Source organism: Rattus norvegicus, chromosome 1 (assembly GCF_036323735.1).
Source record: "Rattus norvegicus strain BN/NHsdMcwi chromosome 1, GRCr8, whole genome shotgun sequence".
In the NCBI taxonomy this organism is placed as follows: Eukaryota; Metazoa; Chordata; class Mammalia; order Rodentia; family Muridae; genus Rattus; species Rattus norvegicus.
The window spans coordinates 119776664-120307891 of record NC_086019.1 but is presented as its reverse complement, the minus strand read 5'-3'; the positions used below and the strand labels follow the sequence as shown (position 1 = coordinate 120307891).

General features: G+C 41.1%; 7 long non-coding RNA genes, 171 other non-coding genes and 1 pseudogene across 181 annotated transcripts; 178 read left to right on the top strand and 1 right to left on the bottom strand.

Annotated features, from left to right (window-relative positions):
- The first annotated feature begins 54840 nt into the window (after window positions 1-54840).
- On the top strand, window positions 54841-54935 carry LOC120100337 (small nucleolar RNA SNORD116). Its single transcript, XR_005500107.1, has one exon. It is a non-coding gene; the product is annotated as a small nucleolar RNA SNORD116 (small nucleolar RNA).
- Window positions 54936-57291: 2356 nt separating this feature from the next.
- LOC120100336 (small nucleolar RNA SNORD116) lies at window positions 57292-57381 on the top strand. The gene has a single exon (XR_005500106.1). It is a non-coding gene; the product is annotated as a small nucleolar RNA SNORD116 (small nucleolar RNA).
- A 20020-nt stretch (window positions 57382-77401) lies between these two features.
- LOC120100320 (small nucleolar RNA SNORD116) lies at window positions 77402-77495 on the top strand. The gene has a single exon (XR_005500093.1). It is a non-coding gene; the product is annotated as a small nucleolar RNA SNORD116 (small nucleolar RNA).
- A 9083-nt stretch (window positions 77496-86578) lies between these two features.
- On the top strand, window positions 86579-86671 carry LOC120100332 (small nucleolar RNA SNORD116). Its single transcript, XR_005500103.1, has one exon. It is a non-coding gene; the product is annotated as a small nucleolar RNA SNORD116 (small nucleolar RNA).
- Window positions 86672-89295: 2624 nt separating this feature from the next.
- On the top strand, window positions 89296-89387 carry LOC120100323 (small nucleolar RNA SNORD116). The gene has a single exon (XR_005500095.1). It is a non-coding gene; the product is annotated as a small nucleolar RNA SNORD116 (small nucleolar RNA).
- Window positions 89388-91900: 2513 nt separating this feature from the next.
- Window positions 91901-91993, top strand: LOC120100316 (small nucleolar RNA SNORD116). Its single transcript, XR_005500089.1, has one exon. It is a non-coding gene; the product is annotated as a small nucleolar RNA SNORD116 (small nucleolar RNA).
- A 2500-nt stretch (window positions 91994-94493) lies between these two features.
- LOC120100308 (small nucleolar RNA SNORD116) lies at window positions 94494-94586 on the top strand. The gene has a single exon (XR_005500082.1). It is a non-coding gene; the product is annotated as a small nucleolar RNA SNORD116 (small nucleolar RNA).
- Window positions 94587-97081: 2495 nt separating this feature from the next.
- On the top strand, window positions 97082-97174 carry LOC120100333 (small nucleolar RNA SNORD116). The gene has a single exon (XR_005500104.1). It is a non-coding gene; the product is annotated as a small nucleolar RNA SNORD116 (small nucleolar RNA).
- Window positions 97175-99445: 2271 nt separating this feature from the next.
- LOC134478894 (uncharacterized) lies at window positions 99446-124623 on the top strand. Its single transcript, XR_010060236.1, has 8 exons — window positions 99446-104444; window positions 106874-107019; window positions 109451-109597; window positions 112017-112168; window positions 114600-114746; window positions 117167-117313; window positions 119748-122052; window positions 124477-124623. It is a non-coding gene; the product is annotated as an uncharacterized LOC134478894 (long non-coding RNA).
- Window positions 99692-99783, top strand: LOC120100335 (small nucleolar RNA SNORD116). Its single transcript, XR_005500105.1, has one exon. It is a non-coding gene; the product is annotated as a small nucleolar RNA SNORD116 (small nucleolar RNA).
- Window positions 102058-102150, top strand: LOC120100318 (small nucleolar RNA SNORD116). Its single transcript, XR_005500091.1, has one exon. It is a non-coding gene; the product is annotated as a small nucleolar RNA SNORD116 (small nucleolar RNA).
- LOC120100307 (small nucleolar RNA SNORD116) lies at window positions 104698-104790 on the top strand. Its single transcript, XR_005500081.1, has one exon. It is a non-coding gene; the product is annotated as a small nucleolar RNA SNORD116 (small nucleolar RNA).
- Window positions 107272-107364, top strand: LOC120100321 (small nucleolar RNA SNORD116). Its single transcript, XR_005500094.1, has one exon. It is a non-coding gene; the product is annotated as a small nucleolar RNA SNORD116 (small nucleolar RNA).
- Window positions 109851-109943, top strand: LOC120100312 (small nucleolar RNA SNORD116). Its single transcript, XR_005500085.1, has one exon. It is a non-coding gene; the product is annotated as a small nucleolar RNA SNORD116 (small nucleolar RNA).
- Window positions 112422-112514, top strand: LOC120100329 (small nucleolar RNA SNORD116). Its single transcript, XR_005500100.1, has one exon. It is a non-coding gene; the product is annotated as a small nucleolar RNA SNORD116 (small nucleolar RNA).
- LOC120100306 (small nucleolar RNA SNORD116) lies at window positions 115000-115092 on the top strand. The gene has a single exon (XR_005500080.2). It is a non-coding gene; the product is annotated as a small nucleolar RNA SNORD116 (small nucleolar RNA).
- LOC120100305 (small nucleolar RNA SNORD116) lies at window positions 117567-117659 on the top strand. Its single transcript, XR_005500079.2, has one exon. It is a non-coding gene; the product is annotated as a small nucleolar RNA SNORD116 (small nucleolar RNA).
- On the top strand, window positions 120144-120236 carry LOC120100310 (small nucleolar RNA SNORD116). The gene has a single exon (XR_005500084.2). It is a non-coding gene; the product is annotated as a small nucleolar RNA SNORD116 (small nucleolar RNA).
- LOC134485498 (small nucleolar RNA SNORD116) lies at window positions 122306-122398 on the top strand. Its single transcript, XR_010063536.1, has one exon. It is a non-coding gene; the product is annotated as a small nucleolar RNA SNORD116 (small nucleolar RNA).
- Window positions 124624-124876: 253 nt separating the features above from the next.
- On the top strand, window positions 124877-124968 carry LOC134485523 (small nucleolar RNA SNORD116). The gene has a single exon (XR_010063561.1). It is a non-coding gene; the product is annotated as a small nucleolar RNA SNORD116 (small nucleolar RNA).
- Window positions 124969-127448: 2480 nt separating this feature from the next.
- LOC134485497 (small nucleolar RNA SNORD116) lies at window positions 127449-127541 on the top strand. Its single transcript, XR_010063535.1, has one exon. It is a non-coding gene; the product is annotated as a small nucleolar RNA SNORD116 (small nucleolar RNA).
- A 2474-nt stretch (window positions 127542-130015) lies between these two features.
- LOC134485512 (small nucleolar RNA SNORD116) lies at window positions 130016-130108 on the top strand. Its single transcript, XR_010063550.1, has one exon. It is a non-coding gene; the product is annotated as a small nucleolar RNA SNORD116 (small nucleolar RNA).
- Window positions 130109-132588: 2480 nt separating this feature from the next.
- Window positions 132589-132681, top strand: LOC134485465 (small nucleolar RNA SNORD116). The gene has a single exon (XR_010063503.1). It is a non-coding gene; the product is annotated as a small nucleolar RNA SNORD116 (small nucleolar RNA).
- A 2474-nt stretch (window positions 132682-135155) lies between these two features.
- LOC134485511 (small nucleolar RNA SNORD116) lies at window positions 135156-135248 on the top strand. Its single transcript, XR_010063549.1, has one exon. It is a non-coding gene; the product is annotated as a small nucleolar RNA SNORD116 (small nucleolar RNA).
- Window positions 135249-137727: 2479 nt separating this feature from the next.
- On the top strand, window positions 137728-137820 carry LOC134485510 (small nucleolar RNA SNORD116). Its single transcript, XR_010063548.1, has one exon. It is a non-coding gene; the product is annotated as a small nucleolar RNA SNORD116 (small nucleolar RNA).
- Window positions 137821-140300: 2480 nt separating this feature from the next.
- LOC134485464 (small nucleolar RNA SNORD116) lies at window positions 140301-140393 on the top strand. Its single transcript, XR_010063502.1, has one exon. It is a non-coding gene; the product is annotated as a small nucleolar RNA SNORD116 (small nucleolar RNA).
- A 2478-nt stretch (window positions 140394-142871) lies between these two features.
- LOC134485524 (small nucleolar RNA SNORD116) lies at window positions 142872-142964 on the top strand. Its single transcript, XR_010063562.1, has one exon. It is a non-coding gene; the product is annotated as a small nucleolar RNA SNORD116 (small nucleolar RNA).
- Window positions 142965-145443: 2479 nt separating this feature from the next.
- Window positions 145444-145536, top strand: LOC134485507 (small nucleolar RNA SNORD116). The gene has a single exon (XR_010063545.1). It is a non-coding gene; the product is annotated as a small nucleolar RNA SNORD116 (small nucleolar RNA).
- Window positions 145537-148015: 2479 nt separating this feature from the next.
- LOC134485463 (small nucleolar RNA SNORD116) lies at window positions 148016-148108 on the top strand. The gene has a single exon (XR_010063501.1). It is a non-coding gene; the product is annotated as a small nucleolar RNA SNORD116 (small nucleolar RNA).
- A 2478-nt stretch (window positions 148109-150586) lies between these two features.
- On the top strand, window positions 150587-150679 carry LOC134485462 (small nucleolar RNA SNORD116). The gene has a single exon (XR_010063500.1). It is a non-coding gene; the product is annotated as a small nucleolar RNA SNORD116 (small nucleolar RNA).
- A 2479-nt stretch (window positions 150680-153158) lies between these two features.
- LOC134485461 (small nucleolar RNA SNORD116) lies at window positions 153159-153251 on the top strand. Its single transcript, XR_010063499.1, has one exon. It is a non-coding gene; the product is annotated as a small nucleolar RNA SNORD116 (small nucleolar RNA).
- A 2479-nt stretch (window positions 153252-155730) lies between these two features.
- LOC134485460 (small nucleolar RNA SNORD116) lies at window positions 155731-155823 on the top strand. The gene has a single exon (XR_010063498.1). It is a non-coding gene; the product is annotated as a small nucleolar RNA SNORD116 (small nucleolar RNA).
- Window positions 155824-158301: 2478 nt separating this feature from the next.
- On the top strand, window positions 158302-158394 carry LOC134485458 (small nucleolar RNA SNORD116). The gene has a single exon (XR_010063497.1). It is a non-coding gene; the product is annotated as a small nucleolar RNA SNORD116 (small nucleolar RNA).
- A 2478-nt stretch (window positions 158395-160872) lies between these two features.
- LOC134485457 (small nucleolar RNA SNORD116) lies at window positions 160873-160965 on the top strand. Its single transcript, XR_010063496.1, has one exon. It is a non-coding gene; the product is annotated as a small nucleolar RNA SNORD116 (small nucleolar RNA).
- A 2478-nt stretch (window positions 160966-163443) lies between these two features.
- Window positions 163444-163536, top strand: LOC134485456 (small nucleolar RNA SNORD116). The gene has a single exon (XR_010063495.1). It is a non-coding gene; the product is annotated as a small nucleolar RNA SNORD116 (small nucleolar RNA).
- A 2478-nt stretch (window positions 163537-166014) lies between these two features.
- Window positions 166015-166107, top strand: LOC134485455 (small nucleolar RNA SNORD116). Its single transcript, XR_010063494.1, has one exon. It is a non-coding gene; the product is annotated as a small nucleolar RNA SNORD116 (small nucleolar RNA).
- A 2478-nt stretch (window positions 166108-168585) lies between these two features.
- Window positions 168586-168678, top strand: LOC134485454 (small nucleolar RNA SNORD116). Its single transcript, XR_010063493.1, has one exon. It is a non-coding gene; the product is annotated as a small nucleolar RNA SNORD116 (small nucleolar RNA).
- A 2478-nt stretch (window positions 168679-171156) lies between these two features.
- Window positions 171157-171249, top strand: LOC134485453 (small nucleolar RNA SNORD116). The gene has a single exon (XR_010063492.1). It is a non-coding gene; the product is annotated as a small nucleolar RNA SNORD116 (small nucleolar RNA).
- A 2478-nt stretch (window positions 171250-173727) lies between these two features.
- LOC134485452 (small nucleolar RNA SNORD116) lies at window positions 173728-173820 on the top strand. The gene has a single exon (XR_010063491.1). It is a non-coding gene; the product is annotated as a small nucleolar RNA SNORD116 (small nucleolar RNA).
- A 2478-nt stretch (window positions 173821-176298) lies between these two features.
- Window positions 176299-176391, top strand: LOC134485451 (small nucleolar RNA SNORD116). The gene has a single exon (XR_010063490.1). It is a non-coding gene; the product is annotated as a small nucleolar RNA SNORD116 (small nucleolar RNA).
- Window positions 176392-178869: 2478 nt separating this feature from the next.
- LOC134485450 (small nucleolar RNA SNORD116) lies at window positions 178870-178962 on the top strand. The gene has a single exon (XR_010063489.1). It is a non-coding gene; the product is annotated as a small nucleolar RNA SNORD116 (small nucleolar RNA).
- A 2478-nt stretch (window positions 178963-181440) lies between these two features.
- On the top strand, window positions 181441-181533 carry LOC134485449 (small nucleolar RNA SNORD116). The gene has a single exon (XR_010063488.1). It is a non-coding gene; the product is annotated as a small nucleolar RNA SNORD116 (small nucleolar RNA).
- A 2478-nt stretch (window positions 181534-184011) lies between these two features.
- On the top strand, window positions 184012-184104 carry LOC134485448 (small nucleolar RNA SNORD116). The gene has a single exon (XR_010063487.1). It is a non-coding gene; the product is annotated as a small nucleolar RNA SNORD116 (small nucleolar RNA).
- A 2478-nt stretch (window positions 184105-186582) lies between these two features.
- On the top strand, window positions 186583-186675 carry LOC134485447 (small nucleolar RNA SNORD116). The gene has a single exon (XR_010063486.1). It is a non-coding gene; the product is annotated as a small nucleolar RNA SNORD116 (small nucleolar RNA).
- Window positions 186676-189153: 2478 nt separating this feature from the next.
- On the top strand, window positions 189154-189246 carry LOC134485446 (small nucleolar RNA SNORD116). Its single transcript, XR_010063485.1, has one exon. It is a non-coding gene; the product is annotated as a small nucleolar RNA SNORD116 (small nucleolar RNA).
- A 2478-nt stretch (window positions 189247-191724) lies between these two features.
- On the top strand, window positions 191725-191817 carry LOC134485445 (small nucleolar RNA SNORD116). The gene has a single exon (XR_010063484.1). It is a non-coding gene; the product is annotated as a small nucleolar RNA SNORD116 (small nucleolar RNA).
- Window positions 191818-194295: 2478 nt separating this feature from the next.
- On the top strand, window positions 194296-194388 carry LOC134485444 (small nucleolar RNA SNORD116). The gene has a single exon (XR_010063483.1). It is a non-coding gene; the product is annotated as a small nucleolar RNA SNORD116 (small nucleolar RNA).
- A 2478-nt stretch (window positions 194389-196866) lies between these two features.
- On the top strand, window positions 196867-196959 carry LOC134485443 (small nucleolar RNA SNORD116). Its single transcript, XR_010063482.1, has one exon. It is a non-coding gene; the product is annotated as a small nucleolar RNA SNORD116 (small nucleolar RNA).
- A 2478-nt stretch (window positions 196960-199437) lies between these two features.
- On the top strand, window positions 199438-199530 carry LOC134485442 (small nucleolar RNA SNORD116). Its single transcript, XR_010063481.1, has one exon. It is a non-coding gene; the product is annotated as a small nucleolar RNA SNORD116 (small nucleolar RNA).
- Window positions 199531-202007: 2477 nt separating this feature from the next.
- LOC134485441 (small nucleolar RNA SNORD116) lies at window positions 202008-202100 on the top strand. The gene has a single exon (XR_010063480.1). It is a non-coding gene; the product is annotated as a small nucleolar RNA SNORD116 (small nucleolar RNA).
- Window positions 202101-204567: 2467 nt separating this feature from the next.
- Window positions 204568-204660, top strand: LOC134485440 (small nucleolar RNA SNORD116). The gene has a single exon (XR_010063479.1). It is a non-coding gene; the product is annotated as a small nucleolar RNA SNORD116 (small nucleolar RNA).
- A 2478-nt stretch (window positions 204661-207138) lies between these two features.
- LOC134485439 (small nucleolar RNA SNORD116) lies at window positions 207139-207231 on the top strand. The gene has a single exon (XR_010063478.1). It is a non-coding gene; the product is annotated as a small nucleolar RNA SNORD116 (small nucleolar RNA).
- Window positions 207232-208937: 1706 nt separating this feature from the next.
- LOC134483365 (uncharacterized) lies at window positions 208938-222470 on the top strand. The gene is made up of 3 exons (XR_010060231.1): window positions 208938-209445; window positions 211869-212015; window positions 214439-222470. It is a non-coding gene; the product is annotated as an uncharacterized LOC134483365 (long non-coding RNA).
- Window positions 209699-209791, top strand: LOC134485438 (small nucleolar RNA SNORD116). The gene has a single exon (XR_010063477.1). It is a non-coding gene; the product is annotated as a small nucleolar RNA SNORD116 (small nucleolar RNA).
- LOC134485437 (small nucleolar RNA SNORD116) lies at window positions 212269-212361 on the top strand. Its single transcript, XR_010063476.1, has one exon. It is a non-coding gene; the product is annotated as a small nucleolar RNA SNORD116 (small nucleolar RNA).
- On the top strand, window positions 214839-214931 carry LOC134485466 (small nucleolar RNA SNORD116). Its single transcript, XR_010063504.1, has one exon. It is a non-coding gene; the product is annotated as a small nucleolar RNA SNORD116 (small nucleolar RNA).
- On the top strand, window positions 217404-217496 carry LOC134485467 (small nucleolar RNA SNORD116). The gene has a single exon (XR_010063505.1). It is a non-coding gene; the product is annotated as a small nucleolar RNA SNORD116 (small nucleolar RNA).
- Window positions 219971-220063, top strand: LOC134485436 (small nucleolar RNA SNORD116). The gene has a single exon (XR_010063475.1). It is a non-coding gene; the product is annotated as a small nucleolar RNA SNORD116 (small nucleolar RNA).
- Window positions 222471-222541: 71 nt separating the features above from the next.
- Window positions 222542-222634, top strand: LOC134485435 (small nucleolar RNA SNORD116). Its single transcript, XR_010063474.1, has one exon. It is a non-coding gene; the product is annotated as a small nucleolar RNA SNORD116 (small nucleolar RNA).
- Window positions 222635-225089: 2455 nt separating this feature from the next.
- On the top strand, window positions 225090-281654 carry LOC134483370 (uncharacterized). Its single transcript, XR_010060235.1, has 4 exons — window positions 225090-256199; window positions 258621-263909; window positions 276478-276624; window positions 281623-281654. It is a non-coding gene; the product is annotated as an uncharacterized LOC134483370 (long non-coding RNA).
- LOC134485434 (small nucleolar RNA SNORD116) lies at window positions 225114-225206 on the top strand. Its single transcript, XR_010063473.1, has one exon. It is a non-coding gene; the product is annotated as a small nucleolar RNA SNORD116 (small nucleolar RNA).
- On the top strand, window positions 227685-227777 carry LOC134485501 (small nucleolar RNA SNORD116). Its single transcript, XR_010063539.1, has one exon. It is a non-coding gene; the product is annotated as a small nucleolar RNA SNORD116 (small nucleolar RNA).
- LOC134485433 (small nucleolar RNA SNORD116) lies at window positions 230257-230349 on the top strand. Its single transcript, XR_010063472.1, has one exon. It is a non-coding gene; the product is annotated as a small nucleolar RNA SNORD116 (small nucleolar RNA).
- LOC134485432 (small nucleolar RNA SNORD116) lies at window positions 232829-232921 on the top strand. Its single transcript, XR_010063471.1, has one exon. It is a non-coding gene; the product is annotated as a small nucleolar RNA SNORD116 (small nucleolar RNA).
- LOC134485431 (small nucleolar RNA SNORD116) lies at window positions 235515-235607 on the top strand. Its single transcript, XR_010063470.1, has one exon. It is a non-coding gene; the product is annotated as a small nucleolar RNA SNORD116 (small nucleolar RNA).
- LOC134485430 (small nucleolar RNA SNORD116) lies at window positions 238087-238179 on the top strand. Its single transcript, XR_010063469.1, has one exon. It is a non-coding gene; the product is annotated as a small nucleolar RNA SNORD116 (small nucleolar RNA).
- Window positions 240659-240751, top strand: LOC134485429 (small nucleolar RNA SNORD116). Its single transcript, XR_010063468.1, has one exon. It is a non-coding gene; the product is annotated as a small nucleolar RNA SNORD116 (small nucleolar RNA).
- On the top strand, window positions 243345-243437 carry LOC134485428 (small nucleolar RNA SNORD116). The gene has a single exon (XR_010063467.1). It is a non-coding gene; the product is annotated as a small nucleolar RNA SNORD116 (small nucleolar RNA).
- LOC134485427 (small nucleolar RNA SNORD116) lies at window positions 245917-246009 on the top strand. The gene has a single exon (XR_010063466.1). It is a non-coding gene; the product is annotated as a small nucleolar RNA SNORD116 (small nucleolar RNA).
- LOC134485426 (small nucleolar RNA SNORD116) lies at window positions 248489-248581 on the top strand. The gene has a single exon (XR_010063465.1). It is a non-coding gene; the product is annotated as a small nucleolar RNA SNORD116 (small nucleolar RNA).
- LOC134485425 (small nucleolar RNA SNORD116) lies at window positions 251194-251286 on the top strand. Its single transcript, XR_010063464.1, has one exon. It is a non-coding gene; the product is annotated as a small nucleolar RNA SNORD116 (small nucleolar RNA).
- LOC134485424 (small nucleolar RNA SNORD116) lies at window positions 253766-253858 on the top strand. Its single transcript, XR_010063463.1, has one exon. It is a non-coding gene; the product is annotated as a small nucleolar RNA SNORD116 (small nucleolar RNA).
- On the top strand, window positions 256453-256545 carry LOC134485423 (small nucleolar RNA SNORD116). Its single transcript, XR_010063462.1, has one exon. It is a non-coding gene; the product is annotated as a small nucleolar RNA SNORD116 (small nucleolar RNA).
- On the top strand, window positions 259021-259113 carry LOC134485509 (small nucleolar RNA SNORD116). The gene has a single exon (XR_010063547.1). It is a non-coding gene; the product is annotated as a small nucleolar RNA SNORD116 (small nucleolar RNA).
- LOC134485422 (small nucleolar RNA SNORD116) lies at window positions 261593-261685 on the top strand. Its single transcript, XR_010063461.1, has one exon. It is a non-coding gene; the product is annotated as a small nucleolar RNA SNORD116 (small nucleolar RNA).
- LOC134485421 (small nucleolar RNA SNORD116) lies at window positions 264163-264255 on the top strand. The gene has a single exon (XR_010063460.1). It is a non-coding gene; the product is annotated as a small nucleolar RNA SNORD116 (small nucleolar RNA).
- LOC134485420 (small nucleolar RNA SNORD116) lies at window positions 266735-266827 on the top strand. Its single transcript, XR_010063459.1, has one exon. It is a non-coding gene; the product is annotated as a small nucleolar RNA SNORD116 (small nucleolar RNA).
- Window positions 269303-269393, top strand: LOC134485530 (small nucleolar RNA SNORD116). Its single transcript, XR_010063568.1, has one exon. It is a non-coding gene; the product is annotated as a small nucleolar RNA SNORD116 (small nucleolar RNA).
- Window positions 271873-271965, top strand: LOC134485499 (small nucleolar RNA SNORD116). The gene has a single exon (XR_010063537.1). It is a non-coding gene; the product is annotated as a small nucleolar RNA SNORD116 (small nucleolar RNA).
- LOC134485419 (small nucleolar RNA SNORD116) lies at window positions 274438-274530 on the top strand. Its single transcript, XR_010063458.1, has one exon. It is a non-coding gene; the product is annotated as a small nucleolar RNA SNORD116 (small nucleolar RNA).
- On the top strand, window positions 276878-276970 carry LOC134485493 (small nucleolar RNA SNORD116). Its single transcript, XR_010063531.1, has one exon. It is a non-coding gene; the product is annotated as a small nucleolar RNA SNORD116 (small nucleolar RNA).
- On the top strand, window positions 279450-279542 carry LOC134485418 (small nucleolar RNA SNORD116). Its single transcript, XR_010063457.1, has one exon. It is a non-coding gene; the product is annotated as a small nucleolar RNA SNORD116 (small nucleolar RNA).
- Window positions 281655-282022: 368 nt separating the features above from the next.
- On the top strand, window positions 282023-282115 carry LOC134485417 (small nucleolar RNA SNORD116). Its single transcript, XR_010063456.1, has one exon. It is a non-coding gene; the product is annotated as a small nucleolar RNA SNORD116 (small nucleolar RNA).
- A 2479-nt stretch (window positions 282116-284594) lies between these two features.
- On the top strand, window positions 284595-284687 carry LOC134485492 (small nucleolar RNA SNORD116). The gene has a single exon (XR_010063530.1). It is a non-coding gene; the product is annotated as a small nucleolar RNA SNORD116 (small nucleolar RNA).
- A 2478-nt stretch (window positions 284688-287165) lies between these two features.
- On the top strand, window positions 287166-287258 carry LOC134485416 (small nucleolar RNA SNORD116). The gene has a single exon (XR_010063455.1). It is a non-coding gene; the product is annotated as a small nucleolar RNA SNORD116 (small nucleolar RNA).
- Window positions 287259-289737: 2479 nt separating this feature from the next.
- LOC134485491 (small nucleolar RNA SNORD116) lies at window positions 289738-289830 on the top strand. The gene has a single exon (XR_010063529.1). It is a non-coding gene; the product is annotated as a small nucleolar RNA SNORD116 (small nucleolar RNA).
- Window positions 289831-292309: 2479 nt separating this feature from the next.
- LOC134485490 (small nucleolar RNA SNORD116) lies at window positions 292310-292402 on the top strand. The gene has a single exon (XR_010063528.1). It is a non-coding gene; the product is annotated as a small nucleolar RNA SNORD116 (small nucleolar RNA).
- Window positions 292403-294881: 2479 nt separating this feature from the next.
- LOC134485415 (small nucleolar RNA SNORD116) lies at window positions 294882-294974 on the top strand. Its single transcript, XR_010063454.1, has one exon. It is a non-coding gene; the product is annotated as a small nucleolar RNA SNORD116 (small nucleolar RNA).
- Window positions 294975-297454: 2480 nt separating this feature from the next.
- LOC134485414 (small nucleolar RNA SNORD116) lies at window positions 297455-297547 on the top strand. Its single transcript, XR_010063453.1, has one exon. It is a non-coding gene; the product is annotated as a small nucleolar RNA SNORD116 (small nucleolar RNA).
- Window positions 297548-300026: 2479 nt separating this feature from the next.
- On the top strand, window positions 300027-300119 carry LOC134485535 (small nucleolar RNA SNORD116). The gene has a single exon (XR_010063573.1). It is a non-coding gene; the product is annotated as a small nucleolar RNA SNORD116 (small nucleolar RNA).
- Window positions 300120-302594: 2475 nt separating this feature from the next.
- On the top strand, window positions 302595-302687 carry LOC134485489 (small nucleolar RNA SNORD116). Its single transcript, XR_010063527.1, has one exon. It is a non-coding gene; the product is annotated as a small nucleolar RNA SNORD116 (small nucleolar RNA).
- A 2474-nt stretch (window positions 302688-305161) lies between these two features.
- Window positions 305162-305254, top strand: LOC134485488 (small nucleolar RNA SNORD116). Its single transcript, XR_010063526.1, has one exon. It is a non-coding gene; the product is annotated as a small nucleolar RNA SNORD116 (small nucleolar RNA).
- Window positions 305255-307729: 2475 nt separating this feature from the next.
- On the top strand, window positions 307730-307822 carry LOC134485534 (small nucleolar RNA SNORD116). Its single transcript, XR_010063572.1, has one exon. It is a non-coding gene; the product is annotated as a small nucleolar RNA SNORD116 (small nucleolar RNA).
- Window positions 307823-310296: 2474 nt separating this feature from the next.
- Window positions 310297-310389, top strand: LOC134485487 (small nucleolar RNA SNORD116). Its single transcript, XR_010063525.1, has one exon. It is a non-coding gene; the product is annotated as a small nucleolar RNA SNORD116 (small nucleolar RNA).
- A 2475-nt stretch (window positions 310390-312864) lies between these two features.
- Window positions 312865-312957, top strand: LOC134485486 (small nucleolar RNA SNORD116). Its single transcript, XR_010063524.1, has one exon. It is a non-coding gene; the product is annotated as a small nucleolar RNA SNORD116 (small nucleolar RNA).
- A 2478-nt stretch (window positions 312958-315435) lies between these two features.
- LOC134485517 (small nucleolar RNA SNORD116) lies at window positions 315436-315528 on the top strand. Its single transcript, XR_010063555.1, has one exon. It is a non-coding gene; the product is annotated as a small nucleolar RNA SNORD116 (small nucleolar RNA).
- Window positions 315529-318005: 2477 nt separating this feature from the next.
- Window positions 318006-318098, top strand: LOC134485516 (small nucleolar RNA SNORD116). The gene has a single exon (XR_010063554.1). It is a non-coding gene; the product is annotated as a small nucleolar RNA SNORD116 (small nucleolar RNA).
- A 2477-nt stretch (window positions 318099-320575) lies between these two features.
- On the top strand, window positions 320576-320668 carry LOC134485515 (small nucleolar RNA SNORD116). The gene has a single exon (XR_010063553.1). It is a non-coding gene; the product is annotated as a small nucleolar RNA SNORD116 (small nucleolar RNA).
- A 1341-nt stretch (window positions 320669-322009) lies between these two features.
- Window positions 322010-329670, top strand: LOC134485123 (uncharacterized). Its single transcript, XR_010063014.1, has 3 exons — window positions 322010-322892; window positions 325316-325462; window positions 327887-329670. It is a non-coding gene; the product is annotated as an uncharacterized LOC134485123 (long non-coding RNA).
- LOC134485485 (small nucleolar RNA SNORD116) lies at window positions 323146-323238 on the top strand. Its single transcript, XR_010063523.1, has one exon. It is a non-coding gene; the product is annotated as a small nucleolar RNA SNORD116 (small nucleolar RNA).
- On the top strand, window positions 325716-325808 carry LOC134485484 (small nucleolar RNA SNORD116). Its single transcript, XR_010063522.1, has one exon. It is a non-coding gene; the product is annotated as a small nucleolar RNA SNORD116 (small nucleolar RNA).
- On the top strand, window positions 328287-328379 carry LOC134485514 (small nucleolar RNA SNORD116). The gene has a single exon (XR_010063552.1). It is a non-coding gene; the product is annotated as a small nucleolar RNA SNORD116 (small nucleolar RNA).
- Window positions 329671-329709: 39 nt separating the features above from the next.
- On the top strand, window positions 329710-341218 carry LOC134483359 (uncharacterized). 2 transcript variants are annotated; one of them, XR_010060227.1, is made up of 3 exons: window positions 330002-330603; window positions 333027-333173; window positions 338166-341218. It is a non-coding gene; the product is annotated as an uncharacterized LOC134483359 (long non-coding RNA). The 2 variants fall into 2 exon arrangements; XR_010060222.1 differs by lacking the exon at window positions 333027-333173 and having other exon boundaries at window positions 329710-330603.
- LOC134485483 (small nucleolar RNA SNORD116) lies at window positions 330857-330949 on the top strand. The gene has a single exon (XR_010063521.1). It is a non-coding gene; the product is annotated as a small nucleolar RNA SNORD116 (small nucleolar RNA).
- Window positions 333425-333517, top strand: LOC134485482 (small nucleolar RNA SNORD116). The gene has a single exon (XR_010063520.1). It is a non-coding gene; the product is annotated as a small nucleolar RNA SNORD116 (small nucleolar RNA).
- LOC134485481 (small nucleolar RNA SNORD116) lies at window positions 335995-336087 on the top strand. Its single transcript, XR_010063519.1, has one exon. It is a non-coding gene; the product is annotated as a small nucleolar RNA SNORD116 (small nucleolar RNA).
- On the top strand, window positions 338566-338658 carry LOC134485397 (small nucleolar RNA SNORD116). Its single transcript, XR_010063436.1, has one exon. It is a non-coding gene; the product is annotated as a small nucleolar RNA SNORD116 (small nucleolar RNA).
- LOC134485396 (small nucleolar RNA SNORD116) lies at window positions 341137-341229 on the top strand. Its single transcript, XR_010063435.1, has one exon. It is a non-coding gene; the product is annotated as a small nucleolar RNA SNORD116 (small nucleolar RNA).
- Window positions 341230-343707: 2478 nt separating this feature from the next.
- Window positions 343708-343800, top strand: LOC134485480 (small nucleolar RNA SNORD116). Its single transcript, XR_010063518.1, has one exon. It is a non-coding gene; the product is annotated as a small nucleolar RNA SNORD116 (small nucleolar RNA).
- A 2478-nt stretch (window positions 343801-346278) lies between these two features.
- On the top strand, window positions 346279-346371 carry LOC134485479 (small nucleolar RNA SNORD116). Its single transcript, XR_010063517.1, has one exon. It is a non-coding gene; the product is annotated as a small nucleolar RNA SNORD116 (small nucleolar RNA).
- A 2434-nt stretch (window positions 346372-348805) lies between these two features.
- Window positions 348806-422106, top strand: LOC134483355 (uncharacterized). Its single transcript, XR_010060219.1, has 19 exons — window positions 348806-351167; window positions 353591-353737; window positions 356162-356308; window positions 358733-364021; window positions 366446-366592; window positions 369017-371733; window positions 374158-374304; window positions 376728-376874; window positions 379299-379445; window positions 381870-382016; window positions 384440-384586; window positions 387010-387156; window positions 397287-397433; window positions 399858-400004; window positions 402427-405140; window positions 407561-407707; window positions 410130-410276; window positions 412698-415413; window positions 417835-422106. It is a non-coding gene; the product is annotated as an uncharacterized LOC134483355 (long non-coding RNA).
- On the top strand, window positions 348850-348942 carry LOC134485478 (small nucleolar RNA SNORD116). The gene has a single exon (XR_010063516.1). It is a non-coding gene; the product is annotated as a small nucleolar RNA SNORD116 (small nucleolar RNA).
- On the top strand, window positions 351421-351513 carry LOC134485477 (small nucleolar RNA SNORD116). The gene has a single exon (XR_010063515.1). It is a non-coding gene; the product is annotated as a small nucleolar RNA SNORD116 (small nucleolar RNA).
- LOC134485476 (small nucleolar RNA SNORD116) lies at window positions 353991-354083 on the top strand. The gene has a single exon (XR_010063514.1). It is a non-coding gene; the product is annotated as a small nucleolar RNA SNORD116 (small nucleolar RNA).
- On the top strand, window positions 356562-356654 carry LOC134485475 (small nucleolar RNA SNORD116). The gene has a single exon (XR_010063513.1). It is a non-coding gene; the product is annotated as a small nucleolar RNA SNORD116 (small nucleolar RNA).
- On the top strand, window positions 359133-359225 carry LOC134485474 (small nucleolar RNA SNORD116). The gene has a single exon (XR_010063512.1). It is a non-coding gene; the product is annotated as a small nucleolar RNA SNORD116 (small nucleolar RNA).
- On the top strand, window positions 361705-361797 carry LOC134485526 (small nucleolar RNA SNORD116). Its single transcript, XR_010063564.1, has one exon. It is a non-coding gene; the product is annotated as a small nucleolar RNA SNORD116 (small nucleolar RNA).
- Window positions 364275-364367, top strand: LOC134485473 (small nucleolar RNA SNORD116). The gene has a single exon (XR_010063511.1). It is a non-coding gene; the product is annotated as a small nucleolar RNA SNORD116 (small nucleolar RNA).
- Window positions 366846-366938, top strand: LOC134485472 (small nucleolar RNA SNORD116). The gene has a single exon (XR_010063510.1). It is a non-coding gene; the product is annotated as a small nucleolar RNA SNORD116 (small nucleolar RNA).
- Window positions 369417-369509, top strand: LOC134485525 (small nucleolar RNA SNORD116). Its single transcript, XR_010063563.1, has one exon. It is a non-coding gene; the product is annotated as a small nucleolar RNA SNORD116 (small nucleolar RNA).
- LOC134485471 (small nucleolar RNA SNORD116) lies at window positions 371987-372079 on the top strand. The gene has a single exon (XR_010063509.1). It is a non-coding gene; the product is annotated as a small nucleolar RNA SNORD116 (small nucleolar RNA).
- On the top strand, window positions 374558-374650 carry LOC134485470 (small nucleolar RNA SNORD116). Its single transcript, XR_010063508.1, has one exon. It is a non-coding gene; the product is annotated as a small nucleolar RNA SNORD116 (small nucleolar RNA).
- LOC134485527 (small nucleolar RNA SNORD116) lies at window positions 377128-377220 on the top strand. Its single transcript, XR_010063565.1, has one exon. It is a non-coding gene; the product is annotated as a small nucleolar RNA SNORD116 (small nucleolar RNA).
- On the top strand, window positions 379699-379791 carry LOC134485469 (small nucleolar RNA SNORD116). Its single transcript, XR_010063507.1, has one exon. It is a non-coding gene; the product is annotated as a small nucleolar RNA SNORD116 (small nucleolar RNA).
- LOC134485468 (small nucleolar RNA SNORD116) lies at window positions 382270-382362 on the top strand. Its single transcript, XR_010063506.1, has one exon. It is a non-coding gene; the product is annotated as a small nucleolar RNA SNORD116 (small nucleolar RNA).
- On the top strand, window positions 384840-384932 carry LOC134485413 (small nucleolar RNA SNORD116). The gene has a single exon (XR_010063452.1). It is a non-coding gene; the product is annotated as a small nucleolar RNA SNORD116 (small nucleolar RNA).
- On the top strand, window positions 387410-387502 carry LOC134485412 (small nucleolar RNA SNORD116). Its single transcript, XR_010063451.1, has one exon. It is a non-coding gene; the product is annotated as a small nucleolar RNA SNORD116 (small nucleolar RNA).
- Window positions 389980-390072, top strand: LOC134485411 (small nucleolar RNA SNORD116). The gene has a single exon (XR_010063450.1). It is a non-coding gene; the product is annotated as a small nucleolar RNA SNORD116 (small nucleolar RNA).
- On the top strand, window positions 392547-392639 carry LOC134485410 (small nucleolar RNA SNORD116). The gene has a single exon (XR_010063449.1). It is a non-coding gene; the product is annotated as a small nucleolar RNA SNORD116 (small nucleolar RNA).
- On the top strand, window positions 395120-395212 carry LOC134485533 (small nucleolar RNA SNORD116). Its single transcript, XR_010063571.1, has one exon. It is a non-coding gene; the product is annotated as a small nucleolar RNA SNORD116 (small nucleolar RNA).
- On the top strand, window positions 397687-397779 carry LOC134485495 (small nucleolar RNA SNORD116). Its single transcript, XR_010063533.1, has one exon. It is a non-coding gene; the product is annotated as a small nucleolar RNA SNORD116 (small nucleolar RNA).
- Window positions 400258-400350, top strand: LOC134485518 (small nucleolar RNA SNORD116). The gene has a single exon (XR_010063556.1). It is a non-coding gene; the product is annotated as a small nucleolar RNA SNORD116 (small nucleolar RNA).
- Window positions 402827-402919, top strand: LOC134485409 (small nucleolar RNA SNORD116). Its single transcript, XR_010063448.1, has one exon. It is a non-coding gene; the product is annotated as a small nucleolar RNA SNORD116 (small nucleolar RNA).
- LOC134485506 (small nucleolar RNA SNORD116) lies at window positions 405394-405486 on the top strand. The gene has a single exon (XR_010063544.1). It is a non-coding gene; the product is annotated as a small nucleolar RNA SNORD116 (small nucleolar RNA).
- LOC134485505 (small nucleolar RNA SNORD116) lies at window positions 407961-408053 on the top strand. The gene has a single exon (XR_010063543.1). It is a non-coding gene; the product is annotated as a small nucleolar RNA SNORD116 (small nucleolar RNA).
- On the top strand, window positions 410530-410622 carry LOC134485529 (small nucleolar RNA SNORD116). Its single transcript, XR_010063567.1, has one exon. It is a non-coding gene; the product is annotated as a small nucleolar RNA SNORD116 (small nucleolar RNA).
- LOC134485504 (small nucleolar RNA SNORD116) lies at window positions 413098-413190 on the top strand. The gene has a single exon (XR_010063542.1). It is a non-coding gene; the product is annotated as a small nucleolar RNA SNORD116 (small nucleolar RNA).
- LOC134485528 (small nucleolar RNA SNORD116) lies at window positions 415667-415759 on the top strand. The gene has a single exon (XR_010063566.1). It is a non-coding gene; the product is annotated as a small nucleolar RNA SNORD116 (small nucleolar RNA).
- On the top strand, window positions 418235-418327 carry LOC134485503 (small nucleolar RNA SNORD116). The gene has a single exon (XR_010063541.1). It is a non-coding gene; the product is annotated as a small nucleolar RNA SNORD116 (small nucleolar RNA).
- LOC134485502 (small nucleolar RNA SNORD116) lies at window positions 420797-420889 on the top strand. The gene has a single exon (XR_010063540.1). It is a non-coding gene; the product is annotated as a small nucleolar RNA SNORD116 (small nucleolar RNA).
- A 1259-nt stretch (window positions 422107-423365) lies between the features above and the next one.
- Window positions 423366-423458, top strand: LOC134485500 (small nucleolar RNA SNORD116). The gene has a single exon (XR_010063538.1). It is a non-coding gene; the product is annotated as a small nucleolar RNA SNORD116 (small nucleolar RNA).
- Window positions 423459-425918: 2460 nt separating this feature from the next.
- LOC134485522 (small nucleolar RNA SNORD116) lies at window positions 425919-426011 on the top strand. The gene has a single exon (XR_010063560.1). It is a non-coding gene; the product is annotated as a small nucleolar RNA SNORD116 (small nucleolar RNA).
- Window positions 426012-428481: 2470 nt separating this feature from the next.
- Window positions 428482-428574, top strand: LOC134485521 (small nucleolar RNA SNORD116). Its single transcript, XR_010063559.1, has one exon. It is a non-coding gene; the product is annotated as a small nucleolar RNA SNORD116 (small nucleolar RNA).
- Window positions 428575-431045: 2471 nt separating this feature from the next.
- Window positions 431046-431138, top strand: LOC134485520 (small nucleolar RNA SNORD116). The gene has a single exon (XR_010063558.1). It is a non-coding gene; the product is annotated as a small nucleolar RNA SNORD116 (small nucleolar RNA).
- A 2471-nt stretch (window positions 431139-433609) lies between these two features.
- On the top strand, window positions 433610-433702 carry LOC134485519 (small nucleolar RNA SNORD116). Its single transcript, XR_010063557.1, has one exon. It is a non-coding gene; the product is annotated as a small nucleolar RNA SNORD116 (small nucleolar RNA).
- Window positions 433703-435013: 1311 nt separating this feature from the next.
- On the top strand, window positions 435014-469191 carry LOC134483347 (uncharacterized). Of its 3 annotated transcripts, XR_010060209.1 has the most exons (10): window positions 435014-438490; window positions 440909-441055; window positions 443479-446191; window positions 448620-448766; window positions 451196-451342; window positions 453768-456493; window positions 458916-459062; window positions 461485-461631; window positions 464054-464200; window positions 466623-469191. It is a non-coding gene; the product is annotated as an uncharacterized LOC134483347 (long non-coding RNA). The 3 variants fall into 3 exon arrangements; XR_010060212.1 differs by lacking the exon at window positions 451196-451342; XR_010060216.1 differs by lacking the exons at window positions 443479-446191; window positions 448620-448766; window positions 451196-451342 and having other exon boundaries at window positions 435330-438490.
- Window positions 436180-436272, top strand: LOC134485408 (small nucleolar RNA SNORD116). The gene has a single exon (XR_010063447.1). It is a non-coding gene; the product is annotated as a small nucleolar RNA SNORD116 (small nucleolar RNA).
- Window positions 438744-438836, top strand: LOC134485494 (small nucleolar RNA SNORD116). Its single transcript, XR_010063532.1, has one exon. It is a non-coding gene; the product is annotated as a small nucleolar RNA SNORD116 (small nucleolar RNA).
- On the top strand, window positions 441309-441401 carry LOC134485407 (small nucleolar RNA SNORD116). The gene has a single exon (XR_010063446.1). It is a non-coding gene; the product is annotated as a small nucleolar RNA SNORD116 (small nucleolar RNA).
- Window positions 443878-443970, top strand: LOC134485406 (small nucleolar RNA SNORD116). Its single transcript, XR_010063445.1, has one exon. It is a non-coding gene; the product is annotated as a small nucleolar RNA SNORD116 (small nucleolar RNA).
- On the top strand, window positions 446444-446536 carry LOC134485405 (small nucleolar RNA SNORD116). Its single transcript, XR_010063444.1, has one exon. It is a non-coding gene; the product is annotated as a small nucleolar RNA SNORD116 (small nucleolar RNA).
- Window positions 449020-449112, top strand: LOC134485496 (small nucleolar RNA SNORD116). Its single transcript, XR_010063534.1, has one exon. It is a non-coding gene; the product is annotated as a small nucleolar RNA SNORD116 (small nucleolar RNA).
- LOC134485513 (small nucleolar RNA SNORD116) lies at window positions 451596-451688 on the top strand. The gene has a single exon (XR_010063551.1). It is a non-coding gene; the product is annotated as a small nucleolar RNA SNORD116 (small nucleolar RNA).
- Window positions 454168-454260, top strand: LOC134485404 (small nucleolar RNA SNORD116). Its single transcript, XR_010063443.1, has one exon. It is a non-coding gene; the product is annotated as a small nucleolar RNA SNORD116 (small nucleolar RNA).
- Window positions 456747-456839, top strand: LOC134485403 (small nucleolar RNA SNORD116). Its single transcript, XR_010063442.1, has one exon. It is a non-coding gene; the product is annotated as a small nucleolar RNA SNORD116 (small nucleolar RNA).
- Window positions 459316-459408, top strand: LOC134485402 (small nucleolar RNA SNORD116). Its single transcript, XR_010063441.1, has one exon. It is a non-coding gene; the product is annotated as a small nucleolar RNA SNORD116 (small nucleolar RNA).
- On the top strand, window positions 461885-461977 carry LOC134485401 (small nucleolar RNA SNORD116). Its single transcript, XR_010063440.1, has one exon. It is a non-coding gene; the product is annotated as a small nucleolar RNA SNORD116 (small nucleolar RNA).
- LOC134485400 (small nucleolar RNA SNORD116) lies at window positions 464454-464546 on the top strand. The gene has a single exon (XR_010063439.1). It is a non-coding gene; the product is annotated as a small nucleolar RNA SNORD116 (small nucleolar RNA).
- On the top strand, window positions 467021-467113 carry LOC134485532 (small nucleolar RNA SNORD116). Its single transcript, XR_010063570.1, has one exon. It is a non-coding gene; the product is annotated as a small nucleolar RNA SNORD116 (small nucleolar RNA).
- A 406-nt stretch (window positions 469192-469597) lies between the features above and the next one.
- On the top strand, window positions 469598-469690 carry LOC134485531 (small nucleolar RNA SNORD116). Its single transcript, XR_010063569.1, has one exon. It is a non-coding gene; the product is annotated as a small nucleolar RNA SNORD116 (small nucleolar RNA).
- A 2609-nt stretch (window positions 469691-472299) lies between these two features.
- Window positions 472300-472392, top strand: LOC134485399 (small nucleolar RNA SNORD116). Its single transcript, XR_010063438.1, has one exon. It is a non-coding gene; the product is annotated as a small nucleolar RNA SNORD116 (small nucleolar RNA).
- A 2481-nt stretch (window positions 472393-474873) lies between these two features.
- Window positions 474874-474966, top strand: LOC134485398 (small nucleolar RNA SNORD116). Its single transcript, XR_010063437.1, has one exon. It is a non-coding gene; the product is annotated as a small nucleolar RNA SNORD116 (small nucleolar RNA).
- Window positions 474967-477448: 2482 nt separating this feature from the next.
- On the top strand, window positions 477449-477541 carry LOC134485508 (small nucleolar RNA SNORD116). Its single transcript, XR_010063546.1, has one exon. It is a non-coding gene; the product is annotated as a small nucleolar RNA SNORD116 (small nucleolar RNA).
- A 2487-nt stretch (window positions 477542-480028) lies between these two features.
- On the top strand, window positions 480029-480121 carry LOC120100295 (small nucleolar RNA SNORD116). Its single transcript, XR_005500069.1, has one exon. It is a non-coding gene; the product is annotated as a small nucleolar RNA SNORD116 (small nucleolar RNA).
- A 2484-nt stretch (window positions 480122-482605) lies between these two features.
- LOC120100330 (small nucleolar RNA SNORD116) lies at window positions 482606-482698 on the top strand. Its single transcript, XR_005500101.2, has one exon. It is a non-coding gene; the product is annotated as a small nucleolar RNA SNORD116 (small nucleolar RNA).
- Window positions 482699-485201: 2503 nt separating this feature from the next.
- LOC120100315 (small nucleolar RNA SNORD116) lies at window positions 485202-485294 on the top strand. Its single transcript, XR_005500088.2, has one exon. It is a non-coding gene; the product is annotated as a small nucleolar RNA SNORD116 (small nucleolar RNA).
- Window positions 485295-487778: 2484 nt separating this feature from the next.
- Window positions 487779-487871, top strand: LOC120100326 (small nucleolar RNA SNORD116). Its single transcript, XR_005500098.2, has one exon. It is a non-coding gene; the product is annotated as a small nucleolar RNA SNORD116 (small nucleolar RNA).
- A 2532-nt stretch (window positions 487872-490403) lies between these two features.
- LOC134485538 (small nucleolar RNA SNORD116) lies at window positions 490404-490496 on the top strand. The gene has a single exon (XR_010063576.1). It is a non-coding gene; the product is annotated as a small nucleolar RNA SNORD116 (small nucleolar RNA).
- A 2533-nt stretch (window positions 490497-493029) lies between these two features.
- LOC134485537 (small nucleolar RNA SNORD116) lies at window positions 493030-493122 on the top strand. The gene has a single exon (XR_010063575.1). It is a non-coding gene; the product is annotated as a small nucleolar RNA SNORD116 (small nucleolar RNA).
- Window positions 493123-495649: 2527 nt separating this feature from the next.
- On the top strand, window positions 495650-495742 carry LOC120100327 (small nucleolar RNA SNORD116). Its single transcript, XR_005500099.1, has one exon. It is a non-coding gene; the product is annotated as a small nucleolar RNA SNORD116 (small nucleolar RNA).
- A 2531-nt stretch (window positions 495743-498273) lies between these two features.
- Window positions 498274-498366, top strand: LOC134485536 (small nucleolar RNA SNORD116). The gene has a single exon (XR_010063574.1). It is a non-coding gene; the product is annotated as a small nucleolar RNA SNORD116 (small nucleolar RNA).
- Window positions 498367-500889: 2523 nt separating this feature from the next.
- On the top strand, window positions 500890-500982 carry LOC120100325 (small nucleolar RNA SNORD116). The gene has a single exon (XR_005500097.1). It is a non-coding gene; the product is annotated as a small nucleolar RNA SNORD116 (small nucleolar RNA).
- Window positions 500983-503513: 2531 nt separating this feature from the next.
- LOC120100324 (small nucleolar RNA SNORD116) lies at window positions 503514-503606 on the top strand. The gene has a single exon (XR_005500096.1). It is a non-coding gene; the product is annotated as a small nucleolar RNA SNORD116 (small nucleolar RNA).
- A 2494-nt stretch (window positions 503607-506100) lies between these two features.
- LOC120100313 (small nucleolar RNA SNORD116) lies at window positions 506101-506193 on the top strand. The gene has a single exon (XR_005500086.1). It is a non-coding gene; the product is annotated as a small nucleolar RNA SNORD116 (small nucleolar RNA).
- Window positions 506194-508722: 2529 nt separating this feature from the next.
- On the top strand, window positions 508723-508815 carry LOC120100314 (small nucleolar RNA SNORD116). The gene has a single exon (XR_005500087.1). It is a non-coding gene; the product is annotated as a small nucleolar RNA SNORD116 (small nucleolar RNA).
- Window positions 508816-516689: 7874 nt separating this feature from the next.
- Window positions 516690-516782, top strand: LOC120100317 (small nucleolar RNA SNORD116). The gene has a single exon (XR_005500090.1). It is a non-coding gene; the product is annotated as a small nucleolar RNA SNORD116 (small nucleolar RNA).
- A 2093-nt stretch (window positions 516783-518875) lies between these two features.
- LOC120100319 (small nucleolar RNA SNORD116) lies at window positions 518876-518968 on the top strand. Its single transcript, XR_005500092.1, has one exon. It is a non-coding gene; the product is annotated as a small nucleolar RNA SNORD116 (small nucleolar RNA).
- Window positions 518969-523491: 4523 nt separating this feature from the next.
- Window positions 523492-523584, top strand: LOC120100331 (small nucleolar RNA SNORD116). Its single transcript, XR_005500102.1, has one exon. It is a non-coding gene; the product is annotated as a small nucleolar RNA SNORD116 (small nucleolar RNA).
- A 233-nt stretch (window positions 523585-523817) lies between these two features.
- LOC134484777 (aldose reductase-related protein 2-like) lies at window positions 523818-529711 on the bottom strand (annotated as a pseudogene).
- Window positions 529712-531228: the final 1517 nt, after the last annotated feature.

Here is a 531228-nt window from a genome sequence, read left to right as displayed (position 1 = left end):
AATTCTGATTATATTCTATAATGGTTTCAAGATAGTTATTTCTGAGTATAATTCAAGTACAAGTATTATATTGTCACTATTTGCTTAAAAGTATGTATGCTATAAGTGGCGTGAAGTTTCATTTTATTTTTCTAATTACTAAAATGTGTGATATAATTTATTTTTCCAAATATCAAGATATATCAGAATTACATGCTTTGTAGTCATCTGATACATGGTAAGAACAGAACTTTCTAAGTAGAGATTTTTATAACAAGCATCTAAAATTGTAAATGTATTAAGACTCACAAATTTTACAATGAAGATAACACATTGAGAGTTTATAAAGGGGATCATGGAGCTCAAAATTTTTCATATTTGTTTGAAACTCAGGAATAATTTATAAATAATGTAAATTTATGCACTTCTTATAATAGTTGACTATTTTGTCATCTGAGTTGTACATATCAAGAATACCACAATGGGTATTTAGTTTGTTTTCTGAGAATTAATGAGACTACTGATTCAAACAGTTTTTTTTCAAAAACGTTCTTTAAATCGACATTCATGAAGATTTTGTGCTACCTCTTGGAACACTACAAAATGTTGTATGTGTTCCCATGCTGCATGACAGTATTCAAGACAACTTTGTAAATAATAGTCAAATATAAAATGTGAACATCTAGTTTATCTAGATGTATAGAGTGTCACAGGGTACAATTTTGTAAATAACATCATTATAAACTTTCATGCTTTTTAATTTTTTGAGTGTAATTTTGTTGCTTGTTATTTGTTTTTCTGTTGTAGTAATGAAAGGCCATTATCTAAATATTTATATTTAGGCATTATAGGAAATATTTCTTTGAATAGTTTATTTTACATTTGTGAATTTGTTAATGCAGTATTGTATTTACCTTACATGACAGCGTTAAAACATGTTGTAAATATATATATACACAGATATACAATGTAAATAAATATATACAGATATTTATGTCAGGTTGAGAAACCAATTTTTACAGATGCATTCTTAATATAAACTTGTAAATATTTCATTGTAACCTAACATTAAATTATACAAGTAAATTCTATTACAGTGGAATAGTAGATGACTACTATTAACTGTTAAATACAAACTTTTTATATATAATTTCTCATGTACAGAAGAATAAGCCAGGTCTTTTGTATACTGTAGACATGAAACAAAATTATAGGACGTAAACAAGGTGTTTTTTATCACCAAGATAGATTAACTGTGAAAAAAGTATTTATGAATTATAAATTAATTTTAAAATTATAAATTATTTTTACTCGATTTTTTTCCATTGCCACATATATACAATTTCCCTGCAGTGATTATATTCACATATTTAAGTCATAATATTATATATAGATTATATATTGTTTTATGTTTATGTTGTAGATTTCTATTTGTATTCCTGATTTATAAATTATAAAGGTAATATTTATTTTTAATTCAGTTAATTCTGCAATGTTATGACTGAATTCAATTTGTGGTAAATATAGATCATGTAACATTTTCCAAATATTTTTATGTATTTATGCATCTTTATATAATTTTAAAATTTTGTATATTTTTTAACTAGTATTATTTAAGGTAAATATCTGGTATACCCTAAGAAAAAGCAGCCCATATAACATTAAAGAAATTAATGTTATAAATTAAAATCAGAGGTGGGATTAATGAGTAATATCCCAGTACATGACAGTACTATACGCAGCTCCCTCCATACTCAGTTCAAGGACTGCTTGAGCTCATTAGGCTTTGTGTTAAAAGAAAGCATGAAAATGAAGAAAAATGAACATCTCCCTACAACACAAAAGAACTTGTAAGAATTTGTATTTTTTTTTTCATTTTTTGGTGTTACATCCTAAGATTTCATCATTCATGATCCTCAAGTTATACAGAGGATTTTTTCTTTTTTTGGTGTTGGCTAGTAAGGATAGCCAAATATAGATCTACAGAAAGAAAATATGGATTGTAGCTTAAGGTGGATGTAGTTTAACAGGGAAACATTCAATAAAGTAGGGTTGCTGTATTTTAAATTGTTAAAAGGAATAAGTTATCTTATTTTAGTTCATACTAAATGAGGTAGTTAAGAAATTCCTGATTAAAAATAGGTTGTGTCATTCAGGCAGTTAATACTTTTGTATCATAATATGTGTTATTTTACAGTAATAATTGAAGATTTCTGCAAGTGAATTAATGTAAACTGTACATGCTTGGAAATTGTCACGATACCATCTAGAATGAGCATTTTTAAGCAAACAGAAAACATGTTCAGGAAGAATGTTAAAATTCTAATACTTGTAAATAGAAGATGACATTTCACTGCCTTTGTGCTTCATGAGTGCTTTTGAAATAACCATCAAAACAAGAAGAAAATATTGAAAAGGCAATTTGTGCCAATACTTTTGTCAACCTCCTGGGAGTACTGGACTGCCTATCCAAGTCTATATGCCTTTATGGTTTTTCAATTTGTGAAGAATGTAAGAAACTTCAGAGTCTTATCAGCAAAGTGTAGTACATTATCTAACAGAAAAGAGAAGATAAAGTTTTTGGTAAGTATTAAACTGTATTGTGAGTGAAGCTTAGATGAGTTAAATATACTGTTTTAGCTAGGGTGTAATGCTGAAAGACACGGAATATGGCAATTCTTATGAATAAAAATAATTAATGGTGATATCTTACAATTTCAGTGAATTCTTGTCATAATGTGAAACATGGCAGTGTCCTGGCAGATAATGGTGTTAGAGGAGCTGAGATTTCTACATCATGATTAATAGTCAGCAAGGAGAAACTGTGTGCCACACTGGACATAGCGTCAGTATAGGAAACCTTAAAACCTGCCTCCTCCCCCACCCCTGAAACAGGTCCTGCTTCCTAATAATGTCACTCCCTATGGACTGAACTTATGAATCTATGGGACAATTCCTATTCAAATTACCACACATAGTAACTAAGAAAAAGTCTTAAAGAATAAAGTTTGTTTTTGTTATGTTACACATAGGATAAATTGCAAGCTTTCTATTACATTTTTCTTCTTAGAATATAACCCGGTATCAGAAACAGGCTGAGCCACCTTTACACTCATGCCAATTACTTATTATTTAAGTGAATACTAGGATAGTATTTACTTTATTGTATGTGTTTGACTTGTGTCCTGGATCTCTAGTTGATATTCAGATATTCATAGATCCTTCAAAATTACCTATGTCCAATTTAACTAGTAACATCAAGAAGATAATTTGGCTGTTAGCACACCAACTATACTTATTAATGACATGAGGTCTGTTCCCATCTACCAGTTGCTGCCTAAGACTACAGCTCAATGGTATAACTTGCCTTAGGCACCTGCTCCATATACAGGTACATATACATGAATTTCAAGTAAGATGCTAGGGTCTTCTTACTTGCTTATTAAATACATTCACTACATTTTCAGAGGACTCCATTTAGGCATTTTACCACATCTGTCTTTGTAGGAACTGAAGCCTCTGCTTTGTGAAGTCTCACATACACATAACAATTGGAAAATTGATGGAAATATTTAGTATTAAATGCAAATTGTTGTGAGGACATGGCTGATCCTCACTTGTTTCATATATATCCTACTTTGTATTGCATCCTTTATTTTTCAGGTGCTCATGATGACGTACTAGCCCTAACCTGAGTACAGCTGATGGAAGTGTAAGAAAATATACATTCCTGAAAACTCGAAGTAAGAAAGGATTTGCCTTTTTTTTTCATTAGGCCAAGTAAGGTCATATTTTTTGAAATATTGTTTCCACACATTCTGATTTTCTGAGGTAAATTGTTTGCAATGATGAGTATGGAACTCAGGTCTCCCTTATACTTACAGGACAAATGTTCTATAAAGGAAATACAACTGTAGTTTGAGTCTCTTTGTTTTATAAATGTTTGAGAATCATGGTAAGCTATCATCAAATACCTATGTAGTTGAGGATAAACATGAGCTTCTGATAACATTGTTTACCAATCTCATATACTGGGACTCTGCAGTTGTCCGAATTAAGAGCACTTGTTCAGGCCTAAAAAGTACCAGTTAACACTATTTTCAGACTTTTCATATAGTCTTTTTAGGAAGACATCTTAATAAAGTAGTGATTTAATATATGTATACACATTATCAATTTGTTAATTGTCTTACATATTACAATAGTTTCTTCACTTGTTCCTTATTAAAAAATGCATTAACAGGGCTGGAGATAGGGCTCAGCAGGTAAGATAGTTAACTGCTCATCCAAAACCCCTGAGTTCAATTCACAGCAACCAGAGGGTGGTTTAAAACAATCTACAATGGGATTTGATGCCCTCCTTCTGTTAATATGTCTATAGACAAATAGTGTACTCACATATATAAAGGAAAATCTTTATAAAAGCCAAAGAAATAAAACAAAACAAACAAATTTGAAGTTTTAGAGTAGTAGTTAGTGAGTACTGCTCATGCAAATTCCCAAAGTTTAGTACCTAGCAACTACGCATGGTAACTCATGAGCATCATACATATACACAGGCAAATGCAAATAATTAAAACAATAAAAAATATTTAAAAATGTGACCGAAGCAATATAAGTATTTATTAGGGTTCAAAGTTTAATAGGAATTCCATAATTTTAAGGGACAACATGGCAACAGGAACATGATGCTGATGATCATATCCTTTGTGAGAAGTCAGAATGATCATATAGGGAAAATGAGTTTGGCAAAACAGGCAAAATACAACTTAAAATTGTATCATAAGAATGTTTTTGTCAAAATAACAGGGATAATGACTGTACACAAAGAAAATTAAAATAGCTAAACAAAATAGAAAACTGACAGCCCAAATCAAAAGAACACTAGAGTAATAACAATACAAATTTCTTGTATAAATAAAATTCTTTTGAGTAAACGAGATAATAATCTAATGTCATAAAAATAGGTTTTTATAACAAAAATGAATGGTATCCTTTGAAAATGAACTAATAGTTATCATTTTCTTCCTTTGTCCTTTCAGGTGGTTATCAAATCTTGGTTCTACAGCTGACATAATGATCTGAAAGGTTGCAGAGAGTAAACACTCTTGTGAATCATCATAATAGAGCTCAGATATTTGAATAGAGACTGGAATTTTGATTTGAAGACAATTTATAAATATTTTCTGATTGTTAATTTGGAATTAACTCAAGAAGTAGAGACACTACTACATGGATAATGATTGAATTGACATTGGCATCGTCTCAATGTTTTCATAAGTATGAAGTATATTTCATGATACTTTTAAAGTTAATTATAGAGATTGTTTTCAATGATTTTCTATTTATTAAAGGGTTTAAGTAATGCGTAGCATATTCTGATTTGAGTGGTGACATTATAGAAATATACCATTTACAGTTAGAACTGTATGGTGCTTTACTTTTATAGTGCATTCCAAACTTGGGGTTTTCTGGTACATACAGTTTTAGCTTATTTTTAAATAATTCCATCTTTTTATCGGTCAAGATAATAGCTTCAAAGTTACATGTCAAATTTCTTTTACTTTGAAATGCATTGGCTATGTATACAAGGTCGACATTTGATTAAATGCCTTAGCATTTACCAGGACTATCATTTATATATTTATGTATGTATTTATGTATGTATTTATGTATTCACTATTAAAGTATTAAATCATTACATTACTCATTTCATTGTCTTGTTTGAGTTTCCATGCTGAGTATCTACATTTGTGCATTTGTAATCGAGTCTGCATGTCATGTATGTCACATGAAACATTATGTGTTTTATTAATAGGTTGTACATAAATTATGCATTAAATATGTGTTCTCTTATGCCATAGTTTTGTGTTTTTCTTTTGCAAGCATCTTTTTGTTCATATCATACTTACCTGTCTTATCACCCTCGATTTTATCAGATCTTTTTCCGTCTCTTTTTGATCTTCATTATTAACGTGCTGGAGTATTTAATAATGTTTTTAAACATGTTGTCAAATTTGAGCATATTAGAAAACACAATTTGCTTTATGTCTATATTCTGTCTCTTCCATTGTTATTACTGATGATTTATACTGTCTTACCTGTTCTATTTAGTTCAGACTTGTTTCTCTTATTTTTCAGAATATTCACTGTAGTCAATTTTTTCCTCAGAATTGATGCTTACAAATACTTGTCAACTTGGAGATACACTTTTAGTTTTATTTGCATCACACTTAATAGATTAGAGAATAGATTGCTTTAAATTTATTCTTCATATACAACCTCAAGGTATGTCATTCTGTTTGTAACTAAATGTTTTCTTACCTATACATTCCATATATTTAACTACTATAATGTCTGGTAAAATGAAGTCAATATGTGGATATATGAAAGTCACTTTCATATATATATAATAGTCTACATTAGATATACATAATGTTAATGTTTTACTGTCATTTGATTACAAATAAGTAACTTTGGAATTATTTTTGGAATGCACGAGCAAGAAGCACTGTAGGTAATATCCCATGCTAATTCTGCAAAGTTCATGTTGGTTCAGATGTTTTGGGAATTAAGTTATCCTACTTAAAATATAGCCTGTACCACATTACGATCTAGTTCAGATTGGACTTTTGAACATTCACGAATTCATTTCCTCAGTGCCTCACTCAAATAAAAGTTAAGATTTCTGAGCATTGAGTAATATTGAATTTTATTCTTTGGGCTAGAGAGATATGTAAGCAATTTAGATTACAGACAGAGTTCCATTCCTGGCCCCGACTATGTAGGCCCCACATGCCTAAAACTGCAGGTGCAGTTACAAGTTACAGCAGCACCTCTCCTGGAATCTAAACTCATGTTCATATACACTGACATAGGCACATAGTAGCAATAATTACTTGTAACCCCTTTTTAAAAAATAAGTCACATTTCCTAAACAGATTCATTTTTATATATTTGTATTTAACATTATTCTGTGGTTTCTTTTCCCCTGAGACCATTTAAGTGGCATAGGTTATTTAACAAGATTATATTTTTTTAAACTCTGGGGTTTAGTAGTATATTCATACAATCTATTTTTTTCATTAGGTAGGGCTGTTAGTATTTTGATGCCAGACTACATGAAGGATTTCCCAAAATTAAGCCATAAACATAAAAGATTAAAGTAATTGTGTAAAGAATTTTTTGTTTTGAAGTTCATCATACGTTGAAATGTTTACCTAAGTTCAGAAACTAATTTGGATATATCAGTATTAACTAATATATAAGCCTTATTCATATTTGTGAGCCTTATTGAGTTTTTATTTATATATAATGGTTTTATTATATTTGACACACATCAAATTAGTGAAACAATTTTGTCATTCTTAACATTTTTCAAAAAGTGCCCATAGAATTTAATTTTTATGTGTATGAAACTGGCACCTATAATTTGGGAATATATGCATATTCCTCAATTGAAAAATATGTGCTTTTATCAGGCTCTAACATGAAAGCCTTCATTACTTCTGTTTTTGTTTCTGTGGTATTTTGATTTCATTTAGTGCTCCCACTTACAGGATTTTTTTAACATGAGTAAGGCTACATCACTGTATCACTTTATTCCGAGCAACTATTTGAATTGTCTATAGATTCCAAAGAAGTGTATAGTTATGTGAAACATACCCCATAAAAGTCCAATTCCCATTTCATATCCCAATGACAGCATTTCTCAGCTCTTGGCCATACTTGTGCTCTTGAATTTTGAAACCTCCCTCTCTTTTAAGGTCTCTGAGCCTTCAGTGCATCAAAAAGCTGCTCAAACACTTTTGAGCACCTCCTTATGGCTTGGTATTGCCTGCTTCACTAGTGATAAAGTTTTTCTCTTACATTAAATAAAATTAAGCAATTGTTTAACTTAATTTGTACCATTCGGCTCATTGTACCTGGAAGTCCGGTTTGTTGCTTGCTGTATTCATAGCAATGTGATCATGAATGAATTTTTACCACGAAGCGCATTCCATCCTGAAGAAAGCTAGCCAGTATGGATGAAAATTCATCTCAGTTTATATATGATAAAAATATGTTATAAACCTAATATGTGATACAATATGCAGCATGATATTAATTTTGGGTGACACGAGCAATGTCAGGAGCCTGTTTGATTTTAATCTTTTGACCTTAAGAGTCTCACTGATACCACCATGCATATGAGTATTTTACATCAGGCACTAAGGTTTAAAAACATGACTTCTGGAATCACCATTTTCTACATGTCAGTAAACATATACATACATACATACATACATACATACATACATACATACATACACACACAAACACACACACATATATATAATATATATTATATATATATGTATATATACTTTTGAAAAAATCTATAATCCTACCTATATATGTTCTCTCAATTATAGAGCCATTCTAACTTCCAGTATTTTCAGTTAAACCCAAATTAAAAATTTAAGGTCTATTATTAATAGGGAATAGAAAACAAGAAATTTGTATTCCTGCACCTTGGATTCACCTCATTCTATAGTTTATTCCTTTAAAAATCCATATGACTCTATGACTTTTTTAAATGTTTGCTTTCAAGTGTCATTTATATGCTACTTAGTAATCTTCAAGCTAAAAAATTCCTCCCATTCTATAAGCTACCAATCTCTTGAGTTGTGAACTGGTAGCCATAATATTTATGCTAAGCACGTGTAATGTCAAAGAAACAAAAACAGAAAACATGAGACAAAGAAGTCCAAAGTTTCCATTGAGATTGTTTTGTGTTGGATAGCTTCTAATGAACATGCAACTTTTCCACTAAAAGTGCTTTGTCATCAGTGAAACTTTTTGGTGAAAATTAATGTTTCATTTGCAAGCAATTTAGCTCCTAGAGGTAGCTTTGGCATTAAAGAGTGATACATGTTTCTAATTTGACTTTCAGCTGTGGGGGCATAACTGATAAAGACACATGTGTGCCGTGTGCATGATGCTACATTTTCATATGTGACTTTCTTATATTGTACTTAGATGGCCTTGATCCTTGGTGTTTGATCCACACCCTCTGGCCATTATATCCTTCTCTCTTCTGAGAACTGAGGGGTAGGATTTGATAGAGACATCCCCTTTAGCTATGTACACTCCAGGATGTTGTATGGTCTTCAGCAATTAGTATCTTCAGGTCAAGTTTGGGAATAACCACCTGTAGTCTTTGTGTAGTCCAAGTTGCTTGGGGATTCCCATTGGACTGCTTTTTACAACAATTCAACTACATGTACAATAATCCCAACTTCCTTTGATCATTAGATTGCCAATTGGGCCGTTTGCCTCCTTTTTTGGTGATATCAGATAGATTATATCCCTTTGCTTGGTCCCCACATATTCATAACTGTCTATTTTTCTTTCCAATCTGTATATTGAAATCTTTATTTGGTCATGGGAGATGTCAGTTGGCCTATATTCTGTATTGTAATTTGGTGATTTCTTTTAAGGTTTTGTTCATATATGTTCTGTGAGGGATTATGCTAAAATTTTGGTGGGGATTATGTTGAATCTTCACATTCATTTTCCCAAAATAGTAATTTAATCCTAATGATCCATGGATATAAATATTTTCATCTTTTGATAACTTCTGCAAGTTTTTCACTTGCTTAGTTATGGTTATCTCAATGTTTATAGAGATTTCTGTGTAAGGAACTGGTTTTTCTTTCTCAGTCCTTTTGCAATTTGTTCATATAACTATATGTATTATTATTTTTCCTGTTTCCAAATAACCATCATAAAAAGAATGGGAAGTGTTCCTTTTATATCTGTTTTATGAAACAATTTAAGGAATATTGCACTTAACTTGATTTTGAAATTCTGGTGAGAGAATTTTATCTGTCCTCTCTCACTGTTTTCTACCCTCTTTGTGTCTCTTTCTAGCTTTTTATTTTTTACTGAAAAAAAATAGATACACACCTTCAGTCCCTAGAAGGAGAAGCAGGGTATATCTCTCTGTTCAAGTGTTTTTTGACAGTAAATTCCACTATAGACAGGCCTGCACATTATAATAAAGTACGTTTCATTTCTGATTCTGCTAATTTGGGTCCTCTTTTTCTTTTGGTTAGTCATACTAAGGGGTTCACAATCTTTTTTAGCTTCTTAAAGAACTAGATCTTTGGCTTATGTATTCGTTTATTATTATAATCTTTAATTTTGTTTTGATTTCTGCCTTCATTTTTATTTGTATACAATGTGTTTTGAGTTATTTCCTCATATATTGCAACTTTAATCACTTTATCATTATTTTGATCTTTTAGGTATTCATTCTTTATTGGATACTTTTTAATTTACATTTCATATGTTATCCCCTTTCCACCAACCACCCATCAACCCCTTTTTAAACTCCTGGCCCAGACATTCGCCTACACTGGCAATTCCAGCCTTGGTAGGACCAAGGGCTTCTTTTGGTGCAGAACAAGGCCATTATTCTGATTTGTAGCCAATTAGAACTACAAATTTCCAACTTGGGCCTGTTTTCTGTTGTGTCCTAGAGGTTTCGTTGTTTTCATTTCTATTTTCATTCCAGGGTTTTTTCCTTCCCTTCTTAATTTCTATTAACTGTTCACTATTTAGTAATGGAGTCATTTCCTCAGAGAGTTATTTGGTCTTCATTAGTTGAATATCTGTTAAAGGTTTTTTTGTTGTCAAGTTTAAGTTTTAGTGCAGTTTGGTGAATTAGAATACAAAGAGCTATTCCATTTTTTTTTTTTTTTGGTTTTGTTTTTTGCTGTTTTTTTTTTTTGTTGTTGTTGTTGTTGTTGTTGTTATATGACGATTTGTTTCAGGCCTCTATAAGATTTCATTTAAGAACATTTGCTTAGCCTTGCTTGTTCTGATACTTCCTATTTATATCAGGCTGCCCTCAAAAATCATAGTGATTCATACATTTGCCTCTTCTTTTTGTGTCTTAGAATTAAAGATCTGCCCTACCATACATGCAAGTAAAGGTCTTTGATTTTGGTTCCTTTTTGATTGTTTAGTGCTTCTTTCTTATTTATAGTTTAGGCCTCAAAGACTTTTAATTTAGTCCTCTTATGACTGTTTTTTGTTTTCTTTTGTATTTTGGGGTTTTTTTTGTGCTCTGTATTTTTTGGTATTTTAAGGATTGATTTTCGTTTGTTGTAGAAATTATTTTTTTTCTTCTTTGTCTTTTTAATGGCAGGTAGCATTTAGTAATTTTTTTTTAATCTCCATGAATTTATTTCTCTGTTGTGTTCTGCTCTTGAATTCTCTAGCTCTTACTGTGCTCAGATTCATTATAAAATGATATTTCAATTTTACTACAGTGCTTATTTTATATAATGTTTCTTTATTTCTTTCCTGAAAAGAAAGATGAAGAAACCATTTTTACCTCTCCTGATAAAAGTAGTTTAATGCCATTTTACACATTGTAGCATTGTGATGCCAGCTGATTTGCTAGGTCCATTTGTTTTGGGTAAGGATATTTAACATTACACACTGAGATAGTGCCAGTCTTTTAGGACAAGATAAGTTTCTTGGAGACTGCCACTGGATGAAGTCAGTAAATTAATATTTCATGAATAAATACAAAGTATGTTCACTTATATTCATCTCTTCTTAGTCCAATGAACTCTTTCCACCGTTTTGGCCTGCTCATTTAATATTGGTATCTTGTATCTGTCTAGGAAATTGTCCATTTCCTGCAGATTTTCAAGTTTTGTTCAATATAGGCTTTTGTAGTAGGATCTAATGATTTTTTGAATTTCCTCTGACTCCATTGTTATGTTTCCCTTATCATTTCTTATTTGGTTCATTTGGACACACTCTCTGTGTCCTCTCACTAGTCTGGCTAAAGGTTTATCTATCTTGTTGATTTTCTCAAAGAACCAGCTTTTGGTTCTGTTGATTCTTTGCATGGTCCTTTTTGTCTCTACTTGGTTGATTTCAGCTCTGAGTTTGATTATTTCCTGCCTTCTACTGCTCCTGGTGTATTTGCTTCTTTTTGTTCTAGAGCTTTTAGGTGTGGTTCAAGTTGGCTGATACATGCTCTCTCCTGTTCTTCCTGCTGGCACTCAGAGATATTAGTTTTCTTCTTAGCACAGCTTTCATTGTGTCCCATAAGTTTGGGTATGTTGTACCTTCATTTTCATTAAATTCTAAAAAGTCTTTAATTTCTTTCTTTATTTCTTCCTTGACCAGGTTTTCATTGAGTAGAGCATTATAGAGCATTGTTCAACCTCCATGTATATGTGGGCATTCTTCCCTTGTTGTTGTTGAATGCCAGCGTTAGCTCATGGTGGTCTGATAGGACGCATGGGATTACTTCTATCTTTCTGTATCTATTGAGGCCTGTTTTATGACCTATTGTATGATCAATTTTGGAGAAAATACCATGAGGTGGTGAGAAGAAGGTATATTCTTTTGTTTTAAGATAGGATGTTCTTTAAATATCTGTCCATTTCGTTCATGACTATTCTTAGTCTGTCCATGTCTCTATTTAATTTCTGTTTCCATGATCTGTACATTGATGAGAGTGGGGTGTTGAAATCTCCCACTATTATTGTGTGAGGTGCAATGTGTGCTTTGAGCTTTAGTAAGGTTTCTTTTACGTATGTAGGTGCCCTTGTATTTGGGGCATAGATATTTAGGATTGAGAGTTCATCTTGGTGGATTTTTCCATTGATGAATATGAAGTGTCCTTCCTTATCTTTTTTGATTACTTTTAAATAAAATTGATTTTATTTGATATTAGAATGGCTACTCCAGCTTGCTTCTTCCGACCATTTGCTTAGAAAGTTGTTTTCCAGCCTTTCACTCTGAGGTAGTGTCTGTCTTTGTCCCTGAGGTGCATTTCCTGTAGGCAGCAGAATGCAGGGTCCTCATTGCGTATCCAGTTTGTTAATCTATTTCTTTTTACTGGGGAGTTGATACCATTGATTTTTGAGAGATATTAAGGAATAGTGATTATTGCTACCTGTTATATTCATATTTGGATGTGAGGTTGTTTGTGTGCTTTTCTTCTCTTTGTTTTGTTGCCAAGATAACAAGTACCTTGCTGTTTTCTAGGGTGTAGCTTGCCTCCTTATGTTGGGCTTTACCATTTATTATCCTTTGTAGTGCTGGATTTGTAGAAAGATATTGTGTAAATTTGGTTTTGTCATGGAATATCTTGGTTTCTCCATCTATGTTAATTGAGAGTTTTGCAGGATACAGTAACCTGGGCTGGCATTTATGTTCTCCTAGGGTCTGTAAGACATTTGTCTAGGATCTTCTGACTTTCATAGTCTCTGGTGAGAAGTCCAGTGTGATCCTGATAGGTCTGCCTTTATATGTTACTTGACCTTTTTCCCTTACTGCTTTTAGTATTCTTTGTTTTGTGCATTTGGTGTTTTGACTATTATGTGTCGGGAGGTGTTTCTTTTCTGGTCCAATCTATTTGTAGTTCTGTAGGCTTCTTGTATGTTTATGGGCATCTCTTTTTTATTTTATTTTTTCAGAGCTGGGGCCGAACCCAGGGCCTTGGGCGTGCTAGGCAAGCGCTCTACCGCTGAGCTAAATCCCCAACCCCGAGGCATCACTTTCTTTAGGTTAGGGAAGTTTTCTTCTATGATTTTGTTGAAGATATTTACTGGTCCTTTGAGCTGGGAGTCTTCACTCTCTTCTATACCTATTATCCTTAGGTTTGATCTTCTCATTGAGTCCTGGATCTCCTGTATGTTTTGGACCAGCAGCTTTTTCTGCTTTACATTATCATTGACAGTTGTATCGATTTCTTTAGAATCTTCTGCTCCTGTGATTCTCTCTTCTATCTCTTGCATTCTGTTGGTCATGCTTGTATCTACAGCTCCTTGTCTCTTCCTTTGTTTTTCTATATCCAGGGTTGTCTCCCTTTGGGGTTTCTTTATTGCTTCTATTTCCATTTTTAATTCCTTGACCTGTTTGATTGTGTTTTTCTATAATTCTTTCAGGGATTTTTGTGATTCCTCTCTATAGGCCTCTACTTGTTTATTTATGTTTTCCTGCGTTTCTCTAAGGGAATTCTTTATGTCTTTCTTGAAGTCCTCCAACATCTTGATCAAATGTGATTATAAATCTAGATCTTGCTTTTCTGGTGTGTTTGGATATTCAGTGTTTGCTTTGGTGGGAGAATTTGGCTCTGATGTTGCCATGTGGTCTTGGTTTATGTGGCTTGGGTTCCTGTGCTTGCCTCTCTCCATCAGGTTGTCTCTGGTGTTACCTTGTTCTAACATTTCTCACAGTGGCTAGACTGTCCTTATAGGCCTGTGTGTCAGGAGTGCTGTAGCCCTGTTTCCCTGTTTTCTTTCATCCAGTTATTGGAACAGAGTTTTGCTTTTGGGCATGTAGTCTAACCTGTCTACTGGTCTTCAGCTGTTCCTGGGAACCTGTGTCCTGGGTCCACCAGGCAGGTTGCTTGGAGAAGAAAAATTGGTCCTACAGCTGAATTTGCTCCTTGGGGGCTGCTTTTGAGCTCTCAATGAGGGTGGCAACCAGGAGGGCCTGCATTACCTTTTCCAGGGGCTCTGGTATACCAGGGTCCCAGATGGCGTAGGTGTTTTCCTCTAGAGTCAGAAATGTGGGCAGAGTGTAGTCTCTTCTGTTTTCCCAGGCGTGTCTGCTCCTCTGAAGGTTTAGCTCTCCCTCCCACTGGATTTGGGTGCAGGGAGGTTTTGATCAGGTCCCTTCAGATCTGGGCGCTGTCTGGACCCCAGGGGACCTGCGGCTTGAGTGACCCTATCTTCAGGTTCCCAGAGGCCCTATAGCAGTATGTATTCTTAACTTATTCTATCATAGCATTTTTGTTGTTTCCTTTTTGGAATTAAGGTATTTAATCACTTTTAATTATAAAGGGAAACCATCTCCTCAGACCTCCTATACAGTAATTGCTTAGAAGACTGCCATAGGCCTCTCCTAAATAGGAAAACAGAATAATAATTGAATATACAAAGGTCATCTCTTATTTACTACTTCAAAGTGTAAAGGTATATTAACACAATGAATATAAGATTAAAACAAAAATAACAGTTTTGGAAATGAAGAATGTAGAGGAGCAATGAAAATAGCAGTGATAACTGCAGGGAGTTGCTGAAGTTTAGAGGTACAGCTTTGCAATCATATTATGAAAAACTCTCCTGTCTTGAGAGGGTGAGGCACAAGGACTCTGATTACCAGCGCTAGAGGAAAACAGGACAGAGGTGGAAAGGGAAAGAGAATAAAGGAGGAACAAAAGCAAACAATAAAACAGTACAGTTTAAGTTCAGGACAGGATCAATTACTGTGGTAATTAAATATAGGTGGGATAGACACGAGAGATAGATGGATATATAGGGTCCAAAGACTTTAAAGTGAATGGGTGTGCTATCTTCCACGAGAGCATGGGAAATCTACTAGTGTTTACTCCAAAAGTCTTTATTCCCCTTCTTCCAACAATTATCCTCTGCCAGTAACCTTTGGAAGCATTGGGGTTAGAAGATAATCTATATAGTCAATCTATTGTGAGATTTTGACTGGCTTTATCTTTTTAGATAATCAAAGCTGCTTTGAATTAAGTTTTTTTTCTTTTTTTTTTTTTTTTTTTTTTTCGGAGCTGGGGACCAAACCCAGGGCCTTGCGCTTGCTAGGCAAGCGCTCTACCACTGAGCTAAATCCCCAACCCCGCTGCTTTGAATTAAGTTAATGTTTTTCCTTTACTTTCCCCCTACCTCTGAACAATAATCACACAGTTCTCTTCCCAGTGACATTTGTATCCTAGGACTTAGGACTTCCACTTTTGTTGGCTTTTGAGGAGGATTCCATTGCCTGGCATCAAGTTGCCTCTTGTATAACAGACTTCTTTTCGTGCTGCTTTTGAAGATCAGTACTGTAACATACAGGGTCTTCTATTAGTTGGGATAGTTGATGTCTTTTTTCCCCTAGCAGCTTAGAGCAGAACACCAAGGAAGGTAGCTAGCATGTAGAAAGTTTCCTTGTTTTTAGATGGATTTCTATTAGGCCTTATATGTGATAGAGTGTTAAAAAGTAGTTGTGTGTAACTGGGGGAAATGACAATGACTTTCTGTTGTTTTAGAGTTCTGGAGACATTCTGACTAATAATAAACTTTGAGTTATTTCATGACTTTTATCATTTTAGCTCAATAATACTAGCAAGAAAAGAGAAATTTCATGGTTCTTTTGATACTGATATCTATGTCCATCAACCGAAGTACATGTTACTTTTTGACGTAAGGTCCTTCCATGTGATTATGGTGGTTTACTAAGGACAATGTAATAGTCTGTGTTGGATTAGATACCTCTGAGATCTTCCTGAGTCTTAACTGTTCAGGATATATCATATATCTTGTCCTGATCTTAACATTTAGCAATCCCCATCTAATGGGAGCATTGTTCTTTCACACAAAGTAGTTAAATTTTAACTCTTACAGATTACTGTTTTTTAAATATATTTTTTTCATGAATCATTAGTCTGTTGACTATCCCCAACTCTTCTTTTACCCTTAAGTCCCACTTAACTGTTTATGTCTTAGTATCCTGGCCCCATCTTGTACGCTACTATCCCTTGATATGTTTGTATAAAGTGCTACAAGATAAATTGGCTTCTACATGGCTTTATGTACCGTCTTAAACCTGATGTTTTTATACTCGAACATTCTTCTCTGATTAAGCGATTCCCTCACCAGAATTACACTTCAGAATTTATTATTAATACTGCACACTTTGCCCTAGCTCTTAACATATCACTTTTTAAAAGACCTTTCCTTTCTGAGACTTCTTAATTGTGTTCCATGCTAAATATTCAATGCAAGAAATGAGATCTGAAGCTAGGATTCATGTAGGGGAAAACTATGTTTACCTTACTTGGTCTTCTTCATATCCTTTCCATTTTTTATCAGTTACAAGATTAAGATTTTATTTAGCACTAATCTTCCATAGTATTTGTATAATAATTATCTCTTGTCATTCAACTGTTTATGAATGTCTAAGTTCCACTTCCTAGTTATTAGGGATAGAGCAGCGATGAACAGAGATGTGTATATATTCTTTATAGTAGTACATAAAGTCCTTTGGGTATATGTCCAGGACTAATATAACTGAGTCATATAGCAGTTGTACATTTACTCGGTGTATCATTGGATATTCTGGAACTCTCTCTTTAGAAATGGATGGACTTTTACTCAGGTATCTACTTGCCCCTGACCTGAGTGCAGTGATTAAGGTGTTAACCACCACTAATCTGCTGATAGTTGGACTCCTGAGTGCTGTGATTAAGGTATTCACCACCACTACCCATACTGCTTTCAAAATTGTCTGGGATAGTTCATATTTAACAAGAACAGTGTGTATGGGATTGATACAAGATTGGTGTCCTTTAATGCATTGTTAAATATAATCTTTCTAACTATACATACACACAAAGCATAGCCCCTCCCCACATTATACACATAATATATATGTGTGTGGTGTGTGAGTATGTACGTGAATATATGACTATAAGACTAGGAGTGATATAACTGAATTATATGGCAATTATTATTTCTTTTTCTATTTTTTTATTTTTCAAGATAGTTTATCTCTGTGTACTTCACACTGTCCTGAAACTCACTCTGCAGATCTATCTGTTCTCATCAGTATATGTTTTATTATAATATATGTGCATATATACATATGTATACACATGCATATTTACATAGATGTATATTGTAATATACCTATATGTAAGTAAGATACACACGTATGTGCACATGTTAGTACCTGTAAATTCTCCACTCTTCAATGGGCCTTTAATTCAACCGGACAGCTCTTTGTTACCACTGACTTGTGAGTGTTCCTTATTTTATGTTAATATTATGTCATTCTGGTGACTATCATAGGTGGTATCAAAGGTAAAACATTTTAATTGAATAATTGATAGCTGATGAAATGGTATTGATGTGGAATAATAAATTAGTATGGATATTAGAAATATAATCAAACTTTATCATATGAAGGCAAAATGTTCTTTGACTTCAACCTGACTAGATTGGATGCTTTATAGAATTCTAATTGAATGCTATAGGAATTGAAGATCAGTAGAGTATTATATTTTGTATTTGTAATCGCAACACTAAGGCTAAATCGGCAAGGTGAGAGTAAGTACAACATGGCTACTTAGTATGTCTCTGACACAAAGAAGCAAACAAAAATTATGTTTCTATTGATGTTTTAAGGATAATTGATAAGCTGCGACTAGAGGTATGAAATACCTGTTAAGAGCATATGTTGCTCTTGCACACAATATAGGCTTTGGTTCCCAGCATATATGAAAGTTCACAATAACTTGTAACACCAATTCCATGATAACTTTATGCTCTCTTGTCTTCTGATAAAGGCATGCACATCCTTGCAAGAAAAGTACTCGTGTACATAAAATAGAAGTAACAAATTATAAATAACACATCAAGCGGGCTGGAGAGATGGTGTAGTAGTTAAGAGTCTGTGCTATTTTGTAGTTTCCATGGGCACTACACTTGTATATAGGACATATGGACATAAATTAACTTTTATTGTTATCCTTTAATCATTTTACAATCCAATTGTTATCCCTCACCTAGTGGTCCACCTCTGACAGTTCCTCATCACATTTATCCTCACCCCTGTTAAAAGATGTACCCCCTATGATTATCCCACCAGAACTCCCAAATCCCTGCAGCCTCAAATCTCCTGAAGTTAGCTGTGTCTTCTCTTACTGAGGTCAGCCCAGACAGTCCAGTGCTGTGTATGTGTTGGGGGCATTGTATCAGCTACTGTATGCTATCTGGTTGGTGGCTCAGTGTCTGAGAGATCATGGGGGATCTATGTTAATTGACAGAGCTGGTCTTCCTGAGTTTTCTCTCCTTCATAGTGTCTTCCAACATTTTTCCTATTCAAACACAAGGGAACCTAGCTTTTGTCCATCAATTGGGTGTAAGTATTTGCATCTGACTCAGGTGCTTGTTGGGTCATTCAGAGGGGAGCCATGGTAGGCTCCTGTCTGTAAGCACACCATAGCATCAGTTATATTCTCAGGCTTATAAGCCTCCCCGTGAGCTGTTTCCCAATTTGGGCCTCTCACTGGACATCCTTTTCCTCTGTCTCTTCTGAAATTTTGTCCCTGCAGTTCTTTTAGACATGGACAATTTTGGGTCAAGAGTTTTTGATGGTAACTCCATCACTCCATTGATGCCCAGTCTTTCTACTTGAGGAGAAACCTACAAATTCTCTCTCCCCACTGCTGAGCATTGCATCTAAGGTCCTTTCCTTTGAGTCCAGCGAGTCTCTCATCTCTCCAGTCTCTGGTACATTCTAGAAGTTCCCCCCACTTTTGACCTCCTGCACTTTCCTGGTTCCATTCTTTCTGCTGGCACTCTTGCTTCACTCCTGATCCACCCACAATATATGATCACGTTCTGCTTTACCTCTGTCTGTTCCCGCTCCCACCCACGTACCTCACTTTGCCCCCAATGATTGCATTCTTCCTCCCAAGTGGGATTTAACCATCCTCACTTGGCACTCCACATTGTGAAACTTGTGTTTTGTAGATTGTATTCTGGGTAGTCTGTAATTTTTGCTAATATCCATATATTACTGAGTACATACCATGCAAGTACTTTTGTGTCTGAGCTACCTCTCTCATGATGACAATTTTTAGTTCCATTCATTTTTCTGCAAAATTCATGATGTTTACATTCTTAATAGCTGCATAGTATTGCATTGTGTAAGTGAACCACATTTTCTGTATCCATTCTACTGTTGTAAGAAATCTGGGTTGTTTACATAGTGGAACATATGGTGGGGCCTCTTCTGGGTATATGCCCAAGTGGGCATATATATATATCTGGGTCTTCAGGTAGATATATTTCCAGTTTTCAGAGGAACTTCCAGATTAATTTCCAGAATGGTTGTACCAGTTTGCAATCCCACCATCCATGCAGGACTGTTCCTTTTTCTCCACATGCTCTCCAACCTGTGCTGTCACCTGAGTTTTTGAACTTAGCCATTCTGATTGCTGTAAGGTTTCCACTAAGTGGAAATCTTAGTGATCACTAAGAATTTTGAACATTTTCTTAAGTGTTCCTCAGCTATTCCAGATTCCTCTGTTTGAATTCTGTTCTATACTCATTTTTACAAAGGAATATTTGTTTCTTTGGAGTCTAACTTCTTGAGTTCTTTATTTATATTGGATACTAGATTTAGGGTTTTTAAAGATCTTTTCCCAATCAGTAGGTTGTCATTTTGTCCTATTGACAGGGTCCTTTGTCTTATAAAAGCTTTTCTGTTTTATATGGTCCCATTTATCATTTCTTGATCTTAGAACCTATGTCATTGGAGTTCTGTTTAGGAAATTTTCCCCCATGCCAAAAACACTGCGGCTCTTCCCACTTTCTCTCCTATTAGATTCAGTGTATCTTGTTTTATCTTGAGGTCCTTGATCCACTTGAACTTGAGCTTTATGCAAAGTGACAAATATGAACCTATTTTCATTTTTCTTCATGCTGATTGCCAGTTAGGCTAGCACCATTTACTGCAGATGCTTTCTTTTTTTCCCATTATATAAATTTGGATTCTTTGTCAAAGATCAAGTGTCCTAAAATGTGTGGTTTTATTTCTGGGAATTAATTCTATTCCATTGATCAATCTGTCTGCCTTTGTACGAATACCCTCTAGTTTTTATCATGATTTCTCTGTAGAATAGCTTGAGGTAAAAAAATGATTATTGCCCCTGAAGGTCCTTACTTGTTAAGAATTTTTTTCCCTATCCTGTTTTTTTTTTCATATGAAATTGAGAATTGCTCTTTCCATGTCTTTGAAGAATTTTGTTGGAATTTTGATGAGAATTCCATTGAATCTGTAGATTTCTTTTGGTAGGTTTTTTTTTCCTGAAAGACTTAAAATTCCTGTCATACAGATCTTTAACTTGTTTGGAGAGAGTTAACACGAAACATTTTATATTATTTATGACTATTATGAGGGTGTTGTTTCTTTAGTATCTTTTTCAACCCATTTGTCATTTGTATAAAGGAAGGCTACTGACTTGTTTGAGTTAATTTTATATCCAGTTACTTTGCTGAAGTTGTGTATCAGCTGTATATGTTCTCTGGTAGAATTTTGGGAATTGATTATGTATACGATCATATCATCTGTAAATAGTGATACCTTGACTTCTTCTTTACCAGTTTCTATTCCCTTGATCTTATTTTGTTGTCTTATTGCTGTAGTTACAATTTCGAGTATTATGCTGAATAGATATGGCAATAATGGGTATCCTTGTCTTGTCTTTGATTTACCAGGATTGTTTCATGTAATTTGATATTGATTGTTGGTTTGCTGTATATTTCTCTTTTTTGTTGTTTTGTTTTTCTTTTTTTTCCCCTCCACCTTTATTAACTTTGGTATTTCTTATTTGAATTTCAATTGTTGTTATTCTCTTTCACAGTTTCCAGGCCAACATCCCCCTAACCCCTCCCCCTTCCCATCTCTATGGGTGTTCCCCTCTCAATCCTCCACCCATTACCGCCCTCCCCCCAACAATCACGTTCACTGGGGGTTCAGTCTTGGCAGGACCAAGGGCTTCCCCTTCCACTGGTGCTCTTGCTAGGCTATTCATTGCTACCTATGCATTTGGAACCCATGGTCAGTCCATGTATAATCTTTGGCGAGTGGCTTAGTCCCTGGAAGCTCTGGTTGGTTGGCATTGTTGTTCATATGGGGTCTCAGGCCCCTTCAAGCTCCTTCAGTCCTTTCTCTGATTCCTTCAAGAGGGGTCCTGTTCTCAGTTCAGTGGTTTGCTGCTGGCATTCGCCTATGTATTTGCCATATTCTGGCTGTGTCTCTCTCTCTCGAGATCTACATCCAGTTCCTGCCAGCCTGCACTTCTTTGCTTTATCCATCTTATCTAGCTTTGTGGCTGTATATGTATGGGCCACACGTGGAGCAGGCTCTGAATGCGTGTTCCTTCAGCCTCTGTTCTAAACTTTGCCACCCTGTTCCCTACCTAGGGTATTCTTGTTCCCCTTTTTAAAGAAGGAGTGAAGCATTCACATTTTGGTCTTCCTTCTTGAGATCATGTGTTCTGTGCATCTAGGGTAATTTGAGCATTTGGGCTAATATCCACTTATCAATGATTGCATACCATGTGTGTTTTTCTGTGATTGGGTTACCTCACTCAGGATGATACTTTCCAGTTCCATCCATTTGCCTGTGAATTTAATAAAGTCATTGTTTTTGATAGCTAAGTAGTATTCCATTCTGTAGATATATCACATTTTCTGTATCCATTCCTCTGTTGAAGGGCATCTGGGTTCTTTCCAGCTTCTGGCTATTATAAATAAGGCTGCTATGAACACAGTGGTGCATGTGTGTGTTTAGGTATGGGCCTGGAATTACTGATCTGTCCAATACTTTTAACTTGAACGGGTGTTATATTTTGTCAAACCCTTTTTTAGCATCTAATAGGATGATCATGCAATTTTTTTCCTTTCAGCTTATTTATATAGTGTGTTATGTTAATGGATTTTGGTATATTGAACAAACCTTGAATTCCTGGATGAAGCCTACTTGATCATCCTCAATGATGGTTTTGATGTGTTTTGGTTTAGGTTTGTGAGGTTTATATTGTTTAAATCAGTGTTGATAAACAACATTTGTTTGAAGTTTATGTAGCAGAATAATTGTGTCATCATAGAATGAATTACATAATGTTTCTTTTGTTTTTCTTTTATGGAATAGTTTGAGGAGTGTTCGTATTAGCTTTTCTCTGAAGGGATGGTAGAATTCTGCACTAAGGCTCAGAAGTTTTAATGACTTCTGTTATTTCCTTAGGAGATATGTTCCTATTTAGATAGTTATATGCTCTCAACTTAACTTTGGTACATGTTTCCTGCCTAGAAAAATCATCCATTTTATCTAGCTTTTTTCAGTCTGGTGGAGTATAGGGTTTTACAGTTGAACCTGGTGGGTGTTTTTTAATGTCTACACTTTCTCTTGTTTTGTCTTCCTTTTCATTTCTCATCTTGTTAACTCGGGTACTATCTCAGTGCTCTTTAGTTAGCTTTACTTGGGAGTTTATCTATCCTTTTGATTTTTTTTTTTTTTTTTGGCCCTGAATTTGACTTTTTCCTACCCTCTACTCCGCTTCGGTGTGTTTGCCTCTTTTTGTTCTAGGGCTTTCAGTTGTGCTGTTAAGTTGCTTGTTTATGATATCTTTGATTTCTTTACCAGAGCACTTAGTGCTATTAATTTTCCTCTTACCACTGTTTTCATTGTGTACCATAATTTTGTTTATGCTGTATCATCATTTTCATTGTTTCATGCAATATTTTATTTCTCCATTTTTCCCCTGACCTAGTTATCATTGAGTAGAGAGATGTTCAGTTTTCATAGGTATGTGTGTTTTCTGTTGTTTTTGTTGTTATTGAAATCTAGCCTTAGTGTGTGGTAATCTGATATAATGCACTTTAGGCTTTTTTGTGACCAGTTATATTGTCAGTTGTGGAGAAGTTACCATGAGGTGAAGAGAAGATGGTATATCCTTTTATTTTAGTGTGAAATGTTCTATAATATCTGTTAAGCCTATTCGTTTCATAACCTCTATTAATTCACTCTTTTGCTTGTTATTTTCTGTTTCAATGACCTGCACAATTGGGGGTTAAAGTCTCCCACTTTTATGGTTTGAAGTTTAATGTTTGTTTTGGGTTCCAGTAAAGTTTCTGTTATGAATGTATGTGCCCTTATATTTGAGGAATAGATGTTCAAAGTCGAGAATTTCTTTTGGAATATTTTTCCTTTGATGATTATAAAGTTCCCTTCCCCATCATGTTTGATAACATTTGGTTGAGAGTCTAGCTTAGCCAATATTAGGATGGTAACTCCCGCTTTTTTCTAGGACCATTTTCTTTGGAGACTTTTTGTCCAGCCTTTTACTCTGAAGTAGTTTCTGTCTTTATTATTGAGGTGTCTTTATTGTATGCAGCAACATACTGGGTCCTGTTTGTGTATCTAGTCTGTTAGGTTATTTCTTTTTATTGGAGAATTGAGTCTGTTGATGTTGAGAAATATTAAAGACAAATGATTGTTAGTTTCTGTTATGTTTGTTATAGTAGGTGACATTATTCATATATGAATCTTTCCTTTTGCTTTTGCTGGGAGATGATTAAATTTTTGTTTTGGCTTATAGTACATTAATGATGAATGGTTTATTAATTAGTTTGAAGGGTCCATTTTTATCTCTTCTGATTAAAAGTGACTTAACACTATTTTTTCACATTGTATGATCATGGTGCCAGCTAATTTACTAGTTCCATTTGTTTTGGATAAAGATATTCATCATTACACACTGAGACATTTTCAGTCTTCCAGGACAAGATGTCTTTCTTGGAGACAGCAACTGAGGGAAATTTGTAGGGCTGGAATGTTAAATAGATAACATTTGAATTTTGTTTGTCTTGGAATATTTTGGTTTCTCCATCTATACTGATTGGGAGTTTTGCTGGGTATAGTAGCCTGGGTTGGCACATTACTTGGCTTTTTCCCCTTACCGAATTTAATATTCTTTCTTTGCTCTATTCATTTAACGTTTTGATTATTATGTGACAAAGGGACTTCCTTTTCAGCTCCAATTTACATGTTGTTCTATATGCCTCTTGTACATTTATGGCCATCTCTCTCTTCTTTTTTTTTTTTTTTTTATAGGTTGGGGAACTTTTCTTCTCTGATTTTGTTGAAGATGTTCTTGAGTCCTTTAAGCTGCAAATTTTTCTTCTCCTCTATTCCTATTATTTTTAGAGTTGGTCTTTACTTTGTGTCCTTGATTTCCTGGATATTTTGAGTTAGGAGATTTTTTCTGTTTTGAATTTTCTTTAAGCATGGTGCCAATATCTTCTAGGGTATCTTCTACATCTGAGATTCTTTCTTCTATCTCTTGCATTCTATTGGTGATATATATCCTGACTTTTTTCTAGATTTTCCAATTCCAGAGTTGTCTCCATATGTGCTTTCTTCATTTTTTCTACTTCCACTTTTAGTTCTAACACATGTTTGTTGAATTCCTCCACCTGTTTGATTGTGTGTTTTTTTTTTTTCTATATTACTTTCAGGGATTTATTTGTTTCCACTTTAAGGGCTTCTACATTTTTACGTGTGTTTTCCTGTAGTTCTTTCAGTCAGTTATTTATATCCTCCTTATAGGAATCTATTATCTTTATGAATAGGGTTTTAGGCTAGAATCCTTGTTTTCAGGTGTGTATGCAGGTCTTGCTGTGATGGGATAATTAGGTTATTATGGTGCCAAAGTATTTTGGCCTCTGGTGATTATGGTCTTGAATTTGCCTCTTGACATTTAGTTATCTGTGATGTTAGGTGGCCTGGGTGTCTCTTCTGAAGCTTGCCTCCTCTATTGCTGAGTTGCTGAGAGGCCTGTGACCCTGGCTCTAATACCATGTGAAGTCTTCAGACTGTGTGGGCTTCAGGGGGACAGGCAAGCTGCCATGCATGCTGCTGATCTTCTGGGAGCTCTTCAAAACAGATAAGCTGATAATCTATTACTCTGTGTACAGTAGATCTCCTGGGAGTCCTTCCGACTGTTGGGTCTTTAGATGAGCAGTCAAGATGTTTTCCTGGGTGTAGCTATTCTCTTATGAGGACTTCAGACTGTTGGGTCAGTTTTTCTGCACGCAGCAAGACATGAAGAAGGACATTAGGCTGTTGGATCTTCAGAGGAACAGACAAGCTGGTGATTTGTCCCATCTGAAAGCCAAAGCTGGAAAGGGTTTGGGGTTTGTGTGGAGGTTTGGAAAGCGTGATGTTTCCCTAATCTTCCTGGGCTCCTTGGGTATTCTAGCTGCTGCATTTGTTTTTTTTTTTTTTTTTTTTTTGTTTGTTTTTTTGTTTTTTGTTTTGTTTTTATTTTTTGTTTTGTTTTTGTTTTTTGTTTTTGTTTTTTTTTTGGGGGGGGAGGGTTCTATACCTATTGTCCTGCATGCAGCAGAAATCCTGGGAGGCCTTCAGAGTGTGGGATATTTTTTATTCCATTTTTATTAAAAATGTCAAACAACCAGAGCTTCCAGGGACTAAACCATAGACTGTGGCATCTTTATAGCAACACAGAGGCTGGTGATTTGGCCCAGAGGAAGGTGAAGGCTGTAAGGGAGAGATGGAGTTTGGTGGGGGTAGGGATAGATCCTGAGTCTGCTGGAGTTTTGGGGGTTACCAGCTCCTGCAGTTCTTTGGGAAGTCCCCTTCCCTATTGCCCAAATGCAGTAGAACTCCAGGGAGGCCTTCAAACTCTGGGCTCTTTAGAGGAGCAGACAAACTGGTGACCAAATGCAAAACTTTTAAATAAATGTTGTGATGTGTGTATAGACAAATCTGCTACATGTTCAGGTTTTGTGTGCCTTGAGAGATGTATGATATTTATGGTTTGATATAAAAACAGCAATGCTACAGAAAGTTGACCCATATACGAACAAATTGATATTCAAACCATGTAAAGCTGAAGGAAAAAATAAACCAGTTTTACAGTGAAATCATGGGCTGGCAGGAAGGCTCAGAGGTTAAAAGTACTGACTACTTTTCCAGAAGTTTTGATTTCAGTTCTCAGCAACCACAGGATAGCTCACAACCATTAGTAGATGCCTTCTTCTCACGTGTCTGAAGATAGCAATAGTGTGCTCAAATATATAAAATAAATATTAAATATTGAAATCCTAGTAGTGTTAATTAAATGAAGTATTTTTATTGTAAAAAATTAAAAATTGAAAATTTACTAGCTAGTTCATCAAGTAAGTCTTTTTTTACTGATCAAAATTATACTTACTTATTTTAGAGGATATTCTTATATGTCCTAAGCTGTCCTTTAATGAATTATGTAGCAGGGAATCACCATTTTACTTTTGATCCCCCAATCCTATTTTAGGAGGATTCTGGGATTACAGTCATGTATTACAGCCACACATTTATGTGGTTCTGGCATTCAAATTCACAGTTTCCCTCAGGCTGGAAAACTGCTCTAACAACTCAACTATTGTATTTCTAGCTCAAGGTAAATTTTTATATTTTAGAGCTTGAGATCAGAGCTGATCCCCATATTCCCAGTACTCAGGAAGTTGATTTGGAATGATCACAAGATTTTAAGGCCATTTTAAACTATGTAACCACATGACATAGTGGCTTCCATCTTTAATCCCAGTGTTCAGAATGCTGAGCTTGAAGGAACACTTACAATTTTAGGATAGTCTGGGGGTATATATTGCATTATAGATTAGGCTTGGATACAGAGAAATACTATGTATAAAAGTAGCAATAGCAGATAAATAATAAATACTTAAAAATGTAACAATCTCAGTACTTCTTATGATGTTGTGCATGTCAGTCAACAACTTTCTGGATATATTCTGGCATAATATATACCAATTTTCTTTCACTTTTTTAAATTTCCCAAATGGTTTTCAATATAAGAAGTAAGTTCAGTCTGTTTGTGATTGCATGAAAATTTAGATTCACAGAAGATAATGCAGTTAGATTTTTAATTCAAGAATAGTCTAGGCTGCATCTAGAAAGCTTCTCTCAAAAAATAAGTCATATTTTTAGATGATTATAGCCTGTCACTTCCATATCAGAGTATTTACTATGTGCAGACCTTGTTATTTAAAAAAGCTGTCATGCATCAATACTTTGGTTGTACTACTTGTAAATATGTACCTAGTAGTATATTAACTATAATATGATTATAATACTTGAGGATAAATATATCCTATTTCAATTTCATTAAACATAGTGTATACTAGATTACAAAATGATTGTCAATTTTATAGAAGAAAGAATTGCTTCACAATTTTGTTTCAGTTTCTACCCAAGCATTTCATAACATTTGATTTATTATATTTATTATTACTTCTATAGAATGTTATTTTTCTCTAATTCAGGAATAGCGTTGTCCAACTGTAGTCTGTTCTACTTAAGAGAAAACACAGGAGGACTGCATGTTTGAGGTCACCTTGACAACAGTGAAACCGCTTCTCTCCATCTCAACAATAAAAAGGTGATAGTATCTACATAGCGCACAATCTTTTATTTGTATATTCAATAAATTTAAATTTTCTAATTATCAATTAATGTTTAAGAATAAACCTATTGTAAATTAATAGAGGAAATTTAGGAGGCAGAACTGAAGTGAAGAACTGAAAGGGTATAGATATATGTCAAAAAAAGGTAATAAGGCATTACATTTATTACATGTAACACAAGGCAGTTGAAATTGGTTATAATTTCATGTGCATGTTTCTATATATTGCTAGTCATATTGCATAGTACACAGTTCCTGAGGTGAAAAGAAATTGCTAATAGCCTTTTATATGGTGAAAGAATACAATTCTTTAAGTATTTTCAAACATGCTTAAATTTCTTTTCACTTATCTCTTTTAAAAACAAAGACCAAAAATCATGTGCTATAGGTCATGAAGGCACATGATATTTATTTGTCCACATTAATTATTAGTAATTACTTAACAGGGAGTGTTGGCACTTGTTTTAATCCCAGCACTCATGCAGCATAGACAATAGGATCACTGAGTTCAAGTCCAACCTGGGCTATAGAGTTCCAGGACAGCCAGAGCAAACCTGTATGTATAAAATAAAACAAACAAAATATTTAAATTTTTTCTTTATAAAAACGGACAGTGGTCAATATATTTATCAACTATATTTTAATAAAATAATTTTGATATTATAAGATAGCATGTCATAAATTTTATACTTGAAAATGTTTTTTCTTGTCCATAGGGATTTAGTTACTTTTCCATTGCCATGAATAAACCATCATGACCATGGGAACTTACAATGGCCATAGTTTACTGAGGATTTACAGTTCAGATGGTTAGTACAGGATCATTGTGGAATGTAGCTTGGCAGAATGCAGGCAGGCATGGTACTGGGGTAGTAGCTGAGATCTCATATCTAGATGTACTTGGAAAATGCAGAGGTATCTCAGAATGGCTTAGAGTTTTGAATCATAGAAGCTTACTGCCAGTGATACAACTCCCCAAAACAACATACATCCCAATAGTTTCTAAACAGTTCTACCAACTGAGCATGTAATGGCTAAAGTTATATTTTCAATTTAAGTTACTCTGTTTAAGAAATCTATAAAATGCTTCTAACATGTAAGCCAAACTTGTCCAAGGGCAGATAAGTTCCTGAAATGCTGAGGGCTGTTTATACATGATAACAAGTCAGAAGTTTTTTCTTTTTTTTTCTGCTCCTGTAAACAGTATTGATTTTTCCAACTAAACAACTGCACAGTATATGCTGGGTCACATGTAGGCAGGAGGTACTGAGACAGAAAATATATCAAATGTATCCTCTCCCCTAATTGGACAAAGGCAGGAAGTACACAGTTTTTTTGTGGGTTTTCCCTTTAAAATTCCTCAATAATGTAATTTGCTGTGATACCCTGGCCAGGGCTCCTCTTCCTGGTGAGTATTTAATAAAGATTTAGCTGAAATATTGTGGTAATGGTTTTATTGTTGCCTGGTGGGATTAACAGAAACAAAGAATTCAAATATATCAGCCTGCAGGGACCATTCTTACTCAAACTTTGAATTCCCATCCGTAGCCTGCAAAAGCTTCTGGGAATAAGAAAATTCAAAATTACTTCTACTTCAAATCGCCTCATAGACTTTGACAGTGTTCACAGGTTAAAAGTCTAAGCTTCATATGAAACTCAAGGCATTCTTTTAAGGCTTATAAATGCATAAACATATCTTATACATTTCTAATACACAGTTCTACAAAAATATATATGACCTTTCCAGAAGTAGAGGAATGAAGGCATAGTAAGGAAATACTGTGTCAAAGAGTGAATCCCAGCAAAGTCCAAACTCTATAATTTCATGTCTTACATCAAAGTGTGTACATGCCTTTCTCTTGCCATTCTTGTTGAATGAAGCATACCTCTTTCTCTTGGTCTAATTTCTCTCCCTGCCTGTAGCTCTGCTTAGCAGACAGTCCAAGGGGTCTCACTTTCACAGCTTCATGCCAAGGCCTCCCAGAACTGTAGGGACTCCAGTGCTGCTTTCCATAACAAAGGAGGAAAATTCTATGACCAATTCACTCTTGCATTCTCATGATTCTAAAGCCACATCCATATGTCTGACACTCCCTAGTTCAGCTGCTGGCTTAATGTAAAATTTGGCCCCTTCTTTGAATTATATTTCATAAATTTAGATTTGTTTTTGCTTATTAAAAATAGAATATTCCTTGGCCTTTTTTTCACAAGTGGCAGGATTAACTTGGTAGATTCTTGCACTGAGGGTATTATACCCTTTACTCCATTCCCTCCATAACTCTTCTAATCTTTTAAGTATAAGCCTTAGCTCCAATATTAAATTTTGTGGTGTCCATTCTCTCTCCAAATTGTATGTTTTCATTTTAATTTTCGTCTTGCTTGTTATTTCTTATTACAAGCCTATATTAGAGTTATCAATAATAACCAAGTGACAGACCCTGTGTCAGGCTGTCCTCAAACCTCTTCAGCGAAGAAAATTAATCTAATTTTGTGTCAATTTTGTCACAGGCAGATTCTTAGGAGAAAGGGAAAATAACCAGATTGTTTGCTAAAATAACATGATAAGGTCTCTAGCCTAGTTACTTATATTGTTTCTCCTGTGAAAACTTTTGATAGAGTTCCATAGCTCCCATTGCCTTCTGAACTATTATCTTCCAAATTTCTACCTGGATGGTTTATTAAATCCTGCTTATAGCATCCAACTATTTTCCAAGTTCCAATTTTTAAATCTTTACAAAATTATTTTAAAACACAGTGCAGTAAGCCTCTCAGAGCAATACTTCACTTTTGGTACCGAATTCTCTCTTAGTTACATTTTCATTCCTATGACAAAACACCATGAGTAAGGCCACTTTAAAAGAAACCATTCATTAGTGTCTTATTCTTTCAGAGGGTAAGTCTAAAATTAACATCTTAAGAAGCATGACAATAGGCAGGATCACAGCAGAAGTTGTGTAAGAAACTTTTAGGACTTCTGATAAAATAGATGTCTATTTTCTTTTTCTTTTTTTTCAGATAGAGGGAGTTCACTATGCATATTAGGTTGCAAGCAATAAATGATACCATGCATCGTACCTGATGTTGGGATTTTGGATTTTTATAACATATTTCCATAAAATATTATTGAATATAGTGCATATTTTAATCTATTATTTGCTAGCTATGATCCTGTATTTGAAATAGGTTCAAAAATTAAAGTATATGTATAGTAAGTAATAAGTAAGGAAAATTATAACAATCATTTTATATATTATTTTTCATTGCCTTCAGAACTAGAAGATGCTTCAATGGAATTCTTGTAAAATCTTGAGGATGATTTCTATTTATTGGAAAGCTTGTAACTTGTTACTTTTTTCACTTACAGTCCTGTTTTATGTACTCTTCTAGGTGGTAAACATATTGACATACACATCAAATATGCTTTTCTGAAGAGGTTTCATCTACAGAATCTCCCAAATACCATTATATATTTATTGTCTCTGGAGTATTATTTTACCTTTCTTATCGTACAACTTGCATAGAAGACTTCCAAGGAATAGAAATGACCTGCTCTTGGCAAGTAATTGCCTGAAACGTTCAATTCTTCTCTTTACATTATATCTTGGACTCCCATATTGTTTGTTGCATATTATCTTTTATTCATATTTTAATTTGCAAATAGAAGAAACTTTTCTAAGTGGGTTGTATAGCTAATGTATATAAACTTGCTTATGATACTTTGGATTATACCAAAAATTGTTGACTGATTTAATCTCTTTACACCAGATTTATCATTTGTTAGATGGCTTCCTCCTTCTTTGAATAAGAAACTCAGATTTAGGCAGGTAATGGGGAAGATTATTTGACACAGTGGTGTTTTCTAGAAGAGAAACTCTGAGTGCTAATTTTGCTAATATTACTGGTCTCTGTCTAGGGCAGAAATATGAGTTTCTGTGGTTTACTTTTTCTCCAATACTCCTACAGGAGACTTTGGTGCCTTTGTAATGGAGTGGATTAAGAAATGCCTTTGCATTGATAAGGAGAGCCATAGTGATGTTGTCTTGTAGAGTATGTGGCATCATGTTTTTATTAATATCACATTCCAGAATAGAGTAAAATCTCATGGTTTCAAAGTGATTCTAGTTTATTCTAAATTTGTTTTTTTTTGTTTTGTTTTTCTCCTTAAACTAAATAAAGTAATGTGAAGCAGTGCTAATTTTAAACATTAGTTGTGTGTTTCTAGACAATAAGCTGCCAGTTCATTTGAAAATTGTCTGCATTTTTCAACCTGTTTTAATAGTTGTAAGAATGAAAATAAGTGTTAAGATTTTTTTAACTGTATGGGTATGTCTTCATGTGTATATGTGCATGTCAGGTGTCTGTAGAGATCAGAGTTATATAATATTTCTTTGAATGTTTGCACTGTTTACTAATACATTATTTAATAGGTGCTAGTAAGAATTCTCAATGGAAAAATGCAACTGGTAACTCCAGCTGGATCACTGAAATCAAGGTTATAATGTAAGACAGAATATAGCTTATTACAGAACATCACATGGATTGTTTTTAAACTCATAAATTTGTAGTATAACCCATATCTCCTTACTCATTACATTATTATTACATTTTAGCTAATCCTGAGGTGTGGTCTGGGTTATTTTATAGTGCTCATTTATTTTACATGCTGTGTTCTTCTTGTTTTAACTGCAGAGTTAAATTAGTGTTTTTTAATTAGTCTCTAATGTTAACATTTTCTGAGGTTAGAGTGGTCATGACTCTAGTCAGACACCAGTACAATTTGTCAGTTTGTGTTAAGGACCACAAAAATTTGTAAAACTGTAGATTTACAGACCATAGTTTTGAAACAAGTAATCTGTTCTTATGTTTAAGAACAATTAAGGCTAATTATTAAACTATGCCCCCATAAATAGTTGCATAAATCTTGGGTCATTTGGATTTTAGCAGATGGTTTTCTACCACATAGCCTACTGTACAGGTCTAGATTCATCTAGAAAACCTTTGGTGAATTTAAATATAGAAGGCACAAAAAGAATATCTTTTCTTATACTAGTTACATAAATGGTCCTCAACCTATGGGTCCCAACCCCTTTGTGGGTTGAACAAACCTATCACAGGGGTCACCCAAGAACATTGGCAAGCACAGCTATCTTACATTACAACTCATAACAGTAGCATAAATATAGTTATGAAGTAGCATTGAAAACAATTTGATAGTTGGAGGTCCCCATTATGCGAACAGATGTATTAAAGGATTGTAGTATGAAGTATTTTAAAGTGAGATGTTTTATTTCATTATATTATCAATATCTACTGTGATTAAAGAACTCTGCGATCACTCATTGCTAATCTGCTATCCGAGTTCCACAGCAGCATATAATAAGACATACATTTTCATGGTATATATAGTAGTCAGTAACTTTCTTAGGTTTTTATCTATGTACATGGAGATTTTAGATGTAAGATCTTTGTAGCAATGATTTTTCTATTTAAATATCATAGTGGTTTATGGAGTTTACAAAAATGTGTTTTGCTTCTAAATGTGATGATGTTGATGATGTGTATTATTATGTAAGTATGATAATATTTTTGAGTTTCTGCTTATAGTTTTCTAGGTATAATAATATTAGATCATCATCTTTATATGCCTTTGGTTTCTGTCAATATTTTGAAGTTGCCTGCAAATATTTTCTGGGTTAAGCCAGTAGAGTGGTGTAAGGATAGTGCTAATTTTCATAGACTTGTCTTTACTAAGTTTCAATGACTTAGTAAATAATAGCCAATCTAATAGGTGAAACAATATTTTTAAAGCCTAAATTAAGCCTCACTTAAATGCTTAATGGACCTGACTTAAAAAAAAACTAAATTGCTTTTAGTTGTAGAAACAACTAAAATTTCCAAATTTTGCTTAGTTTACATAGTGATACAGATAAGGTTACATAGTGATACCTTGTCTCAGTGTTTGCATTTCTTCATAAGTTGATTGAGTATACACTATGGTAACATGTTTTTTTTTCTTTTTTCTTTTATTTTGATGTGATTGTAGAGCCATATGCTCTTTATAGTCTGATTTACTCTCTGCATTCCTTTCACTTATCATTTCCCATACTTTTCCCTCCATATTATCATCTTATTTCTGTTTGCGCATGTCAATTGGTTTTCTAAACTATATATTAATTTAAGGTATGATGTTCAAAATGCAGGTATTTTTTTTAAATGTGTGCTTAGATTCCTTTAAACTTGGACTAAAGGTTAAGAAGTGTTGATTGTCCTGTTTGAATCTAGTATTAATTATGCAATAATATATTACAATATAATATGCTAAACTATTATGGTATATTATATTATATTGTATTATATTATATTTATTATGCTATACAATATTATTTAATTATCCTCTAGATTCCTGTTTCTTTTCTGTTTTTAATTGGATATTTATTTATTGACATTTCAAATGTTATCCCCTTTCCTGGTTTCCCCTCTGGACATTCCCTATCCCATCCTCCATTCCCTTGCTTCTAAGAAAGTGCTTCCCTACTCACGCATACCTGTCTACCTATCCTAGCACTTACCTACACTATGAAATTGAGTCTTCCCCGGACTAAGGGTCCCTTGTACCATAGATGTCTGACAAGACTATACTCTGCTTCTTATACAACCATAGCCACGGGTCCATATATGTGTACGCATTGGTTGGTGGTTTAATTTCTAGGAGTTCTTGGGTTCTGGTTGTTCTTGCTGTGGATTGCAAACCACTTCAGACCCTTCAGTCCTTTCTCTAACTTTTCCATTGGGGACCCTGTTCTCAGTCCAGTGGTTAGCTATGAGCATCCTCTACACTTCAGGCTCTGGTAGAGCCTCTGAGGAAACATCTGTATCAGGCTACTGTAAGCAAGCACTTACTGGCATCTTCAATAGTGGCTGGGTTTGGTGTCTGTATATGGGAGTGATCCCCAAGTGGAGCATTCTCTAGATGGCCTTCCTTCAGTCTCTGATCTACACTTTTTCTCAGTATTTCCTTCCTTGAGCATTTTGTAAGAAGTACTGAAACATCCACATTTTGGTCTTCCTTCTTCTTGAGCTTCATGCAGTCTGTGAATTATATCTTGGGTATTGGGAGCTTTTGGGCTAATAACTTATCAGTGAGTACATACCATGTGTGCTCTTTGTGATTGGGTTAAATCACTCAGGATGATATTTTCTAATTCTATCCATTTACCTATGAATTTCATGAAACCATTGTTTTTAATATTTGAACACTACTCCCTTGTTTAAATGTACCCCATTTTCTGTACCCATTCCTCTATTGAAGGATATTTGGTTTTTTTCCAGGTTAAATAAATAAGGCTACTATGAATATAATGGAACATGTCTCCTTGTTATATGTTGGAGCATCTTTTGGGTATATGCAAAGAGTGATATAGCTGTGTCCTCAGGTAGTACAATGGCCAATTTTCTAGGTCTTTACCTTTTTTTTTTTTGAAGCTGGGGACTGAACCCAGGGCCTTGCACTTGCTAGGCAAGCACTCTATCACTGAGCTAAATCCCCAACCCCTTAAAAAGCAACCATCCAGGCTTGGTGGCACTTGCCTTTTTTTTTTTTTTTTTTTTTTTTGGTTCTTTTTTTTTCCAGAGCTGGGGACCGAACCCAGCGCCTTGTGCTTCTTAGGCAAGGGCTCTACCACTGAGCTAAATCCCCAACCACCCAATTTTCTGAAGAACTGACAGACTGATTTCCGGAGTGGTGTTACAGGGTGTAAACACACCAACAATGTAGGAATGTTCTTCTTTCTCCACATCCTTGCTGTCATCTACTGTCACCTGAGTTTTTGATCCTAGCTGTTCTGACTTGTGTGAAGTGGAATTTCAGGGTTATTTTGATTTGCATCTCCTTGACGATTAAGGATGTTGAAATTTTCTTTTTGTTTTTTCTGATTCTACTAATTTTTTTTTAGTTTGAATAAAATTATATGTTAAGCTCAGTTAATAAACCATATAGACCATAAAAACCATCTGGTTTTTCATCTATTTTGACCACAAAAGGCAAAAGTCAAAGGTTAACAATTAATTCCTCTAATTAATAAACTTGGTTTCCTCTTCAGCGGTTGATGGCCACCTTGGTACTGTTCTCTAAGTTTCTGTCTCATACTTCCCCTCTGATCTACTTTCAGGCAGCCTTGATGCTTTGGGCACCATGGCACAAACACATTAAAATCACATTAATGCCCCTTCTGCAAAACTGTCTGTTTGTACTACTATGACACAGTAGCATCTCCATGCAACTACATATCCACACATTCAGTGCCCCTTAATATAAGTACCAGTTCATTTCTAAAACAGGTTCATATTTTGCATGTTACTATGTGTAACCAACAAAAATCTATAGAACAGAGCTTCAGGAACTGTCATATCCATACCCCAAACTTCCTATACTGTTACAGAACAGAGAACCAGAAAATTATTAAATGATATGTTTTACTGTCTCTCCAGTAAATGATTTGGTACAAACATTTGTATCCTTGAGTTTTAGTCTACAATAGATATCTTAGAATTTTCAACATTAAATTGATAATCTGTAATTTTCTCTCACTCAATCCAAAACTTCTACAAAATATTTCAGTACCAGAAATCAGAATATTTCTTCTGTAATTCGGATCACCTCACCACTCTCCATCTCATTAGCTTTCCATTTCCAAGGTCAACAGAAAGGAGATGTTTGCTTTTCTCTTTTTTTATTGGATTTTTAAAATTTACATTTCAAAAGTTATCCCCTTCCCAGATTCCCCTACATAAACCCCCTATTCTGACCTCCCTCCCCCTTCTTCTATGAGGGTGTCCCCTTGTAGAATTGCAAATGGTTGTACCAGCTTGCAATCCCACCAATAGTGGAGGAGTGTTCCTCTTTCTCCACATCCTGGTCAGCATCTGCTATCACCTGAATTTTTGATCTTAGGCATTCTGAGTGGTGTGAGGTGGAATCTCAGGGTTGTTTTGATTTGCTTTTCCCTAATGACTAAGGGCATTGAGCATTTCCTTAGGTACTTCTCAGCCATTGGATATTCCACAGTTGAGAATTCCTTGTTTATTTTCTGTACCCCATTTTTAATAGGATTATTTGGCTCTCTGGAGTCTGACTTCTTGAGTTCTTTGTATATTTCGAATAGCAGCCCTCAATTGAATGTAGGACTGACAAAGATATTTCCCAATCTGTTGGTTGCCATTTTGTCCTATTGACAGTATTTTTGTCCCTACATAAGCTTTGTAATTGTGTGAGGTCCCATTTGCTGATTATTGATCAACAAATGGCATAAGCCATTGGGGTTCTGTTCAGGAAAATTTCCCCTGTGCCCATGTGTTTGAGGCTCTTCCCCAGTTTCTCTTCTATTAGCTTGAGTGTGTCTGGTTTTATTTGGAGGTCCTTGATTCACTTGGACTTGAGCTTTATACAGGCAGATAAGAATGGATCGATTTGAATTCTACATGCTGACCTACAGTTGAACCAGCACCATTTGTTGAAAATGTCCTTTTTCCCACTGGATGGTTTTAGCTCTTTCGTCATGTGACCATAGGCCTGTGGGTTCATTTCTGGGTCTTCAATTCTATTCCATTGATCTACCTGACTGTCTCTGTAGCAATATCATACAGATTCCTTTTTCTTTTCTAATGCGATACAGAAAGGGGTGGTTCGATTTGGGAAGGCATATGGAGATCAACTGGGAAGTGTAGAGGGAGGGAAAACAATAATATATTATAGGAGAAAATATGTATAAAGGAAAGCAAAATAAAATTTAAGAATATCAAATGCATTATCACCAGTTTAAATGTATGCCCTATTCATTGTTCATATTTACATTTCATTAGTTGGTTTAGTTTCGTTTTATTCTTTGATTCAAACAGTATTTGCAAAAGCCATGTCTCTTTCACATTATTTAATCAGAATTAATTCTTTAGACTACTTTGTTCCTTCATAGCGTTGATTTTCTTGAAAAATATCACGTTTCAGGTTTCAAGTGTCTTCATATTCTGATTATTTTCCTTGTAAAAGAATTGAGGACATATATTCATCATAGGAAAACTTCAGAATAAATGTGTGTTGTCTTCAATAAATTATGTCAACTTTAAATATTTATTTTTCAAAAATGGATATCATTAATTTAATTCAAAGTGACAAATTTCTCCAATGTTAATGTTCTTTCTAAATAAACATTTCATACAATGACCATTTGAAATTATATAAATCTCATTATAATCATACTTTAATGCTCTTAATTTAAATGCTCCTAATTTTCCTATTTTTGGATGCTATAAAAACTGGATGTCAAATTTTCAATGGAAATCTGGTAGGACTCTTCTATGAATAAATCTGAGCCATGGCCTTTTTAAATTTTTGTTTATCTATTTTTATGTAATATATTTTTACAATAGTTTTCCCTCTCCCAGATTTTTAGATATCAAATTGAAGTTGTTTCTCTCTCTTAAAAAAAGCACAAACACAAACCAAAAATCATAACAAAAAATTAGATAGATGAAGTCATGACTAAACAAAACAAATTGAAACAAATACCATTTTTTTTTTTGCCTTTTAGTTGTTTGAGGCAAGGAATCACTATGTAACTTTAGTTGTCTTACTGCTCCCTATTTATGATATGCTGGCCTTGAACTTACAGAGCTCAATAGGACTTCCTCTGTATCTGCTGTGCTGGATTTAGAGGAAATATCAATGTAACTGGCTAGGCTCGTTTTTTTTTTTTTTTTTTTTTCTTAAATCAGAAGGCTTTATTCTACTGTTTCTGCCCCTTGTTTATTTCCAGTTTATTAAGAAGATAATCTCTTGGTTTAACTTTGGTGATTTGGAAAAATTTAGATTCACCCAGTTCTTTTAGATCTAGATTTCAGGTTCTGAAATGATGGAGCATATAATTTTAAAGTGTTCCTTTATATTATTCTTGACTTTTTTGATGTTTGTTATGTTTCCTTGATCCTTTCTGATTCTAGTTATTTGGGCCATTTCTTTATTCTTTTTCATAATCGGAGGCATTAAATTTGTCCATCATTTCAAAGATTTAGTTTAATGATTTGCAGACCTGTTATATTTTTTCCATTTCATTAATTTGTTTTCTTTTTATACTGTGAAATTAAATATTTATATTTAAAAATATTATTTCTGCTCTTATTTCTCTTACAATGCATTGTGGCTTATTCTTGTTTCTTCAGATTCTTGAACTATATCACTTAGTCATTTGCCTACTGTGCTACTTTTAGTAATTTTTTTGAGGTATGGCCTTACTATGTTGCTAGGTCTTACAAAGTTTGAAAAACTGAGTAAATGGCCAGACAGTTTAGCACATACGTATCATCCTACTGTGTGGAGGCAGAAATAAGAATATCATGAGTTTCGTACATATCTGGGTTATATAGCTATACTATGTGTTATGAAATAACAAAAAACAAAACCTGGAAAATTTGACACCATTTATTCTTATTACTATATTGAGTAAGGTTAGTTTATTCAGCATATGGTGTGTGTGTGTGTGTGTGTGTGTGTGTGTGTGTGTGTGTGTATGTGTGTGTGTGTGTGTGTGTGTGAGAGAGAGAGAGAGAGAGAGAAAGAGAGAGACAGAGAGACAGAGAGAGACAGACAGAGACAGAGAGACAGAGAGACAGAGAGAGACAGAGAGAGAGAGAAAAAGAGAGAGAAAGAGAGAGAGAGAGATTTTGAGAGTTTGCTATCATATTAATCCCTTAACAAAAACACTTGAGGGGCTGGTGAGATTTCTCAGTGGTTCAGAGAACTGACTGCTCTTACAGAAGTCCTGAGTTCAATTTCCATCAACCACAAGGTGGCTCACAATCATCTGTAATGGGCATCTGATACCCACTCCTAGTGTGTGCGAAGACAGTGTCTTAGTTAGGGTTTTATTGGTATGAACAGTCACCATGATTAATGCAAGTTTTATAAAGGACAACATTTAATTAGTGCTGGTTTACAGGTTCAGGGATTCAGTTCATTATCATGAAGGCGGGATCATGGCAGCATCCAGGCAGGCATGGTGCAAAAAGAGCTGAGTTCTACATCTTCCCCAGAAGGAAGCCAGGAAGAGATTGCATCCTCAGGCAGCTAGGAGGATGGTCTCCAAGCCCACCCTCACAATGACACTGCACTCTCTGGGCTAAACATATGCAAAACATCACATTCCACTCCCTGGCCTCCCTAGGCTTCTTCAAACACATGAGTCTATGGAGGCCATCCATACCTAAATATATCATAATAAAAAGGTACATTTATTCCAAATTTCAAAGTTCTCATAGTGTATAGCAGTATCAAAAATGTTAAAAGACCAAAGTTCAAGGTCTCTTGTGAAATCCATCCAATCACTTAACTGTAATCCCTGAATTAAGACAGGCAACCAGCTGAGCAGACTCCAAACTCTGCCATGTCCATGTCTGAGGTCAAACAGCCTTTGGATCTTCAACTCCTTTCTCATCTTTGTTGATTACAACAAACTTCTTTCTCCTGAGCTTGTTCCACTTCCTGTTAGCAGCTTTCCTCAACAGATAACCCATGGCTCTGTCAACTTTAACATCTTTGGATTTTCATGCAACTTGTTTTAAAGTCTTGGATCCACACATGATCCTCCAAAGTGTTGGTTTCACTTATCCAGCTCTGCCCTCTGTAGCATTCAGATTGATCTACTCCACTGCCTCAGCCGTTCTTAGAGTTCATCCCTTGGTACTGGCATCTCCAATACAATGGAGTCTTCTGTTGCAAATAAGCTTCAACAGTATCCTCTTACAGGCTCTTTTCATTATGTCAAGCCTCAATTCTTTTGCATGACCCCTTCAGTCCTGGGCCATTAAATGCAACTGATGGTGCACCTTCACCAATGTCCTTCCATGACCTCTCACAGTGCCCAGGCTCAGCTGTTGTCCATGACCCCTTCATGCCTTAAAAATCAGTACCACCTGGGTGACTCTTAACACATTACCAAGTATAGCTGCAGCATGAGTACAACCTTGGCTATCTCTGGAACACAGCTTCTTTGTGCTCTCAGAAAACATTTCCCTGAAGATTTCATCTCTTAGCTCCAGCTATCCATCATCAATTGTCTCCTTCTCTTCTTAAATATAAAGCCAGAAACATATAGACAAAGCTGCTAAGTTCTGGGCTTGTAGGAGCTGGAACATGCCCCCCTTGTTTTATTATATTTTTAACTCTCTCACTGCTTAAGCTTAGTTGTTTTGAATCTTGCTCTGTAGGTTGACCTTGAATTTAGAGAACTATATGCATGTCTTGAGTTTAAACATTTGTACCAAGTTGCCTAGAGCTAACTTAGCTGGGTGGGACCTTGCCCCAAGGCCATTACTCTCTTAATTCAATTCAATACTCTTGAGAACAGGATTCAGCTCAATTTCACTTACAGGTATCCCTTTAAAACTGGAACCATATATTTTGTACTTTTCCTTTCTCTATCTCCCTTTTTTCATTAAAATGCTCTTCTTAGAGTGAATTTTAGTAACCACACAACAGAATTTACACCAGACTTTTTTGAGACTTCCTTTTGCTTTTTTTTTTTTCCTTTTTTTGGACACATGACAAACATCTTACTGTTTTTTCTACATAAGACAAGATCAAACCAAAGGTATCCAAGGAAGATAAAAATTAAATATTTTAATTAATCAAAAGGTACTACACCACCTAAAACTGATCACCTCAGAGGTAGCAGACTACAGAAGATCATACTATATAGCAAGTTACCTAATGTGAATGGGGCTTTGTTTGTACAAGCCCAATTCACACTCAGCTTCAGAGTGTTTGAGGCCAGCCTCAGATACACAAGAATGTCACCAATGAGCTAATGAAGGCTTAGGGTTTTTAGGTCAGTCAATTTTTTAGGCAGAAAGTGATCCTGTTACTAACCTCAAATTGAGCTCTCTGTCCTATATGCCCACGAAAAAACTAAAAATCTTTAAGAAACAGACAAATGCAAAACAACTATTACTGTATAGCATAAAATGTTTAGAAATGAACACTAACATACTTCAAGTTTAGAGAAATAATATACTCTGGATTTCACCAGCTACTCGGGGTTTTTGTTGAGTGTATAATCTCAGCTTTATATGTACCTTCAGTAAATACTAAAGGAAATGCAGTTTCTCAATGTCAGTGACACTTTAGACGTTGATGATCATTACAAATAGATCACTGTAAATTTTGGACCAAGTTCATTTTCCTTTAGAAAAACAAAAACAAAAACAAAAACAAAAAAAACCAAAACAACAAAAAAAAAAACCCAACTTTACCCTGGTCATCAGGCTCAAACCCTAAAGACTGGTAATATTCATAGCATCACTGAAAGCACTAAACAACCATTTCAATGATGTGGATTGCACCCTTCAATCTGAAAGTCTTCAGCTTTGAAATCATTGATTGTCTCAATTTTTCAGAGGATTCTGAGCCACTGAAAATTTAGCTAAAGCAAGAACCTTTCCTAAACTCAGAGACTTCCTTTTTCAAAGCAATTTATCTAAATCCCTTAACCTCAGGCACACTCTTTGGACAATGGCAGAAAGCAGCCACATTTTTCCCCAAAATATCACAAAAACAGCCGCATACTGAAATTCTCCTTCACTGAACCATCTCGGGCAAGGTCCAAATAGTTCAAATTATTCTATGCAAATTATACTAATTTCTATTCAAATCACACTAACCTTGAAGTAACAATCTTCTGCATTCCAACAAAGATAGCCCATTAAGCCTCATTTAAAGCATTCCTGGAAGTCCAAATCCAAAGTCTTAAAATCCACATTCTTCTAAACAAAAGCATGATCAGGCTATCGCAGCAATACGCCACTCCCTGGTACCAACTTCTGTCTTGGAGTTTTATTGCTGTGAACAGACACTATGATCAATGCAAGTTTTATAAAGGACAACATTTAATTGGGGCTGGCTTACAGGTTCATAGGTTCAGTCCATTATCATCAAGGCGAAAGCATGGCAGCATCCAGGCATTCATGGTGCACAAGAAGTTGAGTTCTACATCTTCACCTGAAGGAAGCCAGGAAGAGACTGCATCTTCAGGCAGCTAGGAAGAGGGTCTCTGAGCCCACCCCCACAGTGACACACTTCCTCCAAGGCCACACCTTCTAATCATGCCACTCCCTGAACCAAACATGCAAGTCATCACAGAGAGCGACAGTATGCACATAAACATGAAATAAATAAATCTTTAACAAAGAAACACTTGAAAACCATTTGAAATAAGAAATTAGAGTTCCTGATAGTTTAGAGGGAGAAATAATAGTTGGTATTAATCAGTGTATGATTTCCTTATGATCATGGGTAAAACAGGAGATCTAGAGACAGTTAATTTAAGAAGTGGAAAGCTGCAAAAACGCTATGGATTCATTAGTATGAAGGTGTTGAGATTCATCAGTCATTCCTTTATGTATCTTCCATACGTCAATTCCTGCTTTTATTTTTTTTATTGTTTCTTTTTTTTTTTTGTCTGCATTGTAGTATGTGAAGGCTCACTCCTTCATTCTTCAAATTTACTCACTGAAAACAGGAAAATCTGATATATGGAGAGGTATATTAAGAATTAAATTCAAAATGTAATGAGATAGTAATTGGGTTTTATATGACAATGAAAGACATAGTTTACAAATATAGTATACATCACTGATTTAGGTAAAAGTGTTGTGCAGAGAAGGGAGGAAGCTGTCAAGTTTAAATCAGAGTATCCTTTTGAGGATGTCATCTATGTCACCTTAGCCCAGAAATGTGCACAGACCTTATGAGGTTCTTATAAAAGAGACTTATATTTTCCATATAGAACCATTAGGAACTGGGTGCTGGCAGCATATGTCTTTAATCTGAGCACTCAGTAGACAAAGGGTGGTCAGATTTTTTTAGTTCAAGGCCAATCTAATCTGCAGAATGATTACATAGACCATCTGAGATTACATAGAGAAACTCTGTCTCAAAAAAACAAAAGAACCAACAAAACAAAGAAACAAAAATAAAACAACCTTGATCATGTTTTCCCTCTGATTACTTCTCCCAGATAATTCGTACTCTTATCCACCAAATATTATGATGCTCATCTCTGAGTGAGTATGAACATATTAGACTATTGCAAGTGTATTATTTGACATTCCCTTCAGCATTCCATGTTGGTTACATAAATATATCACCCAGTATATTTGACATCACAAAATTCCATTGTAATCTTTTACTTTTGCAAAAACTAATCTAATATCATTTTGGTTCCCATTTGTATTCTTTCTTTTACTTCTTGCATCCATTGAATAATATTTTTGAGGTGTGATTTTTGCACTCTTTAAAAATGTTTTTTTTTGGAAAGTTTAAGAATGTTTATTGAGTAATAGAGTGAAGGAGAGACCAAGCAAAAGGAAAATTACCAAATTTAATGATAAGTTAATAAAGGAGTCAAGAACATATGATGCTAGAAATCAAGGAAGTAGAGCAAGATAGAATGTACATAAGGAAAAATTTGATAGAAATTCTTGTAGGACAAGATAAATTTTGCTGAAAGACAGTAAATGACAATACCATAAGTAGAATTAGGAGAAAATATGTGTTTGGAAGATATTCTTGTCAAATGAGTAAGGAGAATTGTATACTACATTTCCAGAGATGCACTATAATTTTTTTTCTACATAGTGGCTTATAAATGAGTACCTATTTTTCAATTTATCAAAATTTATACCATGTCATATATGATTTGTGTCTCTGAATTTTCTTTTTTATTCATTTCATCTTTCATTCATTTACTTTACTTTTAGAAAACCAAAGATATTGAGCTCCTAATTACTGGTTTAAAAGTCATTTAACTCTGGAAAAATAAATCACATATTCTGTTTATTATCCTTTTTTATATTTGCTGTTTGGTCCCTACCAAAGGAGTCATTCTATCCCTATTTATACTCTTCTATTTTAAGTATTTTCTTTCTAGAATTAATTATTTTAGAGAAGCTGGAAATGTGTCTTTGGTAAGACAAGGCAGGACAGAAAGTAATCAAGAATGCTGCTTTTTAAATCTTTAGAGAAAACACTGTAGTTCTATGGCTAATGTCAGATAAATCATTCATCACTTAATGGTTTGTGTTTATTGCTATCTTTGACCTAAGCATTTTTAAAATTTATTTGAATTTAATTATTATGTATTTATGTCGATGTGTGGGTAAGGGTGTGCAAGTAAAGATGCCTGTGGAGACCAGAAGTGAGTACCAGACCCTTGAATCTGGAGTCAGATAGTACAGGTAGCCAGCCATGAGTAGACAAGCAAGAGGGATAGGAATGGATGTCATGTCCTCTATAAGAGGAATGCCCTTATCTCCAAACCTGACCTAGGTTTTTAAACTTATTTGTCTAGGTATCTCACATTCCATGATAGACATTTCCTAAAAGTACTTTTTTGATTTTGTGAGCCAGTTCATGTATTTAGTATTGGAATTCAAGTAGTACTAAAGACACATCTACTGATTTATGACAGATGAGAATATACTTAGCAGGTTCTTTTGGCACATGATTTTTTTTTTTATGTTTGGGCCTTTTTTAAAAAAATTGTGTACATGTTTTTCTTTTATTGGATATGTTTTTATTTATACTTCAAATGTTATTCAGTCTCCTGGTTTCCCCTCCAGAAATATGTTGTCCCATCTATCTTCCCCCTGCTTCTTTAATGATGCTTACCCCCTACCCATCTACCCACCCACTTCCTCCCACCTCCCTGCTCTGATATTCCTCTACACTGGGGCATTGAGCCTTCACAGGACCAAGGTCCTCTCCTGGCACTGATGCCCAGCAAGGTCATCCTTTGCTACATATGCAGCTGGAACCGTAGATCTATCCTTGTGTATTCTTGGCATGGTGGGTTTAGTCCCTGGAAGCTCTGGGGTTGGGTGGGTGGGTCTGGTTGGTTGATATTGTTCTTCCTATGGGGTTGCAAACTCCTTCAGCTCTTTCAGTCCTTTCTCTATCTCCTCCATTGGGAACCCTGTTCTCAATTAAATCGTTGGCTGCCAGCATCCACCCTGTATTTGTCAGACTCTGGTAGAGCCTCTCAGGAGACAGCTATATCAGCATCCTGTCAGCATATACTTCTTTTCATTCACAATATTGTCTGGCTTTGGTGGCTGGCTTTGGAAGACCAAATTGTGGATGCTTCAGTCCTTCTTAGAAGAGGGGACAAAAACACTCACAGGAAGAAATATGGAGACAGAGTCTCCAACAGAGACTGAAAGAAAGGCATATGCATTTAATGCAAGCACTCCAGAGGCAGGCAGATCTCTGTGAGTTTGATGCCAGCCTATTCAACATAAAGAGTTCCGGAGTAGCTGGGGCTGTTTGGAAGAAAGCTTGTCTCAAAAAAAGGAAAACAAAAACAAAACAAAACAAAAGCAAACCAAACAAAAAACAAACAAAAAAATGAAAAAAACAAAACAAAACAAAAAACAGAAAATCGTGTGTTATGAATTAGATAACATTTATCTTAGTTTGTATTTAATTGACATGAAGAGACACCATGAACAAGGAAACTCATAAAAAGAAAACATTTCATTGGAACTGGTTTACAATTTTAGAGGTTTAGTCCATTTTCATCATGGTTTGAAGCATAGCAGTATGCATCTAAACATCATGCTGGAGGAGTCAAGAATTCTCCATTTGATCTGAAGGCAGCAGAAGGAGATTGTGTACTACACTGGGTATAGATTGATCATAGGAAACTTACAGCCTGTTCCCGTAGTGACACACTTTCAAACAATGCCACACCCACTTAAACAAGACTACACCTCATTGGCGACTCCCTATGGCCCAATCATTCAAACATGAGTCTTTGATATAAACAAAGTGTGTTAGTCATTGTTCAAGGGATTCAGGTAAAAATATGTTACTAAGAAACAAAACTTACATATAAATGTGATGAACAGTAAAATATAAAATAAGATAAAGCCCACTAAATTAGGAATTATATGAAAAAGGAAAAGGAGTTGTTTGTTCAAAAGAGAAGGAATTTGAAAAATTTTAAGAGGCAAGAAATAACAAGATGCCATACAAGCAGTATATAGCCAATTTGGTACTGTTATATGTATTTTCTTGCATTGAATCTATTAGTATGTCATGAACTATTCTAAGTAAAATTAACATTTTTCTGATACTAACTTTGTAAAACTTGATTCCTTTAGTTCACTTTTGAATAGTACTAGATTAAAAAAAAAACATTTCTCATTCATTTATAAGTTTCCTCCTTTAGCATCCCTGGGAGAAGGGCTAGTGTCGGAGTTCGCATCTACACCCCAATCATTTCTGAGCCCAAATATCTTTTTTTTTTCTTTTTCTCTCTCTCTCTCATTTTTTTTTTTTTTGGAGCTGGGGACCGAACCCAGTGCCTTGCGCTTGCTAGGCAAGCGCTCTACCACTGAGCTAAATCCCCAACCCCGAGCCCAAATATCTTATGTCAGTTCTTACATGTTTGCTTTTTAGAGATTGTAGTGTTGGAGATATAACAGGACCTTGTGTGTTTTAAAAATATGTGAAATTAAAACCAAAACTGTATAAAATAGCTTGCTTGTTATCTTGCTACCAGTTTAAGAAATAAAATATTCCCAGGACAGTTAAAAAAAAAAGTTTCTTCCTTGATATTATTGTGAGTGAGGCCATAAATGTCCTTCATATACCTAGTGTCAAAATTCTGGTTGGGGGATATTTTGCTAGGTTGGTATAATTTGGTGAGATTTGTTGAACAACAGTGAGATGTAAAATATAGGTAAGATCAAGGTGCCTTAACATAAATAATTATAGGTATTTAAACATTTTTGTATTTTACTTCTTCAAGTTTTTTTTTTAAGATTTATTCATTTATTTTATATAAGTACACTGTAGCTGTTTTCAGATACACCAGAAGAGGGCATCATATCTCTTTACAGATGGTTGTGAGCAACCATGTGGTTGCTGAGAATTGAACTCAGGACCTCTGGAAGAGCAGTCGGTGCTCTTAACCGCTGAGCCATCTCTCTCTCCAGCCCTCTTCAAGTTTTTAAACATTTGTATTTATAGCATTTTGTCTCTCTTACTCAATAGAAATATAATGAGCTCCTACTTGACAGGGATTATCTTCTTTCTATTATCAAACACTATAATTTCCAAAAGAAAGATTTTGGTTATTGTTTACTAAATTAATTGATGAACAGAGGGATGAGAAAAAAACTTTGTGAATTATACTATAATACATTTATAAAAGACAGACTTATATTTTGATAGAAATGCAATTATGAAAAAATAGTGTAATTATAGTTATTTAGTAGTATTTATATTTGATAAGATTTCAAAGAACATGTAAATCATAGTGTTTTTTTCTCTGGAGTCTTATCTCTATAGTTGTTCAGTGATTTGGTGTCTAATTCTTTTTTGTTTGCAACTCCCATCTTTTCCAACCCTTTTAAGCCTTAGTAGAGAATTTTGAGAGTTATCACAGAAGACACTTTGGGTTTTTCTTCAGATTCATTGAGGTTGTCAGCAAAATGTTTCGGGGAATTTTGTGAAACAACGAAAGTAAAGGGGTATTCTTGTTGTTTCCATTGACACTTTTAAAACAATTGTGAGAAATCTGAATGCCTAGTTTTAGAACTTAGATCTTAGTAAAAATGTAATGTTTCTGATATTTCCCAGTTTGTAAATGTACTTTAAAATAACTTATTATTTATTGAACGGCATCTTGTATTATCATATTTTAGGTGATATAATTCATCCTTATTCTCTCATACCCACTCTACCTTTCCCTTATGTAATACCCATTGGCATTGTAACTATGTAGCCAACATTAAGATCGTTGTCTTCTACTGGAAGATCTTGAAGGGGCTCGAGACCTCATATGTACAACAATGCTAAGCAACCAGAGCTTCCAGGGACTAAGCCACTACCTAAAGACTATACATGGACTGACCCTGGACTCTGACCTCATAGGTAGCAATGAATATCCTAGTAAGGGCACCAGTGGAAGGAGAAGCCCTGGGTCCTGCTAAGACTGAACCCCCAGTGAACTAGACTGGTGGGGGGAGGGCGGCAATGGGGGGAGGGTCGGGAGGGGAACACCCATAAGGAAGGGGAGGGGGGAGGGTGATGTTTGCCCGGATACCGGGAAAGGGAATAACACTCGAAATGTATATAAGAAATACTCAAGTTAGTAAATAAATAAAAAAAAAAAAAAAAAAAAAAGATCGTTGTCTTCTATCTCAAGTGCTGGGATTGCAAATGTGTGCCAGCATGCTTGCTTCTAAGTTTTTTGGTTATAATTTTTTTTTGGTTTTTTTTTTTTTTTTTTTTTTTTTCGGAGCTGGGGACCGAACCCAGGGCCTTGCGCTTCCTAGGCAAGCGCTCTACCACTGAGCTAAATCCCCAACCCCTGTTTAGTAATATTTAATATTTTTTTCTGTAAGGTTAGCTAGGGCACACTGTGTAGACTTAGCTAGTATGTGAGTCTCTCTACAGACCAAGTTGACATCAAACTCATAGAAATGTGCCTGCCTTTGCTTCCAAATACTGGGCTTGCAAGCATGGACTACCAATCATTTCTCTTTTATCCTAATACTCCTCTTTTCAATTCACTATTGAAACATAAGATTATGTTTAAATTTTCTACATCACTTTAAAGTTATTTGCTATTTTTAGAACTTTGTTAATATTGATTGAAAGTCTGAGAACATATGAATAATTGTTCATCATAACATTTTCCTCCAATTTTAGATTTTCATAGGTAGTTTGTTATTGCAAAATGATACGATTTTCATATCTTGTTCCTTCATGTGATTGTCTTTTTATCCTTTGAGCGATGAATTTCAGTAGTATAGGATGACCATGAATGTTTAGAATTTAGTCCATGTTTATGTGGTTTTTGTGAAATACTAAAGGTAAAATGTAATAATTTCTGTGTTTGAGTAGTTGGCTTAGCAGATAGTAGTAAGTAAAGTTTTACATGATGAAACAGTATAGGATTTTAGTAAACATAAATGAATTATTATTTAACTATAAAAATCCATTAACTAGTTTTTTATCTCCTTTATGATTTTAGTGAAATGGGCTCCTCTGACAGGGAATTAGTTTTGTAGGGATTTGTTTTGATTCTTCCTGCCTCCCTCCCTCCCTCCCTCTCTCCCTTCCTTCCTTCCTTCCTGTCTGCCTGTCGGTCTTTCTTTCTTTCTTTTTTTTTCTTTTCACCCCAAATTTGTATTTCTCCCCACAACCCACTGCTACAAATCTCTTTGCACATTACCCTGCCCCTTGTCCTCATAGAAGGGGAGGTCCCCCACCTGGTTTTGCTTCTCACTCCTCCCTCCCCCTGGACATGAAGTTGAAATAGAATCAGGGCAATCCCACCCAATCTAGTTGTTGGGTGACCCACATGAAGACCAATCTGCATGTCTGCTTCATGTGTCTGTGTCTTTGTGTGTGTGTGTGTGGGGGGGCTAAGTTCAGCCATTGTATACTCTTTGGTTGGTCCTTCAGTCTCTTAGAGCACTGAATATTCCAGATTAATTAACTCCATTGTTCAATTTTCTGGAGTCTTCATCCCCTCTGGCTTCCTCAGTTTTTTTCCCAAATCTTCCACAAGATTTTGGGAGTTCCACCTAAATCTTTGGTTGTAGGTCTCTGCGTTTGATTCTGTCAGCTGCTGGGAGAGACTGAGAGTAAAATTTTGCTATGCTCCTCTCTATAAGCATAACATAGTATCATAAATAATGTTAGGAATTTATTTCTTGTATAAGTGATATAGCTCAAGTTGGTCCAGTTATTTGTTGGCCTACCACATTTTCTCTTTTAAATTCCTAATTTAGTGGACATTATCTTCCTTTATATTTTTCTATTCATCACATTTATATGTAAATCTTGTTTCTTAGAAACATTATTTTTATCTGTATCCCATGAAAAGTGACTTTAATTATAACAAAATTACTACTGAATTAATATTACTAGTATTATTACATTAGCAGCATTATAATTAATATGCAACCAATGTGCCATATTTATTATAATTATATTTTATTTTCCAAGTTTCCTCTTTTTTATGTTGTCTGGTTCTAAAGCTTAAAGCTAGAGAAAAACAAAGACTCTAGGATTATTAACTTAAAATTAACTTGTAATTAAGTCTTAGTTTCTCATCAATTATTTATTCAAAATATACTTAGCATATTTTGTGAAAGACTCATTTAAATCAATTGGAAAAGTAAGCATGATATGACTAAGTGAAAAAGTACATACATATATGATTCATAAATGTGTTATAAGTGGCCACAGACATAAAAATATATTTAATTATATCTATGTTAACTAAAGAATTGATTATCGTATAAAATAAGAGCTGAAACATAAAAGATGTATTAAAAATGATTTTTCTCTTTTTTCACCTATGAGATTTGATGAAATATGTGCAAACAAAATTTAAACCAATTTGAATTCCAAATAATATTGAAAAACTAATTAAGATGGAGATATATGATGAAAATTAGCATATTTTTATCACTGGTTTTGCTTTTAGAAAATCACATATCGTATGTAATTTGAAGCTTGAAATATATGTAGTATTGAGTATTCATCACAAGAATAATGTTTCCAATAATTAATAAACCTGTTATCAATCATAATTTTATTGATCTAATTGATTTATGTTCAGTTATTATGATAATGTATGTTAAAATTAACTGACAAAAGTCCCAGGTTGAAAAGTTCATTCATCTTTTGCTGAGAGCCATTTATGTCTGAAGCATTGATGTCTTTATTCATATCAAATGTTATATTCATATACTTCTTTATGTGTTCAATAAACAAGTTTATCAAATGGATATTAAATATTCATAATGATTTCTTGTCTTTATTTTCTTCTTATATTTGTATGGGTGTATAGTTGTAATTTTCTTTCTTGAAAAGACAACGGAGCACAAGTGCAATGGCTCAGGAGATTAAACTACTTTTTACGAAGACTACAACCTAAGTTTTACCTACACACACACACACACACTCACACACACACACACACACACACACACACACACACACACACTTGCAAATAAAATAAAATTTTAAAAAATGAAGTAGGGACTTCACTCTTTCACTTTATTGCTCTTTTTCTTTTTCCATTTTTGTATCTTTCTTCCTCCACTTGTGTTATATTTTTTTGAGATTAAGTCTCATATTATGTAGTTTTGGATGCCTTAAACACGTGTTGGAATGTGTTTTTTCCCAGTTGTAACTCATCATCTTATGTTCAGATTTTATATAAGTTCCTCATTGAAATATATGTTCTATGATGATATTATTTTCACCGTTTATTTCTTATTCACTCAAACACTTCCATTTTTAAGTTAAAACTTAAGTGTAAAGAATGTTCTGATAACATACTTCTATAGTTTTTAAGGACCTTTTCTCCTGAGATCTGTGAGTTCACTTAATATTGTATATTTTACATATATCTTTCTGCAAATTTTCTGATTTAATTTTTCTTAAGACCTGAATGCCTATCCCACAGTATAAATCTTAACAAATTTACCAAATGTCCATTGTTGCTTCCTTCATCCACTAGGTTTGCTTCATTTCCTTGGTCATATACCTTTTTTATGATAGTGTGTGGCTTCTCTATGTATATGCTTAGGAGATAAATAGCTGGGATATACACTAGTTATATCTTTAATTCTGTTTTTTTTAATAGTAAAACTGTACCACTGAATGTAGCACAGTTTATTCAATGCCCATACCAATCAGCGGAATGCAAAGTTGAAGTCCTTTGAGATACTAGATTACATCAGTCCAAATTATTGTCATGAAGCAATATGAAAGTATATGGATGAAGAAGTATGGATGTTATACACTGATGATATGGTTGCAAATTAATAGTTATTGTGGATTTTTCTTTTTTAACCTTTCCAATTATACTTTGTGTCTCATATGCACAGACACTGTGGAAATCACAGATAGTCACTGAAAAACTTATCATTGCCTACCTAATGAATGCACACAGCTGCTCTCTGGGAAGAGATCCCCTTAGGATAGATCTCTCAAACAGATACAGTTCTGATTCTGTCATTGTAGGTCTTGTATTAAGTTGTGCATTCTTCATGGCATTGTCAGCCCTAAAAGTTGCGTAGGCAGAACATTGAAATTCCTATAGCAACTCTGTATGTGAAGGGCCTCGGTACCAGAGCACTTTAATTGCACTGAAGACGTTGAGGGCAGACTATAGTAGGAAAATGTGTCTTTCCCTTATTTTCAGTTTGTTACAATACCTTCCTTACTTCTCTTTCCACAGGTTTATATTCTTTGGAAGAACTGAGTCTTAATGTGAATTATTCTGAGGAATAGAGGCAGAATGGGTTGAAACATGCAGTCCTCAGGGATTTAGTCAGTGAAGGAAGTGCTTATTGTCAAGCAAGGTGTTGTTGAAGATAGCCCAGAGACATCATCACATGAATTTTAAGACTCCAAAAGGGGATGCTTTCTTTAATGTTTGATTTAGCGGTCCAACAGGGGCATTGTATGTGTCAAAATATGTTGAGAAACTGAAGACTCAGAAGTCTATAGGTGTGTGGAGACACCAGAGATAAGAAAACTTTTATGAAGGTAATGGATTACAGTCTTCTAAGAAAGATTAATTGTGATAGAAAGGAGACAGGCCAACAGACAGATACAAAGAAACAGAGGGACAAAGCAATAGCAGAAAAACAAAGAGTCAGAGACATTTCTAGCACCATAACCCTAGATGGTATGAACAATATGGATAAGGAGATAGAAGGGCAACCAGTGCATCAGGTTGACCATTCCCCATAAAACAAGGCAGAGAATTGTTCACACATTGGTGATAATGACAACATGGAGGAATACTTCCGATTAAATGTGATGTTTTGGAGGCATATTTTAATTAGGGGATATACTTAGCTTCTTGGATAGCACAGGTCAGTGAAACCCAGTAAGCTTGTCTTTGGAAATGCCATCAGTGAACCAATATTGAAAAGGAGAGACATTGTCAGAAGATGACCATTGATGGTAATTTAATACTCATTTGCTGTGGTTGGAAGTATTTGATATATTAGAAACCTTATGAAATCAGTGACTACAGTCAAAAAAAAAAGGTACAAAGACATTGCTTTAGGCCAGACAGGGAGAAAACTAGAGAGTAAGACATTGACACTAATGTACTTACAGAAACCCTTGGGGAAAACACTGGCATTGCTGCATGATAGGAGGGTTTAGGTAGATCATGTGAAGGAAAAGAATAGGTGTTACTTGGTGTTCCCAGTCAGATTGGAGTATTGCAACACCACCATGATGTATCCATTTTCTGTAGAGAATGTATGTGCTTTATGTTTTCATCTCAAGGTTTACTCCCATGAGTCATACCTTCAGTCCAATAAGAGGAAGAACAAATCATTTATGAATTGAGGAATGCACCTAGTAGTGCCTCATGCAATGTGGTTCAAGGTGCTGGACCCACAGAAAAAAGTAAAGATTACAGGTAAGCATTATTTGAATTCCCCAAATTGTTCATTACTCTTAAGGTTTTGGTAGAAGTGCTATGACCTAAAATTCCACAAACCTTGTCAAATCTTAACATGTCCCACATTTAAAGTTTCTGACAGTTACTACCATTGGAAAGCAAGACACCTTTACTCCTGGATGCGTAAGGTCTTAAATTTCAACATACTTATCATATATCTCCAGTTTTAAGAGTGTAATGACCACCTGATTGCAAGCATCCATTGGCTAGTTAGCCAAAATGGTAACTTCCTGTCAAACATTCATTTGTAAGAGCTTGACAAAATAAGTGAATATTCATTATCACCATTCTAATAATGACTGAAATGCAGCACATTTACTGATTCAAGTACTTTACAAGTCAGGCAGCTATTTCTAAATCATTGCACTGCCTTTGCTGACCACCCGGTTTGGCAAAGTTGTCTTACAGAAAGACCTAAGTTTTTAAATTTTTACATTTTTTTGGTAAACAAATATGTTTGTAGTAAGTGAGCATAATTTGATTACATAGGAATCTCCCTGTGGTATTGTTGCTATGCAGGCAAGAGTGGGATGAAATGAGAGAACAGAGTCACAGACACCAGCAGCAGATGCACAGTTACTTCCTTCTCAAAGTATGTATTTTCTGTATGAATATGTTATCAGGCCTGAGTTTAGTACTAACCATGGAGTAGAAGTCAAAGAAATACATAGAAATAAGACTCTGTCCTAGAATTTGCTATATTGTGACTGTTATCAGTGTAATCCACAGTGGTGAGCTACATCTGCTTTGGTAATGAGTAGAAGTACTGTGGGTCCCTGAAGGTCAGAACGTGATTTGGAAGCCACAGTTGAAAAGAGAACAAGAGACCATTTGTGAAGTTGGTGAAGGCTGGATGGACTATGCTGTGGGGCATAGGATCTTTGGTCCAGTGTTTGGAGTGTTTTATTTTAATTTCCAAGACATTTCTGTAAGTAAATGTGCCCTTTGTGTTGTTGACAAACTAAAAGTAGTTCAGTGTACCAACTTAGAAAGAGCAAGGGTGACAACTGTTAGACATGGAAGGCATCTAATTCCCATGTTTGCTTCCCTGACTTACACCTATAGATGTGCACCTAGAATTTAGTCTTGGATTTCAGAGTAAACAGGTAAAATATTGAGTTCTGTATAACTTTGTATGATACAGGTGTGTAAATCAGTATAGAAAGAATTGTTTAGCAACATAACATAGTCATGGTAGTTCTATGGGAATCTTTGACGCACCAAAATGGCTTCCACTAGGAAGCTGGCAAAGCAAAGATGTGAGAGTGCTAGATATGGAATTGCTAGGGTCAATGACTTTCTGACCCATTACATTGTGACAGTACATGTCTTGAAAAAACCTTAAAAATGTAGATGGTTGCCATAGTGAGACTACATAATAATGTGGACCTCAGAATAGTGATATATCTATATTTTCATATTTTTGGGCCTTGAACCTATTTCTGTCTTGTTCTGACCCTTTTTATTATGAAGAGTGCCTGAGGGTTGCCTGAGTTCACAGAGGAAGTCAATGAAAGCTGCTGAGTCCAGCTATTTGGAATTCATTACTCCTTTCTCATTCTTAAAACTTGGAGGCAAGATTTGGGTGAGAGGATGGAAATGTTTTCTATTTTCCATCACACTCATAGAATGCTGGAGGGTCTCTTTTAGGTCTTAGTGAACTTTATAAGAAGAATGGCAACATAATGTGTTATACTCTGAAGTTTTGGTGATGTTTCCTGAAGGATTGCATGGTCTCCAGTTTGGTAGCCATTTTAATAAAGTGTTTAATGGCATGCATATTGGTAGATAGGTATATAGAAAGAAAGAAAGAAAGAGACAGATATATAAAAAACGAATAGAGGTTAGTTCATACAGCCTCAGAAAGTATGCCACCTACTGCTAGGAAACTGGAATGATAATGGGTGAAAAATTCAAACACACTTGTTTAAAGTTTCTCAGCATGTATTGAAAATTATGGCTTCATAAGAGTGCCTGTGGTCTTTCTGAATGTTTAGGTAGCTATTTTAGAGTGGCTTGATGTGCTGTATATCTTCGGATTAGTTCTATTATTCCAGACATGTACAAAGGCTATCCTGAAGGCAAGGAAGGAAGATAGGATTAGGCCAAGTTCTTGATAATATTATGACACTATACCCAAGGAAACCCTAGAAAAAAAACCCTCAGTGACTTTGCAAGTATGTGATATGGGTTTGAGGAAGGTCAGACATGACCCTCAGGTTCAGACCCAGATACACACCAATTTTCATTTGGCCCTCTGTAACTGAGGTATGTGCTTTGATCTGTCTTCTCAGGGTCACATTCTGTGGGGCCTGAAGACACAGTGCAGATATCCATGGTTCACATCTTTGGATGAGAAGTTGTTTGGTGTGTCTGTCTTTCCTGAGAACAACTGGAGTTTACAGGTAAGCTGTATTTGAATTTCTCCAATTACTAATGATTCTATCCATTTTGATGGAGTTGCAAGGGTGTACCATAACTTCATTCAGTCTTGTCTGGACCTGCAGCAGTTTTAGTGACTAGGAAGAATTTTATTTTTCTGACCATTTTGCTGAATATGAAAGTTCATTGATGAGGAAAGTTTTGGAATTTCTTACACTCACTAATATACACATTATGCATTGTACCTTGAAAAGCTTTGTGCAAGGGCACTCTCGTATACCTTGATCAATAATAATTCCCAAATATTTCTGGAAAAAGCTGAACAAAATGATTGATAACTTAATACCATCACTCTTATCTGGGCTGAGATTGATCACATTGAGTCAGCTAAGTCCTCTAGAGTCAGACAGGCTTATAATCCACTGTACTACATCTGTCCTTTTTTATTCATAGTCAGACACCTTGATGAGAGGGCTATCTCTTTAGGACTCTGCTACCACCTATGGTACTGATGAAAACAAAATATTTGGGCTGATAACATCCCTGTGCTCTTACTTAGGTGCATTCTTAAGAAAGAAATGTTAGTCAGGAAGTGCCTAGGAGTAGCCTGCTGGTACAGGGCAGACTCTGAATCACAAATAGGAGTAACAGGGGCCCCAAAGTTTGAATCTATACACAGGGAATGTCAGGCTCTGTGTGTAGGGTTTTTAGAAACCTTGAATTTAATTGGAGCCCTGCAGAGCTGCTGCAGAGAAAGACACTGTAGTCAAGGCTCTACAGAAGTAATTCCTCCCTGATGCGTGAATTCTTCTTTTTTATTTGGATGTTTTCTTTACTTACATTTTAAATCTTATCCCCTTTCCTGATTTCCCCTCTAGAATCTCCCTAACACTCTCCCCTCCTCCTGTCTCAGTGATAGTGCTCCCCACCCACCCAACATTTCCCTCCCATCTCGCTGCCCTTGCATTCCCCTACACAGGGACATTGAGCCTACATAGGACCAAGGGCCTCTCCTCTTATTGATGCCCAATAAAGCCATCCTCTGCTACATATTGGTCCATTCAAGTGAACACTTTGGTTGGTGGTTTAATCTCTGGGTGCTCTGGGACGGGGCAGTCTGGCTGGATGATATTGTTGTTTTTCCTATGGGGTTGAAAACAGCTTCAGCTCCTTCAGTCCTTTTTCTGACTCCTCCATTGGGGAACCTGCTTTCAGTCCAATGGTTGGTAGATAGCATCTGACTCTGTATTTTGCAGGATCTGGCAGAGACAATTGGGAGACAGCTATATCATGTTCCTGTCAGCAGCACACTTCTTGGTATCCACAACATTGACTGTGTTTGGGGATAGTATATGAGATGGATCCCTGCATGGGGCCATCTTTGTGTAACCTTTCCCCACTTTGCCTCTGTATTTACTCCTGGGAATATTTGTTTTTGCTTCAAAGAAGGACTGAAGTGTCCACTCTTCCAACTGCTTGTGCTTCATGTGGTCTGTGGATTGTATCTTAGTTATTCCAAGCTTTTGGGTTATTATCCAATTATCAGTGAGTGCATACCATGTGTGTTCTTTTGTGATTGGGATGCCTCACTCAGGATGATATTTTCTAGTTCCAGCTACATGTCTAAGAATTTGATGAAGGCATTGTTTTTAATAGCTGAATAGTATTCCATTGTGTAAATATACCACATTTTCTGTATCTCTTCCTCTGTTGAAGGACATCTAGGTTCTTTTCAGCATCTGACTATTATAAATAAGGCTGCTATTAACACAGTGGAACATGTGTCCTTATTATATGTTGGAGCATCTTTTGGGTATGTACCCAGGAGTGGTAAAACTAGTTCCTCAGTTAGCACTATGTCTCACTTTCTGAGGAACCTCCAAACTGATTTCCTTTTTCTCCACATCCTCACCAGCATCTGTTGTCACCTGAGGTTTGTTTTTTTTTTTTTATCTTAGCCAATCTGAATGGTATGAGGTAGAATCTCAGGGTTGTTTTGACTTTCATTTCCCTGATGACTAAGGATGTTGAACATTTCTTTTAGGTGCTTCATGGCCCTTCAATATTCTTCAGTTGAGAATTCCTTGTTGAGAATTCCTCTGTCCCCCATTTTTAATAGGGTTATTTGATTCTCTGGAATCTAACTTCCTGAGTTCTTTGTCAATATTAGCCCTTTATCATATGTAGAATTGGTAAAGATATTTTCACAATCTGTTGATTGTCATTTTGTCCTAGTGACAGCGTCCTTTATCTTACAGAAACTTTCAGTTTTATGAGGTCCAGTTTGTCAATTCTTGTTCTTACAGCATATGCTATTGGTTTTCTGTTAAGGAAAATTTACCCTGTACCTATGAGTTTGAGGCTCTTTCCTACTTTATCTTCTATTAGTTTCAGTGTATTGGGTTTTATGTGGACATCCTTCATCCACTTGGACTTGAGCTTTCTTTGTACAGGGTGATATAAAATGGATCAATTGGCATTCTTCTACATGTTGCCTGCCTGTTGAACCAATGCCATCTGTTGAAAGTGCTGTCTTTTTCCCCTGGAATGGTTTTAGCTCCTTTGTCAAAGATCAAGGGTCATAGGTGTGTAGGTTCATTTCTGTGTCTTCAATTTGATTCCTTTGATTTACTGTCCTGTCTCTTTACCACTACCATACAATTTTTCTCATAATTGCTCTGTGATTCAGCTTGAGGTTTGGCATGGTGATTCCCCAAGCATTTTTTAAATTATTATTGTTGTTGAGAATAGTTTTCTTTATCCTGTGTTCTTTATTTTTCCAAATGAATTTGTAAATTGCTCTTTTCAACTCTAAGAAGAATTCAGTTGGAATTTTGATGGAGATTGCACTGAATCTGTAGATTGGTTCTGGCAAGATGTTCATTTTTACAATACTAATCCTGCCAATCCAGGAGCATGGGAGATCTTTTCATTTTCAGATATCTTCTTTGAGTTATTTCTTCAGAAACTTGATGTTATTGTCATACAAATTTTTCACTTGTTTGATTAGGGTCACCCCAAGGTATTTTATACAACTTGTGAATATTATAAAGGGTGTCACTTCTCTAATTTCCTTCTCAGCTTGTTTATCCTTTGAATAGAGGAAGGCTACTGATTTTTTTCTTAGTGAGTTTATATCCAGTCACTTTGCTGAAGTTATTTATCATGTTTTGGAATTCTTTGGGGAATTTTTGGGGTCACTTAAATATACTATCATATCATTTGCAAGTAGTGATATTTTGATTTCTTCCTTTCCAATTTGTATTGCTTTGATCTCTTTATGTTGTCTAATTGCTGTAGTTAGGGCTTCAAATACTATATTGAATAGGTAGGGAGAGAGTGAGAAGCCTTAAAAAAGCAGTCCCTGATTTTTGTGGGATTGCTTCAAGTTTTTCTTCGTTAAGTTTGATGTTGGCTACTGGTTTGCTGTATATTGCTTTTTACTATGTTTAGGTATGGGCCTTGAATACCTGATTAATCAAAGATGTTAATCATGAAGGGGTATGAATTTTTTCAAATGTTTTCTCAGCATCTACTAAGATGATTATGTGAGTTTATTTTGAGTTTGTTTATATAGTGTATTAAGTTGATGGATTTCTGTATATTGAACCATCCCTGCATCCCTGGATGAAGTGTACTTGATCATAATGGATGATCATTTTTATTTGTTTTTGGATTTGGCTTGCAAGAATTTTCCTGAGTATTTTTGTATCAATGTTCATAGGTAGGATTGGTCTGAAGTTCTCTTTGTTGTGTCTTGTTGTAGTTTAGGTATAAGTGTAATTGTGACTTCATAGAACGAATTGGGTAATGTTCCTTCAGTTTCTATTTTGTGGAATAGTTTGAAGAGTGTTGTTATTAGGTCTTCTTCGAAGGTGTGAAAGAATTCTGTAAATCCCTCTGGTTTTTTTGTTTGTTTGTTTGTTTTGTTTTTGTTTTTTGTTTATTTGTTTGTTTTTTGTTTTTTTGGGGGGGGACTTTAATGACTGCTTCTATGTGACAGTTTAGATGGTATATCTGATCCTGATTTCACTGTGGTACCTGATACCTGTCTAAGAAATTGTGCATTTCATCCAAATTTTCCAGTTTTGCTGAGTATAGGCTTTTGTAGTAGGATTTGGTGATTTTTTTTGAATTTCCTCAGTTTCTGTTGTTATGTCTCCCTTTTCAATTCTGATTTTATTTATTTGGATACTGTACCTCTGCCCTCTGTTTAGTCTGGCTAAGGGATTATCAATGTTACTGATTTTCTCAAAGAGCATATCCTGGTTTTCTTCATTCTTTGTATAATATTTTTGTTTCTACTTGATTGATTTCAGTCCTGAGTTTGATTATTTCCTGCCTTTTACTCCTCCTGAATATGTTTGCTTCTTTTTGTTCTAGAACTTTTAGGTGTGGTTTCAAGATGCTAATGTATGATTTCTCTAATTTCATTTTGGAGACACTCAGAGCTATGAGTTTTCCTCTTAGCACAGCTTTCATTGTATCCCATAAGTTTAGGTATATTGTGCCTTCATTTTCATTAAATTCTAAAAAGTCTTGAATTTCTTTCTTTAATTCTTCCTTGACCAAGTTATCATTAAGTATAACATTAGTCAGCTTACATGTGTAAGTGGCTTTTCTGTTGTTTTTGTTATTGAAAACCAGCTATATTCCATTTGATCTAATAAGATGTATAGAATTATTTCAATCTTCCTGTATTTGTTGAAGCCTATTTTGTGACCACTTATATGGTCAGTTTTGGAGAAGGTACCTTGTGATACTAAGATAAAATGTCCTATTGATATCTGTCCAATGCATTTGGTTCATAACTTCTGTTAGTTTCACTGTGTCTCTGCTCAGTATGTTTCTATGATCTGTCCATTGATGAAAGCGGGATTGAAGTCTCCCACTATTATTTTGTGTGGTACAGTGTATACGTTGAGCTTCAATAAGGTTTCTTTTATGAATGTAGATGCCCTTTCATTTAAAACATATATATATATATATTGAGAATTGAGAGTTCATTTTGGTGGATTTTTTCCTTTGATGAGTATGAAGAGCACTTCCTTATCCTTTTTAATAAATTTTGTTTGAAGGTCAATTTTATTCAATATTAAAATGGCTACTCCATCTTGTTTCTTTGAACCATTTGCTTGGATATTTTTTCCAGCCTTTTACTCTGAGACAATTTCTGTCACTGATGTGAATTTCCTGCAAGCAGCAAACTGCTGCTTTTTTTTCCAATCTAGTCTGTTATTCAATGCCTTTGTATTGGGGAATTGAGTCCATTGATATTAAGAGATATTAAGGAGTAGTGATTGTTGTTTCCTGTTATTTTTGTTTTTAGAGATGGAATTATTTTTGTGTAGCTATCTTCTTTTGGGCTTGTTGCAAGAAGATTACTTTCTTGCTTTTCCTATGGTGTACTTTTCTTCCTTGTGTTTGAGATTTCTATGTATTATCCTGTGTAGTGATGGGTATATGGAAAGATATTGTGCATTTTTTGCCATGGAATATTTTGGTTTATTTGTTTATGTTAATTGAGAGTTTTTCTGGGTATAATAGCCTGGGCTTGCATTTTAGGCTCTGAATGACATCTGTCCAGGATCTCCTAGCTTTCGTGGTCTCTGTTGAAGTCTGGTGTAATTCTGATAGGTCTGCCTTTATATGTTATTTGACTTTTTTCCCTTAGTGCTTTTACAACTCTTTGTTTGTTTTGTGTATTTGGGGTTTTGACTATTATGTGATGGGAGAAATTTCATTTCTGGTCCAGTCTATTTCAAGTTCAAGTTCTATGGGCTTCTTGTATGTTCATGGGCATCTCTTTCTTTAGGTTAGGGAAGTTTTCTTCTATAATTTTATTGAAGATATTTACTGGCCATTTAAGTTGGGAATCTTTACTGTCTTCTACACCTATTATTCTTAGATTTGGTCTTCTCATTGTGTCCTGGATTTCCTGGATGTTTTGGGTTAGGAGCTTTTTGCACTTTACATTTTTTGACACTTGCGTCAATGTTTTCTAAGCTATCTTCTGCAGCTGAGATTCTCTCTCCTGTCTCTTGTATTCTGTTGGTGATTCTTGCATCTATTTTTTCTGATCTCTTCCTTAGCTTTTCTATCTCCAGGGCTATCTTCTTTTATGATTTCTTTATTTTTATTTACATTTTTGATCCTGAATTGTTTTGTTCAATTCATTTGTCTGTTTGTTTATGTTCTCCTGTATTACTTTAAGGGATTTTTCATGTCCTTCTTAAAGTCCTCTATCGTCATCATGAGATATCATTTTAACTCTGAATGTGGCTTTTCAGGTATGATGGGGTATCCAGGACTTGCTGAAATGGGAGTACTGGGTTCTGCTGATGCCAATTAGTCTTGCTTTCAGCTGCTTATGGTCTTGCACTTGACTCTCACCATCTGGTTATCTCTAGTGCCTGCCCTAACTGTTTCTGTCTGGAGCCTGTTCTTCTTATGATCCTGGTTGTGTCAGAACTCCTCATTGTCCAGGTGTCTTTGTTAGCCTGTGGTTCTGTCATCCTGTGATTCTGGGATGCTGAGTGTGTCAGAATTCCGGGGAGATACGCTGCCTCTGAGATACTGAAGTCCTGGTGGGACCAAGCTCCTGAAATCATGTTGTGTCAGAGCTCCTGGGAGTCAACCTTTCTCTGCGTATTGCAGGAGTGGGTGGGGAGAGACCAGAGCCCTGAGTTTGCTATGGGCAGAGACAGAAGCTGGAAGGAACCCATACCTCTGTGTAGGCAGGGGCTTGTGTTTCCCTGGTTTCTATGTGGGTTCTAGTTATGCTGGATCTTGGGCAAGATGTTGTGGCCTCGACTGTTATGTTAAATGTGTCAGAGCTCCAGTGCTCCTGTGTGTATCTGATCTCCTGGTATTTAAGCTTTCTCTGTGATCCTGTGCTCCTGTGATCCTTGGCTTTTTAGTGTACCTGTGCTCCTGTGACCCTGTCTTCCTGTGTTCCTCTGATCCTGGGTGTATTAGAGCACCTGGGTGATGGGTTTTCTCAGTGGTGGGGTGCTTGTGGGAATGGATGAAAAAAATCAGTCTCGAAGGTCTGCTCAGGGTAGAAGTTCAGAGCAGAAGGGACCTGTGCCACTATCTGCGTAAGCTTTCCTTCATCTCTGGATCCCAGGCAACCCAGTTACTCTGGTTGTTGGGACAGATGTTGTGTGCTCCTCACCTGTGATCTTAGGCATGTTAGAGAACCTGGGTGACAGGCTTCCTCTGGGTGTTGTAGGAATTGTTTCAGGACCATCATCCTAGGCCTGCTCAGGGCACAAGTTTAGACCAGAAGGGAACTCTGCAGCTAGCTGGGTAGGGTTCTTGTGTTCCTGGATCTTGGGGGACCCTATTTTGCTGGGTGTTGGAGCAGCTGTTGTGCCACCCTCACCTGTGATCCTGAGCATGTTAGAGTACCTAGGTGATAGGATTCTTCTGGGTGTTGTGGGAATGGATGCGGAACTAGTGTCTAAGGTCTGCTCTGATGCATGAATTCTTAAAGCCTGAGTGAGTGTTGTCTCTTTAGATACAGGTAACTTCTCTTATCACTGAATAGGCAGACTGTGGTGATGACCATCAGGATGTTTTCCATGTGCCCTGCTTAGGAAGAGAGCGAGTGTGTTTGTAAGGTATGTCTGAACTCTGTAGGAGTTCATTAAAAGATGAGCCCTATGGCAAAGAGGCTGCCATAGGTTCAAGAATAGGCATGGACATTACCACATGTAATTGGCATCTTTAAGAAGACCTTGAGGTTGAACGTGGAATTTGTGGTAATAAAAAAATGTTGAGTGTTTCAGCATCTTCTGGAAGTTTCTTGGCCTTTGGTCGTTTAAAGCACGCTTGACCAATTCTTTTTCAATGTCAGTAAGAGTATTAGAGAGAGACAGAGACAGAGACAGACAGATACAGAGACACCAAGACACACACATACAGACAGAGAGAGAGAAAGAGATGGGGACAGATACAAAGCAGTAGAACAGGGACAGAAAGAGCAGGTTGTTGTTGACAAAGTAACCTAGAAAATCTGCTACTTACTGTTGGGAAAGTAAAAGTAAGCTGTTGAGCAGGTTGACCATTGCCCTTTAAATAGGAGATAATTTAGAATACAATGATGGCAAATGAGATGCCAGAAGCCCAAGTAGTGTGAAGAGATGTTCATGAAGGTATGGTTTCATTAGTGAACATGGCCAGTGTTGATTTCTATCTCCTGACAAGTAGAAATTAAGATGAGATCTCTCTTAATAGAATACTAAGTGACCAGTGTTTCCTGAGGGACTTGATCTTGTTTATTTTTCTATTATATATTCTGTCCTGACCCAGTTTCCTCTCCACTTCATTCCCTGAACTCCCCTCCTTCAACCCTTCTCCAAAAAATTCTCCTCTGCCTTCCACAAAAATAACAGGCTTCCTTGGGATATCAACCAAACATGGCATAAGAAGGTTGACTAAGGCCAGGCACATACCAATATATCAAGGCTGGGAAGGCAACCCAGTAAAGGGGAAAGGTCTTAGAAGAAGGCAAAAGAGTCAGGGATAGCTCCTGCTATCATTTTTAGGATTTCCACAAGATTATAAATCTACTGAGCCATGATACACAGTAGAGGACCTAGGTGAGATAGCTCTCAAGGTCCCATGAGTCCTGGTCAATTGATTCTATGGGGTGTATTCTCTTAGTGTGTCCTCTGATCCTCCTGCTTCCTTCATTTTTTATCTGGAGGACTCCTCAAGATCCAACTAATGTTTCATTGTGATACCCTACATCTGCTCCTATAAGTTGCTGCATGAAATCTCTCTGGTCTCTTTGATCCTGTTTCTGCTAGCAACTGGTCTTAGCATACTCTTGAGGCAGGGTAAATTATAGGCTCAAAATGTTGTGACCATGTTGGTTACCCAATCACTAAACTTCAAGCCTTAATTTTGTGCAGAAGATGGCCAGTTCAGGCCCTGTGTCTCTCATTACTAGATATTTTTGCTAAAGTTATGCTCATAGATTTCATGACATTTCCATTGCACTACATTTCCAACTTGTCCTTGAAATGCCCCCAATTCAAGCTGTTTCATCTAGAATTTTCTCATACCCTCATCCTTACCTTGATTCCTCCTCTTACCAATTACACCCACCCTGAATCCACCTGGAAATCAATTCTTTTTTTATTATTATTATTAACTTGAGTATTTCTTATTTACATTTCGAATGTTATTTCCTTTCCCTGTTTCTGGGCCAACATCCCCCTAACCCCTTCCCCTCCCCTTCTATATGGGTGTTCCCTTCCCCATCATTCCCCCATTACCTCCCTCCCCCCAACAATCACGTTCACTGGGGGTTCAACCTAAGCAGGACCAAGGGCTTCCCCTTCCACTGGTGCTCTTACTAGGCTATTCATTGCTACCTATGTGGTCAGAGTCCAGGGTCAGTCCATGTATAGTCTTTGGGTAGTGGCTTAGTCCCTGGAAGCTCTGGTTGCTTGGCATTGTTGTTCATATAGGGTCTTGAGCCCCTTCAAGCTCTTCCAGTCCTTTCTCTGATTCCTTCAACGGGTGTCCTGTTCTCAGTTCAGTGGTTTGCTGCTGACATTTGCCTCTGTATTTGCTGTATTCTGGTTGTGTCTCTCAGGAGAGATCTATATCCAGTTCCTGTCGGCCTTCACTTCTTTGCTTCATCCATCTTGTCTAACTCGGTGGCTGTATATGTATGGACCACATGTGGGGCAGGCTCTGAATGGGTGTTCCTTCTGCCACTGTTTTAATATTTGCCTCACTATTCCCTGCCAAGGGTATTCTTGTTCCCCTTATAAAGAAGGAGTGAAGCATCTGGAAATCAATTCAATTTCACCTTTCCATGAAGATTCTTGCATTGACCCCTCAGTACCTTAATATTACCTAGGCTCTCAAGGTCTATGGACTATAGCAGTATTGTCTTTTATTTTACCAAACATATTCACTTCTGAGGGAGTACATACTGTTTGTATTTCTGGATTTAAGTTACACTAACCAGTATGATTTTTTTAGGTTGATCATAGAACCTACGATATAGGTATTTTCTTCATGAAGATATTTTCTATACTTATTAATTCAAGATTACCCCCTCTACATTCTCTTCTAATCGGTTCAGTGTATGTAGAAAAGAATGTGAAAATCCCACACATTTACTCACTGGGCATTTATTTGGTTCAAGTGATTATCAAATCTAAAATGAACAGGCCGGTTGGTTTTTGGTTTGTTGGTTTGTTTGTTTTTGTTTATTTGGATAATTATTAGTTCTTGTTTATTTTATTATGTTTTTTGTTCACATTGCTTCTCTTTTTTTTCTTGATTTTTCTAATCTTTAGGGTATGAGATGTCCAATCTTGTTCAATAGATCTTATGGCAGTTTGAGGACCCATGTAGAAACATGGGCCCAGTTGAACTCTGTATAAAATAAGTTTGTGACACTTCTGAAAATATCTACACTTGTATGGATTCTGTTTGTGTGGGAAGATGTCCCTGAGAAAAGCTGGACATTAATCCAGGCCTCATGGTGAATGGAAAAGGTGTGAACATATTGGAAACATTCTCATATCCACAGTACCAAAGTACCTCTCCTGGTTCATGTCTATCTCATAGTTACAAAAAATAAAGGCATTTTATTTTATTATTTATTTTTATTTCTTTCAGAAATTTAGGTTGTTTTTCTTTTTCTATTAAAATTTTAAAAATTATTTTATATATTTACTGTCCCCCTTCCCAAAGATATTCACTTCATTCCCCTCCCTGTGACCTCTGAGAGGATGCTCTTCCCAGCCTTCATTATCAACCCCCAACTTACCCCGCACATCAACCCCTGCCCCATTCCCCTCTCTTGGTGCTACAGATCCCTGCAGGATTAGGCCCATCCTTTCCCAGATAAGGCAGCCCTCTGCAACATATGTGCCAGGGGTCATGGACCAGCCCATGTATGCTCTTTGGTTGATAATTCAGTCTCTGAGATATTCCAGGGGTGTGGGTTGCTGATACTGTTGGTCTTTCTATGGTGTTATCATCTGCTTTAGCTCCTTCAGTTCTTTCCTTAACTCTTCCACAGCACTCCCCTCCCTCAGTCCAATTGTTGGCTGTAAGTATCTGCTTCTGTCTCAGTCAGCTGCTGGGAGGGCCTCTCAGAGGACTGCCATGCTAGGCTCCTGTCTGCAAGCCCAAAAATGGTATCAGTAAAAGGGTTTGGTGGGGGCCCATGGGTGGATCCTAAGTTGGGCCAGTCACTGGATGTACTTTCCTTCAGTCTCTGCTCCAACTTTGCCCCTGCATTTTTTTTAGATAGGAACAATACTTTGTCAAAAATGTTGAAGGTAGTTTTGTGATCCCAATCTTTCACCAGGGGCCCTATCTTTCTATTGGAGGTAGTCTCTTGAGGTTTCCTCTTTCCACCATTAGACATTTCAATTAAGGTCATCCCCATTAATCCAGGGAGCATCTCGTATTCCAAATTCTGGGGTGTTTTTTATAGATTTCTCTCATATCCCTCCCTCCACAGCTGCATGTTTTTATTCAGTCTCCTGACCCTATAGGCTTCTCTCTTGTCTCCCCTATACCTGATCATATCCATTTTAACCTCCTAGTAACATTCTTCCACTCAGGTTCCTTGTTCTCTCTGCCTTTCAAGATTATTTTGTTCCCATTTTAAATGGGAATGAAATATCCTTACTTGGGTCTTATATTTATTGTTTAAATTCATATGATCTATAGGTTGTATGATTGGTATTTTGTACTTGTTGGCTAATATTCACTTATCACTGAGTATATACCACGCATGTCCTTTGGGTCTGGGTTATGTCACACAGGATATTTCCTAGTTCTATCCATTTGTCTGCAAATGTCATGATGTCCTCATTTATTTTTAGATTTTTTATTGGTTATTTTATTTATTTACATTTCAAATGTTGCCCCCATTCCCAGTTTTCTCTCCACAAAATCCCTATCCCATTCCTCTCTCTCTGCCTCTATGAGGATACTCCTACACCCACCCTCCCAGTCCGGCCTCAATGCCCTAGCATCTCCATATATTGGGTCATCGAGCCTCCACAAGACCAAAGGCCTTCTCATTGATGCCAGATAAGGCAATCCTCTATCACATATGCAGCTGGAGCCATGGGTCTCACCATGTGCACTCTTTGGCTGGGGGTTTAGTCAAATGGAGATCAGGGGGTCTGGTTGGTTGATATTTTTGTTCTTCCTATGGACTTGCAATCCTCTTAAGCTCCTTCAGTCCTTCCTCTAACTCTTCTATTGGGGTCCCCATGCTCAATACATTGGTTAGATGTGATAATCTGCATCTGTGTTAGTCAGATTATGGTACAGCCTCTTAGGGGATATCTATACCAGGCTCCTGCCAGCAAGCACTTCTTGGCATCAACAACAGTGTCTGGGTTTGATGTCTATAGATAAGATGGATCCCTAGGTAGGGTGGTGTCTGGATGGCCTTTTCTTCACATTGTGCTCCACTCTTTGTCCCTGTATTTCCCTTAGATAGGAACAATTCTGTATTAAATTCTTGAGAAGGGTGGGTGGGACTCAAACAGGAGTCATGCCTATCTACTGGACACGGTCTCTAGAACATCTATCTCTCTTTTGTTGGGTATTTCAGCTACTGTCATTCCAATTGGGTCCAGAGATCATCCTGCTTTCCTGGCATCTGGGACTTGCTAGTGACTACCTTCACTCAGTTCCTTATCCTCAATTTATCTATACCGCCATTCAATTTCTTGACACTTAGTACTTCACCCTTGGTCTCCTCCCACATCAGATTCTGATCCTGCACTCCATTTCTCTCCCCTTGACACTCCACATAGATCCCATCTTTCTTTCTTTTTTTTTAATTTATTTAATACTTAATAATAATTCTTTGGTTTCCGGGCAAACATCCCCCTCCCCACTCCCCTTCCTTATGGGTGTTCCCCTCCCAACTCTCCCCCCATTGCCGCCCTCCCCCCCAACAGTTTAGTTCACTGGGGGTTCAGTCTTAGCAGGACCCAGGGCTTCCCCTTCCACTGGTGCTCTTACTAGGATATTCATTGCTACCTATGAGGTCAGAGTCCAGGGTCAGTCCATGCATAGTCTTTAGGTAGTGGCTTAGTCCCTGGAAGCTCTGGTTGCTTGGCATTGTTGTACATATGGGGTCTCGAGCCCCTTCAAGCTCTTCCAGTTCTTTCTCTGATTCCTTCAACGGGGGTCCTATTCTCAGTTCAGTGGTTTGCTGCTGGCATTTGCCTCTGTATTTGCTGTATTCTGGCTGTGTCTCTCAGGAGAGATCTACATCCGGCTCCTGTCGATCTGCACTTCTTTGCTTCATCCATCTTGTCTAATTGGTTGGCTGTATATGTATGGGCCACATGTGGGGCAGGCTCTGAATGGGAGTTCCTTCAGTCTCTATTTTAATCTTTGCCTCTCTCTTCCCTGCCAAGGGTATTCTTGTTCCCCTTTTAGAGAAGGAGTGAAGCATTCACATTTTGATCATCTGTCTTGAGTTTCATTTGTTCTAGGCATCTAGGGTAATTCAAGCATTTGGGCTAATAGCCACTTATCAGTGAGTGCATACCATGTATGTCTTTCTGTGATTGGGTTAGCTCACTCAGGATGATATTTTCCAGTTCCAACCATTTGCCTATGAATTTCATAAAGCCGTTGTTTTGATAGCTGAGTAATATTCCATTGTGTAGATGTACCACATTTTCTGTATCCATTCCTCTGTTGAAGGGCATCTGGGTTCTTTCCAGCTTCTGGCTATTATAAATAAGGCTGAGATGAACATAGTGGAGCACATGTCTTTTTTATATGTTGGGGCATCTTTTGGGTATATGCCCAAGAGAGGTATAGCTGGATCCTCAGGCAGTTCAATGTCCAATTTTCTCAGGAACCTCCAGACTGATTTCCAGAATGGTTGTACCAGTCTGCAATCCCACCAACAATGGAGAAGTGTTCCTCTTTCTCCACATCCTCGCCAGCATCTGCTGTCACCTGAGTTTTTGATCTTAGCCATTCTCACTGGTGTGAGGTGAAATCTCAGGGTTGTTTTGATTTGCATTTCCCTTATGACTAAAGCTGTTGAACATTTCTTTAGGTGTTTCTCAGCCATTCGGCATTCCTCAGCCTTGAATTCTTTGTTTAGCTCTGAGCCCCATTTTTAATAGGGTTATTTGTCTCCCTGCGGTCTAACTTCTTGAGTTCTTTGTATATTTTGGATATAAGGCCTCCATCTGTTGTAGGATTCGTAAAGATCTTTTCCCAATCTGTTGGTTGCTGATTTGTCCTAACCACAGTGTCCTTTGCCTTACAGAAGCTTTGCAGTTTTATGAGATCCCATTTGTCGATTCTTGATCTTAAAGCATAAGCCATTGGTGTTTTGTTCAGGAAATTTTTTCCAGTGCCCATGTGTTCCAGATGCTTCCATAGTTTTTCTTCTATTAGTTTGAGTGTATCAGGTTTGATGTGGAGGTCCTTGATCCACTTGGACTTAAGCTTTGTACAGGGTGATAAGCATGTAGATCCCATCTTTCTTTTCTCCCCCTTTTTTTCCCTCACTCCTTCCCCCTCCCTCCCTCTCCCTCCTTCTGTCCCTCCCTCTATTTCCCATTATTATTTTGTTCCACATATAATTAGGATGCGAGCATAGATACTTTTTTCTTGCTTATTTTTTTAATTTTTTATTATACATTTCTTTACTTACATTTCCAAGGTTATTCTCCTTCCCGTTTCCCTGTCCATAAGCCACCATTCCCTTCCCTTCCCCACCCCCATATGTGTATTCCCCTTATACATCCCCCATATTCCCCTGCACTGGGGTTTCAAACTTGGCAAGACAAGGGCTTTCCCTTCCACTGGTGCCCTAACAAGGCTATTCTCTACTACACATACAGTTGAAGCCCTGGGTTAGTCCATGTATAGTCTTTTGTTAGTGGTTTAGTCCCTGGAAGCTTTGGTTGGTTGACATGGTTGTTTTTATGGGGTTGCAAGCTCCTTCAACTCTTTCAATAATTCCTCTAATTCCCCCCAAGGGCGTCCTCATTTCCTTAATTTCTTTCTCAGCCTGTTTATCCTTTGAGTTCAGGAAGGCTACTGATTTGTTTGAGTTAATTTTATACCCCGACACTTTGCTGAAATTGTTTATCAGGTTAAGTAGTTCTCTGGTGGAACTTTTGGTGTCGCTTAAGTACACTATCATATCTTCTGTAAATAGTGATATTTTGATTTCTTCCCTTCCAATTTGCACCCCTTTGACCTCCTGTCACTGTCTGATTGCTCTGGCTAGGACTTCGAGTACTATACTGAATAAGTAGGGAGAGAGTGGGCAGCCTTGTTTCATCCCTGATTTTAGTGGGATTGTTTCAAGTTTCTCTCCATTTAGTTTGATATTAACTAGTGGTTTGCTGTATATTGCTTTTACTATGTTTAGATATGGGCCTTGAATTCCTGATCTTTCACAGTTTTATCATGAAGGGATGTTGAATTTTTTCAAATGCGTTCTCAACCGCTAATGAAATGACCATGTGGTTCTTATCTTTGAGTTTGTTTATATAGTGTATTACATTGATGGATTTACATATATTAAAATATCTCTGTATTCCTGGGATGAAGCCTACTTGATCATGATTGATGATAATTTTGATGTGTTCTTGGATTCAGTTTGCAAGAATTTTGTTGAGTATTTTTGCATCAATATTCATAAGGTAAATTGTTTTGAAGTTCTCTTTCTTTGTTGTGTCTTTGCGTGGTTTTGGCATAAGAGTAATTGTGGCTTCATAGAAGGAATTTGGTAGTGCTCTGTCTGTTTCAATTTTGTGGAATAGTTTGGACAGTATTGGTATGAGGTCTTCTATGAAAGTCTGAATTCTGCACTGAACCCATCTGTACTTGGGCTCTTTTTGGTTGGGAGACTTTTAATAACTGCTTCTGTTTCTTTAGGAGTTATGGGGTTGCTTAGATGATTTATTTCTTCCTGATTTAACTTTGGTGCCTGGTATCTGTCTAGAAAATTGTCCATTACCTCCAGATTTTCCAGTTTTATTGAATATAGGCTTTTTGTAGTAGGATCTGATGATTTTTTTTTTAAATTTCTTCAGATCTTGTTGCTATCTCTTCCTTTTCATTTCTGATTTTCTTAATTTGGATACATTCTTTGTGACCTCTTGTTAGTCTGGCTAATGGTTAATTTATCTAGTTGATTTTCTCAAAAGACCAGATCCTGCTGTTGTTGATTCTTTGTATAGTACTTTTCATTTCTATTTGGTTAATTTCAGCTCTGAGTTTGATTAGTTCCTGCCTTCTACTCCTCTTGGATTTATTTATTTCTTTTTGCTCTAGAACTTTAACGTGTGCTTTCAAGTTGCTTACATAGGCTCTTTTCTGTCTCTTTTTGCAGGCACTCAGAGCTATGAGTTTTCCTATTAGTACCGCTTTCATTGTGTCCCATAAGTTTGGGAATGTTATATCTTTATTTTCATTAAATTCTAAGCAGTCTTTAATTTCTTTCTTTATTTCTTCCTTGATCAGGTTATCATTGAGTAGAGCATTGTAGAGCATTGTTCAACTTCCATGTATATGTGGGTTTTCTGTCATTATTGTTGTTATTGAAGACCAGTCTTAGTTTGTGGTGATCTGATAGAATGCATGGGATTATTTCTATCTTCCTGTATCTGTTGAGGCCCGTTTTATGACTGCTTATGTGGTCAGTTTTGGAGAAGATTCCATGAGGTGCTGAGAAGAAGGAATATCCTTTTGTTTTAGGATAGAATGTTCTATAAATATCTGTTAAATCCAATTGGTTCATAACTTCTGTTAGTTTCTCTACATCTCTGTTTGATTACTGTTTCCATAATATGTCCAGTGATGAGAGTGGGGTATTGAAATCTTCTACTATTATCGTGTGATTTGCAATGTGTACTTTGAGCTTTAGCAAGGTTTCTTTTATGAACGTAGGTGCCCTTGTATTTGGAGCATATATATTTAGGATTGAGAGTTCATCTTGGTGGATTTTTCCTTTTATGCATGTGAAGTGTCCTTCTTTACCTTTTTTAATGACTCTTGGTTGAAAGTCAATTTTATTTGATATTAGAATGGCAACTCCACCTTGTTTCTTTGGGCCATTTGCTCAGAAAATTGTTTTCTAGCCATTTACTCTGAGGTAGTTTCTGTCTTTGTCTCTGAGGTGCATGCAGCAAAATGCTGGGTCCTCTTTACATATCCAGTCTGTTAGTCTATGTCTTTTTATTGGGGAATTGAGTTCCTTGATATTGAGAGATATTAAGGAATAGTGACTATTGCTTCCTATTATTTTTGTTGTTAGAGGTGGAATCATGTTTGTTTGTCTCTCTTTTGGTTTCATTGTTAGGAAATTATATTCTTTTTTTCTGTACAGTGTAGTTTTTCTCCTTGTGTTGGAGTTTTCCATCTATTATCCTTTGTAGGGCTGGGTTTGTAAAAAGATATTGTGTAAATTTGGTCTCCTCATGGAATACCTTGGTTTCTCCATCTATGTTAATTGAATGTTTTCAGTAAAGTTGGCTGGCGTTTGTGTTCTCTTAGGGTATGCATGACATCTGTCCAGGGTCTTCTGGCTTTCATAGTCTCTGGTGAGAAGTCTGGTGCAATTCTTATAGGTCTGCCTTTATATGTCATTTGACCTTTTTCCCTTACTGCTTTTAATATTCTTTCTTTGTTTTGTGCATTTGCTGTTTTAACTATTATGTGACTGGAGGAGTTTCTTTTCTGGTCCAATCTATGTAGAGTTCTGTAGGCTTCTTGTATGTTTATTGGCATCACTTTCCTTAGGTTAGGGAAGTTTTCTTCTACAACTTTGTTGAGTATATTTCCTGGCACCTTAAGTTGGGAGTCTTCACTTTCTTCTATATCTATTATCCTTAGGTTTGATCTTCTCATTGTGACCTGGATTTCCTTTATGTTTTGGGATAGGAGCTTTTTGCCTTTTACATTATCTTTGACAGTTGTGTCGATGTTTTCTTTGGTATCTTCTGCCCTGAGATTCTCTCTTCTATCTCTTGTCTTCTGTTGGTTATGCTTGTGTCTTTGGCTCCTTGTCTCTTCCTTTGGTTTTCTATATCCAGGGTTGTCTCCTTGGTGCTTTCTTTATTGTTTCTATTTCCATTTTCAATTCCTTCACTTGTTTGCTTGCATTTTCCAGTAATTCATTCAGTGATTTTTATGTATCCTCTCTAAGGGCTTCTACTTGTCTACTTGTGATTCCCAGCATTTCTCTAAGGGAGTTCTTTATGTGTTTCTTAAAGTCCTCCATAATTATCAAAAATTGTGATTTAACATTTTACTTTTCTGGTGTGTTTGGTTATTCAGTATTTTCTTTGGTGGGAGAACTGGGCTCTCATGAGGCCTAGTAGTCTTAGTTTCTGTTGATTTGGTTCCTGTGCTTGCCTTTAGGCATTGGGTTGTCTCTGGTGTTTTCTTGTCTTGCTGTTTCTGGGAGTTTCCTGGCCCCACTGAAGGCCTCTGTGTCAGTACTCTGGTATAACTATTTCCCTGTTTTTCTTCAGCCTTCCCTGAGAATAGGTGCTCTGCTCTGAGCTATGGTGGTGCCTCTGTCTTAAGCAGGTGTGTGGGTAGTTTGGAGGAATGTCTGCTTGTGTGGATGCAGTAGTTTAGAATGTTTTGGTAGCAATATACTTTGGAAGGCTTGTGCATTTTTCTGGGCCTCCTAGAAAGAGAATGTCAAATTGTGAACGGCCGAGGGTTGTTCTAATATCCAAGGTTCTAGCATACTGACATTTCAGGAGTGTCCATGAATACTGAAGAAACAGTTATCTTAGAACTCTGAGATTTTGGGTGATTCCCTTTCCAAAATGAGGTTAAAGTACAGTCTGGGTGTGCAAAGAAATGTGTCAATGGTACACATGGTGTCTTGCAAATCAAGCTTGAGATCCATACACCTGGTCATTACCCTTGGGAAAATAGGTTTTGAACCAGGGCTGCATTTGTCACCATTAGATGAATTGTGCAAGGTACATAATAACTTGAAAGAATGTCTGCCTTAATCTTATGCCTGTGTGTTGGCAGCTTGGGGTAGTTGATTGACCTGTTTCTTGGAGTGTAGAGACATTGATGTTCTATAAACATATTTCCAAATAGAGCAAATGTTCCCAAACGGCAAAAATAAATAGAAGAATGAAGGAGGAATAAGCAACATAAAGTCCAAACAAATAGTGGGGAGATAGGGAAATAAAGGGAGAGTCAGGAGTCATAGGAATATAGGTTGATTGGGAGAGAAAGAGAGAGAAAGAGAGAGAGGGGGAGAGGGAGAGGGAGAGAGAGAGAGAGAGAGAGAGAGAGAGAGAGAGAGAGAGAGAGAGAGAGAGAGAGTCGTCTTGGAGATGAGTGTGATGATTCAAGGCCCATTGCAATAGTTGCGGTCATTAGCCTAAGTTTTAGAGGAATTTTCTTTAACCTCATGGTATGAAGCAAGATTATTGAAATGATAAACGTAGCAGCCATTTTGTTGATGTTCAAATATAATCCTAGATGTTGATGGAGGGAAGACATACCCCTCAACCTGGCAAGACCTATCTACATTATATTTGGGACCCCCATATGGACCACTGACGGTCCGTGTTAGTGCCTTGTTCATGATTGCTCTTTTGAGAAGTGCCCTGAGTATCTTGTGAAGTTTGTATTGGGCTATGGTGGAGCAAGTTGTTAGGTTAGATATCCCAGTATGTGTTGTGTGTCTCAAGGGAAGATGAGTTATGATCCTCAATGTACCTTTAGATAGGCAAGGAGCCAGTTAGTACTTGATAGAAAAGAGCATGTTCTTTCCTGAGGCAAGCCCTGAAAGCAAAACAGTCTTGGTGGGAAAGGGCAAGAATGTGGCATTGGCAAGTGCAGGATTGTTGAGGGCACTTAATGGGTCGGAGCATCCCAAAATACACACTAAGCACAACAGCTATCCTTGTTTGCTCATGTCCTACTCTAACCGTGGCGTGTGTTCTATTCTGTATTCCCAGGGTCACATTCCCCACCCAGAATGGGCCATGGTTGACATCCAGAGAAAGTGGCCCCACAGAATTGAAGCATGGCTGACTGCACCCATCTGATCTTCTGGTGAAGCCTTTTGTGGATACTGACTTGCTCGAAGGCTCTAGACAGCATAGGTAAGGAAATGATGATTTGCCCGAAGAACTCAAGTTGCTCAGGTATTGTTGGATGTGGCTGGAGCTGTCATACAGACATCCTGTACCTTCGCACCTGGAGCATATATTTGGTGTATCCAAGCTCCCACATCTGGAGCTAGGGTCCATTGCTCCCTGCTAATGGATATGGAATATCATGCAGTGCCTTGCACTTCCCAAAGCAAGGGTAGTACACAGTATCTGTTCATCTTTGTGCAAGGCAGTTCAGTATGCCTGGATCGATGATGATTCCCAGTCAAACATTCCTTGGAAAAGCTGAACAAAATGAGTGAAAACTCAGCACCGCAACTGTCATCGGAAATGAGGTCCGGCACCTTGTGTCAGCCAGGTCTCATGCATGTCAGAAACAGGCTAGCCAACATTTCTATTGCCCTTGCTATCCTTGTTGTCTAGCCAGACTCCTGCAGTCAGGCCTTGCTTTGTTTACTGTATGAGAAACTTTGGCCTAGGTCAAGAATCCCCCTTTTGTTGTATTTGGATTAGTTCTCTGTGGTTGATGAGACACTTGGCAGGGACATTAGTAGGTACTCCTGTTTCTGTAGGCAACACTCTGCATCCCAATATAAGGTGCAGTGTGAGGCAGATGTAGGAATAGCAGTCGCATCAAAGTGTGTCTCTGCACATTGAAATGCACGAAAGAAGGATAAGCCTTCTCAGAACCCTTGATATGAATTGCTTCCTGATGTTTTGCTGTAATGGAAGACACTCAAGTGCAAGTTGCTGGTTTCATTTTCAGTTCAGACTTTTTTAAGTCTGAAACTTTTTTTTTTATTAACTTGAGTATTTCTTATATACATTTCTAGTGTTATTCCCTTTCCCGGTTTCTGGGCAAACATCCCCCTCCCCACTCCCCTTCCTTATGGGTGTTCCCCTCCCCACCCTCCCCCCATTGCCGCCCTCCCACCAACAGTCTAGTTCACTGGGGGTTCAGTCTTAGCAGGACCCAGGGCTTCCCCTTCCACTGGTGCTCTTACTAGGATATTCATTGCTACCTATGAGGTCAGAGTCCAGGGTCAGTCCATGTATAGTCTTTAGGTAGTGGCTTAGTCCCTGGAAGCTCTGGTTGCTTGGCATTGTTGTACATATGGGGTCTCGAGCCCCTTCAAGCTCTTCCAGTTCTTTCTCTGATTCCTTCAACGGGGGTCCTATTCTCAGTTCAGTGGTTTGCTGCTGGCATTTGCCTCTGTATTTGCTGTATTCTGGCTGTGTCTCTCAGGAGAGATCTACATTCAGCTCCTGTCGATCTGCACTTCTTTGCTTCATCCATCTTGTCTAATTGGTTGGCTGTATATGTATGGGCCACATGTGGGGCAGGCTCTGAATGGGAGTTCCTTCAGTCTCTGTTTTAATCTTTGCCTCTCTCTTCCCTGCTAAGGGTATTCTTGTTCCCCTTTTAAAGAAGGAGTGAAGCATTCACATTTTGATCATCTGTCTTGAGTTTCATTTGTTCTAGGCATCTAGGGTAATTCAAGCATTTGGGCTAATAGCCACTTATCAATGAGTGCATACCATGTATGTCTTTCTGTGATTGGGTTAGCTCACTCAGGATGATATTTTCCAGTTCCAACCATTTGCCTACAAATTTCATAAAGCCGTTGTTTTGATAGCTGAGTAATATTCCATTGTGTAGATGTACCACATTTTCTGTATCTATTCCTCTGTTGAAGGGCATCTGGGTTCTTTCCAGCTTCTGGCTATTATAAATAAGGCTGAGATGAACATAGTGGAGCACGTGTCTTTTTTATATGTTGGGGCATCTTTTGGGTACATGCCCAAGAGACGTATAGCTGGATCCTCAGGCAGTTCAATGTCCAATTTTCTCAGGAACCTCCAGTCTGATTTCCAGAATGGTTGTACCACTCTGCAACCCCACCAACAATGGAGGAGTGTTCCTTTTTCTCCGCATCCTCGCCAGCATTTGCTGTCACCTGAGTTTTTGATCTTAGCCATTCTCACTGGTGTGAGGTGAAATCTCAGGGTTGTTTTGATTTGGATTTCCCTTATGACTAAAGATGTTGAACATTTCTTTAGGTGTTTCTCAGCCATTCGGCATTCCTCAGCTGTGAATTCTTTGTTTAGCTCTGAACCCCATTTTTTAATAGGGTTATTTATCTCCCTGCGGCCTAACTTCTTGAGTTCTTTGTATATTTTGGATATAGGGCCTCTATCTGTTGTAGGATTGGTAAAGATCTTTTCCCAATCTGTTGGTTGCCGTTTTGTCCTAACCACAGTGTCCTTTGACTTACAGAAGCTTTGCAGTTTTATGAGATCCCATTTGTCGATTCTGGATCTTAGAACATAAGCCATTGGCGTTTTGTTCAGGAATTTTTTTCCAGTGCCCATGTGTTCCAGATGCTTCCATAGTTTTTCTTCTATTAGTTTGAGTGTGTCTGGTTTGAACTGGAGGTCCTTGATTCACTTGGACTTAAGCTTTGTACAGGGTGATAAGCATGGATCGATCTGCATTCTTCTACATGTTGACCTCCAGTTGAACCAGCACCATTTGCTGAAAATGCTATCTTTTTTCCATTGGATGGTTTTGGCTCCTTTGGCAAAAATCAAGTGACCATAGGTGTGTGGGTTCATTTCTGGGTCTTCAATTCTGTTCCATTGGTCTATCTGTCTGTCTGTACCAATACCATGCAGTTTTTATCACTATTGCTCTGTAATACTGCTTGAGTTCAGGGATAGTGATTCCCCCTGAAGTCCTTGTATTGTTGAGGATAGTTTTAGCTATCCTGGGTTTTTGTTATTCCAGATGAATTCGCAAATTGTTCTGTCTAACTCTTTGAAGAATTGTATTGGTATTTTGATGTGGATTGCACTGAATCTGTAGATTGCTTTTGGTAAAATGGCCATTATTACTATATTAATCCTGCCAATCCATGAGCATGGGAGATCTTTCCATCTTCTGAGGTCTTCTTCAATTTCTTTCTTCAGTGTCTTGAAGTTCTTATTGTACAAATCTTTTACTTGCTTGGTTAAAGTCACACCGAGGTACTTTATATTGTTTCGCTCTATTATGAAGGGTGTCGTTTCCCTAATTTCTTTCTCGGCTTGTTTCTCTTTTGTGTAGAGGAAGGCTACTGATTTATTTGAGTTAATTTTATACCCAGCCACTTTGCTGAAGTTGTTTATCAGCTTTAGTAGTTCTCTGGTGGAACTTATGGGATCACTTAAATATACTATCATATCATCTGCAAATAGTGATATTTTGACTTCTTCTTTTCCGATCTGTATCCCCTTGACCTCCTTTTGTTGTCTGATTGCTCTGGCTAGAACTTCAAGAACTATATTGAATAAGTAGGGAGAGAGTGGGCAGCCTTGTCTAGTCCCTGATTTTAGTGGGATTGCTTCAAGTTTCTCTCCATTTAGTTTAATGTTACAACTGGTTTGCTGTATATGGCTTTTACTATGTTCAGGTATGGGCCTTGAATTCCTATTCTTTCCAGGACTTTTATCATGAAGGGGTGTTGAATTTTGTCAAATGCTTTCTCAGCATGTAATGAAATGATCATGTGGTTTTGTTCTTTCAGTTTGTTTATATAATGGATCACGTTGATCATTTTCCGTATATTAAACCATCCCTGCATGCCTGGGATGAAGCCTACTTGATCATGGTGGATGATTGTTTGGATGTGCTCTTGGATTCGATTTGCCAGAATTTTATTGAGTATTTTTGCGTCGATATTCATAAGGAAAATTGGTCTGAAGTTCTCTTTCTTTGTTGGGTCTTTGTGTGGTTTAGGTATAAGAGCAGTTATGGCTTCATAGAAGGAATTCGGTAGTGCTCCATCTGTTTCAATTTTGTGGAATAGTTTGGATAATATTGGTATGAGGTCTTCTATGAAGGTCTGATAGAATTCTGCACTAAATCCGTATGGACCTGGGCTCTTTTTGGTTGGCAGACCTTTAATGACTGCTTCTATTTCCTTAGGAGTTATGGGGTTGTTTAACTGGTTTATCTGTTCCTGATTTAACTTCGGTACCTGGTATCTGTCTAGGAAGTTGTCCATTTCCTGCAGATTTTCAAGTTTTGTTGAATATAGGCTTTTATAGTAAGATCTGATGATTTTTTGAATTTCCTCTGAATTTGTAGTTATGTCTCCCTTTTCATTTCTGATTTTGTTAATTTGGACACACTCTCTGTGTCCTCTCGTTAGTCTGGCTAAGGGTTTATCTATCTTGTTGATTTTCTCAAAGAACCAACTTTTGGTCCTGTCTATTCTTTCTATGGTCCTTTTTGTTTCTACTTGGTTGATTTCAGCTCTGAGTTTGATTATTTCCTGCCTTCTACTCCTCCTGGGTGTATTTGCTTCTTTTTGTTCTAGAGCTTTTAGGTGTGCTGTCAAGCTGCTGACATATGCTCTTTCCTGTTTCTTTCTGCAGGCACTCAGCGCTATGAGTTTTCCTCTTAGCACAGCTTTTATTGTGTCCCATAAGTTTAGGTATGTTGTACCTTCATTTTCATTAAATTCTAAAAAGTTTTTAATTTCTTTCTTTATTTCTTCCTTGACCAGGTTATCATTGAGTAGAGCATTGTTCAATTTCCACGTATATGTGGGCATTCTTCCCTTATTGTTATTGAAGACCAGTTTTAGGTCGTGGTAGTCCGATAGCACGCATGGGATTATTTCTAACTTTCCGTACCTGTTGAGGCCCGTTTTTTTTTTACCAATTATATGGTCAGTTTTGGAGAAAGTACCATGAGGAGCTGAGAAGAAGGTTTATCCTTTTGCTTTAGGATAGAATGTTCTATAAATATATGTTAAGTCCATTTGGCTCATGACTTCTCTTAGTCTGTTTACATCTCTGTTTAATTTCTGTTTCCATGATCTGTCCCTTGATGAGAGTGGGGTGTTGAAATCTCCTAGTATTATTGTGTGAGGTGCAATGTGTGTTTTGAGCTTTAGTAAGGTTTCTTTTACGTATGTAGGTGCCCTTGTATTTGGAGCATAGATATTTAGGATTGAGAGTTCATCTTGGTGGATTTTTCCTTTGATGAATATGAAGTGTCCTTCCTTATCTTTTTTGATGACTTTTAGTTGAAAATTGATTTTATTTGATATTAGAATGGCTACTCCAGCTTGCTTCTTCTGACCATTTGCTCGGAAAGTTGTTTTCCAGCCTTTCACTCTGAAGTAGTGTCTGTCTTTGTCTCTGAGGTGTGTTTCCTGTAGGCACACACCTGTAGCAGAATGCAGGGTCCTTATTGCGTATCCCGTTTGTTAATCTATCGCTTTTTATTGGGGAGTTGAGGCCATTGATGTTGAGATATATTAAGGAATAGTGATTATTGCTTCCTGTTATATTCATATTTGGATGTGAGGTTATGTTTGTGTGCTTTTCTTCTCTTTGTTTTGTTGCCAAGATGATTAGTTTCTTGCTTCTTCTAGGGTATAGCTTGCCTCCTTATGTTGGGCTTTACCATTTATTATCCTTTGTAGTGCTGGATTTGTAGAAAGATATTGTGTAAATTTGGTTTTGTCATGGAATATCTTGGTTTCTCCATCTATGTTATTTGAGTGTTTTGCAGGATTCAGTAACCTGGGCTGGCATTTGTGTTCTCTTAAGGTCTGTATGACATCAGTCCAGGATCTTCTCACCTTCATAGTTTCTGGCGAAAAGTCTGGTGTGATTCTGATAGGTCTGCCTTTATATGTTACTTGACCTTTCCCCCTTACTGCTTTTAATATTCTTTCTTTGTTTTGTGCATTTGGTGTTTTGACTATTATGTGGCAGGAGGAGTTTCTTTTCTGGTCCAATCTATTTGGAGTTCTGTAGGCTTCTTGTATGCCTATGGGTATTACTTTTTTTAGGTTAGGGAAGTTTTCTTCTATGATTTTGTTGAAGATATTTACTGGTCCTTTGAGCTGGGAGTCTTCACTCTCTTCTATACCTATTATCCTTAGGTTTGATCTTCTCATTGAGTCCTGGATTTCCTGTATGTTTTGAACCTGTAGCTTTTTCCACTTTACATTATCTTTGACAGTTGAGTCAATGATTTCTATGGAATCTTCTGCTCCTGAGATTCTCTCTTCCATCTCTTGTATTCTGTTGGTGAAGCTTGTATCTACAGCTCCTTGTCTCTTCTTTTGGTTTTCTATATCCAGGGTTGTTTCCATGTGTTCTTTCTTGATTGCTTCTATTTCCATTTTTAATTCCTTCAACTGTTTGATTGTGTTTTCCTGGAATTCTTTCAGGGATTTTTGTGTCTCCTCTCTATGGACTTCTACTTGTTTATTTATGTTTTCCTGGAATTCTTTCAGGGATTTTTGCGATTCCTTTCTGTAGGCTTCTACTTGTTCTCTAAGGGAGTTCTTCACGTCTTTCTTGAAGTCCTACAGCATCATGATCAAATATGATTTTGAAACTAGATCTTGCTTTTCTGGTGTGTTTGGATATTCCATGTTTGTTTTGATAGGAGAATTGGGCTCCGATGGTGCCATGTATTCTTGGTTTCTGATGCTTGGGCTCCTGCGCTTGCCTTCGCCATCAGATTATCTCTAGTGTTACTTTGTTCTGCTATTTCTGACAGTGGCTTGACTGTCCTATAAGCCTGTGGGTCAGGAGTGCTGTAGACCTGTTTTCCTGTTTTCTTTCAGCCAGTTATGGGGACAGAGTGTTCTGCTTTCGGGCGTGTAGTTTTTCCTCTCTACAGGTCTTCAGGTGTTCCTGTGGGCCTGTGTCTTGAGTTCACCAGGCAGGTCACTTGCAGCAGAAAAGTTGGTGTTACCTGTGGTCCCGAGGCTCAAGTTCGCTCGTGGGGTGCTGCCCACGAGCTATCTGCAGTGGCAGCTACCAGGAAGATCTGCGCCGCCCTTTCCGGGAGCTTCAGTGCACCAGGGTTCTAGATGGCGTTTGGTGTTTTCCTCTGGAATCAGTAATGTGTTCATAGTGCAGTCTCTTCTGGTTTCCCAGGCCTGTCTGCCTCTCTGAAGGTTTAGCTCTCCCTCCCACGGGATTTGGGTGCAGAGAACTGTTTATCAGGTTTGTTCCTTCAGTTTCTGGCGGTGTCTCAGGTGCAGGGGTCCTGCCTCTCCTGGGCCCTCCCCCACGGGAACCCAGAGGCCTTATACAGTTTCCTCTTGGGCCAGAGATGTGGGCAGGGGTGGGCAGTGTTGGTGGTCTCTTCCGCTCTGCAGCCTCAGGAGTGCCCACCTGACCAGGCGGTGAGGTCTCTCTCCCACGGGGTCTGGGAGCAGAGAGCTGCTGCGGGCCAGGATCCGTGGGTGTGGGACTCCCTGTAAACACAGGACGTGCCCGGTCCTAGAGGAATTCTGCCTCTGTGTGTCCCGAGTTAAGTTGTCCGAGTTAAGTTTCAAGTGGCCTAATGCAGTTGCAATTTGCAGGGAGAGTATGACTTTTGGAATTTGAAGAGTCTGAGTTCCTGTCCACCTGAAATATTCTGGGGCGACTGGCTAGGAAAGAGAGCGTGACCCAGAAATGGGAGGTTATGTGAGAGACATCTTTTGAAAATCTCCACATGATTTGCAATCTTAAATGTGTCCCAGGATACATGGTGCTTTGAAGGACTCAAATAGAGACATGGGATTCGCCAACCTGTGTCTGAAGCAGGTGTGTGGTTAGTTTTTAGGAATGCCTGCTTCTGAGGATGGAGTAGTTTAGAATGTTTTGGTAGGGATATCCTTTGGAAGGTTTGTGCATTTTTCTGGGCCTCCTAGCAAGTAAATATCAAATTGTGAAGGGCACTGGGTTGTTTGCATATCCAGGTTTAAAACAAACTGACATTTAGGGTGTCCATGAAAACTGAAGACACAGTTATTCTAGAACTCTTGCTTTCTGAGATTTTAGGTTTTCCATTTTCTATATGAGGTTAAATTACTGTCAAGGTGTGCAAAGAAATGTGTCCTTAAAGGGAACCTGGTGTCTTGCAAATCAAGCTTGAGTTCCATACTCCTGGTCATTATCCATGGGACCATAGGATTTGGGATGAGGGCTGCATTTTTAGCAGTTAGTTGAATTTTTGAAGGTGAATAATAGATTGGAAGAATTTCTGACCTAGTCTTATGCCCGAATGTTGTCATCTTGGTGTATTTGATTGACCCATTTCTAGGAGTGTTGAGACATTGATGCTTGACCCACAAGCATATTTCAAATAGAACAAATGTTCCCAACCGGCAAAAATAAATAGAAGAATGTTAGAGGAAGTAGCAACACAATGTCCAAGGAAATAATGAGGGAATAGGGGAATAGAGGGAGAGTCAGGAGTGATAGAAATATGGATTGATGAGAGAGAGAGAGAGAGAGAGAGAGAGAGAGACAGAGAGAGAGACAGAGAGACAGAGAGAGAGACAGAGAGAGAGAGACAGAGAGAGACAGAGAGAGATTTGTCATGGAGATGAGTGTGATGTTTTGAGGCCCATTGTAATACTCATGTTATCAGCCTAAGTTTTAGTGTAGTTTTCTTGATGCTCACGTTATGAAGCTATATTTTTGAAATGATAACGTAGCAGCCATTTTGTTGATATTCAAAAATAGTCCTAGATATTGAAGGAGGTAAGACATTCCCTTTCAACCTGGCCAGACCTTTCTTCATTATTTTTGGGACACACATATGGACCACTGATGGTCCTTGTTAGTACCTTGGTCTCGATTGGTCTTTTGAGAAGGGCCCTGTGTTTCTTGTGAAGATTGTATTGGGCTCTGGTGAAGGATGTTGTTAGGTTAGACCTCCTGGTATGTGTTGTGTGTTTCAAGAGTAGATGAGTTATGTTCCTCAATGTACCTTGAGATAGGCAAGGAGCCAGTTAGCACTTGATAGAAAGGAGCATGTTCTTTCCTGAGGCAAGACCTGAAAGCAAAACTGTCCTGGTTGGAAAGGGCAGGAATGTGGCATTAGCAAGTGCAGGAATGATGAGGGCGCCTAACTGGTCTGAGCATGCCAAAATACACACTAAGCTCAACATCTCTCCTTGTTTCCTCATGTCCTACTCTAATTAGGGCATGTGTTCTATTTTGTATTCCCAGGGTCACATTCCTCACCCAGAATGGGCCAGGGTTGACATCCAGACAAATTGGACCAACAGCATTGAAGGATGGCTGACTGCACACAACAGACCTTCCAGTGAAGATTTTGTGGATACTGACTTGCTCGAAGGCTCTAGACAGCATAGGTAAGGAAATGATTATTTGCCTGAAGAACTCAAGTTGCTCAGGTGTTGTTGGATGTCGCTGGAGCAGCCACACAGACATCCTGTGCCTTAGGTACCTGGAGCATATATATGGTGTATCCAAGCTCCAACATCTGGAGCTAGGGCCCATTGCTTCCTGATAATGAATGGGGAATATCATGCAGTACTCTGCACTTCCCAAAGCATGGGCAGGACAGAATACCTGTTGCTCTTTGTGCAAGGCAGTTAGGTCTGACTGGATCATGATGATTCTCAGTCAAACATTCCTTGGAAAAGCTGAACAAAATGAGTGAAAACTCAGCACCGCTATTGTCATCAGAACTGATGTCCGGCACCTTGTGTCAGCCAGGTCTCATGGAGGTCATAAAGAGGCTTGCGAACAATTCCAATGTCCTTGCCATCGTCGGCGTCTAGCCAGACTCCTACAGTCAGGCCTTGGCTTTGTTACTGTATGAGAAACTTTGGCCTAGGTCAAGAATCCCCCTTTTGTTGTATTTGGATTAGTTCTCTGTGGTTGATGAGACACTTGGCAGGGACATTAGTAGGTAATCCTCTTTCTGCACGCAGCGCCCTGCATCCACATAAAAGGAGCAGATTGAGGCAGACATAGGGAGTAGCAGTGGCATCAAAGTGTGTCTGCACATTGAAATGCCTGGAAGAAGGATCAGGCTTCTCAGAACCCTTGATATGAATTGCTTCCTGATGTTTTGCTGTAAAGGAAGACACTCAAGTGCAAGTTGCTGGTTTCAAGTGGCCTAATGCAGTTGCAATTTGCAGGGAGTGTATGACTTTTGGAATTTGAAGAGTCTGAGTTCCTGTCCACCTGAAATATTCTGGGGCAACTGGCTAGGAAAGAGAGCATGACCCACAAATGGGAGGTTATGTGAGAGACTTCTATTGAAAATCTCCACCTGATTTGCAATCTTAAATGTGTCCCAGGATATATGGTGCTTTCAAGGACTCAAACAGAGAAATGGGATTTGCCAACACTTCAGTTTCATAAAACAAGTACATAACGTGAAGTTTGCAGATGATATGTGGAATGAGGCAGTAGCAGTTATCTGGAAACATGTGAATGTGGACTCTTCTTGTGTGAAAACAAGCTATGTTGTCTTGAAAGACTGTATGTGGCCATGGCAATTAGGTTGGAAAGGGAGCCTTGGAATTTAAAGGGTTGGCTTGTAACCTTCATATCGGTTGCTTCCAGAATTGAATGATTTCAAGTGTCCCAGGTTCATACCATCTTCATGGACATATGCAGGACACCCATTTTAATCCTAGTTTCTATGTTTATTGTTGTGATTTTTTTTAGTCTCTCCACGTAGTGGGCCAGCAGTTCTTATTGATTGACTGTAACAAAGAAGATCTGGAAAAATATCTAGTCCTCTTCTAGGATCTAAGAATGTAAGCCTGCAAGTATGTTCTTAAACACAGTCCTTTTAGGAATGTAATATTTTGGTATGGCCAAAAAAGAAATGTATGGAGTGTCTATGGACATTGAGTATTAATGTTTGTTATAGGCATAGAATCATGCTGTTTATAATTTTATAGGTCGCAGTGCTTACAGGTTATGCTTGTGTTTGGTGACGTAAGAGGGTTTGAACAGATACTTTCTCTGTGGTGATCAATGTCAGATACCACAGCAATAGGACTCACATGAATTTAGTACCAGTAAAAACCTGAATTGGAGATATATGAAGATAGACAGAGAAAGAGACAAAGAACAATTTTTGAAGAGGCAAATCATGTGGGAGATACAGGAATACAGAGAGAGACAGAGACAGAGAGAGACAGAGAGAGGTGAAGTGGAAAGAGGACACTGTGATATTAAGGCAGATACCTTGATTGACAGAAATAAGGAAACCAAAGACAGAGACTGAGAGTGAGAAAGAGAGAAGCAGGGAGAGTCACTGCAAGACAATTTCAGAGAGAAAAAGAAGAAGAGAGATAGAGACATAGTACTTAATTAGTCCATTCAACTAATGCAGATGAGAATAGTATGTGATGTTGAATAGGGTCACATCGAAGGCAGAGTAGGACTAATTGGTGTAGTATGTCATGATTAATGGAGGGTGCTCAGTTATGGCCAAAGCTATTAAGATTCTGGTGGTTTCCATGGGAAGAGTAAGGCCTGATTGTCTCTGGAATATCCAGCTGAACTAAGATTTACTTATTTTTGTAGGCACCTTCCATTGAGCCTGGTTAGTGGTTTCATTCTGTTGTGTACCTTGTGCTAATTTTTTGGATGGTTCTCAAGTGATGTTCATACTACTGTAGTTTTCAGGATCAGATATTGGCTTCGTCCCATTTTAAGGACTTTGTTCCATGGTAACCTCCAGGTATTCGGTGTTCTAATTGGAAACTTACGTACCCAAACAGTTACTTGGGGAAAAAATATCTTTGATATGGATTGTGAGGGAAAAGTTCTAGAGAGGGAAGTTGTGCTGAGAGCACCCAAGTGTTCGATAAATTATGAACTAACCACAATGCATCACAGTCTCCATGATTTGCAAAAAATCCAATAAAGTGGGGGAATGTGCTATTTGCTTTACTTTCAGGGACATAGTCCCTGTCGCATACTGGACAACATGGCTTTCAGAGGAATAGAGTACGAACATCAGATGAAGTTTGATGAAGCCTAATATTGCCTGCCCTGAAGTCATCAGTTGAAGCTCTCTTGCCTGAGGAAACATGAAGTGAAAGGTAAGAAACTCTTGAATTTCCAAAGGAACTGAAAGTGCTCAGGTGTTGATGGAGCTCGAAGGAGTTCCCAACCATGAATCATGATCCTTTGGGACCTGGTTCAGGCTCACTCCCTGTGGCTACTCCTGTGATTGGAGAATTGGGCCATTGTTTCGTGGAAAGGATGGGAATATCTTGAATTCTGTTTGCTCACCAAACCTAATCTCTTTGAGTACACTAAGTGTCATGGCAGGGGGTACACCAGCGTGCTTGGATCGATGATGATTTCCAATAAAACATTCCTTGAAAGCTGAACAAAATGAGTGAAAACTCAATACCGCCACTATCATCTTGACTGAGTTCCAGCACCTGGGATCGCAAATGTCACTGAGGGACTCACATGGCCTCCATTCATCTTGTGAAATTTGGATAGTGAGAGAGTCTTCAGAATGTTCTTTGCTTGCCTAAATCACCAGTAATCATGGCCTATATCAAGGCTTCACCTTTTATTGTAGTGATAACATGCTTTCTTGTTGAGGATATCATTGTCAGTATCTTGGAAGTTAGCCCTACCAACTCCATCCAGCAATAATGTACAGTAGGCTGTGAGGCAAATGTAAGTTTAGCAGGGACAGCATAGCTCCACAATGTACACTGGAATATCAGGAAATGTGTTTCTGTCCCTGTCTGAAGCCTTTGCATGAATGGTAACCCTTCTGTTTCATAAAACAGACATACATAACGGGAAGGTTACAGGAAACATGTGGAATGTGGCAGTAGCAATTCTCAGGAACTATGGGAATGTGGACTCTTCCTGTGTGAAAACAAAGCTCTGTTTTCTTGAAAGAATGATTGTGGCCATGGCAATTAGGGTGGAAAGAGAGCCTTGGAATTTAAAGTGTTGGCATGTAACCTTCTTGTCGGTGGCTTCTAGAAGTGCATGCTTTGAAATGTCCCAGGATCCATACAACCTTCATGGATGTATGGAGGACACCCATTTTAATCCTAGTTTCTATGTTTATTGTTGGGACATTTTTTGTCAGTCTATGCAGCTATTTTGCCAGCAGTTCTTATGGATTGACAGTACCAAATATGGTCTGGACATACATCTCGTCCTCTTTTAGGATCTAAGTATGTGAGCATGCAAGTTGTTGTTACACACAGTCCTTCTAGGAATTTTATATTTTAGTATGGCTGTACAAGATAGGCATGGAGTGTCTGTGGGATTATCTTTCCTGATGGTTTTTGATGTGGCCTTGCTGAAGTTTAACTTGGCATTTTCTATGTGTTTTGGGGCTGATGGTAAGTCCTCTAATCATAGACATTGTTCTTTCTCCAAGAAAATTTCAACAAGAAATTGTGTTTCCAATTGATTATGGAAGTGTGCTGTATGCTTAGGATCATGCTGTTTATAATTACATATGTCTCAGGGACTACAGGTTATGCTTGTGTTCAATGACCAGAGAGGGTTTGAACAGACACTTTCTCTGAGGTGATCAATGTCAGATACTACAGCAATAGCACTCACATGAATTTAGTACCAGTCAAAACCTGAATAGGAGATATATGAGCATGGACAGAAAAAGAGACAATGAACAATTTTTGAAGAGGCTAAGCATGTGTTAGACTGAGGAAGACAGTGAGAGACAGAAAGAGACAGAGAGAGAGAGAGAGAGAGAGAGAGAGAGAGAGAGAGAGAGAGAAGAGATTGGGGGTGAAGTGGAAAAGAGGACACTGTGATATTAAAGCTGATATCTTGATTGACAGAAATAAGTAAACCAAATAGAGAGAATGTGAATGAGAAACAGAGAAGCAGGGAGAGTCACTGCAAGACAATTTCAGAGAGAAAGAGAAGAAGAGAGATAGAGAAAGAATACTTAAATGGTCCGTTCATCTAATGTGGTTGAGAATCTTATATGATATTTGAATCGGATATCATCGAAGGCAGAGTAGGACTAATAGGTGTAGTATGTCATGATTATGGAGGCTGTTCCGATTGTGGCCAAAGCTATTAGGATTCTGGTGGTTTCCGTGGTAAGAGTATGGCCTGATTGTCTCTGGGATATCTAGCTGAACTAAGATTTACTTTTTTTTCTAGGCACCTTCCTTTGAACTTTGTTAGTGGTCTCATTCTGTTGTGTACCTTGTGCCAATTTCTTTGGATGGTTCTCAAGTGATGTACATCGTACTGTAGTTTTCAGGATCAGATATTGGCTTTGTCCCATTTTAAGAACTTTGTTGCATGGTAACATCCAGGAATTCGGTGATAGAATTGGGAAACTTATGTCCCCAAACAGTTCCTTGGAGGAAAAATATCTCTGATAAGGATTGTGAGGGCAAAGTTCTATAGGAGGGAAGGAATGCTGAGAGAGCCCCAGTGTTCGATTAATTCTGAACTAACCACAATGCATCACAGTCTCCATGATTTGCAAGGAATCCAATAAAGTGGGGGAATGCGCAATTTTCTTTACTTTCAGGGACAGAGTCCCTGTCTCATACTGGACAAGGACGGCTTGCAGAGGAACTGAGTAGGGAACATCACATGAAGTTGGAAGAAGCCTAGCATTGCCTGCCCTGAAGTCATCAGTTGAATCTCTCTTGCCTGAGGATACCTGAAGTGAAAGGTAAGAAACACTTGAATTTCCAAAGGAACTCAAAGTGCTCAGGTGTTGATGGAGCTCGCAGGAGTTCCCAACACTGAACCATGATCCTTTGGGACCTGGTTCAGGTTCACTGCTTGTGGCTACTCCTGTGATTGGAGAATAGGCCCATTGGTTCGTGGTGAAGGATGTGAATGTCTTGAATTCTGTTTGCTCGCCAAACCTGATCTATTTTGAGTACACTAAGTGTCATGGCGGGGGGTACACCAGCGTGCTTGGATCGATGAAGATTTCCTACAAAACATTCCTTGGAAAGCTGAACAAAATGAGTGAAAAATCAATACCGCCACTATCATCGTTACTGAGGTCCAGCACCTGGGATCACAATTGTCCTGAGGGACTCACATAGCCTCTATTCACCTTTGAGATTTGGATCCAGATAGAGAGACTTCAGAATGTTCTTTGCTTGCCTAAATCACCAGAAATCATGGCCTATATCAAGGCGTCACCTTTTGCTGTAGTGATAACATGCTTTCCGGTTGAGGAGATCATTGTCAGTACCTTGGAAGTTAGCCCTACCAACTCCATCCAGCAATAATGTACAGTAGGCTGTGAGGCAAATGTAAGTTTAGCAGGAGCAGCATAGATCCACAATGTACACTGGAATGTAAGGAAATGTGTTTCTGTCTCTGTCTGAAGCCTTCACATGAATGATAACCCTTCTGTTTCATAAAACAGAGGTACATTAAGGGAAGGTTACAGGCAATGTGTGGAATGAGGCAGTAGCAATTCTCAGGAACTATGGGAATGTGGACTCTTCCTGTGTGAAAACAAACCTCTGTTTTCTTGAAAGACTGATTGTGGCCATGGCAATTAGGTTTGAAAGAGAGCTATGCAATATAAAGTGTTGGCATGTAACTTTCTTGTCAGTGGCTTCTAGAAGAGCATGCTTTCAAATATCCTAGGATTCATTCCACCTTCATGGATGTATGGAGGACACCCATTTTAATCCTACTTTTTATGTTTATTGTTGGGACATTTTTTGTCAGTATATCCAGCTAGTTTGCCTGCAGGTTTTATGGATTGACTCTACCAAAGATGGTCTGGACATACATCTCGTCCTCTTCCAGGATCTAAGAATGTGAGCAGGCAAGTTTGTTCTTACACACAGTCCTTCTGGGAATTTTATATTTTGGTATGTCTGTACAAGATAGGCATGGAGTGTCTGTGGGATTATCTTTCCTTCAGTGGTTTTTGATGTGGCCTTGCTGAAGGTTAACATGGTATTTTGGCTATGTGTTTTGGGGCTGATGGTAAGTCCTGCATCTTAGACAGTGTTCTTTTCTCCAGGCAAATATCAACAAGAAACTGTGTTTCCAATTGAGTATGAAATTGTACTGTTTGATTAGGTTCATGCTGTTTATATTTTCATATGTCTCAGTGACTACAGGTTATGATTGTGTTTGGTAACCTGAGAGTGTTTGAACAGACACTTTCTCTATGGTGATCAATGTCAGATACAATAGCAATAGTACTCACATGAATTTAGTACCAGTCAAAACCTGAATAGTAGATATATGAGCATGGACAGAGAAAGAGACAAAGAAAAATTTTTGAAGAGGCTAAGCATGTGTGAGACAGAGGAAGACAGTGAGAGACAGAAAGAGACAGAGAGAGAGACAGAGAGAGAGAGGGAGAGAGAGAGCGGTGTTAATTGGAAAAGAGGACACTGTGATATTAAAGCAGATATCTTGATTGACCGAAATAAGGAAATCAAATAGAGAGAATGTGAATGAGAAACCGAGAAGCGGGGAGAGTCACTGCAAGACAATTTCAGAGAGAAAGAGAGGGAGAGATATAGAGACAGAGTACTTAAGAGTCCGTTCATCTAATGTGGATGAGAATCTTATATGATATTTGAATCAGATCTCATCGAAGGCAGAGTAGGACTAATAGGTGTAGTATGTCATGATTATGGAAGGTGCTCCGATTGTGGCCAAAGCTATTAAGATTCTGGTGGTTTCCATGGGAAGAGTAAGGCCTGATTGTCTCTGGCATATCCAGCTGAACTAAGATTTACTTATTTTTGTAGGCACCTTCCATTTAGCCTTGTTATTGGTCTCATTCTGTTGTGTACCTTGTGCCAATTTCTTTGGATGGTTCTCAAGTGATGTACATCGTACTGTATTTTTCGTGATCAGGTATTGGCTTTGTCTCATTTTAAGAACTTTGTTGCATGGTAACCTGCAGGAATTCGGTGATAGAATTGGGAAACTTATGTCCCAAAACAGTTCCTTTGAACAAAAATTTCTCTGATATGGATTGTGAGGGCAAAGTTCTAGAGGAGGGAAGGAGTGCTGAGAGAGCCCAAGTGTTCGATAAATTATGAACTAACCACAATGCATCACAGTCTCCATGATTTGCAAGAAATCCAATAAAGTGGGGGAATGTGCTATTTGCTTTACTTTCAGGGACAGAGTCCCTGTCTCATAACGGACAAGGACGGCTTGCAGAGGAACTGAGTATGGAACATCAGATGAAGTTGGAAGAAGCCTAACATCGCCTGCCCTGATGTCATCAGTTGAAGCTCTCTTGCCTGAGGATACCTGAAGTGAAAGTTAAGAAACACTTGAATTTCCAAAGGAACTCAAAGTGCTCAGGTGTTGATGGAGCTCGCAGGAGTTCCCAACCTTGAATCATGATCCTTTGGGACCTGGTTCAGGCTCACTGCCTATGGCTACACTTGTGATTGGAGAATAGGCCCATTGGTTCGTGGTAAAGATGTAAATGTCTTGAATTCTGTTCGCTCACCAAACCTGATCTATTTTGAGTACACTAAGTGTCATGGCAGGGGGTACACTACCGTGCTTGGATCGATGATGATTTCCAATAAAACATTCCTTGGAAAGCTGAACAAAATGAGTGAAAACTCAATACCGCCACTATCATCGTGACTGAGGTCCAGACCTGGGATCACAAATGTCACTGAGGGACTCACATGGCCTCCATTCATCTTGCCAGACTTGGATCCAGTGAGAGAGCCTTCAGAATGTTCTTTGCTTTCCTAAATCACCAGCAATAATGGCCTATATCAAGGCTTCACCTTTTGCGGTAGTGATAACATGCTTTCGGGTTGAGGACATCATTGTCAGTATCTTGGAATTTAGCCCTACCGACTCCATCCAGCAATAATGTCATGTAGGCTGTGAGGCAAATGTAAGTATAGTGGGGGCAGCATAGTTACAAAATATACACTGGAATGTCACGAACTGTGTTTCTGTCCCTGTCTGAAACCTTCGCATGAATGATAGCCCCTCTGTTTCATAAAACAGAGATACATAACGGGAAGGTCACAGGCGACATGTGGAATGAGGCAGTAGCAATTCTCAGGTACTATGGGAATGTGGACTCTTACTGTGTGAAAACAAACCTCTGTTTTCTTGAAAGACTGATTGTGGCCATGGCAATTAGGTTGGAAAGTGAGCCTTGGAATTTAAAGGGTTGGCATGAAACCTTCTGGTCTGTGGATTCTAGAAGTGCATGCTTTCAAATTTCTCAGGATCAATACCACCTTCATGGATTTATGGAGGACACCCATTTTAGTCCTAGTTTCTATGTTTATTGTTGGGACATTTTTTGTCAGTCTATCCAGCTAGTTTGCCAGCAGCTCTTATGGATTGACTGTACCAAAGATGGTCTGGAAATATATATGATCCTCTTCTAGGATCTAAGAATGTGTGCATGCAAGTTTGTTTCTTACACAAAGTCGTTCTAGGGATTTTATATTTTGGTATGGCCGTACAAGATAGGCATGGAGTGTGTGTGGGTTTATCTTTCTTTCTGGTTTTTGATGTGGCCTTGCTGAAGTTTAACTCGTCATTTTGGCTATGTGTTTTGGGGCTGACGGTAAGTCCTGTAATCGTAGACATTGTTCTTTTCTCCAAGCAAATATCAACAAGAAATTGTGTTTCCAATTGATTAGGAAAGTGTGCTGTATGCTTAGTATCATGCTCTTTATAATTACATATGTCTCAGTGACTACAGGTTATGATTGTGTTTGGTAACTTGAGAGTGTTTGAACAGACACTTTCTCTTTGGTGATCAATGTCAGATACCATAGCAATAGTACTCACATGAATTTAGTAGCAGTCAAAACCTGAATAGGAGATATATGAGCATGGACAGAGAAAGAGACATAGATACATAACGGGAAGGTTACAGGTGACATGTGGAATGAGGCAGTAGCAATTCTCAGGGACTATGGGAATGTGGACTCTTACTGTGTGAAAACAAACCTCTGTTTTCTTGAAAGACTGATTGTGGCCATGTCAATTAGGTCAGAAAGAGAGATATGGAATATAAAGTGTTGGCATGTATCCTTCTTTTTGGTGAGAGAGAGAGAGAAGGAGAGAGAGAGGGGGGTGTAGTGGAAAAGAGGACAATGTTATATTAAAGCAGATATCTTGATTGACAGGAAAAGGAAACCAAATAGAGAGAATGTGAGTGAGAAACAGAGAAGCAGGGAGTAACACTGCAAGACAATTTCAGAGAGAAAGAGAAGAAGAGAGATAGAGACAGAGTACTTAAATAGTCCGTTCATCTAATGTGGATGAGAACCTTATATGCTATTTGAATCGGGTCTCATCGAAGGCAGAGTAGGACTAATAGGTGTAGTATGTCATGAGTATGGAGGGTGCTCCGATTGTGGCCAAAGCTATTAAGATTCTGGTGGTTTCCATGGGAAGAGTAAGGCCTGATTTTCTCTGTCATATCCAGCTGAACTGAGATTTACTTATTTTTGTAGACAACTTCCATTAAGCCATATTAGTGGTCTCATTCTGTTGTGTACCTTGTGTCAATTTCTTTGGATGGTTTTCAAGTGATGTACATTCTACTGTAGTTTTCGTGATCAGGTGTTGGCTTTGTCCCATTTTAAGATATTTGTTGCATGGTAACCTGCAGGAATTCGGTGATAGCATTGGGAAACTTATGTCCGCAAACAGTTCCTTGGTGGAAAAATATCTCTAATATGGATTGTGAGGGCAAAGATCTAGAGGAAGGAAGGAGTGCAGAGAGAGCCCAAGCATTCGATAAATTATGTACTAAACACAATGCATAACAGTGTCCGTGATTTGGGAAGGAATCCAATAAAGTGGGGGAATGTGGTATTTGCTTTACTTCCAGGGACAGAGTCCCTGTCTCATAACGGACAAGGATGGCTTGCAGAGGAACTGAGTATGTAACATCTCTTGCCTGAGGATACCTGAAGTGAAAGGTATGAAACACTTGAATTTCCAAAGGAACTCCAGGCTCACTGCCTATTGCTACTCCTGTGATTGGAGAATAGGCCCATTGGTTCATGGTAAAGGATGTGAATGTCTTGAATTCTGTTCGCTCGCCAAACCAGATCAATTTTGAATGCACTAAGTGTCATGGCAGGGGGTACACCAGCTTGCTTGGATTGATGATGATTTCCAATGAAATATTCCTTGGATTACTGAACAAAATGTGTGAAAACTCAATACCGCCACTATCATCATGACTGAGGTCCAGGACCTGGGATCACAAATGTCACCAGGGACTCACATGGCCTCCATTCTTCTTTCGAAATTTGGAGACAGAGAGCCTAGAATGTTCTTTCCTTGCCTAAATCACCAGAAATCGTGGCCTATATCAAGGCTTCACCTTTTATTGTAGTTATAACATGCTTTCCGGTTGAGGAGATCATTGTCAGTATCTTGGAAGTTAGCCCTATCAACTCCATCAGCAATAATGTGCAGTAGGTTGTGAGGCAAATGTAAGTTTAGCGGGGGCAGCATAGTTCAAGAATGTACACTGGAATGTCAGGAAATGTGTTTCTGTCCCTGTCTGAAGCCTTCGCATGAATGATAACCCTTATGTTTCATAAAACAGAGATACATAACGGGAAGGTTACAGGCGACATGTGGATTAGGGCAGTAGCAATTCTCAGGAAATATGGGAATGTGGACTCTTCCTGTGTGAAAATAAAGCTCTGTTTTCTTGAAAGACTGATTGTGGCCATGGCCTTTAGGTTGGAAAGAGAGCCTTGGAATGTAAATGGTTGGTATGTAGCCTTCTTGTCTGTGGCTTCTAGAAGTGCATGCTTTCAAATATCCCAGGATTCATACCACCTTCATGGATGTATGGAGGACACTCATTTTAATCCTAGTTTCTATGTTTATTGTTGGGACATTTTTTGTCAGTGTACCCAGCTAGTTTGCCAGCAGTTCTTATGGATTGACTGTATCAAAGTTGGTTTGGACATACATCTCGTCCTCTTCTAGGATCTAAGTATGTGAGCAGGCAACTTACTTCTTAAATACAGTCCTTCTGGGAATTTTATATTTTGGTATGGCCGTAAAAAGATAGGCATGGATTGTCTGTGGGATTATCTTTCCTTCAGTGGTTTTTGATGTGGCATTACTGATGGTTAACATGGCATTTTGGCTATGTGTCTTGGGGCTGATGGTAAGTCCTGAAATCGTAGACATTGTTCTTTTTTCCAAGCAAATATCAACAAGAATTTGTGTTTCCAATTTATTATGAAAGTGTGCTGTATGCTTAGGATCATGCTGTTTATAATTTCATATATCTCAGTGACTACAGGTTATGATTGTATTTGGTGACCTGAGAGGGTTTGAACAGACACTTTCTCTGTGGTATTCAATGTCAGACACCACAGCAATAGCACTCACATGAATTTAGTAGCAGTCAAAACCTGACTGCAGATATATGAGCATGGACAGACAGAGAGACAAAGAACAATTTTTGAAGAGGCTAAGCATGTGTGGGACAGAGGAAGACAGTGAGAGACAGAAAGAGACAGAGAGAGTGAGACAGAGAGAGAGAGCGAGAGCGAGAGAGAATGAGAGAGAGGGAGAGAGGGAGGGGGGTGAAGTGGAAAAGAGGACACTTGATATTAAAGCAGATATCTTGATTGAGTGAAATAAGGAAACAATATAGAGAGAATGTGAATGAGAAACAGAGAAGCAGGGAGAGTGACTGCAAGACAATTCCAGAGAGAAAGAGAAGAAGAGAGATAGAGACAGAGTACATAAGTAGCCCGTTCATCTAATGTGGATGAGATCTTATATGATATTTGAATCGGGTCTCATCGAAGGCAGAGTAGGTCTAATAGGTGTAGTATGTCATGATTATGGAGGGTGCTCAGATTGTGGCCAAAGCTATTAAGATTCTGGTGGTTTCAATGGGAAGAGTAAGGACTGATTGTGTCGGGGTTTTCCAGCTGAACAAAGATTTACTTATTTTTGTAGGAACCTTCCATTGGGCCTTGTTAGTGGTCTCATTCTGTTGTGTACCTTGTGCTAAATTCTTTGGATGGTTCTCAAGTGATGTACATACTACTGTAGCTTTCAGGATCAGATATTGACTTCGTCCCATTTTAAGGACTTTGTTGCAAGGTAACCTCCAGGTATTCGGTGATAGAATTGGAAACTTACGTACCCAAACAGTTCTTTGGGGGAACATATCTATGATATGGATTGTGATGGCAAAGTTCTAGAGAGGGAAGTTGTGCTGAGAGCGCCCAAGTGTTCGATAAATTATGAACTAAAAACAATGCATCACAGTCTCCATGATTTGCAAAGAATCCAATAAAGTAAGGGAATGTGCTATTTGCTTTACTTTCAAGGAATGAGTCCCTGTCTCATACCGGACAACATGGCTTATAGAGGAACTGAGTACGAACATCAGTTTTAGTTGGATGAAGCCTAACATTGCCTGCCCTGAAGTCATCAGTTGAAGCTTTCTTCCCTGAGAAAACATGAAGTGAACGGTAAGAAATTCTTGAATTTCCGAAGGAACTCAAAGTCCGCAGGTGTTAATGGAGCTTGCAGGAGTTCCTAACCTTGAATCATGATCTTTTGGGACCTGGTTCAGGCTCACTGCCTGTGGCTACTCCTAGGATTGGAAAATAGGCCCATTGGTTCGTGGAAAAGGATGTGAATATCTTGAATTCTGTTTGCTCCGCAAACTTGATAAATTTGAGTACACTAAGTGTCATGGCAGAGGGTACACCAGTGTGCTTGGATCGATGATGATTTTCAATAAAACATTGCTTGGAAAGCAGAACAAAATGAGTAAATCTCAATACCGCCACTATCATCGTGACTGAGGTCCAGCTCCTGGGATCACAAATGTCACTAGGGACTCACATGGCCTCCATTCATCTTGGGAGACTTTGATCCTTTGAGAGAGCCTTCAGAATGTTCTTTGCTTGCAGGAAATGTGTTTCTGTCCCTGTCTGAAGCCTTCGCATGAATGATAACCCTTCTGTTTCATAAAAAAGAGATACATAACGGGAAGGTTACAGGCGACATGTGGAATGAGGCAGTAGCAATTCTCAGGAACTACGGGAATGTGGACTCTTCCTGTGTGAAAACAATGCTCTGTTTTCTTGAAAGACTGATTGTGGCCATGGCAATGAGGTTGGAAAGAGAGCCTTGGAATTTAAAGTGTTGGCTTGTATGCTTCTTGTCGGAGGATTCAAGAAGTACAAGCTTTCAAATGTCCCAGGATTCATACCACCTTCATGGATGCATGGAGAACACCCATTTTAATCCTTGTTTCTATGTTTATTGTTGGGACATTTTTTGTCAGTCTATCCAGGTAGTTTGCCAGCAGTTCTTATGGATTGACTGTACCAAAGATGGTCTGGACATACATCTCCTCCTCTTCTAGGACCTAAGATTGTGAGCATGCAAGTGTGTTTATTATACACAGTCCTTCTAGGAATTTTATATTTTGGTATGGGCGTACAAGATAGGCATGGAGCGTCTGTGGGATTATATTTCCTTATGGTTTTGATTTGGCCTTGCTGAAGGTTAACTTGTCATTTTCGCTATGTGTTTTGGGGCTGATAAGTCCTGTAATCTTAGATATTTTTCTTTTATCCAAGCAAATTTCAACAAGAAATTGTGTTCAAATTGATTATGAAAGTGAGCTGTATGCTTAGGATCATGCTGTTGATAATAACAGATATCTCAGTGACTTCAGGTTTTGCTTGTGTTTTGTGACCTGAGAGGGTTTGAATAGACACTTTCTCTGTGGTGATCAATGTCAGATACCACAGCAATAGCACTCACATGAATTTAATAGCAGTCAAAACCTCAATAGGAGATATATGTGCATGGACAGAGAAAGAGAGAAAGAACAATTTTTGAAGTGGCTAAGCATGTGTGAGAGAGAGGAAGGCAGTGAGAGACAGGAAGAGACAGAGAGAGGGGGGGAGAGATAGGGGGGTGAAGTGGACAAGAGGACACAATGATATTCAAGCAGATATCTTGATTGACAGAAATAAGGAAACCAATTAGAGAGAATGTGAGTGAGAAACTGAGAAGCTAGAGAGTCACTGCAAGTCAATTTCAGAGAGAAAGAGAAGAAGCGAGATAGAGACAGAGTACTTAAGTAGTCCATTCATCTAATGTGGATGAGAAACTTATATGATATTTGTATCGGGTCTCATCGAAGGCAGAGTAGGAATAATAGGGGTAGTATGTCATGATTATGGAGGGTGCTCCGATTGTGGCCAAATCTATTAAGAATCTGGTGGTGTCCATGGGAAGAGTAAGGCCTGATTGTCTCTGGGATATCCAGCTGAACTAAGATTTACTTATTTTTGTAGGCACTTTCCATTGAGCCTTGTTACTGGCCTCATTCTATTGTGTACCTTGTGCCAATTTCTTTGGATGGTTCTCAAATGATGTACTGTAGTTTTCGGGATCAGATATTGGCTTCGTCCCATTTTAAGAACTTTGTTGCATGTTACCTCCAGGAATTCGGTGATAGAATTGGGAAACTTATGTCCCTAAACAGTTCCTTGGAGGAAAAATATCTCTGATATGGATTGTGAGGGCAAATTCCTAGAGGGCGGAAGGAGTGCTGAGAGAGCCCAAGTGTTCGATAAATTATGAACTAACCACAATGCATCACAGTCTCCATGATTTGCAAGAAATCCAATAAAGTGGGGGAATGTGCTATTTGCTTTACTTTCAGGGACAGAGTCCCTGTCTCATACCGGACAAGGACGGCTTGCAGAGGAACTGAGTAGGGAACATCAGATGAAGTTGGAAGAAGCCTAACATTGCCTGCCCTGATGTCATCAGTTGAAGCTCTCTTGCCTGAGGATACCTGAAGTGAAAGGTAAGAAACACTTGACTTTCCAAAGGAACTCAAAATGCCCAGGTGTTGATGGAGCTGGCAGGAGTTCCCAACCTTGAATCATGATCCTTTGGGACGTGGTTCAGGCTCACTGCCTGTGGCTACTCCTGTGATTGGAGAATAGGCCCATTGGTTCGTGGTAAAGGCTGTGAATGTCTTGAATTCTGTTCGCTCACCAATCGTGATCTATTTTGAGTACACTAAGTGTCATGGCAGGGGTACACCAGCGTGCTTGGATCGATGATGATTTCCAATAAAACATTCCTTGGAAAGCTGAACAAAATGAGTGAATACTCAATACCGCCACTATCATCGTGAGTGAGGTCCAGACCTGGGATCACAAATGTCACTGAGGGACTCACATGGCCTCCATTCATCTTGCCAGACTTGGATCCAGTGAGAGAGCCTTCAGAATGTTCTTTGCTTTCCTAAATCACCAGCAATAATGGCCTATATCGAGTCTTAACCTTTTATTGTAGTGATAACATGCTTTCCGTTTGAAGAGATCATTGTCAGTATCTTGGAAGTTATCCCTAACAACTCCATCCAGCAATAATGTACACTCGGCTGTGAGGCAAATGTAAGTTTAGCAGGGGCATCATAGCTCCACAATGTACACTGGAATGTCAGGAAATGTGTTTCTGTCCCTGTCTGAAGCCTTCGCATGAATGATAACCCTTCTGTTTCAGAAAACAGAGATACATATAGGGAAGGTTACAGGCGACATGTGGTATGAGGCAGTAGCAATTCTCAGGAACTATGGGAATGTGGACTCTTTCTGTGTGAAAACAAAGCTCTGTTTTCTTGAAATACTGATTGTGGCCATGGCAATTAGGTTGGAAAGAGAGGCTTGGAGTATAAAGGCTTGGCATGTAACCTTCTTGTCGGTGGCTTCTAGAAGTGCAGGCTTTCAAATGTCCCAGGATTCATACCACCTTCATGGATGTATGGAGAACACCCATTTTAATCCTAGTTTCTATGTTTATTGTTGTGACATTTTTTGTCAGTCTATCCAGGTAATTTGCGAGCAGTTCTTATGGATTGACTGTACCAAAGATGGTCTAGACCTACATCTCCTCCTCTTCTAGCATCTACGAATGTGAGCATGCAAGTTTGTTTCTTACACACAGTCCTTCTAGGAATTTTATATTTTGGTAATGCTGTAGAATATAGGCATGGAGTGTCGGTGGGATTATCTTTGCTTATGATTTTGATGTGGCCTTGCTGAAGGTTAACTTGGCATTTTGGCTATGTGTTTTGGGGCTGATGGTAGTCCTGTTATCTTAGGCATTGTTCTTTTCTCCAAGCAAATATCAACAAGAAATTGTGTTTCCAATTGATTATGAAAGTGAGCAGTATACTTAGGATCATGCTGTTGATAATAACATATATTTCAGTGACTACAGGTTATGATTGTTTTTGGTGAGATGAGAGGTTTTGAACAGACACTTTCTCTGTGGTGATCAATGTCAGATACCACAGCAATAGCACTCACATGAATTTAGTACCAGTCAAAACTTGAATAGGAGATATATGAGCATGGACAGAGAAAGAGAGGAAGAACAATTTTTGAAGAGGCTAAGCATGTGTGAGAGAGAGGAAGACAGTGAGAGATAGAAAGAGACAGAGAGAGAGACAGAGAGAGAGTTAAAGAGAGAGAGAGAGAGAGAGAGAGAGAGAGAGAGAGAGAGAGGTGGGAGAGAGAGGGGGGTTGAAGTGGAAAGGAGGACACTGTGACATTAAAGCAGATATCTTGATTGACAAAATAAGGAAACCAAATAGAGAAAATATGTGAGTGAGAAACTGAGAAGCTAGGAGAGTCACTGCAAGTCAATTTCAGAGAGAAAGAGAAGAAGCGAGTTAGAGAAATAGTACTTAAGTAGTCCATTCATCTAATGTGGATGAGAATCTTACATGATATTTGAATTGGTTCTCATAGAAGGCAGAGCAGGACTAATAGGTGTAGTATGTCATGATTATGGAGGGTGCTCCGAATGTGGCCAAAGCTGTTAAGATTCTAGTGGTTACCATGGGAAGAGTAAGGCCTGATTGTGTCTGGCATATCCAGCTGAACTAAGATTTACTTATTTGTGTAGGCAACTTCCATTCAGCCATGTTAGTGGTCTCATTCTTTTGTGTACCTCGTGCAAATTTCTTTGGATGGTTCTCAAGTGATGTATATACTACTGTAGTTTTCGGGATCAGACATTGGCTTCGTCCCATTTTAAGAACTTTGTTGCATGGTAACATCCAGGAATTCGGTGATAGAATTGGGAAACTCATGTCCCCAAACAGTACCTTGGTGGAAAAATATCTCTGATATGGATTGTGAGGGCAAATTTGTAGAGGACGGAAGGAGTGCTGACAGAGCCCAAGTGTTCGATAAATTATGAACTAACCACAATGCATTACAGTCTCCATGATTTGCAAGGAATCCAATAAAGTGGGGGAATGTGCTATTTGCTTTACTTTCAGGGACAGAGTCCCTGTCTCATAACGGACAAGGACGGCTTGCAGAGGAACTGAGTATGGAACATCAGATGAAGTTGGAAGAAGCCTAACATTGCCTGCCCTGAAGTCCTCAGTTGAGCTCTCTTGCCTGAGGATACCTGAAGTGAAAGGTAAGAAACACTTGACTTTCCAAAGGAACTCAAAGTGCTCAGGTGTTGATGGAGCTCGCAGGAGTTCCCAAACTTGAATCATGATCCTTTGGGACCTGGTTCCTGCTCACTCTCTGTGGCTACTCCTGTGATTGGAGAATAGGCCAATTGGTTCGTGGTGAAGGATGTGAATGTCTTGAATTTTGTTCGCTCCCCAAACCTGATCTATTTTGAGTACACTAAGTGTCATGGCAGGGGGTACACCAGCATGCTTGGATCGATGATGATTTCCAATAAAACATTCCTTGGAAAGCTGAACAAAATGAGTGAAAACTCAATACCGCCACTATCATCGTGACTGAGGTCCAGCACCTGGGATCACAAATGTCAGTGAGGGACTCACATGGCCTCCATTCATCATGCGAGACTTGGATCCAGTGAGAGAGCCTTCAGAATATTCTTTGCTTGCCTAAATCTCCAGAAATCATGGCCTAAATCAAGGCTTCACCGTTTGCTGTAATGATAACATGCTTTCCGGTTGAGGAGATCATTGTCAGTATCTTGAAAATTAGCCCTACCAACTCCATCAGATATAATGTACAGTAGGTTTTGAGGCAAATGTAAGTTAAGCGGGGGCAGCATAGTTCCACAATGTACACTGGAATGTCAGGAAATGTGTTTCTGTCCTTGTCTGAAGCCTTTGCATGAATGATAACACTTCTGTTTCATAAAGCAGACATACATAACGGGTAGGTTACAGGCGACATTTGGAATGAGGCAGTAGCAGTTCTCAGGAACTATGGGAATGTGGACTCTTTCTGTGTGAAAACAAAGCTCTGTTTTCTTGAGAGGCTGATTGTGGCCATGGCAATTAGTTTGGAAAGAGAGCCTTAGAATTTAAAGTGTTGGCATGTAGCCTTCCTGGCGGTGGATTCTGTAAGTGCATGCTTTCAAAAATCCCAGGATTCATACCACCTTCATGGATGTATGGAGAACACCCATTTTAATCCTAGTTTCTATGTTTATTGTTGGGACATATTTGTCAGTCTATCGAGGTAGTTTGCGAGCCGTTCTTATGGATTGACTGTACCAAAGATGGTCTGGACATACATCTCCTCCTCTTCTAGGATCTAATAATGTGAGCATGCAAGTTTGTTTCTTACACACAGGCCTTCTAGGAATTGTATATTTTGGTATGGCCGAAGAAGATAGGCATGGAGTGTCTGTGGGATTATCTTTCCTTATGTTTTCGATGTGGCCTTGCTGAAGGTTAACTTGGCATTTTGGCTATGTGTTTTGGGGCTGATGGTAAGTCCTGTAATCTTAGACATTGTTCTTTTCTCCAAGTAAATATCAACAAGAAATTGTGTTTCCAATTGATTATGAAAGTGAGCTGTATGCTTAGGATCATGCTGTTGATAATAACTTATATCTCATTGACTACAGGTTATGCTTGTGTTTGGTGACCTGAGAGGGTTTGAACAGACACTTTCTCTGTGGTGATCAATGTCAAATACCACAGCAATAGCACTCACATGAATTTAGTACCACTCAAAACCTGAATAGGAGATATATGAACATGGACAGAGAAAGAGAGAGAGAAAAATTTTTGAAGAGGCTAAGAATGTGTGAGTCAGAGGAAGACAGTGAGAGACAGAAAGAGACAGAGAGAGAGGTGGGGGAGAGAGGGGGGTGAAATGGAAAGGAGGACACTTTGATATTAAAGCAGATACCTTGATTGACAGAAATAAGGAAACCAAATAGAGAGAATATGTGAGTGAGAAACTGAGAAGCTAGGAGAGTCATTGCAAGTCAATTTCAGAGAGAAAGAGAAGCGAGAGAGGCAGAGTACTTAAGTAGTCCATTCATATAATGTGGATGAGAATCTTATATGATATTTGAATCGGTTCTCATCGAAGGAAAGTAGGACTAATAGGTGTAGTACGTCATGATTATGGAGGGTGCTCCGATTGTGGCCAAAGCTAGTAAGATTCTGTTGTTTTCCATGGGAAGAGTAAGGCCTGGTTGTCTCTGGCATATCCAGCTGAACTAAGATTTAGTTATTTTGTAGGCAACTTCCATTGATCCTTTTTAGTGGTCTCATTCTGTTTTGTACCTCGTGCAAATTTCTTTGGATGGTTCTCAAGTGATGTACATACTACTGTATTTTTCGGAATCAGATATTGGCTTTGTCCCATCTTAAGAAATTTGTTGCATTGTAACCTCCAGGAATTCGGTGATAGAATTGGGAAAATTATGTCCCCAAACAGTTCCTTGGAGGAAAAATATCTCTGATATGTATTGTGAGTGCAAATTTCTAGAGGATGGAAGGAGTGCTGAGAGAGTCCAAGTGTTCGATAAATTATGAACTAACCACAATGCATTACAGTATCCATGATTTGCAAGGAATCCAATAAAGTGGGGGAATGTACTATTTGCTTTATTTTCAGGGACAGAGTCCCTGTCTCATACCGTACAAGGATGGCTTGCAGAGGAACTGAGTAGGGAACATCACATGAGTTGGAAGAAGCCTAACATTGCCTGCCCTGAAGTCATCAGTTGAAGCTCTCTTGCCAGCGGATACCTGAAGTGAAAGGTAAGAAACACTTGAATTTCTAATGGAACTCAAAGTGCTCAGGTGTTGATGGAGCTCGCAGGAGTGCCCAACCTTGTATCATGATCCTTTGGGACCTGGTACAGGCTCACTGCCTGTGGCTACTCCTGTGATTGGAGAATAGGCCCATTGGTTCATGGGAAAGGATGTGAATGTTTGAATTCTGTTCGCTCACCAAACATGATCTATTTTGTGTATACTAAGTGTAATGGCAGGGGGTACACCAGCGTGCTTGGATCGATGATGATTTCTAATAAAACATTCCTTCGAAAGCTGAACAAAATGAGTGAAAACTCAATACCGCCACTATCATCGTGACTGAGGTACAACACTTGGGATCACAATTGTCACTGAGGGACTCACATGGCCTCCATTCATCATGCGAGACTTGGATCCAGTGAGAGATCTTTCAGAATGGTCTTTGCTTGCATAAATCACCAGAAATCATGGCCTAAATCAAGGCTTCCCCTTTTTCTCTAATGATAACATGCTTTCCGGTTGAGGAGATCATTGTCAGTATCTTGGATATAAGCCCTACCATCTCCATCAGTAATAATGTACAGTAGGTTGTGATGCAAATGTAAGTATAGCGGGGGCAGCATAGTTCCACAATGTACACTGGAATGTCAGGAAATGTGTTTCTGTCCCTGTCTGAAGCCTTCGCATGAATGATAACCCTTCTGCTTCATAAAACAGATATACATAACGGGAAGGTTACAGGCAACATTTGGAATGAGGCAGTAGCAATTCTCAGGAACTATGGGAATGTGGACTCTTCCTGTGTGAAAACAAAGCTCTATTTGCTTGAAAGACTGATTGTGGCCATGGCAATTAGGTTGGAAAGAGAGCCTTGGAATTTAAAAGGTTGACATGTAGCCTTTTGTCGGTGGATTCTAGAAGTGCATGCTTTCAACTGTCCCAGGATTCATACAACCTTCAAGGATGTATGAAGAACACCCATTTTAATCCTAGTTTCTATGTTTATTGTTGGGACATTATTTGTCAGTCTATCCAGGCAGTTTGCGAGCAGTTCTTATGGATTGACTGTACCAAAGATGGTCTGGACATACATCTCCTCCTCTTCTAGGATCTAAGAATGTGAGCATGCAAGTTGGTTTCTTACACACAGGCCTTCTAGGAATTGTATATTTTGGTATGGCCGAAGAAGATAGGCATGGAGTGTCTGTGGGATTATCTTTCCTTATGGTTTTGATGTGGCCTTGCTGAAGGTTAACTTGGCATTTTGGCTATGTATTTTGAAGCTGATGGTAGTCCTGTTATCTTAGACATTGTTCTTTTCTCCAAGTAAATATCAACAAGAAAATGTGTTTCCAATTGATTATGAAAGTGAGGTGTATGCTTAGGATCATGCTGTTGATAATGACATATATCTCAGTGACTACAGGTTATGCTTGTGTTTGTTGACCTGAGAGGGTTTGAACAGACACTTTCTCTGTGGTGATCAATGTCAGATACCACAGCAATAGCACTCACATGAATTTAGTACCACTCAAAACCTGAATAGGAGATATATGAGCATGGAGAGAGAAAGAGAGAAAGAACAATTTTTGAAGAGGCTAATCATGTGTGAGTCAGAGGAAGACAGTGAGAGTCAGAAAGAGACAGAGAGACAGGGGGGGAGACAGAGGGGGTGAAGTGGAAAAGAGGACACTGTGATATTAAAGCAGATATCTTGATGACAGAAATAAGGAAACCAAATAGAGAGAATGTGAGTGAGAAACTGAGAAGGTAGGAGAGTCACTGCAAGTCAATTTCAGAGAGAAAGTGAAGAAGCGAGATAGAGACAGAGTACTTAATTAGTCCATTCATCTAATGTGGATGAGAATCTTATATGATATTTGAATCGGTTCTCATCGAAGGCAGAGTAGGACTAATGGGTGTAGTATGTCATGATTATGGAGGGTGCTCTGATTGTGGCCAAAGCTATTAAGATTCTGGTGGTTTCCATGGGAAGAGTAAGGCCTGATTGTCTCTGGCATATCCAGCTGAACTAAGATTTATTTATATTTGTAGGCAACTTCCATTGAGCCATGTTAGTTGTCTCATTCTGTTGTGTACCTTGTTCCAATTTCTTTGGATGGATTACAAGTGATGTACATACTACTGTAGCTTTCGGGATCAGATATTGGCTTCGTCCCATTTTAAGAACTTTGTTGAATGGTATCCTCCAGGAATTCGGTGATAGAATTGGGAAACTTATGTCCCCAAAGAGTTCCTTGGAGGAAAGATATCTCTGATATGGATTGTGAGGGCAAAGATCTAGAGGAAGGAAGGAGTACTGAGAGAGCCCAAGTGTTCGATAAATTATGAACTAACCACAATGCATCACAGTCTCCATGATTTGCAAGGAATCCAATAAAGTGGGGGAATGTTCTATTTGCTTTACTTTCAGGGACAGAGTCCCTGTCTCATACTGGACAAGGACGGCTTGCAGAGGAACTGAGTATGGAACATCAGATGAAGTTGGAAGAAGCCTATCATTGCCTGCCTTGATGTCATCAGTTGAAGCTCTCTTGCCTGAGGATACCTGAAGTGAAAGGTAAGAAACACTTGACTTTCCAAAGGAACTCAAAGTGCTCAGGTGTTGATGGAGCTCACAGGAGTTCCCAACCTTGAATCATGATCCTTTGGGACCTGGTTCAGGCTCACTGCCTGTGGCTACTCCTGTGATTGGAGAATAGTCCCATTGGTTCGTGGTAAAAGATGTGAATGTCTTGAATTCTGTTCGGTCACCAAACCTGATCTATTTTGAGTATACTAAGTGTCATGGCAGGGGATACACCAGCGTGCTTGGATCGATGATGATTTCCAATAAAACATTCCTTGGAAAGCTGAACAAAATGAGTGAAAACTCAATACCGCCACTGTCATCGTGACTGAGGTCCAGCACCTGGGATCACAAATGTCATTGAGGGACTCACATGGCCTCCATTCATCTTGCGAGACTTGGATCCAGTGAGAGAGCCTTCAGAATGTTCTTTGCTTGCCTAAATCACCAGATCATGGCCTAAATCAAGGCTTCCCCTTTTGCTCTAATGATAACATTCTTTCTGGTTGAGGAGATCATTGTCAGTGTCTTGGATATTAGCCCTACCATCTCCATCAGCAATAATGTATAGTAGGTTGTGATGCAAATGTAAGATTAGCGGAAGCAGCATAGTTCCACAATGTACACCGGAATGTCAGGAAATGTGTTTCTGTCCCTGTCTGAAGCCTTCGCATGAATGATAACCCTTCTGCTTCATAAAACAGAGATACATAACGGGAAGGTTACAGGCAACATTTGGAATGAGGCAGTAGCAATTCTCAGGAACTATGGGAATGTGGACTCTTCCTGTGTGAAAACAAAGCTCTGTTTTCTTGAAAGACTGATTGTGGCCATGGCAATTAGTTTGGAAAGAGAGCCTTGGAATATAAAAGGTTGGCATGTAGCCTTCTTGTCGGTGGATTCTAGAAGTGCATGCTTTCAACTGTCCCAAGATTCATACCACCTTCATGGATGTATGGAGAACACCCATTTTAATCCTAGTTTCTATGTTTATTGTTGGGACATTTTTTGTCAGTCTATCCAGGTAGTTTGCGAGCAGTTCTTATGGATTGACTGTACCAAAGATGGTCTGGACATACATCTCCTCCTCTTCTAGAATCTAAGAATGTGAGCATGCAAGTTGGTTTCTTACACATAAGCCTTCTAGGAATTTTATATTTTGGTATGGCCGAAGAAGATAGGCATGGAGTGTCTGCGGGATTATCTTTCCTTATGGTTTTGATGTGGCCTTGCTGAAGGTTAAATTGGCATTTTGGCTATGTGTTTTGAAGCTGATGGTAGTCCTTTTATCTTAGACATTGTTCTTTTCTCCAAGCAAATATCTACAAGAAAATGTGTTTCCAATTGATTATGAAAGTGAGCTGTATGCTTAGGATCATACTGTTGATAATAACATATATCTCAGTGACTACAGGGTATGCTTGTGTTTGGAGACCTGAGAGGGTTTGAACAGACACTTTCTCTGTGGTGATCAATGTCAGATACCACAGCAATAGCACTCACATGAATTTAATACCAGTCAAAGCCTGAATAGGAGATATATGAGCATGGACAGAGAAAGAGAGAAAGAAAATTTTTGAAGAGGCTAAGCATGTGTGAGAGAGAGGAAGACAGTGAGAGACAGAAAGAGACAGAGAGAGGGGGAGAGAGAGAGGGGGTGAAGTGTAAAAGAGGACACTGTGATATAAAGCAGATATCTTGATGACAGAAATAAGGAAACCAAATAGAGAGAATGTGAGTGAGAAACTGAGAAGCTAGGAGAGTCACTGCAAGTCAATTTCAGAGAGAAAGAGAAGAAGCGAGTTAGAGAAAGAGTACTTAAGTAGTCCACTCATCCAATATGGATGAGAATCTTATATGATATTTGAGTCGTTTCTCATCGAAGGCAGAGTAGGACTAATAGGTGTAGTATGTTATGATTATGGAGGGTGCTCCGATTGTGGCCAAAGCTATTAAGATTCTGGTGGTTTCCATGGAAAGTGTAAGGCCTGATTGTCTCTGGCATATCCAGCTGAACTAAGATTTACTTACTTTTGTAGGCAACTTCCATTGAGCTATGTTAGTTGTCTCAAACTGTTGTGTACCTCGGCCAATTTCTTTGGATGGTTCTCAAGTGATGTACATACTACTGTAGCTTTCTGGATCAGATATTGTCTTCGTCCCATTTTAATAACTTTGTTGCATGGTATCCTCCAGGAATTCGGTGATAGAATTGGGAAACTTATGTCACCACACAGTTCCTTGGAGGAAAGATATCTCTGATATGTATTGTGAGGGCAAATTTCTAGAGGAAGGAAGGAAGCTGAGAGAGCCCAAGGGTTCTATAAATTATGAACTAACCACAATGCATTAGAGTCTCCATGATTTGCAAGGAATCCAATAAAGTGGGGGAACGTGCTCTTTGCTTTAGTTTCAGGGGCAGAGTCTCTGTCTCATACTGGACAAGGACGGCTTGCAGAGGAACTGAGTATGGAACATCAGATGAAGTTGGAAGAATCCTAACATTGCCAGCCCTGAAGTCATCAGCTGAAGCTCTCTTTCCTGAGGATACCTGAAGTGAAAGTAAGAAACTTTTGAATTTCTAATGGAACTCAAAGTGCTCATGTGTTGATGGAGCTCACAGGAGTTCCCAACCTTGAATCATGATCCTTTGGGACCTGGTTCAGGCTCACTGCCTGTGGCTACTCCTGTGATTGTAGAATAGGCACATTGGTTCCTGGTAAAGGATGTGAATGTCTTGAATTCTGTTTGCTCACCAAACCTGATCTATTTTGAGTATACTAAGTGTCATGGCAGGGGGTACACCAGCGTGCTTGGATCGATGATGATTTCCAATAAAACATTCCTTGGAGAGCTGAACAGAATGAGTGAAAACTCAATACCGCTATTGTCATCGTGACTGAGGTGCAGCACCTGGGATCACAAATGTCACTGAAGGACTCACATGGCCTCCATTCATCTTGTGAGACTTGGATCCTGTGAGAGAGCCTTCAGAATGTTCTTTACTTGCCTAAATCACCAGAAATCATGGCCTAAATCAAGGCTTCACATTTTGCTCTAATGATAACATGCTTTCCTGTTGAGGAGATCATTGTCAGTATCTTGGAAGTTAGCCCTACCAACTCCATCAGCAATAATGTATAGTAGGTTGTGAGGCAAATGTAAGTTTAGCGGGCGCAGCATAGTTCCACAATGTACACTGGAATGTCAGGAAATGTGTTTCTGTCCCTATCTGAAGCCTTCGCATGAATGATAACCCTTCTGTTTCATAAAACAGAGATACATAACGGGAAGTTTAAAGGCGACATGTGGAATGAGGCAGTAGCAATTCTCAGGAACTATGGGAATGTGGACTCTTCCTGTGTGAAAACAAAGCTCTGTTTTTTTGAAAGACTGATTGTGGCCATGGCAATTAGTTGGGAAAGAGTGCCTTGGAATTTAAAAGGTTGGCATGTAACCTTCCTGTCGGTGGATTCTAGAAGTGCATGCTTTCAAATGTAACTGGATTCATACCACCTAAATGGATGTATGGAGAACACCCATTTTAATCCTAGTTTGTATGTTTATTGTTGGGACATTTTTTGTCAGTCTATCCGGGTAGTTTGCCAGCAGTTCTTATGGATTGACTGTACCAAAATGGTCTGGACATACTTCTCCTCCTCTTCTAGGATCTAAGAATGTGAGCATGCAAGTTTGTTTCTTACACACAGTCCTTCTAGGAATTTTATATTTTGGTATGGCTGTAGAAGATAGGCATGGAGTGTTTGTGGCATTATCTTTCCTTATGGTTTTGATGTGGCCTTGCTGAAGTTTAACTTGTCATTTTGGCTATGTGTTTTGGGGCTGATCGTAAGTCCTGTAATATTAGACATTGTTCTTTTCTCCAAGCAAATATCAATAAGAAATTGTGTTTCCGATTGATTATGGAAGTGAGCTGTATGCTTAGGATCATGCTGTTGATAATAACATATATCTTAGTGACTACAGGTTATGCTTGTGTTTGGTGACCGGGGAGGGTTTGAACAGACACTTTCTCTGTGGTGATCAATATAAGATACCACAGCAATAGCACTCACATGAATTTAGTACCAGTCAAAACCTGAATAGGAGATATATGAGCATGGACAGAGAAAGAGAGAAAGAACAATTTTTGAAGAGGCTAAGCATGTGTGAGTGAGAGAAAGACAGTGAGAGACAGAAAGAGACAGAGAGAGAGGGAGGGAGAGAGGGTGGTGAAGTGGAAAAGAGGACACTGTGATATTAAAGCAGATATCTTGATTGACAAATAAGGAAACAAAATAGAGATAATATGTGAGTGAGAAACTGATAAGCCATGAGAGGCACTGCAATTTAATTTCAGAGAGAAAGAGAAGAAGCGTGAAAGACAGAGTACTTAATTAGTCCATTCATATAATGTGGATGAGAATCTTATATGATATTTGAATCGGTTCGCATCGAAGGCAGAGTATTACTAATAGGTGTAGTATGCCATGATAATGGAGGGTGCTCCGATTGGGGCCAAAGCTATTAAGATTCTGGTGTTTTTCATGGGAAGAGTAAGGCCTGATTTTCTCTGGCATATTCAGCTGAACTAAGATTTACTTATTTTTGTAGGCAACTTCAATTGAGCCTTGTTAGTGGTCTCTTTCTGTTGTGTACCTCGTTCCAATTTCTTTGGATGGTTCTCAAGTGATGTACATACTACTGTAGTTTTCGGGATCAGATATTGGCTTCGTCCCATCTCAAGAACTTTGTTGCATGGTAACCTCCAGGAATTCGGTGATAGAATTGGGAAACTTATGTCCCCAAACAGTTCCTTGGAGGAAAAATATCTCTGATATGGATTGTGAGGGCAAATTTCTAGAGGACGGAAGGAGTGCTGAGAGAGCCCAAGTGTTCGATAAATTAAGAACTAACAACAATGCATCACAGTCTCCATGATTTGCAAGGAATCCAATAAAGTGGGGGAATGTGCTATTTGCTTTACTTTCAGGGACAGAGTCCCTGTCTCATACAGGACAAGGACGGCTTGCAGAGGAACTGAGTATGGAACATCAGATGAAGTTGGAAGAAGCCTAACATCGCCTGCCCTGATGTCATCAGTTGTAGCTCTCATGCCTCAGGATACCTGAAGTGAAAGGTAAGAAACACTTGACTTTCCAAAGGAACTCAAAGTGCTCAGGTGTTGATGGTGCTTGCAGGAGTTCCCAACCTTGAATCATGATCCTTTGGGACCTGGTTCAGGCTCACTGCCTGTGGCTACTCCTGTGATTGGAGAATAGGCCCATTGGTTCGTGGTAAAGGATGTGAATGTCTTGAATTCTGTTCGCTCAACAAACCTGCTCTATTTTGAGTATACTAAGTGTCATGGCAGGGGGTACACCAGCGTGCTTGGATCGATGATGATTTCCAATAAAACATTCCTTGGAAAGCTGAACAAAATGAGTGAAAACTCAATACCGCCACTATAATCGTGACTGAGGTCCAGCACCTGGGATCAGAAATGTCACTGTGGGACTCACATGGCCTCCATTCATCTTGCGAGACTTGGATCCAGTGAGAGAGCCTTCAGAATGTTTTTGCTTGCCTAAATCACCAGAAATCATGGCTTAATCAAGGCTTCACCTTTTGCTCTAATGATAACATGCTTTCCGGTTGAGGAGATCATTGTCAGTATCTTGGAAGTTAGCCCTACCAACTCCATCAGCAATAATGTATAGTAGGTTGTGAGGCAAATGTAAGTTTAGTGGGAGCAGCATAGTTCAAAATGTACACTGGAATGTCAGGAAATGTGTTTCTCTCCGTGTTTGAATCCTTCGTATGAATGATAACCCTTCTGTTTCATAAAACTTAGATACATAACAGGAAGGTTACAGGCGACATGTGGAATGAGGCATTAGCAATTCTCAGGAACTATGGGAATGTGAACTCTTCCTGTGTGAAAACAAAGCTCTGTTTTCTTGAAAGACTGATTGTGGCCATGGCAATTAGATTGGAAAGAGAGCCTTGGAATTTAAAAGGTTGGCATGTAGTCTTCTTGTCGGTGGATTCTAGAAGTGCATGCTTTCAACTGTCCCAAGATTCATACCACGTTCATGGATGTATGGAGAACACCCATTTTAATCCTAGTTTGTATGTTTATTGTTGGGACATTTTTTGTGAGTCTATCCGGGTAGTTTGCCAGCAGTTCTTATGGATTGACTGTACCAAAATGGTCTGGACATACATGTCCTCCTCTTCTAGGTTCTAAGAATGTGAGCATGCAAGTTTGTTTCTTACACACACTCCTTCTAGGAATTTTATACTTTGGTATGGCCGTAGAAGATAGGCATGGAGTTTCTGCGGGATTATCTTTCCTTATGGTTTTGATGTGGCCTTGCTGAAGGTTAACTTGGCATTTTGGCTATGTGTTTTGGGGATGATGGTAGTCCTGTTTTCTTAGACATTGTTCTTTTCTCCAAGCAAATATCAAAAAGAAATAGTGTTTCCATTGGATTATGAAAGTGAGCTGTATGCTTAGGATCATGCTGTTGATAATAACATATATCTCAGTAACTACAGGTTATGCTTGTGTTTGGTGATCTGAGAGGGTTTGAACAGACACTTTCTCTGTGTTGATCAAGTCAGATACCACAGCAATAGCACGCACAGGAATTTAGTACCAGTCAAATCCTGAATAGGAGATATATGAGCATGGACAGAGAAAGAGAGAAAGAACAATTGTTGAAGAGGCTAAGCATGTGTGAGACAGAGGAAGACAGTGAGACACAGAAAGAGAGAGGGGGGGAGAGAGGGCGGTGAAGTGGAGAAGAGGACACTGTGATATTAAAGCAGATATCTTGATTGACAGAAATAAGGAAACCAAATAGAGAGAATGTGAGTGAGAACCTGAGAAGCTAGGAGAGTCACTGCAAGTCAATTTCAGAGAGAAAGTGAAGAAGCGAGATAGAGAAAGAGTACATAAGAAGTCCATTCATCTAATATGGATGAGAATCTTATATGATATTTGCATCGGTTCTCATCGAAGGCAGAGTAGGACTAATAGGTGTAGTATGTTATGATTATGGAGGGTGCTCCAATTGTGGCCAAAGCTATTAAGATTCTGGTGGTTTTCATTGGAAGAGTAAGGCCTGATTTTCTCTGTCATATCCGGCTGAACTGGGATTTACTTATTTTTGTAGACAACTTCCATTAAGCCATGTTCATGGTCTCATTCTATTGTGTACCTCGTGCCAATTTCTTTGGATGGTTCTCAAGTGATGTACATACTACTGTAGTTTTCGGGATCAGATATTGGCTTCGTCCCATCTTACGAACTTGGTTGCATGGTAACCTCCAGGAATTCGGTGATAGAATTGGGAAACTTATGTCCCCAAACAGTTCCTTGGAGGAAAAATATCTCTGATATGGATTGTGAGGGCAAATTTCTAGAGGACGGAAGGAGTGCTGAGAGAGCCCAAGTGTTCGATAAATTAAGAACTAACAACAATGCATCACAGTCTCCATGATTTGCAAGGAATCCAATAAAGTGGGGGAATGTGCTATTTGCTTTATTTTCAGGGACAGAGTCCCTGTCTCATACTGGACAAGGACGGCTTGCAGAGGAACTGAGTATGGAACATCAGATGAAGTTGGAAGAAGCCTACCATCGCCTGCCCTGATGTCATCAGTTGAAGCTCTCTTGCCTGAGGATACCTGAAGTGAAAGGTAAGAAACACTTGACTTTCCAAAGGAACTCAAAGTGCTCAGGTTTTGTTGGAGCTCGCAGGAGTTCCCAACCTTGAATCATGATCCTTTGGGACCTAGTTCAGGCTCACTGCCTGTGTCTACTCCTGTGATTGGAGAATAGGCCCATTGGTTCGTGGTAAAGGATGTGAATGTCTTGAATTCTGTTCGCTCACCAAACCTGATCTATTTTGAGTATACTAAGTGTCATGGCAGGGGGTACACCAGCGTGCTTGGATCGATGATGATTTCCAAGAAAACATTCCTTGGAAAGCTGAACAAAATGAGTAAAAACTCAATACCGCCACAATCATCGTGACTGAGGTCCAGCACCTGGGATCACAAATGTCACTGAGGGACTCATATGGCCTCCATTCATCTTGCGAGACTTGGATCCAGTGAGAGAGCCTTCAGAATGTTCTTTGCTTGCCTAAATCACCAGAAATCATGGCCTAAATCAAGGCTTCACCTTTTGCTCTAATGATAACATGCTTTCCAGTTGAGGAGATCATTGTCAGTATCTTGGAAGTTATCCCTACCAACTCCATCAGCAATAATGTATAGTAGGTTGTGAGGCAAATGTAAGTTTAGCGGGGGCAGCATAGTTTAACAATGTACACTGGAATGTCAGGAAATGTGTTTCTGTCCCTGTCTGAAGGCTTCGGATGAATGATAACCCTGCTGTTTCATAAAACAGAGATACATAACGGGAAGGTTACAGGCGACATGTGGAATGAGGCATTAGCAATTCTCAGGAACTATGGGAATGTGGACTCTTCCTGTGTGAAAACAAAGCTCTGTTTTCTTGAAAGACTAATTGTGGCCATGGCAATTAGGTGGGAAAGAGATCCTTGGAATTTAAAAGGTTGGCATGTAGCCTTCTTGATGGTGGATTCTAGAAGTGCATGCTTTCAAATGTCCCAGGATTCATACCACCTTCATGGATGTATGGAGAACACCCATTTTAATCCTATTTTGTATGTTTATTGTTGGGACATTTTTTGTCAGTCTATCCGGGTAGTTTGCCAGCAGTTCTTATGGATTGACTGTACCAAAGATGGTCTGGACATACATCTCCTCCTCTTCTAGGATCTAAGAATGTGAGCATGCAAGTTGGTTTCTTACACACACTCCTTCTAGGAATTTTATATTTTGGTATGGCTGTAGAAGATAGGCATGGAGTGTCTGTGGGATTATCTTTCCTTATGCTCTTGATGTGGCCTTGCTGAAGGTTAACTTGGCATTTTGGCTATGTGTTTTGAGGCTGATGGTAGTCCTGTTATCTTAGACATTGTTCTTTTCCCCAAGCAAATATCAACAAGAAATTGTGTTTCCATTTGATTATGAAAGTGAGCTGTATTCTTAGGATCATGCTGTTAATAATAACATATATCTCAATGACTACAGGTTATGCTTGTGTTTGGTGACCTGAGAGGGTTTGAACAGACACTTTCTCTGTGGTGATCAATGTCAGATACCACAGCAATAGCATTCACCTGAATTTAGTACCAGTCAAAACCTGATTAGGAGATATATGAGCATGGACAGAGAAAGAGAGAAAGAACAATTGTTGAAGAGGCTAAGCATGTGTGAGACAGAGGAAGACAGTGAGAGACAGAAAGAGAGAGAGAGAGGGGCGGGAGAGGGGGGTGAAATGTAAAAGAGGACACTGTGATATTAAAGCAGATATCTTGATTGACAGAAATAAGGATACAATATAGAGATTGTGAGTGAGAAACTGAGAAGGTAGGAGAGTCACTGCAAGTCAATTTCAGAGAGAAAGTGAAGAAGCGAGATAGAGAAAGAGTACATAAGAAGTCCATTCATCTAATGTGGATGAGAATCTTATATGATATTTGAATCGGTTCTCATCGAAGGCAGAGAAGGAAAAATAGGTGTAGTATGTTATGAATATGGAGGGTGCTCCGATTCTGGCCAAAGCTCTTAAGATTCTGGTGGTTTCCATGGGAAGACTAAGGCGTGATTTTCTATGTCATATCCAGCTGAACTAAGATTTACTTATTTTTGTAGACAACTTCCATTAGGCCATGTTATTGGTCTCATTCTGTTGTGTACATCGTGCCAATTTCTTTGGATGGTTCTCAAGTGATGTACATACTACTGTAGTTTTCGGGATCAGATATTGGCTTCGTCCCATCTTAAGAACTTTGTTGCATGGTAACATCCAGGAATTCGGTGATAGAATTGGGAAAATAATGTCCCCAAACAGTTCCTTGGAGGAAAAATATCTCTGATATGGATTGTGAGGGCAAATTTCTAGAGGACGGAAGGAGTGCTGAGAGAGCCCAAGTGTATGATAAATTAAGAACTAACAACAATACATCACAGTCTCCATGATTTGCAAGGAATCCAATAAAGTGGGGGAATGTGCTATCTGCTTTACTTACACGGACAGAGTCACTGTCTAATATCGGACAAGGACGAATGGCAGAGGAACTGAGTATGGAACATCAGATGAAGTTGGAAGAAGCCTACCATCGCCTGCCCTGATGTCATCAGTTGAAGCTCTCTTGCCTGAGGATACCTGAAGTGAAAGGTAAGAAACACTTGACTTTCCAAAGGAACTCACAGTGCTCAGGTGTTGATGGATCTCGCAGGAGTTCCCAACCTTGAATCATTTAAACCTTTGTGACCTGATTCAGGCTCACTGCCTGTGGCTACTCCTGTGATTGGAGAATAAGCCCATTGGTTCTTGGGAAAGGATGTGAATGTCTTGAATTCTGTTCGCTCACCAAACCTGATCTATTTTGAGTATACAAAGTGTCATGGCAGGGGGTACACCAGCGTGCTTGGATCGATGATGATTTCCAATAAAACATTCCTTGGAAAGCTGAACAGAATGAGTGAAAACTCAATACCGCCACTATCATCGTGACTGAGGTCCAGCACCTGGGATCACAAATATCACTGAGGGACTCACATGGCGTCCATTCATCTTGCGAGCCTTGGATCCAGTGAGAGAGCCTTCAGAAGGTTATTTGCTTGCCTAAATCACCAGAAATCATGGCCTAAATCAAGGCTACACCTTTTGCTCTAATGATAACATGCTTTCTGGTTGAGGAGATCATTGTCAGTATCTTGGAAGTTAGCCCTACCAACTCCATGATCAATAATGTATAGTAGGTTGTGAGGCAAATGTAAGTTTAGCGGGGGCAGCATAGTTCAACAATGTACACTGGAATGTCAGGAAATGTGTTTCTGTCCCCGTCTGAAGCCTTCGCATGAATGATAACCCTTCTGTTTCATAAAACAGAGATACATAACGGGAAGGTTACAGGCGACATGTGGAATGAGGCAGTAGCAATTCTCAGGAACTATGGGAATGTGGACTCTTCCTGTGTGAAAACAAAGCTCTGTTTTCTTGAAAGACTGATTGTGGCCATGGCAATTATGTGAGAAAGAGAGCCTTGGAATTTAAAAAGTTGGCATGTAGCCTTCTTGTCGGTGGATTCTAGAAGTGCATGCTTTCAAATGTCCCAGGATTAATACCACCTTCATGGATGTATGGAGAACACCCATTTCAATCCTAGTTTCTATGTTTATTGTTGGGACATTTTTTGTCAGTCTATCCGGGTAGGGTTTGAACAGACACTTTCTCTGTGTTGATCATTGTCACATACCACAGCAATAGCACTCACAGGAATTTAGTACCAGTCAAATCCTGAATAGGAGATATATGAGCATAAACAGAGAAAGAGAGAAAGAACAATTGTTGAAGAGTCTAAGCATTTGTGAGACAGAGTAAGACAGTGAGACACAGAAAGAGAGTGAGAGGGGGGGAGAGACGGGGGGTTAAGTGGAAAAGAGGACACTGTGATATTAATGCAGATATCTTGATTGAGAGAAATAAGGAAACCAAATAGAGAGAATGTGAGTGAGAAACTGAGAAGCTAGGAGAGTCACTGCAAGTCAATTTCAGAGAGAAAGTGAAGAAGCGAGATTGAGTAGAGTACATAAGAAATCCATTCATCTAATGTGGATGAGAATCTCATATGATATTTGCATCGGTTCTCATCGAAGGCAGAGTAGGACTAATAGGTGTAGTATGTTATGATTATGGAGGGTGCTCCGATTGTGGCCAAAGCTATTAAGATTCTGGTGGTTTCCATGGGAAGAGTAAGGCCTGATTTTCTCTGTCATATCCGGCTGAACTGAGATTTACTTATTTTTGTAGACAACATCCTTAAAGCCATGTTCGTGGTCTCATTCTGTTGTGTACCTCGTGCCAATTTCTTTGGATGGTTCTCAAGTGATGTACATACTACAGTAGTTTTCGGGATCAGATATTGGCTTTGTCCCATCTTAAGAACTTTGTTGCATGGATACCTCCAGGAATTCGGTGATAGAATTGGAAAAATTATGTCACCAAACAGTTCCTTGGAGGAAAAATATCTCTGATATGGATTGTGAGGGCAAATTTCTAGAGGACGGAAGGAGTGCTGAGAGAGCCCAAGTGTTCGATAAATTAAGAACTAACAACAATGCATCACAGTCTCCATGATTTGCAAGGAATCCAATAAAGTGGGGGAATGTGCTATTTGCTTTACTTTCAGGGACAGAGTCCCTGTCTCATACCGGACAAGGACGGCTTGCAGAGGAACTGAGTATGGAACATCAGATGAAGTTGGAAGAAGCCTAACATCGCCTGCCCTGAAGTCCTCAGTTGAAGCTCTCTTGCTTGAGTATACCTGAAGTGAAAGGTAAGAAACACTTGACTTTCCAAAGGAACTCAAAGTGCTCAGGTGTTGATGGTGCTTGCAGGAGTTCCCAACCTTGAATCATGATCCTTTGGGACCTAGTTCAGGCTCACTGCCTGTGGCTACTCCTGTGATTGGAGAATAGGCCAATTGGTTCGTGGTAAAGGATGTGAATGTCTTGAATTCTGTTCGCTCAACAAACCTGCTCTATTTTGAGTATACTAAGTGTCATGGCAGGGGGTACACCAGCGTGCTTGGATCGATGATGATTTCCAATAAAACATTCCTTGGAAAGCTGAACAAAATGAGTGAAAACTCAATACCGCCACTATAATCGTGACTGAGGTCCAGCACCTGGGATCAGAAATGTCACTGTGGGACTCACATGGCCTCCATTCATCTTGCGAGACTTGGATCCAGTGAGAGAGCCTTCAGAATGTTTTTGCTTGCCTAAATCACCAGAAATCATGGCTTAAATCAAGGCTTCACCTTTTGCTCTAATGATAACATGCTTTCCGGTTGAAGAGATCATTGTCAGTATCTTGGAAGTTAGCCCTACCAACTCCATCAGCAATAATGTATAGTAGGTTGTGAGGCAAATGTAAGTTAGTGGGGGCAGCATAGTTCAACAATGTACACTGGAATTTCAGGAAATGTGTTTCTCTCCGTGTTTGAATCCTTCGTATGAATGATAACCCTTCTGTTTCATAAAACTTAGATACATAACAGGAAGGTTACAGGCGACATGTGGAATGAGGTATTAGCAATTCTCAGGAACTATGGGAATGTGAACTCTTCCTGTGTGAAAACAAAGCTCTGTTTTCTTGAAAGACTGATTGTGGCCATGGCAATTAGATTGGAAAGAGAGCCTTGGAATTTAAAAGGTTGGCATGTAGTCTTCTTGTCGGTGGATTCTAGAAGTGCATGCTTTCAACTGTCCCAAGATTCATACCACGTTCATGGATGTATGGAGAACACCCATTTTAATCCTAGTTTGTATGTTTATTGTTGGGACATTTTTTGTGAGTCTATCCGGGTAGTTTGCCAGCAGTTCTTATGGATTGACTGTACCAAAATGGTCTGGACATACATGTCCTCCTCTTCTAGGTTCTAAGAATGTGAGCATGCAAGTTTGTTTCTTACACACACTCCTTCTAGGAATTTTATACTTTGGTATGGCCGTAGAAGATAGGCATGGAGTTTCTGCGGGATTATCTTTCCTTATGTTTTTGATGTGGCCTTGCTGAAGGTTAACTTGGCATTTTGGCTATGTGTTTTGGGGATGATGGTAGTCCTGTTTTCTTAGACATTGTTCTTTTCTCCAAGCAAATATCAAAAAGAAATAGTGTTTCCATTGGATTATGAAAGTGAGCTGTATGCTTAGGATCATGCTGTTGATATTAACATATATCTCATGACTACAGGTTATGCTTGTGTTTGGTGATCTGAGAGGGTTTGAACAGGCACTTTCTCTGTGTTGATCATTGTCAGATACCACAGCAATAGCACTCACAGGAATTTAGTACCCGTCAAAACCTGAATAGGAGATATATGAGCATGGACAGAGAAAGAGAGAAAGAACAATTGTTGAAGAGTCTAAGCATGTGTGAGACAGAGTAAGACAGTGAGACACAGAAAGAGAGTGAGAGGGGGGGAGAGACGGGGGGTTAAGTGGAAAAGGGGACACTGTGATATTAATGCAGATATCTTGATTGACAGAAATAAGGAAACCAAATAGAGAGAATGTGAGTGAGAAACTGAGAAGCTAGGAGAGTCACTGCAAGTCAATTTCAGAGAGAAAGTGAAGAAGCGAGATTGAGTAGAGTACATAAGAAGTCCATTCATCTAATATGGATGAGAATCTTATATGATATTGCATCGGTTCTCATCGAAGGCAGAGTAGGACTAATAGGTGTAGTATGTTATGATTATGGAGGGTGCTCCGATTGTGGCCAAAGCTATTAAGATTCTGGTGGTTTTCATTGGAAGAGTAAGGCCTGATTTTCTCTGTCATATCCGGCTGAACTGAGATTTACTTATTTTTGTAGACAACTTCCATTAAGCCATGTTCATGGTCTCATTCTATTGTGTACCTCGTGCCAATTTCTTTGGATGGTTCTCAAGTGATGTACATACTACTGTAGTTTTCGGGATCAGATATTGGCTTCGTCCCATCTTACGAACTTGGTTGCATGGTAACCTCCAGGAATTCGGTGATAGAATTGGGAAACTTATGTCCCCAAACAGTTCCTTGGAGGAAAAATATCTCTGATATGGATTGTGAGGGCAAATTTCTAGAGGACGGAAGGAGTGCTGAGAGAGCCCAAGTGTTCGATAAATTAAGAACTAACAACAATGCATCACAGTCTCCATGATTTGCAAGGAATCCAATAAAGTGGGGGAATGTGCTATTTGCTTTATTTTCAGGGACAGAGTCCCTGTCTCATACTGGACAAGGACGGCTTGCAGAGGAACTGAGTATGGAACATCAGATGAAGTTGGAAGAAGCCTACCATCGCCTGCCCTGATGTCATCAGTTGAAGCTCTCTTGCCTGAGGATACCTGAAGTGAAAGGTAAGAAACACTTGACTTTCCAAAGGAACTCAAAGTGCTCAGGTGTTGTTGGAGCTCGCAGGAGTTCCCAAGCTAGAATCATGATCCTTTGGGAACTAGTTCAGGCTCACTGCCTGTGTCTACTCCTGTGATTGTAGAATAGGCCCATTGGCTCTTGGTAAAGGATGTGAATGTCTTGAATTCTGTTCGCTCACCAAACCTGATCTATTTTGAGTATACTAAGTGTCATGGCAGGGGATACACCAGCGTGCTTGGATCGTGATGATTTCCAATAAAACATTCCTTGGAAAGCTGAACAAAATGAGTGAAAACTCAATACCGCCACTATCATCGTGACTGAGGTCCAGCACATGGGATTAGAAATGTCATTGAGGGATTCACACGGACTCCATTCATCCTGGGAGACTTGGATCCAGTGAGAGAGCCTTCAGAATGTTATTTGCTTGCCTAAATCACCAGAAATCATGGCTTAAATCAAGGCTTCACCTTTTGCTCTAATGATAACATGCTTTCCGGTTGAGGAGATCATTGTCAGTATCTTGGAAGTTAGCCCTACCAACTCCATCAGCAATAATGTATAGTAGGTTGTGAGGAAAATGTAAGTTTAGCGGGGGCAGCATAGTTCAACATTGTACACTGGAATGTCAGGAAATGTGTTTCTGTCCCTGTCTGAAGGCTTCGCATGAATGATAAACCTTCTGTTTCATAAAACAGAGATACATAAGGGGAAGGTACAGGCGACATGTGAAATAAGGCATTAGCAATTCTCAGGAACTATGGGAATGTGGACTCTTCCTGTGTGAAAACAAAGCTCTGTTTTCTTGAACGACTGATTGTGGCCATGGCAATTAGGTTGGAAAGAGAGCCTTGGCATTTAAAAGTTTGGCATGTAGCCTTCTTGTCGGTGGATTCTAGAAGTGCATGCTTTCAACTGTCCCAGGATTCATACCACATTCATGGATGTATGGAGAACACCCATTTTAATCCTAGTTTGTATGTTTATTGTTGGGACATTTTTGTCAGTCTATCCGGGTAGTTTGCCAGCAGTTCTTATGGATTGTCTGTACCAAAATGGTCTGGACATACATGTCTTCCTCTTCTAGGATCTAAGAATGTGAGCATGCAAGTTTGTTTCTTACACACACTCCTTCTAGGAATTTTATACTTTGGTATGGCCGTAGAAGATAGGCAGGGAGTGTCTGCGGGATTATCTTTCCTTATGGTCTTGATGTGGCCTTGCTGAAGGTTAACTTGGCATTTTGGCTATGTGTTTTGGGGATTATGGTAGTCCTGTTATCTTAGACATTGTTCTTTTCTCCAAGCAAATATCACAAAGAAATTGTGTTTCCATTGGATTATGAAAGTGAGCTGTATGCTTAGGATCATGCTGTTGATAATAACATATATCTCAGTGACTACAGGTTATGCTTGTGTTTGGTGATCTGAGAGGGTTTGAACAGACACTTTCTCTGTGTTGATCATTGTCACATACCACAGCAATAGCACTCACAGGAATTTAGTACCAGTCAAATCCTGAATAGGAGATATATGAGCATAAACAGAGAAAGAGAGAAAGAACAATTGTTGAAGAGTCTAAGCATTTGTGAGACAGAGTAAGACAGTGAGACACAGAAAGAGAGTGAGAGGGGGGGAGAGACGGGGGGTTAAGTGGAAAAGAGGACACTGTGATATTAATGCAGATATCTTGATTGAGAGAAATAAGGAAACCAAATAGAGAGAATGTGAGTGAGAAACTGAGAAGCTAGGAGAGTCACTGCAAGTCAATTTCAGAGAGAAAGTGAAGAAGCGAGATTGAGTAGAGTACATAAGAAGTCCATTCATCTAATGTGGATGAGAATCTCATATGATATTTGCATCGGTTCTCATCGAAGGCAGAGTAGGACTAATAGGTGTAGAATGTTATGATTATGGAGGTTGCTCCGATTGTGGCCAAAGCTATTAAGATTCTCGTGGTTTCCATGGGTAGAGTAAGGCCTGATTTTCTCTGTCATATCCGGCTGAACTGAGATTTACTTATTTTTGTAGACAACATCCTTAAAGCCATGTTCGTGGTCTCATTCTGTTGTGTACCTCGTGCCAATTTCTTTGGATGGTTCTCAAGTGATGTACATACTACAGTAGTTTTCGGGATCAGATATTGGCTTTGTCCCATCTTAAGAACTTTGTTGCATGGATACCTCCAGGAATTCGGTGATAGAATTGGAAAAATTATGTCACCAAACAGTTCCTTGGAGGAAAAATATCTCTGATATGGATTGTGAGGGCAAATTTCTAGAGGACGGAAGGAGTGCTGAGAGAGCCCAAGTGTTCGATAAATTAAGAACTAACAACAATGCATCACAGTCTCCATGATTTGCAAGGAATCCAATAAAGTGGGGGAATGTGCTATTTGCTTTACTTTCAGGGACAGAGTCCCTGTCTCATACCGGACAAGGACGGCTTGCAGAGGAACTGAGTATGGAACATCAGATGAAGTTGGAAGAAGCCTAACATCGCCTGCCCTGAAGTCCTCAGTTGAAGCTCTCTTGCCTGAGGATACCTGAAGTGAAAGGTAAGAAACACTTGACTTTCCAAAGGAACTCAAAGTGCTCAGGTGTTGATGGTGCTTGCAGGAGTTCCCAACCTTGAATCATGATCCTTTGGGACCTAGTTCAGGCTCACTGCCTGTGGCTACTCCTGTGATTGGAGAATAGGCCCATTGGTTCGTGGTAAAGGATGTGAATGTCTTGAATTCTGTTCGCTCAACAAACCTGCTCTATTTTGAGTATACTAAGTGTCATGGCAGGGGGTACACCAGCGTGCTTGGATCGATGATGATTTCCAATAAAACATTCCTTGGAAAGCTGAACAAAATGAGTGAAAACTCAATACCGCCACTATAATCGTGACTGAGGTCCAGCACCTGGGATCAGAAATGTCACTGTGGGACTCACATGGCCTCCATTCATCTTGCGAGACTTGGATCCAGTGAGAGAGCCTTCAGAATGTTTTTGCTTGCCTAAATCACCAGAAATCATGGCTTAAATCAAGGCTTCACCTTTTGCTCTAATGATAACATGCTTTCCGGTTGAGGAGATCATTGTCAGTATCTTGGAAGTTAGCCCTACCAACTCCATCAGCAATAATGTATAGTAGGTTGTGAGGCAAATGTAAGTTAGTGGGGGCAGCATAGTTCAACAATGTACACTGGAATGTCAGGAAATGTGTTTCTCTCCGTGTTTGAATCCTTCGTATGAATGATAACCCTTCTGTTTCATAAAACTTAGATACATAACAGGAAGGTTACAGGCGACATGTGGAATGAGGTATTAGCAATTCTCAGGAACTATGGGAATGTGAACTCTTCCTGTGTGAAAACAAAGCTCTGTTTTCTTGAAAGACTGATTGTGGCCATGGCAATTAGATTGGAAAGAGAGCCTTGGAATTTAAAAGGTTGGCATGTAGTCTTCTTGTCGGTGGATTCTAGAAGTGCATGCTTTCAACTGTCCCAAGATTCATACCACGTTCATGGATGTATGGAGAACACCCATTTTAATCCTAGTTTGTATGTTTATTGTTGGGACATTTTTTGTGAGTCTATCCGGGTAGTTTGCCAGCAGTTCTTATGGATTGACTGTACCAAAATGGTCTGGACATACATGTCCTCCTCTTCTAGGTTCTAAGAATGTGAGCATGCAAGTTTGTTTCTTACACACACTCCTTCTAGGAATTTTATACTTTGGTATGGCCGTAGAAGATAGGCATGGAGTTTCTGCGGGATTATCTTTCCTTATGGTTTTGATGTGGCCTTGCTGAAGGTTAACTTGGCATTTTGGCTATGTGTTTTGGGGATGATGGTAGTCCTGTTTTCTTAGACATTGTTCTTTTCTCCAAGCAAATATCAAAAAGAAATAGTGTTTCCATTGGATTATGAAAGTGAGCTGTATGCTTAGGATCATGCTGTTGATAATAACATATATCTCAGTGACTACAGGTTATGCTTGTGTTTGGTGACCTGAGAGGGTTTGAACAGACACTTTCTCTGTGGTGATCAATGTCAGATACCACAGCAATAGCACTCACAGGAATTTAGTACCAGTCAAAACCTGAATAGGAGATATATGAGCATGGACAGAGACAGAGAGAAAGAACAATTTTTGAAGAGGGTAAGCATGTGTGAGACAGAGGAAGACAGTGAGAGACAGAAAGAGAGAGGGGGGGGAGAGTGGGGTGAAGTGGAAAAGAGGACACTGTGATATTAAAGCAGATATCTTGATTGACAGCAATAAGGAAACCAAATAGAGAGAATGTGAGTGAGAAACTGAGAAGCTAGGAGAGACACTGCAAGTCAATTTCAGAGAGAAAGTGAAGAAGCGAGATAGAGAAAGAGTACATAAGAAGTCGATATATTTAATGTGGATGAGAATCTTATATGATATTTGAATTGGTTTTCATCGAAGGCAGAGTAGGACTAATAGGTGTAGTATGTTATGATTATGGAGGGTGCTCCGATTGTGGCCAAAGCTATTAAGATTCTGATGGTTTCCATCTGAAGAGTAAGGCCTGATTTTCTCTGTCATATCCGGCTGAACTGAGATTTACTTATTTTTGTAGACAACTTCCATTAAGCCATGTTAGTGGTCTCATTCTGTTGTGTACCTCGTGCCAATTTCTTTGGATGGTTCTCAAGTGATGTACATCCTACTGTAGTTTTCGGGATCAGATATTGGCTTCGTCACATCTTAAGAACTTTGTTGCATGGTAACCTCCAGGAATTCGGTGATAGAATTGGGAAAATTATGTCCCCAAACAGTTCCTTGGAGGAAAAATATCTCTGAAATGGATTGTGAGGGCAAATTTCTAGAGGACGGAAGGAGTGCTGAGAGAGCCCAAGTTTTCGATAAATTAAGAACTAACAACAATGCATCACAGTCTCCATGATTTCCAGGAATGCAATAAAGTGGGGGAATGTGATATTTGCTTTACTTTCAGGGACAGAGTCCCTGTCTCATACCGGAAAAGGACGGCTTGCTTAGGAACTGAGTATGGAACATCAGATGAAGTAGGAAGAAGCCTAACATCGCCTGCCCTGAAGTCCTCAGTTGAAGCTCTCTTGCCTGAGGATACCTGAAGTGAAAGGTAAGAAACACTTGACTTTCCAAAGGAACTCAAAGTGCTCAGGTGTTGATGGAGCTCGCAGGAGTTCCCAACCTTGAATCATGATCCTTTGGGTCCTTGTTCAGGCTCACTGCCTGTGGCTACTCCTGTGATTGGAGAATAGGCCCATTGGTTCGTGGTAAAGGATGTGAATGTCTTGAATTCTGTTCGCTCACCAAACCTGCTCTATTTTGAGTATACTAAGTGTCATGGCAGGGGGTACACCAGCGTGCTTGGATCGATGATGATTTCCAATAAAACATTCCTTGGAAAGCTGAACAAAATGAGTGAAAACTCAATACCGCCACTATCATCGTGACTGAGGTACAGCACCTGGGATCACAATGTCATTGAGGGACTCACATGGCCTCCATTCATCTTGCGAGACTTGGATCCAGTGAGAGAGCCTTCAGAATGTTCTTTGCTTGCCTAAATCACCAGAAATCATGGCCTAAATCAAGGCTTCACCTTTTGCTCTAATGATAACATGCTTTCCGGTTGAGGAGATCATTGTCAGTATCTTGGAAGTTAGCCCTACCAACTCCATCAGCAATAATGTATAGTAGGTTGTGAGGAAAATGTAAGTTTAGCGGGGGCAGCATAGTTCAACAATGTACACTGGAATGTCAGGAAATGTGTTTTTGTCCGTGTCTGAAGCCTTCGCATGAATGATGACACTTCTGTTTCATAAAACAGAGATACATAACGGGAAGGTTACAGGCGACATGTGGAATGAGGCAGTAGCAATTCTCAGGAACTATGGGAATGTGGACTCTTCCTGTGTGAAAACAAAGCTCTGTTTTCTTGAAAGACTGATTGTGGCCATGTCAATTAGGTTGGAAAGAGAGCCTTGGAATTTAAAAGGTTGGCATGTAGCCTTCTTGTCTGTGGATTCTAGAAGAGCATGCTTTCAAATGTCCCAGGATTCATACCACCTTCATGGATGTATGGAGAACACCCATTTTAATTCTATTTTCTATGTTTATTGTTGGGACATTTTTTGTCAGTCTATACGGGTTGTTTGCCAGCAGTTCTTATGGATTGACTGTACCAAAATGGTCTGGACATACATCTCCTCCTCTTCTAGGATCTAAGAATGTGAGCATGCAAGTTTGAATCTTACACACACTCCTTCTAGGAATTTTATATTTTGGTATGGCCGTAGAAGATAGGCATGGAGTGTCTGCGGGATTATCTCTCCTTATGGTCTTGATGTGGCCTTGCTGAAGGTTAACTTGGCATTTTGGCTATGTGTTTTGGGGCTGATGGTAGTCCTGTTATCTTAGACATTGTTCTTTTCTCCAAGCAAATATCAACAAGAAATTGTGTTTCCATTTGATTAAGAAAGTGAGCTGTATGCTTAGGATCATGCTGTTGATAATAACATATATCTCAGTGACTACAGGTTATGCTTGTGTTTGGTGACCTGAGAGGGTTTGAACAGACACTTTCTCTGTGGTAATCAATGTCAGATACCACAGGAATAGCACTCACAGGAAGTTAGTACCAGTCAAAACCTGAATAGGAGATATATGAGCATGGACAGACACAGAGAGAAAGAACAATTGTTGAAGAGGCTAAGCATGTGTGAGACAGAGGAAGACAGTGAGAGACAGAAAGAGAGAGAGGGGGGGAGAAAGGGGGTGTGAAGTGGAAAAGAGGACACTGTGATATTAAAGCAGATATCTTGATTGACAGAAATAAGGAAACCAAATAGAGAGAATGTGAGTGAGAAACTGAAAAGCTAGGAGAGTCACTGCAAGTCAATTTCAGAGAGAAAGTGAAGAAGCGAGATAGAGAAAGAGTACATAAGAAGTCCATTCATCTAATATGGATGAGAATCTTATATGATATTTGCATCGGTTCTCATCGATGGCAGAGTAGGACTAATAGGTGTAGTATGTTATGATTATGGAGGGTGCTCCGATTGTGGCCAAAGCTATTAAGATTCTTGTGGTTTTCATGGGAAGAGTAAGGCCTGATTTTCTCTGTCATATCCGGCTGAACTGAGATTTACTTATTTTTGTAGACAACTTCCATTAAGCCATGTTTGTGGTCTCATTCTATTGTGTACCTCGTGCCAATTTCTTTGGATGGTACTCAAGTGATGTACATACTACTGTAGTTTTCGGGATCAGATATTGGCTTCGTCCCATCTTACGAACTTGGTTGCATGGTAACCTCCAGGAATTCGGTGATAGAATTGGGAAACTTATGTCCCCAAACAGTTCCTTGAAGGAAAAATATCTCTGATATGGATTGTGAGGGCAAATTTCTAGAGGACGGAAGGAGTGCTGAGAGAGCCCAAGTGTTCGATAAATTAAGAACTAACAACAATGCATCACAGTCTCCATGATTTGCAAGGAATCCAATAAAGTGGGGGAATGTGCTATTTGCTTTACTTTCAGGGACAGAGTCCCTGTCTCATACCGGACAAGGACGGCTTGCAGAGGAACTGAGTATGGAACATCAGATGAAGTTGGAAGAAGCCTAACATCGCCTGCCCTGATGTCATCAGTTGAAGCTCTCTTGCCTGAGGATACCTGAAGTGAAAGGTAAGAAACACTTGACTTTCCAAAGGAACTCAAAGTGCTCAGGTGTTGATGGTGCTTGCAGGAGTTCCCAACCTTGAATCATGATCCTTTGGGACCTGGTTCAGGCTCACTGCCTGTGGCAACTCCTGTGATTGGAGAATAGGCCCATTGGTTCGTGGTAAAGGATGTGAATGTCTTGAATTCTGTTCGCTCACCAAACCTGCTCTATTTTGAGTATACTAAGTGTCATGGCAGGGGGTACACCAGCGTGCTTGGATCGATGATGATTTCCAATAAAACATTCCTTGGAAAGCTGAACAAAATGAGTGAAAACTCAATACCGCCACTATCATCGTGACTGAGGTCCAGCACCTGGGATCACAAATGTCACTGAGGGACTCACATGGCCTCCATTCATCTTGCGAGACTTGGATCCAGTGAGAGAGCCTTCAGAATGTTCTTTGCTTGCCTAAATCACCAGAAATCATGGCCTAAATCAAGGCTTCACCTTTTGCTCTAATGATAACATGTTTTCCGGTTGAGGAGATCATTGTCAGTATCTTGGAAGGTAGCCCTACCAACTCCATCAGCAATAATGTATAGTAGGTTGTGAGGCAAATGTAAGTTTAGCAGGGGCGTCATACTTCAACAAAGTACACTGGAATGTCAGGAAATGTGTTTCTGTCCCCGTCTGAAGCCTTCGCATGAATGATAACCCTTCTGTTTCATAAAACAGAGATACATAACGGGAAGGTTACAGGCGACATGTGGAATGAGCAGTAGCAATTCTCAGGAACTATGGGAATGTGGACTCTTCCTGTGTGAAAACAAAGCTCTGTTTTCTTGAAAGACTGATTGTGGCCATGGCAATTAGATGGGAAAAAGAGTCTTGGAATTTAAAAGGTTTACATGTAGTCTTCTTGTCGGTGGATTCTAGAAGTGCATGCTTTCAACTGTCCCAGTATTCATACCACCTTCATGGATGTATGGAGAACACCCATTTTAATCCTAGTTTCTATGTTTATTGTTGGGACATTTTTTGTCAGTCTATCCGGGTAGTTTGCCAGCAGTTCTTATGGATTGAATGTACAAAATGGTCTGGACATACATCTCCTCCTCTTCTAGGATCTAAGAATGTGAGCATGCAAGTTTGTTTCTTACACACACTCCTTCTAGGAATTTTATATTTTGGTATGGCCATAGAAGATAGGCATGGTGTGTCTTCGGGATTATCTTTCCTTATGGTCTTGATGTGGCCTTGCTGAAGGTTAACTTGGCATTTTGGCTATGTGTTTTGGGGCTGATGGTAGTCCTGTTATCTTAGACATTGTTCTTTTCTCCAAGCAAATATCAACAAGAAATTGTGTTTCCATTTGATTATGAAAGTGAGCTGTATGCTTAGGATCATGCTGTTGATAATAACATATATCTCAGTGACTACAGATTATGCTTGTGTTTGGTGACCTGAGAGGGTTTGAACAGACACTTTCTCTGTGGTGATCAATGTCAGATACCACAGCAATAGCACTCACAGGAATTTAGTACCAGTCAAAACCTGAATAGGAGATATATGAGCATGGACAGAGACAGAGAGAAAGAACAATTGTTGAAGAGGGTAAGCATGTGTGAGACAGAGGAAGACAGTGAGAGACAGAAAGAGAGAGGGGGGGGAGAGTGGGGTGAAGTGGAAAAGAGGACACTGTGATATTAAAGCAGATATCTTGATTGACAGCAATAAGGAAACCAAATAGAGAGAATGTGAGTGAGAAACTGAGAAGCTAGGAGAGACACTGCAAGTCAATTTCAGAGAGAAAGTGAAGAAGCGAGATAGAGAAAGAGTACATAAGAAGTCGATATATTTAATGTGGATGAGAATCTTATATGATATTTGAATTGGTTTTCATCGAAGGCAGAGTAGGACTAATAGGTGTAGTATGTTATGATTATGGAGGGTGCTCCGATTGTGGCCAAAGCTATTAAGATTCTGATGGTTTCCATCTGAAGAGTAAGGCCTGATTTTCTCTGTCATATCCGGCTGAACTGAGATTTACTTATTTTTGTAGACAACTTCCATTAAGCCATGTTAGTGGTCTCATTCTGTTGTGTACCTCGTGCCAATTTCTTTGGATGGTTCTCAAGTGATGTACATCCTACTGTAGTTTTCGGGATCAGATATTGGCTTCGTCACATCTTAAGAACTTTGTTGCATGGTAACCTCCAGGAATTCGGTGATAGAATTGGGAAAATTATGTCCCCAAACAGTTCCTTGGAGGAAAAATATCTCTGAAATGGATTGTGAGGGCAAATTTCTAGAGGACGGAAGGAGTGCTGAGAGAGCCCAAGTTTTCGATAAATTAAGTACTAACAACAATGCATCACAGTCTCCATGATTTCCAGGAATGCAATAAAGTGGGGGAATGTGATATTTGCTTTACTTTCAGGGACAGAGTCCCTGTCTCATACCGGAAAAGGACGGCTTGCTTAGGAACTGAGTATGGAACATCAGATGAAGTAGGAAGAAGCCTAACATCGCCTGCCCTGAAGTCCTCAGTTGAAGCTCTCTTGCCTGAGGATACCTGAAGTGAAAGGTAAGAAACACTTGACTTTCCAAAGGAACTCAAAGTGCTCAGGTGTTGATGGAGCTCGCAGGAGTTCCCAACCTTGAATCATGATCCTTTGGGTCCTTGTTCAGGCTCACTGCCTGTGGCTACTCCTGTGATTGGAGAATAGGCCCATTGGTTCGTGGTAAAGGATGTGAATGTCTTGAATTCTGTTCGCTCACCAAACCTGCTCTATTTTGAGTATACTAAGTGTCATGGCAGGGGGTACACCAGCGTGCTTGGATCGATGATGATTTCCAATAAAACATTCCTTGGAAAGCTGAACAAAATGAGTGAAAACTCAATACCGCCACTATCATCGTGACTGAGGTACAGCACCTGGGATCACAATGTCATTGAGGGACTCACATGGCCTCCATTCATCTTGCGAGACTTGGATCCAGTGAGAGAGCCTTCAGAATGTTCTTTGCTTGCCTAAATCACCAGAAATCATGGCCTAAATCAAGGCTTCACCTTTTGCTCTAATGATAACATGCTTTCCGGTTGAGGAGATCATTGTCAGTATCTTGGAAGTTAGCCCTACCAACTCCATCAGCAATAATGTATAGTAGGTTGTGAGGAAAATGTAAGTTTAGCGGGGGCAGCATAGTTCAACAATGTACACTGGAATGTCAGGAAATGTGTTTTTGTCCGTGTCTGAAGCCTTCGCATGAATGATGACACTTCTGTTTCATAAAACAGAGATACATAACGGGAAGGTTACAGGCGACATGTGGAATGAGGCAGTAGCAATTCTCAGGAACTATGGGAATGTGGACTCTTCCTGTGTGAAAACAAAGCTCTGTTTTCTTGAAAGACTGATTGTGGCCATGTCAATTAGGTTGGAAAGAGAGCCTTGGAATTTAAAAGGTTGGCATGTAGCCTTCTTGTCTGTGGATTCTAGAAGTGCATGCTTTCAAATGTCCCAGGATTCATACCACCTTCATGGATGTATGGAGAACACCCATTTTAATTCTATTTTCTATGTTTATTGTTGGGACATTTTTTGTCAGTCTATACGGGTTGTTTGCCAGCAGTTCTTATGGATTGACTGTACCAAAATGGTCTGGACATACATCTCCTCCTCTTCTAGGATCTAAGAATGTGAGCATGCAAGTTTGAATCTTACACACACTCCTTCTAGGAATTTTATATTTTGGTATGGCCGTAGAAGATAGGCATGGAGTGTCTGCGGGATTATCTCTCCTTATGGTCTTGATGTGGCCTTGCTGAAGGTTAACTTGGCATTTTGGCTATGTGTTTTGGGGCTGATGGTAGTCCTGTTATCTTAGACATTGTTCTTTTCTCCAAGCAAATATCAACAAGAAATTGTGTTTCCATTTGATTAAGAAAGTGAGCTGTATGCTTAGGATCATGCTGTTGATAATAACATATATCTCAGTGACTACAGGTTATGCTTGTGTTTGGTGACCTGAGAGGGTTTGAACAGACACTTTCTCTGTGGTAATCAATGTCAGATACCACAGGAATAGCACTCACAGGAAGTTAGTACCAGTCAAAACCTGAATAGGAGATATATGAGCATGGACAGACACAGAGAGAAAGAACAATTGTTGAAGAGGCTAAGCATGTGTGAGACAGAGGAAGACAGTGAGAGACAGAAAGAGAGAGAGGGGGGGAGAAAGGGGGTGTGAAGTGGAAAAGAGGACACTGTGATATTAAAGCAGATATCTTGATTGACAGAAATAAGGAAACCAAATAGAGAGAATGTGAGTGAGAAACTGAAAAGCTAGGAGAGTCACTGCAAGTCAATTTCAGAGAGAAAGTGAAGAAGCGAGATAGAGAAAGAGTACATAAGAAGTTCATTCATCTAATGTGGATGAGAATCTTATATGATATTTGAATTGGTTTTCATCGAAGGCAGAGTAGGACTAAGAGGTGTAGTATGTTATGATTATGGAGGGTGCTCCGATTGTGGCCAAAGCTCTTAAGATTCTGATGGTTTCCATGGGAAGAGTAAGGCCTGATTTTCTCTGTCATATCCGGCTGAACTGAGATATACTTATTTTTGTAGACAACTTCCATTAAGTCATGTTAGTGGTCTCATTCTGTTGTATACCTCGTGCCAATTTCTTTGGATGGTTCTCAAATGATGTACATACTACTGTAGTTTTCGGGATCAGATATTGGCTTCGTCCCATCTTAAGATCTTTGTTGCATGGTAACCTCCAGGAATTCGGTGATAGAATTGGGAAAATTATGTCCCCAAACAGTTCCTTGGAGGAAAAATATCTCTGATATAGATTGTGAGGGCAAATTTCTAGAGGACGGAAGGAGTGCTGAGAGAGCCCAATTGTTCGATAAATTAAGAACTAACAACAATGCATCACAGTCTCCATGATTTGCAAGGAATCCAATAAGTGGGGGAATGTGATATTTGCTTTAATTTCAGGGACAGAGTCCCTGTCTCATACCAGAAAAGGACGGCTTCCAGAGGAACTGAGTATGGAACATCAGATGAAGTTGGAAGAAGCCTAACATCGCCTGCCCTGAACTCCTCAGTTGAAGCTCTCTTGCCTGAGGATACCTGAAGTGAAAGGTAAGAAACACTTGACTTTCCAAAGGAACTCAAAGTGCTCAGGTGTTGATGGAGCTCGCAGGAGTTCCCAACCTTGAATCATGATCCTTTGGGTCCTTCTTCAGGCTCACTGCCTGTGGCTACTCCTGTGATTGGAGAATAGGCCCATTGGTTCGTGGTAAAGGATGTGAATGTCTTGAATTCTGTTCGCTCACCAAACCTGCTCTATTTTGAGTATACTAAGTGTCATGGCAGGGGGTACACCAGCGTGCTTGGATCGATGATGATTTCCAATAAAACATTCCTTGGAAAGCTGAACAAAATGAGTGAAAACTCAATACCGCCACTATCATCGTGACTGAGGTACAGCACCTGGGATCACAAATGTCATTGAGGGACTCACATGGCCTCCATTCATCTTGCGAGACTTGGATCCAGTGAGAGAGCCTTCAGAATGTTCTTTGCTTGCCTAAATCACCAGAAATCATGGCCTAAATCAAGGCTTCACCTTTTGCTCTAATGATAACATGCTTTCCGGTTGAGGAGATCATTGTCAGTATCTTGGAAGTTAGCCCTACCAACTCCATCAGCAATAATGTATAGTAGGTTGTGAGGAAAATGTAAGTTTAGCGGGGGCAGCATAGTTCAACAATGTACACTGGAATGTCAGGAAATGTGTTTTTGTCCGTGTCTGAAGCCTTCGCATGAATGATGACACTTCTGTTTCATAAAACAGAGATACATAACGGGAAGGTTACAGGCGACATGTGGAATGAGGCAGTAGCAATTCTCAGGAACTATGGGAATGTGGACTCTTCCTGTGTGAAAACAAAGCTCTGTTTTCTTGAAAGACTGATTGTGGCCATGTCAATTAGGTTGGAAAGAGAGCCTTGGAATTTAAAAGGTTGGCATGTAGCCTTCTTGTCTGTGGATTCTAGAAGTGCATGCTTTCAAATGTCCCAGGATTCATACCACCTTCATGGATGTATGGAGAACACCCATTTTAATTCTATTTTCTATGTTTATTGTTGGGACATTTTTTGTCAGTCTATACGGGTTGTTTGCCAGCAGTTCTTATGGATTGACTGTACCAAAATGGTCTGGACATACATCTCCTCCTCTTCTAGGATCTAAGAATGTGAGCATGCAAGTTTGAATCTTACACACACTCCTTCTAGGAATTTTATATTTTGGTATGGCCGTAGAAGATAGGCATGGAGTGTCTGCGGGATTATCTCTCCTTATGGTCTTGATGTGGCCTTGCTGAAGGTTAACTTGGCATTTTGGCTATGTGTTTTGGGGCTGATGGTAGTCCTGTTATCTTAGACATTGTTCTTTTCTCCAAGCAAATATCAACAAGAAATTGTGTTTCCATTTGATTAAGAAAGTGAGCTGTATGCTTAGGATCATGCTGTTGATAATAACATATATCTCAGTGACTACAGGTTATGCTTGTGTTTGGTGACCTGAGAGGGTTTGAACAGACACTTTCTCTGTGGTAATCAATGTCAGATACCACAGGAATAGCACTCACAGGAAGTTAGTACCAGTCAAAACCTGAATAGGAGATATATGAGCATGGACAGACACAGAGAGAAAGAACAATTGTTGAAGAGGCTAAGCATGTGTGAGACAGAGGAAGACAGTGAGAGACAGAAAGAGAGAGAGGGGGGGAGAAAGGGGGTGTGAAGTGGAAAAGAGGACACTGTGATATTAAAGCAGATATCTTGATTGACAGGAATAAGGAAACCAAATAGAGAGAATGTGAGTGAGAAACTGAAAAGCTAGGAGAGTCACTGCAAGTCAATTTCAGAGAGAAAGTGAAGAAGCGAGATAGAGAAAGAGTACATAAGAAGTCCATTCATCTAATGTGGATGAGAATCTTATATGATATTTGAATTGGTTTTCATCGAAGGCAGAGTAGGACTAAGAGGTGTAGTATGTTATGATTATGGAGGGTGCTCCGATTGTGGCCAAGCTCTTAAGATTCTGATGGTTTCCATGGGAAGAGTAAGGCCTGATTTTCTCTGTCATATCCGGCTGAACTGAGATATACTTATTTTTGTAGACAACTTCCATTAAGCCATGTTAGTGGTCTCATTCTGTTGTATACCTCGTGCCAATTTCTTTGGATGGTTCTCAATTGATGTACATACTACTGTAGTTTTCGGGATCAGATATTGGCTTCGTCCCATCTTAAGATCTTTGTTGCATGGTAACCTCCAGGAATTCGGTGATAGAATTGGGAAAATTATGTCCCCAAACAGTTCCTTGGAGGAAAAATATCTCTGATATAGATTGTGAGGGCAAATTTCTAGAGGACGGAAGGAGTGCTGAGAGAGCCCAATTGTTCGATAAATTAAGAACTAACAACAATGCATCACAGTCTCCATGATTTGCAAGGAATCCAATAAAGTGGGGGAATGTGATATTTGCTTTACTTTCAGGGACAGAGTCCCTGTCTCATACCAGAAAAGGACGGCTTCCAGAGGAACTGAGTATGGAACATCAGATGAAGTTGGAAGAAGCCTAACATCGCCTGCCCTGAACTCCTCAGTTGAAGCTCTCTTGCCTGAGGATACCTGAAGTGAAAGGTAAGAAACACTTGACTTTCCAAAGGAACTCAAAGTGCTCAGGTGTTGATGGAGCTCGTAGGAGTTCCCAACCTTGAATCATGATCCTTTGGGTCCTTGTTCAGGCTCACTGCCTGTGGCTACTCCTGTGATTGGAGAATAGGCCCATTGGTTCGTGGTAAAGGATGTGAATGTCTTGAATTCTGTTCGCTCACCAAACCTGCTCTATTTTGAGTATACTAAGTGTCATGGCAGGGGGTACACCAGCGTGCTTGGATCGATGATGATTTCCAATAAAACATTCCTTGGAAAGCTGAACAAAATGAGTGAAAACTCAATACCGCCACTATCATCGTGACTGAGGTCCAGCACCTGGGATCACAAATGTCATTGAGGGACTCACATGGCCTCCATTCATCTTGCGAGACTTGGATCCAGTGAGAGAGCCTTCAGAATGTTCTTTGCTTGCCTAAATCACCAGAAATCATGGCCTAAATCAAGGCTTCACCTTTTGCTCTAATGATAACATGCTTTCCGGTTGAGGAGATCATTGTCAGATCTTGGAAGTTAGCCCTACCAACTCCATCAGCAATAATGTATAGTAGGTTGTGAGGAAAATGTAAGTTTAGCGGGGGCAGCATAGTTCAACAATGTACACTGGAATGTCAGGAAATGTGTTTTTGTCCGTGTCTGAAGCCTTCGCATGAATGATGACACTTCTGTTTCATAAAACAGAGATACATAACGGGAAGGTTGCAGGCGACATGTGGAATGAGGCAGTAGCAATTCTCAGGAACTATGGGAATGTGGACTCTTCCTGTGTGAAAACAAAGCTCTGTTTTCTTGAAAGATTGATTGTGGCCATGTCAATTAGGTTGGAAAGAGAGCCTTGGAATTTAAAAGGTTGGCATGTAGCCTTCTTGTCTGTGGATTCTAGAAGTGCATGCTTTCAAATGTCCCAGGATTCATACCACCTTCATGGATGTATGGAGAACACCCATTTTAATTCTATTTTCTATGTTTATTGTTGGGACATTTTTTGTCAGTCTATACGGGTTGTTTGCCAGCAGTTCTTATGGATTGACTGTACCAAAATGGTCTGGACATACATCTCCTCCTCTTCTAGGATCTAAGAATGTGAGCATGCAAGTTTGAATCTTACACACACTCCTTCTAGGAATTTTATATTTTGGTATGGCCGTAGAAGATAGGCATGGAGTGTCTGCGGGATTATCTCTCCTTATGGTCTTGATGTGGCCTTGCTGAAGGTTAACTTGGCATTTTGGCTATGTGTTTTGGGGCTGATGGTAGTCCTGTTATCTTAGACATTGTTCTTTTCTCCAAGCAAATATCAACAAGAAATTGTGTTTCCATTTGATTAAGAAAGTGAGCTGTATGCTTAGGATCATGCTGTTGATAATAACATATATCTCAGTGACTACAGGTTATGCTTGTGTTTGGTGACCTGAGAGGGTTTGAACAGACACTTTCTCTGTGGTGATCAATGTCAGATACCACAGGAATAGCACTCACAGGAAGTTAGTACCAGTCAAAACCTGAATAGGAGATATATGAGCATGGACAGACACAGAGAGAAAGAACAATTGTTGAAGAGGCTAAGCATGTGTGAGACAGAGGAAGACAGTGAGAGACAGAAGAGAGAGAGGGGGGGAGAAAGGGGGTGTGAAGTGGAAAAGAGGACACTGTGATATTAAAGCAGATATCTTGATTGACAGAAATAAGGAAACCAAATAGAGAGAATGTGAGTGAGAAACTGAAAAGCTAGGAGAGTCACTGCAAGTCAATTTCAGAGAGAAAGTGAAGAAGCGAGATAGAGAAAGAGTACATAAGAAGTCCATTCATCTAATGTGGATGAGAATCTTATATGATATTTGAATTGGTTTTCATCGAAGGCAGAGTAGGACTAAGAGGTGTAGTATGTTATGATTATGGAGGGTGCTCTGATTGTTGCCAAAGCTATTAAGATTCTGATGGTTTCCATGGGAAGAGTAAGGCCTGATTTTCTCTGTCATATCCGGCTGAACTGAGATTTACTTATTTTTGTAGACAACTTCCATTAAGCCATGTTAGTGGTCTCATTCTGTTGTGTACCTCGTTCCAATTTCTTTGGATGGTTCTCAAGTGATGTACATACTACTGTAGTTTTCGGGATCAGATATTGGCTTCGTCCCATCTAAGATCTTTGTTGCATTGTAAACTCCAGGAATTCGGTGATAGAATTGGGAAAATTATGTCCCAAAACAGTTCCTTGGAGGAAAAATATCTCTGATATGGATTGTGAGGGCAAATTTCTAGAGGACGGAAGGAGTGCTGAGAGAGCCCAAGTGTTCGATAAATTAAGAACTAACAACAATGCATCACAGTCTCCATGATTTGCAAGGAATCCAATAAAGTGGGGGAATGTGCTATTTGCTTTACTTTCAGGGACAGAGTCCCTGTCTCATACCGGAAAAGGACGGCTTGCAGAGGAACTGAGTATGGAACATCAGATGAAGTAGGAAGAAGCCTAACATCGCCTGCCATGAAGTCCTCAGTTGAAGCTCTCTTGCCTGAGGATACCTGAAGTGAAAGGTAAGAAACACTTGAATTTCCAAAGGAACTCAAAGTGCTCAGGTGTTGATGGAGCTAATGGGAGTTCCCAACCTTGAATCATGATCCTTTGGGACCTGGTTCAGGCTCACTCTCTGTGGCTACTCCTGTGATTGGGGAATAGGCCCATTGGTTCGTGGTAAAGGATGTGAATGTCTTGAATTCTGTTCGCTCACCAAACCTGCTCTATTTTGAGTATACTAAGTGTCATGGCAGGGGGTACACCAGCGTGCTTGGATCGATGATGATTTCCAATAAAACATTCCTTGGAAAGCTGAACAAAATTAGTGAAAACTCAATACCGCCACTATCATCGTGACTGAGGTCCAGCACCTGGGATCACAAATGTCATTGAGGGACTCACATGGCCTCCATTCATCTTGCGAGACTTGGATCCAGTGAGAGAGCCTTCAGAATGTTCTTTGCTTGCCTAAATCACCAGAAATCATGGCCTAAATCAAGGCTTCACCTTTTGCTCTAATGATAACATGCTTTCCGGTTGAGGAGATCATTGTCAGTATCTTGGAAGTTAGCCCTACCAACTCCATCAGCAATAATGTATAGTAGGTTGTGAGGAAAATGTAAGTTTAGCGGGGGCAGCATAGTTCAACAATGTACACTGGAATGTCAGGAAATGTGTTTTTGTCCGTGTCTGAAGCCTTCGCATGAATGATGACACTTCTGTTTCATAAAACAGAGATACATAACGGGAAGGTTACAGGCGACATGTGGAATGAGGCAGTAGCAATTCTCAGGAACTATGGGAATGTGGACTCTTCCTGTGTGAAAACAAAGCTCTGTTTTCTTGAAAGACTGATTGTGGCCATGGCAATTAGGTTGGAAAGAGAGCCTTGGAATTTAAAAGGTTGGCATGTAGCCTTCTTGTCTGTGGATTCTAGAAGTGCATGCTTTCAAATGTCCCAGGATTCATACCACCTTCATGGATGTATGGAGAACACCCATTTTAATCCTATTTTCTATGTTTATTGTTGGGACATTTTTTGTCAGTCTATACGGGTTGTTTGCCAGCAGTTCTTATGGATTGGCTGTACCAAAATGGTCTGGACATACATCTCCTCCTCTTCTAGGATCTAAGAATGTGAGCATGCAAGTTTGAATCTTACACACACTCCTTCTAGGAATTTTATATTTTGGTATGGCCGTAGAAGATAGGCATGGAGTTTCTGCGGGATTATCTCTCCTTATGGTCTTGATGTGGCCTTGCTGAAGGTTAACTTGGCATTTTGGCTATGTGTTTTGGGGCTGATGGTAGTCCTGTTATCTTAGACATTGTTCTTTTCTCCAAGCAAATATCAACAAGAAATTGTGTTTCCATTTGATTAAGAAAGTGAGCTGTATGCTTAGGATCATGCTGTTGATAATAACATATATCTCAGTGACTACAGGTTATGCTTGTGTTTGGTGACCTGAGAGGGTTTGAACAGACACTTTCACTGTGGTGATCAATGTCAGATACCACAGGAATAGCACTCACAGGAAGTTAGTACCAGTCAAAACCTGAATAGGAGATATATGAGCATGGACAGACACAGAGAGAAAGAACAATTGTTGAAGAGGCTAAGCATGTGTGAGACAGAGGAAGACAGTGAGAGACAGAAAGAGAGAGGGGGGGGAGAAAGGGGGTGTGAAGTGGAAAAGAGGACACTGTGATATTAAAGCAGATATATTGATTGACAGAAATAAGGAAACCAAATAGAGAGAATGTGAGTGAGAAACTGAAAAGCTAGGAGAGTCACTGCAAGTCAATTTCAGAGAGAAAGTGAAGAAGCAAGATAGAGAAAGAGTACATAAGAAGTCCATTCATCTAATGTGGATGAGAATCTTATATGATATTTGAATTGGTTTTCATCGAAGGCAGAGTAGGACTAAGAGGTGTAGTATGTTATGATTATGGAGGGTGCTCTGATTGTTGCCAAAGCTATTAAGATTCTGATGGTTTCCATGGGAAGAGTAAGGCCTGATTTTCTCTGTCATATCCGGCTGAACTGAGATTTACTTATTTTTGTAGACAACTTCCATTAAGCCATGTTAGTGGTCTCATTCTGTTGTGTACCTCGTGCCAATTTCTTTGGATGTCTCTCAAGTGATGTACATACTACTGTAGTTTTCGGGATCAGATATTGGCTTCGTCCCATCTAAGATCTTTGTTGCATTGTAAACTCCAGGAATTCGGTGATAGAATTGGGAAAATTATGTCCCAAAACAGTTCCTTGGAGGAAAAATATCTCTGATATGGATTGTGAGGGCAAATTTCTAGAGGACGGAAGGAGTGCTGAGAGAGCCCAAGTGTTCGATAAATTAAGAACTAACAACAATGCATCACAGTCTCCATGATTTGCAAGGAATCCAGTAAAGTGGGGGAATGTGCTATTTGCTTTACTTTCAGGGACAAAGTCCCTGTCTCATACCGGAAAAGGACGGCTTGCAGAGGAACTGAGTATGGAACATCAGATGAAGTAGGAAGAAGCCTAACATCGCCTGCCCTGAAGTCCTCAGTTGAAGCTCTCTTGCCTGAGGATACCTGAAGTGAAAGGTAAGAAACACTTGACTTTCCAAAGGAACTCAAAGTGCTCAGGTGTTGATGGAGCTAATGGGAGTTCCCAACCTTGAATCATGATCCTATTTGACCTGGTTCAGGCTCACTCTATGTGGCTACTCCTGTGATTGGAGAATAGGCCCATTGGTTCGTGGTAAAGGATGTGAATGTCTTGAATTCTGTTCGCTCACCAAACCTGATCAATTTTGAGTATACTAAGTGTCATGGCAGGGGGTACACCAGCGTGCTTGGATCGATGATGATTTCCAATAAAACATTCCTTGGAAAGCTGAACAAAATGAGTGAAAACTCAATACCGCCACTATCATCGTGACTGGGGTCCAGCACCTGGGATCACAAATGTCACTGAGGGACTCACATGGCCTCCATTCATCTTGCGAGACTTGAATCCAGTGAGAGAGCCTTCAGAATATTCTTTGCTTGCCTAAATCACCAGAAATCATGGCCTAAATCAAGGCTTCACCTTTTGCTCTAATGATAACATGCTTTCCGGTTGAGGAGATCATTTTCAGTATCTTGGAAGTTAGCGCTACCAACTCCATTAGCAATAATGTATAGTAGGTTGTGCGGAAAATGTAAGTTTAGCGGGGGCAGCATAGTTGAACAATGTACACTGGAATGTCAGGAAATGTGTTTCTGTCCGTGTCTGAAGCCTTCGCATGAATGATGACACTTCTGTTTCATAAAACAGAGATACATAACGGAGAGGGTACAGGCGACATGTGGAATGAGGCAGTAGCAATTATCAGGAACTATGGGAATGTGGACTCTTCCTGTGTGAAAACAAAGCTCTGTTTTCTTGAAAGACTGATTGTGGCCATGTCAATTAGGTTGGAAAGAGAGCCTTGGAATTTAAAAGGTTGGCATGTAGCCTTCTTGTCTGTGGATTCTAGAAGTGCCTGCTTTCAAATGTCCCAGGATTCATACCACCTTCATGGATTTATGGAGAACACCCATTTTAATCCTAGTTTCTATGTTTATTGTTGGGACATTTTTTGTCAGTCTATCCGGGTAGTTTGCCAGCACTTCTTATGGATTGTCTGTACCAAAATGGTCTGGACATACATGTCCTCCTCTTCTAGGATCTAAGAATGTGAGCATGCAAGTTTGAATCTTACACACACTCCTTCTAGGAATTTTATATTTTGGTAAGGCCATAGAAGATAGGCATGGAGTGTCTGCGGGATTATCTCTCCTTATGGTCTTGATGTAGCCTTGCTGAAGGTTAACTTGGAATTTTGGCTATGTGTTTTGGGGCTGATGGTAGTCCTGTTATCTTAGACATTGTTCTTTTCTCCAAGCAAATATCAACAAGAAATTGTGTTTCCATTTGATTATGAAAGTGAGCTGAATGCTTAGGATCATGCTGTTGATAATAACATATATCTCAGTGACTACAGGTTATGCTTGTGTTTGGTGACCTGAGAGGGTTTGAACAGACACTTTCTCTGTGGTAATCAATGTCAGATACCACAGCAATAGCACTCACAGGAAGTTAGTACCAGTCAAAACCTGAATAGGAGACATATGAGCATGGACAGAGACAGAGAGAAAGAACAATTGTTGAAGAGGCTAAGCATGTGTGAGACAGAGGAAGACAGTGAGAGACAGAAAGAGAGGGGGGGGGAGAGAGGGGGTGTGAAGTGGAAAAGAGGACACTGTGATATTAAAGCAGATATCTTGATTGACAGAAATAAGGAAACCAAATAGAGAGAATGTGAGTGAGAAACTGAGAAGCTAGGAGAGTCAGTGCAAGTCAATTTCAGAGAGAAAGTGAAGAATCAAGATAGAGAAAGAGTACATAAGAAGTCCATTCATCTAATGTGGATGAGAATCTTATATGATATTTGAATCGGTTCTCATCGAAGGCAGAGGAGGACTAATAGGTGTAGTATGTTATGAGTATGGAGGGTGCTCCGATTGTGGCCAAAGCTCTTAAGATTCTGATGGTTTCCATGGGAAGAGTAAGGCCTGATTTTCTCTGTCATATCCGGCTGAACTGAGATATACTTATTTTTGTAGACAACTTCCATTAAGCCATGTTAGTGGTCTCATTCTGTTGTATACCTCGTGCCAATTTCTTTGGATGGTTCTCAAGTGATGTACATACTACTGTAGTTTTCGGGATCAGGTATTGGCTTCGTCCCATCTTAAGATCTTTGTTGCATGGTAACCTCCAGGAATTCGGTGATAGAATTGGGAAAATTATGTCCCCAAACAGTTCCTTGGAGGAAAAATATCTCTGATATAGATTGTGAGGGCAAATTTCTAGAGGACGGAAGGAGTGCTGAGAGAGCCCAATTGTTCGATAAATTAAGAACTAACAACAATGCATCACAGTCTCCATGATTTGCAAGGAATCCAATAAAGTGGGGGAATGTGCTATTTGCTTTACTTTCAGGGACAGAGTCCCTGTCTCATACCGGAAAAGGACGGCTTGCAGAGGAACTGAGTATGGAACATCAGATGAAGTTGGAAGAAGACTAACATCGCCTGCCCTGAAGTCCTCAGTTGAAGCTCTCTTGCCTGAGGATACCTGAAGTGAAAGGTAAGAAACACTTGACTTTCCAAAGGAACTCAAAGTGCTCAGGTGTTGATGGAGCTCACAGGAGTTCCCAACCTTGAATCATGATCCTTTGGGACCTGGTTCAGGCTCACTGCCTGTGGCTACTCCTGTGATTGGAGAATAGGCCCATTGGTTCGTGGTAAAGGATGTGAATGTCTTGAATTCTGTTCGCTCACCAAACCTGATCTATTTTGAGTATACTAAGTGTCATGGCAGGGGGTACACCAGCGTGCTTGGATCGATGATGATTTCCAATAAAACATTCCTTGGAAAGCTGAACAAAATGAGTGAAAACTCAATACCGCCACTATCATCGTGACTGAGGTCCAGCACCTGGGATCACAAATGTCACTGAGGGACTCACATGGCCTCCATTCATTTTGCGAGACTTGAATCCAGTGAGAGAGCCTTCAGAATATTCTTTGCTTGCCTAAATCACCAGAAATCATGGCCTAAATCAAGGCTTCACCTTTTGCTCTAATGATAACATGCTTTCCGGTTGAGGAGATCATTTTCAGTATCTTGGAAGTTAGCGCTACCAACTCCATTAGCAATAATGTATAGTAGGTTGTGCGGAAAATGTAAGTTTAGCGGGGGCAGCATAGTTGAACAATGTACACTGGAATGTCAGGAAATGTGTTTCTGTCCGTGTCTGAAGCCTTCGCATGAATGATGACACTTCTGTTTCATAAAACAGAGATACATAACGGAGAGGGTACAGGCGACATGTGGAATGAGGCAGTAGCAATTCTCAGGAACTATGGGAATGTGGACTCTTCCTGTGTGAAAACAAAGCTCTGTTTTCTTGAAAGACTGATTGTGGCCATGTCAATTAGGTTGGAAAGAGAGCCTTGGAATTTAAAAGGTTGGCATGTAGCCTTCTTGTCTGTGGATTCTAGAAGTGCCTGCTTTCAAATGTCCCAGGATTCATACCACCTTCATGGATTTATGGAGAACACCCATTTTAATCCTAGTTTCTATGTTTATTGTTGGGACATTTTTTGTCAGTCTATCCGGGTAGTTTGCCAGCACTTCTTATGGATTGTCTGTACCAAAATGGTCTGGACATACATGTCCTCCTCTTCTAGGATCTAAGAATGTGAGCATGCAAGTTTGAATCTTACACACACTCCTTCTAGGAATTTTATATTTTGGTAAGGCCATAGAAGATAGGCATGGAGTGTCTGCGGGATTATCTCTCCTTATGGTCTTGATGTAGCCTTGCTGAAGGTTAACTTGGAATTTTGGCTATGTGTTTTGGGGCTGATGGTAGTCCTGTTATCTTAGACATTGTTCTTTTCTCCAAGCAAATATCAACAAGAAATTGTGTTTCCATTTGATTATGAAAGTGAGCTGTATGCTTAGGATCATGCTGTTGATAATAACATATATCTCAGTGACTACAGGTTATGCTTGTGTTTGGTGACCTGAGAGGGTTTGAACAGACACTTTCTCTGTGGTGATCAATGTCAGATACCACAGCAATAGCACTCACAGGAATTTAGTACCAGTCAAAACCTGAATAGGAGACATATGAGCATGGACAGAGACAGAGAGAAAGAACAATTGTTGAAGAGGCTAAGCATGTGTGAGACAGAGGAAGACAGTGAGAGACAGAAAGAGAGGGGGGGGAGAGAGGGGGTGTGAAGTGGAAAAGAGGACACTGTGATATTAAAGCAGATATCTTGATTGACAGAAATAAGGAAACCAAATAGAGAGAATGTGAGTGAGAAACTGAGAAGCTAGGAGAGTCAGTGCAAGTCAATTTCAGAGAGAAAGTGAAGAATCAAGATAGAGAAAGAGTACATAAGAAGTCCATTCATCTAATGTGGATGAGAATCTTATATGATATTTGAATCGGTTCTCATCGAAGGCAGAGTAGGACTAATAGGTGTAGTATGTTATGAGTATGGAGGGTGCTCCGATTGTGGCCAAAGCTCTTAAGATTCTGATGGTTTCCATGGGAAGAGTAAGGCCTGATTTTCTCTGTCATATCCGGCTGAACTGAGATATACTTATTTTTGTAGACAACTTCCATTAAGCCATGTTAGTGGTCTCATTCTGTTGTATACCTCGTGCCAATTTCTTTGGATGGTTCTCAAGTGATGTACATACTACTGTAGTTTTCGGGATCAGGTATTGGCTTCGTCCCATCTTAAGATCTTTGTTGCATGGTAACCTCCAGGAATTCGGTGATAGAATTGGGAAAATTATGTCCCCAAACAGTTCCTTGGAGGAAAAATATCTCTGATATAGATTGTGAGGGCAAATTTCTAGAGGACGGAAGGAGTGCTGAGAGAGCCCAATTGTTCGATAAATTAAGAACTAACAACAATGCATCACAGTCTCCATGATTTGCAAGGAATCCAATAAAGTGGGGGAATGTGCTATTTGCTTTACTTTCAGGGACAGAGTCCCTGTCTCATACCGGAAAAGGACGGCTTGCAGAGGAACTGAGTATGGAACATCAGATGAAGTTGGAAGAAGACTAACATCGCCTGCCCTGAAGTCCTCAGTTGAAGCTCTCTTGCCTGAGGATACCTGAAGTGAAAGGTAAGAAACACTTGACTTTCCAAAGGAACTCAAAGTGCTCAGGTGTTGATGGAGCTCACAGGAGTTCCCAACCTTGAATCATGATCCTTTGGGACCTGGTTCAGGCTCACTGCCTGTGGCTACTCCTGTGATTGGAGAATAGGCCCATTGGTTCGTGGTAAAGGATGTGAATGTCTTGAATTCTGTTCGCTCACCAAACCTGATCTATTTTGAGTATACTAAGTGTCATGGCAGGGGGTACACCAGCGTGCTTGGATCGATGATGATTTCCAATAAAACATTCCTTGGAAAGCTGAACAAAATGAGTGAAAACTCAATACCGCCACTATCATCGTGACTGAGGTCCAGCACCTGGGATCACAAATGTCACTGAGGGACTCACATGGCCTCCATTCATTTTGCGAGACTTGAATCCAGTGAGAGAGCCTTCAGAATATTCTTTGCTTGCCTAAATCACCAGAAATCATGGCCTAAATCAAGGCTTCACCTTTTGCTCTAATGATAACATGCTTTCCGGTTGAGGAGATCATTTTCAGTATCTTGGAAGTTAGCGCTACCAACTCCATTAGCAATAATGTATAGTAGGTTGTGCGGAAAATGTAAGTTTAGCGGGGGCAGCATAGTTGAACAATGTACACTGGAATGTCAGGAAATGTGTTTCTGTCCGTGTCTGAAGCCTTCGCATGAATGATGACACTTCTGTTTCATAAAACAGAGATACATAACGGAGAGGGTACAGGCGACATGTGGAATGAGGCAGTAGCAATTCTCAGGAACTATGGGAATGTGGACTCTTCCTGTGTGAAAACAAAGCTCTGTTTTCTTGAAAGACTGATTGTGGCCATGTCAATTAGGTTGGAAAGAGAGCCTTGGAATTTAAAAGGTTGGCATGTAGCCTTCTTGTCTGTGGATTCTAGAAGTGCCTGCTTTCAAATGTCCCAGGATTCATACCACCTTCATGGATTTATGGAGAACACCCATTTTAATCCTAGTTTCTATGTTTATTGTTGGGACATTTTTTGTCAGTCTATCCGGGTAGTTTGCCAGCACTTCTTATGGATTGTCTGTACCAAAATGGTCTGGACATACATGTCCTCCTCTTCTAGGATCTAAGAATGTGAGCATGCAAGTTTGAATCTTACACACACTCCTTCTAGGAATTTTATATTTTGGTAAGGCCATAGAAGATAGGCATGGAGTGTCTGCGGGATTATCTCTCCTTATGGTCTTGATGTAGCCTTGCTGAAGGTTAACTTGGAATTTTGGCTATGTGTTTTGGGGCTGATGGTAGTCCTGTTATCTTAGACATTGTTCTTTTCTCCAAGCAAATATCAACAAGAAATTGTGTTTCCATTTGATTATGAAAGTGAGCTGTATGCTTAGGATCATGCTGTTGATAATAACATATATCTCAGTGACTACAGGTTATGCTTGTGTTTGGTGACCTGAGAGGGTTTGAACAGACACTTTCTCTGTGGTGATCAATGTCAGATACCACAGCAATAGCACTCACAGGAATTTAGTACCAGTCAAAACCTGAATAGGAGACATATGAGCATGGACAGAGACAGAGAGAAAGAACAATTGTTGAAGAGGCTAAGCATGTGTGAGACAGAGGAAGACAGTGAGAGACAGAAAGAGAGGGGGGGGGAGAGAGGGGGTGTGAAGTGGAAAAGAGGACACTGTGATATTAAAGCAGATATCTTGATTGACAGAAATAAGGAAACCAAATAGAGAGAATGTGAGTGAGAAACTGAGAAGCTAGGAGAGTCAGTGCAAGTCAATTTCAGAGAGAAAGTGAAGAATCAAGATAGAGAAAGAGTACATAAGAAGTCCATTCATCTAATGTGGATGAGAATCTTATATGATATTTGAATCGGTTCTCATCGAAGGCAGAGTAGGACTAATAGGTGTAGTATGTTATGAGTATGGAGGGTGCTCCGATTGTGGCCAAAGCTCTTAAGATTCTGATGGTTTCCATGGGAAGAGTAAGGCCTGATTTTCTCTGTCATATCCGGCTGAACTGAGATATACTTATTTTTGTAGACAACTTCCATTAAGCCATGTTAGTGGTCTCATTCTGTTGTATACCTCGTGCCAATTTCTTTGGATGGTTCTCAAGTGATGTACATACTACTGTAGTTTTCGGGATCAGGTATTGGCTTCGTCCCATCTTAAGATCTTTGTTGCATGGTAACCTCCAGGAATTCGGTGATAGAATTGGGAAAATTATGTCCCCAAACAGTTCCTTGGAGGAAAAATATCTCTGATATAGATTGTGAGGGCAAATTTCTAGAGGACGGAAGGAGTGCTGAGAGAGCCCAATTGTTCGATAAATTAAGAACTAACAACAATGCATCACAGTCTCCATGATTTGCAAGGAATCCAATAAAGTGGGGGAATGTGCTATTTGCTTTACTTTCAGGGACAGAGTCCCTGTCTCATACCGGAAAAGGACGGCTTGCAGAGGAACTGAGTATGGAACATCAGATGAAGTTGGAAGAAGACTAACATCGCCTGCCCTGAAGTCCTCAGTTGAAGCTCTCTTGCCTGAGGATACCTGAAGTGAAAGGTAAGAAACACTTGACTTTCCAAAGGAACTCAAAGTGCTCAGGTGTTGATGGAGCTCACAGGAGTTCCCAACCTTGAATCATGATCCTTTGGGACCTGGTTCAGGCTCACTGCCTGTGGCTACTCCTGTGATTGGAGAATAGGCCCATTGGTTCGTGGTAAAGGATGTGAATGTCTTGAATTCTGTTCGCTCACCAAACCTGATCTATTTTGAGTATACTAAGTGTCATGGCAGGGGGTACACCAGCGTGCTTGGATCGATGATGATTTCCAATAAAACATTCCTTGGAAAGCTGAACAAAATGAGTGAAAACTCAATACCGCCACTATCATCGTGACTGAGGTCCAGCACCTGGGATCACAAATGTCACTGAGGGACTCACATGGCCTCCATTCATTTTGCGAGACTTGAATCCAGTGAGAGAGCCTTCAGAATATTCTTTGCTTGCCTAAATCACCAGAAATCATGGCCTAAATCAAGGCTTCACCTTTTGCTCTAATGATAACATGCTTTCCGGTTGAGGAGATCATTTTCAGTATCTTGGAAGTTAGCGCTACCAACTCCATTAGCAATAATGTATAGTAGGTTGTGCGGAAAATGTAAGTTTAGCGGGGGCAGCATAGTTGAACAATGTACACTGGAATGTCAGGAAATGTGTTTCTGTCCGTGTCTGAAGCCTTCGCATGAATGATGACACTTCTGTTTCATAAAACAGAGATACATAACGGAGAGGGTACAGGCGACATGTGGAATGAGGCAGTAGCAATTATCAGGAACTATGGGAATGTGGACTCTTCCTGTGTGAAAACAAAGCTCTGTTTTCTTGAAAGACTGATTGTGGCCATGTCAATTAGGTTGGAAAGAGAGCCTTGGAATTTAAAAGGTTGGCATGTAGCCTTCTTGTCTGTGGATTCTAGAAGTGCCTGCTTTCAAATGTCCCAGGATTCATACCACCTTCATGGATTTATGGAGAACACCCATTTTAATCCTAGTTTCTATGTTTATTGTTGGGACATTTTTTGTCAGTCTATCCGGGTAGTTTGCCAGCACTTCTTATGGATTGTCTGTACCAAAATGGTCTGGACATACATGTCCTCCTCTTCTAGGATCTAAGAATGTGAGCATGCAAGTTTGAATCTTACACACACTCCTTCTAGGAATTTTATATTTTGGTAAGGCCATAGAAGATAGGCATGGAGTGTCTGCGGGATTATCTCTCCTTATGGTCTTGATGTAGCCTTGCTGAAGGTTAACTTGGAATTTTGGCTATGTGTTTTGGGGCTGATGGTAGTCCTGTTATCTTAGACATTGTTCTTTTCTCCAAGCAAATATCAACAAGAAATTGTGTTTCCATTTGATTATGAAAGTGAGCTGAATGCTTAGGATCATGCTGTTGATAATAACATATATCTCAGTGACTACAGGTTATGCTTGTGTTTGGTGACCTGAGAGGGTTTGAACAGACACTTTCTCTGTGGTAATCAATGTCAGATACCACAGCAATAGCACTCACAGGAAGTTAGTACCAGTCAAAACCTGAATAGGAGACATATGAGCATGGACAGAGACAGAGAGAAAGAACAATTGTTGAAGAGGCTAAGCATGTGTGAGACAGAGGAAGACAGTGAGAGACAGAAAGAGAGGGGGGGGGAGAGAGGGGGTGTGAAGTGGAAAAGAGGACACTGTGATATTAAAGCAGATATCTTGATTGACAGAAATAAGGAAACCAAATAGAGAGAATGTGAGTGAGAAACTGAGAAGCTAGGAGAGTCAGTGCAAGTCAATTTCAGAGAGAAAGTGAAGAATCAAGATAGAGAAAGAGTACATAAGAAGTCCATTCATCTAATGTGGATGAGAATCTTATATGATATTTGAATCGGTTCTCATCGAAGGCAGAGGAGGACTAATAGGTGTAGTATGTTATGAGTATGGAGGGTGCTCCGATTGTGGCCAAAGCTCTTAAGATTCTGATGGTTTCCATGGGAAGAGTAAGGCCTGATTTTCTCTGTCATATCCGGCTGAACTGAGATATACTTATTTTTGTAGACAACTTCCATTAAGCCATGTTAGTGGTCTCATTCTGTTGTATACCTCGTGCCAATTTCTTTGGATGGTTCTCAAGTGATGTACATACTACTGTAGTTTTCGGGATCAGGTATTGGCTTCGTCCCATCTTAAGATCTTTGTTGCATGGTAACCTCCAGGAATTCGGTGATAGAATTGGGAAAATTATGTCCCCAAACAGTTCCTTGGAGGAAAAATATCTCTGATATAGATTGTGAGGGCAAATTTCTAGAGGACGGAAGGAGTGCTGAGAGAGCCCAATTGTTCGATAAATTAAGAACTAACAACAATGCATCACAGTCTCCATGATTTGCAAGGAATCCAATAAAGTGGGGGAATGTGCTATTTGCTTTACTTTCAGGGACAGAGTCCCTGTCTCATACCGGAAAAGGACGGCTTGCAGAGGAACTGAGTATGGAACATCAGATGAAGTTGGAAGAAGACTAACATCGCCTGCCCTGAAGTCCTCAGTTGAAGCTCTCTTGCCTGAGGATACCTGAAGTGAAAGGTAAGAAACACTTGACTTTCCAAAGGAACTCAAAGTGCTCAGGTGTTGATGGAGCTCACAGGAGTTCCCAACCTTGAATCATGATCCTTTGGGACCTGGTTCAGGCTCACTGCCTGTGGCTACTCCTGTGATTGGAGAATAGGCCCATTGGTTCGTGGTAAAGGATGTGAATGTCTTGAATTCTGTTCGCTCACCAAACCTGATCTATTTTGAGTATACTAAGTGTCATGGCAGGGGGTACACCAGCGTGCTTGGATCGATGATGATTTCCAATAAAACATTCCTTGGAAAGCTGAACAAAATGAGTGAAAACTCAATACCGCCACTATCATCGTGACTGAGGTCCAGCACCTGGGATCACAAATGTCACTGAGGGACTCACATGGCCTCCATTCATTTTGCGAGACTTGAATCCAGTGAGAGAGCCTTCAGAATATTCTTTGCTTGCCTAAATCACCAGAAATCATGGCCTAAATCAAGGCTTCACCTTTTGCTCTAATGATAACATGCTTTCCGGTTGAGGAGATCATTTTCAGTATCTTGGAAGTTAGCGCTACCAACTCCATTAGCAATAATGTATAGTAGGTTGTGCGGAAAATGTAAGTTTAGCGGGGGCAGCATAGTTGAACAATGTACACTGGAATGTCAGGAAATGTGTTTCTGTCCGTGTCTGAAGCCTTCGCATGAATGATGACACTTCTGTTTCATAAAACAGAGATACATAACGGAGAGGGTACAGGCGACATGTGGAATGAGGCAGTAGCAATTCTCAGGAACTATGGGAATGTGGACTCTTCCTGTGTGAAAACAAAGCTCTGTTTTCTTGAAAGACTGATTGTGGCCATGTCAATTAGGTTGGAAAGAGAGCCTTGGAATTTAAAAGGTTGGCATGTAGCCTTCTTGTCTGTGGATTCTAGAAGTGCATGCTTTCAAATGTCCCAGGATTCATACCACCTTCATGGATTTATGGAGAACACCCATTTTAATCCTAGTTTCTATGTTTATTGTTGGGACATTTTTTGTCAGTCTATCCGGGTAGTTTGCCAGCACTTCTTATGGATTGTCTGTACCAAAATGGTCTGGACATACATGTCCTCCTCTTCTAGGATCTAAGAATGTGAGCATGCAAGTTTGAATCTTACACACACTCCTTCTAGGAATTTTATATTTTGGTAAGGCCATAGAAGATAGGCATGGAGTGTCTGCGGGATTATCTCTCCTTATGGTCTTGATGTAGCCTTGCTGAAGGTTAACTTGGAATTTTGGCTATGTGTTTTGGGGCTGATGGTAGTCCTGTTATCTTAGACATTGTTCTTTTCTCCAAGCAAATATCAACAAGAAATTGTGTTTCCATTTGATTATGAAAGTGAGCTGTATGCTTAGGATCATGCTGTTGATAATAACATATATCTCAGTGACTACAGGTTATGCTTGTGTTTGGTGACCTGAGAGGGTTTGAACAGACACTTTCTCTGTGGTGATCAATGTCAGATACCACAGCAATAGCACTCACAGGAATTTAGTACCAGTCAAAACCTGAATAGGAGACATATGAGCATGGACAGAGACAGAGAGAAAGAACAATTGTTGAAGAGGCTAAGCATGTGTGAGACAGAGGAAGACAGTGAGAGACAGAAAGAGAGGGGGGGGAGAGAGGGGGTGTGAAGTGGAAAAGAGGACACTGTGATATTAAAGCAGATATCTTGATTGACAGAAATAAGGAAACCAAATAGAGAGAATGTGAGTGAGAAACTGAGAAGCTAGGAGAGTCAGTGCAAGTCAATTTCAGAGAGAAAGTGAAGAATCAAGATAGAGAAAGAGTACATAAGAAGTCCATTCATCTAATGTGGATGAGAATCTTATATGATATTTGAATCGGTTCTCATCGAAGGCAGAGTAGGACTAATAGGTGTAGTATGTTATGAGTATGGAGTGTGCTCCGATTGTGGCCAAAGCTCTTAAGATTCTGATGGTTTCCATGGGAAGAGTAAGGCCTGATTTTCTCTGTCATATCCGGCTGAACTGAGATATACTTATTTTTGTAGACAACTTCCATTAAGCCATGTTAGTGGTCTCATTCTGTTGTATACCTCGTGCCAATTTCTTTGGATGGTTCTCAAGTGATGTACATACTACTGTAGTTTTCGGGATCAGGTATTGGCTTCGTCCCATCTTAAGATCTTTGTTGCATGGTAACCTCCAGGAATTCGGTGATAGAATTGGGAAAATTATGTCCCCAAACAGTTCCTTGGAGGAAAAATATCTCTGATATAGATTGTGAGGGCAAATTTCTAGAGGACGGAAGGAGTGCTGAGAGAGCCCAATTGTTCGATAAATTAAGAACTAACAACAATGCATCACAGTCTCCATGATTTGCAAGGAATCCAATAAAGTGGGGGAATGTGCTATTTGCTTTACTTTCAGGGACAGAGTCCCTGTCTCATACCGGAAAAGGACGGCTTGCAGAGGAACTGAGTATGGAACATCAGATGAAGTTGGAAGAAGACTAACATCGCCTGCCCTGAAGTCCTCAGTTGAAGCTCTCTTGCCTGAGGATACCTGAAGTGAAAGGTAAGAAACACTTGACTTTCCAAAGGAACTCAAAGTGCTCAGGTGTTGATGGAGCTCACAGGAGTTCCCAACCTTGAATCATGATCCTTTGGGACCTGGTTCAGGCTCACTGCCTGTGGCTACTCCTGTGATTGGAGAATAGGCCCATTGGTTCGTGGTAAAGGATGTGAATGTCTTGAATTCTGTTCGCTCACCAAACCTGATCTATTTTGAGTATACTAAGTGTCATGGCAGGGGGTACACCAGCGTGCTTGGATCGATGATGATTTCCAATAAAACATTCCTTGGAAAGCTGAACAAAATGAGTGAAAACTCAATACCGCCACTATCATCGTGACTGAGGTCCAGCACCTGGGATCACAAATGTCACTGAGGGACTCACATGGCCTCCATTCATTTTGCGAGACTTGAATCCAGTGAGAGAGCCTTCAGAATATTCTTTGCTTGCCTAAATCACCAGAAATCATGGCCTAAATCAAGGCTTCACCTTTTGCTCTAATGATAACATGCTTTCCGGTTGAGGAGATCATTTTCAGTATCTTGGAAGTTAGCGCTACCAACTCCATTAGCAATAATGTATAGTAGGTTGTGCGGAAAATGTAAGTTTAGCGGGGGCAGCATAGTTGAACAATGTACACTGGAATGTCAGGAAATGTGTTTCTGTCCGTGTCTGAAGCCTTCGCATGAATGATGACACTTCTGTTTCATAAAACAGAGATACATAACGGAGAGGGTACAGGCGACATGTGGAATGAGGCAGTAGCAATTCTCAGGAACTATGGGAATGTGGACTCTTCCTGTGTGAAAACAAAGCTCTGTTTTCTTGAAAGACTGATTGTGGCCATGTCAATTAGGTTGGAAAGAGAGCCTTGGAATTTAAAAGGTTGGCATGTAGCCTTCTTGTCTGTGGATTCTAGAAGTGCATGCTTTCAAATGTCCCAGGATTCATACCACCTTCATGGATTTATGGAGAACACCCATTTTAATCCTAGTTTCTATGTTTATTGTTGGGACATTTTTTGTCAGTCTATCCGGGTAGTTTGCCAGCACTTCTTATGGATTGTCTGTACCAAAATGGTCTGGACATACATGTCCTCCTCTTCTAGGATCTAAGAATGTGAGCATGCAAGTTTGAATCTTACACACACTCCTTCTAGGAATTTTATATTTTGGTAAGGCCATAGAAGATAGGCATGGAGTGTCTGCGGGATTATCTCTCCTTATGGTCTTGATGTAGCCTTGCTGAAGGTTAACTTGGAATTTTGGCTATGTGTTTTGGGGCTGATGGTAGTCCTGTTATCTTAGACATTGTTCTTTTCTCCAAGCAAATATCAACAAGAAATTGTGTTTCCATTTGATTATGAAAGTGAGCTGTATGCTTAGGATCATGCTGTTGATAATAACATATATCTCAGTGACTACAGGTTATGCTTGTGTTTGGTGACCTGAGAGGGTTTGAACAGACACTTTCTCTGTGGTGATCAATGTCAGATACCACAGCAATAGCACTCACAGGAATTTAGTACCAGTCAAAACCTGAATAGGAGACATATGAGCATGGACAGAGACAGAGAGAAAGAACAATTGTTGAAGAGGCTAAGCATGTGTGAGACAGAGGAAGACAGTGAGAGACAGAAAGAGAGGGGGGGGAGAGAGGGGGTGTGAAGTGGAAAAGAGGACACTGTGATATTAAAGCAGATATCTTGATTGACAGAAATAAGGAAACCAAATAGAGAGAATGTGAGTGAGAAACTGAGAAGCTAGGAGAGTCAGTGCAAGTCAATTTCAGAGAGAAAGTGAAGAATCAAGATAGAGAAAGAGTACATAAGAAGTCCATTCATCTAATGTGGATGAGAATCTTATATGATATTTGAATCGGTTCTCATCGAAGGCAGAGTAGGACTAATAGGTGTAGTATGTTATGAGTATGGAGGGTGCTCCGATTGTGGCCAAAGCTCTTAAGATTCTGATGGTTTCCATGGGAAGAGTAAGGCCTGATTTTCTCTGTCATATCCGGCTGAACTGAGATATACTTATTTTTGTAGACAACTTCCATTAAGCCATGTTAGTGGTCTCATTCTGTTGTATACCTCGTGCCAATTTCTTTGGATGGTTCTCAAGTGATGTACATACTACTGTAGTTTTCGGGATCAGGTATTGGCTTCGTCCCATCTTAAGATCTTTGTTGCATGGTAACCTCCAGGAATTCGGTGATAGAATTGGGAAAATTATGTCCCCAAACAGTTCCTTGGAGGAAAAATATCTCTGATATAGATTGTGAGGGCAAATTTCTAGAGGACGGAAGGAGTGCTGAGAGAGCCCAATTGTTCGATAAATTAAGAACTAACAACAATGCATCACAGTCTCCATGATTTGCAAGGAATCCAATAAAGTGGGGGAATGTGCTATTTGCTTTACTTTCAGGGACAGAGTCCCTGTCTCATACCGGAAAAGGACGGCTTGCAGAGGAACTGAGTATGGAACATCAGATGAAGTTGGAAGAAGACTAACATCGCCTGCCCTGAAGTCCTCAGTTGAAGCTCTCTTGCCTGAGGATACCTGAAGTGAAAGGTAAGAAACACTTGACTTTCCAAAGGAACTCAAAGTGCTCAGGTGTTGATGGAGCTCACAGGAGTTCCCAACCTTGAATCATGATCCTTTGGGACCTGGTTCAGGCTCACTGCCTGTGGCTACTCCTGTGATTGGAGAATAGGCCCATTGGTTCGTGGTAAAGGATGTGAATGTCTTGAATTCTGTTCGCTCACCAAACCTGATCTATTTTGAGTATACTAAGTGTCATGGCAGGGGGTACACCAGCGTGCTTGGATCGATGATGATTTCCAATAAAACATTCCTTGGAAAGCTGAACAAAATGAGTGAAAACTCAATACCGCCACTATCATCGTGACTGAGGTCCAGCACCTGGGATCACAAATGTCACTGAGGGACTCACATGGCCTCCATTCATTTTGCGAGACTTGAATCCAGTGAGAGAGCCTTCAGAATATTCTTTGCTTGCCTAAATCACCAGAAATCATGGCCTAAATCAAGGCTTCACCTTTTGCTCTAATGATAACATGCTTTCCGGTTGAGGAGATCATTTTCAGTATCTTGGAAGTTAGCGCTACCAACTCCATTAGCAATAATGTATAGTAGGTTGTGCGGAAAATGTAAGTTTAGCGGGGGCAGCATAGTTGAACAATGTACACTGGAATGTCAGGAAATGTGTTTCTGTCCGTGTCTGAAGCCTTCGCATGAATGATGACACTTCTGTTTCATAAAACAGAGATACATAACGGAGAGGGTACAGGCGACATGTGGAATGAGGCAGTAGCAATTCTCAGGAACTATGGGAATGTGGACTCTTCCTGTGTGAAAACAAAGCTCTGTTTTCTTGAAAGACTGATTGTGGCCATGTCAATTAGGTTGGAAAGAGAGCCTTGGAATTTAAAAGGTTGGCATGTAGCCTTCTTGTCTGTGGATTCTAGAAGTGCCTGCTTTCAAATGTCCCAGGATTCATACCACCTTCATGGATTTATGGAGAACACCCATTTTAATCCTAGTTTCTATGTTTATTGTTGGGACATTTTTTGTCAGTCTATCCGGGTAGTTTGCCAGCACTTCTTATGGATTGTCTGTACCAAAATGGTCTGGACATACATGTCCTCCTCTTCTAGGATCTAAGAATGTGAGCATGCAAGTTTGAATCTTACACACACTCCTTCTAGGAATTTTATATTTTGGTAAGGCCATAGAAGATAGGCATGGAGTGTCTGCGGGATTATCTCTCCTTATGGTCTTGATGTAGCCTTGCTGAAGGTTAACTTGGAATTTTGGCTATGTGTTTTGGGGCTGATGGTAGTCCTGTTATCTTAGACATTGTTCTTTTCTCCAAGCAAATATCAACAAGAAATTGTGTTTCCATTTGATTATGAAAGTGAGCTGTATGCTTAGGATCATGCTGTTGATAATAACATATATCTCAGTGACTACAGGTTATGCTTGTGTTTGGTGACCTGAGAGGGTTTGAACAGACACTTTCTCTGTGGTGATCAATGTCAGATACCACAGCAATAGCACTCACAGGAATTTAGTACCAGTCAAAACCTGAATAGGAGACATATGAGCATGGACAGAGACAGAGAGAAAGAACAATTGTTGAAGAGGCTAAGCATGTGTGAGACAGAGGAAGACAGTGAGAGACAGAAAGAGAGGGGGGGGAGAGAGGGGGTGTGAAGTGGAAAAGAGGACACTGTGATATTAAAGCAGATATCTTGATTGACAGAAATAAGGAAACCAAATAGAGAGAATGTGAGTGAGAAACTGAGAAGCTAGGAGAGTCAGTGCAAGTCAATTTCAGAGAGAAAGTGAAGAATCAAGATAGAGAAAGAGTACATAAGAAGTCCATTCATCTAATGTGGATGAGAATCTTATATGATATTTGAATCGGTTCTCATCGAAGGCAGAGTAGGACTAATAGGTGTAGTATGTTATGAGTATGGAGGGTGCTCCGATTGTGGCCAAAGCTCTTAAGATTCTGATGGTTTCCATGGGAAGAGTAAGGCCTGATTTTCTCTGTCATATCCGGCTGAACTGAGATATACTTATTTTTGTAGACAACTTCCATTAAGCCATGTTAGTGGTCTCATTCTGTTGTATACCTCGTGCCAATTTCTTTGGATGGTTCTCAAGTGATGTACATACTACTGTAGTTTTCGGGATCAGGTATTGGCTTCGTCCCATCTTAAGATCTTTGTTGCATGGTAACCTCCAGGAATTCGGTGATAGAATTGGGAAAATTATGTCCCCAAACAGTTCCTTGGAGGAAAAATATCTCTGATATAGATTGTGAGGGCAAATTTCTAGAGGACGGAAGGAGTGCAGAGAGAGCCCAATTGTTCGATAAATTAAGAACTAACAACAATGCATCACAGTCTCCATGATTTGCAAGGAATCCAATAAAGTGGGGGAATGTGCTATTTGCTTTACTTTCAGGGACAGAGTCCCTGTCTCATACCGGAAAAGGACGGCTTGCAGAGGAACTGAGTATGGAACATCAGATGAAGTTGGAAGAAGACTAACATCGCCTGCCCTGAAGTCCTCAGTTGAAGCTCTCTTGCCTGAGGATACCTGAAGTGAAAGGTAAGAAACACTTGACTTTCCAAAGGAACTCAAAGTGCTCAGGTGTTGATGGAGCTCACAGGAGTTCCCAACCTTGAATCATGATCCTTTGGGACCTGGTTCAGGCTCACTGCCTGTGGCTACTCCTGTGATTGGAGAATAGGCCCATTGGTTCGTGGTAAAGGATGTGAATGTCTTGAATTCTGTTCGCTCACCAAACCTGATCTATTTTGAGTATACTAAGTGTCATGGCAGGGGGTACACCAGCGTGCTTGGATCGATGATGATTTCCAATAAAACATTCCTTGGAAAGCTGAACAAAATGAGTGAAAACTCAATACCGCCACTATCATCGTGACTGAGGTCCAGCACCTGGGATCACAAATGTCACTGAGGGACTCACATGGCCTCCATTCATTTTGCGAGACTTGAATCCAGTGAGAGAGCCTTCAGAATATTCTTTGCTTGCCTAAATCACCAGAAATCATGGCCTAAATCAAGGCTTCACCTTTTGCTCTAATGATAACATGCTTTCCGGTTGAGGAGATCATTTTCAGTATCTTGGAAGTTAGCGCTACCAACTCCATTAGCAATAATGTATAGTAGGTTGTGCGGAAAATGTAAGTTTAGCGGGGGCAGCATAGTTGAACAATGTACACTGGAATGTCAGGAAATGTGTTTCTGTCCGTGTCTGAAGCCTTCGCATGAATGATGACACTTCTGTTTCATAAAACAGAGATACATAACGGAGAGGGTACAGGCGACATGTGGAATGAGGCAGTAGCAATTATCAGGAACTATGGGAATGTGGACTCTTCCTGTGTGAAAACAAAGCTCTGTTTTCTTGAAAGACTGATTGTGGCCATGTCAATTAGGTTGGAAAGAGAGCCTTGGAATTTAAAAGGTTGGCATGTAGCCTTCTTGTCTGTGGATTCTAGAAGTGCCTGCTTTCAAATGTCCCAGGATTCATACCACCTTCATGGATTTATGGAGAACACCCATTTTAATCCTAGTTTCTATGTTTATTGTTGGGACATTTTTTGTCAGTCTATCCGGGTAGTTTGCCAGCACTTCTTATGGATTGTCTGTACCAAAATGGTCTGGACATACATGTCCTCCTCTTCTAGGATCTAAGAATGTGAGCATGCAAGTTTGAATCTTACACACACTCCTTCTAGGAATTTTATATTTTGGTAAGGCCATAGAAGATAGGCATGGAGTGTCTGCGGGATTATCTCTCCTTATGGTCTTGATGTAGCCTTGCTGAAGGTTAACTTGGAATTTTGGCTATGTGTTTTGGGGCTGATGGTAGTCCTGTTATCTTAGACATTGTTCTTTTCTCCAAGCAAATATCAACAAGAAATTGTGTTTCCATTTGATTATGAAAGTGAGCTGAATGCTTAGGATCATGCTGTTGATAATAACATATATCTCAGTGACTACAGGTTATGCTTGTGTTTGGTGACCTGAGAGGGTTTGAACAGACACTTTCTCTGTGGTGATCAATGTCAGATACCACAGCAATAGCACTCACAGGAATTTAGTACCAGTCAAAACCTGAATAGGAGACATATGAGCATGGACAGAGACAGAGAGAAAGAACAATTGTTGAAGAGGCTAAGCATGTGTGAGACAGAGGAAGACAGTGAGAGACAGAAAGAGAGGGGGGGGAGAGAGGGGGTGTGAAGTGGAAAAGAGGACACTGTGATATTAAAGCAGATATCTTGATTGACAGAAATAAGGAAACCAAATAGAGAGAATGTGAGTGAGAAACTGAGAAGCTAGGAGAGTCAGTGCAAGTCAATTTCAGAGAGAAAGTGAAGAATCAAGATAGAGAAAGAGTACATAAGAAGTCCATTCATCTAATGTGGATGAGAATCTTATATGATATTTGAATCGGTTCTCATCGAAGGCAGAGTAGGACTAATAGGTGTAGTACGTTATGAGTATGGAGGGTGCTCCGATTGTGGCCAAAGCTCTTAAGATTCTGATGGTTTCCATGGGAAGAGTAAGGCCTGATTTTCTCTGTCATATCCGGCTGAACTGAGATATACTTATTTTTGTAGACAACTTCCATTAAGCCATGTTAGTGGTCTCATTCTGTTGTATACCTCGTGCCAATTTCTTTGGATGGTTCTCAAGTGATGTACATACTACTGTAGTTTTCGGGATCAGGTATTGGCTTCGTCCCATCTTAAGATCTTTGTTGCATGGTAACCTCCAGGAATTCGGTGATAGAATTGGGAAAATTATGTCCCCAAACAGTTCCTTGGAGGAAAAATATCTCTGATATAGATTGTGAGGGCAAATTTCTAGAGGACGGAAGGAGTGCTGAGAGAGCCCAATTGTTCGATAAATTAAGAACTAACAACAATGCATCACAGTCTCCATGATTTGCAAGGAATCCAATAAAGTGGGGGAATGTGCTATTTGCTTTACTTTCAGGGACAGAGTCCCTGTCTCATACCGGAAAAGGACGGCTTGCAGAGGAACTGAGTATGGAACATCAGATGAAGTTGGAAGAAGACTAACATCGCCTGCCCTGAAGTCCTCAGTTGAAGCTCTCTTGCCTGAGGATACCTGAAGTGAAAGGTAAGAAACACTTGACTTTCCAAAGGAACTCAAAGTGCTCAGGTGTTGATGGAGCTCACAGGAGTTCCCAACCTTGAATCATGATCCTTTGGGACCTGGTTCAGGCTCACTGCCTGTGGCTACTCCTGTGATTGGAGAATAGGCCCATTGGTTCGTGGTAAAGGATGTGAATGTCTTGAATTCTGTTCGCTCACCAAACCTGATCTATTTTGAGTATACTAAGTGTCATGGCAGGGGGTACACCAGCGTGCTTGGATCGATGATGATTTCCAATAAAACATTCCTTGGAAAGCTGAACAAAATGAGTGAAAACTCAATACCGCCACTATCATCGTGACTGAGGTCCAGCACCTGGGATCACAAATGTCACTGAGGGACTCACATGGCCTCCATTCATTTTGCGAGACTTGAATCCAGTGAGAGAGCCTTCAGAATATTCTTTGCTTGCCTAAATCACCAGAAATCATGGCCTAAATCAAGGCTTCACCTTTTGCTCTAATGATAACATGCTTTCCGGTTGAGGAGATCATTTTCAGTATCTTGGAAGTTAGCGCTACCAACTCCATTAGCAATAATGTATAGTAGGTTGTGCGGAAAATGTAATTTTAGCGGGGGCAGCATAGTTGAACAATGTACACTGGAATGTCAGGAAATGTGTTTCTGTCCGTGTCTGAAGCCTTCGCATGAATGATGACACTTCTGTTTCATAAAACAGAGATACATAACGGAGAGGGTACAGGCGACATGTGGAATGAGGCAGTAGCAATTCTCAGGAACTATGGGAATGTGGACTCTTCCTGTGTGAAAACAAAGCTCTGTTTTCTTGAAAGACTGATTGTGGCCATGTCAATTAGGTTGGAAAGAGAGCCTTGGAATTTAAAAGGTTGGCATGTAGCCTTCTTGTCTGTGGATTCTAGAAGTGCCTGCTTTCAAATGTCCCAGGATTCATACCACCTTCATGGATTTATGGAGAACACCCATTTTAATCCTAGTTTCTATGTTTATTGTTGGGACATTTTTTGTCAGTCTATCCGGGTAGTTTGCCAGCACTTCTTATGGATTGTCTGTACCAAAATGGTCTGGACATACATGTCCTCCTCTTCTAGGATCTAAGAATGTGAGCATGCAAGTTTGAATCTTACACACACTCCTTCTAGGAATTTTATATTTTGGTAAGGCCATAGAAGATAGGCATGGAGTGTCTGCGGGATTATCTCTCCTTATGGTCTTGATGTAGCCTTGCTGAAGGTTAACTTGGAATTTTGGCTATGTGTTTTGGGGCTGATGGTAGTCCTGTTATCTTAGACATTGTTCTTTTCTCCAAGCAAATATCAACAAGAAATTGTGTTTCCATTTGATTATGAAAGTGAGCTGTATGCTTAGGATCATGCTGTTGATAATAACATATATCTCAGTGACTACAGGTTATGCTTGTGTTTGGTGACCTGAGAGGGTTTGAACAGACACTTTCTCTGTGGTGATCAATGTCAGATACCACAGCAATAGCACTCACAGGAATTTAGTACCAGTCAAAACCTGAATAGGAGACATATGAGCATGGACAGAGACAGAGAGAAAGAACAATTGTTGAAGAGGCTAAGCATGTGTGAGACAGAGGAAGACAGTGAGAGACAGAAAGAGAGGGGGGGGAGAGAGGGGGTGTGAAGTGGAAAAGAGGACACTGTGATATTAAAGCAGATATCTTGATTGACAGAAATAAGGAAACCAAATAGAGAGAATGTGAGTGAGAAACTGAGAAGCTAGGAGAGTCAGTGCAAGTCAATTTCAGAGAGAAAGTGAAGAATCAAGATAGAGAAAGAGTACATAAGAAGTCCATTCATCTAATGTGGATGAGAATCTTATATGATATTTGAATCGGTTCTCATCGAAGGCAGAGTAGGACTAATAGGTGTAGTACGTTATGAGTATGGAGGGTGCTCCGATTGTGGCCAAAGCTCTTAAGATTCTGATGGTTTCCATGGGAAGAGTAAGGCCTGATTTTCTCTGTCATATCCGGCTGAACTGAGATATACTTATTTTTGTAGACAACTTCCATTAAGCCATGTTAGTGGTCTCATTCTGTTGTATACCTCGTGCCAATTTCTTTGGATGGTTCTCAAGTGATGTACATACTACTGTAGTTTTCGGGATCAGGTATTGGCTTCGTCCCATCTTAAGATCTTTGTTGCATGGTAACCTCCAGGAATTCGGTGATAGAATTGGGAAAATTATGTCCCCAAACAGTTCCTTGGAGGAAAAATATCTCTGATATAGATTGTGAGGGCAAATTTCTAGAGGACGGAAGGAGTGCTGAGAGAGCCCAATTGTTCGATAAATTAAGAACTAACAACAATGCATCACAGTCTCCATGATTTGCAAGGAATCCAATAAAGTGGGGGAATGTGCTATTTGCTTTACTTTCAGGGACAGAGTCCCTGTCTCATACCGGAAAAGGACGGCTTGCAGAGGAACTGAGTATGGAACATCAGATGAAGTTGGAAGAAGACTAACATCGCCTGCCCTGAAGTCCTCAGTTGAAGCTCTCTTGCCTGAGGATACCTGAAGTGAAAGGTAAGAAACACTTGACTTTCCAAAGGAACTCAAAGTGCTCAGGTGTTGATGGAGCTCACAGGAGTTCCCAACCTTGAATCATGATCCTTTGGGACCTGGTTCAGGCTCACTGCCTGTGGCTACTCCTGTGATTGGAGAATAGGCCCATTGGTTCGTGGTAAAGGATGTGAATGTCTTGAATTCTGTTCGCTCACCAAACCTGATCTATTTTGAGTATACTAAGTGTCATGGCAGGGGGTACACCAGCGTGCTTGGATCGATGATGATTTCCAATAAAACATTCCTTGGAAAGCTGAACAAAATGAGTGAAAACTCAATACCGCCACTATCATCGTGACTGAGGTCCAGCACCTGGGATCACAAATGTCACTGAGGGACTCACATGGCCTCCATTCATTTTGCGAGACTTGAATCCAGTGAGAGAGCCTTCAGAATATTCTTTGCTTGCCTAAATCACCAGAAATCATGGCCTAAATCAAGGCTTCACCTTTTGCTCTAATGATAACATGCTTTCCGGTTGAGGAGATCATTTTCAGTATCTTGGAAGTTAGCGCTACCAACTCCATTAGCAATAATGTATAGTAGGTTGTGCGGAAAATGTAAGTTTAGCGGGGGCAGCATAGTTGAACAATGTACACTGGAATGTCAGGAAATGTGTTTCTGTCCGTGTCTGAAGCCTTCGCATGAATGATGACACTTCTGTTTCATAAAACAGAGATACATAACGGAGAGGGTACAGGCGACATGTGGAATGAGGCAGTAGCAATTCTCAGGAACTATGGGAATGTGGACTCTTCCTGTGTGAAAACAAAGCTCTGTTTTCTTGAAAGACTGATTGTGGCCATGTCAATTAGGTTGGAAAGAGAGCCTTGGAATTTAAAAGGTTGGCATGTAGCCTTCTTGTCTGTGGATTCTAGAAGTGCATGCTTTCAAATGTCCCAGGATTCATACCACCTTCATGGATTTATGGAGAACACCCATTTTAATCCTAGTTTCTATGTTTATTGTTGGGACATTTTTTGTCAGTCTATCCGGGTAGTTTGCCAGCACTTCTTATGGATTGTCTGTACCAAAATGGTCTGGACATACATGTCCTCCTCTTCTAGGATCTAAGAATGTGAGCATGCAAGTTTGAATCTTACACACACTCCTTCTAGGAATTTTATATTTTGGTAAGGCCATAGAAGATAGGCATGGAGTGTCTGCGGGATTATCTCTCCTTATGGTCTTGATGTAGCCTTGCTGAAGGTTAACTTGGAATTTTGGCTATGTGTTTTGGGGCTGATGGTAGTCCTGTTATCTTAGACATTGTTCTTTTCTCCAAGCAAATATCAACAAGAAATTGTGTTTCCATTTGATTATGAAAGTGAGCTGTATGGTTAGGATCATGCTGTTGATAATAACATATATCTCAGTGACTACAGGTTATGCTTGTGTTTGGTGACCTGAGAGGGTTTGAACAGACACTTTCTCTGTGGTGATCAATGTCAGATACCACAGCAATAGCACTCACAGGAATTTAGTACCAGTCAAAACCTGAATAGGAGACATATGAGCATGGACAGAGACAGAGAGAAAGAACAATTGTTGAAGAGGCTAAGCATGTGTGAGACAGAGGAAGACAGTGAGAGACAGAAAGAGAGGGGGGGGAGAGAGGGGGTGTGAAGTGGAAAAGAGGACACTGTGATATTAAAGCAGATATCTTGATTGACAGAAATAAGGAAACCAAATAGAGAGAATGTGAGTGAGAAACTGAGAAGCTAGGAGAGTCAGTGCAAGTCAATTTCAGAGAGAAAGTGAAGAATCAAGATAGAGAAAGAGTACATAAGAAGTCCATTCATCTAATGTGGATGAGAATCTTATATGATATTTGAATCGGTTCTCATCGAAGGCAGAGTAGGACTAATAGGTGTAGTATGTTATGAGTATGGAGGGTGCTCCGATTGTGGCCAAAGCTCTTAAGATTCTGATGGTTTCCATGGGAAGAGTAAGGCCTGATTTTCTCTGTCATATCCGGCTGAACTGAGATATACTTATTTTTGTAGACAACTTCCATTAAGCCATGTTAGTGGTCTCATTCTGTTGTATACCTCATGCCAATTTCTTTGGATGGTTCTCAAGTGATGTACATACTACTGTAGTTTTCGGGATCAGGTATTGGCTTCGTCCCATCTTAAGATCTTTGTTGCATGGTAACCTCCAGGAATTCGGTGATAGAATTGGGAAAATTATGTCCCCAAACAGTTCCTTGGAGGAAAAATATCTCTGATATAGATTGTGAGGGCAAATTTCTAGAGGACGGAAGGAGTGCTGAGAGAGCCCAATTGTTCGATAAATTAAGAACTAACAACAATGCATCACAGTCTCCATGATTTGCAAGGAATCCAATAAAGTGGGGGAATGTGCTATTTGCTTTACTTTCAGGGACAGAGTCCCTGTCTCATACCGGAAAAGGACGGCTTGCAGAGGAACTGAGTATGGAACATCAGATGAAGTTGGAAGAAGACTAACATCGCCTGCCCTGAAGTCCTCAGTTGAAGCTCTCTTGCCTGAGGATACCTGAAGTGAAAGGTAAGAAACACTTGACTTTCCAAAGGAACTCAAAGTGCTCAGGTGTTGATGGAGCTCACAGGAGTTCCCAACCTTGAATCATGATCCTTTGGGACCTGGTTCAGGCTCACTGCCTGTGGCTACTCCTGTGATTGGAGAATAGGCCCATTGGTTCGTGGTAAAGGATGTGAATGTCTTGAATTCTGTTCGCTCACCAAACCTGATCTATTTTGAGTATACTAAGTGTCATGGCAGGGGGTACACCAGCGTGCTTGGATCGATGATGATTTCCAATAAAACATTCCTTGGAAAGCTGAACAAAATGAGTGAAAACTCAATACCGCCACTATCATCGTGACTGAGGTCCAGCACCTGGGATCACAAATGTCACTGAGGGACTCACATGGCCTCCATTCATCTTGCGAGACTTGAATCCAGTGAGAGAGCCTTCAGAATATTCTTTGCTTGCCTAAATCACCAGAAATCATGGCCTAAATCAAGGCTTCACCTTTTGCTCTAATGATAACATGCTTTCCGGTTGAGGAGATCATTTTCAGTATCTTGGAAGTTAGCGCTACCAACTCCATTAGCAATAATGTATAGTAGGTTGTGCGGAAAATGTAAGTTTAGCGGGGGCAGCATAGTTGAACAATGTACACTGGAATGTCAGGAAATGTGTTTCTGTCCGTGTCTGAAGCCTTCGCATGAATGATGACACTTCTGTTTCATAAAACAGAGATACATAACGGAGAGGGTACAGGCGACATGTGGAATGAGGCAGTAGCAATTCTCAGGAACTATGGGAATGTGGACTCTTCCTGTGTGAAAACAAAGCTCTGTTTTCTTGAAAGACTGATTGTGGCCATGTCAATTAGGTTGGAAAGAGAGCCTTGGAATTTAAAAGGTTGGCATGTAGCCTTCTTGTCTGTGGATTCTAGAAGTGCATGCTTTCAAATGTCCCAGGATTCATACCACCTTCATGGATTTATGGAGAACACCCATTTTAATCCTAGTTTCTATGTTTATTGTTGGGACATTTTTTGTCAGTCTATCCGGGTAGTTTGCCAGCACTTCTTATGGATTGTCTGTACCAAAATGGTCTGGACATACATGTCCTCCTCTTCTAGGATCTAAGAATGTGAGCATGCAAGTTTGAATCTTACACACACTCCTTCTAGGAATTTTATATTTTGGTAAGGCCATAGAAGATAGGCATGGAGTGTCTGCGGGATTATCTCTCCTTATGGTCTTGATGTAGCCTTGCTGAAGGTTAACTTGGAATTTTGGCTATGTGTTTTGGGGCTGATGGTAGTCCTGTTATCTTAGACATTGTTCTTTTCTCCAAGCAAATATCAACAAGAAATTGTGTTTCCATTTGATTATGAAAGTGAGCTGTATGCTTAGGATCATGCTGTTGATAATAACATATATCTCAGTGACTACAGGTTATGCTTGTGTTTGGTGACCTGAGAGGGTTTGAACAGACACTTTCTCTGTGGTGATCAATGTCAGATACCACAGCAATAGCACTCACAGGAATTTAGTACCAGTCAAAACCTGAATAGGAGACATATGAGCATGGACAGAGACAGAGAGAAAGAACAATTGTTGAAGAGGCTAAGCATGTGTGAGACAGAGGAAGACAGTGAGAGACAGAAAGAGAGGGGGGGGAGAGAGGGGGTGTGAAGTGGAAAAGAGGACACTGTGATATTAAAGCAGATATCTTGATTGACAGAAATAAGGAAACCAAATAGAGAGAATGTGAGTGAGAAACTGAGAAGCTAGGAGAGTCAGTGCAAGTCAATTTCAGAGAGAAAGTGAAGAATCAAGATAGAGAAAGAGTACATAAGAAGTCCATTCATCTAATGTGGATGAGAATCTTATATGATATTTGAATCGGTTCTCATCGAAGGCAGAGTAGGACTAATAGGTGTAGTATGTTATGAGTATGGAGGGTGCTCCGATTGTGGCCAAAGCTCTTAAGATTCTGATGGTTTCCATGGGAAGAGTAAGGCCTGATTTTCTCTGTCATATCCGGCTGAACTGAGATATACTTATTTTTGTAGACAACTTCCATTAAGCCATGTTAGTGGTCTCATTCTGTTGTATACCTCGTGCCAATTTCTTTGGATGGTTCTCAAGTGATGTACATACTACTGTAGTTTTCGGGATCAGGTATTGGCTTCGTCCCATCTTAAGATCTTTGTTGCATGGTAACCTCCAGGAATTCGGTGATAGAATTGGGAAAATTATGTCCCCAAACAGTTCCTTGGAGGAAAAATATCTCTGATATAGATTGTGAGGGCAAATTTCTAGAGGACGGAAGGAGTGCTGAGAGAGCCCAATTGTTCGATAAATTAAGAACTAACAACAATGCATCACAGTCTCCATGATTTGCAAGGAATCCAATAAAGTGGGGGAATGTGCTATTTGCTTTACTTTCAGGGACAGAGTCCCTGTCTCATACCGGAAAAGGACGGCTTGCAGAGGAACTGAGTATGGAACATCAGATGAAGTTGGAAGAAGACTAACATCGCCTGCCCTGAAGTCCTCAGTTGAAGCTCTCTTGCCTGAGGATACCTGAAGTGAAAGGTAAGAAACACTTGACTTTCCAAAGGAACTCAAAGTGCTCAGGTGTTGATGGAGCTCACAGGAGTTCCCAACCTTGAATCATGATCCTTTGGGACCTGGTTCAGGCTCACTGCCTGTGGCTACTCCTGTGATTGGAGAATAGGCCCATTGGTTCGTGGTAAAGGATGTGAATGTCTTGAATTCTGTTCGCTCACCAAACCTGATCTATTTTGAGTATACTAAGTGTCATGGCAGGGGGTACACCAGCGTGCTTGGATCGATGATGATTTCCAATAAAACATTCCTTGGAAAGCTGAACAAAATGAGTGAAAACTCAATACCGCCACTATCATCGTGACTGAGGTCCAGCACCTGGGATCACAAATGTCACTGAGGGACTCACATGGCCTCCATTCATTTTGCGAGACTTGAATCCAGTGAGAGAGCCTTCAGAATATTCTTTGCTTGCCTAAATCACCAGAAATCATGGCCTAAATCAAGGCTTCACCTTTTGCTCTAATGATAACATGCTTTCCGGTTGAGGAGATCATTTTCAGTATCTTGGAAGTTAGCGCTACCAACTCCATTAGCAATAATGTATAGTAGGTTGTGCGGAAAATGTAAGTTTAGCGGGGGCAGCATAGTTGAACAATGTACACTGGAATGTCAGGAAATGTGTTTCTGTCCGTGTCTGAAGCCTTCGCATGAATGATGACACTTCTGTTTCATAAAACAGAGATACATAACGGAGAGGGTACAGGCGACATGTGGAATGAGGCAGTAGCAATTCTCAGGAACTATGGGAATGTGGACTCTTCCTGTGTGAAAACAAAGCTCTGTTTTCTTGAAAGACTGATTGTGGCCATGTCAATTAGGTTGGAAAGAGAGCCTTGGAATTTAAAAGGTTGGCATGTAGCCTTCTTGTCTGTGGATTCTAGAAGTGCATGCTTTCAAATGTCCCAGGATTCATACCACCTTCATGGATTTATGGAGAACACCCATTTTAATCCTAGTTTCTATGTTTATTGTTGGGACATTTTTTGTCAGTCTATCCGGGTAGTTTGCCAGCACTTCTTATGGATTGTCTGTACCAAAATGGTCTGGACATACATGTCCTCCTCTTCTAGGATCTAAGAATGTGAGCATGCAAGTTTGAATCTTACACACACTCCTTCTAGGAATTTTATATTTTGGTAAGGCCATAGAAGATAGGCATGGAGTGTCTGCGGGATTATCTCTCCTTATGGTCTTGATGTAGTCTTGCTGAAGGTTAACTTGGAATTTTGGCTATGTGTTTTGGGGCTGATGGTAGTCCTGTTATCTTAGACATTGTTCTTTTCTCCAAGCAAATATCAACAAGAAATTGTGTTTCCATTTGATTATGAAAGTGAGCTGTATGCTTAGGATCATGCTGTTGATAATAACATATATCTCAGTGACTACAGGTTATGCTTGTGTTTGGTGACCTGAGAGGGTTTGAACAGACACTTTCTCTGTGGTGATCAATGTCAGATACCACAGCAATAGCACTCACAGGAATTTAGTACCAGTCAAAACCTGAATAGGAGACATATGAGCATGGACAGAGACAGAGAGAAAGAACAATTGTTGAAGAGGCTAAGCATGTGTGAGACAGAGGAAGACAGTGAGAGACAGAAAGAGAGGGGGGGGAGAGAGGGGGTGTGAAGTGGAAAAGAGGACACTGTGATATTAAAGCAGATATCTTGATTGACAGAAATAAGGAAACCAAATAGAGAGAATGTGAGTGAGAAACTGAGAAGCTAGGAGAGTCAGTGCAAGTCAATTTCAGAGAGAAAGTGAAGAATCAAGATAGAGAAAGAGTACATAAGAAGTCCATTCATCTAATGTGGATGAGAATCTTATATGATATTTGAATCGGTTCTCATCGAAGGCAGAGTAGGACTAATAGGTGTAGTATGTTATGAGTATGGAGGGTGCTCCGATTGTGGCCAAAGCTCTTAAGATTCTGATGGTTTCCATGGGAAGAGTAAGGCCTGATTTTCTCTGTCATATCCGGCTGAACTGAGATATACTTATTTTTGTAGACAACTTCCATTAAGCCATGTTAGTGGTCTCATTCTGTTGTATACCTCGTGCCAATTTCTTTGGATGGTTCTCAAGTGATGTACATACTACTGTAGTTTTCGGGATCAGGTATTGGCTTCGTCCCATCTTAAGATCTTTGTTGCATGGTAACCTCCAGGAATTCGGTGATAGAATTGGGAAAATTATGTCCCCAAACAGTTCCTTGGAGGAAAAATATCTCTGATATAGATTGTGAGGGCAAATTTCTAGAGGACGGAAGGAGTGCTGAGAGAGCCCAATTGTTCGATAAATTAAGAACTAACAACAATGCATCACAGTCTCCATGATTTGCAAGGAATCCAATAAAGTGGGGGAATGTGCTATTTGCTTTACTTTCAGGGACAGAGTCCCTGTCTCATACCGGAAAAGGACGGCTTGCAGAGGAACTGAGTATGGAACATCAGATGAAGTTGGAAGAAGACTAACATCGCCTGCCCTGAAGTCCTCAGTTGAAGCTCTCTTGCCTGAGGATACCTGAAGTGAAAGGTAAGAAACACTTGACTTTCCAAAGGAACTCAAAGTGCTCAGGTGTTGATGGAGCTCACAGGAGTTCCCAACCTTGAATCATGATCCTATGGGACCTGGTTCAGGCTCACTGCCTGTGGCTACTCCTGTGATTGGAGAATAGGCCCATTGGTTCGTGGTAAAGGATGTGAATGTCTTGAATTCTGTTCGCTCACCAAACCTGATCTATTTTGAGTATACTAAGTGTCATGGCAGGGGGTACACCAGCGTGCTTGGATCGATGATGATTTCCAATAAAACATTCCTTGGAAAGCTGAACAAAATGAGTGAAAACTCAATACCGCCACTATCATCGTGACTGAGGTCCAGCACCTGGGATCACAAATGTCACTGAGGGACTCACATGGCCTCCATTCATCTTGCGAGACTTGAATCCAGTGAGAGAGCCTTCAGAATATTCTTTGCTTGCCTAAATCACCAGAAATCATGGCCTAAATCAAGGCTTCACCTTTTGCTCTAATGATAACATGCTTTCCGGTTGAGGAGATCATTTTCAGTATCTTGGAAGTTAGCGCTACCAAATCCATTAGCAATAATGTATAGTAGGTTGTGCGGAAAATGTAAGTTTAGCGGGGGCAGCATAGTTCAACAATGTACACTGGAATGTCAGGAAATGTGTTTTTGTCCGTGTCTGAAGCCTTCGCATGAATGATGACACTTCTGTTTCATAAAACAGAGATACATAACGGGAAGGTTACAGGCGACATGTGGAATTAGGCAGTAGCAATTATCAGGAACTATGGGAATGTGGACTCTTCCTGTGTGAAAACAAAGCTCTGTTTTCTTGAAAGACTGATTGTGGCCATGTCAATTAGGTTGGAAAGAGAGCCTTGGAATTTAAAAGGTTGGCATGCAGCCTTCTTGTCTGTGGATTCTAGAAGTGCATGCTTTCAAATGTCCCAGGATTCATACCACCTTCATGGATTTATGGAGAACACCCATTTTAATCCTAGTTTCTATGTTTATTGTTGGGACATTTTTTGTCAGTCTATCCGGGGAGTTTGCCAGCAGTTCTTATAGATTGTCTGTACCAAAATGGTCTGGACATACATGTCCTCCTCTTCTAGGATCTAAGAATGTGAGCATGCAAGTTTGAATCTTACACACACTCCTTCTAGGAATTTTATATTTTGGTAAGGCCATAGAAGATAGGCATGGAGTGTCTGCGGGATTATCTCTCCTTATGGTCTTGATGTAGCCTTGCTGAATGTTAACTTGGAATTTTGGCTATGTGTTTTGGGGCTGATGGTAGTCCTGTTATCTTAGACATTGTTCTTTTCTCCAAGCAAATATCAACAAGAAATTGTGTTTCCATTTGATTATGAAAGTGAGCTGTATGCTTAGGATCATGCTGTTGATAATAACATATATCTCAGTGACTACAGGTTATGCTTGTGTTTGGTGACCTGAGAGGGTTTGAACAGACACTTTCTCTGTGGTGATCAATGTCAGATACCACAGCAATAGCACTCACAGGAATTTAGTACCAGTCAAAACCTGAATAGGAGACATATGAGCATGGACAGAGACAGAGAGAAAGAACAATTGTTGAAGAGGCTAAGCATGTGTGAGACAGAGGAAGACAGTGAGAGACAGAAAGAGAGGGGGGGGAGAGAGGGGGTGTGAAGTGGAAAAGAGGACACTGTGATATTAAAGCAGATATCTTGATTGACAGAAATAAGGAAACCAAATAGAGAGAATGTGAGTGAGAAACTGAGAAGCTAGGAGAGTCAGTGCAAGTCAATTTCAGAGAGAAAGTGAAGAATCAAGATAGAGAAAGAGTACATAAGAAGTCCATTCATCTAATGTGGATGAGAATCTTATATGATATTTGAATCGGTTCTCATCGAAGGCAGAGTAGGACTAATAGGTGTAGTATGTTATGAGTATGGAGTGTGCTCCGATTGTAGCCAAAGCTCTTAAGATTCTGATGGTTTCCATGGGAAGAGTAAGGCCTGATTTTCTCTGTCATATCCGGCTGAACTGAGATATACTTATTTTTGTAGACAACTTCCATTAAGCCATGTTAGTGGTCTCATTCTGTTGTATACCTCGTGCCAATTTCTTTGGATGGTTCTCAAGTGATGTACATACTACTGTAGTTTTCGGGATCAGGTATTGGCTTCGTCCCATCTTAAGATCTTTGTTGCATGGTAACCTCCAGGAATTCGGTGATAGAATTGGGAAAATTATGTCCCCAAACAGTTCCTTGGAGGAAAAATATCTCTGATATAGATTGTGAGGGCAAATTTCTAGAGGACGGAAGGAGTGCTGAGAGAGCCCAATTGTTCGATAAATTAAGAACTAACAACAATGCATCACAGTCTCCATGATTTGCAAGGAATCCAATAAAGTGGGGGAATGTGCTATTTGCTTTACTTTCAGGGACAGAGTCCCTGTCTCATACCGGAAAAGGACGGCTTGCAGAGGAACTGAGTATGGAACATCAGATGAAGTTGGAAGAAGACTAACATCGCCTGCCCTGAAGTCCTCAGTTGAAGCTCTCTTGCCTGAGGATACCTGAAGTGAAAGGTAAGAAACACTTGACTTTCCAAAGGAACTCAAAGTGCTCAGGTGTTGATGGAGCTCACAGGAGTTCCCAACCTTGAATCATGATCCTTTGGGACCTGGTTCAGGCTCACTGCCTGTGGCTACTCCTGTGATTGGAGAATAGGCCCATTGGTTCGTGGTAAAGGATGTGAATGTCTTGAATTCTGTTCGCTCACCAAACCTGATCTATTTTGAGTATACTAAGTGTCATGGCAGGGGGTACACCAGCGTGCTTGGATCGATGATGATTTCCAATAAAACATTCCTTGGAAAGCTGAACAAAATGAGTGAAAACTCAATACCGCCACTATCATCGTGACTGAGGTCCAGCACCTGGGATCACAAATGTCACTGAGGGACTCACATGGCCTCCATTCATTTTGCGAGACTTGAATCCAGTGAGAGAGCCTTCAGAATATTCTTTGCTTGCCTAAATCACCAGAAATCATGGCCTAAATCAAGGCTTCACCTTTTGCTCTAATGATAACATGCTTTCCGGTTGAGGAGATCATTTTCAGTATCTTGGAAGTTAGCGCTACCAACTCCATTAGCAATAATGTATAGTAGGTTGTGCGGAAAATGTAAGTTTAGCGGGGGCAGCATAGTTGAACAATGTACACTGGAATGTCAGGAAATGTGTTTCTGTCCGTGTCTGAAGCCTTCGCATGAATGATGACACTTCTGTTTCATAAAACAGAGATACATAACGGAGAGGGTACAGGCGACATGTGGAATGAGGCAGTAGCAATTCTCAGGAACTATGGGAATGTGGACTCTTCCTGTGTGAAAACAAAGCTCTGTTTTCTTGAAAGACTGATTGTGGCCATGTCAATTAGGTTGGAAAGAGAGCCTTGGAATTTAAAAGGTTGGCATGTAGCCTTCTTGTCTGTGGATTCTAGAAGTGCATGCTTTCAAATGTCCCAGGATTCATACCACCTTCATGGATTTATGGAGAACACCCATTTTAATCCTAGTTTCTATGTTTATTGTTGGGACATTTTTTGTCAGTCTATCCGGGTAGTTTGCCAGCACTTCTTATGGATTGTCTGTACCAAAATGGTCTGGACATACATGTCCTCCTCTTCTAGGATCTAAGAATGTGAGCATGCAAGTTTGAATCTTACACACACTCCTTCTAGGAATTTTATATTTTGGTAAGGCCATAGAAGATAGGCATGGAGTGTCTGCGGGATTATCTCTCCTTATGGTCTTGATGTAGCCTTGCTGAAGGTTAACTTGGAATTTTGGCTATGTGTTTTGGGGCTGATGGTAGTCCTGTTATCTTAGACATTGTTCTTTTCTCCAAGCAAATATCAACAAGAAATTGTGTTTCCATTTGATTATGAAAGTGAGCTGTATGCTTAGGATCATGCTGTTGATAATAACATATATCTCAGTGACTACAGGTTATGCTTGTGTTTGGTGACCTGAGAGGGTTTGAACAGACACTTTCTCTGTGGTGATCAATGTCAGATACCACAGCAATAGCACTCACAGGAATTTAGTACCAGTCAAAACCTGAATAGGAGACATATGAGCATGGACAGAGACAGAGAGAAAGAACAATTGTTGAAGAGGCTAAGCATGTGTGAGACAGAGGAAGACAGTGAGAGACAGAAAGAGAGGGGGGGGAGAGAGGGGGTGTGAAGTGGAAAAGAGGACACTGTGATATTAAAGCAGATATCTTGATTGACAGAAATAAGGAAACCAAATAGAGAGAATGTGAGTGAGAAACTGAGAAGCTAGGAGAGTCAGTGCAAGTCAATTTCAGAGAGAAAGTGAAGAATCAAGATAGAGAAAGAGTACATAAGAAGTCCATTCATCTAATGTGGATGAGAATCTTATATGATATTTGAATCGGTTCTCATCGAAGGCAGAGTAGGACTAATAGGTGTAGTATGTTATGAGTATGGAGGGTGCTCCGATTGTGGCCAAAGCTCTTAAGATTCTGATGGTTTCCATGGGAAGAGTAAGGCCTGATTTTCTCTGTCATATCCGGCTGAACTGAGATATACTTATTTTTGTAGACAACTTCCATTAAGCCATGTTAGTGGTCTCATTCTGTTGTATACCTCGTGCCAATTTCTTTGGATGGTTCTCAAGTGATGTACATACTACTGTAGTTTTCGGGATCAGGTATTGGCTTCGTCCCATCTTAAGATCTTTGTTGCATGGTAACCTCCAGGAATTCGGTGATAGAATTGGGAAAATTATGTCCCCAAACAGTTCCTTGGAGGAAAAATATCTCTGATATAGATTGTGAGGGCAAATTTCTAGAGGACGGAAGGAGTGCTGAGAGAGCCCAATTGTTCGATAAATTAATAACTAACAACAATGCATCACAGTCTCCATGATTTGCAAGGAATCCAATAAAGTGGGGGAATGTGCTATTTGCTTTACTTTCAGGGACAGAGTCCCTGTCTCATACCGGAAAAGGACGGCTTGCAGAGGAACTGAGTATGGAACATCAGATGAAGTTGGAAGAAGACTAACATCGCCTGCCCTGAAGTCCTCAGTTGAAGCTCTCTTGCCTGAGGATACCTGAAGTGAAAGGTAAGAAACACTTGACTTTCCAAAGGAACTCAAAGTGCTCAGGTGTTGATGGAGCTCACAGGAGTTCCCAACCTTGAATCATGATCCTATGGGACCTGGTTCAGGCTCACTGCCTGTGGCTACTCCTGTGATTGGAGAATAGGCCCATTGGTTCGTGGTAAAGGATGTGAATGTCTTGAATTCTGTTCGCTCACCAAACCTGATCTATTTTGAGTATACTAAGTGTCATGGCAGGGGGTACACCAGCGTGCTTGGATCGATGATGATTTCCAATAAAACATTCCTTGGAAAGCTGAACAAAATGAGTGAAAACTCAATACCGCCACTATCATCGTGACTGAGGTCCAGCACCTGGGATCACAAATGTCACTGAGGGACTCACATGGCCTCCATTCATCTTGCGAGACTTGAATCCAGTGAGAGAGCCTTCAGAATATTCTTTGCTTGCCTAAATCACCAGAAATCATGGCCTAAATCAAGGCTTCACCTTTTGCTCTAATGATAACATGCTTTCCGGTTGAGGAGATCATTTTCAGTATCTTGGAAGTTAGCGCTACCAAATCCATTAGCAATAATGTATAGTAGGTTGTGCGGAAAATGTAAGTTTAGCGGGGGCAGCATAGTTCAACAATGTACACTGGAATGTCAGGAAATGTGTTTCTGTCCGTGTCTGAAGCCTTCGCATGAATGATGACACTTCTGTTTCATAAAACAGAGATACATAACGGAGAGGGTACAGGCGACATGTGGAATGAGGCAGTAGCAATTCTCAGGAACTATGGGAATGTGGACTCTTCCTGTGTGAAAACAAAGCTCTGTTTTCTTGAAAGACTGATTGTGGCCATGTCAATTAGGTTGGAAAGAGAGCCTTGGAATTTAAAAGGTTGGCATGTAGCCTTCTTGTCTGTGGATTCTAGAAGTGCATGCTTTCAAATGTCCCAGGATTCATACCACCTTCATGGATTTATGGAGAACACCCATTTTAATCCTAGTTTCTATGTTTATTGTTGGGACATTTTTTGTCAGTCTATCCGGGTAGTTTGCCAGCACTTCTTATGGATTGTCTGTACCAAAATGGTCTGGACATACATGTCCTCCTCTTCTAGGATCTAAGAATGTGAGCATGCAAGTTTGAATCTTACACACACTCCTTCTAGGAATTTTATATTTTGGTAAGGCCATAGAAGATAGGCATGGAGTGTCTGCGGGATTATCTCTCCTTATGGTCTTGATGTAGCCTTGCTGAAGGTTAACTTGGAATTTTGGCTATGTGTTTTGGGGCTGATGGTAGTCCTGTTATCTTAGACATTGTTCTTTTCTCCAAGCAAATATCAACAAGAAATTGTGTTTCCATTTGATTATGAAAGTGAGCTGTATGCTTAGGATCATGCTGTTGATAATAACATATATCTCAGTGACTACAGGTTATGCTTGTGTTTGGTGACCTGAGAGGGTTTGAACAGACACTTTCTCTGTGGTGATCAATGTCAGATACCACAGCAATAGCACTCACAGGAATTTAGTACCAGTCAAAACCTGAATAGGAGACATATGAGCATGGACAGAGACAGAGAGAAAGAACAATTGTTGAAGAGGCTAAGCATGTGTGAGACAGAGGAAGACAGTGAGAGACAGAAAGAGAGGGGGGGGAGAGAGGGGGTGTGAAGTGGAAAAGAGGACACTGTGATATTAAAGCAGATATCTTGATTGACAGAAATAAGGAAACCAAATAGAGAGAATGTGAGTGAGAAACTGAGAAGCTAGGAGAGTCAGTGCAAGTCAATTTCAGAGAGAAAGTGAAGAATCAAGATAGAGAAAGAGTACATAAGAAGTCCATTCATCTAATGTGGATGAGAATCTTATATGATATTTGAATCGGTTCTCATCGAAGGCAGAGTAGGACTAATAGGTGTAGTATGTTATGAGTATGGAGGGTGCTCCGATTGTGGCCAAAGCTCTTAAGATTCTGATGGTTTCCATGGGAAGAGTAAGGCCTGATTTTCTCTGTCATATCCGGCTGAACTGAGATATACTTATTTTTGTAGACAACTTCCATTAAGCCATGTTAGTGGTCTCATTCTGTTGTATACCTCGTGCCAATTTCTTTGGATGGTTCTCAAGTGATGTACATACTACTGTAGTTTTCGGGATCAGGTATTGGCTTCGTCCCATCTTAAGATCTTTGTTGCATGGTAACCTCCAGGAATTCGGTGATAGAATTGGGAAAATTATGTCCCCAAACAGTTCCTTGGAGGAAAAATATCTCTGATATAGATTGTGAGGGCAAATTTCTAGAGGACGGAAGGAGTGCTGAGAGAGCCCAATTGTTCGATAAATTAAGAACTAACAACAATGCATCACAGTCTCCATGATTTGCAAGGAATCCAATAAAGTGGGGGAATGTGCTATTTGCTTTACTTTCAGGGACAGAGTCCCTGTCTCATACCGGAAAAGGACGGCTTGCAGAGGAACTGAGTATGGAACATCAGATGAAGTTGGAAGAAGACTAACATCGCCTGCCCTGAAGTCCTCAGTTGAAGCTCTCTTGCCTGAGGATACCTGAAGTGAAAGGTAAGAAACACTTGACTTTCCAAAGGAACTCAAAGTGCTCAGGTGTTGATGGAGCTCACAGGAGTTCCCAACCTTGAATCATGATCCTTTGGGACCTGGTTCAGGCTCACTGCCTGTGGCTACTCCTGTGATTGGAGAATAGGCCCATTGGTTCATGGTAAAGGATGTGAATGTCTTGAATTCTGTTCGCTCACCAAACCTGATCTATTTTGAGTATACTAAGTGTCATGGCAGGGGGTACACCAGCGTGCTTGGATCGATGATGATTTCCAATAAAACATTCCTTGGAAAGCTGAACAAAATGAGTGAAAACTCAATACCGCCACTATCATCGTGACTGAGGTCCAGCACCTGGGATCACAAATGTCACTGAGGGACTCACATGGCCTCCATTCATTTTGCGAGACTTGAATCCAGTGAGAGAGCCTTCAGAATATTCTTTGCTTGCCTAAATCACCAGAAATCATGGCCTAAATCAAGGCTTCACCTTTTGCTCTAATGATAACATGCTTTCCGGTTGAGGAGATCATTTTCAGTATCTTGGAAGTTAGCGCTACCAACTCCATTAGCAATAATGTATAGTAGGTTGTGCGGAAAATGTAAGTTTAGCGGGGGCAGCATAGTTGAACAATGTACACTGGAATGTCAGGAAATGTGTTTCTGTCCGTGTCTGAAGCCTTCGCATGAATGATGACACTTCTGTTTCATAAAACAGAGATACATAACGGAGAGGGTACAGGCGACATGTGGAATGAGGCAGTAGCAATTCTCAGGAACTATGGGAATGTGGACTCTTCCTGTGTGAAAACAAAGCTCTGTTTTCTTGAAAGACTGATTGTGGCCATGTCAATTAGGTTGGAAAGAGAGCCTTGGAATTTAAAAGGTTGGCATGTAGCCTTCTTGTCTGTGGATTCTAGAAGTGCATGCTTTCAAATGTCCCAGGATTCATACCACCTTCATGGATTTATGGAGAACACCCATTTTAATCCTAGTTTCTATGTTTATTGTTGGGACATTTTTTGTCAGTCTATCCGGGTAGTTTGCCAGCACTTCTTATGGATTGTCTGTACCAAAATGGTCTGGACATACATGTCCTCCTCTTCTAGGATCTAAGAATGTGAGCATGCAAGTTTGAATCTTACACACACTCCTTCTAGGAATTTTATATTTTGGTAAGGCCATAGAAGATAGGCATGGAGTGTCTGCGGGATTATCTCTCCTTATGGTCTTGATGTAGTCTTGCTGAAGGTTAACTTGGAATTTTGGCTATGTGTTTTGGGGCTGATGGTAGTCCTGTTATCTTAGACATTGTTCTTTTCTCCAAGCAAATATCAACAAGAAATTGTGTTTCCATTTGATTATGAAAGTGAGCTGTATGCTTAGGATCATGCTGTTGATAATAACATATATCTCAGTGACTACAGGTTATGCTTGTGTTTGGTGACCTGAGAGGGTTTGAACAGACACTTTCTCTGTGGTGATCAATGTCAGATACCACAGCAATAGCACTCACAGGAATTTAGTACCAGTCAAAACCTGAATAGGAGACATATGAGCATGGACAGAGACAGAGAGAAAGAACAATTGTTGAAGAGGCTAAGCATGTGTGAGACAGAGGAAGACAGTGAGAGACAGAAAGAGAGGGGGGGGAGAGAGGGGGTGTGAAGTGGAAAAGAGGACACTGTGATATTAAAGCAGATATCTTGATTGACAGAAATAAGGAAACCAAATAGAGAGAATGTGAGTGAGAAACTGAGAAGCTAGGAGAGTCAGTGCAAGTCAATTTCAGAGAGAAAGTGAAGAATAAAGATAGAGAAAGAGTACATAAGAAGTCCATTCATCTAATGTGGATGAGAATCTTATATGATATTTGAATCGGTTCTCATCGAAGGCAGAGTAGGACTAATAGGTGTAGTATGTTATGAGTATGGAGTGTGCTCCGATTGTGGCCAAAGCTCTTAAGATTCTGATGGTTTCCATGGGAAGAGTAAGGCCTGATTTTCTCTGTCATATCCGGCTGAACTGAGATATACTTATTTTTGTAGACAACTTCCATTAAGCCATGTTAGTGGTCTCATTCTGTTGTATACCTCGTGCCAATTTCTTTGGATGGTTCTCAAGTGATGTACATACTACTGTAGTTTTCGGGATCAGGTATTGGCTTCGTCCCATCTTAAGATCTTTGTTGCATGGTAACCTCCAGGAATTCGGTGATAGAATTGGGAAAATTATGTCCCCAAACAGTTCCTTGGAGGAAAAATATCTCTGATATAGATTGTGAGGGCAAATTTCTAGAGGACGGAAGGAGTGCTGAGAGAGCCCAATTGTTCGATAAATTAATAACTAACAACAATGCATCACAGTCTCCATGATTTGCAAGGAATCCAATAAAGTGGGGGAATGTGCTATTTGCTTTACTTTCAGGGACAGAGTCCCTGTCTCATACCGGAAAAGGACGGCTTGCAGAGGAACTGAGTATGGAACATCAGATGAAGTTGGAAGAAGACTAACATCGCCTGCCCTGAAGTCCTCAGTTGAAGCTCTCTTGCCTGAGGATACCTGAAGTGAAAGGTAAGAAACACTTGACTTTCCAAAGGAACTCAAAGTGCTCAGGTGTTGATGGAGCTCACAGGAGTTCCCAACCTTGAATCATGATCCTATGGGACCTGGTTCAGGCTCACTGCCTGTGGCTACTCCTGTGATTGGAGAATAGGCCCATTGGTTCGTGGTAAAGGATGTGAATGTCTTGAATTCTGTTCGCTCACCAAACCTGATCTATTTTGAGTATACTAAGTGTCATGGCAGGGGGTACACCAGCGTGCTTGGATCGATGATGATTTCCAATAAAACATTCCTTGGAAAGCTGAACAAAATGAGTGAAAACTCAATACCGCCACTATCATCGTGACTGAGGTCCAGCACCTGGGATCACAAATGTCACTGAGGGACTCACATGGCCTCCATTCATCTTGCGAGACTTGAATCCAGTGAGAGAGCCTTCAGAATATTCTTTGCTTGCCTAAATCACCAGAAATCATGGCCTAAATCAAGGCTTCACCTTTTGCTCTAATGATAACATGCTTTCCGGTTGAGGAGATCATTTTCAGTATCTTGGAAGTTAGCGCTACCAAATCCATTAGCAATAATGTATAGTAGGTTATGCGGAAAATGTAAGTTTAGCGGGGGCAGCATAGTTCAACAATGTACACTGGAATGTCAGGAAATGTGTTTTTGTCCGTGTCTGAAGCCTTCGCATGAATGATGACACTTCTGTTTCATAAAACAGAGATACATAACGGGAAGGTTACAGGCGACATGTGGAATTAGGCAGTAGCAATTATCAGGAACTATGGGAATGTGGACTCTTCCTGTGTGAAAACAAAGCTCTGTTTTCTTGAAAGACTGATTGTGGCCATGTCAATTAGGTTGGAAAGAGAGCCTTGGAATTTAAAAGGTTGGCATGCAGCCTTCTTGTCTGTGGATTCTAGAAGTGCATGCTTTCAAATGTCCCAGGATTCATACCACCTTCATGGATTTATGGAGAACACCCATTTTAATCCTAGTTTCTATGTTTATTGTTGGGACATTTTTTGTCAGTCTATCCGGGGAGTTTGCCAGCAGTTCTTATAGATTGTCTGTACCAAAATGGTCTGGACATACATGTCCTCCTCTTCTAGGATCTAAGAATGTGAGCATGCAAGTTTGAATCTTACACACACTCCTTCTAGGAATTTTATATTTTGGTAAGGCCATAGAAGATAGGCATGGAGTGTCTGCGGGATTATCTCTCCTTATGGTCTTGATGTAGCCTTGCTGAATGTTAACTTGGAATTTTGGCTATGTGTTTTGGGGCTGATGGTAGTCCTGTTATCTTAGACATTGTTCTTTTCTCCAAGCAAATATCAACAAGAAATTGTGTTTCCATTTGATTATGAAAGTGAGCTGTATGCTTAGGATCATGCTGTTGATAATAACATATATCTCAGTGACTACAGGTTATGCTTGTGTTTGGTGACCTGAGAGGGTTTGAACAGACACTTTCTCTGTGGTGATCAATGTCAGATACCACAGCAATAGCACTCACAGGAATTTAGTACCAGTCAAAACCTGAATAGGAGACATATGAGCATGGACAGAGACAGAGAGAAAGAACAATTGTTGAAGAGGCTAAGCATGTGTGAGACAGAGGAAGACAGTGAGAGACAGAAAGAGAGGGGGGGGAGAGAGGGGGTGTGAAGTGGAAAAGAGGACACTGTGATATTAAAGCAGATATCTTGATTGACAGAAATAAGGAAACCAAATAGAGAGAATGTGAGTGAGAAACTGAGAAGCTAGGAGAGTCAGTGCAAGTCAATTTCAGAGAGAAAGTGAAGAATCAAGATAGAGAAAGAGTACATAAGAAGTCCATTCATCTAATGTGGATGAGAATCTTATATGATATTTGAATCGGTTCTCATCGAAGGCAGAGTAGGACTAATAGGTGTAGTATGTTATGAGTATGGAGGGTGCTCCGATTGTGGCCAAAGCTCTTAAGATTCTGATGGTTTCCATGGGAAGAGTAAGGCCTGATTTTCTCTGTCATATCCGGCTGAACTGAGATATACTTATTTTTGTAGACAACTTCCATTAAGCCATGTTAGTGGTCTCATTCTGTTGTATACCTCGTGCCAATTTCTTTGGATGGTTCTCAAGTGATGTACATACTACTGTAGTTTTCGGGATCAGGTATTGGCTTCGTCCCATCTTAAGATCTTTGTTGCATGGTAACCTCCAGGAATTCGGTGATAGAATTGGGAAAATTATGTCCCCAAACAGTTCCTTGGAGGAAAAATATCTCTGATATAGATTGTGAGGGCAAATTTCTAGAGGACGGAAGGAGTGCTGAGAGAGCCCAATTGTTCGATAAATTAAGAACTAACAACAATGCATCACAGTCTCCATGATTTGCAAGGAATCCAATAAAGTGGGGGAATGTGCTATTTGCTTTACTTTCAGGGACAGAGTCCCTGTCTCATACCGGAAAAGGACGGCTTGCAGAGGAACTGAGTATGGAACATCAGATGAAGTTGGAAGAAGACTAACATCGCCTGCCCTGAAGTCCTCAGTTGAAGCTCTCTTGCCTGAGGATACCTGAAGTGAAAGGTAAGAAACACTTGACTTTCCAAAGGAACTCAAAGTGCTCAGGTGTTGATGGAGCTCACAGGAGTTCCCAACCTTGAATCATGATCCTTTGGGACCTGGTTCAGGCTCACTGCCTGTGGCTACTCCTGTGATTGGAGAATAGGCCCATTGGTTCGTGGTAAAGGATGTGAATGTCTTGAATTCTGTTCGCTCACCAAACCTGATCTATTTTGAGTATACTAAGTGTCATGGCAGGGGGTACACCAGCGTGCTTGGATCGATGATGATTTCCAATAAAACATTCCTTGGAAAGCTGAACAAAATGAGTGAAAACTCAATACCGCCACTATCATCGTGACTGAGGTCCAGCACCTGGGATCACAAATGTCACTGAGGGACTCACATGGCCTCCATTCATTTTGCGAGACTTGAATCCAGTGAGAGAGCCTTCAGAATATTCTTTGCTTGCCTAAATCACCAGAAATCATGGCCTAAATCAAGGCTTCACCTTTTGCTCTAATGATAACATGCTTTCCGGTTGAGGAGATCATTTTCAGTATCTTGGAAGTTAGCGCTACCAACTCCATTAGCAATAATGTATAGTAGGTTGTGCGGAAAATGTAAGTTTAGCGGGGGCAGCATAGTTGAACAATGTACACTGGAATGTCAGGAAATGTGTTTCTGTCCGTGTCTGAAGCCTTCGCATGAATGATGACACTTCTGTTTCATAAAACAGAGATACATAACGGAGAGGGTACAGGCGACATGTGGAATGAGGCAGTAGCAATTCTCAGGAACTATGGGAATGTGGACTCTTCCTGTGTGAAAACAAAGCTCTGTTTTCTTGAAAGACTGATTGTGGCCATGTCAATTAGGTTGGAAAGAGAGCCTTGGAATTTAAAAGGTTGGCATGTAGCCTTCTTGTCTGTGGATTCTAGAAGTGCATGCTTTCAAATGTCCCAGGATTCATACCACCTTCATGGATTTATGGAGAACACCCATTTTAATCCTAGTTTCTATGTTTATTGTTGGGACATTTTTTGTCAGTCTATCCGGGTAGTTTGCCAGCACTTCTTATGGATTGTCTGTACCAAAATGGTCTGGACATACATGTCCTCCTCTTCTAGGATCTAAGAATGTGAGCATGCAAGTTTGAATCTTACACACACTCCTTCTAGGAATTTTATATTTTGGTAAGGCCATAGAAGATAGGCATGGAGTGTCTGCGGGATTATCTCTCCTTATGGTCTTGATGTAGTCTTGCTGAAGGTTAACTTGGAATTTTGGCTATGTGTTTTGGGGCTGATGGTAGTCCTGTTATCTTAGACATTGTTCTTTTCTCCAAGCAAATATCAACAAGAAATTGTGTTTCCATTTGATTATGAAAGTGAGCTGTATGCTTAGGATCATGCTGTTGATAATAACATATATCTCAGTGACTACAGGTTATGCTTGTGTTTGGTGACCTGAGAGGGTTTGAACAGACACTTTCTCTGTGGTGATCAATGTCAGATACCACAGCAATAGCACTCACAGGAATTTAGTACCAGTCAAAACCTGAATAGGAGACATATGAGCATGGACAGAGACAGAGAGAAAGAACAATTGTTGAAGAGGCTAAGCATGTGTGAGACAGAGGAAGACAGTGAGAGACAGAAAGAGAGGGGGGGGAGAGAGGGGGTGTGAAGTGGAAAAGAGGACACTGTGATATTAAAGCAGATATCTTGATTGACAGAAATAAGGAAACCAAATAGAGAGAATGTGAGTGAGAAACTGAGAAGCTAGGAGAGTCAGTGCAAGTCAATTTCAGAGAGAAAGTGAAGAATAAAGATAGAGAAAGAGTACATAAGAAGTCCATTCATCTAATGTGGATGAGAATCTTATATGATATTTGAATCGGTTCTCATCGAAGGCAGAGTAGGACTAATAGGTGTAGTATGTTATGAGTATGGAGTGTGCTCCGATTGTGGCCAAAGCTCTTAAGATTCTGATGGTTTCCATGGGAAGAGTAAGGCCTGATTTTCTCTGTCATATCCGGCTGAACTGAGATATACTTATTTTTGTAGACAACTTCCATTAAGCCATGTTAGTGGTCTCATTCTGTTGTATACCTCGTGCCAATTTCTTTGGATGGTTCTCAAGTGATGTACATACTACTGTAGTTTTCGGGATCAGGTATTGGCTTCGTCCCATCTTAAGATCTTTGTTGCATGGTAACCTCCAGGAATTCGGTGATAGAATTGGGAAAATTATGTCCCCAAACAGTTCCTTGGAGGAAAAATATCTCTGATATAGATTGTGAGGGCAAATTTCTAGAGGACGGAAGGAGTGCTGAGAGAGCCCAATTGTTCGATAAATTAATAACTAACAACAATGCATCACAGTCTCCATGATTTGCAAGGAATCCAATAAAGTGGGGGAATGTGCTATTTGCTTTACTTTCAGGGACAGAGTCCCTGTCTCATACCGGAAAAGGACGGCTTGCAGAGGAACTGAGTATGGAACATCAGATGAAGTTGGAAGAAGACTAACATCGCCTGCCCTGAAGTCCTCAGTTGAAGCTCTCTTGCCTGAGGATACCTGAAGTGAAAGGTAAGAAACACTTGACTTTCCAAAGGAACTCAAAGTGCTCAGGTGTTGATGGAGCTCACAGGAGTTCCCAACCTTGAATCATGATCCTATGGGACCTGGTTCAGGCTCACTGCCTGTGGCTACTCCTGTGATTGGAGAATAGGCCCATTGGTTCGTGGTAAAGGATGTGAATGTCTTGAATTCTGTTCGCTCACCAAACCTGATCTATTTTGAGTATACTAAGTGTCATGGCAGGGGGTACACCAGCGTGCTTGGATCGATGATGATTTCCAATAAAACATTCCTTGGAAAGCTGAACAAAATGAGTGAAAACTCAATACCGCCACTATCATCGTGACTGAGGTCCAGCACCTGGGATCACAAATGTCACTGAGGGACTCACATGGCCTCCATTCATCTTGCGAGACTTGAATCCAGTGAGAGAGCCTTCAGAATATTCTTTGCTTGCCTAAATCACCAGAAATCATGGCCTAAATCAAGGCTTCACCTTTTGCTCTAATGATAACATGCTTTCCGGTTGAGGAGATCATTTTCAGTATCTTGGAAGTTAGCGCTACCAAATCCATTAGCAATAATGTATAGTAGGTTATGCGGAAAATGTAAGTTTAGCGGGGGCAGCATAGTTCAACAATGTACACTGGAATGTCAGGAAATGTGTTTTTGTCCGTGTCTGAAGCCTTCGCATGAATGATGACACTTCTGTTTCATAAAACAGAGATACATAACGGGAAGGTTACAGGCGACATGTGGAATTAGGCAGTAGCAATTATCAGGAACTATGGGAATGTGGACTCTTCCTGTGTGAAAACAAAGCTCTGTTTTCTTGAAAGACTGATTGTGGCCATGTCAATTAGGTTGGAAAGAGAGCCTTGGAATTTAAAAGGTTGGCATGCAGCCTTCTTGTCTGTGGATTCTAGAAGTGCATGCTTTCAAATGTCCCAGGATTCATACCACCTTCATGGATTTATGGAGAACACCCATTTTAATCCTAGTTTCTATGTTTATTGTTGGGACATTTTTTGTCAGTCTATCCGGGGAGTTTGCCAGCAGTTCTTATAGATTGTCTGTACCAAAATGGTCTGGACATACATGTCCTCCTCTTCTAGGATCTAAGAATGTGAGCATGCAAGTTTGAATCTTACACACACTCCTTCTAGGAATTTTATATTTTGGTAAGGCCATAGAAGATAGGCATGGAGTGTCTGCGGGATTATCTCTCCTTATGGTCTTGATGTAGCCTTGCTGAATGTTAACTTGGAATTTTGGCTATGTGTTTTGGGGCTGATGGTAGTCCTGTTATCTTAGACATTGTTCTTTTCTCCAAGCAAATATCAACAAGAAATTGTGTTTCCATTTGATTATGAAAGTGAGCTGTATGCTTAGGATCATGCTGTTGATAATAACATATATCTCAGTGACTACAGGTTATGCTTGTGTTTGGTGACCTGAGAGGGTTTGAACAGACACTTTCTCTGTGGTGATCAATGTCAGATACCACAGCAATAGCACTCACAGGAATTTAGTACCAGTCAAAACCTGAATAGGAGACATATGAGCATGGACAGAGACAGAGAGAAAGAACAATTGTTGAAGAGGCTAAGCATGTGTGAGACAGAGGAAGACAGTGAGAGACAGAAAGAGAGGGGGGGGAGAGAGGGGGTGTGAAGTGGAAAAGAGGACACTGTGATATTAAAGCAGATATCTTGATTGACAGAAATAAGGAAACCAAATAGAGAGAATGTGAGTGAGAAACTGAGAAGCTAGGAGAGTCAGTGCAAGTCAATTTCAGAGAGAAAGTGAAGAATAAAGATAGAGAAAGAGTACATAAGAAGTCCATTCATCTAATGTGGATGAGAATCTTATATGATATTTGAATCGGTTCTCATCGAAGGCAGAGTAGGACTAATAGGTGTAGTATGTTATGAGTATGGAGTGTGCTCCGATTGTGGCCAAAGCTCTTAAGATTCTGATGGTTTCCATGGGAAGAGTAAGGCCTGATTTTCTCTGTCATATCCGGCTGAACTGAGATATACTTATTTTTGTAGACAACTTCCATTAAGCCATGTTAGTGGTCTCATTCTGTTGTATACCTCGTGCCAATTTCTTTGGATGGTTCTCAAGTGATGTACATACTACTGTAGTTTTCGGGATCAGGTATTGGCTTCGTCCCATCTTAAGATCTTTGTTGCATGGTAACCTCCAGGAATTCGGTGATAGAATTGGGAAAATTATGTCCCCAAACAGTTCCTTGGAGGAAAAATATCTCTGATATAGATTGTGAGGGCAAATTTCTAGAGGACGGAAGGAGTGCTGAGAGAGCCCAATTGTTCGATAAATTAAGAACTAACAACAATGCATCACAGTCTCCATGATTTGCAAGGAATCCAATAAAGTGGGGGAATGTGCTATTTGCTTTACTTTCAGGGACAGAGTCCCTGTCTCATACCGGAAAAGGACGGCTTGCAGAGGAACTGAGTATGGAACATCAGATGAAGTTGGAAGAAGACTAACATCGCCTGCCCTGAAGTCCTCAGTTGAAGCTCTCTTGCCTGAGGATACCTGAAGTGAAAGGTAAGAAACACTTGACTTTCCAAAGGAACTCAAAGTGCTCAGGTGTTGATGGAGCTCACAGGAGTTCCCAACCTTGAATCATGATCCTTTGGGACCTGGTTCAGGCTCACTGCCTGTGGCTACTCCTGTGATTGGAGAATAGGCCCATTGGTTCGTGGTAAAGGATGTGAATGTCTTGAATTCTGTTCGCTCACCAAACCTGATCTATTTTGAGTATACTAAGTGTCATGGCAGGGGGTACACCAGCGTGCTTGGATCGATGATGATTTCCAATAAAACATTCCTTGGAAAGCTGAACAAAATGAGTGAAAACTCAATACCGCCACTATCATCGTGACTGAGGTCCAGCACCTGGGATCACAAATGTCACTGAGGGACTCACATGGCCTCCATTCATTTTGCGAGACTTGAATCCAGTGAGAGAGCCTTCAGAATATTCTTTGCTTGCCTAAATCACCAGAAATCATGGCCTAAATCAAGGCTTCACCTTTTGCTCTAATGATAACATGCTTTCCGGTTGAGGAGATCATTTTCAGTATCTTGGAAGTTAGCGCTACCAACTCCATTAGCAATAATGTATAGTAGGTTGTGCGGAAAATGTAAGTTTAGCGGGGGCAGCATAGTTGAACAATGTACACTGGAATGTCAGGAAATGTGTTTCTGTCCGTGTCTGAAGCCTTCGCATGAATGATGACACTTCTGTTTCATAAAACAGAGATACATAACGGAGAGGGTACAGGCGACATGTGGAATGAGGCAGTAGCAATTCTCAGGAACTATGGGAATGTGGACTCTTCCTGTGTGAAAACAAAGCTCTGTTTTCTTGAAAGACTGATTGTGGCCATGTCAATTAGGTTGGAAAGAGAGCCTTGGAATTTAAAAGGTTGGCATGTAGCCTTCTTGTCTGTGGATTCTAGAAGTGCATGCTTTCAAATGTCCCAGGATTCATACCACCTTCATGGATTTATGGAGAACACCCATTTTAATCCTAGTTTCTATGTTTATTGTTGGGACATTTTTTGTCAGTCTATCCGGGTAGTTTGCCAGCACTTCTTATGGATTGTCTGTACCAAAATGGTCTGGACATACATGTCCTCCTCTTCTAGGATCTAAGAATGTGAGCATGCAAGTTTGAATCTTACACACACTCCTTCTAGGAATTTTATATTTTGGTAAGGCCATAGAAGATAGGCATGGAGTGTCTGCGGGATTATCTCTCCTTATGGTCTTGATGTAGCCTTGCTGAAGGTTAACTTGGAATTTTGGCTATGTGTTTTGGGGCTGATGGTAGTCCTGTTATCTTAGACATTGTTCTTTTCTCCAAGCAAATATCAACAAGAAATTGTGTTTCCATTTGATTATGAAAGTGAGCTGTATGCTTAGGATCATGCTGTTGATAATAACATATATCTCAGTGACTACAGGTTATGCTTGTGTTTGGTGACCTGAGAGGGTTTGAACAGACACTTTCTCTGTGGTGATCAATGTCAGATACCACAGCAATAGCACTCACAGGAATTTAGTACCAGTCAAAACCTGAATAGGAGACATATGAGCATGGACAGAGACAGAGAGAAAGAACAATTGTTGAAGAGGCTAAGCATGTGTGAGACAGAGGAAGACAGTGAGAGACAGAAAGAGAGGGGGGGGAGAGAGGGGGTGTGAAGTGGAAAAGAGGACACTGTGATATTAAAGCAGATATCTTGATTGACAGAAATAAGGAAACCAAATAGAGAGAATGTGAGTGAGAAACTGAGAAGCTAGGAGAGTCAGTGCAAGTCAATTTCAGAGAGAAAGTGAAGAATCAAGATAGAGAAAGAGTACATAAGAAGTCCATTCATCTAATGTGGATGAGAATCTTATATGATATTTGAATCGGTTCTCATCGAAGGCAGAGTAGGACTAATAGGTGTAGTATGTTATGAGTATGGAGTGTGCTCCGATTGTGGCCAAAGCTCTTAAGATTCTGATGGTTTCCATGGGAAGAGTAAGGCCTGATTTTCTCTGTCATATCCGGCTGAACTGAGATATACTTATTTTTGTAGACAACTTCCATTAAGCCATGTTAGTGGTCTCATTCTGTTGTATACCTCGTGCCAATTTCTTTGGATGGTTCTCAAGTGATGTACATACTACTGTAGTTTTCGGGATCAGGTATTGGCTTCGTCCCATCTTAAGATCTTTGTTGCATGGTAACCTCCAGGAATTCGGTGATAGAATTGGGAAAATTATGTCCCCAAACAGTTCCTTGGAGGAAAAATATCTCTGATATAGATTGTGAGGGCAAATTTCTAGAGGACGGAAGGAGTGCTGAGAGAGCCCAATTGTTCGATAAATTAAGAACTAACAACAATGCATCACAGTCTCCATGATTTGCAAGGAATCCAATAAAGTGGGGGAATGTGCTATTTGCTTTACTTTCAGGGACAGAGTCCCTGTCTCATACCGGAAAAGGACGGCTTGCAGAGGAACTGAGTATGGAACATCAGATGAAGTTGGAAGAAGACTAACATCGCCTGCCCTGAAGTCCTCAGTTGAAGCTCTCTTGCCTGAGGATACCTGAAGTGAAAGGTAAGAAACACTTGACTTTCCAAAGGAACTCAAAGTGCTCAGGTGTTGATGGAGCTCACAGGAGTTCCCAACCTTGAATCATGATCCTTTGGGACCTGGTTCAGGCTCACTGCCTGTGGCTACTCCTGTGATTGGAGAATAGGCCCATTGGTTCGTGGTAAAGGATGTGAATGTCTTGAATTCTGTTCGCTCACCAAACCTGATCTATTTTGAGTATACTAAGTGTCATGGCAGGGGGTACACCAGCGTGCTTGGATCGATGATGATTTCCAATAAAACATTCCTTGGAAAGCTGAACAAAATGAGTGAAAACTCAATACCGCCACTATCATCGTGACTGAGGTCCAGCACCTGGGATCACAAATGTCACTGAGGGACTCACATGGCCTCCATTCATTTTGCGAGACTTGAATCCAGTGAGAGAGCCTTCAGAATATTCTTTGCTTGCCTAAATCACCAGAAATCATGGCCTAAATCAAGGCTTCACCTTTTGCTCTAATGATAACATGCTTTCCGGTTGAGGAGATCATTTTCAGTATCTTGGAAGTTAGCGCTACCAACTCCATTAGCAATAATGTATAGTAGGTTGTGCGGAAAATGTAAGTTTAGCGGGGGCAGCATAGTTGAACAATGTACACTGGAATGTCAGGAAATGTGTTTCTGTCCGTGTCTGAAGCCTTCGCATGAATGATGACACTTCTGTTTCATAAAACAGAGATACATAACGGAGAGGGTACAGGCGACATGTGGAATGAGGCAGTAGCAATTCTCAGGAACTATGGGAATGTGGACTCTTCCTGTGTGAAAACAAAGCTCTGTTTTCTTGAAAGACTGATTGTGGCCATGTCAATTAGGTTGGAAAGAGAGCCTTGGAATTTAAAAGGTTGGCATGTAGCCTTCTTGTCTGTGGATTCTAGAAGTGCATGCTTTCAAATGTCCCAGGATTCATACCACCTTCATGGATTTATGGAGAACACACATTTTAATCCTAGTTTCTATGTTTATTGTTGGGACATTTTTTGTCAGTCTATCCGGGTAGTTTGCCAGCACTTCTTATGGATTGTCTGTACCAAAATGGTCTGGACATACATGTCCTCCTCTTCTAGGATCTAAGAATGTGAGCATGCAAGTTTGAATCTTACACACACTCCTTCTAGGAATTTTATATTTTGGTAAGGCCATAGAAGATAGGCATGGAGTGTCTGCGGGATTATCTCTCCTTATGGTCTTGATGTAGCCTTGCTGAAGGTTAACTTGGAATTTTGGCTATGTGTTTTGGGGCTGATGGTAGTCCTGTTATCTTAGACATTGTTCTTTTCTCCAAGCAAATATCAACAAGAAATTGTGTTTCCATTTGATTATGAAAGTGAGCTGTATGCTTAGGATCATGCTGTTGATAATAACATATATCTCAGTGACTACAGGTTATGCTTGTGTTTGGTGACCTGAGAGGGTTTGAACAGACACTTTCTCTGTGGTGATCAATGTCAGATACCACAGCAATAGCACTCACAGGAATTTAGTACCAGTCAAAACCTGAATAGGAGACATATGAGCATGGACAGAGACAGAGAGAAAGAACAATTGTTGAAGAGGCTAAGCATGTGTGAGACAGAGGAAGACAGTGAGAGACAGAAAGAGAGGGGGGGGAGAGAGGGGGTGTGAAGTGGAAAAGAGGACACTGTGATATTAAAGCAGATATCTTGATTGACAGAAATAAGGAAACCAAATAGAGAGAATGTGAGTGAGAAACTGAGAAGCTAGGAGAGTCAGTGCAAGTCAATTTCAGAGAGAAAGTGAAGAATCAAGATAGAGAAAGAGTACATAAGAAGTCCATTCATCTAATGTGGATGAGAATCTTATATGATATTTGAATCGGTTCTCATCGAAGGCAGAGTAGGACTAATAGGTGTAGTATGTTATGAGTATGGAGTGTGCTCCGATTGTGGCCAAAGCTCTTAAGATTCTGATGGTTTCCATGGGAAGAGTAAGGCCTGATTTTCTCTGTCATATCCGGCTGAACTGAGATATACTTATTTTTGTAGACAACTTCCATTAAGCCATGTTAGTGGTCTCATTCTGTTGTATACCTCGTGCCAATTTCTTTGGATGGTTCTCAAGTGATGTACATACTACTGTAGTTTTCGGGATCAGGTATTGGCTTCGTCCCATCTTAAGATCTTTGTTGCATGGTAACCTCCAGGAATTCGGTGATAGAATTGGGAAAATTATGTCCCCAAACAGTTCCTTGGAGGAAAAATATCTCTGATATAGATTGTGAGGGCAAATTTCTAGAGGACGGAAGGAGTGCTGAGAGAGCCCAATTGTTCGATAAATTAATAACTAACAACAATGCATCACAGTCTCCATGATTTGCAAGGAATCCAATAAAGTGGGGGAATGTGCTATTTGCTTTACTTTCAGGGACAGAGTCCCTGTCTCATACCGGAAAAGGACGGCTTGCAGAGGAACTGAGTATGGAACATCAGATGAAGTTGGAAGAAGACTAACATCGCCTGCCCTGAAGTCCTCAGTTGAAGCTCTCTTGCCTGAGGATACCTGAAGTGAAAGGTAAGAAACACTTGACTTTCCAAAGGAACTCAAAGTGCTCAGGTGTTGATGGAGCTCACAGGAGTTCCCAACCTTGAATCATGATCCTATGGGACCTGGTTCAGGCTCACTGCCTGTGGCTACTCCTGTGATTGGAGAATAGGCCCATTGGTTCGTGGTAAAGGATGTGAATGTCTTGAATTCTGTTCGCTCACCAAACCTGATCTATTTTGAGTATACTAAGTGTCATGGCAGGGGGTACACCAGCGTGCTTGGATCGATGATGATTTCCAATAAAACATTCCTTGGAAAGCTGAACAAAATGAGTGAAAACTCAATACCGCCACTATCATCGTGACTGAGGTCCAGCACCTGGGATCACAAATGTCACTGAGGGACTCACATGGCCTCCATTCATCTTGCGAGACTTGAATCCAGTGAGAGAGCCTTCAGAATATTCTTTGCTTGCCTAAATCACCAGAAATCATGGCCTAAATCAAGGCTTCACCTTTTGCTCTAATGATAACATGCTTTCCGGTTGAGGAGATCATTTTCAGTATCTTGGAAGTTAGCGCTACCAAATCCATTAGCAATAATGTATAGTAGGTTATGCGGAAAATGTAAGTTTAGCGGGGGCAGCATAGTTCAACAATGTACACTGGAATGTCAGGAAATGTGTTTTTGTCCGTGTCTGAAGCCTTCGCATGAATGATGACACTTCTGTTTCATAAAACAGAGATACATAACGGGAAGGTTACAGGCGACATGTGGAATTAGGCAGTAGCAATTATCAGGAACTATGGGAATGTGGACTCTTCCTGTGTGAAAACAAAGCTCTGTTTTCTTGAAAGACTGATTGTGGCCATGTCAATTAGGTTGGAAAGAGAGCCTTGGAATTTAAAAGGTTGGCATGCAGCCTTCTTGTCTGTGGATTCTAGAAGTGCATGCTTTCAAATGTCCCAGGATTCATACCACCTTCATGGATTTATGGAGAACACCCATTTTAATCCTAGTTTCTATGTTTATTGTTGGGACATTTTTTGTCAGTCTATCCGGGGAGTTTGCCAGCAGTTCTTATAGATTGTCTGTACCAAAATGGTCTGGACATACATGTCCTCCTCTTCTAGGATCTAAGAATGTGAGCATGCAAGTTTGAATCTTACACACACTCCTTCTAGGAATTTTATATTTTGGTAAGGCCATAGAAGATAGGCATGGAGTGTCTGCGGGATTATCTCTCCTTATAGTCTTGATGTAGCCTTGCTGAAGGTTAACTTGGAATTTTGGCTATGTGTTTTGGGGCTGATGGTAGTCCTGTTATCTTAGACATTGTTCTTTTCTCCAAGCAAATATCAACAAGAAAGTGTGTTTCCATTTGATTATGAAAGTGAGCTGTATGCTTAGGATCATGCTGTTGATAATAACATATATCTCAGTGACTACAGGTTATGCTTGTGTTTGGTGACCTGAGAGGGTTTGAACAGACACTTTCTCTGTGGTGATCAATGTCAGATACCACAGCAATAGCACTCACAGGAATTTAGTACCGGTCAAAACCTGAATAGGAGATATATGAGCCTGGACAGAGACAGAGAGAAAGAACAATTGTTGAAGAGGCTAAGCATGTGTGAGACAGAGGAAGACAGTGAGAGACAGAAAGAGAAGGGGGGGAGAAGGGGGTGTGAAGTGGAAAAGAGGACACTGTGATATTAAAGCAGATATCTTGATTGACAGAAATAAGGAAACCAAATAGAGAGAATGTGAGTGAGAAACTGAGAAGCTAGGAGAGTCACTGCAAGTCAATTTCAGAGAGAAAGTGAAGAAGCGAGATAGAGAAAGAGTACATAAGAAGTCCATTCATCTAATGTGGATGAGAATCTTATATGATATTTGAATTGGTTCTCATCGAAGGCAGAGTAGGACTAATATGTGTAGTATGTTATGATTATGGAGGGAGCTCCGATTGTGGCCAAAGCTATTAAGATTCTGATGGTTTCCATGGGAAGAGTAAGGCCTGATTTTCTCTGTCATATCCGGCTGAACTGAGATATACTTATTTTTGAAGACAACTTCCATTAAGCCATGTTAGTGGTCTCATTCTGTTGTGTACCTCGTGCCAATTTCTTTGGATGGTTCTCAAGTGATGTACATACTACTGTAGTTTTCGGGATCAGATATTGGCTTCGTCCCATCTTAAGAACTTTGTTGCATGGTAACCTCCAGGAATTCGGTGATAGAATTGGGAAAATTTTGTCCCCAAACAGTTCCTTGGAGGAAAAATATCTCTGATATAGATTGTGAGGGCAAATTTCTAGAGGACGGAAGGAGTGCTGAGAGAGCCCATGTGTTCGATAAATTAAGAACTAACAACAATGCATCACAGTCTCCATGATTTGCAAGGAATCCAATAAAGTGGGGGAATGTGCTATTTGCTTTATTTTCAGGGACAGAGTCCCTGTCTCATACCGGAAAAGGACGGCTTGCAGAGGAACTGAGTATGGAACATCAGATGAAGTTGGAAGAAGCCTAACATCGCCTGGTCTGAAGTCCTCAGTTGAAGCTCTCTTGCCTGAGGATACCTGAAGTGAAAGGTAAGAAACACTTGACTTTCCAAAGGAACTCAAAGTGCTCAAGTGTTGATGGAGCTCGCAGGAGTTCCCAACCATGAATCATGATCCTTTGCGATCTGGTTCAGCCTCACTGCCTGTGGCTACTCCTGTGATTGGAGAATAGGCCCATTGGTTCGTGGTAAAGGATGTGAATGTCTTGAATCCTGTTCGCTCACCAATCCTGATCTATTTTGAGTATACTAAGTGTCATGGCAGGGGGTACACCAGCGTGCTTGGATCGATGATGATTTCCAATAAAACATTCCTTGGAAAGCTGAACAAAATGAGTGAAAACTCAATACCGCCACTATCATCGTGACTGAGGTCCAGCACATGGGATCACAAATGTCACTGAGGGACTCACATGGCCTCCATTCATCTTGCGAGACTTGGATCCAGTGAGCGAGCCTTCAGAATGTTCTTTGCTTGCCTAAATCACCAGAAATCATGGCCTAAATCAAGGCTTCACCTTTTGCTCTAATGATAACATGCATTCCGGTTGAGGAGATCATTGTCAGTATCTTGGAAGTTAGCCCTACCAACTCCATCAGCAATAATGTATAGTAGGTTGTGAGGAAAATGTAAGTTTAGCGGGGGCAGCATAGTTCAACAATGTACACTGGAATGTCAGGAAATGTGTTTCTGTCCGTGTCTGAAGCCTTCGCATGAATGATGACACTTCTGTTTCATAAAACAGAGATACATAACGGGAAGGTTACAGGTGACATGTGGAATGAGGCAGTAGCAATTCTCAGGAACTATGGGAATGTGGACTCTTCCTGTGTGAAAACAAAGCTCTGTTTTCTTGAAAGACTGATTGTGGCCATGTCAATTAGGTTGGAAAGAGAGCCTTGGAATTTAAAAGGTTGGCATGTAGCCTTCTTGTCTGTGGATTCTAGAAGTGCATGCTTTCAAATGTCCCAGGATTCATACCACCTTCATGGATGTATGGAGAACACCCATTTTAATCCTAGTTTCTATGTTTATTGTTGGGACATTTTTTTGTCAGTCTATCCGGGTAGTTTGTCAGCAGTTCTTATGGATTGACTGTACCAAAATGGTCTGGACATACATGTCCTCCTCTTCTAGGATCTAAGAATGTGAGCATGCAAGTTTGAATCTTACACACACTCCTTCTAGGAATTTTATATTTTGGAAAGGCCATAGAAGATAGGCATGGAGTGTCTCTCCTTATGGTCTTGATGTGGCCTTGCTGAAGGTTAATTTGGCATTTTGGCTATGTGTTTTGGGGCTGATGGTAGTCCTGTTATCTTAGACATTGTTCTTTTCTCCAAGCAAATATCAACAAGAAAGTGTGTTTCCATTTGATTATGAAAGTGAGCTGTATGGTTAGGATCATGCTGTTGATAATAACATATATCTCAGTGACTACAGGTTATGCTTGTGTTTGGTGACCTGAGAGGGTTTGAACAGACACTTTCTCTGTGGTGATCAATGTCAGATACCGCAGCAATAGCACTCACAGGAATTTAGTACCAGTCAAAACCTGAATAGGAGATATATGAGCATGGACAGAGACAGAGAGAAAGAACAATTGTTGAAGAGGCTAAGCATGTGTGAGACAGAGGAAGACAGTGAGAGACAGAAAGAGAGGGGGGGGAGAGAGGGGGTGTGACGTGGAAAAGAGGACACTGTGATATTAAAGCAGTTATCTTGATTGACAGAAATAAGGAAACCAAATAGAGAGAATGTGAGTGAGAAACTGAGAAGCTAGGAGAGTCACTGCAAGTCAATTTCAGAGAGAAAGTGAAGAAGCGAGATAGAGAAAGAGTACATAAGAAGTCCATTCATCTAATGTGGATGAGAATATTATATTATATTTGAATCGGTTCTCATCGAAGGCAGAGTAGGACTAATAGGTGTAGTATGTTATGATTATGGAGGGAGCTCCGATTGTGGCCAAAGCTCTTAAGATTCTGATGGTTTCCATGGGAAGAGTAAGGCCTGATTTTCTCTGTCATATCCGGCTGAACTGAGATATACTTATTTTTGTAGACAACTTCCATTACGCCATGTTAGTGGTCTCATTCTGTTGTGTACCTCGTGCCAATTTCTTTGGATGGTTCTCAAGTGATGTACATACTACTGTAGTTTTCGGGATCAGATATTGGCTTCGTCCCATCTTAAGAACTTTGTTGCATGGTAACCTCCAGGAATTCGGTGATAGAATTGGGAAAATTATGTCCCCAAACAGTTCCTTGGAGGAAAAATATCTCTGATATGGATTGTGAGGGCAAATTTCTAGAGGACGGAAGGAGTGCTGAGAGAGCCCAAGTGTTCGATAAATTAAGAACTAACAACAATGCATCACAGTCTCCATCATTTGCAAGGAATCCAATAAAGTGGGGGAATGTGCTATTTCCTTTATTTTCAGGGACAGAGTCCCTGTCTCATACCGGAAAAGGACGGCTTGCAGAGGAACTGAGTATGGAACATCAGATGAAGTTGGAAGAAGCCTGACATCGCCTGCCCTGAAGTCCTCAGTTGAAGTTCTCTTGCCTGAGGATACCTGAAGTGAAAGGAAAGAAACACTTGACTTTCCAAAGGAACTCAAAGTGCTCAAGTGTTGATGGAGCTCGCAGGAGTTCCCAACCATGAATCATGATCCTTTGGGATCTGGTTCAGCCAAACTGCCTGTGGCTACTCCTGTGATTGGAGAATAGGCCCATTGGTTCCTGGTAAAGGATGTGAATGTCTTGAATTCTGTTCGCTCACCAAACCTGATCTATTTTGAGTACACTAAGTGTCATGGCAGGGGGTACACCAGCGTGCTTGGATCGATGATGATTTCCAATAAAACATTCCTTGGAAAGCTGAACAAAATGAGTGAAAACTCAATACCGCCACTATCATCGTGACTGAGGTCCAGCACCTGGGATCACAAATGTCACTGAGGGACTCACATGGCCTCCATTCATCTTGCGAGACTTGGATCCAGTGAGAGAGCCTTCAGAATGTTCTTTGCTGGCCTAAATCACCAGAAATCATGGCCTAAATCAAGGCTTCACCTTTTGCTCTAATGATAACATGCTTTCCGGTTGAGGAGATCATTGTCAGTATCTTGGAAGTTAGCCCTACCAACTCCATCAGCAATAATGTATAGTAGGTTGTGAGGAAAATGTAAGTTTAGCGGGGGCAGCATAGTTCAAAAATGTACACTGGAATGTCAGGAAATGTGTTTCTGTCCGTGTCTAAAGCCTTCGCATGAATGATGACACTTCTGTTTCATAAAACAGAGATACATAACGGGAAGGTTACAGGCGACATGTGGAATGAGGCAGTAGCAATTCTCAGGAACTATGGGAATGTGGACTCTTCCTGTGTGAAAACAAAGCTCTGTTTTCTTGAAAGACTGATTGTGGCCATGTCAATTGGGTTGGAAAGAGAGCCTTGGAATTTAAAAGGTTGGCATGTAGCCTTCTTGTCTGTGGATTCTAGAAGTGCATGCTTTCAAATGTCCCAGGATTCATACCACCTTCATGGATGTATGGAGAACACCCATTTTAATCCTAGTTTCTATGTTTATTGTTGGGACATTTTTTGTCAGTCTATCCGGGTAGTTTGCCAGCAGTTCTTATGGATTGACTGTACCAAAATGGTCTGGACATACATCTCCTCCTCTTCTAGGATCTAAGAATGTGAGCATGCAAGTTTGAATCTTACACACACTCCTTCTAGGAATTTTATATTTTGGTATGGCCGTAGAAGATAGGCATGGAGTGTCTGCGGGATTATCTCTCCTTATGGTCTTGATGTGGCCTTGCTGAAGGTTAACTTGGCATTTTGGCTATGTGTTTTGGGGCTGATGGTAGTCCTGTTATCTTAGACATTGTTCTTTTCTCCAAGCAAATATCAACAAGAAATTGTGTTTCCATTTGATTATGAAAGTGAGCTGTATGGTTAGGATCATGCTGTTGATAATAACATATATCTCAGTGACTACAGGTTATGCTTGTGTTTGGTGACCTGAGAGGGTTTGAACAGACACTTTCTCTGTGGTGATCAATGTCAGATACCACAGCAATAGCACTCACAGGAATTTAGTACCAGTCAAAACCTGAATAGGAGATATATGAGCATGGACAGAGACAGAGAGAAAGAACAATTGTTGAAGAGGCTAAGCATGTGTGAGACAGAGGAAGACAGTGAGAGACAGAAAGAGAGGGGGGGGGAGAGAGGGGGTGTGACGTGGAAAAGAGGACACTGTGATATTAAAGCAGATATCTTGATTGACAGAAATAAGGAAACCAAATAGAGAGAATGTGAGTGAGAAACTGAGAAGCTAGGAGAGTCACTGCAAGTCAATTTCAGAGAAAAGTGAAGAAGCGAGATAGAGAAAGAGTACATAAGAAGTCCATTCATCTAATGTGGATGAGAATATTATATTATATTTGAATCGGTTCTCATCGAAGGCAGAGTAGGACTAATAGGTGTAGTAAGTTATGATTATGGAGGGAGCTCCGATTGTGGCCAAAGCTCTTAAGATTCTGATGGTTTCCATGAGAAGAGTAAGGCCTGATTTTCTCTGTCATATCCGGCTGAACTGAGATATACTTATTTTTGTAGACAACTTCCATTAAGCCATGTTAGTGGTCTCATTCTGTTGTGTACCTCGTGCCAATTTCTTTGGATGGTTCTCAAGTGATGTACATACTACTGTAGTTTTCGGGATCAGATATTGGCTTCGTCCCATCTTAAGAACTTTGTTGCATGATAACCTCCAGGAATTCGGTGATAGAATTGGGAAAATTTTGTCCCCAAACTGTTCCTTGGAGGAAAAATATCTCTGATATAGATTGTGAGGGCAAATTTCTAGAGGACGGAAGGAGTGCTGAGAGAGCCCAAGTGTTCGATAAATTAAGAACTAACAACAATGCATCACAGTCTCCATGATTTGCAAGGAATCCAATAAAGTGGGGGAATGTGCTATTTGCTTTATTTTCAGGGACAGAGTCCCTGTCTCATACCGGAAAAGGACGGCTTGCAGAGGAACTGAGTATGGAACATCAGATGAAGTTGGAAGAAGCCTAACATCGCCTGCTCTGAAGTCCTCAGTTGAAGCTCTCTTGCCTGAGGATACCTGAAGTGAAAGGTAAGAAACACTTGACTTTCCAAAGGAACTCAAAGTGCTCAAGTGTTGATGGAGCTCGCAGGAGTTCCCAACCATGAATCATGATCCTTTGCGATCTGGTTCAGCCTCACTGCCTGTGGCTACTCCTGTGATTGGAGAATAGGCCCATTGGTTCGTGGTAAAGGATGTGAATGTCTTGAATCCTGTTCGCTCACCAATCCTGATCTATTTTGAGTATACTAAGTGTCATGGCAGGGGGTACACCAGCGTGCTTGGATCGATGATGATTTCCAATAAAACATTCCTTGGAAAGCTGAACAAAATGAGTGAAAACTCAATACCGCCACTATCATCGTGACTGAGGTCCAGCACATGGGATCACAAATGTCACTGAGGGACTCACATGGCCTCCATTCATCTTGCGAGACTTGGATCCAGTGAGCGAGCCTTCAGAATGTTCTTTGCTTGCCTAAATCACCAGAAATCATGGCCTAAATCAAGGCTTCACCTTTTGCTCTAATGATAACATGCATTCCGGTTGAGGAGATCATTGTCAGTATCTTGGAAGTTAGCCCTACCAACTCCATCAGCAATAATGTATAGTAGGTTGTGAGGAAAATGTAAGTTTAGCGGGGGCAGCATAGTTCAACAATATACACTGGAATGTCAGGAAATGTGTTTCTGTCCGTGTCTGAAGCCTTCGCATGAATGATGACACTTCTGTTTCATAAAACAGAGATACATAACGGGAAGGTTACAGGTGACATGTGGAATGAGGCAGTAGCAATTCTCAGGAACTATGGGAATGTGGACTCTTCCTGTGTGAAAACAAAGCTCTGTTTTCTTGAAAGACTGATTGTGGCCATGTCAATTAGGTTGGAAAGAGAGCCTTGGAATTTAAAAGGTTGGCATGTAGCCTTCTTGTCTGTGGATTCTAGAAGTGCATGCTTTCAAATGTCCCAGGATTCATACCACCTTCATGGATGTATGGAGAACACCCATTTTAATCCTAGTTTCTATGTTTATTGTTGGGACATTTTTTTGTCAGTCTATCCGGGTAGTTTGTCAGCAGTTCTTATGGATTGACTGTACCAAAATGGTCTGGACATACATCTCCTCCTCTTCTAGGATCTAAGAATGTGAGCATGCAAGTTTGAATCTTACACACACTCCTTCTAGGAATTTTATATTTTGGTAAGGCCATAGAAGATAGGCATGGAGTGTCTCTCCTTATGGTCTTGATGTGGCCTTGCTGAAGGTTAATTTGGCATTTTGGCTATGTGTTTTGGGGCTGATGGTAGTCCTGTTATCTTAGACATTGTTCTTTTCTCCAAGCAAATATCAACAAGAAAGTGTGTTTCCATTTGATTATGAAAGTGAGCTGTATGGTTAGGATCATGCTGTTGATAATAACATATATCTCAGTGACTACAGGTTATGCTTGTGTTTGGTGACCTGAGAGGGTTTGAACAGACACTTTCTCTGTGGTGATCAATGTCAGATACCACAGCAATAGCACTCACAGGAATTTAGTACCAGTCAAAACCTGAATAGGAGATATATGAGCATGGACAGAGACAGAGAGAAAGAACAATTGTTGAAGAGGCTAAGCATGTGTGAGACAGAGGAAGACAGTGAGAGACAGAAAGAGAGGGGGGGGGGAGAGGGGGTGTGACGTGGAAAAGAGGACACTGTGATATTAAAGCAGTTATCTTGATTGACAGAAATAAGGAAACCAAATAGAGAGAATGTGAGTGAGAAACTGAGAAGCTAGGAGAGTCACTGCAAGTCAATTTCAGAGAGAAAGTGAAGAAGCGAGATAGAGAAAGAGTACATAAGAAGTCCATTCATCTAATGTGGATGAGAATATTATATTATATTTGAATCGGTTCTCATCGAAGGCAGAGTAGGACTAATAGTTGTAGTATGTTATGATTATGGAGGGAGCTCCGATTGTGGCCAAAGCTCTTAAGATTCTGATGGTTTCCATGGGAAGAGTAAGGCCTGATTTTCTCTGTCATATCCGGCTGAACTGAGATATACTTATTTTTGTAGACAACCTCCATTACGCCATGTTAGTGGTCTCATTCTGTTGTGTACCTCGTGCCAATTTCTTTGGATGGTTCTCAAGTGATGTACATACTACTGTAGTTTTCGGGATCAGATATTGGCTTCGTCCCATCTTAAGAACTTTGTTGCATGGTAACCTCCAGGAATTCGGTGATAGAATTGGGAAAATTATGTCCCCAAACAGTTCCTTGGAGGAAAAATATCTCTGATATGGATTGTGAGGGCAAATTTCTAGAGGACGGAAGGAGTGCTGAGAGAGCCCAAGTGTTCGATAAATTAAGAACTAACAACAATGCATCACAGTCTCCATCATTTGCAAGGAATCCAATAAAGTGGGGGAATGTGCTATTTCCTTTATTTTCAGGGACAGAGTCCCTGTCTCATACCGGAAAAGGACGGCTTGCAGAGGAACTGAGTATGGAACATCAGATGAAGTTGGAAGAAGCCTGACATCGCCTGCCCTGAAGTCCTCAGTTGAAGTTCTCTTGCCTGAGGATACCTGAAGTGAAAGGTAAGAAACACTTGACTTTCCAAAGGAACTCAAAGTGCTCAAGTGTTGATGGAGCTCGCAGGAGTTCCCAACCATGAATCATGATCCTTTGGGATCTGGTTCAGCCAAACTGCCTGTGGCTACTCCTGTGATTGGAGAATAGGCCCATTGGTTCGTGGTAAAGGATGTGAATGTCTTGAATTCTGTTCGCTCACCAAACCTGATCTATTTTGAGTACACTAAGTGTCATGGCAGGGGGTACACCAGCGTGCTTGGATCGATGATGATTTCCAATAAAACATTCCTTGGAAAGCTGAACAAAATGAGTGAAAACTCAATACCGCCACTATCATCGTGACTGAGGTCCAGCACCTGGGATCACAAATGTCACTGAGGGACTCACATGGCCTCCATTCATCTTGCGAGACTTGGATCCAGTGAGAGAGCCTTCAGAATGTTCTTTGCTGGCCTAAATCACCAGAAATCATGGCCTAAATCAAGGCTTCACCTTTTGCTCTAATGATAACATGCTTTCCGGTTGAGGAGATCATTGTCAGTATCTTGGAAGTTAGCCCTACCAACTCCATCAGCAATAATGTATAGTAGGTTGTGAGGAAAATGTAAGTTTAGCGGGGGCAGCATAGTTCAAAAATGTACACTGGAATGTCAGGAAATGTGTTTCTGTCCGTGTCTAAAGCCTTCGCATGAATGATGACACTTCTGTTTCATAAAACAGAGATACATAACGGGAAGGTTACAGGCGACATGTGGAATGAGGCAGTAGCAATTCTCAGGAACTATGGGAATGTGGACTCTTCCTGTGTGAAAACAAAGCTCTGTTTTCTTGAAAGACTGATTGTGGCCATGTCAATTGTGTTGGAAAGAGAGCCTTGGAATTTAAAAGGTTGGCATGTAGCCTTCTTGTCTGTGGATTCTAGAAGTGCATGCTTTCAAATGTCCCAGGATTCATACCACCTTCATGGATGTATGGAGAACACCCATTTTAATCCTAGTTTCTATGTTTATTGTTGGGACATTTTTTGTCAGTCTATCCGGGTAGTTTGCCAGCAGTTCTTATGGATTGACTGTACCAAAATGGTCTGGACATACATCTCCTCCTCTTCTAGGATCTAAGAATGTGAGCATGCAAGTTTGAATCTTACACACACTCCTTCTAGGAATTTTATATTTTGGTATGGCCGTAGAAGATAGGCATGGAGTGTCTGCGGGATTATCTCTCCTTATGGTCTTGATGTGGCCTTGCTGAAGGTTAACTTGGCATTTTGGCTATGTGTTTTGGGGCTGATGGTAGTCCTGTTATCTTAGACATTGTTCTTTTCTCCAAGCAAATATCAACAAGAAATTGTGTTTCCATTTGATTATGAAAGTGAGCTGTATGGTTAGGATCATGCTGTTGATAATAACATATATCTCAGTGACTACAGGTTATGCTTGTGTTTGGTGACCTGAGAGGGTTTGAACAGACACTTTCTCTGTGGTGATCAATGTCAGATACCACAGCAATAGCACTCACAGGAATTTAGTACCAGTCAAAACCTGAATAGGAGATATATGAGCATGGACAGAGACAGAGAGAAAGAACAATTGTTGAAGAGGCTAAGCATGTGTGAGACAGAGGAAGACAGTGAGAGACAGAAAGAGAGGGGGGGGGAGAGAGGGGGTGTGACGTGGAAAAGAGGACACTGTGATATTAAAGCAGATATCTTGATTGACAGAAATAAGGAAACCAAATAGAGAGAATGTGAGTGAGAAACTGAGAAGCTAGGAGAGTCACTGCAAGTCAATTTCAGAGAAAAGTGAAGAAGCGAGATAGAGAAAGAGTACATAAGAAGTCCATTCATCTAATGTGGATGAGAATATTATATTACATTTGAATCGGTTCTCATCGAAGGCAGAGTAGGTCTAATAGGTGTAGTAAGTTATGATTATGGAGGGAGCTCCGATTGTGGCCAAAGCTCTTAAGATTCTGATGGTTTCCATGAGAAGAGTAAGGCCTGATTTTCTCTGTCATATCCGGCTGAACTGAGATATACTTATTTTTGTAGACAACTTCCATTAAGCCATGTTAGTGGTCTCATTCTGTTGTGTACCTCGTGCCAATTTCTTTGGATGGTTCTCAAGTGATGTACATACTACTGTAGTTTTCGGGATCAGATATTGGCTTCGTCCCATCTTAAGAACTTGGTTGCATGGTAACCTCCAGGAATTCGGTGATAGAATTGGGAAAATTATGTCCCCAAACAGTTCCTTTGGGAAAAATATCTCTGATATGGATTGTGAGGGCAAATTTCTAGAGGACGGAAGGAGTGCTGAGAGAGCCCAAGTGTTCGATAAATTAAGAACTAACAACAATGCATCACAGTCTCCATGATTTGCAAGGAATCCAATAAAGTGGGGGAATGTGCTATTTGCTTTATTTTCAGGGACAGAGTCCCTGTCTCATACCGGAAAAGGACGGCTTGCAAAGGAACTGAGTATGGAACATCAGATGAAGTTGGAAGAAGGCTAACATCGCCTGCCCTGAAGTCCTCAGTTGAAGTTCTCTTGCCTGAGGATACCTGAAGTGAAAGGTAAGAAACACTTGACTTTCCAAAGGAACTCAAAGTGCTCAGGTGTTGATGGAGCTCACAGGAGTTCCCAACCTTGAATCATGATCCTTTGGGATCTGGTTCAGCCAAACTGCCTGTGGCTACTCCTGTGATTGGAGAATAGGCCCATTGGTTCGTGATAAAGGATGTGAATGTCTTGAATTCTGTTCGCTCACCAAACCTGTTCTATTTTGAGTATACTAAGTGTCATGGCAGGGGGTACACCAGCGTGCTTGGATCGATGATGATTTCCAATAAAACATTCCTTGGAAAGCTGAACAAAATGAGTGAAAACTCAATACCGCCACTATCATCGTGACTGAGGTCCAGCACCTGGGATCACAAATGTCACTGAGGGACTCACATGGCCTCCATTCATCTTGCGAGACTTGGATCCAGTGAGAGAGCCTTCAGAATGTTCTTTGCTGGCCTAAATCACCAGAAATCATGGCCTAAATCAAGGCTTCACCTTTTGCTCTAATGATAACATGCTTTCCGGTTGAGGAGATCATTGTCAGTATCTTGGAAGTTAGCCCTACCAACTCCATCAGCAATAATGTATAGTAGGTTGTGAGGAAAATGTAAGTTTAGCGGGGGCAGCATAGTTCAAAAATGTACACTGGAATGTCAGGAAATGTGTTTCTGTCCGTGTCTAAAGCCTTCGCATGAATGATGACACTTCTGTTTCATAAAACAGAGATACATAACGGGAAGGTTACAGGCGACATGTGGAATGAGGCAGTAGCAATTCTCAGGAACTATGGGAATGTGGACTCTTCCTGTGTGAAAACAAAGCTCTGTTTTCTTGAAAGACTGATTGTGGCCATGTCAATTGGGTTGGAAAGAGAGCCTTGGAATTTAAAAGGTTGGCATGTAGCCTTCTTGTCTGTGGATTCTAGAAGTGCATGCTTTCAAATGTCCCAGGATTCATACCACCTTCATGGATGTATGGAGAACACCCATTTTAATCCTAGTTTCTATGTTTATTGTTGGGACATTTTTTGTCAGTCTATCCGGGTAGTTTGCCAGCAGTTCTTATGGATTGACTGTACCAAAATGGTCTGGACATACATCTCCTCCTCTTCTAGGATCTAAGAATGTGGGCATGCAAGTTTGAATCTTACACACACTCCTTCTAGGAATTTTATATTTTGGTATGGCCGTAGAAGATAGGCATGGAGTGTCTGCGGGATTATCTCTCCTTATGGTCTTGATGTGGCCTTGCTGAAGGTTAACTTGGCATTTTGGCTATGTGTTTTGGGGCTGATGGTAGTCCTGTTATCTTAGACATTGTTCTTTTCTCCAAGCAAATATCAACAAAAAAGTGTGTTTCCATTTGATTATGAAAGTGAGCTGTATGGTTAGGATCATGCTGTTGATAATAACATATATCTCAGTGACTACAGGTTATGCTTGTGTTTGGTGACCTGAGAGGGTTTGAACAGACACTTTCTCTGTGGTGATCAATGTCAGATACCACAGCAATAGCACTCACAGGAATTTAGTACCAGTCAAAACCTGAATAGGAGATATATGAGCATGGACAGAGACAGAGAGAAAGAACAATTGTTGAAGAGGCTAAGCATGTGTGAGACAGAGGAAGACAGTGAGAGACAGAAAGAGAGGGGGGGGGGAGAGAGGGGGTGTGACGTGGAAAGAGGACACTGTGATATTAAAGCAGATATCTTGATTGACAGAAATAAGGAAACCAAATAGAGAGAATGTGAGTGAGAAACTGAGAAGCTAGGAGAGTCACTGCAAGTCAATTTCAGAGAAAAGTGAAGAAGCGAGATAGAGAAAGAGTACATAAGAAGTCCATTCATCTAATGTGGATGAGAATATTATATTATATTTGAATCGGTTCTCATCGAAGGCAGAGTAGGACTAATAGGTGTAGTAAGTTATGATTATGGAGGGAGCTCCGATTGTGGCCAAAGCTCTTAAGATTCTGATGGTTTCCATGAGAAGAGTAAGGCCTGATTTTCTCTGTCATATCCGGCTGAACTGAGATATACTTATTTTTGTAGACAACTTCCATTAAGCCATGTTAGTGGTCTCATTCTGTTGTGTACCTCGTGCCAATTTCTTTGGATGGTTCTCAAGTGATGTACATACTACTGTAGTTTTCGGGATCAGATATTGGCTTCGTCCCATCTTAAGAACTTGGTTGCATGGTAACCTCCAGGAATTCGGTGATAGAATTGGGAAAATTATGTCCCCAAACAGTTCCTTTGGGAAAAATATCTCTGATATGGATTGTGAGGGCAAATTTCTAGAGGACGGAAGGAGTGCTGAGAGAGCCCAAGTGTTCGATAAATTAAGAACTAACAACAATGCATCACAGTCTCCATGATTTGCAAGGAATCCAATAAAGTGGGGGAATGTGCTATTTGCTTTATTTTCAGGGACAGAGTCCCTGTCTCATACCGGAAAAGGACGGCTTGCAAAGGAACTGAGTATGGAACATCAGATGAAGTTGGAAGAAGGCTAACATCGCCTGCCCTGAAGTCCTCAGTTGAAGTTCTCTTGCCTGAGGATACCTGAAGTGAAAGGTAAGAAACACTTGACTTTCCAAAGGAACTCAAAGTGCTCAAGTGTTGATGGAGCTCGCAGGAATTCCCAACCATGAATCATGATCCTTTGGGATCTGGTTCAGCCAAACTGCCTGTGGCTACTCCTGTGATTGGAGAATAGGCCCATTGGTTCGTGTTAAAGGATGTGAATGTCTTGAATTCTGTTCGCTCACCAAACCTGTTCTATTTTGAGTATACTAAGTGTCATGGCAGGGGGTACACCAGCGTGCTTGGATCGATGATGATTTCCAATAAAACATTCCTTGGAAAGCTGAACAAAATGAGTGAAAACTCAATACCGCCAATATCATCGTGACTGAGGTCCAGCACCTGGGATCACAAATGTCACTGAGGGACTCACATGGCCTCCATTCATCTTGCGAGACTTGGATCCAGTGAGAGAGCCTTCAGAATGTTCTTTGCTTGCCTAAATCACCAGAAATCATGGCCTAAATCAAGGCTTCACCTTTTGCTCTAATGATAACATGCTTTCCGGTTGAGGAGATCATTGTCAGTATCTTGGAAGTTAGCCCTACCAACTCCATCAGCAATAATGTATAGTAGGTTGTGAGGATAATGTAAGTTTAGCGGGGGCAGCATAGTTCAAAAATGTACACTGGAATGTCAGGAAATGTGTTTCTGTCCGTGTCTGAAGCCTTCGCATGAATGATGACACTTCTGTTTCATAAAACAGAGATACATAACGGGAAGGTTACAGGCGACATGTGGAATGAGGCAGTAGCAATTCTCAGGAACTATGGGAATGTGGACTCTTCCTGTGTGAAAACAAAGCTCTGTTTTCTTGAAAGACTGATTGTGGCCATGTCAATTGGGTTGGAAAGAGAGCCTTGGAATTTAAAAGGTTGGCATGTAGCCTTCTTGTCCTGGATTCTAGAAGTGCATGCTTTCAAATATCCCAGGATTCATACCACCTTCATGGATGTATGGAGATCACCCATTTTAATCCTATTTCTATGTTTATTGTTGGGACATTTTTGTCAGTCTATCCGGGTAGTTTGCCAGCAGTTCTTATGGATTGACTGTACCAAAATGGTCTGGACATACATCTCCTCCTCTTCTAGGATCTAAGAATGTGAGCATGCAAGTTTGAATCTTACACAAACTCCTTCTAGGAATTTTATATTTTGGTAAGGCCATAGAAGATAGGCATGGAGTGTCTGCGGGATTATCTCTCCTTATGGTCTTGATGTGGCCTTGCTGAAGGTTAACTTGGCATTTTGGCTTTGTGTTTTGGGGCTGATGGTAGTCCTGTTATCTTAGACATTGTTCTTTTCTCCAAGCAAATATCAACAAGAAATTGTGTTTCCATTTGATTATGAAAGTGAGCTGCATGCTTAGGATCATGCTGTTGATAATAACATATATCTCATTGACTACAGGTTATGCTTGTGTTTGGTGACCTGAGAGGGTTTGAACAGACACTTTCTCTGTGGTGATCAATGTCAGATACCACAGCAATAGCACTCACAGGAATTTAGTACCAGTCAAAACCTGAATAGGAGATATATGAGCATGGACAGAGACAGAGAGAAAGAACAATTGTTGAAGAGGCTAAGCATGTGTGAGACAGAGGAAGACAGTGAGAGACAGAAAGAGAGGGGGGGGGAGAGAGGGAGTGTGAAGTGGAAAAGAGGACACTGTGATATCAAAGCAGATATCTTGATTGACAGATAAGGAAACCAAATAGAGAGAATGTGAGTGAGAAACTGAGAAGCTAGGAGAGTCACTGCAAGTCAATTTCAGAGAGAAAGTGAAGAAGCGAGATAGAGAAAGAGTACATAAGAAGTCCATTCATCTAATGTGGATGAGAATCTTATATGATATTTGAATCGGTTCTCATCGAAGGCAGAGTAGGACTAATAGGTGTAGTATGTTATGATTATGGAGGGAGCTCCGATTGTGGCCAAAGCTATTAAGATTCTGATGGATTCCATGGGAAGAGTAAGGCCTGATTTTCTCTGTCATATCCGGCTGAACTGAGATTTACTTATTTTTGTAGACAACTTCCATTAAGCCATGTTAGTGGTCTCATTCTGTTGTGTACCTCGTGCCAATTTCTTTGGATGGTTCTCAAGTGATGTACATACTACTGTAGTTTTCGGGATCAGATATTGGCTTCGTCCCATTAAGAACTTTGTTGCATGGTAACCTCCAGGAATTCGGTGATAGAATTGGGAAAATTTTGTCCCCAAACAGTTCCTTGGAGGAAAAATATCTCTGATATAGATTGTGAGGGCAAATTTCTAGAGGACGGAAGGAGTGCTGAGAGAGCCCAAGTGTTCGATAAATTAAGAACTAACAACAGTGCATCACAGTCTCCATGATTTGCAAGGAATCCAATAAAGTGGGGGAATGTGCTATTTGCTTTATTTTCAGGGACAGAGTCCCTGTCTCATACCGGAAAAGGACGGCTTGCAGAGGAACTGAGTATGGAACATCAGATGAAGTTGGAAGAAGCCTAACATCGCCTGCCCTGAAGTCCTCAGTTGAAGTTCTCTTGCCTGAGGATACCTGAAGTGAAAGGTAAGAAACACTTGACTTTCCAAAGGAACTCAAAGTGCTCAAGTGTTGATGGAGCTCGCAGGAGTTCCCAACCATGAATCATGATCCTTTGGGATCTGGTTCAGCCTCACTGCCTGTTGCTACTCCTGTGATTGGAGAATAGGCCCATAGGTTCGTGGTAAAGGATGTGAATGTCTTGAATTCTGTTCGCTCACCAAACCTGATCTATTTTGAGTATACTAAGTGTCATGGCAGGGGGTACACCAGCGTGCTTGGACCGATGATGATTTCCAATAAAACATTCCTTGGAAAGCTGAACAAAATGAGTGAAAACTCAATACCGCCACTATCATCGTGACTGAGGTCCAGCACCTGGGATCACAAATGTCACTGAGAAACTCACATGGCCTCCATTCATCTTGCGAGACTTGGATCCAGTGAGAGAGCCTTCAGAATGTTCTTTGCTTGCCTAAATCACCAGAAATCATGGCCTAAATCAAGGCTTCACCTTTTGCTCTAATGATAACATGCTTTCCGGTTGAGGAGATCATTGTCAGTATCTTGGAAGTTAGCCCTACCAACTCCATCAGCAATAATGTATAGTAGGTTGTGAGGAAAATGTAAGTTTAGCGGGGACAGCATAGTTCAAAATGTACACTGGAATGTCAGGAAATGTGTTTCTGTCCGTGTCTGAAGCCTTCGCATGAATGATGACACTTCTGTTTCATAAAACAGAGATACATAACGGGAAGGTTACAGGCGACATGTGGAATGAGGCAGTAGCAATTATCAGGAACTATGGGAATGTGGAATCTTCCTGTGTTAAAAAAAAGCTCTGTTTTCTTGAAAGACTGATTGTGGCCATGTCAACTGGGTTGGAAAGAGAGCCTTGGAATTTAAAAGGTTGGCATGTAGCCTTCTTGTCGGTGGATTCTAGAAGTGCATGCTTTCAAATGTCCCAGGATTCATACCACCTTCATGGATGTATGGAGAACACCCATTTTAATCCTATTTCTATGTTTATTGTTGGGACATTTTTGTCAGTCTATCCGGGTAGTTTGCCAGCAGTTCTTATGGATTGACTGTACCAAAATGGTCTGGACATACATCTCCTCCTCTTCTAGGATCTAAGAATGTGAGCATGCAAGTTTGAATCTTACACACACTCCTTCTAGGAATTTTATATTTTGGTAAGGCCATAGAAGATAGGCATGTAGTGTCTGCGGGATTATCTCTCCTTATGGTCTTGATGTGGCCTTGCTGAAGGTTAACTTGGCATTTTGGCTATGTGTTTTGGGGCTGATGGTAGTCCTGTTATCTTAGACATTGTTCTTTTCTCCAAGCAAATATCAACAAGAAAGTGTGTTTCCATTTGATTATGAAAGTGAGCTGTATGGTTCAGATCATGCTGTTGATAATAACATATATCTCAGTTACTACAGGTTATGCTTGTGTTTGGTGACCTGAGAGGGTTTGAACAGACACTTTCTCTGTGGTGATCAATGTCAGATACCACAGCAATAGCACTCACAGGAATTTAGTACCAGTCAAAACCTGAATAGGAGATATATGAGCATGGAGAGAGACAGAGCAAGAACAATTGTTGAAGAGGCTAAGCATGTCTGAGACAGAGGAAGACAGTGAGAAACAGAAGAGAGAGAGGGGGGAAGAGAGGGGGTGTGAAGTGGAAAAGAGGACACTGTGATATTAAAGCAGATATCTTGATTGACAGAAATAAGGAAACCAAATAGAGAGAATGTGAGTGAGAAACTGAGAAGCTAGGAGAGTCACTGCAAGTCAATTTCAGAGAGAAAGTGAAGAAGCGAGATAGAGAAAGAGTACATAAGAAGTCCATTCATCTAATGTGGATGAGAATCTTATATGATATTTGAATCGGTTCTCATCGAAGGCAGAGTAGGACTAATAGGTGTAGTATGTTATGATTATGGAGGGAGCTCCGATTGTGACCAAAGCTATTAAAATTCTGATTGTTTCCATGGGAAGAGTAAGGCCTGATTTTCTCTGTCATATCCGGCTGAACTGAGATTTACTTATTTTTGTAGACAACTTCCATTAAGCCATGTTAGTGGTCTCATTCTGTTGTGTACCTCGTGCCAATTTCTTTGGATGGTTCTCAAGTGATGTACATACTACTGTAGTTTTCGGGATCAGATATTGGCATCGTCCCATCTTAAGAACTTTGTTGCATGGTAACCTCCAGGAATTCGGTGATAGAATTGGGAAAATTATGTCCCCAAACAGTTCCTTGGAGGAAAAATATCTCTGATATGGATTGTGAGGGCAAATTTCTAGAAGACGGAAGGAGTGCTGAGAGAGCCCAAGTGTTCGATAAATTAAGAACTAACAACAATGCATCACAGTCTCCATGATTTGCAAGGAATCCAATAAAGTGGGGTTATGTGCTATTTGCTTTACTTTCAGGGACAGAGTCCCTGTCTCATACCGGAAAAGGACGGCTTGCAGAGGAACTGAGTATGGAACATCAGATGAAGTTGGAAGAAGCCTAACATCGCCTGCCCTGAAGTCCTCAGTTGAAGCTCTCTTGCCTGAGGATACCTGAAGTGAAAGGTAAGAAACACTTGACTTTCCAAAGGAACTCAAAGTGCTCAGGTGTTGATGGACTCACAGGAGTTCCCAACCTTGAATCATGATCCTTTGGGACCTGGTTCAGGCTCACTGCCTGTGGCTACTCCAGTGATTGGAGAATAGGCCCATTGGTTCGTGGTAAAGTATGTGAATGTCTTGAATTCTGTTCGCTCACCAAACCTGATCTATTTTGAGTATACTAAGTGTCATGGCAGGGGGTACACCAGCGTGCTTGGATCGATGATGATTTCCAATAAAACATTCCTTGGAAAGCTGAACAAAATGAGTGAAAACTCAATACCGCCACTATCATCGTGACTGAGGTCCAGCACCTGGGATCACAAATGTCACCGAGGGACTCACATGGCCTCCATTCATCTTGCGAGGCTTGGATCCAGTGAGAGAGCCTTCAGAATGTTCTTTGCTTGCCTAAATCACCAGAAATCATGGCCTAAATCAAGGTTTCACCTTTTGCTCTAATGATAACATGCTTTCCGGTTGAGGAGATCATTGTCAGTATCTTGGAATTTAGCCCTACCAACTCCTTCAGCAATAATGTATAGTAGGTTGTGAGGAAAATGTAAGTTTAGCGGGGGCAGCATAGTTCAACAATGTACACTGGAATGTCAGGAAATGTGTTTCTGACCGTGTCTGAAGCCTTCGCATGAATGATGACACTTCTGTTTCATAAAACAGAGATACATAACGGGAAGGTTACAGGCGACATGTGGAATGAGGCAGTAGCAATTCTCAGGAATTATGGGAATGTGGACTCTTCCTGTGTGAAAACAAAGCTCTGTTTTCTTGAAAGACTGATTGTGGCCATGGCAATTAGGTTGGAAAGAGAGCCTTGGAATTTAAAAGGTTGGCATGTAGCCTTCTTGTCTGTGGATTTAGAAGTGCATGCTTTCAAATGTCCCAGGATTCATACCACCTTCATGGATGTATGGAGAACACCCATTTCAATCCTAGTTTCTATGTTTATTGTTGGGACATTTTTTGTCAGTCTATCCGGGTAGTTTGCCAGCAGTTCTTATGGATTGACTGTACCACAATGGTCTGGACATACATCTCCTCCTCTTCTAGGATCTAAGAATGTGAGCATGCAAGTTTGAATCTTACACACACTCCTTCTAGGAATTTTATATTTTGGTATGGCCGTAGAAGATAGGCATGGAGTGTCTGCGGGATAATCTCTCCTTATGGTCTTGATGTGGCCTTGCTGAAGGTTAACTTGGCATTTTGGCTATGTGTTTTGGGGCTGATGGTAGTCCTGTTATCTTAGACATTGTTCTTTTCTCCAAGCAAATATCAACAAGAAATTGTGTTTCCATTTGATTATGAAAGTGAGCTGTATGGTTAGGATCATGCTGTTGATAATAGCATATATCTCAGTGACTACAGGTTATGCTTGTGTTTGGTGACCTGAGAGGGTTTGAACAGACACTTTCTCTGTGGTGATCAATGTCAGATACCACAGCAATAGCACTCACAGGAATTTAGAACCAGTCAAAACCTGAATAGGAGATATATGAGCATGGACAGAGACAGAGAGAAAGAACAATTGTTGAAGAGGCTAAGCATGTGAGAGACAGAGGAAGACAGTGAGAGACAGAAAGAGAGAGCGGGGGGAGAGAGGGAGGGTGAAGTGGAAAAGAGGACACTGTGATATTAAAGCAGATATATTGATTGACAGAAATAAGGAAACCAAATAGGGAGAATGTGAGTGAGAAACTGAGAAGCTAGGAGAGTCACTGCAAGTCAATTTCAGAGAGAAAGTGAAGAAGCGAGATAGAGAAAGAGTACATAAGAAGTCCATTCATCTAATGTGGATGAGAATCTTATATGATATTTGAATCGGTTCTCATCGAAGGCAGAGTAGGACTAATAGGTGTAGTATGTTATGATTATGGAGGGAGCTCCGATTGTGACCAAAGCTATTAAGATTCTGATTGTTTCCATGGGAAGAGTAAGGCCTGATTTTCTCTGTCATATCCGGCTGAACTGAGATATACTTATTTTTGTAGACAACTTCCATTAAGCCATGTTAGTGGTCTCATTCTGTTGTGTACCTCGTGCCAATTTCTTTGGATGGTTCTCAAGTGATGTACATACTACTGTAGTTTTCGGGATCAGATATTGGCTCCGTCCCATCTTAAGAACTTTGTTGCATGGTAACCTCCAGGAATTCGGTGATAGAATTGGGAAAATTATGTCCCCAAACAGTTCCTTGGAGGAAAAATATCTCTGATATGGATTGTGAGGGCAAATTTCTAGAAGACGGAAGGAGTGCTGAGAGAGCCCAAGTGTTCGATAAATTAAGAACTAACAACAATGCATCACAGTCTCCATGATTTGCAAGGAATCCAATAAAGTGGGGGTATGTGCTATTTGCTTTACTTTCAGGGACAGAGTCCCTGTCTCATACCGGACAAGGACGGCTTGCAGAGGAACTGAGTATGGAACATCAGATGAAGTTGGAAGAAGCCTAACATCGCCTGCCCTGAAGTCCTCAGTTGAAGCTCTCTTGCCTGAGGATACCTGAAGTGAAAGGTAAGAAACACTTGACTTTCCAAAGGAACTCAAAGTGCTCAGGTGTTGATGGACTCACAGGAGTTCCCAACCTTGAATCATGATCCTTTGGGACCTGGTTCAGGCTCACTGCCTGTGGCTACTCCTGTGATTGGAGAATAGGCCCATTGGTTCGTGGTAAAGGATGTGAATGTCTTGAATTCTGTTCGCTCACCAAACCTGATCTATTTTGAGTATACTAAGTGTCATGGCAGGGGGTACACCAGCGTGCTTGGATCGATGATGATTTCCAATAAAACATTCCTTGGAAAGCTGAACAAAATGAGTGAAAACTCAATACCGCCACTATCATCGTGACTGAGGTCCAGCACCTGGGATCACAAATGTCACCGAGGGACTCACATGGCCTCCATTCATCTTGCGAGGCTTGGATCCAGTGAGAGAGCCTTCAGAATGTTCTTTGCTTGCCTAAATCACCAGAAATCATGGCCTAAATCAAGGTTTCACCTTTTGCTCTAATGATAACATGCTTTCCGGTTGAGGAGATCATTGTCAGTATCTTGGAATTTAGCCCTACCAACTCCTTCAGCAATAATGTATAGTAGGTTGTGAGGCAAATGTAAGTTTAGCGGGGGCAGCATAGTTCAACAATGTACACTGGAATGTCAGGAAATGTGTTTCTGTCCGTGTCTGAAGCCTTCGCATGAATGATGACTCTTCTGTTTCATAAAACAGAGATACATAATGGGAAGGTTACAGGCGACATGTGGAATGAGGCAGTAGCAATTCTCAGGAATTATGGGAATGTGGACTCTTCCTGTGTGAAAACAAAGCTCTGTTTTCTTGAAAGACTGATTGTGGCCATGGAAAATTAGGTTGGAAAGAGAGCCTTGGAATTTAAAAGGTTGGCATGTAGCCTTCTTGTCTGTGGATTTAGAAGTGCATGCTTTCAAATGTCCCAGGATTCATACCACCTTCATGGATGTATGGAGAACACCCATTTTAATCCTAGTTTCTATGTTTATTGTTGGGACATTTTTTGTCAGTCTATCCGGGTAGTTTGCCAGCAGTTCTTATGGATTGACTGTACCAAAATGGTCTGGACATACATCTCCTCCTCTTCTAGGATCTAAGAATGTGAGCATGCAAGTTTGAATCTTACACACACTCCTTCTAGTAATTTTATATTTTGGTATGGCCGTAGAAGATAGGCATGGAGTGTCTGCGGGATAATCTCTCCTTATGGTCTTGATGTGGCCTTGCTGAGGGTTAACTTGGCATTTTGGCTATGTGTTTTGGGGCTGATGGTAGTCCTGATATCTTAGACATTGTTCTTTTCTCTAAAGCAAATATCAACAAGAAATTGTGTTTCCATTTGATTATGAAAGTGAACTGTATGCTTAGGATCATGCTGTTGATAATAACATATATCTCAGTGACTACAGGTTATGCTTGTGTTTGGTGACCTGAGAGGGTTTGAACAGACACTTTCTCTGTGGTGATCAATGTCAGATACCACAGCAATAGCACTCACAGGAATTTAGAACCAGTCAAAACCTGAATAGGAGATAAATGAGCATGGACAGAGACAGAGAGAAAGAACAATTGTTGAAGAGGCTAAGCATGTGTGAGACAGAGGAAGACAGTGAGAGACAGAAAGAGAGAGCGGGGGGAGAGAGGGAGGGTGAAGTGGAAAAGAGGACACTGTGATATTAAAGCAGATATATTGATTGACAGAAATAAGGAAACCAAATAGGGAGAATGTGAGTGAGAAACTGAGAAGCTAGGAGAGTCACTGCAAGTCAATTTCAGAGAGAAAGTGAAGAAGCGAGATAGAGAAAGAGTACATAAGAAGTCCATTCATCTAATGTGGATGAGAATCTTATATGATATTTGAATCGGTTCTCATCGAAGGCAGAGTAGGACTAATAGGTGTAGTATGTTATGATTATGGAGGGAGCTCCGATTGTGACCAAAGCTATTAAGATTCTGATGGTTTCCATGGGAAGAGTAAGGCCTGATTTTCTCTGTCATATCCGGCTGAACTGAGATATACTTATTTTTGTAGACAACTTCCATTAGCCATGTTAGTGGTCTCATTCTGTTGTGTACCTCGTGCCAATTTCTTTGGATGGTTCTCAAGTGATGTACATACTACTGTAGTTTTCGGGATCAGATATTGGCTGCGTCCCATCTTAAGAACTTTGTTGCATGGTAACCTCCAGGAATTCGGTGATAGAATTGGGAAAATTATGTCCCCAAACAGTTCCTTGGAGGAAAAATATCTCTGATATGGATTGTGAGGGCAAATTTCTAGAAGACGGAAGGAGTGCTGAGAGAGCCCAAGTGTTCGATAAATTAAGAACTAACAACAATGCATCACAGTCTCCATGATTTGCAAGGAATCCAATAAAGTGGGGTTATGTGCTATTTGCTTTACTTTCAGGGACAGAGTCCCTGTCTCATACCGGAAAAGGACGGCTTGCAGAGGAACTGAGTATGGAACATCAGATGAAGTTGGAAGAAGCCTAACATCGCCTGCCCTGAAGTCCTCAGTTGAAGCTCTCTTGCCTGAGGATACCTGAAGTGAAAGGTAAGAAACACTTGACTTTCCAAAGGAACTCAAAGTGCTCAGGTGTTGATGGACTCACAGGAGTTCCCAACCTTGAATCATGATCCTTTGGGACCTGGTTCAGGCTCACTGCCTGTGGCTACTCCTGTGATTGGAGAATAGGCCCATTGGTTCGTGGTAAAGGATGTGAATGTCTTGAATTCTGTTCGCTCACCAAACCTGATCTATTTTGAGTATACTAAGTGTCATGGCAGGGGGTACACCAGCGTGCTTGGATCGATGATGATTTCCAATAAAACATTCCTTGGAAAGCTGAACAAAATGAGTGAAAACTCAATACCGCCACTATCATCGTGACTGAGGTCCAGCACCTGGGATCACAAATGTCACCGAGGGACTCACATGGCCTCCATTCATCTTGCAAGGCTTGGATCCAGTGAGAGAGTCTTCAGAATGTTCTTTGCTTGCCTAAATCACCAGAAATCATGGCCTAAATCAAGGCTTCACCTTTTGCTCTAATGATAACATGCTTTCCGGTTGAGGAGATCATTGTCAGTATCTTGGAATTTAGCCCTATCAACTCCTTCAGCAATAATGTATAGTAGGTTGTGAGGAAAATGTAAGTTTAGCGGGGGCAGCATAGTTCAACAATGTACACTGGAATGTCAGGAAATGTGTTTCTGTCCGTGTCTGAAGCCTTCGCATGAATGATGACACTTCTGTTTCATAAAACAGAGATACATAACGGGAAGGTTAAAGGCGACATGTGGAATGAGGCAGTAGCAATTCTCAGGAACTATGGGAATGTGGACTCTTCCTGTGTGAAAACAAAGCTCTGTTTTCTTGAAAGACTGATTGTGGCCATGGCAATTAGGTTGGAAAGAGAGCCTTGGAATTTAAAAGGTTGGCATGTAGCCTTCTTGTCTGTGGATTTAGAAGTGCGTGCTTTCAAATGTCCCAGGATTCATACCACCTTCATGGATATATGGAGAACACCCATGTTAATCCTAGTTTCTATGTTTATTGTTGGGACATTTTTGTCAGTCTATCCGGGTAGTTTGCCAGCAGTTCTTATGGATTGACTGTACCAAAATGGTCTGGACATACATCTCCTCCTCTTCTAGGATCTAAGAATGTGATCATGCAAGTTTGAATCTTACACACACTCCTTCTAGGAATTTTATATTTTGGTATGGCCGTAGAAGATAGGCATGGTTTGTCTGCGGGATTATCTCTCCTTATGGTCTTGATGTGGCCTTGCTGAAGGTTAACTTGGCATTTTGGCTATGTGTTTTGGGGCTGATGGTAGTCCTGTTATCTTAGACATTGTTCTTTTCTCCAAGCAAATATCAACAAGAAATTGTGTTTCCATTTGATTATGAAAGTGAGCTGTATGCTTAGGATCATGCTGTTGATAATAACATATATCTCAGTGACTACAGGTTATGCTTGTGTTTGGTGACCTGAGAGGGTTTGAACAGACACTTTCTCTGTGGTGATCAATGTCAGATACCACAGCAATAGCACTCACAGGAATTTAGAACCAGTCAAAACCTGAATAGGAGATATATGAGCATGGACAGAGACAGAGAGAAAGAACAATTGTTGAAGAGGCTAAGCATGTGTGAGACAGAGGAAGACAGTGAGAGACAGAAAGAGAGAGCGGGGGGAGAGAGGGGGTGTGAAGTGGAAAAGAGGACACTGTGATATTAAAGCAGATATCTTGATTGACAGAAATAAGGAAACCAAATAGGGAGAATGTGAGTGAGAAACTGAGAAGCTAGGAGAGTCACTGCAAGTCAATTTCAGAGAGAAAGTGAAGAAGCGAGATAGAGAAAGAGTACATAAGAAGTCCATTCATCTAACGTGGATGAGAATCTTATGTGATATTTGAATCAGATCTCATCGAAGGCAGAGTAGGACTAATAGGTGTAGTATGTTATGATTATGGAGGGTGCTCCGATTGTGGCCAAATCTATTAAGATTCTGATGGTTTCCATGGGAAGAGTAAGGCCTGATTTTCTCTGTCATATCCGGCTGAACTGAGATATACTTATTTTTGTAGACAACTTCCATTAAGCCATGTTAGTGGTCTCATTCTGTTGTGTACCTCGTGCCAATTTCTTTGGATGGTTCTCAAGTGATGTACATACTACTGTAGTTTTCGGGATCAGATATTGGCTTCGTCCCATCTTAAGAACTTTGTTGCATGGTAACCTCCAGGAATTCGGTGATAGAATTGGGAAAATTATGTCCCCAAACAGTTCCTTGGAGGAAAAATATCTCTGATATGGATTGTGAGGGCAAATTTCTAGAAGACGGAAGGAGTGCTGAGAGAGCCCAAGTGTTCGATAAATTAAGAACTAACAACAATGCATCACAGTCTCCATGATTTGCAAGGAATCCAATAAAGTGGGGGTATGTGCTATTTGCTTTACTTTCAGGGACAGAGTCCCTGTCTCATACCGGAAAAGGACGGCTTGCAGAGGAACTGAGTATGGAACATCAGATGAAGTTGGAAGAAGCCTAACATCGCCTGCCCTGAAGTCCTCAGTTGAAGCTCTCTTGCCTGAGGATACCTGAAGTGAAAGGTAAGAAACACTTGACTTTCCAAAGGAACTCAAAGTGCTCAGGTGTTGATGGAGCTCACAGGAGTTCCCAACCTTGAATCATGATCCTATGGGACCTGGTTCAGTCTCACTGTCTGTGGCTACTCCTGTGATTGGAGAATAGGCCCATTGGTTCGTGGTAAAGGATGTGAATGTCTTGAATTCTGTTCGCTCACCAAACCTGATCTATTTTGAGTATACTAAGTGTCATGACAGGGGGTACACCAGCGTGCTTGGATCGATTATGATTTCCAATAAAACATTCCTTGGAAAGCTGAACAAAATGAGTGAAAACTCAATACCGCCACTATCATCGTGACTGAGGTCCAGCACCTGGGATCACATATGTCACCGAGGGACTCACATGGCCTCCATTCATCCTGCAAGACTTGGATCCAGTGAGAGAGCCTTCAGAATGTTCTTTGCTTGCCTAAATCACCAGAAATCATGGCCTAAATCAAGGCTTCACCTTTTGCTCTAATGATAACATGCTTTCCGGTTGAGGAGATCATTGTCAGTATCTTGGAAGTTAGCCCTACCAACTCCATCAGCAATAATGTATAGTAGGTTGTGAGGCAAATGTAAGTTTAGCGGGGGCAGCATAGTTCAACAATGTACACTGGAATGTCAGGAAATGTGTTTCTGTCCGTGTCTGAAGCCTTCGCATGAATGATGACACTTCTGTTTCATAAAACAGAGATACATAACGGGAAGGTTACAGGCGACATGTGGAATGAGGCAGTAGCAATTCTCAGGAACTATGGGAATGTGGACTCTTCCTGTGTGAAAACAAAGCTCTGTTTTCTTGAAAGACTGATTGTGGCCATGGCAATTAGGTTGGAAAGAGAGCCTTGGAATTTAAAAGGTTGGCATGTAGCCTTCTTGTCTGTGGATTTAGAAGTGCATGCTTTCAAATGTCCCAGGATTCATACCACCTTCATGGATGTATGGAGAACACCCATTTTAATCCTAGTTTCTATGTTTATTGTTGGGACATTTTTTGTCAGTCTATCCGGGTAGTTTGCCAGCAGTTCTTATGGATTGACTGTACCAAAATGGTCTGGACATACATCTCCTCCTCTTCTAGGATCTAAGAATGTGGGCATGCAAGTTTGAATCTTACACACACTCCTTCTAGGAATTTTATATTTTGGTATGGCCGTAGAAGATAGGCATGGAGTGTCTGCGGGATTATCTCTCCTTATGGTCTTGATGTGGCCTTGCTGAAGGTTAACTTGGCATTTTGGCTATGTGTTTTGGGGCTGATGGTAGTCCTGTTATCTTAGACATTGTTCTTTTCTCCAAGCAAATATCAACAAGAAATTGTGTTTCCATTTGATTATGAAAGTGAGCTGTATGCTTAGGATCATGCTGTTGATAATAACATATATCTCAGTGACTACAGGTTATGCTTGTGTTTGGTGACCTGAGAGGGTTTGAACAGACACTTTCTCTGTGGTGATCAATGTCAGATACCACAGCAATAGCACTCACAGGAATTTAGAACCAGTCAAAACCTGAATAGGAGATATATGAGCATGGACAGAGACAGAGAGAAAGAACAATTGTTGAAGAGGCTAAGCATGTGTGAGACAGAGGAAGACAGTGAGAGACAGAAAGAGAGAGCGGGGGGAGAGAGGGGGGGTGAAGTGGAAAAGAGGACACTGTGATATTAAAGCAGATATCTTGATTGACAGAAATAAGGAAACCAAATAGGGAGAATGTGAGTGAGAAACTGAGAAGCTCGGAGAGTCACTGCAAGTCAATTTCAGAGAGAAAGTGAAGAAGCGAGATAGAGAAAGAGTACATAAGAAGTCCATTCATCTAACGTGGATGAGAATCTTATATGATATTTGAATCAGATCTCATCGAAGGCAGAGTAGGACTAATAGGTGTAGTATGTTATGATTATGGAGGGTGCTCCGATTGTGGCCAAATCTATTAAGATTCTGATGGTTTCCATGGGAAGAGTAAGGCCTGATTTTCTCTGTCATATCCGGCTGAACTGAGATATACTTATTTTTGTAGACAACTTCCATTAAGCCATGTTAGTGGTCTCATTCTGTTGTGTACCTCGTGCCAATTTCTTTGGATGGTTCTCAAGTGATGTACATACTACTGTAGTTTTCGGGATCAGATATTGGCTTCGTCCCATCTTAAGATCTTTGTTGCATGGTAACCTCCAGGAATTCGGTGATAGAATTGGGAAAATTATGTCCCCAAACAGTTCCTTGGAGGAAAAATATCTCTGATATGGATTGTGAGGGCAAATTTCTAGAAGACGGAAGGAGTGCTGAGAGAGCCCAAGTGTTCGATAAATTAAGAACTAACAACAATGCATCACAGTCTCCATGATTTGCAAGGAATCCAATAAAGTGGGGGTATGTGCTATTTGCTTTACTTTCAGGGACAGAGTCCCTGTCTCATACCGGAAAAGGACGGCTTGCAGAGGAACTGAGTATGGAACATCAGATGAAGTTGGAAGAAGCCTAACATCGCCTGCCCTGAAGTCCTCAGTTGAAGCTCTCTTGCCTGAGGATACCTGAAGTGAAAGGTAAGAAACACTTGACTTTCCAAAGGAACTCAAAGTGCTCAGGTGTTGATAGAGCTCACAGGAGTTCCCAACCTTGAATCATGATCCTATGGGACCTGGTTCAGTCTCACTGTCTGTGGCTACTCCTGTGATTGGAGAATAGGCCCATTGGTTCGTGGTAAAGGATGTGAATGTCTTGAATTCTGTTCGCTCACCAAACCTGATCTATTTTGAGTATACTAAGTGTCATGGCAGGGGGTACACCAGCGTGCTTGGATCGATGATGATTTCCAATAAAACATTCCTTGGAAAGCTGAACAAAATGAGTGAAAACTCAATACCGCCACTATCATCGTGACTGAGGTCCAGCACCTGGGATCACATATGTCACCGAGGGACTCACATGGCCTCCATTCATCTTGCGAGACTTGGATCCAGTGAGAGAGCCGTCAGAATGTTCTTTGCTTGCCTAAATCACCAGAAATCATGGCCTAAATCAAGGCTTCACCTTTTGCTCTAATGATAACATGCTTTCCGGTTGAGGAGATCATTGTCAGTATCTTGGAAGTTAGCCCTACCAACTCCATCAGCAATAATGTATAGTAGGTTGTGAGGCAAATGTAAGTTTAGCGGGGGCAGCATAGTTCAACAATGTACACTGGAATGTCAGGAAATGTGTTTCTGTCCGTGTCTGAAGCCTTCGCATGAATGATGACACTTCTGTTTCATAAAACAGAGATACATAACGGGAAGGTTACAGGCGACATGTGGAATGAGGCAGTAGCAATTCTCAGGAACTATGGGAATGTGGACTCTTCCTGTGTGAAAACAAAGCTCTGTTTTCTTGAAAGACTGATTGTGGCCATGGCAATTAGGTTGGAAAGAGAGCCTTGGAATTTAAAAGGTTGGCATGTAGCCTTCTTGTCTGTGGATTTAGAAGTGCATGCTTTCAAATGTCCCAGGATTCATACCACCTTCATGGATGTATGGAGAACACCCATTTTAATCCTAGTTTCTATGTTTATTGTTGGGACATTTTTTGTCAGTCTATCCGGGTAGTTTGCCAGCAGTTCTTATGGATTGACTGTACCAAAATGGTCTGGACATACATCTCCTCCTCTTCTAGGATCTAAGAATGTGGGCATGCAAGTTTGAATCTTACACACACTCCTTCTAGGAATTTTATATTTTGGTATGGCCGTAGAAGATAGGCATGGAGTGTCTGCGGGATTATCTCTCCTTATGGTCTTGATGTGGCCTTGCTGAAGGTTAACTTGGCATTTTGGCTATGTGTTTTGGGGCTGATGGTAGTCCTGTTATCTTAGACATTGTTCTTTTCTCCAAGCAAATATCAACAAGAAATTGTGTTTCCATTTGATTATGAAAGTGAGCTGTATGCTTAGGATCATGCTGTTGATAATAACATATATCTCAGTGACTACAGGTTATGCTTGTGTTTGGTGACCTGAGAGGGTTTGAACAGACACTTTCTCTGTGGTGATCAATGTCAGATACCACAGCAATAGCACTCACAGGAATTTAGAACCAGTCAAAACCTGAATAGGAGATATATGAGCATGGACAGAGACAGAGAGAAAGAACAATTGTTGAAGAGGCTAAGCATGTGTGAGACAGAGGAAGACAGTGAGAGACAGAAAGAGAGAGCGGGGGGAGAGAGGGGGGGTGAAGTGGAAAAGAGGACACTGTGATATTAAAGCAGATATCTTGATTGACAGAAATAAGGAAACCAAATAGGGAGAATGTGAGTGAGAAACTGAGAAGCTCGGAGAGTCACTGCAAGTCAATTTCAGAGAGAAAGTGAAGAAGCGAGATAGAGAAAGAGTACATAAGAAGTCCATTCATCTAACGTGGATGAGAATCTTATATGATATTTGAATCAGATCTCATCGAAGGCAGAGTAGGACTAATAGGTGTAGTATGTTATGATTATGGAGGGTGCTCCGATTGTGGCCAAATCTATTAAGATTCTGATGGTTTCCATGGGAAGAGTAAGGCCTGATTTTCTCTGTCATATCCGGCTGAACTGAGATATACTTATTTTTGTAGACAACTTCCATTAAGCCATGTTAGTGGTCTCATTCTGTTGTGTACCTCGTGCCAATTTCTTTGGATGGTTCTCAAGTGATGTACATACTACTGTAGTTTTCGGGATCAGATATTGGCTTCGTCCCATCTTAAGATCTTTGTTGCATGGTAACCTCCAGGAATTCGGTGATAGAATTGGGAAAATTATGTCCCCAAACAGTTCCTTGGAGGAAAAATATCTCTGATATGGATTGTGAGGGCAAATTTCTAGAAGACGGAAGGAGTGCTGAGAGAGCCCAAGTGTTCGATAAATTAAGAACTAACAACAATGCATCACAGTCTCCATGATTTGCAAGGAATCCAATAAAGTGGGGGTATGTGCTATTTGCTTTACTTTCAGGGACAGAGTCCCTGTCTCATACCGGAAAAGGACGGCTTGCAGAGGAACTGAGTATGGAACATCAGATGAAGTTGGAAGAAGCCTAACATCGCCTGCCCTGAAGTCCTCAGTTGAAGCTCTCTTGCCTGAGGATACCTGAAGTGAAAGGTAAGAAACACTTGACTTTCCAAAGGAACTCAAAGTGCTCAGGTGTTGATAGAGCTCACAGGAGTTCCCAACCTTGAATCATGATCCTATGGGACCTGGTTCAGTCTCACTGTCTGTGGCTACTCCTGTGATTGGAGAATAGGCCCATTGGTTCGTGGTAAAGGATGTGAATGTCTTGAATTCTGTTCGCTCACCAAACCTGATCTATTTTGAGTATACTAAGTGTCATGGCAGGGGGTACACCAGCGTGCTTGGATCGATGATGATTTCCAATAAAACATTCCTTGGAAAGCTGAACAAAATGAGTGAAAACTCAATACCGCCACTATCATCGTGACTGAGGTCCAGCACCTGGGATCACATATGTCACCGAGGGACTCACATGGCCTCCATTCATCTTGCGAGACTTGGATCCAGTGAGAGAGCCTTCAGAATGTTCTTTGCTTGCCTAAATCACCAGAAATCATGGCCTAAATCAAGGCTTCACCTTTTGCTCTAATGATAACATGCTTTCCGGTTGAGGAGATCATTGTCAGTATCTTGGAAGTTAGCCCTACCAACTCCATCAGCAATAATGTATAGTAGGTTGTGAGGCAAATGTAAGTTTACCGGGGGCAGCATAGTTCAACAATGTACACTGGAATGTCAGGAAATGTGTTTCTGTCCGTGTCTGAAGCCTTCGCATGAATGATGACACTTCTGTTTCATAAAACAGAGATACATAACGGGAAGGTTACAGGCGACATGTGGAATGAGGCAGTAGCAATTCTCAGGAACTATGGGAATGTGGACTCTTCCTGTGTGAAAACAAAGCTCTGTTTTCTTGAAAGACTGATTGTGGCCATGGCAATTAGGTTGGAAAGAGAGCCTTGGAATTTAAAAGGTTGGCATGTAGCCTTTTTGTCTGTGGATTTAGAAGTGCATGCTTTCAAATGTCCCAGGATTCATACCACCTTCATGGATGTATGAAGAACACCCATTTTAATCCTAGTTTCTATGTTTATTGTTGGGACATTTTTTGTCAGTCTATCCGGGTAGTTTGCCAGCAGTTCTTATGGATTGACTGTATCAAAATGGTCTGGACATACATCTCCTCCTCTTCTAGGATCTAAGAATGTGAGCATGCAAGTTTGAATCTTACACACACTCCTTCTAGGAATTTTATATTTTGGTATGGCCGTAGAAGATAGGCATGGAGTGTCTGCGGGATTATCTCTCCTTATGGTCTTGATGTGGCCTTGCTGAAGGTTAACTTGGCATTTTGGCTATGTGTTTTGGGGCTGATGGTAGTCCTGTTATCTTAGACATTGTTCTTTTCTCCAAGCAAATATCAACAAGAAATTGTGTTTCCATTTGATTATGAAAGTGAGCTGTATGCTTAGGATCATGCTGTTGATAATAACATATATCTCAGTGACTACAGGTTATGCTTGTGTTTGATGACCTGAGAGGGTTTGAACAGACACTTTCTCCGTGGTGATCAATGTCAGATACCACAGCAATAGCACTCACAGGAATTTAGAACCAGTCAAAACCTGAATAGGAGATATATGAGCATGGACAGAGATAGAGAAAGAACAATTGTTGAAGAGGCTAAGCATGTGTGAGACAGAGGAAGACAGTGAGAGACAGAAAGAGAGAGCGGGGGGAGTGAGGGGGGGTGAAGTGGAAAAGAGGACACTGTGATATTAAAGCAGATATCTTGATTGACAGAAATAAGGAAACCAAATAGAGAGAATGTGAGTGAGAAAGTGAGAAGCTAGGAGAGTCACTGCAAGTCAATTTCAGAGAGAAAGTGAAGAAGCGAGATAGAGAAAGAGTACATAAGAAGTCCATTCATCGGGGCTGGGGATTTAGCTCAGTGGTAGAGCGCTTGCCTAGGAAGCACAAGGCCCTGGGTTCGGTCCCCAGCTCCGGAAAAAAAAAAAAAAAAAAAAGAACCAAAGAAGTCCATTCATCTAACGTGGATGAGAATCTTATATGATATTTGAATCAGATCTCATCGAAGGCAGAGTAGGACTAATAGGTGTAGTATGTTATGATTATGGATGGTGCTCCGATTGTGGCCAAATCTATAAGATTCTGATGGTTTCCATGGGAAGAGTAAGGCCTGATTTTCTCTGTCATATCCGGCTGAACTGAGATATACTTATTTTTGTAGACACTTCCATTAAGCCATGTTAGTGGTCTCATTCTGTTGTGTACCTCGTGCCAATTTCTTTGGATGGTTCTCAAGTGATGTACATACTACTGTAGTTTTCGGGATCAGATATTGGCTTCGTCCCATCTTAAGAACTTTGTTGCATGGTAACCTCCAGGAATTCGGTGATAGAATTGGGAAAATTATGTCCCCAAGCAGTTCCTTGGAGGAAAAATATCTCTGATATGGATTGTGAGGGCAAATTTCTAGAGGACGGAAGGAGTGCTGAGAGAGCCCAAGTGTTCGATAAATTAAGAACTAACAACAATGCATCACAGTCTCCATGATATGCAAGGAATCCAATAAAGTGGGGGAATGTGCTATTTGCTTCATTTTCAGGGACAGAGTCCCTGTCTCATACCGGAAAAGGACGGCTTGCAGAGGAACTGAGTATGGAACATCAGATGAAGTTGGAAGAAGCCTAACATCGCCTGCCCTGAAGTCCTCAGTTGAAGTTCTCTTGCCTGAGGATACCTGAAGTGAAAGGTAAGAAACACTTGACTTTCCAAAGGAACTCAAAGTGCTCAAGTGTTGATGGAGCTCGCAGGAGTTCCCAACCATGAATCATGATCCTTTGGGATCTGGTTCAGCCTCACTGCCTGTTGCTACTCCTGTGATTGGAGAATAGGCCCATTGGTTCGTGGTAAAGGATGTGAATGTCTTGAATTCTGTTCGCTCACCAAACCTGATCTATTTTGAGTATACTAAGTGTCATGGCAGGGGGTACACCAGCGTGCTTGGATCGATGATGATTTCCAATAAAACATTCCTTGGAAAGCTGAACAAAATGAGTGAAAACTCAATACCGCCACTATCATCGTGACTGAGGTCCAGCACCTGGGATCACATATGTCACCGAGGGACTCACATGGCCTCCATTCATCTTGCGAGACTTGGATCCAGTGAGAGAGCCGTCAGAATGTTCTTTGCTTGCCTAAATCACCAGAAATCATGGCCTAAATCAAGGCTTCACCTTTTGCTCTAATGATAACATGCTTTCCGGTTGAGGAGATCATTGTCAGTATCTTGGAAGTTAGCCCTACCAACTCCATCAGCAATAATGTATAGTAGGTTGTGAGGCAAATGTAAGTTTAGCGGGGGCAGCATAGTTCAACAATGTACACTGGAATGTCAGGAAATGTGTTTCTGTCCGTGTCTGAAGCCTTCGCATGAATGATGACACTTCTGTTTCATAAAACAGAGATACATAACGGGAAGGTTACAGGCGACATGTGGAATGAGGCAGTAGCAATTCTCAGGAACTATGGGAATGTGGACTCTTCCTGTGTGAAAACAAAGCTCTGTTTTCTTGAAAGACTGATTGTGGCCATGGCAATTAGGTTGGAAAGAGAGCCTTGGAATTTAAAAGGTTGGCATGTAGCCTTCTTGTCTGTGGATTTAGAAGTGCATGCTTTCAAATGTCCCAGGATTCATACCACCTTCATGGATGTATGGAGAACACCCATTTTAATCCTAGTTTCTATGTTTATTGTTGGGACATTTTTTGTCAGTCTATCCGGGTAGTTTGCCAGCAGTTCTTATGGATTGACTGTACCAAAATGGTCTGGACATACATCTCCTCCTCTTCTAGGATCTAAGAATGTGGGCATGCAAGTTTGAATCTTACACACACTCCTTCTAGGAATTTTATATTTTGGTATGGCCGTAGAAGATAGGCATGGAGTGTCTGCGGGATTATCTCTCCTTATGGTCTTGATGTGGCCTTGCTGAAGGTTAACTTGGCATTTTGGCTATGTGTTTTGGGGCTGATGGTAGTCCTGTTATCTTAGACATTGTTCTTTTCTCCAAGCAAATATCAACAAGAAATTGTGTTTCCATTTGATTATGAAAGTGAGCTGTATGCTTAGGATCATGCTGTTGATAATAACATATATCTCAGTGACTACAGGTTATGCTTGTGTTTGGTGACCTGAGAGGGTTTGAACAGACACTTTCTCTGTGGTGATCAATGTCAGATACCACAGCAATAGCACTCACAGGAATTTAGAACCAGTCAAAACCTGAATAGGAGATATATGAGCATGGACAGAGACAGAGAGAAAGAACAATTGTTGAAGAGGCTAAGCATGTGTGAGACAGAGGAAGACAGTGAGAGACAGAAAGAGAGAGCGGGGGGAGAGAGGGGGGGTGAAGTGGAAAAGAGGACACTGTGATATTAAAGCAGATATCTTGATTGACAGAAATAAGGAAACCAAATAGGGAGAATGTGAGTGAGAAACTGAGAAGCTCGGAGAGTCACTGCAAGTCAATTTCAGAGAGAAAGTGAAGAAGCGAGATAGAGAAAGAGTACATAAGAAGTCCATTGATCTAACGTGGATGAGAATCTTATATGATATTTGAATCAGATCTCATCGAAGGCAGAGTAGGACTAATAGGTGTAGTATGTTATGATTATGGAGGGTGCTCCGATTGTGGCCAAATCTATTAAGATTCTGATGGTTTCCATGGGAAGAGTAAGGCCTGATTTTCTCTGTCATATCCGGCTGAACTGAGATATACTTATTTTTGTAGACAACTTCCATTAAGCCATGTTAGTGGTCTCATTCTGTTGTGTACCTCGTGCCAATTTCTTTGGATGGTTCTCAAGTGATGTACATACTACTGTAGTTTTCGGGATCAGATATTGGCTTCGTCCCATCTTAAGATCTTTGTTGCATGGTAACCTCCAGGAATTCGGTGATAGAATTGGGAAAATTATGTCCCCAAACAGTTCCTTGGAGGAAAAATATCTCTGATATGGATTGTGAGGGCAAATTTCTAGAAGACGGAAGGAGTGCTGAGAGAGCCCAAGTGTTCGATAAATTAAGAACTAACAACAATGCATCACAGTCTCCATGATTTGCAAGGAATCCAATAAAGTGGGGGTATGTGCTATTTGCTTTACTTTCAGGGACAGAGTCCCTGTCTCATACCGGAAAAGGACGGCTTGCAGAGGAACTGAGTATGGAACATCAGATGAAGTTGGAAGAAGCCTAACATCGCCTGCCCTGAAGTCCTCAGTTGAAGCTCTCTTGCCTGAGGATACCTGAAGTGAAAGGTAAGAAACACTTGACTTTCCAAAGGAACTCAAAGTGCTCAGGTGTTGATAGAGCTCACAGGAGTTCCCAACCTTGAATCATGATCCTATGGGACCTGGTTCAGTCTCACTGTCTGTGGCTACTCCTGTGATTGGAGAATAGGCCCATTGGTTCGTGGTAAAGGATGTGAATGTCTTGAATTCTGTTCGCTCACCAAACCTGATCTATTTTGAGTATACTAAGTGTCATGGCAGGGGGTACACCAGCGTGCTTGGATCGATGATGATTTCCAATAAAACATTCCTTGGAAAGCTGAACAAAATGAGTGAAAACTCAATACCGCCACTATCATCGTGACTGAGGTCCAGCACCTGGGATCACATATGTCACCGAGGGACTCACATGGCCTCCATTCATCTTGCGAGACTTGGATCCAGTGAGAGAGCCGTCAGAATGTTCTTTGCTTGCCTAAATCACCAGAAATCATGGCCTAAATCAAGGCTTCACCTTTTGCTCTAATGATAACATGCTTTCCGGTTGAGGAGATCATTGTCAGTATCTTGGAAGTTAGCCCTACCAACTCCATCAGCAATAATGTATAGTAGGTTGTGAGGCAAATGTAAGTTTAGCGGGGGCAGCATAGTTCAACAATGTACACTGGAATGTCAGGAAATGTGTTTCTGTCCGTGTCTGAAGCCTTCGCATGAATGATGACACTTCTGTTTCATAAAACAGAGATACATAACGGGAAGGTTACAGGCGACATGTGGAATGAGGCAGTAGCAATTCTCAGGAACTATGGGAATGTGGACTCTTCCTGTGTGAAAACAAAGCTCTGTTTTCTTGAAAGACTGATTGTGGCCATGGCAATTAGGTTGGAAAGAGAGCCTTGGAATTTAAAAGGTTGGCATGTAGCCTTCTTGTCTGTGGATTTAGAAGTGCATGCTTTCAAATGTCCCAGGATTCATACCACCTTCATGGATGTATGGAGAACACCCATTTTAATCCTAGTTTCTATGTTTATTGTTGGGACATTTTTTGTCAGTCTATCCGGGTAGTTTGCCAGCAGTTCTTATGGATTGACTGTACCAAAATGGTCTGGACATACATCTCCTCCTCTTCTAGGATCTAAGAATGTGGGCATGCAAGTTTGAATCTTACACACACTCCTTCTAGGAATTTTATATTTTGGTATGGCCGTAGAAGATAGGCATGGAGTGTCTGCGGGATTATCTCTCCTTATGGTCTTGATGTGGCCTTGCTGAAGGTTAACTTGGCATTTTGGCTATGTGTTTTGGGGCTGATGGTAGTCCTGTTATCTTAGACATTGTTCTTTTCTCCAAGCAAATATCAACAAGAAATTGTGTTTCCATTTGATTATGAAAGTGAGCTGTATGCTTAGGATCATGCTGTTGATAATAACATATATCTCAGTGACTACAGGTTATGCTTGTGTTTGGTGACCTGAGAGGGTTTGAACAGACACTTTCTCTGTGGTGATCAATGTCAGATACCACAGCAATAGCACTCACAGGAATTTAGAACCAGTCAAAACCTGAATAGGAGATATATGAGCATGGACAGAGACAGAGAGAAAGAACAATTGTTGAAGAGGCTAAGCATGTGTGAGACAGAGGAAGACAGTGAGAGACAGAAAGAGAGAGCGGGGGGAGAGAGGGGGGGTGAAGTGGAAAAGAGGACACTGTGATATTAAAGCAGATATCTTGATTGACAGAAATAAGGAAACCAAATAGGGAGAATGTGAGTGAGAAACTGAGAAGCTCGGAGAGTCACTGCAAGTCAATTTCAGAGAGAAAGTGAAGAAGCGAGATAGAGAAAGAGTACATAAGAAGTCCATTCATCTAACGTGGATGAGAATCTTATATGATATTTGAATCAGATCTCATCGAAGGCAGAGTAGGACTAATAGGTGTAGTATGTTATGATTATGGAGGGTGCTCCGATTGTGGCCAAATCTATTAAGATTCTGATGGTTTCCATGGGAAGAGTAAGGCCTGATTTTCTCTGTCATATCCGGCTGAACTGAGATATACTTATTTTTGTAGACAACTTCCATTAAGCCATGTTAGTGGTCTCATTCTGTTGTGTACCTCGTGCCAATTTCTTTGGATGGTTCTCAAGTGATGTACATACTACTGTAGTTTTCGGGATCAGATATTGGCTTCGTCCCATCTTAAGATCTTTGTTGCATGGTAACCTCCAGGAATTCGGTGATAGAATTGGGAAAATTATGTCCCCAAACAGTTCCTTGGAGGAAAAATATCTCTGATATGGATTGTGAGGGCAAATTTCTAGAAGACGGAAGGAGTGCTGAGAGAGCCCAAGTGTTCGATAAATTAAGAACTAACAACAATGCATCACAGTCTCCATGATTTGCAAGGAATCCAATAAAGTGGGGGTATGTGCTATTTGCTTTACTTTCAGGGACAGAGTCCCTGTCTCATACCGGAAAAGGACGGCTTGCAGAGGAACTGAGTATGGAACATCAGATGAAGTTGGAAGAAGCCTAACATCGCCTGCCCTGAAGTCCTCAGTTGAAGCTCTCTTGCCTGAGGATACCTGAAGTGAAAGGTAAGAAACACTTGACTTTCCAAAGGAACTCAAAGTGCTCAGGTGTTGATAGAGCTCACAGGAGTTCCCAACCTTGAATCATGATCCTATGGGACCTGGTTCAGTCTCACTGTCTGTGGCTACTCCTGTGATTGGAGAATAGGCCCATTGGTTCGTGGTAAAGGATGTGAATGTCTTGAATTCTGTTCGCTCACCAAACCTGATCTATTTTGAGTATACTAAGTGTCATGGCAGGGGGTACACCAGCGTGCTTGGATCGATGATGATTTCCAATAAAACATTCCTTGGAAAGCTGAACAAAATGAGTGAAAACTCAATACCGCCACTATCATCGTGACTGAGGTCCAGCACCTGGGATCACATATGTCACCGAGGGACTCACATGGCCTCCATTCATCTTGCGAGACTTGGATCCAGTGAGAGAGCCTTCAGAATGTTCTTTGCTTGCCTAAATCACCAGAAATCATGGCCTAAATCAAGGCTTCACCTTTTGCTCTAATGATAACATGCTTTCCGGTTGAGGAGATCATTGTCAGTATCTTGGAAGTTAGCCCTACCAACTCCATCAGCAATAATGTATAGTAGGTTGTGAGGCAAATGTAAGTTTACCGGGGGCAGCATAGTTCAACAATGTACACTGGAATGTCAGGAAATGTGTTTCTGTCCGTGTCTGAAGCCTTCGCATGAATGATGACACTTCTGTTTCATAAAACAGAGATACATAACGGGAAGGTTACAGGCGACATGTGGAATGAGGCAGTAGCAATTCTCAGGAACTATGGGAATGTGGACTCTTCCTGTGTGAAAACAAAGCTCTGTTTTCTTGAAAGACTGATTGTGGCCATGGCAATTAGGTTGGAAAGAGAGCCTTGGAATTTAAAAGGTTGGCATGTAGCCTTTTTGTCTGTGGATTTAGAAGTGCATGCTTTCAAATGTCCCAGGATTCATACCACCTTCATGGATGTATGAAGAACACCCATTTTAATCCTAGTTTCTATGTTTATTGTTGGGACATTTTTTGTCAGTCTATCCGGGTAGTTTGCCAGCAGTTCTTATGGATTGACTGTATCAAAATGGTCTGGACATACATCTCCTCCTCTTCTAGGATCTAAGAATGTGAGCATGCAAGTTTGAATCTTACACACACTCCTTCTAGGAATTTTATATTTTGGTATGGCCGTAGAAGATAGGCATGGAGTGTCTGCGGGATTATCTCTCCTTATGGTCTTGATGTGGCCTTGCTGAAGGTTAACTTGGCATTTTGGCTATGTGTTTTGGGGCTGATGGTAGTCCTGTTATCTTAGACATTGTTCTTTTCTCCAAGCAAATATCAACAAGAAATTGTGTTTCCATTTGATTATGAAAGTGAGCTGTATGCTTAGGATCATGCTGTTGATAATAACATATATCTCAGTGACTACAGGTTATGCTTGTGTTTGATGACCTGAGAGGGTTTGAACAGACACTTTCTCCGTGGTGATCAATGTCAGATACCACAGCAATAGCACTCACAGGAATTTAGAACCAGTCAAAACCTGAATAGGAGATATATGAGCATGGACAGAGATAGAGAAAGAACAATTGTTGAAGAGGCTAAGCATGTGTGAGACAGAGGAAGACAGTGAGAGACAGAAAGAGAGAGCGGGGGGAGTGAGGGGGGGTGAAGTGGAAAAGAGGACACTGTGATATTAAAGCAGATATCTTGATTGACAGAAATAAGGAAACCAAATAGAGAGAATGTGAGTGAGAAAGTGAGAAGCTAGGAGAGTCACTGCAAGTCAATTTCAGAGAGAAAGTGAAGAAGCGAGATAGAGAAAGAGTACATAAGAAGTCCATTCATCGGGGCTGGGGATTTAGCTCAGTGGTAGAGCGCTTGCCTAGGAAGCACAAGGCCCTGGGTTCGGTCCCCAGCTCCGGAAAAAAAAAAAAAAAAAAAAGAACCAAAGAAGTCCATTCATCTAACGTGGATGAGAATCTTATATGATATTTGAATCAGATCTCATCGAAGGCAGAGTAGGACTAATAGGTGTAGTATGTTATGATTATGGATGGTGCTCCGATTGTGGCCAAATCTATAAGATTCTGATGGTTTCCATGGGAAGAGTAAGGCCTGATTTTCTCTGTCATATCCGGCTGAACTGAGATATACTTATTTTTGTAGACACTTCCATTAAGCCATGTTAGTGGTCTCATTCTGTTGTGTACCTCGTGCCAATTTCTTTGGATGGTTCTCAAGTGATGTACATACTACTGTAGTTTTCGGGATCAGATATTGGCTTCGTCCCATCTTAAGAACTTTGTTGCATGGTAACCTCCAGGAATTCGGTGATAGAATTGGGAAAATTATGTCCCCAAACAGTTCCTTGGAGGAAAAATATCTCTGATATGGATTGTGAGGGCAAATTTCTAGAGGACGGAAGGAGTGCTGAGAGAGCCCAAGTGTTCGATAAATTAAGAACTAACAACAATGCATCACAGTCTCCATGATATGCAAGGAATCCAATAAAGTGGGGGAATGTGCTATTTGCTTCATTTTCAGGGACAGAGTCCCTGTCTCATACCGGAAAAGGACGGCTTGCAGAGGAACTGAGTATGGAACATCAGATGAAGTTGGAAGAAGCCTAACATCGCCTGCCCTGAAGTCCTCAGTTGAAGTTCTCTTGCCTGAGGATACCTGAAGTGAAAGGTAAGAAACACTTGACTTTCCAAAGGAACTCAAAGTGCTCAAGTGTTGATGGAGCTCGCAGGAGTTCCCAACCATGAATCATGATCCTTTGGGATCTGGTTCAGCCTCACTGCCTGTTGCTACTCCTGTGATTGGAGAATAGGCCCATTGGTTCGTGGTAAAGGATGTGAATGTCTTGAATTCTGTTCGCTCACCAAACCTGATCTATTTTGAGTATACTAAGTGTCATGGCAGGGGGTACACCAGCGTGCTTGGATCGATGATGATTTCCAATAAAACATTCCTTGGAAAGCTGAACAAAATGAGTGAAAACTCAATACCGCCACTATCATCGTGACTGAGGTCCAGCACCTGGGATCACATATGTCACCGAGGGACTCACATGGCCTCCATTCATCTTGCGAGACTTGGATCCAGTGAGAGAGCCGTCAGAATGTTCTTTGCTTGCCTAAATCACCAGAAATCATGGCCTAAATCAAGGCTTCACCTTTTGCTCTAATGATAACATGCTTTCCGGTTGAGGAGATCATTGTCAGTATCTTGGAAGTTAGCCCTACCAACTCCATCAGCAATAATGTATAGTAGGTTGTGAGGCAAATGTAAGTTTAGCGGGGGCAGCATAGTTCAACAATGTACACTGGAATGTCAGGAAATGTGTTTCTGTCCGTGTCTGAAGCCTTCGCATGAATGATGACACTTCTGTTTCATAAAACAGAGATACATAACGGGAAGGTTACAGGCGACATGTGGAATGAGGCAGTAGCAATTCTCAGGAACTATGGGAATGTGGACTCTTCCTGTGTGAAAACAAAGCTCTGTTTTCTTGAAAGACTGATTGTGGCCATGGCAATTAGGTTGGAAAGAGAGCCTTGGAATTTAAAAGGTTGGCATGTAGCCTTCTTGTCTGTGGATTTAGAAGTGCATGCTTTCAAATGTCCCAGGATTCATACCACCTTCATGGATGTATGGAGAACACCCATTTTAATCCTAGTTTCTATGTTTATTGTTGGGACATTTTTTGTCAGTCTATCCGGGTAGTTTGCCAGCAGTTCTTATGGATTGACTGTACCAAAATGGTCTGGACATACATCTCCTCCTCTTCTAGGATCTAAGAATGTGGGCATGCAAGTTTGAATCTTACACACACTCCTTCTAGGAATTTTATATTTTGGTATGGCCGTAGAAGATAGGCATGGAGTGTCTGCGGGATTATCTCTCCTTATGGTCTTGATGTGGCCTTGCTGAAGGTTAACTTGGCATTTTGGCTATGTGTTTTGGGGCTGATGGTAGTCCTGTTATCTTAGACATTGTTCTTTTCTCCAAGCAAATATCAACAAGAAATTGTGTTTCCATTTGATTATGAAAGTGAGCTGTATGCTTAGGATCATGCTGTTGATAATAACATATATCTCAGTGACTACAGGTTATGCTTGTGTTTGGTGACCTGAGAGGGTTTGAACAGACACTTTCTCTGTGGTGATCAATGTCAGATACCACAGCAATAGCACTCACAGGAATTTAGAACCAGTCAAAACCTGAATAGGAGATATATGAGCATGGACAGAGACAGAGAGAAAGAACAATTGTTGAAGAGGCTAAGCATGTGTGAGACAGAGGAAGACAGTGAGAGACAGAAAGAGAGAGCGGGGGGAGAGAGGGGGGGTGAAGTGGAAAAGAGGACACTGTGATATTAAAGCAGATATCTTGATTGACAGAAATAAGGAAACCAAATAGGGAGAATGTGAGTGAGAAACTGAGAAGCTCGGAGAGTCACTGCAAGTCAATTTCAGAGAGAAAGTGAAGAAGCGAGATAGAGAAAGAGTACATAAGAAGTCCATTGATCTAACGTGGATGAGAATCTTATATGATATTTGAATCAGATCTCATCGAAGGCAGAGTAGGACTAATAGGTGTAGTATGTTATGATTATGGAGGGTGCTCCGATTGTGGCCAAATCTATTAAGATTCTGATGGTTTCCATGGGAAGAGTAAGGCCTGATTTTCTCTGTCATATCCGGCTGAACTGAGATATACTTATTTTTGTAGACAACTTCCATTAAGCCATGTTAGTGGTCTCATTCTGTTGTGTACCTCGTGCCAATTTCTTTGGATGGTTCTCAAGTGATGTACATACTACTGTAGTTTTCGGGATCAGATATTGGCTTCGTCCCATCTTAAGATCTTTGTTGCATGGTAACCTCCAGGAATTCGGTGATAGAATTGGGAAAATTATGTCCCCAAACAGTTCCTTGGAGGAAAAATATCTCTGATATGGATTGTGAGGGCAAATTTCTAGAAGACGGAAGGAGTGCTGAGAGAGCCCAAGTGTTCGATAAATTAAGAACTAACAACAATGCATCACAGTCTCCATGATTTGCAAGGAATCCAATAAAGTGGGGGTATGTGCTATTTGCTTTACTTTCAGGGACAGAGTCCCTGTCTCATACCGGAAAAGGACGGCTTGCAGAGGAACTGAGTATGGAACATCAGATGAAGTTGGAAGAAGCCTAACATCGCCTGCCCTGAAGTCCTCAGTTGAAGCTCTCTTGCCTGAGGATACCTGAAGTGAAAGGTAAGAAACACTTGACTTTCCAAAGGAACTCAAAGTGCTCAGGTGTTGATAGAGCTCACAGGAGTTCCCAACCTTGAATCATGATCCTATGGGACCTGGTTCAGTCTCACTGTCTGTGGCTACTCCTGTGATTGGAGAATAGGCCCATTGGTTCGTGGTAAAGGATGTGAATGTCTTGAATTCTGTTCGCTCACCAAACCTGATCTATTTTGAGTATACTAAGTGTCATGGCAGGGGGTACACCAGCGTGCTTGGATCGATGATGATTTCCAATAAAACATTCCTTGGAAAGCTGAACAAAATGAGTGAAAACTCAATACCGCCACTATCATCGTGACTGAGGTCCAGCACCTGGGATCACATATGTCACCGAGGGACTCACATGGCCTCCATTCATCTTGCGAGACTTGGATCCAGTGAGAGAGCCGTCAGAATGTTCTTTGCTTGCCTAAATCACCAGAAATCATGGCCTAAATCAAGGCTTCACCTTTTGCTCTAATGATAACATGCTTTCCGGTTGAGGAGATCATTGTCAGTATCTTGGAAGTTAGCCCTACCAACTCCATCAGCAATAATGTATAGTAGGTTGTGAGGCAAATGTAAGTTTAGCGGGGGCAGCATAGTTCAACAATGTACACTGGAATGTCAGGAAATGTGTTTCTGTCCGTGTCTGAAGCCTTCGCATGAATGATGACACTTCTGTTTCATAAAACAGAGATACATAACGGGAAGGTTACAGGCGACATGTGGAATGAGGCAGTAGCAATTCTCAGGAACTATGGGAATGTGGACTCTTCCTGTGTGAAAACAAAGCTCTGTTTTCTTGAAAGACTGATTGTGGCCATGGCAATTAGGTTGGAAAGAGAGCCTTGGAATTTAAAAGGTTGGCATGTAGCCTTCTTGTCTGTGGATTTAGAAGTGCATGCTTTCAAATGTCCCAGGATTCATACCACCTTCATGGATGTATGGAGAACACCCATTTTAATCCTAGTTTCTATGTTTATTGTTGGGACATTTTTTGTCAGTCTATCCGGGTAGTTTGCCAGCAGTTCTTATGGATTGACTGTACCAAAATGGTCTGGACATACATCTCCTCCTCTTCTAGGATCTAAGAATGTGGGCATGCAAGTTTGAATCTTACACACACTCCTTCTAGGAATTTTATATTTTGGTATGGCCGTAGAAGATAGGCATGGAGTGTCTGCGGGATTATCTCTCCTTATGGTCTTGATGTGGCCTTGCTGAAGGTTAACTTGGCATTTTGGCTATGTGTTTTGGGGCTGATGGTAGTCCTGTTATCTTAGACATTGTTCTTTTCTCCAAGCAAATATCAACAAGAAATTGTGTTTCCATTTGATTATGAAAGTGAGCTGTATGCTTAGGATCATGCTGTTGATAATAACATATATCTCAGTGACTACAGGTTATGCTTGTGTTTGGTGACCTGAGAGGGTTTGAACAGACACTTTCTCTGTGGTGATCAATGTCAGATACCACAGCAATAGCACTCACAGGAATTTAGAACCAGTCAAAACCTGAATAGGAGATATATGAGCATGGACAGAGACAGAGAGAAAGAACAATTGTTGAAGAGGCTAAGCATGTGTGAGACAGAGGAAGACAGTGAGAGACAGAAAGAGAGAGCGGGGGGAGAGAGGGGGGGTGAAGTGGAAAAGAGGACACTGTGATATTAAAGCAGATATCTTGATTGACAGAAATAAGGAAACCAAATAGGGAGAATGTGAGTGAGAAACTGAGAAGCTCGGAGAGTCACTGCAAGTCAATTTCAGAGAGAAAGTGAAGAAGCGAGATAGAGAAAGAGTACATAAGAAGTCCATTCATCTAACGTGGATGAGAATCTTATATGATATTTGAATCAGATCTCATCGAAGGCAGAGTAGGACTAATAGGTGTAGTATGTTATGATTATGGAGGGTGCTCCGATTGTGGCCAAATCTATTAAGATTCTGATGGTTTCCATGGGAAGAGTAAGGCCTGATTTTCTCTGTCATATCCGGCTGAACTGAGATATACTTATTTTTGTAGACAACTTCCATTAAGCCATGTTAGTGGTCTCATTCTGTTGTGTACCTCGTGCCAATTTCTTTGGATGGTTCTCAAGTGATGTACATACTACTGTAGTTTTCGGGATCAGATATTGGCTTCGTCCCATCTTAAGATCTTTGTTGCATGGTAACCTCCAGGAATTCGGTGATAGAATTGGGAAAATTATGTCCCCAAACAGTTCCTTGGAGGAAAAATATCTCTGATATGGATTGTGAGGGCAAATTTCTAGAAGACGGAAGGAGTGCTGAGAGAGCCCAAGTGTTCGATAAATTAAGAACTAACAACAATGCATCACAGTCTCCATGATTTGCAAGGAATCCAATAAAGTGGGGGTATGTGCTATTTGCTTTACTTTCAGGGACAGAGTCCCTGTCTCATACCGGAAAAGGACGGCTTGCAGAGGAACTGAGTATGGAACATCAGATGAAGTTGGAAGAAGCCTAACATCGCCTGCCCTGAAGTCCTCAGTTGAAGCTCTCTTGCCTGAGGATACCTGAAGTGAAAGGTAAGAAACACTTGACTTTCCAAAGGAACTCAAAGTGCTCAGGTGTTGATAGAGCTCACAGGAGTTCCCAACCTTGAATCATGATCCTATGGGACCTGGTTCAGTCTCACTGTCTGTGGCTACTCCTGTGATTGGAGAATAGGCCCATTGGTTCGTGGTAAAGGATGTGAATGTCTTGAATTCTGTTCGCTCACCAAACCTGATCTATTTTGAGTATACTAAGTGTCATGGCAGGGGGTACACCAGCGTGCTTGGATCGATGATGATTTCCAATAAAACATTCCTTGGAAAGCTGAACAAAATGAGTGAAAACTCAATACCGCCACTATCATCGTGACTGAGGTCCAGCACCTGGGATCACATATGTCACCGAGGGACTCACATGGCCTCCATTCATCTTGCGAGACTTGGATCCAGTGAGAGAGCCTTCAGAATGTTCTTTGCTTGCCTAAATCACCAGAAATCATGGCCTAAATCAAGGCTTCACCTTTTGCTCTAATGATAACATGCTTTCCGGTTGAGGAGATCATTGTCAGTATCTTGGAAGTTAGCCCTACCAACTCCATCAGCAATAATGTATAGTAGGTTGTGAGGCAAATGTAAGTTTACCGGGGGCAGCATAGTTCAACAATGTACACTGGAATGTCAGGAAATGTGTTTCTGTCCGTGTCTGAAGCCTTCGCATGAATGATGACACTTCTGTTTCATAAAACAGAGATACATAACGGGAAGGTTACAGGCGACATGTGGAATGAGGCAGTAGCAATTCTCAGGAACTATGGGAATGTGGACTCTTCCTGTGTGAAAACAAAGCTCTGTTTTCTTGAAAGACTGATTGTGGCCATGGCAATTAGGTTGGAAAGAGAGCCTTGGAATTTAAAAGGTTGGCATGTAGCCTTTTTGTCTGTGGATTTAGAAGTGCATGCTTTCAAATGTCCCAGGATTCATACCACCTTCATGGATGTATGAAGAACACCCATTTTAATCCTAGTTTCTATGTTTATTGTTGGGACATTTTTTGTCAGTCTATCCGGGTAGTTTGCCAGCAGTTCTTATGGATTGACTGTATCAAAATGGTCTGGACATACATCTCCTCCTCTTCTAGGATCTAAGAATGTGAGCATGCAAGTTTGAATCTTACACACACTCCTTCTAGGAATTTTATATTTTGGTATGGCCGTAGAAGATAGGCATGGAGTGTCTGCGGGATTATCTCTCCTTATGGTCTTGATGTGGCCTTGCTGAAGGTTAACTTGGCATTTTGGCTATGTGTTTTGGGGCTGATGGTAGTCCTGTTATCTTAGACATTGTTCTTTTCTCCAAGCAAATATCAACAAGAAATTGTGTTTCCATTTGATTATGAAAGTGAGCTGTATGCTTAGGATCATGCTGTTGATAATAACATATATCTCAGTGACTACAGGTTATGCTTGTGTTTGATGACCTGAGAGGGTTTGAACAGACACTTTCTCCGTGGTGATCAATGTCAGATACCACAGCAATAGCACTCACAGGAATTTAGAACCAGTCAAAACCTGAATAGGAGATATATGAGCATGGACAGAGATAGAGAAAGAACAATTGTTGAAGAGGCTAAGCATGTGTGAGACAGAGGAAGACAGTGAGAGACAGAAAGAGAGAGCGGGGGGAGTGAGGGGGGGTGAAGTGGAAAAGAGGACACTGTGATATTAAAGCAGATATCTTGATTGACAGAAATAAGGAAACCAAATAGAGAGAATGTGAGTGAGAAAGTGAGAAGCTAGGAGAGTCACTGCAAGTCAATTTCAGAGAGAAAGTGAAGAAGCGAGATAGAGAAAGAGTACATAAGAAGTCCATTCATCGGGGCTGGGGATTTAGCTCAGTGGTAGAGCGCTTGCCTAGGAAGCACAAGGCCCTGGGTTCGGTCCCCAGCTCCGGAAAAAAAAAAAAAAAAAAAAAAAAAAAAAAAAAAAAAAAGAACCAAAGAAGTCCATTCATCTAACGTGGATGAGAATCTTATATGATATTTGAATCAGATCTCATCGAAGGCAGAGTAGGACTAATAGGTGTAGTATGTTATGATTATGGATGGTGCTCCGATTGTGGCCAAATCTATAAGATTCTGATGGTTTCCATGGGAAGAGTAAGGCCTGATTTTCTCTGTCATATCCGGCTGAACTGAGATATACTTATTTTTGTAGACACTTCCATTAAGCCATGTTAGTGGTCTCATTCTGTTGTGTACCTCGTGCCAATTTCTTTGGATGGTTCTCAAGTGATGTACATACTACTGTAGTTTTCGGGATCAGATATTGGCTTCGTCCCATCTTAAGAACTTTGTTGCATGGTAACCTCCAGGAATTCGGTGATAGAATTGGGAAAATTATGTCCCCAAACAGTTCCTTGGAGGAAAAATATCTCTGATATGGATTGTGAGGGCAAATTTCTAGAGGACGGAAGGAGTGCTGAGAGAGCCCAAGTGTTCGATAAATTAAGAACTAACAACAATGCATCACAGTCTCCATGATATGCAAGGAATCCAATAAAGTGGGGGAATGTGCTATTTGCTTCATTTTCAGGGACAGAGTCCCTGTCTCATACCGGAAAAGGACGGCTTGCAGAGGAACTGAGTATGGAACATCAGATGAAGTTGGAAGAAGCCTAACATCGCCTGCCCTGAAGTCCTCAGTTGAAGTTCTCTTGCCTGAGGATACCTGAAGTGAAAGGTAAGAAACACTTGACTTTCCAAAGGAACTCAAAGTGCTCAAGTGTTGATGGAGCTCGCAGGAGTTCCCAACCATGAATCATGATCCTTTGGGATCTGGTTCAGCCTCACTGCCTGTTGCTACTCCTGTGATTGGAGAATAGGCCCATTGGTTCGTGGTAAAGGATGTGAATGTCTTGAATTCTGTTCGCTCACCAAACCTGATCTATTTTGAGTATACTAAGTGTCATGGCAGGGGGTACACCAGTGTGCTTGGATCGATGATGATTTCCAATAAAACATTCCTTGGAAAGCTGAACAAAATGAGTGAAAACTCAATACCGCCACTATCATCGTGACTGAGGTCCAGCACCTGGGATCACATATGTCACCGAGGGACTCACATGGCCTCCATTCATCTTGCGAGACTTGGATCCAGTGAGAGAGCCGTCAGAATGTTCTTTGCTTGCCTAAATCACCAGAAATCATGGCCTAAATCAAGGCTTCACCTTTTGCTCTAATGATAACATGCTTTCCGGTTGAGGAGATCATTGTCAGTATCTTGGAAGTTAGCCCTACCAACTCCATCAGCAATAATGTATAGTAGGTTGTGAGGCAAATGTAAGTTTAGCGGGGGCAGCATAGTTCAACAATGTACACTGGAATGTCAGGAAATGTGTTTCTGTCCGTGTCTGAAGCCTTCGCATGAATGATGACACTTCTGTTTCATAAAACAGAGATACATAACGGGAAGGTTACAGGAGACATGTGGAATGAGGCAGTAGCAATTCTCAGGAACTATGGGAATGTGGACTCTTCCTGTGTGAAAACAAAGCTCTGTTTTCTTGAAAGACTGATTGTGGCCATGGCAATTAGGTTGGAAAGAGAGCCTTGGAATTTAAAAGGTTGGCATGTAGCCTTCTTGTCTGTGGATTTAGAAGTGCATGCTTTCAAATGTCCCAGGATTCATACCACCTTCATGGATGTATGGAGAACACCCATTTTAATCCTAGTTTCTATGTTTATTGTTGGGACATTTTTTGTCAGTCTATCCGGGTAGTTTGCCAGCAGTTCTTATGGATTGACTGTACCAAAATGGTCTGGACATACATCTCCTCCTCTTCTAGGATCTAAGAATGTGGGCATGCAAGTTTGAATCTTACACACACTCCTTCTAGGAATTTTATATTTTGGTATGGCCGTAGAAGATAGGCATGGAGTGTCTGCGGGATTATCTCTCCTTATGGTCTTGATGTGGCCTTGCTGAAGGTTAACTTGGCATTTTGGCTATGTGTTTTGGGGCTGATGGTAGTCCTGTTATCTTAGACATTGTTCTTTTCTCCAAGCAAATATCAACAAGAAATTGTGTTTCCATTTGATTATGAAAGTGAGCTGTATGCTTAGGATCATGCTGTTGATAATAACATATATCTCAGTGACTACAGGTTATGCTTGTATTTGGTGACCTGAGAGGGTTTGAACAGACACTTTCTCTGTGGTGATCAATGTCAGATACCACAGCAATAGCACTCACGGGAATTTAGAACCAGTCAAAACCTGAATAGGAGATATATGAGCATGGACAGAGACAGAGAGAAAGAACAATTGTTGAAGAGGCTAAGCATGTGTGAGACAGAGGAAGACAGTGAGAGACAGAAAGAGATAGCGGGGGGAGAGAGGGGGGGTGAAGTGGAAAAGAGGACACTGTGATATTAAAGCAGATATCTTGATTGACAGAAATAAGGAAACCAAATAGGGAGAATGTGAGTGAGAAACTGAGAAGCTCGGAGAGTCACTGCAAGTCAATTTCAGAGAGAAAGTGAAGAAGCGAGATAGAGAAAGAGTACATAAGAAGTCCATTCATCTAACGTGGATGAGAATCTTATATGATATTTGAATCAGATCTCATCGAAGGCAGAGTAGGACTAATAGGTGTAGTATGTTATGATTATGGAGGGTGCTCCGATTGTGGCCAAATCTATTAAGATTCTGATGGTTTCCATGGGAAGAGTAAGGCCTGATTTTCTCTGTCATATCCGGCTGAACTGAGATATACTTATTTTTGTAGACAACTTCCATTAAGCCATGTTAGTGGTCTCATTCTGTTGTGTACCTCGTGCCAATTTCTTTGGATGGTTCTCAAGTGATGTACATACTACTGTAGTTTTCGGGATCAGATATTGGCTTCGTCCCATCTTAAGATCTTTGTTGCATGGTAACCTCCAGGAATTCGGTGATAGAATTGGGAAAATTATGTCCCCAAACAGTTCCTTGGAGGAAAAATATCTCTGATATGGATTGTGAGGGCAAATTTCTAGAAGACGGAAGGAGTGCTGAGAGAGCCCAAGTGTTCGATAAATTAAGAACTAACAACAATGCATCACAGTCTCCATGATTTGCAAGGAATCCAATAAAGTGGGGGTATGTGCTATTTGCTTTACTTTCAGGGACAGAGTCCCTGTCTCATACCGGAAAAGGACGGCTTGCAGAGGAACTGAGTATGGAACATCAGATGAAGTTGGAAGAAGCCTAACATCGCCTGCCCTGAAGTCCTCAGTTGAAGCTCTCTTGCCTGAGGATACCTGAAGTGAAAGGTAAGAAACACTTGACTTTCCAAAGGAACTCAAAGTGCTCAGGTGTTGATATTGCTCACAGGAGTTCCCAACCTTGAATCATGATCCTATGGGACCTGGTTCAGTCTCACTGTCTGTGGCTACTCCTGTGATTGGAGAATAGGCCCATTGGTTCGTGGTAAAGGATGTGAATGTCTTGAATTCTGTTCGCTCACCAAACCTGATCTATTTTGAGTATACTAAGTGTCATGGCAGGGGGTACACCAGCGTGCTTGGATCGATGATGATTTCCAATAAAACATTCCTTGGAAAGCTGAACAAAATGAGTGAAAACTCAATACCGCCACTATCATCGTGACTGAGGTCCAGCACCTGGGATCACATATGTCACCGAGGGACTCACATGGCCTCCATTCATCTTGCGAGACTTGGATCCAGTGAGAGAGCCTTCAGAATGTTCTTTGCTTGCCTAAATCACCAGAAATCATGGCCTAAATCAAGGCTTCACCTTTTGCTCTAATGATAACATGCTTTCCGGTTGAGGAGATCATTGTCAGTATCTTGGAAGTTAGCCCTACCAACTCCATCAGCAATAATGTATAGTAGGTTGTGAGGCAAATGTAAGTTTACCGGGGGCAGCATAGTTCAACAATGTACACTGGAATGTCAGGAAATGTGTTTCTGTCCGTGTCTGAAGCCTTCGCATGAATGATGACACTTCTGTTTCATAAAACAGAGATACATAACGGGAAGGTTACAGGCGACATGTGGAATGAGGCAGTAGCAATTCTCAGGAACTATGGGAATGTGGACTCTTCCTGTGTGAAAACAAAGCTCTGTTTTCTTGAAAGACTGATTGTGGCCATGGCAATTAGGTTGGAAAGAGAGCCTTGGAATTTAAAAGGTTGGCATGTAGCCTTTTTGTCTGTGGATTTAGAAGTGCATGCTTTCAAATGTCCCAGGATTCATACCACCTTCATGGATGTATGGAGAACACCCATTTTAATCCTAGTTTCTATGTTTATTGTTGGGACATTTTTTGTCAGTCTATCCGGGTAGTTTGCCAGCAGTTCTTATGGATTGACTGTATCAAAATGGTCTGGACATACATCTCCTCCTCTTCTAGGATCTAAGAATGTGAGCATGCAAGTTTGAATCTTACACACACTCCTTCTAGGAATTTTATATTTTGGTATGGCCGTAGAAGATAGGCATGGAGTGTCTGCGGGATTATCTCTCCTTATGGTCTTGATGTGGCCTTGCTGAAGGTTAACTTGGCATTTTGGCTATGTGTTTTGGGGCTGATGGTAGTCCTGTTATCTTAGACATTGTTCTTTTCTCCAAGCAAATATCAACAAGAAATTGTGTTTCCATTTGATTATGAAAGTGAGCTGTATGCTTAGGATCATGCTGTTGATAATAACATATATCTCAGTGACTACAGGTTATGCTTGTGTTTGATGACCTGAGAGGGTTTGAACAGACACTTTCTCTGTGGTGATCAATGTCAGATACCACAGCAATAGCACTCACAGGAATTTAGAACCAGTCAAAACCTGAATAGGAGATATATGAGCATGGACAGAGATAGAGAAAGAACAATTGTTGAAGAGGCTAAGCATGTGTGAGACAGAGGAAGACAGTGAGAGACAGAAAGAGAGAGCGGGGGGAGAGAGGGGGGGTGAAGTGGAAAAGAGGACACTGTGATATTAAAGCAGATATCTTGATTGACAGAAATAAGGAAACCAAATAGAGAGAATGTGAGTGTGAAAGTGAGAAGCTAGGAGAGTCACTGCAAGTCAATTTCAGAGAGAAAGTGAAGAAGCGAGATAGAGAAAGAGTACATAAGAAGTCCATTCATCGGGGCTGGGGATTTAGCTCAGTGGTAGAGCGCTTGCCTAGGAAGCACAAGGCCCTGGGTTCGGTCCCCAGCTCCGGAAAAAAAAAAAAAAAAAAAAAGAACCAAAGAAGTCCATTCATCTAACGTGGATGAGAATCTTATATGATATTTGAATCAGATCTCATCGAAGGCAGAGTAGGACTAATAGGTGTAGTATGTTATGATTATGGATGGTGCTCCGATTGTGGCCAAATCTATAAGATTCTGATGGTTTCCATGGGAAGAGTAAGGCCTGATTTTCTCTGTCATATCCGGCTGAACTGAGATATACTTATTTTTGTAGACACTTCCATTAAGCCATGTTAGTGGTCTCATTCTGTTGTGTACCTCGTGCCAATTTCTTTGGATGGTTCTCAAGTGATGTACATACTACTGTAGTTTTCGGGATCAGATATTGGCTTCGTCCCATCTTAAGAACTTTGTTGCATGGTAACCTCCAGGAATTCGGTGATAGAATTGGGAAAATTATGTCCCCAAACAGTTCCTTGGAGGAAAAATATCTCTGATATGGATTGTGAGGGCAAATTTCTAGAGGACGGAAGGAGTGCTGAGAGAGCCCAAGTGTTCGATAAATTAAGAACTAACAACAATGCATCACAGTCTCCATGATATGCAAGGAATCCAATAAAGTGGGGGAATGTGCTATTTGCTTCATTTTCAGGGACAGAGTCCCTGTCTCATACCGGAAAAGGACGGCTTGCAGAGGAACTGAGTATGGAACATCAGATGAAGTTGGAAGAAGCCTAACATCGCCTGCCCTGAAGTCCTCAGTTGAAGTTCTCTTGCCTGAGGATACCTGAAGTGAAAGGTAAGAAACACTTGACTTTCCAAAGGAACTCAAAGTGCTCAAGTGTTGATGGAGCTCGCAGGAGTTCCCAAACATGAATCATGATCCTTTGGGATCTGGTTCAGCCTCACTGCCTGTTGCTACTCCTGTGATTGGAGAATAGGCCCATTGGTTCGTGGTAAAGGATGTGAATGTCTTGAATTCTGTTCGCTCACCAAACCTGATCTATTTTGAGTATACTAAGTGTCATGGCAGGGTGTACACCAGCGTGCTTGGATCGATGATGATTTCCAATAAAACATTCCTTGGAAAGCTGAACAAAATGAGTGAAAACTCAATACCGCCACTATCATCGTGACTGAGGTCCAGCACCTGGGATCACAAATGTCACTGAGAAACTCACATGGCCTCCCTTCATCTTGCGAGACTTGGATCCAGTGAGAGAGCCTCAGAATGTTCTTTGCTTGCCTAAATCACCAGAAATCATGGCCTAAATCAAGGCTTCAACTTTTGCTCTAATGATAACATGCTTTCCGGTTGAGGAGATCATTGTCAGTATCTTGGAAGTGAGCCCTACCAACTCCATCAGCAATAATGTATAGTAGGTTGTGAGGAAAATATAAGTTTACCGGGGGCAGCATAGTTCAAAAATGTACACTGGAATGTCAGGAAATGTGTTTCTGTCCGTGTCTGAAGCCTTCGCATGAATGATGACACTTCTGTTTCATAAAACAGAGATACATAACGGGAAGGTTACAGGCGACATGTGGAATGAGGCAGTAGCAATTCTCAGGAATTATGGGAATGTGGACTATTCCTGTGTGAAAACAAAGCTCTGTTTTCTTGAAAGACTGATTGTGGCCATGTCAATTGGGTTGGAAAGAGAGCCTTGGAATTTAAAAGGTTGGCATGTAGCCTTCTTGTCTGTGGATTCTAGAAGTGCATGCTTTCAAATGTCCCAGGATTCATACCACCTTCATGGATGTATGGAGAACACCCATTTTAATCCTATTTCTATGTTTATTGTTGGGACATTTTTGTCAGTCTATCCGGGTAGTTTGCCAGCAGTTCTTATGGATTGACTGTACCAAAATGGTCTGGACATACATCTCCTCCTCTTCTAGGATCTAAGAATGTGAGCATGCAAGTTTGAATCTTACACACACTCCTTCTAGGAATTTTATATTTTGGTAAGGCCATAGAAGATAGGCATGGAGTGTCTGCGGGATTATCTCTCCTTATGGTCTTGATGTGGCCTTGCTGAAGGTTAACTTGGCATTTTGGCTATGTGTTTTGGGGCTGATGGTAGTCCTGTTATCTTAGACATTGTTCTTTTCTCCAAGCAAATATCAACAGAAAGTGTGTTTCCATTTGATTATGAAAGTGAGCTGTATGGTTAGGATCATGCTGTTGATAATAACATATATCTCAGTGACTACAGGTTATGCTTGTGTTTGGTGACCTTAGAGGGTTTGAACAGACACTTTCTCTGTGGTGATCAATGTCAGATACCACAGCAATAGCACTCACAGGAATTTAGTACCAGTCAAACCTGAATAGGAGATATATGAGCATGGACAGAGACAGAGAGAAAGAACAATTGTTGAAGAGGCTAAGCATGTGTGAGACAGAGGAAGACAGTGAGAGACAGAAAGAGAGAGCGGGGGGAGAGAGGGGGGGTGAAGTGGAAAAGAGGACACTGTGATATTAAAGCAGATATCTTGATTGACAGAAATAAGGAAACCAAATAGAGAGAATGTGAGTGAGAAAGTGAGAAGCTAGGAGAGTCACTGCAAGTCAAATTCAGAGAGAAAGTGAAGAAGCGAGATAGAGAAAGAGTACATAAGAAGTCCATTCATCTAACGTGGATGAGAATCTTATATGATATTTGAATCAGATCTCATCGAAGGCAGAGTAGGACTAATAGGTGTAGTATGTTATGATTATGGAGGGTGCTCCGATTGTGGCCAAAGATATTAAGATTCTTATGGTTTCCATGGGAAGAGTAAGGCCTGATTTTCTCTGTCATATCCGGCTGAACTGAGATTTACTTATTTTTGTAGACAACTTCCATTAAGCCATGTTAGTGGTCTCATTCTGTTGTGTACCTCGTGCCAATTTCTTTGGATGGTTCTCAAGTGATGTACATACTACTGTAGTCTTTGGGATCAGATATTGGCTTCGTCCCATCTTAAGAACTTGGTTGCATGGTAACCTCCAGGAATTCGGTGATTGAATTGGGAAAATTATGTCCCCAAACAGTTCCTTGGAGGAAAAATATCTCTGATATGGATTGTGAGGGCAAATTTCTAGAGGACGGAAGGAGTGCTGAGAGAGCCCAAGTGTTCGATAAATTAAGAACTAACAACAATGCATCACAGTCTCCATGATATGCAAGGAATCCAATAAAGTGGCGGAATGTGCTATTTGCTTTATTTTCAGGGACAGAGTCCTTGTCTCATACCGGAAAAGGACGGCTTGCAGAGGAACTGAGTATGGAACATCAGATGAAGTTGGAAGAAGCCTAACATCGCCTGCCCTGAAGTCCTCAGTTGAAGCTCTCTTGCTTGAGTATACCTGAAGTGAAAGGTAAGAAACACTTGACTTTCCAAAGGAATTCAAAGTGCTCAAGTGTTGATGGAGCTCGCAGGAGTTCCCAACCATGAATCATGATCCTTTGGGATCTGGTTCAGCCTCACTGCCTGTGGTTACTCCTGTGATTGGAGAATAGGCCCATTGGTTCGTGGTAAAGGATGTGAATGTCTTGAATTCTGTTCGCTCACCAAACCTGATCTATTTTGAGTATACTAAGTGTCATAGCAGGGGGTACACCAGCGTGCTTGGATCGGTGATGATTTCCAATAAAACATTCCTTGGAAAGCTGAACAAAATGAGTGAAAACTCAATATCGCCACTATCATCGTGACTGAGGTCCAGCACCTGGGATCACAAATGTCATTGAGGGACTCACATGGCGTCCATTCATCTTGCGAGACTTGGATCCAGTGAGAGAGCCTTCAGAATGTTCTTTGCTTGCCTAAATCACCAGAAATCATGGCCTAAATCAAGGCTTCACCTTTTGCTCTAATGATAACATGCTTTCCGGTTGAGGAGATCATTGTCAGTATCTTGGAAGTTAGCCCTACCAACTCCATCAGCAATAATGTATAGTAGGTTGTGAGGCAAATGTAAGTTTAGCGGGGGCAGCATAGTTCAACAATGTACACTGGAATGTCAGGAAATGTGTTTCTGTCCGTGTCTGAAGCCTTTGCATGAATGAAGACACTTCTGTTTCTTAAAACAGAGATACATAACGGGAAGGTTACAGGCGACATGTGGAATGAGGCAGTAGCAATTCTCAGGAACTATGGGAATGTGGACTCTTCCTGTGTGAAAACAAAGCTCTGTTTTCTTGAAAGACTGATTGTGGCCATGGCAATTAGGTTGGAAAGAGAGCCTTGGAATTTAAAAGGTTGGCATGTAGCCTTCTTGTCTGTGGATTTAGAAGTGCATGCTTTCAAATGTCCCAGGATTCATACCACCTTCATGGATGTATGGAGAACACCCATTTTAATCCTAGTTTCTATGTTTATTGTTGGGACATTTTTTGTCAGTCTATCCGGGTAGTTTGCCAGCAGTTCTTATGGATTGACTGTACCAAAATGGTCTGGACATACATCTCCTCCTCTTCTAGGATCTAAGAATGTGAGCATGCAAGTTTGAATCTTACACACACTCCTTCTAGGAATTTTATATTTTGGTATGGCCGTAGAAGATAGGCATGGAGTGTCTGCGGGATTTTCTCTCCTTATGGTCTTGATGTGGCCTTGCTGAAGGTTAACTTGGCATTTTCGCTATGTGTTTTGGGGCTGATGGTAGTCCTGTTATCTTAGACATTGTTCTTTTATCCAAGCAAATATCAACAAGAAATTGTGTTTCCAATTGATTATGAAAGTGAGCTGTATGCTTAGGATCATGCTGTTGATAATAACATATATCTCAGTGACTACAGGTTATGCTTGTGTTTGGTGACCTGAGAGGGTTTGAACAGACACTTTCTCTGTGGTGATCAATGTCAGATACCACAGCAATAGCACTCACAGGAATTTAGAACCAGTCAAAACCTGAATAGGAGTTATATGAGCATGGACAGAGACAGAGAGAAAGAACAATTGTTGAAGAGGCTAAGCATGTGTGAGACAGAGGAAGACAGTGAGAGACAGAAAGAGAGAGCGGGGGGAGAGAGGGGTGGTGAATTGGAAAAGAGGACACTGTGATATTAAAGCAGATATCTTGATTGACAGAAATAAGGAAACCAAATAGGGAGAATGTGAGTGAGAATCTGAGAAGCTAGGAGAGTCACTGCAAGTCAATTTCAGAGAGAAAGTGAAGAAGCGAGATAGAGAAAGAGTACATAAGAGGTCCATTCATCTAACGTGGATGAGAATCTTATATGATATTTGAATCAGATCTCATCGAAGGCAGAGTAGGACTAATAGGTGTAGTATGTTATGATTATGGAGGGTGCTCCGATTGTGGCCAAATCTATTAAGATTCTGATGGTTTCCATGGGAAGAGTAAGGCCTGATTTTCTCTGTCATATCCGGCTGAACTGAGATATACTTATTTTTGTAGAAAACTTCCATTAAGCCATGTTAGTGGTCTCATTCTGTTGTGTACCTCGTGCCAATTTCTTTGGATGGTTCTCAAGTGATGTACATACTACTGTAGTTTTCGGGATCAGATATTGGCTTCGTCCCATCTTAAGAACTTGGTTGCATGGTAACCTCCAGGAATTCGGTGATAGAATTGGGAAAATTATGTCCCCAAACAGTTCCTTGGAGGAAAAATATCTCTGATATGGATTGTGAGGGCAAATTTCTAGAAGACGGAAGGAGTGCTGAGAGAGCCCAAGTGTTCGATAAATTAAGAACTAACAACAATGCATCACAGTCTCCATGATTTGCAAGGAATCCAATAAAGTGGGGGTATGTGCTATTTGCTTTACTTTCAGGGACAGAGTCCCTGTCTCATACCGGAAAAGGACGGCTTGCAGAGGAACTGAGTATGGAACATCAGATGAAGTTGGAAGAAGCCTAACATCGCCTGCCCTGAAGTCCTCAGTTGAAGCTCTCTTGCCTGAGGATACCTGAAGTGAAAGGTAAGAAACACTTGACTTTCCAAAGGAACTCAAAGTGCTCAGGTGTTGATGGAGCTCACAGGAGTTCCCAACCTTGAATCATGATCCTATGGGACCTGGTTCAGGCTCACTGCCTGTGGCTACTCCTGTGATTGGAGAATAGGCCCATTGGTTCGTGGTAAAGGATGTGAATGTCTTGAATTCTGTTCGCTCACCAAACCTGATCTATTTTGAGTATACTAAGTGTCATGGCAGGGGGTACACCAGCGTGCTTGGATCGATGATGATTTCCAATAAAACATTCCTTGGAAAGCTGAACAAAATGAGTGAAAACTCAATACCGCCACTATCATCGTGACTGAGGTCCAGCACCTGGGATCACAAATGTCACTGAGAAACTCACATGGCCTCCATTCATCTTGCGAGACTTGGATCCAGTGAGAGTGCCTTCAGAATGTTCTTTGCTTGCCTAAATCACCAGAAATCATGGCCTAAATCAAGGCTTCAACTTTTGCTCTAATGATAACATGCTTTCCGGCTGAGGAGATCAATGTCAGTATCTTGGAAGTTAGGCCTACCAACTCCATCAGCAATAATGTATAGTAGGTTGTGAGGCAAATGTAAGTTTAGCGGGGGCAGCATAGTTCAACAATGTACACTGGAATGTGAGGAAATGTGTTTCTGTCCGTGTCTGAAGCCTTCGCATGAATGATGACACTTATGTTTCATAAAACAGAGATACATAACGGGAAGGTTACAGGCGACATGTGGAATGAGGCAGTAGCAATTCTCAGGAATTATGGGAATGTGGACTCTTCCTGTGTGAAAACAAAGCTCTGTTTTCTTGAAAGACTGATTGTGGCCATGTCAATTGGGTTGGAAAGAGAGCCTTGGAATTTAAAAGGTTGGCATGTAGCCTTCTTGTCTGTGGATTCTAGAAGTGTATGCTTTCAAATGTCCCAGGATTCATACCACCTTCATGGATGTATGGAGAACACCCATTTTAATCCTATTTCTATGGTTATTGTTGGGACATTTTTGTCAGTCTATCCGGGTAGTTTGCCAGCAGTTCTTATGGATTGACTGTACCAAAATGGTCTGGACATACATCTCCTCCTCTTCTAGGATCTAAGAATGTGAGCATGCAAGTTTGAATCTTACACACACTCCTTCTAGGAATTTTATATGTTGGTAAGGCCATAGAACATAGGCATGGAGTGTCTGCGGGATTATCTCTCCTTATGGTCTTGATGTGGCCTTGCTGAAGGTTAACTTGGCATTTTGGCTATGTGTTTTGGGGCTGATGGTATTCCTGTTATCTTAGACATTGTTCTTTTCTCCAAGCAAATATCAACAAGAAAGTGTGTTTCCATTTGATTATGAAATTGAGCTGTATGGTTAGGATCATGCTGTTGATAATAACATATATCTCAGTGACTACAGGTTATGCTTGTGTTTGGTGACCTGAGAGGGTTTGAACAGACACTTTCTCTGTGGTGATCAATGTCAGATACCACAGCAATAGCACTCACAGGAATTTAGTACCAGTCAAAACCTGAATAGGAGATATATGAGCATGGAGAGAGAGAGAGCAAGAACAATTGTTGAAGAGGCTAAGCATGTGTGAGACAGAGGAAGACAGTGAGAAACAGAAGAGAGAGAGGGGGGGAAGAGAGGGGGTGTGAGGTGGAAAAGAGGACACTGTGATATTAAAGCAGATATCTTGATTGACAGAAATAAGGAAACCAAATAGAGAGAATGTGAGTGAGAAACTGAGAAGCTAGGAGAGTCACTGCAAGTCAATTTCAGAGAGAAAGTGAAGAAGCGAGATAGAGAAAGAGTACATAAGAAGTCCATTCATCTAATGTGGATGAGAATCTTATATGATATTTGAATCTGTTCTCATCGAAGGCAGAGTAGGACTAATAGGTGTAGTATGTTATGATTATGGAGGGAGCTCCGATTGTGGCCAAAGCTATTAAGATTCTGATGGTTTCCATGGGAAGAGTAAGGCATGATTTTCTCTGTCATATCTGGCTGAACTGAGATATACTTATTTTTGTAGACAACTTCCATTAAGCCATGTTAGTGGTCTCATTCTGTTGTGTACCTCGTGCCAATTTCTTTGGATGGTTCTCAAGTGATGTACATACTACTGTAGTTTTCGGGATCAGATATTGGCTTCGTCCCATCTTAAGAACTTGGTTGCATGGTAACCTCCAGGAATTCGGTGATTGAATTGGGAAAATTATGTCCCCAAACAGTTCCTTGGAGGAAAAATATCTCTGATATGGATTGTGAGGGCAAATTTCTAGAGGACGGAAGGAGTGCTGAGAGAGCCCAAGTGTTCGATAAATTAAGAACTAACAACAATGCATCACAGTCTCCATGATTTGCAAGGAATCCAATAAAGTGGGGGAACGTGCTATTTGCTTTATTTTCAGGGACAGAGTCCCTGTCTCATACCGGAAAAGGACGGCTTGCAGAGGAACTGAGTATGGAACATCAGATGAAGTTGGAAGAAGCCTAACATCGCCTGCCCTGAAGTCCTCAGTTGAAGCTCTCTTGCTTGAGTATACCTGAAGTGAAAGGTAAGAAACACATGACTTTCCAAAGGAACTCAAAGTGCTCAAGTGTTGATGGAGCTCGCAGGAGTTCCCAACCATGAATCATGATCCTTTGGGATCTGGTTCAGCCTCACTGCCTGTGGCTACTCCTGTGATTGGAGAATAGGCCCATTGGTTCGTGGTAAAGGATGTGAATGTCTTGAATTCTGTTCGCTCACCAAACCTGATCTATTTTGAGTATACTAAGTGTCATGGCAGGGGGTACACCAGCGTGCTTGGATCGATGATGATTTCCAATAAAACATTCCTTGGAAAGCTGAACAAAATGAGTGAAAACTCAATACCGCCACTATCATCGTGACTGAGGTCCAGCACCTGGGATCACAAATGTCACTGAGAAACTCACATGGCCTCCATTCATCTTGCGAGACTTGGATCCAGTGAGAGAGTCTTCAGAATGTTCTTTGCTTGCCTAAATTACCAGAAATCATGGCCTAAATCAAGGCTTCAACTTTTGCTCTAATGATAACATGCTTTCCGGTTGAGGAGATCATTGTCAGTATCTTGGAAGTTAGCCCTACCAACTCCATCAGCAATAATGTATAGTAGGTTTTGAGGAAAATGTAAGTTTAGCGGGGGCAGCATAGTGCAAAAATGTACACTGGAATGTCAGGAAATGTGTTTCTGTCCGTGTCTGAAGCCTTCGCATGAATGATGACACTTCTGTTTCATAAAACAGAGATACATAACGGGAAGGTTACAGGCGACATGTGGAATGAGGCAGTAGCAATTCTCAGGAACTATGGGAATGTGGACTCTTCCTGTGTGAAAACAAAGCTCTGTTTTCTTGAAAGACTGATTGTGGCCATGGCAATTAGGTTGGAAAGAGAGCCTTGGAATTTAAAAGGTTGGCATGTAGCCTTTTTGTCTGTGGATTTAGAAGTGCATGCTTTCAAATGTCCCAGGATTCATACCACCTTCATGGATGTATGGAGAACACCCATTTTAATCCTAGTTTCTATGTTTATTGTTGGGACATTTTTTGTCAGTCTATCCGGGCAGTTTGCCAGCAGTTCTTATGGATTGACTGTATCAAAATGGTCTGGACATACATCTCCTCCTCTTCTAGGATCTAAGAATGTGAGCATGCATGTTTGTTTCTTACACACACTCCTTCTAGGAATTTTATATTTTGGTACGGCCGTAGAAGATAGGCATGGAGTGTCTGCGGGATTGTCTCTTCTTATGGTCTTGATGTGGCCATGCTGAAGGTTAACTTGGCATTTTGGCTATGTGTTTTGGGGCTGATGGGAGTCCTGTTATCTTAGACATTGTTCTTTTCTCCAAGCAAATATCAACAAGAAATTGTGTTTCCATTTGATTATGAAAGTGAGCTGTATGCTTAGGATCATGCTGTTGATAATAACATATATCTCAGTGACTACAGGTTATGCTTGTGTTTGGTGACCTGAGAGGGTTTGAACAGACACTTTCTCTGTGGTGATCAATGTCAGATACCACAGCAATAGCACTCACAGGAATTTAGAACCAGTCAAAACCTGAATAGGAGATATATGAGCATGGACAGAGACAGAGAGAAAGAACAATTGTTGAAGAGGCTAAGCATGTGTGAGACAGAGGAAGACAGTGAGAGACAGAAAGAGAGAGCGGTGGGAGAGAGGGGGGGTGAAGTGGAAAAGAGGACACTGTGATATTAAAGCAGATATCTTGATTGACAGAAATAAGGAAACCAAATAGGGAGAATGTGAGTGAGAAACTGAGAAGCTAGGAGAGTCACTGCAAGTCAATTTCAGAGAGAAAGTGAAGAAGCGAGATAGAGAAAGAGTACATAAGAGGTCCATTCATCTAACGTGGATGAGAATCTTATATGATATTTGAATCAGATCTCATCGAAGGCAGAGTAGGACTAATAGGTGTAGTATGTTATGATTATGGAGGGTGCTCCGATTGTGGCCAAATCTATTAAGATTCTGATGGTTTCCATGGGAAGAGTAAGGCCTGATTTTCTCTGTCATATCCGGCTGAACTGAGATATACTTATTTTTGTAGACAACTTCCATTAAGCCATGTTAGTGGTCTCATTCTGTTGTGTACCTCGTGCCAATTTCTTTGGATGGTTCTCAAGTGATGTACATACTACTGTAGTTTTCGGGATCAGATATTGGCTTCGTCCCATCTTAAGAACTTTGTTGCATGGTAACCTCCAGGAATTCGGAGATAGAATTGGGAAAATTATGTCCCCAAACAGTTCCTTGGAGGAAAAATATCTCTGATATGGATTGTGAGGGCAAATTTCTAGAAGACGGAAGGAGTGCTGAGAGAGCCCAAGAGTTCGATAAATTAAGAACTAACAACAATGCATCACAGTCTCCATGATTTGCAAGGAATCCAATAAAGTGGGGGTATGTGCTATTTGCTTTACTTTCAGGGACAGAGTCCCTGTCTCATACCGGAAAAGGACGGCTTGCAGAGGAACTGAGTATGGAACATCAGATGAAGTTGGAAGAAGCCTAACATCGCCTGCCCTGAAGTCCTCAGTTGAAGCTCTCTTGCCTGAGGATACCTGAAGTGAAAGGTAAGAAACACTTGACTTTCCAAAGGAACTCAAAGTGCTCAGGTGTTGATGGAGCTCACAGGAGTTCCCAACCTTGAATCATGATCCTATGGGACCTGGTTCAGGCTCACTGTCTGTGGCTACTCCTGTGATTGGAGAATAGGCCCATTGGTTCGTGGTAAAGGATGTGAATGTCTTGAATTCTGTTCGCTCACCAAACCTGATCTATTTTGAGTATACTAAGTGTCATGGCAGGGGGTACACCAGCGTGCTTGGATCGATGATGATTTCCAATAAAACATTCCTTGGAAAGCTGAACAAAATGAGTGAAAACTCAATACCGCCACTATCATCGTGACTGAGGTCCAGCACCTGGGATCACAAATGTCACTGAGAAACTCACATGGCCTCCATTCATCTTGCGAGACTTGGATCCAGTGATAGAGCCTTCAGAATGTTCTTTGCTTGCCTAAATCACCAGAAATCATGGCCTAAATCAAGGCTTCAACTTTTGCTCTAATGATAACATGCTTTCCGGTTGAGGAGATCAATGTCAGTATCTTGGAAGTTAGGCCTACCAACTCCATCAGCAATAATGTATAGTAGGTTGTGAGGCAAATGTAAGTTTAGCGGGGGCAGCATAGTTCAACAATGTACACTGGAATGTCAGGAAATGTGTTTCTGTCCGTGTCTGAAGCCTTCGCATGAATGATGACACTTCTGTTTCATAAAACAGAGATACATAACGGGAAGGTTACAGGCGACATGTGGAATGAGGCAGTAGCAATTCTCAGGAATTATGGGAATGTGGACTCTTCCTGTGTGAAAACAAAGCTCTGTTTTCTTGAAAGACTGATTGTGGCCATGTCAATTGGGTTGGAAAGAGAGCCTTGGAATTTAAAAGGTTGGCATGTAGCCTTCTTGTCTGTGGATTCTAGAAGTGTATGCTTTCAAATGTCCCAGGATTCATACCACCTTCATGGATGTATGGAGAACACCCATTTTAATCCTATTTCTATGTTTATTGTTGGGACATTTTTGTCAGTCTATCCGGGTAGTTTGCCAGCAGTTCTTATGGATTGACTGTACCAAAATGGTCTGGACATACATCTCCTCCTCTTCTAGGATCTAAGAATGTGAGCATGCAAGTTTGAATCTTACACACACTCCTTCTAGGAATTTTATATTTTGGTATGGCCGTAGAAGATAGGCATGGAGTGTCTGCGGGATTATCTCTCCTTATGGTCTTGATGTGGCCTTGCTGAAGGTTAACTTGGCATTTTGGCTATGTGTTTTGGGGCTGATGGTAGTCCTGTTATCTTAGACATTGTTCTTTTCTCCAAGCAAATATCAACAAGAAATTGTGTTTCCATTTGATTATGAAAGTGAGCTGTATGCTTAGGATCATGCTGTTGATAATAACATATATCTCAGTGACTACAGGCTATGCTTGTGTTTGGTGACCTGAGAGGGTTTGAACAGACACTTTCTCTGTGGTGATCAATGTCAGATACCACAGCAATAGCACTCACAGGAATTTAGAACCAGTCAAAACCTGAATAGGAGATATATGAGCATGGACAGAGACAGAGAGAAAGAACAATTGTTGAAGAGGCTAAGCATGTGTGAGACAGAGGAAGACAGTGAGAGACAGAAAGAGAGAGCGGGGGGAGAGAGGGGGGGTGAAGTGGAAAAGAGGACACTGTGATATTAAAGCAGATATCTTGATTGACAGAAATATGGAAATCAAAAGGGAGAATGTGAGTGAGAAACTGAGAAGCTAGGAGAGTCACTGCAAGTCAATTTCAGAGAGAAAGTGAAGAAGCGAGATAGAGAAAGAGTACATAAGAAGTCCATTCATCTAACGTGGATGAGAATCTTATATGATATTTGAATCAGATCTCATCGAAGGCAGAGTAGGACTAATAGGTGTAGTATGTTATGATTATGGAGGGTGCTCCGATTGTGGGCAATCTATTAAGATTCTTATGGTTTCCATGGGAAGAGTAAGGCCTGATTTTCTCTGTCATATCCGGCTGAACTGAGATTTACTTATTTTTGTAGACAACTTCCATTAAGCCATGTTAGTGGTCTCATTCTGTTGTGTACCTCGTGCCAATTTCTTTGGATGATTCTCAAGTGATGTACATACTACTGTAGTTTTCGGGATCAGATATTGGCTTCGTCCCATCTTAAGAACTTTGTTGCATGGTAACCTCCAGGAATTCGGTGATAGAATTGGGAAAATTATGTCCCCAAACAGTTCCTTGGAGGAAAAATATCTCTGATATGGATTGTGAGGGCAAATTTCTAGAGGACGGAAGGAGTGCTGAGAGAGCCCAAGTATTCGATAAATTAAGAACTAACAACAATGCATCACAGTCTCCATGATTTGCAAGGAATCCAATAAAGTGGGGGAATGTGCTATTTGCTTTACTTTCAGGGACAGAGTCCCTGTCTCATACCGGAAAAGGACGGCTTGCAGAGGAACTGAGTATGGAACATCAGATGAAGTTGGAAGAAGCCTAACATCGCCTGCCCTGAAGTCCTCAGTTGAAGTTCTCTTGCCTGAGGATACCTGAAGTGAAAGTAAGAAACACTTGACTTTCCAAAGGAACTCAAAGTGCTCAAGTGTTGATGGAGCTCGCAGGAGTTCCCAACCATGAATCATGATCCTTTGGGATCTGGTTCAGCCTCACTGCCTGTGGCTACTCCTGTGATTGGAGAATAGGCCCATTGGTTCGTGGTAAAGGATGTGAATGTCTTGAATTCTGTTCGCTCACCAAACCTGATCTATTTTGAGTATACTAAGTGTCATGGCAGGGGGTACACCAGCGTGCTTGGATCGATGATGATTTCCAATAAAACATTCCTTGGAAAGCTGAACAAAATGAGTGAACTCAATACCGCCACTATCATCGTGACTGAGATCCGGCACCTGGGATCACAAATGTCACTGAGGGACTCACATGGCCTCCATTCATCTTGCGAGACTTGGATCCAGTGAGAGAGCCTTCAGAATGTTCTTTGCTTGCCTAAATCACCAGAAATCATGGCCTAAATCAAGGCTTCACCTTTTGCTCTAATGATAACATGCTTTCCGGTTGAGGAGATCATTGTCAGTATCTTGGAAGTTAGCCCTACCAACTCCATCAGCAATAATGTATAGTAGGTTGTGAGGAAAATGTAAGTTTAGCGGGGGCAGCATAGTTCAAAAATGTACACTGGAATGTCAGGAAATGTGTTTATCTCCGTGTCTGAAGCCTTCGCATGAATGATGACACTTCTGTTTCATAAAACAGAGATACATAACGGGAAGGTTACAGGCGACATGTGGAATGAGGCAGTAGCAATTCTCAGGAACTATGGGAATGTGGACTCTTCCTGTGTGAAAACAAAGCTCTGTTTTCTTGAAAGACTGATTGTGGCCATGTCAATTGGGTTGGAAAGAGGGCCTTGGAATTTAAAAGGTTGGCATGTAGCCTTCTTGTCTGTGGATTCTAGAAGTGCATGCTTTCAAATGTCCCAGGATTCATACCACCTTCATGGATGTATGGAGGACTCCCATTTTAATCCTATTTCTATGTTTATTGTTGGGACATTTTTGTCAGTCTATCCGGGTAGTTTGCCAACAGTTCTTATGGATTGACTGTACCAAAATGGTCTGGACATACATCTCCTCCTCTTCTAGGATCTAAGAATGTGAGCATGCAAGTTTGAATCTTACACACACTCCTTCTAGGAATTTTATATTTTGGTAAGGCAATAGAAGTAGGCATGGAGTGTCTGCGGGATTATCTCTCCTTATGGTCTTGATGTGGCCTTGCTGAAGGTTAACTTGGCATTTTGGCTATGTGTTTTGGGGCTGATGGTAGTCCTGTTATCTTAGACATTAATATTAATATTATCCAAGCAAATATCAACAAGAAAGTGTGTTTCCATTTGATTATAAAAGTGAGCTGTATGGTTAGGATCATGCTGTTGATAATAACATATATCTCAGTGACTACAGGTTATGCTTGTGTTTGGTGACCTGAGAGGGTTTGAACAGACACTTTCTCTGTGGTGATCAATGTCAGATACCACAGCAATAGCACTCACAGGAATTTAGTACCAGTCAAAACCTGAATAGGAGATATATGAGCATGGACAGAGACAGAGAGCAAGAACAATTGTTGAAGAGGCTAAGCATGTGTGAGACAGAGGAAGACAGTGAGAAACAGAAGAGAGAGAGGGGGGGAAGAGCGGGGGTGTGAAGTGGAAAAGAGGACACTGTGATATTAAAGCAGATATCTTGATTGACAGAAATAAGGAAACCAAATAGAGAGAATGTGAGTGAGAAACTGAGAAGCTAGGAGAGTCACTGCAAGTCAATTTCAGAGAGAAAGTGAAGAAGCGAGATAGAGAAAGAGTACATAAGGAGTCCATTCATCTAATGTGGATGAGAATCTTATATGATATTTGAATCGGTTCTCATCGAAGGCATAGTAGGACTAATAGGTGTAGTATGTTATGATTATGGAGGGTGCTCCGATTGTGGCCAAAGCTATTAAGATTCTGATGGTTTCCATGGGAAGAGTAAGGCCTGATTTTCTCTGTCATATCCGGCTCAACTGAGATTTACTTATTTTGTAGACAACTTCCATTAAGCCATGTGAGTGGTCTCATTCTGTTGTGTACCTCGTGCCAATTTCTTTGGATGGTTCTCAAGTGATGTACATACTACTGTAGTTTTCTGGATCAGATATTGGCTTCGTCCCATCTTAAAAACTTTGTTGCAATGTAACCTCCAGGAATTCGGTGATAGAATTGGGAAAATTATGTCCCCAAACAGTTCCTTGGAGGAAAAATATCTCTGATATGGATTGTGAGGGCAAATTTCTAGAAGACGGAAGGAGTGCTTAGAGAGCCCAAGTGTTCGATAAATTAAGAACTAACAACAATGCATCACAGTCTCCATGATTTGCAAGGAATCCAATAAAGTGGGGTTATGTGCTATTTGCTTTAATTTCAGGGACAGAGTCCCTGTCTCATACCGGAAAAGGACGGCTTGCAGAGGAACTGAGTATGGAACATCAGATGAAGTTGGAAGAAGCCTAACATCGCCTGCCCTGAAGTCCTCAGTTGAAGCTCTCTTGCCTGAGGATACCTGAAGTGAAGGGTAAGAAACACTTGACTTTCAAAAAGAACTCAATGCTCAGGTGTTGATGGAGCTCGCAGGAGTTCCCAAACTTGAATCATGATCCTTTGGGACCTGGTTCAGGCTCACTGCCTGTGGCTACTCCTGTGATTGGAGAATAGGCCCTTTGGTTCGTGGTAAAGGATGTGAATGTCTTGACTTCTGTTCGCTCACCAAACCTGATCTATTTTGAGTATACTAAGTGTCATGGCAGGGGGTACACCAGCGTGCTTGGATCGATGATGATTTCCAATAAAACATTCCTTGGAAAGCTGAACAAAATGAGTGAAAAGTCAATACCGCCACTATCATCGTGACTGAGGTCCAGCACCTGGGATCACAAATGTCACTGAGGGACTCACATGGCCTGCATTCATCTTGCGAGACTTGGATCCAGTGAGAGAGCCTTCAGAATCTTCTTTGCTTGCCTAAATCATCAGAAATCATGGCCTAAATCAAGGCTTCACCTTTTGCTCTAATGTTAACATGCTTTCCGGTTGAGGAGATCATTGTCAGTATCTTGGAAGTTAGCCCTACCAACTCCATCAGCAATAATGTATAGTAGGTTGTGAGGAAAATGTAAGTTTAGCGGGGGCAGCAGAGTTCAACAATGTACACTGGAATGTCAGGAAATGTGTTTCTGTCCGTGTCTGAATCCTTCGCATGAATGATGACCCTTCTGTTTCATAAAACAGAGATACATAACGGGAAGGTTACAGGCGACATGTGGAATGAGGCAGTAGCAATTCTCAGGAACTATGGGAATGTGGACTCTTCCTGTGTGAAAACAAAGCTCTGTTTTCTTGAAAGACTGATTGTGGCCATGGCAATTAGGTTGGAAAGAGAGCCTTGGAATATAAAGGTTGGCATGTAGCCTTCTTGTCTGTGGATTCTAGAAGTGCATGCTTTCAAATGTCCCAGGATCCATACCACCTTCATGGATGTATGGATAACACCCATTTTAATCCTAGTTTCTATGTTTATTGTTGGGATATTTTTTGTCAGTCTATCCGGGTAGTTTGCCAGCAGTTCTTATTGATTGACTGTACCAAAATGGTCTGGACATACATCTCCTCCTCTTCTAGGATCTAAGAATGTGAGCATGCAAGTTTGAATCTTACACACACTCCTCTAGGAATTTTATATTTGGTATGGCCGTAGAAGATAGGCATGGAGTGTCTGCGGGATTATCTCTCCTTATGGTCTTGATGTGGCCTTGCTGAAGGTTAACTTGGCATTTTGGCTATGTGTTTTGGAGCTGATGGTAGTCCTGTTATCTTAGACATTTTTCTTTTCTGCAAGCAAATATCACAAAGAAATTGTGTTTCCATTTGATTATGAAAGTGAGCTGCATGCTTAGGATCATGCTGTTGATAATAACATATATCTCAGTGACTACAGGTTATGCTTGTGTTTGGTGACCTGAGAGGGTTTGAACAGACACTTTCTCTGTGGTGATCAATGTCAGATACCACAGCAATAGCACTCACAGGAATTTAGAACCAGTCAAAACCTGAATAGGAGATATATGAGCATGGACAGAGACAGAGAGAAAGAACAATTGTTGAAGACGATAAGCATGTGTGAGACAGAGGAAGACAGTGAGAGACAGAAAGAGAGAGGGGGGGAGAGAGGGGGGGAGTGGAAAAGAGGACACTGTGATATTAAAGCAGATATCTTGATTGACAGAAATAAGGAAACCAAATAGAGAGATTGTGAGTGAGAATCTGAGAAGCTAGGAGATTCACTGCAAGTCAATTTCAGAGAGAAAGTGAAGAAGCGAGATAGAGAAAGAGTACATAAGACGTCCATTCATCTAATGTGGATGGGAATCTTATATGATATTTGTATCAGTTCTCATCGAAGGCAGAGTAGGACTAATAGGTGTAGTATGTTATGATTATGGAGGGTGCTCCGATTGTGGCCAAAGCTATTAAGATTCTGATGGTTTCCATGGGAATAGTAAGGCCTGATTTTCTCTGTCATATCCGGCTGAACTGAGATTTACTTATTTTTGTAGACAACTTCCATTAAGCCATGTTAGTGGTCTCATTCTGTTGTGTACCTCGTGCCAATTTCTTTGGATGGTTCTCAAGTGATGTACATACTACTGTAGTTTTCGGGATCAGATATTGGCTTCGTCCCATTTTAAGATCTTTGTTGCATGGTAACCTCCAGGAATTCGGTGATAGAATTGGGAAAATTATGTCCCCAAACAGTTCCTTGGAGGAAAAATATCTCTGATATGGATTGTGAGGGCAAATTTCTAGAGGACGGAAGGAGTGCTGAGAGAGCCCAAGTGTATGATAAATTAAGAACTAACAACAATGCATCACAGTCTCCATGATTTGCAAGGAATCCAATAAAGTGCAGAATGTGCTATTTGCTTTACTTTCAGGGACAGAGTCCCTGTCTCATACCAGACAAGGACGGCTTACAGAGGAACTGAGTATGGAACATCAGATGAAGTTGGAAGAAGCCTAACATCGCCTGCCCTGAAGTCCTCAGTTGAAGCTCTCTTGCCTGAGGATACCTGAAGTGAAAGGTAAGAAACACTTGAATTTCCAAAGGAACTCAAAGTGCTCAGGTGTTGATGGAGCTCACGGGAGTTCCCAAACTTGAATCATGAACCTTTGGGACCTGGTTCAGGCTCACTGCCTGTGGCTACTCCTGTGATTGGAGAATAGGCCCATTGGTTCGTGGTAAAGGATGTGAATGTCTTGAATTCTGTTTGCTCACCAAACCTGATCTATTTTGAGTATACTAAGTGTCATGGCAGGGGGTACACCAGCGTGCTTGGATCGATGATGATTTCCAATAAAACATTCCTTGGAAAGCTGAACAAAATGAGTGAAAACTCAATACCGCCACTATCATCGTGACTGAGGTCCAGCACCTGGGATCACAAATGTCACTGAGGGACTCACATGGCCTCCATTCATCTTGCGAGACTTGGATCCAGTGAGAGAGCCTTCAGAATGTTCTTTGCATGCCTAAATCACCAGAAATCATGGCCTAAATGAAGGCTTCACCTTTTGCTCTAATGATAACATGCTTTCCGGTTGAGGAGATCATTGTCAGTATCTTGGAAGTTAGCCCTACCAACTCCATCAGCAATAATGTATAGTAGATTGTGAGGAAAATATAACTTTAGCCGGCGCAGCATAGTTCAACACTGTACACTGGAATGTGAGGAAATGTGTTTCTGTCCGTGTCTGAAGCCTTCGCATGAATGATGACCCTTCTGTTTCATAAAACATAGATACATAACGGGAAGGTTACAGGCGACATGTGGAATGAGGCAGTAGCAATTCTCAGGAACTATGGGAATGTGGACTCTTCCTGTGTGAAAACAAAGCTCTGTTTTCTTGAAAGACTGATTGTGGCCATGGCAATTAGGTTGGAAAGAGAGCCTTGGAATTTAAAAGGTTGGCATGTAGCCTTCTTGTCTGTGGATTCTAGAAGTGCATGCTTTCAAATGTCCCAGGATTCATACCACCTTCATGGATGTATGGAGAACACCCATTTTAATCCTACTTTCTATGTTTATTGTTGGGACATTTTTTGTCAGTCTATCCGGGTAGTTTGCCAGCAGTTCTTATGCATTGACGGTACCAAAATGGTCTGGACATACATCTCCTCCTCTTCTAGGATTTAAGAATGTGAGCATGCAAGTTTGAATGTTACACACACTCCTTCTAGGAATTTTATATTTTGGTATGGCCGTAGAAGATAGGCATGGAGTGTCTGCGGGATTATCTCTCCTTATGGTCTTGATGTGGCCTTGCTGAAGGTTAACTTGGCATTTTGGCTATGTGTTTTGGGGCTGATGGTAGTCCTATTATCTTAGACATTGTTCTTTTCTCCAAGCAAATATCAACAAGAAATTGTGTTTCCATTTGATTATGAAAGTGAGCTGTATGCTTAGGATCATGCTGTTGATAATAACATATACCTCAGTGACTACAGGTTATGCTTGTGTTTGGTGACCTGAGAGGGTTTGAACAGACACTTTCTCTGTGGTGATCAATGTCAGATACCACAGCAATAGCACTCCCAGGAATTTAAAACCAGTCAAAACCTGAATAGGAGATATATGAGCATGGACAGAGACAGAGAGAAAGAACAATTGTTGAAGAGGCTAACAATGTGTGAGACAGAGGAGGACAGTGAGAGACAGAAAGAGAGAGAGATGGGGGGAGAGAGGGGGGTTGAAGTGGAAAAGAGGACACTGTGATATTAAAGCAGATATCTTGATTGACAGAAATAAGGAAACCAAATAGAGAGAATGTGAGTGAGAAACTGAGATGCTAGGAGAGTCACTGCAAGTGAATTTCAGAGAGAAAGTGAAGAAGCGAGATAGAGAAAGAGTACATAAGAAGTCAACTCATCTAATGTGGATGAGAATCTTATATGATATTTGAATCGGTTCTCATCGAAGGCAGAGTAGGACTAATAGGTGTAGTATGTTATGATTATGGAGGGTGCTCCGATTGTGGCCAAAGCAATTAAGATTCTGATGGTTTCCATGGGAAGAGTAAGGCCTGTTTTTCTCTGTCATATCTGGCTGAACTGAGATTTACTTATTTTTGTAGACAACTTCCATTAAGCCATGTTAGTGGTCTCATTCTGTTGTGTACCTCGTGCCAATTTCTTTGGATGGTTCTCAAGTGATGTACATACTACTGTAGTTTAGGGCAAATTTCTAGAGAACGGAAGGAGTGCTGAGAGAGCCCAAGTGTTCGATAAATTAAGAACTAACAACAATGCATCACAGTCTCCATGATTTGCAAGGAATCCAATAAAGTTGGGGAATGTGCTATTTGCTTTACTTTCAGGGACAGAGTCCCTGTCTCATACCGGACAAGGACGGCTTGCAGAGGAACTGAGTATGGAACATCAGATGAAGTTGGAAGAAGCCTAACATGGCCTGCCCTGAAGTCCTCAGTTGAAGCTCTCTTGCCTGAGGATACCTGAAGTGAAAGGTAAGAAACACTTGAATTTCCAAAGGAACTCAAAGTGCTCAGGTGTTGATGGAGCTCACGGGAGTTCCCAACCTTGAATCATGAACCTTTGGGACCTGGTTCAGGCTCACTGCCTGTGGCTACTCCTGTGATTGGAGAATAGGCCCATTGGTTCGTGGTAAAGGATGTGAATGTCTTGAATTCTGTTCGCTCACCAAACCTGATCTATTTTGAGTATACTAAGTGTCATGGCAGGGGGTACACCAGCGTGCTTGGATCGATGATGATTTCCAATAAAACATTCCTTGGAAAGCTGAACAAAATGAGTGAAAACTCAATACCGCCACTGTCATCGTGACTGAGGTCCAGCACCTGGGATCACAAATGTCACTGAGGGACTCACATGGCCTCAACTCATCTTGCGAGACTTGGATCCAATGAGAGAGCCTTCAGAATGTTCTTTGCTTGCCTAAATCACCAGAAATCATGGCCTAAATCAAGGCTTCACCTTTTGCTCTAATGATAACATGCTTTCCGGTTGAGGAGATCATTGTCAGTATCTTGGAAGTTAGCCCTACCAACTCCATCAGCAGTAATATATAGTAGATTGTGAGGAAAATATAAGTTTAGCGGGGGCAGCATAGTTCAACAATGTACACCGGAATGTCAGGAAATGTGTTTCTGTCCGTGTCTGAAGCCTTCGCATGAATGATGATCCTTCTGTTTCATAAAACAGAGATACATAACGGGAAGGTTACAGGCGACATGTGGAATGAGGCAGTAGCAATTCTCAGGAACTATGGGAATGTGGACTATTCCTGTGTGAATACAAAGCTCTGTTTTCTTGAAAGACTGATTGTGGCCATGGCAATTAGGTTGGAAAGAGAGCCTTGGAATTTAAAAGGTTGGCATGTAGCCTTCTTGTCAGTGGATTCTAGAAGCGCATGCTTTCAAATGTCCCAGGATTCATACCACCTTCATGGATGTATGGAGAACAACCATTTTAATCCTAGTTTCTATGTTTATTGTTGGGACATTTTTTGTCAGTCTATCCAGGTAGTTTGCCAGCAGTTCCTCTGGATTGACTGTACCAAAATGGTCTGGACATACATCTCCTCCTCTTCTAGGATCTAAGAATGTGAGCATGCAAGTTTGTTTCTTACACACACTCCTTCTAGGAATTTTATATTTTGGTATGGCCGTAGAAGATAGGCATCGAGTGTCTGCGGGTTTATCTCTCCTTATGGTCTTGATGTGGCCATGCTGAAGGTTAACTTGGCATTTTGGCTATGTGTTTTGGAACTGATGGTAATCCTATTATCTTAGACATTGTTCTTTTCTCCAAGCAAATATCAACAAGAAATTGTGTTTCCATTTGATTATGAAAGTGAGCTGTATGCTTAGGATCATGCTGTTGATAATAACATATATCTCAGTGACTACAGGTTATGCTTGTGTTTGGTGACCTGAGAGGGTTAAAACAGACACTTTCTCTGTGGTGATCAATGTCAGATACCACAGCCATAGCACTCACAGGAGTTTAGTACCAGTCAAAACCTGAATAGGAGATATATGAGCATGGACAGAGACAGAGAGAAAGAAAAATTGTTGAAGAGGCTAAGCATGTGTGAGACAGAGTAAGACAGTGAGAGACAGAAAGAGAGAAAGGGGGGGAGAGAGGGGGGGTGAAGTTGAAAAGAGGACACTGTGATATTAAAGCAGATATCCCGATTGACAGATATAAGGAAACCAAATAGAGAGAATGTGAGTGAGAAACTGAGAAGCTAGGAGAGTCACTGCAAGTCAATTTCAGAGAGAAAGTGAAGAAGCGAGAGAGAAAGAGTACATAAGAAGTCCATTCATCTAATGTGGATGAGAATCTTATATGATATTTGAATCGGTTCTCATCGAAGGCAGAGTAGGACTAATAGGTGTAGTATGTTATGGTTATGGAGGGTGCTCCGATTGTGGCCAAAGCTATTAAGATTCTGATGGTTTCCATGGGAAGAGTAATTCCTGATTTTCTCTGTCATATCCGGCTGAACTGAGATTTACTTATTTTTGTAGACAACTTCCATTAAGCCATGTTAGTGCTCTCATTCTGTTGTGTACCTCGTGCCAATTTCTTTGGATGGTTCTCATGTGATGTACATACTACTGTAGTTTTCGGGATCAGATATTGGCTTCGTCCCAACTTAAGAACTTTGTTGCATGGTATCCTCCAGGAATTCGGTGATAGAATTGGGAAAATTATGTCCCCAAACAGTTCCTTGGGGGAAAAGTATCTCTGATATGGATTGTGAGGGCAAATTTCTAGAGGACAGAAGGAGTGCTGAGAGAGCCCAAGTGTTCGATAAATTAAGAACTAACAACAATGCTTCACAGTCTCCATGATTTGCAAGGAATCCAATAAAGTGGGGGAATGTGCTATTTGCTTTACTTTCAGGGACAGAGTCCCTGTCTCATTCCGGACAAGGACGGCTTGCTGAGGAACTGAGTATGGAACATCAGATGAAGTTGGAAGAAGCCTAACATCGCCTACCCTGAAGTCCACAGTTGAAGCTCTCTTGCCTGAGGATACCTGAAGTGAAAGGTAAGAAACACTTGAATTTCCAAAGGAACTCAAAGTGCTCAGGTGTTGATGGAGCTCATGGGAGTTCCCAACCTTGAATCATGAACCTTTGGGACCTGGTACAAGCTCACTGCCTGTGGCTACTCCTGTGATTGGAGAATAGGCCCATTGGTTCGTGGTAAAGGATGTGAATGTCTTGAATTCTGTTCGCTCACCAAACCTGATCTATTTTGAGTATACTAAGTGTCATGGCAGGGGGTACACCAGCGTGCTTGGATCGATGATGATTTCCAATAAAACATTCCTTGGAAAGCTGAACAAAATGAGTGAAAACTCAATACCGCCACTATCATCGTGACTGAGGTCCAGCACCTGGGATCACAAATGTCACTGAAGGACTCACATGGCCTCCATTCACCTTGCGAGACTTGGATCCAGTGAGAGAGCCTTCAGAATGTTCTTTCCTTGCCTAAATCACCAGAAATCATGGCCTAAATCAAGGCTTCACCTTTTGCTCTAATGATAACATGCTTTCTGGTTGAGGAGATCATTGTCAGGATCTTGGAAGTTAGCCCTACCAACTCCATCAGCAATAATGTATAGTAGATTGTGAGGAAAATATAAGTTTAGCGGGGGCAGCATAGTTCAAAAATGTACACCGGAATGTCAGGAAATGTGTTTCTGTCCGTGTCTGAAGCCTTCGCATGAATGATGATCCTTCTGTTTCATAAAACAGAGATACATAACGGGAAGGTTACAGGCGTCATGTGGAATGAGGCAGTAGCAATTCTCAGGAACTATGGGAATGTGGACTCTTCCTGTGTGAAAACAAAGCTCTGTTTTCTTGAAAGACTGATTGTGGCCATGGCAATTAGGTTGGAAAGAGAGCCTTGGAATTTAAAAAGTTGGCATGTAGCCTTCTTGTCAGTGGATTCTAGAAGCGCATGCTTTCAAATGTCCCAGGATTCATACCACCTTCATGGATGTATGGAGAACACCCTTTTTAATCCTAGTTTCTATGTTTATTGTTGGGACATTTTTTGTCAGTCTATCCAGGTAGTTTGCCAGCTGTTCTTCTGGATTGACTGTACCAAAATGGTCTGGACATACATCTCCTCCTCTTCTAGGATCTAAGAATGTGAGCATGCAAGTTTGTTTCTTACACACACTCCTTCTAGGAATTTTATATTTTGGTATGTCCGTAGAAGATAGGCATCAAGTGTCTGCGGGATTATCTTTCCTTATGGTCTTGATGTTGCCTTGCTGAAGGTTAACTTGGCATTTTGGCTTTGTGTTTTGGGGCTGATGTTAGTCCTGTTAATTTAGACATTGTTCTTTTCTCCAAGCAAATATCAACAAGAAATTGTGTTTCCATTTGATTATGAAAGTGAGCTGTATGCTTAGGATCATGCTGTTGATAATAACATATATCTCAGGGACTACAGGTTATGCTTGTGATAGGTGACCTGAGAGGGTTTGAACAGACACTTTCTCTGTGGTGATCAATGTCTGATACCACAGCAATAGCACTCACAGGAATTTAGTAACAGTCAAAACCTGAATAGGAGATATATGAGCATGGACAGAGACAGAGAGAAAGAACAATTGTTGAAGAGGCTAAGCGTGTGTGAGACAGAGGAAGACAGTGTGAGGCAGAAAGAGAGAGGGGGGGGAGAGACGGGGGTTGAAGTGGAAAAGAGGACACTGTGATATTAAAGCAGATATCTTGATTGACAGAAATAAGGAAACCAAATAGAGAGAATGTGAGTGAGAAACTGAGAAGCTAGGAGAGTCACTGCAAGTCAATTTCAGAGAGAAAGTGAAGAAGCGAGATAGAGAAAGAGTACATAAGAAGTCCATTCATCTAATGTGGATGAGAATCTTATATGATATTTGAATCGGTTCTCATCGAAGGCAGAGTAGGACTAATAGGTGTAGTATGTTATGGTTATGGAGGTTGCTCCGATTGTGTCCAAAGCTATTAAGATTCTGATGGTTTCCATGGGAAGAGGAAGGCTTGATTTTCTCTGTCATATCCGGCTGAACTGAGATTTACTTATTTTTGTAGACAACTTCCATTAAGCTATGTTAGTGGTCTCATTCTGTTGTGTACCTCGTGCCAATTTCTTTGGATGGTTCTCACGTGATGTACATACTACTGTAGTTTTCGGGATCAGATATTGGCTTCGTCCCATCTTAAGAAATTTGTTGCATGGTAACCTCCAGGAATTCGGTGATAGAATTGGGAAAATTATGTCCCCAAACAGTTCCTTGGGGGAAAAGTATCTCTGATATGGATTGTGAGGGCAAATTTCTAGAGGACGGAAGGAGTGCTGAGAGAGCCCAAGTGTTCGATAAATTAAGAACTAACAACAATGCATCACAGTCTCCATGATTTGCAAGGAATCCAATAAAGTGGGGGAATGTGCTATTTGCTTTACTTTCAGGGACAGAGTCCCTGTCTCATACCGGACAAGGACGGCTTGCAGAGGAACTGAGTATGGAACATCAGATGAAGTTGGAAGAAGCCTAACATCGCCTGCCCTGAAGTCCTCAGTTGAAGCTCTCTTGCCTGAGGATACCTGAAGTGAAAGGTAAGATACACTTGAATTTCCAAAGGAACTCAAAGTGCTCAGGTGTTGATGGAGCTCATGGGAGTTCCCAACCTTGAATCATGAACCTTTGGGACCTGGTACAGGCTCACTGCCTGTGGCTACTCCTGTGATTGGAGAATAGGCCCATTGGTTCGTGGTAAAGGATGTGAATGTCTTGAATTCTCTTCGCTCACCAAACCTGATCTATTTTGAGTATACTAAGTGTCATGGCAGGGGGTACACCAGCGTGCTTGGATCGATGATGATTTCCAATAAAACATTCCTTGGAAAGCTGAACAAAATGAGTGAAAACTCAATACCGCCACTATCATCGTGACTGAGGTCCAGCACCTGGGATCACAAATGTCACTGAGGGACTCACATGGCCTCCATTCATCTTGCGAGACTTGGATCCAGTGAGAGAGCCTTCAGAATGTTCTTTGCTTGCCTAAAGCACCAGAAATCATGGCCTAAATCAAGGCTTCACCTTTTGCTCTAATGATAACATGCTTTCTGGTTGAGGAGATCATTGTCTGTATCTTGGAAGTTAGCCCTACCAACTCCATCAGTAATAATGTATAGTAGATTGTGAGGAAAATATAAGTTTAGCGGGGGTAGCATAGTTCAACAATGTACACCGGAATGTCAGAAAATGTGTTTCTGTCCGTGTCTGAAGCCTTCGCATGAATGATGATCCTTCTGTTTCATAAAACAGAGATACATAACTGGAAGGTTACAGGCGACACGTGGAATGAGGCAGTAGCAATTCTCAGGAACTATGGGAATGTGGACTCTTCCTGTGTGAAAACAAAGCTCTGTTTTCTTGTAAGACTGATTGTGGCCATGGCAATTAGGTTGGAAAGAGAGCCTTGGAATTTAAAAGGTTGGCATGTAGCCTTTTTGTCGGTGGATTCTAGAAGTGCATGCTTTCAAATGTCCCAGGATTCATACCACCTTCATGGATGTATGGAGAACACCCATTTTAATCCTAGTTTCTATGTTTATTGTTGGGACATTTTTTGTCAGTCTATCCAGGTAGTTTGCCAGCTGTTCTTCTGGTTGACTGTACCAAAATGGTCTGGACATACATCTCCTCCTCTTCTAGGATCTAAGAATGTGAGCATGCAAGTTTGTTTCTTACACACACTCCTTCTAGGAATTTTATATTTTGGTATGGCCGTTGAAGATAGGCATCGAGTGTCTGCGGGATTATCTCTCCTTATGATATTGATGTGGCCATGCTGAAGGTTAACTTGGCATTTTGGCTATGTGTTTTTGGACTGATGGTAGTCCTGTTATCTTATACATTGTTCTTTTCTCCAAGGAAATATCAACAAGAAATTGTGTTTCCATTTGATTAAGAAAGTGAGCTGTATGCTTAGGATCATGCTGTTGATAATAACATATATCTCAGTGACTACAGGTTATGCTTGTGTTTGGTGACCTGAGAGGGTTTCAACAGACACTTTCTCTGTGGTGATCAGTGTCAGATACCACAGCAATAGCACTCACAGGAATTTAGTACCAGTCAAAACCTGAATAGGAGATATATGAGCATGGAAAGAGACAGAGAGAAAGAACAATTGTTGAAGAGGCTAAGCATGTGTGAGACAGAGGAAGACAGTGAGAGACAGAAAGAGAGAGAGGGGGGAGAGAGGGGGGGTGAAGTGGAAAAGAGGACACTGTGATATTAAAGCAGATATCTTGATTGACAGAAATAAGGAAACCAAATAGGGAGAATGTGAGTGAGAAACTGAGAAGCTAGGAGAGTCACTGCAAGTCAATTTCAGAGAGAAAGTGAAGAAGCGAGATAGAGAAAGAGTACATAAGAGGTCCATTCATCTAACGTGGATGAGAATCTTATATGATATTTGAATCAGATCTCATCGAAGGCAGAGTAGGACTAATAGGTGTAGTATGTTATGATTATGGAGGGTGCTCCGATTGTGGCCAAATCTATTAAGATTCTGATGGTTTCCATGGGAAGAGTAAGGCCTGATTTTCTCTGTCATATCCGGCTGAACTGAGATATACTTATTTTTGTAGACAACTTCCATTAAGCCATGTTAGTGGTCTCATTCTGTTGTGTACCTCGTGCCAATTTCTTTGGATGGTTCTCAAGTGATGTACATACTACTGTAGTTTTCGGGATCAGATATTGGCTTCGTCCCATCTTAAGAACTTTGTTGCATGGTAACCTCCAGGAATTCGGAGATAGAATTGGGAAAATTATGTCCCCAAACAGTTCCTTGGAGGAAAAATATCTCTGATATGGATTGTGAGGGCAAATTTCTAGAGGACGGAAGGAGTGCTGAGAGAGCCCCTGTGTTCGATAAATTAAGAACTAACAACAATGCATCACAGTCTCCATGATTTGCAAGGAATCCAATAAAGTTGGGGAATGTGCTATTTGCTTTACTTTCAGGGACAGAGTCCCCGTCTCATACCGTACAAGGACGGCTTGCAGAGGAACTGAGTATGGAACATCAGATGAAGTTGGAAGAAGCCTAACATGGCCTGCCCTGAAGTCCTCAGTTGAAGCTCTCTTGCCTGAGGATACCTGAAGTGAAAGGTAAGAAACACTTGAATTTCCAAAGGAACTCAAAGTGCTCAGGTGTTGATGGAGCTCACGGGAGTTCCCAACCTTGAATCATGAACCTTTGGGACCTGGTTCAGGCTCACTGCCTGTGGCTACTCCTGTGATTGGAGAATAGGCCCATTGGTTCGTGGTAAAGGATGTGAATGTCTTGAATTCTGTTCGCTCACCAAACCTGATCTATTTTGAGTATACTAAGTGTCATGGCAGGGGGTACACCAGCGTGCTTGGATCGATGATGATTTCCAATAAAACATTCCTTGGAAAGCTGAACAAAATGAGTGAAAACTCAATACCGCCACTGTCATCGTGACTGAGGTCCAGCACCTGGGATCACAAATGTCACTGAGGGACTCACATGGCCTCAACTCATCTTGCGAGACTTGGATCCAATGAGAGAGCCTTCAGAATGTTCTTTGCTTGCCTAAATCACCAGAAATCATGGCCTAAATCAAGGCTTCACCTTTTGCTCTAATGATAACATGCTTTCTGGTTGAGGAGATCATTGTCAGTATCTTGGAAGTTAGCCCTACCAACTCCATCAGCAGTAATATATAGTAGATTGTGAGGAAAATATAAGTTTAGCGGGGGCAGCATAGTTCAACAATGTACACCGGAATGTCAGGAAATGTGTTTCTGTCCGTGTCTGAAGCCTTCGCATGAATGATGATCCTTCTGTTTCATAAAACAGAGATACATAACGGGAAGGTTACAGGCGACATGTGGAATGAGGCAGTAGCAATTCTCAGGAACTATGGGAATGTGGACTATTCCTGTGTGAATACAAAGCTCTGTTTTCTTGAAAGACTGATTGTGGCCATGGCAATTAGGTTGGAAAGAGAGCCTTGGAATTTAAAAGGTTGGCATGTAGGTTCTTGTCAGTGGATTCTAGAAGCGCATGCTTTCAAATGTCCCAGGATTCATACCACCTTCATGGATGTATGGAGAACAACCATTTTAATCCTAGTTTCTATGTTTATTGTTGGGACATTTTTTGTCAGTCTATCCAGGTAGTTTGCCAGCAGTTCCTCTGGATTGACTGTACCAAAATGGTCTGGACATACATCTCCTCCTCTTCTAGGATCTAAGAATGTGAGCATGCAAGTTTGTTTCTTACACACACTCCTTCTAGGAATTTTATATTTTGGTATGGCCGTAGAAGATAGGCATCGAGTGTCTGCGGGTTTATCTCTCCTTATGGTCTTGATGTGGCCATGCTGAAGGTTAACTTGGCATTTTGGCTATGTGTTTTGGAACTGATGGTAATCCTATTATCTTAGACATTGTTCTTTTCTCCAAGCAAATATCAACAAGAAATTGTGTTTCCATTTGATTATGAAAGTGAGCTGTATGCTTAGGATCATGCTGTTGATAATAACATATATCTCAGTGACTACAGGTTATGCTTGTGTTTGGTGACCTGAGAGGGTTAAAACAGACACTTTCTCTGTGGTGATCAATGTCAGATACCACAGCCATAGCACTCACAGGAGTTTAGTACCAGTCAAAACCTGAATAGGAGATATATGAGCATGGACAGAGACAGAGAGAAAGAAAAATTGTTGAAGAGGCTAAGCATGTGTGAGACAGAGTAAGACAGTGAGAGATAGAAAGAGAGAAAGGGGGGGGGGGAGAGGGGGGGTGAAGTTGAAAAGAGGACACTGTGATATTAAAGCAGATATCTTGATTGACAGATATAAGGAAACCAAATAGAGAGAATGTGAGTGAGAAACTGAGAAGCTAGGAGAGTCACTGCAAGTCAATTTCAGAGAGAAAGTGAAGAAGCGAGAGAGAAAGAGTACATAAGAAGTCCATTCATCTAATGTGGATGAGAATCTTATATGATATTTGAATCGGTTCTCATCGAAGGCAGAGTAGGACTAAGGTGTAGTATGTTATGGTTATGGAGGGTGCTCCGATTGTGGCCAAAGCTATTAAGATTCTGATGGTTTCCATGGGAAGAGTAATTCCTGATTTTCTCTGTCATATCCGGCTGAACTGAGATTTACTTATTTTTGTAGACAACTTCCATTAAGCCATGTTAGTGCTCTCATTCTGTTGTGTACCTCGTGCCAATTTCTTTGGATGGTTCTCATGTGATGTACATACTACTGTAGTTTTCGGGATCAGATATTGGCTTCGTCCCAACTTAAGAACTTTGTTGCATGGTATCCTCCAGGAATTCGGTGATAGAATTGGGAAAATTATGTCCCCAAACAGTTCCTTGGGGGAAAAGTATCTCTGATATGGATTGTGAGGGCAAATTTCTAGAGGACAGAAGGAGTGCTGAGAGAGCCCAAGTGTTCGATAAATTAAGAACTAACAACAATGCATCACAGTCTCCATGATTTGCAAGGAATCCAATAAAGTTGGGGAATGTGCTATTTGCTTTACTTTCAGGGACAGAGTCCCCGTCTCATACCGTACAAGGACGGCTTGCAGAGGAACTGAGTATGGAACATCAGATGAAGTTGGAAGAAGCCTAACATGGCCTGCCCTGAAGTCCTCAGTTGAAGCTCTCTTGCCTGAGGATACCTGAAGTGAAAGGTAAGATACACTTGAATTTCCAAAGGAACTCAAAGTGCTCAGGTGTTGATGGAGCTCATGGGAGTTCCCAACCTTGAATCATGAACCTTTGGGACCTGGTACAGGCTCACTGCCTGTGGCTACTCCTGTGATTGGAGAATAGGCCCATTGGTTCGTGGTAAAGGATGTGAATGTCTTGAATTCTCTTCGCTCACCAAACCTGATCTATTTTGAGTATACTAAGTGTCATGGCAGGGGGTACACCAGCGTGCTTGGATCGATGATGATTTCCAATAAAACATTCCTTGGAAAGCTGAACAAAATGAGTGAAAACTCAATACCGCCACTATCATCGTGACTGAGGTCCAGCACATGGGATCACAAATGTCACTGAGGGACTCACATGGCCTCCATTCATCTTGCGAGACTTGGATCCAGTGAGAGAGCCTTCAGAATGTTCTTTGCTTGCCTAAATCACCAGAAATCATGGCCTAAATCAAGGCTTCACCTTTTGCTCTAATGATAACATGCTTTCTGGTTGAGGAGATCATTGTCTGTATCTTGGAAGTTAGCCCTACCAACTCCATCAGTAATAATGTATAGTAGATTGTGAGGAAAATATAAGTTTAGCGGGGGTAGCATAGTTCAACAATGTACACCGGAATGTCAGAAAATGTGTTTCTGTCCGTGTCTGAAGCCTTCGCATGAATGATGATCCTTCTGTTTCATAAAACAGAGATACATAACTGGAAGGTTACAGGCGACACGTGGAATGAGGCAGTAGCAATTCTCAGGAACTATGGGAATGTGGACTCTTCCTGTGTGAAAACAAAGCTCTGTTTTCTTGTAAGACTGATTGTGGCCATGGCAATTAGGTTGGAAAGAGAGCCTTGGAATTTAAAAGGTTGGCATGTAGCCTTTTTGTCGGTGGATTCTAGAAGTGCATGCTTTCAAATGTCCCAGGATTCATACCACCTTCATGGATGTATGGAGAACACCCATTTTAATCCTAGTTTCTATGTTTATTGTTGGGACATTTTTTGTCAGTCTATCCAGGTAGTTTGCCAGCTGTTCTTCTGGTTGACTGTACCAAAATGGTCTGGACATACATCTCCTCCTCTTCTAGGATCTAAGAATGTGAGCATGCAAGTTTGTTTCTTACACACACTCCTTCTAGGAATTTTATATTTTGGTATGGCCGTTGAAGATAGGCATCGAGTGTCTGCGGGATTATCTCTCCTTATGATATTGATGTGGCCATGCTGAAGGTTAACTTGGCATTTTGGCTATGTGTTTTTGGACTGATGGTAGTCCTGTTATCTTATACATTGTTCTTTTCTCCAAGGAAATATCAACAAGAAATTGTGTTTCCATTTGATTAAGAAAGTGAGCTGTATGCTTAGGATCATGCTGTTGATAATAACATATATCTCAGTGACTACAGGTTATGCTTGTGTTTGGTGACCTGAGAGGGTTTCAACAGACACTTTCTCTGTGGTGATCAGTGTCAGATACCACAGCAATAGCACTCACAGGAATTTAGTACCAGTCAAAACCTGAATAGGAGATATATGAGCATGGAAAGAGACAGAGAGAAAGAACAATTGTTGAAGAGGCTAAGCATGTGTGAGACAGAGGAAGACAGTGAGAGACAGAAAGAGAGAGAGGGGGGAGAGAGGGGGGGTGAAGTGGAAAAGAGGACACTGTGATATTAAAGCAGATATCTTGATTGACAGAAATAAGGAAACCAAATAGGGAGAATGTGAGTGAGAAACTGAGAAGCTAGGAGAGTCACTGCAAGTCAATTTCAGAGAGAAAGTGAAGAAGCGAGATAGAGAAAGAGTACATAAGAGGTCCATTCATCTAACGTGGATGAGAATCTTATATGATATTTGAATCAGATCTCATCGAAGGCAGAGTAGGACTAATAGGTGTAGTATGTTATGATTATGGAGGGTGCTCCGATTGTGGCCAAATCTATTAAGATTCTGATGGTTTCCATGGGAAGAGTAAGGCCTGATTTTCTCTGTCATATCCGGCTGAACTGAGATATACTTATTTTTGTAGACAACTTCCATTAAGCCATGTTAGTGGTCTCATTCTGTTGTGTACCTCGTGCCAATTTCTTTGGATGGTTCTCAAGTGATGTACATACTACTGTAGTTTTCGGGATCAGATATTGGCTTCGTCCCATCTTAAGAACTTTGTTGCATGGTAACCTCCAGGAATTCGGAGATAGAATTGGGAAAATTATGTCCCCAAACAGTTCCTTGGAGGAAAAATATCTCTGATATGGATTGTGAGGGCAAATTTCTAGAGGACGGAAGGAGTGCTGAGAGAGCCCAAGTGTTCGATAAATTAAGAACTAACAACAATGCATCACAGTCTCCATGATTTGCAAGGAATCCAATAAAGTTGGGGAATGTGCTATTTGCTTTACTTTCAGGGACAGAGTCCCCGTCTCATACCGTACAAGGACGGCTTGCAGAGGAACTGAGTATGGAACATCAGATGAAGTTGGAAGAAGCCTAACATGGCCTGCCCTGAAGTCCTCAGTTGAAGCTCTCTTGCCTGAGGATACCTGAAGTGAAAGGTAAGAAACACTTGAATTTCCAAAGGAACTCAAAGTGCTCAGGTGTTGATGGAGCTCACGGGAGTTCCCAACCTTGAATCATGAACCTTTGGGACCTGGTTCAGGCTCACTGCCTGTGGCTACTCCTGTGATTGGAGAATAGGCCCATTGGTTCGTGGTAAAGGATGTGAATGTCTTGAATTCTGTTCGCTCACCAAACCTGATCTATTTTGAGTATACTAAGTGTCATGGCAGGGGGTACACCAGCGTGCTTGGATCGATGATGATTTCCAATAAAACATTCCTTGGAAAGCTGAACAAAATGAGTGAAAACTCAATACCGCCACTGTCATCGTGACTGAGGTCCAGCACCTGGGATCACAAATGTCACTGAGGGACTCACATGGCCTCAACTCATCTTGCGAGACTTGGATCCAATGAGAGAGCCTTCAGAATGTTCTTTGCTTGCCTAAATCACCAGAAATCATGGCCTAAATCAAGGCTTCACCTTTTGCTCTAATGATAACATGCTTTCTGGTTGAGGAGATCATTGTCAGTATCTTGGAAGTTAGCCCTACCAACTCCATCAGCAGTAATATATAGTAGATTGTGAGGAAAATATAAGTTTAGCGGGGGCAGCATAGTTCAACAATGTACACCGGAATGTCAGGAAATGTGTTTCTGTCCGTGTCTGAAGCCTTCGCATGAATGATGATCCTTCTGTTTCATAAAACAGAGATACATAACGGGAAGGTTACAGGCGACATGTGGAATGAGGCAGTAGCAATTCTCAGGAACTATGGGAATGTGGACTATTCCTGTGTGAATACAAAGCTCTGTTTTCTTGAAAGACTGATTGTGGCCATGGCAATTAGGTTGGAAAGAGAGCCTTGGAATTTAAAAGGTTGGCATGTAGGTTCTTGTCAGTGGATTCTAGAAGCGCATGCTTTCAAATGTCCCAGGATTCATACCACCTTCATGGATGTATGGAGAACAACCATTTTAATCCTAGTTTCTATGTTTATTGTTGGGACATTTTTTGTCAGTCTATCCAGGTAGTTTGCCAGCAGTTCCTCTGGATTGACTGTACCAAAATGGTCTGGACATACATCTCCTCCTCTTCTAGGATCTAAGAATGTGAGCATGCAAGTTTGTTTCTTACACACACTCCTTCTAGGAATTTTATATTTTGGTATGGCCGTAGAAGATAGGCATCGAGTGTCTGCGGGTTTATCTCTCCTTATGGTCTTGATGTGGCCATGCTGAAGGTTAACTTGGCATTTTGGCTATGTGTTTTGGAACTGATGGTAATCCTATTATCTTAGACATTGTTCTTTTCTCCAAGCAAATATCAACAAGAAATTGTGTTTCCATTTGATTATGAAAGTGAGCTGTATGCTTAGGATCATGCTGTTGATAATAACATATATCTCAGTGACTACAGGTTATGCTTGTGTTTGGTGACCTGAGAGGGTTAAAACAGACACTTTCTCTGTGGTGATCAATGTCAGATACCACAGCCATAGCACTCACAGGAGTTTAGTACCAGTCAAAACCTGAATAGGAGATATATGAGCATGGACAGAGACAGAGAGAAAGAAAAATTGTTGAAGAGGCTAAGCATGTGTGAGACAGAGTAAGACAGTGAGAGATAGAAAGAGAGAAAGGGGGGGGGGAGAGAGGGGGGGTGAAGTTGAAAAGAGGACACTGTGATATTAAAGCAGATATCTTGATTGACAGATATAAGGAAACCAAATAGAGAGAATGTGAGTGAGAAACTGAGAAGCTAGGAGAGTCACTGCAAGTCAATTTCAGAGAGAAAGTGAAGAAGCGAGAGAGAAAGAGTACATAAGAAGTCCATTCATCTAATGTGGATGAGAATCTTATATGATATTTGAATCGGTTCTCATCGAAGGCAGAGTAGGACTAAGGTGTAGTATGTTATGGTTATGGAGGGTGCTCCGATTGTGGCCAAAGCTATTAAGATTCTGATGGTTTCCATGGGAAGAGTAATTCCTGATTTTCTCTGTCATATCCGGCTGAACTGAGATTTACTTATTTTTGTAGACAACTTCCATTAAGCCATGTTAGTGCTCTCATTCTGTTGTGTACCTCGTGCCAATTTCTTTGGATGGTTCTCATGTGATGTACATACTACTGTAGTTTACGGGATCAGATATTGGCTTCGTCCCAACTTAAGAACTTTGTTGCATGGTATCCTCCAGGAATTCGGTGATAGAATTGGGAAAATTATGTCCCCAAACAGTTCCTTGGGGGAAAAGTATCTCTGATATGGATTGTGAGGGCAAATTTCTAGAGGACAGAAGGAGTGCTGAGAGAGCCCAAGTGTTCGATAAATTAAGAACTAACAACAATGCATCACAGTCTCCATGATTTGCAAGGAATCCAATAAAGTTGGGGAATGTGCTATTTGCTTTACTTTCAGGGACAGAGTCCCCGTCTCATACCGTACAAGGACGGCTTGCAGAGGAACTGAGTATGGAACATCAGATGAAGTTGGAAGAAGCCTAACATGGCCTGCCCTGAAGTCCTCAGTTGAAGCTCTCTTGCCTGAGGATACCTGAAGTGAAAGGTAAGAAACACTTGAATTTCCAAAGGAACTCAAAGTGCTCAGGTGTTGATGGAGCTCACGGGAGTTCCCAACCTTGAATCATGAACCTTTGGGACCTGGTTCAGGCTCACTGCCTGTGGCTACTCCTGTGATTGGAGAATAGGCCCATTGGTTCGTGGTAAAGGATGTGAATGTCTTGAATTCTGTTCGCTCACCAAACCTGATCTATTTTGAGTATACTAAGTGTCATGGCAGGGGGTACACCAGCGTGCTTGGATCGATGATGATTTCCAATAAAACATTCCTTGGAAAGCTGAACAAAATGAGTGAAAACTCAATACCGCCACTGTCATCGTGACTGAGGTCCAGCACCTGGGATCACAAATGTCACTGAGGGACTCACATGGCCTCAACTCATCTTGCGAGACTTGGATCCAATGAGAGAGCCTTCAGAATGTTCTTTGCTTGCCTAAATCACCAGAAATCATGGCCTAAATCAAGGCTTCACCTTTTGCTCTAATGATAACATGCTTTCCGGTTGAGGAGATCATTGTCAGTATCTTGGAAGTTAGCCCTACCAACTCCATCAGCAGTAATATATAGTAGATTGTGAGGAAAATATAAGTTTAGCGGGGGCAGCATAGTTCAACAATGTACACCGGAATGTCAGGAAATGTGTTTCTGTCCGTGTCTGAAGCCTTCGCATGAATGATGATCCTTCTGTTTCATAAAACAGAGATACATAACGGGAAGGTTACAGGCGACATGTGGAATGAGGCAGTAGCAATTCTCAGGAACTATGGGAATGTGGACTATTCCTGTGTGAATACAAAGCTCTGTTTTCTTGAAAGACTGATTGTGGCCATGGCAATTAGGTTGGAAAGAGAGCCTTGGAATTTAAAAGGTTGGCATGTAGGTTCTTGTCAGTGGATTCTAGAAGCGCATGCTTTCAAATGTCCCAGGATTCATACCACCTTCATGGATGTATGGAGAACAACCATTTTAATCCTAGTTTCTATGTTTATTGTTGGGACATTTTTTGTCAGTCTATCCAGGTAGTTTGCCAGCAGTTCCTCTGGATTGACTGTACCAAAATGGTCTGGACATACATCTCCTCCTCTTCTAGGATCTAAGAATGTGAGCATGCAAGTTTGTTTCTTACACACACTCCTTCTAGGAATTTTATATTTTGGTATGGCCGTAGAAGATAGGCATCGAGTGTCTGCGGGTTTATCTCTCCTTATGGTCTTGATGTGGCCATGCTGAAGGTTAACTTGGCATTTTGGCTATGTGTTTTGGAACTGATGGTAATCCTATTATCTTAGACATTGTTCTTTTCTCCAAGCAAATATCAACAAGAAATTGTGTTTCCATTTGATTATGAAAGTGAGCTGTATGCTTAGGATCATGCTGTTGATAATAACATATATCTCAGTGACTACAGGTTATGCTTGTGTTTGGTGACCTGAGAGGGTTAAAACAGACACTTTCTCTGTGGTGATCAATGTCAGATACCACAGCCATAGCACTCACAGGAGTTTAGTACCAGTCAAAACCTGAATAGGAGATATATGAGCATGGACAGAGACAGAGAGAAAGAAAAATTGTTGAAGAGGCTAAGCATGTGTGAGACAGAGTAAGACAGTGAGAGATAGAAAGAGAGAAAGGGGGGGGGGAGAGAGGGGGGGTGAAGTTGAAAAGAGGACACTGTGATATTAAAGCAGATATCTTGATTGACAGATATAAGGAAACCAAATAGAGAGAATGTGAGTGAGAAACTGAGAAGCTAGGAGAGTCACTGCAAGTCAATTTCAGAGAGAAAGTGAAGAAGCGAGAGAGAAAGAGTACATAAGAAGTCCATTCATCTAATGTGGATGAGAATCTTATATGATATTTGAATCGGTTCTCATCGAAGGCAGAGTAGGACTAAGGTGTAGTATGTTATGGTTATGGAGGGTGCTCCGATTGTGGCCAAAGCTATTAAGATTCTGATGGTTTCCATGGGAAGAGTAATTCCTGATTTTCTCTGTCATATCCGGCTGAACTGAGATTTACTTATTTTTGTAGACAACTTCCATTAAGCCATGTTAGTGCTCTCATTCTGTTGTGTACCTCGTGCCAATTTCTTTGGATGGTTCTCATGTGATGTACATACTACTGTAGTTTTCGGGATCAGATATTGGCTTCGTCCCAACTTAAGAACTTTGTTGCATGGTATCCTCCAGGAATTCGGTGATAGAATTGGGAAAATTATGTCCCCAAACAGTTCCTTGGGGGAAAAGTATCTCTGATATGGATTGTGAGGGCAAATTTCTAGAGGACAGAAGGAGTGCTGAGAGAGCCCAAGTGTTCGATAAATTAAGAACTAACAACAATGCTTCACAGTCTCCATGATTTGCAAGGAATCCAATAAAGTGGGGGAATGTGCTATTTGCTTTACTTTCAGGGACAGAGTCCCTGTCTCATTCCGGACAAGGACGGCTTGCTGAGGAACTGAGTATGGAACATCAGATGAAGTTGGAAGAAGCCTAACATCGCCTACCCTGAAGTCCACAGTTGAAGCTCTCTTGCCTGAGGATACCTGAAGTGAAAGGTAAGAAACACTTGAATTTCCAAAGGAACTCAAAGTGCGCAGGTGTTGATGGAGCTCATGGGAGTTCCCAACCTTGAATCATGAACCTTTGGGACCTGGTACAGGCTCACTGCCTGTGGCTACTCCTGTGATTGGAGAATAGGCCCATTGGTTCGTGGTAAAGGATGTGAATGTCTTGAATTCTGTTCGCTCACCAAACCTGATCTATTTTGAGTATACTAAGTGTCATGGCAGGGGGTACACCAGCGTGCTTGGATCGATGATGATTTCCAATAAAACATTCCTTGGAAAGCTGAACAAAATGAGTGAAAACTCAATACCGCCACTATCATCGTGACTGAGGTCCAGCACCTGGGATCACAAATGTCACTGAAGGACTCACATGGCCTCCATTCACCTTGCGAGACTTGGATCCAGTGAGAGAGCCTTCAGAATGTTCTTTGCTTGCCTAAATCACCAGAAATCATGGCCTAAATCAAGGCTTCACCTTTTGCTCTAATGATAACATGCTTTCTGGTTGAGGAGATCATTGTCAGTATCTTGGAAGTTAGCCCTACCAACTCCATCAGCAATAATGTATAGTAGATTGTGAGGAAAATATAAGTTTAGCGGGGGCAGCATAGTTCAACAATGTACACCGGAATGTCAGGAAATGTGTTTCTGTCCGTGTCTGAAGCCTTCGCATGAATGATGATCCTTCTGTTTCATAAAACAGAGATACATAACGGGAAGGTTACAGGCGTCATGTGGAATGAGGCAGTAGCAATTCTCAGGAACTATGGGAATGTGGACTCTTCCTGTGTGAAAACAAAGCTCTGTTTTCTTGAAAGACTGATTGTGGCCATGGCAATTAGGTTGGAAAGAGAGCCTTGGAATTTAAAAAGTTGGCATGTAGCCTTCTTGTCAGTGGATTCTAGAAGCGCATGCTTTCAAATGTCCCAGGATTCATACCACCTTCATGGATGTATGGAGAACACCCTTTTTAATCCTAGTTTCTATGTTTATTGTTGGGACATTTTTTGTCAGTCTATCCAGGTAGTTTGCCAGCAGTTCTTCTGGATTGACTGTACCAAAATGGTCTGGACATACATCTCCTCCTCTTCTAGGATCTAAGAATGTGAGCATGCAAGTTTGTTTCTTACACACACTCCTTCTAGGAATTTTATATTTTGGTATGTCCGTAGAAGATAGGCATCAAGTGTCTGCGGGATTATCTTTCCTTATGGTCTTGATGTTGCCTTGCTGAAGGTTAACTTGGCATTTTGGCTATGTGTTTTGGGGCTGATGTTAGTCCTGTTATCTTAGACATTGTTCTTTTCTCCAAGCAAATATCAACAAGAAATTGTGTTTCCATTTGATTATGAAAGTGAGCTGTATGCTTAGGATCATGCTGTTGATAATAACATATATCTCAGGGACTACAGGTTATGCTTGTGATAGGTGTCCTGAGAGGGTTTGAACAGACACTTTCTCTGTGGTGATCAATGTCTGATACCACAGCAATAGCACTCACAGGAATTTAGTAACAGTCAAAACCTGAATAGGAGATATATGAGCATGGACAGAGACAGAGAGAAAGAACAATTGTTGAAGAGGCTAAGCATGTGTGAGACAGAGGAAGACAGTGTGAGGCAGAAAGAGAGAGGGGGGGGAGAGACGGGGGTTGAAGTGGAAAAGAGGACACTGTGATATTAAAGCAGATATCTTGATTGACAGAAATAAGGAAACCAAATAGAGAGAATGTGAGTGAGAAACTGAGAAGCTAGGAGAGTCACTGCAAGTCAATTTCAGAGAGAAAGTGAAGAAGCGAGATAGAGAAAGAGTACATAAGAAGTCCATTCATCTAATGTGGATGAGAATCTTATATGATATTTGAATCGGTTCTCATCGAAGGCAGAGTAGGACTAATAGGTGTAGTATGTTATGGTTATGGAGGTTGCTCCGATTGTGTCCAAAGCTATTAAGATTCTGATGGTTTCCATGGGAAGAGGAAGGCTTGATTTTCTCTGTCATATCCGGCTGAACTGAGATTTACTTATTTTTGTAGACAACTTCCATTAAGCTATGTTAGTGGTCTCATTCTGTTGTGTACCTCGTGCCAATTTCTTTGGATGGTTCTCACGTGATGTACATACTACTGTAGTTTTCGGGATCAGATATTGGCTTCGTCCCATCTTAAGAAATTTGTTGCATGGTAACCTCCAGGAATTCGGTGATAGAATTGGGAAAATTATGTCCCCAAACAGTTCCTTGGGGGAAAAGTATCTCTGATATGGATTGTGAGGGCAAATTTCTAGAGGACGAAAGGAGTGCTGAGAGAGCCCAAGTGTTCGATAAATTAAGAACTAACAACAATGCATCACAGTCTCCATGATTTGCAAGGAATCCAATAAAGTGGGGGAATGTGCTATTTGCTTTACTTTCAGGGACAGAGTCCCTGTCTCATACCGGACAAGGACGGCTTGCAGAGGAACTGAGTATGGAACATCAGATGAAGTTGGAAGAAGCCTAACATCGCCTGCCCTGAAGTCCTCAGTTGAAGCTCTCTTGCCTGAGGATACCTGAAGTGAAAGGTAAGATACACTTGAATTTCCAAAGGAACTCAAAGTGCTCAGGTGTTGAAGGAGCTCATGGGAGTTCCCAACCTTGAATCATGAACCTTTGGGACCTGGTACAGGCTCACTGCCTGTGGCTACTCCTGTGATTGGAGAATAGGCCCATTGGTTCGTGGTAAAGGATGTGAATGTCTTGAATTCTCTTCGCTCACCAAACCTGATCTATTTTGAGTATACTAAGTGTCATGGCAGGGGGTACACCAGCGTGCTTGGATCGATGATGATTTCCAATAAAACATTCCTTGGAAAGCTGAACAAAATGAGTGAAAACTCAATACCGCCACTATCATCGTGACTGAGGTCCAGCACCTGGGATCACAAATGTCACTGAGGAACTCACATGGCCTCCATTCATCTTGCGAGACTTGGATCCAGTGAGAGAGCCTTCAGAATGTTCTTTGCTTGCCTAAATCACCAGAAATCATGGCCTAAATCAAGGCTTCACCTTTTGCTCTAATGATAACATGCTTTCTGGTTGAGGAGATCATTGTCTGTATCTTGGAAGTTAGCCCTACCAACTCCATCAGCAATAATGTATAGTAGATTGTGAGGAAAATATAAGTTTAGCGGGAGTAGCATAGTTCAACAATGTACACCGGAATGTCAGAAAATGTGTTTCTGTCCGTGTCTGAAGCCTTCGCATGAATGATGATCCTTCTGTTTCATAAAACAGAGATACATAACTGGAAGGTTACAGGCGACACGTGGAATGAGGCAGTAGCAATTCTCAGGAACTATGGGAATGTGGACTCTTCCTGTGTGAAAACAAAGCTCTGTTTTCTTGTAAGACTGATTGTGGCCATGGCAATTAGGTTGGAAAGAGAGACTTGGAATTTAAAAGGTTGGCATGTAGCCTTTTTGTCGGTGGATTCTAGAAGTGCATGCTTTCAAATGTCCCAGGATTCATACCACCTTCATGGATGTATGGAGAACACCCATTTTAATCCTAGTTTCTATGTTTATTGTTGGGACATTTTTTGTCAGTCTATCCAGGTAGTTTGCCAGCTGTTCTTCTGGAATGACTGTACCAAAATGGTCTGGACATACATCTCCTCCTCTTCTAGGATCTAAGAATGTGAGCATGCAAGTTTGTTTCTTACACACACTCCTTCTAGGAATTTTATATTTTGGTATGGCCGTAGAAGATAGGCATCGAGTGTCTGCGGGATTATCTCTCCTTATGATATTGATGTGGCCATGCTGAAGGTTAACTTGGCATTTTGGCTATGTGTTTTTGGACTGATGGTAGTCCTGTTATCTTATACATTGTTCTTTTCTCCAAGCAAATATCAACAAGAAATTGTGTTTCCATTTGATTAAGAAAGTGAGCTGTATGCTTAGGATCATGCTGTTGATAATAACATATATCTCAGTGACTACAGGTTATGCTTGTGTTTGGTGACCTGAGAGGGTTTCAACAGACACTTTCTCTGTGGTGATCAGTGTCAGATACCACAGCAATAGCACTCACAGGAATTTAGTACCAGTCAAAACCTGAATAGGAGATGTATGAGCATGGAAAGAGACAGAGAGAAAGAACAATTGTTGAAGAGGCTAAGCATGTGTGAGACAGAGGAAGACAGTGAGAGACAGAAAGAGAGAGAGGGGGGAGAGAGGGGGGTTGAAGTGGAAAAGAGGACACTGTGATATTAAAGCAGATATCTTGATTGACAGAAAAAAGGAAACCAAATAGAGAGAATGTGAGTGAGAAACTGAGAAGCTAGGAGAGTCACTGCAAGTCAATTTCAGAGAGAAAGTGAAGAAGCGAGATAGAGAAAGAGTACATAAGAAGTCCATTCATCTAATGTGGATGAGAATCTTATATGATATTTGAATCGGTTCTCATCGAAGGCAGAGTAGGACTAATAGGTGTAGTATGTTATGATTATGGAGTGTGCTCCGATTGTGGCCAAAGCTATTAAGATTCTGATGGTTTCCATGGGATGAGTAAGGCCTGATTTTCTCTGTCATATCCGGCTGAACTGAGAATTACTTATTTTTGTAGACAACTTCCATTAAGCCATGTTAGTGGTCTCATTCTGTTGTGTACCTCGTGCCAATTTCTTTGGATGTTTCTCAAGTGATGTACATACTAATAAGTTTTCGGGATCAGATATTGGCTTCGTCCCATCTTAAGAACTTTGTTGCATGGTAACCTCCAGGAATTCGGTGATAGAATTGGGAAAATTATGTCCCCAAACAGTTCCTTGGAGGAAAAATATCTCTGATATGGATTGTGAGGGCAAATTTCTAGAGGACGGAAGGAGTGCTGAGAGAGCCCAAGTGTTCGATAAATTAAGAACTAACAACAATGCATCACAGTCTCCATGATTTGCAAGGAATCCAATAAAGTTGGGGAATGTGCTATTTGCTTTACTTTCAGGGACAGAGTCCCCGTCTCATACCGTACAAGGACGGCTTGCAGAGGAACTGAGTATGGAACATCAGATGAAGTTGGAAGAAGCCTAACATGGCCTGCCCTGAAGTCCTCAGTTTAAGCTCTCTTGCCTGAGGATACCTGAAGTGAAAGGTAAGAAACACTTGACTTTCCAAAGGAACTCAAAGTGCTCAGGTGTTGATGGACCTCGCAGGATTTCCCAACCTTGAATCATGATCCTTTGGGACCTCGTTCAGGCTCACTGCCTGTGGCTACTCCTGTGATTGGAGAATAGGCTAATTGGTTCGTGGTAAAGGATGTGAATGTCTTGAATTCTGTTCGCTCACCAAACCTGATCTATTTTGAGTATACTAAGTGTCATGGCAGGGGGTACACCAGCATGCTTGGATAAATGATGATTTCCAATATAACATTCCTTGGAAAGCTGAACAAAATGAGTGAAAAGTCAATATCGCCACTATCATCGTGACTGAGGTCCAGCACCTGGGATCACAAATGTCACTGAGGGACTCACATGGCCTCCATTCATCTTGCGAGACTTGGATCCAGGGGGAGAGCCTTCAGAATGTTCTTTGCTTGCCTAAATCACCAGAAATCATGGCCTAAATCAAGGCTTCACCTTTTGCTCTAATGATAACATGCTTTCTGGTTGAGGAGATCATTGTCAGTATCTTGGAAGTTAGCCCTACCAACTCCATCAGCAATAATGTATAGTAGGTTGTGAGGCAAATGTAAGTTTAGCGGGGGCAGCATAGTTCAACAATGTACACTGGAATGTCAGGAAATGTATTTCTGTCCGTGTCTGAAGCCTTCGCATGAATGATGACCCTTCTGTTTCATAAAACAGAGATACATAACGGGAAGGTTACAGGCGACATGTGGAATGAGGCAGTAGCAATTCTCAGGAACTATGGGAATGTGGACTCTTCCTGTGTGAAAACATAGCTCTGTTATCTTGAAAGACTGATTGTGGCCATGGCAATTAGGTTGGAAAGAGAGCTTTGGAATTTAAAAGATTGGCATGTAGCCTGCTTGTCGGTTGATTCTAGAAGTGCATGCTTTCAAATGTCCCAGGATTCATACCATCTTCATGGATGTATGGAGAACACCCATTTTGATCCTAGTTTCTATGTTTATTGTTGGGACAATTTTTGTCAGTCTATCCGGGTAGTTTGCCACTAGTTCTTATGGATTGACTGTACCAAAATGGTCTGGACATACATCTCCTCCTCTTCTAGGATCTAAGAATGTGAGCATGCAAGTTTGTTTCTTACACACACTCCTTCTAGGAATTTTATATTTTGGTATGGCCGTAGAAGATAGGCATGGAGTGTCTGCGGGATTTTCTTTCCTTATGGTCTTGATGTGGCCTTGCTGAAGGTTAACTTGGCATTCTGGCTATGTGTTTTGGGGCTGATGGTAGTCCTGTTATCTTAGACATTGTTCTTTTCTCCAAGCAAATATCAACAAGAAATTGTGTTTCCATTTGATTATGAAAGTGAGCTGTATGCTTAGGATCATGCTGTTGATAATAACATATATCTCAGGGACTACAGGTTATGCTTGTGTTTGGTGACCCTAGAGGGTTTGAACAGACACTTTCTCTGTGGTGATCAATGTCATATACCAGAGCAATAGCACTCACAGGAATTTAGTACCAGTCAAAACCTGAATAGGAGATATATGAGCATGGACAGAGACAGAGAGAAAGAACAATTGTTGAAGAGGATAAGCATGTGTGAGACAGAGGAAGACAGTGAGAAACAGAAAGAGAGAGGGGGGGAGGGGGGATGAAGTGGAAATGAGGACACTGTGATATTAAAGCAGATATCTTGATTGACAGAAATAAGGGAACCAAATAGAGAGAATGTGAGTGAGAAACTGAGAAGCTAGGAGAGTCACTGCAAGTCAATTTCAGAGAGAAAGTGAAGAAGCGAGAGAGAGAAAGAGTACATAAGAAGTCCATTCATCTAATGTGGATGAGAATCTTATATGATATTTGAATCGGTTCTCATCGAAGGCAAAGTAGGAATAATAGGTGTAGTATGTTATGATTATGGAGGGTGCTCCGATTGTGGCCAAAGCTATTAAGATTCTGGTGGTTTCCATGGGTAGAGTAAGGCCTGATTTTCTCTGTCATATCCGGCTGAACTGAGATTTACTTATTTTTGTAGACAACTTCCATTAAGCCATGCTGTTGGTCTCATTCTTTTGTGTACCTCGTGCCAATTTCTTTGGATGGTTCTCAAGTGATGTATATACTACTGTAGTTTTCGTTATCAGATATTGACTTCGTCCCATCTTAAGAACTTTGTTGCATGGTAACCTCCAGGAATTCGGTGATAGAATTGGGAAAATTATGTCCCCAAACAGTTCCTTGGAGGAAAAATATCTCTGATATGGATTGTGAGGGCAAATTTCTAGAGGACGGGAGGAGTGCTGAGAGAGCCCAAGTGTTCGATAAATTAAGAACTAACAACAATGCATCACAGTCTCCATGATTTGCAAGGAATCCAATAAAGTAGGGGAATGTGCTATTTGCTTTACTTTCAGGGACAGAGTCCCTGTCTCATACCGGATAAGCACGGCTTGGAGAGGAACTGAGTATGGAACATCAGATGAAGTTGGAAGAAGCCTAACATCGCCTGCCCTGAAGTCCTCAGTTGAAGCTCTCTTGCCTGATAATACATGAAGTGAAAGGTAAGAAACACTTGACTTTCCAAAGGAACTCAAAGTGCTCAGGTGTTGATGGAGCTCGCAGGAGTTCCCAACCTTGAATCATGATCCTTTGGGACCTGGTTCAGGCTCACTGCCTGTGGCTACTCCTGTGATTGGAGATTACGCCCATTGGTTCGTGGTAAAGGATGTGAATGTCTTGAATACTGTTCGCTCACCAAACCTGATCTATTTTGAGTATACTAAGTGTCATGGCAGGGGGTACACCAGCGTGCTTGGATCGATGATGATTTCCAATAAAACATTCCTTGGAAAGCTGAACAAAATGAGTGAAAACTCAATACCGCCACTGTCATCGTGACTGAGGTCCAGCACCTGGGATCACAAATGTCACTGAGGGACTCACATGGCCTCCATTCACCTTGCGAGACTTGGATCCAGTGAGAAAGCCTTCAGAATGTTCTTTGCTTGCATAAATCACCAGAAATCATGGCCTAAATCAAGGCTTCACCTTTTGCTCTAATGATAACATGCTTTCCGGTTGAGGAGATCATTGTCAGTATCTTGGAAGTTAGCCCTACCAACTCCATCAGCAATAATGTATAGTAGGTTGTGAGGCAAATGTAAGTTTAGCGGGGGCAGCATAGTTCAACAATGTACACTGGAATGTCAGGAAATGTGTTTCTGTCCGTGTCTGAAGCCTTCACATGAATGATAACCCTTCTGTTTCATAAAACAGAGATACATAACGGGAAGGTTACAGGCGACATGTGGAATGAGGCAGTAGCAATTCTCAGGAACTATGGGAATGTGGACTCTTCCTGTGTGAAAACAAAGCTCTGTTTTCTTGAAAGACTGATTGTGGCCATGGCAATTAGGTTGGAAAGAGAGCCTTGGAATTTAAAAGGTTGGCATGTAGCCTTCTTGTCGGTTTATTCTAGAAGTGCATGCTTTCAAATGTCCCAGGATTCATACCACCTTCATGGATGTATGGAGAACACCAATTTTAATCCTAGTTTCTATGTTTATTGTTGGAACAATTTTTGTCAGTCTATCCGGGTAGTTTGCCAGCAGTTCTTATGGATTGACTGTACCAAAATGGTCTGGACATATATCTCCTCCTCTTCTAGGATCTAAGAATGTGAGCATGCAAGTTTGTTTCTTACACAAACTCCTTTTAGGAATTTTATATTTTGGTATGGCCGTAGAAGATAGGCATGGAGTGTCTGCGGGATTATCATTTCTTATGGTCTTGATGTGGCCTTGCTGAAGGTTAACTTGGCATTCTGGCTATGTATTTTGGGGCTGATGGTAGTCCTGTTATCTTAGACATTGTTCTTTTCTCCAAGCAAATATCAACAAGAAATTGTGTTTCCATTTGAATATGAAAGTGAGCTGTATGCTTAGGATCATGCTGTTGATAATAACATATATCTCAGTGACTACAGGTTATGCTTGTGTTTGGTGACCCTAGAGGGTTTGAACAGACACTTTCTCTGTGGTGATCAATGTCAGATACCAGAGCAATAGCACTCACAGGAATTTAGTACCAGTCAAAACCTGAATAGGAGATATATGAGCATGGACAGAGACAGAGAGAAAGAACAATTGTTGAAGAGGCTAAGCATGTGTGAGACAGAGGAAGACAGTGAGAAACAGAAAGAGAGAGGGGGGGAGGGGGGTGAAATGGAAAAGAGGACACTGTGATATTAAAGCAGATATCTTGATTGACAGAAATAAGGAAACCAAATAGAGAGAATGTGAGTGAAAAACTGAGAAGCTAGGAGAGTCACTGCAAGTCAATTTCAGAGAGAAAGTGAAGAAGCGAGAGAGAGAAAGAGTACATAAGAAGTCCATTCATCTAATGTGAATGAGAATCTTATATGATATTTGAATCGGTTCTCATCGAAGGCAGAGTAGGAATAATAGGTGTAGTATGTTATGATTATGGAGGGTGCTCCGATTGTGGCCAAATCTATTAAGAATCTGGTGGTTTCCATGGGAAGAGTAAGGCCTGATTTTCTCTGTCATATCCGGCTGAACTGAGATTTACTTATTTTTGTAGACAACTTCCATTAAGCCATGCTGTTGGTCTCATTCTTTTGTGTACCTCGTGCCAATTTCTTTGGATGGTTCTCAAGTGATGTATATACTACTGTAGTTTTCGTTATCAGATATTGACTTCGTCCCATCTTAAGAACTTTGTTGCATGGTAACCTCCAGGAATTCGGTGATAGAATTGGGAAAATTATGTCCCCAAACAGTTCCTTGGAGGAAAAATATCTCTGATATGGATTGTGAGGGCAAATTTCTAGAGGATGGAAGGAGTGCTGAGAGAGCCCAAGTGTTCGATAAATTAAGAACTAACAACAATGCATCACAGTCTCCATGATTTGCAAGGAATCCAATAAAGTAGGGGAATGTGCTATTGGCTTTACTTTCAGGGACAGAGTCCCTGTCTCATACCGGACAAGCACGGCTTGGAGAGGAACTGAGTATGGAACATCAGATGAAGTTGGAAGAAGCCTAACATCGCCTGCCCTGATGTCATCAGTTGAAGCTCTCTTGCCTGAGAATACGTGAAGTGAAAGGTAAGAAACACTTGACTTTCCAAAGGAACTCAAAGTGCTCAGGTGTTGATGGAGCTCGCAGGAGTTCCCAACCTTGAATCATGATCCTTTGGGACCTGGTTCAGGCTCACTGCCTGTGGCTACGCCTGTGATTGGAGATTAGGCCCATTGGTTCGTGGTAAAGGATGTGAATGTCTTGAATTCTGTTCGCTCACCAAACCTGATCTATTTTGAGTATACTAAGTGTCATGGCAGGGGGTACACCAGCGTGCTTGGATCGATGATGATTTCCAATAAAACATTCCTTGGAAAGCTGAACAAAATGAGTGAAAACTCAATACCGCCACTGTCATCGTGACTGAGGTCCAGCACCTGGGATCACAAATGTCACTGAGGGACTCACATGGCCTCCATTCACCTTGCGAGACTTGGATCCAGTGAGAGAGCCTTCAGAATGTTCTTTGCTTGCATAAATCACCAGAAATCATGGCCTAAATCAAGGCTTCACCTTTTGCTCTAATGATAACATGCTTTCTGGTTGAGGAGATCATTGTCAGGATCTTGGAAGTTAGCCCTACCAACTCCATCAGCAATAATGTATAGTAGGTTGTGAGGCAAATTTAAGTTTAGCGGGGGCAGCATAGTTCAACAATGTACACTGGAATGTCAGGAAATGTGTTTCTGTCCGTGTCTGAAGCCTTCACATGAATGATAACCCTTCTGTTTCATAAAACAGAGATACATAACGGGAAGGTTACAGGCGACATGTGGAATGAGACAGTAGCAATTCTCAGGAACTATGGGAATGTGGACTCTTCCTGTGTGAAAACAAAGCTCTGTTTTCTTGAAAGTCTGATTGTGGCCATGGCAATTAGGTTGGAAAGAGAGCCTTGGAATTTAAAAGGTTGGCATGTAGCCTTCTTGTCGGTTTATTCTAGAAGTGCATGCTTTCAAATGTCCCAGGATTCATACCACCTTCATGGATGTATGGAGAACACCCATTTTAATCCTAGTTTCTATGTTTATTGTTGGGACAATTTTTGTCAGTCTATCCGGGTAGTTTGCCACTAGTTCTTATGGATTGACTGTACCAAAATGGTCTGGACATACATCTCCTCCTCTTCTAGGATCTAAGAATGTGAGCATGCAAGTTTGTTTCTTACACACACTCCTTCTAGGAATTTTATATTTTGGTATGGCCGTAGAAGATAGGCATGGAGTGTCTGCGGGATTATCTTTACTTATGGTCTTGATGTGGCCTTGCTGAAGGTTAACTTGGCATTCTGGCTAAGTGTTTTGGGGCTGATGGTAGTCCTGTTATCTTAGACATTGTTCTTTTCTCCAAGCAAATATCAACAAGAAATTGTGTTTCCATTTGATTATGAAAGTGAGCTGTATGCTTAGGATCATGCTGTTGATAATAACATATATCTCAGTGACTAAAGGTTATGCTTGTGTTTGGTGACCCTAGAGGGTTTGAACAGACACTTTCTCTGTGGTGATCAATGTCAGATACCAGAGCAATAGCACTCACAGGAATTTAGTACCAGTCAAAACCTGAATAGGAGATATATGAGCATGGACAGAGACAGAGAGAAAGAACAATTGTTGAAGAGGCTAAGCATGTGTGAGACAGAGGAAGACAGTGAGAAACAGAAAGAGAGAGGGGGGGGAGGGGGGTGAAATGGAAAAGAGGACACTGTGATATTAAAGCAGATATCTTGATTGAGAGAAATAAGGAAACCAAATAGAGAGAATGTGAGTGAGAAACTGAGAAGCTAGGAGAGTCACTGCAAGTCAATTTCAGAGAGAAAGTGAAGAAGCGAGATAGAGAAAGAGTACATAAGAAGTCCATTCATCTAATGTGGATGAGAATCTTATATGATATTTGAATCGGTTCTCATCGAAGGCAGAGTAGGAATAATAGGTGTAGTATGTTATGATTATGGAGGGTGCTCCGATTGTGGCCAAAGCTATTAAGATTCTGGTGGTTTCCATGGGAAGAGTAAGGCCTGATTTTCTCTGTCATATCCGGCTGAACTGAGATTTACTTATTTTTGTAGACAACTTCCATTAAGCCATGCTGTTGGTCTCATTCTTTTGTGTACCTCGTGCCAATTTCTTTGGATGGTGCTCAAGTGATGTATTTACTACTGTAGTTTTCGTTATCAGATATTGACTTCGTCCCATCTTAAGAACTTTGTTGCATGGTAACCTCCAGGAATTCGGTGATAGAATTGGGAAAATTATGTCCCCAAACAGTTCCTTGGAGGAAAAATATCTCTGATATGGATTGTGAGGGCAAATTTCTAGAGGAAGGAAGGAGTGCTGAGAGAGCCCAAGTGTTCGATAAATTAAGAACTAACAACAATGCATCACAGTCTCCATGATTTGCAAGGAATCCAATAAAGTTGGGGAATGTGCTATTTGCTTTACTTTCAGGGACAGAGTCCCCGTCTCATACCGTACAAGGACGGCTTGCAGAGGAACTGAGTATGGAACATCAGATGAAGTTGGAAGAAGCCTAACATGGCCTGCCCTGAAGTCCTCAGTTTAAGCTCTCTTGCCTGAGGATACCTGAAGTGAAAGGTAAGAAACACTTGACTTTCCAAAGGAACTCAAAGTGCTCAGGTGTTGATGGACCTCGCAGGATTTCCCAACCTTGAATCATGATCCTTTGGGACCTGGTTCAGGCTCACTGCCTGTGGCTACCCCTGTGATTGGAGAATAGGCTAATTGGTTCGTGGTAAAGGATGTGAATGTCTTGAATTCTGTTCGCTCACCAAACCTGATCTATTTTGAGTATACTAAGTGTCATGGCAGGGGGTACACCAGCATGCTTGGATAAATGATGATTTCCAATATAACATTCCTTGGAAAGCTGAACAAAATGAGTGAAAAGTCAATATCGCCACTATCATCGTGACTGAGGTCCAGCACCTGGGATCACAAATGTCACTGAGGGACTCACATGGCCTCCATTCATCTTGCGAGACTTGGATCCAGGGGGAGAGCCTTCAGAATGTTCTTTGCTTGCCTAAATCACCAGAAATCATGGCCTAAATCAAGGCTTCACCTTTTGCTCTAATGATAACATGCTTTCTGGTTGAGGAGATCATTGTCAGTATCTTGGAAGTTAGCCCTACCAACTCCATCAGCAATAATGTATAGTAGGTTGTGAGGCAAATGTAAGTTTAGCGGGGGCAGCATAGTTCAACAATGTACACTGGAATGTCAGGAAATGTATTTCTGTCCGTGTCTGAAGCCTTCGCATGAATGATGACCCTTCTGTTTCATAAAACAGAGATACATAACGGGAAGGTTACAGGCGACATGTGGAATGAGGCAGTAGCAATTCTCAGGAACTATGGGAATGTGGACTCTTCCTGTGTGAAAACATAGCTCTGTTATCTTGAAAGACTGATTGTGGCCATGGCAATTAGGTTGGAAAGAGAGCTTTGGAATTTAAAAGATTGGCATGTAGCCTTCTTGTCGGTTGATTCTAGAAGTGCATGCTTTCAAATGTCCCAGGATTCATACCATCTTCATGGATGTATGGAGAACACCCATTTTGATCCTAGTTTCTATGTTTATTGTTGGGACAATTTTTGTCAGTCTATCCGGGTAGTTTGCCACTAGTTCTTATGGATTGACTGTACCAAAATGGTCTGGACATACATCTCCTCCTCTTCTAGGATCTAAGAATGTGAGCATGCAAGTTTGTTTCTTACACACACTCCTTCTAGGAATTTTATATTTTGGTATGGCCGTAGAAGATAGGCATGGAGTGTCTGCGGGATTTTCTTTCCTTATGGTCTTGATGTGGCCTTGCTGAAGGTTAACTTGGCATTCTGGCTATGTGTTTTGGGGCTGATGGTAGTCCTGTTATCTTAGACATTGTTCTTTTCTCCAAGCAAATATCAACAAGAAATTGTGTTTCCATTTGATTATGAAAGTGAGCTGTATGCTTAGGATCATGCTGTTGATAATAACATATATCTCAGTGACTACAGGTTATGCTTGTGTTTGGTGACCCTAGAGGGTTTGAACAGACACTTTCTCTGTGGTGATCAATGTCAGATACCAGAGCAATAGCACTCACAGGAATTTAGTACCAGTCAAAACCTGAATAGGAGATATATGAGCATGGACAGAGACAGAGAGAAAGAACAATTGTTGAAGAGGCTAAGCATGTGTGAGACAGAGGAAGACAGTGAGAAACAGAAAGAGAGAGGGGGGGAGGGGGGTGAAATGGAAAAGAGGACACTGTGATATTAAAGCAGATATCTTGATTGACAGAAATAAGGAAACCAAATAGAGAGAATGTGAGTGAAAAACTGAGAAGCTAGGAGAGTCACTGCAAGTCAATTTCAGAGAGAAAGTGAAGAAGCGAGATACAGAAAGAGTACATAAGAAGTCCATTCATCTAATGTGAATGAGAATCTTATATGATATTTGAATCGGTTCTCATCGAAGGCAGAGTAGGAATAATAGGTGTAGTATGTTATGATTATGGAGGGTGCTCCAATTGTGGCCAAATCTATTAAGAATCTGGTGGTTTCCATGGGAAGAGTAAGGCCTGATTTTCTCTGTCATATCCGGCTGAACTGAGATTTACTTATTTTTGTAGACAACTTCCATTAAGCCATGCTGTTGGTCTCATTCTTTTGTGTACCTCGTGCCAATTTCTTTGGATGGTTCTCAAGTGATGTATATACTACTGTAGTTTTCGTTATCAGATATTGACTTCGTCCCATCTTAAGAACTTTGTTGCATGGTAACCTCCAGGAATTCGGTGATAGAATTGGGAAAATTATGTCCCCAAACAGTTCCTTGGAGGAAAAATATCTCTGATATGGATTGTGAGGGCAAATTTCTAGAGGATGGAAGGAGTGCTGAGAGAGCCCAAGTGTTCGATAAATTAAGAACTAACAACAATGCATCACAGTCTCCATGATTTGCAAGGAATCCAATAAAGTAGGGGAATGTGCTATTGGCTTTACTTTCAGGGACAGAGTCCCTGTCTCATACCGGACAAGCACGGCTTGGAGAGGAACTGAGTATGGAACATCAGATGAAGTTGGAAGAAGCCTAACATCGCCTGCCCTGATGTCATCAGTTGAAGCTCTCTTGCCTGAGAATACGTGAAGTGAAAGGTAAGAAACACTTGACTTTCCAAAGGAACTCAAAGTGCTCAGGTGTTGATGGAGCTCGCAGGAGTTCCCAACCTTGAATCATGATCCTTTGGGACCTGGTTCAGGCTCACTGCCTGTGGCTACTCCTGTGATTGGAGATTAGGCCCATTGGTTCGTGGTAAAGGATGTGAATGTCTTGAATTCTGTTCGCTCACCAAACCTGATCTATTTTGAGTATACTAAGTGTCATGGCAGGGGGTACACCAGCGTGCTTGGATCGATGATGATTTCCAATAAAACATTCCTTGGAAAGCTGAACAAAATGAGTGAAAACTCAATACCGCCACTGTCATCGTGACTGAGGTCCAGCACCTGGGATCACAAATGTCACTGAGGGACTCACATGGCCTCCATTCACCTTGCGAGACTTGGATCCAGTGAGAGAGCCTTCAGAATGTTCTTTGCTTGCATAAATCACCAGAAATCATGGCCTAAATCAAGGCTTCACCTTTTGCTCTAATGATAACATGCTTTCCGGTTGAGGAGATCATTGTCAGTATCTTGGAAGTTAGCCCTACCAACTCCATCAGCAATAATGTATAGTAGGTTGTGAGGCAAATTTAAGTTTAGCGGGGGCAGCATAGTTCAACAATGTACACTGGAATGTCAGGAAATGTGTTTCTGTCCGTGTCTGAAGCCTTCACATGAATGATAACCCTTCTGTTTCATAAAACAGAGATACATAACGGGAAGGTTACAGGCGACATGTGGAATGAGACAGTAGCAATTCTCAGGAACTATGGGAATGTGGACTCTTCCTGTGTGAAAACAAAGCTCTGTTTTCTTGAAAGTCTGATTGTGGCCATGGCAATTAGGTTGGAAAGAGAGCCTTGGAATTTAAAAGGTTGGCATGTAGCCTTCTTGTCGGTTTATTCTAGAAGTGCATGCTTTCAAATGTCCCAGGATTCATACCACCTTCATGGATGTATGGAGAACACCCATTTTAATCCTAGTTTCTATGTTTATTGTTGGGACAATTTTTGTCAGTCTATCCGGGTAGTTTGCCACTAGTTCTTATGGATTGACTGTACCAAAATGGTCTGGACATACATCTCCTCCTCTTCTAGGATCTAAGAATGTGAGCATGCAAGTTTGTTTCTTACACACACTCCTTCTAGGAATTTTATATTTTGGTATGGCCGTAGAAGATAGGCATGGAGTGTCTGCGGGATTATCTTTACTTATGGTCTTGATGTGGCCTTGCTGAAGGTTAACTTGGCATTCTGGCTAAGTGTTTTGGGGCTGATGGTAGTCCTGTTATCTTAGACATTGTTCTTTTCTCCAAGCAAATATCAACAAGAAATTGTGTTTCCATTTGATTATGAAAGTGAGCTGTATGCTTAGGATCATGCTGTTGATAATAACATATATCTCAGTGACTAAAGGTTATGCTTGTGTTTGGTGACCCTAGAGGGTTTGAACAGACACTTTCTCTGTGGTGATCAATGTCAGATACCAGAGCAATAGCACTCACAGGAATTTAGTACCAGTCAAAACCTGAATAGGAGATATATGAGCATGGACAGAGACAGAGAGAAAGAACAATTGTTGAAGAGGCTAAGCATGTGTGAGACAGAGGAAGACAGTGAGAAACAGAAAGAGAGAGGGGGGGGAGGGGGGTGAAATGGAAAAGAGGACACTGTGATATTAAAGCAGATATCTTGATTGAGAGAAATAAGGAAACCAAATAGAGAGAATGTGAGTGAGAAACTGAGAAGCTAGGAGAGTCACTGCAAGTCAATTTCAGAGAGAAAGTGAAGAAGCGAGATAGAGAAAGAGTACATAAGAAGTCCATTCATCTAATGTGGATGAGAATCTTATATGATATTTGAATCGGTTCTCATCGAAGGCAGAGTAGGAATAATAGGTGTAGTATGTTATGATTATGGAGGGTGCTCCGATTGTGGCCAAAGCTATTAAGATTCTGGTGTTTTCCATGGGAAGAGTAAGGCCTGATTTTCTCTGTCATATCCGGCTGAACTGAGATTTACTTATTTTTGTAGACAACTTCCATTAAGCCATGCTGTTGGTCTCATTCTTTTGTGTACCTCGTGCCAATTTCTTTGGATGGTGCTCAAGTGATGTATTTACTACTGTAGTTTTCGTTATCAGATATTGACTTCGTCCCATCTTAAGAACTTTGTTGCATGGTAACCTCCAGGAATTCGGTGATAGAATTGGGAAAATTATGTCCCCAAACAGTTCCTTGGAGGAAAAATATCTCTGATATGGATTGTGAGGGCAAATTTCTAGAGGACGGAAGGAGTGCTGAGAGAGCCCAAGATTTCGATAAATTAAGAACTAACAACAATGCATCACAGTCTCCATGATTTGCAAGGAATCCAATAAAGTAGGGGAATGTGCTATTTGCTTTACTTTCAGGGACAGAGTCCCTGTCTCATACCGGACAAGCACGGCTTGGAGAGGAACTGAGTATGGAACATCAGATGAAGTTGGAAGAAGCCTAACATCGCCTGCCCTGAATTCCTCAGTTGAAGCTCTCTTGCCTGAGGATACCTGAAGTGAAAGGTAAGAAACACTTGACTTTCCAAAGGAACTCAAAGTGCTCAGGTGTTGATGGAGCTCGCAGGAGTTCCCAACCTTGAATCATGATCGTTTGGGACCTGGTTCAGGCTCACTGCCTGTGGCTACTCCTGTGATTGGAGAATAGGCCCATTGGTTCGTGGTAAAGGATGTGAATGTCTTGAATTCTGTTCGCTCACCAAACCTGATCTATTTTGAGTATACTAAGTGTCATGGCAGGGGGTACACCAGCGTGCTTGGATCGATGATGATTTCCAATAAAACATTCCTTGGAAAGCTGAACAAAATGAGTGAAAACTCAATACCGCCACTGTCATCGTGACTGAGGTCCAGCACCTGGGATCACAAATGTCACTGAGGGACTCACATGGCCTCCATTCACCTTGCGAGACTTGGATCCAGTGAGAGAGCCTTCAGAATGTTCTTTGCTTGCCTAAATCACCAGAAATCATGGCCTAAATCAAGGCTTCACCTTTTGCTCTAATGATAACATGCTTTCCGGTTGAGGAGATCATTGTCAGTATCTTGGAAGTTAGCCCTACCAACTCCATCAGCAATAATGTATAGTAGGTTGTGAGGCAAATGTAAGTTTAGCGGGGGCAGCATAGTTCAACAATGTACACTGGAATGTCAGGAAATGTGTTTCTGTCCGTGTCTGAAGCCTTCGCATGAATGATAACCCTTCTGTTTCATAAAACAGAGATACATAACGGGAAGGTTACAGGTGATATGTGGAATGAGGCAGTAGCAATTCTCAGGAACTATGGGAATGTGGACTCTTCCTGTGTGAAAACAAAGCTCTGTTTTCTTGAAAGACTGATTGTGGCCATGGCAATTAGGTTGGAAAGAGAGCCTTGGAATTTAAAAGGTTGGCATGTAGCCTTCTTGTCGGAGGATTCTAGAAGTGCATGCTTTCAAATGTCCAAGGATTCATACCACCTTCATGGATGTATGGAGAACACCCATTTTAATCCTAGTTTCTATGTTTATTGTTGGGACATTTTTTGTCAGTCTATCCGGGTAGTTTGCCACTAGTTCTTATGGATTGACTGTACCAAAATGGTCTGGACATACATCTCCTCCTCTTCTAGGATCTAAGAATGTGAGCATGCAAGTTTGTTTCTTACACAAACTCCTTCTAGGAATTTTATATTTTGGTATGGCCGTAGAAGATAGGCATGGAGTGTCTGCAGGATTATCTTTCCTTATGGTCTTGATGAGGCCTTGCTGAAGGTTAACTTGGCATTCTGGCTATGTGTTTTGGGGCTGATGGTAGTCCTGATATCTTAGACATTGTTCTTTTCTCCAAGCAAATATCAACAAGAAATTGTGTTTCCATTTGATTATGAAAGTGAGCTGTATGCTTAGGATCATGCTGTTGATAATAACATATATCTCAGGGACTACAGGTTATGCTTGTGTTTGGTGACCTGAGAGGGTTTGAACAGACACTTTCTCTGTGGTGATCAATGTCAGATACCGCAGCAATAGCACTCACAGGAATTTAGTACCAGTCAAAATCTGAATAGGAGATATATGAGCATGGTCAGAGACAGAGAGAAAGAACAATTGTTGAAGAGGCTAAGCATGTGTGAGACAGAGGAAGACAGTGAGAGACAGAAAGAGAGAGGGCTGGGAGAGGGGGGGTGAAGTGGAAAAGAGGACACTGTGATATTAAAGCAGATATCTTGATTGAGAGAAATAAGGAAACCAAATAGAGAGAATGTGAGTGAGAAACTGAGAAGCTAGGAGAGTCACTGCAAGTCAATTTCAGAGAGAAAGTGAAGAAGCGAGAAAGAGAAAGAGTACATAAGAAGTCCATTCATCTAATGTGGATGAGAATCTTATATGATATTTTAATCGGTTCTCATCGAAGGCAGAGTAGGAATAATAGGTGTAGTATGTTATGATTATGGAGGGTGCTCAGATTGTTGCCAAAGCTATTAAGATTCTGGTGGTTTCCATGGGAGGAGTAAGGCCTGATTTTCTCTGTCATATCCGGCTGAACTGAGATTTACTTATTTTTGTAGACAACTTCCATTAAGCCATGTTCTTGGTCTCATTCTTTTGTGTACCTCGTGCCAATTTCTTTGGATGGTTCTCAAGTGATGTATATACTACTTTAGTTTTCGTTATCAGATATTGACTTCGTCCCATCTTAAGAACTTTGTTGCATGGTAACCTCCAGGAATTCGGTGATAGAATTGGGAAAATTATGTCCCCAAACAGTTCCTTGGAGGAAAAATATCTCTGATATGGATTGTGAGGGCAAATTTCTAGAAGACGGAAGGAGTGCTGAGAGAGCCCAAGTGTTCATTAAATTAAGAACTAACAACAATGCATCACAGTCTCCATGATTTGCAAGGAATCCAATAAAGTGGGGGAATGTGCTATTTGCTTTACTTTCAGGGACAGAGTCCCTGTCTCATACCGGACAAGCACGGCTTGGAGAGGAACTGAGTATGGAACATCAGATGAAGTTGGAAGAAGCCTAACATCGCCTGCCCTGAAGTCCTCAGTTGAAGCTCTCTTGCCTGAGGATACCTGAAGTGAAAGGTAAGAAACACTTGACTTTCCAAAGGAACTCAAAGTACTCAGGTGTTGATGGAGCTCGCAGGAGTTCCCAAACTTGAATCATGATCCTTTGGGACCTGGTTCAGGCTCACTGCCTGTGGCTACTCCTGTGATTGGAGAATAGGCCCATTGGTTCGTGGTAAAGGATGTGAATGTCTTGAATTCTGTTCGCTCACCAAACCTGATCTATTTTGAGTATACTAAGTGTCATGGCAGGGGGTACACCAGCGTGCTTGGATCGATGATGATTTCCAATAAAACATTCCTTGGAAAGCTGAACAAAATGAGTGAAAACTCAATACCGCCACTGTCATCGTGACTGAAGTCCAGCACCTGGGATCACAAATGTCACTGAGGGACTCACATGGCCTCCATTCACCTTGCGAGACTTGGATCCAGTGAGAGAGCCTTCAGAATGTTCTTTGCTTGCCTAAATCACCAGAAATCATGGCCTAAATCAAGGCTTCACCTTTTGCTCTAATGATAACATGCTTTCCGGTTGAGGAGATCATTGTCAGTATCTTGGAAGTTAGCCCTACCAACTCCATCAGCAATAATGTATAGTAGGTTGTGAGGCAAATGTAAGTTTAGCGGGGGCAGCATAGTTCAACAATGTACACTGGAATGTCAGGAAATGTGTTTCTGTCCGTGTCTGAATCCTTCGCATGAATGATAACCCTTCTGTTTCATAAAACAGAGATACATAACGGGAAGGTTACAGGCGACATGTGGAATGAGGCAGTAGCAATTCTCAGGAACTATGGGAATGTGGACTCTTCCTGTGTGAAAACAAAGCTCTGTTTTCTTGAAAGACTGATTGTGGCCATGGCAATTAGGTTGGAAAGAGAGCCTTGGAATTTAAAAGGTTGGCATGTAGCCTTCTTGTCGGTGTATTCTAGAAGTGCATGCTTTCAAATGTCCCAGGATTCATACCACCTTCATGGATGTATGGAGAACACCAATTTTAATCCTAGTTTCTATGTTTATTGTTGGGACATTTTTTGTCAGTCTATCCGGGTAGTTTGCCACTAGTTCTTATGGATTGACTGTACCAAAATGGTCTGGACATACATCTCCTCCTCTTCTAGGATCTAAGAATGTGAGCATGCAAGTTTGTTTCTTACACAAACTCCTTTTAGGAATTTTATATTTTGGTATGGCCGTAGAAGATAGGCATGGAGTGTCTGCGGGATTATCATTTCTTATGGTCTTGATGTGGCCTTGCTGAAGGTTAACTTGGCATTCTGGCTATGTGTTTTGGGGCTGATGGTAGTCCTGATATCTTAGACATTGTTCTTTTCTCCAAGCAAATATCAACAAGAAATTGTGTTTCCATTTGATTATGAAAGTGAGCTGTATGCTTAGGATCATGCTGTTGATAATAACATATATCTCAGGGACTACAGGTTATGCTTGTGTTTGGTGACCCTAGAGGGTTTGAACAGACACTTTCTCTGTGGTGATCATTGTCAGATACCACAGCAATAGCACTCACAGGAATTTAGTACCAGTCAAAACCTGAATAGGAGATATATGAGCATGGACAGAGACAGAGAGAAAGAACAATTGTTGAAGAGGCTAAGCATGTGTGAGACAGAGGAAGTCAGTGAGAGACAGAAAGAGAGAGGGGTGGGAGAGGGGGGGTGAAGTTGAAAAGAGGACACTGTGATATTAAAGCAGATATCTTGATTGAGAGAAATAAGGAAACCAAATAGAGAGAATGTGAGTGAGAAACTGAGAAGCTAGGAGAGTCACTGCAAGTCAATTTCAGAGAGAAAGTGAAGAAGCGAGATAGAGAAAGAGTACATAAGAAGTCCATTCATCTAATGTGGATGAGAATCTTATATGATATTTGAATCGGTTCTCATCGAAGGCAGAGTAGGAATAATAGGTGTAGTATGTTATGATTATGGAGGGTGCTCCGATTGTGGCCAAAGCTATTAAGATTCTGGTGGTTTCCATGGGAAGAGTAAGGCCTGATTTTCTCTGTCATATCCGGCTGAACTGAGATTTACTTATTTTTGTAGACAACTTCCATTAAGCCATGTTGTTGGTCTCATTCTTTTGTGTACCTCTTGCCAATTTCTTTGGATGGTTCTCAAGTGATGTATATACTACTGTAGTTTTCGTTATCAGATATTGACTTCGTCCCATCTTAAGAACTTTGTTGCATGGTAACCTCCAGGAATTCGGTGATAGAATTGGGAAAATTATGTCCCCAACAGTTCCTTGGAGGAAAAATATCTCTGATATGGATTGTGAGGGCAAATTTCTAGAGGACGGAAGGAGTGCTGAGAGAGCCCAAGATTTCGATAAATTAAGAACTAACAACAATGCATCACAGTCTCCATGATTTGCAAGGAATCCAATAAAGTAGGGGAATGTGCTATTTGCTTTACTTTCAGGGACAGAGTCCCTGTCTCATACCGGACAAGCACGGCTTGGAGAGGAACTGAGTATGGAACATCAGATGAAGTTGGAAGAAGCCTAACATCGCCTGCCCTGAAGTCCTCAGTTGAAGCTCTCTTGCCTGAGGATACCTGAAGTGAAAGGTAAGAAACACTTGACTTTCCAAAGGAACTCAAAGTACTCAGGTGTTGATGGAGCTCGCAGGAGTTCCCAAACTTGAATCATGATCCTTTGGGACCTGGTTCAGGCTCACTGCCTGTGGCTACTCCTGTGATTGGAGAATAGGCCCATTGGTTCGTGGTAAAGGATGTGAATGTCTTGAATTCTGTTCGCTCACCAAACCTGATCTATTTTGAGTATACTAAGTGTCATGGCAGGGGGTACACCAGCGTGCTTGGATCGATGATGATTTCCAATAAAACATTCCTTGGAAAGCTGAACAAAATGAGTGAAAACTCAATACCGCCACTGTCATCGTGACTGAAGTCCAGCACCTGGGATCACAAATGTCACTGAGGGACTCACATGGCCTCCATTCACCTTGCGAGTCTTGGATCCAGTGAGAGAGCCTTCAGAATGTTCTTTGCTTGCCTAAATCACCAGAAATCATGGCCTAAATCAAGGCTTCACCTTTTGCTCTAATGATAACATGCTTTCCGGTTGAGGAGATCATTGTCAGTATCTTGGAAGTTAGCCCTACCAACTCCATCAGCAATAATGTATAGTAGGTTGTGAGGCAAATGTAAGTTTAGCGGGGGCAGCATAGTTCAACAATGTACACTGGAATGTCAGGAAATGTGTTTCTGTCCGTGTCTGAATCCTTCGCATGAATGATAACCCTTCTGTTTCATAAAACAGAGATACATAACGGGAAGGTTACAGGCGACATGTGGAATGAGGCAGTAGCAATTCTCAGGAACTATGGGAATGTGGACTCTTCCTGTGTGAAAACAAAGCTCTGTTTTCTTGAAAGACTGATTGTGGCCATGGCAATTAGGTTGGAAAGAGAGCCTTGGAATTTAAAAGGTTGGCATGTAGCCTTCTTGTCGGTGTATTCTAGAAGTGCATGCTTTCAAATGTCCCAGGATTCATACCACCTTCATGGATGTATGGAGAACACCAATTTTAATCCTAGTTTCTATGTTTATTGTTGGGACATTTTTTGTCAGTCTATCCGGGTAGTTTGCCACTAGTTCTTATGGATTGACTGTACCAAAATGGTCTGGACATACATCTCCTCCTCTTCTAGGATCTAAGAATGTGAGCATGCAAGTTTGTTTCTTACACAAACTCCTTTTAGGAATTTTATATTTTGGTATGGCCGTAGAAGATAGGCATGGAGTGTCTGCGGGATTATCATTTCTTATGGTCTTGATGTGGCCTTGCTGAAGGTTAACTTGGCATTCTGGCTATGTGTTTTGGGGCTGATGGTAGTCCTGATATCTTAGACATTGTTCTTTTCTCCAAGCAAATATCAACAAGAAATTGTGTTTCCATTTGATTATGAAAGTGAGCTGTATGCTTAGGATCATGCTGTTGATAATAACATATATCTCAGGGACTACAGGTTATGCTTGTGTTTGGTGACCCTAGAGGGTTTGAACAGACACTTTCTCTGTGGTGATCATTGTCAGATACCACAGCAATAGCACTCACAGGAATTTAGTACCAGTCAAAACCTGAATAGGAGATATATGAGCATGGACAGAGACAGAGAGAAAGAACAATTGTTGAAGAGGCTAAGCATGTGTGAGACAGAGGAAGTCAGTGAGAGACAGAAAGAGAGAGGGGTGGGAGAGGGGGGGTGAAGTTGAAAAGAGGACACTGTGATATTAAAGCAGATATCTTGATTGAGAGAAATAAGGAAACCAAATAGAGAGAATGTGAGTGAGAAACTGAGAAGCTAGGAGAGTCACTGCAAGTCAATTTCAGAGAGAAAGTGAAGAAGCGAGATAGAGAAAGAGTACATAAGAAGTCCATTCATCTAATGTGGATGAGAATCTTATATGATATTTGAATCGGTTCTCATCGAAGGCAGAGTAGGAATAATAGGTGTAGTATGTTATGATTATGGAGGGTGCTCCGATTGTGGCCAAAGCTATTAAGATTCTGGTGGTTTCCATGGGAAGAGTAAGGCCTGATTTTCTCTGTCATATCCGGCTGAACTGAGATTTACTTATTTTTGTAGACAACGTCCATTAAGCCATGTTGTTGGTCTCATTCTTTTGTGTACCTCTTGCCAATTTCTTTGGATGGTTCTCAAGTGATGTATATACTACTGTAGTTTTCGTTATCAGATATTGACTTCGTCCCATCTTAAGAACTTTGTTGCATGGTAACCTCCAGGAATTCGGTGATAGAATTGGGAAAATTATGTCCCCAACAGTTCCTTGGAGGAAAAATATCTCTGATATGGATTGTGAGGGCAAATTTCTAGAGGACGGAAGGAGTGCTGAGAGAGCCCAAGATTTCGATAAATTAAGAACTAACAACAATGCATCACAGTCTCCATGATTTGCAAGGAATCCAATAAAGTAGGGGAATGTGCTATTTGCTTTACTTTCAGGGACAGAGTCCCTGTCTCATACCGGACAAGCACGGCTTGGAGAGGAACTGAGTATGGAACATCAGATGAAGTTGGAAGAAGCCTAACATCGCCTGCCCTGAAGTCCTCAGTTGAAGCTCTCTTGCCTGAGGATACCTGAAGTGAAAGGTAAGAAACACTTGACTTTCCAAAGGAACTCAAAGTACTCAGGTGTTGATGGAGCTCGCAGGAGTTCCCAAACTTGAATCATGATCCTTTGGGACCTGGTTCAGGCTCACTGCCTGTGGCTACTCCTGTGATTGGAGAATAGGCCCATTGGTTCGTGGTAAAGGATGTGAATGTCTTGAATTCTGTTCGCTCACCAAACCTGATCTATTTTGAGTATACTAAGTGTCATGGCAGGGGGTACACCAGCGTGCTTGGATCGATGATGATTTCCAATAAAACATTCCTTGGAAAGCTGAACAAAATGAGTGAAAACTCAATACCGCCACTGTCATCGTGACTGAAGTCCAGCACCTGGGATCACAAATGTCACTGAGGGACTCACATGGCCTCCATTCACCTTGCGAGTCTTGGATCCAGTGAGAGAGCCTTCAGAATGTTCTTTGCTTGCCTAAATCACCAGAAATCATGGCCTAAATCAAGGCTTCACCTTTTGCTCTAATGATAACATGCTTTCCGGTTGAGGAGATCATTGTCAGTATCTTGGAAGTTAGCCCTACCAACTCCATCAGCAATAATGTATAGTAGGTTGTGAGGCAAATGTAAGTTTAGCGGGGGCAGCATAGTTCAACAATGTACACTGGAATGTCAGGAAATGTGTTTCTGTCCGTGTCTGAATCCTTCGCATGAATGATAACCCTTCTGTTTCATAAAACAGAGATACATAACGGGAAGGTTACAGGCGACATGTGGAATGAGGCAGTAGCAATTCTCAGGAACTATGGGAATGTGGACTCTTCCTGTGTGAAAACAAAGCTCTGTTTTCTTGAAAGACTGATTGTGGCCATGGCAATTAGGTTGGAAAGAGAGCCTTGGAATTTAAAAGGTTGGCATGTAGCCTTCTTGTCGGTGTATTCTAGAAGTGCATGCTTTCAAATGTCCCAGGATTCATACCACCTTCATGGATGTATGGAGAACACCAATTTTAATCCTAGTTTCTATGTTTATTGTTGGGACATTTTTTGTCAGTCTATCCGGGTAGTTTGCCACTAGTTCTTATGGATTGACTGTACCAAAATGGTCTGGACATACATCTCCTCCTCTTCTAGGATCTAAGAATGTGAGCATGCAAGTTTGTTTCTTACACAAACTCCTTTTAGGAATTTTATATTTTGGTATGGCCGTAGAAGATAGGCATGGAGTGTCTGCGGGATTATCATTTCTTATGGTCTTGATGTGGCCTTGCTGAAGGTTAACTTGGCATTCTGGCTATGTGTTTTGGGGCTGATGGTAGTCCTGATATCTTAGACATTGTTCTTTTCTCCAAGCAAATATCAACAAGAAATTGTGTTTCCATTTGATTATGAAAGTGAGCTGTATGCTTAGGATCATGCTGTTGATAATAACATATATCTCAGGGACTACAGGTTATGCTTGTGTTTGGTGACCCTAGAGGGTTTGAACAGACACTTTCTCTGTGGTGATCATTGTCAGATACCACAGCAATAGCACTCACAGGAATTTAGTACCAGTCAAAACCTGAATAGGAGATATATGAGCATGGACAGAGACAGAGAGAAAGAACAATTGTTGAAGAGGCTAAGCATGTGTGAGACAGAGGAAGTCAGTGAGAGACAGAAAGAGAGAGGGGTGGGAGAGGGGGGGTGAAGTTGAAAAGAGGACACTGTGATATTAAAGCAGATATCTTGATTGAGAGTAATAAGGAAACCAAATAGAGAGAATGTGAGTGAGAAACTGAGAAGCTAGGAGAGTCACTGCAAGTCAATTTCAGAGAGAAAGTGAAGAAGCGAGATAGAGAAAGAGTACATAAGAAGTCCATTCATCTAATGTGGATGAGAATCTTATATGATATTTGAATCGGTTCTCATCGAAGGCAGAGTAGGAATAATAGGTGTAGTATGTTATGATTATGGAGGGTGCTCCGATTGTGGCCAAAGCTATTAAGATTCTGGTGGTTTCCATGGGAAGAGTAAGGCCTGATTTTCTCTGTCATATCCGGCTGAACTGAGATTTACTTATTTTTGTAGACAACTTCCATTAAGCCATGTTGTTGGTCTCATTCTTTTGTGTACCTCGTGCCAATTTCTTTGGATGGTTCTCAAGTGATGTATATACCACTGTAGTTTTCGTTATCAGATATTGACTTCGTCCCATCTTAAGAACTTTGTTGCATGGTAACCTCCAGGAATTCGGTGATAGAATTGGGAAAATTATGTCCCCAACAGTTCCTTGGAGGAAAAATATCTCTGATATGGATTGTGAGGGCAAATTTCTAGAGGACGGAAGGAGTGCTGAGAGAGCCCAAGTGTTCGATAAATTAAGAACTAACAACAATGCATCACAGTCTCCATGATTTGCAAGGAATCCAATAAAGTGGGGGAATGTGCTATTTGCTTTACTTTCAGGGACAGAGTCCCTGTCTCATACCGGACAAGCACGGCTTGGAGAGGAACTGAGTATGGAACATCAGATGATGTTGGAAGAAGCCTAACATCGCCTGCCCTGATGTCATCAGTTGAAGCTCTCTTGCCTGAGAATACGTGAAGTGAAAGGTAAGAAACACTTGACTTTCCAAAGGAACTCAAAGTGCTCAGGTGTTGATGGAGCTCGCAGGAGTTCCCAACCTTGAATCATGATCCTTTGGGACCTGGTTCAGGCTCACTGCCTGTGGCTACTCCTGTGATTGGAGAATAGGCCCATTGGTTCGTGGTAAAGGATGTGAATGTCTTGAATTCTGTTCGCTCACCAAACCTGATCTATTTTGAGTATACTAAGTGTCATGGCAGGGGGTACACCAGCGTGCTTGGATCGATGATGATTTCCAATAAAACATTCCTTGGAAAGCTGAACAAAATGAGTGAAAACTCAATACCGCCACTGTCATCGTGACTGAGGTCCAGCACCTGGGATCACAAATGTCACTGAGGGACTCACATGGCCTCCATTCACCTTGCGAGACTTGGATCCAGTGAGAGAGCCTTCACAATGTTCTTTGCTTGCATAAATCACCAGAAATCATGGCCTAAATCAAGGCTTCACCTTTTGCTCTACTGATAACATGCTTTCCGGTTGAGGAGATCATTGTCAGTATCTTGGAAGTTAGCCCTACCAACTCCATCAGCAATAATGTATAGTAGGTTGTGAGGCAAATATAAATTTAGCGGGGGCAGCATAGTTCAACAATGTACACTGGAATGTCAGGAAATGTGTTTCTGTCCGTGTCTGAAGCCTTCGCATGAATGATAACCCTTCTGTTTCATAAAACAGAGATACATAACGGGAAGGTTACAGGCGATATGTGGAATGAGGCAGTAGCAATTCTCAGGAACTATGGGAATTGGACTCTTCCTGTGTGAAAACAAAGCTCTGTTTTCTTGAAAGACTGATTGTGGCCATGGCAATTAGGTTGGAAAGAGAGCCTTGGAATTTAAAAGGTTGGCATGTAGCCTTCATGTCGGTGGATTCTAGAAGTGCATGCTTTCAAATGTCCCAGGATTCATACCACCTTCATGGATGTATGGAGAACACCCATTTTAATCCTAGTTTCTATGTTTATTGTTGGGACATTTTTTGTCAGTCTATCCGGGTAGTTTGCCACTAGTTCTTATGGATTGACTGTACCAAAATGGTCTGGACATACATCTCCTCCTCTTCTAGGATCTAAGAATGTGAGCATGCAAGTTTGTTACTTACACACACTCCTTCTAGGAATTTTATATTTTGGTATGGCCGTAGAAGATAGGCATGGAGTGTCTGCAGGATTATCTTTCCTTATGGTCTTGATGTGGCCTTGCTGAAGGTTAACTTGGCATTCTGGCTATGTGTTTTGGGGCTAATGGTAGTCCTGATATCTTAGACATTGTTCTTTTCTCCAAGCAAATATCAACAAGAAATTGTGTTTCCATTTGATTATGAAAGTGAGCTGTATGCTTAGGATCATGCTCTTGATAATAACATATATCTCAGGGACTACAGGTTATGCTTGTGTTTGGTGACCTGAGAGGGTTTGAACAGACACTTTCTCTGTGGTGATCAATGTCAGATACCGCAGCAATAGCACTCACAGGAATTTAGTACCAGTCAAAACCTGAATAGGAGATATATGAGCATGGTCAGAGACAGAGAGAAAGAACAATTGTTGAAGAGGCTAAGCATGTGTGAGACAGAGGAAGACAGTGAGAGACAGAAAGAGAGAGGGGTGGGAGAGGGGGGGTGAAGTGGAAAAGAGGACACTGTGATATTAAAGCAGATATCTTGATTGAGAGAAATAAGGAAACCAAATAGAGAGAATGTGAGTGAGAAACTGAGAAGCTAGGAGAGTCACTGCAAGTCAATTTCAGAGAGAAAGTGAAGAAGCGAGAGAGAGAAAGAGTACATAAGAAGTCCATTCATCTAATGTGGATGAGAATCTTATATGATATTTGAATCGGTTCTCATCGAAGGCAGAGTAGGAATAATAGGTGTAGTATGTTATGATTATGGAGGGTGCTCCGATTGTGGCCAAAGCTTTTAAGATTCTGGTGGTTTCCATGGGAAGAGTAAGGCCTGATTTTCTCTGTCATATCCGGCTGAACTGAGATTTACTTATTTTTGTAGACAACTTCCATTAAGCCATGTTGTTGGTCTCATTCTTTTGTGTACCTCGTGCCAATTTCTTTGGATGGTTCTCAAGTGATGTATATACTACTGTAGTTTTCGTTATCAGATATTGACTTCGTCCCATCTTAAGAACTTTGTTGCATGGTAACCTCCAGGAATTCGGTGATAGAATTGGGAAAATTATGTCCCCAAACAGTTCCTTGGAGGAAAAATATCTCTGATATGGATTGTGAGGGCAAATTTCTAGAGGATGGAAGGAGTGCTGAGAGAGCCCAAGTGTTCGATAAATTGAGAACTAACAACAATGCATCACAGTCTCCATGATTTGCAAGGAATCCAATAAAGTGGGGGAATGTGCTATTTGCTCTACTTTCAGGGACAGAGTCCCTGTCTCATACCGGACAAGCACCATTTGGAGAGGAACTGAGTATGGAACATCAGATGAAGTTGGAAGAAGCCTAACATCGCCTGCCCTGAAGTCCTCAGTTGAAGCTCTCTTGCCTGAGGATACCTGAAGTGAAACGTAAGAAACACTTGACTTTCCAAAGGAACTCAAAGTACTCAGGTGTTGATGGAGCTCGCAGGAGTTCCCAACCTTGAATCATGATCCTTTGGGACCTGGTTCAGGCTCACTGCCTGTGGCTACTCCTGTGATTGGAGAATAGGCCCATTGGTTCGTGGTAAAGGATGTGAATGTCTTGAATTCTGTTCGCTCACCAAACCTGATCTATTTTGAGTATACTAAGTGTCATGGCAGGGGGTACACCAGCGTGCTTGGATCGATGATGATTTCCAATAAAACATTCCTTGGAAAGCTGAACAAAATGAGTGAAAACTCAATACCGCCACTGTCATCGTGACTGAGGTCCAGCACCTGGGATCACAAATGTCACTGAGGGACTCACATGGCCTCCATTCACCTTGCGAGACTTGGATCCAGTGAGAGAGCCTTCGAAATGTTCTTTGCTTGCATAAATCACCAGAAATCATGGCCTAAATCAAGGCTTCACCTTTTGCTCTAATGATAACATGCTTTCCGGTTGAGGAGATCATTGTCAGTATCTTTGAAGTTAGCCCTACCAACTCCATCAGCAATAATGTATAGTAGGTTGTGAGGCAAATTTAAGTTTAGCGGGGGCAGCATAGTTCAACAATGTACACTGGAATGTCAGGAAATGTGTTTCTGTCCGTGTCTGAAGCCTTCGCATGAATGATAACCCTTCTGTTTCATAAAACAGAGATACATAACGGGAAGGTTACAGGCGATATGTGGAATGAGGCAGTAGCAATTCTCAGGAACTATGGGAATGTGGACTCTTCCTGTGTGAAAAGAAAGCTCTGTTTTCTTGAAAGACTGATTGTGGCCATGGCAATTAGGTTGGAAAGAGAGCCTTGGAATTTAAAAGGTTGGCATGTAGCCTTCTTGTCGGAGTATTCTAGAAGTGCATGCTTTCAAATGTCCAAGGATTCATACCACCTTCATGGATGTATGGAGAACACCCATTTTAATCCTAGTTTCTATGTTTATTGTTGGGACATTTATTGTCAGTCTATCCGGGTAGGTTGCCACTAGTTCTTATGGATTGACTGTACCAAAATGGTCTGGACATACATCTCCTCCTCTTCTAGGATCTAAGAATGTGAGCATGCAAGTTTGTTTCTTACACACACTCCTTCTAGGAATTTTATATTTTGGTATGGCCGTAGAAGATAGGCATGGAGTGTCTGCAGGATTATCTTTCCTTATGGTCTTGATGAGGCCTTGCTGAAGGTTAACTTGGCATTCTGGCTATGTGTTTTGGGGCTGAAGGTAGTCCTGATATCTTAGACATTGTTCTTTTCTCCAAGCAAATATCAACAAGAAATTGTGTTTCCATTTGATTATGAAAGTGAGCTGTATGCTTAGGATCATGCTGTTGATAATAACATATATCTCAGGGACTACAGGTTATGCTTGTGTTTGGTGACCTGAGAGGGTTTGAACAGACACTTTCTCTGTGGTGATCAATGTCAGATACCGCAGCAATAGCACTCACAGGAATTTAGTACCAGTCAAAATCTGAATAGGAGATATATGAGCATGGTCAGAGACAGAGAGAAAGAACAATTGTTGAAGAGGCTAAGCATGTGTGAGACAGAGGAAGACAGTGAGAGACAGAAAGAGAGAGGGGTGGGAGAGGGGGGGTGAAGTGGAAAAGAGGACACTGTGATATTAATGCAGATATCTTGATTGAGAGAAATAAGGAAACCAAATAGAGAGAATGTGAGTGAGAAACTGAGAAGCTAGGAGAGTCACTGCAAGTCAATTTCAGAGAGAAAGTGAAGAAGCGAGAGAGAGAAAGAGTACATAAGAAGTCCATTCATCTAATGTGGATGAGAATCTTATATGATATTTGAATCGGTTCTCATCGAAGGCAGAGTAGGAATAATAGGTGTAGTATGTTATGATTATGGAGGGTGCTCCGATTGTGGCCAAAGCTATTAAGATTCTGGTGGTTTCCATGGGAAGAGTAAGGCCTGATTTTCTCTGTCATATCCGGCTGAACTGAGATTTACTTATTTTTGTAGACAACTTCCATTAAGCCATGTTGTTGGTCTCATTCTTTTGTGTACCTCGTGCCAATTTCTTTGGATGGTTCTCAAGTGATGTATATACTACTTTAGTTTTCGTTATCAGATATTGACTTCGTCCCATCTTAAGAACTTTGTTGCATGGTAACCTCCAGGTATTCGGTGATAGAATTGGGAAAATTATGTCCCCAAACAGTTCCTTGGAGGAAATATATCTCTGATATGGATTGTGAGGGCAAATTTCTAGAAGACGGAAGGAGTGGTGAGAGAGCCCAAGTGTTCGATAAATTAAGAACTAACAACAATGCATCACAGTCTCCATGATTTGCAAGGAATCCAATAAAGTGGGGGAATGTGCTATTTGCTTTACTTTCAGGGACAGAGTCCCTGTCTCATACCGGACAAGCACGGCTTGGAGAGGAACTGAGTATGGAACATCAGATGAAGTTGGAAGAAGCCTAACATCGCCTGCCCTGAAGTCCTCAGTTGAAGCTCTCTTGCCTGAGGATACCTGAAGTGAAAGGTAAGAAACACTTGACTTTCCAAAGGAACTCAAAGTACTCAGGTGTTGATGGAGCTCGCAGGAGTTCCCAAACTTGAATCATGATCCTTTGGGACCTGGTTCAGGCTCACTGCCTGTGGCTACTCCTGTGATTGGAGAATAGGCCCATTGGTTCGTGGTAAAGGATGTGAATGTCTTGAATTCTGTTTGCTCACCAAACCTGATCTATTTTGAGTATACTAAGTGTCATGGCAGGGGGTACACCAGCGTGCTTGGATCGATGATGATTTCCAATAAAACATTCCTTGGAAAGCTGAACAAAATGAGTGAAAACTCAATACCGCCACTGTCATCGTGACTGAAGTCCAGCACCTGGGATCACAAATGTCACTGAGGGACTCACATGGCCTCCATTCACCTTGCGAGACTTGGATCCAGTGAGAGAGCCTTCAGAATGTTCTTTGCTTGCCTAAATCACCAGAAATCATGGCCTAAATCAAGGCTTCACCTTTTGCTCTAATGATAACATGCTTTCCGGTTGAGGAGATCATTGTCAGTATCTTGGAAGTTAGCCCTACCAACTCCATCAGCAATAATGTATAGTAGGTTGTGAGGCAAATGTAAGTTTAGCGGGGGCAGCATAGTTCAACAATGTACACTGGAATGTCAGGAAATGTGTTTCTGTCCGTGTCTGAATCCTTCGCATGAATGATAACCCTTCTGTTTCATAAAACAGAGATACATGATGGGAAGGTTACAGGCGACATGTGGAATGAGGCAGTAGCAATTCTCAGGAACTATGGGAATGTGGACTCTTCCTGTGTGAAAACAAAGCTCTGTTTTCTTGAAAGACTGATTGTGGCCATGGCAATTAGGTTGGAAAAAGAGCCTTGGAATTTAAAAGGTTGGCATGTAGCCTTCTTGTTGGTGTATTCTAGAAGTGCATGCTTTCAAATGTCCCAGGATTCATACCACCTTCATGGATGTATGGAGAACACCAATTTTAATCCTAGTTTCTATGTTTATTGTTGGGACATTTTTTGTCAGTCTATCCGGGTAGTTTGCCACTAGTTCTTATGGATTGACTGTACCAAAATGGTCTGGACATACATCTCCTCCTCTTCTAGGATCTAAGAATGTGAGCATGCAAGTTTGTTTCTTACACAAACTCCTTCTAGGAATTTTATATTTTGGTATGGCCGTAGAAGATAGGCATGGAGTGTCTGCGGGATTATCATTTCTTATGGTCTTGATGTGGCCTTGCTGAAGGTTAACTTGGCATTCTGGCTATGTGTTTTGGGGCTGATGGTAGTCCTGATATCTTAGACATTGTTCTTTTCTCCAAGCAAATATCAACAAGAAATTGTGTTTCCATTTGATTATGAAAGTGAGCTGTATGCTTAGGATCATGCTGTTGATAATAACATATATCTCAGTGCCTACAGGTTATGCTTGTGTTTGGTGACCGTAGAGGGTTTGAACAGACACTTTCTCTGTGGTGATCATTGTCAGATATCACAGCAATAGCACTCACAGGAATTTAGTACCAGTCAAAACCTGAATAGGAGATATATGAGCATGGACAGAGACAGAGAGAAAGAACAATTGTTGAAGAGGCTAAGCATGTGTGAGACAGAGGAAGTCAGTGAGAGACAGAAAGAGAGAGGGGTGGGAGAGGGGGGGTGAAGTTGAAAAGAGGACACTGTGATATTAAAGCAGATATCTTGATTGAGAGAAATAATGAAACCAAATAGAGAGAATGTGAGTGAGAAACTGAGAAGCTAGGAGAGTCACTGCAAGTCAATTTCAGAGAGAAAGTGAAGAAGCGAGATAGAGAAAGAGTACATAAGAAGTCCATTCATCTAATGTGGATGAGAATCTTATATGATATTTGAATCGGTTCTCATCAAAGGCAGAGTAGGAATAATAGGTGTAGTATGTTATGATTATGGAGGGTGCTCCGATTGTGGCCAAAGCTATTAAGATTCTGGTGTTTTCCATGGGAAGAGTAAGGCCTGATTTTCTCTGTCATATCCGGCTGAACTGAGATTTACTTATTTTTGTAGACAACTTCCATTAAGCCATGTTGTTGGTCTCATTCTTTTGTGTACCTCGTGCCAATTTCTTTGGATGGTTCTCAAGTGATGTATATACTACTGTAGTTTTCGTTATCAGATATTGACTTCGTCCCATCTTAAGAACTTTGTTGCATGGTAACCTCCAGGAATTCGGTGATAGAATTGGGAAAATTATGTCCCCAACAGTTCCTTGGAGGAAAAATATCTCTGATATGGATTGTGAGGGCAAATTTCTAGAGGACGGAAGGAGTGCTGAGAGAGCCCAAGTGTTCGATAAATTAAGAACTAACAACAATGCATCACAGTCTCCATGATTTGCAAGGAATCCAATAAAGTGGGGGAATGTGCTATTTGCTTTACTTTCAGGGACAGAGTCCCTGTCTCATACCGGACAAGCACGGCTTGGAGAGGAACTGAGTATGGAACATCAGATGATGTTGGAAGAAGCCTAACATCGCCTGCCCTGATGTCATCAGTTGAAGCTCTCTTGCCTGAGAATACGTGAAGTGAAAGGTAAGAAACACTTGACTTTCCAAAGGAACTCAAAGTGCTCAGGTGTTGATGGAGCTCGCAGGAGTTCCCAACCTTGAATCATGATCCTTTGGGACCTGGTTCAGGCTCACTGCCTGTGGCTACTCCTGTGATTGGAGAATAGGCCCATTGGTTCGTGGTAAAGGATGTGAATGTCTTGAATTCTGTTCGCTCACCAAACCTGATCTATTTTGAGTATACTAAGTGTCATGGCAGGGGGTACACCAGCGTGCTTGGATCGATGATGATTTCCAATAAAACATTCCTTGGAAAGCTGAACAAAATGAGTGAAAACTCAATACCGCCACTGTCATCGTGACTGAGGTCCAGCACCTGGGATCACAAATGTCACTGAGGGACTCACATGGCCTCCATTCACCTTGCGAGACTTGGATCCAGTGAGAGAGCCTTCAGAATGTTCTTTGCTTGCATAAATCACCAGAAATCATGGCCTAAATCAAGGCTTCACCTTTTGCTCTACTGATAACATGCTTTCCGGTTGAGGAGATCATTGTCAGTATCTTGGAAGTTAGCCCTACCAACTCCATCAGCAATAATGTATAGTAGGTTGTGAGGCAAATATAAATTTAGCGGGGGCAGCATAGTTCAACAATGTACACTGGAATGTCAGGAAATGTGTTTCTGTCCGTGTCTGAAGCCTTCACATGAATGATAACCCTTCTGTTTCATAAAACAGAGATACATAACGGGAAGGTTACAGGCGATATATGGAATGAGGCAGTAGCAATTCTCAGGAACTATGGGAATTGGACTCTTCCTGTGTGAAAACAAAGCTCTGTTTTCTTGAAAGACTGATTGTGGCCATGGCAATTAGGTTGGAAAGAGAGCCTTGGAATTTAAAAGGTTGGCATGTAGCCTTCATGTCGGTGGATTCTAGAAGTGCATGCTTTCAAATGTCCCAGGATTCATACCACCTTCATGGATGTATGGAGAACACCCATTTTAATCCTAGTTTCTATGTTTATTGTTGGGACATTTTTTGTCAGTCTATCCGGGTAGTTTGCCACTAGTTCTTATGGATTGACTGTACCAAAATGGTCTGGACATACATCTCCTCCTCTTCTAGGATCTAAGAATGTGAGCATGCAAGTTTGTTTCTTACACACACTCCTTCTAGGAATTTTATATTTTGGTATGGCCGTAGAAGATAGGCATGGAGTGTCTGCAGGATTATCTTTCCTTATGGTCTTGATGAGGCCTTGCTGAAGGTTAACTTGGCATTCTGGCTATGTGTTTTGGGGCTGATGGTAGTCCTGATATCTTAGACATTGTTCTTTTCTCCAAGCAAATATCAACAAGAAATTGTGTTTCCATTTGATTATGAAAGTGAGCTGTATGCTTAGGATCATGCTCTTGATAATAACATATATCTCAGGGACTACAGGTTATGCTTGTGTTTGGTGACCTGAGAGGGTTTGAACAGACACTTTCTCTGTGGTGATCAATGTCAGATACCGCAGCAATAGCACTCACAGGAATTTAGTACTAGTCAAAACCTGAATAGGAGATATATGAGCATGGTCAGAGACAGAGAGAAAGAACAATTGTTGAAGAGGCTAAGCATGTGTGAGACAGAGGAAGACAGTGAGAGACAGAAAGAGAGAGGGGTGGGAGAGGGGGGGTGAAGTGGAAAAGAGGACACTGTGATATTAAAGCAGATATCTTGATTGAGAGAAATAAGGAAACCAAATAGCGAGAATGTGAGTGAGAAACTGAGAAGCTAGGAGAGTCACTGCAAGTCAATTTCAGAGAGAAAGTGAAGAAGCGAGAGAGAGAAAGAGTACATAAGAAGTCCATTCATCTAATGTGGATGAGAATCTTATATGATATTTGAATCGGTTCTCATCGAAGGCAGAGTAGGAATAATAGGTGTAGTATGTTATGATTATGGAGGGTGCTCCGATTGTGGCCAAAGCTATTAAGATTCTGGTGTTTTCCATGGGAAGAGTAAGGCCTGATTTTCTCTGTCATATCCGGCTGAACTGAGATTTACTTATTTTTGTAGACAACTTCCATTAAGCCATGTTGTTGGTCTCATTCTTTTGTGTACCTCGTGCCAATTTCTTTGGATGGTTCTCAAGTGATGTATATACTACTGTAGTTTTCGTTATCAGATATTGACTTCGTCCCATCGTAAGAACTTTGTTGCATGGTAACCTCCAGGAATTCGGTGATAGAATTGGGAAAATTATGTCCCCAAACAGTTCCTTGGAGGAAAAATATCTCTGATATGGATTGTGAGGGCAAATTTCTAGAGGATGGAAGGAGTGCTGAGACAGCCCAAGTGTTCGATAAATTAAGAACTAACAACAATGCATCACAGTCTCCATGATTTGCAAGGAATCCAATAAAGTGGGGGAATGTGCTATTTGCTCTACTTTCAGGGACAGAGTCCCTGTCTCATACCGGACAAGCACCATTTGGAGAGGAACTGAGTATGGAACATCAGATGAAGTTGGAAGAAGCCTAACATCGCCTGCCCTGAAGTCCTCAGTTGAAGCTCTCTTGCCTGAGGATACCTGAAGTGAAACGTAAGAAACACTTGACTTTCCAAAGGAACTCAAAGTACTCAGGTGTTGATGGAGCTCGCAGGAGTTCCCAACCTTGAATCATGATCCTTTGGGACCTGGTTCAGGCTCACTGCCTGTGGCTACTCCTGTGATTGGAGAATAGGCCCATTGGTTCGTGGTAAAGGATGTGAATGTCTTGATTCTGTTCGCTCACCAAACCTATCTATTTTGAGTATACTAAGTGTCATGGCAGGGGGTACACCAGCGTGCTTGGATCGATGATGATTTCCAATAAAACATTCCTTGGAAAGCTGAACAAAATGAGTGAAAACTCAATACCGCCACTGTCATCGTGACTGAGGTCCAGCACCTGGGATCACAAATGTCACTGAGGGACTCACATGGCCTCCATTCACCTTGCGAGACTTGGATCCAGTGAGAGAGCCTTCAGAATGTTCTTTGCTTGCCTAAATCACCAGAAATCATGGCCTAAATCAAGGCTTCACCTTTTGCTCTAATGATAACATGCTTTCCGGTTGAGGAGATCATTGTCAGTATCTTTGAAGTTAGCCCTACCAACTCCATCAGCAATAATGTATAGTAGGTTGTGAGGCAAATGTAAGTTTAGCGGGGGCAGCATAGTTCAACAATGTACACTGGAATGTCAGGAAATGTGTTTCTGTCCGTGTCTGAAGCCTTCGCATGAATGATAACCCTTCTGTTTCATAAAACAGAGATACATAACGGGAAGGTTACAGGCGATATGTGGAATGAGGCAGTAGCAATTCTCAGGAACTATGGGAATGTGGACTCTTCCTGTGTGAAAACAAAGCTCTGTTTTCTTGAAAGACTGATTGTGGCCATGGCAATTAGGTTGGAAAGAGAGCCTTGGAATTTAAAAGGTTGGCATGTAGCCTTTTTGTCGGAGGATTCTAGAAGTGCATGCTTTCAAATGTCCAAGGATTCATACCACCTTCATGGATGTATGGAGAACACCCATTTTAATCCTAGTTTCTATGTTTATTGTTGGGACATTTTTTGTCAGTCTATCCGGGTAGTTTGCCACTAGTTCTTATGGATTGACTGTACCAAAATGGTCTGGACATACATCTCCTCCTCTTCTAGGATCTAAGAATGTGAGCATGCAAGTTTGTTTCTTACACACACTCCTTCTAGGAATTTTATATTTTGGTATGGCCGTAGAAGATAGGCATGGAGTGTCTGCAGGATTATCTTTCCTTATGGTCTTGATGAGGCCTTGCTGAAGGTTAACTTGGCATTCTGGCTATGTGTTTTGGGGCTGATGGTAGTCCTGATATCTTAGACATTGTTCTTTTCTCCAAGCAAATATCAACAAGAAATTGTGTTTCCATTTGATTATGAAAGTGAGCTGTATGCTTAGGATCATGCTGATGATAATAACATATATCTCAGGGACTACAGGTTATGCTTGTGTTTGGTGACCTGAGAGGGTTTGAACAGACACTTTCTCTGTGGTGATCAATGTCAGATACCGCAGCAATAGCACTCACAGGAATTTAGTACCAGTCAAAATCTGAATAGGAGATATTTGAGCATGGTCAGAGACAGAGAGAAAGAACAATTGTTGAAGAGGCTAAGCATGTGTGAGACAGAGGAAGACAGTGAGAGACAGAAAGAGAGAGGGGTGGGAGAGGGGGGGTGAAGTGGAAAAGAGGACACTGTGATATTAAAGCAGATATCTTGATTGAGAGAAATAAGGAAACCAAATAGAGAGAATGTGAGTGAGAAACTGAGAAGCTAGGAGAGTCACTGCAAGTCAATTTCAGAGAGAAAGTGAAGAAGCGAGAGAGAGAAAGAGTACTTAAGAAGTCCATTCATCTAATGTGGATGAGAATCTTATATGATATTTGAATCGGTTCTAATCGAAGGCAGAGTAGGAATAATAGGTGTAGTATGTTATGATTATGGAGGGTGCTCCGATTGTCGCCAAAGCTATTAAGATTCTGGTGGTTTCCATGGGAAGAGTAAGGCCTGATTTTCTCTGTCATATCCGGCTGAACTGAGATTTACTTATTTTTGTAGAAAACTTCCATTAAGCCATGTTGTTGGTCTCATTCTTTTGTGTACCTCGTGCCAATTTCTTTGGATGGTTCTCAAGTGATGTATATACTACTGTAGTTTTCGTTATCAGATATTGACTTCGTCCCATCTTAAGAACTTTGTTGCATGGTAACCTCCAGGAATTCGGTGATAGAATTGGGAAAATTATGTCCCCAAACAGTTCCATGGAGGAAAAATATCTCTGATATGGATTGTGAGGGCAAATTTCTAGAGGACGGAAGGAGTGCTGAGAGAGCCCAAGTGTTCGATAAATTAAGAACTAACAACAATGCATCACAGTCTCCATGATTTGCAAGGAATCCAATAAAGTGGGGGAATGTGCTATTTGCTTTACTTTCAGGGACAGAGTCCCTGTCTCATACCGGACAAGCACGGCTGGAGAGGAACTGAGTATGGAACATCAGATGAAGTTGGAAGAAGCCTAACATCGCCTGCCCTGAAGTCCTCAGTTGAAGCTCTCTTGCCTGAGGATACCTGAAGTGAAAGGTAAGAAACACTTGACTTTCCAAAGGAACTCAAAGTACTCAGGTGTTGATGGAGCTCGCAGGAGTTCCCAACCTTGAATCATGATCCTTTGGGACCTGGTTCAGGCTCACTGCCTGTGGCTACTCCTGTGATTGGAGAATAGGCCCATTGGTTCGTGGTAAAAGATGTGAATGTCTTGAATTCTGTTCGCTCACCAAACCTGATCTATTTTGAGTATACTAAGTGTCATGGCAGGGGGTACACCAGCGTGCTTGGATCGATGATGATTTCCAATAAAACATTCCTTGGAAAGCTGAACAAAATGAGTGAAAACTCAATACCGCCACTGTCATCGTGACTGAGGTCCAGCACCTGGGATCACAAATGTCACTGAGGGACTCACATGGCCTCCATTCACCTTGCGAGACTTGGATCCAGTGAGAGAGCCTTCAGAATGTTCTTTGCTTGCATAAATCACCAGAAATCATGGCCTAAATCAAGGCTTCACCTTTTGCTCTAATGATAACATGCTTTCCGGTTGAGGAGATCATTGTCAGTATCTTTGAAGTTAGCCCTACCAACTCCATCAGCAATAATGTATAGTAGGTTGTGAGGCAAATGTAAGTTTAGCGGGGGCAGCATAGTTCAACAATGTACACTGGAATGTCAGGAAATGTGTTTCTGAACGTGTCTGAAGCCTTCGCATGAATGATAACCCTTCTGTTTCATAAAACAGAGATACATAACGGGAAGGTTACAGGCGATATGTGGAATGAGGCAGTAGCAATTCTCAGGAACTATGGGAATGTGGACTCTTCCTGTGTGAAAAGAAAGCTCTGTTTTCTTGAAAGACTGATTGTGGCCATGGCAATTAGGTTGGAAAGAGAGCCTTGGAATTTAAAAGGTTGGCATGTAGCCTTCTTGTCGGAGGATTCTAGAAGTGCATGCTTTCAAATGTCCAAGGATTCATACCACCTTCATGGATGTATGGAGAACACCCATTTTAATCCTAGTTTCTATGTTTATTGTTGGGACATTTTTTGTCAGTCTATCCGGGTAGTTTGCCACTAGTTCTTATGGATTGACTGTACCAAAATGGTCTGGACATACATCTCCTCCTCTTCTAGGATCTAAGAATGTGAGCATGCAAGTTTGTTTCTTACACACACTCCTTCTAGGAATTTTATATTTTGGTATGGCCGTAGAATATAGGCATGGAGTGTCTGCAGGATTATCTTTCCTTATGGTCTTGATGAGGCCTTGCTGAAGGTTAACTTGGCATTCTGGCTATGTGTTTTGGGGCTGAAGGTAGTCCTGATATCTTAGACATTGTTCTTTTCTCCAAGCAAATATCAACAAGAAATTGTGTTTCCATTTGATTATGAAAGTGAGCTGTATTCTTAGGATCATGCTGTTGATAATAACACATATCTCAGGGACTACAGGTTATGCTTGTGTTTGGTGACCTGAGAGGGTTTGAACAGACATTTTCTCTGTGGTGATCAATGTCAGATACCGCAGCAATAGCACTCACAGGAATTTAGTACCAGTCAAAATCTGAATAGGAGATATATGAGCATGGTCAGAGACAGAGAGAAAGAACAATTGTTGAAGAGGCTAAGCATGTGTGAGACAGAGGAAGACAGTGAGAGACAGAAAGAGAGAGGGGTGGGAGAGGGGGGGTGAAGTGGAAAAGAGGACACTGTGATATTAAAGCAGATATCTTGATTGAGAGAAATAAGGAAACCAAATAGAGAGAATGTGAGTGAGAAACTGAGAAGCTAGGAGAGTCACTGCAAGTCAATTTCAGAGAGAAAGTGAAGAAGCGAGAGAGAGAAAGAGTACATAAGAAGTCCATTCATCTAATGTGGATGAGAATCTTATATGATATTTGAATCGGTTCTCATCGAAGGCAGAGTAGGAATAATAGGTGTAGTATGTTATGATTATGGAGGGTGCTCCGATTGTGGCCAAAGCTATTAAGATTCTGGTGGTTTCCATGGGAAGAGTAAGGCCTGATTTTCTCTGTCATATCCGGCTGAACTGAGATTTACTTATTTTTGTAGACAACTTCCATTAAGCCATGTTGTTGGTCTCATTCTTTTGTGTACCTCGTGCCAATTTCTTTGGATGGTTCTCAAGTGATGTATATACTACTGTAGTTTTCGTTATCAGATATTGACTTCGTCCCATCTTAAGAACTTTGTTGCATGGTAACCTCCAGGAATTCGGTGATAGAATTGGGAAAATTATGTCCCCAAACAGTTCCTTGGAGGCAAAATATCTCTGATATGGATTGTGAGGGCAAATTTCTAGAGGACGGAAGGAGTGCTGAGAGAGCCCAAGTGTTCGATAAATTAAGAACTAACAACAATGCATCACAGTCTCCATGATTTGCAAGGAATCCAATAAAGTGGGGGAATGTGCTATTTGCTTTACTTTCAGGGACAGAGTCCCTGTCTCATACCGGACAAGCACGGCTTGGAGAGGAACTGAGTATGGAACATCAGATGAAGTTGGAAGAAGCCTAACATCGCCTGCCCTGAAGTCCTCAGTTGAAGCTCTCTTGCCTGAGGATACCTGAAGTGAAAGGTAAGAAACACTTGACTTTCCAAAGGAAATCAAAGTACTCAGGTGTTGATGGAGCTCGCAGGAATTCCCAACCTTGAATCATGATCCTTTGGGACCTGGTTCAGGCTCACTGCCTGTGGCTACGCCTGTGATTGGAGAATAGGCCCATTGGTTCGTGGTAAAGGATGTGAATGTCTTGAATTCTGTTCGCTCACCAAACCTGATCTATTTTGAGTATACTAAGTGTCATGGCAGGGGGTACACCAGCGTGCTTGGATCGATGATGATTTCCAAAAAAACATTCCTTGGAAAGCTGAACAAAATGAGTGAAAACTCAATACCGCCACTGTCATCGTGACTGAGGTCCAGCACCTGGGATCACAAATGTCACTGAGGGACTCACATGGCCTCCATTCACCTTGCGAGACTTGGATCCAGTGAGAGAGCCTTCAGAATGTTCTTTGCTTGCCTAAATCACCAGAAATCATGGCCTAAATCAAGGCTTCACCTTTTGCTCTAATGATAACATGCTTTCCGGTTGAGGAGATCATTGTCAGTATCTTTGAAGTTAGCCCTACCAACTCCATCAGCAATAATGTATAGTAGGTTGTGAGGCAAATGTAAGTTTAGCGGGGGCAGCATAGTTCAACAATGTACACTGGAATGTCAGGAAATGTGTTTCTGTCCGTGTCTGAATCCTTCGCATGAATGATAACCCTTCTGTTTCATAAAACAGAGATACATAACGGGAAGGTTACAGGCGACATGTGGAATGAGGCAGTAGCAATTCTCAGGAACTATGGGAATGTGGACTCTTCCTGTGTGAAAACAAAGCTCTGTTTTCTTGAAAGACTGATTGTGGCCATGGCATTTAGGTTAGAAAGAGAGCCTTGGAATTTAAAAGGTTGGCATGTAGCCTTCTTGTCGGAGGATTCTAGAAGTGCATGCTTTCAAATGTCCAAGGATTCATACCACCTTCATGGATGTATGGAGAACACCCATTTTAATCCTAGTTTCTATGTTTATTGTTGGGACATTTATTGTCAGTCTATCCGGGTAGGTTGCCACTAGTTCTTATGGATTGACTGTACCAAAATGGTCTGGACATACATCTCCTCCTCTTCTAGGATCTAAGAATGTGATCATGCAAGTTTGTTTCTTACACACACTCCTTCTAGGAATTTTATATTTTGGTATGGCCGTAGGAGATAGGCATGGAGTGTCTGCAGGATTATCTTTCCTTATGGTCTTGATGAGGCCTTGCTGAAGGTTAACTTGGCATTCTGGCTATGTGTTTTGGGGCTGAAGGTAGTCCTGATATCTTAGACATTGTTCTTTTCTCCAAGCAAATATCAACAAGAAATTGTGTTTCCATTTGATTATGAAAGTGAGCTGTATGCTTAGGATCATGCTGTTGATAATAACATATATCTCAGGGACTACAGGTTATGCTTGTGTTTGGTGACCTGAGAGGGTTTGAACAGACACTTTCTCTGTGGTGATCAATGTCAGATACCGCAGCAATAGCACTCACAGGAATTTAGTACCAGTCAAAATCTGAATAGGAGATATATGAGCATGGTCAGAGACAGAGAGAAAGAACAATTGTTGAAGAGGCTAAGCATGTGTGAGACAGAGGAAGACAGTGAGAGACAGAAAGAGAGAGGGGTGGGAGAGGGGGGGTGAAGTGGAAAAGAGGACACTGTGATATTAAAGCAGATATCTTGATTGAGAGAAATAAGGAAACCAAATAGAGAGAATGTGAGTGAGAAACTGAGAAGCTAGGAGAGTCACTGCAAGTCAATTTCAGAGAGAAAGTGAAGAAGCGAGAGAGAGAAAGAGTACATAAGAAGTCCATTCATCTAATGTGGATGAGAATCTTATATGATATTTGAATCGGTTCTCATCGAAGGCAGAGTAGGAATAATAGGTGTAGTATGTTATGATTATGGAGGGTGCTCCGATTGTGGCCAAAGCTATTAAGATTCTGGTGGTTTCCATGGGAAGAGTAAGGCCTGATTTTCTCTGTCATATCCGGCTGAACTGAGATTTACTTATTTTTGTAGACAACTTCCATTAAGCCATGTTGTTGGTCTCATTCTTTTGTGTACCTCGTGCCAATTTCTTTGGATGGTTCTCAAGTGATGTATATACTACTGTAGTTTTCGTTATCAGATATTGACTTCGTCCCATCTTAAGAACTTTGTCGCATGGTAACCTCCAGGAATTCGGTGATAGAATTGGGAAAATTATGTCCCCAAACAGTTCCTTGGAGGAAAAATATCTCTGATATGGATTGTGAGGGCAAATTTCTAGAGGACGGAAGGAGTGCTGAGAGAGCCCAAGTGTTCGATAAATTAAGAACTAACAACAATGCATCACAGTCTCCATGATTTGCAAGGAATCCAATAAAGTGGGGGAATGTGCTATTTGCTTTACTTTCAGGGACAGAGTCCCTGTCTCATACCGGACAAGCACGGCTTGGAGAGGAACTGAGTATGGAACATCAGATGAAGTTGGAAGAAGCCTAACATCGCCTGCCCTGAAGTCCTCAGTTGAAGCTCTCTTGCCTGAGGATACCTGAAGTGAAAGGTAAGAAACACTTGACTTTCCAAAGGAAATCAAAGTACTCAGGTGTTGATGGAGCTCGCAGGAGTTCCCAACCTTGAATCATGATCCTTTGGGACCTGGTTCAGGCTCACTGCCTGTGGCTACGCCTGTGATTGGAGAATAGGCCCATTGGTTCGTGGTAAAGGATGTGAATGTCTTGAATTCTGTTCGCTCACCAAACCTGATCTATTTTGAGTATACTAAGTGTCATGGCAGGGGGTACACCAGCGTGCTTGGATCGATGATGATTTCCAAAAAAACATTCCTTGGAAAGCTGAACAAAATGAGTGAAAACTCAATACCGCCACTGTCATCGTGACTGAGGTCCAGCACCTGGGATCACAAATGTCACTGAGGGACTCACATGGCCTCCATAAACCTTGCGAGACTTGGATCCAGTGAGAGAGCCTTCAGAATGTTCTTTGCTTGCCTAAATCACCAGAAATCATGGCCTAAATCAAGGCTTCACCTTTTGCTCTAATGATAACATGCTTTCCGGTTGAGGAGATCATTGTCAGTATCTTTGAAGTTAGCCCTACCAACTCCATCAGCAATAATGTATAGTAGGTTGTGAGGCAAATGTAAGTTTAGCGGGGGCAGCATAGTTCAACAATGTACACTGGAATGTCAGGAAATGTGTTTCTGTCCGTGTCTGAATCCTTCGCATGAATGATAACCCTTCTGTTTCATAAAACAGAGATACATAACGGGAAGGTTACAGGCGACATGTGGAATGAGGCAGTAGCAATTCTCAGGAACTATGGGAATGTGGACTCTTCCTGTGTGAAAACAAAGCTCTGTTTTCTTGAAAGACTGATTGTGGCCATGGCATTTAGGTTAGAAAGAGAGCCTTGGAATTTAAAAGGTTGGCATGTAGCCTTCTTGTCGGAGGATTCTAGAAGTGCATGCTTTCAAATGTCCAAGGATTCATACCACCTTCATGGATGTATGGAGAACACCCATTTTAATCCTAGTTTCTATGTTTATTGTTGGGACATTTATTGTCAGTCTATCCGGGTAGGTTGCCACTAGTTCTTATGGATTGACTGTACCAAAATGGTCTGGACATACATCTCCTCCTCTTCTAGGATCTAAGAATGTGATCATGCAAGTTTGTTTCTTACACACACTCCTTCTAGGAATTTTATATTTTGGTATGGCCGTAGGAGATAGGCATGGAGTGTCTGCAGGATTATCTTTCCTTATGGTCTTGATGAGGCCTTGCTGAAGGTTAACTTGGCATTCTGGCTATGTGTTTTGGGGCTGAAGGTAGTCCTGATATCTTAGACATTGTTCTTTTCTCCAAGCAAATATCAACAAGAAATTGTGTTTCCATTTGATTATGAAAGTGAGCTGTATGCTTAGGATCATGCTGTTGATAATAACATATATCTCAGGGACTACAGGTTATGCTTGTGTTTGGTGACCTGAGAGGGTTTGAACAGACACTTTCTCTGTGGTGATCAATGTCAGATACCGCAGCAATAGCACTCACAGGAATTTAGTACCAGTCAAAATCTGAATAGGAGATATATGAGCATGGTCAGAGACAGAGAGAAAGAACAATTGTTGAAGAGGCTAAGCATGTGTGAGACAGAGGAAGACAGTGAGAGACAGAAAGAGAGAGGGGTGGGAGAGTTGGGGTGAAGTGGAAAAGAGGACACTGTGATATTAAAGCAGATATCTTGATTGAGAGAAATAAGGAAACCAAATAGAGAGAATGTGAGTGAGAAACTGAGAAGCTAGGAGAGTCACTGCAAGTCAATTTCAGAGAAAAAGTGAAGAAGCGAGAGAGAGAAAGAGTACATAAGAAGTCCATTCATCTAATGTGGATGAGAATCTTATATGATATTTGAATCGGTTCTCATCGAAGGCAGAGTAGGAATAATAGGTGTAGTATGTTATGATTATGGAGGGTGCTCCGATTGTGGCCAAAGCTATTAAGATTCTGGTGGTTTCCATGGGAAGAGTAAGGCCTGATTTTCTCTGTCATATCCGGCTGAACTGAGATTTACTTATTTTTGTAGACAACTTCCATTAAGCCATGTTGTTGGTCTCATTCTTTTGTGTACCTCGTGCCAATTTCTTTGGATTGTTCTCAAGTGATGTATATACTACTGTAGTTTTCGTTATCAGATATTGACTTCGTCCCATCTTAAGAACTTTGTTGCATGGTAACCTCCAGGAATTCGGTGATAGAATTGGGAAAATTATGTCCCCAAACAGTTCCTTAGAGGAAAAATATCTCTGATATGGATTGTGAGGGCAAATTTCTAGAGGACGGAAGGAGTGCTGAGAGAGCCCAAGTGTTCGATAAATTAAGAACTAACAACAATGCATCACAGTCTCCATGATTTGCAAGGAATCCAATAAAGTGGGGGAATGTGCTATTTGCTTTACTTTCAGGGACAGAGTCCCTGTCTCATACCGGACAAGCACGGCTTGGAGAGGAACTGAGTATGGAACATCAGATGAAGTTGGAAGAAGCCTAACATCGCCTGCCCTGAAGTCCTCAGTTGAAGCTCTCTTGCCTGAGGATACCTGAAGTGAAAGGTAAGAAACACTTGACTTTCCAAAGGAACTCAAAGTACTCAGGTGTTGATGGAGCTCGCAGGAGTTCCCAACCTTGAATCATGATCCTTTGGGACCTGGTTCAGGCTCACTGCCTGTGGCTACTCCTGTGATTGGAGAATAGGCCCATTGGTTCGTGGTAAAGGATGTGAATGTCTTGAATTCTGTTCGCTCACCAAACCTGATCTATTTTGAGTATACTAAGTGTCATGGCAGGGGGTACACCAGCGTGCTTGGATCGATGATGATTTCCAATAAAACATTCCTTGGAAAGCTGAACAAAATGAGTGAAAACTCAATACCGCCACTGTCATCGTGACTGAGGTCCAGCACCTGGGATCACAAATGTCACTAAGGGACTCACATGGCCTCCATTCACCTTGCGAGACTTGGATCCAGTGAGAGAGCCTTCAGAATGTTCTTTGCTTGCATAAATCACCAGAAATCATGGCCTAAATCAAGGCTTCACCTTTTGCTCTAATGATAACATGCTTTCCGGTTGAGGAGATCATTGTCAGTATCTTGGAAGTTAGCCCTACCAACTCCATCAGCAATAATGTATAGTAGGTTGTGAGGCAAATGTAAGTTTAGCGGGGGCAGCATAGTTCAACAATGTACACTGGAATGTCAGGAAATGTGTTTCTGTCCATGTCTGAAGCCTTCGCATGAATGATAACCCTTCTGTTTCATGAAACAGAGATACATAACGGGAAGGTTACAGGCGATATGTGGAATGAGGCAGTAGCAATTCTCAGGAACTATGGGAATGTGGACTCTTCCTGTGTGAAAAGAAAGCTCTGTTTTCTTGAAAGACTGATTGTGGCCATGGCAATTAGGTTGGAAAGAGAGCCTTGGAATTTAAAAGGTTGGCATGTAGCCTTCTTGTCGGAGGATTCTAGAAGTGCATGCTTTCAAATGTCCAAGGATTCATACCACCTTCATGGATGTATGGAGAACACCCATTTTAATCCTAGTTTCTATGTTTATTGTTGGGACATTTTTTGTCAGTCTATCCGGGTAGTTTGCCACTAGTTCTTATGGATTGACTGTACCAAAATGGTCTGGACATACATCTCCTCCTCTTCTAGGATCTAAGAATGTGAGCATGCAAATTTGTTTCTTACACACACTCCTTCTAGGAATTTTATATTTTGTTATGGCCGTAGAACATAGGCATGGAGTGTCTGCAGGATTATCTTTCCTTATGGTCTTGATGAGGCCTTGCTGAAGGTTAACTTGGCATTCTGGCTATGTGTTTTGGGGCTGAAGGTAGTCCTGATATCTTAGACATTGTTCTTTTCTCCAAGCAAATATCAACAAGAAATTGTGTTTCCATTTGATTATGAAAGTGAGCTGTATGCTTAGGATCATGCTGTTGATAATAACACATATCTCAGGGACTACAGGTTATGCTTGTGTTTGGTGACCTGAGAGGGTTTGAACAGACACTTTCTCTGTGGTGATCAATGTCAGATACCGCAGCAATAGCACTCACAGGAATTTAGTACCAGTCAAAATCTGAATAGGAGATATATGAGCATGGTCAGAGACAGAGAGAAAGAACAATTGTTGAAGAGGCTAAGCATGTGTGAGACAGAGGAAGACAGTGAGAGACAGAAAGAGAGAGGGGTGGGAGAGTTGGGGTGAAGTGGAAAAGAGGACACTGTGATATTAAAGCCGATATTTTGATTGAGAGAAATAAGGAAACCAAATAGAGAGAATGTGAGTGAGAAACTGAGAAGCTAGGAGAGTCACTGCAAGTCAATTTCAGAGAGAAAGTGAAGAAGCGAGAGAGAGAAAGAGTACATAAGAAGTCCATTCATCTAATGTGGATGAGAATCTTATATGATATTTGAATCGGTTCTCATCGAAGGCAGAGTAGGAATAATAGGTGTAGTATGTTATGATTATGGAGGGTGCTCCGATTGTGGCCAAAGCTATTAAGATTCTGGTGGTTTCCATGGGAAGAGTAAGGCCTGATTTTCTCTGTCATATCCGGCTGAACTGAGATTTACTTATTTTTGTAGACAACTTCCATTAAGCCATGTTGTTGGTCTCATTCTTTTGTGTACCTCGTGCCAATTTCTTTGGATGGTTCTCAAGTGATGTATATACTACTGTAGTTTTCGTTATCAGATATTGACTTCGTCCCATCTTAAGAACTTTGTTGCATGGTAACCTCCAGGAATTCGGTGATAGAATTGGGAAAATTATGTCCCCAAACAGTTCCTTAGAGGAAAAATATCTCTGATATGGATTGTGAGGGCAAATTTCTAGAGGACGGAAGGAGTGCTGAGAGAGCCCAAGTGTTCGATAAATTAAGAACTAACAACAATGCATCACAGTCTCCATGATTTGCAAGGAATCCAATAAAGTGGGGGAATGTGCTATTTGCTTTACTTTCAGGGACAGAGTCCCTGTCTCATACCGGACAAGCACGGCTTGGAGAGGAACTGAGTATGGAACATCAGATGAAGTTGGAAGAAGCCTAACATCGCCTGCCCTGAAGTCCTCAGTTGAAGCTCTCTTGCCTGAGGATACCTGAAGTGAAAGGTAAGAAACACTTGACTTTCCAAAGGAACTCAAAGTACTCAGGTGTTGATGGAGCTCGCAGGAGTTCCCAACCTTGAATCATGATCCTTTGGGACCTGGTTCAGGCTCACTGCCTGTGGCTACTCCTGTGATTGGAGAATAGGCCCATTGGTTCGTGGTAAAGGATGTGAATGTCTTGAATTCTGTTCGCTCACCAAACCTGATCTATTTTGAGTATACTAAGTGTCATGGCAGGGGGTACACCAGCGTGCTTGGATCGATGATGATTTCCAATAAAACATTCCTTGGAAAGCTGAACAAAATGAGTGAAAACTCAATACCGCCACTGTCATCGTGACTGAGGTCCAACACCTGGGATCACAAATGTCACTGAGGGACTCACATGGCCTCCATTCACCTTGCGAGACTTGGATCCAGTGAGAGAGCCTTCAGAATGTTCTTTGCTTGCCTAAATCACCAGAAATCATGGCCTAAATCAAGGCTTCACCTTTTGCTCTAATGATAACATGCTTTCCGGTTGAGGAGATCATTGTCAGTATCTTGGAAGTTAGCCCTACCAACTCCATCAGCAATAATGTATAGTAGGTTGTGAGGCAAGTGTAAGTTTAGCGGGGGCAGCATAGTTCAACAATGTACACTGGAATGTCAGGAAATGTGTTTCTGTCCGTGTCTGAATCCTTCGCATGAATGATAACCCTTCTGTTTCATAAAACAGAGATACATAACGGGAATGTTACAGGCGACATGTGGAATGAGGCAGTAGCAATTCTCAGGAAATATGGGAATGTGGACTCTTCCTGTGTGAAAACAAAGCTCTGTTTTCTTGAAAGACTGATTGTGGCCATGGCATTTAGGTTAGAAAGAGAGCCTTGGAATTTAAAAGGTTGGCATGTAGCCTTCTTGTCGGAGGATTCTAGAAGTGCATGCTTTCAAATGTCCAAGGATTCATACCACCTTTATGGATGTATGGAGAACACCCATTTTAATCCTAGTTTCTATGTTTATTGTTGGGACATTTTTTGTCAGTCTATCCGGGTAGTTTGCCACTAGTTCTTATGGATTGACTGTACCAAAATGGTCTGGACATACATCTCCTCCTCTTCTAGGATCTAAGAATGTGAGCATGCAAGTTTGTTTCTTACACACATTCCTTCTAGGAATTTTATATTTTGGTATGGCCGTAGAAGATAGGCATGGAGTGTCTGCAGGATTATCTTTCCTTATGGTCTTGATGAGGCCTTGCTGAAGGTTAACTTGGCATTCTGGCTATGTGTTTTGGGGCTGAAGGTAGTCCTGATATCTTAGACATTGTTCTTTTCTCCAAGCAAATATCAACAAGAAATTGTGTTTCCATTTGATTATGAAAGTGAGCTGTATGCTTAGGATCATGCTGTTGATAATAACATATATCTCAGGGACTACAGGTTATGCTTGTGTTTGGTGACCTGAGAGGGTTTGAACAGACACTTTCTCTGTGGTGATCAATGTCAGATACCGCAGCAATAGCACTCACAGGAATTTAGTACCAGTCAAAATCTGAATAGGAGATATATGAGCATGGTCAGAGACAGAGAGAAAGAACAATTGTTGAAGAGGCTAAGCATGTGTGAGACAGAGGAAGACAGTGAGAGACAGAAAGAGAGACGGGTGGGAGAGGGGGGGTGAAGTGGAAAAGAGGACACTGTGATATTAAAGCAGATATCTTGATTGAGAGAAATAAGGAAACCAAATAGAGAGAATGTGAGTGAGAAACTGAGAAGCTAGGAGAGTCACTGCAAGTCAATTTCAGAGAGAAAGTGAAGAAGCGAGAGAGAGAAAGAGTACATAAGAAGTCCATTCATCTAATGTGGATGAGAATCTTATATGATATTTGAATCGGTTCTCATCGAAGGCAGAGTAGGAATAATAGGTGTAGTATGTTATGATTATGGAGGGTGCTCCGATTGTGGCCAAAGCTATTAAGATTCTGGTGGTTTCCATGGGAAGAGTAAGGCCTGATTTTCTCTGTCATATCCGGCTGAACTGAGATTTACTTATTTTTGTAGACAACTTCCATTAAGCCATGTTGTTGGTCTCATTCTTTTGTGTACCTCGTGCCAATTTCTTTGGATGGTTCTCAAGTGATGTATATACTACTGTAGTTTTCGTTATCAGATATTGACTTCGTCCCATCTTAAGAACTTTGTTGCATGGTAACCTCCAGGAATTCGGTGATAGAATTGGGAAAATTATGTCCCCAAACAGTTCCTTGGAGGAAAAATATCTCTGATATGGATTGTGAGGGCAAATTTCTAGAGGACAGAAGGAGTGCTGAGAGAGCCCAAGTGTTCGATAAATTAAGAACTAACAACAATGCATCACAGTCTCCATGATTTGCAAGGAATCCAATAAAGTGGGGGAATGTGCTATTTGCTTTACTTTCAGGGACAGAGTCCCTGTCTCATACCGGACAAGCACGGCTTGGAGAGGAACTGAGTATGGAATATCAGATGAAGTTGGAAGAAGCCTAACATCGCCTGCCCTGAAGTCCTCAGTTGAAGCTCTCTTGCCTGAGGATACCTGAAGTGAAAGGTAAGAAACACTTGACTTTCCAAAGGAACTCAAAGTACTCAGGTGTTGATGGAGCTCGCAGGAGTTCCCAACCTTGAATCATGATCCTTTGGGACCTGGTTCAGGCTCACTGCCTGTGGCTACTCCTGTGATTGGAGAATAGGCCCATTGGTTCGTGGTAAAGGATGTGAATGTCTTGAATTCTGTTCGCTCACCAAACCTGATCTATTTTGAGTATACTAAGTGTCATGGCAGGGGGTACACCAGCGTGCTTGGATCGATGATGATTTCCAATAAAACATTCCTTGGAAAGCTGAACAAAATGAGTGAAAACTCAATACCGCCACTGTCATCGTGACTGAGGTCCAACACCTGGGATCACAAATGTCACTGAGGGACTCACATGGCCTCCATTCACCTTGCGAGACTTGGATCCAGTGAGAGAGCCTTCAGAATGTTCTTTGCTTGCCTAAATCACCAGAAATCATGGCCTAAATCAAGGCTTCACCTTTTGCTCTAATGATAACATGCTTTCCGGTTGAGGAGATCATTGTCAGTATCTTGGAAGTTAGCCCTACCAACTCCATCAGCAATAATGTATAGTAGGTTGTGAGGCAAGTGTAAGTTTAGCGGGGGCAGCATAGTTCAACAATGTACACTGGAATGTCAGGAAATGTGTTTCTGTCCGTGTCTGAATCCTTCGCATGAATGATAACCCTTCTGTTTCATAAAACAGAGATACATAACGGGAATGTTACAGGCGACATGTGGAATGAGGCAGTAGCAATTCTCAGGAAATATGGGAATGTGGACTCTTCCTGTGTGAAAACAAAGCTCTGTTTTCTTGAAAGACTGATTGTGGCCATGGCATTTAGGTTAGAAAGAGAGCCTTGGAATTTAAAAGGTTGGCATGTAGCCTTCTTGTCGGAGGATTCTAGAAGTGCATGCTTTCAAATGTCCAAGGATTCATACCACCTTTATGGATGTATGGAGAACACCCATTTTAATCCTAGTTTCTATGTTTATTGTTGGGACATTTTTTGTCAGTCTATCCGGGTAGTTTGCCACTAGTTCTTATGGATTGACTGTACCAAAATGGTCTGGACATACATCTCCTCCTCTTCTAGGATCTAAGAATGTGAGCATGCAAGTTTGTTTCTTACACACATTCCTTCTAGGAATTTTATATTTTGGTATGGCCGTAGAATATAGGCATGGAGTGTCTGCAGGATTATCTTTCCTTATGGTCTTGATGAGGCCTTGCTGAAGGTTAACTTGGCATTCTGGCTATGTGTTTTGGGGCTGAAGGTAGTCCTGATATCTTAGACATTGTTCTTTTCTCCAAGCAAATATCAACAAGAAATTGTGTTTCCATTTGATTATGAAAGTGAGCTGTATGCTTAGGATCATGCTGTTGATAATAACATATATCTCAGGGACTACAGGTTATGCTTGTGTTTGGTGACCTGAGAGGGTTTGAACAGACACTTTCTCTGTGGTGATCAATGTCAGATACCGCAGCAATAGCACTCACAGGAATTTAGTACCAGTCAAAATCTGAATAGGAGATATATGAGCATGGTCAGAGACAGAGAGAAAGAACAATTGTTGAAGAGGCTAAGCATGTGTGAGACAGAGGAAGACAGTGAGAGACAGAAAGAGAGAGGGGTGGGAGAGGGGGGGTGAAGTGGAAAAGAGGACACTGTGATATTAAAGCAGATATCTTGATTGAGAGAAATAAGGAAACCAAATAGAGAGAATGTGAGTGAGAAACTGAGAAGCTAGGAGAGTCACTGCAAGTCAATTTCAGAGAGAAAGTGAAGAAGCGAGAGAGAGAAAGAGTACATAAGAAGTCCATTCATCTAATGTGGATGAGAATCTTATATGATATTTGAATCGGTTCTCATCGAAGGCAGAGTAGGAATAATAGGTGTAGTATGTTATGATTATGGAGGGTGCTCCGATTGTGGCCAAAGCTATTAAGATTCTGGTGGTTTCCATGGGAAGAGTAAGGCCTGATTTTCTCTGTCATATCCGGCTGAACTGAGATTTACTTATTTTTGTAGACAACTTCCATTAAGCCATGTTGTTGGTCTCATTCTTTTGTGTACCTCGTGCCAATTTCTTTGGATGGTTCTCAAGTGATGTATATACTACTGTAGTTTTCGTTATCAGATATTGACTTCGTCCCATCTTAAGAACTTTGTTGCATGGTAACCTCCAGGAATTCGGTGATAGAATTGGGAAAATTATGTCCCCAAACAGTTCCTTGGAGGAAAAATATCTCTGATATGGATTGTGAGGGCAAATTTCTAGAGGACAGAAGGAGTGCTGAGAGAGCCCAAGTGTTCGATAAATTAAGAACTAACAACAATGCATCACAGTCTCCATGATTTGCAAGGAATCCAATAAAGTGGGGGAATGTGCTATTTGCTTTACTTTCAGGGACAGAGTCCCTGTCTCATACCAGACAAGCACGGCTTGGAGAGGAACTGAGTATGGAATATCAGATGAAGTTGGAAGAAGCCTAACATCGCCTGCCCTGAAGTCCTCAGTTGAAGCTCTCTTGCCTGAGGATACCTGAAGTGAAACGTAAGAAACACTTGACTTTCCAAAGGAACTCAAAGTACTCAGGTGTTGATGGAGCTCGCAGGAGTTCCCAACCTTGAATCATGATCCTTTGGGACCTGGTTCAGGCTCACTGCCTGTGGCTACTCCTGTGATTGGAGAATAGGCCCATTGGTTCGTGGTAAAGGATGTGAATGTCTTGAATTCTGTTCGCTCACCAAACCTGATCTATTTTGAGTATTCTAAGTGTCATGGCAGGGGGTACACCAGCGTGCTTGGATCGATGATGATTTCCAATAAAACATTCCTTGGAAAGCTGAACAAAATGAGTGAAAACTCAATACCGCCACTGTCATCGTGACTGAGGTCCAGCACCTGGGATCACAAATGTCACTGAGGGACTCACATGGCCTCCATTCACCTTGCGAGACTTGGATCCAGTGAGAGAGCCTTCAGAATGTTCTTTGCTTGCCTAAATCACCAGAAATCATGGCCTAAATTAAGGCTTCACCTTTTGCTCTAATGATAACATGCTTTCCGGTTGAGGAGATCATTGTCAGTATCTTGGAAGTTAGCCCTACCAACTCCATCAGCAATAATGTATAGTAGGTTGTGAGGCAAATGTAAGTTTAGCGGGGGCAGCATAGTTCAACAATGTACACTGGAATGTCAGGAAATGTGTTTCTGTCCGTGTCTGAATCCTTCGCATGAATGATAACCCTTCTGTTTCATAAAACAGAGATACATAACGGGAAGGTTACAGGCGACATGTGGAATGAGGCAGTAGCAATTCTCAGGAACTATGGGAATTGGACTCTTCCTGTGTGAAAACAAAGCTCTGTTTTCTTGAAAGACTGATTGTGGCCATGGCAATTAGGTTGGAAAGAGAGCCTTGGAATTTAAAAGGTTGGCATGTAGCCTTCTTGTCGGCGGATTCTAGAAGTGCATGCTTTCAAATGTCCCAGGATTCATACCACCTACATGGATGTATGGAGAACACCCATTTTAATCCTAGTTTCTATGTTTATTGTTGGGACATTTTTTGTCAGTCTATCCGGGTAGTTTGCCACTAGTTCTTATGGATTGACTGTACCAAAATGGTCTGGACATACATCTCCTCCTCTTCTAGGATCTAAGAATGTGAGCATGCAAGTTTGTTTCTTACACACACTCCTTCTAGGAATTTTATATTTTGGTATGGCCGTAGAAGATAGGCATGGAGTGTCTGCAGGATTATCTTTCCTTATGGTCTTGATGTGGCCTTGCTGAAGGTTAACTTGGCATTCTGGCTATGTGTTTTGGGGCTGATGGTAGTCCTGATATCTTAGACATTGTTCTTTTCTCCAAGCAAATATCAACAAGAAATTGTGTTTCCATTTGATTATGAAAGTGAGCTGTATGCTTAGGATCATGCTGTTGATAATAACATATATCTCAGGGACTACAGGTTATGCTTGTGTTTGGTGACCTGAGAGGGTTTGAACAGACACTTTCTCTGTGGTGATCAATGTCAGATACCGCAGCAATAGCACTCACAGGAATTTAATACCAGTCAAAACCTGAATAGGAGATATATGAGCATGGTCAGAGACAGAGAGAAAGAACAATTGTTGAAGAGGCTAAGCATGTGTGAGACAGAGGAAGACGGTGAGAGACAGAAAGAGAGAGGGGTGGGAGAGGGGGGGTGAAGTGGAAAAGAGGACACTGTGATATTAAAGCAGATATCTTGATTGAGAGAAATAAGGAAACCAAATAGAGAGAATGTGAGTTTGAAACTGAGAAGCTAGGAGAGTCACTGCAAGTCAATTTCAGAGAGAAAGTGAAGAAGCGAGAGAGAGAAAGAGTACATAAGAAGTCCATTCATCTAATGTGGATGAGAATCTTATATGATATTTGAATCGGTTCTCATCGAAGGCAGAGTAGGAATAATAGGTGTAGTATGTTATGATTATGGAGGGTTCTCCGATTGTGAGCAAAGCTATTAAGATTCTGGTGGTTTCCATGGGAAGAGTAAGGCCTGATTTTCTCTGTCATATCCGGCTGAACTGAGATTTACTTATTTTTGTAGACAACTTCCATTAAGCCATGTTGTTGGTCTCGTTCTTTTGTGTACCTCGTGCCAATTTCTTTGGATGGTTCTCAAGTGATGTATATACTACTGTAGTTTTCGTTATCAGATATTGACTTCGTCCCATCTTAAGAACTTTGTTGCATGGTAACCTCCAGGAATTCGGTGATAGAATTGGGAAAATTATGTCCCCAAACAATTCCTTGGAGGAAAAATATCTCTGATATGGATTGTGAGGGCAAATTTCTAGAGGACGGAAGGAGTGCTGAGAGAGCCCAAGTGTTCGATAAATTAAGAACTAACAACAATGCATCACAGTCTCCATGATTTGCAAGGAATCCAATAAAGTGGGGGAATGTGCTATTTGCTTTACTTTCAGGGACAGAGTCCCTGTCTCATACCGGACAAGCACGGCTTGGAGAGGAACTGAGTATGGAACATCAGATGAATTTGGAAGAACCCTAACATCGCCTGCCCTGAAGTCCTCAGTTGAAGCTCTCTTGCCTGAGGATACCTGAAGTGAAAGGTAAGAAACACTTGACTTTCCAAAGGAACTCAAAGTGCTCAGGTGTTGATGGAGCTCGCAGGAGTTCCCAACCTTGAATCATGATCCTTTGGGACCTGGTTCAGGCTCACTGCCTGTGGCTACTCCTGTGATTGGAGAATAGGCCCATTGGTTCGTGGTAAAGGATGTGAATGTCTTGAATTCTGTTCGCTCACCAAACCTGATCTATTTTGAGTATACTAAGTGTCATGGCAGGGGGTACACCAGCGTGCTTGGATCGATGATGATTTCCAATAAAACATTCCTTGGAAAGCTGAACAAAATGAGTGAAAACTCAATACCGCCACTGTCATCGTGACTGAGGTCCAGCACCTGGGATCACAAATGTCACTGAGGGACTCACATGGCCTCCATTCACCTTGCGAGACTTGGATCCAGTGAGAGAGCCTTCAGAATGTTCTTTGCTTGCCTAAATCACCAGAAATCATGGCCTAAATCAAGGCTTCACCCATTGCTCTAATGATAACATGCTTTCTGGTTGAGGAGATCATTGTCAGTATCTTGGAAGTTAGCCCTACCAACTCCATCAGCAATAATGTATAGTAGGTTGTGAGGCAAATGTAAGTTTAGCGGGGGCAGCATAGTTCAACAATGTACACTGGAATGTCAGGAAATGTGTTTCTGTCCGTGTCTGAAGCCTTCGCATGAATGATGACCCTTCTGTTTCATAAAACAGAGATACATAACGGGAAGGTTACAGGCGACATGTGGAATGAGGCAGTAGCAATTCTCAGGAACTATGGGAATGTGGACTCTTCCTGTGTGAAAACAAAGCTCTGTTTTCTTGAAAGACTGATTGTGGCCATGGCAATTAGGTTGGAAAGAGAGCCTTGGAATTTAAAAGGTTGGCATGTAGCCTTCTTGTCGGTGGATTCTAGAAGGACATGCTTTCAAATGTCCCAGGATTCATACCACCTTCATGGATGTATGGAGAACACCCATTTTAATCCTAGTTTCTATGTTTATTGTTGGGACATTTTTTGTCAGTCTATCCGGGTAGTTTGCCACTAGTTCTTATGGATTGACTGTACCAAAATGGTCTGGACATACATCTCCTCCTCTTCTAGGATCTAAGAATGTGAGCATGCAAGTTTGTTTCTTACACACACTCCTTCTAGGAATTTTATATTTTGGTATGGCCGTAGAAGATAGGCATGGAGTGTCTGCAGGATTATCTTTCCTTATGGTCTTGATGTGGCCTTGCTGAAGGTTAACTTGGCATTCTGGCTATGTGTTTTGGGGCTGATGGTAGTCCTGATATCTTAGACATTGTTCTTTTCTCCAAGCAAATATCAACAAGAAATTGTGTTTCCATTTGATTATGAAAGTGAGCTGTATGCTTAGGATCATGCTGTTGATAATAACATATATCTCAGGGACTACAGGTTATGCTTGTGTTTGGTGACCTGAGAGGGTTTGAACAGACACTTTCTCTGTGGTGATCAATGTCAGATACCGCAGCAATAGCACTCACAGGAATTTAATACCAGTCAAAACCTGAATAGGAGATATATGAGCATGGTCAGAGACAGAGAGAAAGAACAATTGTTGAAGAGGCTAAGCATGTGTGAGACAGAGGAAGACGGTGAGAGACAGAAAGAGAGAGGGGGGGGAGAGGGGGGGTGAAGTGGAAAAGAGGACACTGTGATATTAAAGCAGATATCTTGATTGAGAGAAATAAGGAAACCAAATAGAGAGAATGTGAGTTTGAAACTGAGAAGCTAGGAGAGTCACTGCAAGTCAATTTCAGAGAGAAAGTGAAGAAGCGAGAGAGAGAAAGAGTACATAAGAAGTCCATTCATCTAATGTGGATGAGAATCTTATATGATATTTGAATCGGTTCTCATCGAAGGCAGAGTAGGAATAATAGGTGTAGTATGTTATGATTATGGAGGGATCTCCGATTGTGAGCAAAGCTATTAAGATTCTGGTGGTTTCCATGTGAAGAGTAAGGCCTGATTTTCTCTGTCATATCCGGCTGAACTGAGATTTACTTATTTTTGTAGACAACTTCCATTAAGCCATGTTGTTGGTCTCGTTCTTTTGTGTACCTCGTGCCAATTTCTTTGGATGGTTCTCAAGTGATGTATATACTACTGTAGTTTTCGTTATCAGATATTGACTTCGTCCCATCTTAAGAACTTTGTTGCATGGTAACCTCCAGGAATTCGGTGATAGAATTGGGAAAATTATGTCCCCAAACAGTTCCTTGGAGGAAAAATATCTCTGATATGGATTGTGAGGGCAAATTTCTAGAGGACGGAAGGAGTGCTGAGAGAGCCCAAGTGTTCGATAAATTAAGAACTAACAACAATGCATCACAGTCTCCATGATTTGCAAGGAATCCAATAAAGTGGGGGAATGTGCTATTTGCTTTACTTTCAGGGACAGAGTCCCTGTCTCATACCGGACAAGCACGGCTTGGAGAGGAACTGAGTATGGAACATCAGATGAAGTTGGAAGAACCCTAACATCGCCTGCCCTGAAGTCCTCAGTTGAAGCTCTCTTGCCTGAGGATACCTGAAGTGAAAGGTAAGAAACACTTGACTTTCCAAAGGAACTCAAAGTGCTCAGGTGTTGATGGAGCTCGCAGGAGTTCCCAACCTTGAATCATGATCCTTTGGGACCTGGTTCAGGCTCACTGCCTGTGGCTACTCCTGTGATTGGAGAATAGGCCCATTGGTTCGTGGTAAAGGATGTGAATGTCTTGAATTCTGTTCGCTCACCAAACCTGATCTATTTTGAGTATACTAAGTGTCATGGCAGGGGGTACACCAGCGTGCTTGGATCGATGATGATTTCCAATAAAACATTCCTTGGAAAGCTGAACAAAATGAGTGAAAACTCAATACCGCCACTGTCATCGTGACTGAGGTCCAGCACCTGGGATCACAAATGTCACTGAGGGACTCACATGGCCTCCATTCACCTTGCGAGACTTGGATCCAGTGAGAGAGCCTTCAGAATGTTCTTTGCTTGCCTAAATCACCAGAAATCATGGCCTAAATCAAGGCTTCACCCATTGCTCTAATGATAACATGCTTTCTGGTTGAGGAGATCATTGTCAGTATCTTGGAAGTTAGCCCTACCAACTCCATCAGCAATAATGTATAGTAGGTTGTGAGGCAAATGTAAGTTTAGCGGGGGCAGCATAGTTCAACAATGTACACTGGAATGTCAGGAAATGTGTTTCTGTCCGTGTCTGAAGCCTTCGCATGAATGATGACCCTTCTGTTTCATAAAACAGAGATACATAACGGGAAGGTTACAGGCGACATGTGGAATGAGGCAGTAGCAATTCTCAGGAACTATGGGAATGTGGACTCTTCCTGTGTGAAAACAAAGCTCTGTTTTCTTGAAAGACTGATTGTGGCCATGGCAATTAGGTTGGAAAGAGAGCCTTGGAATTTAAAAGGTTGGCATGTAGCCTTCTTGTCGGTGTATTCTAGAAGTGCATGCTTTCAAATGTCCCAGGATTCATACCACCTTCATGGATGTATGGAGAACACCAATTTTAATCCTAGTTTCTATGTTTATTGTTGGGACATTTTTTGTCAGTCTATCCGGGTAGTTTGCCACTAGTTCTTATGGATTGACTGTACCAAAATGGTCTGGACATACATCTCCTCCTCTTCTAGGATCTAAGAATGTGAGCATGCATGTTTGTTTCTTACACACACTCCTTCTAGGAATTTTATATTTTGGTATGGCCGTAGAAGATAGGCATGGAGTGTCTGCAGGATTATCTTTCCTTATGGTCTTGATGTGGCCTTGCTGAAGGTTAACTTGGCATTCTGGCTATGTGTTTTGGGGCTGATGGTAGTCCTGATATCTTAGACATTGTTCTTTTCTCCAAGCAAATATCAAGAAGAAATTGTGTTTCCATTTGATTATGAAAGTGAGCTGTATGCTTAGGATCATGCGGTTGATAATAACATATATCTCAGGGACTACAGGTTATGCTTGTGTTTGGTGACCTGAGAGGGTTTGAACAGACACTTTCTCTGTGGTGATCAATGTCAGATACCGCAGCAATAGCACTCACAGGAATTTAGTACCAGTCAAAATCTGAATAGGAGATATATGAGCATGGTCAGAGACAGAGAGAAAGAACAATTGTTGAAGAGGCTAAGCATGTGTGAGACAGAGGAAGACAGTGAGAGACAGAAAGAGAGAGGGGTGGGAGAGGGGGGGTGAAGTGGAAAAGAGGACACTGTGATATTAAAGCAGATATCTTGATTGAGAGAAATAAGGAAACCAAATAGAGAGAATGTGAGTGAGAAACTGAGAAGCTAGGAGAGTCACTGCAAGTCAATTTCAGAGAGAAAGTGAAGAAGCGAGAGAGAGAAAGAGTACATAAGAAGTCCATTCATCTAATGTGGATGAGAATCTTATATGATATTTGAATCGGTTCTCATCGAAGGCAGAGTAGGAATAATAGGTGTAGTATGTTATGATTATGGAGGGTGCTCCGATTGTGGCCAAAGCTATTAAGATTCTGGTTGTTTCCATGGGAAGAGTAAGGCCTGATTTTCTCTGTCATATCCGGCTGAACTGAGATTTACTTATTTTTGTAGACAACTTCCATTAAGCCATGTTGTTGGTCTCATTCTTTTGTGTACCTCGTGCCAATTTCTTTGGATGGTTCTCAAGTGATGTATATACTACTGTAGTTTTCGTTATCAGATATTGACTTCGTCCCATCTTAAGAACTTTGTTGCATGGTAACCTCCAGGAATTCGGTGATAGAATTGGGAAAATTATGTCCCCAAACAGTTCCTTGGAGGAAAAATATCTCTGATATGGATTGTGAGGGCAAATTTCTAGAGGACGGAAGGAGTGCTGAGAGAGCCCAAGTGTTCGATAAATTAAGAACTAACAACAATGCATCACAGTCTCCATGATTTGCAAGGAATCCAATAAAGTGGGGGAATGTGCTATTTGCTTTACTTTCAGGGACAGAGTCCCTGTCTCATACCGGACAAGCACCGTTTGGAGAGGAACTGAGTATGGAACATCAGATGAAGTTGGAAGAAGCCTAACATCGCCTGCCCTGAAGTCCTCAGTTGAAGCTCTCTTGCCTGAGGATACCTGAAGTGAAAGGTAAGAAACACTTGACTTTCCAAAGGAACTCAAAGTGCTCAGGTGTTGATGGAGCTCGCAGGAGTTCCCAACCTTGAATCATGATCCTTTGGGACCTGGTTCAGGCTCACAGCCTGTGGCTACTCCTGTGATTGGAGAATAGGCCCAGTGGTTCGTGGTAAAGGATGTGAATGTCTTGAATTCTGTTCGCTCACCAAACCTGATCTATTTTGAGTATACTAAGTGTCATGGCAGGGGGTACACCAGCGTGCTTGGATCGATGATGATTTCCAATAAAACATTCCTTGGAAAGCTGAACAAAATGAGTGAAAACTCAATACCGCCACTGTCATCGTGACTGAGGTCCAGCACCTGGGATCACAAATGTCACTGAGGGACTCACATGGCCTCCATTCACCTTGCGAGACTTGGATCCAGTGAGAGAGCCTTCAGAATGTTCTTTGCTTGCATAAATCACCAGAAATCATGGCCTAAATCAAGGCTTCACCTTTTGCTCTAATGATAACATGCTTTCCGGTTGAGGAGATCATTGTCAGTATCTTTGAAGTTAGCCCTACCAACTCCATCAGCAATAATGTATAGTAGGTTGTGAGGCAAATGTAAGTTTACCGGGGGCAGCATAGTTCAACAATGTACACTGGAATGTCAGGAAATGTGTTTCTGTCCGTGTCTGAAGCCTTCGCATGAATGATAACCCTTCTGTTTCATAAAACAGAGATACCTAACGGGAAGGTTACAGGCGATATGTGGAATGAGGCAGTAGCAATTCTCAGGAACTATGGGAATGTGGACTCTTCCTGTGTGAAAAGAAAGCTCTGTTTTCTTGAAAGACTGACTGTGGCCATGGCATTTAGGTTGGAAAGAGAGCCTTGGAATTTAAAAGGTTGGCATGTAGCCTTCTTGTCGGAGGATTCTAGAAGTGCATGCTTTCAAATGTCCAAGGATTCATACCACCTTCATGGATGTATGGAGAACACCCATTTTAATCCTAGTTTCTATGTTTATTGTTGGGACATTTTTTGTCAGTCTATCCGGGTAGTTTGCCACTAGTTCTTATGGATTGACTGTACCAAAATGGTCTGGACATACATCTACTTCTCTTCTAGGATCTAAGAATGTGAGCATGCAAATTTGTTTGTTACACACACTCCTTCTAGGAATTTTATAATTTGGTATGGCCGTAGCAGATAGGCATGGTGTGTCTGCGGGATTATCTTTCCTTATGGTCTTGATGTGGCTTTGCTGAAGGTTAACTTGGCATTTTGGCTATGTGTTTTGGGGCTGATGGTAGTCCTGTTATCTTAGACAATGTTCTTTTCTCCAAGCAAATATCAACAAGAAATTGTGTTTCCATTTGATTATGGAAGTGAGCTGTATGCTTAGGATCATGCTGTTGATAATAACATATATCTCAGGGACTACAGGTTATGCTTGTGTTTGGTGACCCTAGAGGGTTTGAACAGACACTTTCTCTGTGGTGATCAATGTCAGATACCACAGCAATAGCACTCACAGGAATTTAGTACCAGTCAAAACCTGAATAGGAGATATATGAGCATGGACAGAGACAGAGAGAAAGAACAATTGTTGAAGAGGCTAAGCATGTGTGAGACAGAGGAAGACAGTGAGAGACAGAAAGAGAGAGCGGGGGAAAGAGGGAGGGTGAAGTGGAAAAGAGGACACTGTGATATTAAAGCAGATATCTTGATTGAGAGAAATAAGGAAACCAAATAGAGAGAATGTGAGTGAGAAACTGAGAAGCTAGGAGAGTCACTGCTAGTCAATTTCAGAGAGATAGTGAAGATGCGAGATAGAGAAAGAGTACATAAGAAGTCCATTCATCTAATGTGGATGAGAATCTTATATGATATTTGAATCGGTTCTCATCGAAGGCAGAGTAGGAATAATAGGTGTAGTATGTTATGATTATGGAGGGTGCTCCGATTGTGGCCAAAGCTATTAAGATTCTGGTGGTTTCCATGGGAAGAGTAAGGCCTGATTTTCTCTGTCATATCCGGCTGAACTGAGATTTACTTATTTTTGTAGACAACTTCCATTAAGCCATGTTGTTGGTCTCATTCTTTTGTGTACCTCGTGCCAATTTCTTTGGATGGTTCTCAAGTGATGTATATACTACTGTAGTTTTCGTTATCAGATATTGACTTCGTCCCATCTTAAGAACTTTGTTGCATGGTAACCTCCAGGAATTCGGTGATAGAATTGGGAAAATTATGTCCCCAAACAGTTCCTTGGAGGAAAAATATCTCTGATATGGATTGTGAGGGCAAATTTCTAGAGGACGGAAGGAGTGCTGAGAGAGCCCAAGTGTTCGATAAATTAAGAACTAACAACAATGCATCACAGTCTCCATGATTTGCAAGGAATCCAATAAAGTGGGGGAATGTGCTATTTGCTTTACTTTCAGGGACAGAGTCCCTGTCTCATACCGGACAAGCACGGCTTGGAGAGGAACTGAGTATGGAACATCAGATGAAGTTGGAAGAAGCCTAACATCGCCTGCCCTGAAGTCCTCAGTTGAAGCTCTCTTGCCTGAGGATACCTGAAGTGAAAGGTAAGAAACACTTGACTTTCCAAAGGAACTCAAAGTGCTCAGGTGTTGATGGAGCTCGCAGGAGTTCCCAACCTTGAATCATGATCCTTTGGGACCTGGTTCAGGCTCACTGCCTGTGGCTACTCCTGTGATTGGAGAATAGGCCCATTGGTTCGTGGTAAAGGATGTGAATGTCTTGAATTCTGTTCGCTCACCAAACCTGATCTATTTTGAGTATACTAAGTGTCATAGCAGGGGGAACACCAGCGTGCTTGGATCGATAATGATTTCCAATAAAACATTCCTTGGACAGCTGAACAAAATGAGTGAAAACTCAATACCGCCACTGTCATCGTGACTGAGGTCCAGCACCTGGGATCACAAATGTCACTGAGGGACTCACATGGCCTCCATTCACCTTGCGAGACTTGGATCCAGTGAGAGAGCCTTCAGAATGTTCTTTGCTTGCCTAAATCACCAGAAATCATGGCCTAAATCCAGGCTTCACCTTTTGCTCTAATGATAACATGCTTTCCGGTTGAGGAGATCATTGTCAGTATCTTTGAAGTTAGCCCTACCAACTCCATCAGCAATAATGTATAGTAGGTTGTGAGGCAAATGTAAGTTTAGCGGGGGCAGCATAGTTCAACAATGTACACTGGAATGTCAGGAAATGTGTTTCTGTCCGTGTCTGAATCCTTCGCATGAATGATAACCCTTCTGTTTCATAAAACAGAGATACATAACGGGAAGGTTACAGGCGACATGTGGAATGAGGCAGTAGCAATTCTCAGGAACTATGGGAATTGGACTCTTCCTGTGTGAAAACAAAGCTCTGTTTTCTTGAAAGACTGATTGTGGCCATGGCAATTAGGTTGGAAAGAGAGCCTTGGAATTTAAAAGGTTGGCATGTAGCCTTCTTGTCGGAGGATTCTAGAGGTGCATGCTTTCAAATGTCCCAGGATTCATACCACCTTCATGGATGTATGGAGAACACCCATTTTAATCCTAGTTTCTATGTTTATTTTTGGGACATTTTTTGTCAGTCTATCCGGGTAGTTTGCCACTAGTTCTTATGGATTGACTGTAGCAAAATGGTCTGGACATACATCTCCTCCTCTTCTAGGATCTAAGAATGTGAGCATGCAAGTTTGTTTCTTACACACACTCCTTCTAGGAATTTTATATTTTGGTATGGCCGTAGAAGATAAGCATGGAGTGTCTGCAGGATTATCTTTCCTTATGGTCTTGATGAGGCCTTGCTGAAGGTTAACTTGGCATTCTGGCTATGTGTTTTGGGGCTGATGGTAGTCCTGATATCTTAGACATTGTTCTTTTCTCCAAGCAAATATCAACAAGAAATTGTGTTTCCATTTGATTATGAAAGTGAGCTGTATGCTTAGGATCATGCTGTTGATAATAACATATATCTCAGGGACTACAGGTTATGCTTGTGTTTGGTGACCTGAGAGGGTTTGAACAGACACTTTCTCTGTGGTGATCAATGTCAGATACCGCAGCAATAGCACTCACAGGAATTTAGTACCAGTCAAAACCTGAATAGGAGATATATGAGCATGGTCAGAGACAGAGAGAAAGAACAATTGTTGAAGAGGCTAAGCATGTGTGAGACAGAGGAAGACGGTGAGAGACAGAAAGAGAGAGGGGTGGGAGAGGGGGGGTGAAGTGGAAAAGAGGACACTGTGATATTAAAGCAGATATCTCGATTGAGAGAAATAAGGAAACCAAATAGAGAGAATGTGAGTTTGAAACTGAGAAGCTAGGAGAGTCACTGCAAGTCAATTTCAGAGAGAAAGTGAAGAAGCGAGAGAGAGAAAGAGTACATAAGAAGTCCATTCATCTAATGTGGATGAGAATCTTATATGATATTTGAATCGGTTCTCATCGAGTGCAGAGTAGGAATAATAGGTGTAGTATGTTATGATCATGGAGGGTGCTCAGATTGTGGCCAAATCTATTAAGATTCTGGTGGTTTCCATGGGAAGAGTAAGGCCTGATTTTCTCTGTCATATCCGGCTGAACTGAGATTTACTTATTTTTGTAGACAACTTCCATTAAGCCATGTTGTTGGTCTCATTCTTTTGTGTTCCTTGTGCCAATTTCTTTGGATGGTTCTCAAGTGATGTATATACTACTGTAGTTTTCGTTATCAGATATTGACTTCGTCCCATCTTAAGAACTTTGTTGCATGGTAACCTCCAGGAATTCGGTGATAGAATTGGGAAAATTATGTCCCCAAACAGTTCCTTGGAGGAAAAATATCTCTGATATGGATTGTGAGGGCAAATTTCTAGAGGACGGAAGGAGTGCTGAGAGAGCCCAAGTGTTCGATAAATTAAGAACTAACAACAATGCATCACAGTCTCCATGATTTGCAAGGAATCCAATAAAGTGGGGGAATGTGCTATTTGCTTTACTTTCAGGGACAGAGTCCCTGTCTCATACCGGACAAGCACGGCTTGGAGAGGACCTGAGTATGGAACATCAGATGAATTTGGAAGAACCCTAACATCGCCTGCCCTGAAGTCCTCAGTTGAAGCTCTCTTGCCTGAGCATACCTGAAGTGAAAGGTAAGAAACACTTGACTTTCCAAAGGAACTCAAAGTGCTCAGGTGTTGATGGAGCTCGCAGGAGTTCCCAACCTTGAATCATGATCCTTTGGGACCTGGTTCAGGCTCACTGCCTGTGGCTACTCCTGTGATTGGAGAATAGGCCCATTGGTTCGTGGTAAAGGATGTGAATGTCTTGAATTCTGTTCGCTCACCAAACCTGATCTATTTTGAGTATACTAAGTGTCATGGCAGGGGGTACACCAGCGTGCTTGGATCGATGATGATTTCCAATAAAACATTCCTTGGAAAGCTGAACAAAATGAGTGAAAACTCAATACCGCCACTGTCATCGTGACTGAGGTCCAGCTCCTGGGATCACAAATGTCACTGAGGGACTCACATGGCCTCCATTCACCTTGCGAGACTTGGATCCAGTGAGAGAGCCTTCAGAATGTTCTTTGCTTGCCTAAATCACCAGAAATCATGGCCTAAATCAAGGCTTCACCTTTTGCTCTAATGATAACATGCTTTCCGGTTGAGGAGATCATTGTCAGTATCTTGGAAGTTAGCCCTACCAACTCCATCAGCAATAATGTATAGTAGGTTGTGAGGCAAATGTAAGTTTAGCGGGGGCAGCATAGTTCAACAATGTACACTGGAATGTCAGGAAATGTGTTTCTGTCCGTGTCTGAATCCTTCGCATGAATGATAACCCTTCTGTTTCATAAAACAGAGATACATAACGGGAAGGTTACAGGCGACATGTGGAATGAGGCAGTAGCAATTCTCAGGAACTATGGGAATGTGGACTCTTCCTGTGTGAAAACAAAGCTCAGTTTTCTTGAAAGACTGATTGTGGCCATGGCAATTAGGTTGGAAAGAGAGCCTTGGAATTTAAAAGGTTGGCATGTAGCCTTCTTGTCGGTGTATTCTAGAAGTGCATGCTTTCAAATGTCCCAGGATTCATACCACCTTCATGGATGTATGGAGAACACCAATTTTAATCCTAGTTTCTATGTTTATTGTTGGGACATTTTTTGTCAGTCTATCCGGGTAGTTTGCCACTAGTTCTTATGGATTGACTGTACCAAAATGGTCTGGACATACATCTCCTCCTCTTCTAGGATCTAAGAATGTGAGCATGCAAGTTTGTTTCTTACACACACTCCTTCTAGGAATTTTATATTTTGGTATGTCCGTAGAAGATAGGCATGGAGTGTCTGCGGGATTATCTTTCCTTATGGTCTTGATGTGGCCTTGCTGAAGGTTAACTTGGCATTCTGGCTATGTGTTTTGGGGCTGATGGTAGTCCTGATATCTTAGACATTGTTCTTTTCTCCAAGCAAATATCAACAAGAAATTGTGTTTCCATTTGATTATGAAAGTGAGCTGTATGCTTAGGATCATGCTGTTGATAATAACATATATCTCAGGGACTACAGGTTATGCTTGTTTTTGGTGACCTGAGAGGGTTTGAACAGACACTTTCTCTGTGGTGATCAATGTCAGATACCACAGCAATAGCACTCACAGGAATTTAGTACCAGTCAAAACCTGAATAGGAGATATATGAGCATGGTCAGAGACAGAGAGAAAGAACAACTGATGAAGAGGCTAAGCATGTGTGAGACAGAGGAAGACAGTGAGAGACAGAAAGAGAGAGGGGTGGGAGAGGGGGGGTGAAGTGGAAAAGAGGACACTGTGATATTAAAGCAGATATCTTGATTGAGAGAAATAAGGAAACCAAATAGAGAGAATGTGAGTTTGAAACTGAGAAGCTAGGAGAGTCACTGCAAGTCAATTTCAGAGAGAAAGTGAAGAAGCGAGAGAGAGAAAGAGTACATAAGAAGTCCATTCATCTAATGTGGATGAGAATCTTATATGATATTTGAATCGGTTCTCATCGAGTGCAGAGTAGGAATAATAGGTGTAGTATGTTATGATCATGGAGGGTGCTCAGATTGTGGCCAAATCTATTAAGATTCTGGTGGTTTCCATGGGAAGAGTAAGGCCTGATTTTCTCTGTCATATCCGGCTGAACTGAGATTTACTTATTTTTGTAGACAACTTCCATTAAGCCATGTTGTTGGTCTCATTCTTTTGTGTACCTCGTGCCAATTTCTTTGGATGGTTCTCAAGTGATGTATATACTACTGTAGTTTTCGTTATCAGATATTGACTTCGTCCCATCTTAAGAACTTTGTTGCATGGTAACCTCCAGGAATTCGGTGATAGAATTGGGAAAATTATGTCCCCAAACAGTTCCTTGGAGGAAAAATATCTCTGATATGGATTGTGAGGGCAAATTTCTAGAGGACGGAAGGAGTGCTGAGACAGCCCAAGTGTTCGATAAATTAAGAACTAACAACAATGCATCACAGTCTCCATGATTTGCAAGGAATCCAATAAAGTGGGGGAATGTGCTATTTGCTTTACTTTCAGGGACAGAGTCCCTGTCACATACCGGACAAGCACGGCTTGGAGAGGAACTGAGTATGGAACATCAGATGAAGTTGGAAGAAGCCTAACATCGCCTGCCCTGATGTCATCAGTTGAAGCTCTCTTGCCTGAGAATACGTGAAGTGAAAGGTAAGAAACACTTGACTTTCCAAAGGAACTCAAAGTGCTCAGGTGTTGATGGAGCTCGCAGGAGTTCCCAACCTTGAATCATGATCCTTTGGGACCTGGTTCAGGCTCACTGCCTGTGGCTACTCCTGTGATTGGAGAATAGGCCCATTGGTTCATGGTAAAGGATGTGAATGTCTTGAATTCTGTTCGCTCACCAAACCTGATCTATTTTGAGTATACTAAGTGTCATGGCAGTGGGTACACCAGCGTGCTTGGATCGATGATGATTTCCAATAAAACATTCCTTGGAAAGCTGAACAAAATGAGTGAAAACTCAATACCGCCACTGTCATCGTGACTGAGGTCCAGCACCTGGGATCACAAATGTCACTGAGGGACTCACATGGCCTCCATTCACCTTGCGAGACTTGGATCCAGTGAGAGAGCCTTCAGAATGTTCTTTGCTTGCCTAAATCACCAGAAATCATGGCCTAAATCAAGGCTTCACCTTTTGCTCTAATGATAACATGCTTTCCGGTTGAGGAGATCATTGTCAGTATCTTGGAAGTTAGCCCTACCAACTCCATCAGCAATAATGTATAGTAGGTTGTGAGGCAAATGTAAGTTTAGCGGGGGCAGCATAGTTCAACAATGTACACTGGAATGTCAGGAAATGTGTTTCTGTCCGTGTCTGAATCCTTCGCATGAATGATAACCCTTTGTTTCATAAAACAGAGATACATAACGGGAAGGTAACAGGCGACATGTGGAATGAGGCAGTAGCAATTCTCAGGAACTATGGGAATGTGGACTCTTCCTGTGTGAAAACAAAGCTCTGTTTTCTTGAAAGACTGATTGTGGCCATGGCAATTAGGTTGGAAAGAGAGCCTTGGAATTTAAAAGGTTGGCATGTAGCCTTCTTGTCGGTGTATTCTAGAAGTGCATGCTTTCAAATGTCCCAGGATTCATACCACCTTCATGGATGTATGGAGAACACAAATTTTAATCGTAGTTTCTATGTTTATTGTTGGGACAATTTTTGTCAGTCTATCCGGGTAGTTTGCCAGCAGTTCTTATGGATTGACTGTACCAAAATGGTCTGGACAAACATCTCCTCCTCTTCTAGGATCTAAGAATGTGAGCATGCAAGTTTGTTTCTTACACACACTCCTTCTAGGAATTTTATATTTTGGTATGGCCGTAGAAGATAGGCATGGAGTGTCTGCGGGATTATCTTTCCTTATGGTCTTGATGTGGCCTTGCTGAAGGTTAACTTGGCATTCTGGCTATGTGTTTTGGGGCTGATGGTAGTCCTGTTATCTTAGACATTGTTCTTTTCTCCAAGCAAATATCAACAAGAAATTGTGTTTCCATTTGATTATGGAAGTGAGCTGTATGCTTAGGATCATGCTGTTGATAATAACATATATCTCAGGGACTACAGGTTATGCTTGTGTTTGGTGACCCTAGAGGGTTTGAACAGACACTTTCTCTGTGGTGATCAATGTCAGATACCACAGCAATAGCACTCACAGGAATTTAGTACCAGTCAAAACCTGAATAGGAGATATATGAGCATGGACAGAGACAGAGAGAAAGAACAATTGTTGAAGAGGCTAAGCATGTGTGAGACAGAGGAAGACAGTGAGAGACAGAAAGAGAGAGCGGGGGAAAGAGGGAGGGTGAAGTGGAAAAGAGGACACTGTGATATTAAAGCAGATATCTTGATTGAGAGAAATAAGGAAACCAAATAGAGAGAATGTGAGTGAGAAACTGAGAAGCTAGGAGAGTCACTGCTAGTCAATTTCAGAGAGATAGTGAAGATGCGAGATAGAGAAAGAGTACATAAGAAGTCCATTCATCTAATGTGGATGAGAATCTTATATGATATTTGAATCGGTTCTCATCGAAGGCAGAGTAGGAATAATAGGTGTAGTATGTTATGATTATGGAGGGTGCTCCGATTGTGGCCAAAGCTATTAAGATTCTGGTGGTTTCCATGGGAAGAGTAAGGCCTGATTTTCTCTGTCATATCCGGCTGAACTGAGATTTACTTATTTTTGTAGACAACTTCCATTAAGCCATGTTGTTGGTCTCATTCTTTTGTGTACCTCGTGCCAATTTCTTTGGATGGTTCTCAAGTGATGTATATACTACTGTAGTTTTCGTTATCAGATATTGACTTCGTCCCATCTTAAGAACTTTGTTGCATGGTAACCTCCAGGAATTCGGTGATAGAATTGGGAAAATTATGTCCCCAAACAGTTCCTTGGAGGAAAAATATCTCTGATATGGATTGTGAGGGCAAATTTCTAGAGGACGGAAGGAGTGCTGAGAGAGCCCAAGTGTTCGATAAATTAAGAACTAACAACAATGCATCACAGTCTCCATGATTTGCAAGGAATCCAATAAAGTGGGGGAATGTGCTATTTGCTTTACTTTCAGGGACAGAGTCCCTGTCTCATACCGGACAAGCACGGCTTGGAGAGGAACTGAGTATGGAACATCAGATGAAGTTGGAAGAAGCCTAACATCGCCTGCCCTGAAGTCCTCAGTTGAAGCTCTCTTGCCTGAGGATACCTGAAGTGAAAGGTAAGAAACACTTGACTTTCCAAAGGAACTCAAAGTGCTCAGGTGTTGATGGAGCTCGCAGGAGTTCCCAACCTTGAATCATGATCCTTTGGGACCTGGTTCAGGCTCACTGCCTGTGGCTACTCCTGTGATTGGAGAATAGGCCCATTGGTTCGTGGTAAAGGATGTGAATGTCTTGAATTCTGTTCGCTCACCAAACCTGATCTATTTTGAGTATACTAAGTGTCATAGCAGGGGGAACACCAGCGTGCTTGGATCGATAATGATTTCCAATAAAACATTCCTTGGACAGCTGAACAAAATGAGTGAAAACTCAATACCGCCACTGTCATCGTGACTGAGGTCCAGCACCTGGGATCACAAATGTCACTGAGGGACTCACATGGCCTCCATTCACCTTGCGAGACTTGGATCCAGTGAGAGAGCCTTCAGAATGTTCTTTGCTTGCCTAAATCACCAGAAATCATGGCCTAAATCCAGGCTTCACCTTTTGCTCTAATGATAACATGCTTTCCGGTTGAGGAGATCATTGTCAGTATCTTTGAAGTTAGCCCTACCAACTCCATCAGCAATAATGTATAGTAGGTTGTGAGGCAAATGTAAGTTTAGCGGGGGCAGCATAGTTCAACAATGTACACTGGAATGTCAGGAAATGTGTTTCTGTCCGTGTCTGAATCCTTCGCATGAATGATAACCCTTCTGTTTCATAAAACAGAGATACATAACGGGAAGGTTACAGGCGACATGTGGAATGAGGCAGTAGCAATTCTCAGGAACTATGGGAATTGGACTCTTCCTGTGTGAAAACAAAGCTCTGTTTTCTTGAAAGACTGATTGTGGCCATGGCAATTAGGTTGGAAAGAGAGCCTTGGAATTTAAAAGGTTGGCATGTAGCCTTCTTGTCGGAGGATTCTAGAGGTGCATGCTTTCAAATGTCCCAGGATTCATACCACCTTCATGGATGTATGGAGAACACCCATTTTAATCCTAGTTTCTATGTTTATTTTTGGGACATTTTTTGTCAGTCTATCCGGGTAGTTTGCCACTAGTTCTTATGGATTGACTGTAGCAAAATGGTCTGGACATACATCTCCTCCTCTTCTAGGATCTAAGAATGTGAGCATGCAAGTTTGTTTCTTACACACACTCCTTCTAGGAATTTTATATTTTGGTATGGCCGTAGAAGATAAGCATGGAGTGTCTGCAGGATTATCTTTCCTTATGGTCTTGATGAGGCCTTGCTGAAGGTTAACTTGGCATTCTGGCTATGTGTTTTGGGGCTGATGGTAGTCCTGATATCTTAGACATTGTTCTTTTCTCCAAGCAAATATCAACAAGAAATTGTGTTTCCATTTGATTATGAAAGTGAGCTGTATGCTTAGGATCATGCTGTTGATAATAACATATATCTCAGGGACTACAGGTTATGCTTGTGTTTGGTGACCTGAGAGGGTTTGAACAGACACTTTCTCTGTGGTGATCAATGTCAGATACCGCAGCAATAGCACTCACAGGAATTTAGTACCAGTCAAAACCTGAATAGGAGATATATGAGCATGGTCAGAGACAGAGAGAAAGAACAATTGTTGAAGAGGCTAAGCATGTGTGAGACAGAGGAAGACGGTGAGAGACAGAAAGAGAGAGGGGTGGGAGAGGGGGGGTGAAGTGGAAAAGAGGACACTGTGATATTAAAGCAGATATCTCGATTGAGAGAAATAAGGAAACCAAATAGAGAGAATGTGAGTTTGAAACTGAGAAGCTAGGAGAGTCACTGCAAGTCAATTTCAGAGAGAAAGTGAAGAAGCGAGAGAGAGAAAGAGTACATAAGAAGTCCATTCATCTAATGTGGATGAGAATCTTATATGATATTTGAATCGGTTCTCATCGAGTGCAGAGTAGGAATAATAGGTGTAGTATGTTATGATCATGGAGGGTGCTCAGATTGTGGCCAAATCTATTAAGATTCTGGTGGTTTCCATGGGAAGAGTAAGGCCTGATTTTCTCTGTCATATCCGGCTGAACTGAGATTTACTTATTTTTGTAGACAACTTCCATTAAGCCATGTTGTTGGTCTCATTCTTTTGTGTTCCTTGTGCCAATTTCTTTGGATGGTTCTCAAGTGATGTATATACTACTGTAGTTTTCGTTATCAGATATTGACTTCGTCCCATCTTAAGAACTTTGTTGCATGGTAACCTCCAGGAATTCGGTGATAGAATTGGGAAAATTATGTCCCCAAACAGTTCCTTGGAGGAAAAATATCTCTGATATGGATTGTGAGGGCAAATTTCTAGAGGACGGAAGGAGTGCTGAGAGAGCCCAAGTGTTCGATAAATTAAGAACTAACAACAATGCATCACAGTCTCCATGATTTGCAAGGAATCCAATAAAGTGGGGGAATGTGCTATTTGCTTTACTTTCAGGGACAGAGTCCCTGTCTCATACCGGACAAGCACGGCTTGGAGAGGACCTGAGTATGGAACATCAGATGAATTTGGAAGAACCCTAACATCGCCTGCCCTGAAGTCCTCAGTTGAAGCTCTCTTGCCTGAGCATACCTGAAGTGAAAGGTAAGAAACACTTGACTTTCCAAAGGAACTCAAAGTGCTCAGGTGTTGATGGAGCTCGCAGGAGTTCCCAACCTTGAATCATGATCCTTTGGGACCTGGTTCAGGCTCACTGCCTGTGGCTACTCCTGTGATTGGAGAATAGGCCCATTGGTTCGTGGTAAAGGATGTGAATGTCTTGAATTCTGTTCGCTCACCAAACCTGATCTATTTTGAGTATACTAAGTGTCATGGCAGGGGGTACACCAGCGTGCTTGGATCGATGATGATTTCCAATAAAACATTCCTTGGAAAGCTGAACAAAATGAGTGAAAACTCAATACCGCCACTGTCATCGTGACTGAGGTCCAGCTCCTGGGATCACAAATGTCACTGAGGGACTCACATGGCCTCCATTCACCTTGCGAGACTTGGATCCAGTGAGAGAGCCTTCAGAATGTTCTTTGCTTGCCTAAATCACCAGAAATCATGGCCTAAATCAAGGCTTCACCTTTTGCTCTAATGATAACATGCTTTCCGGTTGAGGAGATCATTGTCAGTATCTTGGAAGTTAGCCCTACCAACTCCATCAGCAATAATGTATAGTAGGTTGTGAGGCAAATGTAAGTTTAGCGGGGGCAGCATAGTTCAACAATGTACACTGGAATGTCAGGAAATGTGTTTCTGTCCGTGTCTGAATCCTTCGCATGAATGATAACCCTTCTGTTTCATAAAACAGAGATACATAACGGGAAGGTTACAGGCGACATGTGGAATGAGGCAGTAGCAATTCTCAGGAACTATGGGAATGTGGACTCTTCCTGTGTGAAAACAAAGCTCAGTTTTCTTGAAAGACTGATTGTGGCCATGGCAATTAGGTTGGAAAGAGAGCCTTGGAATTTAAAAGGTTGGCATGTAGCCTTCTTGTCGGTGTATTCTAGAAGTGCATGCTTTCAAATGTCCCAGGATTCATACCACCTTCATGGATGTATGGAGAACACCAATTTTAATCCTAGTTTCTATGTTTATTGTTGGGACATTTTTTGTCAGTCTATCCGGGTAGTTTGCCACTAGTTCTTATGGATTGACTGTACCAAAATGGTCTGGACATACATCTCCTCCTCTTCTAGGATCTAAGAATGTGAGCATGCAAGTTTGTTTCTTACACACACTCCTTCTAGGAATTTTATATTTTGGTATGTCCGTAGAAGATAGGCATGGAGTGTCTGCGGGATTATCTTTCCTTATGGTCTTGATGTGGCCTTGCTGAAGGTTAACTTGGCATTCTGGCTATGTGTTTTGGGGCTGATGGTAGTCCTGATATCTTAGACATTGTTCTTTTCTCCAAGCAAATATCAACAAGAAATTGTGTTTCCATTTGATTATGAAAGTGAGCTGTATGCTTAGGATCATGCTGTTGATAATAACATATATCTCAGGGACTACAGGTTATGCTTGTTTTTGGTGACCTGAGAGGGTTTGAACAGACATTTTCTCTGTGGTGATCAATGTCAGATACCACAGCAATAGCACTCACAGGAATTTAGTACCAGTCAAAACCTGAATAGGAGATATATGAGCATGGTCAGAGACAGAGAGAAAGAACAACTGATGAAGAGGCTAAGCATGTGTGAGACAGAGGAAGACAGTGAGAGACAGAAAGAGAGAGGGGTGGGAGAGGGGGGGTGAAGTGGAAAAGAGGACACTGTGATATTAAAGCAGATATCTTGATTGAGAGAAATAAGGAAACCAAATAGAGAGAATGTGAGTTTGAAACTGAGAAGCTAGGAGAGTCACTGCAAGTCAATTTCAGAGAGAAAGTGAAGAAGCGAGAGAGAGAAAGAGTACATAAGAAGTCCATTCATCTAATGTGGATGAGAATCTTATATGATATTTGAATCGGTTCTCATCGAGTGCAGAGTAGGAATAATAGGTGTAGTATGTTATGATCATGGAGGGTGCTCAGATTGTGGCCAAATCTATTAAGATTCTGGTGGTTTCCATGGGAAGAGTAAGGCCTGATTTTCTCTGTCATATCCGGCTGAACTGAGATTTACTTATTTTTGTAGACAACTTCCATTAAGCCATGTTGTTGGTCTCATTCTTTTGTGTACCTCGTGCCAATTTCTTTGGATGGTTCTCAAGTGATGTATATACTACTGTAGTTTTCGTTATCAGATATTGACTTCGTCCCATCTTAAGAACTTTGTTGCATGGTAACCTCCAGGAATTCGGTGATAGAATTGGGAAAATTATGTCCCCAAACAGTTCCTTGGAGGAAAAATATCTCTGATATGGATTGTGAGGGCAAATTTCTAGAGGACGGAAGGAGTGCTGAGACAGCCCAAGTGTTCGATAAATTAAGAACTAACAACAATGCATCACAGTCTCCATGATTTGCAAGGAATCCAATAAAGTGGGGGAATGTGCTATTTGCTTTACTTTCAGGGACAGAGTCCCTGTCACATACCGGACAAGCACGGCTTGGAGAGGAACTGAGTATGGAACATCAGATGAAGTTGGAAGAAGCCTAACATCGCCTGCCCTGATGTCATCAGTTGAAGCTCTCTTGCCTGAGAATACGTGAAGTGAAAGGTAAGAAACACTTGACTTTCCAAAGGAACTCAAAGTGCTCAGGTGTTGATGGAGCTCGCAGGAGTTCCCAACCTTGAATCATGATCCTTTGGGACCTGGTTCAGGCTCACTGCCTGTGGCTACTCCTGTGATTGGAGAATAGGCCCATTGGTTCATGGTAAAGGATGTGAATGTCTTGAATTCTGTTCGCTCACCAAACCTGATCTATTTTGAGTATACTAAGTGTCATGGCAGTGGGTACACCAGCGTGCTTGGATCGATGATGATTTCCAATAAAACATTCCTTGGAAAGCTGAACAAAATGAGTGAAAACTCAATACCGCCACTGTCATCGTGACTGAGGTCCAGCACCTGGGATCACAAATGTCACTGAGGGACTCACATGGCCTCCATTCACCTTGCGAGACTTGGATCCAGTGAGAGAGCCTTCAGAATGTTCTTTGCTTGCCTAAATCACCAGAAATCATGGCCTAAATCAAGGCTTCACCTTTTGCTCTAATGATAACATGCTTTCCGGTTGAGGAGATCATTGTCAGTATCTTGGAAGTTAGCCCTACCAACTCCATCAGCAATAATGTATAGTAGGTTGTGAGGCAAATGTAAGTTTAGCGGGGGCAGCATAGTTCAACAATGTACACTGGAATGTCAGGAAATGTGTTTCTGTCCGTGTCTGAATCCTTCGCATGAATGATAACCCTTTGTTTCATAAAACAGAGATACATAACGGGAAGGTAACAGGCGACATGTGGAATGAGGCAGTAGCAATTCTCAGGAACTATGGGAATGTGGACTCTTCCTGTGTGAAAACAAAGCTCTGTTTTCTTGAAAGACTGATTGTGGCCATGGCAATTAGGTTGGAAAGAGAGCCTTGGAATTTAAAAGGTTGGCATGTAGCCTTCTTGTCGGTGTATTCTAGAAGTGCATGCTTTCAAATGTCCCAGGATTCATACCACCTTCATGGATGTATGGAGAACACAAATTTTAATCGTAGTTTCTATGTTTATTGTTGGGACAATTTTTGTCAGTCTATCCGGGTAGTTTGCCAGCAGTTCTTATGGATTGACTGTACCAAAATGGTCTGGACAAACATCTCCTCCTCTTCTAGGATCTAAGAATGTGAGCATGCAAGTTTGTTTCTTACACACACTCCTTCTAGGAATTTTATATTTTGGTATGGCCGTAGAAGATAGGCATGGAGTGTCTGCGGGATTATCTTTCCTTATGGTCTTGATGTGGCCTTGCTGAAGGTTAACTTGGCATTCTGGCTATGTGTTTTGGGGCTGATGGTAGTCCTGTTATCTTAGACATTGTTCTTTTCTCCAAGCAAATATCAACAAGAAATTGTGTTTCCATTTGATTATGAAAGTGAGCTGTATGCTTAGGATCATGCTGTTGATAATAACATATATCTCAGTGACTACAGGTTATGCTTGTGTTTGGTGACCCTAGAGGGTTTGAACAGACACTTTCTCTGTGGTGATCAGTGTCAGATACCACAGCAATAGCACTCACAGGAATTTAGTACCAGTCAAAACCTGAATAGGAGATATATGAGCATGGACAGAGACAGAGAGAAAGAACAATTGTTGAAGAGGCTAAGCATGTGTGAGACAGAGGAAGACAGTGAGAGACAGAAAGAGAGAGGGGTGGGAGAGGGGGGATGAAGTGGAAAAGAGGACACTGTGATATTAAAGCAGATATCTTGATTGACAGAAATAAGGAAACCAAATAGAGAGAATGTGAGTGAGAAACTGAGAAGCTAGGAGAGTCACTGCAAGTCAATTTCAGAGAGAAAGTGAAGAAGCGAGAGAGAGAAAGAGTACATAAGAAGTCCATTCATCTAATGTGGATGAGAATCTTATATGATATTTGAATCGGTTCTCATCGAAGGCAGAGTAGGAATAATAGGTGTAGTATGTTATGATCATGGAGGGTGCTCCGATTGTGGCCAAAGCTATTAAGATTCTGGTGGTTTCCATGGGAAGAGTAAGGCCTGATTTTCTCTGTCATATCCGGCTGAACTGAGATTTACTTATTTTTGTAGACAACTTCCATTAAGCCATGTTGTTGGTCTCATTCTGTTGTGTACCTCGTGCCAATTTCTTTGGATGGTTCTCAAGTGATGTACATACTACTGTAGTTTTCGGGATCAGATATTGGCTTCGTCCCATCTTAAGAACTTTGTTGCATGGTAACCTCCAGGAATTCGGTGATAGAATTGGGAAAATTATGTCCCCAAACAGTTCCGTGGAGGAAAAATATCTCTGATATGGATTGTGAGGGCAAATTTCTAGAGGACGGAAGGAGTGCGGAGAGAGCCCAAGTGTTCGATAAATTAAGAACTAACAACAATGCATCACAGTCTCCATGATTTGCAAGGAATCCAATAAAGTGGGGGAATGTGCTATTTGCTTTACTTTCAGGGACAGAGTCCCTGTCTCATACCGGACAAGGATGGCTTGCAGAGGAACTGAGTATGGAACATCAGATGAAGTTGGAAGAAGCCTAACATCGCCTGCCCTGAAGTCCTCAGTTGAAGCTCTCTTGTCTGGGGATACCTGAAGTGAAAGGTAAGAAACACTTTACTTTCCAAAGGAACTCAAAGTACTCAGGTGTTGATGGAGCTCGCAGGAGTTCCCAACCTTGAATCATGATCCTTTGGGACCTGGTTCAGGCTCACTGCCTGTGGCTACTCCTGTGATTGGAGAATAGGCCCATTGGTTCGTGGTAAAGGATGTGAATGTCTTGAATTCTGTTCGCTCACCAAACCTGATCTATTTTGAGTATACTAAGTGTCATGGCAGGGGGTACACCAGCGTGCTTGGATCGATGATGATTTCCAATAAAACATTCCTTGGAAAGCTGAACAAAATGAGTGAAAACTCAATACCGCCACTGTCATCGTGACTGAGGTCAAGCACCTGGGATCACAAATGTCACTGAGGGACTCACTTGGCCTCCATTCACCTTGCGAGACTTGGATCCAGTGAGAGAGCCTTCAGAATGTTCTTTGCTTGCCTAAATCACCAGAAATCATGGCCTAAATCCAGGCTTCACCTTTTGCTCTAATGATAACATGCTTTCCGGTTGAGGAGATCATTGTCAGTATCTTGGAAGTTAGCCCTACCAACTCCATCAGCAATAATGTATAGTAGGTTGTGAGGCAAATGTAAGTTTAGCGGGGGCAGCATAGTTCAACAATGTACACTGGAATGTCAGGAAATGTGTTTCTGTCCGTGTCTGAATCCTTCGCATGAATGATAACCCTTCTGTTTCATAAAACAGAGATACATAACGGCAAGGTTACAGGCGACATGTGGAATGAGGCAGTAGCAATTCTCAGGAACTATGGGAATGTGGACTCTTCCTGTGTGAAAACAAAGCTCTGTTTTCTTGAAAGACTGATTGTGGCCATGGCAATTAGGTTGGAAAGAGAGCCTTGGAATTTAAAAGGTTGGCATGTAGCCTTCTTGTCGGTGTATATTAGAAGTGCATGCTTTCAAATGTCCCAGGATTCATACCACCTTCATGGATGTATGGAGAACACAAATTTTAATCCTAGTTTCTATGTTTATTGTTGGGACAATTTTTGTCAGTCTATCCGGGTAGTTTGCCAGCAGTTCTTATGGATTGACTGTACCAAAATGGTCTGGACAAACATCTCCTCCTCTTCTAGGATCTAAGAATGTGAGCATGCAAGTTTGTTTCTTACACACACTCCTTCTAGGAATTTTATATTTTGGTATGGCCGTAGAAGATAGGCATGGAGTGTCTGCGGGATTATCTTTCCTTATGGTCTTGATGTGGCCTTGCTGAAGGTTAACTTGGCATTCTGGCTATGTGTTTTGGGGCTGATGGTAGTCCTGTTATCTTAGACATTGTTCTTTTCTCCAAGCAAATATCAACAAGAAATTGTGTTTCCATTTGATTATGAAAGTGAGCTGTATGCTTAGGGTCATGCTTTTGATAATAACATATATCTCAGTGACTACAGGTTATGCTTGTGTTTGGTGACCCTAGAGGGTTTGAACAGACACTTTCTCTGTGGTGATCAATGTCAGATACCACAGCAATAGCACTCACAGGAATTTAGTACCAGTCAAAACCTGAATAGGAGATATATGAGCATGGACAGAGACAGAGAGAAAGAACAATTGTTGAAGAGGCTAAGCATGTGTGAGACAGAGGAAGACAGTGAGAGACAGAAAGAGAGAGGGGTGGGAGAGGGGGGGTGAAGTGGAAAAGAGGACACTGTGATATTAAAGCAGATATCTTGATTGACAGAAATAAGGAAACCAAATAGAGAGAATGTGAGTGAGAAACTGAGAAGCTAGGAGAGTCACTGCAAGTCAATTTCAGGGAGAAAGTGAAGAAGCGAGAGAGAGAAAGAGTACATAAGAAGTCCATTCATCTAATGTGGATGAGAATCTTATATGATATTTGAATCGGTTCTCATCGAAGGCAGAGTAGGAATAATAGGTGTAGTATGTTATGATCATGGAGGGTGCTCCGATTGTGGCCAAAGCTATTAAGATTCTGGTGGTTTCCATGGGAAGAGTAAGGCATGATTTTCTCTGTCATATCCGGCTGAACTGAGATTTACTTATTTTTGTAGACAACTTCCATTAAGCCATGTTGTTGGTCTCATTCTGTTGTGTACCTCGTGCCAATTTCTTTGGATGGTTCTCAAGTGATGTACATACTACTGTAGTTTTCGGGATCAGATATTGGCTTCGTCCCATCTTAAGAACTTTGTTGCATGGTAACCTCCAGGAATTCGGTGATAGAATTGGGAAAATTATGTCCCCAAACAGTTCCGTGGAGGAAAAATATCTCTGATATGGATTGTGAGGGCAAATTTCTAGAGGACGGAAGGAGTGCTGAGAGAGCCCAAGTGTTCAATAAATTAAGAACTAACAACAATGCATCACAGTCTCCATGATTTGCAAGGAATCCAATAAAGTGGGGGAATGTGCTATTTGCTTTACTTTCAGGGACAGAGTCCCTGTCTCATACCGGACAAGGATGGCTTGCAGAGGAACTGAGTATGGAACATCAGATGAAGTTGGAAGAAGCCTAACATCGCCTGCCCTGAAGTCCTCAGTTGAAGCTCTCTTGTCTGGGGATACCTGAAGTGAAAGGTAAGAAACACTTCACTTTCCAAAGGAACTCATAGTACTCAGGTGTTGATGGAGCTCGCAAGAGTTCCCAACCTTGAATCATGATCCTTTGGGACCTGGTTCAGGCTCACTGCCTGTGGCTACTCCTGTGATTGGAGAATAGGCCCATTGGTTCGTGGTAAAGGATGTGAATGTCTTGAATTCTGTTCGCTCACCAAACCTGATCTATTTTGAGTATACTAAGTGTCATGGCAGGGGGTACACCAGCGTGCTTGGATCGATGATGATTTCCAATAAAACATTCCTTGGAAAGCTGAACAAAATGAGTGAAAACTCAATACCGCCACTGTCATCGTGACTGAGGTCCAGCACCTGGGATCACAAATGTCACTGAGGGACTCACATGGCCTCCATTCACCTTGCGAGACTTGGATCCAGTGAGAGAGCCTTCAGAATGTTCTTTGCTTGCATAAATCACCAGAAATCATGGCCTAAATCAAGGCTTCACCTTTTGCTCTAATGATAACATGCTTTACGGTTGAGGAGATCATTGTCAGTATCTTGGAAGATAGCCCTACCAACTCCATCAGCAATAATGTATAGTAGGTTGTGAGGCAAATGTAAGTTTAGCGGGGGCAGCATAGTTCAACAATGTACACTGGAATGTCAGGAAATGTGTTTCTGTCCGTGTCTGAAGCCTTCGCATGAATGATAACCCTTCTGTTTCATAAAACAGAGATACATAACGGGAAGGTTACAGGCGACATGTGGAATGAGGCAGTAGCAATTCTCAGGAACTATGGGAATGTGGAATCTTCCTGTGTGAAAACAAAGCTCTGTGTTCTTGAAAGACTGATTGTGGCCATGGCAATTAGGTTGGAAAGAGAGCCTTGGAATTTAAAAGGTTGGCTTGTAGCCTTCTTGTCGGTGTATTCTAGAAGTGCATGCTTTCAAATGTCCCAGGATTCATACCACCTTCATGGATGTATGGAGAACACCCATTTTAATCCTAGTTTCTATGTTTATTGTTGGGACAATTTTTGTCAGTCTATCCGGGTAGTTTGCCAGCAGTTCTTCTGGATTGACTCTACCAAAATGGTCTGGACATACATCTCCTCCTCTTCTAGGATCTAAGAATGTGAGCATGCAAGTTTGTTTCTTATACACACTCCTTCTAGGAATTTTATATTTTGGTATGGCCGTAGAAGATAGGCATGGAGTGTCTGCGGGATTATCTTTCCTTATGGTCTTGATGTGGCCTTGCTGAAGGTTAACTTGGCATTCTGGCTATGTGTTTTGGGGCTGATGGTAGTCCTGTTATCTCAGACATTGTTCTTTTCTCCAAGCAAATATCAACAAGAAATTGTGTTTCCATTTGATTATGAAAGTGAGCTGTATGCTTAGGATCATGCTGTTGATAATAACATATATCTCAGTGACTACAGGTTATGCTTGTGTTTGGTGACCCTAGAGGGTTTGAACAGACACTTTCTCTGTGGTGATCAATGTCAGATACCACAGCAATAGCACTCACAGGAATTTAGTACCAGTCAAAACCTGAATAGGAGATATATGAGCATGGACAGAGACAGAGAGAAAGAACAATTGTTGAAGAGGCTAAGCATCTGTGAGACAAGGGAAGACAGTGAGAGACAGAAAGAGAGAGGGGTGGGAGAGGGGGGGTGAAGTGGAAAAGAGGACACTGTGATATTAAAGCAGATATCTTGATTGACAGAAATAAGGAAACCAAATAGAGAGAATGTGAGTGAGAAACTGAGAAGCTAGGAGAGTCACTGCAAGTCAATTTCAGGGAGAAAGTGAAGAAGCGAGAGAGAGAAAGAGTACATAAGAAGTCCATTCATCTAATGTGGATGAGAATCTTATATGATATTTGAATCGGTTCTCATCGAAGGCAGAGTAGGAATAATAGGTGTAGTATGTTATGATCATGGAGGGTGCTCCGATTGTGGCCAAAGCTATTAAGATTCTGGTGGTTTCCATGGGAAGAGTAAGGCATGATTTTCTCTGTCATATCCGGCTGAACTGAGATTTACTTATTTTTGTAGACAACTTCCATTAAGCCATGTTGTTGGTCTCATTCTGTTGTGTACCTCGTGCCAATTTCTTTGGATGGTTCTCAAGTGATGTACATACTACTGTAGTTTTCGGGATCAGATATTGGCTTCGTCCCATCTTAAGAACTTTGTTGCATGGTAACCTCCAGGAATTCGGTGATAGAATTGGGAAAATTATGTCCCCAAACAGTTCCGTGGAGGAAAAATATCTCTGATATGGATTGTGAGGGCAAATTTCTAGAGGACGGAAGGAGTGCTGAGAGAGCCCAAGTGTTCGATAAATTAAGAACTAACAACAATGCATCACAGTCTCCATGATTTGCAAGGAATCCAATAAAGTGGGGGAATGTGCTATTTGCTTTACTTTCAGGGACAGAGTCCCTGTCTCATACCGGACAAGGATGGCTTGCAGAGGAACTGAGTATGGAACATCAGATGAAGTTGGAAGAAGCCTAACATCGCCTGCCCTGAAGTCCTCAGTTGAAGCTCTCTTGTCTGGGGATACCTGAAGTGAAAGGTAAGAAACACTTCACTTTCCAAAGGAACTCATAGTACTCAGGTGTTGATGGAGCTCGCAAGAGTTCCCAACCTTGAATCATGATCCTTTGGGACCTGGTTCAGGCTCACTGCCTGTGGCTACTCCTGTGATTGGAGAATAGGCCCATTGGTTCGTGGTAAAGGATGTGAATGTCTTGAATTCTGTTCGCTCACCAAACCTGATCTATTTTGAGTATACTAAGTGTCATGGCAGGGGGTACACCAGCGTGCTTGGATCGATGATGATTTCCAATAAAACATTCCTTGGAAAGCTGAACAAAATGAGTGAAAACTCAATACCGCCACTGTCATCGTGACTGAGGTCCAGCACCTGGGATCACAAATGTCACTGAGGGACTCACATGGCCTCCATTCACCTTGCGAGACTTGGATCCAGTGAGAGAGCCTTCAGAATGTTCTTTGCTTGCATAAATCACCAGAAATCATGGCCTAAATCAAGGCTTCACCTTTTGCTCTAATGATAACATGCTTTACGGTTGAGGAGATCATTGTCAGTATCTTGGAAGATAGCCCTACCAACTCCATCAGCAATAATGTATAGTAGGTTGTGAGGCAAATGTAAGTTTAGCGGGGGCAGCATAGTTCAACAATGTACACTGGAATGTCAGGAAATGTGTTTCTGTCCGTGTCTGAAGCCTTCGCATGAATGATAACCCTTCTGTTTCATAAAACAGAGATACATAACGGGAAGGTTACAGGCGACATGTGGAATGAGGCAGTAGCAATTCTCAGGAACTATGGGAATGTGGAATCTTCCTGTGTGAAAACAAAGCTCTGTGTTCTTGAAAGACTGATTGTGGCCATGGCAATTAGGTTGGAAAGAGAGCCTTGGAATTTAAAAGGTTGGCTTGTAGCCTTCTTGTCGGTGTATTCTAGAAGTGCATGCTTTCAAATGTCCCAGGATTCATACCACCTTCATGGATGTATGGAGAACACCCATTTTAATCCTAGTTTCTATGTTTATTGTTGGGACAATTTTTGTCAGTCTATCCGGGTAGTTTGCCAGCAGTTCTTCTGGATTGACTCTACCAAAATGGTCTGGACATACATCTCCTCCTCTTCTAGGATCTAAGAATGTGAGCATGCAAGTTTGTTTCTTATACACACTCCTTCTAGGAATTTTATATTTTGGTATGGCCGTAGAAGATAGGCATGGAGTGTCTGCGGGATTATCTTTCCTTATGGTCTTGATGTGGCCTTGCTGAAGGTTAACTTGGCATTCTGGCTATGTGTTTTGGGGCTGATGGTAGTCCTGTTATCTCAGACATTGTTCTTTTCTCCAAGCAAATATCAACAAGAAATTGTGTTTCCATTTGATTATGAAAGTGAGCTGTATGCTTAGGATCATGCTGTTGATAATAACATATATCTCAGTGACTACAGGTTATGCTTGTGTTTGGTGACCCTAGAGGGTTTGAACAGACACTTTCTCTGTGGTGATCAATGTCAGATACCACAGCAATAGCACTCACAGGAATTTAGTACCAGTCAAAACCTGAATAGGAGATATATGAGCATGGACAGAGACAGAGAGAAAGAACAATTGTTGAAGAGGCTAAGCATCTGTGAGACAAGGGAAGACAGTGAGAGACAGAAAGAGAGAGGGGTGGGAGAGGGGGGGTGAAGTGGAAAAGAGGACACTGTGATATTAAAGCAGATATCTTGATTGACAGAAATAAGGAAACCAAATAGAGAGAATGTGAGTGAGAAACTGAGAAGCTAGGAGAGTCACTGCAAGTCAATTTCAGGGAGAAAGTGAAGAAGCGAGAGAGAGAAAGAGTACATAAGAAGTCCATTCATCTAATGTGGATGAGAATCTTATATGATATTTGAATCGGTTCTCATCGAAGGCAGAGTAGGAATAATAGGTGTAGTATGTTATGATTATGGAGGGTGCTCCGATTGTGGCCAAAGCTATTAAGATTCTGGTGGTTTCCATGGGAAGAGTAAGGCCTGATTTTCTCTGTCTATCCGGCTGAACTGAGATTTACTTATTTTTGTAGAAAACTTCCATTAAGCCATGTTAGTGGTCTCATTCTGTTGTGTACCTCGTGACAATTTCTTTGGATGGTTCTCAAGTGATGTACATACTACTGTAGTTTTCGGGATCAGATATTGGCTTCGTCCCATCTTAAGAACTTTGTTGCATGGTAACCTCCAGGAATTCGGTGATAGAATTGGGAAAATTATGTCCCCAAACAGTTCCGTGGAGGAAAAATATCTCTGATATGGATTGTGAGGGCAAATTTCTAGAGGACGGAAGGAGTGCTGAGAGAGCCCAAGTGTTCGATAAATTAAGAACTAAAAACAATGCATCACAGTCTCCATGATTTGCAAGGAATCCAATAAAGTGGGGGAATGTGCTATTTGCTTTACTTTCAGGGACAGAGTCCCTGTCTCATACCGGACAAGGATGGCTTGCAGAGGAACTGAGTATGGAACATCAGATGAAGTTGGAAGAAGCCTAACATCGCCTGCCCTGAAGTCCTCAGTTGAAGCTCTCTTGTCTGGGGATACCTGAAGTGAAAGGTAAGAAACACTTTACTTTACAAAGGATCTCAAAGTGCTCAGGTGTTGATGGAGCTCGCAGGAGTTCCCAACCTTGAATCATGATTTTTTGGGACCTGGTTCAGGCTCACTGCCTGTGGCTACTCCTGTGATTGGAGAATAGGCCCATTGGTTCGTGGTAAAGGATGTGAATGTCTTGAATTCTGTTCGCTCACCAAACCTGATCTATTTTGAGTATACTAAGTGTCATGGCAGGGGGTACACCAGCATGCTTGGATCGATGATGATTTCCAATAAAACATTCCTTGGAAAGCTGAACAAAATGAGTGAAAACTCAATACCGCCACTATCATCGTGACTGAGGTCCAGCACCTGGGATCACAAATGTCACTGAGGGACTCACATGGCCTCCATTCATCTTGCGAGACTTGGATCCAGTGAGAGAGCCTTCAGAATGTTCTTTGCTTGCCTAAATCACCAGAAATCATGGCCTAAATCAAGGCTTCACCTTTTGCTCTAATGATAACATGCTTTACGGTTGAGGAGATCATTGTCAGTATCTTGGAAGATAGCCCTACCAACTCCATCAGCAATAATGTATAGTAGGTTGTGAGGCAAATGTAAGTTTAGCGGGGGCAGCATAGTTCAACAATGTACACTGGAATGTCAGGAAATGTGTTTCTGTCCGTGTCTGAAGCCTTTGCATGAATGATAACCCTTCTGTTTCATAAAACAGAGATACATAACGGGAAGGTTACAGGCGACATGTGGAATGAGGCAGTAGCAATTCTCAGGAACTATGGGAATGTGGAATCTTCCTGTGTGAAAACAAAGCTCTGTGTTCTTGAAAGACTGATTGTGGCCATGGCAATTAGGTTGGAAAGAGAGCCTTGGAATTTAAAAGGTTGGCTTGTAGCCTTCTTGTCGGTGTATTCTAGAAGTGCATGCTTTCAAATGTCCCAGGATTCATACCACCTTCATGGATGTATGGAGAACACCCATTTTAATCCTAGTTTCTATGTTTATTGTTGGGACAATTTTTGTCAGTCTATCCGGGTAGTTTGCCAGCAGTTCTTCTGGATTGACTCTACCAAAATGGTCTGGACATACATCTCCTCCTCTTCTAGGATCTAAGAATGTGAGCATGCAAGTTTGTTTCTTATACACACTCCTTCTAGGAATTTTATATTTTGGTATGGCCGTAGAAGATAGGCATGGAGTGTCTGCGGGATTATCTTTCCTTATGGTCTTGATGTGGCCTTGCTGAAGGTTAACTTGGCATTCTGGCTATGTGTTTTGGGGCTGATGGTAGTCCTGTTATCTCAGACATTGTTCTTTTCTCCAAGCAAATATCAACAAGAAATTGTGTTTCCATTTGATTATGAAAGTGAGCTGTATGCTTAGGATCATGCTGTTGATAATAACATATATCTCAGTGACTACAGGTTATGCTTGTGTTTGGTGACCCTAGAGGGTTTGAACAGACACTTTCTCTGTGGTGATCAATGTCAGATACCACAGCAATAGCACTCACAGGAATTTAGTACCAGTCAAAACCTGAATAGGAGATATATGAGCATGGACAGAGACAGAGAGAAAGAACAATTGTTGAAGAGGCTAAGCATGTGTGAGACAAGGGAAGACAGTGAGAGACAGAAAGAGAGAGGGGTGGGAGAGGGGGGGTGAAGTGGAAAAGAGGACACTGTGATATTAAAGCAGATATCTTGATTGACAGAAATAAGGAAACCAAATAGAGAGAATGTGAGTGAGAAACTGAGAAGCTAGGAGAGTCACTGCAAGTCAATTTCAGGGAGAAAGTGAAGAAGCGAGAGAGAGAAAGAGTACATAAGAAGTCCATTCATCTAATGTGGATGAGAATCTTATATGATATTTGAATCGGTTCTCATCGAAGGCAGAGTAGGAATAATAGGTGTAGTATGTTATGATTATGGAGGGTGCTCCGATTGTGGCCAAAGCTATTAAGATTCTGGTGGTTTCCATGGGAAGAGTAAGGCCTGATTTTCTCTGTCTATCCGGCTGAACTGAGATTTACTTATTTTTGTAGACAACTTCCATTAAGCCATGTTAGTGGTCTCATTCTGTTGTGTACCTCGTGACAATTTCTTTGGATGGTTCTCAAGTGATGTACATACTACTGTAGTTTTCGGGATCAGATATTGGCTTCGTCCCATCTTAAGAACTTTGTTGCATGGTAACCTCCAGGAATTCGGTGATAGAATTGGGAAAATTATGTCCCCAAACAGTTCCGTGGAGGAAAAATATCTCTGATATGGATTGTGAGGGCAAATTTCTAGAGGACGGAAGGAGTGCTGAGAGAGCCCAAGTGTTCGATAAATTAAGAACTAAAAACAATGCATCACAGTCTCCATGATTTGCAAGGAATCCAATAAAGTGGGGGAATGTGCTATTTGCTTTACTTTCAGGGACAGAGTCCCTGTCTCATACCGGACAAGGATGGCTTGCAGAGGAACTGAGTATGGAACATCAGATGAAGTTGGAAGAAGCCTAACATCGCCTGCCCTGAAGTCCTCAGTTGAAGCTCTCTTGTCTGGGGATACCTGAAGTGAAAGGTAAGAAACACTTTACTTTACAAAGGATCTCAAAGTGCTCAGGTGTTGATGGAGCTCGCAGGAGTTCCCAACCTTGAATCATGATTTTTTGGGACCTGGTTCAGGCTCACTGCCTGTGGCTACTCCTGTGATTGGAGAATAGGCCCATTGGTTCGTGGTAAAGGATGTGAATGTCTTGAATTCTGTTCGCTCACCAAACCTGATCTATTTTGAGTATACTAAGTGTCATGGCAGGGGGTACACCAGCATGCTTGGATCGATGATGATTTCCAATAAAACATTCCTTGGAAAGCTGAACAAAATGAGTGAAAACTCAATACCGCCACTATCATCGTGACTGAGGTCCAGCACCTGGGATCACAAATGTCACTGAGGGACTCACATGGCCTCCATTCATCTTGCGAGACTTGGATCCAGTGAGAGAGCCTTCAGAATGTTCTTTGCTTGCCTAAATCACCAGAAATCATGGCCTAAATCAAGGCTTCACCTTTTGCTCTAATGATAACATGCTTTCCGGTTGAGGAGATCATTGTCAGTATCTTGGAAGTTAGCCCTACCAACTCCATCAGCAATAATGTATAGTAGGTTGTGAGGCAAATGTAAGTTTAGCGGGGGCAGCATAGTTCAACAATGTACACTGGAATGTCAGGAAATGTGTTTCTGTCCGTGTCTGAAGCCTTCGCATGAATGATGACCCTTCTGTTTCATAAAACAGAGATACATAACGGGAAGGTTACAGGCGACATGTGGAATGAGGCAGTAGCAATTCTCAGGAACTATGGGAATGTGGACTCTTCCTGTGTGAAAACAAAGCTCTGTTTTCTTGAAAGACTGATTGTGGCCATGGCAATTAGGTTGGAAAGAGAGCCTTGGAATTTAAAAGTTTGGCATGTAGCCTTCTTGTCGGTGTGTTCTAGAAGTGCATGCTTTCAAATGTCCCAGGATTCATACCACCTTCATGGATGTATGGAGAACACCCATTTTAATCCTAGTTTCTATGTTTATTGTTGGGACATTTTTTGTCAGTCTATCCGGGTAGTTTTCCAGCAGTTCTTATGGATTGACTGTACCAAAATGGTCTGGTCATACATCTCCTCCTCTTCTAGGATCTAAGAATGTGAGCATGCAAGTTTGTTTCTTACACACACTCCTTCTAGGAATTTTATATTTTGGTATGGCCGAAGAAGATAGGCATGGAGTTTCTGCGGGATTATCTCTCCTTATGGTCTTGATGTGGCCTTGCTGAAGGTTAACTTGGCATTTTGGCTATGTGTTTTGTGGCTGATGGTAGTCCTGTTATCTTAGACATTGTTCTTTTCTCCAAGCAAATATCAAGAAGAAATTGTGTTTCCATTTGATTATGAAAGTGAGCTGTATGCTTAGGATCATGCTGTTGATAATAACATATATCTCAGTGACTACAGGTTATGCTTGTGTTTGGTGACCCTAGAGGGTTTGAACAGACACTTTCTCTGTGGTGATCAATGTCAGATACCACAGCAATAGCACTCACAGGAATTTAGTACCAGTCAAAACCTGAATAGGAGATATATGAGCATGGACAGAGACAGAGAGAAAGAACAATTGTTGAAGAGGCTAAGCATGTGTGAGACAGAGGAAGTCAGTGAGAGACAGAAAGAGAGAGGGGTGGGAGAGGGGGGGTGAAGTTGAAAAGAGGACACTGTGATATTAAAGCAGATATCTTGATTGACAGAAATAAGGAAACCAAATAGAGAGAATGTGAGTGAGAAACTGAGAAGCTAGGAGAGTAACTGCAAGTCAATTTCAGAGAGAAAGTGAAGAAGCGAGATAGAGAAAGAGTACATAAGAAGTCCATTCATCTACTGTGGATGAGAATCTTATATGATATTTGAACCGGTTCTCATCGAAGGCAGAGTAGGACTAATAGGTGTAGTATGTTATGATTATGGAGGGTGCTTCGATTGTGGCCAAAGCTATTAAGATTCTGGTGGTTTCCATGGGAAGAGTAAGGCCTGATTTTCTCTGTCATATCCGGCTGAACTGAGATTTACTTATTTTTGTAGACAACTTCCATTAAGCCATGTTAGTGGTCTCATTCTGTTGTGTACCTCGTGCCAATTTCTTTGGATGGTTCTCAAGTGATGTACATACTACTGTAGTTTTCGGGATCAGATATTGGCTTCGTCCCATCTTAAGAACTTTGTTGCATGGTAACCTCCAGGAATTCGGTGATAGAATTGGGAAAATTATGTCCCCAAACAGTTCCTTGGAGGAAAATATCTCTGATATGGATTGTGAGGGCAAATTTCTAGAAGACGGAAGGAGTGCTGAGAGAGCCCAAGTGTTCGATAAATTAAGAACTAACAACAATGCATCACAGTCTCCATGATTTGCAAGGAATCCAATAAAGTGGGGGAATGTGCTATTTGCTTTACTTTCAGGGACAGAGTCCCTGTCTCATACCGGAAAAAGACGGCTTGCAGAGGAACTGAGTATGGAACATCAGATGAAGTTGGAAGAAGCCTAATATCGCCTGCCCTGATGTCATCAGTTGAAGCTCTCTTGCCTGAGGATACCTGAAGTGAAAGGTAAGAAACATTTGACTTTCCAAAGGAAATCAAAGTGCTCAGGTGTTGATGGAGCTCGCAGGAGTTCCCAACCTTGAATCATGATCCTTTGGGACCTGGTTCAGGCTCACTGCCTGTGGCTACTCCTGTGATTGGAGAATAGGCCCATTGGTTCGTGGTAAAGGATGTGAATGTCTTGAATTCTGTTCGCTCACCAAACCTGATCTATTTTGAGTATACTAAGTGTCATGGCAGGGGGTACACCAGCGTGCTTGGATCGATGATGATTTCCAATAAAACATTCCTTGGAAAGCTGAACAAAATGAGTGAAAACTCAATACCGCCACTATCATCGTGACTGAGGTCCAGCACCTGGGATCACAAATGTCACCGAGGGACTCACATGGCCTCCATTCATCTTGCGAGACTTGGATCCAGTGAGAGAGCCTTCAGAATGTTCTTTGCTTGCCTAAATCACCAGAAATCATGGCCTAAATCAAGGCTTCACCTTTTGCTCTAATGATAACATGCTTTCCGGTTGAGGAGATCATTGTCAGTATCTTGGAAGTTAGCCCTACCAACTCCATCAGCAATAATGTATAGTAGGTTGTGAGGCAAATGTAAGTTTAGCGGGGGCAACATAGTTCAAGAATGTACACTGGATGTGAGGAAATGTGTTTCTGTCCGTGTCTGAAGCCTTCGCATGTATGATAACCCTTCTGTTTCATAAAACAGAGATACATAACGGGAATGTTACAGGCGACATGTGGAATGAGGCAGTAGCAATTCTCAGGAACTATGGGAGTTGGATTCTTCCTTTGTGAAACAAAGCTCTGTTTTCTTGAAAGACTGATTGTGGCCATTTTAATTAGGCTGGAAAGAGAGCCTTGGAATTTCAAAGGTTGGCATGTAGCATTCTTGTCGGTGGATTCTTGAAGGACATGCTTTCAAATGTCCCAGGATTCATACCACCTTCATGGATGTATGGAGAACACCCATTTTAATCCTAGTTTCTATGTTTATTGTTGGGACATTTTTTGTCAGTCTATCCGGGCAGTTTGCCAGCAGTTCTTATGGATTGACTGTACCAAAATGGTCTGGACATACATCTCCTCCTCTTCTAGGATCTAAGAATGTGAGCATGCAAGTTTGTTTCTTACACACACTCCTTCTAGGAATTTAATATTTTGGTATGGCCCTAGAAGATAGGCATGGAGTGTCTGCGGGATTATCTTTCCTTATGATCTTGATGTGGCCTTGCTGAAGGTTAACTTGGCTTTTTGGCTATGTGTTTTGTGGCTGATGGTAGTCCTGTTATCTTAGACATTGTTCTTTTCTTCAAGCAAATATCAACAAGAAATTGTGTTTCCATTTGATTATGAAAGTGAGCTGTATGCTTAGGATCATGCTGTTGATAATAACATATATCTCAGTGAGTACAGGTTAGGCTTGTGTTTGGTGACCTGAGAGGGTTTGAACAGACACTTTCTCTGTGGTGATCAATGTCAGATACCACAGCAATAGCACTCACAGGAATTTAGTACCAGTCAAAACCTGAATAGGAGATATATGAGCATGGACAGAGACAGAGAGAAAGAAGAGTTGTTGAAGAGGATAAGCATGTGTGAGACAGAGGAAGACCGTGAGAGACAGAAAGAGAGAAAGAGGGGGAGAGGGGGGTGAAGTGGAAAAGATGACACTGTGATATTAAAGCAGATATCTTGATTGACAGAAATAAGGAAACCAAATAGAGAGAATGTGAGTGAGAAACTGAGAAGCTAGGAGAGTCACTGCAAGTCAATTTCAGAGAGAAAGTGAAGAAGAGAGATAGAGAAAGAGTACATAAGATGTCCATTCATCTAATGTGGATGAGAATCTTATATGATATTTGAACCGGTTCTCATCGAAGGCAGAGTAGGACTAATAGGTGTAGTATGTTATGATTATGGAGGGTGCTCCGATTGTGGCCAAAGCTATTAAGATTCTGGTGGTTTCCATGGGAAGAGTAAGGCCTGATTTTCTCTGTCATATCCGGCTGAACTGAGATTTACTTATTTTTGTAGACAACTTCCATTAAGCCATGTTGTTGGTCTCATTCTTTTGTGTACCTCGTGCCAATTTCTTTGGATGGTTCTCAAGTGATGTATATACTACTGTAGTTTTCGTTATTAGATATTGACTTCGTCCCATCTTAAGAACTTTGTTGCATGGTAACCTCCCAGAATTCGTTGATAGAATTGTGAAAATTATGTCCCCAAACAGTTCCTTGGAAGAAAAATATCTCTGATATGGATTGTGAGGGCAATTTCTAGAGGACGGAAGGAGTGCTGAGAGAGCCCAAGAGTTCGATAAATTAAGAACTAACAACAATGCTTCACAGTCTCCATGATTTGCAAGGAATCCAATAAAGTGGGGGAATGTGCTATTTGCTTTACTTTCAGGGACAGAGTCCCTGTCTCATACCGGAAAAGGACGGCTTGCAGAGGAACTGAGTATGGAACATCAGATGAAGTTAGAAGAAGCCTAACATCGCCTGCCCTGATGTCATCAGTTGAAGATTTCTTGCCTGAGGATACCTGAAGTGAAAGGTAAGAAACATTTGACTTTCCAAAGGAACTCAAAGTGCTCAGGTGTTGATGGAGCTCGCAGGAGTTCCCAACCTTGAATCATGATCCTTTGGGACCTGGTTCAGGCTCACTGCCTGTGGCTACTCTTGTGATTGGAGAATAGGCCCATTGGTTCGTGGTAAAGGATGTGAATGTTTTGAATTCTGTTCGCTCACCAAACCTGATCTATTTTGAGTATACTAAGTGTCATGGCAGGGGGTACACCAGCGTGCTTGGATCGATGATGATTTCCAATAAAACATTCCTTGGAAAGCTGAACAAAATGAGTGAAAACTCAATACCGCCACTATCATCGTGACTGAGGTCCAGCACCTGGGTTCACAAATGTCACTGAGGGACTCACATGGCCTCCATTCATCTTGCAAGACTTGGATCCAGTGAGAGAGCATTCAGAATGTTCTTTGCGTGCCTAAATCACCAGAAATCATGGCCTAAATCAAGGCTTCACCTTTTGCTCTAATGATAACATGCTTTCCGGTTGAGGAGCTCATTGTCAGTATCTTGGAAGTTAGCCCTACCAACTCCATCAGCAATAATGTATAGTAGGTTGTGAGGCAAATGTAAGTTTAGCGGGGGCAGCATAGTTCAAGAATGTACACTGGAATGTCAGGAAATGTGTTTCTGTCCATGTTTGAAGCCTTCGCATGAATGATAACCCTTCTGTTTCATAAAATAGAGATACAGAATGGGAAGGTTACAGGCGACATGTGGAATGAGGCAGAAGCAATTCTCAGGAACTATGGGAATGTGGACTCTTCCTGTGTGAAAACAAAGCTCTGTTTTCTTGAAAGACTGATTGTGGCCATGGCAATTAGGTTGGAAAGAGAGCCTTGGAATTTAAAAGGTTAGCATGTAGCCTTCTTGTCGGGGGATTCTAGAAGTGCATGCTTTCAAATGTCCCAGGATTCATACCACCTTCCTGGATGTATGGAGAACACACATTTTAACCCTAGTTTCTATGTTTATTGTTGGGACATTTTTTTTCAGTCTATCTGGGTAGTTTGCCAGCAGTACTTATGGATTGACTGTACCAAAATGGTCTGGACATACATCTCCTCCTCTTCTAGGATCTAAGAATGTGAGCATGCAAGTTTGTTTCTTTCACACACTCCTTCTAGGAATTTTATATTTTGGAATGGCCGTAGAAGATATGCATGGAGTGTCTGCGGGATTATCTTTCCTTATGGTCTTGATGTGGCCTTGCTGAAGGTTAACTTGGCTTTTTGGCTATGTGTTTTGGGGCTGATGGTAGTCCTGTTATCTTAGACATTGTTCTTTTCTCCAAGCAAATATCAACAAGAAATTGTGTTTCCATTTGATTATGAAAGTGACCTGTATGCTTAGGATCATGCTGTTGATAATAACATATATCTCAGTGACTACAGGTTATGCTTGTGTTTGGTGACCTGAGAGGGTTTAGACAGACACTTTCTCTGTGGTGATCAATGTCAGATACCACAGCAATAGCTCTCACAGGAATTTAGTACCAGTCAAAACCTGAATAGGAGATATATGAGCATGGACAGAGACAGAGAGAAAGAACAATTGTTGAAGAGGCTAAGCATGTGTGAGACAGAGGAAGACAGTGAGAGACAGAAAGAGAGAGAGGGTGGGGAGAGAGGGGGGGTGAAGTGGAAAAGAGGACAATGTGATATTAAAGCAGATATCTTGATTGACAGAAATAAGGAAACCAAATAGAGAGAATGTGAGTGAGAAACTGAGAAGCTAGGAGAGTCACTGCAAGTCAATTTCAGAGAGAAAGTGAAGAAGCGAGATAGAGAAAGAGTACATAAGAAGTCCATTCATCTAATGTGGATGAGAATCTTATATGATATTTGAACCGTTTCTCATCGAAGGCAGAGTAGGAATAATAGGTGTAGTATGTTATGATTATGGAGGGTGCTCCGATTGTGGCCAAAGCTATTAAGATTCTGGTGGTTTCCATGGGAAGAGTAAGGCCTGATTTTCTCTGTCATATCCGGCTGAACCGAAATTTACTTATTTTTGTAGTCAACCTCCATTAAGCCATGTTAGTGGTCTGATTCTGTTGTGTACCTCGTGACAATTTCTTTGGATATTTCTCAAGTGATGTACATACTACTGTAGTTTTCGGGATCAGATATTTGCTTCGTCCCATCTTAAGAACTTTGTTGCATGGTAACCTCCAGGAATTCGGTGATAGAATTGGGAAACTTATGTCCCCAAACAGTTCCTTGGAGGAAAATATCTCTGATATGGATTGTGAAGGCAAATTTCTAGAGGACGGAAGGAGTGCTGAGGGAGCCCAAGTGTTGGATTAATTAAGAACTAACAACAATGCATCACAGTCTCCATGATTTGCAAGGAATCCAATAAAGTGGGGGAATGTGCTATTTGCTTTACTTTCAGGGACAGAGTCCCTGTCTCATACTAGACAAGGACGGATGCAGAGGAACTGAGTATGGAACATCAGATGAAGTTGGAAGAAGACTAACATCGCCTGCACTGATGTCATCAGTTGAAGCTCTCTTGCCTGAGGATACCTGAAGTGAAAGGTAAGAAACACTTGACTTTCCAAAGGAACTCAAAGTGCTCAGGTGTTGATGGAGCTCGCAGGAATTCCCAACCTTGAATCATGATCCTTTGTGACCTGGTTCAGGCTCACTGCCTGTGGCTACTCCTGTTATTGGAGAATAGGCCCATTGGTTCGTGGTAAAGGATGTGAATGTCTTGAATTCTGTTAGCTCACCAAACCTCATCTATTTTGAGTATACTAAGTGTCATGGCAGGGGGTACACCAGCGTGCTTGGATCGATGATGATTTCCAATAAAACATTCCTTGGAAAGCTGAACAAAATGAGAGAAAACTCAATACCGCCACTATCATCGTGACTGAGTTCCAGCACCTGGGATCACAAATGTCACTGAGGGACTCACATGGCCTCCATTCATCTTGTGAGACTTGGATCCATTGAGAGAGCCTTCAGAATGTTCTTTGCTTGCCTAAATCACCAGAAATCATGGCGTAAATCAAGGCTTCACCTTTTGCTCTAATGATAACATGCTTTCCGTTTGAGGAGATCATTGTCAGTATCTTGGAAGTTAGCCCTACCAACTCCATCAGCAATAATGTATAGAGGTTGTGAGGCAAATGTAAGTTTAGCGGGGACAGCATAGTTCAACAATGTACACTGGAATGTCAGGAAATGTGTTTCTGTCCGTGTCTGAAGCCTTCACATGAATGATAACCGTTCGGTTTCATAAAACAGAGATACATAACGGGAAGGGTACGGGCGACATGTGGAATGAGGCAGTAGCAATTCTCAGGAACTATGGGAATGTGGACTCTTCCTGTGTGAAAAGAAAGCTCTGTTTTCTTGAAAGACTGATTGTGGCCATGGCAATTAGTTTGGAAAGAGAGCCTTGGAATTTAAAAGGTTGGCATGTAGTCGTCTTGTCGGTGGATTCTAGAAGTGCATGCTTTCAAATGTCCCAGGATTCATACCACCTTCATGGATGTATGTAGAACACCCATTTTAATCCTAGTTTTTATGTTTATTGTTGGGACATTTTTTGTCAGTCTATCCGGGTAGTTTGCCAGCAGTTATTATGGATTGACTGTACCAAAATGGTCTGGACATACATCTCCTCTTCTAGGATCTAAGAATGTGAGCATGCAAGTTTGTTTCTTACACACACTCCTTCTAGGAATTTTATATTTTGGTATGGCCGTAGAAGATAGGCTTGGAGTGTCTGCGGGATTATCTCTCCTTAAGACTTGATGTGGCCATGCTGAAGGTTAACTTGGCATTTTGGCTATGTGTTTTGGGACTGATGGTAGTCCTGTTTTCTTAGACATTGTTCTTTTCTCCAAGCAAATATCAACAAGAAATTGTGTTTCCATTTGATTAAGAAAGTGAGTTGTATGCTTAGGATCATGCTGTTGATAATAACATATATCTCAGTGACTACAGGTTATGCTTGTGTTTGGTGACCTGAGAGGGTTTGAACAGACACTTTCTCTATGGTGATCAATGTCAGATACCACAGCAATAGCACTCACAGGAATTTAGTACCAGTCAAAACCTGAATAGGAGATATATGAGCATGGACAGAGACAGAGAGAAAGAACAATTGTTGAAGTGGCTAAGCATGTGTGAGACAGAGGAAGACAGTGAGAGACAGAAAGAGAGTGGGGGGGAGAAAGGGGGGGTGAAGTGGAAAAGAGGACACTGTGATATTAAAGCAGATATCTTGATTGACAGAAATAAGGAAACCAAATAGAGAGAATGTGAGTGAGAAACTGAGAAGCTAGCAGAGTCACTGCAAGTCAATTTCAGAGAGAAAGTGAAGAAGCGAGATAGAGAAAGAGTACATAAGAAGTCCATTCATCTAATGTGGATGAGAATCTTATATGATATTTGAATCGGTTCTCATCGAAGGCAGAGTAGGACTAATAGGTGTTGTATGTTATGATTATGGAGGGTGCTCCGATTGTGGCCAAAGCTATTAAGATTCTGATGGTTTCCATGGGAAGAGTAAGGCCTGATTTTCTCTGTCATATCCGGCTGAACTGAGATTTACTTATTTTTGTAGACCACTTCCATTGAGCCATGTTAGTAGTCTCATTCTGTTGTGTACCTCGTGCCAATTTCTTTGGATGGTTCTCAAGTGATGTACATACTACTGTAGTTTTCGGGATCAGATATTGGCTTCGTCCCATCTTAAGAACTTTGTTGCATGGTAACCTCCATGAATTCGGTGATAGAATTGGGAAAATTATGTCCCCAAACAGTTCCTTGGAGGAAAAATATCTCTGATATGGATTGTGAGGGCAAATTTCTAGAGGACGGAAGGAGTGCTGAGAGAGCCCAAGTGTTCGATAAATTAAGAACTAACAACAATGCATCACAGTCTCCATGATTTGCAAGGAATCCAATAAAGTGGGGGAATGTGCTATTTGCTTTACTTTCAGGGACAGAGTCCCTGTCTCATACCAGACAAGAATGGCTTGCAGAGGAACTGAGTATGGAACATCAGATGAAGTTGGAAGAAGCCTAACATCGCCTGCCCTGATGTCATCAGTTGAAGCTCTCTTGCCTGAGGATACCTGAAGTGAAAGGTAAGAAACACTTCACTTTCCAAAGGAACTCATAGTACTCAGGTGTTGATGGAGCTCGCAGGAGTTCCCAACCATGAATCATGATCCTTTGGGACCTGGTTCAGGCTCACTGCCTGTGGCTACTCCTGTGATTGGAGAATAGGCCCATTGGTTTGTGGTAAAGGATGTGAATGTCTTGAATTCTGTTCGCTCACCAAACCTGATCTATTTTGAGTATACTAAGTGTCATGGCAGGGGGTACACCAGCTTGCTTGGATCGATGATGATTTCCAATAAAACATTCCTTGGAAAGCTGAACAAAATGAGTGAAAACTCAATACCACCACTATCATCGTGACTGAGGTCCAGCACCTGGGATCACAAATGTCACTGAGGGACTCACATGGCCTCCATTCATCTTGCGAGACTTGAATCCAATGAGAGAGCCTTCAGAATGTTCTTTGCTTGCCTAAATCACCAGAAATCATGGCCTAAATCAAGGCTACACCTTTTGCTCTAATGATAACATGCTTTCCAGTTGAGGAAATCATTGTCATTATCTTGGAAGTTAGCCCTACCTACTCCATCAACAATAATGTATAGTAGGTTGTGAGGCAAATGTAAGTTTAGCGGGGACAGCATAGTGCAACCCTGTACACTGGAATGTCAGGAAATGTGTTTCTGTCCCTGTCTGAACCATTCTCATGAATGATAACCCTTCTGTTTCATAAAACAGAGATACATAACGGGAAGGTTAGAGGCGACATGTGGAATGAGGCAGTAGCAATTCTCAGGAACTATGGGAATGTGGACTCTTCCTGTGTGAAAACAAAGCTCTGTTTTCCTGAAACACTGATTGTGGACATGGCAATTAGGTTGGAAAGAGAGCTTTGGAATTTAAAGGTTGGCATGTATCCTTCTTGTCGGTGGATTCTAGAAGTACATGCTTTCAAATGTCCCAGGATTCATACCACCTTCATGGATGTATGGAGAACACCCATTTTAATCCTAGTTTCTATTTTTATTGTTGGGACATTTTTTGTCAGTCTATCCGGGTAGTTTGCCAGCAGTTGTTATGGATTGACTGTACCAAAATGGTCTGGACATACATCTCCACCTATTCTAGGATCTAAGAATGTGAGCATGCAAGTTTGTTTCTTACACATACTCCTTCTAGGAATTTTATATTTTGGTATGGCCGTAGAAGATAGGCATGAAGTGTCTGCGGGATTATCTTTCCTTATGGTCTTGATGTGGCCTTGCTGAAGATTAACTTGGCATTTTGGCTATGTGTTTTGGGGCTGATGGTAGTCCTGTTATCTTAGACATTGTTCTTTTCTCCAAGCAAATATCAACAAGAAATTGTGTTTCCATTTGATTATGAAAGTGAGCTGTATGCTTAGGATCATGCTGTTGATAATAACATACATCTCAGTGACTAGAGGTTATGCATGTGTTTGGTGACCTGAGAGGGTTTGAACAGACACTTTCTCTGTGGTGATCAATGTCAGATACCACAGCAATAGCACTCACAGGAATTTAGTACCAGTCAAAACCTGAAGAGGAGATATATGAGCATGGACAGAGACAGAGAGAAAGAACAATTGTTGAAGAGGCTAAGCATGTGTGAGACAGAGGAAGACAGTAAGAGACAGAAAGAGAGAGAGAGGGGGGAAGAGAGGGGGTGGGAAGTGAAAGAGGACACTGTGATATTAAAGCAGATATCTTGATTGACAGAAATAAGGAAACCAAATACAGAGAATGTGAGTGAGAAACTGAGAAGCTAGGAGAGTCACTGCTAGTCAATTTCAGAGAGAAAGTGAAGAAGCGAGATAGAGAAAGAGTACATAAGAAGTCCATTCCTCTAATGTGGATGAGAATCTTATATGATATTTGAATCGGTTCTCAGCGAAGGCAGAGTAGGACTAATAGGTGTAGTAAGTTATGATTATGGAGGGTGCTCCGATTGTGTCCAAAGCTATTAAGATTCTGGTGGTTTCCATGGGAAGAGTAAGGCCTGATTTTCTCTGTCTATCCGGCTGAACTGAGATTTACTTATTTTTGTAGACAACTTCCATTAAGCCATGTTACTGGTCTCATTTGTTGTGTACCTCGTGCCAATTTCTTTGGATGGTTCTCAAGTGATGTACATACTACTGTAGTTTTCGGGATCAGATATTGGCTTCGTCCCATCTTAAGAACTTTGTTGCATGGTAACCTCCAGGAATTCGGTGATAGAATTGGGAAAATTATGTCCCCAAAGAGTTCCTTGGAGGAAAAATATCTCTGATATGGATTGTGAGGGCAAATTTCTAGAGGACGGAAGGAGTGCTGAGAGAGCCCAAGTGTTCGATAAATTAAGAACTAACAACAATGCATCACAGTCTCCATGATTTGCAAGGAATCCAATAAAGTGGGGGAATGTGCTATTTGCTTTACTTTCAGGGACAGAGTCCCTGTCTCCTACCGGACAAGGACGGCTTGCAGAGGATCTGAGTATGGAACATCAGATGAAGTTGGAAGAAGCCTAACATCGCCCGCCCTGATGTCATAAGTTGAAGCTCTCTTGCCTGAGGATACCTGAAGTGAAAGGTAAGAAACACTTGACTTTCCAAAGGAACTCAAAATGCTCAGGTGTTGATGGAGCTCGCAGGAGTTCCCAACCTTGAATCATGATCCTTTGGGACCTGGTTCAGGCTCACTGCCTGTGGCTACTCCTGTGATTGGAGAATATGCCCATTGGTTCGTGGTAAAGGATGTGAATGTCTTGCATTCTGCTCCCTCACCAAACCTGACCTATTTTGAGTGTACTAAGTGTCATGTCAGGGGGTACACCAGTGTGCTTGGAGCGATGATGATTTCCAATAAAACATTCCTTGGAAAGCTGAACAAAATGAGTGAAAACTCATTACCGCCACTATCATCGTGACTGAGGTCCAGCACCTGGGATCACAAATGTCACTGAGGGACTCACATGGCCTCCATTCATCTTGCGAGTCTTGGATCCATTGAGAGAGCCTTCAGAATGTTCTTTGCTTGCCTAAATCACCAGAAATCATGGACTAAATCAAGGCTTCACCTTTTGCTCTAATGATAACATGCTTTCCAGTTGAGGAGATCATTGTCATTATCTTGGAAGTTAGCCCTACCAACTCCATCAACAATAATATATAGTAGGTTGTGAGGCAAATGTAAGTTTAGCGGGGGCAGCATAGTGCAACAATGTACACTGGAATGTCAGGAAATGTGTTTCTGTCCCTGTCTGAACCTTCGCATGAATGATAACCCTTCTGTTTCATAAAACAGAGATACATAACGGGAAGGTTACAGGCGACATGTGGAATGAGGCAGTAGCAATTCTCAGGAACTATGGGAATGTGGAGTATTCCTGTGTGAAAACAAAGCTCTGTTTTCTTGAAAGACTGATTGTAGCCATGGCAATTAGGTTGGAAAGAGAGCCTTGGAATTTAAAAGGTTGGCATGTAGCCTTCTTGTCGGTGGATTCTAGAAGGACATGCTTTCAAATGTCCCAGGATTCATACCACCTTCATGGATGTATGGAGAACACCCATTTTAATCCTAGTTTCTATTTTTATTGTTGGGACATTTTTTGTCAGTCTATCCGGGTAGTTTGCCAGCAGTTCTTATGGATTGACTTTACCAAAATGGTCTGGACATACATCTCCACCTATTCTAGGATCTAAGAATGAGATCATGCAAGTTTGTTTCTTACACACACTCCTTCTAAGGATTTTATATTTTGGTATGGCCGTAGAAGATAGGCATGGAGTGTCTGCGGGATTATCTTTCCTTATGGTCTTGATGTGGCCTTCTGAAGATTAACTTGGCATTTTGGCTATGTCTTTTGTGGCTGATGGTAGTCCTGTTATCTTAGACATTGTTCTTTTCTCCAAGCAAATATCAACAAGAAATTGTGTTTCCATTTGATTATGAAAGTGAGCTGTATGCTTAGGATCATGCTGTTGATAATAACATATATCTCAGTGACTACAGGTTATGCTTGTGATTGGTGACCTAAGAGGGTTTGAACAGACACTTTCTCTGTGGTGATCAATGTCAGATACCACAGCAATAGCACTCACAGGAATTTAGTACCATTCAAAACCTGAATAGGAGATATATGAGCATGGACAGAGACAGAGGGAAAGAACAATTGTTGAAGAGGGTAAGCATGTGTGAGACAGAGGAAGACAGTAAGAGACAGAAAGAGAGAGAGGGGGGAAGAGAGGGGGTGGGAAGTGAAAGAGGACACTGTGATATTAAAGCAGATATCTTGATTGACAGAAATAAGGAAACCAAATAGAGAGAATGTGAATGAGAAACTGAGAAGCTAGGAGAGTCACTGCTAGTCAATTTCAGAGAGAAAGTGAAGAAGCGAGATAGAGAAAGTGTACATAAGAAGTCCATTCATCTAATGTGGATGAGAATCTTATATGATATTTGAATCGGTTCTATTCGAAGGCAGAGTAGGACTAATAGGTGTAGTATGTTATGATTATGGAGGGTGCTCCGATTGTGGCCAAAGCTATTAAGATTCTGGTGGTTTCCATGGGAAGAGTAAGGCCTGATTTTCTCTGTCTATCCGGCTGAACTGAGATTTACTTATTTTTGTAGACAACTTCCATTAAGCCATGTTAGTGGTCTCATTCTGTTGTGTACCTCGTGCCAATTTCTTTGGATGGTTCTCAAGTGATGTACATACTACTGTAGTTTTCGGGATCAGATATTGGCTTCGTCCCATCTTAAGAACTTTGTTGCATGGTAACCTCCAGGAATTCGGGGATAGAATTGGGAAAATTATGTCCCCAAAGAGTTCCTTGGAGGAAAAATATCTCTGATATGGATTGTGAGGGCAAATTTCTAGAGGAAGGAAGGAGTGCTGAGAGAGCCCAAGTGTTCGATAAATTAAGAACTAACAACAATGCATCACAGTCTCCATGATTTTCAAGGAATCCAATAAAGTGGGGGAATGTGCTATTTGCTTTACTTTCAGGAACAGAGTCCCTGTCTCATACCGGACAAGGACGGCTTGCAGAGGAACTGAGTATGGAACATCAGATGAAGTTGGAAGAAGCCTAACATCGCCTGCCCTGATGTCATCAGTTGAAGCTCTCTTGCCTGAGGATACCTGAAGTGAAAGGTAAGAAACACTTGACTTTCCAAAGGAACTCAAAATGCTCAGGTGTTGATGGAGCTCGCAGGAGTTCCCAACCATGAATCATGATCCTTTGGGACCTGGTTCAGGCTCACTGCCTGTGGCTACTCCTGTGATTGGAGAATAGGCCCATTGGTTCGTGGTAAAGGATGTGAATGTCTTGAATTCTCTTCCCTCACCAAACCTGATCTATTTTGAGTATACTAAGTGTCATGGCAGGGGGTACACCAGCATGCTTGGATCGATGATGATTTCCAATAAAACATTCCTTGGAAAGCTGAACAAAATGAGTGAAAACTCAATACCGCCACTATCATCGTGACTGAGGTCCAGCACCTGGGATCACAAATGTCACTGAGGGACTCACATGGCCTCCATTCATCTTGCGAGACTTGGATCCATTGAGAGAGCCTTCAGAATGTTCTTTGCTTGCCTAAATCACCAGAAATCATGGCCTAAATCAAGGCTTCACCTTTTGCTCTAATGATAACATGCTTTCCAGTTGAGGAGATCATTGTCATTATCTTGGAAGTTAGCCCTACCAACTCCATCAACAATAATGTATAGTAGGTTGTGAGGCAAATGTAAGTTTAGCGGGGGCAGCATAGTGCAACAATGTACACTGGAATGTCAGGAAATGTGTTTCTGTCCCTGTCTGAACCTTCGCATGAATGATAACCCTTCTGTTTCATAAAACAGAGATACATAACGGGAAGGTTACAGGCAACATGTGGAATGAGGCAGTAGCAATTCTCAGGAACTATGGGAATGTGGACTCTTCCTGTGTGAAAACAAAGCTCTGTTTTCTTGAAAGACTGATTGTGGCCATGGCAATTAGGTTGGAAAGAGCCTTGGAATTTAAAAGGTTGGCATGTAGCCTTCGTGTCGGTGGATTCTAGAAGGACATGCTTTCAAATGTCCCAGTATTCATACCACCTTCATGGATGTATGGAGAACACACATTTTAATCCTAGTTTCTATTTTTATTGTTGGGATATTTTTTGTCAGTCTATCCGGGTAGTTTGCCAGCAGTTGTTATGGATTGACTGTACCAAAATGGTCTGGACATACATCTCTACCTATTCTAGGATCTAAGAATGTGATCATGCAAGTTTGTTTCTTACACAACTCCTTCTAGGAATTTTATATTTTGGTATGTCCGTAGAAGATAGGCATGGAGTGTCTGCGGGATTATCTTTCCTTATGGTCTTGATGTGGCCTTGCTGAAGATTAACTTGACATTTTGGCTATGTCTTTTGGGGCTGATGGTAGTCCTGTTATCTTAGACATTGTTCTTTTCTCCAAACAAATATCAACAAGTAATTGTGTTTCCATTTGATTATGAAAGTGAGCTGTATGCTTAGTATCATGCTGTTGATAATAACATATATCTCAGTGACTACAGGTTATGCTTGTGTTTGGTGACCTGAGAGGGTTTGAACAGACACTTTCTCTGTGGTGATCAATGTCAGATACCACAGCAATAGCACTCACAGGAATTTAGTACCAGTCAAAACCTGAATAGGAGATATATGAGCATGGACAGAGACAGAGAGTAAGAACAATTGTTGAAGAGGATAAGCATTTGTGAGACAGAGGAAGACAGTAAGAGACAGAAAGAGAGAGGGGGGGGAAGAGAGGGGGTGGGAAGTGAAAGAGGACACTGTGATATTAAAGCAGATATCTTGATTGACAGAAATAAGGAAACCATATAGAGAGAATGTGAGTGAGAAACTGAGAAGCTACGAGAGTCACTGCAAGTCAATTTCAGAGAGAAAGTGAAGAAACAAGATAGAGAAAGAGTACATAAGAAGTCCATTCCTCTAATGTGGATGAGAATCTTATATGATATTTGAATCTGTTCTCATCGAAGGCAGAGTAGGACTAATAGGTGTAGTAAGTTATGATTATGGAGGGTGCTCCGATTGTGGCCAAAGCATTTAAGATTCTGCTGGTTTTCATGGGAAGAGTAAGGCCTGATTTTCTCTGTCTATCCGGCTGAACTGAGATTTACTTATTTTTGTAGACAACTTCCATTAAGCCATGTTAGTGGTCTCATTCTGTTGTGTACCTCGTGCCAATTTCTTTGGATGGTTCTCAAGTGATGTACATACTACTGTAGTTTTCGGGATCAGATATTGGCTTCGTACCATCTTAAGAACTTTGTTGCATGGTAACCTCCAGGAATTCGGTGATAGAATTGGGAAAATTATGTCCCCAAACAGTTCCTTGGAGGAAAAATATCTCTGATATGGATTGTGATGGCAACTATCTAGAGGACGAGGGGAGTGCTGAGAGAGCCGAAGTGTTCGATAAATTAAGAACTAACAACAATGCATCACAGTCTCCATGATTTTCAAGGAATCCAATAAAGTGGGGGAATGTGCTATTTGCTTTACTTTCAGGAACAGAGTCCCTGTCTCATAACGGACAGGGACGGCTTGCAGAGGATCTGAGTATGGAACATCAGATGAAGTTGGAAGAAGCCTAACATCGCCTGCCCTGATGTCATCAGTTGAGGCTCTCCTGCCTGAGGATACCTGAAGTGAAAGGTAAAAAACACTTGACTTTCCAAAGGAACTCAAAATGCTCAGGTGTTGATGGAGCTCGCAGGAGTTCCCAACCTTGAATCATGATCCTTTGGGACCTGGTTCAGGCTCACTGCCTGTGGCTACTCCTGTGATTGGAGAATAGGCCCATTGGTTCGTGGTAAAGGATGTGAATGTCTTGAATTCTGCTCCCTCACCAAACCTGATCTATTTTGAGTGTACTAAGTGTCATGGCAGGGGGTACACCAGCGTGCTTGGATCGATGATGGTTTCCAATAAAACATTCCTTGGAAAGCTGAACAAAATGAGTGAAAACTCAATACCGCCACTATCATCGTGACTGAGGTCCAGCACCTGGGATCACAAATGTCACTGAGGGACTCACATGGCCTCCATTCATCTTGCGAGTCTTGGATCCAGTGTTAGAGCCTTCAGAATGTTCTTTGCTTGCCTAAATCACCAGAAATCATGACCTAAATCAAGGCTTCACCATTTGCTCTAATGATAACATGCTTTCCAGTTGAGGAGATCATTGTCATTATCTTGGAAGTTAGCCCTACCAACTCCATCAACAATAATGTATAGTAGGTTGTGAGGCAAATGTAAGTTTAGCGGGGGCAGCATAGTGCAACACTGTACACTGGAATGTCAGGAAATGTGTTCCTGTCCCTGTCTGAACCTTCGCATGAATGATAAAACTTCTGTTTCATAAAACAGAGATACATAACGGGAAGGTTACAGGCGACATGTGGAATGAGGCAGTAGCAATTCTCAGGAACTATGGGAATGTGGACTCTTCCTGTGTGAAAACAAAGCTCTGTTTTCTTGAAAGACTGATTGTGGCCATGGCAATTAGGTTGGAAAGAGAGCCTTGGAATTTAAAAGGTTGGCATGTAGCCTTCTTGTCGGTGGATTCTAGAAGGACATGCTTTCAAATGTCCCAGGATTCATACCACCTTCATGGATGTATGGAGAACACCCTTTTTAATCCTAGTTTCTATTTTTATTGTTGGGACATTTTTTGTCAGTCTATCCGGGTAGTTTGCCAGCAGTTGTTATGGATTGACTGTACCAAAATGGTCTGGACATACATCTCCACCTATTCTAGGATCTAAGAATGTGATCATGCAAGTTTGTTTCTTACACACACTCCTTCTAGGAATTTTATATTTTGGTATGGCCGTAGAAGATAGGCATGGAGTGTCTGCGGGATTATCTTTCCTTATGGTCTTCATGTGGCCTTGCTGAAGATTAACTTGGCATTTTGGCTATGTGTTTTGGGGCTGATGGTAGTCCTGTTATCTTAGACATTGTTCTTTTCTCCAAGCAAATATCAACAATTAATTGTGTTTCCATTTGATTATGAAAGTGAGCTGTATGCTTAGGATCATGCTGTTGATAATAACATATATCTCAGTGACTACAGGTTATGCTTGTGTTTGGTGACCTGAGAGGGTTTGAACAGACACTTTCTCTGTTGTGATCAATGTCAGATACCACAGCAATAGCACTCACAGGAATTTAGTACCAGTCAAAACCTGAATAGGAGATATGAGCATGGACAGAGACAGAGAGAAAGAACAATTGTTGAAGAGGCTAAGCATGTGTGAGACAGAGGAAGACAGTAAGAGACAGAAAGAGAAGGGGGGGGAAGAGTGGGGGTGAGAAGTGAAAGAGGACACTGTGATATTAAAGCAGATATCTTGATTGACAGAAATAAGGAAACCAAATAGAGAGAATGTGAATGAGAAACTGAGAAGCTAGGAGAGTCACTGCTAGTCAAATTCAGAGAGAAAGTGAAGAAGCGAGATAGAGAAGGAGTACATAAGAAGTCCATACATCTAATGTGGATCAGAATCTTATATGATATTTGAATCGGTTCTCATCGAAGGCAGAGTAGGACTAATAGGTGTAGTATGTTATGATTATGGAGGGTGCTCCGATTGTGGCCAAAGCTATTAAGATTCTGGTGGTTTCCATGGGAAGAGTAAGGCCTGATTTTCTCTGTCTATCCGGCTGAACTGAGATTTACTTATTTTTGTAGACAACTTCCATTAAGCCATGTTAGTGGTCTCATTCTGTTGTGTACCTCGTGCCAATTTCTTTGGATGGTTCTCAAGTGATGTACATACTACTGTAGTTTTCGGGATCAGATATTGGCTGCGTCCCATCTTAAGAACTTTGTTGCATGGTAACCTCCAGGAATTCGGTGATAGATTTGGGAAAATTATGTCCCCAATCAGTTCCTTGGAGGAAAAATATCTCTGATATGGATTGTGAGGGCAAATTTCTAGAGGACGGAAGGAGTGCTGAGACAGCCCAAGTGTTCGATAAATTAAGAACTAACAACAATGCATCACAGTCTCCATGATTTTCAAGGAATCTAATAAAGTGGGGGAATGTGCTATTTGCTTTACTTTCAGGGACAGAGTCCCTGTCACCTACCGGACAAGGACGGCTTGCAGAGGATCTGAGTATGGAACATCAGATGAAGTTGGAAGAAGCCTAACATCGCCTGCCCTGATGTCATCAGTTGAAGCTCTCTTGCCTGAGGATACTTGAAGTGAAAGGTAAGAAACACTTGACTTTCCAAAGGAACTCAAAATGCTCAGGTGTTGATGGAGCTTGCAGGAGTTCCCAACCTTGAATCATGATCCTTTGGGACCTGGTTCAGGCTCACTGCCTGTGGCTACTCCTGTGATTGGAGAATAGGCCCATTGGTTCGTGGTAAAGGATGTGAATGTCTTGAATTCTGCTCCCTCACCAAACCTGATCTATTTTGAGTGTACTAAGTGTCATGGCAGGGGGTACACCAGCGTGCTTGGATCGATGATGGTTTCCAATAAAACATTCCTTGGAAAGCTGAACAAAATGAGTGAAAACTCAATACCGCCACTATCATCGTGACTGAGGTCCAGCACCTGGGATCACAAATGTCACTGAGGGACTCACATGGCCTCCATTCATCTTGCGAGACTTGGATCCATTGATAGAGCCTTCAGAATGTTCTTTGCTTGCCTAAATCACCAGAAATCATGGCCTAAATCAAGGCTTCACCTTTTGCTCTAATGATAACATGCTTTCCAGTTGAGGAGATCATTGTCATTATCTTGGAAGTTAGCCCTACCAACTCCATCAACAATAATGTATAGTAGGTTGTGAGGCAAATGTAAGTTTAGCGGGGGCAGCATAGTGCAACAATGTACACTGAAATGTCAGGAAATGTGTTTCTGTCCCTGTCTGAACCTTCGCATGAATGATAACCCTTCTGTTTCATAAAACAGAGATACATAACGGGAAGGTTACAGGCGACATGTGGAATGAGGCAGTAGCAATTCTCAGGAACTATGGGAATGTGGACTCTTCCTGTGTGAAAACAAAGCTCTGTTTTCTTGAAAGACTGATTGTGGCCATGGCAATTAGGTTGGAAAGAGAGCCTTGGAATTTAAAAGGTTGGCATGTAGCCTTCTTGTCGGTGGATTCTAGAAGGACATGCTTTCAAATGTCCCAGGATTCATACCACCTTCATGGATGTATGGAGAACACCCATTTTAATCCTAGTTTCTATTTTTATTGTTGGGATATTTTTTGTCAGTCTATCCGGGTAGTTTGCCAGCAGTTGTTATGGATTGACTGTACCAAAATGGTCTGGACATACATCTCCACCTATTCTAGGATCTAAGAATGTGATCATGCAAGTTTGTTTCTTACACAACTCCTTCTAGGAATTTTATATTTTGGTATGTCCGTAGAAGATAGGCATGGAGTGTCTGCGGGATTATCTTTCCTTATGGTCTTGATGTGGCCTTGCTGAAGATTAACTTGACATTTTGGCTATGTCTTTTGGGGCTGATGGTAGTCCTGTTATCTTAGACATTGTTCTTTTCTCCAAGCAAATATCAACAAGTAATTGTGTTTCCATTTGATTATGAAAGTGAGCTGTATGCTTAGTATCATGCTGTTGATAATAACATATATCTCAGTGACTACAGGTTATGCTTGTGTTTGGTGACCTGAGAGGGTTTGAACAGACACTTTCTCTGTGGTGATCAATGTCAGATACCACAGCAATAGCACTCACAGGAATTTAGTACCAGTCAAAACATGAATAGGAGATATATGAGCATGGACAGAGACAGAGAGTAAGAACAATTGTTGAAGAGGATAAGCATTTGTGAGACAGAGGAAGACAGTAAGAGACAGAAAGAGAGAGGGGGGGGAAGAGAGGGGGTGGGAAGTGAAAGAGGACACTGTGATATTAAAGCAGATATCTTGATTGACAGAAATAAGGAAACCATATAGAGAGAATGTGAGTGAGAAACTGAGAAGCTAGGAGAGTCACTGCAAGTCAATTTCAGAGAGAAAGTGAAGAAACAAGATAGAGAAAGAGTACATAAGAAGTCCATTCCTCTAATGTGGATGAGAATCTTATATGATATTTGAATCTGTTCTCATCGAAGGCAGAGTAGGACTAATAGGTGTAGTAAGTTATGATTATGGAGGGTGCTCCGATTGTGGCCAAAGCATTTAAGATTCTGCTGGTTTTCATGGGAAGAGTAAGGCCTGATTTTCTCTGTCTATCCGGCTGAACTGAGATTTACTTATTTTTGTAGACAACTTCCATTAAGCCATGTTAGTGGTCTCATTCTGTTGTGTACCTCGTGCCAATTTCTTTGGATGGTTCTCAAGTGATGTACATACTACTGTAGTTTTCGGGATCAGATATTGGCTTCGTACCATCTTAAGAACTTTGTTGCATGGTAACCTCCAGGAATTCGGTGATAGAATTGGGAAAATTATGTCCCCAAACAGTTCCTTGGAGGAAAAATATCTCTGATATGGATTGTGATGGCAACTATCTAGAGAACGAGGGGAGTGCTGAGAGAGCCGAAGTGTTCGATAAATTAAGAACTAACAACAATGCATCACAGTCTCCATGATTTTCAAGGAATCCAATAAAGTGGGGGAATGTGCTATTTGCTTTACTTTCAGGGACAGAGTCCCTGTCTCATACCGGACAGGGACGGCTTGCAGAGGATCTGAGTATGGAACATCAGATGAAGTTGGAAGAAGCCTAACATCGCCTGCCCTGATGTCATCAGTTGAGGCTCTCCTGCCTGAGGATACCTGAAGTGAAAGGTAAAAAACACTTGACTTTCCAAAGGAACTCAAAATGCTCAGGTGTTGATGGAGCTCGCAGGAGTTCCCAACCTTGAATCATGATCCTTTGGGACCTGGTTCAGGCTCACTGCCTGTGGCTACTCCTGTGATTGGAGAAAAGGCCCATTGGTTCGTGGTAAAGGATGTGAATGTCTTGAATACTGTTCCCTCACCAAACCTGATCTATTTTGAGTATACTAAGTGTCATGGCAGGGGGTACACCAGCGTGCTTGGTTCGATGATGATTTCCAATATAACATTCCTTGGAAAGCTGAACAAAATGAGTGAAAACTCAATACCGCCACTATCATCGTGACAGAGGTCCAGCACCTGGGATCACAAATGTCACTGAGGGACTCACATGGCCTCCATTCATCTTGCGAGACTTGGATCCAGTGTTAGAGCCTTCAGAATATTCTTTGCTTGCCTAAATCACCAGAAATCATGGCCTAAATCAAGGCTTCACCATTTGCTCTAATGATAACATGCTTTCCAGTTGAGGAGATCATTGTCATTATCTTGGAAGTTAGCCCTACCAACTCCATCAACAATAATGTATAGTAGGTTGTGAGGCAAATGTAAGTTTAGCGGGGGCAGCATAGTGCAACACTGTACACTGGAATGTCAGGAAATGTGTTCCTGTCCCTGTCTGAACCTTCGCATGAATGATAAAACTTCTGTTTCATAAAACAGAGATACATAACGGGAAGGTTACAGGCGACATGTGGAATGAGGCAGTAGCAATTCTCTGGAACTATGGGAATGTGGACTCTTTCTGTGTGAAAACAAAGCTCTGTTTTCTTGAAAGACTGATTGTGGCCATGGCAATTAGGTTGGAAAGAGAGCCTTGGAATTTAAAAGGTTGGCATGTAGCCTTCTTGTCGGTGGATTCTAGAAGGACATGCTTTCAAATGTCCCAGGATTCATACCACCTTCATGGATGTATGGAGAACACCCTTTTTCATCCTAGTTTCTATTTTTATTGTTGGGAAATTTTTTCAGTCTATCCGGGTAGTTTGCCAGCAGTTATTATGGATTGACTGTACCAAAATGGTCTGGACATACATCTCCACCTATTCTAGGATCTAAGAATGTGATCATCCAAGTTTGTTTCTTACACAAACTCCTTCTAGGAATTTTATATTTTGGTATGGCCGTAGAAGATAGGCATGGAGTGTCTGCGGGATTATCTTTCCTTATGGTCTTCATGTGGCCTTGCTGAAGATTAACTTGGCATTTTGGCTATGTCTTTTGCGGCTGATGGTAGTCCTGTTATCTTAGACATTGTTCTTTTCTCCAAGCAAATATCAACAATTAATTGTGTTTCCATTTGATTATGAAATTGAGCTGTATGCTTAGGATCATGCTGTTGATAATAACATATATCTCAGTGACTACAGGTTATGCTTGTGTTTGGTGACCTGAGAGGGTTTGAACAGACACTTTCTCTATTGTGATCAATGTCAGATACCACAGCAATAGCACTCACAGGAATTTAGTACCAGTCAAAACCTGAATAGGAGATATGAGCATGGACAGAGACAGAGAGAAAGAACAATTGTTGAAGAGGCTAAGCATGTGTGAGGCAGAGGAAGACAGTAAGAGACAGAAAGAGAGAGAGGGGGGGGAAGAGAGGGGGTGAGAAGTGAAAGAGGACACTGTGATATTAAAGCAGATATCTTGATTGACAGAAATAAGGAAACCAAATAGAGAGAATGTGAATGAGAAACTGAGAAGCTAGGAGAGTCACTGCTAGTCAAATTCAGAGAGAAAGTGAAGAAGCGAGATAGAGAAGGAGTACATAAGAAGTCCATACATCTAATGTGGATCAGAATCTTATATGATACTTGAATCGGTTCTAATCGAAGGCAGAGTAGGACTAATAGGTGTAGTATGTTATGATTATGGAGGGTGCTCCGATTGTGGCCAAAGCTATTAAGATTCTGGTGGTTTCCATGGGAAGAGTAAGGCCTGATTTTCTCTGTCTATCCGGCTGAACTGAGATTTACTTATTTTTGTAGACAACTTCCATTAAGCCATGTTAGTGGTCTCATTCTGTTGTGTACCTCATGCCAATTTCTTTGGATGGTTCTCAAGTGATGTACATACTACTGTAGTTTTCGGGATCAGATATTGGCTTCGTACCATCTTAAGAACTTTGTTGCATGGTAACCTCCAGGAATTCGGTGATAGATTTGGGAAAATTATGTCCCCAATCAGTTCCTTGGAGGAAAAATATCTCTGATATGGATTGTGAGGGCAAATTTCTAGAGGACGGAAGGAGTGCTGAGACAGCCCAAGTGTTCGATAAATTAAGAACTAACAACAATGCATCACAGTCTCCATGATTTTCAAGGAATCTAATAAAGTGGGGGAATGTGCTATTTGCTTTACTTTCAGGGACAGAGTCCCTGTCACCTACCGGACAAGGACGGCTTGCAGAGGATCTGAGTATGGAACATCAGATGAAGTTGGAAGAAGCCTAACATCGCCTGCCCTGATGTCATCAGTTGAAGCTCTCTTGCCTGAGGATACCTGAAGTGAAAGGTAAGAAACACTTGACTTTCCAAAGGAACTCAAAATGCTCAGGTGTTGATGGAGCTTGCAGGAGTTCCCAACCTTGAATCATGATCCTTTGGGACCTGGTTCAGGCTCACTGCCTGTGGCTACTCCTGTGATTGGAGAATAGGCCCATTGGTTCGTGGTAAAGGATGTGAATGTCTTGAATTCTGCTCCCTCACCAAACCTGATCTATTTTGAGTGTACTAAGTGTCATGGCAGGGGGTACACCAGCGTGCTTGGATCGATGATGGTTTCCAATAAAACATTCCTTGGAAAGCTGAACAAAATGAGTGAAAACTCAATACCGCCACTATCATCGTGACTGAGGTCCAGCACCTGGGATCACAAATGTCACTGAGGGACTCACATGGCCTCCATTCATCTTGCGAGACTTGGATCCATTGATAGAGCCTTCAGAATGTTCTTTGCTTGCCTAAATCACCAGAAATCATGGCCTAAATCAAGGCTTCACCTTTTGCTCTAATGATAACATGCTTTCCAGTTGAGGAGATCATTGTCATTATCTTGGAAGTTAGCCCTACCAACTCCATCAACAATAATGTATAGTAGGTTGTGAGGCAAATGTAAGTTTAGCGGGGGCAGCATAGTGCAACAATGTACACTGAAATGTCAGGAAATGTGTTTCTGTCCCTGTCTGAACCTTCGCATGAATGATAACCCTTCTGTTTCATAAAACAGAGATACATAACGGGAAGGTTACAGGCGACATGTGGAATGAGGCAGTAGCAATTCTCAGGAACTATGGGAATGTGGACTCTTCCTGTGTGAAAACAAAGCTCTGTTTTCTTGAAAGACTGATTGTGGCCATGGCAATTAGGTTGGAAAGAGAGCCTTGGAATTTAAAAGGTTGGCATGTAGCCTTCTTGTCGGTGGATTCTAGAAGGACATGCTTTCAAATGTCCCAGGATTCATACCACCTTCATGGATGTATGGAGAACACCCATTTTAATCCTAGTTTCTATTTTTATTGTTGGGATATTTTTTGTCAGTCTATCCGGGTAGTTTGCCAGCAGTTGTTATGGATTGACTGTACCAAAATGGTCTGGACATACAACTCCACCTATTCTAGGATCTAAGAATGTGATCATGCAAGTTTGTTTCTTACACAACTCCTTCTAGGAATTTTATATTTTGGTATGTCCGTAGAAGATAGGCATGGAGTGTCTGCGGGATTATCTTTCCTTATGGTCTTGATGTGGCCTTGCTGAAGATTAACTTGACATTTTGGCTATGTCTTTTGGGGCTGATGGTAGTCCTGTTATCTTAGACATTGTTCTTTTCTCCAAGCAAATATCAACAAGTAATTGTGTTTCCATTTGATTATGAAAGTGAGCTGTATGCTTAGTATCATGCTGTTGATAATAACATATATCTCAGTGACTACAGGTTATGCTTGTGTTTGGTGACCTGAGAGGGTTTGAACAGACACTTTCTCTGTGGTGATCAATGTCAGATACCACAGCAATAGCACTCACAGGAATTTAGTACCAGTCAAAACATGAATAGGAGATATATGAGCATGGACAGAGACAGAGAGTAAGAACAATTGTTGAAGAGGATAAGCATTTGTGAGACAGAGGAAGACAGTAAGAGACAGAAAGAGAGAGGGGGGGGAAGAGAGGGGGTGGGAAGTGAAAGAGGACACTGTGATATTAAAGCAGATATCTTGATTGACAGAAATAAGGAAACCATATAGAGAGAATGTGAGTGAGAAACTGAGAAGCTAGGAGAGTCACTGCAAGTCAATTTCAGAGAGAAAGTGAAGAAACAAGATAGAGAAAGAGTACATAAGAAGTCCATTCCTCTAATGTGGATGAGAATCTTATATGATATTTGAATCTGTTCTCATCGAAGGCAGAGTAGGACTAATAGGTGTAGTAAGTTATGATTATGGAGGGTGCTCCGATTGTGGCCAAAGCATTTAAGATTCTGCTGGTTTTCATGGGAAGAGTAAGGCCTGATTTTCTCTGTCTATCCGGCTGAACTGAGATTTACTTATTTTTGTAGACAACTTCCATTAAGCCATGTTAGTGGTCTCATTCTGTTGTGTACCTCGTGCCAATTTCTTTGGATGGTTCTCAAGTGATGTACATACTACTGTAGTTTTCGGGATCAGATATTGGCTTCGTACCATCTTAAGAACTTTGTTGCATGGTAACCTCCAGGAATTCGGTGATAGAATTGGGAAAATTATGTCCCCAAACAGTTCCTTGGAGGAAAAATATCTCTGATATGGATTGTGATGGCAACTATCTAGAGAACGAGGGGAGTGCTGAGAGAGCCGAAGTGTTCGATAAATTAAGAACTAACAACAATGCATCACAGTCTCCATGATTTTCAAGGAATCCAATAAAGTGGGGGAATGTGCTATTTGCTTTACTTTCAGGGACAGAGTCCCTGTCTCATACCGGACAGGGACGGCTTGCAGAGGATCTGAGTATGGAACATCAGATGAAGTTGGAAGAAGCCTAACATCGCCTGCCCTGATGTCATCAGTTGAGGCTCTCCTGCCTGAGGATACCTGAAGTGAAAGGTAAAAAACACTTGACTTTCCAAAGGAACTCAAAATGCTCAGGTGTTGATGGAGCTCGCAGGAGTTCCCAACCTTGAATCATGATCCTTTGGGACCTGGTTCAGGCTCACTGCCTGTGGCTACTCCTGTGATTGGAGAAAAGGCCCATTGGTTCGTGGTAAAGGATGTGAATGTCTTGAATACTGTTCCCTCACCAAACCTGATCTATTTTGAGTATACTAAGTGTCATGGCAGGGGGTACACCAGCGTGCTTGGTTCGATGATGATTTCCAATATAACATTCCTTGGAAAGCTGAACAAAATGAGTGAAAACTCAATACCGCCACTATCATCGTGACAGAGGTCCAGCACCTGGGATCACAAATGTCACTGAGGGACTCACATGGCCTCCATTCATCTTGCGAGACTTGGATCCAGTGTTAGAGCCTTCAGAATATTCTTTGCTTGCCTAAATCACCAGAAATCATGGCCTAAATCAAGGCTTCACCATTTGCTCTAATGATAACATGCTTTCCAGTTGAGGAGATCATTGTCATTATCTTGGAAGTTAGCCCTACCAACTCCATCAACAATAATGTATAGTAGGTTGTGAGGCAAATGTAAGTTTAGCGGGGGCAGCATAGTGCAACACTGTACACTGGAATGTCAGGAAATGTGTTCCTGTCCCTGTCTGAACCTTCGCATGAATGATAAAACTTCTGTTTCATAAAACAGAGATACATAACGGGAAGGTTACAGGCGACATGTGGAATGAGGCAGTAGCAATTCTCTGGAACTATGGGAATGTGGACTCTTTCTGTGTGAAAACAAAGCTCTGTTTTCTTGAAAGACTGATTGTGGCCATGGCAATTAGGTTGGAAAGAGAGCCTTGGAATTTAAAAGGTTGGCATGTAGCCTTCTTGTCGGTGGATTCTAGAAGGACATGCTTTCAAATGTCCCAGGATTCATACCACCTTCATGGATGTATGGAGAACACCCTTTTTCATCCTAGTTTCTATTTTTATTGTTGGGAAATTTTTTCAGTCTATCCGGGTAGTTTGCCAGCAGTTATTATGGATTGACTGTACCAAAATGGTCTGGACATACATCTCCACCTATTCTAGGATCTAAGAATGTGATCATCCAAGTTTGTTTCTTACACAAACTCCTTCTAGGAATTTTATATTTTGGTATGGCCGTAGAAGATAGGCATGGAGTGTCTGCGGGATTATCTTTCCTTATGGTCTTCATGTGGCCTTGCTGAAGATTAACTTGGCATTTTGGCTATGTCTTTTGCGGCTGATGGTAGTCCTGTTATCTTAGACATTGTTCTTTTCTCCAAGCAAATATCAACAATTAATTGTGTTTCCATTTGATTATGAAATTGAGCTGTATGCTTAGGATCATGCTGTTGATAATAACATATATCTCAGTGACTACAGGTTATGCTTGTGTTTGGTGACCTGAGAGGGTTTGAACAGACACTTTCTCTATTGTGATCAATGTCAGATACCACAGCAATAGCACTCACAGGAATTTAGTACCAGTCAAAACCTGAATAGGAGATATGAGCATGGACAGAGACAGAGAGAAAGAACAATTGTTGAAGAGGCTAAGCATGTGTAAGGCAGAGGAAGACAGTAAGAGACAGAAAGAGAGAGAGGGGGGGGAAGAGAGGGGGTGAGAAGTGAAAGAGGACACTGTGATATTAAAGCAGATATCTTGATTGACAGAAATAAGGAAACCAAATAGAGAGAATGTGAATGAGAAACTGAGAAGCTAGGAGAGTCACTGCTAGTCAAATTCAGAGAGAAAGTGAAGAAGCGAGATAGAGAAGGAGTACATAAGAAGTCCATACATCTAATGTGGATCAGAATCTTATATGATACTTGAATCGGTTCTCATCGAAGGCAGAGTAGGACTAATAGGTGTAGTATGTTATGATTATGGAGGGTGCTCCGATTGTGGCCAAAGCTATTAAGATTCTGGTGGTTTCCATGGGAAGAGTAAGGCCTGATTTTCTCTGTCTATCCGGCTGAACTGAGATTTACTTATTTTTGTAGACAACTTCCATTAAGCCATGTTAGTGGTCTCATTCTGTTGTGTACCTCATGCCAATTTCTTTGGATGGTTCTCAAGTGATGTACATACTACTGTAGTTTTCGGGATCAGATATTGGCTTCGTACCATCTTAAGAACTTTGTTGCATGGTAACCTCCAGGAATTCGGTGATAGAATTGGGAAAATTATATCCCCAAACAGTTCCTTGGAGGAAAAATATCTCTGATATGGATTGTGAGGGCAAATTTCTAGAGGACGGAAGGAGTGCTGAGAGAGCCCAAGTGTTCGATAAATTAAGAACTAACAACAATGCATCACAGTCTCCATGATTTTCAAGGAATCCAATAAAGTTGGGGAATGTGCTATTTGCTTTACTTTCAGGGACAGAGTCCATGTCTCATACCGGACAAGGACGGCTTGCAGAGGATCTGAGTATGGAACATCAGATGAAGTTGGAAGAAGCCTAACATCGCCTGCCCTGATGTCATCAGTTGAAGCTCTCTTGCCTGAGGATACCTGAAGTGAAAGGTAAGAAACACTTGACTTTCCAAAGGAACTCAAAATGCTCAGGTGTTGATGGAGCTCGCAGGAGTTCCCAACCTTGAATCATGATCCTTTGGGACCTGGTTCAGGCTCACTGCCTGTGGCTACTCCTGTGATTGGAGAATAGGCCCATTGGTTCGTGGTAAAAGATGTGAATGTCTTGAATTCTGCTCCCTCACCAAACCTGATCTATTTTGAGTGTACTAAGTGTCATGGCAGGGGGTACACCAGCGTGCTTGGATCGATGATGGTTTCCAATAAAACATTCCTTGGAAAGCTGAACAAAATGAGTGAAAACTCAATACCGCCACTATCATCGTGACTGAGGTCCAGCACCTGGGATCACAAATGTCACTGAGGGACTCACATGGCCTCCATTCATCTTGCGAGACTTGGATCCAGTGTTAGAGCCTTCAGAATGTTCTTTGCTTGCCTAAATCACCAGAAATCATGACCTAAATCAAGGCTTCACCATTTGCTCTAATGATAACATGCTTTCCAGTTGAGGAGATCATTGTCATTATCTTGGAAGTTAGCCCTACCAACTCCATCAACAATAATGTATAGTAGGTTGTGAGGCAAATGTAAGTTTAGCGGGGGCAGCATAGTGCAACACTGTACACTGGAATGTCAGGAAATGTGTTCCTGTCCCTGTCTGAACCTTCGCATGAATGATAAAACTTCTGTTTCATAAAACAGAGATACATAACGGGAAGGTTACAGGCGACATGTGGAATGAGGCAGTAGCAATTCTCAGGAACTATGGGAATGTGGACTCTTCCTGTGTGAAAACAAAGCTCTGTTTTCTTGAAAGACTGATTGTGGCCATGGCAATTAGGTTGGAAAGAGAGCCTTGGAATTTAAAAGGTTGGCATGTAGCCTTCTTGTCGGTGGATTCTAGAAGGACATGCTTTCAAATGTCCCAGGATTCATACCACCTTCATGGATGTATGGAGAACACCCTTTTTAATCCTAGTTTCTATTTTTATTGTTGGGACATTTTTTGTCAGTCTATCCGGGTAGTTTGCCAGCAGTTGTTATGGATTGACTGTACCAAAATGGTCTGGACATACATCTCCACCTATTCTAGGATCTAAGAATGTGATCATGCAAGTTTGTTTCTTACACACACTCCTTCTAGGAATTTTATATTTTGGTATGGCCGTAGAAGATAGGCATGGAGTGTCTGCGGGATTATCTTTCCTTATGGTCTTCATGTGGCCTTGCTGAAGATTAACTTGGCATTTTGGCTATGTGTTTTGGGGCTGATGGTAGTCCTGTTATCTTAGACATTGTTCTTTTCTCCAAGCAAATATCAACAAGTAATTGTGTTTCCATTTGATTATAAAGTGAGCTGTATGCTTAGGATCATGCTGTTGATAATAACATATATCTCAGTGACTACAGGTTATGCTTGTGTTTGGTGACCTGAGAGGGTTTGAACAGACACTTTCTCTGTTGTGATCAATGTCAGATACCACAGCAATAGCACTCACAGGAATTTAGTACCAGTCAAAACCTGAATAGGAGATATGAGCATGGACAGAGACAGAGAGAAAGAACAATTGTTGAAGAGGCTAAGCATGTGTGAGACAGAGGAAGACAGTAAGAGACAGAAAGGGGGGGGGAAGAGTGGGGGTGAGAAGTGAAAGAGGACACTGTGATATTAAAGCAGATATCTTGATTGACAGAAATAAGGAAACCAAATAGAGAGAATGTGAATGAGAAACTGAGAAGCTAGGAGAGTCACTGCTAGTCAAATTCAGAGAGAAAGTGAAGAAGCGAGATAGAGAAGGAGTACATAAGAAGTCCATACATCTAATGTGGATCAGAATCTTATATGATATTTGAATCGGTTCTCATCGAAGGCAGAGTAGGACTAATAGGTGTAGTATGTTATGATTATCGAGGGTGCTCCGATTGTGGCCAAAGCTATTAAGATCCTGGTGGTTTCCATGGGAAGAGTAAGGCCTGATTTTCTCTGTCTATCCGGCTGAACTGAGATTTACTTATTTTTGTAGACAACTTCCATTAAGCCATGTTAGTGGTCTCATTCTGTTGTGTACCTCGTGCCAATTTCTTTGGATGGTTCTCAAGTGATGTACATACTACTGTAGTTTTCGGGATCAGATATTGGCTGCGTCCCATCTTAAGAACTTTGTTGCATGGTAACCTCCAGGAATTCGGTGATAGAATTGGGAAAATTATGTCCCCAATCAGTTCCTTGGAGGAAAAATATCTCTGATATGGATTGTGAGGGCAAATTTCTAGAGGACGGAAGGAGTGCTGAGACAGCCCAAGTGTTCGATAAATTAAGAACTAACAACAATGCATCACAGTCTCCATGATTTTCAAGGAATCCAATAAAGTGGGGGAATGTGCTATTTGCTTTACTTTCAGGGACAGAGTCCCTGTCACCTACCGGACAAGGACGGCTTGCAGAGGATCTGAGTATGGAACATCAGATGAAGTTGGAAGAAGCCTAACATCGCCTGCCCTGATGTCATCAGTTGAAGCTCTCTTGCCTGAGGATACCTGAAGTGAAAGGTAAGAAACACTTGACTTTCCAAAGGAACTCAAAATGCTCAGGTGTTGATGGAGCTCGCAGGAGTTCCCAACCTTGAATCATGATCCTTTGGGACCTGGTTCAGGCTCACTGCCTGTGGCTACTCCTGTGATTGGAGAATAGGCCCATTGGTTCGTGGTAAAGGATGTGAATGTCTTGAATTCTGCTCCCTCACCAAACCTGATCTATTTTGAGTGTACTAAGTGTCATGGCAGGGGGTACACCAGCGTGCTTGGATCGATGATGGTTTCCAATAAAACATTCCTTGGAAAGCTGAACAAAATGAGTGAAAACTCAATACCGCCACTATCATCGTGACTGAGGTCCAGCACCTGGGATCACAAATGTCACTGAGGGACTCACATGGCCTCCATTCATCTTGCGAGACTTGGATCCATTGATAGAGCCTTCAGAATGTTCTTTGCTTGCCTAAATCACCAGAAATCATGGCCTAAATCAAGGCTTCACCTTTTGCTCTAATGATAACATGCTTTCCAGTTGAGGAGATCATTGTCATTATCTTGGAAGTTAGCCCTACCAACTCCATCAACAATAATGTATAGTAGGTTGTGAGGCAAATGTAAGTTTAGCGGGGGCAGCATAGTGCAACAATGTAAACTGAAATGTCAGGAAATGTGTTTCTGTCCCTGTCTGAACCTTCGCATGAATGATAACCCTTCTGTTTCATAAAACAGAGATACATAACGGGAAGGTTACAGGCGACATGTGGAATGAGGCAGTAGCAATTCTCAGGAACTATGGGAATGTGGACTCTTCCTGTGTGAAAACAAAGCTCTGTTTTCTTGAAAGACTGATTGTGGCCATGGCAATTAGGTTGGAAAGAGAGCCTTGGAATTTAAAAGGTTGGCATGTAGCCTTCTTGTCGGTGGATTCTAGAAGGACATGCTTTCAAATGTCCCAGGATTCATACCACCTTCATGGATGTATGGAGAACACCCATTTTAATCCTAGTTTCTATTTTTATTGTTGGGACATTTTTTGTCAGTCTATCCGGGTAGTTTGCCAGCAGTTGTTATGGATTGACTGTACCAAAATGGTCTGGACATACATCTCCACCTATTCTAGGATCTAAGAATGAGATCATGCAAGTTTGTTTCTTACACACACTCCTTCTAGGAATTTTATATTTTGGTATGGCCGTAGAAGATAGGACTGGAATGTCTGCGGGATTATCTTTCCTTATGGTCTTGATGTGGCCTTGCTGAAGATTAACTTGGCATTTTGGCTATGTGTTTTGGGGCTGATGGTAGTCCTGTTACCTTAGACATTGTTCTTTTCTCCAAGCAAATATCAACAAGTAATTGTGTTTCCATTTGAATATGAAAGTGAGCTGTATGCTTAGGATCATGCTGTTGATAATAACATATATCTCAGTGACTACAGGTTATGCTTGTGTTTGGTGACCTGAGAGGGTTTGAACAGACACTTTCTCTGTGGTGATCAATGTCAGATACCACAGCAATAGCACTCACAGGAATTTAGTACCAGTCAAAACCTGAATAGGAGATATATGAGCATGGACAGAGAGGAGAGAAAGAAAAATTGTTGAAGAGGCTAAGCATGTGTGAGACAGAGGAAGACAGTAAGAGACAGAAAGAGAGAGGGGGGGGAAGAGAGGGGGTGGGAAGTGAAAGAGGACACTGTGATATTAAAGCAGATATCTTGATTGACAGAAATAAGGAAACCAAATAAAGTGAATGTGAATGAGAAACTGAGAAGCTAGGAGAGTCACTGCTAGTCAATTTCAGAGAGAAAGTGAAAAATCGAGATAGAGAAAGAGTACATAAAAAGTCCATTCATCTAATGTGGATGAGAATCTTATATGATATTTGAATCAGTTCTCATCGAAGGCAGAGTAGGACTAATAGGTGTAGTATGTTATGATTATGGAGGGTGCTCCGATTGTGGCCAAAGCTATTAAGATTCTGGTGGTTTCCATGGGAAGAGTAAGGCCTGATTTTCTCTGTCTATCCGGCTGAACTGAGATTTACTTATTTTTGTAGACAACTTCCATTAAGCCATGTTAGTGGTCTCATTCTGTTGTGTACCTCGTGCCAATTTCTTTGGATGGTTCTCAAGTGATGTACATACTACTGTAGTTTTCGGGATCAGATATTGGCTTCGTCCCATCTTAAGAACTTTGTTGCATGGTAACCTCCAGGAATTCGGTGATAGAATTGGGAAAATTATGTCCCCAAACAGTTCCTTGGAGGAAAAATATCTCTGATATGGATTGTGAGGGCAAATTTCTAGAGGAAGGAAGGAGTGCTGAGAGAGCCCAAGTGTTCGATAAATTAAGAACTAACAACAATGCATCACAGTCTCCATGATTTGCAACGAATCCAATAAAGTGGGGGAATGTGCTATTTGCTTTACTTTCAGGGACAGAGTCCCTGTCTCATACCGGACAAGGACGGCTTGCAGAGGAACTGAGTATGGAACATCAGATGAAGTTGGAAGAAGCCTAACATCGCCTGCCCTGATGTCATCAGTTGAAGCTCTCTTGCCTGAGGATACCTGAAGTGAAAGGTAAGAAACACTTGACTTTCCAAAGGAACTCAAAATGCTCAGGTGTTGATGGAGCTCGCAGGAGTTCCCAACCTTGAATCATGATCCTTTGGGACCTGGTTCAGGCTCACTGCCTGTGGCTACTCCTGTGCTTGGAGAATAGGCCCATTGGTTCGTGGTAAAGGATGTGGATGTCTTGAATTCTCTTCCCTCACCAAACCTGATCTATTTTGAGTATACTAAGTGTCATGGCAGGGGGTACACCAGCATGCTTGGATTGATGATGATTTCCAATAAAACATTCCTTGGAAAGCTGAACAAAATGAGTGAAAACTCAATACCGCCACTATCATCGTGACTGAGGTCCAGCTCCTGGGATCACAAATGTCACTGAGGGACTCACATGGCCTCCATTCATCTTGCGAGACTTGGATCCATTGAGAGAGCCTTCAGAATGTTCTTTGCTTGCCTAAATCACAAGAAATCATGGCCTAAATCAAGGCTTCACCTTTTGCTCTAATGATAACATGCTTTCCAGTTGAGGAGATCATTGTCATTATCTTGGAAGTTAGCCCTACCAACTCCATCAACAATAATGTATAGTAGGTTGTGGGACAAATGTAAGTTTAGCGGGGGCAGCATAGTGCAACAATGTACACTGGAATGTCAGGAAATGTGTTTCTGTCCCTGTCTGACCCTTCGCATGAATGATAACCCTTCTGTTTCATAAAACAGAGATACATAACGGGAAGGTTACAGGCGACATGTGGAATGAGGCAGTAGCAATTCTCAGGAACTATGGGAATGTGGACTCTTCCTGTGTGAAAACAAAGCTCTGTTTTCTTGAACGACTGATTGTGGCCATGGCAATTAGGTTGGAAAGAGAGCCTTGGAATTTAAAAGGTTGGCATGTAGCCTTCGTGTCGGTGGATTCTAGAAGGACATGCTTTCAAATGTCCCAGGATTCATACCACCTTCATGGATGTATGGAGAACACCCATTTTAATCCTAGTTTCTAATTTTATTGTTGGGACATTTTTGTCAGTCTATCCGGGTAGTTTGCCAGCAGTTCTTATGGATTGATTGTACCAAAATGGTCTGGACATACATCTCCATCTATTCTAGGATCTAAGAATGTGAGCATGCAAGTTTGTTTCTTACACACACTCCTTCTAGGAATTTTATATTTTGGTATGGCCGTAGAAGATAGGCATGGAGTGTCTGCGGGATTATCTTTCCTTATGGTCTTGATGTGGCCTTGCTGAAGATTAACTTGGCATTTTGGCTATGTGTTTTGGGTCTGATGGTAGTCCAGTTATCTTAGACATTGTTCTTTTCTCCAAGCAAATATCAACAGGTAATTGTGTTTCCATTTGATTATGAAAGTGAGCTGTAGGCTTAGGATCCTGCTGTTGATAATACCATATATCTCAGTGACTACAGGTTATCCTTTGTTTGGTGACCTGAGAGGGTTTGAACAGACACTTTCTCTGTGGTGATCAATGTCAGATACCACAGCAATAGCACTCACAGGAATTTAGTACCAGTCAAAACCTGAATAGGAGATATATGAGCATGGACAGAGAAAGAGAGAAAGAACAATTGTTGAAGAGGCTAAGCATGTGTGAGACAGAGGAAGACAGTAAGAGACAGAAAGAGAGAGGGGGGGGGAAGGGAAAGAGGACACTGTGATATTAAAGCAGACATCTTGATTGACAGAAATAAGGAAACCAAATAGAGAGTATGTGAATGAGAAAGTGAGAAGCTAGGAGAGTCACTGCAAGTCAATTTCAGAGAGAAAGTGAAGAAGCGAGATAGAGAAAGAGTACATAAGAAGTCCATTCATCTAATGTGGATGAGAATCTTATATGATATTTGAATCGGTTCTCATCGAAGGCAGAGTAGGACTAATAGGTGTAGTATGTTATGATTATGGAGGGTGCTCTGATTGTGGCCAGAGCTATTAAGATTCTGGTGGTTTCCATGGGAAGAGTAAGGCCTGATTTTCTCTGTCTATCCGGCTGAACTGAGATTTACTTATTTTTGTAGACAACTTCCATTAAGCCATGTTAGTGGTCTCATTCTGTTGTGTACCTCGTGCCAATTTCTTTGGATGGTTCTCAAGTGATGTACATACTACTGTAGTTTTCGGGATCAGATATTGGCTTCGTACCATCTTAAGAACTTTGTTGCATGGTAACCTCCAGGAATTCGGTGATAGAATTGGGAAAATTATGTCCCCAAACAGTTCCTTGGAGGAAAAATATCTCTGATATGGATTGTGAGGGCAAATTTCTAGAGGACGGAAGGAGTGCTGAGAGAGCCCAAGTGTTCGATAAATTAAGAACTAACAACAATGCATCACAGTCTCCATGATTTGCAAGGAATCCAATAAAGTGGGGGAATGTGCTATTTGCTTTACTTTCAGGGACAGAGTCCCTGTCTCATACCGGACAAGGACGGCTTGCAGAGGCACTGAGTATGGAACATCAGATGAAGTTGGAAGAAGCCTAACATCGCCTGCCCTGATGTCATCAGTTGAAGCTCTCTTGCCTGAGGATACCTGAAGTGAAAGGTAAGAAACACTTGACTTTCCAAAGGAACTCAAAGTGCTCAGGTGTTGATGGAGCTCGCAGGATTTCCCAAATTGAATCATGATCCTTTGGGACCTGGTTCAGGCTCACTGCCTGTGGCTACTCCTGTTATTGGAGAATAGGCCCATTGGTTCGTGGTAAAGGATGTGAATGTCTTGAATTCTGTTCGCTCACCAAACCTGATCTATTTTGAGTATACTAAGTGTCATGGCAGGGGGTACACCAGCGTGCTTGGATCGATGATGATTTCCAATAAAACATTCCTTGGAAAGCTGAAAAAAATGAGTGAAAACTCAATACCGCCACTATCATCGTGACTGAGGTCCAGCACCTGGGATCACAAATGTCACTGAGGGACTCACATGGCCTCCATTCATCTTGCGAGACTTGGATCCAGTGAGAGAGCCTTCAGAATGTTCTTTGCTTGCCTAAATCACCAGAAATCATGGCCTAAATCAAGGCTTCACCTTTTGCTCTAATGATAACATGCTTTCCAGTTGAGGAGATCATTGTCATTATCTTGGAAGTTAGCCCTACCAACTCCATCAACAATAATGTGTAGTAGGTTGTGAGGCAAATGTAAGTTTAGCGGGGGCAGCATAGTGCAACAATGTACACTGGAATGTCAGGAAATGTGTTTCTGTCCCTGTCTGAACCTTCGCATGAATGATAACCCTTGTGTTTCATAAAAAAAAGATACATAACGGGAAGGTTACAGGCGACATGTGGAATGAGGCAGTAGCAATTCTCTGGAACTATGGGAATGTGGACTCTTTCTGTGTGAAAACAAAGCTCTGTTTTCTTGAAAGACTGATTGTGGCCATGGCAATTAGGTTGGAAAGAGAGCCTTGGAATTTAAAAGGTTGGCATGTAGCCTTCTTGTCGGTGGATTCTAGAAGGACATGCTTTCAAATGTCCCAGGATTCATACCACCTTCATGGATGTATGGAGAACACCCATTTTAATCCTAGTTTCTATTTTTATTGTTGGGACATTTTTTGTCAGTCTATCCGGGTAGTTTGCCAGCAGTTGTTATGGATTGACTGTACCAAAATGGTCTGGACATACATGTCCACCTATTCTAGTATCTAAGAATGTGAGCATGCAATTTTGTTTCTTACACACACTCCTTCTAGGAATTTTATATTTTGGTATGGCCGTAGAAGATAGGCATGGATTGTCTGCGGGATTATCTATCCTTATGGTCTTGATGTGGCCTTGCTGAAGATTAACTTGGCATTTTGGCTATGTGTTTTGGGGCTGATGGTAGTCCTGTTATCTTAGACATTGTTCTTTTCTCCAAGCAAATATCAACAAGAAATTGTGTTTCCATTTGATTATGAAAGTGAGCTGTATGCTTAGGATCATGCTGTTGATAATAACATATATCTCAGTGACTACAGGTTATGCTTGTGTTTGGTGACCTGAGAGGGTTTGAACAGACACTTTCTCTGTGGTGATCAATGTCAGATACCACAGCAATAGCACTCACAGGAATTTAGTACCAGTCAAATCCTGAATAGGAGATATATGAGCATGGACAGAGACAGAGAGAAAGAACAATTGTTGAAGAGGCTAAGCATGTGTGAGACAGAGGAAGAGAGTAAGAGACAGAAAGAGAGAGAGGGGGGGAGGGGGGGAAGTGAAAGAGGACACTGTGATATTAAAGCAGATATCTTGCTTGACAGAAATAAGGAAACCAAATAGAGAGAATGTGAATGAGAAACTGAGAAGCTAGGAGAGTCACTGCAAGTCAATTTCAGAGAGAAAGTGAAGAAGCGAGATAGAGAAAGGGTACAGAAGAAGTCCATTCATCTAATGTGGATGAGAATCTTATATGATATTTGAATCGGTTCTCATGGAAGGCAGAGTAGGACTAATAGGTGTAGTATGTTATGATTATGGAGGGTGCTCTGATTGTGGCCAGAGCTATTAAGATTCTGGTGGTTTCAATGGGAAGAGTAAGGCCTGATTTTCTCTGTCTATCCGGCTGAACTGAGATTTACTTATTTTTGTAGACAACTTCCATTAAGCCATGTTAGTGGTCTCATTCTGTTGTGTACCTCGTGCCAATTTCTTTGGATGGTTCTCAAGTGATGTACATACTACTGTAGTTTTCGGGATCAGATATTGGCTTCGTACCATCTTAAGAACTTTGTTGCATGGTAACCTCCAGGAATTCGGTGATAGAATTGGGAAAATTATGTCCCCAAACAGTTCCTTGGAGGAAAAATATCTCTGATATGGATTGTGAGGGCAAATTTCTAGAGGACGGAAGGAGTGCTGAGAGAGCCCAAGTGTTCGATAAATTAAGAACTAACAACAATGCATCACAGTCTCCATGATTTGCAAGGAATCCAATAAAGTGGGGGAATGTGCTATTTGCTTTACTTTCAGGGACAGAGTCCCTGTCTCATACCGGACAAGGACGGCTTGCAGAGGCACTGAGTATGGAACATCAGATGAAGTTGGAAGAAGCCTAACATCGCCTGCCCTGATGTCATCAGTTGAAGCTCTCTTGCCTGAGGATACCTGAAGTGAAAGGTAAGAAACACTTGACTTTCCAAAGGAACTCAAAGTGCTCAGGTGTTGATGGAGCTCGCAGGATTTCCCAAATTGAATCATGATCCTTTGGGACCTGGTTCAGGCTCACTGCCTGTGGCTACTCCTGTTATTGGAGAATAGGTCCATTGGTTCGTGGTAAAGGATGTGAATGTCTTGAATTCTGTTCGCTCACCAAACCTGATCTATTTTGAGTATACTAAGTGTCATGGCAGGGGGTACACCAGCGTGCTTGGATCGATGATGATTTCCAATAAAACATTCCTTGGAAAGCTGAAAAAAATGAGTGAAAACTCAATACCGCCACTATCATCGTGACTGAGGTCCAGCACCTGGGATCACAAATGTCACTGAGGGACTCACATGGCCTCCATTCATCTTGCGAGACTTGGATCCAGTGAGAGAGCCTTCAGAATGTTCTTTGCTTGCCTAAATCTCCAGAAATCATGGCCTAAATCAAGGCTTCACCTTTTGCTCTAATGATAACATGCTTTCCAGTTGAGGAGATCATTGTCATTATCTTGGAAGTTAGCCCTACCAACTCCATCAACAATAATGTATAGTAGGTTGTGAGGCAAATGTAAGTTTAGCGGGGGCAGCATAGTGCAACAATGTACACTGGAATGTCAGGAAATGTGTTTCTGTCCCTGTCTGAACCTTCGCATGAATGATAACCCTTGTGTTTCATAAAAAAAAGATACATAACGGGAAGGTTACAGGCGACATGTGGAATGAGGCAGTAGCAATTCTCTGGAACTATGGGAATGTGGACTCTTTCTGTGTGAAAACAAAGCTCTGTTTTCTTGAAATACTGATTGTGGCCATGGCAATTAGGTTGGAAAGAGAGCCTTGGAATTTAAAAGGTTGGCATGTAGCCTTCTTGTCGGTGGATTCTAGAAGGACATGCTTTCAAATGTCCCAGGATTCATACCACCTTCATGGATGTATGGAGAACACCCATTTTAATCCTAGTTTCTATTTTTATTGTTGGGACATTTTTTGTCAGTCTATCCGGGTAGTTTGCCAGCAGTTGTTATGGATTGACTGTACCAAAATGGTCTGGACATACATGTCCACCTATTCTAGTATCTAAGAATGTGAGCATGCAATTTTGTTTCTTACACACACTCCTTCTAGGAATTTTATATTTTGGTATGGCCGTAGAAGATAGGCATGGATTGTCTGCGGGATTATCTATCCTTATGGTCTTGATGTGGCCTTGCTGAAGATTAACTTGGCATTTTGGCTATGTGTTTTGGGGCTGATGGTAGTCCTGTTATCTTAGACATTGTTCTTTTCTCCAAGCAAATATCAACAAGAAATTGTGTTTCCATTTGATTATGAAAGTGAGCTGTATGCTTAGGATCATGCTGTTGATAATAACATATATCTCAGTGACTACAGGTTATGCTTGTGTTTGGTGACCTGAGAGGGTTTGAACAGACACTTTCTCTGTGGTGATCAATGTCAGATACCACAGCAATAGCACTCACAGGAATTTAGTACCAGTCAAAACCTGAATAGGAGATATATGAGCATGGACAGAGACAGAGAGAAAGAACAATTGTTGAAGAGGCTAAGCATGTGTGAGACAGAGGAAGAGAGTAAGAGACAGAAAGAGAGAGAGGGGGGGGAGCGGGGGAAGTGAAAGAGGACACTGTGATATTAAAGCAGATATCTTGCTTGACAGAAATAAGGAAACCAAATAGAGAGAATGTGAATGAGAAACTGAGAAGCTAGGAGAGTCACTGCAAGTCAATTTCAGAGAGAAAGTGAAGAAGCAAGATAGAGAAAGAGTACATAAGAAGTCCATTCATCTAATGTGGATGAGAATCTTATATGATATTTGAATCGGTTCTCATCGAAGGCAGAGTAGGACTAATAGGTGTAGTACGTTATGATTATGTAGGGTGCTCCGATTGTGGCCAAAGCTATTAAGATTCTGGTGGTTTCCATGGGACGAGTAAGGCCTGATTTTCTCTGTCTATCCTGCTGAACTGAGATTTACTTATTTTTGTAGACAACTTCCATTAAGCCATGTTAGTGGTCTCATTCTGTTGTGTACCTCGTGCCAATTTCTTTGGATGGTTCTCAAGTGATGTACATACTACTGTAGTTTTCGGGATCAGATATTGGCTTCGTCCCATCTTAAGAACTTTGTTGCATGGTAACCTCCAGGAATTCGGTGATAGAATTGGGAAAATTATGTCCCCAAACAGTTCCTTGGAGGAAAAATATCTCTGATATGGATTGTGAGGGCAAATTTCTAGAGGACGGAAGGAGTGCTGAGAGAGCCCAAGTGTTCGATAAATTAAGAACTAACAACAATGCATCACAGTCTCCATGATTTGCAAGGAATCCAATAAAGTGGGGGAATGTGCTATTTGCTTTACTTTCAGGGACAGAGTCCCTGTCTCATACCGGACAAGGACGGCTTGCAGAGGCACTGAGTATGGAACATCAGATGAAGTTGGAAGAAGCCTAACATCGCCTGCCCTGATGTCATCAGTTGAAGCTCTCTTGCCTGAGGATACCTGAAGTGAAAGGTAAGAAACACTTGACTTTCCAAAGGAACTCAAAGTGCTCAGGTGTTGATGGAGCTCGCAGGATTTCCCAAATTGAATCATGATCCTTTGGGACCTGGTTCAGGCTCACTGCCTGTGGCTACTCCTGTTATTGGAGAATAGGCCCATTGGTTCGTGGTAAAGGATGTGAATGTCTTGAATTCTGTTCGCTCACCAAACCTGATCTATTTTGAGTATACTAAGTGTCATGGCAGGGGGTACACCAGCGTGCTTGGATCGATGATGATTTCCAATAAAACATTCCTTGGAAAGCTGAAAAAAATGAGTGAAAACTCAATACCGCCACTATCATCGTGACTGAGGTCCAGCACCTGGGATCACAAATGTCACTGAGGGACTCACATGGCCTCCATTCATCTTGCGAGACTTGGATCCAGTGAGAGAGCCTTCAGAATGTTCTTTGCTTGCCTAAATCACCAGAAATCATGGCCTAAATCAAGGCTTCACCTTTTGCTCTAATGATAACATGCTTTCCAGTTGAGGAGATCATTGTCATTATCTTGGAAGTTAGCCCTACCAACTCCATCAACAATAATGTATAGTAGGTTGTGAGGCAAATGTAAGTTTAGCGGGGGCAGCATAGTGCAACAATGTACACTGGAATGTCAGGAAATGTGTTTCTGTCCCTGTCTGAACCTTCGCATGAATGATAACCCTTGTGTTTCATAAAAAAAAGATACATAACGGGAAGGTTACAGGCGACATGTGGAATGAGGCAGTAGCAATTCTCTGGAACTATGGGAATGTGGACTCTTTCTGTGTGAAAACAAAGCTCTGTTTTCTTGAAAGACTGATTGTGGCCATGGCAATTAGGTTGGAAAGAGAGCCTTGGAATTTAAAAGGTTGGCATGTAGCCTTCTTGTCGGTGGATTCTAGAAGGACATGCTTTCAAATGTCCCAGGATTCATACCACCTTCATGGATGTATGGAGAACACCCATTTTAATCCTAGTTTCTATTTTTATTGTTGGGACATTTTTTGTCAGTCTATCCGGGTAGTTTGCCAGCAGTTGTTATGGATTGACTGTACCAAAATGGTCTGGACATACATGTCCACCTATTCTAGTATCTAAGAATGTGAGCATGCAATTTTGTTTCTTACACACACTCCTTCTAGGAATTTTATATTTTGGTATGGCCGTAGAAGATAGGCATGGATTGTCTGCGGGATTATCTATCCTTATGGTCTTGATGTGGCCTTGCTGAAGATTAACTTGGCATTTTGGCTATGTGTTTTGGGGCTGATGGTAGTCCTGTTATCTTAGACATTGTTCTTTTCTCCAAGCAAATATCAACAAGAAATTGTGTTTCCATTTGATTATGAAAGTGAGCTGTATGCTTAGGATCATGCTGTTGATAATAACATATATCTCAGTGACTACAGGTTATGCTTGTGTTTGGTGACCTGAGAGGGTTTGAACAGACACTTTCTCTGTGGTGATCAATGTCAGATACCACAGCAATAGCACTCACAGGAATTTAGTACCAGTCAAAACCTGAATAGGAGATATATGAGCATGGACAGAGACAGAGAGAAAGAACAATTGTTGAAGAGGCTAAGCATGTGTGAGACAGAGGAAGAGAGTAAGAGACAGAAAGAGAGAGAGGGGGGGGAGCGGGGGAAGTGAAAGAGGACACTGTGATATTAAAGCAGATATCTTGCTTGACAGAAATAAGGAAACCAAATAGAGAGAATGTGAATGAGAAACTGAGAAGCTAGGAGAGTCACTGCAAGTCAATTTCAGAGAGAAAGTGAAGAAGCAAGATAGAGAAAGAGTACATAAGAAGTCCATTCATCTAATGTGGATGAGAATCTTATATGATATTTGAATCGGTTCTCATCGAAGGCAGAGTAGGACTAATAGGTGTAGTACGTTATGATTATGTAGGGTGCTCCGATTGTGGCCAAAGCTATTAAGATTCTGGTGGTTTCCATGGGACGAGTAAGGCCTGATTTTCTCTGTCTATCCTGCTGAACTGAGATTTACTTATTTTTGTAGACATCTTCCATTAAGCCATGTTAGTGGTCTCATTCTGTTGTGTACCTCGTGCCAATTTCTTTGGATGGTTCTCAAGTGATGTACATACTACTGTAGTTTTCGGGATCAGATATTGGCTTCGTCCCATCTTAAGAACTTTGTTGCATGGTAACCTCCAGGAATTCGGTGATAGAATTGGGAAAATTATGTCCCCAAACAGTTCCTTGGAGGAAAAATATCTCTGATATGGATTGTGAGGGCAAATTTCTAGAGGACGGAAGGAGTGCTGAGAGAGCCCAAGTGTTCGATAAATTAAGAACTAACAACAATGCATCACAGTCTCCATGATTTGCAAGGAATCCAATAAAGTGGGGGAATGTGCTATTTGCTTTACTTTCAGGGACAGAGTCCCTGTCTCATACCGGACAAGGACGGCTTGCAGAGGCACTGAGTATGGAACATCAGATGAAGTTGGAAGAAGCCTAACATCGCCTGCCCTGATGTCATCAGTTGAAGCTCTCTTGCCTGAGGATACCTGAAGTGAAAGGTAAGAAACACTTGACTTTCCAAAGGAACTCAGAGTGCTCAGGTGTTGATGGAGCTCGCAGGATTTCCCAAATTGAATCATGATCCTTTGGGACCTGGTTCAGGCTCACTGCCTGTGGCTACTCCTGTTATTGGAGAATAGGCCCATTGGTTCGTGGTAAAGGATGTGAATGTCTTGAATTCTGTTCGCTCACCAAACCTGATCTATTTTGAGTATACTAAGTGTCATGGCAGGGGGTACACCAGCGTGCTTGGATCGATGATGATTTCCAATAAAACATTCCTTGGAAAGCTGAAAAAAATGAGTGAAAACTCAATACCGCCACTATCATCGTGACTGAGGTCCAGCACCTGGGATCACAAATGTCACTGAGGGTCTCACATGGCCTCCATTCATCTTGCGAGACTTGGATCCAGTGAGAGAGCCTTCAGAATGTTCTTTGCTTGCCTAAATCACCAGAAATCATGGCCTAAATCAAGGCTTCACCTTTTGCTCTAATGATAACATGCTTTCCAGTTGAGGAAATCATTGTCATTATCTTGGAAGTTAGCCCTACCAACTCCATCAACAATAATGTATAGTAGGTTGTGAGGCACATGTAAGTTTAGCGGGTGCAGCATAGTGCAACCCTGTACACTGGAATGTCAGGAAATGTGTTTCTGTCCCTGTCTGAACCTTCGCATGAATGATAACCCTTCTGTTTCATAAAACAGAGATACATAACGGGAAGGTTACAGGCGACATGTGGAATGAGGCAGTAGCAATTCTCAGGAACTATGGGAATGTGGACTCTTCCTGTGTGAAAACAAAGCTCTATTTTCTTGAAAGACTGATTGTGGCCATGGCAATTAGGTTGGAAAGAGAGCCTTGGAATTTAAAAGGTTGGCATGTAGCCTTCTTGTCGGTGGATTCTAGAAGGACATGCTTTCAAATGTCCCAGGATTCATACCACCTTCATGGATGTATTGAGAACACCCATTTTAATCCTAGTTTCTATGTTTATTGTTGGGACATTTTTTGTCAGTCTATCCGGGTAGTTTGCCCGCAGTTCTTATGGATTGACTGTACCAAAGTGGTCTGGACATACATCTCCACCTATTCTAGGATCTAAGAATGTGAGCATGCAAGTTTGTTTCTTACACATACTCCTTCTAGGAATTTTATATTTTGGTATGGCCGTAGAAGATAGGCATGGAGTGTCTGCGAGATTATCTTTCCTTATGTTCTTGATGTGGCCTTGCTGAAGATTAACTTGGCATTTTGGCTATGTGTTTTGGGGCTGATGGTAGTCCTGTTATCTTAGACATTGTTCTTTTCTCCAAGCAAATATCAACAAGAAATTGTGTTTCCATTTGATTATGAAAGTGAGCTGTATGCTTAGGATCCTGCTGTTGATAATAACATATATCTCAGTGAATACAGTTTATGCTTGTGTTTGGTGACCTGAGAGGGTTTGAACAGACACTTTCTGTGTGGTGATCAATGTCAGATACCACAGCAATAGCACTCACAGGAATTTAGTACCAGTCAAAACCTGAATAGGAGATATATGAGCATGGACAGAGACAGAAAGAAAAAACAATTGTTGAAGAGGCTAAGCATGTGTGAGACAGAGGAAGACAGTAAGAGACAGAAAGAGAGAGAAGGGGGGGGACAGAGGGGGGGAAGTGAAAGAGGACACTGTGATATTAAAGCAGATATCTTGATTGACAGAAATAAGGAAAGCAAATAGAGAGAATGTGAATGAGAAACTGAGAAGCTAGGAGAGTAACTGCTAGTCAATTTCAGAGAGAAAGTGAAGAAGCGAGATAGAGAAAGAGTACATAAGAAGTCCATTCATCTAATGTGGATGAGAATCTTATATGATATTTGAATCGGTTCTCATGGAAGGCAGAATAGTACTAATAGGTGTAGTATGTTATGATTATGGAGGGTGCTCCGATTGTGGCCAAAGCTATTAAGATTCTGGTGGTTTCCATGGGTAGAGTAAGGCCTGATTTTCTCTGTCTATCCGGCTGAACTTAGAATTACTTATTTTTGTAGACAACTTCCATTAAGCCATGTTAGTAGTCTCATTCTGTTGTGTACATCATGCCAATTTCTTTGGATGGTTCTCAAGTGATGTACATACTACTGTAGTTTTCGGGATCAGATATTGGCTTCGTCCCATCTTAAGAACTTTGTTGCATGGTAACCTCCAGGAATTCGGTGATAGAATTGGGAAAATTATGTCCCCAAACAGTTCCTTGGAGGAAAAATATCTCTGATATGGATTGTGAGGGCAAATTTCTAGAGGACGGAAGGAGTGCTGAGAGAGCCCAAGTGTTCGATAAATTAAGAACTAACAACAATGCATCACAGTCTCCATTATTTGCAAGGAATCCAATAAAGTTGGGGAATGTGCTATTTGCTTTACTTTCAGGGACAGAGTCCCTGTCTCATACCGGACAAGGACGACTTGCAGAGGATCTGAGTATGGAACATCAGATGAATTTGGAAGAAGCCTAACATCGCCTGCCCTGATGTCATCAGTTGAAGCTCTCTTGCCTGAGGATACCTGAAGTGAAAGGTAAGAAACACTTGACTTTCCAAAGGAACTCAAAGTGCTCAGGTGTTGATGGAGCTCGCAGGAGTTCCCAACCTTGAATCATGATCCTTTGGGACCTGGTTCAGGCTCACTGCCTGTGGCTACTCCTGTTATTGGAGAATAGGCCCATTGGTTCGTGGTAAAGGATGTGAATGTCTTGAATTCTGTTCGCTCACCAAACCTGATCTATTTTGAGTATACTAAGTGTCATGGCAGGGGGTACACCAGCGTGCTTGGATCGATGATGATTTCCAATAAAACATTCCTTGGAAAGCTGAACAAAATGAGTGAAAACTCAATACCGCCACTATCATCGTGACTGAGGTCCAGCACCTGGGATCACAAATGTCACTGAGGGACTCACATGGCCTCCATTCATCTTGCGAGACTTGGATCCAGTTGAGAGCCTTCAGAATGTTCTTTGCTTGCCTAAATCACCAGAAATCATGGCCTAAATCAAGGCTTCACCTTTTGCTCTAATGATAACATGCATTCCAGTTGAGGAGATCATTGTCATTATCTTGTAAGTTAGCCCTACCAACTCCATCAACAATAATGTATAGTAGGTTGTGAGGCAAATGTAAGTTTAGCCGGGGCAGCATAGTGCAACACTGTACACTGGAATGTCAGGAAATGTGTTTCTGTCCCTGTCTGAAGCCTTCGCATGAATGATAACCCTTCTGTTTCATAAAACAGAGATACATAACGGGAAGGTTACAGGCGACATGTGGAATGAGGCAGTAGCAATTCTCAGGAACTATGGGAATGTGGACTCTTCCTGTGTGAAAACAATGCTCTATTTTCTTGAAAGACTGATTGTGGCCATGGCAATTAGGTTGGAAAGAGAGCCTTGGAATTTAAAAGGTTGGCATGTAGCCTTCTTGTCGGTAGATTCTAGAAGGACATGCTTTCAAATGTCCCAGGATTCATACCACCTTCATGGATGTATGGAAAACACCCATTTTATCCTAGTTTCTATTTTTATTGTTGGGACATTTTTTGTGAGTCTATCCGGGTAGTTTGCCAGCACTTGTTATGGATTGACTGTACCAAAATGGTCTGGACATACATCTCCACCTATTCTAGGATCTAAGAATGTGATCATGCAAGTTTGTTTCTTACACACACTCCTTCTAGGAATTTTATATTTTGGTATGGCCGTAGAAGATAGGCATGGATTGTCTGCGGGAATATCTTTCCTTATGGTCTTGATGTGGCCTTGCTGAAGATTAACTTGCATTTTGGCTATGTGTTTTGGGGCTGATGGTAGTCCTGTTATCTTAGACATTGTTCTTTTCTCCAAGCAAATATCAACAAGTAATAGTGTTTCCCTTTGATTATGAAAGTGAGCTGTATGCTTAGGATCCTGCTGTTGATAATAACATATATCTCAGTGAATACAGTTTATGCTTGTGTTTGGTGACCTGAGAGGGTTGGAACAGACACTTTCACTGTGGTGATCAATGTCAGATACCACAGCAATAGCACTCACAGGAATTTAGTACCAGTCAAAACCTGAATAGGAGATATATGAGCATGGACAGAGACAGAGAGAAAGAACAATTGTTGAAGAGGCTAAGCATGTGTGAGACAGAGGAAGACAGTAAGAGACAGAAAGAGAGAGGGGGGGAGAGAGGGGGGGAAGTGAAAGAGTACACTGTGATATTAAAGCAGATATCTTGATTGACAGAAATAAGGAAACCAAATAGAGAGACTGTGAATGAGTAACTGAGAAGCTAGGAGAGTCACTGCTAGTCAATTTCAGAGAGAAAGTGAAGATGCGAGATAGAGAAAGAGTACATAAGAAGTCCATTCATCTAATGTGGATGAGAATCTTATATGATATTTGAATCGGTTCTCATGGAAGGCAGAGTAGGACTAATAGGTGTAGTATGTTATGATTATGGAGGGTGCTCCGATTGTGGCCAAAGCTATTAAGATTCTGGTGGTTTCCATGAGAAGAGTAAGGCCTTATTTTCTCTGTCTATCCGGCTGAACTGAGAATTACTTATTTTTGTAGACAACTTCCATTAAGCCATGTTAGTAGTCTCATTCTGTTGTGTACATCATGCCAATTTCTTTGGATGGTTCTCAAGTGATGTACATACTACTGTAGTTTTCGGGATCAGATATTGGCTTCGTCCCATCTTAAGAACTTTGTTGCATGGTAACCTCCAGGAATTCGGGGATAGAATTGGGAAAATTATGTCCCCAAACAGTTCCTTGGAGGAAAAATATCTCTGATATGGATTGTGAGGGCAAATTTCTAGAGGACGAAAGGAGTGCTGAGAGAGCCCAAGTGTTCGATAAATTAAGAACTAACAACAATGCATCACAGTCTCCATGATTTGCAAGGAATCCAATAAAGTGGGGGTATGTGCTATTTGCTTTACTTTCAGGGACAGAGTCCCTGTCTCATACCGGACAAGGACGGCTTGCAGAGGAACTGAGTATGGAACATCAGATGAAGTTGGAAGAAGCCTAACATCGCCTGCCCTGATGTCATCAGTTGAAGCTCTCTTGCCTGAGAATACCTGAAGTGAAAGGTAAGAAACACTTGACTTTCCAAAGGAACTCAAAATGCTCAGGTGTTGATGGAGCTCGCAGGAGTTCCCAACCTTGAATCATGATCCTTTAGGACCTGGTTCAGGCTCACTGCCTGTGGCTACTCCTGTTATTGGAGAATAGGACCATTGGTTCGTGGTAAAGGATGTGAATGTCTTGAATTCTGTTCGCTCACCAAACCTGATCTATTTTGAGTATACTAAGTGTCATGGCAGGGGGTACACCAGCGTGCTTGGATCGATGATGATTTCCAATAAAACATTCCTTGGAAAGCTGAACAAAATGAGTGAAAACTCAATACCGCCACTATCATCATGACTGAGGTCCAGCACCTGGGATCACAAATGTCACTGAGGGACTCACATGGCCTCCATTCATCTTGCGAGACTTGGATCCAGTTGAGAGCCTTCAGAATGTTCTTTGCTTGCCTAAATCACCAGAAATCATGGCCTAAATCAAGGCATCACCTTTTGCTCTAATGATAACATGCATTCCAGTTGAGGAGATCATTGGCATTATCTTGTAAGTTAGCCCTACCAACTCCATCAACAATAATGTATAGTAGGTTGTGAGGCAAATGTAAGTTTAGCCGGGGCAGCATAGTGCAACACTGTACACTGGAATGTCAGGAAATGTGTTTCTGTCCCTGTCTGAAGCCTTCGCATGAATGATAACCCTTCTGTTTCATAAAACAGAGATACATAACGGGAAGGTTACAGGCGACATGTGGAATGAGGCAGTAGCAATTCTCAGGAACTATGGGAATGTGGACTCTTCCTGTGTGAAAACAAAGCTCTGTTTTCTTGAAAGACTGATTGTGGCCATGGCAATTAGGTTGGAAAGAGAGCCTTGGAATTTAAAAGGTTGGCATGTAGCCTTCTTGTCGGTGGATTCTTGAAGGACATGCTTTCAAATGTCCCAGGATTCATACCACCTTCATGGATGTATGGAAAACACCCATTTTATCCTAGTTTCTATTTTTATTGTTGGGACATTTTTTGTGAGTCTATCTGGGTAGTTTGCCAGCAGTTGTTATGGATTGACTGTACCAAAATGGTCTGGACATACATCTGCACATATTCTAGGATCTAAGAATGTGATCATGCAAGTTTGTTTCTTACACACACTCCTTCTAGGAATTTTATATTTTGGTATGGCCGTAGAAGATAGGCATGGAGTGTCTGCGGGAATATCTTTCCTTATGGTCTTGATGTGGCCTTGCTGAAGATTAACTTGGCATTTTGGCTATGTGTTTTGGGGCTGATGGTAGTCCTGTTATCTTAGACATTGTTCTTTTCTCCAAGCAAATATCAACAAGTAATTGTGTTTCCCTTTGATTATGAAAGTGAGCTGTATGCTTAGGATCCTGCTGTTGATAATAACATATATCTCAGTGAATACAGTTTATGCTTGTGTTTGGTGACCTGAGAGGGTTTGAACAGACACTTTCACTGTGGTGATCAATGTCAGATACCACAGCAATAGCACTCACAGGAATTTAGTACCAGTCAAAACCTGAATAGGAGATATAGGAGCATGGACAGAGATAGAGAGAAAGAACAATTGTTGAAGAGGCTAAGCATGTGTGAGACAGAGGAAGACAGTAAGAGACAGAAAGAGAGAGGGGGGGAGAGAGGGGGGGAAGTGAAAGAGTACACTGTGATATTAAAGCAGATATCTTGATTGACAGAAATAAGGAAACCAAATAGAGAGACTGTGAATGAGAAACTGAGAAGCTAGGAGAGTCACTGCTAGTCAATTTCAGAGAGAAAGTGAAGAAGCGAGATAGAGAAAGAGTACATAAGAAGTCCATTCATCTAATGTGGATGAGAATCTTATATGATATTTGAATCGGTTCTCATGGAAGGCAGAGTAGGACTAATAGGTGTAGTATGTTATGATTATGGAGGGTGCTCCGATTGTGGCCAAAGCTATTAAGATTCTGGTGGTTTCCATGAGAAGAGTAAGGCCTTATTTTCTCTGTCTATCCGGCTGAACTGAGAATTACTTATTTTTGTAGACAACTTCCATTAAGCCATGTTAGTAGTCTCATTCTGTTGTGTACATCATGCCAATTTCTTTGGATGGTTCTCAAGTGATGTACATACTACTGTAGTTTTCGGGATCAGATATTGGCTTCGTCCCATCTTAAGAACTTTGTTGCATGGTAACCTCCAGGAATTCGGGGATAGAATTGGGAAAATTATGTCCCCAAACAGTTCCTTGGAGGAAAAATATCTCTGATATGGATTGTGAGGGCAAATTTCTAGAGGACGAAAGGAGTGCTGAGAGAGCCCAAGTGTTCGATAAATTAAGAACTAACAACAATGCATCACAGTCTCCATGATTTGCAAGGAATCCAATAAAGTGGGGGTATGTGCTATTTGCTTTACTTTCAGGGACAGAGTCCCTGTCTCATACCGGACAAGGACGGCTTGCAGAGGAACTGAGTATGGAACATCAGATGAAGTTGGAAGAAGCCTAACATCGCCTGCCCTGATGTCATCAGTTGAAGCTCTCTTGCCTGAGAATACCTGAAGTGAAAGGTAAGAAACACTTGACTTTCCAAAGGAACTCAAAATGCTCAGGTGTTGATGGAGCTCGCAGGAGTTCCCAACCTTGAATCATGATCCTTTGGGACCTGGTTCAGGCTCACTGCCTGTGGCTACTACTGTTATTGGAGAATAGGCCCATTGGTTCGTGGTAAAGGATGTGAATGTCTTGAATTCTGTTCGCTCACCAAACCTGATCTATTTTGAGTATACTAAGTGTCATGGCAGGGGGTACACCAGCGTGCTTGGATCGATGATGATTTCCAATAAAACATTCCTTGGAAAGCTGAACAAAATGAGTGAAAACTCAATACCGCCACTATCATCGTGACTGAGGTCCAGCACCTGGGATCACAAATGTCACTGAGGGACTCACATGGCCTCCATTCATCTTGCGAGACTTGGATCCAGTTGAGAGCCTTCAGAATGTTCTTTGCTTGCCTAAATCACCAGAAATCATGGCCTAAATCAAGGCTTCACCTTTTGCTCTAATGATAACATGCATTCCAGTTGAGGAGATCATTGTCATTATCTTGTAAGTTAGCCCTACCAACTCCATCAACAATAATGTATAGTAGGTTGTGAGGCAAATGTAAGAATAGCCGGGGCAGCATAGTGCAACACTGTACACTGGAATGTCAGGAAATGTGTTTCTGTCCCTGTCTGAAGCCTTTGCATGAATGATAACCCTTCTGTTTCATAAAACAGACATACATAACGGGAAGGTTACAGGCGACATGTGGAATGAGGCAGTAGCAATTTTCAGGAACTATGGGAATGTGGACTCTTCCTGTGTGAAAACAAAGCTCTATTTTCTTGAAAGACTGATTGTGGCCATGGCAATTAGGTTGGAAAGAGAGCCTTGGAATTTATAAGGTTGGCATGTAGCCTTCTTGTCGGTGGATTCTAGAAGGACATGCTTTCAAATGTCCCAGGATTCATACCACCTTAATGGATGTATGGAGAACACCCATTTTAATCCTAGTTTCTATGTTTATTGTTGGGACATTTTTTGTCAGTCTATCCGGGTAGTTTGCCAGCAGTTCTTATGGATTGACTGTACCAAAGTGGTCTGGACATACATCTCCACCTATTCTAGGATCTAAGAATGTGAGCATGCAAGTTTGTTTCTTACACATACTCCTTCTAGGAATTTTATATTTTGGTATGGCCGTAGAAGATAGGCATGGAGTGTCTGCGAGATTATCTTTCCTTATGTTCTTGATGTGGCCTTGCTGAAGATTAACTTGGCATTTTGGCTATGTGTTTTGGGGCTGATGGTAGTCCTGTTATCTTAGACATTGTTCTTTTCTCCAAGCAAATATCAACAAGAAATTGTGTTTCCATTTGATTATGAAAGTGAGCTGTATGCTTAGGATCCTGCTGTTGATAATAACATATATCTCAGTGAATACAGTTTATGCTTGTGTTTGGTGACCTGAGAGGGTTTGAACAGACACTTTCACTGTGGTGATCAATGTCAGATACCACAGCAATAGCACTCACAGGAATTTAGTACCAGTCAAAACCTGAATAGGAGATATATGAGCATGGACAGAGACAGAGAGAAAGAACAATTGTTGAAGAGGCTAAGCATGTGTGAGACAGAGGAAGACAGTAAGAGACAGAAAGAGAGAGAGGGGGGGGGGAGAGAGTGGGGGAAGTGAAAGAGGACACTGTGATATTAAAGCAGATATCTTGATTGACAGAAATAAGGAAAGCAAATAGAGAGAATGTGAATGAGAAACTGAGAAGCTAGGAGAGTCACTGCTAGTCAATTTCAGAGAGAAAGTGAAGAAGCGAGATAGAGAAAGAGTACATAAGAAGTCCATTCATCTAATGTGGATGAGAATCTTATATGATATTTGAATCGGTTCTCATGGAAGGCAGAGTAGGACTAATAGGTGTAGTATGTTATGATTATGGAGGGTGCTCCGATTGTGGCCAAAGCTATTAAGATTCTGGTGGTTTCCATGAGAAGAGTAAGGCCTTATTTTTTCTGTCTATCCGGCTGAACTGAGAATTACTTATTTTTGTAGACAACTTCCATTAGCCATGTTAGTAGTCTCATTCTGTTGCGTACATCATGCCAATTTCTTTGGATGGTTCTCAAGTGATGTACATACTACTGTAGTTTTCGGGATCAGATATTGGCTTCGTCCCATCTTAAGAACTTTGTTGCATGGTAACCTCCAGGAATTCGGTGATAGAATTAGGAAAATTATGTCCCCAAAGAGTTCCTTGGAGGAAAAATATCTCTGATATGGATTGTGAGGGCAAATTTCTAGAGGACGGAAGGAGTGCTGAGAGAGCCCAAGTGTTCGATAAATTAAGAACTAACAACAATGCATCACAGTCTCCATGATTTGCAAGGAATCCAATAAAGTGGGGGTATGTGCTATTTGCTTTACTTTCAGGGACAGAGTCCCTGTCTCATACCGGACAAGGACGGCTTGCAGAGGAACTGAGTAGGAACATCAGATGAAGTTGGAAGAAGCCTAACATCGCCTGCCCTGATGTCATCAGTTGAAGCTCTCTTGCCTGAGGATACCTGAAGTGAAAGGTAAGAAACACTTGACTTTCCAAAGGAACTCAAAATGCTCAGGTGTTGATGGAGCTCGCAGGAGTTCCCAACCTTGAATCATGATCCTTTGGGACCTGGTTCAGGCTCACTGCTTGTGGCTACTCCTGTTATTGGAGAATAGGCCCATTGTTTCGTGGTAAAGGATGTGAATGTCTTGAATTCTGTTCGCTCACCAAACCTGATCTATTTTGAGTATACTAAGTGTCATGGCAGGGGGTACACCAGCGTGCTTGGATCGATGATGATTTCCAATAAAACATTCCTTGGAAAGCTGAACAAAATGAGTGAAAACTCAATACCGCCACTATCATCGTGACTGAGGTCCAGCACCTGGGATCACAAATGTCACTGAGGGACTCACATGGCCTCCATTCATCTTGCGAGACTTGGATCCAGTTGAGAGCCTTCAGAATGTTCTTTGCTTGCCTAAATCACCAGAAATCATGGCCTAAATCAAGGCTTCACCTTTTGATCTAATGATAACATGCATTCCAGTTGAGGAGATCATTGTCATTATCTTGTAAGTTAGCCCTACCAACTCCATCAACAATAATGTATAGTAGGTTGTGAGGCAAATGTAAGTTTAGCCGGGGCAGCATAGTGCAACACTGTACACTGGAATGTCAGGAAATGTGTTTCTGTCCCTGTCTGAAGCCTTCGCATGAATGATAACCCTTCTGTTTCATAAAACAGAGATACATAACGGGAAGATTACAGGCGACATGTGGAATGAGGCAGTAGCAATTCTCAGGAACTATGGGAATGTGGACTCTTCCTGTGTGAAAACAAATCTCTGTTTTCTTGAAAGACTGATTGTGGCCATGGCAATTAGGTTGGAAATAGAGCCTTGGAATTTAAAAGGTTGACATGTAGCCTTCTTGTCGGTGGATTCTAGAAGTGCATGCTTTCAAATGTCCCAGGATTCATACCACCTTCATGGATGTATGGAGAACACCCATTTTAATCCTAGTTTCTATGCTTATTGTTGGGACATTTTTTGTCAGACTATCCGGGTAGTTTGCCGGCAGTTCTTATGGATTGACTGTACCAAAATGGTCTGGACATACATTCTCCTCCTCTTCTAGGATCTAAGAATGTGACCATGCAAGTTTGTTTCTTACACACACTCCTTCTAGGAATTTTATATTTTGGTATGGCCGTAGAAGACAGGCATGGAGTGTCTGTGGGATTATCATTCGTTATGGTTTTGATGTGGCCTTATGAAAGTTAACTTGGCATTTTGGCTATGTGTTTTGGGGCTGATGGTAGTCCTGTTATCTTAGACAATGTTCTTTTTTTCCAAGCAAATATCAACAAGAAATTGTGTTTCCATTTGATTATGAAAGTGAGCTGTATGCTTAGGATCATGCTGTTGATAATAACATATATCTCAGTGACTACATGTTATGCTTGTGTTTGGTGACCTGAGAGGGTTTGAACAGATTCTTTATCTGTGGTGATCAATGTCAGATACCACAGCAATGGCACTCACAGGAATTAGTACCAGTCAAAACCTGAATAGGAGATATATGAGCATGGACAGAAAGAGAGAAAAAACAATTGTTGAAGAGGCTAAGCATGTGTGAGACAGAGGAAGACAGTGAGAGACAGAAAGAGAGAGAGGGGGGGACAGAGGGGGGTGGTATGGAAAAGAGGACACTGTGATATTAAAGCAGATATCTTGATTGACAGAAATAAGGAAACCAAATAGAGAGAATGTGAGTGAGAAACTGAGAAGCTGGGAGAGTCACTGCAAGTCAATTTCAGAGAGAAGTGAAGAAGCGAGATAGAGAAAGAGTACATAAGAAGTCCATTCATCTAATGTGGATGAGAATCTTATATGATATTTGAATCGGTTCTCATCGAACTCAGAGTAGTACTAATAGGTGTAGTATGTTATGATTATGGAGGGTGCTCCGATTGTGGCCAAAGCTATTAAGATTCTGGTGGTTTCCATGGGAAGAGTAAGGCCTGATTTTCTCTGTCATATCCAGCTGAACTGAGATTTACTTATGTTTGTAGACAACTCCCATTAAGCCATGTTAGTGGTCTCATTCTGTTGTGTACCTCGTGCCATTTTCTTTGGATGGTTCTCAAGTGATGTACATACTATTGTAGTTTTCGGGATCAGATATTGGCTTCGTCCCATCTTAAGAACTTTGTTGCATGGTAACCTCCAGGAATTCGGTGATAGAATTGGGAAAATTATGTCCCCAAAGAGTTCCTTGGAGGAAAAATATCTCTGATATGGATTGTGAGGGCAAATTGCTAGAGGACGGAAGGAGTGCTGAGAGAGCCCATGTGTTCCATAAATTAAGAACTAACAACAATGCATCACAGTCTCCATGATTTGCAAGGAATCCAATAAAGTGGGGGAATGTGCTATTTGCTTTACTTTCAGGGACAGAGTCCCTGTCTCATACCGGACAAGGACGGCTTGCAGAGGAACTGAGTAGGAACATCAGATGAAGTTGGAAGAAGCCTAACATCGCCTGCCCTGATGTCATCAGTTGAAGTCTCTTGCCTGAGGATACCTGAATTGAAAGGTAGGAAACACTTGACTTTCCAAAGGAACTCAAAGTGCTCAGGTGTTGATGGACTCGCAGGAATTCCCAACCTTGAATCATGATCCTTTGGGACCTGGTTCAGGCTCACTGCCTGTGGCTACTCCTGTGATTGGAGAATAGGCCCATTGGTTCGTGGTAAAGGATGTGAATGTCTTGAATTCTGTTCGCTCACCAAACCTGATCTATTTTGAGTATACTAAGTGTCATGGCAGGGGGTACACCAGCGTGCTTGGATCGATGATGATTTCCAATAAAACATTCCTTGGAAAGCTGAACAAAATGAGTGAAAACTCAATACCGCCACTATCATCGTGACTGAGGTCCAGCACCTGGGATCACAAATGTCACTGAGGGACTCACATGGCCTCCATTCATCTTGCGAGACTTGGATCCAGTGAGAGAGCCTTCAGAATGTTCTTTGCTTGCCTAAATCACCAGAAATCATGGCCTAAATCAAGGCTTCACCTTTTGCTCTAATGATAACATGCTTTCCGGTTGAGGAGATCATTGTCAATATCTTGGAAGTTAGCCCTACCGACTCCATCAGCAATAATGTATAGTAGGTTGTGAGGCAAATGTAAGTTTAGTGGGGGCAGCATAGTTCAACAATGTACACTGGAATGTCAGGAAATGTGTTTCTGTCCGTGACTGCAGCCTTCTCATGAATGATAACCCTTCTGTTTCATAAAACAGAGATACATAACGGGAAGGTTACAGGCGACACGTCGAATGAGGCAGTAGCAATTCTCAGGAACTATGGGAATGTGGACTCTTCCTGTGTGAAAACAAAGCTCTGTTTTCTTGAAAGACTGATTGTGGCCATGGAAATTAGGTTGGAAAGAGAGCCTTGGAATTTAAAAGGTTGGCATGTAGCCTTCTTGTCAGTGGATTCTAGAAGTGCATGCTTTCAAATGTCCCAGGATTCATACCACCTTTTTGGATGTATGGAGAACGCCCATTTTAATCCTAGTTTCTATGTTTATTGTTGGGACATTTTTTGTCAGTTTATCCGTGTAGTTTGCCAGCAGTTCTTATGGATTGACTGTACCAAAATGATCTGGACATACATCTCCTCCTCTTCTAGGATCTAAAAATTTGAGCATGCAAGTTTCTTTCTTACACACACTCCTTCTAGGAATTTTATATTTTGGTATGGCCGTAGAAGATAGGCATGGTGTGTCTGTGGGATTATCTTTTCTTAAGGTTTTATTGGGGCCTCGCTGAAGGTTAACTTGGCATTTTGGCTATGTGTTTTGGGGCTGATGGTAGTCCTGTTATCTTAGACATTGTTCTTTTCTCCAAGCAAATATCAACAAGAAATTGTTTTTCCATTTGATTATGAAAGTGAGCTGTATGCTTAGGATCATGCTGTTGATAATAACATATATCTCAGTGACTACAGGTTATGCTTGTGTTTGGTGACCTGAGAGGGTTTGAACAGACACTTTCTCTGTGGTGATCAATGTCAGATCCCACAGCAATAGCACTCACAGGAATTTCGTACCAGTCAAAACCTGAATAGGAGATATATGAATATGGGCAGAGAAAGAGAGAAAGAACAATTGTTGAAGAGGCTAAGCATGTGTGAGACAGAGGAAGACAGTGAGAGACAGTAAGAGAGAAAGGGGGGGAGGAGAGATGGGGGTTGAAGTGGAAAAGAGGACACTGTGATATTAAAGCAGATATCTTGATTGACAGAAATAAGGAAACCAAATAGAGAGAATGTGAGTGAGAAACTGAGAAGCTAGGAGAGTCACTGCAAGACAATTTCAGAGAGAAAGTGATGAAGCGAGATAGAGAAAGAGTACATAAGAAGTCCATTCATCTAATGTGGATGAGAATCTTATATGATATTTGAATCGGTTCTCATCGATGGCAGAGTAGGACTAATAGGTGTAGTATGTTATGATTATGGAGGGTGCTCCGATTGTGGCCAAAGCATTTAAGATTCTGGTGGTTTCCATGGGAAGAGTAAGGCCTGATTTTCTCTGTCATATCCGGATAACTGAGATTTACTTATTTTTGTAGACAACTTCCATTAAGCCATGTTAGTGGTCTCATTCTGTTGTGTACATCGTGCCAATTTCTTTGGATGGTTCTCAAGTGAGGTACATACTACTGTAGTTTTCGGGATCAGATATTGGCTTCGTCCCATCTTAAGAACTTTGTTGCATGGTAATCTCCAGGAATTCTGTGATAGAATTGGGAAAATTATGTCCCCAAAGAGTTCCTTGGAGGAAAAATATCTCTGATATGCATTGTGAGGGCAAATTTCTAGAGGACGGAAGGAGTGCTGAGAGAGCCCAAGTGTTCGATAAATTAAGAACTAACAACAATGCATCACAGTCTCCATGATTTGCAAGGAATCCAATAAAGTGGGGGAATGTGCTGTTTGCTTTACTTTCAGGGACAGAGTCCCTGTCTCATACCGGACAAGGACAGCTTGCAGAGGAACTGAGTATGGAACATCAGATGAAGTTGGAAGATGCCTTACATCGCCTGCCCTGATGTCATCAGTTGTAGCTCTCTTGCCTGAGGATACCTGAATTGAAAGGTAAGAAACACTTGACTTTCCAAAGGAATTCAAAGTGCTCAGGTGTTGATGGAGCTCGCAGGAGTTCCCCACCTAGAATCATGATCCTTTGGGACCAGGTCCAGGCTCACTGCCTGTGGCTACTCCTGTGATTGGAGAATAGGACCATTGGTTCATGGTAAAGGATGTGAATGTCTTGAATTCTGTTCGCTCACCAAACCTGATCTATTTTGAGTATACTAAGTGTCATGGCAGTGGGTACACCAGCGTGCTTGGATCAATGATGATTTCCAATAAAACATTCCTTGGAAAGCTGAACAAAATGAGTGAAAACTCAATACCGCCACTATCATCGTGACTGAGGTCCAGCACCTGGGATCACAAATGTCACTGAGGGACTCACATGGCCTCCATTCATCTTGCGAGACTTGGATCCAGTGAGAGAGCCTTCAGAATGTTCTTTGCTTGCCTAAATCACCAGAAATCATGGCCTAAATCAAGGCTTCACCTTTTGCTCTAATGATAACATGCTTTCCGGTTGAGGAGATCATTGTCAATATCTTGGAAGTTAGCCCTACCGACTCCATCAGCAATAATGTATAGTAGGTTGTGAGGCAAATGTAAGTTTAGTGGGGGCAGCATAGTTCAACAATGTACACTGGAATGTCAGGAAATGTGTTTCTGTCCGTGACTGCAGCCTTCTCATGAATGATAACCCTTCTGTTTCATAAAACAGAGATACATAACGGGAAGGTTACAGACGACACGTGGAATGAGGCAGTAGCAATTCTCAGGAACTATGGGAATGTGGACTCTTCCTGTGTGGAAACAAAGCTCTGTTTTCTTGAAAGACTGATTGTGGCCATGGCAATTAGGTTGGAAAGAGAGCCTTGGAATTTAAAAGGTTGGCATGTAGCCTTCTTGTCAGTGGATTCTAGAAGTGCATGCTTTCAAATGTCCCAGGATTCATACCACCTTTTTGGATGTATGGAGAACGCCCATTTTAATCCTAGTTTCTATGTTTATTGTTGGGACATTTTTTGTCAGTCTATCCGTGTAGTTTGCCAGCAGTACTTATGGATTGACTGTACCAAAATGGTCTGGACATACATCTCCTCCTCTTCTAGGATCTAAAAATTTGAGCATGCAAGTTTCTTTCTTACACACACTCCTTCTAGGAATTTTATATTTTGGTATGGCCGTAGAAGATAGGCATGGTGTGTCTGTGGGATTATCTTTTCTTAAGGTTTTGTTGGGGCCTCGCTGAAGGTTAACTTGGCATTTTGGCTATGTGTTTTGGGGCTGATGGTAGTCCTGTTATCTTAGACATTGTTCTTTTCTCCAAGCAAATGTCAACAAGAAATTGTTTTTCCATTTGATTATGAAAGTGAGCTGTATGCTTAGGATCATGCTGTTGATAATAACATATATCTCAGTGACTACAGGTTATGCTTGTGTTTGGTGACCTGAGAGGGTTTGAACAGACACTTTCTCTGTGGTGATCAATGTCAGATCCCACAGCAATAGCACTCACAGGAATTTCGTACCAGTCAAAACCTGAATAGGAGATATATGAGTATGGGCAGAGAAAGAGAGAAAGAACAATTGTTGAAGAGGCTAAGCATGTGTGAGACAGAGGAAGACAGTGAGAGACAGTAAGAGAGAAAGGGGGGGAGGAGAGATGGGGGTTGAAGTGGAAAAGAGGACACTGTGATATTAAAGCAGATATCTTGATTGACAGAAATAAGGAAACCAAATAGAGAGAATGTGAGTGAGAAACTGAGAAGCTAGGAGAGTCACTGCAAGACAATTTCAGAGAGAAAGTGAAGAAGCGAGATAGAGAAAGAGTACATAAGAAGTCCATTCATCTAATGTGGATGAGAATCTTATATGATATTTGAATCGGTTCTCATCGAAGGCAGAGTAGGACTAATAGGTGTAGTATGTTATGATTATGGAGGGTGCTCCGATTGTGGCCAAAGCATTTAAGATTCTGGTGGTTTCCATGGGAAGAGTAAGGCCTGATTTTCTCTGTCATATCCGGAAAACTGAGATTTACTTATTTTTGTAGACAACTTCCATTAAGCCATGTTAGTGGTCTCATTCTGTTGTGTACATCGTGCCAATTTCTTTGGATGGTTCTCAAGTGAGGTACATACTACTGTAGTTTTCGGGATCAGATATTGGCTTTGTCCCATCTTAAGAACTTTGTTGCATGGTAATCTCCAGGAATTCTGTGATAGAATTGGGAAAATTATGTCCCCAAAGAGTTCCTTGGAGGAAAAATATCTCTGATATGCATTGTGAGGGCAAATTTCTAGAGGACGGAAGGAGTGCTGAGAGAGCCCAAGTGTTCGATAAATTAAGAACTAACAACAATGCATCACAGTCTCCATGATTTGCAAGGAATCCAATAAAGTGGGGGAATGTGCTGTTTGCTTTACTTTCAGGGACAGAGTCCCTGTCTCATACCGGACAAGGACAGCTTGCAGAGGAACTGAGTATGGAACATCAGATGAAGTTGGAAGATGCCTTACATCGCCTGCCCTGATGTCATCAGTTGTAGCTCTCTTGCCTGAGGATACCTGAACTGAAAGGTAAGAAACACTTGACTTTCCAAAGGAACTCAAAATGCTCAGGTGTTGATGGAGCTCGCAGGAGTTCCCAACCTTGAATCATGATCCTTTGGGACCTGGTCCACGCTCACTGCCTGTGGCTACTCCTGGGATTGGAGAATAGGCCCATTGGTTTGTGGTAAAGGATGAGAATGTCTTGAATTCTGTTCGCTCACGAAACCTGATCTATTTTGAGTATACTAAGTGTCATGGCAGGGGGTACACCAGCGTGCTTGGATCGATGATGATTTCCAGTAAAACATTCCTTGGAAAGCTGAACGAAATGAGTGAAAACTCAGTACCGCCACTATCATCGTGACTGAGGTCCAGCACCTGGGATCACAAATGTCACTGAGGGACTCACATGGCCTCCATTCATCTTGCGAGACTTGGATCCAGTGAGAGGGCCTTCAGAATGTTCTTTGCTTGCCTAAATCACCAGAAATCATGGCCTAAATCAAGGCTTCACCCTTTGCTCTAATGATAACATGCTTTCCGGTTGAGGAGATCATTGTCAGTATCTTGGAAGTTAGCCCTACCAACTCCATCAGCAATAATGTATAGTAGGTTGTGAGGCAAATGTAAGTGTAGCGGGGGCAGCATAGTTCAACAATGTACACTGGAATGTCAGGAAATGTGTTTCTGTCCGTGTCTGAAGCCTTCGCATGAGTGATAACCCTTCTGTTTCATAAAACAGAGATACATAACGGGAAGGTTACAGGAGACATGTGGAATGAGGCAGTAGCAATTCTCAGGAACTATGGGAATGTGGACTCTTCCTGTGTGAAAACAAAGCTCTGTTTTCTTGAAAGACTGATTGTGGCCATGGCAATTAGGTTGGAAAGAGAGCCTTGGAATTTAAAAGGTTGGCATGTAGCGTTCTTGTTGGTTGACTCTAGAAGTGCATGCTTTCAAATGAACCAAGATTCACACCACCTTCATGGTTGTATGGAGAACACCCATTTTAATCCTAGTTTCTATGTTTATTGTTGGGATATTTTTTGTCAGTCTATCCGGGTAGTTTGCCAGCAGTTCTTATGGATTGACTGTACCAAAATGGTCTGGACATACATCTCCTCCTCTTCTAGGATATAAGAATGTGAGCATGCAAGTTTGTTTCTTACACACACTCCTTCTAGGAATTTTATATTTTGGTATGGCCGTAGAAGATAGGCATGGAGTGTCTGCGGGATTATCTTTCCTTTTGGTTTTGATGTGGCCTTGCTGATGGTTAACTTGGCATTTTGGCTATGTGTTTTGGGGCTGATGGTTGTCCTGTTATCTTAGACATTGTCCTTTCCTCCAAGCAAATATCAATAAGAAATTGTGTTTCCATTTGATTATGAAAGTGAGCTGTATGCTTAGGATCATGCTGTTGATAATAACATATATCTCAGTGACTAGAGGTTATGCTTGTGTTTGGTGACCTGAGAGGGTTAAACAGACACTTTCTCTGTGGTGATCAATGTCAGATACCACAGCAATAGCACTCACAGGAATTTAGTACCAGTCAAAACCTGAATAAGAGATATATGAGCATGGACCGAGAAAGAGAGAAAGAACAATTGTTGAAAAGGCTAAGCATGTGTGAGACAGAGGAAGACAGTGAGAGACAGAAAGAGAGAGGGGGGGGCAAAGGAGAGGGTGAAGAGGAAAAGAGGACACTGTGATATTAAAGCAGATATCTTGATTGACAGAAATAGGGAAACCAAATAGAGAGAATGTGAGTGAGAAACTGAGAAGCTAGGAGAGTCACTGCAAGTCAATTTCAGAGAGATAGTGAAGATGCGAGATAGAGAAAGAGTACATAAGAAGTCCATTCATCTAATGTGGATGAGAATCTTATATGATATTTGAATCGGTTCTCATCGAAGGCAGAGTAGGACTAATAGGTGTAGTATGTTATGATTATGGAGGGTGCTCCGATTGTGGCCAAAGCTATTAAGATTCTGGTGGTTTCCATGGGAAGAGTAAGGCCTGATTTTCTCTGTCATATCCAGCTGAACTGAGATTTACTTATTTTTGTAGACAACTTCCAAGAAGCCATGTTAGTGGTCTCATTCTGTTGTGTACCTCGTGCCAATTTCTTTGGATGGTTCTCAAGTGATGTACATACTACTGTAGTTTTCGGGATCAGATATTGGCTTCGTCCCGTATTAAGATCTTTGTTGCATGGTAACCTCCAGGAATTCGGTGATAGAATTGGGAAAATTATGTCCCCAAACAGTTCCTTGGAGGAAAAATATCTCTGATATGGATTGTGAGGGCAAATTTCTAGAGGACGGAAGGAGTGCTGAGAGAGCCCAAGTGTTTGATAAATTAAGAACTAACATCAATGCATCACAGTCTCCATGATTTGCAAGGAATCCAATAAAGTGGGGGAATGTGCTATTTGCTTTACTTTCAGGGACAGAGTCCCTGTCTCATACCGGACAAGGACGGCTTGCAGAGGAACTGAGTATGGAACATCAGATGAAGTTTGAAGAAGCCTAAAATCGCCTGCCCTGATGTCATCAGTTGAAGCTCTCTTGCCTGAGGATACCTGAAGTGAAAGGTAAGAAACACTTGAATTTCCAAAGGAACTCAAAGTGCTCAGGTGTTGATGGAGCTCGAAGGAGTTCCCAACCTTTTATCATGATCCTTTGGGACCTGGTCCAGGCTCACTGCCTGTGGCTACTCCTGTGATTGGAGAATAGGCCCATTGGTTCGTGGTAAAGGATGTGAATGTCTTGAATTCTGTTCGCTCACCAAACCTGATCTATTTTGAGTATACTAAGTGTCATGGCAGGGGGTACACCAGCGTGCTTGGATCGATGATGATTTCCAATAAAACATTCCTTGGAAAGCTGAACAAAATGAGTGAAAACTCAATACCGCCACTATCATCGTGACTGAGGTCCAGCACCTGGGATCACAAATGTCACTGAGGGACTCACATGGCCTCCATTCATCTTGCGAGACTTGGATCCAGTGAGAGAGCCTTCAGAATGTTCTTTGCTTGCCTAAATCACCAGAAATCATGGCCTAAATCCAGGCTTCACCTTTTGCTCTAATGATAACATGCTTTCCGGTTGAGGAGATCCTTGTCAGTATCTTGGAAGTTAGCCCTACCAACTCCATCAGCAATAATGTATAGTAGGTTGTGAGGCAAATGTAAGTTTAGCGGGGGCAGCAGAGTTCAACAATGTACACTGGAATGTCAGGAAATGTGTTTCTGTCCCTGTCTGAAGCCTTCGCATGAATCATAACCCTTCTGTTTCATAAAACAGAGATACATAACGGGAAGGTTTCAGGCGACATGTGGAATGAGGCAGTAGCAATTCTCAGGAACTATGGGAATGTGGACTCTTCCTGTGTGAAAACAAAGCTCTGTTTTCTTGAAAGACTGATTGTGGCCATGGCAATTAGGTTGGAAAGAGAGCCTTGGAATTTAAAAGGTTGGCATGTAGCCTTCTTGTTGGTTGACTCCAGAAGTGCATGCTTTCAAATGAACAAAGATTCACACCACCTTCATGGTTGTATGGAGAACACCCATTTTAATCCTAGTTTCTATGTTTATTGTTGGGACATTTTTTGTCAGTCTATCCGGGTAGTTTGCCAGCAGTTCTTATGGATTGACTGTACCAAAATGGTCTGGACATACATCTCCTCCTCTTCTAGGATATAAGAATGTGAGCATGCAAGTTTGTTTCTTACACACACTCCTTCTAGGAATTTTATATTTTGGTATGGCCGTAGAAGATAGGCATGGAGTGTCTGCGGGATTATCTTTCCTTTTGGTTTTGATGTGGCCTTGCTGATGGTTAACTTGGCATTTTGGCTATGTGTTTTGGGGCTGATGGTAGTCCTGTTATCTTAGACTTTGTTCTTTTCTCCAAGCAAATATCAATAAGAAATTGTGTTTCCATTTGATTATGAAAGTGAGCTGTATGCTTAGGATCATGCTGTTGATAATAACATATGTCTCGGTGACTACAGGTTATGCTTGTGTTTGGTGACTTGAGAGGGTTTGAACAGACACCTTCTCTGTGGTGATCAATGTCAGATACCACAGCAATAGCACTCACAGGAATTTCGTACCAGTCAAAACCTGAATAGGAGATATATGAGCATGGACAGAGAAAGAGAGAAAGAACAATTGTTGAAGAGGCTAAGCATGTGTGAGACAGAGGAAGACAGTGAGAGACAGTAAGAGAGAGAGAGAGGGGGTGGACAGAGGGGGGGTGAAGTGGAAAAGAGGACACTGTGATATTAAAGCAGATATCTTGATTGACAGAAATAAGGAAACCAAATAGAGAGAATTTGAGTGAGAAACTGAGAAGCTAGGAGAGTCACTGCAAGTCAATTTCAGAGAGAAAGTGAAGAAGCGAAATAGAGAAAGAGTACATAAGAAGTCCATTCATCTAATGTGGATGAGAATCTTATATGATATTTGAATCGGTTCTCATCGAAGGCAGAGTAGGAGTAATAGGTGTAGTATTTTATAATTATGGAGGGTGCTCCGATTGTGGCCAAAGCATTTAAGATTCCGGTGGTTTCTCTGGAAATAGTAAGGCCTGATTTTCTCTGTCATATCCGGCTGAACTGAGATTTAATTATTTTTGTAGACAACTTCCATTAAGCCATGTTAGTGGTCTCATTCTGTTGTGTACCTCGTGCCAATTTCTTTGGTTGGTTCTCAAGTGATGTACATACTACTGTAGTTTTCGGGATCAGATATTGGCTTCGTCCCATCTTAAGAACTTTGTTGCATGGTAACCTCCAGGAATTCGGTGATAGAATTGGAAAAATTATGTCCCCAAAGAGTTCCTTGGAGGAAAAATATCTCTGATATGCATTGTGAGTGCAAATTTCTAGAGGACGGAAGAAGTGCTGAGAGAGCCCATGTGTTCGATAAATTAAGAACTAACAACAATGCATCACAGTCTCCATGATTTGCAAGGAATCCAATAAAGTGGGGGAATGTGCTATTTGCTTTACTTTCAGGGACAGAGTCCCTGTCTCATACCGGACAAGGACGGCTTGCAGAGGAACTGAGTATGGAACATCAGATGAAGTTGGAAGAAGCCTAACATCGCCTGCCCTGATGTCATCAGTTGAAGCTCTCTTGCCTGAGGATACCTGAAGTGAAAGGTAAGAAACACTTGACTTTCCAAAGGAACTCAAAGAGCTCAGGTGTTGATGGAGCTCGCAGGAGTTCCCAACCTTGAAGCATGATCCTTTGGGAACTGGTTCAGGCTCACTGCCTGTGGCTACTCCTGTGATTGGAGAATAGGCCCATTGGTTCGTGGTAAAGGATGTGAATGTCTTGAATTCTGTTCGCTCACCAAACCTGATCTATTTTGAGTATACTAAGTGTCATGGCAGGGGGTACACCAGCGTGCTTGGATCGATGATGATTTCCAATAAAACATTCCTTGGAAAGCTGAACAAAATGAGTGAAAACTCAATACCGCCACTATCATCGTGACTGAGGTCCAGCACCTGGGATCACAAATGTCACTGAGGGACTCACATGGCCTCCATTCATCTTGCGAGCCTTGGATCCAGTGAGAGAGCCTTCAGAATGTTCTTAACTTGCCTAAATGACCAGAAATCATGGCCTAAATCAAGGCTTCACCTTTTGCTCTAATGATAACATGCTTTCCGGTTGAGGAGATCCTTGTCAGTATCTTGGAAGTTAGCCCTACCAACTCCATCAGCAATAATGTATAGTAGGTTGTGAGGCAAATGTAAGTTAGCGGGGGCAGCAGAGTTCAACAATGTACACTGGAATGTCAGGAAATGTGTTTCTGTCCCTGTCTGAAGCCTTCGCATGAATGATAACCCTTCTGTTTCATAAAACAGAGATACAAAACGGGAAGGTTTCAGGCGACATGTGGAATGAGGCAGTAGCAATTCTCAGGAACTATGGGAATGTGGACTCTTCCTGTGTGAAAACAAAGCTCTGTTTTCTTGAAAGACTGATTGTGGCCATGGCAATTAGGTTGGAAAGAGAGCCTTGGAATTTAAAAGTTTGGCATGTAGCCTTCTTGTCGGCGGATTCTAGAAGTGCATGCTTTCAAATATCCCAGGATTCATACCACCTTCATGGATGTATGAAGAACAACCATTTTAATCCTACTTTCTATGTTTATTGTCGGGACATTTTTGTCATTCTATACGGGTATTTTGCCAGCAGTTCTTATGGATAGACTGTACCAAAATGGTCTGGACAAACATCTCTTCCTCTTCTAGGATCTAAGAATGTGAGCATGCAAGTTTGTTCCTTACACACAGTCCTTCTAGGAATTTTATAATTTGGTATGGCCGTAGCAGATAGGCATGGTGTGTCTGCGGGATTATCTTTCCTTATGGTCTTGATGTGGCTTTGCTGAAGGTTAACTTGGCATTTTGGCTATGTGTTTTGGGGCTGATGGTAGTCCTGTTATCTTAGACATTGTTCTTTTCTCCAAGCAAATATCAACAAGAAATTGTGTTTCCATTTGATTATGAAAGTGAGCTGTATGCTTAGGATCATGCTGTTGATAATAACATATATTTCAGTGACTACAGGTTATGCTTGTGTTTGGTGACCTGAGACGGTTTGAACTGACACTTTCTCTGTGGTGATCAATGTCAGATACCACAGCAATGGCACTCACATGAATTTAGTACCAGTCAAAACCTGAATAGGAGATATATGAGCATGGACAGAGAAAGAGAGAAAGAACAATTGTTGAAGAGGCTAAGCATGTGTGAGACAGAGGAAGACAGTGAGAGACAGAAAGAGAGAGGGGGGGGAGAAAGGGGGGTGAAGTGGAAAAGAGGACACTGTGATATTAAAGCAGATATCTTGATTGACAGAAATAAGGAAACCAAATAGAGAGAATGTGAGTGAGAAACTGAGAAGCTAGGAGAGTCACTGCTAGTCAATTTCAGAGAGAAAGTGAAGAAGCGAGATAGAGAAAGAGTACATAAGAAGTCCATTCATCTAATGTGGATGAGAATCTTATATGATATTTGAATCGGTTCTCATCGAATGCAGAGTAGGACTAATAGGTGTAGAAATTTATGATTATGGAGGGTGCTCCGATTGTGGCCAAAGCATTTAAGATTCTGGTGGTTTCTATGGGAAGAGTAAGGCCTGATTTTCTCTGTCATATCCGGCTGAACTGAGATTTACTTATTTTTGTAGACAACTTCCATTAAGCCATGTTAGTGGTCTCATTCTGTTGTGTACCTCGTGCCAATTTCTTTGGATGGTTCTCAAGTGATGTACATACTACTGTAGTTATCGGGATCAGATATTGGCTTCGTCCCATCTTAAGAACTTTGTTGCATGGTTACCTCCAGGAATTCGGTGATAGAATTGGGAAAATTATGTCCCAAACAGTTCCTTGGGGAAAAAATATCTCTTATATGGATTGTGAGGGCAAATTTCTAGAGGACGGATGGAGTGCTGAGAGAGCCCCTGTGTTCGATAAATTAAGAACTAACAACAATGCATCACAGTCTCCATGATTTGCAAGGAATCCAATAAAGTGGGGGAATGTGCTATTTGCTTTACTTTCAGGGACAGTGTCCCGGTCTCATACCGGACAAGGACGGCTTGCAGAGGAACTGAGTATGGAACATCAGATGAAGTTGGAAGAAGCCTAACATCGCCTGCCCTGATGTCATCAGTTGAAGCTCTCTTGCCTGAGGATACCTGAAGTGAAAGGTAAGAAACACTTGACTTTCCAAAGGAACTCATAGTGCTCAGGTGTTGATGGAGCTCGAAGGAGTTCCCAACCTTGAATTATGATCCTTTGGGACCTGGTCCAGGCTCACTGCCTGTGGCTACTCCTGTGATTGGAGAATAGGCCCATTGGTTCGTGGTAAAGGATGTGAATGTCTTGAATTCTGTTCGCTCACCAAACCTGATCTATTTTGAGTATACTAAGTGTCATGGCAGGGGGTACACCAGCGTGCTTGGATCGATGATGATTTCCAATAAAACATTCCTTGGAAAGCTGAACAAAATGAGTGAAAACTCAATACCGCCACTATCATCGTGACTGAGGTCCAGCACCTGGGATCACAAATGTCACTGAGGGACTCACATGGCCTCCATTCATCTTGCGAGCCTTGGATCCAGTGAGAGAGCCTTCAGAATGTTCTTAACTTGCCTAAATGACCAGAAATCATGGCCTAAATCAAGGCTTCACCTTTTGCTCTAATGATAACATGCTTTCCGGTTGAGGAGATCCTTGTCAGTATCTTGGAAGTTAGCCCTACCAACTCCATCAGCAATAATGTATAGTAGGTTGTGAGGCAAATGTAAGTTAGCGGGGGCAGCAGAGTTCAACAATGTACACTGGAATGTCAGGAAATGTGTTTCTGTCCCTGTCTGAAGCCTTCGCATGAATGATAACCCTTCTGTTTCATAAAACAGAGATACAAAACGGGAAGGTTTCAGGCGACATGTGGAATGAGGCAGTAGCAATTCTCAGGAACTATGGGAATGTGGACTCTTCCTGTGTGAAAACAAAGCTCTGTTTTCTTGAAAGACTGATTGTGGCCATGGCAATTAGGTTGGAAAGAGAGCCTTGGAATTTAAAAGTTTGGCATGTAGCCTTCTTGTCGGTGGATTCTAGAAGTGCATGCTTTCAAATATCCCAGGATTCATACCACCTTCATGGATGTATGAAGAACAACCATTTTAATCCTACTTTCTATGTTTATTGTCGGGACATTTTTGTCATTCTATACGGGTATTTTGCCAGCAGTTCTTATGGATAGACTGTACCAAAATGGTCTGGACAAACATCTCTTCCTCTTCTAGGATCTAAGAATGTGAGCATGCAAGTTTGTTCCTTACACACAGTCCTTCTAGGAATTTTATAATTTGGTATGGCCGTAGCAGATAGGCATGGTGTGTCTGCGGGATTATCTTTCCTTATGGTCTTGATGTGGCTTTGCTGAAGGTTAACTTGGCATTTTGGCTATGTGTTTTGGGGCTGATGGTAGTCCTGTTATCTTAGACATTGTTCTTTTCTCCAAGCAAATATCAACAAGAAATTGTGTTTCCATTTGATTATGAAAGTGAGCTGTATGCTTAGGATCATGCTGTTGATAATAACATATATTTCAGTGACTACAGGTTATGCTTGTGTTTGGTGACCTGAGACGGTTTGAACTGACACTTTCTCTGTGGTGATCAATGTCAGATACCACAGCAATGGCACTCACATGAATTTAGTACCAGTCAAAACCTGAATAGGAGATATATGAGCATGGACAGAGAAAGAGAGAAAGAACAATTGTTGAAGAGGCTAAGCATGTGTGAGACAGAGGAAGACAGTGAGAGACAGAAAGAGAGAGGGGGGGGAGAAAGGGGGGTGAAGTGGAAAAGAGGACACTGTGATATTAAAGCAGATATCTTGATTGACAGAAATAAGGAAACCAAATAGAGAGAATGTGAGTGAGAAACTGAGAAGCTAGGAGAGTCACTGCTAGTCAATTTCAGAGAGAAAGTGAAGAAGCGAGATAGAGAAAGAGTACATAAGAAGTCCATTCATCTAATGTGGATGAGAATCTTATATGATATTTGAATCGGTTCTCATCGAATGCAGAGTAGGACTAATAGGTGTAGAAATTTATGATTATGGAGGGTGCTCCGATTGTGGCCAAAGCATTTAAGATTCTGGTGGTTTCTATGGGAAGAGTAAGGCCTGATTTTCTCTGTCATATCCGGCTGAACTGAGATTTACTTATTTTTGTAGACAACTTCCATTAAGCCATGTTAGTGGTCTCATTCTGTTGTGTACCTCGTGCCAATTTCTTTGGATGGTTCTCAAGTGATGTACATACTACTGTAGTTATCGGGATCAGATATTGGCTTCGTCCCATCTTAAGAACTTTGTTGCATGGTTACCTCCAGGAATTCGGTGATAGAATTGGGAAAATTATGTCCCAAACAGTTCCTTGGGGAAAAAATATCTCTTATATGGATTGTGAGGGCAAATTTCTAGAGGACGGATGGAGTGCTGAGAGAGCCCCTGTGTTCGATAAATTAAGAACTAACAACAATGCATCACAGTCTCCATGATTTGCAAGGAATCCAATAAAGTGGGGGAATGTGCTATTTGCTTTACTTTCAGGGACAGTGTCCCGGTCTCATACCGGACAAGGACGGCTTGCAGAGGAACTGAGTATGGAACATCAGATGAAGTTGGAAGAAGCCTAACATCGCCTGCCCTGATGTCATCAGTTGAAGCTCTCTTGCCTGAGGATACCTGAAGTGAAAGGTAAGAAACACTTGACTTTCCAAAGGAACTCATAGTGCTCAGGTGTTGATGGAGCTCGAAGGAGTTCCCAACCTTGAATTATGATCCTTTGGGACCTGGTCCAGGCTCACTGCCTGTGGCTACTCCTGTGATTGGAGAATAGGCCCATTGGTTCGTGGTAAAGGATGTGAATGTCTTGAATTCTGTTCGCTCACCAAACCTGATCTATTTTGAGTATACTAAGTGTCATGGCAGGGGGTACACCAGCGTGCTTGGATCGATGATGATTTCCAATAAAACATTCCTTGGAAAGCTGAACAAAATGAGTGAAAACTCAATACCGCCACTATCATCGTGACTGAGGTCCAGCACCTGGGATCACAAATGTCACTGAGGGACTCACATGGCCTCCATTCATCTTGCGAGCCTTGGATCCAGTGAGAGAGCCTTCAGAATGTTCTTAACTTGCCTAAATGACCAGAAATCATGGCCTAAATCAAGGCTTCACCTTTTGCTCTAATGATAACATGCTTTCCGGTTGAGGAGATCCTTGTCAGTATCTTGGAAGTTAGCCCTACCAACTCCATCAGCAATAATGTATAGTAGGTTGTGAGGCAAATGTAAGTTAGCGGGGGCAGCAGAGTTCAACAATGTACACTGGAATGTCAGGAAATGTGTTTCTGTCCCTGTCTGAAGCCTTCGCATGAATGATAACCCTTCTGTTTCATAAAACAGAGATACAAAACGGGAAGGTTTCAGGCGACATGTGGAATGAGGCAGTAGCAATTCTCAGGAACTATGGGAATGTGGACTCTTCCTGTGTGAAAACAAAGCTCTGTTTTCTTGAAAGACTGATTGTGGCCATGGCAATTAGGTTGGAAAGAGAGCCTTGGAATTTAAAAGTTTGGCATGTAGCCTTCTTGTCGGTGGATTCTAGAAATGCATGCTTTCAAATATCCCAGGATTCATACCACCTTCATGGATGTATGAAGAACAACCATTTTAATCCTACTTTCTATGTTTATTGTCGGGACATTTTTGTCATTCTATACGGGTATTTTGCCAGCAGTTCTTATGGATAGACTGTACCAAAATGGTCTGGACAAACATCTCTTCCTCTTCTAGGATCTAAGAATGTGAGCATGCAAGTTTGTTCCTTACACACAGTCCTTCTAGGAATTTTATAATTTGGTATGGCCGTAGCAGATAGGCATGGTGTGTCTGCGGGATTATCTTTCCTTATGGTCTTGATGTGGCTTTGCTGAAGGTTAACTTGGCATTTTGGCTATGTGTTTTGGGGCTGATGGTAGTCCTGTTATCTTAGACATTGTTCTTTTCTCCAAGCAAATATCAACAAGAAATTGTGTTTCCATTTGATTATGAAAGTGAGCTGTATGCTTAGGATCATGCTGTTGATAATAACATATATTTCAGTGACTACAGGTTATGCTTGTGTTTGGTGACCTGAGACTGTTTGAACTGACACTTTCTCTGTGGTGATCAATGTCAGATACCACAGCAATGGCACTCACATGAATTTAGTACCAGTCAAAACCTGAATAGGAGATATATGAGCATGGACAGAGAAAGAGAGAAAGAACAATTGTTGAAGAGGCTAAGCATGTGTGAGACAGAGGAAGACAGTGAGAGACAGAAAGAGAGAGGGGGGGGAGAAAGGGGGGTGAAGTGGAAAAGAGGACACTGTGATATTAAAGCAGATATCTTGATTGACAGAAATAAGGAAACCAAATAGAGAGAATGTGAGTGAGAAACTGAGAAGCTAGGAGAGTCACTGCTAGTCAATTTCAGAGAGAAAGTGAAGAAGCGAGATAGAGAAAGAGTACATAAGAAGTCCATTCATCTAATGTGGATGAGAATCTTATATGATATTTGAATCGGTTCTCATCGAATGCAGAGTAGGACTAATAGGTGTAGAAATTTATGATTATGGAGGGTGCTCCGATTGTGGCCAAAGCATTTAAGATTCTGGTGGTTTCTATGGGAAGAGTAAGGCCTGATTTTCTCTGTCATATCCGGCTGAACTGAGATTTACTTATTTTTGTAGACAACTTCCATTAAGCCATGTTAGTGGTCTCATTCTGTTGTGTACCTCGTGCCAATTTCTTTGGATGGTTCTCAAGTGATGTACATACTACTGTAGTTATCGGGATCAGATATTGGCTTCGTCCCATCTTAAGAACTTTGTTGCATGGTTACCTCCAGGAATTCGGTGATAGAATTGGGAAAATTATGTCCCAAACAGTTCCTTGGGGAAAAAATATCTCTTATATGGATTGTGAGGGCAAATTTCTAGAGGACGGATGGAGTGCTGAGAGAGCCCCTGTGTTCGATAAATTAAGAACTAACAACAATGCATCACAGTCTCCATGATTTGCAAGGAATCCAATAAAGTGGGGGAATGTGCTATTTGCTTTACTTTCAGGGACAGTGTCCCGGTCTCATACCGGACAAGGACGGCTTGCAGAGGAACTGAGTATGGAACATCAGATGAAGTTGGAAGAAGCCTAACATCGCCTGCCCTGATGTCATCAGTTGAAGCTCTCTTGCCTGAGGATACCTGAAGTGAAAGGTAAGAAACACTTGACTTTCCAAAGGAACTCATAGTGCTCAGGTGTTGATGGAGCTCGAAGGAGTTCCCAACCTTGAATTATGATCCTTTGGGACCTGGTCCAGGCTCACTGCCTGTGGCTACTCCTGTGATTGGAGAATAGGCCCATTGGTTCGTGGTAAAGGATGTGAATGTCTTGAATTCTGTTCGCTCACCAAACCTGATCTATTTTGAGTATACTAAGTGTCATGGCAGGGGGTACACCAGCGTGCTTGGATCGATGATGATTTCCAATAAAACATTCCTTGGAAAGCTGAACAAAATGAGTGAAAACTCAATACCGCCACTATCATCGTGACTGAGGTCCAGCACCTGGGATCACAAATGTCACTGAGGGACTCACATGGCCTCCATTCATCTTGCGAGCCTTGGATCCAGTGAGAGAGCCTTCAGAATGTTCTTAACTTGCCTAAATGACCAGAAATCATGGCCTAAATCAAGGCTTCACCTTTTGCTCTAATGATAACATGCTTTCCGGTTGAGGAGATCCTTGTCAGTATCTTGGAAGTTAGCCCTACCAACTCCATCAGCAATAATGTATAGTAGGTTGTGAGGCAAATGTAAGTTAGCGGGGGCAGCAGAGTTCAACAATGTACACTGGAATGTCAGGAAATGTGTTTCTGTCCCTGTCTGAAGCCTTCGCATGAATGATAACCCTTCTGTTTCATAAAACAGAGATACAAAACGGGAAGGTTTCAGGCGACATGTGGAATGAGGCAGTAGCAATTCTCAGGAACTATGGGAATGTGGACTCTTCCTGTGTGAAAACAAAGCTCTGTTTTCTTGAAAGACTGATTGTGGCCATGGCAATTAGGTTGGAAAGAGAGCCTTGGAATTTAAAAGTTTGGCATGTAGCCTTCTTGTCGGTGGATTCTAGAAGTGCATGCTTTCAAATATCCCAGGATTCATACCACCTTCATGGATGTATGAAGATCAACCATTTTAATCCTACTTTCTATGTTTATTGTCGGGACATTTTTGTCATTCTATACGGGTATTTTGCCAGCAGTTCTTATGGATAGACTGTACCAAAATGGTCTGGACAAACATCTCTTCCTCTTCTAGGATCTAAGAATGTGAGCATGCAAGTTTGTTCCTTACACACAGTCCTTCTAGGAATTTTATAATTTGGTATGGCCGTAGCAGATAGGCATGGTGTGTCTGCGGGATTATCTTTCCTTATGGTCTTGATGTGGCTTTGCTGAAGGTTAACTTGGCATTTTGGCTATGTGTTTTGGGGCTGATGGTAGTCCTGTTATCTTAGACATTGTTCTTTTCTCCAAGCAAATATCAACAAGAAATTGTGTTTCCATTTGATTATGAAAGTGAGCTGTATGCTTAGGATCATGCTGTTGATAATAACATATATTTCAGTGACTACAGGTTATGCTTGTGTTTGGTGACCTGAGACGGTTTGAACTGACACTTTCTCTGTGGTGATCAATGTCAGATACCACAGCAATGGCACTCACATGAATTTAGTACCAGTCAAAACCTGAATAGGAGATATATGAGCATGGACAGAGAAAGAGAGAAAGAACAATTGTTGAAGAGGCTAAGCATGTGTGAGACAGAGGAAGACAGTGAGAGACAGAAAGAGAGAGGGGGGGGAGAAAGGGGGGTGAAGTGGAAAAGAGGACACTGTGATATTAAAGCAGATATCTTGATTGACAGAAATAAGGAAACCAAATAGAGAGAATGTGAGTGAGAAACTGAGAAGCTAGGAGAGTCACTGCTAGTCAATTTCAGAGAGAAAGTGAAGAAGCGAGATAGAGAAAGAGTACATAAGAAGTCCATTCATCTAATGTGGATGAGAATCTTATATGATATTTGAATCGGTTCTCATCGAATGCAGAGTAGGACTAATAGGTGTAGAAATTTATGATTATGGAGGGTGCTCCGATTGTGGCCAAAGCATTTAAGATTCTGGTGGTTTCTATGGGAAGAGTAAGGCCTGATTTTCTCTGTCATATCCGGCTGAACTGAGATTTACTTATTTTTGTAGACAACTTCCATTAAGCCATGTTAGTGGTCTCATTCTGTTGTGTACCTCGTGCCAATTTCTTTGGATGGTTCTCAAGTGATGTACATACTACTGTAGTTATCGGGATCAGATATTGGCTTCGTCCCATCTTAAGAACTTTGTTGCATGGTTACCTCCAGGAATTCGGTTATAGAATTGGGAAAATTATGTCCCAAACAGTTCCTCGGGAAAAAAATATCTCTTATATGGATTGTGAGGGCAAATTTCTAGAGGACGGATGGAGTGCTGAGAGAGCCCCTGTGTTCGATAAATTAAGAACTAACAACAATGCATCACAGTCTCCATGATTTGCAAGGAATCCAATAAAGTGGGGGAATGTGCTATTTGCTTTACTTTCAGGGACAGTGTCCCGGTCTCATACCGGACAAGGACGGCTTGCAGAGGAACTGAGTATGGAACATCAGATGAAGTTGGAAGAAGCCTAACATCGCCTGCCCTGATGTCATCAGTTGAAGCTCTCTTGCCTGAGGATACCTGAAGTGAAAGGTAAGAAACACTTGACTTTCCAAAGGAACTCATAGTGCTCAGGTGTTGATGGAGCTCGCAGGAGTTCCCAACCTTGAATCATGATCCTTTTGACCTGGTCCAGGCTCACTGCCTGTGGCTACTCCTGTGATTGGAGAATAGGCCCATTGGTTCGTGGTAAAGATGTGAATGTCTTGAATTCTGTTCGCTCACCAAACCTGATCTATTTTGAGTATACTAAGTGTCATGGCAGGGGGTACACCAGCGTGCTTGGATCGATGATGATTTCCAATAAAACATTCCTTGGAAAGCTGAAGAAAATGAGTGAAAACTCAATACCGCCAATATCATCGTGACTGCGGTCCAGCACCTGGGATCACAAATGTCACTGAGAGACTCAAATAGCCTCCATTCATCTTGCGAGACTTGGATCCAGTGAGAGAGCCTTCAGAATGTTCTTTGCTTGCCTAAATCACCAGAAATCATGGCCTAAATCAAGGCTTCACCTTTTGCTCTAATGATAACATGCTTTCCGGTTGAGGAGATCATTGTCAATATCTTGGAAGTTAGCCCTACCGACTCCATCAGCAATAATGTATAGAGGTTGTGAGGCAAATGTAAGTTTAGCGGGGGCGGCATAGTTCAACAATGTACACTGGAATGTCAGGAAATGTGTTTCTGTCCGTGACTGAAGCCTTCGCATGAATGATAACCCTTCTGTTTAATAAAACAGAGATACATAACGGGAAGGTTACAGGCGACACGTGGAATGAGGCAGTAGCAATTCTCAGGAACTATGGGAATGTGGACTCTTCCTGTGTGAAAACAAAGCTCTGTTTTCTTGAAAGACTGATTGTGGCCCTGGCAATTAGGTTGGAAAGAGAGCCTTGGAATTTAAAAGGTTGGCATGTAGCCTTCTTGTCGGTGGATTCTAGAAGTGCATGCTTTCAAATGTCCCAGGATTCATACCACCTTTTTGGATGTATGGAGAACGCCCATTTTAATCCTAGTTTCTATGTTTATTGTTGGGACATGTTTTGTCAGTCTATCCGTGTAGTTTGCCAGCAGTTCTTATGGATTGACTGTACCAAAATGGTCTGGACATACATCTCCTCCTCTTCTAGGATCTAAAAATGTGAGCATGCAAGTTTCTTTCTTACACACACTCCTTCTAGGAATTTTATATTTTGGTATGGCCGTAGAAGATAGGCATGGAGTGTCTGTGGGATTATCTTTTCTTATGGTTTTGATGGGGCCTCGCTGAAGGTTAACTTGGCATTTTGGCTATGTGTTTTGGGGCTGATGGTAGTCCTGTTATCTTAGACATTGTTCTTTTCTCCAAGCAAATATCAACAAGAAATTGTGTTTCCATTTGATTATGAAAGTGAGCTGTATGCTTAGGATCATGCTGTTGATAATAACATATATCTCAGTGACTACAGGTTATGCTTGTGTTTGGTGACCTGAGAGGGTTTGAACAGACACTTTCTGTGTGGTGATCAATGTCATATCCCACAGCAATAGAACTCACAGGAATTTCGTACCAGTCAAAACCTGAATAGGAGATATATGAGTATGGGCAGAGAAAGAGAGAAAGAACAAGTGTTGAAGAGGCTAAGCATGTGTGAGACAGAGGAAGACAGTGAGAGACAATAAGAGAGAAAGGGGGGGGAGGAGAGATGGGGGTTGAAGTGGAAAAGAGGACACTGTGATATTAAAGCAGATATCTTGATTGACAGAAATAAGGAAACCAAATAGAGAGAATGTGAGTGAGAAACTGAGAAGCTAGGAGAGTCACTGCTAGTCAATTTCAGAGAGAAAGTGATGAAGCGAGATAGAGAAAGAGTACATAAGAAGTCCATTCATCTAATGTGGATGAGAATCTTATATGATATTTGAATCGGTTCTCTTCGAAGGCAGAGTAGGACTAATAGGTGTAGTATGTTATGATTATGGAGGGTGCTCCGATTGTGGCCAAAGCATTTAAGATTCTGGTGGTTTCCCTGGGAAGAGTAAGTCCTGATTTTCTCTGTCATATCCGGCTGAACTGAGATTTACTTATTTTAGTAGACAACTTCCATTAAGCCTTGTTAGTGGTCTCATTCTGTTGTGTACCTCGTTCCAATTTCTTTGGATGGTTCTCAAGTGATGTACATACTACTGTAGTTTTCGGGATCAGATATTGGGTTCGTCCCATCTTAAGAACTTTGTTGCATGGTAACCTCCAGGAATTCGGTGATAGAATTGGGAAACTTCTGTCCTCACACAGTTCCTTGGAGGAAAAATATCTCTGATATGGATTGTGAGGGCAAATTTCTAGAGGACGGAAGGAGTGCTGAGAGAGCCCAAGTGTTTGATAAATTAAGAACTAACAACAATGCATCACAATCTCCATGATTTGCAAGGAATCCAATAAAGTGGGGGAATGTGCTATTTGCTTTACTTTCAGGGACAGAGTCCCTGTCTCATACCGGACAAGGACGGCTTGCTGAGGAACTGAGTATGGAACATCAGATGAAGTTGGAAGAAGCCTAACATCGCCTGCCCTGATGTCATCAGTTGAAGCTCTCTTGCCTGAGGATACCTGAAGTGAAAGGTAAGAAACACTTGACTTTCCAAAGGAACTCAAAGTGCTCAGGTGTTGATGGAGCTCGCAAGAGTTCCCAACCTTGAATCATGATCCTTTGGGACCTGGTTCAGGCTCACTGCCTGTGGCTACTCCTGTGATTGGAGAATAGGCCCATTGGTTCATGGTAAAGGATGTGAATGTCTTGAATTCTGTTCGCTCACCAAACCTGATCTATTTTGAGTATACTAAGTGTCATGGCAGGGGGTACACCAGCGTGCTTGGAACGATGATGATTTCCAATAAAACATTCCTTGGAAAGCTGAGCAAAATGAGTGAAAACTCAATACTGCCACTATCATCGTGACTGAGGTCCAGCACCTGGGATCACAAATGTCACTGAGGGACTCACATGGCCTCCCTTCATCTTGCGAGACTTGGATCCAGTGAGAGAGCCTTCAGAATGTTCTTTGCTTGCCTACATCACCAGAAATTATGGCCTAAATCAAGGCTTCACCTTTTGCTCTAATGATAACCTGCTTTCTGGTTGAGGAGATCATTGTCAGTATCTGGGAAGTTAGCCCTACCAACTCCATCAGCAATAATGTATAGTAGGTTGTGAGGCAAATGTAAGTTTAGCGGGGGCAGCATAGTTCAACAATGTACACTGGAATGTCAGGAAATGTGTTTCTGTCCGTGTCTGAAGCCTTCGCATGAATGATAACCCTTCTGTTTCATAAAACAGAGATACATAACGGGAAGGTTACAGGCGACATGTGGAATGAGGCAGTAGCAATTCTCAGGAACTATGGGAATGTGGACTCTTCCTGTGTGGAAACAAAGCTCTGTTTTCTTGAAAGACTGATTGTGGCCATGGCAATTAGGTTGGAAAGAGAGCCTTGGAATTTAAAAGGTTGGCATGTAGCCTTCTTGTCGGTGGATTCTAGAAGTGCATGCTTTCAAATGTCCCAGGATTCATACCACCTTCATGGATGTATGGAGAACACCCATTTTAATCCTAGTTTCTATGTTTATTGTTGGGACATTTTTTGTCAGTCTATCCGGGTAGTTTGCCAGCAGTTCTTATGGATTGACTGTACCAAAATGGTCTTGACATACATCTCCTCCTCTTCTAGGACTAAGAATGTGAGCATGCAAGTTTGTTTCTTACACACACACCTTCTAGGAATTTTATATTTTGGTTTGGCCGTAGAAGATAGGCATGGAGTGTCTGCAGGATTATCTTTCCTTATGGTCTTCATGTGGCCTTGCTGAAGGTTAACTTGTCATTTTGGCTATGTGTTTTGGGGCTGATGGTAGTCCTGTTATCTTAGACATTGTTCTTTTCTCCAAGCAAATATCAACAAGAAATTGTGTTTCCATTTGATTAAGAAAGTGAGCTGTATGCTTAGGATCATGCTGTTGATAATAACATATATCTCAGTGACTACAGGTTATGCTTGTGTTTGGTGACCTGAGAGGGTTTGAACAGACACTTTCTCTGTGGTGATCAATGTCAGATACCACAGCGATAGCACTCACAGGAATTTAGTACCAGTCAAAACCTGTATAGGAGATATATGAGCATGGACAGAGACAGAGAGAAAGTACAATTGTTGAAGAGGCTAAGATGTGTGAGACAGAGGAAGACAGTTAGAGACAGAAAGAGAGAGAGGGGGGGGATAGAGGGGAGGGTGAAGTGGAAAAGAGGACACTGTGATATTAAAGCAGATATCTTGATTGACAGAAATAAGGAAACCAAATAGAGAGAATGTGAGTGAGAAACTGAGAAGCTAGGAGAGTCACTGCAAGTCAATTTCCGAGAGAAAGTGAAGAAGCGAAATAGAGAAAGAGTACATAAGAAGTCAATGGTGGGAGGGTTGGGAGGGGAACACCCATAAGGAAGGGGAGGGGGGAGGGGGATGTTTGCCCGGAAACCGGGAAAGGGAATAACACTCGAAATGTATATAAGAAATACTCAAGTTAATAAAAAAAAAAAAGAGAAATAAAAAAAAAAGAAAAAAAAAGAGAAATGAATCGGTTCTCATCGAAGGCAGAGTAGGACTAATAGGTGTAGTATGTTATAATTATGGAGGGTGCTCCAATTGTGGCCAAAGCTATTAAGATTCTGGTGGTTTCCATGGGAAAGTAAGGCCTGATTTTCTCTGTCATATCTGGATGAACTGAGATTTACTTATTTTTGTAGACAACTTACATTAAGCCATGTTAGTGGTCTCATGCTGTTGTGTACCTCGTGCCAATTTCTTTGGATGGTTCTCAAGTGATGTACATACTACTGTAGTTTTCGGGATCAGATATTGGATTCGTCCCATCTTAAGAACTTTGTTGCATGGTAACCTCCTGGAATTCGGTGATAGAATTGGGAAAATTATGTCCCCAAACAGTTCCTTGGAGGAAAAATATCTCTGATATGGATTGTGAGGGCAAATTTCTAGAAGACGGAAGGAGTGCTGAGAGAGCCCAAGCGTTCTATAAATTAAGAACTAACAAGAGTGCATCACAGTCTCCATGATTTGCAAGGAATCCAATAAAGTGGGGGAATGTGCTATTTGCTTTACTTTCAGGGACAGAGTCCCTGTCTCATACTGGACAAGGACGGCTTGCAGAGGCACTGAGTATGGAACATCAGATGAAGTTGGAAGAAGCCTAACTTTGCCTGCCCTGATGTCATCAGTTGAAGCTCTCTTGCCTGAGGATACCTGAAGTGAAAGGTAAGAAACACTTGACTTTCCAAAGTAACTCAAAGTGCTCAGGTGTTGATGGAGCTCGCAGGAGTTCCCAACCTTGAATCATGATCTTTTGGGACCTGGTTCAGGCTCACTGCCTGTGGCTACTCCTGTGATTGGAGAATAGGCCCATTGGTTCGTTGTAAAGGATGTGAATGTCTTGAATTCTGTTCGCTCACCAAACCTGATCTATTTTGAGTATACTAAGTGTCATGGCAGGGGGTACACCAGCGTGCTTGGATCGATGATGATTTCCAATAAAACATTCCTTGGAAAGCTGAACAAAATGAGTGAAAACTCAATACCGCCACTATCATCGTGACTGAGGTCCAGCACCTAGGATCACAAATGTCACTGAGGGACTCACATGGCCTCCCTTCATCTTGCGAGACTTGGATCCAGTGAGAGAGCCTTCAGAATGTTCTTAACTTGCCTAAATGACCAGAAATCATGGCCTAAATCAAGGCTTCACCTTTTGCTCTAATGATAACATGCTTTCCGGTTGAGGAGATCCTTGTCACTATCTTGGAAGTTAGCCCTACCAACTCCATCAGCAATAATGTATAGTAGGTTGTGAGGCAAATGTAAGTTTAGCGGGGGCAGCAGAGTTCAAATATGTACACTGGAATGTGAGGAAATGTGTTTCTGTCCCTGTCTGAAGCCTTCGCATGAATGATAACCCTTCTGTTTCATAAAACAGAGATACAGAACGGGAAGGTTACAGGCAACACGTGGAATGAGGCAGAAGCAATTCTCAGGAACTTGGGAATGTGGACTCTTCCTGTGTGAAAACAAAGCTCTGTTTTCTTGAAAGACTGATTGTGGCAATGGCAATTAGGTTGGAAAGAGAGCCTTGGATTTTTAAAGTTGGCATGTAGCCTTCTTGTCGGTGGATTCTAGAAGTGCATGCTTTCAAATGTCCCAGGATTCGTACCACCTTTATGTATGTATGGAAAACACCCATTTTAATCCTAGTTTCTATGTTTATTGTTGGGACATTTTTTGTCAGTCTATCCGGGTAGTTTGCTAGCAGACCTTATGGATAGACTGTACCAAAATGGTCTGGACATACATCTCCTCCTCTTCTAGGATCTAAGAATGTGAGCATGCAAGTTTGTTCCTTACACACAGTTCTTCTAGGAATTTTATATTTTGGTATGGCCGTAGAAGATAGGCATGGTGTGTCTGCGGGATTACCTTTCCTTATGGTCTTGATGTGGCCTTGGTGAAGGTTAACTTGGCATTTTGGCTATATGTTTTGGGGCGGATGTTAGTCCTCTTATCTTAGACATTGTTCTTTTCTCCAAGCAAATATCAACAAGAAATTGTTTTTCCATTGATTATGAAAGTGAGCTGTATGCTTAGGATCATGCTGTTGATAATAACATATATCTCAGTGACTACAGGTTATGCTTGTGTTTGGTGACCTGAGAGGGTTTGAACAGACACTTTCTCTGTGGTGATCAATGTCAGATACCACAGCAATAGCACTCACAGGAATTTCGTACCAGTCAAAACCTGTATAGGAGATATATGAGCATGGACAGAGAAAGAGAGGAAGAACAATTGTTGAAGAGGCTAAGCATGTGTGAGACAGAGGAAGACAGTGAGAGACAGTAAGAGAGAGAGGGGGGGGAGGACAGAGAGGGGGTGAAATGGAAAAGAGGACAATGTGATATTAAAGCAGATATCTTGATTGACAGAGATAAGGAAACCAAATAGAGAGAATGTAAGTGAGAAACTGAGAAGCTAGGAGAGTCACTGCAAGTCAATTTCAGAGAGAAAGTGAAGAAGCGAGAGAGAGAAAGAGTACATAAGAAGTCCATTCATCTAATGTGGATGAGAATCTTATATGATATTTGAATCGGTTCTCATGGAAGGCAGAGTAGGACTAATAGGTGTAGTATGTTATGATTATGGAGGGTGCTCCGATTGTGGCCAAAGCTATTAAGATTCTGATGGTTTCCATGGGAAGAGTAAGGCCTGATTTTCTCTGTCATATCCGGCTGAACTGAGATTTACTTCTTTTTGTAGACAACTTCCATTAAGCCATGTTAGTGGTCACATTCTGTTGTGTACCTCGTGCCAATTTCTTTGGATGGCTCTCAAGTGATGTACATACTGCTGTAGTTTTCGGGATCAGATATTGGCTTCGTCCCATCTTAAGAACTTTGTTGCATGGTAACCTCCAGGAATTCGGTGATAGAATTGGGAAACTTCTGTCCTCACACAGTTCCTTGGAGGAAAAATATCTCTGATATGGATTGTGAGGGCAAATTTCTAGAGGACGGAAGGAGTGCTGAGAGAGCCCAAGTGTTCAATAAATTATGAACTAACCACAATGCATCACAGTCTCCATGATTTGCAAGGAATCCAATAAAGTGGGGGAATGTGCTATTTGCATTACTTTCAGGGACAGAGTCCCTGTCTCATACTGGACAAGGACGGCTTGCAGAGGAACTGAGTATGGAACATCAGATGAAGTTGGAAGAAGCCTAACGTTGCCTGCCCTGAAGTCATCAGTTGAAGCTCTCTTGCCTGAGGATACCTGAAGTGAAAGGTAAGAAACACTTGACTTTCCAAAGTAACTCAAAGTGCTCAGGTGTTGATGGAGCTCGCAGGAGTTCCCAAATTTGAATCATGATCCTTTGGGACCTGGTTCAGGCTCACTGCCTGTGGCTACTCCTGTGATTGGAGAATAGGCCCATTGGTTCGTGGTAAAGATGTGAATGTCTTGAATTCTGTTCACTCACCAAACCTGATCTATTTTGAGTATACTAAGTATCATGGCAGGGGGTACACCAGCGTGCTTGGATCGATGATGATTTCCAATAAAACATTCCTTGGAAAGCTGAACAAAATGAGTGAAAACTCAATACCGCCACTATCATCGTGACTGAGGTCCAGCACCTAGGATCACAAATGTCACTGAGGGACTCACATGGCCTCCCTTCATCTTGCGAGACTTGGATCCAGTGAGAGAGCCTTCAGAATGTTCTTTGCTTGCCTAAATCACCAGAAATCATGGCCTAAATCAAGGCTTCACCTTTTGCTCTAATGATAACATGCTTTCCGGTTGAGGAGATCATTGTCAGTATCTTGGAAGTTAGCCCTACCAACTCCATCAGCCATAATGTATAGTAGGTTGTGAGGCAAATGTAAGTTTAGCGGGGGCAGCATAGTTCAACAATGTACACTGGAATGTCAGGAAATGTGTTTCTGTCCGTGTCTGAAGCCTTCGCATGAATGATAACCCTTCTGTTTCATAAAACAGAGATACAGAACGGGAAGGTTACAGGCAACACGTGGAATGAGGCAGAAGCAATTCTCAGGAACTTGGGAATGTGGACTCTTCCTGTGTGAAAACAAAGCTCTGTTTTCTTGAAAGACTGATTGTGGCAATGGCAATTAGGTTGGAAAGAGAGCCTTGGAATTTTAAAGTTGGCATGTAGCCTTCTTGTCGGTGGATTCTAGAAGTGCATGCTTTCAAATGTCCCAGGATTCGTACCACCTTTATGTATGTATGGAGAACACCCATTTTAATCCTAGTTTCTATGTTTATTGTTGGGACATTTTTTGTCAGTCTATCCGGGTAGTTTGCCAGCAGACCTTATGGATAGACTGTACCAAAATGGTCTGGACATACATCTCCTCCTCTTCTAGGATCTAAGAATGTGAGCATGCAAGTTTGTTCCTTACACACAGTTCTTCTAGGAATTTTATATTTTGGTATGGCCGTAGAAGATAGGCATGGTGTGTCTGCGGGATTACCTTTCCTTATGGTCTTGATGTGGCCTTGGTGAAGGTTAACTTGGCATTTTGGCTATATGTTTTGGGGCGGATGTTAGTCCTGTTATCTTAGACATTGTTCTTTTCTCCAAGCAAATATTAACAAGAAATTGTTTTTCCATTGATTATGAAAGTGAGCTGTATGCTTAGGATCATGCTGTTGATAATAACATATATCTCAGTGACTACAGGTTATGCTTGTGTTTGGTGACCTGAGAGGGTTTGAACAGACACTTTCTCTGTGGTGATCAATGTCAGATACCACAGCAATAGCACTCACAGGAATTTCGTACCAGTCAAAACCTGTATAGGAGATATATTAGCATGGACAGAGAAAGAGAGGAAGAACAATTGTTGAAGAGGCTAAGCATGTGTGAGACAGAGGAAGACAGTGAGAGACAGTAAGAGAGAGAGGGGGGGGAGGACAGAGGGGGGGTGAAATGGAAAAGAGTACAATGTGATATTAAAGCAGATATCTTGATTGACAGAGATAAGGAAACCAAATAGAGAGAATGTGAGTGAGAAACTGAGAAGCTAGGAGAGTCACTGCAAGTCAATTTCAGAGAGAAAGTGAAGAAGCAAGAGAGAGAAAGAGTACATAAGAAGTCCATTCATCTAATGTGGATGAGAATCTTATATGATATTTGAATCGGTTCTCATCGAAGGCAGAGTAGGACTAATAGGTGTAGTATGTTATGATTATGGAGGGTGCTCGGATTGTGGCCAAAGCTATTACGATTCTGATGTTTTCCATGGGAAGAGTAAGGCCTGATTTTCTCTGTCATATCCGGCTGAACTGAGATTTACTTATTTTTGTAGACAACTTCCATTAAGCCATGTTAGTGGTCACATTCTGTTGTGTACCTCGTGCCAATTTCTTTGGATGGCTCTCAAGTGATGTACATACTACTGTAGTTTTCGGGATCAGATATTGGCTTCGTCCCATCTTAAGAACTTTGTTGCATGGTAACCTCCAGGAATTCGGTGATAGAATTGGGAAACTTCTGTCCTCACACAGTTCCTTGGAGGAAAAATATCTCTGATATGGATTGTGATAGCAAATTTGTAGAGGACGGAAGGAGTGCTGAGAGAGCCCAAGTGTTCAATAAATTATGAACTAACCACAATGCATCACAGTCTCCATGATTTGCAAGGAATCCAATAAAGTGGGGGAATGTGCTATTTGCATTACTTTCAGGGACAGAGTCCCTGTCTCATACTGGACAAGGACGGCTTGCAGAGGAACTGAGTATGGAACATCAGATGAAGTTGGAAGAAGCATAACGTTGCCTGCCCTGAAGTCATCAGTTGAAGCTCTCTTGCCTGAGGATACCTGAAGTGAAAGGTAAGAAACACTTGACTTTCCAAAGGAACTCAAAGTGCTCAGGTGTTGATGGAGCTCGCAGGAGTTCCCAACTTTGAATCATGATCCTTTGGGACCTGGTTCAGGCTCACTGCCTGTGGCTACTCCTGTGATTGGAGAATAGGCCCATTGGTTCGTGGTAAAGGATGTGAATGTCTTGAATTCTGTTCGCTCACCAAACCTGATCTATTTTGAGTATACTAAGTGTCATGGCAGGGGGTACACCAGCGTGCTTGGATCGATGATGATTTCCAATAAAACATTCCTTGGAAAGCTGAACAAAATGAGTGAATACTCAATACCACCACTATCATCGTGACTGAGGTCCAGCACCTGGGATCACAAATGTCACTGGGGGACTCACATGGCCTCCATTCATCTTGCGAGAGTTGGATCCAGTGAGAGATCCTTCAGAATGTTCTTTGCTTGCCTAAATCACCAGAAATCATGGCCTAAATCATGGCATCACCTTTTGCTCTAATGATAACATGCTTTCCGGTTGAGGAGATCATTGTCAGTATCTTGGAAGTTGGCCCTACCAACTCCATCAGCAATAATGTATAGTAGGTTGTAAGGCAAATGTAAGTTTAGCGGGGGCAGCATAGTTCAACAATGTACACTGGAATGTCAGGAAATGTGTATCTGTCCGTGTCTGAAGCCTTCGCATGAATGATAACCCTTCTGTTTCATAAAACAGAGATACAGAACGTGAAGGTTACAGGCGACATGTGGAATGAGGCAGTAGCAATTCTCAGGAACTATGGGAATGTGGACTCTTCCTGTGTGAAAACAAAGCTCTGTTTTCTTGGAAGACTGATTGTGGCCCTGGCAATTAAGTTGGAAAGAGAGCCTTGGAATTTAAAAGGTTGGCATGTAGCCGTCTTGTCGGTGGATTCTAGAAGTGCATGCTTTCATATGTCCCAGGATTCATACCACCTTCATGAATGTATGGAGAACACCCATTTTAATCCTAGTTTCTATTTTATTGTTGGGACATTTTTTGTCAGTCTATCGGGGTAGTTTGCCAGCAATTCTTATGGATGACTGTAACAAATATGGTCTGGATATACATCTCCTCGTCTTCTAGGATCTAAGAATGTGAGCATGCAAGTTTGTTTCTTACACACAGTCCTTCTAGGAATTTTATATTTTGGTTTGGCCGTAGAAGATAGGCATGGAGTGTCTGTGGGTTTATCTTTCCTTATGGTTTTGATGTGGCCTTGCTGAAGGTTAACTCGGCATTTTGGCTATGTGTTTTGGGGCTGATGGTAGTCCTGTTATCTTAGACATTGTTCTTTTCTCCAAGCAAATATCAACAAGAAATTGTGTTTCCATTTGATTATGAAAGTGAGCTGTATGCTTAGGATCATTCTCTTGATAATAACATATATCTCAGGGACTACAGGTTATGCTTGTGTTTGGTGACCTGAGAGGGTTTGAACAGACACTTTCTCTGTGGTGATCAATATCAGATACCACAGCAATAGCACTCACAGGAATTTCGTTCCAGTCAAAACCTGTATAGGAGATATATGAGCATGGAGAGAAATAGAGAAAGAACAATTGTTGAAGAGGGTAAGCATGTGTGAGACAGAGGAAGACTGTAAGAGACAGTAAGAGAGAGAGAGAGAGGGGGCGAAGGGAGGGGGAGGGGTGAAATGGAAAAGAGGACAATGTGATATTAAAGCAGATATCTTGATTGACAGAAATAAGGAAACCAAATAGAGAGAATGTGAGTGAGAAACTGAGAAGCTAGGAGAGTCACTGCAAGTCAATTTCAGAGAGAAAGTGAAGAAGCGAGATAGAGAAAGAGTACATAAGAAGTCCATTCATCTAATGTGGATGAGAATCTTATATGATATTTGAATCGGTTCTCATCGAAGGCAGAGTAGGACTAATAGGTGTAGTATGTTATAATTATGGAGGGTGCTCCAATTGTGGCCAAAGCTATTAAGATTCTGGTGGTTTCCATGGGACTGTAAGGCCTGATTTTCTCTGTCATATCTGGCTGAACTGAGATTTACTTATTTTTGTGGACAACTTACATTAAGCCATGTTAGTGGTCTCATTCTGTTGTGTACCTCGTGCCAATTTCTTTGGATGGTTCTCAAGTAATGTACATACTACTGTAGTTTTCGGGATCAGATATTGGATTCGTCCCATCTTAAGAACTTTGTTGCATTGTAACCTCCTGGAATTCGGTGATAGAATTGGGAAAATTATGTCCCCAAACAGTTCCTTGGAGGAAAAATATCTCTGATATGGTTTGTGAGGGCAAATTTCTAGAAGACGGAAGGAGTGCTGAGAGAGACCAAGTGTTCCATAAATTAAGAACTAACAAGAGTGCATCACAGTCTCCATGATTTGCAAGGAATCCAATAAAGTGGGGGAATGTGCTATTTGCTTTACTTTCAGGGACAGAGTCCCTGTCTCATACTGGACAAGGACGGCTTGCAGAGGAACTGAGTATGGAACATCAGATGAAGTTGGAAGAAGCCTAACTTCGCCTGCCCTGATGTCATCAGTTGAAGCTCACTTGCCTGAGGATACCTGAAGTGAAAGGTAAGAAACACTTGACTTTCCAAAGGAACTCAAAGTGCTCAGGTGTTGATGGAGCTCCCAGGAGTTCCCAACCTTGAATCATGATCTTTTGGGACATGGTTCAGGCTCACTGCCTGTGGCTACTCCTGTGATTGGAGAATAGGCCCATTGGTTCGTGGTAAAGAATGTGAATGTCTTGAATTCTGTTCGCTCACCAAACCTGATCTATTTTGAGTATACTAAGTGTCATGGCAGGGGGTACACCAGCGTGCTTGGATCGATGATGATTTCCAATAAAACATTCCTTGGAAAGCTGAACAAAATGAGTGAAAACTCAATACCGCCACTATCATCGTGACTGAGGTCCAGCACCTAGGATCACAAATGTCACTGAGGGACTCACATGGCCTCCATTCATCTTGCGAGACTTGGATCCAGTGAGAGAGCCTTCAGAATGTTCTTTGCTTGCCTAAATCACCAGAAATCATGGCCTAAATCAAGGCTTCACCTTTTGCTCTAATGATAACATGCTTTCCGGTTGAGGAGATCATTGTCAGTATCTTGGAAGTTAGCCCTACCAACTCCATCAGCAATAATGTATAGTAGGTTGTGAGGCAAATGTAAGTTTAGCGGGGGAAGCATAGTTCAACAATGTACACTGGAATGTCAGGAAATGTGTTTCTGTCCGTGTCTGAAGCCTTCGCATGAATGATAACCCTTCTGTTTCATAAAACAGAGATATAGAACGGGAAGGTTACAGGCAACACGTGGAATGAGGCAGTAGCAATTCTCAGGAACTATGGGAATGTCGACTCTTCCTGTGTGAAAACAAAGCTCTGTTTTCTTGAAAGACTGATTGTGGCCATGGCAATTAGGTTGGAAAGAGAGCCTTGGATTTTTAAAGTTGGCATGTAGCCTTCTTGTCGGTGGATTCTAGAAGTGCATGCTTTCAAATGTCCCAGGATTCGTACCACCTTTATGTATGTATGGAGAACACCCATTTTAATCCTAGTTTCTATGTTTATTGTTGGGACATTTTTTGTCAGTCTATCCGGGTAGTTTCCCAGCAGACCTTATGGATAGACTGTACCAAAATGGTCTGGACATACATCTCCTCCTCTTCTAGGATCTAAGAATGTGAGCATGCAAGTTTGTTCCTTACACACAGTTCTTCTAGGAATTTTATATTTTGGTATGGCCGTAGAAAATAGGCATGGTGTGTCTGCGGGATTACCTTTCCTTATGGTCTTGATATGGCCTTGCTGAAGGTTAACTTGGCATTTTGGCTATATGTTTTGGGGCGGATGTTAGTCCTGTTATCTTAGACATTGTTCTTTTCTCCAAGCAAATATCAACAAGAAATTGTTTTTCCATTGATTATGAAAGTGAGCTGTATGCTTAGGATCATGCTGTTGATAATAACATATATCTCAGTGACTACAGGTTATGCTTGTGTTTGGTGACCTGAGAGGGTTTGAACAGACACTTTCTCTGTGGTGATCAATGTCAGATACCACAGCAATAGCAATCACAGGAATTTCGTACCAGTCAAAACCTGTATAGGAGATATATGAGCATGGACAGAGAAAGAGAGGAAGAACAATTGTTGAAGAGGCTAAGCATGTGTGAGACAGAGGAAGACAGTGAGAGACAGTAAGAGAGAGAGAGAGGGGGTGGAGATAGGGGGGGTGAAGTGGAAAAGAGGACACTGTGATATTAAAGCAGATATCTTGATTGACAGAAATAAGGAAACCAAATAGAGAGAATTTGAGTGAGAAACTGAGAAGCTAGGAGAGTCACTGCAAGTCAATTTCAGAGAGAAAGTGAAGAAGCGAAATAGAGAAAGAGTACATAAGAAGTCCATTCATCTAATGTGGATGAGAATCTTATATGATATTTGAATCGGTTCTCATCGAAGGCAGAGAAGGACTAATAGGTGTAGTATGTTATGATTATGGAGGGTGCTCCTATTGTGGCCAAAGCTATTAAGATTCTGATGGTTTCCATGGGAAGAGTAAGGCCTGATTTTCTCTGTCATATCCGGCTGAACTGAGATTTACTTATTTTTGTAGACAACTTCCATTAAGCCATGTTAGTGGTCTCATTCTGTTGTGTACCTCGTGCCAATTTCTTTGGATGGCTCTCAAGTGATGTACATACTACTGTAGTTTTCGGGATCAGATATTGGCTTCGTCCCATCTTAAGAACTTTGTTGCATGGTAACCTCCAGGAATTCGGTGATAGAATTGGGAAACTTCTGTCCTCAAACAGTTCCTTGGAGGAAAAATATCTCTGATATGGATTGTGAGAGCAAATTTGTAGAGGACGGAAGGAGTGCTGAGAGAGCCCAAGTGTTCAATAAATTATGAACTAACCACAATGCATCACAGACTCCATGATTTGCAAGGAATCCAATAAAGTGGGGGAATGTGCTATTTGCCTTACTTTCAGGGACAGAGTCCCTGTCTCATACTGGACAAGGATGGCTTGCAGAGGAACTGAGTATGGAACATCAGATGAAGTTGGAAGAAGCCTTACATCGCCTGCCCTGAAGTCATCAGTTGAAGCTCTCTTGCCTGAGGATACCTGAAGTGAAAGGTAAGAAACACTTGACTTTCCAAAGGAACTCAAAGTGCTCAGGTGTTGATGGAGCTCACAGGAGTTCCCAACTTTGTATCATGATCCTTTGGGACCTGGTTCAGGCTCACTGCCTGTGGCTACTCCTGTGATTGGAGAATAGGCCCATTGGTTCGTGGTAAAGGATGTGAATGTCTTGAATTCTGTTCTCTCACCAAACCTGATCTATTTTGAGTATACTAAGTGTCATGGCAGGGGGTACACCAGCGTGCTTGGATCGATGATGATTTCCAATAAAACATTCCTTGGAAAGCTGAACAAAATGAGTGAATACTCAATACCGCCACTATCATCGTGACTGACGTCCAGCACCTGGGATCACAAATGTCACTGGGGGACTCACATGGCCTCCATTCATCTTGCGAGAATTGGATCCAGTGAGAGATCCTTCAGAATGTTCTTTGCTTGCCTAAATCACCAGAAATCATGGCCTAAATCATGGCTTCACCTTTTGCTCTAATGATAACATGCTTTCCGGTTGAGGAGATCATTGTCAGTATCTTGGAAGTTAGCCCTACCAACTCCATCAGCAATAATGTACTCCATCAACAATAATGTAGGTTGTAAGTCAAATGTAAGTTTAGCGGGGGCAGCATAGTTCAACAATGTACACTGGAATGTCAGGAAATGTGTTTCTGTCCGTGTCTGAAGCCTTCGCATGAATGATAACCCTTCTGTTTCATAAAACAGAGATACTGAACGGGAAGGTTACAGGCGACTTGTGGAATGAGGCAGTAGCAATTCTCAGGAACTATGGGAATGTGGACTCTTCCTGTGTGAAAACAAAGCTCTGTTTTCTTGGAAGACTGATTGTGGCCCTGGCAATTAGGTTGGAAAGAGAGCCTTGGAATTTAAAAGGTTGGCATGTAGCCTTCTTGTCGGTGGATTCTAGAAGTGCATGCTTTCATATGTCCCAGGATTCATACCACCTTCATGGATATATGGAGAACACCAATTTTAATCCTAGTTTCTATGTTTATTGTTGGGACATTTTTTGTCAGTCTATCCGGGTAGTTTGCCAGCAGTTCTTATGGAATGACTGTAACAAATATGGTCTGGATATACATCTCCTCGTCTTCTAGGATCTAAGAATGTGAGCATGCAAGTTTGTTTCTTACACACAGTCCTTCTAGGAATTTTATATTTTGGTATGTCCGTAGAAGATAGGCATGGAGTGTCTATGGGTTTATCTTTCCTTATGGTTTTGATGTGGCCTTGCTGAAGGTTAACTCGGCATTTTGGCTATGTGTTTTGGGGCTGATGGTAGTCCTGTTATCTTAGACATTGTTCTTTTCTCCAAGCAAATATCAACAAGAAATTGTGTTTCCATTTGATTATGAAAGTGAGCTGTATGCTTAGGATCATTCTCTTGATAATAACATATATCTCAGGGACTACAGGTTATGCTTGTGTTTGGTGACCTGAGAGGGTTTGAACAGACACTTTCTCTGTGGTGATCAATATCAGATACCACAGCAATAGCACTCACAGGAATTTCGTTCCAGTCAAAACCTGTATAGGAGATATATGAGCATGGAGAGAAATAGAGAAAGAACAATTGTTGAAGAGGGTAAGCATGTGTGAGACAGAGGAAGACTGTAAGAGACAGTAAGAGAGAGAGAGAGAGGGGGCGAAGGGAGGGGGAGGGGTGAAATGGAAAAGAGGACAATGTGATATTAAAGCAGATATCTTGATTGACAGAAATAAGGAAACCAAATAGAGAGAATGTGAGTGAGAAACTGAGAAGCTAGGAGAGTCACTGCAAGTCAATTTCAGAGAGAAAGTGAAGAAGCGAGATAGAGAAAGAGTACATAAGAAGTCCATTCATCTAATGTGGATGAGAATCTTATATGATATTTGAATCGGTTCTCATCGAAGGCAGAGTAGGACTAATAGGTGTAGTATGTTATAATTATGGAGGGTGCTCCAATTGTGGCCAAAGCTATTAAGATTCTGGTGGTTTCCATGGGACTGTAAGGCCTGATTTTCTCTGTCATATCTGGCTGAACTGAGATTTACTTATTTTTGTAGACAACTTACATTAAGCCATGTTAGTGGTCTCATTCTGTTGTGTACCTCGTGCCAATTTCTTTGGATGGTTCTCAAGTAATGTACATACTACTGTAGTTTTCGGGATCAGATATTGGATTCGTCCCATCTTAAGAACTTTGTTGCATTGTAACCTCCTGGAATTCGGTGATAGAATTGGGAAAATTATGTCCCCAAACAGTTCCTTGGAGGAAAAATATCTCTGATATGGTTTGTGAGGGCAAATTTCTAGAAGACGGAAGGAGTGCTGAGAGAGACCAAGTGTTCCATAAATTAAGAACTAACAAGAGTGCATCACAGTCTCCATGATTTGCAAGGAATCCAACAAAGTGGGGGAATGTGCTATTTGCTTTACTTTCAGGGACAGAGTCCCTGTCTCATACTGGACAAGGACGGCTTGCAGAGGAACTGAGTATGGAACATCAGATGAAGTTGGAAGAAGCCTAACTTCGCCTGCCCTGATGTCATCAGTTGAAGCTCACTTGCCTGAGGATACCTGAAGTGAAAGGTAAGAAACACTTGACTTTCCAAAGGAACTCAAAGTGCTCAGGTGTTGATGGAGCTCCCAGGAGTTCCCAACCTTGAATCATGATCTTTTGGGACATGGTTCAGGCTCACTGCCTGTGGCTACTCCTGTGATTGGAGAATAGGCCCATTGGTTCGTGGTAAAGAATGTGAATGTCTTGAATTCTGTTCGCTCACCAAACCTGATCTATTTTGAGTATACTAAGTGTCATGGCAGGGGGTACACCAGCGTGCTTGGATCGATGATGATTTCCAATAAAACATTCCTTGGAAAGCTGAACAAAATGAGTGAAAACTCAATACCGCCACTATCATCGTGACTGAGGTCCAGCACCTAGGATCACAAATGTCACTGAGGGACTCACATGGCCTCCATTCATCTTGCGAGACTTGGATCCAGTGAGAGAGCCTTCAGAATGTTCTTTGCTTGCCTAAATCACCAGAAATCATGGCCTAAATCAAGGCTTCACCTTTTGCTCTAATGATAACATGCTTTCCGGTTGAGGAGATCATTGTCAGTATCTTGGAAGTTAGCCCTACCAACTCCATCAGCAATAATGTATAGTAGGTTGTGAGGCAAATGTAAGTTTAGCGGGGGAAGCATAGTTCAACAATGTACACTGGAATGTCAGGAAATGTGTTTCTGTCCGTGTCTGAAGCCTTCGCATGAATGATAACCCTTCTGTTTCATAAAACAGAGATATAGAACGGGAAGGTTACAGGCAACACGTGGAATGAGGCAGTAGCAATTCTCAGGAACTATGGGAATGTCGACTCTTCCTGTGTGAAAACAAAGCTCTGTTTTCTTGAAAGACTGATTGTGGCCATGGCAATTAGGTTGGAAAGAGAGCCTTGGATTTTTAAAGTTGGCATGTAGCCTTCTTGTCGGTGGATTCTAGAAGTGCATGCTTTCAAATGTCCCAGGATTCGTACCACCTTTATGTATGTATGGAGAACACCCATTTTAATCCTAGTTTCTATGTTTATTGTTGGGACATTTTTTGTCAGTCTATCCGGGTAGTTTCCCAGCAGACCTTATGGATAGACTGTACCAAAATGGTCTGGACATACATCTCCTCCTCTTCTAGGATCTAAGAATGTGAGCATGCAAGTTTGTTCCTTACACACAGTTCTTCTAGGAATTTTATATTTTGGTATGGCCGTAGAAAATAGGCATGGTGTGTCTGCGGGATTACCTTTCCTTATGGTCTTGATATGGCCTTGCTGAAGGTTAACTTGGCATTTTGGCTATATGTTTTGGGGCGGATGTTAGTCCTGTTATCTTAGACATTGTTCTTTTCTCCAAGCAAATATCAACAAGAAATTGTTTTTCCATTGATTATGAAAGTGAGCTGTATGCTTAGGATCATGCTGTTGATAATAACATATATCTCAGTGACTACAGGTTATGCTTGTGTTTGGTGACCTGAGAGGGTTTGAACAGACACTTTCTCTGTGGTGATCAATGTCAGATACCACAGCAATAGCAATCACAGGAATTTCGTACCAGTCAAAACCTGTATAGGAGATATATGAGCATGGACAGAGAAAGAGAGGAAGAACAATTGTTGAAGAGGCTAAGCATGTGTGAGACAGAGGAAGACAGTGAGAGACAGTAAGAGAGAGAGAGAGGGGGTGGAGATAGGGGGGGTGAAGTGGAAAAGAGGACACTGTGATATTAAAGCAGATATCTTGATTGACAGAAATAAGGAAACCAAATAGAGAGAATTTGAGTGAGAAACTGAGAAGCTAGGAGAGTCACTGCAAGTCAATTTCAGAGAGAAAGTGAAGAAGCGAAATAGAGAAAGAGTACATAAGAAGTCCATTCATCTAATGTGGATGAGAATCTTATATGATATTTGAATCGGTTCTCATCGAAGGCAGAGAAGGACTAATAGGTGTAGTATGTTATGATTATGGAGGGTGCTCCTATTGTGGCCAAAGCTATTAAGATTCTGATGGTTTCCATGGGAAGAGTAAGGCCTGATTTTCTCTGTCATATCCGGCTGAACTGAGATTTACTTATTTTTGTAGACAACTTCCATTAAGCCATGTTAGTGGTCTCATTCTGTTGTGTACCTCGTGCCAATTTCTTTGGATGGCTCTCAAGTGATGTACATACTACTGTAGTTTTCGGGATCAGATATTGGCTTCGTCCCATCTTAAGAACTTTGTTGCATGGTAACCTCCAGGAATTCGGTGATAGAATTGGGAAACTTCTGTCCTCAAACAGTTCCTTGGAGGAAAAATATCTCTGATATGGATTGTGAGAGCAAATTTGTAGAGGACGGAAGGAGTGCTGAGAGAGCCCAAGTGTTCAATAAATTATGAACTAACCACAATGCATCACAGACTCCATGATTTGCAAGGAATCCAATAAAGTGGGGGAATGTGCTATTTGCCTTACTTTCAGGGACAGAGTCCCTGTCTCATACTGGACAAGGACGGCTTGCAGAGGAACTGAGTATGGAACATCAGATGAAGTTGGAAGAAGCCTTACATCGCCTGCCCTGAAGTCATCAGTTGAAGCTCTCTTGCCTGAGGATACCTGAAGTGAAAGGTAAGAAACACTTGACTTTCCAAAGGAACTCAAAGTGCTCAGGTGTTGATGGAGCTCACAGGAGTTCCCAACTTTGTATCATGATCCTTTGGGACCTGGTTCAGGCTCACTGCCTGTGGCTACTCCTGTGATTGGAGAATAGGCCCATTGGTTCGTGGTAAAGGATGTGAATGTCTTGAATTCTGTTCTCTCACCAAACCTGATCTATTTTGAGTATACTAAGTGTCATGGCAGGGGGTACACCAGCGTGCTTGGATCGATGATGATTTCCAATAAAACATTCCTTGGAAAGCTGAACAAAATGAGTGAATACTCAATACCGCCACTATCATCGTGACTGACGTCCAGCACCTGGGATCACAAATGTCACTGGGGGACTCACATGGCCTCCATTCATCTTGCGAGAATTGGATCCAGTGAGAGATCCTTCAGAATGTTCTTTGCTTGCCTAAATCACCAGAAATCATGGCCTAAATCATGGCTTCACCTTTTGCTCTAATGATAACATGCTTTCCGGTTGAGGAGATCATTGTCAGTATCTTGGAAGTTAGCCCTACCAACTCCATCAGCAATAATGTACTCCATCAACAATAATGTAGGTTGTAAGTCAAATGTAAGTTTAGCGGGGGCAGCATAGTTCAACAATGTACACTGGAATGTCAGGAAATGTGTTTCTGTCCGTGTCTGAAGGCTTCGCATGAATGATAACCCTTCTGTTTCATAAAACAGAGATACTGAATGGGAAGGTTACAGGCGACTTGTGGAATGAGGCAGTAGCAATTCTCAGGAACTATGGGAATGTGGACTCTTCCTGTGTGAAAACAAAGCTCTGTTTTCTTGGAAGACTGATTGTGGCCCTGGCAATTAGGTTGGAAAGAGAGCCTTGGAATTTAAAAGGTTGGCATGTAGCCTTCTTGTCGGTGGATTCTAGAAGTGCATGCTTTCATATGTCCCAGGATTCATACCACCTTCATGGATGTATGGAGAACACCAATTTTAATCCTAGTTTCTATGTTTATTGTTGGGACATTTTTTGTCAGTCTATCCGGGTAGTTTGCCAGCAGTTCTTATGGAATGACTGTAACAAATATGGTCTGGATATACATCTCCTCGTCTTCTAGGATCTAAGAATGTGAGCATGCAAGTTTGTTTCTTACACACAGTCCTTCTAGGAATTTTATATTTTGGTATGTCCGTAGAAGATAGGCATGGAGTGTCTGTGGGTTTATCTTTCCTTATGGTTTTGATGTGGCCTTGCTGAAGGTTAACTTGGCTTTTTGGCTATGTGTTTTGGGGCTGATGGTAAGTCCTGTAATCTAGACATTGTTCATTTCTCCAAGCAAATATCAACAAGAAATTGTGTTTCCAATTGATTATGAAAATGAGCTGTATGCTTAGGATCATGCTGTTGATAATAACATATATCTCAGTGACTACAGGTTATGCTTGTGTTTGGTGACCTGAGAGGGTTTGAACAGACACTTTCCCTGTGGTGATCAATGTCAGATACCACAGCAATAGCACTAACATGAATTTAGTACCAGTCAAACCTGAATAGGAGATATATGAGCATGGACAGAGAAAGAGGAAAGAACAATTTCTGAAGAGGCTAAGCATGTGTGAGACAGAGGAAGACAGTGAGAGACAGAAAGAGACAGGTAGAGAGAGAGAGATAAATAGAGAGAGAGAGAGAGAGAGAGAGAGAGAGAGTGAGAGGGGGGTGAAGTGGAGAAGAGGACACTGTGATATTAAAGCACCTATCTAGATTGACAGAAATTAGGAAACCAAATAGAAAAATGTGAGTGAGAAACTGAGAAGCAGGGAGAGTCACTGCAAGACAATTTCAGAGAGAATGAGAAGAAGTGAGATAGACAGAGTACTTAAGTAGTCCATTCATCTATAGTGGATGGGAATCTTATATGATATGTGAATCGGATCTCATCGAAGGCAGAGTAGGACTAATAGGTGTAGTATGTCATGATTATGGAGGGTGCTCCGACTGTGGCCAAGGCTATTAAGATTCTGATGGTTTCCTTGGGAAGAGTAAGGCCTGATTATCTCTGGATATCCAGCTGAACTAAGATTTACTTAATTTGTAGGCAACTTCCTTTGAGCCTTGTTAGTAGTCTCATTCTGTCGTGTACCTTGTGCCAATTTCTTTGGATGGTTCTCAAGTGTTGTACATACTACTGTAGTTTTCGGGATCAGATATTGGATTCGTCCCATTTTAAGAACTTTGTTGCATGGTAACCTCAAGGAATTCGGTGATAGAATTGGGAAACTTATGTCCCAAAACAGTTCCTTGGAGGAAAAATACTTCTGATATGGATTGTGAGGGCAAAGTTCTAGAGGAGGGAAGGAGTGCTGAGAGAGCCCACGTGGTAGGTAAATTATGAACTATCCACAATGCATCACAGTCTCCATGATTTGCAAGGAATCCAATATAGTGGGAGAATGAGCTATTTGCTTTAGTTTCAGGGACAGAGTCCATGTCTCATACCGGACAAGGACGGCTTGCAGAGGAACTCAGTAAGGAACATCAGATGAAGTTGGATGAAGCCTATCATTGCCTGCCCTGAAGTCATCAGTTGAAGCTCTCTTGCCTGAGGATACCTGAAGTGAAAGGTAAGAAACACTTGAATTTCCAAAGGAACTCAAAGTGCTCAGGTGTTGATGGAGCTCGCAGGAGTTCCCAACATTGAATCATGATCCTTTGGGACCTGGTTCAGTCTCATTGCCTGTGGCTACTCCTGTGATTGTAGAATAGTCCCATTGGTTCGTGGTAAAGGATGTGAAAGTCTTGATTTCTGTTCGATCGCCAAACCTGATCTATTTTGAGAACACTAAGTGTCATGGCAGGGGGTACACCAGCATTCTTGGATCGATGATGATTTCCAATAAAACATTCCTTGGAAAGCTGAACAAAATGCGTGTAAACTCAATACTGCCACTATCATCGTTAGTGAGGTCCAGCACCTGGGGTCACAAATGTCACTGAGGGACTCACATGGCCTCCATTCAACTTGTGAGACTTGGATCCAGTGAGAGAGCCTTCAGAACGTTCTTTGCTTGCCTACATCACCAGAAATCATGGCCTAAATCAAGGCTTCACATTTTTCTGTAGTCATAACATGCTTTCGGTTTGAGGATATCATTGTCAGTATCTTGGAAGTTAGCCCTACCAACTCCAACCAGCAATAATGTACAGTAGGCTGTGAGGCAAATGTAAGTTTAGCGGGGGCCGCATAGTTCCACAATGTACACTGGAATGTCAGGAAATGTGTTTCTGTCCCTGTCTGAAGCCTTCGCATGAATGATAACCCTTCTATTTCATAAAACAGAGATACATAACGGGAAGGTTACAGGCGACTTGTGGAATGAGGCAGTAGCAATTCTCAGGAACTATGGGAATGTGGACTCTTCCTGTGTGAAAACAAAGGTCTGTTTTCTTTAAAGACTGATTGTGGCCATGGCAATTAGGTTGGAAAGAGAGCCTTGGAATTTAAAGGGTTGGCATGTAACCTTCTTGTCGGTGGCTTCTAGAAGTTAATGCTTTCTAATGTCCCAGGATTCATACCACCTTCATGCATGTATTTAGAACACCCATTTTAATCCTAGTTTCAATGTTTATTGTTGGGACATTTTTTGTCATTCTAACCAGCTAGTTGGTCAGCAGTTCTTATGGATTGACTGTACCAAAGATGGTCTGGACATACATCTCGTCCTCTTCTAGGTTCTACGAATGTGAGCATGCAAGTTTGTTTCTTACACACAGGCCTTCTCGGAATTTTATATTTTGCTATGGATGTACAAGATAGGCATGGAGTGTCTGTGGGATTATCTTTCCTTATGGTTTTGATGTGGCCTTGCTGAAGGTTAACTTGGCTTTTTGGCTATGTGTTTTGGGGCTGATGGTAAGTCCTGTAATCTAGACATTGTTCATTTCTCCAAGCAAATATCAACAAGAAATTGTGTTTCCAATTGATTATGAAAATGAGCTGTATGCTTAGGATCATGCTGTTGATAATAACATATATCTCAGTGACTACAGGTTATGCTTGTGTTTGGTGACCTGAGAGGGTTTGAACAGACACTTTCCCTGTGGTGATCAATGTCAGATACCACAGCAATAGCACTAACATGAATTTAGTACCAGTCAAACCTGAATAGGAGATATATGAGCATGGACAGAGAAAGAGGAAAGAACAATTTCTGAAGAGGCTAAGCATGTGTGAGACAGAGGAAGACAGTGAGAGACAGAAAGAGACAGGTAGAGAGAGAGAGATAAATAGAGAGAGAGAGAGAGAGAGAGAGAGAGAGAGAGAGAGAGAGAGAGTGAGAGGGGGGTGAAGTGGAGAAGAGGACACTGTGATATTAAAGCACCTATCTAGATTGACAGAAATTAGGAAACCAAATAGAAAAATGTGAGTGAGAAACTGAGAAGCAGGGAGAGTCACTGCAAGACAATTTCAGAGAGAATGAGAAGAAGTGAGATAGACAGAGTACTTAAGTAGTCCATTCATCTATAGTGGATGGGAATCTTATATGATATGTGAATCGGATCTCATCGAAGGCAGAGTAGGACTAATAGGTGTAGTATGTCATGATTATGGAGGGTGCTCCGACTGTGGCCAAGGCTATTAAGATTCTGATGGTTTCCTTGGGAAGAGTAAGGCCTGATTATCTCTGGATATCCAGCTGAACTAAGATTTACTTAATTTGTAGGCAACTTCCTTTGAGCCTTGTTAGTAGTCTCATTCTGTCGTGTACCTTGTGCCAATTTCTTTGGATGGTTCTCAAGTGTTGTACATACTACTGTAGTTTTCGGGATCAGATATTGGATTCGTCCCATTTTAAGAACTTTGTTGCATGGTAACCTCAAGGAATTCGGTGATAGAATTGGGAAACTTATGTCCCAAAACAGTTCCTTGGAGGAAAAATACTTCTGATATGGATTGTGAGGGCAAAGTTCTAGAGGAGGGAAGGAGTGCTGAGAGAGCCCACGTGGTAGGTAAATTATGAACTATCCACAATGCATCACAGTCTCCATGATTTGCAAGGAATCCAATATAGTGGGAGAATGAGCTATTTGCTTTAGTTTCAGGGACAGAGTCCATGTCTCATACCGGACAAGGACGGCTTGCAGAGGAACTCAGTAAGGAACATCAGATGAAGTTGGATGAAGCCTATCATTGCCTGCCCTGAAGTCATCAGTTGAAGCTCTCTTGCCTGAGGATACCTGAAGTGAAAGGTAAGAAACACTTGAATTTCCAAAGGAACTCAAAGTGCTCAGGTGTTGATGGAGCTCGCAGGAGTTCCCAACATTGAATCATGATCCTTTGGGACCTGGTTCAGTCTCATTGCCTGTGGCTACTCCTGTGATTGTAGAATAGTCCCATTGGTTCGTGGTAAAGGATGTGAAAGTCTTGATTTCTGTTCGATCGCCAAACCTGATCTATTTTGAGAACACTAAGTGTCATGGCAGGGGGTACACCAGCATTCTTGGATCGATGATGATTTCCAATAAAACATTCCTTGGAAAGCTGAACAAAATGCGTGTAAACTCAATACTGCCACTATCATCGTTAGTGAGGTCCAGCACCTGGGGTCACAAATGTCACTGAGGGACTCACATGGCCTCCATTCAACTTGTGAGACTTGGATCCAGTGAGAGAGCCTTCAGAACGTTCTTTGCTTGCCTACATCACCAGAAATCATGGCCTAAATCAAGGCTTCACATTTTTCTGTAGTCATAACATGCTTTCGGTTTGAGGATATCATTGTCAGTATCTTGGAAGTTAGCCCTACCAACTCCAACCAGCAATAATGTACAGTAGGCTGTGAGGCAAATGTAAGTTTAGCGGGGGCCGCATAGTTCCACAATGTACACTGGAATGTCAGGAAATGTGTTTCTGTCCCTGTCTGAAGCCTTCGCATGAATGATAACCCTTCTATTTCATAAAACAGAGATACATAACGGGAAGGTTACAGGCGACTTGTGGAATGAGGCAGTAGCAATTCTCAGGAACTATGGGAATGTGGACTCTTCCTGTGTGAAAACAAAGGTCTGTTTTCTTTAAAGACTGATTGTGGCCATGGCAATTAGGTTGGAAAGAGAGCCTTGGAATTTAAAGGGTTGGCATGTAACCTTCTTGTCGGTGGCTTCTAGAAGTTAATGCTTTCTAATGTCCCAGGATTCATACCACCTTCATGCATGTATTTAGAACACCCATTTTAATCCTAGTTTCAATGTTTATTGTTGGGACATTTTTTGTCATTCTAACCAGCTAGTTGGTCAGCAGTTCTTATGGATTGACTGTACCAAAGATGGTCTGGACATACATCTCGTCCTCTTCTAGGTTCTACGAATGTGAGCATGCAAGTTTGTTTCTTACACACAGGCCTTCTCGGAATTTTATATTTTGCTATGGATGTACAAGATAGGCATGGAGTGTCTGTGGGATTATCTTTCCTTATGGTTTTGATGTGGCCTTGCTGAAGGTTAACTTGGCTTTTTGGCTATGTGTTTTGGGGCTGATGGTAAGTCCTGTAATCTAGACATTGTTCATTTCTCCAAGCAAATATCAACAAGAAATTGTGTTTCCAATTGATTATGAAAATGAGCTGTATGCTTAGGATCATGCTGTTGATAATAACATATATCTCAGTGACTACAGGTTATGCTTGTGTTTGGTGACCTGAGAGGGTTTGAACAGACACTTTCCCTGTGGTGATCAATGTCAGATACCACAGCAATAGCACTAACATGAATTTAGTACCAGTCAAACCTGAATAGGAGATATATGAGCATGGACAGAGAAAGAGGAAAGAACAATTTCTGAAGAGGCTAAGCATGTGTGAGACAGAGGAAGACAGTGAGAGACAGAAAGAGACAGGTAGAGAGAGAGAGATAAATAGAGAGAGAGAGAGAGAGAGAGAGAGAGAGAGAGAGAGAGTGAGAGGGGGGTGAAGTGGAGAAGAGGACACTGTGATATTAAAGCACCTATCTAGATTGACAGAAATTAGGAAACCAAATAGAAAAATGTGAGTGAGAAACTGAGAAGCAGGGAGAGTCACTGCAAGACAATTTCAGAGAGAATGAGAAGAAGTGAGATAGACAGAGTACTTAAGTAGTCCATTCATCTATAGTGGATGGGAATCTTATATGATATGTGAATCGGATCTCATCGAAGGCAGAGTAGGACTAATAGGTGTAGTATGTCATGATTATGGAGGGTGCTCCGACTGTGGCCAAGGCTATTAAGATTCTGATGGTTTCCTTGGGAAGAGTAAGGCCTGATTATCTCTGGATATCCAGCTGAACTAAGATTTACTTAATTTGTAGGCAACTTCCTTTGAGCCTTGTTAGTAGTCTCATTCTGTCGTGTACCTTGTGCCAATTTCTTTGGATGGTTCTCAAGTGTTGTACATACTACTGTAGTTTTCGGGATCAGATATTGGATTCGTCCCATTTTAAGAACTTTGTTGCATGGTAACCTCAAGGAATTCGGTGATAGAATTGGGAAACTTATGTCCCAAAACAGTTCCTTGGAGGAAAAATACTTCTGATATGGATTGTGAGGGCAAAGTTCTAGAGGAGGGAAGGAGTGCTGAGAGAGCCCACGTGGTAGGTAAATTATGAACTATCCACAATGCATCACAGTCTCCATGATTTGCAAGGAATCCAATATAGTGGGAGAATGAGCTATTTGCTTTAGTTTCAGGGACAGAGTCCATGTCTCATACCGGACAAGGACGGCTTGCAGAGGAACTCAGTAAGGAACATCAGATGAAGTTGGATGAAGCCTATCATTGCCTGCCCTGAAGTCATCAGTTGAAGCTCTCTTGCCTGAGGATACCTGAAGTGAAAGGTAAGAAACACTTGAATTTCCAAAGGAACTCAAAGTGCTCAGGTGTTGATGGAGCTCGCAGGAGTTCCCAACATTGAATCATGATCCTTTGGGACCTGGTTCAGTCTCATTGCCTGTGGCTACTCCTGTGATTGTAGAATAGTCCCATTGGTTCGTGGTAAAGGATGTGAAAGTCTTGATTTCTGTTCGATCGCCAAACCTGATCTATTTTGAGAACACTAAGTGTCATGGCAGGGGGTACACCAGCATTCTTGGATCGATGATGATTTCCAATAAAACATTCCTTGGAAAGCTGAACAAAATGCGTGTAAACTCAATACTGCCACTATCATCGTTAGTGAGGTCCAGCACCTGGGGTCACAAATGTCACTGAGGGACTCACATGGCCTCCATTCAACTTGTGAGACTTGGATCCAGTGAGAGAGCCTTCAGAACGTTCTTTGCTTGCCTACATCACCAGAAATCATGGCCTAAATCAAGGCTTCACATTTTTCTGTAGTCATAACATGCTTTCGGTTTGAGGATATCATTGTCAGTATCTTGGAAGTTAGCCCTACCAACTCCAACCAGCAATAATGTACAGTAGGCTGTGAGGCAAATGTAAGTTTAGCGGGGGCCGCATAGTTCCACAATGTACACTGGAATGTCAGGAAATGTGTTTCTGTCCCTGTCTGAAGCCTTCGCATGAATGATAACCCTTCTATTTCATAAAACAGAGATACATAACGGGAAGGTTACAGGCGACTTGTGGAATGAGGCAGTAGCAATTCTCAGGAACTATGGGAATGTGGACTCTTCCTGTGTGAAAACAAAGGTCTGTTTTCTTTAAAGACTGATTGTGGCCATGGCAATTAGGTTGGAAAGAGAGCCTTGGAATTTAAAGGGTTGGCATGTAACCTTCTTGTCGGTGGCTTCTAGAAGTTAATGCTTTCTAATGTCCCAGGATTCATACCACCTTCATGCATGTATTTAGAACACCCATTTTAATCCTAGTTTCAATGTTTATTGTTGGGACATTTTTTGTCATTCTAACCAGCTAGTTGGTCAGCAGTTCTTATGGATTGACTGTACCAAAGATGGTCTGGACATACATCTCGTCCTCTTCTAGGTTCTACGAATGTGAGCATGCAAGTTTGTTTCTTACACACAGGCCTTCTCGGAATTTTATATTTTGCTATGGATGTACAAGATAGGCATGGAGTGTCTGTGGGATTATCTTTCCTTATGGTTTTGATGTGGCCTTGCTGAAGGTTAACTTGGCTTTTTGGCTATGTGTTTTGGGGCTGATGGTAAGTCCTGTAATCTAGACATTGTTCATTTCTCCAAGCAAATATCAACAAGAAATTGTGTTTCCAATTGATTATGAAAATGAGCTGTATGCTTAGGATCATGCTGTTGATAATAACATATATCTCAGTGACTACAGGTTATGCTTGTGTTTGGTGACCTGAGAGGGTTTGAACAGACACTTTCCCTGTGGTGATCAATGTCAGATACCACAGCAATAGCACTAACATGAATTTAGTACCAGTCAAACCTGAATAGGAGATATATGAGCATGGACAGAGAAAGAGGAAAGAACAATTTCTGAAGAGGCTAAGCATGTGTGAGACAGAGGAAGACAGTGAGAGACAGAAAGAGACAGGTAGAGAGAGAGAGATAAATAGAGAGAGAGAGAGAGAGAGAGAGAGAGAGAGAGAGAGAGAGAGTGAGAGGGGGGTGAAGTGGAGAAGAGGACACTGTGATATTAAAGCACCTATCTAGATTGACAGAAATTAGGAAACCAAATAGAAAAATGTGAGTGAGAAACTGAGAAGCAGGGAGAGTCACTGCAAGACAATTTCAGAGAGAATGAGAAGAAGTGAGATAGACAGAGTACTTAAGTAGTCCATTCATCTATAGTGGATGGGAATCTTATATGATATGTGAATCGGATCTCATCGAAGGCAGAGTAGGACTAATAGGTGTAGTATGTCATGATTATGGAGGGTGCTCCGACTGTGGCCAAGGCTATTAAGATTCTGATGGTTTCCTTGGGAAGAGTAAGGCCTGATTATCTCTGGATATCCAGCTGAACTAAGATTTACTTAATTTGTAGGCAACTTCCTTTGAGCCTTGTTAGTAGTCTCATTCTGTCGTGTACCTTGTGCCAATTTCTTTGGATGGTTCTCAAGTGTTGTACATACTACTGTAGTTTTCGGGATCAGATATTGGATTCGTCCCATTTTAAGAACTTTGTTGCATGGTAACCTCAAGGAATTCGGTGATAGAATTGGGAAACTTATGTCCCAAAACAGTTCCTTGGAGGAAAAATACTTCTGATATGGATTGTGAGGGCAAAGTTCTAGAGGAGGGAAGGAGTGCTGAGAGAGCCCACGTGGTAGGTAAATTATGAACTATCCACAATGCATCACAGTCTCCATGATTTGCAAGGAATCCAATATAGTGGGAGAATGAGCTATTTGCTTTAGTTTCAGGGACAGAGTCCATGTCTCATACCGGACAAGGACGGCTTGCAGAGGAACTCAGTAAGGAACATCAGATGAAGTTGGATGAAGCCTATCATTGCCTGCCCTGAAGTCATCAGTTGAAGCTCTCTTGCCTGAGGATACCTGAAGTGAAAGGTAAGAAACACTTGAATTTCCAAAGGAACTCAAAGTGCTCAGGTGTTGATGGAGCTCGCAGGAGTTCCCAACATTGAATCATGATCCTTTGGGACCTGGTTCAGTCTCATTGCCTGTGGCTACTCCTGTGATTGTAGAATAGTCCCATTGGTTCGTGGTAAAGGATGTGAAAGTCTTGATTTCTGTTCGATCGCCAAACCTGATCTATTTTGAGAACACTAAGTGTCATGGCAGGGGGTACACCAGCATTCTTGGATCGATGATGATTTCCAATAAAACATTCCTTGGAAAGCTGAACAAAATGCGTGTAAACTCAATACTGCCACTATCATCGTTAGTGAGGTCCAGCACCTGGGGTCACAAATGTCACTGAGGGACTCACATGGCCTCCATTCAACTTGTGAGACTTGGATCCAGTGAGAGAGCCTTCAGAACGTTCTTTGCTTGCCTACATCACCAGAAATCATGGCCTAAATCAAGGCTTCACATTTTTCTGTAGTCATAACATGCTTTCGGTTTGAGGATATCATTGTCAGTATCTTGGAAGTTAGCCCTACCAACTCCAACCAGCAATAATGTACAGTAGGCTGTGAGGCAAATGTAAGTTTAGCGGGGGCCGCATAGTTCCACAATGTACACTGGAATGTCAGGAAATGTGTTTCTGTCCCTGTCTGAAGCCTTCGCATGAATGATAACCCTTCTATTTCATAAAACAGAGATACATAACGGGAAGGTTACAGGCGACTTGTGGAATGAGGCAGTAGCAATTCTCAGGAACTATGGGAATGTGGACTCTTCCTGTGTGAAAACAAAGGTCTGTTTTCTTTAAAGACTGATTGTGGCCATGGCAATTAGGTTGGAAAGAGAGCCTTGGAATTTAAAGGGTTGGCATGTAACCTTCTTGTCGGTGGCTTCTAGAAGTTAATGCTTTCTAATGTCCCAGGATTCATACCACCTTCATGCATGTATTTAGAACACCCATTTTAATCCTAGTTTCAATGTTTATTGTTGGGACATTTTTTGTCATTCTAACCAGCTAGTTGGTCAGCAGTTCTTATGGATTGACTGTACCAAAGATGGTCTGGACATACATCTCGTCCTCTTCTAGGTTCTACGAATGTGAGCATGCAAGTTTGTTTCTTACACACAGGCCTTCTCGGAATTTTATATTTTGCTATGGATGTACAAGATAGGCATGGAGTGTCTGTGGGATTATCTTTCCTTATGGTTTTGATGTGGCCTTGCTGAAGGTTAACTTGGCTTTTTGGCTATGTGTTTTGGGGCTGATGGTAAGTCCTGTAATCTAGACATTGTTCATTTCTCCAAGCAAATATCAACAAGAAATTGTGTTTCCAATTGATTATGAAAATGAGCTGTATGCTTAGGATCATGCTGTTGATAATAACATATATCTCAGTGACTACAGGTTATGCTTGTGTTTGGTGACCTGAGAGGGTTTGAACAGACACTTTCCCTGTGGTGATCAATGTCAGATACCACAGCAATAGCACTAACATGAATTTAGTACCAGTCAAACCTGAATAGGAGATATATGAGCATGGACAGAGAAAGAGGAAAGAACAATTTCTGAAGAGGCTAAGCATGTGTGAGACAGAGGAAGACAGTGAGAGACAGAAAGAGACAGGTAGAGAGAGAGAGATAAATAGAGAGAGAGAGAGAGAGAGAGAGAGAGAGAGAGAGTGAGAGGGGGGTGAAGTGGAGAAGAGGACACTGTGATATTAAAGCACCTATCTAGATTGACAGAAATTAGGAAACCAAATAGAAAAATGTGAGTGAGAAACTGAGAAGCAGGGAGAGTCACTGCAAGACAATTTCAGAGAGAATGAGAAGAAGTGAGATAGACAGAGTACTTAAGTAGTCCATTCATCTATAGTGGATGGGAATCTTATATGATATGTGAATCGGATCTCATCGAAGGCAGAGTAGGACTAATAGGTGTAGTATGTCATGATTATGGAGGGTGCTCCGACTGTGGCCAAGGCTATTAAGATTCTGATGGTTTCCTTGGGAAGAGTAAGGCCTGATTATCTCTGGATATCCAGCTGAACTAAGATTTACTTAATTTGTAGGCAACTTCCTTTGAGCCTTGTTAGTAGTCTCATTCTGTCGTGTACCTTGTGCCAATTTCTTTGGATGGTTCTCAAGTGTTGTACATACTACTGTAGTTTTCGGGATCAGATATTGGATTCGTCCCATTTTAAGAACTTTGTTGCATGGTAACCTCAAGGAATTCGGTGATAGAATTGGGAAACTTATGTCCCAAAACAGTTCCTTGGAGGAAAAATACTTCTGATATGGATTGTGAGGGCAAAGTTCTAGAGGAGGGAAGGAGTGCTGAGAGAGCCCACGTGGTAGGTAAATTATGAACTATCCACAATGCATCACAGTCTCCATGATTTGCAAGGAATCCAATATAGTGGGAGAATGAGCTATTTGCTTTAGTTTCAGGGACAGAGTCCATGTCTCATACCGGACAAGGACGGCTTGCAGAGGAACTCAGTAAGGAACATCAGATGAAGTTGGATGAAGCCTATCATTGCCTGCCCTGAAGTCATCAGTTGAAGCTCTCTTGCCTGAGGATACCTGAAGTGAAAGGTAAGAAACACTTGAATTTCCAAAGGAACTCAAAGTGCTCAGGTGTTGATGGAGCTCGCAGGAGTTCCCAACATTGAATCATGATCCTTTGGGACCTGGTTCAGTCTCATTGCCTGTGGCTACTCCTGTGATTGTAGAATAGTCCCATTGGTTCGTGGTAAAGGATGTGAAAGTCTTGATTTCTGTTCGATCGCCAAACCTGATCTATTTTGAGAACACTAAGTGTCATGGCAGGGGGTACACCAGCATTCTTGGATCGATGATGATTTCCAATAAAACATTCCTTGGAAAGCTGAACAAAATGCGTGTAAACTCAATACTGCCACTATCATCGTTAGTGAGGTCCAGCACCTGGGGTCACAAATGTCACTGAGGGACTCACATGGCCTCCATTCAACTTGTGAGACTTGGATCCAGTGAGAGAGCCTTCAGAACGTTCTTTGCTTGCCTACATCACCAGAAATCATGGCCTAAATCAAGGCTTCACATTTTTCTGTAGTCATAACATGCTTTCGGTTTGAGGATATCATTGTCAGTATCTTGGAAGTTAGCCCTACCAACTCCAACCAGCAATAATGTACAGTAGGCTGTGAGGCAAATGTAAGTTTAGCGGGGGCCGCATAGTTCCACAATGTACACTGGAATGTCAGGAAATGTGTTTCTGTCCCTGTCTGAAGCCTTCGCATGAATGATAACCCTTCTATTTCATAAAACAGAGATACATAACGGGAAGGTTACAGGCGACTTGTGGAATGAGGCAGTAGCAATTCTCAGGAACTATGGGAATGTGGACTCTTCCTGTGTGAAAACAAAGGTCTGTTTTCTTTAAAGACTGATTGTGGCCATGGCAATTAGGTTGGAAAGAGAGCCTTGGAATTTAAAGGGTTGGCATGTAACCTTCTTGTCGGTGGCTTCTAGAAGTTAATGCTTTCTAATGTCCCAGGATTCATACCACCTTCATGCATGTATTTAGAACACCCATTTTAATCCTAGTTTCAATGTTTATTGTTGGGACATTTTTTGTCATTCTAACCAGCTAGTTGGTCAGCAGTTCTTATGGATTGACTGTACCAAAGATGGTCTGGACATACATCTCGTCCTCTTCTAGGTTCTACGAATGTGAGCATGCAAGTTTGTTTCTTACACACAGGCCTTCTCGGAATTTTATATTTTGCTATGGATGTACAAGATAGGCATGGAGTGTCTGTGGGATTATCTTTCCTTATGGTTTTGATGTGGCCTTGCTGAAGGTTAACTTGGCTTTTTGGCTATGTGTTTTGGGGCTGATGGTAAGTCCTGTAATCTAGACATTGTTCATTTCTCCAAGCAAATATCAACAAGAAATTGTGTTTCCAATTGATTATGAAAATGAGCTGTATGCTTAGGATCATGCTGTTGATAATAACATATATCTCAGTGACTACAGGTTATGCTTGTGTTTGGTGACCTGAGAGGGTTTGAACAGACACTTTCCCTGTGGTGATCAATGTCAGATACCACAGCAATAGCACTAACATGAATTTAGTACCAGTCAAACCTGAATAGGAGATATATGAGCATGGACAGAGAAAGAGGAAAGAACAATTTCTGAAGAGGCTAAGCATGTGTGAGACAGAGGAAGACAGTGAGAGACAGAAAGAGACAGGTAGAGAGAGAGAGATAAATAGAGAGAGAGAGAGAGAGAGAGAGAGAGAGAGAGAGAGAGAGAGTGAGAGGGGGGTGAAGTGGAGAAGAGGACACTGTGATATTAAAGCACCTATCTAGATTGACAGAAATTAGGAAACCAAATAGAAAAATGTGAGTGAGAAACTGAGAAGCAGGGAGAGTCACTGCAAGACAATTTCAGAGAGAATGAGAAGAAGTGAGATAGACAGAGTACTTAAGTAGTCCATTCATCTATAGTGGATGGGAATCTTATATGATATGTGAATCGGATCTCATCGAAGGCAGAGTAGGACTAATAGGTGTAGTATGTCATGATTATGGAGGGTGCTCCGACTGTGGCCAAGGCTATTAAGATTCTGATGGTTTCCTTGGGAAGAGTAAGGCCTGATTATCTCTGGATATCCAGCTGAACTAAGATTTACTTAATTTGTAGGCAACTTCCTTTGAGCCTTGTTAGTAGTCTCATTCTGTCGTGTACCTTGTGCCAATTTCTTTGGATGGTTCTCAAGTGTTGTACATACTACTGTAGTTTTCGGGATCAGATATTGGATTCGTCCCATTTTAAGAACTTTGTTGCATGGTAACCTCAAGGAATTCGGTGATAGAATTGGGAAACTTATGTCCCAAAACAGTTCCTTGGAGGAAAAATACTTCTGATATGGATTGTGAGGGCAAAGTTCTAGAGGAGGGAAGGAGTGCTGAGAGAGCCCACGTGGTAGGTAAATTATGAACTATCCACAATGCATCACAGTCTCCATGATTTGCAAGGAATCCAATATAGTGGGAGAATGAGCTATTTGCTTTAGTTTCAGGGACAGAGTCCATGTCTCATACCGGACAAGGACGGCTTGCAGAGGAACTCAGTAAGGAACATCAGATGAAGTTGGATGAAGCCTATCATTGCCTGCCCTGAAGTCATCAGTTGAAGCTCTCTTGCCTGAGGATACCTGAAGTGAAAGGTAAGAAACACTTGAATTTCCAAAGGAACTCAAAGTGCTCAGGTGTTGATGGAGCTCGCAGGAGTTCCCAACATTGAATCATGATCCTTTGGGACCTGGTTCAGTCTCATTGCCTGTGGCTACTCCTGTGATTGTAGAATAGTCCCATTGGTTCGTGGTAAAGGATGTGAAAGTCTTGATTTCTGTTCGATCGCCAAACCTGATCTATTTTGAGAACACTAAGTGTCATGGCAGGGGGTACACCAGCATTCTTGGATCGATGATGATTTCCAATAAAACATTCCTTGGAAAGCTGAACAAAATGCGTGTAAACTCAATACTGCCACTATCATCGTTAGTGAGGTCCAGCACCTGGGGTCACAAATGTCACTGAGGGACTCACATGGCCTCCATTCAACTTGTGAGACTTGGATCCAGTGAGAGAGCCTTCAGAACGTTCTTTGCTTGCCTACATCACCAGAAATCATGGCCTAAATCAAGGCTTCACATTTTTCTGTAGTCATAACATGCTTTCGGTTTGAGGATATCATTGTCAGTATCTTGGAAGTTAGCCCTACCAACTCCAACCAGCAATAATGTACAGTAGGCTGTGAGGCAAATGTAAGTTTAGCGGGGGCCGCATAGTTCCACAATGTACACTGGAATGTCAGGAAATGTGTTTCTGTCCCTGTCTGAAGCCTTCGCATGAATGATAACCCTTCTATTTCATAAAACAGAGATACATAACGGGAAGGTTACAGGCGACTTGTGGAATGAGGCAGTAGCAATTCTCAGGAACTATGGGAATGTGGACTCTTCCTGTGTGAAAACAAAGGTCTGTTTTCTTTAAAGACTGATTGTGGCCATGGCAATTAGGTTGGAAAGAGAGCCTTGGAATTTAAAGGGTTGGCATGTAACCTTCTTGTCGGTGGCTTCTAGAAGTTAATGCTTTCTAATGTCCCAGGATTCATACCACCTTCATGCATGTATTTAGAACACCCATTTTAATCCTAGTTTCAATGTTTATTGTTGGGACATTTTTTGTCATTCTAACCAGCTAGTTGGTCAGCAGTTCTTATGGATTGACTGTACCAAAGATGGTCTGGACATACATCTCGTCCTCTTCTAGGTTCTACGAATGTGAGCATGCAAGTTTGTTTCTTACACACAGGCCTTCTCGGAATTTTATATTTTGCTATGGATGTACAAGATAGGCATGGAGTGTCTGTGGGATTATCTTTCCTTATGGTTTTGATGTGGCCTTGCTGAAGGTTAACTTGGCTTTTTGGCTATGTGTTTTGGGGCTGATGGTAAGTCCTGTAATCTTAGACATTGTACTTTTCTCCAAGCAAATATCAAAAAGAAATTGTGATTCCAATTGATTATGAAAGTGAGCTGTATGCTTAGGATCATGCTGTTTATAATTACATATGTCTCAGTGACTGCAGGTTATGCTAGTGTTTGGTGACCTGAGAGGGTTTGAACAGACACTTTCTCTGTGGTGATCAATGTCAGATACCACAGCAATAGCACTCACATGAATTTATTGCCAGTCAAATCCTGAATAGGAGATATATGAGGATGGACAGAGAAAGAGACAAAGAACAATTTTTGAAGAGCCTAAGCATGAGTGAGACAGGAAGACAGTGAGAAACAGAAAGAGAGATAGAGATAGAGATAGAGATAGAGAGAGAGAGAGAGGGGGGGGTGAAGTTGAAAAGAGGACACTGTGATATTAAAGCAGATATCTTGATTGACAGAAATTAGGAAACCAAATAGAAAGAATGTGAGTGAGAAACAGTGAAGCAGGGAGAGTCACTGCAAGACAATTTCAGAGAGAATGAGAAGAAGTGAGATAGAGACAGAGTACTTAAGTAGTCCGTTCATCTAATGAGGATGAGAATCTTATATGATATTTGAATCGGGTCTCATCGAAGGCAGAGTAGGAATCATAGGTGTAGTATGCCATGATTATGGACGGTGCTCCAACTGAGGCCAAATCTATTAAGATTCTTGTTGTTTCCCTGGGAAGAGTAAGGCCTGATTATCTCTGGGATATCTAGCTGAACTAAGATTTTCTTAATTTGTAGGCACCTTCCTTTGAGCCTTGTTAGTGGTCTCATTCTCTTGTGTTCCTTGTGCCAATTTCTTTGGTTGGTTCTCAAGTGATGTACATACTATTGTAGTTTTCAGGATCAGATATTGGCTTCATCCCATTTTAAGAACGTTGTTGCATGGTAAGCTCCAGGAATTCGGTGATAGAATTGGGAAACTTCTGTCCCCAAACAGTTCCTTGGAGGAAAAATATCTCTGATATGGATTGGGAGTAAAAAGTTCTAGAGGAGTGCTGAGAGAGCCTAAGTGTTCGATAAATTATGAACTAACCACAATGCATCACAGTCTCCATGATTTGCAAGGAATCCAATAAAGTGGGGGAATGTTCTATTTGCTTTACTTTCAGGGACAGAGTCCCTGTCTCATACCGGACAAGGACGGCTTGCAGAGGAACTGAGTATGGAACATCAGATGAAGTTGGAAGAAGCCTAACATTGCCTGCCCTGAAGTCATCAGTTCAAGATCTCTTGCTTGAGGATACCTGAAGGGAAAGGTAAGAAACACTTGACTTTCCAAAGGAACTCAAAGTGCTCAGGTGTTGATGGAGCTCGCAGGAGTTCCCAAACTTGAATCGTGATCCTTTGGGACCTGGTTCAGGCTCACTGCCTGTGGCTACTCCTGTGATTGGAGAATAGGCCCATTGGTTCGTGGTAAAGGATGTGAATGTCTTGAATTCTGTTCGCTCACCAAACCTGATCTATTTTGAGTACACTAATTCTCATGTCAGGGGTTACACCAGCGTGCTTGGATCAATGATGATTTCCAATAAAACATTCCTTGGAAAGCTGAACAAAATGAGTGAAAACTCAATACCGCCACTATCATCGTGACTGAGGTCCAGAACCTGGGGTCACAAATGTCACTGAGGGACTCACATGGCCTCCATTCAACTTGCAAGACTTGGATCCAGTGAGAGAGCCTTCAGAATGTCCTTTGCTTGCCTACATCACCAGAAATCATGGCCTATATCAAGGCTTCACCTTTTTCTGTAGTCATAACATGCTTTCCCATTGAGGATATCATTGTCAGTATCTTGGAAGTTAGCCCTACCAACTCCAACCAGCAATAATGTACAGTAGGCTGTGAGGCAAATGTAAGGTTAGCAGGGGCAGCAAGGTTCGACAATGTACAGTGGAATGTCAGGAAAGGTGTTTCTGTCCCTGTCTGAAGCTTTCGCATGAATGATAACCCTTCTTTTTCATAAAACAGAGATAAGTAACAGGAAGGTTACAGGTGACATGTGGAATGAGTCAGTAGCAATTCTCAGGAACTATGGGAATGTGGACTCTTCCTGTGTGAAAACAAAGGTCTGTTTTCTTTAAAGACTGATTGTGGCCATGGCAATTAGGTTGGAAAGAGAGCCTTGGAATTTAAAGGGTTGGCATGTAACCTTCTTGTCAGTGGCTTCTAGAAGTGCATGCTTTCAAATGTCCCAGCATTCATACCAACTTCATGGATGTATGGAGAACACTCATTTAATCCTAGTTTCTATGTTTATTGTTGGTACATTTTTTGTCAGTCTATCCAGCTAGTGTTTCAGCAGTTCTTATGGATTTACTGTACCAAAGATTGTCTAGACATACATCTCGTTCTCTTCTAGGATATATGAATGTGAGCATGCACGTTTGTTTCTTACACACAGGCCTTCTAGTAATTTTATATTTTGGTATGGCCGAGGAAGATAGGCATGGAGTGTCTGTGGTATTATCTTTCCTTATGGCTTTTGATGTGGCCTTGAAATTTTAACTTGGCATTTTGGCTATGTGTTTTGGGGCAGATATAAGTCCTGTAATCTTAGACATTGTTCTTTTCTCCAAGCAAATATCGAAAAGAAATTGTGTTTCCAATTGATTTTGAAAGTGAGCTGTATGCTTAGGATCATGCTGTTTATAATTACATATGTCTCAGTGACTGCAGGTTATGCTAGTGTTTGGTGACCTGAGAGGGTTTGAACAGACACTTTCTCTGTGGTGATCAATGTCAGATACCAGAGCAATAGCACTCACATGAAATTAGTAGCAGTCAAAACCTGAATAGCAGGCATATGAGCATAGATAGAGAAAGAGACAAAGAACAATTTTTGAAGAGGCTAAGCATGTGTGAGACAGAGGAAGACAGTGAGAGACAGAAAGAGAAAGAGAGAGAGAGAGAGAGAGAGAGAGAGTGAGAGTGAGAGAGAGAGAGAGGCAGAGAGAGAGAGAGAGGTGTGAAGTGGAAAGAGGACACTGTGATATTAAAGCAGATATTTTGATCGACAGAAATAAGGAAACAAAATAGAGAGAATGTGAGTGAGAAACAGAGACGCAGGGAGAGTCACTGCAAGACAATTTCAGAGAGAAAGAGAAGAAGCGAGATAGAGACAGAGTACTTATGTAGTCCGTTCATCTAATGTGGATGAGAATCTTATATGATATTCGAACCGGGTCTCATCGAAGGCAGAGTAGGACTAATAGGTGTAGTATGCCATGATTATGGAGGGTGCTCCGACTGTGGCCAAAGCTATTAAGATTCTGGTGGTTTCCATGGGAAGAGTAAGGCCTGATTGTCTCTGGGATATCCAGCTGAACTAAGATTTATTTATTTTTGTAGGCACCTTCCATTGAGCCTTGTTAGTGGTCTCATTCTGTTGTGTAACTTGTGCCAATTTCTTTGGATGGTTCTCAAGTGATGTACATACTATTGTAGTTTTCAGGATCAGATATTGGCTTCATCCCATTTTAAGAACGTTGTTGCATGGTAAGCTCCAGGAATTCGGTGATAGAATTGGGAAACTTCTGTCCCCAAACAGTTCCTTGGAGGAAAAATATCTCTGATATGGATTGGGAGTAAAAAGTTCTAGAGGAGGGAAGGAGTGCTGAGAGAGCCTAAGTGTTCGATAAATTATGAACTAACCACAATGCATCACAGTCTCCATGATTTGCAAGGAATCCAATAAAGTGGGGGAATGTTCTATTTGCTTTACTTTCAGGGACAGAGTCCCTGTCTCATACCGGACAAGGACGGCTTGCAGAGGAACTGAGTATGGAACATCAGATGAAGTTGGAAGAAGCCTAACATTGCCTGCCCTGAAGTCATCAGTTCAAGATCTCTTGCTTGAGGATACCTGAAGGGAAAGGTAAGAAACACTTGACTTTCCAAAGGAACTCAAAGTGCTCAGGTGTTGATGGAGCTCGCAGGAGTTCCCAAACTTGAATCGTGATCCTTTGGGACCTGGTTCAGGCTCACTGCCTGTGGCTACTCCTGTGATTGGAGAATAGGCCCATTGGTTCGTGGTAAAGGATGTGAATGTCTTGAATTCTGTTCGCTCACCAAACCTGATCTATTTTGAGTACACTAATTCTCATGTCAGGGGTTACACCAGCGTGCTTGGATCAATGATGATTTCCAATAAAACATTCCTTGGAAAGCTGAACAAAATGAGTGAAAACTCAATACTGCCACTATCATCGTGACTGAGGTCCAGAACCTGGGGTCACAAATGTCACTGAGGGACTCACATGGCCTCCATTCAACTTGCAAGACTTGGATCCAGTGAGAGAGCCTTCAGAATGTTCTTTGCTTGCCTACATCACCAGAAATCATGGCCTATATCAAGGCTTCACCTTTTTCTGTAGTCATAACATGCTTTCCCATTGAGGATATCATTGTCAGTATCTTGGAAGTTAGCCCTACCAACTCCAACCAGCAATAATGTACAGTAGGCTGTGAGGCAAATGTAAGGTTAGCAGGGGCAGCAAGGTTCGACAATGTACAGTGGAATGTCAGGAAAGGTGTTTCTGTCCCTGTCTGAAGCTTTCGCATGAATGATAACCCTTCTTTTTCATAAAACAGAGATAAGTAACAGGAAGGTTACAGGTGACATGTGGAATGAGTCAGTAGCAATTCTCAGGAACTATGGGAATGTGGACTCTTCCTGTGTGAAAACAAAGGTCTGTTTTCTTTAAAGACTGATTGTGGCCATGGCAATTAGGTTGGAAAGAGAGCCTTGGAATTTAAAGGGTTGGCATGTAACCTTCTTGTCAGTGGCTTCTAGAAGTGCATGCTTTCAAATGTCCCAGCATTCATACCAACTTCATGGATGTATGGAGAACACTCATTTAATCCTAGTTTCTATGTTTATTGTTGGTACATTTTTTGTCAGTCTATCCAGCTAGTGTTTCAGCAGTTCTTATGGATTTACTGTACCAAAGATTGTCTAGACATACATCTCGTTCTCTTCTAGGATATATGAATGTGAGCATGCACGTTTGTTTCTTACACACAGGCCTTCTAGTAATTTTATATTTTGGTATGGCCGAGGAAGATAGGCATGGAGTGTCTGTGGTATTATCTTTCCTTATGGCTTTTGATGTGGCCTTGAAATTTTAACTTGGCATTTTGGCTATGTGTTTTGGGGCAGATGGTAAGTCCTGTAATCTTAGACATTGTTCTTTTCTCCAAGCAAATATCGAAAAGAAATTGTGTTTCCAATTGATTTTGAAAGTGAGCTATATGCTTAGGATCATGCTGTTTATAATTACATATGTCTCAGTGACTGCAGGTTATGCTAGTGTTTGGTGACCTGAGAGGGTTTGAACAGACACTTTCTCTGTGGTGATCAATGTCAGATACCAGAGCAATAGCACTCACATGAAATTAGTAGCAGTCAAAACCTGAATAGCAGGCATATGAGCATAGATAGAGAAAGAGACAAAGAACAATTTTTGAAGAGGCTAAGCATGTGTGAGACAGAGGAAGACAGTGAGAGACAGAAAGAGACAGAGAGAGAGAGAGAGAGAGAGAGAGTGAGAGTGAGAGAGAGAGAGAGAGAGGCAGAGAGAGAGAGAGAGGTGTGAAGTGGAAAAGAGGACACTGTGATATTAAAGCAGATATTTTGATCGACAGAAATAAGGAAACAAAATAGAGAGAATGTGAGTGAGAAACAGAGACGCAGGGAGAGTCACTGCAAGACAATTTCAGAGAGAAAGAGAAGAAGCGAGATAGAGACAGAGTACTTATGTAGTCCGTTCATCTAATGTGGATGAGAATCTTATATGATATTCGAACCGGGTCTCATCGAAGGCAGAGTAGGACTAATAGGTGTAGTATGCCATGATTATGGAGGGTGCTCCGACTGTGGCCAAAGCTATTAAGATTCTGGTGGTTTCCATGGGAAGAGTAAGGCCTGATTGTCTCTGGGATATCCAGCTGAACTAAGATTTATTTATTTTTGTAGGCACCTTCCATTGAGCCTTGTTAGTGGTCTCATTCTGTTGTGTACCTTGTGCCAATTTCTTTGGATGGTTCTCAAGTGATATAAATACTACTGTAGTTTTCGGGATCAGATATCGGCTTCGTCCCATTTTAAGAACTTTGTTCCATGGTAACCTCCAGGAATTCGGTGATAGAATTGGGAGACTTATGTCCCCAAACTGTCCTTGGAGGAAAAATATCTCTGATATGGATTGTGAGGGCAAAGTTCTAGAGGAGGGAAGGAGTGCTGAGAGAGCCCACGTGTTCGATAAATTATGAACTAACCATAATGCATCACAGTCTCCATGATTTGCAAGGAATCCAATAAAGTGGGGGAATGTGCTATTTGCCTTACTTTCAGGGACAGAGTTTCTGTCTCATACCTGACAAGGACGGCTCGTAGAGGAACTGAGTACATGTCCTGCGCGCGACTTTCCGCAGGCAAGAAGCAAGAGGACTTTTAGAAATCCTTACTGTGACCAACCTTTTTAATCTTGGAAGAAGAAAAGCCCCGCCGAGCTAACATGGCTGCTTATAAAACCGTAGTGGGTCGCACCAACACCTGATTGATTGTTACCCGTGATCTCATAAGGCACGCCCCGGAGTGGGCAAAGACCTGGCAAGAAGGCACTCTTGCACATGCGCACAGTTAACTTCCTGAAATGGGGGCCGGCTAGCGCGGCGAAGGCTGGCGCCATCTCATAATGTTGGAGGCTATCCTGGCCTTCGACGTGGGGCTCAGTGGAAGCCAGCGCCATCTAGTGGTTGCGAATGTTATTGCGTTCCTCTACATATCATCCTTATAATTTATATAATTTTATAGCAGTCATGATCACCTTGTCGCGTGCAATGAGGAAACCTCAGCGATGTGCAAGGGCTGATCAAAGGATCACTGATTCTCTCTCATCCCAGTGCAATGGATCCACAGTTCCATGGGGTGCAGGAGCAGAGAACTCAGATACAGAGAGAGTCCTGAGCAAGATAACCAAATTCCAGGGGAGGCCCCTAGTACAATGGCCACAAATGCTTGAGTGTTAAAGGCCTTGTCACGTTTCTGTTGAGATCTGAGTTTGTAAACCAACCAAGTATGAATACTGATCCACGGAATAGGGCTGCACCAGACAGAGCCACTCCCGATAAGTAGTGGGCACCTCATTGTTCCTCCTCAACTGTTACCACCAAGGGCCGTGGTCAAGCCGCTCCTATAATAAAATTTAGAATTCACAATTGTTAGTAACCACTCCAGAAAGTTCACCTACTGTATTTGTCTAACAATAGATTGGGGGAGGATAACTCCCGATACTGCAGACACAATGTTTGCAGCAGTAATGGCTGCTACAATAACAGCGAAAGTGTCAAGGTCTTTTCTAGGACAGTTCAGGATCAGTCATTTTTCTCTGGAACAACCAGCAGACAATGGAACCATTTCTGAGATCTGTATAACCAGCACAGAGTTCCCCAGTCTACTGTAGCTTTAAGCAGGTAGCATCCCTGTAAAGCTACAGTCTGTAAAATGACCAGTTAAGGCAGCAAGAGTCACCAGGGAAAATGAAGGGGGCAACAACGGCTGGAGTCCAGTCTTCCCCAGCAAGCAGCAGTGTACAGAGGGTCAGAGAGTAGGCCATAGTGGGACAGGACACATGCAGCGGTAACACTGACTGCAGCAACGGCAAAATCTCTGTGATGACAAAGGATGAAGGGAAATCTTCTATCTTCCTCTCAGGGCAGAGGAATGACTCCAGGGACCCGAACCAGGAGAGCTGAATCTTTATGCAACCAGGATCAGCAAGTCTCAGCAACCACTCAGGCAGCTGGCACACTCTTGTAACATCCTGTAGAAAAAACACAAACATTCCCTCTTCCCCATATAAAATATCTGGACAGGATCATCTCAATAAGTGGATCTCTCTATTTCACCTAGGCAGAAGTATGCCTAGTTGTAGTGTGCCATAAACTTTGGCATCCAAAATTTTAAAATTGAAATAAAAGGAGCATTATTTAGCATACAGGGATAACTCCCCCTTTTTATTTATTAAGATATAGTAAAGATATTATTTATTAAGGTAAGTCCTCGAGGATTAATTTGAGGACACTGAGCATTTGTATTTATAAATTGACTTGTATACCAAATTATTGTCTCCAGCATAATTGTATTGGATATATAAAGAATGAGATTTTTTTCACTAATTGTTCTTATGTAAGGCCTATAATCTGTCTGGAATCTTGTCCTCCCTTGTTAAATAGCCCAGGCAATCCAGTTTGAGTTCTTAAATGTCCAATAAAGGAACAGTATTTAGTGTTCTTAACCACTAAGCCATTTCTCTAGCACCTCACAAACTTTATTTACCTAAACATAAGCATTAATTAGAAATGTCAAATCTTGTCCAGATTCAGTCTTACTAGAAATCCCTGAGCTGGCAGGGTGAGGCTGGGAGTTGAAAGTAAGCAAATGGAGTCTTCCTCTTTTCCTGAGGGTGTGTTAACAACTCCATTACCATTTTTAAAGAGCTGGGTCTATGGTTTTGTTTAGTTGTCTGAGCCAGAGCACTGAAAGGACAGTGAGTTGTCAGACAATTTACACTGAAATCACTCACTGATTTTAAATAGAAAATCTGTCTCTAATAAAGCATTAAGTAATTGAAATCAATTGTAAACCACAAGCCACACATTGGCTATCAGTATGTGAATAGAAAGTTTGATTTAAAAACAGTGGCTAAACTACGGAATTCAATAATCTGTGTTGAAGCAATAGAAACTCAAGAGAATAAACAAGTGATCCAATCATACCTGTAGCCTTTTCATTAGATGAACCACCTATAAATACAGTAAGTACATTTCCTATGGGTTGTATGCACAAATATACAGGAAGTATAAAAGCATGTAAAGAGTAAAATTATCAATTTTGCCTGAAAATTTTGTATATGTAATAGGCCAAATATCAGTATTTTGTAGTAACCAATTAACTGTTGTTTGGAAATAAGGTATGTTTTACCAGGTTTCTTATCAAAATACTTCCATGACTTTAGTCCACAACTCTGTACTAACACAGCTGAAGCTTTATCTCCAATGTGCATAACAAAGACCTAAGTCCTCTAGTAGGGTGAGGTACTTAGCCAATTAACATATCCTTAGAAGCTTAAAATTAGCTTCAAATATTCTTATCTGGAGGAGTGTAACAGCTAGTCCCCAAATATTAAAGCTCATTTAGAGAGCAAAGGTTTGTAGTAAAAATTTCCATATATATTGAAAGATTTAAGTTCTAACTTCTTACACTGAAGAAGCAACAAAATTACCTAATATGAGGCTGTTAGCAATCCTCTAAATCTATCCTGAAATGGCAGTTGGAGTAAGTAAACTGGCTGTAATGTTCTCACAAGTTCCAAAACCTCATCAATCCTTCGTAAATCTTGTAACAATCTCTACCTGTATGATTTTTCCTTAATTAAAGATAAGTTTGAGTTAGTGTAACGTTAGCGATCCTTAATCACAATCTTTAAATTCTCCTTGTAACACCAGAGCACCACTACAAGGTCACCTGAGTTCTGAGTACTTGAATAGGCAGCTGTTCTCCCAGCAGTGGGAATTAGCATTAAAATACAGATAACTTCAGGGCAAGCCACAACTTTGGAAAGCAAAACTCAACCTCCAATAAACAATCTAGTCTCCAAGGCACCCCAGGTCTATCTATTATGTTACAAAGTTTGACTGTCAATTCTTACTTTTGGATGCACAATTGTGCGTCTCCAATACCTCAACAAAGAGACATTGTCCTAAATTCTTTTAGAAGCCTGGTTTCTAGGATAAGAGTTCCATAAAAATATAACCTCAATTTAGACCTGTTTCCCTAGGTTGGCTCATGTCACATGTTATCTAGAATGACTCCATCCAGATTATCAGCTTTATGTCAACTTTCTGTTACCAATATTATACCTTTTTAACCATATCCAATAACTAAAAAGCCAATAGTCCATAACCAAGGCAAGTAGAGCATATTTATACATTTAAAAACAATGAGAAACAAAATTGAAGTGGCTACACCTATCTTTAATATCTAGACCAAACACCATTTTTACCTTTTTGCTATGATTTTAAGAGGAGCACCATGTCACCTGTTGAGTCAAAATAATAAGTCAGGGATCTCTCTAAGAGAAACAGCTATCAACTCTTGTATCGAAGAAGCTGAGAATCTGTTGGCGCTTTTAAGATCAGCTCGTGTAGACGCTTAGCCTCTGGGCAGCTTCTCCAGCTAATCTAGACACCTGGCTCTAGTAACAGGGGTCCAAAGACCTGATTGAAAACTGTTTTTTATTCATTTGTTCCCTTTTGAAACGAGTTAAAACCAAGTCAAGGTGTGCATGACCGGCAGATAAAGTTTTTACCATTTTTTCTTTTGAACATGAAACATAAAACATTTAAACAACGAGAAATAAAAACCACAGACATACACTGACAGACATGGGACATCCTGGTGCACCAGAGACAAACAATGGACAAATAGGGAAAAAACCAGATGGTGTTCACGGTGACTATCCACTCGAGTGGAGTCGATATGGGCGATGGATTGTCTCAATTCCTGGACTAGTCCACCAACATGTTGAAAGCCAATTCCTGTAAGATACTGAGATATATTATCTCAGCAGTACGACCGACATTCACCAATGGTATGGAAGTGAAACACAGCCCTGAATATTTTTACTCACAACCCAATTACATTAACTCCATCAGGCTGTGCATGGGCACGGAGATGTCCTTTTGTTTGATTCTCCTGAATAAATTTTCAGGTGGTCTACCTCTATCAAATCTGATCAGTATGACTCTGTAAAGCTGTTGCGTCAGCTCAGGGACACGGCGTCCCCAGAGCCGGCGCTGAAGCTTAAGCACACTTCTAACAGGCACAAGACAAAATTTATCTCCCAAAATGCTGTGTGCCTTTTATCTCTTCCCTTCTCCTCACCTGGGGCGTTTTTTCCCCAATCTTTCGCTTCCGAATTGGAAGGGTCTGGTGCTTGAGATCGGTCAGGATCCTTTTCTCATTGCAACTTTTCACTACCCTCTGTTTCTGACACTCTGTCGCCTCGCCCTTCCCCCAACACTCTCCGCTTTGCTGTTACAGCTGGGCAGTTCCCACGCGACCTCTGACGCCGTTAGGCGGTAACTAGAAACTCAAAGGTCAATAGAAACTACCCGAGGGCTGCCAGAGCAACCATAGCGGCTCCTGCTGCGTCCGGAAGAGGACTGAGCTGGAACAGAACAAGTCTAAACTTGGTCTCTCAGAGTTTTGCCTGCATTACACAGTTTCTGGATTTCTTCCGTGAAACGGGGCTTCCTCTTGGCACCGGCGATGATGTAGCTTTTTTGTGTCCCGGGATCTCAACACCAAATGTCCCGCGCACGACTTTCCGCCAGCAAGAAGCACGCGAACATTTAGAAATCCTTACTGTGTCCAACCTTTTTAATCTTAGAAGAGGAAAAGCCCCGCCGCACCAAAATGGCGCGCTTATAAAACGCTAGTGCGGCGCACCCACCCTGATTGGTTGTTACCCATGATCTCATAAGGCACGCCCCGGAGTGGGCAAAGACCTGGCATGAAGGCACTCTTGCATATGCACACAGTTAACTTCCTGAAATGGGGACCGGCTAGTGCGGTGAAGGCTGGCGCCATCTTGTAATGGCAGAGGCTATCCTGGCCTTCCAATGGGGTCTCAGTGGAAGCCAGCGCCATCTAGTGGTGGCGAATGACATTGGGCCCTCTACAAGTATGGAACACCAGATGAAGTTGGATGAAGCCTAACATTGCCTGCCCTGAAGTCATCAGTTGAAGCTCTCTTGCCTGAGGATACCTGAAGTGAAAGGTAAGAAACACTTGAATTTCAAAGGAACTCAAAGTGCTCAGTGTTGATGGAGCTCGCAGCAGTACTCAACCTTGAATCATGATCCTTTGGGACCTGGTTCAGGGTCACTGCCTGTGGCTACTCCTGTGATTGGAGAATAGGCCCATTGGTTCGTGGTAAAGGATGTGAATGTCTTGAATTCTGTTCGCTCGCCAAACCTGATCTATTTTGAGTACACTAAGTGTCATGGCAGGGGGTACAGCAGCGTGCTTGGATCGATGATGATTTTCAATAAAACATTCCTTGGTAAGCTGAACAAAATGAGTGAAAACTCAATACCGCCACTATCATCGTGACTGAGGTCCAGCACCTGGGATCACAAATGTCACTGAGGGACTCAGATGGCCTCCATTCATCTTGCGAGACTTGGATCCAGTGAGAGAGCCTTCAGAATGTTCTTTGCTTGCCTAAATCACCAGAAATCATGGCCTAAATCAAGGCTTCACCTTTTGCTCTAATGATAACATGCTTTCCGGTTGAGGAGATCATTGTCAGTATCTTGGAAGTTAGCCCTACCAACTCCATCAGCAATAATGTATAGTAGGTTGTGAGGAAAATGTAAGTTTAGCGGGGGCACCATAGTTCAACAATGTACACTGGAATGTCAGGAAAGGTGTTTCTGTCCCTGTCTGAAGCCTTCGCATGAATGATAACCCTTCTGTTTCATAAAACAGAGATACATAACAGGAAGGTTACAGGTGACATGTGGAATAAGGCAGTAGCAATTCTCAAAACCTATGGGCATGTGGACTCTTCCTGTGTGAAAACAAAACTCTGTTTTCTTGAAAGACTGATTGTGGCCATGGCAATTAGGTTGGAAAGAGAGCCTTGGAATTTAAAGGGTTGGCATGTAACCTTCTTGTCAGTGGCTTCTAGAAATGCATGCTTTCAAATGTCCCAGGATTCATACCACCTTCATGGATGTATGGAGGACACCCATTTTAATCCTAGTTTCTATGTTTATTGTTGGGACATTTTTTGTCAGTCTAACCAGCTAGTTTTTAAGCAGTTCTTATGGATTGACTGAACCAAAGATGGTCTGGACATACATCTCGTCCTCATCTAGGATCTAAGAATGTGAGCATGCAAGTTTGTTTCTTACACACAGTCCTTCTAGGAATTTTATATTTTGGTATGGCCGTACAAGATAGGCATGGAGTGTCTGTGGGATTATCTTTCCTTATGGTTTTTAGATGTGGCCTTGCTGAAGGTTAACTTGGCATTTTGGTTATGTGTTTTGGGGCTGATGATAAGTCCTGTAATCTTAGACATTGTTCTTTTCTCCAAGCAAATATCAACAAGAAATTGTGTTTCCAATTGATTATGAAAGTGTGCTGTATGTTTAGGATCATGCTGTTTATAATTACATATGTCTCAGTGACTACAAGTTATGCTTATGTTTGGTCACCTGAGAGGGTTTGAGCACACACTTAATCTGTGGTGATCAATGTCAGATACCACAGCAATAGCACTCACATGAATTTAGTAGAAGTCAAATCCTGAATAGGAGATATATGAGTATGGACAGAGAAAGAGACAAAGAACAATTTTTGAAGAGGCTAAGCATGTGTGAGTCATAGGTAGACAGTGAGAGACAGAGAGAGTGAGAGAGAGAGAGAGAGAGAGAGAGAGAGAGAGAGAGAGAGAGGGAGGGGGGCTGAGGGGGAAAAGAGGACACTGTGATATTAAAGCAGATATGTTGGTTGACAGAAATAAGGAAACCAAATAGAGAGAATATGAGTGAGAAACAGAGAGGCAGGGAGAGTCACTGCAAGAAAATTTCAGAGAGAAAGAGAAGCAAGATACAGACAGAGAACTTAAGTAATCCATTCATATAATGTGGGATTATCTTTCCTTATGGATTTTGATATGGCCTTGCTGAAGTTTAACTTGGCATTTTTGCTATGTGTTTTGGGGCTGATGGTAATTCCTGTAATCTTAGACATTGTTCTTTTCTCCAAGCAAATATCAACAAGAAATTGTGTTTCCAATTGATTATGAAAGTGTGCTGTATGCTTAGGATCATGCTGTTTATAATTACATATGTCTCAGTGACTACAGGTTATGCTTGTGTTTGGTGAAGCCTAACATTGCCTGCCCTGAATCATCAGTTGAAGCTCTCTTGCCTGAGGATACCTGAAGTGAAAGGTAAGAAACACTTGAATTTCCATAGGAACTCAAAGTGCTCAGGTGTTGATGGGGCTCGCAGGAGTTCCCAACCTTGAATCATGATTCTTTGGGACATGGTTCAGGCTCACTGCCAGTGGCTACTCCTGTGATTGGAGAATAGGCCCATTGGTTCGGGGTAAAGGATGTGAATATCTTGAATTATGTTCGCTCGCCAAACCTGATCTATTTTGAGTACACTGGATCATGGCAGGGGGTACACCATCTGCTTGGATCGATGATGATTTACAATAAAACATTCCTTGGAAAGCTGAACAAAATGAGTGAAAAATCAAAACCGCCACTATCATCGAGACTGAGGTCAAGCTCCTGGGATCACAAATGTCACAGAGGGACTCACATGGCCTCCATTCAACTTGCGAGACTTGGATCCATTCAGAAAGCCTTCTGAATGTTCTTTGCTTGTCAAAATCACCAGAAATCATGGCCTATATCAAGGCTTCACCTTTTGCTGTAGTGATAACATGCTTTCCGGTTGAGGAGATCATTGTCAGTGTCTTGGAAGTTAGCCCTACCAACTCCATCCAGCAATAATGTACAGTAGGCTGTGAGGCAAATGTAAGTTTAGCGTGGGTAGCATAGTTCAACAATGTACACTGGAATGTCAGGAAATGTGTTTCTGTCACTGTCTGAAGCCTTCACATGAATCATAACCCTTCTGTTTCATAAAACAGAGACACATAACGGGAAGGTTACAGGTGACATGCGGAATGAGGCAGTAGCAATTCTCAGGAACTATGGGAATGTGGACTCTTTCTGTTTTCTTGAAAGATTGATTGTGGCCATGGCAATTAGGTTGGAAAGAGAGCCTGGGAATTTAAAGGGTTGGCATGTAACCTTCTTGTCGGTGGCTTCTAGAAGTGCATGCTTTCAAATGTCCCAGGATTCATACCACCTTCATGGATGTATGGAGGACACCCATTTTAATCCTAGTTTCTATGTTTATTGTTGGGACATTTTTTGTCAGTCTAACCAGCTAGTTTTTAAGCAGTTCTTATGGATTGACTGAACCAAAGATGGTCTGGACATACATCTCGTCCTCCTCTAGGATCTAAGAATGTGAGCATGCAAGTTTGTTTCTTACACACAGTCCTTCTAGGAATTTTATATTTTGGTATGGCCGTACAAGATAGGCATGGAGTGTCTGTGGGATTATCTTTCCTTATGGTTTTTAGATGTGGCCTTGCTGAAGATTAACTTGGCATTTTGGCTATGTGTTTTGGGGCTGATGGTAAGTACTGTGATCTTAGACATTGTTCGTTTCTCCAAGCAAATATCAACAGGAAATTGTGTTTCCAATTGATTATGAAAGTGTGCTGTATGATTAGGATCATGCTGTTTATAATTACATATGTCTCAGTCATTACATGTTATGCTTATCTTTGGTGACCTGAGAGGTTTTGAACAGACACTTTCTCTGTGGTGATCAATGTCAGATACCACAGCAATAGCACTCACATCAATTTAGTAGAAGTCAAAACCTGAATAGGAGATATATGAGCAGGGATTGAGAAAGAGACAAAGAACAATTTTTGAAGAGGCTAAGCATGTGTGAGGCAGAGGAAGACAGGGAGAGACAGAAAGAGACAGAGAGAGAGAGACAGAGAGAGAGACACAGAGAGAGGGGGGGCAGGTGAAGTGGAAAAGAGGACACTGTGATATTAAAGCAGATATCTTGATTGAAGGAAATAAGGAAACCAAATAGAGAGAATGTGAGTGAGAAACTAAGAAGCAGGGAGAGTCACTGCAAGATAATTTCAGAGAGAAAGAGAAGAAGAGAGATAGAGACAGAGTACTTAAGTAGTCCATTCATCTAATGTGGATGAGAACCTTATATGATATTTGAATCGGTTCTCATCGAAGGCAGAGTAGGACTAATAGGTGTAGTATGTCATGATTATGGAGGGTGCTCCTATTGTGGCCAAAGCTATTAAGATTCTGGTGGTTTCCATGGGAAGAGCACAGCCTGATTTTCTCTTGGATATCCAGCTGAACCAAGATTTACTTATTTTTGTAGGCACCTTCCATTGAGCCTTGATAGTGGTCTCATTCTGTGTGTACCTTGTGCCAATTTCTTTGGGTGGTTCTCAAATGATTTACATACTACTGTAGTTTCCGGGATCAAATATTGGCTTCATCCCATTTTAAGAACTTTGTTGCATGGTAACCTCCAGGAATTCTGTGATAGAATTGGGAACTTATGTCCCCAAACATTTCCTTGGAGGAAAAATATCTCTGATCTGGAGTGTGATGGCAAATTTCTAGAGGAGGGAAGGATTGATAAGAGAGCCCAAGTGTTCGATGAATTATGAACTAACCACAATGCATCACGGTCTCCATGATTTGCCAGGAATCCAAAAAAGTGGTGGAATGTGCTATTTGCTTTACATTCAGGGACAGAGTCCCTGTTTCATACCGGAGAAGGACGGCTTGCAGAGGAACTGAGTATGGAACATCAGATGAAGTGGATGAAGCCTAACATTGCCTGCCCTGAAGTCATCAGTTGAAGCTCTCTTGCCTGAGGATACCTGAAGTGAAAGGTAAGAAACACTTGTCTAAATTCATCTGGAATAACAAAAAACCCAGGATAGCTAAAGCTATCCTCAACAATGAAAGGACTTCAGGGGGAATCACTATCCCTGAACTCAAGCAGTATTACAGAGCAATAGTGATAAAAACTGCATGGTATTGGTACAGAGACAGACAGATAGACCAATGGAATAGAATTGAAGACCCAGAAATGAACCCACACACATATGGTCACTTGATTTTTGACAAAGGAGCCAAAAGCATCCAATGGAAAAAGATAGCATTTTCAGCAAATGGTGCTGGTTCAACTGGAGGTCAACATGTAGAAGAATGCAGATCGATCCATGCTTATCACCCTGTACAAAGCTTAAGTCCAAGTGGATCAAGGACCTCCACATCAAAGCAGACACACTCAAACTAATACAAGAAAAACTAGGGAAGCATCTGGAACACATGGGCACTGGAAAAAAATTTCCTGAACAAAACACCAATGGCTTACGCTCTAAGATCAAGAATTGACAAATGGGATCTCATAAAACTGCAAAGCTTCTGTAAGGCAAAGGACACTGTGGTTAGGACAAAACGGCAACCAACAGATTGGGAAAAGATCTTTACCAATCCTACAACAGATAGAGGCCTTATATCCAAAATATACAAAGAACTCAAGAAGTTAGACCACAGGGAAACAAATAACCCTATTAAAAAATGGGGCTCAGAGCTAAACAAAGAATTCACAGCTGAGGAATGCCGAATGGCGGAGAAACACCTAAAGAAATGTTCAACATCTTTAGTCATAAGGGAAATGCAAATTAAAACAACCCTGAGATTTCACCTCACACCAGTGAGAATGGCTAAGATCAAAAACTCAGGGGACAGCAGATGCTGGCGAGGATGTGGAGAAAGAGGAACACTCCTCCATTGTTGGTGGGATTGCAAACTGGTACAACCATTCTGGAAATCAGTCTGGAGGATCCTCAGAAAATTGGACATTGAACTGCCTGAGCATCCAGCTATACCTCTCTTGGGCATATACCCAAAAGATGCCCCAACATATAAAAAAGACACGTGCTCCACTATGTTCATTGCAGCCTTATTTATAATAGCCAGAAGCTGGAAAGAACCCAGATGCCCTTCAACAGAGGAATGGATACAGAAAATGTGGTACATCTACACAATGGAATATTACTCAGCTATCAAAAACAACGACTTTATGAAATTCTTAGGCAAATGGCTGGAACTGGAAAATATCATCCTGAGTGAGCTAACCCAAACACAGAAAGACATACATGGTATGCACTCACTGATAAGTGGCTATTAGCCCAAATGCTTGAATTACCCTAAATGCCTAGAACAAATGAAACTCAAGACAGATGATCAAAATGTGAATGGTTCACTCCTTCTTTAAAAGGGGAACAAGAATACCCTTGGCAGGGAAGAGAGAGGCAAAGATTAAAACAGAGACTGAAGGAACACCCATTCAGAGTCTGCCCCACATGTGGCCCATGCATATACAGCCATCCAATTAGACAAGATGGATGAAGCAAAGAAGTGCAGACCGACAGGAGCCGGATGTAGATCGCTCCTGAGAGACACAGCCAGAATACAGCAAATACAGAGGCGAATACCAGCAGCAAACCACTGAACTGAGAATAGGACCCCCGTTGAAGGAATCAGAGAAAGAACTGGAAGAGCTTGAAGGGGCTCGAGACCCCATATGTACAACAATGCCAAGCAACCAGAGCTTCCAGGGACTAAGCCACTACCTAAAGACTATACATGGACTGACCCTGGACTCTGACCTCATAGGTAGCAATGAATATCCTAGTAAGAGCACCAGTGGAAGGGGAAGCCCTGGGTCCTGCTAAGACTGAACCCCCAGTGAACTAGACTGTTGGGGGGAGGGGGACAATGGGGGGAGGGTGGGGAGGGGAACACCGATAAGAAAGGGGAGGGGGGAGGGGGATGTTTGCCCGGAAACTGGGAAAGGGAATAACACTCGAAATGTATATAAGAAATACTCAAGTTAATAATAAAAAAAAAAAAAAAGAAAGAAACACTTGAATTACCAAAGGAACTCAAAGTGCTCAGGTGTTGATGGAGCTCGCAGGAGTTCCCAACATTGAATCATGATCCTTTGGGACCTGGTTCAGGCTCACTGCCTGTGGCTACTCCTGTGATTGGAGAATAGGCCCATTGGTTCGTGGTAAAGGATGTGGATGTCTTGAATTCTGTTTGCTCGCCAAACCTGATCTAGTTTGAGTACACTAAGTTCATAGCAGGGGGTACAACAGCGTGCTTGGATCGATAATATTTTCCAATAAAACATTCCATGGAAAGCTGAACAAGATGAGTGAAAACTCAATACTGCCGCTATCATCGTGACTGAGGTCCAGCACCTGGGATCACAAATGTCACTGAGGGACTCACAAGGCCTCCATTCATCTTGCGAGACTTGGATCCAGTAAGAGAGCCTTCAGAATATTATTTGCATGCCTAAATCACCAGAAATCATGGCCTATATCAAGGCTTCACCTTTTGCTTTATTAATAACATGCTTTCCATTTGAGGAGATCATAGTCAGTATCTTGGAGGGTACCCCAACCAACTCCATCCTTCAATTATGTTCAGTAGGCTGTGAGGCAAATGTAAGTATAGCGGGGGCAGTATAGTTCCATAATGTACACTGGAATGTCAGGAAATGTGTTTCGGTCCCTGTCTGAGGCCTTCGCATAAATGATAACCCTTCTGTTTCATAAAACAGAGATACATAAAGGGAAGGTTACAGGCGACATGTGGAATGAGGCAGTAGCAATTCTCCAGAACTATGGGAATGTGTACACTTCCTGTGTGAAAACAAAGCTCTGGCTTCTTTTTTTTTTTTTTTTTTTTTTTTTTTGGTTCTTTTTTTTTTCGGAGCTGGGGACCGAACCCAGGGCCTTGTGCTTCCTAGGTAAGCGCTCTACCACTGAGCTAAATCCCCAGCCCCAAAGCTCTGTCTTCTTGAAAGACTGATTGTGGCCATGGCAAATAGGTTGGAAAGAGACCCTTGAAATTTAAAGGGTTGGTATGTAACCTTCATGTCGGTGGTTTCTAGAAGTGCCTGCTTTCAAATGTCCCAGGATTCATATCACCTTCATGGATTTATGTAGGACACCCATTTTAATCCTAGTTTCTATGTTTATTGTTGGGACATTTTTTCTCAGTCTATCCAGCTAGTTTGCCAGCAATTCTTATGGATTGACTGAACCAAATTTGGTCTGGACATACATCTCATCCTCTTCTAGGATCTAAGAAAGTGAGCATGCAACTTTGTTTCTTACACAGAGTCCTTCTACTAATTTTTATTTTGTTATAGCCATACAAGATAGGCATGGAGTGTCTGTGGGATTATCTTTCCTTTATGTTTTTTGATGTGGCCTCGCTGAAGGTTAACTTGGCATTTTGGCTATGTGTTTTGGGGCTGATGGTAAGTCCTGTAATCTTAGACAGTGTTCTTTTCTCCAAGCAAATATCAACAAGATATTGTGTTTCCAATTAATTGTGAAAGTGTGCTGCATGCTTAGGATCATGCTGTTTATAATTACATATGTCTCAGTGACGACAGGTTATGCTTGTGTTTGGTGACCTGAGAGAGTTTGAACAGACACTTTCTCTGTGGTGATCAATGTCAGATACCCCAGCAATAGCACTAACATGAATTTAGTAGCAGTCAAAACCTGAATAGGAGATATATGAGAATGGAGAGAGAAAGAGAAAAAGAACTATTTTTGCAGAGGATAAGCATGTGTGAGACAGAGGAAGACAGTGAGAGACCGAAAGAGAGGGAGAGAGAGAGAGAGAGGGAGAGAGAGAGAGAGAGAGAGAGAGAGAGAGAGAGAGAGAGAGAGGGAGAGGGAGAGAAGGGGGGCTGAAGTGGAAAAGAGGACACGGTGATATTAAAGCAGATATCTTGATTGACAGAAAAAAGGAAATCAAATAGAGAAAATGTGACTGAGAAACAGAGAAGCAGTGAGAGTCACTGCAATACAATTTCAGAGAAAAAGAGAAGCGAGATAATCACAGAGTACTTAAGTAGTCTTCTCATCTAATGTGGATGAGAATCTTATATGATATTTGAATCGGGTCTCATTGAAGACAGAGCAGGACTAATAGGTGTAGTAGGTCATGATTTTGGAGGGTGCTTCGATTGTGGCCAAAGGTATTAAGATTCTGGTGGTTTCCATGGGAAGAGTAAGGCCTGATTGTCTCTGGGATATCCAGCTGATCTAAGATTTACTTATTTTTGTAGGCACCTTCCATTGAGCCTTGTTAGTGATCTCATTCTGTTGTGTACCTCGTGCCAATTTCTTTGGATGGTTCTCAAGTGATGTACATACTACTGTACTTTTCAGGATCAGATATTGGCTTTGTCCCATTTTAAGAATTCCGTTGCTTGGTAACCTCCTGGAATTCGGTGATAGAATTGGGAAACTTATGTCCCCAAACAGTTCCTTGGAGGAAAAATATCTCTGATATGGATTATGAAGGCAAAGTTGTAGAGGAGGGAAGGTCATGATGGTGATATCTTTGAAAGGAGAGCACTTTATCAGTTTTATTTTTTTCTGGGTGAGGTAAGAGTGTCACTCAATGTTGTTTGCCACTGGCTTATTCTTCACTCCAGGGTTGTTCAGGAGCCTCTCAATTCAGAATTGTTTGTAGTGAAAACACATTTCCCTTATCCACGAATTCCTCCATGACATCCCAGGCTTCCATAATGTTATCTTACTGGTGAGGATATATCCTTTATTCATTTTGGGGAATTATTCCTTTTCTGGCTGAAGTCCCTGAGGCCAGTGAATAAAATAGTGGTCCAAATCATCCAGCTTCAGATCCATGAGGGTCTTCTGAAAGGTTTCCTTTAGCAGTTTTTTCTCAAAGCGTGTTGACCATAACTTGCTGACAGTGAAGAGATTCTTCCACCTCACATTCTTGTCCAACCTAATTCTCATTGTAATATGCATACAGTCAATATTATACCTGCTACCAATGGCAGCCTTCATAGCTTTTTTGAATTGGTTTGGTGAAGAATTCCACATGGCCAGGCCCATAATAGGCATCTTGGCTTTGTTCTGAGCTCCACGAAGATGAGCATGATTGCTGATAAAATCTTTCTGAGGTCAGATGTCTGAAGTCTAGATTTTATAAAAATTTTACAGCCAATGAAAGTAGGAAGTGGAAGACTTCCTAAAGTCTCATGTTACACACACCAGCCTCATTCACAGCTCTAATACAGATTCAATCTAAGTGTCCATAAACAGAATAATTATCAAATTTATAAATTAATAATCCTATTCAATTGGCTTTTATTTTTGTTATGATTATTTGCTTCTATTATTTACAATGGTTCATTATGTAACATCTCATGCACAGTTGTAGTTTTTGACTGTTTCATTTGTATCAAAAGAAAACAATAATAGCTTATATTAATAGGACTTTAAAAATACTTATCTAATAATTTACAATAATTAATATGAAGAAGGTTGTCACCAATTGAATGTGTTCTTATACTATTTATGAATTCGGTTGGGCTATTTCTAACCTTGATTTGTCTTGGACTTATGATTATTTGGTGGATAGTATATTTTCCTTGTTAATATTTTGTATCAGGGAATTCAGAAACCATAAATTTGAAAAAAATAGTCATAATGGATATTTAAAGAAGTATCCAGTGATGGAGGCATATATGTGAATACTTAGTCTTCACCTAGGTGGTGCTGTTTGTGGATTCTTACTGGAGGTGGGATTTGAGAATTTTCAAACTCTCCATACACTCACTGTGCTTTCTTTAAATTATATTTAGATTTGAGGATATATCTCTTATATTCTTTCTCCAAATGCATGTTAGCATGTCTTGCCTACAGATATTGTCTCCATCTGAATCACAAGCCAAAATAAACTCCTTATTGCAATAGTTGATTTTGGTCATGATATTTTATCACAACAACAGAAGTTTAAAAAATATAATCATATACAGTATTCAGGTCTAACATGCTTAAAGATTTATAACAGACATTCATAGAATGTGTTTTTATATTTAGTCTAATGATCAGAAGTTTTTATCAGTGCTGTGTGTTTAGTTCATTCATCTTATATTCCTATGGCACTATGTGAGATACCAAATACTTATTGATGGCTTGAATGCCTGGTCCCTCTCAGTAGAAGAAAAAGTCAAACACACAGAAATAAAGAGAACCTCAACTATGTAACCTAGAAAATTGCTTCATGTAATATATGACGACATGCTCCAGATAATGCCAAAAATATTGAGAGTTCTACGCAATATGAACAATAAATATAAGTGTTACACATCTTTCCTCATACTTCTTTTCTGTTCTTAAGCTCTACAGAAATTTATCACTAAACACTGAGATGTAGCAGAGAACCTACAAAGGATAGATAGCCTCAATCTTTAAGGCTCAATGAGAATCACCACAAAGTAAGTAACCTGTCTGAAAATACTGATTGTTTCAGAATACCTCAGTACTCCTTTAATTATAGATGCTGCCTGTAGAAGGCAGCTATTAGGCTGACCATGAAGTATATAACTTGGCTATTTGTCTTCAGATATATTATACTCAAGATCAAATTTATAAATGTGATTATTAACAATGTGTACTGACAAAATAAATCTCCTTGGAATTTGAAGATATCTATTATGTCACAATTTAATTTAAACATTTTTTCTTAACTTCATAAAATAGTTGCTGACTTTTCTCATTAGAGCTAGCTTCTTTGATCTGAAAAATCACAATGATAAACTCTAGAGGTAACTCTCACTCTTTGTAATATTTACCTCATATTAATTCTATTTTTGCATTCAATATTCAAGGATGTGCTTGCTACTGTTTATACTTTGCTGATTCAAATACTGTAGCTTTCACTGTTATAGTAAATTCTACAAAGGTGCAATTTTATTCTCTTTTGTAATTTTAGGACATTTTATTCTTCCTGAAGATGCCTTCTATGATAACTTTGCATGGAGAAGCTGGGCTATTCTGAGATGTCGGTTGCCTGAACAATTCTTAGGCCTCAGAAGGATGGCTAGACAACATCTTTATAATAAAGAGTTGAGTCATGGTAAGAGGGATCAGTGTCTTTCCTTGTGCACTGTTTCCCAACACAATCATTCTAATTGCATATCCATATTTTATTGTGTGTTCATACTTTGCCTAAATGCTGTGAGCACTTTGAACAGAATGTCATGTAGCATACCCTTTTGTAGTGTCTAAAAATTGTCAGCTTGTCAAGCTAATGAAACTTCAATATTGTGATCAATATTAGGTAGTTTTCATTTATTGTACTATAATAGCTTTTTAAGCTTTTTATATCTTAATATAACAACAAATTAATGAATATGTTAATTCTTAAATTTTAAGGCAACTTGATTTTGTCCTTATGAATACTGGTATTTCTTGTTATCAATGGAATCTTAACCATTCCATTGATGATTTAATTTATCTGACCCATCATTTTAGAAAACATTTGATGTGGTGAATTATATAGACAAATGTACTAACTTTGGAAGAACATATTGGAAGATGAGTTAACATGGAGGCACATATGAACTTTTCCATTCTGCAGGTAGCAAACTAAAATACATGCTTCTATTTGTCTTATCAATTTATATATTTATTCTGTTGCCATAGATCAGCAAGGACAAAGCACTTACATTTATGAATTTTTTCTCAGAACAAGATGTGATATTGCATCAAATATCTGGCATATTTCTTGATATATATCAACAGGGACTGATGGGAATTCTTAAGTTGATAAAATTGTATCTTTAAGTAATTAAAATTTTATTATCCTTATAAGTATTACAAAATAATCACAAAGAAACTGTCTATGCTAGCCATCCAAAAATTTAGATCACTGATGTTTGAGAATGATCTCCTTGCCCAATAGTGCTTGTTTAATGGGTTCCAAATCAATATGTTCTTGAGTGATTAGGTGCTAGCACTTTTCAGGTCCTTTGAAAACAAATAACCAAAACACCAAAACCAAAACCAAATCAAAAGAAACAAACATACACACACACACACACACACACACACACACACACACACCAGTGTTGGCTATAATTGATATTATGAAATCAATTCTTTATGATAGGATCAACACTAAAAACTGAGAAGTAGAAGAGAACCTACTAAGGATAGATAACCTCAATCTTTAAGGCTCAATGAGAATCACCACAAAGTAAGCAATCTGTCTGAAAATACTGATTTTGTTTCACAGTACCTCAGTACTCCTTTAATTATAGATGCTGCCTCTGGAAGGCAGCTATTAGGCTGACCATGAAGTATATAACTTGGTTATTTGTCTTCGGTAATATGTAGATGAAGTATTTAGGCAATCTCTCTGCATTTTCTAGATCCACAGATGATTCAGCAGATATTGTATTTTAAATCTATGCAAGGCATCAATAGTCTGTTGTACTTCTGGTAGGTGTAGTAGCTATGTGGGCAATAACCAACATGTTTACGGAAAGACGCTGGGGATGTATATGAGGTGATAGCCCTGTACTTAAATATTTGGTTGTATACAGACAGCATAAATCCCTAACCAAGCTTCACATAGATGTGGTTAGCTATAGAGAATTTTTGGTTTGTTGTCATAATGGGTATACCCAATTTGGGAAGTTCTAACTAGATTCAAATTTTCTATATTAGTGAGACAGGTCTGAGTTCATTGTCTTTTTGAGTTACTGAATGAACTTTTAATTAATTTTACCACAAATTTACTAACATATATAAGGTTACTGTTTGTGACATCAGCTCCATATACATTTCTCATTATATAGTAAACTTTAAACACTTTAACTTATAGTTAAATGTGTAAGAAAGTTATTGAGTTACTTGCTGGATAAATTATTCTACCAAAGAGGGAAAGATAAATGCTTTTTAAGTAAGTTAGAAACATAATTTTTAGTGATACTCAGGTGATCCACTGATCTTTGGGAAGGTTTATGAGATGAAGAACTTTAAAATATATACAAGAATATATAGAGATATTTATGTCTTCAGTGTTGTAGAATTATGGAGCAACTTGCAAACAAAATCAAAATTAAAGAAATAGAATTAAGTTTACAGATTTCATTTATGTTTCTCTGTGACATTGGAAATGGTGTTTCTTTTTGTTTTTCTATTCAGCAAATGACCTACTATAGGAATCTCTTCAGGTAATAACTACTAGTAGGAAATACCTGAAAGAAGACTCTTCAGACTAATATCTCATCACCATATATTATCCTAAAGCATATTCTGAAGGTATGAACATTAGTAACTTTCCTATTACTGGGATAAAACATTACTGAGAAAATTTATTAATACATGAAAGTATTTATTTGGGTATATCCTTCTGGAGAGTTACATTTTATTGTGGCAGAGGAAGAGCATGGCAGCAGGAACATATAAGAACTCACATCTTAATCCACAATCAAGAAAAAGAGAGCACACTGGAAATAGCATGAATCTTTTGAAACTTCAAAAGGTACTGAGAGTATCACACATCTTCCAATAATCCACATCTAGTACTTTCCTAATAGTTTTACTATCTTGGGAACAAGTTTTGACACAGAAGACTATGAGATCCATTCTTTTTAAAAGCACTCAATATGTTCTCTGGCATTTATATAGGTACACAGCCGTATCATGACACAAAAATGCATTCAGTTCAATTTCAAGGTTTCCCATATTTTATTCTTGGCACCATTTTAAAGGCTAAAGTCTCTTCTTAGTCATAAGAATTTTTTTTATTTACAACCCACTACAAAATAAAAAAGCACATTACATACTTGAAATTCACACTGTCATTGATTATACATTGTCATTCCAAAAGGAATAGATCATAGCAAAATGAAGAAATAATGGAACAAAGCAAAATGAAAACACAGCAGGGCAAATTCAGTATCCTATAACCCGTGTCTGATATTAGAAGTCTTAGATGTCTCTAACTTTCCATATTTCCTAATAAGAACATGTGTTTCTCCTGCTG